General features: G+C 42.2%; 4 protein-coding genes and 1 long non-coding RNA gene across 6 annotated transcripts; 4 read left to right on the top strand and 1 right to left on the bottom strand.

Annotated features, from left to right (window-relative positions):
* Positions 1-5,403: 5,403 nt before the first annotated feature.
* Positions 5,404-24,330, top strand: defbl1 (defensin, beta-like 1). The gene is made up of 4 exons (XM_034098475.1): positions 5,404-5,444; positions 23,613-23,713; positions 23,849-23,969; positions 24,058-24,330. The coding sequence occupies exons 1-4, from the start codon at positions 5,419-5,421 to the stop codon at positions 24,080-24,082; spliced, it is 273 nt and encodes a 90-aa protein (XP_033954366.1). The 5' UTR covers positions 5,404-5,418; the 3' UTR covers positions 24,083-24,330.
* A 9,960-nt stretch (positions 24,331-34,290) lies between these two features.
* Positions 34,291-38,543, top strand: btg3 (B-cell translocation gene 3). Of its 2 annotated transcripts, none has more exons than XM_034099509.1 (5): positions 34,291-34,397; positions 35,272-35,478; positions 35,584-35,721; positions 36,130-36,316; positions 38,279-38,543. In XM_034099509.1, the coding sequence occupies exons 2-5, from the start codon at positions 35,306-35,308 to the stop codon at positions 38,486-38,488; spliced, it is 708 nt and encodes a 235-aa protein (XP_033955400.1). In that variant the 5' UTR covers positions 34,291-34,397; positions 35,272-35,305; the 3' UTR covers positions 38,489-38,543. The 2 variants fall into 2 exon arrangements, with proteins under 2 accessions (XP_033955400.1, XP_071061525.1); XM_071205424.1 differs by lacking the exon at positions 34,291-34,397 and adding an exon at positions 34,627-34,712.
* A 3,301-nt stretch (positions 38,544-41,844) lies between these two features.
* On the top strand, positions 41,845-81,356 carry cxadr (CXADR Ig-like cell adhesion molecule). Its single transcript, XM_034099220.2, has 7 exons — positions 41,845-42,029; positions 64,173-64,342; positions 71,047-71,251; positions 75,484-75,639; positions 75,772-75,894; positions 76,732-76,870; positions 78,397-81,356. Exons 1-7 carry the CDS (start codon positions 41,978-41,980, stop codon positions 78,674-78,676), a joined length of 1,125 nt encoding a protein of 374 aa, XP_033955111.1. The 5' UTR covers positions 41,845-41,977; the 3' UTR covers positions 78,677-81,356.
* Positions 81,357-98,204: 16,848 nt separating this feature from the next.
* On the top strand, positions 98,205-99,244 carry LOC139435155 (uncharacterized). The gene is made up of 3 exons (XR_011644416.1): positions 98,205-98,239; positions 98,484-98,648; positions 99,113-99,244. It is a non-coding gene; the product is annotated as an uncharacterized lncRNA (long non-coding RNA).
* Positions 99,245-107,339: 8,095 nt separating this feature from the next.
* Positions 107,340-395,470, bottom strand: auts2a (activator of transcription and developmental regulator AUTS2 a). The gene is made up of 19 exons (XM_034099585.2): positions 395,317-395,470; positions 392,760-393,495; positions 333,598-333,810; positions 270,347-270,448; positions 205,860-205,889; positions 139,862-139,910; positions 119,502-120,006; positions 118,060-118,361; positions 116,358-116,584; positions 115,353-115,397; positions 113,996-114,091; positions 113,823-113,891; positions 112,831-112,860; positions 112,171-112,242; positions 111,145-111,286; positions 110,650-110,730; positions 110,479-110,562; positions 110,049-110,289; positions 107,340-109,893 (listed from the first exon to the last, which is right to left on the bottom strand). Exons 2-19 carry the CDS (start codon positions 393,045-393,047, stop codon positions 108,612-108,614), a joined length of 3,858 nt encoding a protein of 1,285 aa, XP_033955476.1. The 5' UTR covers positions 393,048-393,495; positions 395,317-395,470; the 3' UTR covers positions 107,340-108,611.
* Positions 395,471-553,010: the final 157,540 nt, after the last annotated feature.

The raw sequence follows: 553,010 nt of genomic DNA on the forward strand, positions 1-553,010 counted from the left end.
ACGCCTAATAAAAGAATACTGCTCCAAGTGAGATTTTGATGTCACATTTTGGCAATAAAGGAATAGAGACCCTGCAAATAATATGCAGTAATATATGATTTATTATTTTTACAAGTAAACCTGATTGGATGTTTTGTATTATGTGGAAGAAGATTATAGTTTCAGCTTTGAGCAACCTATTACATTATTCATGTTGTTATTGGAGACAGACAAATAACAAATGTATGATTCAATGATGGGAACATCTCAAACAGGGACTAGGAAATGTTTGCTTTTTTAGTTATCGCAAATTATGCAAAATTGAACACTAGAATCTGCACACTTAAATGACATGCACAGACTGAGACTTTTGTCACTAAAAGTTCATATCTGAGGAGCTCATTGTAGCACTTTGACCTGTCACCTGACACAATATTTTTCTCGTAAAGCACAATTACAAACAGTGGGTAGTCAGAGGATTAAAGCAGAGAAGTGTGAAAGACATATGTGTAAAGTTTCAGTGGTAAAACGTGATTTATTTCAGAAAAGCAAAACCTTGCAGTGAATGCTGAAACATATTTCCTCACAGCATATATTTTTGTTATTTCAGTAAGCATGGACAACTGACCGAAACTACTGTGTGCACAAAGCCCTAGAAAGGAACCCCACATGACATGAATATAACTCAAATGTTTTTCACAATGCAGTGTGGCAAAGTACATGCCAATGTGCTAATGTGAATAAACAACATGGAGAGACAGGATTCTGTATGTCATGTGTTTCCAGAGGCATCAATCCTCACCCCCTGCATGACTCACTTTGAACACACCGAAACAGCCCTCGTGGCTGCATTATTTGTTACATGCCTCTTTTTTTCTGCTGCAAATCATAAACAGTTGAGCACTTCTCTCGGATACCGAAACCCTAAATTGCCATATTAAAAATGGACGGAAGTAACAAAAAGTACACTCTAAAAACAAATGTCTTGGCTCAACAAAGAAAATCAACGCAACAGTTTGCATCGATGTTTATTGAGTTAAGACAACTTCTAATGAAATTGTCTTAAAGCAACAAAGTTATTTGAGTTAGGGGAGAAGGCTTTTCCTCTACAATCAGAGGTGTTTTTAATTACCACTTACTTAATAATTAGGGTCTGAGACCTGAGGTCGGCGAAGACCCTATTGAAACCTGCGAAACACACCCAAAACAGGGAAAACGACCGGCAAAAGCACAGAAAAGGTTCGGAAATCATGACGGCTGATAGGCCGCGCGAGCCCAGTCACGCAACACCCACCTCACTGTAAACTAGCACATTATTGAGATCGGACCGATTATTTGTTATTATTATTATTTGAACACTTTGCACGCACTTTTGACCCCCGCAACATATGTGAAAACTCACCAAATTTTGCACGTGCGTCAGAAGTGGTGAAAATTGCGATGTGTAATTGGTTCCGGAGCTTTGCGTCAACAATGGTGTAGGCCACGCCCACTTCCGTTTTTAACGTTAACTCCCCCCACTTTAACTTTCACGTAAAGAAACGAAACTCGCTATGCATATCTAGGGTGCGGAGACGAACAAAAAAGCCTCTTGGAAGGGTATAAAATAACGTACAGGAAGTCGGCGATTTTGAATTTGGCGTTGGAAAAACGCGATTTATCACGCCAAAGTTTGCGTTCGCTCGATGCTAGGCGATCCCTCGCCATGGAACACGATGATGTCATAACTCAAACTGACATACTCAGAACGCCACCAAACTTCACATGATGGTTAACACTACGGCCCTGATCAGCTCTAGCTCAAATCTGATGTTAATTAATTTGGCGTTACCATGGCAACGGATCCTTCGCCCTAAACTACAGTGTCGCTATAACTCCAATGGACACGGTCCCATCGTCCCCCAATCTTCACTTTTATATCACCGGTCCATGCCTCAACAGCTCTACATGAAATCTGAGATGTCACCATATGCCGTTTCCATGGCAACACATCCTTCGCCAAAAAATACGATGTTGTTGTAATTCAATGGAAAATCGTCCAAACAGCACCAGACTTCAGACTATCATTAATGGGCCGGCCCTCAACAGCTCTATGTCAATTAGGGGATGTCATCATATGCCGTTTCCATGGCAACGCGTGTCCCTCGCCATAAAACACAATGTTGTCTTAAGTCAATGGAAAATCGTCTAAACGGCACCAGACTTCAGATTACAGTTAATGGTCTGGCCCTCAACACCTCCATATGACAATAGTGAGTTTTCCTCAAAAGCATTTGCCATGGCAACACATTCCTCGCAGTTAAGCACAATATTGCTATAAGTCCTGTGTAAATGGTCAAAAACGGTTCAAACTTTACATGTGTTCTAATCTTCAACCCTTCGAGACATATATGTGTCAGTTTTGAAATTTCGCCAGATTTCATTGCTATGGTAACAAAATGGTCGACGTGAAACACGGTTTTCTCATAACTCCAGTTAACATGCTCCAAACGGCCCAAAACTTCACAGGTTTGATAACGATGCAGCCCTCAACACATCTAGGCGTATTATGGGGTGTCATCAAATTCCGTTGCCATGGCGACAGATCACCCGCCATCAAACACAATAAGATAAGATAAGATAAGATAAGACTTTATTCATCCCGAAGGAAATTGTTGTGCCAGAGTAACAGTAACAGTAACAAAATACAGCAAACACAATAAACACAGCAGAAAAAGAGCAATCAAACGTCCACCGACAACATGAAACATAGAAACATAGATGGTCACACAATCAATGCAATCATTATTAGCAGTATTCAGTAGTTTTCAGTAGTTAGTAGTGCAAAAATTAAAACGTAGTGGCAGTTACGTAATTGCACATTATCATAGCATTATTAATAATAATACTAATACTAATAATAATAATAATAATATAATATAATATTGCACATAGTTATGTATAGCAGCGAGTGTAATTGCAATGATGGTAATTATATTGATATATTGCACATAGTGTTGGTGTGGAAGTTCTCAGTGCCCTTTACTTAGGGGTGAAGAGTTAAAAAGTTTGATGGCCACTGGGAGGAAAGACCTCCTGTGGCGCTGTGTGGTGGTTATCGGTGGTCTCAGTCTGTGGCTGAAAGTGCTCCGGTAGGAAACCAGCGTGGCATGCAGGGGGTGAGACCCATTGTCCAGAATGCCGAGGAGTTTCCTCAGCATTCTCCCCTCCGACACCACTGCCAACGACTCCTGGTCCACTCCCAGGACAGAGCCTGCTCTCCTGATGAGATTGTTGAGTCTGTTGGCATCAGCTGTCTTCACCCCGCTGCCCCAACACACCACAGCAAAGAAGATCACACTGGAGACCACCGAGTCATAAAACATCTGCAACATAGTGCTGCAGACGTTGAAGGACCTGAGTCTCCTGAGGAAATACAGGCGACTCTGGCCCTTCTTATATAGGGCGTCAGTGTTTTTACTCCAGTCCAGTTTATTGTCTATGTGGACACCCAGGAACTTGTAGCTGTCCACAATGTCCACATCCATGCCCACGATGGTAATTGGGCTTGGGGCGGTACTCCGCTTCCTGAAGTCAACCACTAGCTCCTTGGTTTTTGTGACGTTGAGCTGCAGATGGTTCTGACCGCACCACTCCACAAAACTGTCCACCACACTCCTGTACTCAGCTTCCTGGTCTCCGATGATACAGCCCACAATGGCAGAGTCATCTGAGAACTTCTGCAGATGGCAGGACTGTGAGCAGTGTCTGAAGTCTGATGTATAGACTGTGAACAGGAAGGGAGAGAGGACCGTGCCCTGAGGAGCGCCCGTGCTGCTCAATATAATGTCAGAGGTGTTGTTCTGCAGCTTCACGTACTGTGGCCGAGCTGTGAGATAGTTGGTTATCCAGCTCACCAGTGGAGCATCCACCTGCATGTCCAGTAGCTTCCTGCTGAGCAGGGCAGGTCTGATGGTATTGAAAGCACTGGAAAAGTCAAAGAACATGACTCTCACAGTGCTGCCTGCCTTCTCAAGGTGTGTGTGTATTCTGTGCAGCAGAAAGATGATGGCGTCCTCCACTCCAATACGAGGCTGATATGCAAACTGCAGGGGGTCTAGTGATGGTGCGACCACTGTACGGAGGTGTTTAAGGACCAGCCTCTCCAGCGACTTCATGGCATGTGATGTCAAAGCCACCGGTCTGTAGTCACTGTGTGTGCGTGGATGAATCTTCTTCGGCACAGGAACCAGGCATGTTGTCTTCCACAGGGCAGGGATGGCCATCATGTCCAGGCTCAGGTTGAAAATGTGCCGAAAAACTGCACACAGCTGAGTAGCACATCCTTTCAGCAGACTGGGGCTGAGGCCGTCAGGCCCCGCAGCCTTCCTTGAGTGTAGACGGCTGAACTCTCCCCTCACGTCCTCCGCAGTGATGGTGAGTGGGGGCACAGTGGGGCTGAGAGAGAGAGCCCTGGTCGGGGGGGGGGGGCAAGAGGGATGAGATGGATGAGATGGGAGGAAAGGCTCCTTGGGGATCACAGGGGGTGAGTCACAGGTGGAGGAGGAGGAGGAGGAGGAGGAGGAGGAGGAGGAGGAGGAGGAGGAGGAGGAGGAGGAGGAGGGAGGGGTGGTAACCTCATCATCAAACCTGTTGAAAAACAGGTTTAAGTCATTGGCCTCCTGTAGATCTCCTCCCATCACCTGGTCGGTCTTGTTTCCATACCCAGTGATGGTTCTCATCCCACGCCACACTTCCCTGGTGTTGTTTTGGGCCAGTTTACTCTCCAGCTTCCTCCTGTAGCACTCCTTGCCCGTTTGTATTTCCTTCTTCAGTTGTAACTGTGCCTTCTTCATCTCTTCCTTGTCACCACTCCTGAAAGCAGAGTTTTTCCTGTTAAGTGACGCCTTGATGTCCTTGGTCACCCAGGGTTTATTATTGGAAAAACACTTAATTGTTCTGGCGGGGATTATATTGTCCGTGCAAAAATGAATATAGTCGGTGATGCAGTCTGTGAGTCCGTCTATATCCTCCCCATGTGCATCACAGAGGACATCCCAGTCAGTCACCTCAAAACATCCCTGTAAAGTAACCACAGCGTCCGGTGACCACGTCCGTACAGTAGTGGCAGTCACAGGTTGCCGCTGGACTGCTGGTTTATAAAGGGGTTTTAAGTGCACCAGGTTATGGTCTGATCTGCCTAAGGGGGGAAGTGCTATTGAGCTGTATGCCTCCTTGACATTAGCATACAGTAAGTCTAATGTTTTATTTTCCCTCGTTTTGCAATCAACATACTGTTTAAAGGTGGGAAGAGATTTCTTAAGATTGACATGGTTGAAATCCCCAGATATTGCTATGAAGGCATTGGGATGCAGAGTCTGAAGTCTTGCAGTCGCGGAGTTGATGACGTCAGCAGCCCGCGCCGCATCCGCCGTGGGAGGAATGTAAACACCGATCATAATGACATGGGAATACTCTCTTGGCAGGTAATAGGGACGAATACTTACAGCCAGCAGTTCAATGTCCGGGCTGCACATACGGTCCTTCACTGTAATGTGTCCAGGATTGCACCATCTGTTGTTTACATAGATCGCGACTCCCCCTCCGGTCTTCTTGCCGCTCTCTCTGCAATTCCTGTCCGCTCGTACACACTGAAAGCCGGGTAGACTCACAATCGAATCCGGGATGTTGTCATGCAGCCATGTCTCTGTGTAAACCATAACTGAGGCCTCACGAAACACGCTCTGACTCGTTGTGAGTGATGTTAACTCGTCCATTTTGTTTGCGAGCGATCTTACGTTCCCCATAACGACCGATGGAAGATAGGGTCTGTATCTCCTCTTCCTTAGTAGTCGTCTTCTCCCCGCTTTGCAGCCCCGTTGTTTCCTCCTCAGCTCCTTGGGGATTTCGTGTCTCAGTCTAGACATACTGCTAGATTGTAGGTCCATCAGCTGCTCCCTCATGTAAACAACAGAGCCCCGGTGCAACTCAGCCAGAACAGTCCGGCATGATATCAGTGCAAAAGTGATTAAAATGAGACCAATAGTGCACAGAAACTGCATAGTTGCACTTCAGAGCGAGCTGCACTGTGCTTAGCAGCGGAAATAACTGAAAATACTAACCTAAAGTGCGACAAGTAAAGCAACTCTAGCAGGCAGCCATCCGTGGCAGCGCCATTCAGTTACTTTAAAGAGTGTTTGTATTACTGCTGTAACTCAAAGACATTGTCCTATCGGCCTGAAACTTCCCGCGTTTGCCAACGGCCGTGTCCTCGAGATACCTAGACACACGTCGACGTGCGGACAAAATGATTATTTTATAAAAAATACAACAGGGTCAGTAATGACTAAAATGCAATCTTTAACAAAATGCAATCTTTAACAGTAAAATATCATAAACTCTACATCAGGGGTCTCCAACACGTCGATCGCGAGCTACCGGTAGCTCGCGGGCAGCTTTTCAGTAGCTCGCCGCTCGATTATCGATTATAGCGTAGTAACGTTGCTTCTTGATTTTTCGGCCGCGGCCGGACAATAAAGTGTTTTTATTTTAGAATTGTTTCTGGCACACAAATATAAAATTGGTCCGTGACGCAGAGATCAAGGAACAGACGTGACAGCCGCACAGCGACACCACACATGGAGCAGTCTGCTTTCTCCAGCAGCACCAGTCAAACCAACGGCAGAATGACCCGCTCTGAATCAGGCCGAGTCGCTGCGGCTCAGAGACACACAGGGAGGGATTTGTGTTTTTGAAAAACACTCGTTATCGTCATGTCAGGTTTTTGGTGGATTCAATCAAGTCTTGGATTGCAGAGTATGAATGTCCTGCTATTTTCAGTTGCAAAATACGTGTGTAAAGTTTGTGAAGGCAGGAGGAAAGCTTCCGCAATCACCGTCTCCTCTCCGTTCCTCCAAACCCCGCCCCCTCCCCTAACGGCTGACAGTGACCCGATAGAAACTTTATTATTTACTTAATCACTGATTGAGATATGATGAAGCTAACTTAATCTCATACATTCATGGGATTTATGCAACAGTAAGACAGAGAATGCACCCACATGCCCTATTTTTGTTTTTATAATGCTATCCTTTTTTTAACAGAAGACCGTTGCAAGAAGCTGCTGCTCGACTGCAGAAGCATTAGTTTTTTGTTTTTGAGGATAGAAAAATGTCACACACAGATATAGGGAGGCTAGACCTATACAATTGATTTATTATGGTTTATAATGTAATGTCAAGACGAAGAAGAAGAAAAGATGCCTGAACTGTTCAGTGTCTGTGGAGATGGAGGTTATATATCTCCAAAATCATGTTCAGCTGAAGTCTCAGAAAACTCACAACATTTCTGGAGCCTTGTAGACCCAGACAACTATAAGAACATTCACCAAGCAGCACTGAAAATGTCTGCTTTATTTGGTTCTGTTCTACAGACCTTTGTGAAGCAGCTTTTTCTGACATGAATGAAATCTAAATACAGAACAAGACTGATGAACATGTAAATTACTCTATTAGAGTGAACCTAAGTGGGTACACTCCAGCAGACCCCTCTATGGTGGACTCCATGCAGTGCCATTCATCTCACTGACTGTAAAAAAGAGTGAATGCACTTATTTTACACACATGTGCCATAAGCATACTTGCAAGGTGGTGATTAAGGCGATGTACTTACTATGACGGCCATATTAATATCTGAGAAATTGTCGTTTTCTTGGACCTTGATGTGAAGTTAAGATTTTAGATAAGCTTTAGGTATTGCAATTTCACACGTGTACAAAAGTAGCTTAATTCAACTGATGAGTGCTATGTGAATAAATGTAAGCGATGTGATGCAAGTAGCTCTTGGCCACTTTCATTTTTTCAAAGTAGCTCTCAGGTGGAGAAAGGTTGGAGACCCCTGCTCTACATTGTTCATACTTATTATACACTTAGGTGTTAACTACCATACATATGAGTTAACACGAAAGCAACTTATATCATCAAATCTGAGAAGAGTATCATATTCAAGTCCTTAAAATTTGCCTTTTTGTTTTCCACTTCCAAATTTGAGCCACTGATTTGAATGACAGGATATGTAGAATAACTTCATTTCATCAACACAATGCAAATAAATACTGATGGCAAAATAAACAACATTAACAGTTGAGGGAACCCAGGCTACCTTAAAAGATTAACCACTTGATAAAAAGCATTACAAATAAATGTTTTTGTTCTATACAATTTAAGAGTTTTGACTGCAATGTCACTACATTAATAACATATAATAATAATAATACATGGGACTTTTATAGCGCTTTTCATGAAACTCAAAGACGCTTTTACAGAGAATTAAGAAGAGAGAAAAAAGACAAGAAAAAAAAAAATAGATGACAAAGAAATACAAAAAGAGATCAACAAAACAGAAAATAGGGGGGGAGGGGGGTGGTCAGTGGTTGAATGCAGTGTTAAACAGGTGGGTTTTGAGTGATGTTTTGAATGCTGTGAGGGAGGAAGAATCTCTGATGGATTGGGGTAGTGAGTTCCAGAGGGTGGGTGCAGCAACGGAGAAGGCTCTGTCGCCCCAGGACTTGAGGTTGGTCCGGGTGGGGAGGGACAGGAGGTTGGCAGCAGCAGAGCGGACGGAGCGAGTGGGAGTGTGTCTGTGGAGGAGGTCAGTCAGGTAGGATGGGGCCAGGTTATGTCATCAGGAGGATCTTGTACTCAATTCTCTGGGGGATGGGGAGCCAGTGGAGCTTGATGAGGATGGGTGTAATGTGTTCACGGATTCGGGTGTGGGTGAGTAGACGGGCGGCGGAGTTCTGGATATATTGAAGTTTTTTGAGGATTTTTGCAGGTGGGGGGGGGGGACCCGAGACCCGAGACCGGGCAATGTCCCCGGGTGAAATAGCCAAAGAAATTATAAAACCGGGGAAAATAGGCACTCGTGAGGCAGTCAGAGTCCCCTGTCAACTCCCGTTACATTCCTCCAAGGTGTCATTTGACCGAAAAACTTTTACGAGAACCAGGCTGTAACGATCAACTATCTAAACTAGTTGTGTTAATTAAACGCACAAGGGGTTCTTGAATGAAATAAGATTATAAAAGGTAAACAGAAATAATAAGCGGATAATCTGCTCCTTAAACAAAATAAACAGAGACAGATTTCATGCATGGATCCATTATATTGACAGTTTTCCAGCCACACAACACAAACAAAACAAAACAGTCCACTCTGGGATACACAAAAAGTGTCTTTACCAACCTGATCTCACCAGAATGCGTGACTCCACCACGACTCCTTAACACCACAATGCGTGGTGGAGTCACGAACTTTGTTAGCTTTGATAGCTGAGGATTCTGGGTAGTGTAGTGTCTTCTGCCGTCCAAAAACTCCGAAAATATATTTGTTTCTCCGAATCGAAGGGGGAAAATACAAAAGCATTGCACACAATTCAAACCAATCAATGTTGTGTAATTAAAAAGGACAATTTGGTGTTTTTTAGTCGATGAGTAGTGCAGATATCACTGTAAAATCAATCGACAGTAAGGAGAATAGGCTACTTACTTCCGGGTGTAAAATTCTCCGTTATCCAATGGGAATGGACGCTCGTAATACAAGACATGATCATTATCTTTTAAATAACGTTAACTAAAGGGAACAATCTATTTGACACAGCTGAAGCTCTGGCCTTCCTTAAAAACTAACTAATTTAATAAAAATAACAGTTGCATTACACACAATGCACGTTGTAGAAATGCGTGTGTGCACCACGACAAAGGAGCCTCATTCACTTTACATTGGGGTTGTTTGCGTGGTGCCGACACGCAAATGTAACAAAGTTCGTGACTCCACCACGCATTGTGGTGTTAAGGAGTCGTGGTGGAGTCACGCATTCTGGTGAGATCAGGTTGGTCTTTACTGCCTAATCCAGGCTATTGTTCATTGAGAAAAAACTGTTGCTCCTGCGCCCGTCGGCGGCAAAAACAGAAATGTTTGTAGGCCTTTTCCGGCTATATTCCACACAAAAAAGAAACACGAGGTCCTGCGTGGCACACAGGAGCGATCTCGCCCTGTGTCGGAGAGAATCTCTCTCTCTCTGTGCGCGTCCTCTCCAAGGAGACGTGCTTCCAGGTCGGTCGATGCAATATCCACATAGGCCTACGGTTACTTTCAGTTACTTCCCCTATTGCATTTTTACACATGCTGAGAAACCGTAACTATCCCGCTGAATACCCGCATTCACCACACACAGGCTTCCTCCTCCCGTGAGAACCACCCCTGGCATCCTGTTGACGTGCCCTCTAAAAAGCCTCTGGGCACGCCGCGACAGGTGAATATGCAAATGAGGCTTGCAGAACCACACCCTCAAACCAATATAAAAGTGGACATTTTAACGACTGTAGTTGTGAGGATAATACCCATGCATCATAGATTATCATTTCATTTGAAACTAAACTACATGCCTTAACCCTTTCCCCTGCCCCTACAGTTTATAACAAACACTGAGATCAATCTGCGACTGTCACAGATCTCTCCCCCCCCCCCCCCCCCCCCCACCGGAGGTATGAGGGGCTGCACCCCGAAGTAGGGCTTTAGGTTGACCACATTGATAGTGTCCATTTTCTTGTTCTGGCCGTTCCACTTTATCTGGTAATTGATAGGGCCTAATTTTCTCACCACTGTAGCTGGACCCGACCATTTAGGCGCAAGCTTTGCTGAGAAGTTCTCTGATGCTTTAGAGAGTGGGTGAGTGCGGACCCAGACCAGGTCTCCCAGCAGGAGTTGTACACCTCTCCTGTGGGTATTATAATACTTGGCTTGTCTGGCTTGGCATACTCCAACTCTCTTTTTTACTTGTTCCACCATCTTTTGTTGTCTTTCCAGTAGTGTATATGTAGGTTGATGAGGGGGAGGTGGAGGGCTGATCAACCTCTCCAGTGGGCCTTTCAGGGATCTTCCGAGTGCCAGGGCTGCAGGTGTTTGCCCCGTTGTCTCATGATAGGCAGCATTGACAGCAAAACGAAATTCCCTGATCCACTGATCCCAGTTCTTATGTTGTGTCCCCACATAAGAAGCAATCATCGTTTTGATGGTCCGGTTGGACCGTTCTGTGAGATTGGCTTGAGGATGATAGCTGGTGGTGAACTTTTGTGTGACTCCCCAGGATTTGCATAGGTTGGCCATTTCATGGCCAGTGAACTGCGCTCCCCGATCAGAAACCAACTCACGTGGGACACCGAAACGGGTGAAGATCTCATCTTTCAAGACGGCGACAATTTTGTGAGTTTTGCTGTCTTTTAGGGGAAACATCTCAACCCACTTTGTGAAATAATCCACAACCACGAGGAGAAAGCAATTGCCTTTTTTACTGCGGGGAAAAGGTCCCATAAGATCAATCCCCAGCTTTTCCCAGGGCTCCTCCACCGGGGTAGGCTGCATGAACCCTGCTGGTTTTTGATAATCCGCTTTGTAGGCCTGGCAGGTGTTGCAACACTTTACATGGGCCCACACATCCTTCCTAACAGACTGCCACCAAGCCACCTCAAGGATCTTAAGAAGAGTCTTAAGTCTGCCCAGATGTCCACTCAGGGGATGGTTGTGGAAGTACTCCAGAAAATATATTACTAGACTATTGGGAACCACTAGCTGATATTTGTCTCCCCCTACTCTCACAGGCGACCGCCGATACAGAATACCCTGTAACACAGTGTACCCTATCCTCTCTGGCTTACAAATGGCAGCAGACTGTTTTGCCATGTCACTGATTTCAGGGTCCCTTTCCTGGGCCTCTCGTATGTCTGATAGGGTGGTTGGTAAGTCAGAAGCACAGTGAGAGGTGTTTGAGGCAACATACGCAGTTGTGGATGGATGTGCAATCGCTCTGGACAGAGCATCAGGCACTATGTTGTGCAGGCCTTTTCTGTATTGGACCCTAAATTGAAATTGCTGGAGTTGTAAGATCCACCTAGTAAGCCGGGAAGAGGTCTTCGGACAGTTGAAGGCCCAAGTCAGAGCAGCATGGTCTGTGTATACCGTGAATTCTTTTCCCTCAAGAAAATGTCGCCACTTTTCAACAGCCCATACAACAGCTAGACATTCCTTTTCTGATGTGGAGTAGTTACACTCGGCTCCTCTCAATCCCCGTGAAGCATAAGCTATCACCTGCTCCCTTTCCTTAGTAGCTTGGACTAAGACTGCACCCAAACCGGCGTCACTAGCGTCTGTGTGCACCTCAAAAGGAATTGAGTGGTCAGGTTGTGTTAGGATGGGAGCGCTGACCATAGCCTGTTTCAAGTGTTCAAAGCTTTGCTGGCATCGCTCCATATCCACTCCACCGCTTTCCTCATCAGGCGATGCAAGGGAGCTGCCATATCTGCAAAGTGGGAAATGAATTTGTGGTACCATCCCACAAGTCCCAGAAATCGTTGCAGTGACTTGATATTTGTGGGAGTAGGATATTCTTTCACTGCCAGTGTTTTCTCTGGATCCACCTGAACCCCTTTCTCAGACACTATATGGCCAAGGAACTTTAACTCTTGCTGGAAGAAATGGCATTTCTTCAGATGTAGTGTTAAATTAGCCTCATGCAGTCTCTTCATCACAGCGTTTAAATCATTGAAGTGCTGTTCTTGTGAGGGTGAAAAGATGATGACATCATCAATATACACAAAGCAGAATTTCCCCCTCAGCTCTCCCAGGACCTTTTCCATCAATCGCTGGAAAGATGCACCGGCGTTCTTCAGCCCAAATGGCATGCACTTGAACTGGTAGAGGCCTATCGGTGTGATTACTGCTGTCTTGGCCTTACTGTAATCTGACATTGCCACTTGCCAGTAGCCTGATTTTAGGTCAAGGGTACTGAAGAAGGCGGCTCCATGCAATGACTCCAACAACTCATGAATAAGTGGCATAGGATAGGCATCTTGCCGAGTCTTAGCATTTAGAGGTCGAAAGTCAACACAAAATCTTGGGGACATGTCAGGTTTTGGCACCAAGACCACTGGGGACGCCCAGGCTGACTGTGACGGTTCAATAATGCCATCCCTAAGCATCTGCTCTACCTGGTCTATTATGATCTGACGCTTGTGGGGTGATACCCTGTATGCTTTGCAGCGCACTGGAACCTCGTCTGTAGTAAATATCTTGTGCTCTTCTACCTTAGTTTTCCCTAAACTGCCTGAACACACCTTTGGCCAAGCCTTCAAGATTTCTCTAACCTCTGGTGGATGAGCTGAAAAATCTGGGGCAGTCTCTTCTTGAATAGGAAATGACTTGCATAGCGGAAGTGCTATTATGAGACTAACACTGGGGTGAGCTGCCGGGATCTCAGCAGGTTGAGAAAGGAATGAATAGAACACATAATCCCTTGGCCCCTTTACTCCATATGTTCGGTCTCCCAGGTTGATAATGGTTGAGGTCTTGGTAAGGAAGTCCAAGCCTAGAATGATGGGGAATGCCAGGTTGTTGTCATCGATGATGTATGTTTCTAGCGACCACATCATGTCATGCCAGCCGTAGAGTAGCTGTACCTTTCCTAAGGCTCCATGGCATGTCTTCCCATCAGCCAAAGCAAAGCTTTGGTTCTCACTGGGCTTCAGTTGCTCTCCTTTACGGACTACATCCAGCCATTGGCTGTGTCGCATGAGGGAGTATGTACATGCAGTGTCAAAAACAGCTTTACACTGCATTCCTCTCACCTCTACGGGGACATGTAAGAGACTTACTGGATTTCTCTTCCCTCTCTGCACTATGGTCACTACATCAGCAGGTTTCTTAGCGCTCCATTTTTCCTGGGGTCTTTTGTTCAATTTCTCTTTTGCTTTTTGTTGATCCACTTTCCCCCAATATTCTTTTGCAGCTGTGCAATCTTTTTCCACTAATGTGCCAATTGACACCAGTTGGTCCACGGTTCTGACAGTGCCCCGACAGAGATGTTCACAAGTCTTTTTTTGCAAGTCCAAGTCAAGTCTCAAGTCTTTGGTCACGAGTCCAAGTCAAGTCTCAAGTCTTTGTGGGGTGAGACTTGATCAAGTCTCAAGTCTTTGGTCACGAGTCCAAGTCAAGTCTCAAGTCTCTAAAAAATAAAAGTCTCGTGTCTCTTCTGGTTGTAATAAGCCTTCTATTGTCTGCTGCTATCCAGTCTGTTAAGAATACTGCACAGCTATATCTAAGAAATTCAAAGCATTTACTATGTTATTATCACTCCTATATCTATTAGCATACAGTATCAGTACTGATTAGTTGTTTGTTATATGATCACTTTAAACAGGCTATTGCAATGCAATATGAGGAAAAACATCACACTTTAGCTAAATGCAAACAACTTATAAGCAAAACACTTCAGAATCAGAAATCAGTATCACAAATACAAAGCTAGTAGCAAGCTAAGTTAACATTACATAGCTGATGCTGAGCTAAACATGTTTGCTAACCGTCCATGCGTTAATGTGACTGACCTCTCCGGGTGAGTTTTCAAGTGCCTGATGAAATTCGACGTTGTTGTGCCAGCATCCTTGATTTTGATATTGCAGACTTTGCAGTGTGCGCTCCTTTTGTTGGTGCCGCCGGCGTTTTGTTCGAAGTTTTTGTAGTTACAAGCGGTACAGCCGCAGGTCATGGATGTATAATAAGCCGCAGATGTGCCGCCGGTCGCTATTGTGTTACTACGAGGTAGTAACAGAGGCGCGCACGTCTGCGTAATGAGCCCGGCTAAAATAACTGGATGGCCTACCTGCCTGTCAGCCTTCCATCTGGGCACAAACTTATCTCGTGCCCTCATTGGTCATGTGCGCGTTCGTGTGTGTTGGAGGAGGCGGGCTCTATAAGGAAGTAGCAGCCTCTAGCAGATTATCTCCGGTTGTGTATTTTCAAATTCTAGCGATCTCGAGCCGGTTTCTCTCAAATTTACCTACCCCACCTTTAATACGCCAAAAATAGAAAACACAATGATTGTTCACGAGTCCCAACACACGAGTCCAAGTCGAGTCTGAAGTCTTTTGGTCACGAGTCCAAGTCAAGTCTGAAGTCTCTGTGTGTGCGACTTAAGTGCGACTCGAGTCCGAGTCGCAGACTCGAGTCCCCATCTCTGTGCCCCGAAGACAACCAGCTATTCTGGGATTACAGTTGTTGAGTATTTTCCTCACCAACTCCGCCTCGGTGATATCGGGTTTCCATCGTAGACAAAGGGCTCGGTAATCATAGGCAAAATCCCTCAAACACTGTTCGGGTACCTGCACCATATCCCTCAACTTCTCCTCCACTTCCATGAGGTAATCAGGAGGTAGGAAAGCTGCATGAAAAGCTTCTTTGAATTCTGACCAGTTGTGTACTGTGCTTTTTGCTACACACCACCAACTATGCGCTGGCCCCTTAAGAACCCCAGATAAAGCCCCTATTAGCTCTGCATCTGTTAATGGCCTAACTTCAAAAAATGTTTCACAGCGATCCACAAAGTTCAAAACCTCTCCAACCTCCCTGGAACCACCGAACGCGGGGAACTCCATATGAATGACAGGCTTTGAATACACCACCGGCGTACTGCTTGGATGGCGGTATACTGCTCCTACAGGTGTGATGGGGTTTATGTTGTCAATGACTCCTGGTGGTTGTCCCAGCGGAAGTAGGTCAGTGAATGATGTCCTGCCGTGTGGCGCAGCATCAATAGTATCAGGTTCTCTTCTGGCAATCTCTGCTCGGCCGACAGAAACCCCAGCAGAGGGAACTGAATGAGTAGGAGTGGGATACCTAATATGAGGACCCGACACCTGAGTGTCAGTACCAAGAGAAGGAGCATGGGTGTGAGAGGCACTAATGAGAGGTGTTTGAGCTGGAGTGGTGTGACCATAAGACGTCTGAAAACTAGCACCAGCACTGACAAAGGGCCTATGGACAGCAGGGAGGCTAGCGCGCTTCAGCCTTTGGATTTCTGCCTTCCATTTTTCATCACGCCTTTGTAAACAGTCCACCAGTTTCTCTTCAAAGTTTTTCAAAGTTGACATAACATGATGCTCCAGTGCTTCAACATTCTTATTCACGAAGCCTCTGATGCTATCTTCTCGGTTTAGCGCACTATTAACTGAATCTCTAAAATCAGCCTCAAGGGAGTTAACTCTCTCTATAACTGTTCCCAAGTCTGTGGAGAAAGATGCAAGAGCAGGATATGCCTGGTAAGATGTATTATCCCAATCTCCTACACTTTCCTCCTGCTCTGCATCAGATATATAAAGAGAACCGATCAAAGAGGTAACATCAGTAATAGATCTTCTTGTTATCCATGCATCACCTCTATTTTCATGGTGTTGCCCACTGTTCTCCTGTGCTATACTACCTTCTTCAGACTCATTATCTTCTAATTGTGCTTCCATATTCTGTTGTACATTTTCTTCAGAAGCCATTGCCTGACTATGGTTATTTTACACAAGTACAGAACACGTTTTCTCTTCTCATCCAATCAATACAATTCAACACATAGGCTTAGTGTCTCAGTAAACAAAAATATGCCAATTGGCAGTTTCAAAATCTCCAAAAATGTTCTCTTTAAATAATATCAGATTTTTAAATCACATTTCATTCCCCATACTGGCCACCATCTGTAACGATCAACTATCTAAACTAGTTGTGTTAATTAAACGCACAAGGGGTTCTTGAATGAAATAAGATTATAAAAGGTAAACAGAAATAATAAGCGGATAATCTGCTCCTTAAACAAAATAAACAGAGACAGATTTCATGCATGGATCCATTATATTGACAGTTTTCCAGCCACACAACACAAACAAAACAAAACATTCCACTTTGGGATACACAAAAAGTGTCTTTACTGCCTAATCCAGGCTATTGTTCATTGAGAAAAAACTGTAGCTCCTGCGCCCGTCGGCGGCAAAAACAGAAATGTTTGTAGGCCTTTTCCGGCTATATTCCACACAAAAAAGAAACACGAGGTCCTGCGTGGCACACAGGAGCGATCTCGCCCTGTGTCGGAGAGAATCTCTCTCTCTCTGTGCGCGTCCTCTCCAAGGAGACGTGCTTCCAGGTCGGTCGATACAATATCCACATACGGTTACTTTCAGTTACTTCCCCTATTGCATTTTTACACATGCTGAGAAACCGTAACTATCCCGCTGAATACCCGCATTCACCACACACAGGCTTCCTCCTCCCGTGAGAACCACCCCTGGCATCCTGTTGACGTGCCCTCTAAAAAGCCTCTGGGCGCGCCGCGACAGGTGAATATGCAAATGAGGCTTGCAGAACCACACCCTCAAACCAATATAAAAGTGGACATTTTAACGACTGTAGTTGCGAGGATAATACCCATGCATCATAGATTATCATTTCATTTGAATCTAAACTACATGCCTTAACCCTTTCCCCTGCCCCTACAGTTTATAACAAACACTGAGATCAATCTGCGACTGTCACAAGGCTGGGGGGGTCAAAAGGGCTTGACCAAGGCTGACCCAAAGTGCACGGTGGGCGGACTCATCACTCTCAGTCTCCATTGTGATTTGAAAAATTCCATCAAACGAGTCCTTCAGTGGGCAGGAAAAAAAACGTGTTCGTCAGAATCGTCACTTCCTGTACTGACAGTGGAGGTGTCCTGAGAGTGCAGCCTGCACCGGAACTGTCCTGAGAGTGGAGGTCTGCAGGCAGGCTCCCATGCCATGTCCTGTGTCAGTTCGTCTTGTTCGTTTCCACGTATGGTCGTGCCAGGCCTCAGCATAGAGAGGATCGATTCCAGTCAAGTCAGGTTGTGATATTTTGCCATATTTGTAAACGTAACATTAACCACTGAGGGTAAGAGTTAATCTTAAATTCTCAGCCGACCCAAAAGTGCTCCAGACTGCACTGTCTGCCCAAGGCAGTCTGATCCACCAACATCAAGAGCAGCTAACAGCTATTGGGCACGGAGTAAGAGGCTTGTCGGACTGCCAGGAGGGTTTTCAGACCTCCGTAACCGCGCAGGTCAATCATCTGGCGACACAGCTTCACCAAATCCTCACCCGTCTAGAGACTCCAGCTGTGCCAACGGCGCCACCTCCCGTCGATCCTGTAGCTGGCCAGGCCGAGTTTCGCTCGGCATCTGTTCCATTACGATTGGCATCACCAGAGAGGTTTCCGGGGAGTCTGGAAACTGCAGAACGTTCCTGGTCCAGTGTAATGATCTACACTATAAGCTAGATCCTCCAGAAAAATGCGATTATGCGATCGCATAATTAACCGCATTATCAGCAAAATGGCGCAGATTTTTAAAAGTGCGCATATTTATTAAAAGGGCGCATAATCCCCGCATTATTCCACACAAAGAAAAGTTAACTCGTCTTGAAGTGAAGTAGTGATGATGATGATGATGATGACGCAACGTCATCAGCTCGCGCATCACAGAAGGTAAACAACACCGTAGAGTGAACGTGTGGAACTCACACGAGAGAGAAAACACCAAGATGAAAACATCTAATCCATCTAATTTACCGACGAACATTTCTGCTAAGGACCGGGCAAAGCAGTACCCCGATGTCTTGCACGAAAGTGGGGGGAAACTATTCTGCACCCCGTGCAACTGTGTTGGAGCATAAGAGAAAATCGACAGTGACGACCCACTTTGATTCATTCAAACATTCGAAAATGCTTTCTGCTGCTGCGGACAAGAAAGCCAAACATCTCACGTTCACCGAGGCATCAACCTCCAAAACCCTTTCGAGGGCTACAAGAAACGTGAGAAGCCTACAAGATTGAAGCTGGTCAGATAACGAACAAGTAAATTAAAACAGAATGAGGCGGAGAAGTGTGTGTGTGTGTTTAAAATAGCCCAATTGCTTTTACAATAAATACACATTGAATGTGTTTAATTGAATAGTAAAGGGGTTTAACGTTAGTGGCAGGTTGTGTGTGAGAGAGAATAAATAAGACAGCCCAATATTGATTTTTTTTTTTTAGCATATTTCGCAACTTTCCGCATATTTCGCAACTTCCCGCAATTTCACCGCATAAAATCACATAAAAGCCCTGCATGTTTAATCGCATAATCAAGGATTTTTGCGCAGGTTTTCTGGAGGGTCTAATAAACACAACCCAGCGGCGTTTGTTTCCGAGGAAGCCAAGATATTGGTCTCCCACCTCACGTGGCATGGGACACTGCTGAATGGGCTTGAGACTTTCCCATATGCAGGTCGTATTCCACTTTTTATGACACTATGAGCCGGGTGTTCGATCAGACCTCAATCTCCAGGGACGGCACCCGGACTCTTATGCAGATGAAACAGCACTCCCACCCAGTCATAGATTAGGCCATAGAATTCCGGACCGCAGCCTCAGATAGTGGCTGGAACACCCCCGCGTTGGTAGACGCGTTTATGAACGGACTGGATCAACTCCACAGTGGCAAAGCCCCGGGGGTGGATGAGATCCGCCCAGAAATGCTGAAGGTTCTGGGTGTTGAGAGACTGTCATGGTTGACACGTCTCATCAATGTTGCGTAGAAGTCGGAAACAGTACCGAAGGAGTGGCAGACCGGGGTGGTGGTTCCCCTTTTCAAAAAGGGGGATCAGAGGGTGTGTGCCAATTACAGAGGCATCACACGACTCAGCCTCCCCGGGAAAGTTTACTCTAAGGTACTCGAAAGGAGGGTCAGGCCGATTGTCGAACCTCAGATTGAGGAGGAACAATGCGGATTCCGTACTGGTCGTGGAACGACGGATCAGCTTTTTACTCTCGCAAGGATCCTGGAGGGGGCCTGGGAGTACGCTTATCCGGTCTACATGTGTTTTGTAGACTTGGAGAAGGCGTATGACTGAGTTCCCAGGGAGTTACTGTGGGAGGTGCTGCAGGAGTATGGGGTGAGGGGGTCTCTACTCAGGGCCATCCAATCTCTGTACTCCCAAAGCGAGAGCTGTGTCCGGGTCCTCGGCAGTAAGTCGGACCCATTTCCGGTGAGGGTTGGCCTCCGCCAGGGCTGCGCTTTGTCACCAATCTTGTTTGTAATATACATGGATCGGATTTCAAGGCGTAGTCGTGGGGGAGGGGGTCTGCAGTTCGGTGGACTAAGGATTGCACCACTGCTTTTTGCAGATGATGTGGTTCTAATGGCTTAATCGGTCTGCGACCTTCAGCACTCACTGGATCGGTTCACAAACGAGTGTGAAGCGGCTGGGATGAGGATCAGCACCTCCAAATCTGAGGCCATGGTTCTCAGCAGGAAACCGATGGACTGTCCACTCCAAGTAGGGAATGAGTCCTTACCCCAAGTGAAGGAATTCAAGTATCTTGGGGTCTTGTTCTCGAGTGAGGGAACAATTGAGCGTGAGATGGGCCGGAGAATCGGAGCAGGTCCGCGGTCCGGATCCGGACCCAGACGCCGACCTATATGGACCCGGACCAATAATCAATACATTAATAGGGGATTTCAATTTTGACGGGGCGATTATATTTTAACTGCTGCCGACAGGGGGCGAAAGAGAGGAGTGAGCGATACAGGGAGAAAAACACAGAAGAAGAGACGAGAGAGCGGCGGAGAGGAAAGTGTGAAGAGGATAATTAGCGATACAGGGAGAGGAGAGTAACAGGTAAGTAACAGGCGTGTTAGCGGCAGACAGGGAGAGACAAATATTACACATGGCACTCTCCAAGAAGAGGAAAGTGGACAGTGAGAACAGAGCTTTTAACCCTGAGTGGACGGACTCATTCATGTTCTTCCTGCCCACTGGGAGCACAGAACCAGTGTGTCTCATTTGTTCAGAGACCGTAGCGCTCATTAAAAGTGCCAAAAGGCCACTATGAGACAAAACACAAAGTGTTTGACCAAACATTCCCTCTCAAGTCAGAACTGAGGTCACAAAAAATAAATATCGTTCCAGGGCAGGCTAACCAATGAGCACCTGCATGCAAGGCCGGCCCTTGGCATAGGCAGTATAGGCGAATGCTAAGGGCGCATCAACCCATCGGGGGCGCCGAAAATTGAGGAGAAATTTTTTTTTAAATACATTTTTTATTTTTTTTTATTTCATAACAACACAATTTCCCAATTTTGGATCAACAAAGTACATCTTATTGTCTTATACTAGCAGAAGTACGCCTATATTGCGTACAGCGCCCATAAACTATGGCACCCCCACCAAATCAAGTTGAACTGCCCCAGCCCCAGTAAAAAACAGAGGTTTATGTGAAATAGTTCTTTTTTTTAAATAATGGTTTTAGTGTGCAATTATAGGTTTTAATTTTGTATTTGTGTTCATTTAAAATAAATCAAACTCCCAAAAAACGTATACAGCTTCTGTGTGCTTTTATTAACATTGGAATTTACTGTGTAAGCGGCCGCGGGGGGGGACAGCTTTAGAGAGCTCCCTCCTGAAAGACTCTGATAACCTCAGCTCAGTGAGGTAAATATCAGTATGTTATGTTCAAAATGTAATTTCTTTGTTGTACTTGTGTTTTCTATTTTTTGTTCTTAATGTTAGAATTGCCCTTAAGTTTTGAACTTGTTTTGATCTGATGAATAAGAAAACAAAGCGCCACAAATTCCTTTAAAAAGTGTTTGTTTGTAGCACCAATGATGCAAGGCATAAACGGATAAACAGACTCATTAGAGGTCATTTGTCCACTCTGGGTTTCCATCCTCTGGAAAGCAATTAGGACACCACTGTGAGACCTCTTAGGACAGCACCTTGAGAATAGAGACCAGGGATGAGAGGAAAACATGAATGATTTCCCTCTTGGATAACTCTGTAACACTGATGTCACCATGACCTATGGGTCGTGACTCCTGCAAAATGCAGCAATAACTAGTTTTTTCTGTGTAACTCATCAAGTTGTTTGTATCCATACGGCCATACAGCTGAAACTGGGTTTTGGCATGCATCTTGACAATGAAAGGGTGCAACTTAACTTGACATTGTGATAAGCTTTGGATCCTTCACTCACACATGGGATTAGTAATTAGCTTTATTTTGACAGAGATTCTGGTTTCTATTTTCTGATGAATACAATGGGTTGTGAGTGAGGGACAGGTTGTATGCAGGGCGCGGAAGAAACTTATATACTTTACCCAGAACAGGTTGGAACATGGGACCAGCATTTATTGTACATTGTAGAATAATTTCTGTGTGTTGTACAGCTTCATTCAGATCCATCTCCTCTACAAAACATGTGACTTTAAATATCAATGCTATTATTGTAAGGAGTGATACACTGAATTAGGTTGGGTCAGTGTTTTGCTACCCTAATGTAAACTCCAGCGCCTCAAACCTGACGCAGTGACGTTTACTCAAAACCAGACCTAATGACAACTTTTCCTGCAGAATTGACCCAAATACATTTTTATTTTAAAAGTAAAACGTAAGGTCCTCAAAATAGGCCCCATATAACACACAGTGAGGAGTGCTTTTGCGATTTGAACCACGTTTCCCATAATGTTAGGTCCTGATAGTGGGCTCCCCGTTGTGTCCATCCTGCTGGTAGCCGGATTCATGTACTGACCAGGGAAATAGAGGTCTTTGAGTTATGAGGTGTTGTAGTGTTGAACATCCAAGGCACAGGCCATGGGGGCTGGAAGAAGTCTCTGAGTGAGTGAGTGAGTCAGCCTCACATGATCTGTCCTCCTAAAAGTGGTAGTCAAGGCGAGAAAAAGTGTACAGTTACACACAGCAGCATAGAGTATATTGTAGTTGTATTGGTTGCTCTCTTAAAAAAAAAAGAACAACATGTGTAACCTTAACCACGGTACATTTGTTTATTCTCCAGCACAGTCCTCTTGTACGTGCAGTTCTCACAGATCTGTTGTTTTCAGTTCATTTGAGTTAACATGTATATCCAGAAAAATACAAATGATCTTTACAGAACAATACATCGCCGTTCTTGAAGACGGAATGCATAAAACCACATGACAGCTTTGTGCGTTTCACTCTTAACTTGTAAGGCCTGTCGCTTCACACCATTTCACCTTAGGTGTCCCTGCCAGCTGCCCAGACTCCTGGCAACAGAGCTTCCTGGATCACTTCGACTCTACAGTAATTTATTGGGCAAAGTGGTAGCAAACACTGTATTGAAAGAATGAAAACATTACATGGTAAATCCAACATTTTAACTCCAAGACACAGCGTAAAACTCACAAATGTGATGTAATAGTCTGTGAGCAATGATTCCAATCAGCTGGTCATTTGAAAATACAAGAATGTGTGCTTGCCAAAATAAATAATGTTTACAATAACTATTCAAATAAATTATTAAAGTCTGAAATGATTTGTTTTGGAAAGAATGTACTCGATGAATTATTTCTGGGAATGTTTTACCTGTGTAATGTTAAAACCTGGAATTTAAAAGCTGTTTACAAGTAGCTCTCTACAGAAATAGATGCATTAGTGACAATTTGAGAAAATGCCCTTCACTGATAATGTGAAAGCTGACCTCTGTGCTTATGTCCTACGTCTCAGAACGCAATAAGAGTTAAGGGTTTGCATGGGTTTTAGATCAGCGTGAAAACAAGCAGCTTCTTGGGCATGTTTGCGTCTTGCCTCATGACAGCACTGGGTCACGAGTTTGGCACAGTGCTTTAGGTTTCCTAAATGGGATTAGGAAGAGCATGTTCTCATAAGGATTCTTATAATTCTATAATATAAAACCCAGTGACCAATATGCTGCTTCGAATTATCTTCACTCCTCCCCTCTGACAAAAATACCAACAGACTCAGGCCTTATCCTCATTTCCGAGCAGCAGCACCAGACGCAACAATGTCTTGTCAGCGGTTTGTTGTTTTAGCACTCTTGGTCTTCTTCCTGCTCAATGGTAAGATTTTATCAAATATCCTTGCATGTTTTTGTAACTCTAATTTGCACATTTCTATGCTTATACAGGTATTGGGAAACAGATGTCGTCATTCTGAATGATTTGAAAGATTGATAAAATGTTTGCCTTCTACAGTTGTGGAGAATGAAGCCGCATCCTTCCCCTGGTCTTGTCCCAGTCTAAGTGGAGTATGCAAGAAAGTCTGCCTCCCAACAGAACTGTTCTTTGGACCTCTGGGCTGTGGAAAAGGCTTCTTGTGAGTGTAGATGCTCAGGTGCAATATGTGAATGTATTGTGTTTATGAATGTTCTGATTGTAATACATCGCTTCTTGTTTGTTCCCAGGTGCTGTGTGTCTCATTTTCTATGAGAGCTGAATGCCTTGAGATAAGAATGCATGTCCCTCTTTACAGTCCTAAACAATATCTTCAGACACACTGGAGACTTGCCAAGCACCAAGATGAGACGGACAGAAGACATAGTTATGGAGGACTACATTTGGCTTCTTACTGGGATGTAACAAGGCGGACTTGGGAATGTTTAAATTAACTGTATGTAGTTTCTTGATCTTCTTAATGCATCTGAAATGACTGAGGTGGAGTAAACAATTACATTCAATGTCCCGACTTGTTGTATTTTTTTTTGACAAACAAACATGCTTACAGAATAATAGAAAAAGGAAAAATGTGATTTGCATATTCAATAAGTTGTTTGGCCTTCAGGCTGCCATTTGTGTGGCAAATCGCGTCTAATCTCGTCAGAGTTGCAAGAGCACTGCACTTTAGGATGTACAATAGACAATAGGTGGATACTTAGAACTGAATGTTTGGCAGGCCGATGGCAGAGAGGACACTACAATCTATGCCCTGCAAAAAGACCATGAGGTGCTTCCTACTATAGGATTCACTCTCTATTTAGAATCCGAGAAAAAAAACTCACAAATTCGTCTGAGTTCTCTAGAAATATCCCCTTAAAATGGGTCCATTAATTCTCAATAGTTATATTTGTAATTCAGAGTAAAATCGCAGCAACACATCCAAAATAAGATGCATGAAATTCATTTGGATTCTTCTTGAATCTGCCCTAGAGCTAAATGCATTATAGGCTTGTTGCAGAGCATAAACTCCTTTCCACACATAACAACCTTGTTTGTTATAAATAGAAAACAAAAGATAACCAATAACATGTTGTCATTGCGGCTCATTTATAATTTATTTGCAGCATTTAAATAAAATGCACAAAAGGAGAGCCCTGCTTTTACTTCATGCTATCCATTTGAACATCATTATAACAACAAAACAAACAACAGCCAAACACGGCTGTTATACTAAACAGCTATTATATTAAAAGACCAATGCTCAACTCAAATGCTAGCCCAGTTATGTCAGCGTTGTGCATCACCCGCTACTCTAAATGCATTTGTGAAAACCGTGAATAAGAGATTTTAATCAAAGTAACACTAACTATGTGTCGAGTCATTTTGACAAAGATGGCTCAAGCTGAAGGCTAGAAAAAGGAAGACTTTTAAAATAATTTCGTTTTATAATTTGACATTTCTATTTGGGTTACATACTGTAAATCATTAACATACATGCATATTCATAAAACACAACAATAATTGTCCTAGACTCCTAGATATGACGTGCATGACCAACCCTGACGTCTGTTATCTCCTTTAAGGAGATAGGCTGCTTCAGCCATAATGTTGTTGTTCCCATTCTATGACCGGGCAACCATAGGTCCCAGATGGTTTATTGTTGTGGGTGCACTGGGACACTTCCTTCTCTGTATTTGTGGACTCCAAGGTGTGAAATCTTCGAGGCCATAAGTGTCAGACGCAAGTAACTCAGTGTTCCCAACTGTTTAGGCTATCTTCTCAAATATATGTTGATTACGAAACCAGTTAAATGGGCTAACGAGAGAGAGGCGCTCCAGAATTGACGTGGCAACTCTACCGTGAAGTCAGAACCTCTGGCTCTTGGACTTGTGATGTGAATTCTCCGGCCGAAGCTCCAAAAAAACCATCAATGTTTGACATCAAAGCTCCTGCTCTTCCCGTGTCTCTTTCCTGAGTCGGTGACTCCCACTGCATTGTTACACAGAAGTTTCCTCTACAAATAGTATATACAACAAACTGCCGCAATAAGACTCTAATCTTTTCTTTACGTGTTAAAGTTTGCTATATGTACGAGAATTAATTGCTTTTCATATTTTGTTGTTGCAGTGGGGCCCTGTGGGTCAGGGTCTGTGCAGCCAGCTTTGGGAGCCAGATTTTACTGCAAGTGTTATTGTGGATTGACTCTTATGATGTAATGTAACTCTCAAAGGCAAGCGGCTCCTTGCTTGGACGTTTGTGAGCAGGAACAAGGTTGTGATTTGTTGACAACATGTTGACAAAATTGGTAGATGTGAAGCTATGTAGGAAAGAAACAGTTATTTGCTTCACTGCTAAATGTTCAAACTGCTCTTGTTATAAAGCACACAGGGAATGTTTTCAAAACAGTCACTCAAATAACGTGTGTTAAAGCGTGCGTGAATAACAGACCTTATTTCCACTCAAGCATTTTGGTTGCTTAATGAATGAACAGATTCTGAATATTCATTTGTACTTTAACTCAAGTGAAGGATAAGAATACTTCTTCCAATACAGACTGCCAAACATACTTGTATTTTTGTAATCCTACACATGTGTATAATCAAGATACAAACCTAGTACCATTGTGATCAAACAAGTATTTCTCTAATATTCTTTCATTTCTTAATAAATATTAAATGCTATTTGACTTGACCCTGCATTTTCTTCACATTGGAGACTTTATACAGTCAGATAATTTTGAGTTTGATCATGTCCTCAAGATGTTTCTTGAACTTCATCAAACATCTCGGGACTTAATAAGCACATCTTTAAAGCTTGTTCTCTAAATAATCCAAATCAATTATTTAATGTCAGAAGGATTATTTTGAGCAGTTCTTCCTCAATGCTATATGCAAACAGCCGTACAACGCACAGTATTGTCAGTAGTTACAGCATGTTATAAATGGAAAACATGCAAATGCAGGTTTGTTCAAATAGAGACATAATTTTCCACTTCAACATGTGCACTCTGTATCTCCTACTAAATCAGTCAGATATGCACTGGAAAGCATATTTAGGAGGCTGTACAATATGTTAGTTGCTTTAATTTCCCATGTGTGGTGCATCAGCCTATACTAATAGTTCGCGGATTATCATAGTTTTCTGCAAGAATTTGAGCTACACTGAATGTACTCACATTTCTGTTAATAATGACGTAACATTACATTTATATTTGGGAAAAGTATTCTGTTTGTCCCTTTGAACTGGCAAAGACAAATATATACACTATAGGCCCTATACTAATATAGTGTATATAAAGCACTCAACATTTATTATAAAACGGACAGGTTAAATCAAGCAATCTGATTGGTTCTTAGCCGTGATATACTGAGCGTATACCACGGGTAGAATTGTAAGTTACTTTTCACAACAAGTCAGTATCCCTCCGCGTCTGAGAAAAACAGTATGCAGTTGGGGCTGAAAAGCAAACTGCCGAACCACGCCCCTTAGCTGTGATATAATGAGCATATACCACGGCCTGTCGTGAGCTATTGCTTAAATATACTACATCACAAATATGCTTTTCCAGGGCAGATCTGTCCTTCATATTACCAATGTGAGGAAATAAATAAAGATTATTAAAATAAGAAAGCAAAATAAGAGATGTATTGTATACACGACATAATATAAAATGATTGAAAAAGGTTTCAAACTATATTATGTAAACAATGAAAATGTTGAATATTATTTAAAAAAAGTTGTGCTGTAAAATGTCAAAAATCATATGTGATGAAATTCATACCAGCATATAATGTGTCGAAAAAAATGTTTAAGAGTGATTCTGTACTCTAATGAACTGAATGAAACACTTATTCTTACCAATATTGTGATCCATTTTTAAATGTATAAAGTTGTTTATTTGTTTGATTAAACACATCGGACATAATACTGTGACACACTATATTATAAAACAATTTTGACCTATTTGTTAAGTTCTCATATTGTATTTGTTGTGTTGCAGATTCATCATGTGTGTCTTGTGCTTCAGTTAGATTTATATAAAAGTTGGTCATATAAATGCAGGTTTAATGCAAATATTGTATAACATACCCACTAATGGCCCGATCCTCTCTTTTAATTGTGAATAAATTAAACTCAGCTGAAACAAGTTAGACTGCTTGCATATAGCGCCATCTTCTGGAAATTGTTAGAACAAAAAAAAACTGTTGAAACACTGTGTACAAGACCAGGAGGTCGATGAAGTTGTTCTCAGTAACTATTTAAAATAAATGAAGTCTCACACTTTAAGGAAAAAGTACAAATCCAGGTGAGTAAACATTCAGATAACATACAAGCTATTGAGTAAAACTACATTTAAACAACAAAAAAAGACAGAATGAATTTCATCTATGGAAATAATAAATAATTTGTTTGGAGGATTTTCGCAGTGTCGTTTAGAATAGATTTTACAAGTATTTGACTGGTTTTGAAAGCTCTTAATGGTTTGGCATCCTCATTTATAACGGATTCACTCTCGTTTTGTGTCCCTGGAATAGTCTTCAGTATATGTTTCTCCAAACTCAAGCCCAGGACAAACATGGTGAACCTGCAATAAAACAAATACAAGATCAGAATTTACAAATAGGTCAAAATTGTTTTATAAGATTGTCATTAAATAGTGTGTTGCTCTAATATGCCTGATAAATAAAATAACCACCCTTATATATTTAACAATGATTCTCAAAATTGTTAAGAATGAGCATTTTATTTAGTCAAATAGTATAGAATGCCACATAACTTTTTTTATTTTATTTGATAGCCTTTTATGAATTACATTATACCTTTTTTTGACATATAGTATGACACCTTCTAATAATATTCTATATTATGAGTTGGATGACAATAGTGATAAGATTTTTTTATATGGTTTAGGAAAGAGAACATAATTACAATATCAAATCAAGTTTTATTTATATAGTGCATTTATAAACGATTTTTGGTCGAGCCAAAGTGCTGTACATATAATAAAAATAGCCTACAGTAGAGACACTTTACAGCAAATACAACAGCACAGATTGTTCAGAATATCAGTATGAGAAAAACGACACCCTCTATCCTTAGACCCTCACATCGTACAAGGAAAAACTTCCGGAGAAAAACCCACAGTTTAGAGGGAAAACATGGGAGAAACCTCATTTATATAAATATAAAACATTTTTCTCTTAATTTGCTTATTTTAATGTTCAATAATGATTTAATTTTCTCACATTGGTGAGTTGAAAGTTGGAATCTGCCCTGGAATGGCAGATTTGGGATGCAGTATATTGGGTGCTTTATGTTCATATGTGCAGTGCATCCCCATATAAAATGGACAAACAAAATAGTAATCCAATATATAAAATTTGTTTTACGACATTATTCATACATAAAAATCTCTTCTCCACCAGTAGCTTTTCCAAAACTCCACCAATTGACGTGCAAATACACAGCTTGTGTCACCAGGGCTCTAGGAGGGAATGGGCACCTGGCGCTCTGCATGGAGCAACGCTCAGAGCCCTTCTTCAGGCAAAGAAGTGACATAATAGGCCAAAGATTCAAAGATTATTCGTCATTCTGAAAGACAAGGTTGCACAACAAAATGCAGATGTGTTCTATTTATTCTACAGTGTCAAAAAGAAAACTGAGATCCCATGACATGGCCATTTCTACTGATCATAATTCCATTGTTTAGGTTTACTAGAATAGATTTACATAGTGCAATTTTGCAAACTCACATTGGTTTTCTCATACAGCATCTAGTATGTGTATTCACTGAATGTCACTCTCTGTCCTCCCTCCCTGTGAGCCCAGTGTGCTCTGATTGGTCAGCTCGCCCACTGGCTCGCTGCTGCGAAGAGCTGACAGTGTGAGCTGGGTTGCGTTCCGATAATCCAAAAATCAGCTCCTAAATTCTAACGCTATCTCCTATTCCTTGACCTCTGAGTGAACGTCACGGGGTTAAGGGATAGTGGATAGGAGAATTCAAAAGGACTTAGGAGAAGAGACTGCGGTACTTTAGAGAATTCTAATGCACTTTCACTATCCGACGTGTTTATGATGCGCCAGCGGACGTCATAAATGTGCGTCTGCTGCTGTGGGGAAACTATGGAAACTACAGTTTTCTATAGCGGACTACAACATGGATGTTTAATAAGAAGGAGGGAATACTGTACACTCATCTAGAGACTCTGCACCGTGCTCTGATGCTGTTGCTTTATGCTTTATGAACGTGGACAACAGAGAAACATATTCTTCATGACCAAAGTTGGAATTGAAATAAAAACCCTCTCCCTCCGGTCCACATTAATACAAATGATCCCAATACGTATGATTGTATGAACTATGAAAATATCTTAAAATCAATACAAATGTATTTATTATAGACGTTAGTCCTTAACATCTATCACTATGTATATCACCATTCAAACATCTTTTAAAAGTTGAACAAACCCCACACAGCTCAGTAAACACTGTGAAATGTTGACTTTATTTGATCATTTCAGTAAAAACTAACGTTCATATTTCTCTTTTTGATTATAATACTGATGAACGTTCAGAACAAAGCACTTTGGAAACTTACCACATACGTTTTAAAATGCTTAATAAGCCTCGTAACTTTCATGATATCATTTCTCGGTCATAATCGGTTGTTTCCGTGAACGGCCGACTGTTGAGTGACGGCAAATGCTGCGGCTGCAATGCATTGTGGGGCAGCATTTTCTCCTCTCCTTTCGTCAAGGGAGGTCCAGTGGTTCCTAAGCTAAAGGAGGTTATAAAGGAAGTTTGAAACCTCCTTTCCTTTCATTTAAAGAATTGGAACGGCACTTAACATGGCTGCCACTGAGGGACTTCCGGGTCATTTCACTTGGTTAGGAAGGTAAGCTAAATGGACTATTGGAACGCAACCCCTGTGTGTGTCATGTCATACATTTTCATCATATAAAGTGTGACATGTAAAACCTTTTATGCAATTGACAGGAGAGATTCATGTGATTGGTTGTTGGCCGCGTTGCTCACGTAAACTCCCCAAGTTCAAGACACACCCACTGCCAAGCGTCAACGCACGTCGCCGTGTGTAGGTACATTTTCACAGTGTGTGTGTGTGTGTGTGTGTGTGTGTGTGTGTGTGTGTGTGTGTGTGTGTGTGTGTGTGTGTGTGTGTGTGGAGCTCCACGGATTGGTCCATTGATTTAGGTATGGACACGTCACCATACCCAGGAAGAAAACAATGGAAAAAGAAAAATCATAGACAGGTATTTTCTGTGCTAGAGTTTTACTTGCTACAGGGTGTACTTTGAGGGTTTGTGACTTTGCAGACCGTTTACATCAGGGGTGTCAAACTCAATTTAATCTCGGGCCACATCAGCATTATGGTTGCACTCAAAGGGCCAGTTTTATATTTAAAATAATGCATTATTGCCTCTGCATTGGATTATTATCAGATAGGGTAATAACTTCATAAATAACTACGTCTGAAAGCAGAAGTCTAGGGCAAATAATTGCAAGTCTCTTCAGTGAGAATGTCACAAAATGATTTAAAAAGAAAAGCCACATTCTGGAGAAAAAGTCAAAAGAATAAGTGACATTTTGAAGGAAAAAAGTCAAATTCTGAGAAAAGTCTACTTTGAGATGCATTGTGGGACATGTAGTTTATGGGCAACGTGCTTCTGTAAATCGGCATGTAACCATATAATAAACATATTATAATCTTTGCAAGCTCTTGTGGGGCCGTATACAATGAAGTCACAGGCCGGATTTGGCCCCCGGGCCTTGAGTTTGACACCCCTGGTTTCATAACACACAAGGGTAATAACCGGAAAAGCATTCCCTTTAAAGGAGACCTATCATGATTTGAATAATATATTGTAGGGCCATACCTATATAAGGTATATTTATACGTTTTTTTTCAAAATACCAAACAGATCATGCATTTTAGCCATGCCTCATTTCGCTCTATTTTCCTCTCCTCCACCCTGTCTTTGCATGCGCTGCACGAGCGCCATGTTACCATGCTGCTACCATGCTGTTACCATGCCACGGCAACCTCTCATTCCCCTGATACTGTAGGTGTAGAGTTGGCCATATAGGCGGAGCTCCTCGTCACTGATGTCAGACTATTTTCAAATCTGGATCAGTCTGTATCCGTTCCAGCCCCGTTTTTAGAGATTTCGTTATGGAGGAAAAGAGAGACGGTTGTGTTTTCTGACACTTGGTGCGTTCCCTGACACACCGGGGACACATATTCATGTATAAAAGACGTACAAAAGTGCATTTTGCATGATAGGTCCCCTTTAAAGTAAACACACACACAGTTCTCGTGTCCCAACTGCCAGTGTTATCAATAACTTCTTCTTAATAATTTGCCCGGTTAAATCAATTTTAAATCGGCTCAGTAGAATGAACGGAGACAGAAAATAAATCTAGATTCAGCTTTTAGTCCATTTTAGAACTTCAAGGACAAAATGATTATAATAAGGGCTATACAATAGTTCATACTGGGTAGTTTATTTAGTTAAAAAAAACAGACGTCTCTTTCCCTATGTTAGTCAATGGGGAAAAGTCTTTCTGGGCCCAGAGACGTCACGGACTGATACGGAAATTGTAGTAGCGCCGTTTGGACACAACGAATATCATCAGAGTCCGGCACACTTCCTGGGGGCTTGTTGTACCCCCGTTTTTAGAAATGTGTGTATGGAGGAAAAGAGAGAGGGTTTTATTTTCTGACGCTGCGTGCGTGAGTTCCCTGACACACCGGGGACACATATTCAGGCACGTGCACACATAGACACAGGGCCGTCTCTCCCTACAGGCCGATCATGCAGGCTGCATGGGGCCTCACATTGCGCAGGGGGCCTCGGTTTATGAGCTCGGCTTGTGCGCAGTTCTCCGCGCACCCTCCCCCCCTGAAATGTTATGTTTAAATGTGCAGATTAGCTTTAAATCTATAGGTAAATTCAGACATGGTATAAAACGAACACCATTTATATGTGTTTCTTGGAAGTTTTATTTCCATTAGAGTGAAAGAAAACATGGAAGCAAAGTAGACCAAAATAACAAGAGGCTACATGAAAAAACGATATTTTTGCCAGTAATGTCCCTAAACAGTATCTTCATAATTTTGATTGTTGGCTGCTCATTTAATAACTATTAATTGTGCTAGTTTGTTGTCTGCTCTTGTGTGTAGTGAATAGCTTAAAGAAGACTATTGTCTCTGTGTTAGCTGATTATTTTTGTAGAATTCTGTTGAGTATTAAACAATTGCGTGAGGGTGAGGGTATTAAAATAAATTGGTCAGTAAGTCAGAGATGTGCAACTATATTTCAGTTTTAGTTTTAAAACATTTTTTTATAAATAATTATGGGAAGTGCCCTTTTTCTCACTTGAGCTCCCGCCCCCCATAATGTCTGTGCACGTCCCTGCACATATTTATGTATAAAAGACATCAGAAAGTGCATTTTGCATGATAGGTCCCCTTCAATACATTTTATGAAGTTGTGTTTTATTCTGAAGTGGATTCAGCTAATCTAAAAATTACAACACCCTAAACATAATAAAATGAAACACCTGACAGCAGATTAACATTGTAATTGACCTGACTTGATTATTTTACTTTTACTGATCATTTTCTTTTAAAAGAAAGCTTATAATCACCTGAATTTGTATTATTTCCATTAAAGTGTGAAAGATTATTTACTGAGGCAGCCTTATTTATCTACCTGCTTGTTTTTAGGCAGTGTAGCAAAAGTTTGTTTCAACTATTTCCACAAGATGGTGCTAAACGCAAAGAAACTGACTTAATTAAGCTGAGCTCAATATATATTCACACTTAAAAATGTGACCTTATCCTGAGTTTTTAAATTACATACAAGATGTTTTAGTTTTTTTTTAAGAATTTCATGACATGCTACACCTTAATTACAAACGCTACATCTATTATGACTTTTTAAATATGTTTGTGACATACTATACAATTACTTTTTTCACACTATACTTTTGTGAGCAAAGAGATCACGATTGTTCCATGGTTTGTATTCTTGGGTATGTGTAATACATCTCGAATGTTGCCTCATTTCATTTTAAATAATCAATGCTAAGTCTGTCATAATAAGTTAAATGTAAAAGCATGAGAGAAAATGAAAGGGGCAACATCGGCTTTTTCTCATGGTGACAAACAATTAGACTGCACATCTCTGCACATCTCTGCACATCAGATCACGTTACAAACTTTACACCAAATTAATTGTGTCCGGTGTATGCCTATTTTTGTAAACATTCATGATGAAAGGACATCTCTGGATGCTACAGTTGCAACAAACAAAAAATACATGCCTGACGCTTTGAGTCATGACCGGTCATGAGTAATGACAGTAATGGTTTATCTCCATGAAGAGCATTTGCTCGACCAATGAATGCGCTACATCGTCTGTTTGTAACCAATGAGAGTGCTCGGTGAGCGGCTGCTGTGTTGTAAAGGGCGTGGTTAAGAACAGAGTCTCAAGGGTTCTTATGCTGACCGACTTTCCTTTCCATTGATCATTTGGCCACACGCTGGAGGAGAACTGAAAGAAAGGTGAGTAAGGATGAATGTAGCCTCTTGTCTCACTAACTTTTAATATATTTTGTATATAACGTAAATGGGACTATTTAACAGTTTATTATAGCAATGTTCAAACTTTTCCCGCGACATTCAAACAAAGTATTGCTGTGTAGTGTTAGTCATCAACATGACATGAGGCTGTTGGCGAAGTTACTAACGTTAGCTATGGAACTAATGCTAATACTCTTTTATTCTCTAGAGTGAATACTGCTTTGTAATCACCATGAAGTTGTTTTGAAAACGCCACCGTTGTGTTAACATGTTTGTACTGTTAGCCTAACCAGCTAGGTGAGTACAGCAAATGTTGTGCAGTGCGGTGATGCGTAGAAAACCGGTAGCTGGACCTTGAAAACAACAACAGATAAGACTAAATGCGGCGAAATTGCCTTTTTTATCTGTTTCAGTGTTTACTTCATCCCTTCATAATTTTAAACCACAATAATCTCTAAAACAGCAATCGTTCCCTTGGGCACATGGAGTCTTGCTAACTAATGTACGGGACTTTCTGAAAGTTCCCAAGGCAACATAACAACAGTATTTGTTTTTTTTTGGAATGCATTTTTTTAATCAATGTCTGGGATAACGTTAGTTTCGGGAGGCACATAACTAAATGGATGTAATTGCAGTTGACCCTGAGTTGTTGTTCCTTCAGACCTAATAATACTAGTGCTACTTTTCATCAGAAACATTTAAGGCTTTTCCCCCAAAAGTTCCAGCTGGGGTGAAGGTTAAATGTCCTTAAAACCAGAAGGACTACAGATCTAACCTCATTTACCTCATAAATTCTCATTATTGTACATGTGCCTTGTTTACTGCTGCCAATCTTAATAAAGTTATCTCCTTACAGGGGCTGTAGGAAGGTAATGAAACGCATGTGAAACATGAGGAGAGAAATTGCAGCTGTGGTATTCTTCCTGAAGAGGCTTGTAATAAAGGGGGGGAAGTTGGAAACACACAAGATCGATCTGTTTGTTGAGAGGCTGGCTGTTGCACTGCAGGAGAAGTTCAAGGGGCACTGGTACCCTGGAAACCCCAGCAAAGGACAGGCATACAGGTGTTGCTCACTGTCCTCTGCAGTTTTTACAAATAACTTTTGCTTTCCAAGACATCTTTCTATTTCACAAATAGTGTACTAAAATCTGCTGCGTGTGATCTGCAGGTGCATTAGAGTGAACCGGGTCCAGCGGCAGGATCCAGAGCTCCTTCAGGCCTGCCGAGAAAGCGGGGTTCAGTACAGTGATCTGGCACTGTCCCGGGAACTCACATTGTGGGTGGACCCTGGAGAGGTCTGTTGCAGGTAAGACTTTGAGTTGAATTGCCATAAAGATCTGAGACAGAATTGGAAGAAGTTTGAAGTAAAACAAAACAATTACTAATGGATTTAGCTTTAAAAAAATCATTTTAAAGGCAACCAGTATATATTTGTCAGGATAATTGTAAATATTTGACTGTCATCTGTAGCCACTGATGCCAATTAATGCAGAACATGAACAGAATCACACTCTTCTAATTTAAATGTTTTGTGTGTTTCACCCCTGTACTTTTTCTTGTTTTTGTGCGTGTTACAAATATGTCAAAATCCTTTTTTAAATTTCAACATGAAGTATTTTTCTTCCAACCAAACCTTTTAAAGAATTGTCTACTTTAAACAGATATTGTTTGTTAAACCTTCCTACACCTTTTTTATGACTTTTCCTATTATTAGGCACGGAGAGACAAACCCTTGGTTCTCATTGGCCACTTTCTCTGATGATGAGGATGACAAAGATGTTGCAAAGGTGACTCAGGCTTTGGAGAGGGTGACATCAGACTACCACTCTGGATCATCCTCTGATGAGGAGGCAACACGCACTTCCCCCCACACTGTGCACAACAGCCGCTCTGATTACAAGGTAAGGCATAATGCATTGTAAAAACCCCATGCATGTTTGGAGAAGAATGGGAGGCTGTGCCAGTTCTGTGTTCCTTTTAAACTTCATGTCAATAACCTGCTTAAAAAACTGAGGGTTAGGCTTGGTTTCTTTTTCAGAAACAAGTCCGTTTCTCGCTTGAGGCCAGGAAAAGGCTAGTCACTGTGACCTTTTTACCTGTGCTGGACTATGGTGATTTGTTGTACATGAATGCACCTGCCAATTGCCTGGTCAAGTTAGATGCTGCGTATCACATTGCACTAAGATTTGTTACAAACTGTAAAGCATTAACCCATCACTGTACCCTGTATGCAAGGGCTGGTTTGCTTTCACTAACTGTACGGAGGCTCAGTCACTGGTACATTTTTATATACAAAGCCATGTTAGGGAAACTTCCATCTTATATCTGCTCCCTGATCTCACGGAAAATTGTAAGTGGCTACTGCCTGAGATCGAATGCTGTGGTTTTATTAAATGTGCCAACTGCTAGGACTGTCTTAGGAAAGACAGCTTTTAGATGCGCAGCTCCTCTGTCTTGGAATAGTCTGCAAATTAAATGGAAACTGAACAATCTGGTGCCACTAAATGTTTTTAAAGCTCGGTTGGATGCTAGTCAATCGGAAGCTATTGGTACCTGTTTATGTGGATAATTATGTAAATGATGCTGGATGATGTCCTTTTGTTGTTCTATTTATGTTTTTATGTTTCATGTGGAACTACTTGAGCAGGTCTCCCTTGAAAAAGAGATCAATGGGATTTATCTGTATAAATAAAGGTATGAAATGAATAGTCCAAAAGAAATCGGGGTCAAGGTTTTTTCCTTAACATTTTCTTGAAACATCATAGGGTTAGTAAAAGATGTGAAGGAGAATTAATCAGGATTTAGGAAAAGACTACTGTGGTGCTAGGAGAATTCAACTGCACTTAAGCTAGGCTAGGATCATTCGCCTCCTGTATAATCAACATTAATCCCAATTAGTATGAAACTCTAATGTGTGTAACTTGTAAAGCAGACACATCTATTATTGTGCATATCACATTTCAAACACAAATTTAATAAGAACAATCTGTAAACTATTTCTGTAAACGCCTGACTGATTAAATGTTTAGGACGCAAGGGATTGTGGGATAGCATTATCTCATAAAGGATGGTCCTAAGCTGAAGGAGATGACAAGGGGGAGCATGATGTTTTTTCCCCCTAAAATCTAGAGAATTTGAACACCCCTTATGGCTTCACGTTCATTTCACTCAGTTAGGAACCTTCCTACGCAAAAAAGAGGATTCAACAGCAACCCAGGACTCTACAGGGCGCAGACTCCCATTGACTCTGTCACAACAGCCACACATCATTGATCCATGTCATTCATAACATGACTTTACATTGGCTTGAAACTATCAGGTTTTAGTTGACCACATTAACCATGTTTTGTTCTGTTTAAATTAATTAAAGGTGGGGTAGGTAAGTTTGAGAAACCGGCTCGAGATACACTTTGTTATATTCCATGGAATGCTCTTAACATCCCGATAGCAATGAATATCTAAGTGCTTTGACAAAAAATCCATAAAAAAATTTCATCTGTGGAAGCTGTAGTACTGTAAAAAGCACGACCAATCATTTCAGCCGGCCGGCTAAAATAACTGGATGGCCTACCTGCCTGTCAGCCTTCCATCTGTGCACAAACTTATCTCGTGCCCTCATTGGTCATGTTCGTGTGTGTTGGAGGAGGGGCTCTGTAAGGAAGTGGCAGATTTTCTCCGGTTGTGTATTTTCAAATTCTAGCGCACTCGAGCTGGTTTCTCCGAAATTACCTACCCCACCTTTAATTTTATAATTGATGTTTTGTAAATTGTTGTTCCCCTAATACGTGTGAGTCAAATGCTTCCTGGGGTCAAAGGATACGATTGTTAGTGGTGGTTTTGATGGAACATTTTTTGTATTCAAGGCAATAAATCCTACTGCTCCTTCGTGGCATCCTAAGAAGATGGTGCCAGGGAACGCTTACATCCTTCCACAGCCTCACTACGGCTTCAGGCCCCACAGCAGAGGGCTCCACACTCTAATGCCTAATATGTGGGTCCCCCCTAGCTACACGTATGGAAGAAGCACCAGGTACTGGGACTTCTTAAAAAATTCGGCACATGGTTACAATTAGGAATCATGGTGCTTTTGGTTCACACTAGACATTAAAGCGGAAGGAGACTTTAAAATGACTGAAAAATGCTTTTTTTTAACATGAATTGTTATATATATATATATATATATATATATATATATATATTGATAAAAAAATATTTGTGCACTTTAGACAGTTTGTTATACTTTAAATTAATCACCTGTATAAATTAGATATTGAATTTGAATACTACACAATTTGAAGTACTGTATTTTTACTATGGGAAACATTCATGTACTGTATAGCACCTACTTTGTCCTTTTTGTGATTATATTTTATGTATTAATAGTGCAGATTCGTCAGATGTATAGACTTAAATGTATGGAGTTTTATTAAACACAATAAAGCATTGTGTTGGTGTTAACAAAAGGATTATACTGTGTGATTAAATTCCTACATTGAAGGGTATTTCTTTTTTCCTCTATTTGTCTTTTGGTATGTAAAAATAATTCAATGGAATTAAAACCGAATCAGACTGGGGACCTAATGGTTAAATTATACGTTATGCTCAACTACGGTGGCCCTGAAGTGCAAGACACCACAGCAAGGAATACCCTTTCCGTCCAATGTGAAATGCTGCAGTGTTTTCTAAAATGCTGTGGCGTTTTCTGAAATGCTGTGGTGTCTTGCACTTCAGGGCCACCGTACTCAACAGATCACTTTTCATATACATTTAGTATTCATCTTTAGCTAAATGGGTTTGTACACACATTATCTTTCAAGCATAATCATAAAGTAGTTTGAGCAACACAAATGCAATTCTATTAACTTTATAGGGAGCCTTTGTTTCTTTACATGTCTAATAGCGACAGCATAGTTTTGGCAATGAACATCTTGAAGCTCAGGCACCTTTTTAATAATGCTAAATATGATATATTTAAGCAATAGCTTCGCGTCGGGCCGAACCACGCCCCTTAGCTGTGATATAATGAGCATATATCACGGCCTGAAGTGAGCTATTGCTTTTATAAAACGGTTACCAAGTGTGGCAATATGGGAAAAAAATACACACTCTAATTTAAATAGTTTTTATTAGTAAATAATGATGTTCAAAATAAAATAGTCCCTCCGTTGCCTTCTGCGCGAAACATAGTGCGAGGTGGTTGCTATGCAACAACACTAACAGCTAGCGAACATATTAGACAGAGAGCGTTGATCCATTATTTGGCTATTTATTTACATTCATTTGTATGTTGCCGTTTATTGTGCAGCCACTGAAAATCTGTCCAGCATCAGTAGCATGGCTTACGTGGTTACTTATTGAGGTGGTTCTAGGCTGTTGCTTGGCGTGGTGAGAATATTGCTCCACTTTCTCCGGTCCTCGAGAGAGAGCTTTCGCACCTGTGGCCACTAACGGTCATAATTTATTTCTTCTTGCTTTGTTTCAAGACCCGCATCAGAAAGCTTTTGAATGGTGCTACTTTTCCAGTTGGTCTACCTGCTCTTCACGTAGCTCTGCATGTCGTCGTTTAGCTGCTTTTTTTTTTTCTGGAGATAGGCACTGCTCAATCCACTCCTCCATAGTAAGACCCCCCCGGAGGTCGAAGTTAATCTTAAATGTTTCCATCTTATGCTTTGTAAGTTTGTTCCGTCACGGAAGAAATGTAAATATATTTATAAAACTGACAAGTCAAATCAAGCAATCTGATTGGCCGATAGTGTTTTTGCGGACCTCTTTGATTACAGATTTGAAAACATCGTTGCTTGCTTTAAAAGTAGCACAACTCATGTCAAACCTTGGAAAGTATCTAGATATCCCTGCCCTAATGCCAAAGGAACTGCACACTGTATGTTTTGCCGTTTGATGTCTATGTCTGGACCGCTGCGTAAAAAGGAGGGTTTCTGCCCCGTTACTTCTCCGCTGCTTTCTTGTTCCAGTATGGTATGGTCCAACGGTATACTGTTTTTCTCAGACGCGGAGGGATACTGACTTAATGTGAAAAGTAACTTACAATTCTACCCGTGGTATACGCTCAGTATATCACGGCTAAGAACCAATCAGATTGCTTGATTTGACTTGTCCGTTTTATAAATATATAACATAATAGTGAAATAAACTAAATTGTTTAAGTTAGTTCAGGTAAACAAAATACATGGATGATAACACATTGTCAAAAAATATACTGTATACTAGAATCTACTGTTTGGTGTAAGTAATTGTATCTTATTCCATGTAACTATTTAGATATTTACAGTTTCCCAGTCCTCTTTGCAATAAAAGTGCTTAATTATCCACATTTATTATTTGAACAAACCAGAAGTAATTAAGTTAACACGAGGTGTTGTCACTGTTTAGATATGTATCCACCACAAACCACTGGACCCACAGTCTTTGCAATGTAACATGTTATAGGTCTGCCATTATTATTTTTTAGGCAAATATATGGATTAAGAATTTGAATATAAAAGGTTAACTGTGAAACAGAATCTGAAAATGTATATGGACAATTTCACCATTTTGAAATATTCTTGAATAGTACAAACTTTAGACTTGGAAAAGGGAGAGGACTTTGACTCCATCAAAGTTGTACAAATTGTTATCTTCCACAATTGCCCCTGGATGGAAAGCACATGGGGAACATGTGGAGTGTCCTTGGACAACATTCTAACCCTAAATTGCATCTATAGGACATGTATTATCAGTGGTGTTAAGTAACTCATTACATTTACAGAAGTACTGTACTTGAGTATAATTTTGAGGTACTGCACTTGCATATTTCCATGTTATGCTGTTTTGTTCTTCTACTGCATTACAATTATGTAGAACCTTTAGTTATTCTGAAGATATATATTAATGATAAACAATAGAATCAACACTTCAAAAATACTTTAGATAAAACTGAATTAAATTCACATCCTACCCAGCAGTACATAAAGTAATTGAAATTAGTTCCACCTTTACCAGCTTGATAAACACATCAAAACATCAATAATGATAACCAAAACATAATATATATGATTCTGAAATGGGCCAATCTGCATAACGATTACTTTTAATTGTGGTACTTTTAAGTATATTTTAATGCCAATACTTTTGTACTTTTAGTTAAGGGAGATATCTAACAGAGTATTCCTACACTTTGGTATTTTCTACCTTTACTTAAGTACACAATCTCTTAGTACTTGTTCCACATGTGGTAAATAATACGTGACCTAAGATTTTCATCGTCATAACTACACTAGCTATGCACGTATGACAAATAAAAGCCTTGAAACCTAATACAGGACAACACGGCTGTTTTTGCATTCTGCTTCCGCTTCAGACCGGCAGATGGCGACACCGGATCTAGTTTGAAAACTCCGCTTATCACGTGACAGCTTGCGGCGCGCTCCACTGTGCACCTGCAGAGAGGAGGAGGAGCGGAGTTTGGATGCTCGGTCGAGCTGATCTGCCGCTTTTCACTCGAACTCAACACAAGTTCTTCGACCGAGTTTCACTGAGGAAGTCGTGGAATAGCTGGAACAGGAATGGAGCTTACGATAGGCCACTTTTGCTGTGTACTGCTGAGCCTCTTTGCAGGTAAGTTTTCTGCCCCCAACTGCCGGGGAGACACTTTGTGATTGTCATGGATTCTTTTTACTAAAACGGCGGCGAGCACAGTCTCTGGTCAGCCGTGTTACGTTACAACAACGCTGGCCTTATCACGGAACATGTCTGGTTCAAGAAGTAAAACATGCTGAAAACTTCATGTTGTGTTATATCACCTTATGTTATGGTTATAATTCAACTGGCTCAGTAGTAGTAGTAGTAGTAGTAGTAGTAGTAGTAGTAGTAGTAGTAGTAGTACCAAACCACATTTTAATACACTTGAATTTACTCCGAGTAACTCTGACAACAGGTCAGTTTAGTTAGCTTGCACACCAGAACAAGCGTCCGGACAAACCACATTCAGTAAAACTAGTTACCAACATTGTATCCAAACTTTATTACTAAGCTTTTACTGATAATGTACGTTTTCTTACTTTATTTCATGCATTTTATCTCAATAACCCCATGCGTTACAGACAGTGGTTTATTTAACATGTTTAACAGGTAATAAGTGGTTGTCTTGAGATTAATGGTCTTGTCTAAGGGAATGTTTAAATATATGGCAATATGTTTGATCCTCGGACAGAAATTAGATGGTAGCTATTAATTCCGTTTGATATCTGGTGGTGGTGGTTAAAACAATATCTTAATCCGCTCTCAAACCTGTGGCTGCAGGACTTGAAAGGGCTGCATTTTTGGCTGCCATCAGTGGTGAACCCCCCCCACCCCCCTTCCACAGTCCCAAATCCCACACCATCGCATGTAACATAACCACATGTTGCTCCTGTGGACATCTCTGCTTAAATTGGTGTCTTTACCTTTTTAATCCTTCCAATATGAAAGTTAGGTCACCCTTGACACCGTAGGTTGGTAGATAACAGTAGAGGTTGTGAAACCTTTGAACAGAATAGTTATTTGTAACCTTAACTAACTTATAGTTAATTATTCAAAGGATATAATATATTCTTTATTGGACTGGAAACCACATGGGCAGAGACAAGGGCTTTATTTTAACTCAAGTGTGGCTACCACTAACTTACCTTTTGGCATGTGTGTCATTCAAAGCAATACAGTTTAATACAAATTCAAGTTTTTATCCAAAAATGTCAAACTTTGTTGTTTGACCTGTTTTTGTCTCATCGGGGTGATACATGTAGAAACATTGCTAATGTGATAAACTATAAAATATCAATCTTAGTTTATTCATCTTAAAAGTATTAATTTACCTCTCTTCAGTTTTGTTATTTGTAGCAATTTGATTCGTATGGGTGTGGCCTCCCTGGAATTTACCCTGAAACTAGCTGATCACTCCTCCCACTCCAAACAATAATGTGAAACTTACAGACTCCTCTGTTGGCTTGTGCAATGCAGTGGTTATTGAAAAGTTTTGAGATTTCAATGGGAAGCCACAGAGCGATGGTCAGGGCAATGACATTCCATTCTGCTTATTAGTGAGAAACCGTATGTGAGGAAGATGTGCTTTGTTTAGTTTCATCCAGGACAACTCTCTTTGTAAAAGCAGGGGCATTGGTGTAATATAAGGTTGTATACAGCATGTTGTTAAGCCTTCTTTTGTCTCATGACTACCATTGTTTTGTACACTAGTTTGGACTCATTACCATCTTAATGGAATCATGGCCTCGTCATTTGGGCGCTGTTCTACTTCAGCGAACAAAAACAGTATCTGCCAGACTCGTAGCATTCTTTTAGCATGGCTTAGTAATACACAATAATAGCCAAACCCTCTTAAATGGCAAAATAACAAATGGGGTCGTTATGCTCCGCTTTCCTTGCTTTATTTGTCTGTGATCACATGGCATATATAATGTTGACACAATTAAGAAAAGGAATGTTGTGTAAAAGGAAGATCTTAAATGCTTTAACTTGTAGTCATTGATGAGTATTTAGCCAGTCATCATATTACAAGTCAAGCTTCTAAACAATTTGAGGCTATAAAGAAAAGAGTAAAGGACATTTGTACACAGTGTAGTTGTGAAAATGCTTCTTTGATGGTTCCCCCCTCTTCTTTGTGGAGATGTTTTTTGATATGACAATGTTATCAGAGATCAAGTTTCTGTTGGGTTGGCATGGACTCGTGACAATGCAACAGCTGCTGTTACAAACACTGACCAGTGCTACATGCAAGGGCTGACACATAGTTCTGCTAACAACATTTTAAGTTATTTGAAAGGTTTATAAATTAATTTCATCATTTTATTTTAATAAAGAAAATGTATTGCCACAGTTTATAGAAAAAGGCATGCTGCCTACTGCTTAAGCAAACCTGCCCCCAGCTGTTCTGCCTTTTTAAATCTGTCATCGTAGAGCTTATCCAAGAAACATTATGTGTTTGTCAATCATTAAACACCGTGGCTAGACCTGCCCGTCATATCTGTCCACTTCTTCCTTTTATCAACACACATTTTTTTTTATTTAGTCTGTATATTTCTCATTCCTGATCCTGAACAATAATTTCCCCTAATCAAAGTTCTTCCGGACCCTTCCTGTGTTCTCCTCCACTCCTTGTTGTTTTGGTCAAAAGTCAAGCAAACAGAAACCTAGTGAACATGTGATCAGGCGCAGAAAGCAGTAGGGCTGTGCATCTTCACTGGTCTCACGATTCGATTCGATTACGATTATCCTGTCTTCGATTCGGTTCGATATCCCGGTGCATCACGGTGCATCACGATTCATACCAATGCGTTGCATCCTCAATTTTCTATATTACTGCACATGGCTTATTTTTCATCAATGCATACATGCAGTAAATACATATGAACTCTCTTTTTATTATTTATAAAGTGCTTCAGAAATCAATAACATAAATGTCTTGACATTAATTTATAAACCAAAATAAATGAATTGTATAGGTCTAGCCTCCGTGTGTGAAGTTGTTCCATCCTCAAAAACAGAAAGCTAATGCTTCTGCAGTCTAGCTGCAGCTTCTAGCAACAGTCTTCTGTTAAGAAAGGACACTGAATGTCCTGAATGAGGCATCACACACATGACTTGAGTCTGAACACAGCAGACAACAGGAGTATTTACAACAGCATATACAAACAAAAATAGTGCATGTGGGTGCACACTTACATTCTCTGTCTTACTGTTACATAAATCCCATGAATGTTTGAGATTAAATTAGCTGCATTATATCTCAGTGATTAAGTGAATAATAAAGTTTCTATCGGGTCACTATCAGCCTGTCACTCATTATTTTTCAGGGAGGGGGCGGGGCTTGGAGGAACGGAGGGGAGACGGTGATCGCGGAAGCTTTTTTCCTCCTGCCTTCACAAACTTTACACACGTATATATCGTCTGAAAACTGGTAGAGGACATTCATACTTTGCAATCCAAGACTTAATTAAATCCACCAAAAATCTGACATGATTGTAACGCGATTATTTTTGAAAAACATAAATCCCTGTCACACACTCCGTGTTGCTGCGGCTCAGAGACACAGGGACCCTGTGTCTCTGACACGATTATTTTCAACACCCCTAGAAAGCAGTTACCTGATAAGCCTACGACCAAAGGCCCTGGCCAGGATCTGGTTGCTTGGAAACCTTTTGGAAACAGACACGCAGATCCTGTGTGTGTGTGTGTGTGTGTGTGTGTGTGTGTGTGTGTGTGTGTGTGTGTGTGTGTGTGTGTGTGTGTGGGTGTGTGTGTGTGTGTGTGTGTGTGTGTGTGTGTGTGTGTGTGTGTGTGTGTGTGTGTGTGTGTGGTGTGTGTGTGTGTGTGTGTGTGTGTGTGTGTGTGTGTGTGTGTGTGTGTGTGTGTGTGTGTGTGTGTGTGTGTGTGTGTGTGTGTGTGTGTGTGTGTGTGTGTGTGTGTGTGTGTGCGCTCCAGTTGCTGTACAACACTACCCTCCCCCTTGCTTTTATGAATGATAGTATCCTCATTTAGAGCAGGAAATATCTGCTGTTGAAGTATTGAATATCTTGATACAATAATGCCTTGATCAGTCAATCTTCTTTGCAGAACTCTTATAAGCTGTTTTTGGATTGCTTAGGTGTTGTGAAGGAATAGTAACAACCATAAAGATGTGTGGAGGCATGTTCACCACAGTCCGAGCCATTGTCATTGGCCCCACGCAGACAGTCATGACTTGAGGTCATATTCACTTGTCATGATGACCCAGCAGTCCACTACTTGCCTCCTGTTGGCTGAAACATGTTGCAGCCACAGCTTCACCTCCAAGCATTCACCCTCTCTGCCCGGAGCCACCTGTCCTTGGAAATTAAGCAGGAACATGTAGAATCAAATTACACTCCAGGGACACAGCTTTGTCCTCCACAATCTGATGATGATTGGGACAACCACGTATGAATATTCACAGCCCGAGACGCTAATATTTTAGCGTGCCCGACCGTGTTTCACAAACCCTGTGCCAACTCCTGTTCACTTATATCCCGTCTTTACCTCGCCACATTACCCTGCCTCTGCCTCTTCCCACCCCCACCTTCCATTTTATATCCGAATTACTGAATGAACAAATTGCTGCCGGCTAGAGATGACTGAAAATGATTAATAGCGTTGCTTGTTTCTGAGTCCTGTTAATGGATGTGCAGCCACTCTGTATTCAGAGCTCATTCCTTTTTCACAGGTAAGGGCTAAAACTGCATCTGGGCTGCTGCCAACACATTGTTGTGGGAAGATATATTGGCAAGATTATACGTGAATCCCTTGGTCATGAAGTCAATGTTACATTGACTGATATTTCTAGTTTGCATGTCTTCTAACTCTTACTCTCTCATCATTCTTAAGCCAAAGTATTGGCTTACTGACAGCCTCAGACTCCCCAGAGGCATGCAAATCATTTTCCAATAAGCATTGCTCTGGAGCAGTTTTGCCTTTGTGACACAAATTAGTGGCTGATCAGTTAATATAGGTCATGCATAGGTATTTTTCAACCTAAGGGAACAACATGTATTGGTCATGTTGCATGCTTGGTCAATTTGCTTGTTTAGTCTGATCCTCTGTCTAAAGTTATTTCATTTCAAATAATTAAAAGGAGCGAAAATTGGGCAGCTGAACCGGCAGAATATTGTAAATGAGAGCATATCAATATATTGTATTGCATGTTTGTACTGTATTAGCAAAAGTATTTTCATTTATACAACACAACTTGTTTTCATGGTTAGGAGTCTTGACCCTCCGTATGCAAGCGTCAATAAGTGCAAAGACGGTACTGATCTTTTCTGATGAATTGAGTATCTGCTGAACTGTATTAAGGTATTCCCTCAAGTAAAGTGGTGCACGAATCAGTCCCAAGACCTGGAAATTACTTGGCATTTTACTTCTTTAGATTAGCGTCATGCAAGGCTATGCTAACATGATGTAGTTTGTTAAAAGCCTTGCATTAGATATTTACTTCTGCCGATTGCATTAACGCGAAAATCTGAAATTTAGCTCAACAGAGCATTAGGTTTATGTTAGAATAGAATAACTTTCCATATTCCCTTTAATTTCTGTACTAGGACTCAGTTTCTCTTTATTTGCCTTCTACATGGAACATGTACTTGTGAGGATGCTGAATTTGTTTGCCTTTGACATGTAGCTTCAACCTCAGTTTAAGACCCTTAAGCGTTCTTGTTTTAGAACTAGTCAGAACCAGTAAAAGGTCAGACGGGGACTCCTGTGGTGAACGTCGGCTTGATTAATCGGCAGACGCTGGCTAGAAACGAGAATCCTGATTGTCTGCCTCTGTCAGTAATAACAGGACCCCATGGTTCAGAAATGACTCACAATTTCAAGAAGTAAATGAGATTGAACATCTCAAAGAAAGGGTTGGATAGAGATTGTGCCTTGCAAGAGACATTTCCCTTGCTATCCATGTATTCATGTAACCTATTGGTTATAACAAGGTCGCTGCAATGCTGATTTCCCCTCTCTCTTGAGTTCATCGGTCATCATTGCTGTGTCACGCTTTCAGTGCGATAAACGTTCCCAAAGTACATTCATCAAATAACAACTTGATGCCCAGCGTTGCAGTGCGCGGACGCCCTCTGCTTATAATGACGAATAATAGGCTCTTTGACAAATAAGCTGTTAACTGTGATGATAATAACAGTTTTCATATACCTCATATCTCAAATGAGCCTCGCCTGATTACATTTTATTCTAGATAAACGGCATAGAAGCAGAGAAAGTGCTGCACACTTGGCAGTGGAGGGTATTTGAAGGATTTTGTTATTAATTTTACCTTTTTAAAATGAAATGAGTCCTATGCTTAAGGCACAGCTTTTTTGTAAACAAGGCCTGGGATGTTTAACATTCATTTATGGAATGGTAATGGAGTCACTGTTTTCAAATGATGGATGTTTCTGGGTTTAACGTCTCTCGGACTTGCCTATTTTAATTCTGTTTAAATTGTATGCTACAAAACTGCCAGTATCCTGGTCTGTTAGGCATTACTCTACTTCAGTTGTTTTCCCTTTATGGCTATGTACTCGGTTTGTTTTTGCATAATATTCTCACGGCATCTGAGCTAGCCATCTCAGTGTGAGGATGCGCAGTGTGGCAGGCCGGTCCCTGGGGTGCTGCATCAGGTGCTGGTGAGCAGTCTGCTCCTGCTTACCTGCTAGGTACTTGTCAGCTCAGCTCTACACATGCTTGAACCTCTGTTAGATTATCCTTTGTTCAATGTTAAAGAATTGGGCTGGAAAAAAACACACCTGACCATTTGATCTGACAACAAACCTTTTGTTACCGCTTCTTACTTCCAATGGATGCATCATTTGGGAGATAAACATTTTATAATGTATTGTGCATATCACATTATCGGCTAATGTCGGCGCATTGTGTTACTTGTTGGAATCAGATTATATTTTTTCTTCCCGCAGTAAGCCCATTCTCTCGCCGCTAAGAACATTACGGCCCCTACACACAGCGGCGTGCGTTGCCGCTTGGCGGTGGGCGTGTCTCGAGCTTGGGGAGTCAACGCGAGCAACCCGACCAACAACCAACCACATGGATGTCCCGCCCCGGACATACAAAGCAAAGCATTCATGCTACATCCATGCTGGCTAAATATACTGTCTATGCTTGCTAGCTGTCCATTCAAATGAAGTACACTGGATATAAACTCTCCAAACAAGCGAAAACCTACCAGTTTCACACACTGTCTTTGCCACCTACCCCCATGCCTGGCTCCTCCGGTTTGTATCCCTGTATGTAAAGAGGGACTGGTCATAGAGTACCGGGTGATTCCCTACCGCTACGATGATTTTCTCCTCCTTTTGTTGACATATGGGAAATAACTGCGGTCTGGCTCTCCCAACATACACCCGGTTTGATTGGCTAGTGCTTGTACTGTCAGATTTACATACGAGGGATTTGATTGGCTGACGCCTCTATCGAGGCGGCAAAAGTAGAACATTGCTCTACTTTTGCAGCGAGCACCTCGAGAGAAGCTACACTTTGCTCCCACAATGCAGTTCGGCGAATCGTGACGTCACCCCATTCAAAGTGAATGGGCAGAAGCGTTGAAGCGGCAACGCACGCCGCCGTGTGTAGGGGCCGTTAGAGTTAATTGTGTGTCTAATCTTGATCAATATTGTGGCTGAGGAAATAAGGGACATAAGCCGAAGGTAGGGTGCATTTTGGGTGGAGGAGGGGTAAAGCAGCTGTTGAAGGAGCCAATTTTAGCACATCTCATTGAAAAGCATTACACATTGTCTAATGTGGATATGGGGAAAAGGGCAAGTAAGTGCTGTCTGTAGAAAGCCTCTATCTTGATTCAGTCCCAGTGGGTTTTACTCGCTTTTGGTGTTTGGTGATATTCATGTCAGTCTTTTTGTGTCTTGACCTGATGTTTAATCATTACATGTTACTTGTTACATGTTACTTGTAATCATGTCAAATGATTTAGTTATGCTCCTGTCAATGGAAATTAAGAGATTTTTATGAAAAAGGCCTGTGTCGCTTGGACACAGGCCTTTTTGTCAGGTCAAATTATATTAAAGCGGTTTCTAGTGGAAAATGAAGATGCCAGCCGAATCTTGTTAAGTGTGTTAAAGGAGTATACAAAGCGACACAGAATAAGACCTGGAAAATCCCATTTGTTGCCTCATAATCAAGCTGAAGCTACACTGAAGCCAAAGACAGCATTTCATATCCTTACATATGTATAGAGGTGAAATATCCAACGTAGGTTTTACATTTTAACCTGGAAATGCTTTGCAACTGCATATCTGTTTCATCTGTGCATTCTATAAATGGCATCAAGTGACCCTCACTATTTCTCTGATGTGAATACATTTCACTGTTGGATATTATAAGATGCAATGGATGTTTACAGGTGTAGAAAGATTTATTAGAAGGAAAGCTACTGCATTTGAGCAAGATGTAACTAATCTCCTTTGGAAATATGAATGCAAGGAAACACTTTGTTTCACGAAAGAGCATTACATGAGATTAGATTAGATGAAAGCTTCCCCATTGGTCATGTATTGAAGAGAATCGAAAAATATACACTTTACATTTTTAGGGAACCAGAAGCATAACAAATGCATTATAAGAACAAGAACAGGCGCATACAAAATGTTGTACTTGAGTATATAACCATTAATACATCTTTTCGTACCACACAGTAAAAGTCCGGCATTCAAATGTTTGATTCAAGTGTTTAAAAAAAAGCTTAATTCGCACAATGTAGACTAGGGTTGCACGATATATTGTGTCGTGATGATAATCGCGTATTCACATTGCGTGGATATGCGATTTTTTAAATAAAAAAAAAAGAAAATGTATTTTTTTTTTTTTTAATATATATATTTTAGGACTTGCGATATTAAGTAGGCAAATTAACTCAAACACGTCATGTTACAATTATTTTGCTGCTTGCTACAAAAGGAAAACTTGTGCGGCTCTCATGTCAGGGGTACTTGAGTGAGTGACATGCAGGCTCTGCATGCATAGCAAACCACCAATCACAATCAAATCTCCAAAGCAAACGGACCCCGTGATTAAAGGTAAAAACACTGAATAAAGTAGTTTCATGTGTTTCTCCAGGGCAGTTCGGCACTGCTAACCGAGCTAGCTCAGCTTGTTGCTCTGATAACTTAAGATCCAGACGTCCGTGACTAAAATCCTTCATCCGGTTAAATATAGTTAAAAAAATACCAATTGTATAGCATTAAAGTTCAAGACAGGATGGTTTGCGGGGAAATTCTTCAATTCCTGTATGTTTTCATATCGCAATATATATCGCAGGGGGGAATAAAATCGCAATGTCAGTTTTTTCCAATATCGTGCAGCCCTAATGTAGACTACATGAATCTACCTCACATCAAGATGGAGAGATCTAACATAATGCTGGATAGTTTAGTGAATAATAGTGTATTATATTGAACGACATTATAACAGGCAAAGCATTCAGTCCTCTCCAACAGACATTTTTTAAACGGGCACTGCACTTGTTCATTAAAATAATATTTCCCTGAAGTTATTACTCTTGGGTCGTTTTTGGATCTATGGGTATAATGGCCAGGACATCTGCTACAGTTGGGTATAGAAAAGGCTCAACGTCTGAACCACAGCAAGGTCAGCGAGCACCAACAGACATTTAATTACTGTAGTGCATCTCGCCGCCGTGCGAGGGAATCGGCAGCTGGCCCAGTCGTCCTCTAGAGAGAGGAGATTGAACTAAAAATAGCTCTGGGACTGGCCGCTTTATTTTGGTAATAATAATAATGCATTTTATTTATATAGCGCTTTTCACAACTCAAAGACGCTTTGGTAAGAACGTACATTACTGCACAACCTTAATTACAAGTGCTGCTGTTTTAATAAGCAGGCACACGGGGGCAACCGGGCTGCAGTGGTTGCTGGAAAGTTCCAAAGGAACCAGCTGTTAAGTGTCTTAATGGATCCATGTATAATTCATGGGCACACACAGAGCTTTAAGGCTAGCTGTCTGTCTTTCTGAGTGGCTGATAATTGGAAGGAGGAGAGTAAACCTGCTGTTACACTAGCTCCCACACCAACTCTTATCACTCTTAGACAAATACAGAGCTGATGTTTACCTTTCTGATGAGAGTTAAGGGACAATTGATCAGCAGCAGGTACAGCTGTAACACTAGTCTTCAGCTGGAGTTGAATGACCTGTAGACTTAAAAAGAGGCTGTGACGGTCTACAATGAAAGCCAAGATATTATCAACTAAACAATAACTTCCCTATTTACTATTATTAATCAGCCATTCATGTTAGTGTATAACTGTTGCATGGTAAGAGCTTAAAAGACCTTGTCAAAAAGACAAATGAATTTGGACACGAAAAGTTGTTGATTATCACTTTGCTGTACAATAGTGTGGGGGAAACTAGTGGCATGCCCCTGACCAGGATCTAAGTGAACAGATAGTGATGTAAACCTTGTGGGATGGCTTTATCAGGTTGGGAAATACATCTTGAACTGCTTTCAATTCTCTATCAAGATTCAACAGGGATTCTGTTATCGTATATTTTTGAGTACTGGCCACGCCACATAAGGTGAACAGTGGACATTGTGTTGTGTCTGTCACTTTCTCTGAGATGATGTACTTGTCAGCCTGGTCCAGACTGCCCTTTTAAGAGACTACTCTTGGGTCAGACCTTTTTAGATGTCATTCGAGCCAGCAGTCTAAGTAGTCTAGGTTTCAGGCAAAAGCACTTTACTACATCTACTAAACACTCCTGAGCCAGACAACCTTGCTGAAACTTTTTCAAGTGTCAGGTTCAGGGTATTTGTAAATGCCAATTTTCCCAAGATATTGTTAGGATGGCATAAATTGAGTTTAAGATATAGAAGACAAATTAGTTGGACAATATAAATCGTAGGCATTCTTCCTCTTAGCCATTAATGAATAGAAAACATTACTGATGTAAGGTTTCTACTCACAACAAAGCTCAAACTTGATTTACTTGTTCGTCCTGAAAGATGACATTTTCATTTCCTTGCTTTTTATTATACGAATAAGTTAGCATTTTTCACAGAGTCGTCTAGTTGAGCCAGTTGTAACCAGACGATGGCCCAGTGTGTAGTGTGTAGCAGAAATTGAATATAATATTCATGTTTTTTAATTGTAGAAAACTGAAATAGAACATATCAAAACATGAACGGACTGAAACGGGTCCATTGAGTTTTTATTGGGATTGGAGTGCATCATTGTCACATGGAATCAGATTGAGAGGTTTTCCAATGCAGCATGTCATTTAAAGCACAATTATATTTCATTGAAACTCTATGCTGTTCAATCTCTTTACATCAAATATCAAACCCTTCGTTGATGTTACCACGGTAACCATGGGTATCTCCAAATCAACCAGGACTGAAATCTGAAGCATTACAACGTTAATGACTTGATTGCTCTTTTATTTAACTGTCATTAAAGAATATTATATCATTTGATTATCATTTCAAGACATCCCTTTGTTTCAGAAAGCTCTTGTTCATTTGTTTCTTGTTGAATTCTTAATTCAAAATAGACGAGGGAAGATGTTGTATGTGCAATTGCTTTTATCTTGGGTTGTAAGGTTCCTCATTGCATCCCTAGTATCGGCTTTACATGGCTGCTTATTACAAAATAGCAGAGCTGCGGCTCTTTGATTCTAAAGCAATTTCATGCTCTGGAGTCCAATTTAATGTGAGAGTAACTTAAATGTCGATGTACACCGTGCTTAATGTTTTCTGAAGGAGTTTTTCTTTTAGATGCTTGGGTTGTTGAGATTGATCTAATTATCTTACGCAGACTATCAGAGTCAAAATAACTACATGTAGAATCCCCTTTTGAATCTGAGCTTTCCATCTTCAATGGGCTTAGTGAATGTATTTCTAATGTCCAGACTCCTCTCTAGAAGCCTGTCGAGCCTCATCCTGTGCGCAGTTAAACAGTTAAACCGTTAAACAGTTAAACAGTTAAATAGTTAAACAGTTAAACAACAGGACAGAGAGAAATACTTCTGTCTTGACTTCAAAAGTAGGATTTCCTATTTTTGTAGGATAGATTAGCTAACGCTAAAATGCCCCATCTTGTCATTTAAAGGTGGGGTAGGTAATTTTGGAGAAACCGGCTCGAGTGCGCTAGAATTTGAAAATACACAACCGGAAGAAATCTGCCACTTCCTTACAGAGCCCCTCCTCCAACACACACGAACGCGCACATGACCAATGAGGGCACGAGGTCAGTTTGTGCACAGATGGAAGGCTGACAGGCAGGTAGGCCATCCAGTTATTTCAGACGGGCCAGCTAAAATGATTGGTCATGCTTTTTACAGTACTACGGCTTCCACAGATTACATTTTTTAATGTATTTATTGTCAAAGCATTTCATATATTCATTGCCATCGGGATGTTAAGAGCATTCCATGGAATATAACAAAAAGTGTTTCTGAAATAAATGACATACCCCTCCTTTAATGTGATATGTAGAGTCGACTGGCTGTTTTTAGCTTTCTCATCTTTTTTTGGCTGCGAGTGCGAGCTAGAGGCATGAATAAAGCCACTAGTCTCGGTTAAGCTGTAACAACAAATGACAGTCTTCGCCTGCAGCTTCCTACAAGGCTTAACACTCAGGTGCATTTACTACACCTGCCTTCAAGAGCCTCAGAGAGAAGAAGAACTCCAGCCTTGAAGCACCAGGCCTGTTCCACAGCCTGTGCAGGGGAGGAAAGAAAAGGGATTATCCATCTTGTTATCTTTTAACAGCGGCCTTATCTTGATGTCCTGCTGTAGTGTCTCCCCCCACACAGAGGACAGGAAGAGACTGTCTGTGTTGTTACACTTTCACAAAGACCTCATTCTGCCTGGACGAGAGTGCTTTGGACAGGATGAGCGGGTTTAGGGAGATGGGATGTTATAAATGCATTTGAAAAGGCATTGATGTTTTAGCAGTTATTACTAAGTACTTTGTCAATACACCATTTTTGTCCTCGGGGAGCTTTCAGCGGCAATTGGATACCTTTGGACTCAAATAGTCCGTGTTGGTCGTTTTTAGCTTTTTACTGCACACTCTGGGCATGTAACACATAGGAATGTGTAATCTCAACAAATGTCCAGAAGACCACCGTCATATAATGTTCTTCTGGCAGGGAACCTTATTTTAGACCAAGCCTAGAGAAAACGTTGTAAACATAGCAGACTCATTGAATGCCTCTGCACTGCATGGAAAATAGGTTCCTGAGGTAATATCTTAATCTGCAGGAGTTGGCCTTTTTGCATTCTGCTCAAAACATGAGAAATCACCTTTTTAAAGACTCACTTCATAGCAATTTATACCCAGCAAACAAACTCAGTCAATAACTTTATGTCAGATGGAATAAGTTAGTTTTTCATTGTTTATTTTTTGTATCTCCATGGTAATGAAGATTTTGGCAAACAGTTTATTTAAATAGTGGGCAGACTTTTTGAGATGTGATAAGGGAGGAAGCTAGGAATTCATTGCGAGGTGTTTTTGTTTGAATTCTTGATACTTTGACTTGCCTCTGTCTGCAGTCTGGCCCCGCACCTTAATCCTTCTAGTGGTTTGGCAGTGAGCCATGAGTCTTCATAGGTATTTATTTTACATACATTTTGTGTTCATTTGACTGGATTACCCAACTAAACACTAATTTTCTCTACTATTTACGAATGAGAAAAACGTCCTCAGTTGACCGAACCAAGCTGCCCGAGTTGTTGGTGTCAGTGATTTGCTTCAGATGCTATGAGGAAGCCCTTTCTTATCGCTGTGAAAGGCAAATCTGCCTTAACCTGCTCTGTTCATTCTCATGTACTCTTTTCCCCTCGACATGGCGAAGTGAATAATTCAGCCCACTTCAGACTGAACAGATGAAATTGCTTAGCTCTGGAAATTCCAGACATGTGAAATTGTTTCCCCTCCTGGAGAGTTTGAGTTTTCACTAATGACCTTGAGCACCAGGCTTGTTAGGAGCTACAGAAAGAACTTCTAATCCCTCATTTTGCCCTGGATTTCAAGGGGAATGGTCGACTACTTTGATACTCATGCTCTACTGCTTTAAGCCGACTTATTATGTGTTCAACAATTGTGAGAAACTTTTATTTGTATGCTCCCACATTTAGCTTTGTTTCTGCATTGCAAATGAGCATCTGAGTGTGAATGTTTTCTAAAAGCTACATTTGATCATCTGTGTGGCCTCTGCAACACGTCCTATCCTCAGTGGAACCGCTCTGACAGTCCATCATCAGTCAAAATGAAGTAGCTGCACTCTGCTGCACTTGTGTTTCAGTGTGTGACCAGCGAGGCTGCCTCCTGATCACAGTTGGCATTGTGCCTTGGGGTGCGGACAAAGGCTGGGGCCGGGGTGCCGGCAGGGGCCCTCTCTGTATCAGGCACTTTATTTGTTTTGGGGGATGTGGGGCCTGGCATGGCCTACTCCCCTTCAGTGAGGAGGAGAAACTCCTGTGTCGGAGAGAGAGAGAGAGACGCCCCACGACTACACCCCACTGAGACATTTGGCTTTCATTTATTTTCACAGTAAACCGCTGGAAGTCTGGAACACATATACTTGCCTTTGATAAACAGTATTTCTTTTCAACAGCCTTACACACTTTTATTAAAGTGAATTTAAAACATCATAAATACACCTCACCTTCCTGAGGTCATCCCACAATTGTATTACCATTTACCCTCGTTGTGCCAGACCTCCACATGCATCTTGGGTAATCTTGTTAAAGCTTGATAAAATAAAATGACTAAATGCACCATTTTGACTTTTATTTGCCCGACCACCTACGAAGATGTCAGAAACACATGTCATCACCTCGGCAACATGTGATTGCAGTTCGTCTGACTCTCTGTGCACATATTGGAGATATTTGAGCAAATGGGCGCTGAGCACAGCAGGTCTCATGTGCACGTTAAGTCACATTGAAGTGTGATAGTTAACCGTATTTGGATTTTTTTTTTTTTAAACCAAATGTTTATGGCAGTTGTTGTAGGAATAAAAATTAGCCAACAAATACCTCTGTGCTGTCTCTTTGGCGCACGCCTTCTCCAATAATCAGAGGCTGATGATTGATTTAAAACCTCCTGAGCAACCAGCCCTCTTGACCTGTAATGAGGATGAAGTGGCAACAGAAACGGAGCATGTTGTGTTTGTGAGGCCTTTTTCAGTTTTGCACCATTTCCCAAGTCATGCATACGGCTTTCGCACATTCCCTGATGGCTTGCAGTGAATTGTTTTGGGTTTGTTCCCCCTGTGTAGTGAGGAGGACATGATTTTGTAATTAATTCTCTGGCATCTCTGACTGAAGAAGAAAACACTCCAGCTGTTTGTATCTCCTTGGTGTGACACCCACTTATACAGACAGACAAATAAACAATGCATTCCATTGTATCACTGAAACGCCTCGTATTCAGCACCTTGATGTCCCTTCGTCTCTTTTCTGGTTTCATTTCCTCCTCACATGACTATATTGGCACACTTGCAGCTGTTCCCCATGTGGGTGTTATCAGCGAGCTATCTGCAAGCTCCTTGGACTGGCGACTCGCCTATCAGCTTTTTGGAGTGCCAGCCCCCCCCCCCCCCAGCATTGTCCATATCTCACTGTCCCTGGGCTTCAACAAATCCTGAGGGACACAGGCCTTTTGTATGTGTGACTGTGTGTTTCCACAGGTCTCAGGGACACTGGGGGGTCTTATCTGACTCTTCAGGGTTCTTTATATAAATGGGCCTCCTCTCACAGAGATGGGGGAAGGGATGTATATTTGGCCAGTGCTGCTTGTAATGGTTTGTGCCTAGCTTTAGAGCAATTGATGGTGGCAGAGAGGTTAGATGAGCAGCTTCTGATTAAATGCACCGACCTGCATCTTGTCAAATCCCTACTGCTTTCTATAAATACAGAGTGCAATCTCAACGCCATATCTTGACAGTCCCTGTGATGATGAACACCTTTTTGATTAACCAGACCATTAGGAACAAGCTATTGTGTATTTGTATTTCCTCTCTCTGTTCTTCCTTTCTGTACTTCCTTTTTTCTATCAATTGAAACATCAGCTTTTACCAACCTGATCGGTCGGATTAGAAATCTAATTTGAATGCACACGAATATCACTTGTTTTTATTTTCTTATTAATATGAATGTACTATGAGCCTTATCCTGCACAATAATCAATAACTCACCTTCACGTTTATCTATTATGGGTTTTTATTTGGTTTATTTTTACATTTTAAATTGTTCAAAAAGTATATTTTCCTTGTAAAGAAAACATGTAATTCTTAACACCATATTCCACATTTGGAATGTACTATTAAGAAGAATGTTATATTCATAAACACATATAGATGTCCTAATTGTAGAAACATTTTTGATTGAATTGACAAAACAACCTTTTTGAATGATTGGTTGCTGTGGACATTCACAGCAGGGGTGCCACACTCCCCAGGCATAGGCTCAGAGAAAAGCTGTCGAATGCTCAGGCAGTCTAGTAAAGGGCCTGTCATTCCTCACCCCTTCAACATTTAATGTTCAATTATGTCAAAACAGCCTTAGGTCATCTGCACGGGGAATTGATGGCAGCTCTGTGTGGCAAGGGGAGCTTTCAGGCTGCATTGCAGCACAACCGGTGTGGTTCAAGTGTCCCAGCCCTCTGCAACACTAAATAAACCACGGATGCACTAGCTCTCGGGGCACCCACAGTGCTTCAAATTGAATAGTTCCAGCGGGGGCACTGGAGCGAGTGTTCAGATCCTTCTCTTTGGGCAGCAAAGTTATAAAGTTATCCTCTGCTGTTCCCGAAGTAATTGATGTTCTTTGGTGTGGTCACTGGGGACAGGCTTGACTGTGTTATGATGGGCAGAGTGTCTGTGCTGTTTTAATTCCCCCAGGTTGCAGTTTCACTAAAAACAATTACCAATATTCAACCCATCAGTAGTCCGTCCAGGAAAATGTGCAACACTTTTTAAAAGCTCTGTCACTGTTGTTTTTTATTCTAATTAGTGATATATTGCCTCGTTTATTTGAAAACAACACATTGTTTTCAAGATTGTTAGCTGTGGGTGGTGGGTTGTTTTTCAAGAAGCACTAAACTGAAAATATTTTCACTGCCATTGTTTATATGAGAAAAATATGTTAATTTCTTTTTTTATTAGCTGTTTTACTGCAATACTAAAGCACTTCTTTCACTGCCACTGAGGCTAACATGAGACCACATGCTCGTGTAGTGGAACTTCAGAGAGCCCACCTTGAAGAAGGTAAACGGAAGTAAATCCCAGCGCAACATCACTCACCTCTTTCACCGAGCCAAGCCTTTTCTTGTTGCAGTTGTTGTTATGTTGTGAGCCTGAAATAGCTGCTGCCTTTATCTCCCCACGGTAAGACTTTGCTTTTCAGACTTTACTCCAAAGGATGCTCTGTAAGGTCAAAGGGTTGAGGAGAAAGAGGCTTATGATCTGCTGCGGCCCCTGACAAAGCTCAGAGGGTCTTCAGCTGGCTAGCATAAGGGTCAGTGGAGGTTAGCTTGTTAGTGTTTCCTTGTTTCAGGGTTTAATTCTGTCTCCTGAAGCTACTGCTAGCACTTAATCATATCTGCCTAGACTTTTTACACACTTGCATAAATAGTATCCATTTACATGTCATGGAGAAACTAAGCTATTAGCTAATTGCACATATATTAGTATCAGTAACCTCTCTATCATCTATGTAATTTATGCCTTCCAGTTGATATTTCCTACTTCCAACCTCCAAATGTTCCAGGTACTAAACACTAATACAAAATAACGTTTATGTTGCAACTGCACACACAATTGGAGTCCATACAGGCCCAATTGTGTACTTCCAAAAAAACGAGAGAAAATAATGAGGTAAAGGATGCCATGGCATATTTTATTTTAAGGCAAATAAAAAATATATATATTCTGACCACCCTCAAAAAATACTGAAAGACATTATTTAATGAGAAAAGCAAAGAAAGGAAAGCCAGTGGCCACACATTAACAAGTTGTCATGATTTATTTTCATCTCATTTCAATTATCGAAGCTATGCTTGTTTGTAATGTTCCTGTTAATAAAGATGCCTCACTAAAACAGGTTTGAGCTGACTTCCACAAACGCTCATTAATACTGAGGTAACTTTAAATTCCCTTTTCACAACTGTCTCCTTTGTCTCCACCTACTTGCCCTCTCTCTCCCTCTCTGTCTACCTACCTTTCTCTCTCATTCGGTCTCTCAAGCGCCCCGGCAACCTTCTCAGAGGGATTGGTTGCCAGGAGACAGGATTCTCTCCCCATTGTATGCCGACAAAGGTAGAGGGGGTGGGCTGCGGGGTTACAATCAGCGGGACCGGAGAGAATCGTAGGCCTTGGGGGACTGGCAATCCACAATCATGGGTGTGTTGGAGAAGAGGAGGACAGGCAGGCACGGAGGGGTGGGGGGTTGAGTGAGTGAATGGCAGTGGGGGTATTGGGTGGAGCACGCTGACACCCTAAATTCCGCTTGTTCATTCCCAGTGTCCCAGTAACCATGCTGGGATGTGCTGTGTCAGACTGTGTGGGGGAGACTGGAGGGAAAGAGACCATGCCATGAATTGTTATTAAGAGAGACTTTTTAATTAGCCAGCGTGCCCTCCCCCACTGCTCGGCTTTCCCACTACGTTGACACACACACAGACACATACAGTGGCACACATTCTTACTACAGTAAACACTGAGCTCAAGGAAGTTGTGCATGTGTCTGCTGTCCATGCTTGACTGCATTTATCAACGGTCTATTTCTCATCGTTTTCTTTGTACTGTAATGATGGTCTCTTATCAGTCGATTATATTACCTTGAAGCAACAAGGCCAGTTCACTTTAGCTGTGGTGGCATTACTCCAAATATAGACTGACAGTCACCCTATACAAGCCAGTAATTATATGGAGCACAATCTCACCGTAGCAGAGACTTTGAGGTCAGTAAGATCATTTCTGTTCCGAGTCACAGTCACTGATTAACACTGAGCTGACTTTTACAGGTTACAGGGTTATTTTGTTGTTGGCCGTGAGAAGCTAGGGGCAGCGGGCTAGCGGGTCAGGTATGTTTTTAATTACGGCTATTATTTTTAATTGGTCATGAAAAGATTGGTGAATATTAAGGCCCTAGAACCAATTTCCGAATCATCTTTCTGCTTTGAGTTATGGGGTCCTATGAGAACATAGTCGTCTGCCAAACTTCCTTTTCTCGTATAACTAATGTGACACCTTTGTGTCGATGGCAGCCAAGTGGGCTTACCTGGTCGCATAATCTTCACCGTGACTCAATTCTCTTCTTCGTGTCCCGTTTACAGACCTCATTTTATTGGCATTTAATTAAAATGATTATTTTGACTAAGCTTGTCTCTCAGTTGTAGTGATTGTGCACAAAGTGTAAACATGTGCCCCTTTTTCTTTAGGATCCTTTTTGTATAGTTTGATGTTTTTGCTCATTTGTAACACACCTTCAATATTTCTCTTCAAAATTAAATAAGCTTAATAGGTAACAGTCATTGTTAAAGTAAAAAAAAAAAACCTGTACAGGATTTATATATTAAGAGTGTGACTTAAACAAGATAGGACCAAACAAGTGAATAGAGATGGGGCCAAAAGTAAAACATGTCTCTTAAATAACAAACTGTTCAAACTTTGGCAAAACATTTAAGTTTACAGCTGGAGGACTCATCACTCAGTAAAAATAGGTGTTTATTTTCATGGCTTGAACATCTGCCTTGCTATCATTTCAGATGAACTTTGGCTTTAAATAAAGCTACACTATCATCTCATTTGCATTCACCACAGTTCCTCTCCACAACTTTAAATGAGCAGCAGCTGGATTAAATAGGTTTATAGTTCCCTGTTTATGTGGAATTAACCTTTGGGTTCCACTCTTGGTGGGTTTGTATATTTGCCTTGGCACTGCTGTCACCTGAACCACGACACTGGCAAGTTTATAAGCCGTTTGCCAGTGGCAGCGATGATCTCCTGAAATGGCACTTTTTTCCCATTTGTGTAGCGCTGAATGGAAGAGGCCTCTGGCTGAACTGTAATTCAGCAAATGCCTTCTAAGGCCTCAGAGGTCTGTCATTGATTTAACAGCTACATCAAACACTATCCTTTATTGCTCGTCAGAGAAACCAGTCCCTCTGTTCCAGCTGAATACTTTCCATTTCTCACAGAATGCCATTTTCTCCCCTTTCTAAGCAACTTTGAGAAATGCCCCCGTCCTATGTTAGGGCTTGATGAATTGACACAGCTTTCCATCATGCAGATGCCAAGCTGTATATCTGCTTTGACAGTGATAGACACATATCTCGGTTCTCTCTATATTGCTCCCTGTTTTTCTCTTGCTTCTGCTGAAGGCGATGGATAACTCCCATCAATGGCATCTGTCAAAAGCGGTGGGCTGAAACAACCAGCTGCAACACCGACAGATAGGGAATACAACTATGCTAGTGCTGTGCAACCACATCTAGTGCTTACAGGCTTCAACAATGGTGGGTGTGACTGCGACTGTCACTCTCTAGTCTCTATATGTGCCGAAACCTTTGTGGTGTATTTTCATACAGTTGATGCCACAGCCCAGAGGTAAAAGAGGTTTGAGGCTGAATAAGCTGATGGACATTTGATGCGGCATGGACCTCAACCTGTTGCTCACACCCTCCTTACCCTAAGGGGCCACAATCTAGAACATTCAGCTAGCAACTTCCTCTTTGTTGTGGAGCCGCATACTTGTCACCTTAACCTCTCTTATACTGTTCGTACATTTGATTGAGAGCAGTTGGCTGGGTTGGAAGACAGATGTGAAGGCCAATTAAAAGCCTTAGTACAAATTATCTTCCGTACAACACATTTCACAACGCTCTTAGATCCTTTTGTGGTTGTGTAGATGCGGGGACTCCTGTTTGTTTGTTTGAGGTGAAATTAAACCTTCCCAGGAAGGAAAAAGAAAGGTTAACAAAATGTTTTACAGTTCCTCGGTTTGGATCCAGTTCCACCAATTATCTCCGATTCAGCGCCATCTGTGGGTTACTGTGAAAGCAGTGTAATGAGATGCAGATGAAGCTAAGAAAACGCTCCGTTTAAGGTGGCGTGAACATTTCTCCTATTATCAGAAGAAAATGTGTAGTTACACATGTTTGGTGTCATTTGGAGGACGTGATAAGTATTTGTGACACACATGTGTTTTTGGCATCAACATATTGTGTTGATTTCATATATTTATATATTTGTTTAAGCTGTGCTCCCCCACTCGCTGACTGGAAGGTGGCAGGCTGTCAGAAGGATTTAATGAGTCGAGGCAGCATGTGACATCTCCATTCTCTATGGACTGTGTTCCATGCTGCGGCTTAAAAATCTCTTATTGAATGGAGAATCTTAACCCAGTTCATGTCACCAGGAGATGATGTTTATTCGTTCTAAGAATAAATGCTTAAGTCTGCTCCAGTTTGGTGATGGGTTACAGCAGGGCTTCTCAAACTCCGGACCGAACTGCAAATCAATCCGGACCGAACCCTGTGTCCCATTTATATAAAAAAAAAAAAAAAATACTTTGCTGGCATTGATCCAGACCAGTGACCTTGTATAAAATTCACAAGTGGACCTTTTTAATAAAAAAGTTTGAGTACCCCTGGGTTACAGTTTAATTTTTGTATCATTATTATCACCCTTGCTACGGCTAAGCTCTTGTCATCTATTGATAGTTTCTTCTTTTTACCTTGTGATTTACATTATGCATATTTTAAGAGTTACTTCTCAGATGAGTTGTAGCCATATTTATTTATAGTGACACATTCCCAGCATCAAAACCTTTCACTGCTGACAGAATATGTCTCCGTAACGCAAGTCACCACTAACAATCAGATTGTGTCGAAGTCTATGAAAAAACTTCTCCTTTGATTTATTACATCAGTAAACATTTTCATAATTCATTTATGGTTTTAAGCGTTAATTTCAAGTCGTCTTAAATACAGCATGATGTTCATTTTTTTAAAATGATGTTTACAGCATTTGAAGTAAAATAGACGAAAGAACTGGGTATGCTTGAGGGTGATGATACCTTGTGGCTGACAATTCGCTACTCAATTTGATAACAGTGCGAGAAAGCTCTGTTTTACTGGTTTGCTATGCCAGTTGTTTTATTGTTGATGCATGTTGCAAGGCATTGATTTGTCTTTTTGTGTGTCCAGGTTTGGCGTCTGGTGTGGAGATAACATCCTCGGGGCCAACATCGATAGAGAAAGCCAGCGGTCAGAGTGTGAAGCTGGACTGCCAGTTCAATCTGGACGCTGTTGATTCTGGACCGCTGGATATTGAATGGAGCTTGATCTCCAATGACAACCAGAAGGAAGACAAAGTGGTATGTGTGGATGTTCTCCTAAAACATTGATAATAAAATGTTATTTCAAAGACAACACATGAAAGTTAAGGATCACTAGATCGTATATCAGGGTGTGGGCATAGGAGCATCCATTACTTTTCATTGGAATTATAATTTCTTTATCTTTCAAAACACAGATTAAATCTTGCAAACTGTTGCACTTTACATTTCCTTGTGATTGTTTGAGTGGTGCTGACTAGTGTTGTCACGATACCAACATTTTGGTTTCGATACCAAGTCAAGAATTGCGATTCCGATTCTTTTTCGATACTTTTCTTAAAAAAAGGGAAACACGGAATATCGGCTTTAAAATTAGGAATAACAGATGATTTTAGCAGTCAGAACAACTAAAGCAGCAGGTTAATAATAACAGAAACGCCAAAGAGTCACATCTAATATAAATATATATAAAAGCATTTATTTTAATTGTGTAGCAGTCAGTTTATCATTCTGGCAGCACTGTTGAGCATTTTGAAAATGTATTTTCATGCCTCTGTGCAAGGCTTAGTCTTTCTATCTGTATAGCCACTGGTGTAAAGTAACTAAGTTCATAAACTCAAGTACTACTTGGGTACAATTTTGAGATACTTGTACTTTATTTAAGTATTTCAATGTTTATTTTGCTACTTTGTACTTCTAATCCACTACAGTTCAGAAATAATGGTGTACTTCTACTGCACAACAGTTCAGAGGTACATGGTGTACTTCTACTCCACTACAGTTCAGAGGTACATGGTGTACTTTCCTCCACTACATGTATTTAATCCCTTTTTGTTACTTCACAGATGAATGATGTGAAATCTAATCAAGTGTTGAATCAGACTTTAGTTCCACCTGGAGTAAATCCACCAGCTACCCTGCAGTCTCCAAAGTACTTCAAACTAGCTGCACCTCCACCAGCTACCCTGCAGTCTACAAAGTACTTCAAACTAGCTGCACCTTCACCAGCTACCCTGCAGTCTACAAAGTACTTCAGACTAGCTGCACCTCCACCAGCTACCCTGCAGTCTACAAAGTACTTCAGACTAGCTGCACCTTCATCAGCTACCCTGCAGTCTACAAAGTCATTCAGACTAGCTGCACCTTCACCAGCTTTGAGAACACTTTCATGATCAATCATTATAAACATATCATATATATTATTCTGAAATGGACCAATCTGCACCATGACTACTTTTACTGTCGCTACTTTAATACTTTTACTTGAGGAACATTTTGAATGCAGTACTTTTACTGTAACAGAGTATTCCTACACTCTGGTGCTTCTAGTACAAGACCTGAGTACTTCTAATTTTACTGTCACTACTTTAACTATATTTTGATGATAATACTTTTGTACTTTTATTTGAGGAACATTTTGATTGCAGGATTGTTCCTACATTCTGGTACTTCTACTTTAACTCAAGTACAAGACCTGGGTACTTCTACTTTTACTCAAGTACAAGATATATACTTATACCACCTCCGTTTATAGCCTATGAAAAAAACGAATAGAAAACGAAGGCTAAAGCTAACGTTAGCAGATAGTGATGCTAGTTTGCTAGTTACGTTTGCTCAACGATAATATTGCGACAGAAACACTTTTCAGTGCACATCACGCTCTGCTGCTCCGACAGGGAGCTCTGCTCTGAACACCTGAACGGCCCGTTCACAGACTTCTGGCGTCTTTTTTGTCAACAAGCCGAGGCGCAGCGGCCATGCTTCTTGTTTTCTCACTGGCAGCTAGCGCGTGGCCGCGTGCACGAGAGAGAGGGGAGGGACTTAGAGCGTGCTTGAGAGGAGCGGGGCTGCAGTGCAGGGAGTGGAAGCAGAGCGCTGAACACACACGGCTCTTATTAAAACGGCGCTTTTTCACAGGAGTACTTTTCCCCGTCATTCTTAAAGTACCGATACTAAAGAAACGGTGGAACCGTACCGTTTTTAACGGCAGGGTATCGCGGTACCTTTCAAGTATCGGTACACCGTGCAACACTAGTGCTGACCAATCCAAAATGCTGCTAAAAGATCTGTGATAAGGTTTAAATAAAGAAAATCAGCAGCAGTGTCAAGTTCTGTTTCCTTTACTGGAGTACAATATTGACTTTACAGTATGAGCATTGGGTTTTCTTAGATCGCTAGTTTAAGTGAAGTAAAACCATTCAATATATAATGGCTTAGTTGATAAAGGGTGGGGAAAAGACGGTATTGGTATTGGACAAGCGGTGTCGAGCCAATATTTGTTTAGCTAGGTAGCGGATGGGATCTTTTCCAAGCTAAATTCCGTACGCAGCTTTAGAAAATATTTCCTCCTAAAAAAACAGAAACCAGATTATTTTTTTCCTTTAGACTTTAAAAGTCCCCAATTTGTCTGCAGTCTGTTTGGTTTCACACTAACCCTGGTGTGGTTTGGTATGTTGTGCAGGAGGTGAAATGCAATTTGAGCCACGTGCACTACTATTGAGCATTTGTTGTCTGCGGTGTTCTCACAGATGCATAGTAGGAGCAATGGAGCTCTTTTTATCCCAGGCAGTGTCTTTCCTTCCTTTCCAGCATGCCCCTCAGCGATGGAAGGGAGGACTACACATCTCTGTAGGACCTCCACATGCCCTCAGGGCTTCCACAGCCATAGAGACGGATCCTTGCTAACGTTCCAGCAGTGTGATCCTCTCCCCTGGCTCACTACTCCCCCACCCCCCACCTGTCACAAAGCCTTCTCATCCCTATCCTCCACTCTCATTTTTCCCTGTTTCCCGTGGCTTTAAGTTTTTTTGGGCTTGAATGTTAGAAATAGGTCACAGGCTCATCATTAGGTTTCCCTGTCTCTGTCATCCATCCACTATCATCACTGTCCAGTGTCCAGTGACAGACCTCTGTACCCCGGCGTCTGCTCTTGAGCTATTATCTGAGACTCCAATTGCTCCATCTATTTGTTCTTGACCTACTTAGTTTTTACTGTTAATCATTTACTAGAGCAATGGAGAAAAGGCAGCTGCAGTTAAACAGTATCAATATTTTTTTTTTCTCAATATGTAATTCGCTTTCAGGAAGAGATATTGATTTCAGTGCTTTATACATTTTATTATTTTTTCATTGTTCAAGATTGAAGATATTTAAGTAAACAGACAGTTACACCGTACAATGAAAATCTTACTTTGCTAGTCCAGTAAAATACAGGAATATAAAAAGAAAGAAATACTTGGAAACAAATAAGTTTGGCACATAGGTAGCAGCAGTTTAAAAGATATTTAAATAGTATATAAATAGTTGTATTGCACATAGTTCACAGTGTATAACATATTGCACTGCAGACAACGTAGGTAGTGCACATCGTGAGTGTGTCTGTGTAGCACTCACAGTTCAATGTGTGTGTGTGTGTGTTTGTGGGGGGGGGGTTCATCAGCCTGATGGCCTGTGGGTAGAAACTGTTTGTCAGTCTCGTGGTCCTGGATTTCAGACTCCTGTAGCGCCTGCCTGATGGCAGGAGAGTAAAGAGTCTGTGCTGGGGGTGTGTACTGTCCCTGATGATGTTGTGTGCTCTCCTGGTGACCCTGGTGGTGTAAATGTCCTGAAGTGAGGCTGGGTCCCCTTTCGCGCCCCATCCCCCTAACGTGAATGCAGCTGTAGAAATATATCAAATGTTACCTAACTGCATCTGGTTCCACAGTTTATTTTCTTTATTACGTGCCATTCTGCTGCATTCTTCTCTGCACTCCAATCAATATTGCCAAACCTTTGCAGGAATGTAAACAGTCCAGACATCTCTCTCTGAACGCATTAGTTCTCCTTGACCTGTCATATTTTCCTCGCTATATTCACACACGCTAAATATGCTGTCATGAACACTTTAAACTCTTTGTAATTAGCGGAACATTAGTTCCAAGGGTCTGCTTTAATATATGTGACAATGTTAAATAGGATTAGGAAGATCTGCAAGGACCTGTGCTACTAGGTCAGTCAAGGAGATGAGAATGAAGTGTAAACTTTATAGCCGGAGGCTCCCAGATGTTCAGAGACCATGGTGAACCTCTGCTCACATGGCTCGGGATTCAGGCTGCTCTTAAAGGAACACCAACTATCGGATCAAACATTAAGATGCGAAGCTACTTAACAGGATCAGGAGATGCTCATACCACTGGGAACTTGAGGCCTGGTTTTGCAAGCTGGTAGGTTGGGTGGGTGGTGTTGCATTGATGCAATGAGAAGCAATGCCACAGCATTCAATCTCCTTCATCTGACGTATCCCACATGTCATCAGGGTCCGGGTGGTGATGCGTAGTTAATGTGTTGCTTTGTTGGGCTTAAATGAGAGATGCCAGGCATGCCTACAGTAACAGTCATTTGCATTTGGCTCCCAGTGCTTGGCCACAGATGAACTGAAAGGAGGGTGTACCCTGAGTGCTCGCCACAATGAGGGAAACGATTATGAAAACTAAATCTGAATGGTTTGAATAGGAGAGGAATTTGCTCGGTGGAAAACATTGGAAACACATAGCTTTATCCTCCATCACACAAACCGTCTCCTTTGTGCTTAGGCAGGGCAGCAGAGCCTTCTGTTTTTACTGAACTTATTGCGACAGGAATTTGTGCATGTTTACAAAGTTGTTGTTTGTGTGTATATCAGTGATGATTGTGAATGCCGATCTCTAGCGCCCTAATGCTGAAGGACATGGGACAAATGTTCAGGTAGTAATTCTGTCATAACTCGTGAAGCCGTTTGGAGCAGAGCTGTTCATGTGAAAGCAGCACTTCGAGTCGTCCCAGTTAAAAGCCTCAGCGGGAACACAGAGACACGAGGCTGCGCTCCCGGAGCTTTGCAGGTTGTTTAGAGTACACATGTAACGCAGCTCTCAACTGATCTGCACCTCTTTCCTGCGCGAGCATCACATGACGATGACCTCACTGGTACATGTGTCTGATGAAACTACGCCTGTTACCTCTGCAGCATGATCCATCCGCTGAGAATGGCCAGGTGGTGATTGTATCATTGAATGTCCTACCTGTTATGAAAGGCATCGCACACACAGTGGTGCTCTTCTGTCCTCCCCAGCCCCCTGCCAGCTTGTCTAGTCATTTGCCCTTTTCATTTTCATTCCCCGGGCTCTTTATGGGATTTTTCTTTTTCATTGGATCATGATTCTCAAGGTTATTATGCAGTTCAGATTTGTTTAGCTAGAGGTGTGCATGTGTATAAGCACTACCATCTGCGTGCCTGTGAAGTGGTGGAGCTCAAGTGAGACTTCTTGTCTGGCTGAGCTTGGGGCAATTTAATTTCCTCTTCTCCGTGGTCTCATATTGCTGTTATTGCTGCCGATGTTCTGATCCCCCGTGGAGCTAGAAGGATACGTTTCCCTCCCCGGAGAGCCAGGTGGAATTTTAACTACATTACCTGTTTACATGGCTAATATGGACAAGATGAACATGGCGGCCATTGTGAGCACTCTTGCCTTCGAGCTACAGGAACTAGGCTTCAAGTTGGAAATGTTGCAGAGAGGCAACTTGCTGTAATCACACCAGAAAATCCATGAGTCTGTTTCCCTTTTTTGTTTTGCTCCTCTCGTGCTTCCTTTAAATGTTCTGCCTCCTCTGATGGGTTCATTATTCTTTCTCTCCTCTGCCATGTTTAGTTGTTCCTCTCCGCTCCTCTCCACTCAGGGGTATTGCTGCTGTGCGTATGCCTGGCATTGATCGTGGCACAGAAAAGCCTGTTGATGACTGTCTCCATGGAAATGTGGAAGAATATGCCAGTGTCTATGAAAGAGAATGAGATCTCTTTTCATTGTCGTTTGCTTTTCTTTTACCCTCCTTGTGTTTTAGTTTCCCCCTCCTCCATCACCCCAGCTAGGAACATTCTCTTTCGCTCCACCTGGCCTTTATTTGTAGGCATTTCCTTGCCGATCTTAATACCCAGACTGTGGGATTGGGGGTGGGGGGCTACAATACAATACAACTTTATTTATAAAGTACTTTAAACCTCCAGTCCAAAGTGCTGTACAGGCAAATAGATAACACAGCTCAGCTCACACACCATAAAACAAGTACAAGTAAAAACAAAAAACAATTTAAATGCAAAAAAAAAGCAACACTCTAAAAGATATGTTAAAACGCTAAGGAGAAGAGGTGGGTTTTAAGAAGCGATTTAAAAGCAGGCAGTGTGGAGGCCTGTCTGATTTCCAGGGGCAGAGCGTTCCACAGTTTGGGAGCCGCTACAGAGAAGCAACGGTCCCCTCTGAGCTTTGACCTGGTTGTAGGCACATTCAGGAGCAGTTGGTCCGCTGACCTGAGAGGGCGGTTCGGCGTGTAATGCTGTAGAACACAGCAAGGTATGGTGGGGTCATGCCATTTAGGGATTTAAAAGTAAACAAAAGAATTACAGAATTAGGGGCTACTTCTCTTTGTTGACACAGCAGGTGTTGACTTGGCTCCAAAGCGGTTGCTTTGTTTGTTCCACCTTCATTCTTGTTGGCACAGAAAGGGCAGAGCAGCACATATTGCTGAAGGGCACCGCGGAGATAAAGGGAAGGGGCTTTCTCTCTTAAATACATTTTGACTGGTTCAGTGAGCAAGTCCTTAACTTTCAGGAAGCTGCTCCAAGGCCTTTTGTTTTATATTTGACTAGAATGTGTTTTCATGCACAGGCACAGCAGTACATCACTCTTAAGTATGTTAAGATTGTCAGTCTTTTCCTGCACTCTCTTTCTTTCCAGGTGATCCTGTACGCCGGTGACCGGTCCTACGACGACTACTTTGCCCAAATGAAGGGTCGAGTCCACTTCAACTCTGCCGACCCTAAGAACGGCGATGCCTCCATCAACCTGACGGGGTTAAAGTCGGTGGACTCGGGAACCTACCAGTGTAAGGTGAAGAAGGCTCCGGGTATCCGCAGCCGGAGGATGCTGCTGATCGTCATGGGTGAGTGGAAGCAACCTCTCCGCACACTCTGGTGTTAGGCTGCCAGTCTTTGTGTCTCACAGGGTGAACTCTTCTCTCTACACAGAGGAAACGCACCAAATCACACGGCCTTTGCCCTCCTTGGCTGTTTTGATGTAATCCCTTCTAAAATGTGCACGACCTTCCTGTAGGCTGTAGAGCATCGCCCCCTTTGTGATACAGTTCTATATTTAGCCTAGATGCTCTGTAATTATGTGTAACATGATAATCCATATTCATCTTTTCACTATGTTACGGACAGGATTTATAATGTATTCCTCTATTTCTATTAAGTCTTAGTCTCCATTATTGCAGTTAGTGTTTTGCTTTTTTATTTAACAAAAGCTCCCATTTGAATTGAATTCAATTATTGTTGTTGGCTTGCAAATATAAGAATTTAATATAAGATTTATTCTATGATATTAACCCCGAAAACAATTACTGTTTTCAGGGATGTTTACATATTTATTGTTCATTTGGAAATGGTAACAGTACAGGAAAAGGTAATTAAACAAATAATCTTGAACATCACAAATCATTTTCAAAGTGTAAGTAATCCCGTCTTTTAAAAAATGGGAACAAACCTCAGAAATGGAATCTATGCAGTCGGCTGTCTTTTCATTGCACAGGGTGAGACGGGTGACACATCCCAGTTGTATAAGTCGGATGATTCACTCCTTAGGCAAACACACGCTCGCACACAGTGGCCTTGCTGGTCGGTCAACTGACTACATGATGTGGAAAGTGAATGGCCTCCCGAAACCAGGCTGCTATTTGCATATGGGAAAAACAACCCACATGCGCTGCACCAGTCTCTGTTGTGGGATAAGCTGCATATTGTGCTGTTATCGCAGCACTGTTATCAGAATAGTTTCTCCTTTCCAAAGATAGGCCGTGCTTCAGAAAATGGCTGCTGATATTGTTGACATGTTATCATGTGCACAAAAAAGGCACTGCACCAACTAGCTCAACCAGAAAGACGAGCTTCTTTTAAGTTGTGTTGTGGTTCCACTAAGCACTAAGATGAATGACCACAGATAATCTGACATTTAACTCTGACCGCAGCTGACACGGCAAGCACTGATAAGCCTTTGGGGAGGCTGTTTCAAATAAAAATGGATCCAACCAGAAGCAAGTTGGAAAAAATAATTGCTTAAGTCATCGCTGATTCAAACATATGCTCGGAAATGTGCTGTGACGGCTTCTCCTCCCTACAACAGTTCTGCATTCCTCGCCACTGAGAGAGGTTAGCAAGCTGCTCATTTTAAATCTCATCCAAAAAGAAACTAGACTGCAAGTATCATTGTTCAGTTGCAATGTAATATCATGCTCAAGCAGTTATATGCTATATTGTGATATCCATTGTTGATACATTTGTGGCATTTCACAATTTTTTTAAGTTTCTGTGGTAGTTTTTGTTTATTTCTTTGCTTGCAGTTCCTGCAGTCAAAATGTTTGTAGTTTCTTGAATTCGTTGTCTTAGTAGTTTGTGCTTTAAATAATGTGTCGATCATATCCAAGAGCATCAGCTAAGGGACTTAAATGCGTATCCCACTTGCATTATATTTTTAATGCTGATGCTAACAGCCATAGCGTGCATGTGTGTGCATGAGAGAGAGAGAGAGAGAGAGAGAGAGAGAGATAGCTCGAGGCTACACAAGCTGACAGCCTTCTAGCTATTGACCCAAGGGGCAGGGGTGGGTTTAGCAGAGAAACATTGACAAGGAGAGGGAAGGACATCTTGCCTGCCCTGCATTTTACCTTCAGGTCAATCTTGTCACAAGGTGGATGGTCCCGAGATACGCATGCACATGTGTGCACAAACATAAACACACCTCACTTTATACACTGCTTGTTGCTGTGGCTTGTCACAAATACGGCTGTATGCACACATGCTGCCACCTGCAGTGCACTTGGTGACCAGGTATTGCGCAGTGGGTAGCCCTTGTTGTGTATTCTCCTCTGGTTGCCCCGGGACATTGAAGCTAACGTGAGGAGAATACCCACCTGCAGTCCAGCACTGCACGTCAGCAACTCTCAACTCCTTCCAACTGATACTGACTAGACCTCACATTAGGTCTGGTAATATGGCTTATAAATATTTCTTTCTATTTTGTAGATGTAAAGCTATTAACGATATGCATCTTAATATTTTTTAAATTTTTCTTTAAAATAACCAAAGTATCTAAATGTTTAATGCGTATGATCATACCAGCATGATCTTTCTAGAAAAGGAATCTGAACACTCTGCAGGGGCGCACTGGCAATTTAATGCCAGAATGGTCTTTGGTAATGTTCTAATGATGAGATTGATTATTGAACTCTTCTGGGAAATAACGTTTCAGGCATTATTTAAAAAAACATTGTGAAACTTGAGTCCTTTTGATTGCTTGTTAACTCGAAGCCACTTTTATCATCATTTTTAGTATTTTCGTGCTGCCTAGTATATGCAAGCAAACCAATGTATATAATATAACCAATAATTACCCTTCAATTATCATATATGTGTATCATACATATAACCATTTTATTCTAAGTGGAGTTGGCAACTTCCATTACCGTTTCTGACCTGAATATGAAACCAAAAATTGGCTTGGCACTTCACTTCCCTCTCTTCAGGCGCTTGAAAGAGCAGCCAGAGAAGCAAAAAAAAAGCAAGTGCAATTCCACCGGTTTAAATGACGTGATATATTTATACTTGATGTTCATGTGCTAAAACCCACATACAACATGCCGCAATACAGCGATTATAATCAATATATTGCTCGACCCTAACCCCCCCATGCATTCAGCAGCCAATCATAGTGCTCTGCATGCTTGATGGTCAGACATTCCTCATCACATTCAGTATCTCGCTGTAAAGCTGTAAAAGCCAATCTCTTTCATTCATCCTGCCTGGCTTTAGTTCCCACCAGTCGCTTATACTTCACTTTACCATTCAACTAGCAGTTGTCAGTTGTGTGTCTCCTCTTGACTGCGATGAATGCCACAATCTAGCAATCCCTTTCTACTTATCTCCTCCACAAGATAGCCTTGTGCAACTCATAAATCTGAATTCATTGTTCGTATAACAGAGCCAGGTTAGCTGTATCGCGCTGCCCTTTATCTCTCTGTGCTCCTCCAGCCTTCATCACCTTCTTCTTTGACCTCATATTTTACAAAAATAAATCTGCTCATCGGACAGCAGTCCTAATAAGAGAAGCTGTGTGTTACAGCCCTCGCACGTGTTGAGTCGAGTTGACTTTCACCTTTTAAAAGATGCATTCAAAATGTCATAGCTCTCTTGACATTTACAGTGTGTGTGTGTGTAGGTGCAACACAGCGGCAGCAAAAGCAGGCCCGTGAGTTAGGAGCTGCATAGCCTTGGCCCCCATCACTCCGCCATCTGTCCGTCAATGCTCGCTTAATTCTTGCTCTCCCCAGCTCTCTGTTTTGCCCCCTCCGCCCTGACCCCCTGTGTGTTTATTAGATTAGCAGGAGCGCTGAGTGCTCAGTCTACTGTTAATCCTCAAGTTTATACCTGCTAAGCTTCCCACCCACATGACACCTGGTTTAGATGTGGGGAGCCCCACATCAGGGTTCTGTTGTTACACGACCCACCATTACCACACCAAGATGTCAGCCTTCTGTCAGCGAACACACAACACAGACTTGGAGAAACATTACCTCTCATAGTCCCTTTCTCTTTTCTCCCCCTCCCCCTTTCTCGGCTGGCTGACTGTGTGTCTGGGTTTCATTGGAGTCGGCCTGGTTTTAATTTGAAGCGCTGTTTGTTTTTGAATCCCCCCCATCTCATCTCCTGCCAGCCCTCTGACTGGCCAAGGAGTGTTTGCACACGTTTGGCTTCAAGACAGAAAGCTTTGCCTCCATCCTAAACCCTGAAGGCTACGTGCACGTGTGTTTGTGTGTCCAATGGCACACAGCTCCCTTGTTCCCTCATGATTATCCTGAGTGACAGCTCCTGTAATGACAGCAGCTGTATCAATTACTCTGATTACGGCTCTAATTATGATAATGATTGCTACTTCGAGCTAGGGAGGAAATGAACTTTCGGAATACACAATACACGTGCACAACTTGCCCACAACATGAAAGATTGAAAAAAACACGGTTGTACTCAGGAGGGCTGTTTATAATGCTGCCACCTGGTTGTTGTTATTATTTTTATCCTTCACCTCTCTCAATCATTTCCCCCATTCCTTTTCTCTCCACAGTGAAGCCATCCAAGCCCAGGTGCTACGCTGAAGGCCCCACACAGGAAGGCAAAGACATAGTGCTGAGGTGCAAATCCAACGAGGGCACCAACCCCCTGCAATACAGCTGGGACAAGACCAGCGGCGGCAAGCTGCTGCCCAGCTCCGCCGTGTTGGGTAAGTTCTACCAAACAAGTGGAAAATCAGTTTCCGCACACAGATCCTCTTTCTTTGTAACACTGTATATATATATATATATATATATATATATATATATATTCTTTGATGGGTTCTTTGCCCTCACCACAGATCCAGTGGGAGGCACCGTTAACGTGAGGAACGCATCTGCCGGCGCATCTGGCTCCTACCGCTGCATTGCCAGCAACAGGGTTGGCTCTGAGGAATGCACACTGTACCTCAACGTGACACCTCGTGAGTGCCCAGCTAACTTCACCTTGATGCACTTTCACATTTAAACCTGTTGCTCTGCTGTCTGATGGTCAGCTGGATAATGTGTTTGCTGCACTCAAAAAGCTGCACATAGGCAGCAGTACTTTGAGCTAAATGTATCATCAGCATGCTTTAGCAGGTATAATGTTTACCGATTTAACCGTCTTGCATGTTAGTATTTGCTGCCTGAAAGCGCAAACCACAGCTGAGCCGTACAGAAGTATTCTATCAAGACTCTTGATTTATCCAAAAGTCAAAAACCTAAAACATTTTATTATTAAACAGAAATGTTTACATTTAATATAATTCTTCGAAAAAAACTATAAATTCTCAGAATTAAAATGTGGGAGCCGTCAAATGTTTTATAAATCAATTGACTAATCAATGTAGCCCTAGATGCGATATTTAAGTCTGGTTGAAAGTGTTGGGCCTATCAACAGACTGCCATGTTATTACCATGAAGCCATCCCACTAATATGGCTCGGAATGTACACCTCTCTCTTCCTGTGACTGTGCCAGTGGTACATGTATCAGTGCTAGCAAGTGTACAGCCTAAGCTCAACTGTGTTCAATATTTACTCCCCCACAAACAGTCACTTCAGTAAAATCCTACTGCTGTTCCCTCATTAGGCTAAGCATATAGTTGCTCAATGCTAAAACCACCTGAACACATGGTCAAAGAAGCACTTTGTCTTAGGAGATAATCAGCAGCAGTATACTGTATTTTAGTTATTTTGTAGGAGGCAGACCCATATATCAAGTCATTGCTACCCTAGTGACATTAAGCAAACATAAACCCTTTCCTTCCTTGTCACCCAGCCCCCAACACTGCAGGCATCATCGCAGGGGCCATTATTGCTGTCCTCCTGTTCCTCATCATCATCGCCATCATCCTCTTCTGCTGCTGCCGTGCCCGTCACAGGAAGAAGTACGAGAAGGAGATCTGCAATGAGATAAGGTACATTCACTAAAACATCAATGACACCCCGCACAGATACCTGAAGCTCCATTTTGATGGAAGTACATTTTCTAACACTGTGTAGACTTTGTTATACAAGAAATGTGGGTTTGGTTGTTTAATACTGGATCAAATGCAAGCCCAAAAAAGGCCATTGGTAATATACGCAATATATCGTTTCAGCTTTTATAGCACACACTTGTTAATAGATCAAGTCTCTTTATGTTGCATTCAAATTGCACTAGGTTAATTAAAAAACCATTTAGGAGAACATTTTTATGATCCATAAATATATTGCATTGGAGAAAATCCACTATATTTTCAATTTGAATTTCCACTATAGTGCAGCCAAAGTTACTGGTGATCATTACTGTCAGCTCTTCATGTAGTATGACCCGCAGTCAACTTGAACGAACGCATGCACGCAGACACAAACACACACACACTCGCCCTTGCACTAATGCAACAACACGTCTCCAACAGCCATGAAAATGTTTTTTCTCCATCAGCGTTTTCCTTTTTTGAACCCCTCCTCAAATAAACAGCTGTGGTAATCAGTTTGAAAGCTTTGTTTGCTCTGTGGATCCTGTGTAATGTCTGTTGCTGGCTGCCCCCCGGCAACCCTCCAGAGCCACCTACCCTAACCCCCCCTCGCCATCCAACTGTCCATCCAGCCCACGGCTCAGCTCAACCCCCGGGCTTACTATCACTCTGCTACGGACTGAATCTGTCCACAATGTGACACTGGCGCTGTAGGACAAAGAGGATTAGACCTGTCCTGTCTCACACACACACACACACACGCACACATTCACTGAAACACCACCACACGAAGCTATGGACTAAACAAGCTCCAGCCCCTCAGGCTCAGTTTGATTGAGCATTTAACTGGATTATTGCTGCTTATTAGTTGTTAATGTGGTGGCAGAGGGAGACCAGGGCATCGCTGTGCTGGGATGTTCAACTCTGTCTCGACAGGCTATTACAATCACTGCACACCGCCCCAGCCAATCATAGGCCAACTCCAATTATTTGTCCCTCCTTTATCGAGTCAAATTATGTTTCGATCTTGAAATGACTCATGCAGACTTCTTTAGTATTCATTGTTTTCCCCTCCGTTGGGCAAATCGTTCCAAAAATCCCCCCCCCTTTATTCCTGTCCATCATCAAACTTCCTTTGGTTTATAGCACCTGAGAGAATCATTTCTCACATTAATGTTCTCTAAACTCTAAATGGCTCGGGCTCCATGAGGAATAACAGGAATGCAATGGAAATGTAGTTCTTTGCCCATGCTGTATTTACCATGCAGATCTAAGTACACATTTAGAAATATACTGTATAAGCAAACATAATCCATTCATTAAAAATACAACATTACCTTGCACGAAACTGCTTTTTGCACTGCTGGTTATTAAGTTGTTTGTTTCAGTACAAGTATTCTGTGCAATGACAATGAAAAGTAATGTCATTCAAAAAGAAAAGAAAAACATTGTTGTCTAAATGTACTGCTGTCTTTTCCTTTCAGAGAGGACGTGCCGCCTCCTAAGAGTCGTGCTTCAACGGCGCGCAGCTTCACCGTGGGCAGCCAGCGCTCCTCCCTGGGCTCCATGTCGCCCTCCAACCTGCACGAGTACGCCCTGAAGCCCCAGTACGACAAGATCCCATCAGATGAGTACGAGAGGCCTCCCAGCTCGGTCCCTCTGCCCCCACCCACTGCTACCAGGATGGCAGGCCCCAACCTCAGCCGCATGGGGGGCATCGCCGTCATGATCCCTGCCCAGAACAGGGACGGCTCTATCGTCTAGCATGTCCACTTCTCCAGGGGGGGCCATGCGAGGGGATGGGGACGGAGGAGGGAGTGGGACGGAGGAGGGAGTGGGACATAGCCAATGAAGACGGAGCAAGAGCTGGGGTGGACTGACTCAAGCTCAACATTGATTACAAACGGGAGTTTATCTTCTTATGAAGACCTGGCTCTGCTGTGGTGCTGAAGAGAGAAAATTGAGATTTACTGGAATCACAACAGAGCACATTAACTTTTTATCAAATAGAAATACGTAAACAAATGAAAGGAATTTTACTTCCTGGACTTTCTCACTGAAACATGAATTAGTGTGGATTTTAAGCAAAACAGTCAATATACATATTATATTGTACATAAGTGAATGCATGTTTGTTTTTTTTAAATATAGATGGCCCTTGCTGTAGAGATACTTAGTGTTGAAATCAGATTGAGGCCCCTAATTGTCCCTCTGTACAGCTGTATGCATGCACGTATGTATATAACTGCAGCTGTATGTATGTGTGTGTGAATATAAGTGTATGTTTCTGAATGGGAGTTTGAGAAATGTATTGTTCATTTATCGTCTTTTTAATAACTCCATAACAGTAAGATCATTTTGTCAGGCAATCTTTTAGTTTTTGACATTTTTAATTCCGTTGGTAAACAGGATTGTTGACCTTTCAGAGAAATTGAAGGATGAATTTTTAGAAGGAAAAATAAGTGTATTTAGGACAGCCATTTTCTGTTAAACAGTATGCTGTTTTGAATTGTCCAGGGTGGTGGGGAGGGGCACACAGGATTAGCTGATGGTGAGGGGTAGGTACCACCACATCTTGTGATTGGGTGGATTATTGCCTCTTGACGAAGCTTAAGAAACAATAAAAGAGCGCCATCCCTCCTCCGGAGATCTTAGAGGAGGTAGTGTAGAGGAGGGGAATAAGAGGGGCAGCTGGACAACAGGCTTCACTGAGCAATCTGCTTTGATTGTGTTTGACTGTCAATAGGCCCTAACCCCTGCCACCACCGCAACATGTATCCCTCCCCCCCCCCCACACACACACACACACACACACACACACACACACACACACACACACACACACACACACACACACACACACACACACACACGAGCATCAAGTCTTAATTCATTATCTGCATAATCAGCCCCCCCTCCCCCACATGTCCAGCATATGCAATTCTCATTTGCAGTTGCATTACAAGGAGCCGATATCAGGATTAACCTTCTCTCTGTGGTCAATGTGAAACCTTTCACGGCTTCTGTAGCATTAATTGGACTTTATAATGAAGGAAGTGAAGCCTGCCGACATGAAGAAAGTGCCCACAAAGAGGATCAAATGAGAAAAGCCTTAGAATGCTGGATATTACTGCTCTGCATTCACTTTACAGCCACTTTGGTTTGAGTTCATTGTGCAGTTCAGCGCTGGATAATCAAAACGCTCGTTCAGTCCGTCAGTCAGCGCAAGTTGCCATAACTCGCAGTTATTCTTATCTGAAACCATGCCCATTCTTCCATCGTTTGCTTACATATTTTGGAAGCCTAACTTCTCAACTTAAAACACCAGTATGGGTACTTGAATGGGGCAGTCTATGTTTTAAATGCCTTGTTTTATTCTTTATTGCAGCCTTACACACCTCCCTCAGTTCCGCTCTGCACAGCCCTAACAGCTGGATTCAGATAACTTCTATTGTGCCTTGTTGCCCCAGTTGAGTTGAGCCACAGCACGCCCGCCGATATGCGCTGTGCAGAAGCTTCCTCCGAGTGGTCGTCATAGCCCACAGTCACTAAAACAATATAATATTCAGCACACAATGAACCTATTGATTGTTTCTGTTTGGGTCAAGTTTAGGGTTTTCCACAATCCACCTACTGTTCACAAATCCCACATAGCGTAAAGCTTGGATTTTATATTCCTAACAGAACTTCATGTTTAGTTTTATAACTTTAAGTACATTTTACGTGCTTTTAAACGACAAACATTACATATATAAATATCCTGTTGGAGTTACCCTATCTAATCATAACACAGTTGAATGATATAAAAACAATGTTTGTATGTATATGTGATACTCTGCCGTGCCGTGCTTGGCAAATCTAACTATCTGAAACAAGAGAAGGGTCAGTGTGGGTCTTGACAGTACAGTATGAATGCTCCTTAGTATGAGTGAGTGACTTCTACATTTTTTTTGTGTATATTCTGGGATCTAAGGGGAGCTGACAGTTGTAGAAACATCTTGGCACTGGTACTTCCCGGTAGATTTGTTGTCACACCTATTTTCTAACACCAAGGAAAGTGAGACCCGGGCCTGCCCAGACAAAGAAACTACATCTGTCCGTTTCTCTTTTACACTAATGTGTGTGTGATAGCAAGTGAATTGTACATGAAGGAGTTTGTTGTCAGGATGGGCCCCTGTAAAATGTAGTTAGGCTTTCACCTGCTGACAAACTGTATCGAGTTGTTAGGGCGATGGTCCTGTTACTGTCCCCTATGTGCTCACATTAACTACTAACAATATAAACTGTAGCTTTGAAATCAGAGTACTAATATTGTATGAGGATCTCCTTTGAGGTTTGCACACCGTGTGGAAACCATTTTTTTTCTTTTCTGTGTGTATTTTTTGTGCTGTATTTTTGAATAATAAAAGTCCTTGAAATTAAGAAAGAATAGCCAGCCATGTTTGTTTGTTTACTGAAGCAGTTGCAGCTTTGTTGACTTGAGCGTGAATAAAACTCAATTTATCTCCTCTCCAGCGGCGCGTGTTCTCCTGGGACTCGGCTTCCTGCAGCTTTTTGACTGATTAATTTTAATCAGCCATTGAATTCCACCCCTCACACCAGGTGAGGTGACTTTCTAACAGCTTAATGATTGTAATTAATCAATTAAGCCAGCCTGCTGCCTCCAATACTCGCCATTCAGCTTCAGGGTAAACATGCAAAGGTTTGTGACATGGCTCGCCTACCAGCACTGTTAATATCCTATACACCGTTTCAACATAATTGCATTGCTAGGCAACTGCTCCATGACTACTTCCTGTCTGCTGATGTCAATCGCATACACTGCAACAGGAAATAAACTGGGACACATAGATTGTTTAACAGTGTGCAAGGCTCTATATATATATATATATATATATAGGCTTTATATAGTTTATATACAGGCTTCTTACTGACATATAGCCACTCCCCTGCCACACTGTATTGTCCCTTAGCATCATGGCCATTTGTGTCAACATTTGTCAGGCTTTTTTTTCAATTACAGCCAATTACCCCTCTTAGTTAATGTGGTGGGTAATTACTTTCATTGCAAGCCAGCACTAATCAAAGTTGTACAAAATTAGCCTTCTAATTAAGCTTGCAGGATGGTGGGAAATGCCTAGTTAATGAGTGAGGGGCAGATCATGTACATGTTGGTGTTCCATGTTCCTGTCGCCTTCCTCACACTCTTTATACACTTAAATACATGCTGGTTATCTTGACATGTGGATAGATCGATTATCAGCCAATAGCCCCACTGTGTGCAGGCTGCTGACAGGTAGTCAATAAAAAGACTAAAGCACTTAGTAGCAGTGCTAAGCGGACGTCCATTGCTATAATTGGATGTCAGTAATAGATGGGGCCCCAGAGCATTGATCTGTGGCCAGTCTGAGTCCCTGTGGATTCTAATGGCTCCCCAGCAGCTCTGCACATCAGGGGTTCACTTCTGCGCGGGTTCAGCTGCAGTGATACTACCTGCACAATCACAACCTCCCTACTAATGGATGTGGCGGGGTATTATGGCACGTTTATGGTCCTGCATTCAAAACATTCATTAAAAGGATATTAGCGATATGTGCTACTATTAGCGATATATGCAGATTAGATTAATTTACATTACATGTTAGACGCTTTTATCCAAAGCGACGTACATACTCAATACTCCCCACAGGAGCAATTTGGGGTGAAGTATCTTGCCCAGGGACACAACGAGACGCTGACTGCAGTGGGGTTTGAACCTGTGACCCCCTGAATCCAACTCCAAAGAGGCTTCTCAATTCTTAAATTTCCCCTCCTCGACTCCCCTCCTCGAGGCTTAGTCCCGCCCACAGGAGATGCGAGCGGAGGACCGAGGAGAGAAGAAGGGAAGCAGCAGACGTTTAAAGAAATGAGAACTCCTCTCCTCTGAGCGGTCATATTAAAGCGACGTCGGTTCATTATTAGTGGCACAAAACACTCAACAGCTGCATCAGCTGTTGAGTGTTTTGTCATATTTTATAATCTCTGTTAGATCATCTGAACATTGTTCCCCCACATATGTACTTTGAATTCATTGAGAGTGCGGTATAATGAGACAATAACAGGCTACAGATGCGGACACACACACACACAAATATATTTATATAAATATATGCAATTTCAAATATGAGAGCACTCTCATAATAACGTAACGCAATCAGAGACTGGATATATCCCCCCTCCCCCTCTCTCTGGTCGCTGAAATGGGGAATTGAAATTACGGGCCAAAAGTTGTATTTGCAAGTATTAAAAGTAAGCAGAGGACAACAAACCAACTGAGACCTGTCTGTCCGCCGCATCTGCGCACTGTACAACACACACCTCCAGTTCCTAAAGCATAATCAGGCTACAGCCGTTGTGTATTTTATTATGTGAAGCACTAAATGGTTTTAGAAAAATATCGACTCTTTGTTTGTAGATATCTACTAAACTAAAGCAAATAAAGAGAGTAGGCCTGTTCTACTGAGTGATATATATTTTACACACTGCTCTGCTTTCTGCAGGACCTCACAGCTGTTCTCACTGTAAACATCGCGTTGCGATGAGAGCAGTTTCTAAAATAATATCCAGGGGATGCATGCAGAGCTGTCTCTAGACGCTTCTCAATACTCAAATTTCCCCTCCTCGACTCCTCGGTCCTCCGGTAGTGACACGGAAATGAATTTCAGCGCGCCATTTTGAAGGACATCTAATTTCTCTAAATGCACACCGAGGACCGAGCATCGAGCGTCGAGGAGGCTCTCTGGAGGAGCTATAACCGAGGATACACTGATGGTTCCTCCACGGATGCATTTCCGGGAACGGTGGAGGCGTGACGCACGGCCGGACTTATCTCAGCCAATGACAGCTCTGCATGCAACCCCTGGATATTATTTTAGAAACTGCTTTCATCGCGTCGCGATGTTTACAGTGAGAAAAGCTGTGAGGTCCGTGCAGAAAGCAGAGCAGTGTGTATAATATATATCACTCAGTATAACAGGCCTACTCTCTTTATTTGCTTTAGTTTAGTCGATATCTACAAAGAGTCGATATTTTTCTAAGACCATTTAGTGCTTCACATAATAAAATACACAACGACTGTAGCCTGATTATGCTTTAGGAGCTGTAGGTGTGTGTGGTACAGTGTGTAGGTGTGTGTTGTACAGTGTGTAGGTGTGTGTGGTACAGTGTGTGCGCAGATGCAGCGGACAGACAGGTCTCAGTTGGTTTGGTGTCCTCTGCTTACTTTTAATACTTGCAAATACAACTTTTGGCCCGTAATTTCAATTCCCCATTTCAGCGACAAGAGAGGGGGGGGGGGGGGGTATATCCAGTCTCTGATTGTGTTACGTTATTATGAGAGTGCTCTCATACTTTAAATTGTATATATTTATATAAATATATTTGTGTGTGTGTGTCCGCATCTGTAGCCTGTTATTGTCTCATTATACCACACTCTCAATGAATTCAAAGTAAATATGTGGGGGAACAATGTTCAGCTGATGTAACAGAGATTATAAAATACAGCGCTATGACAAAACACTCAGCTGATGCAGCTGTTGCCACTAATAATGAACGGACGTCGCTTTAATATGACTGCTCAGAGGAGAGGAGTTCTCATTTCTTTAAACGTCTGCTGCTTCCCCTCCTCTCTCCTCGGTTCCCCTCCTCGGTCCTCCGCTCGCATCTCCTGTGGGCGGGACTAAGTCTCGAGGAGGGGAGGGAAAATTTAAGAATTGAGAAGCCTCTATTGGCTGAGATAAGTCCGGCCGTGCGTCACGCCTCCACCGTTCCCGGAAATGCATCCGCGGAGGAGCCGTGGAGGAACCATCAGTGTATCCTCGGTTATAGCTCCTCCAGAGAGCCTCGATCCTCGGTCCTCGGTGTGCATTTAGAGAAATGAGACGTCCTTCAAAATGGCGCGCTGAAATTCATTTCCGGGTCACTACCAATTTGAGTATTGAGAAGCCTCTCAAGGCTCTATCCACTGCGCAACACGCCTCCCTCTCTCATTGAATTAATGTACAATGAATCATCCCTCAGTGTCTTCCAGCCCAATATCCATTTGTGGTATTATTATTTTTTACCTCATGTCCTCATTCACGTAGCTGAAGGGAGAGAGTGTTGTGCTAAGCACCTGGGGATTTGTGCCTGCCTCCCACTTCCCCGGCTCCCTCCCTTCTGCCTGGGTAAGGTATTAATTGTTTGCACAGATCAAGGAGGTTGGTATGGCAAAAAAAAGCTCATTGGTTCTCCAGAAGGGTTTCCTTGGCAACCTTATCTGGTTGTACACAGTCTAAGCCGTCTGCTAGCGGGATGATTTATCTTGTTAAGCGTGATTCGCTCCCTGCTAACAAAAGAGACCTCTAAAAGCATGGGTCTCATGAAAGTCGCTCTCTTCCAGTATGACGTCTGCTGTCACAGACGTTAAGCTTTCTGCCATTTTTAGAAACCTCAGCCAGGTTGGGAGCGGGGGAATTCTGGGTAGGATAGAGGAAGATGCATATGTATGAAGGGCGGGCTCCATCATCTCCGTTGGCACAGCAGTACATTAACATTTTTGGCTCGGCACTCATAGCACTCTGAATGTGTAATATGACACAGATTATGATGTGATTGTAAGCTTTTGCAGCTATATTGGATAATTGACTGGGTAGCAAGAGCTATTTTAGGACCTGGTCCCTCTATTTTCTCTTACAGCAGTATTTAGATGGATGCAGTAATCTTGGAATAATTCGAAAAGCCATTCATTTGGGTGTAAAATTATCTTTATCTTTATTTTCAGCATTCTTGTAGTAGGATAGGATAGTTTGGATTGTTTGAAGAGGGGTTGAATGAGGTACTTATCCTTAGCCAGCCTATTACCTTCAGGAGATGGTGGTTGGCACACCCCCAGTTTAGAGAAACAAAAAGGAATATTGGCACAGAAGCTGAACAGTGTACTGCTGTGGATTGGGGCAGCATCTAAATGTATTTAGCCACCTAAAACATACTATACAAGCTATATTTTTGAATTATTTAACTATGATAACCATCTACTTTTATGTGCTCTCACCAAAGATACCATTGAGTCCATTGATAATAACCTTATTTAACCTTTCTGACTAGAATACGGTGTGTAATCTCTGTGATGGTGCCCACAGGTTTCTGAAGAGATGTTGTCAAGCTTAAAGTGGGCACCGAGCAGACAGCTAGTAGCAACCCTGAAATAGCACCCATGAGTCATTCAAAGTGGCCATGCCCTTAATTATGCACAACTTTATGCCTGAATATGAGGCATGAGTTAAAAACAAATTTGGTACTTCCGCTTTATTTATCAGCACTAGATGTTGCTACATTGCAGGTCTAGTGCTGCTTCGATTGGTTAGTTGCTTGTGTTATTCGGAGACTTGGGTGATTCCAAAACCCCGTTAAACACCAAAGTATACAATCTAACCACTCAAGGCAGCGGTAGACCTGCAGCTTTGGCGAGAGAATGGAACAAGGGCTGTCTGATTACTAGTTTAGGTTGTAATAATATTTTAAATATAGTGTTTACTTTTACAGATATTGATTTGTTTCAGATGGCTAAAATCCTTTTTACTGCAGCCCCTCAGTACATCAATACAGCCTATAGCTTCTGTGCTGCTAATCATTTTGCTCCAAGCTATAGGTTATACACTGACATACAACCCCACTTAGAGCAATCCGAAATATCCCTTTAATGATCATAATATTATTATAACACATGTGGGAGGCTGAGCAGGCAAATACATGTGTAGTTATTTTAATATCGCAACCAGTCTGTGTGACTGTTGTTAAATGAAAGCTGACAGTCTGATCTTTAAATGCACAGTCACTGTGCCATGTGAAATGAAAAGGAATCGGAGAAAGAGGCACAAAATCAATGTGTCACCATGCAAACACTCACGGCACTCAACCTTACATCGCCTTGAACAACCTGCATGTTGTGGCTGGAGACAGCGGAGGATATTCTGCAGAGAGGGAGTCGAGTCCAACCTGAGCCAATCTTCCCACTTTGTCTGCTACGCCTGCAGACAGCCCAGATTTCTCAGGAGGCCTACCCAGCTGCTGTGCACTAATTTGTCAGTCCTCCCCATGTCCCGGCCTGGGTGGAGTAGAGCTCTGGCACAGCATCCGACATCCCTCCCTCCCCACCTCTCCTGTCCTTCCTTTGGTCGATATGGAGTCATCTGTTAAGGGCCAACCTCTACGCCTGCTGCATCTCAGCATCGTTTTGGGTCACTATTTCGACCCTTCGCTGCTCACATGTCTATGACTAATATGTGACTTTTGATGGATGACCTTCCCCTCTGTGCTCTAGGGAAAAGTAGGTTGTGGCTGTGGATGCATGCTGAGATTAGACTCAGTCCAAGAATCTCATGTTGTATCAAGATCCCCCTCTCTCTGACGAGACTTTGTCTGGAGAGTTTCATGGATCAGTGAGATCAGCAAATGTGACACTTTATTCACATTGCGTGTAGCGTGAGTAAAAGAGAGAGCAGCACTTGGCTCCTTACCACAGGAGACACCCCGCTTGTGGGGAAATTAACATCTTCAGAGATGCTCCCCCACCTGCTGCCATATGCTGCTGGAGAAGAGAGGAGAATACAAGAAGGTTCAGAGGCAGGACATTCGGTTCAATATCTCTCACTGATATACTGTAGTCTACACTCTCACTTCCTTTGATCTTTTCTTATCTTCTTCTCATCATTTAAGATGAGAGATTAGAACCAGAGGAGCACCTTGGTTTAAGACAAAGATGGAGGTTACACAGTGCAACTCCACTCAGTCGTTTACAATGTGATTTGTACTTTTAATCTGCACCTCGGCTGGACTCTATTATAGGTGATCATCCTCCAATGCCATGTCATCAAGAAGGTGCAATGGAGGCCAGCAATACAATGTAGCCTTGGCAAGGGAATGGGGCTGAGTTTCCCTTGTTTCTCCCTCTGATGATTGGGGTCATCTCTATTATTACCACAGTGATGTCAGTGATATATCGAATGTGTGTCTTCCAGTGTCTCCGTGTATGTGTTCATACGTGCTAGTGCTGTCCGTGTGTACCCATGTCAGTAGCATTACCCTTAGTGGCCACAGTGAGGGCAAAGGTCAAGGTGGTGATTTAACAGGATTGGGCAATCCCTTTTCCTTCAGCAGAGCAACCACCCCCCCTATCTCAGGCTATTTTCAGCTCAGAAATTAGACAATGTTTCTCTTCATGCTGGACACGTACTTCAGGCCACCTTCACAGACTGAATCCTCCCCTCCATGCAGCACTCCAGATGTCACAGGTGCAGCATGAGATTGAAGCTTGGTACTGGGTTTGGAAGTACAAAAGAGAATGGGATAAAGCGTTGAAAGAGGGCTCACATTCATTTCTAGGAAATTTGCTCAGTGGTGCATAAAGCCAAACATTTTCACTGCCGAGTAGGCTATACATTTGCCCGGAAATGTCATTTTCTGGTTATTCATCATTGTGCAATTCCCATTAAAAATGGATTTTGTATTGCCAGGAATTAAAGCAAACACTATTCTCACTTAAACAAACTACATCTAATAGAGCAAATAGAATATTATTAATTTTGACATTTTTGTTTTGTTGTCAATAATATACATTAGATTCCTATTGCACTTCATACAAAGGATTTTAAAATGATGTTGCTTGTGGGATAAAACTAAATAGGAACACTTCACAATAAAGCGTAAGCCAAACTGCATTACAAAACATATATTAAAACAACTATGATGATGTATGAGTAAATTGTACATATTATAAGCTTCACCATGTATTCATGGCCGGTCTAGCTATACCACAGACTTGACATGTTGCTGTTAATTCGTCAAAACCCTGTAGTGATACTATAATGATCAATTTTGTTCTGTGAGCCTTTTTAAGAGATGAGGAAATTTATGTTGTCATCCTCAAAATGATATTGTTATGGTTTACAGGTGGGCTTCATTGGGCGAATGTCCTTGACTAAAAACCTTTCTGACCACATTAACAACACATAGCCTACTAATGTGTATTTCTTTATATTTGCAGACATGGGTTGTTTGTGTGTCCACTTGTTGGCTGCAGTTCAAGTCAGGACAACCTATGAAAAATGTAATTTTAACAAGACTGAATTTAAGGTTTAGGCAGCAGACAGGATTCATTGGGAAGGTTGAATCCAATACGTCACACAAGCAGAGTTGTATATGAAGCTTAATGAGGTCTACAGCTGCCAAGCAACACATTTATTTTTTATTTTACATGAAATTCCGTTTATTCTTTTATTACGTAATGAATTCTAGTGCAGGCCAGTTTTATGTACGTTTACCCAGCACGTGCTACAGGGTGATATGTTCAAACAGACTCCATGCTGCGGGGGCCCGTCGTTGACTGTTAGCCGCGACTCTCCATACAGATTCCGGGGTCACCGCTTAACTCCACGTAGGTAAGCCTTTACTTACTACTTGTGCTACAAATGTCTTGGGTTGCGTTCCGATAATCCAAAAATCAGCTCCTAAATTCTAACCCTATCTCCTATTCCTTGACCTCTGAGTGAAACGTCTGAGTGAAACGTCTGAGTGAAACGACTTCCAAACTTGGTATGGGATTAGTTTTGTTTCATAAAGATAAAGCAACACTTTCTCAGAATAAAGCAAAACTATGAGTTTAAAAGAAAAAAAAACTGAGTCAAGCAAAATAAAATAAATTTCAAAAATAAAACTATAAGTTGCAAACAAATCATTTGTGTAATCATGTAAACTATAAGTCTTTTTTCTTTGTTTTAACATAGGTTTTTGTTTGCAGTTCTTGTTTCTTCTTTCTCAATGATCAGACTTTTGCTCTCGCTGCAGCTTTCTCTTTTGCGCTCCCTGATTTTTTGTTTGAGAGTCTGAGACAAACCTCCCAGGTGGGCGGGACTTTCAGGGGTGCGTCCCCATTGGCTACTCAGTTTTTGAGTGACAGCCCAGTCCTCCAACGATTGTACAGTACAGGAAGCTGCGGTGCGGTAGCTGAGCGTGGATAGAACACCCCCAGAATAACCAGCATTTCAATTATTATAATACTACAAGTGAAAATATATGCAAGTATTGATAATTTGTGTTGTTTGTGCTGTACTATACTGTCTGTTTCTTTATTGTGGTAAGTGAGAAGTAAAGCTGTGCTATGAAAGTTAGCTTTTGCTACCTTTAGATCCATAACAATGCAACCTAAGTAGCCTAGTTAGCTACATAGCTAGCAGTGAGTTAGCGTTCAGACACCGGCGCACACACTCAAACGGACTCCCTGACTCTACCAACAGGCTTTCATGATTCTGTTTAGATATGCAAGTATAAACCATGATAGCTTATTTTATTAACACGCTAATTTGATATGAAAATCAATGGAGGCTGAGTTAACTTTGTAGGAAAACCATGACTGCCCCTGAGCTGTGTTTTATTTGTTAACTTCATATTTTTCATTTCCTAAAACATTTATTTTCCTCTCATATTAACAGTGTGGACCATTGAGACAGCGTGGTGTCCATAGGTGTTACGTGCCGCAGTTGGTGCTTGTGTGTGTGTGCTTTTGTGTGGGTGTCCCTCTCTCTCCCTCTGTTTGTCTCCAGGTGCAGCCTCTCCCCAGGTGCTCCCAATCCCCAATCAGCGCCTCCATAAAGGACCTGAAGAAGGCTGCAGTCGTTCTCTCCTTCTCCTCTGGCTGCATGTGTGCATCATGTCTCTGTCTCTGTGTGAGGCCTGTGTTCTTGTGAATTGTTAGATGTGCTCCAGTTTACCTTTTCGTGTATTGTTTATTTTAGTTTGCTTTGCAAGTTGGCTGGTGAGCCCTTTTTCTTTTGTCCATTAAAACATCACTTTGTGGCTTCAGCATTCAGTTTCCTCTCCTTTTTCTCTCGGCCTGTTATTTTGTGTGTTTTAGAAGATTTAGAAGGGAACGTAACAATAGGTCTTATCCCGTTTTCCCACTTCTTCTGAGGGGACAGCACGGAGGGGGGGCATGAAGAAAGACCTGCACCATCTTCATCCACGCTGGGCGTTGTTGTTATCACTGGCTCAGTGTCATTTCATTTGACCAAATGTCTATACATTTAATAGATGTTATTATTATCCACCTTTTTGTTTTATGTCCTTTTATTTAAAACATTCTTTGAGATTTCATCTTCTGGTTCAAATTTCAATAAATGTAATTTGTATAATCACTCTTTTGTCTTTATTCTACATGAAAATGTTAGAGATTCCATTCAAATCTGTTGATTATTCATATCTTCCTCAGGCTAGGAATAGTATGTTGAGTTTTTTATGCTAAATGTGTATCATTTTCTCACAGGATATAGAATGAAACAACACCGGTTTTATCCATTGTGTGTGAATGCTTCAGCTCTTCAGACCAACATAGTAAGATGTGAGCATGTTCCTAATTGTGTTGGTATGCAGCCTAGGTCTGTTTAATAAAGAAAATCTGCCACTTTTATATTGTAGAATTTGTTAAATTAAAGCAGTCTTTAATTGTTTGTCCTAAACATAGCAATATATGCTTTTGAAATGTAACATGTCTTTGAAAAATAATAGTATATACAGTTTATATTGTGCATCACCTTTAGCTTGAAAATACATAGATGTGTTTTTTTAATCTATAAAATAAATAGACAGACAGACACTTTATCAATCCCAAATTGGGAAATTATTTAACAGCAGCAGTGTGTTCAGGTATTAAAATATTTAAAGTTGGAATAAAGTATAAACTACACAACACAAGTATAATCCACAGCAATCCATAAGAGAAGTCCGATATTTTCATGAAAACTCCCCAGGAGACACCGACACTAACGTAGCCGAGTGGACTCCGGGTTTGCTGCACGAGTTGCACTGTATGATCTGTGGTGTAGTGGGCTGTCACTCAAAAGCTGAGTAGCCAATGGGGACACACCCCTGAAAGTCCCGCCCACCTGGGATGTTTCTCAGTTTTTTTCTTCTTTTAAACTCATAGTTTTGCTTTATTCTGAGAAAGCGTTGCTTTATCTTTATGATACAAAACTAATCCCATAGTTTAAGGGATAGTGGATAGAAGAATTCAAAAGGATTTAGGAGAAGAGACTGCGGTACTTTAGAGAATCCGAATGCACTTTCACTATCCAACGTGTTTATGATGCGCCAGAGGACGTCATAAATGTGCGTCTGCTGCTGTGGGGGAACTATGGAAACTACAGTTTTCTATACAACCGACTACATCAGGGTTGGGCAAATGGAGGCCGGCGGGCCGCATGCGGCCCCCACCTCCTATTTTTGCGGCCCTCAGATTAATTTATAAACAACGTAATTAATACATTATTTTGTTTACTTGTAGTACTGATACCGTCCACTAGACTCCTAGTTACCTCGCGAGCTGCGTACATGATTTCAAATACCGCAAAATTAATCTGTGACGCATTTGTGTGTATTGTGTTTGTTTCCCGGGAAACCCGGCTGTTGTTGTGCCTGCTGTGACGTTAAATTGTCTCTTGTAATTATTCCTTTACAAGCTTAAAAGTTGTATTTATCATCTGAATTTGGCGAAACAAGTTTAATATTATTAAAACCAAGACTTTGTTTATTTGAAATCAGATGAAAACAAACTGTCACGAACCCTGCCGTGTTATCTATGATTATTACGCTTTTCATTCATAATTTCAGCGGGAGGGTGGGGGAGTGGCGCTGAGGAACAGCAGAGTGCGGTTGTGTTGACATTCCCCTTATTGTGGAATAAGGGGAATGCAGAGACAGGCTGTGTTTTAGGTTCAAGTTAGACAACTAATGTCTGGGTTAGTGTTCATGACTTCATGTTTATGTCATCTTAATGGTTAATCTAAATACACACACATTTTCCGTGCTTTCCAATAGTTTAAAATAGCTTTATTCCACTGTTTAATAACCTGTTCAATACAAACATGCCACTTGTAAAAATGAAATAACATTTCTGTGAACTGATATTTGTTTAGTGAGCTTATTAGAGGATGTTCCTATTTTTTGGGGATGTTCCCTTTGATTGTAAAATGTCAATGAAGATGTCAGACTTAGTATATTTGTTAATAATTACATACAACACATGGAATTTTTGTGTGTGTGTGTTCCAAGTGAATCTGCGGCCCCCTGGTGGCCAGTACATCAATGATGTGGCCCCCACCACCATCAAAGTTGCCCATCCCTGGACTACATGGATGTTTAATAAGAACGAGGGACTACTGTAAACTCATCTAGAGACTCTGCACCGTGCTCTGATGCTGTTGTTTTATGCTTTATGAACGTGGACAACAGAGAAACATATTCTTCATGACCAAAGTTGTAATTGAAATAAAAAAGGAAAGTGAAATGTATGCTCGTCACCCTCTCCCTCCGGTCCACATTAATACAAATGATCCCAATACGTATGATTGTATGAAAATATCTTAAAATAAATACAAATGTATTTATTATAAACGTTAGTCCTTAACATCTATCACTGTGTATATCACCATTCAAACATCTTTTAAAAGTTTAACAAACCCCACACAGCTCAGTGAAATGTTGACTTTATTTGACAATTTCAGTAAAAACGAATGTTCATATTTCTCTTTTTGATTATAATACTGATGAACGTTCAAAACAAAGCACTTTGGCAAGTTACCACTTACGTTTTATAAATGCTTAATAAGCACCGTAACTTTCATGATAGCCTATAACTTCTCCGTCATAATCGTTTGTTTCCGTGAACGGCCGACTGTTGTGTGACGCCGACTGTTGTGTGACGCCAAATGCTGCGGCTGCAATGCATTGTGGGGCAGCATTTTCTCCTCTCCTTTCGGTGAGGGAGGTCCAGTGGTTCCTAAGCTAAAGGAGGTTATAAAGGAAGTTTGAAACCTCCTTTCCTTTCATTTAGAGAATTGGAACGGCACTTAACATGGCTGCCACTGACGTACTTCCGGATCATTTCACTCCGTTAGGAAGGTTCCTAAGCTATATGGACTATTGGAACGCAACCTTGGCTTTTTGTCCTTGCTTGTGTTTAGAAAGTATTGCTTTTGTCTAACAGACATGCTGAAATGTTTGCTTGCTAGCTTTCGCTGCTATGCTAGCTGCTGTAAGAAGGGCCTACATTGGATAGGGTTGAATTAAGTTATTGCAGCGGCTAAGCGCGTTTGTTCTTCCTTTGTTTACTTTACGGGTTCTTTGTGATGCTTTTATACTGTTGTTAGGTTAATACATGTTTTGACAATTGTTTTGTGGATTTCCATAGTTCTTCATCACCCAATGCACCTGTGACACTGAGAGGAAGTTGTGTCGTTTTTGCTCTCAAGAGGACTTTATTCGCGTCAGACATTTTGACTTTTTTTTGTACAGGTGTCTTTTAATTTGTTGAAACAAAAGGGCTCATGCTGCTTATGTATTTCCACTAGGGTGCAGGTTGACAAGTGTATTGGCTGCCTTTTTAACAGAAGCATATTTGCCATTAATCATTTCATTAGCTACACCATTTACTGCTGACTTGTCTTAGCCCACTGCTGAATATCATATTTATTTCCCATATTTGCAGAAGACCATACAACAATTATCTTAAAGGTCCCATGTCATGGCCATTTCTACTGATCATATTTCCATTGTTGAGGTCTACTAGAATAGATTTAAATTGTGCAATTTTCCAAAATCGCATTGGTTTCTCATACAGCATCTCTGTATAGTATGTGTATTCACCAGTTATTTACTCTCTGTCCTAAACGGCTCGTTGGAGCTCCAGCCCCCCCCCCCTCCCTGTGAGCCCAGTGTACTCTGATTGGTCGGGACGTTGAGAGCTCGTTGCTGCAAGGAGCGGACAGATTTCCGGGTCGGCGATACAGCGAGAACAAGCGAAACTCATCCTGAGCACACACAAACTCTCACAGCCGAAGTAAAAACAAGTGTGGCTTAATATTCCATCCATCCATCTTCTCCCGCTTATCCGTGGTCGGGTCGCGGAGGTAGCAGTTCCAGCAGAGAGCCCCAAACTTTCCTTTCCCTGGCCACATCAACCAGCTCTGACTGGGGGATCCCAAGGCGCTCCCAGGCCAGCGAAGAAATATAATCCCTCCACCTGGTCCTAGGTCTACCCCTAGGTCTCCTCCCAGCTGGACGTGCCTGGAACACCTCCCTAGGGAGGCGCCCAGGTGGCATCCTTACTACCTCAACTGGCTCCTTGATATTGAGTAAGAAAAAGGTCTATAAGGCTGTGAGAATGGGTCTGCGGAGAGCATTTCTCCGCGATCCCAACTCGTCTATTACCAGCGTTCAAGGAGCTCTATGTAAGTCAATGGGGACTCCCTGTTAGTTAGCCATGGGATCCTGGTGTGTGAGGTGCTCCGCGGATTGGTCCATTTGTTGTTGATTTGGGTGTTCACACGTCACAGTACCCAGGAAGCAAACAATGGAAAATGAGAAATCTCCAACGAGGTGTTTTGGGGCAGCATAGACTGTGTTAGAGTTTTACTCGCTACAGGGTGTACTTTGAGGATTGTTTTACTCTGCAGACCGTTACATGCATAAACACCTTCATAACACACAAGGGGACGGGTAATTACCGGAAAAGCATGATATGGGAACTTTTAAAACGAATTGTCCTTTGCAGTGCCTTGGCTGGTCATGATGAGATCATGTAGTCATCTTAGTGGTGTAGATACCTCCATGTCCCAGCAGGGTAATGGCCACCTGTTGGTTTGTTCCACTTGCATAAAGAAGTTACAGAATAGAAGTCTATTCCACACAATGGCTGGGATTGTGTTCTGAATCTAGTACATTTCTTTGGAGAAATTATTACCCTCATTTTGCGTTTGGTGGTTAATGCACCTGCAAAATGAGAAGGTCAGAGCCTAGACACCCAATATAAATTCTGTATACTCTGCATTCAAATAATAATGCGTTCCACGTGAGTTGGCTGACTGAAATGTTCTGGTACAGGACGAACAAGTGCAATAATTAAAGTTCATCCGTCTGTATTTCACGGCTAATAAGGCCCTGCTGCATGGACCGTGTGAAGGTCGTCCTAAACTGGTGAAGAATGACACTATGAGTAGCATTGTTTTCATGCCTAGAAAATATCTGGGTCAGCATGATAAACCTTGGATATCTTGTTTGAGAAGCGGGATTACATAACAAGTAGAGTAAATGCAACATGTCTGAAGGCCTCCCGGGTGCTGTTGAATTAACAGGCTTTTGCCTTAATCAGTTGTGAACAGTTCTACTCTGCTTTCTAATGTCACAATAGAGCTGTGTGTTTGCATTTAGAAGGTCAGGGCTGTGAGAACATTACTGTTTTCATTCCTGCCTGCAGAAAGGCTTCACTAGTGTTTGTTTTCCTGTATATATCCTGTTTTTCAAGTATGTTTGACACAGATCTTCTTTAGCGTACTTCCATCTTCTTTAGATTGTGTGTTGTGAAAACATGATTTGGGTGGATCACAAGAATCTATCAGAGGCAATAAAACAAACCTGTATTTTGCTAAGGGGCGTACAGCTGCTTTGGGATTGAACCTGGTGTCAGAATACGTTTATATAATAGTTTAAGCAAATATTATATCTGAAGCCTCATCTTCTCTTCAGAAAAGGGCTCTAACAGCACAGCAGTCTCATTCTGACCAGTGGCGGATTTAGGATTGTAGGAGATCCGGGGCTTAGCCCAGGAGTTGTTGGGGGGGGGGGGGGGGGGGGGGTGCAGGGGTAAAGTGCAATTTGTTGTACAAGTGGGGGGTGGACCGAACATCCTTTAGGGGGGGTCGTCACCTCCTCTAGGGGGGTCCGGGGGCATGCTCCCCCGGGAAGATTTTTTTTTTTTTTTTAAATATTGAAGTTAAAAGCATCAATCTGGTGCACTTTGAGAGCAACATTAACCCTACCTTAATAATACCTTAAAGGGGACATATCATGCTATATTTGAACAATATATTGTAGGGCCATACCTATATAAAGTATATAAATAGTTTTTTTTATCAAAATACCAAACAGATCCTGCATTTTAGCCATGCCTCATTTCGCTTTATTTGCTCTTTCCAGCCCTGTTTTTGCAGGGGGCTGATTCTGTGAGCTGCACCACGCCCCCCTGCAGGAGAAGGGAGTGTGCTTTGAGATCAGCTGCTGGGCTGCAGCGGGGAGAAGAGGGGGAGAAAAATATATCTCCGTCCTCCGTGTTTTATTCTTATATGATTATATAGAGTCATTATTCATTTGTTTTAAAGTTCAATAAATAACAAAGAAGACCTTTGACCAGCACTTTTCTAATTTTGTCCGGAAGATTTAAACTTTAATGGACATGTTGACCGGCGGAAAAAAATCTAACTGAAACTCTGCCGCACGGTCCCCTCGTTCCTTGGAAGAGGCAGAGAGGTGGGTGTTTGTCATCTGCTGGTGGACTACCGGAGAGAATTACAGCGAGGGAGGGATTGCATTGAATTTCAGCAGCGGGAGCTAACGCTTGCCTCGGGAGGGAGAAAAAGAGCCACAGCGGAGAATAAACAGAAGGGCAACCATGGCAACCATGCGCGGGAAGTCTTCTTCGCTGCTTTTGTGGCAGACTACAGTGCCACTTACAGGCCTGGCATATATACTACAGCGTCTCCAGCGCTTTCGAGCGGCAATGGCCGGCCGTGGCCCAACCCCACATTCCCCTGATAGGTGGAGAATTGACCACTAAGCGGAGCACCACTTCTGTGACGTAGAAAATAATTAAAGTCTGGATCAGTCTCTATCAGATCCGTTGCAGCCCCATTTTTAGAGATTTGTGTATGGAGGAAAAGAGAGAGGGTTGTGTTTTCTGACACTTGTGGCGCATTTCCACTGCAGCGGGTAGCCCCGTTTAAGCGTCCTTAACCGTCCTCAAGCGGCCAGGCCAGTTTTTGGTGGCATTTCCATATAGCCTAGTACCGGCTAGCGGGTACTTTTTCCCTCTTTTTCTGGCCCCATAAAATCGTGGTTCTATCAGACCAGGCCAGGGCTGTGACGTCAACACTCGACTGCTGATTGGTCAGAGAGAATCGTCACAAGATCGCGCGCGAGATCATCCCTCGCGTCACATATAGATCTAGAAGCAAGCTTGCAGCATTTTGTAAACGGAGGAGCTACAAAAATGGCAACGTCGAAGAAAAGCACACCGTGGTCGACCGAGGAGGTGACGACGTTCCTTAATCTCATTGGGGATGATAAAATCCAGCGGGAGCTCGACGGAACAACGCGAAATGTGAAAGTGTTCCAGGATTTCTCTGCACAGATGCCCGAACGCTGATTTTCGAGGACTTTCCTGCAATGTAGGGAAAACGGCAACGGCTTTACTGGAGTCCCTGCAAGGTACGCTCACTTCTAACAAAGAAGTCTATTTTATCCTTACATTAATGTTCGACAACCCATGCTTTTATGGAGCCCCGAAGAGCTACATAGCTAGCTAAGGCAGATAGCCTTAGCTAGAGCTATTGTTTGCTAACACCATATGTGCCATTGTTTATGTTCAGTTTTTCTTTTCTATAGTTGTTGTTGCTATTTAGTATTGTGCTGCAGTAGTTTGTGGAATTAACAAGTCATTTTGCTGTTCTAGATGATTACATTGGGACTCGTGAGGAGGAACATTCCCGAACAACGGTTGATGGCAGTGTTCCGTCCACATCGTCATCGAATCCAGAACGGACCCCAGCCGAAGAATCGACACCGACTCAACCACCAACACCGAGTGCCATCACGACACCGCAGCGTGTGGTTCTAGGTAAGAAATAGAAATGGCAAAACGACTGGAATTGTCTTTTTGTTTTTTTAAACCTTGGATCATCCATCAACAGTAATTAAAATAAGCTATACCACTGTGTAGAAATGCTCTGTTACAAGTAAAGTATTAGCTAGTAAGCAGCTAGTACAGTTATGTGTGACATCCTATCATATACCATCCATCCATCCATCTTCTCCCGCTTATCCGTGGTCGGGTCGCGGGGGTAGCAGTTCCAGCAGAGAGCCCCAAACTTTCTTATCATATACATATATTTATATTCATTATCAACAGGCTGGACATAATGTAATTCACTTTCACAATCATTGTAAACATCTAGGGCCAGAACTTTCTTTAGTTCACCTTACTGTTGTTCGGTTTATACATGTTATTCTTATATCCTTGTGTGACCTGTACCTGTCCTGTGTTTTTTCCTTATTGCTAATTATTATCTTATTGTCACCCAGGCAAGAGGAAACGAGGAGGAGAGGATCGGGCCCAGCAGGAACGGCACCATGACTGGGCAGCCGACGTGGCCCGTCTCCTCCGTGATACTTCAAAAAACCTTAATAGTTATTGTACATATTATATATTTTTTATCTAGTTAATTCTTAAATGCAACATTTGTACTTCCTTGTTTATTTATTTTCTTTAAAATGTTCATTTTATATTTACAATTCCATGTATATTTATGCTGGCTGCAATACAGTTTTACATTTTTTATTTGTATTGTTTAATGGCATGCCTTTTTGATACAACATTTTTTTTGTATTTTTATACTGCCATCAATAAAGTACTTCTTTGACTTATCTTATCTCTTGTTGATAATGAATGGCACCCAACAGAAAAAAATCAGATTCACATAATCTTGATTTAGAGAAGATATAAACATACATGAATTTATAAAGCAATAACAAACACCATCAGTTAGGAAAAAGCCCCTTACTTTTAAGAGATTTAAAGCAAGAAATTGAGTTTGCTAGCTTGAGGTCCTCCTCTAAAACATTATTACATGTTTATTTTGTAATGGTATTAAGAATACATGATAAATACATAATACATGTAGACATTTCTCAATTGTAATACCCTCGTTCTACTAGACTCAAACAACACATTCCTTATATATTTCAAAGATGAGAGAACAAAATAAACCTATAACCCATTCAAGCAAGCTTTTAACATGTCTAGAAGAAAGATTGAGGTTATATTTAATATATTATTTTATGTTGTGGATACTTTAGTTTCCATCCATGTTTACAATTGTCCACACTATTTTACACTTGCATTTATGAATATCGTTTTGCTGTGTTTTACACTTTAGTATTTATGTTTATAGTTAGCTTTGATATTCGCTTAATTTATTAGAAAGATTTTCTTTTCATGATCTGATATTTCCTCAAATGTTCTTATTATGGGGCAGTACTTACTGGTGCTTGAAATTCAAATATTTACTAAATATTCAATTCAGATAACATTTGTTTAAAACATTTGACAAACACATGTATATGAAAAAAAAAGATGTATTTATGTTCAATACAATGAATGCAATACAATGCATATGTAGGTATTCAGGTAGCGCATCAAGGACACCTTGATACACTGCTACCCCAGGCTCTGCTGCTGGTGCATTCCACCCATCATCATAGTCCTCTCCATGACTCTCACAGACGTTATGCAGAGCACAGCATGTCAGCACCATGGATTTCACAATAAACAAGAAAACGATCGCTTCCACATCCTCCATTGTTGTGTGTGTTTTGTGAGTTGTGTCGCATTGAAAATGACGCCACTGCAGTTTTACCCAGCGTCGCTCCGCCCAAAAAGCCGATCGTCCCGCCTACACTGCGTTGCTACCCCAGGTCATAAACTGTAATGGAAATGCGCCAAGGCCTCGGACGGCCAGCGAGACAGCCCGAGGCCTGAGCGAGGACGCTTAGGGACGCTTAAACGGGGCTACCCCGTTGCAGTGGAAATGCGCCATTAGTGAGTTCCCTGGAACACCGGGGACACATATTCATGTATAAAAGACGTACAAAAGGGCATTTTGCATGAGGTCCCCTTTAAAGCGGACAAAAGGCACTGGAGAACACTTATTCATTAACACCCTTTAATGAAGCAAACTAATGCCTTAACTCACTCAAATACAGTTGTTTACTTATTTCTGTGAAACGAATGTGCATAGAGTTTTAAAGGATGCGGATAGTCTCACCTTGATTCTGGCGCATTGCTTATCGTTTCATAGATCTATTCTCATCCACCATCTTTATTTGTGACGTAAAGAGTGTAAGAGTCACGTTTCTGACTGTTGCCTGTCAGTTCCGTTGCCTGTCAGTTCCGTTGCTATGGTTCCGTTGTTATGTGTACTGAAACGAGAGCCGGTATAATTCCACATGCGAAAACAAAATAAAATTGGAATACGTTATTTTAGTGTCTTAAAAGTAGACTGAGGTATGAAGGGTTAACGTTACATCTTAGAATAATTTTTAGTCATGTTCTTTATACATACTAACATATAAGGGTATTGACTTAGTGTGGTTTATCTTTTTGTCGCTGCTTTTAATTGAAACTGAGCTGTTGTGTTCATCAGTAAAGTGGAACTTCTGTGTGAACTATTCATATCTTAAACTGCACTGTAACTTTTTATTCATGTATTTTTTATTCATGTATTTTTTCTTTTGATGTTTCTTTTATTATCTTTTACTGTTTTTAAATGCCTTTGTCTGAATGTCTTTCATTTTTGTAAAGCACCTTGAATTGCCTTGTGTTGAAAAGTGCTATATAAATAAACTTGCCTTGCCTTGGTTACTCCATGTTTACTAGCTATAAGATTAACGTTACAGTACATCACTCTTTTTCACTTCTTACTCTGTCAGCCAGAGTGCAGATATCACCATTAGATTCACAAACCTGAAACATCATCCATTTCTTCACTGCTGGTGATGACATTGTTGTCAGCTGCTGATACTGCTGCTGCTGCAGCAGCTTGTGGTGCCGGCTTCGATGAAAATAACTTTCTAATATCCATAACTTTCTAGGCTATTAGCTTAAAACTCATCAGGCACTAGGAAGGATCACTTCTTCTTCAGGGCAGGGAAGGCTACGCAGTACGGAGGCTAATGTCCCGCAGCGGCTGCCTCTCTGGTGGACTCAGGTACTGCACATTACTCCCGAGACATTTAAAAAAAAAGTGAAACATCCGGGGCTTTTCAGAAAACATCCGGGGCTTGAGCCCATGTAGCCACCCCCTAGCGCCGCCACTGATTCTGACCACTGTGCGCAGGCAGAGTCAAAGATTATTGGACACGTACAGTATGTCTAAAGCATTATGCTAATTTCCCTGGATCTGCTGTGTGCACTAATACAGCATTTCATTTTTGAGGCCAGCTTTTGCTCTTTTGATCTCATCCTTTCCAGAATGTAACATCAACCATTAAACTAATGATGAATGGATGAACTCTTGTTTAAGGGCTGAGCATCAGCTTAATCCCAATAGAGGAGTCGACAGTGGTACTGGCCCGCTTGTGTTTACAGGCTTTTTCTCAGGAGAGTGGAAACACCAGGAGAATTTACCACCGAGAGTGGGATGCCTGCCCATTTATAAACAGGCGAGTATTTTTAGTAGCGTCTGAGTGTGTTTGTTTGGATGTGATAGCACTAGACTATGAGCATTCCCACATAATTGTTTTCTTTCAAGGGAAAAGGGTGGTTGATTAGCCAGAACCAGTGCAGTTGTACATTGGTTTAAGGAGATGGAGATAACGCATGGTATACTGTATGATTAGGAAGAAAGACAGAATATCTGCAGGTGCCAGGGAGTTCCATTGCTTTGATGGTATATGATACTCTGCGTTTTGCATGTCATTTCCCAGAGACAGGTTTTGTTTACAAAGGCATTGAGGTGTCAGGTGTTCTTGTTTGCTGATTTCCTGCGAGCTCAGAGAAAGGTGTGTGCTATCAGTTATGTGACGGATGACTCTCAGTTTTGGGATGAATTCCAGGCTTCAGGCGTCAGACAGCTGACATAGAGGACCGTGGCTTTATTTGCTTCTTAGCTGAGCTCAAACATAAGAACGAGACACCCAAGGGAGAGTCGTGGCTCTTCCAGTTTGACAGCGTGTGATGATGACGGTGTTCTCTGGAAGCTAGGTAAATACCAAACATATGATGATGCCATCACAGGAAGTGAACCTGCCAAACTGGTTCTCCTCTCTCAGGACAAATAGTGACAGTGCCACTGTGTACCTCCCTCTGAAACTCCCTTGGTGGCTCCTTTGTCTCACCTCACAGTGTGGGAGTGTGCTCTGATGCCACCTAGTGTTCAGAAAGCTACACGACCAAAGAGACATGCTTATGTTATGAGTGCACAGGTGACATGTAAATAAATAACGTTTCCTTTAAAGAAGTTTCAGATGTAAATCAATTATCCAATCCAGTATCCAATTAGTATCCTTTGTACAAATGTGAAGTACTTGTTCTTACCATAAAGTATTTCCATGTTATGCTACTTTATACTTCAAATATACTACAACTCAGAGGGAAATATTGTACTTTTTCTTGAAAATGCTTTCCAATATTATTTTACAGCTTTTATTTTAATTTTAATGAAATTACCCAGCTGTATAAAAATAAATATTAAAAAGAGCTTTACCTTTATCAGTTGCAAGATTAAAGCGACCAACACACACCATTTTAGCACAACCCATTTTATTTATCCAAGATTATAACACAAATATGCTTACTTTTTTATAGTAGAGCTGAAATTAATTAAATTATTAGTCTTAGTAAAAGATTAATTATGAAAGTCATTTTTTGAGGTAGATGCAAAAAAAATCACTGACTTTCCAAATTTAAATATTTGCAAATGGTTTTTAGTCTTCTATCATTTCATTTTGGACTTTTTGGAAACAAGATGTGATGGGCCTTTTTATTCAAACGTAAGCTACAAAAAACCTAAATTGCATCTTAAAACAACCCGAGAGGTGTTTTTAACCGTAAAAATAAACCACACCAATCCTAAACAAAGAAATCATGACGTTTCAAGATTCTGAAATATTCCAAAAACATTGGCAGCGAGGAGACCCACTACATGAAACGTCTGTAATCCATGGAGTAAAAGCATCCATCATTAAGTGATCTGGAAACAGCAGAGTGGCTTTGTTGTGTTTGTCTCATCAGGCCTCTCTGTTATTGTTGTTGTTGTCAGTTGTCAGTGTGCTGTTTGATAAAGAAGTTACATTCTCAGGATCCCATTTGCACTGAAAGCCCATCGGACCCCATCGGACCCCCTGCTGTCAGAGCTCATTAATCAGAAGCCTCTGTCTATCACACAGTGGATAGCTTCTCTCTGTGCACATTAACGCTTTCTCTCTCGCTTCAGGCTGTGACTTCATGGGATTCTGGATAACGATAAATGTGGCTGCAGTTTAGGGTAATTATAATCACTCTGGCTGAATGAGTAGCTTCGGGGATATTACATTGTTGTGAATGCTCAAACTTGATGCTGAATTTGTGTACCTTTTTACAGAAGTAAAGGGAATTGTAGGATCCTCCAGTATTTGAATCTGTTGGTATTTGTTTTCCTATCGGAGCTGTGTCTCTGCTGGCAGGATGTGCAGACGGGACATGTCCAGGGAGGAAGCTTAGAGATATTAAACCTGTGGCGGAGGCTGAAAGCCAGGGTCCGTCCAGTGGAGGAAGGATTTGTAGCAACATCCAAAAGCAGTTTACTCAGACCGTTTAGGATTTTCTTGGTTACTGTTTGGATTAGGCGGTTCCAGAAATTGCTGATAGGAGCAGATTGCAGCTGTGGCTGAAGGAGAACACAATAGCTGTGATGAAGAGTTTAAAGGGACCTCCTGACTGACGACTATCCTGCACTCTAAATCTCTGAACTGCTGCCCAGGCTGGAATGAGAAAGTTATTACAGTGACATGAAACAGAGCTGAAATGATCAACAAGTTACATTAAACAGCCATCGGTCAATGGTCTAACGTCTGAAGTGTGAAGATGTTCTTTATAACATGTTCTGGGATAATAAGATGAATATCTTTGTTTTCTGTTGTTGGACATAACAAGCTAATTGAAATGTATTTAGCATAACCGATTTGCTAATTGCATATGCATTTTCACCCTCAACTGATAATGTTTTGGCTAAATAGTTCAAACAAATATTTATCAGTTATTATTTTTGTGATTTTGATTTATACACATTTTCTCTCGATTAATGGTGAATTGTTTGATCTTTACATTTTTTTTGAAAATGCTTTCCTTATGTTTTCCAAAGTTTTTGTTTGTTTCTTTCCGTTAACCGTCAAGTGGGAAATAAGTATGTTTTGTGTTTCTCTTAGTATCCTAAAATACTGTTATGTGTGGCTGTGAAAATCATTATGAAGGGCAGACCATCTATTTGTATTTTTTTTTTAGAAAGGGGCAGGTCATATAAGATTGTATTCTTCTCCATGCTCCTTTTCGCTCAATGGCATACCTGCCAACCCTACCGATTTGGGCGGAAGTCTACCGCTTTTGACATGTTTCTACCGCCTACCGACTTAGCTGGCTTTCCCTACCGATTTTCAATATTCCCAAACTATAACAAATAAAAATGACACTACATAGACACTGGATTCGACTTTTGGCGGACACCGTTTGCAGCGTGTCTGTGATCGCATCATACAAACAGTCCTCTGTGTTTCTGAAAGAGAAACAACGTGCAGACCGGGGGTAACGCTGCCTGTCCTCTGCACCCCCGGGGCTGATGGGTAATCACTCCCAAATGAGTTTAAGGGAACAGAGACGAGGCATTTGAGTCCTGCAGGATTTCCCCGTTAGTATCAGTGTCTCGAAAACACATGTTGGCGACTGAAAGACATCCAGTGGTTGGTCTTTTCCTGAAGCATCCTTCACCTACAGTGTCTCAACTGAAAGAGGACCACAAACACACACAAAATATAATACCATTTTGAGATTTGGGGATATTTATCTCCCAGTCTTTCGCTTTTTCTGACATTTTCAACACCAAACATGTCATTAATGTCTGTTTAGTGAACTACAGCAATCTGAAAGCCTGTACATTATTTATATCACACTTTATCAGTAGACAAATGCAGGAAATTACTTTTTTAATGCAGTATTTTCTGACTTATGGCGCAACCTGGGCGCAACACAAAGATATATCGCTCAGTGCAAACCTTTGACTCTAATATGTCATCAACATGAAACAAGAATATGAACCTGGCTTTATCCAATGTTCACACAAGAGTGCTACATCCTGACACATCCTTCATCTACACTGTCTCAACTGAAAGAGGACCAGAAACACATTACAAATATAATAAAATGTGGAGACTTTGGGATATTTATGTCCCATTATTTAACTTTTCGGGCATTTTACAGACCAGACATGTCGTTGATGTCACTGTTTACCAAACTACCACTTTTTCTGAAAAATGCCTAAAATGATGCAATATATGTTAAATACATGGTTTATACATGTAATTACTGGGGTTCCATTTCTTCTGATTATCTAATTTGGACGTGCACATTTGCCGCACGCAAACCTACCTTTTTTGGATTTGGAAAGGTTGGCATGTATGCAATGGTGTGTTTGTAGAGACATGTTTTGTTGGCAATTATTGTACATTTGGTTTTGCGTACCATGAGCGGGACAAATAAAAATGAAATGAAAAAGAAAAATGTCTTGCTTTAAGCAACCAAAAGTTCCTAATATAAATGAATTCTATTTAGGCTAAAACCAGACAATAATTAAAGCTTGATTTGATTGTATTATGTGTACAATATCAGAAGAAAAAGACATTTGAGAATCTGGAACCATTGCTTGCCTTTTCATTAATGTGGTCTAAATGTAAATGACCATAACATGCAGACCAAGGTTAGATGGTCGTTTCATCATGACCTCTTCTCTGGCAGCAGTTACGAGTGTCTTTGTTGCAGTTTGGCGCCCTCTCCTGGTCTAAAGCAGGAGTTACCACATATTCCACTGACAGCACATTAAAAGCAGGTCTGAAAGGAAAGTGAGTGTTGATCCCTGGAGCAGGAGGCATTACTTGTTGGCAGGAGGAAATCCAGGCAATCCACATTTCCCACTAGTGACGAATGGAGGCAACACTTGATTGATGCATGACCCGGGTGATTGAGTGCCAAACATCCATCAGAGAAGGGTGCATGAATGCTGTTTTTATTCAGTGTAATGGGATTGTCAATAACTCCTGCTTCCTCTGAGGAATACACAAGTGCCGTGCCATGATTCACCAGTGAAGGCTGCTGATGTTTAAAGCACTGTTATTGAACCGAGCACAAGCCCTCACTTGTTCAATAGCTGATGTGGTGTGATGTATTATTCTTCTGCCTTTTCCTTTTACCATTACCAAGCAATTTCTTGTAGGTCAGCACCTACCGCTCAGCAGACATGCGGAATGAGACACTTTTAATGTTGTTGGTCTTCAGGCAAATAATACAACATGATTAGAAATGACTATCAAGTGACAGAATCCTCATACCTACGTTATAATTAGAACTTAAAATACTTCTGAGGTGAGAGATACCCAAGGTACTTTATCCTCCATGGGTGTCTAATGTGGAAAGTCATTAACTGTGTCAAAAAGAAATATTGCCTGTTTACTCAGCTCAGTAGGTGGAGGAATAAAAGCCCCACAGACAGAGTTAGTACACATTTTTTAATAACATGGCACAATTTACATAACACAAGTTTAAATGAGGAGCATGCTGAAGATTCAGTCGCTTAATTTTTTTCTCATTTTTGTACATGATCTAGAAAGACTTCACTTGCTTTCCCTGTACATGGGTAACAGCAAAACAAAATGTCATTGAACAATCTTTTTGCAATATGCATCGACTAACCACTATGGCTCCGGTGGACCTTTTTCTGTTAGATTAAAAAACACTGCACGACATGATATCACAGAGTTTGAAGCGCACAACTAAACCTTCAGTGGACTACTAAAATAGATCTCTGCTCGTTAGAAACAAACGGTCCATAGTTTAGACTTGATTTTTTGTCTTTTGATTTTGTAAGTACAACAACTCAGGAAAGCACTTTAATACACTGTTTGACCAACAGAACCTATTTCCAAAACATGTACTTTACACATGTGCTGTAGTGATGTTTAATGTGCTGCATTCTCCCCAGAACAACACCGGTTAGAACTGAGTGAGAAAAAGAGTTAACATTTGTGCTGCTGGCTTTTTACAATATAAATCGTATTACTTGAATTAGCTGTTTCTAGGATTGTCACCACAATTAATCATGTTTGAAAAAGTCATTCTCAAAACGTTTTGTTAAATCCAAATTGTTCCTTTGAATGGGTTAAAGCTTGATGTGTTTGCGTGGACCTGTGTGTCTGAGTTGTGGAGAGAATACAGCTTGTTGTCCTGTATTGTTACACAGTCAGTAGTAATGAGAAGGCGAGCTTTTAGAAAGGGAGCCCAGGCATTTGTTGCATAGTTGAATATGGGGTTTCTGGTACAATGCAACATTTGCATCAACCTAAAAAAAATGAAGGAAATAGCAAAAAGCACATTCTGAATCACTGCTGTAATACTCCTATTTACATGTGTTCAAAGTAAAGCTTTCAAAACACCCTTTTGCATATTTGTACCATGATTTTAATCCATAAAGAGTGAGCACAGCGACTGTACATATTATCTACACACTTTGCTGTCTGTCAGTGCTAAAGTACCTGTACATTCCAAAAGTCTTCAGTCTTACTCCGCGTCACAAGAGGGAGAATGCACACAAAAAGCTGGAGCAAACCAGGAAAACATCTTTGAAAAATCTTTTTTTGTTCCATGATTACTGTCTCTTTGTAGTTTTATACAAAAACATTTCGTAGTGTGGGCATGTCTCTGCCCACTTAAGTTATTCACAGCTATGTTACAGTCTTGCTTTGCCCAAAGCTAAGTGCTTAGTGGAGTTCAGTGAGATGAGGCTCACCGGGCCTCGATGTCTTTGTGAGCCGCTCTGTCTCTGATATCTGTGGCCAGGGGGGTAGTCCGTCTGGGTGAGCCGGGCCGGGCCCCCAGTGAGGGGATAAGAGGGGGCGGGGCACTCAGAGAGGCGGTGGGTGGCGTTTTGTTCATGATGCCGTTCTGATGGGCGGCGGCGGCAGCAGCTGCGGCGGCGGCCATCGCTGCAGCTGAGGGGCTGACCCTGGAGTAGTGCATGCCTGGGAGTCCGGGGGCCATGAGGCCCTGGGCCGGGTGGGGGAGGTGTCCGTCCAGGGCCGGATGGTGCATTGCATGGTGGAGGCGGCCATGCTCGTAGTCCTCTCTCAGCATGTTGAGGCGCTCGCGCTCCTCCATGTGGGCGCGCTCGTGCTCCCTCCTCTGCTCCAGGGCCAGAGCGTGCATGTGCTCACGGTTAAAGTCATGAGGCTCTCGGTCCCGGTACGAGCGCTCCGCCTCGTAAAGTCGAGGCGCTGTAAGCCGGTGCAGAGGGTCGTTCCTTAGCAACATATCCCTGGTCAAAGGGTCCCGCCTGTGAATGTCCAGGCCCCTGTAGGGGTCCCTCATTGGGTCCCAGTGGAAGGCAGGGTAAGGGAACCTGTCGGCCCCTGGGATGGGGCTGATACCCATGAAGGGCGCCACCATTCGAGTCCTCTCGAGACCACTGATGCTGTTCATGGAGTGAACGCTAGCCATGCTCATGGGCATAGGCATTGACGAGGGAGGGTGGAGGTTTGGTGTGGGCGGGGCCTGTGTTGGATGCTCATTGGCCCTCTCTGCCGCTGCATCCTGCTCCTCCTTCCGCTCCTCCTTCCGTTCCTCCTTCCGCTCCTCCTTCCGCTCCTCCTTCACCTTCAGCTCATTGCTCCTCTTCTGGTGCTCGTACGGCAGCTCCCCCTTCTTCTCCAGGACGTCCCGGCTCAGCCCGCCGTTGGGACGCTCTAGGCTGGTCTGCCGGACGTAGGGCGATGGCGTCCCCCTGTTGGACACTTTGTCCTCCGACACATGGCCGTCGTGGATGACAGGTGTGTCCTTGTCGCTGTGCTGGTTGTCTTTGAGCTTATGCTCATCTGTGCCATTGTCTTTCCAGGAGTCTGAGTGCTCCCTCTCCCTGTCTTTGGCCTTGGTCTCCTTGTCCCTCTGGATCTCCCCAGCAGGGGGGGGCAGGTGATTCCTGTGGTGCTCAGGGGGCCGGCTGTGGCCCAGAAGGCTGGGGTTGACTGGCCCCGGGGACGGATGGCTCGTATGGCGCTTTTCCAAAGAGTCCCTAGAAGCATAAACAAAGTCCAACCATCAGTACCAGTAAATTACCTGATCTTTCAATTTTATTTTAAAATAAGCCAAACTAAATGTAAACAAAAAAACTACAAATCTGATCCAACAAAATCTAAATATTTTCCCAAACTCCTTTTCATCACCCACCTGTCTTTGTCGTCTTTACTGCCCAGCGAGTCCCGTTTGTCAGAGTCTCGGTCCCTCTCAAGCGAGCTGGCCGAGGCGCTCCTCTCGGGGTCTCCAGGCTTCAGCCAGGGGGGGGGTGTGGGGAAGGAGGGCGGGGTGCGGTGCAGGCGGTTCCACGGCTCCTGATGGCCACCGTTGAAGTGTTGCTGTGCGTTGGGGCCCTCTTTAAGTCCGAACATGGCGTTGGCAGCGGTTAGGTTTTCAACACGTGGAAAAACAAGACCCAAGTTAAATGCGTATCTCGACAACTTGAATTTTCAAATGCCAGTTCTCAAATGATATTCTGCTTATATTTGAACGCAGCCTGAGCAACTATAACTCTCAAACTTTGATGAATAGATTGGGAACTGTACAAAAGCAACCATGGGAGCAGCCTCTCAGTAAAACTCACTTAGTGCTGGATTGCCCAGTCCCCCGAAGGCAGATGAACTGAGGGTCCCTAGTCCTCCAAAGTTTGTGGGCCGATTGAAATGTTCTGTAGGGAGATGCCACGTGTTTCCATGGTTACAATCAAATCCTTTTCAAAAATGTTCAGATCAAGTGAACTGAGAGATCGTCTTACCTAAGTGAGATGCTGGGGCCAGGAAGTTTCCAGGATGGTGGGCCGGATGCCCGAAAGGACCTGCTGACGGGTGTGTGGGACCTGAGGAGTGAGCGAAATAAACATCTGTCAAAGGTTAAGTATTGAACAGTTATTTAGCATAGCAATCCTAACCGAAATAAAGCTTTTTAACCTTTCTAAAACCTTTACCAAGAACATTCTTTAATAAGCTATATATATATATATATATATATAAATTGACCATGGGTTAGTTATGTTTGTTCATAGCTATGTTAATATTTGGCCTATGCCCAGTTATTTTTCAGTAGTTGGCTAATTTAATACCAATACTAATAGTTTGTCTGTCTTGGCTTGTTCACAGCTGACCTTGTTAACAATAATAAAAGCCTCCTCACTCTGAACAGCAGGAAGTGACAGGCTGCTGCCATGTGTCAGAGAGTAACTGTTGCTAACCATCCATCAATCTGTCTCCCCAGAGCTCTGACACACACTCACCTGCAGCGGAGAACAGTGTTGCAGGCCGTGCCAAATCGGAGGGGTGATGGATGGGGCCAAAGAGGCTGGGGCCCGGAGGCCGACTCAGGAACTCAGGCTTCAGGCCGAAGTCTAGCTTGTGAGGGTCGACCTGCGTCTGCTGCTGGAAGAGAGCAGAGGACAGAGAACACATGTAAAACCCCTTACACACTGCGGTGGATAACAGTCATTCTATATTGAGTTAAACTACTGTAAGTCAGCAAAGGAACGGTGGCCTCGTCCAGGTCTGTATGAGTAATACATGTAAAGTTGTTGCTTTTGTGCATTCACGCCACTGTTATTAAACAACTGCACAGCCGCCTGTTTACAGCAGGGACAGCTGATCACGCTGAGCAGGCTAGCATGGGGGTCAGAACAACTCCAGACCTCAGAAATCTGGAGGAGGACACAGAGGACGAGACGAAGGAGCAGAGCTGGTTCCGGGTTTATGGAGAAAAGGGCCCCTGTGCTGTGGAGGACGTTATGTTTGCATAAATATGTATTTATTTATATGGTGCAACAGTCACACAACTTCATTTTCTTCTGGGAATAATAAAGTATTTTGATTAAAAAAAAATACAGATTTCACTATAGTCAATGTGCTCTTTTCTCCCACAATGCATTGCAAAAAGGACATTTGATGGATTTATTGAACTTGTGAAAAGCTGCTTAAGTAATGGTGAGAATATAAGTCAGTCTTTACTGATGTTCTATAGAATTCAACTAACACATGTGTTGTTATTAAGTGTTACAATAAGACACAAAACTTTTCAAATAAAGAATAAATCTGTAACCAGAGAAGGGATTGAGGAGAAGGCTTCAGATACATCTCAGTAAATAAAACAATTATTGAACAAAAGCTGTCTCTTTGCTGAGTTGAACTGCATTCTGAAGTTGCGGTTGAATTGCCCTTGCACTCATGTTGATATATTTCCTGTATAAAAGAGGGGTGCTCGAGAGAAAAGCATGGAATTGGGAAACGGTAAACTTTGTCAGATGAGTCCTCACCTTTAATTTCTGTTGGTGGTGGTATATCTGCCAGGCGATGTGGACGTGCATGGCGCACCATTTCCCTGGTTTCTATGGGAACAAGACAAAAACATGCTAACATTACTCTCACACATCAGCACAGTGATAGTGGGACTGATACTAATCAACAGAATAAACAGTGGAGAAGTCTACATTGTCTTCACCTATTAAACATATAGGAAGCACTGGTATTTCAACATTGGCTCTTAATAATGCACTTGTCCATTAAAAGGCAGATACAAGACTACTATATCTCTTTTCTGATATTTTCCACATGCTATGCTGTGATGTTTCCTGAAATATACAATATACTTTACTATCTTTTTCTACTATAGTCTTTGTTTTTTCTGATAGTTTCGACATACTATACTATGACATATGTCGTTTTTTATTATCTTCGACATGTCGATGTGGTTTTTTTCTAAATTATTTTCAACATACTATCTGTCTTTTTTTTAAAAATATGTATTTTTTCTGATATTTTTCGACATACTATATACTATGTCGTTTTTTGGTGATGAACTAGTACAACACGCATGCATTTTCAGCTTTAATAAAGACAGCATCTACTCCTTTAGCAAAACCCCCTTCATGCATCATGGTTGTTATTGTGTGTATGTGCAGAGAGTGAGCACTCACCCTGAGAACGGGCCGGAATGGATCCGTTAGCTGCAGGAGGGAAATTAACAGGTTATTTTTGAGTTGTTTTGGTGTCAATCAAATCACTTCTAATTATTTTCTAAATTAACATCCATAACAACTTCACTTTGGGGAAAAGGGTCCAAAACTCATCCCAATGAATCTCTTCAAATCTTTTTATTGTCATTTTCATACGTGGTCCTTAATCCAGATGAACTTTTTGAAAGGTGATCCCAGTCAAACAGTCACATTGGAATGTATACAACCTTTAGGTCACTAGAGCAACATTTAGTTAGTTATCCACTGGCGGGAGTCACCTGGCAGAAATTCTGGATGAAATCTGAATAAAGGGAGCCACCATTTCTCCACAAAAATCTAATCATCATCTGCTGACAAATTTGCAGGCTGACACTGTCTTATGTCAAATGTATATTTGGCACTCAGGCTTGCAGTGTGACATAGCCACATTTCTTTTGTTGAAAAGCTCCACCTGATGACTCAGACTTAACAAACAAAGATCTTAAGGCTACCTCTACACAGGGGTGTCAAACTCAATTTCATCGCGGGCCACATTCACATAAAGGTTGCATTCAAAGGGCCGGTTGTATAAATATATATAAAATAATGTATTATATTACATTATTGCCTCTGAATTGTATTATTATCGGATAGGATAATAATTTAGTAATTAACTACGTCTGAAAGCAGAAGTCCAGGGCAAATAATTGCAAGTCTCTTCAGTGCACATGTCACAAAACGAGGTGCATTGTGGGACATGTAGTTTATGGGCAACCTGCTTCTGTAAAGTGGCATGTAACCGAATAATAAACTTATTATATTCTTTGCAAGCTCTTGCGGGGCCACATAAAATGAAGTCGCGGGCCGGATTTGGCCCCCGGGCCTTGAGTTTGAGACCCCTGTGAGTGTTGTCTATTAGCGTGTGTGTGTGTTGTTGTGTGTGTGTGTGTGTGTGTGTGTGTGTGAGGTCTTACCCTGGGGTCCTTCTGTAAGAATGTGTGTGGGACGCCTCCAGGTCTTGACACATCGAGTGGATTGGAGGTCTAGAGATGGATAAAACAATAATCTGTAAATAACTCCTGTTTTCAAGTTTTCTGTAGATGTGTGTAATGACGTGGGTGTGTGTTGGTGTCCCTGTGTGTCTTACCTTGGGCTGAAAGGCGCCTTGCAGCGAGCCGAAGGGCCCGTTCGGGGGGAGGACGGGCGGAAGGCCAGACATGGCCGGTGGATAGGCATGGAAGAGCTGAGGGAGGAAAGAGGAAGAGGAGGTGTGAGGATAGTTGGGTCTGAAATGCAGTTCCACAAGACAGTGGAGATGAAACACGCAGCGTTGACAGATGAACCTGATGAATCTTTTCCCCTTTTTCTTAGAGTGCTTAGTTACAAATGATTGCCTACATGTTTCACAAACGGCAAGTGAATAATATATTCCCTGCTCATTCCCATTGGATTTAAATAAGGAAAAACATTCCTTTGAAGTGAAAACTAGAATGTTGTAATACAAGCAAAAAACATGTAAACCCAACAAGTGCTTAAGTCTCCCCTAAAACTCTCCTCTGGAGAAACAGATATGTAATCAACCTCTCATTATAATTGTTCTTGCCAATCACATCGGCCCGAGTGGAAAAACACAGTCTTTCATGTTTTCAATGCGCATACTTGCATTGCTTTAATCATGAATATTGCAACCAAAGGGTGAGTTATTCAGAGCGCTTGAGGAGATGCTGTGAGGATTGCAATGCAGCTTGTGTTTCCTTAAGCATCATGTTCTTCTGATACATCTCTATGTTCTATGACAGGAATTGGCTTCAGGGTATTTGCTGCTACCATAATAACAGCGAGGAAATGCTAAGCTTCAGAAATAAAGAACTTAAAAACAAACTTGCAACATCTATTTGACCCAGAGTTGGTCTGAACACAAAAACATGATTTGTATTATATTATTATATATTTCCTTGTAGTATAGCTTTCAGTAAGCAATAATCCAGAGTAAGCCGCTGCTGTTAGCGCACACACACACACACACACACACACACACACACACACACACACACACACACACACACACACACACACACACACACACACACACACACACACACACACACACACACACACACACACACACACACACACACACACACACACACACACACACACACACACACACACACACACACACACACACACACACACACACAAAGGCAGAGTAATACAGTAAGCAAGAAAAGGGAACAATTGCCTCTGTGTTCTATGTTTGGTAGCCACCGTCTCTTTCTGTAATAATGTCTATGCACTCATATTTAACCATTGTATGCATAGTTGCATACACAACAACAACAACAACAACAACAACGTTGCTCCAAGATCTGAGAATCCAGCACTGGTGTTCTTTCATTCATCACATTGTGCCTGCAGTGTTTATTAAGAAGCAGATGAGTGTTGCGTTGGCATGGGTAACGGCATAACAAACAACAGGCAGAGTAAACAGTAGGGAAACTCACACTGTGTCTGTAGAAGGGGTCAACTTTTGTTGGGAATTTTTCAAACTGTAGGAGAAATGAAAGATATTAAAAAGACTTGGAGAAAACATGAGAACTAGACATTTAATGGGTCATTTCAGGCCAACCCAAAATGCATCACAAAAAGCACTTTAGGACATGCTTACGGATCGAAAGTATGATTCAAGATTAAAAGTTCAGCCATTTCCCAAACAGACTGTTTTCATCCTCCCCTTTCGTGATCATCTGAAGCCTTTTTTATCTAGTGTGGGTTCTGTTTCTCATCTGGTCTCCTTTTAGTGGTGCAGCGCGGGCTCAGGGCGAACATTTCCCCAGTCAAGACTAAACACTGCAGCCATAAAGAGCCTTTTTATGGCCTCATTAGCTGTCAGAGGCCTCGCTGCCTTTGAGGTATCATCAGAGCCAAGCCAACTCTCTACGGGCCAGGCAGTTACAAGTGTGTGTGTGTGTGTGTGTGTGAGAGTTTTAGGTCCAGCCGCCCATTGCCTGTGGTCTGACCCAACCAACAGCACGGCTCTTAACACAGGACCTCTGCCAGTAATGAAAACCCTCAAACGGGACCAAATGATGTCATTAAATTCAGAATGAATTAAGCATGTTATGTTCTGAAAGCTGGCTCTGAAGTTAACATGCTCTGGGCAAGTTATTGCCAATTTAGAAAATAACGTCTCCAGTTTGGAGTCCTAGAGTTTGCCAGAGAAAACACTAGAAAGGCATTCTGGGAGAATAAAGGCACGATTGTAGTGTGGATCGACACACATGGGCATCATTGAATTAGTCCCAGAATCCCACAGGCTACAGCGTGCCGCTCACACACATGTCCAACTGTGTACAATCTTCACTCACACTTTCAGTGCCATGCCCGCCCACTCTTAAACATGTAAAACTCATTATAAGAAGACATGTAAAAGGATTTTTGGCTTTGAATCCCCCCCCCCCCCATTGACCCTCTGCAACCCAGTGCATGTGTGTTTTACTTATCCTCACATTTCTGGCAGGGGTACGCACCATGGGTGGTGCCGGGGTGGGCATGATGGCGTGAGGGAAGGGTGTGAAGGTGTGCTGGTGCGTGTGTTGGTGGGTGTGTTGGTGTTGGTGCTGGTGCTGGTGGAACTCTGTGCGCAGGTAAGGGGGGGGGCCCAGCGAGGCGCCGCGGTCCGAGTTCTGAGAGGCCAGGAAACGGGTGTTGAGCTCCTGACGCAGAAGTTCTTGCTCTGGAAAAGAGAAATGGGAGGATGTCAGGAGCATTCTGCATGACAGATTCTGTACGAATGAATGGCCACAGACAAAGTTCGTCCCGGGGACTTCCATGTGGTACGCATTATGTAGTGGAAGATATTTTGATAAATTAAACTTCTTCTCGGCAGTAAGCTTAGTTAAAAAACAACATTCCTTCCCTTTGATATATATCTGTCTCTGATTAAGCCTCATTCTAATGTATAACTTTAGAAGAAGTGAGGCAACATCAATGAAAAGTATACACTAGGAATGCTACAGTTATAATACAAATAATAAAAGCTAAATTCACTACTTATACACACCATCTAAACCCCCTCTATAATCATTCTTCTTATATATATATATATATATATATATATATAAGAAGATATAAATATAAATGTATATTATTTAAACTATTTCTCACTTCCGTTGCATTACAATTCAGATATATTATATAGTATTCCACATTTAGCTGGGTCCTTCTGGAAGACCCCCAGAGGCTCTTGAAGGGCCCCGGACTCATGTGAGAGCTTCATATGTCATAAAAAGGGAGCCATGTCAAAGTTACAGAAAAGGAAACAAAGCAGAAAATGGCTGTGATTATCAGCATGTCATTTTAAATTCAAGCGAGGCTGGAGATGATTAGAAGTGTCTGACTGCTGGCTCTGTCAAACGCAGTGATTTGATACACTTCAGCCCCTGAGAGACAACATCTGTTGTTCTAATAACCTCTGCAGAGCCTGTGGAGAGAGAATGGATTTCAAGTAATCACTGGCTTTTCTTCTCGATTCAACAAAATGTGCCTTGAGAGATATCTCCTCCAGAGTAACCGTATCCTTCCTATTCCACGGTGACTCACTGCAATATTTTCTGCATTCATTTCATGCTTTTCATTGCGCTGGGAGTGGGGATGGAATGTTATCCTCATAAACATTTCATTAGTATCATTTGAACAAAATCCATCTCGCTCCATTCCGTATTGACCAAATTGATGAACATTATTCGAGGGGAACATTGCTAATGGTGAGCCCCCCCTCTTCTTCCAACACTGACCCTGACATTTAGCTTGACGCCACAGCGTGGACATGTGGTCTGCAATCGCTCGTGCAATGTGTCCTGACCTGGAGGGGGATATTACTGGTGTGTCGAGAGTCAATCAATCTCAGCGTGACAGAATGTGTGAACTTGAACTGTCGACACCACTATAAACAACATGTGGATTATCTTGGACTCAGTTGCTTGTTCCTTTAAATAATTACCAGGGTAACATTCTGCCTGTCTCTGCAACTCAAATACTTCCAAATCATATTCTGCTGAATGTATTCCCTGTGTACTTCTCATACGTCTGACCGTCCAGGAAAACTGATGCAACAACTGGTTAAAATAAGAGTCAGCTATTAGCTTTTTGTTGGCAGCTGTGTGTGTCATCCTCTGCCACGTCACATGGGGGCGCTGCGTGTGTGTTTACCTGAGTAGGCAGGCCCAGCAGCAGGATGTCCGGGGCCTGGCAGGGTGCTTGACGTAAGAGGTGGTGGTGGAGGCAAGGCTGCTGGAGGAGCGAACATATTGGGGTGATGTGGGTGAGGCGAGGACTGCAAGGCAGGGGGGAAGCTGCGGGGGGTGCTCTGGTTCGCCGCCAAGGGCAGCGGGAAGGGGGAGGCTGCTGCTGCTGCTGCAGGAGGAGGAGGAGGCGGGTGGTGGGGGAGGTGCACAAAGGGAGCTGGGGGCCCTTGGGGCTTGGTGCCTGGGGTGCTGCTCCTGCTGCTGCTGCTGTAACCACAGAGAACACAGAGAAAGATGGAGAAAGGAGCCATGTTACGCCAAGCATGATCAGTCAGAATTAACACTCCGATGTTCAATTCCCAGCACAGTGTTTTCACACCTCAACTGTCCGCCTTGTACTAACGCCTCCTTGCATCTCCCTTCAGAGAATCCAGGGGAAACATGATCCGAGAAGACACCACATTCACAACACCCTCGGATGCAAATAAAACACCGCTGGCAACAGAACGTGCATCTGTCTGTGAACAGCTCAGACACTTCCTCCAGAGCCAGGTAGTGAACATGTGCAGCGGAAATGGGATGAGAGGCAGGGAGGGTGTGTGTGCATGTGTAAGCAAACAGTCTTTTGTAGTGTGTGTGGGTTTTCCCCGGGGGCAGTCACAGAGCTTACTTCTCCACAGCTCCGTGCACTAAGCATAAAAGCTCATTTCCAGCGCCGGCTCTCCGCTGTGGGCCCCGACTGAGATTATGCACAGCGGGTGCCAGGCCCTGTTGGCACACAGTCTGGCAGCGCTGGCACAGCCAAGGCCTGAGAGCTGTTATTGGGACTGAGAGGATTCTGAAGGAGCTATCCTGGAGCCTTAAATAAATGGAGAGCCTCACAGGCTTCAGTGCTTCTCCACAGATATAGGACACAAGAGAGCAGCTCTCTTGTGTCTGTGGTCATACAAAGCGGAATTCAGCTGAGGTTACTTTAAAAACATTTCCAGGAAGCATATTGGAACTTTAAGGCTGTTTTTCTCTTGTTTTCATGCACAACAACACTACATCAATACACTTCAAGGTTGTGCTAAACCTTTGCACATACAGTCAGTATAATTGCTAGAGGCTTGGCGATGATGTGGATGACTAATAAATCACAGGCACTCCGGGTCCCGTCTGGCCCTTTTTATTCTGTTGTTAATAATCAGTGCTTCTGTTTGACTCTGGAACTTCAAGCTCTCCCTCAGAGCAATCTACATACTGATCGGGCATCCTGTGAACGTCCAGATCAAAAGACATTCTAGCATTTTCCTCTGTGTGTGAATGTGGAGGTTTGCACACTCTCTTCTGCTTCAAAGTGCAAAAGGATATGAGAGACCTGAATGTTTGAAAATAAACTTTGCGAGGTCGTGTTATCAGCCTTACCTGTGCCCGTTGAGGTTGAGGCCGTTGTAGGCAGAAAGGGGTCGAGGGTGGCTGCGTGACGGGGGCCGGTGGGGCCCGGCCTGACTGGGGTGCTGTTGGTGATGGTTGGGGAGGGCTGGCGATGGGGGGTGTGGGTGAAGGCTGGGGGTCGGGGGAGGCCGAGGATGTGACAGCAGTGAAGGCTGGTGCTGGGGCCGGGGAGGGGGGGGCGGCGAGGGCTCTTGTCCCTGTGCGAGAGGCAGGGCTGCGGGCGTCTGAGGCCTGGGGAGCGCCTCGGAGCGGGGGGGCAGGTGTGTGAAGGCCGGAGCCTTGGCAGAGCTCTGAGTGAGGGTCCGATGAGGGGACAGGGGCTGCTGGACGCAGCTGGACGCAGGGGGGTGGGGGTCCCTGCAGGGCTCCTGGCTCCTCTCCTGACTGCGCTCTAGGCCTGACACCTGGAGGGGGCCCGGCCCATGGGGCTCCTGGCTGCCATTGGTGGAGAGCACATGGATGCCAAAATCTGGAACTGTGAAGAGAGAAACAACTCTTAGTTTTCAATATGGTGCTCCATTTTGACTTAAATGTTTAAACAAGTGCTAACGCATACATTCACTGACATGTTATTGAATGCAAGGAACATGCACTGAGAAGGAATATCAAGCTGCTGACACCTGACAGAATCAGTGTACCTGCTCCCAGCTATAGTGCCCTGCTCTGTACACATGCATGATGGCCTCCTGCCCTCAGGTAAACACCCTGTCTTTGTCTAACCAGCTGCCATCTCCACTGCCATGCCTAGTGTGTGGCAGTGTTTTTAGCTGACATACAGAATGACACGCATGTATTCCTAGTCCCACTCTCGTAGTGACACCTCCTGTTGGTGCTGCAGCTGTGCCAGCCCAGACCTGAGCCCCTCCTGCCGTTAACACCGTCCCCGGGGACACACTACACAGCTGAAATGTATTTTGCATGTTCAGGCTAAGTCAGTCAGCATTGTATACAAAACTTCATTTAACAAATGTAATGCTTCAAATGTTATTTTATTTGCATATACCTACTGGTTTAAAAAGTTATTCCCCATTGGGGATTAATAAAGTATGTCTTCTTATTCTTTGTTTCTTCTTCTAATAGATCTATTGTATACAGAAATCTATCAGTATACACGATTGTATGGACTTTTGCATAGTTGCAGATATTTTGACATTACATTTTTTTCCTGATTAATCACTTTTAGTTCTTCGAAAGACAAGGAGACACTTTATCCAATAAATAAGCACAGCTATTCTTAATTATCATCTTTGCGAGCAGTGGTGTCTGTTCGTAACCACATGCAAACAGGCTTTAAAGTGAAGATTGTTATATGAAAGGGCACAGTAGGATGAAAACACCACATTTATTAATTCACTTGTAGCATGAAGGACGGGTGCATAGTTAGCCTGCTGTCTGACAAGGTGAGGATTGATTTTATGGGCTTTCGGTAATTGCCAAAAACCCAGTAATTACCTGCCATTAAAAGCCCTGTCGGGCCCCATTGTGTATACATTGTGAATTAATCCGGAGAATGAATAATAACCGCTGTACAATGTTGAAGTCACACAGAACAATAGCTAATAAGCCCCGTCCGGGGTATTTCTCTGCAGAGACCTCCTCCTACAGAACGAAGTGCTCAGACATCAGCAGTCAGCGTGGCTGCTCCAGAGGCAAAGAGTCATTGGGGATGACAGTGCATTCATAAACTGTAATTAACTCTCCTCAGGCCTCCCCAGGGTTTAGGGGCCCCTGAGGGGAGCCAGTTTAATCCTTTACCTACCAAAGAGGTGTGGATTGGGCCAGCAGCAGCCTGTCACTGCGGGCTGCCATCTCCCTGACACACTTCTCCCTCCGGACACCCCCCCCTGGGAGCAGCCCGTGTTAACAGGGCTCTGCGACAACCTCCGGCCATTAGCATTAAAATGCAAAGTAAGGTATTAGCAACGCCAGGTGCATGTGATATCGTAGTTAAGGGTCAGAAGAGGTGATTCATGGTACCAAATCAATATCTACAATAAGAGCTATTGACTCCTGCTCTTTGAGGGAGAGCTTATGTGGACATCTGCCAGCCTGTCAGGAGACAAAGGGCACACTTTGCCAGTTGTGTTTTTGTTATAGTGGTTTTAGGTTATCTTGGGGAAACTCAAATGAGATAAGTCCCCTTATAAAGTAGACAGGCGTCTGTTTTCAAAGATAACTAATCCTTACAGAGAAACTCAATCTCTTCTTTGTCAGTGTGTACACAAATCTGTTTTCAACAAACAAGAGCATCAATGAACAAGAAAGCACAGCAGCACTTAAATCCATCTCCCTCACCCATGTCAATCTTCTCCACTTACAAATGCTATTACCGGTCAAGAGAAACTGCTGCTGGCAAACTACTTCACGACAGCAGATGGGGAGAAAATAAACTCCCAATTCTCAAGTCTCCCGCTGCACCGCTCCCTCCCTTAGGTCCACGGCTTGTTTTGAGAATGTGCTAACACGCTGAAAAGAGGGTGTCTATTCTGGTCATAATGAAGACTCCAGGGCCGGGCGGAGCGGAGCCGCGGAAGAAGAGAAGAGGAGCATACGCCAGCTTCTCTCCCGCGAGGGTTCATTTGTCAGTCTTCTTCATCCCTGGAAACAAATAAGCGCAACTCCCGCTTGGGTTGCTCGAAACGCAGAACCCTGCTGTTTCTCAACGTTTCAGTAGTGGTGCTGTTTCTAACACGTGCGCGTTGCTCGGTGAAGCATTGCAGTGGAGAATGAGGCCTGTGGGTGTGCAAGTTAGTGGAGAAAGGCAAAAGCTAGAGGCCAGATTTAAGAGGGGAAGGGGGTACAGCAGGGATTTGTTTGGGTGTGTGAGTGTGTGTGCAGGAAAGCCATTCATTAAGGCTAGATGTCAAGAGGACCCAGCGAGGGGCTTAGGGGGATAACTCATTATCCCAGGGTACACACACACACACACACACACACACACACACACACACACACACACACACACACACACACACACACACACACACACACACACACACACACACACACACACACACACACACACACACACACACACACACACACACACACACACACACACACACACACACACACACACACACAAGCATCATTAGATTGGATATAACTCCGATCTGACTGAACTGAATACAACATAACAAATGTTACGCTGTATGATAAATGTGGATGAAAAATCTCCACTCCTCAAAAATGTTATTAAAAACTGCTATAAGACATAACAGTCATGTGTATGCCCTTTGTTTCATCTTTCCTTTGTTGTTACTGCCCTACAGTGGACCACAGCTCATTATCACCAAGCAGCTGTATTTACTGTTAGCATTTGTTGATATGCTGCTTGTATCAGATGGAGCCCGCTGCAGGGTCAATATGCCTGTGTATTGGTTGGTGAATGGTCCATCTGCAAGGTGTTTGGACTCCTACAGCCATGTGCAGGCTCAAATGATGCCCAGAGATAGAGACAGGATGCAGAACATTAGGACGTTTAATGTGGTGTTAGGTCATTGCTGCAGTACTTAAGGGGATTTATTAAGCATACTATATTTCAATGTCATCCTGATACAGCCTGGCCCCGTATAAATGATTAACAAACGAGAGCCAACTACATCATCTTTTCACCTGTCCTTTTGAAAAATACATTAGCGGCCAGCTTGCGCCAAAACCCCTCGCTAATATCTCTCTGGGTGAGTGTGGGTGGATATGACAGCCGACACCCGGGCCTGGAGACATCGTGACAGATTGATGGCTGCTGAGACCTCTGCGACATCCCAAGCCTGCGTCCCTTGCTGTCTCATGCTCTTCAAAATAGCGCCTCAACACATTCTAAACGCCTTACACTCATTTATGGGATTTCATCCTGCCCGGGGTCGCAGAGCTCAAATCACACAAAACCAACAACCTAACACATAGCAGGAGCCACGAGACTGACAGCTGAGCCTGGGCCAATATGTGTGCGTCAGACTTGTTCCCTGAGCAGAGGCCCAGCTGATGCTGCTGCTTCGGAGATGAGGTATGGTCACACTAGCAGATTACGTAGTGTTGTAAGCATGTACAGTAAGTGCCAGCTATACAATTCACTTTAAGTATAAAGAGAAACATGCTGATCATGTGAGGTGTTTCGTGAAAGCAACAACAACTATGTTGCAAATGTATTATCTTTTCAATTTAAACACGGCATCTATTGCACGTCTGTCCGTCCTGGGAGAGGGATCCCTCCTCTGTTGCTCTCCCTGAGGTTTCTCCCATTTTTCCCTTTAAACTGGGGGTTTTCTCCGGAAGTTTCTCCTTGTACGATGTGAGGGTCTAAGGACAGAGGGTGTCGCATTGTCATACTGATATTCTGTACACACTGTGAAGACCACTGAGACAAATGTAACATTTGTGATATTGGGCTATATAAATAAACATTGATTGATTGATTGAACTATGAAAATGTACAAATACCTCAAAACTGTGCTTGAGGTCTTGGACATTGTACTTTGTTACAGGAACCCATTTTAACCGTATTCATAATATACACAATGGATTTTAAAAGGGTTACAACAATACATGAACATTTACCTTTAAATGACTTGATGGTAGCCTTGTGATGATAATCACAGGTCTTTTAACACATGGTGCTGTGACCTTAGTGTTAATAAACTGAAGACATTACAGCACCAAACATAGTAACAGATATGCTCAGAACAATAGCCAGCTTTCCCGACGTCACAATGGCGGGGGCAGAGTTACTGACAGCTGTGCTACTGTTGAGTGTCGAGGAAACAGGTACTGACAGGGAGGGGGGGCAGTCTGCTCTGCATTACGGACCCAGGGGCACCAGATGATGCAATGGCAGGTCACCTACAGTATGGGTACTGACTGCAGGTCAGTCCTGTACCAGCGTCATGCTGCATCACTAGCTGTTACTACCATCCTCTGGTGGGAGGGGAACAGTCACCTTGGGGACTGGATCTGTTCTTGTAGCCAGCAACATCACTTAAGAGTCTACAGCCAGAGGTCTGTGAGGCGGTATTATGTACTTTGCAATGCCAACATGCTGAGGTCAAGGATCGCTAATGTCTTGTTTTGCATGTTGTTCTTGCGACTTTGGTGGGTTCATTCCACATGAATATACAGTCTGTATATCGTATTAAATGTATTGATGGTGGATTATAGAACAGAAGTTATATTTCTGACTGTCACTCCAAAAGCCGTACCGTGTCAGCATTAAGGGATATATAACATGTAGCCTGTAGGCACTGTATATCTACAGTCTGGAAAAAAAGTATTTCCAAGCAGAAGCCCTGACAACTCCAAAACCCAGAGCTGTCTATCACAGCTGGCAGAGACCTTCGATGTTGCACTTATTCACTGTTTCCCCGGCAACTCCTTTTCTCTATCTCCGTCTGGTGTTCTCCATCCAACTCCCTGTTGTGCGCCAGTAAGCAGAACCATGCCCAAACCTCACAGATCACATCACTCTTCCAGAGGCTACAGTATTACCACTCTCCGGCCAACACACTGCATTTTATGAAAACTGTACCCCGATCCCTTTGAGACATAAACGGAATACTTTGGCCCAGAGACATTCTTTATAAGACTGTTGGCCCGTTGAGACTAATTTTCCTGCCCTACACTTTGTCCTCTTACTGCGTCACAGATCATTATCCTGCTTCTCCTCAGAAAACAGAAACATAAACAAAGCGAGACAGACTGTTTGCTCAAGTTGAATCAATTAAAGTGCACACTATGCTGAACAAGGATTCCAGGCCCTCATTGAAAATGCCATCTTGCATTGGTAAGTCTCAGTAAACATGAATTACAATCAGGATCCCCCTCAGTGCTTTCAAGAGCTGTCTAAGTCAAATCTCCCCTTAAAAATATTCACAGTCCCCAGTTATGGAGAGCGTTTTTTTACAGACAATTTGCCTCAGGCCATAATCTGGAAACCATTTAGTCCCTTAGAAAAGAAAGGAAAACACAGACAACTCGCTTCTCTTCTATCTCCATATTTAGTTTGACAACAAAATTATAGTAGTAATTGAGCAGCAAGTGTCTGACCTCAGGAGTGGTTTAGACAGCATATGTTCCCCAAAGAGCTCTCAGTAAACCAGACTGTTTATTTGTTCTTAATGAAGCTTGCAGTCGCATTAATGGCAGACATCTTTAACAGATCTCCCTCCCACATAGAAGAGAACAATACACAGCTTGTTTCTGTCAGAGATCGCTCTTACTCCTGTCCTCTCTTGAACTTAAGCTGGACAGCCAGATCAAGGCAGTTGTTAAAAACAGCTTCTTCCACCTCAGGCAGCTAGCCAAAATAAAGCCTTTTTTAAATAGTGACCTCTTTGAAACGGTAATCCATGCCTTCGTCACCTCCCGCTTGGATTATTGTAATGCACTATAGCCTATATGGGGATAAATGCGTCCTCCCTTGCTCGCCTGCAGATGGTGCAAAATGCAGCAGCACGGCTACTAACTGGCACACACAAACACGAGCACATTTCCCCCATTTTATCTTCACTCTACTGGCTGCCCGTTCATTCGAGGATTCATTTTAAAACTCTTTTATTTACTTTTAAAGCCCTCAATGGCCTGGCCCCGCCCTACCTCTCTGAGCTGTTACATAGCTACACGCCAACACGCGGTCTCAGGTCAGCTGATCAGTTGCTCCTGAGGGTGCCAAAAACAAAGTCTAAGGGCAGAGGGGACCGTGCTTTCTCTGCTGCCGCCCCTAAACTGTGGAACGACCTGCCCTTGCTCATCAGACAGGCTCCCACACGGTCTGCTTTTAAATCCCGTCTTAAAACCCACCTCTTCTCCTTAGCATTCAGAAACAACTAGATTGTTGCTTTTATTTGCTTTCAGTGGTCTATTGTTTTTATTATGGCATTTTTACTTTTTATTATTACGTTTATTCTGGTTTGTTTTGTGTTTGTATCTTGTATTTTAAATGTATTTATTTTATGTTTTGTGAGCTTATCTCTCTGTACAGCACTTTGGTCTGAAGGTTTTAAAGTGCTATATAAATAAAGTTGGATGGGATGCTCACAGAAACCCATCGAGCTAATACAGAATACACTTCACTTCTCTCTCCATGTCTTTAGAGCTACTTGTCAGCATAAACAGGTACAACTCCACACCATTATGCTGTCCAATACAATTTCTACCTGGGTGAACCGTACATAGTTTACACACTCAGGAGAGTCTGTCTTTCTGCAATGTGTGCTTCTTCTCTGGGAGATCAGCTGAATACCCTGCAGTGCACATTATTGGATGACATCTGAGCTCAGCTCCCCTGTCTGCGGGACAGGAAGGTGTTCTGAGTTCCCTGATTGTCTTAGACTCTCTCTGGTCACGTCTGCTGCCCAAAGTGGAGACAGCCCATATGGCAAAAGTCTAAGCAGTCTATTTTGCCTGTCTTGCAAAAAGCTAAATGCAAATGTTTACAAATGTACTGTTGTGAAGTAGAAGAGCTAAGGTTTGCACTTTGGCCTGATCTCAGTTCACAGAGAAGTGGAAACCTTGTGTCGGTAACCTTAGGCGGGGAAGCTATCCTCTGGAGAATATCCATCTATTAGCTCCTTATCCCTCCCTCCTTCAGCCCTGAAGACTTTAACAGCATTAGCGGCTCTAAGAGCAGTAACACCACGCTCTGTGATACCCTCTCGTGTCTCCAGAGTGTCGAGCACCTCCCAGCAATGCGTTCACAGCTCACAGGCATGCGTGTTGGACATGCCCCAGATGGGAGTTCAGGGCTGACAATGATGGACGCTCCCCTGCTGGCCCTCCCAGACTCTCGATCATGTCAGCAGCTCTCTTAAGCTAGAGCCCAGAGGGGTGTTGGGTTACACCGCCTGGACATCCCGCCGTGTGGAGGGTCATGGACTGGAGCTGTTTTATTAGTGCTCGACTCCCAGGGGTGGCTGGGGAAGGGGAGTGGGAAGCTAAATAGAAATAAAGGGGGGTTAGGTGAGCAGGCCAACTATTCTGGCTGCGAGAGCGTGACATGTGTAGACTTCCAGTGAGAACACCACAGCGCGCTGATCTCCCCTCACAGTAACACAAACTTCTGCTTTCACATGTCGTGATTGAGCCAAAAGCAGGCCAGAGGAGGGGGAGGGTTGTTAAGTCGCCCCTTTTAACATCTATATGTCATGCTTGTCTCATCTGGTTTATGAATTTTGAATTACAAGTTTCAAGTCAAAGCAAGCGCGCATGTGATATACATAGTGTGTATGTGCAGTGATGTCATGGTGGGCGTGGTTCACCCGGACATAAAGCCCTGACTCCAACTGCCTGTGACTGGGATCATCTGTAAAATGGTAGCAATCTAGGGTAATTGGGCTTAGGAAAGCCACTACATGTTTTGAGCTCTTCTGACAGATGCAAGGCCATAGAAGAGCGGCTGCCAGACCACTAAGAACAAGCACTTACACATGTTTACAGTTCAACAGAGTGCAAGAGAGAAACAGAGGAGGGTAACACAGTGTCAGGAAAGAGCAGAGGCAAAACACGTGCCCTGTCCTGTATCTTACCTTCACCAGTATCCATCCGTGCTCCATTCACACTTTGTCTGGTAGAGCTCATGTGCACTGTCTCCTCTCTCGTCATAATAAAGCTTACAGAGAGCGGCAGCAACACCACGCTCTGATTACAGCTGCTCCTCTAATGGCTCTTAACTCGTTCGCCCTAACACCCCACCAGCAGGAGGAGAACCTGCTGCCTTAGACCGCTCCTGGGTCCCCCCCCCCCCCCCCCAAAATACCATCACTTCTACCATCTTTTACGTGCACATGAGGATGCATCGGTGGAATCAGTGGCAGCAGAGTGTCTAATTTCAAGCGCTCCTTTAGAGAACAAATCTTTATATATCCCTGTGCGGTCAGGCTGCAGAGAACGTAATAGGAGAAGAGCAAGTGGGTCACGGACTTGATGACGGGCATGCTGGCACAGGTGATCGCCAGAAGGGCCGGATGGATAGCCGGCCAAGGGGCCAGTCTCTCCTGCCAGGAGCCTGTGCAGGGCAGCCCTCAGGGGGACCCTCTCTGCCTGCGACTGACAGATCCTCTGCGGGTTTGGCTGTCATGCCCAGGCTCACTGAGGCTTTGAAATAACAGCAGGGTGTAATGAGGATCCATCCAGTCCACAGCAATTGGTCAGCACACACTGTCACACACTGTCACCGAGAGACAAGGCAGCTGTGGAGCGAGCCAGACCATTTGACCTCAACATGTCAGATGAACGCAAGCCAGCTGATAGGACTTCTCACAGGACCTGATATCTCTACTAGTGAGGAGTGAGGAATGGTAGGTGTTCACTCTTTGTGTGCATGAAACACCCTAGAGATACACACAAACGTCTCATGTCAGGCTGAGGACATGAGACACTTGCTGACATGTAAGGCCTCTCAGCAGCCTTCTAGGTCAACGTCACAGCAGTGTGTATATCATACCAACAACATACTGTGGATTTAGACATATGCCACCCAGTGACATGTGTAGCATATTTGTGCATTCTTACAAACATGCTGATTGTATTCTTGGTCCCCTCCTCTTCTCCCTGTACACAAACTCACTCGGATCTGTCATTAGCCCGCATGGTTTTTCATACCACTGCTACGCTGATGACACCCAATTAATTCTGTCCTTTCCCCGCTCAGAGACCCAGGTCGTCGCACGCATCTCTGCTTGTTTAGCTGACATCTCTCAGTGGATGTCTGATCATCATCTCAAGCTCAACCTTGACAAAACTGAACTGCTTTTCCTTCCGGGAAAAGATTGTCCCTCTCTTGACCTGACCATCAACATCGGCACCTCTGTTGTTTCCCCGACCCAGACTGCAAGGAATCTGGGTGTGATCCTAGATAACAACCTGTCCTTCACTGCAAACATCGCTGCTACAACCCGCTACTGCAGATACACGCTTTACAACATCAGGAAGATACGCCCCCAGCTGACCCAGAAAGCCACGCAGGTTCTGGTCCAGGCTCTCGTCATCTCCCGCCTAGACTACTGCAACTCCCTCCTGGCTGGTCTACCTGCATGTGCCATCCGACCTCTGCAGCTCATCCAGAATGCAGCGGCTCGTCTGGTCTTCAACCTTCCTACATTCTCCCACACCACGCCGCTCCTCCGCTCCCTCCACTGGCTTCCGGTAACTGCTAGAATCCACTTCAAGACACTGGTACTTGCTGCGAATGGATCTGGCCCTTCCTACATCCAGGACATGGTTAAACCGTACACCCCAGCGCGTGCACTCTGCTCTGCATCAGCCAAACGACTCGCTGCACCCTCGCTGCGAGGGGGACCCAAGTTCCCATCAGCAAAAACACGTGGGTTTGCTATCCTGGCTCCAAAATGGTGGAATGAGCTCCCCATTGACATCAGGACAGCAGAAAGCTTACACACCTTCCGGCGCAGACTGAAAACTCATCTCTTTCGACTCCACTTCGAGCGATAGAACTATTAACAAAGCACTTATATACTAATAAAGGGCTGGCTTATCTAAAGCCAGTTGAGTAGCACTTGAAATGTTTTTGCTCTATGAAGCCTGATGTACTTATATGATTCTGTTTTCTTCAAGTTTGTATTTTGTTGGTCGAACGCACTTATTGTAAGTCGCTTTGGATAAAAGCGTCAGCTAAATGCAATGTAATGTATTCCGTTCCTCACACTTACAATTGCAGAAATCAATGTTGTAATAGATTTTAATTGTTTACATCTGTGTTAGCTAGCTTGCAGTGCTAAAAATCTTAGTTTGTTAATGTTAACTTGTTACATGTAGGCAGAATATCATCAGCATAGCATGAAAACAGCAACAACGAGGGCCCACTCAAAAAACATTGCTCAATAGTTCTAGTAGTGATTAAACACCTAACAGAGTACATTTAAAAAGGTACTATGTGCTACTGTGACAGACTGACAAAAGCTTCTTGAGGTGAAAGGTAAACAAACGCTGGGCATTGTGAAATAACAAAGCTCTTTTATGAAAATACTGCTTTGTTATATTGAATTTGCCATCATCTTATGTATATATACACAGGGTACAGCTAAAAGACATTGCTGACCACAACATAAAAGCATACATCTTTATCCACCCCCATTTGAAAAAATAAATGCTTAGCATGCACCTTTGCCATTGCAAAGCTCAGTTGATTTGATATACATTTTTGCTCAAGGCTGGAGAATAGAACTGTTTATGTATTTCTTTCTTATTTCTGTGTTGAAAAGCACATCATTGATGAGCCAATCTCAGCCTAGCCTTCAAGAAACCTTGCTTTTCAAATTCAAGCAAAAATAAAGGCAATAGGTTGAATGCTTTTACTTTAGATTGGTTTGTGATACGTTTTCTAAGATGCGCTGTTCTGACCTGACATTGACTCGGGCTGCTGGGCAAAACACAGCTTTATAACTTGCAGTCACACATCCACCCACCTCAGGCAATGTGTGACACAATGGATACAATGCCCAGGCACTTTTTCATTACAATGTCTCAAGAATGTTAATTAAAATAACGTGTCAAATCACTAGCCCAGAGCAAAAACAAACTAGAAGGGCACTCATAAAAACAAGGAACTCTGCCAAGGCTGTTTCCATAAGTAATGTAATGGCTTCTCACATAGCCAATGCTTCACCTTGCCACCAAGTTCTTCCTTAACCCTGCCAACAGACAAACAAACCTACCAACTAACCACATTAAACCTACTTGGCGGAGCTAATTAGTCACAAAACAACAACCAGAATATCAGAAAACAGAGATCAGCACAACCCGAGAATTTCACAACACACTGGCTGGCACTGCAACATGTGTTTCTTGTCAGTTACTGTGGCAGCTGAGGGAAACAAAAGACAATCGCCTGTTGAGCCAACAGACTTCAAACACAGATATGCTTAAATCTCAATTACAGTCACATGCTCATAAAAACCCACACCCGCTCATAAACACCTTCGCTCACTCTTTTACTCTCTCACACACACAAAGAAACTCTACCAGTCAACGGGTTCAATGCCACTGTGGTTGAGATGCATGAAGTGCGGCTCTACTGTATGTGTCTGCCTGGATCTGTTCTGTGTCAGCCTGTCCTCCATGAAGCTCTGTCAGCTAAGCCTAATGGACTGTACCAAACCAATCCATGGGGGATTCCTGTTAACTGTTCAGAAGGCTCCTGACATGATTGACATCCTTGCCTCTATCTTTTTTCATTTTAGACTCTTAAATTGCATCGAGGGGTGTTGATGGTTTGCTCACCCATTGTGTGAAATGTAGAAAAAGCCCTTTCTCTCTTGCCCCTTCCTTACCCCCTACGTCTCTTTAGCCAGGAGGCAGAGTATGAGAGTAAATGGCTTGCAGCAATAGGGAGAGTGACAGTTCGAGCTGACACACTGACACCCCCATGATTTCACCGGGGAGAGAGGCATGGAAGGCTGGAAAGAGAAATCTCTCCCCAGAGAGTCATCAGTCTGGGCCTCTTTCACTCTCTTTCAAATGGGGCCAACTGGTGTTACACACCCCGCACACAGGCTGCATGTAAGGCTCCGATTCAATAGAGCCTGCAGTGTTAACACAGTATAGGAAAAACTCATTCCAGAAAGGAATCAATGCATGGATCAAATGTCTGAAAATCTGGTGAAGTATCAATTTGCATGTAGCATTCTCTTTTTTAAATGTTCATCGGCATTACAGAAGCAGCCTACGTGCATGTGTGCAAGCGTGTCAAGTGCCGTCTCATTAACCCGTTGCTCAGGTTTCACTGCAGTTGGATTAGCAGCACACCCGGGGCAGAAACAAAGCTGTTAATGGCCCTCCTTCCTCTCCTCTCATCCCTCTTTCCCTCTATCCTGGAAATGCTGTGTGGTCTGCTGATGTGGTGGTAAACTGACCCATCGCTCACAAGAGGGGAAGGAGGAAGATGTAACAAGGCTTAAGTTCTCACCCTTTTCTCACAGCCCTTTTTTTTCTTCAGGAAACCTCAGAGCATCCACATCAACATGCTTTCAAAATAACACCACAAATTAGCTGAGAGCTGTTGGCAAGCTTCAGACTGATGAGCCATGGCTGTGGGACTGCATAACTTGGCGCTGGAGGGTTAGTGTAGGAGAGGCTGGTTCAGGATTTGAGCTGTTTATTTGAACTGCACCGTCGTCCAAACATTCAGCGGCCTCTGCTCCCTCGTCAAGCCTCAGAGCTTAAGCTGGGATTGTGTTGTTGGTGGGGAGAGAACAACTTGATATCCCCCTTTGGGCAGCGGCCGCCCTAAGCTTGGGTTACTTTAGGGGAACAATGCTGCCTCTGTCCGCGGCCTCCTACTTGGAGAAGACATGGGCTCAGACAGGCTTGCTAGTGTCAGGCATGGCCAGGGGATTCATACATCACAACACCACACTGCACACTAACTGAGCGTAGGGTTTAGGGGAAAAAGCTTCCAAACACGGCTTCCCAGCTTTGCTTCTAAATGGCCCAGAAGAGCCCCGGTCTCAGCACGCTAAGAGCTAAACCAGACGTGCAGCCCGTAAAGGCGCAACGGAACGTTTGCAATTGGCTTGAAAGGCCTGAAAAAGCAATCCCTTCTGGGATTTTGACTTTTGTACAACAGTGTTTACAGTAAAACCTGACACATGGAATAAAGAAGGACTGCTGGAACCCCAAATTCAAACAGCCCCCTTCAGGAGCAGCTTAATCTGTAACAGATGGTGACAGTCCGGTGGACTTCGATAGGTTTGGGATGGCTGCTAAGAAAGGAACATTGTGTTTTTGTGTACACTTTGTGTATATCAAATGCAAATGCTTCAAAAGTCCTTTCCAAAATACTTAGAACTTTACACAAAGCTGCATATGACCCACCACAAATCAACCATGTCCTCTCCACACACTCTCTGAAGCAGTTACAGTCTATGTTGAGGTGACACCCAACACCAGGGGGCAATGTTGCACTAAAGCTCTGACTGCCCCATCACAACAAGCAGTAGTAGCCTGTGGAAATGGGCTGAGACAAATGAAAGCCAGGCAATGTGTGTGCAGAGCAGAAACACATGCAAGGGATCTAAAAAACCGCTGCTAACAAACCAGAGTCCTTCTCTATAGTCCTCTTTAAATCTGCCCTGCGGCTCATCAGGGCTTTGTTTCTGCCCTGCATATTTATGAGAATCAGAGAGGGGGAGACAGAAGAGAAAACGATAACCTCTTTCCTTGTGGGAGCAATTAATGCCTTGCTTTCATCAATCCTGCTCAGAGTCCTTGTGCTATGTCTCTAACTCAGCTTTTGGGTTTCTTAAAAGCTGTGCTTACCCTGGTCTGGTACTGCAGGAGTGGAGACAGAAACAGAAAGACTCCTTGTCCCAAACTCTTCCATTTTCCTAAACAGTATATGGTGGTGTTAAACAAAGTCTGACTCAAAGGATCTACACACAGGATTCCTAGTGCCAGTTGAGCATTACAGTATTGGCCATTTATTTGATGCAGGGGAAAAAGAGAGAGAGAACGTGGTTGCCCTGTAGTGTTAACAGATACACATTTGTACTATTGGTGGCTTTCTGGCATTGTCTCATTAGATACACTCTTCATCACTATTTAACCCGGAATGCTTGGTTACATACATTTAGCTAACCAGGGGTTATTTTATTTTCAAAATAGACCAAATCCTACCAAAGCCCTGTTGTGGAAATCATTTCCCAGTCAACAGTTTACATCTTATCTGCTGTGTTAATCACATCTCTTTTTCAGTGCATGTATCTGCAAAAGCTGCTCTGCTGCATTTCTGGGACACGGGCCCTCAAGTTATTTTCCAGAACCAAAATGTGTTTCCTGCAATGACATCATGAGGCAGCAGCGGGTACTTAAAACCACTGAAGAGGCGCTAGGGTTGAAATGGCTGGAGGGGGAAGACCTTGGGAAGTGAAAAGACAGAGATGTGGATCATTCTGGACCAGCAGCACTCAGGATGTTATGCACATACACATAGGCTCACACAGTAATGCACACACACCTCTAAGCCACCATGAGGCCTCATTAAGGCGGTCTGCTCTATCTGCCTCTTTGGCAATGTCACCTCTACCGCCGGGACCAACGACTGACACAGGCATAATTGGCCTGAACACACCAACAGTGCATTGGGAATGGCTGGGTGTTGATAATTGGTGTGTGTGTGTGTGTGTGTGTGTGTGTGTGGTGTTATGACCCTGTTAATGCTGCACAGTTGGCAGGAGAGTGGTTGTTGTCACATTGGATCAGTGGATGCTGGTGATGGTGATGGGGGAGGACCTCTGGGAGGAGGATACTGCTGCTTTCAACACCTCCATCCACTCCCAGTACTCTAGCATCTCCGTCCTCCAAACATGTAAAGGACGTGATGATAACATAAGGCCAAAAAAGCTAAATGCTTGCATTCAAAGCCTTGGTTTTTGTATTAAGTAGAAGTTGAAAAATCAAATGAAATACTTATTTAATTTTTCAGTGCTTTTTTAAACATTTATTTGGATATCAACAACCCATTCAAATGTGGTTCTCCTTCCTATGTTATATGCAGGCTCGCTACATTATAGGCCCTTTCCGGGGGGAGACCAAAATGAGTCCATTTTAAATCAGCAAAGGCAAAACAATCTTTGTCTCTGTCATTATAATTCTAAATATTATCCTGGTAACATAGCCGGATCTCTGAATAAACATGCTTACATGAATCCTTCTACTTTCCTTAGACCAACAGAACATTTGCCACAGAGCAGTACCTCAGAGACCTGAAAGAAACAGACCTGTACATTATACAGTTGCTCAGCATTCAACCCTGACTGGCTGCTAAACCTCCACATATCTCAGTGTGGCAGATGCATGGGGGCCAGCAGGAAAACGAAGGTCTTTCACTTTGATCTCTGGAGTGCAGCCCATTTAAATGTTTGTGTTTGAGATGTAGACCTTTAATTTGGTCCTGATGGGTTCCAGGCTCTTTGGGTTTAGTGTGGCATGTCGGATATAGGAGTGTTTACACAGTCTCCCTCAAGCTCTCCTGGTGCTGAAATAAGTGCATTAAGATGGATGGATTTACTTAGTCTCTAACCTCGGGACATGGGGAACAAACTCTGAATTACCTCTTTGTGTTGCCGGAGTGGATGGCAGGAGACTGGTCCACAGTGCTCCAACAGACCATCCACAACATTTCCTTAAAACTCATCCTCAATCAACAGCAAGACCCTTGGTCACACGTTGGTCAGTATTTACTAGACTGATTATCTGCCAGAAACTCTAGAACTAGACCATAGTGCATGTGTTGTGACTGTAAGGTGACCAATAGGCAAAAGAAGACAGTCAGGATACAGAGTGCTCTGATTGTGCTTAGTATGTACAGCTGGACGTGTTGCAATGTTTCTCTTCCTGCAGACAGATACAGTAAATGTGAGCTGTAGACAAGGGGGCTTCACCATTGTGTGCGACAGCGAGGCAGTAGAGCCAGTGCTATCCTTGATTTGTTAACCTTTGTTTGGCTGTGTCAGCAGATGAGGCACGGCTGGAGAGGCCCCCTTTCATGGCCATGAATTACAGCCTTTCTCTCTATAGTCACAGCCATGGAGAGGAAGAAAGGGGCAGCCCTCCCCTCTGTGCAGCACAGGATATTGAGCTTCCTTTACTCCTTAGAGATACATTAGATGCTCCTAGCAGGGGACGGGTAACCAACAAAGCAAAGAGCTCTGGGGAAAGTGAAGTATCCTCCAGATCCATGTCTTATTTCTCAAAACTTGCACGGTTATTAAATATCAAAAGAGCATTTTGATTTTAATAAAGCTTATGTAAGCTGAAACAACAATGCTTTATTCCAGCAGTTATGTCTGGAGGAAAGGGGGCCGCGACCTCTCTGTGACCTCCCTGCTCCTGCTGAGGAAGAAGACACTGATCTTGACTGCAGCACTACATCAGCACGTATGCAAGGCCAATGGTGGTCAGGTCATCTTTCCACTGTGCATCAGGTCAAGTTCCACAGGCGGCCCTGATTCCTCGCCACACAAACCCACACGGACGGCAGAGGTCAGCAGGAGGCCAGCGCAGGGAGCCTGGAGCAGTAAACCAACACTGCTGCAGTGAAAGGCCAACCTTCTCTTTCCAGTCCACTGAATGAGTTAGGGAGCTGCCTGGGTGATTTGTGGCGTGATTGTTGCTCTCTATATCACTTGAGATTACAGCAGGTGGCGGCCCACAGCCTGAAGTACACAACTCCATCACCAGTCCAGCTCTCAGGAAACAGAGAGAAAAACAAGCCCTCAGCTCCCTCCCACACAGCAGTAATACGCTCACAGGCAATTTCACTGCCAGCAGAGCTCTCTATGACAATCCAGGGAGCTCTTCAGCTCTGATATCTGCCACAAAAGTTCACCTCCGCTTTCCACTATTTTTTTTAAACAATGCCATCAGCACTGCAAATTACACCTTCCACATCGCACATTATTCTCTCCCCTGGTGACAGACGCACTCAAGCCTGACACACTTCACCAGCGGCGCTCTTCACGCTGGCGTCAGCCCCAGTTCTCGATGGAGCAGCGCTTCATTTTCACATTAACTCCATTACAGCATTGTGAAATCAGCGATGTTCTGAGGCGGGAGGGAGAATCACTACGCTGTGCACATCATTTACCCCCGCACGGCACCCAGTCACACATCTTAGGGACTAGCTTCTTCATCTATCCAACAAATACAAATCTCAAGTCAGTCTCTACCTTTATCTGAAAAACAACGAGGAAGTTATTTCTCATTAAGTTAAGGTGCGACTTTGATCATGTGTACAAGACAATCTAAAAGCTTTGGGATTTTAGCATTATTTCATTATCTAGTTATTTTCCGTCCAAAGCATCTTTTCTATTCTAAATAGAGACCCCACTCAACAGTTCACTGATGAGAACATTTTCAAACCTACTTTTTAAATGTCATGCAGCATTATCTTAATCTGGCTGCTGGGGCTGCGCTCACCAAACAATGAACAGTGAGCTTAGTCTTGACTTGGCGGAGTCTCTGGGATGACTTGTGGATTGACAATATCATAAAGGATGGGAATGTAAACGGGGGACAAGATATTACTGCCTGGGGACACAGCTTTAATCATTTGATAGATCTGTCTGCAGGCCTTTGGGCACTTCAACCCCCTCCCTGGACAGTCTTTATAAGGCTTAGATACCGATTTCCACCCACGGCGCCTTGGAAGCAGCTTCAGAAAAGTTGTTTATTTCACTGCTGGCAAATAGACTACACAACATTGTTTTAACTGGTGCTTACTCTCCTGCAGTGCCAATGAATCAGGTTAGCTGGCTGACACCTGCAGGCACATTGACAAGCACGGTAATTAGGGCTAACATTTAATGACTCTTAGTTAATGAAATCCAATCCTGGGTAAACTGAACCCAGAGTGAACAGGGAGAAAAACAGCGAGGCAAACAGAGAGTGATGGCGACTCTAAGCTCCACATTAGACAACTATGCACAGCTGACAGCGACGGCCCCATGGTGAGGCTTACACAAGAGGCGGAGAAAACAAATCAACGTCTGAAAACACACAACAGCCACATTCTCATCAGTTGGATTTTCTTTTTAAAATGCAGCGTAGGCCTCGGGCAGAAAGAAAAAAAAAGACACGTTGCTTTTGAGGTAGCATGAAAGATACACTGTAATTATTGAGTAGGTGAGAAGGCTGTGAGATTAAAAGATGAGGGACCTGCACTAAGTCTTCAAAGAGACCTGAGGTTGCCCTGGGCTGATTTCCAGTCTGGCTGCAGAGAATAAAAGCCAACAGTCAATCATTACCAAAGCTACACATCAGCTGCTGAATTATAATGGCCTTCTCAAAGCTCTGTTGGTTTAGGATATAATAATGTGTCTTACTTTTGTCCCTATCAGTCACAATGGGAAATAAGCTTTTGACTCATCAGGAACAATAATCATTATGTCACACAAATATCAAGCTATTTTCAGTGTCAATAAAGTTCTTTGCATTGTGAATAAAGCTATAGATTTTTATAATTTGCAAACAAATTACTCATATTTCCATGTAGCTTTGCTGCATCAAGGTTATAGTTTTTTTTGTCTTTTTGCACCTGCCTTTTGGCAAATATTGACACAGCGTCCCACAAACAAGCCTCTCGCCAAATGTGTTGGAGCTGTTGCTTGCTCTGGGGTTTGGTTGCATTAGAGTAATAGCAATCCCTCTAATAAATACCCGCACTACTATTTTTATCTCAACACTGTCTCCCATAAAAATACCAGTGGTTCTGGCTCTCCCTGCACCTGGATTATTTTACTGGCCTTTTGCAACGGCGGAAAGCATTAGCATATGGCAGGAGAGGAGGAGGGGACGGAGATGGTAAAAGAGAAGAAAGGAAAGGATATTTAAATGTGGATAGGGGCCAAGAGAGTGGACTATCATGCAGCAGAGAGAAAGCGTATTTTGTGTACTGTTTCCCCAGTCAGGTCCTTTCATAGAGGGGGAGAGAGGGGGGCCCTCTGTTGATTTAGGCTGCACAAAGGGGGTCTTAATCCTTTCAAGGGAACCAAATCAGTCCACAGAGAAGCACGTTCAAAAGGAAACCTCCCTGTCAAGCATGGCCATTGAGCCCCCCCAATGGACGCCACAAATCAAGCCCTGGAGGGAATCAAAGGCCAGAATGTGGGAAATGTGTTTGGAGGTCTGCGCCGCGCAAAGTGCAGGGCTACATCAGCAATGGTCCCCCTCCTGCCACAGCCCTGAAGGGGTCATAACCCTCATCGCAGAGCCTCCCTCCTGCACTGCATGGTTACTCCCTCCCATTACAGAGAAATGTCCATTCACGCAGGGCACCTCCATTATCCCCGAGCCGGAGAAAATGGGGTGGCTTTTAACAGCAAATTAGTGACTTGATAATGAGGTCACATGTGGTGTTGGCACACTGAAGCCGTAAACAGATGCCCCTCCTGCCCTTACTTCACTCCCTGCAGCATTAGTACATCCTCCTCTGGCTGCTGGACAAGCCCTACTGCACTTTTGCAAGACATTGTCACCAACACCACACAGGGCAACATGTTACATATATGTAACAACAACAGCAATACCTTTTTGGTTTGCACATTTTAATGATTCCATTCTGGCTGAGAGAGAATTTAATCTCACGTCTCGGTTTTTCTGTATTTCATACCTGTGCACCTAGGGTAAATTGGATCAGCTTTATGGATGTGATGCGTTATTGCTGTGGCATTATCTCAAACAACCATACATAAATATTACAATTGCCGCACTGGGAGAATGCATTCCAATTTCAAGATGGCAATGACAACAGGAAGATTGGTAATATACCTGCACCATCATATTGACAACATTACAGCAAGGTAATAAGAATGAAATGTCTGTACCTTTAACTGCAGCTGTGCTGAAGAATTTCTCTGAGTTGGCATCGGAGACCTTGAGAAGAGGAGAATGCAATTAGAGAAATATCACAGTACCATATCATTTTACAGCAACATGTCCAAACCGGCTCCTGGATATTGTTACTGGGTTCAGTGCAGAAATGACTGTTGACTGGGGGGTTATTATATGCTTAAGGCAAATTACAATTAAACTTCAGTTATTAAACTGTCATTTTGGATAAAGTAAACCTAAATCCTTAATTGGCTTCAGTAAAGTTTATTAGGGGCTTTTAATATAAGTCTTATAATTTGTACTTGATATGCTCTCAATTTCAACATGTCAAATTCAAGAGCCTAAAAACGAAGACATCTCCAGTGTCCACATCCCGTCTTGCCGAAAATTCTCTCCTGAATAATTTGGGGTAACCTGAGCATCATGATCAAAACCAATATTGGATATCGGACTGAAACAAAACAAGTGGCTCTTCATGGTAAGGCCACTTGATGGCACTGTTGCTCCGTGACTACACAGCCCAGCCCTCCTGCAGCAACAAGAGACATCTACAATGTGCGAGTTGGGATTTATACCTGAATAAAATACAAGTGAAATATGGGTGAAAATACTAAGTCGTATATATATTATATTTCACAACAATATATTGCAAAGTAACACAAATGTTGCAACAACAGGGAAAATAAACAAGACAACACCCGCTCAGCTGCACATGTGAAGAAGACTGACAGACAGCTTTCTCTGAATACAATTATTTTCCGGTAACTAGATTTGTGGATATCCTCATCTCAGATTTATATAATGCGAAATGTAAAACAAGAGAAAATGATGTTAAAGCATTACACTTTGGCGTTACGGTTGTATTTCCTTGTGATATAATGACCTTAATGTCAGGAATATTTAAAATCAGCGTGCTGTGACAGTTTCTATGCGACTCGTGTCTTTTGGAGAAGCAACGTATTTAAACAAACACAAATACAAAATAATTAAGTCAGAAAAGGCGAATAAATTAATGTTGTTTTTTTGGTTCGATACAAACCTTGCCAAGAATCAGGTGTTTTCCACTAATGCAACACTGACAGAATGTAAACAATAAAGGCTGCAGAATAAATGACAGCAAAAGAGGGGCCATGAAAACGCTTACTATTAAAACAATTCCACGTAGACATTTTGCACGTACACACAATTACTTCTAAGATTATAAGCGGTTCAGAGCCAGCGCGCATACCTTTGATGTGGCAAGGTTAGCAAGAAGGCAAATAAGTCAGGATATTACTTTCTCGGTCTGCTAAATGTGGCCTCGCTTCACATTTTGCTTTTCAAATAATATAATCCACACAGAGGGCGGCGAAGTCTACTCCGTTTAAATTGAGAACAGCCATGCGAAGATAGAAGAAGCCTTTCCAAGGAAAAAAAAATCCAAAGCCGTTCACAAAGCTACTGCGCCTTTTGGACAAAGGGAACCATGTGTCTCGCCACGGAGAGCTTCTGCAACAACACTGAGGCGACGAGAGAGAACAATCCTTTGATCCACCTTTCTCAGCTTCCCCGGGTCACAATTTGAATTTTTTCGCCTATATTCTCCTGTGGTAAATATCCAGGAGAGGTAGCCAACAGGATCCGGGTGGGCTGGTGTGTCGGTGCGCAGAGGGAAGAGGGGCTGCGTCCGACGGAGCAAACCAATCCAACAAAGCGAACGGCCAGTTTCCTCTGTGGGAGACGGAGCCAAATCACAGAAGCAGTGAGCGAAACTTCACCAGGTAAGAGCCCGCTGTCGCTGTGTGTTCAGCTGCACAGCCTGACTGCCCTGCTCTCTCTGACGGATCCCGGTCGTGGGCACTCGAGAGCCTCTCCCATCCGCTACCAAGCACCAGACAAACTCCCATTCATCCAGCGACTGACTGCCTGAGAGCTGCTGCCTTCACGGTCGGGTCCTCCCACTTCCTGATTTCCAGGCGGACTTGAATTCAACCTCAGTCGTGCTCCTTCAGCAGACAACCACACGCGTGTTTTTGGGCTTCTTGGAAGCTTGGAGCTAGATTTCACATTTCAGAGGCGCACAACAGCGCGTGCACCTTTTGCGTAAATGGCGCGCAAAAGGAGACACAGCAGCGCACCAGAGCTACATAAGGAGGCAGAGAGAGAGAGGGAATGAGAGAAAGCAGGAAGGGAGGGAGGGAAGGAGGGGAATGCGCAGGCAGAAAGATATTCTTTCTTTCACTCTGTACTGAGTGAGATGATGTCAGCCCCTAATGAATTCCCCAGTAGGGTGCTGCTACCGTGAGGGGAGGAAAAACAAAACGCTCCTTTATGAGCAGCACAGGCTGCTCTTCCTGTTGGACCACCTCCCATTCCACTGGCCAGTGGCCTGAAGGGAGGTCAGCTGCTAATATAAAAAGCACTTTGGGTCATTCAGCCTTCAATTTGAGCTTTTAGCTCTCCCCGGCCCACCCGGAGAGTCTGAACCCAACAAGCTTCCACCACTGACATAAATCATGACTACCACGTTTATAATTTTGTGATCATTTCAGCAAGATTTTATTTCCTTAGCTTGCCCACCCAGGGTCACAAAAAACAGCTCTGCCAGATCCTACAGAGCTCAGTGACTTTCTTTAAGCGTCCACCTCCTAGTAGTGTGTATTTAAAAGAGATCACACAGATTTTTAAAGTAGGAGACTTTCTTGTTAGGATTCACACTGCAGGCCTGAAAGTAACATTTACCCGAGAAGTAACAGCACTCATCCTTCATCGCCTCGATCTGTCATATAGGGCGAATCTCGATCTCATGCTGGACATTCCTAAGAAAACCTCTTGATGGTGCAACTCCTAGCATCCTCTAGCTTGTCTAATGAGCATTAACCCACCGGCTGGGAGGTCAATGGGTGTACAATAGTCACATATTGCAAAGTATTTCCCTGCCAGTGCAGCCCCAGCAACCACAGAGCAGAAAACAGACTTAGCTCATAGCTGAGATGCTAATCCGTCCCTCGGTAACAGAGAGACTGATGGTCCGCTTGCTGGCTTGGACCGGCCATTCAAACATGAAGTCATGGGAAATGGGATATTCTGTAAGTTGCCTTAGATTCAGAGTGGCAACTCAACAGCACTTTCCCCCAAACCGCAGTTAGATGCTCATTTTAAAGCATATTTTCTTCAAGTTACAATGGGCTTGGCATAGTTGTTTATGGACACACTGATGACACGAAGGACAGAAAGTGAAGTACCATCCGGGGGCAGGCAGGGGATTGGCCTCAGATGGATGGTTAAAGTCCAGCCACTTGGTTCAGTTACAGCGGACAAAGGCTGTGGTCACAAAGGGCCTGGGAGAAAGAACACCATGTGTTCATCAAGTTGGAGGCTCCTGCTATGCACCCTTGTGCGTTTCACAGATGTAAGCATTGTGCATTCAACATTAAACTAATGAAGTGATTAACCTCTGTCGTACTGTTGCTCATAGGCTGTGGGAAAACATCTTAGATAACAGTGCCACAATGTAGCTTTACAGTGCCTCAGATCATGAAATCAGAAATGCAGTATATCATTTCTAAAATTAGTTGCAAATGTACCAACTGTGGCTGGATGTAATTAGATCACAGGGATTCTTATGTTTGAAGCGGTAATTGTGATGAAACATCAAGAGCGTATGGTGGTTTGGCTTCAGAAGCATGACATGGCTGGCTTTAGGATATGTATTTATACGACACCACCGACCCCAGTCGCTTTCACAGGCCAATGCGCGAGCAGATATGAAGGAGTCGCTGTTCCCCATTTTAAATGGTCATTATCAGATTTGAGGAAACCACAAGTCTGTGATTAGCGCCACACTGCCAAACAACCGGCTTACAGATTGCTTACGGCACACTTTTTTTGAATTCAAATGAAACAACGTCAGAGATGAACACGGACAAAAATGAGTGCACAGTTTCATAGAAAAACAATGTCTGAGCAAGAGAATGAAGCACTGAGATCAAACACAATGTCTTGATGTGTGCTATGTATCTCAGTAATTGCTGTCTGAGCACGTAAGTTCTGTCTATAGACCATCAGCTTCACTCTGACGTTTTGTCATCTTTTATTCCATTTTTGGACGCCGATTCCCCACTTCAAAGAAACCAGAGGTTGTCTCTCCCCCACAACCATGGTTTAATTTTACAGGAACTCTCTCCTCCATTACAATCACAAGGGGCTGGTTCACTTTTATGAGGCTTCCTTCCATTATGCCAAATCTACCCTCGTTTAAAATATTACTGATAAGTGTAACATGAGTACCGGCAATGTAATATGTTAAAAGCTCTCATTACTTTTGCCTGTTGACTCAGAGCTCGGTCTTTGCTTGACAAGGGCTAAAGATATCTAATGATTTAAAGCAGGATTGAACAGAGAGGCTAGGAAATGGAAAGTGAATGACATTGAACAAAGTCATCATGAGTGGTGAACAGCAGTCATCTGTTTGAGAATAAAATACGGTAACTCCTGAGCTAGACAAAGGACTGCAATGAGGGGAACATGAATGTGTGGGGCATCATGGCGGTTCACCATGAGAGATTTCATTCAAACCACAAATATGAACCTCATACGGTCAGGAGAGGAACCAAAAGGGATCACCAAAGTCAATTTGTTTAATCCTCTGAGGACCACGACAGTAACAATACATATAATACAAGGATCAATAAAGGTGTAAGGATTCAACCTCTGGGGATGATGAATGTCTAAGATAAGTCTTATGGACATCTATCCAAAACGATTTATGTCTGGAACAAATTTAGGACCAACTTATGACAGACCGGCATTGCAACACTGCTAGAGTTGCTTAAAATAAGAAGTTTAAGATAAACTTTAAAAAAAAAGAAAACTGATTTTCCATATCGGAAAATATCAGAAATATGTGATTTTTAAATGTCTTTTAAAATGCATAATGTATAAGAGTTCCACATTATCATCCATCCCAATAATCAGACTGAAAAACAATAAAACATGGTAACCAAAAATATAAGATTTACACTCACATAATTTACTTTATTACCTTATTAGGTAATAGTTTCGCTATATATAATGGCAACTTAGAAATACATATTTTATCATGGGGTTTAATGTTGGGGTTCTAAGTCTAACCCATGGAAACACTGTAAACACAATGAGTGGACCACTGGCAGAGGAAGATCATGTTTCAACATGTTTCACTGCCTATTTACACACAATACTCAGACAATTGGAATCAACACTATAATGCCTGATAATAACATGCAGTGCACACAGTTCAAAGTAAAAACAACCTGCTTTACATGGATATTAAAAAAACGAATCTAAATCTTCTCAGAGGAGGGGGTGGGATTAGATCACACCCTGCTTGTTGCTTAAGATCTGAATTGTCCAAATGTTGCAGTGCAATCCAAGAACTGTGAAATATTTATAATTGCTAACACATAAACCCACACACTTTGAAATGCCAACATCTCCTCTTCCCCAGGCTTTCGAGGGCGGAGTGAGGATGTTTTTTGAAATTAATTTTTCTTATTTATTTGTTTTTTAACAGTCATTACATCCGACCTTATCTCTCAGAGCCTGCACTGGGTTGTCAATGACAACAGGCTCTAATCTCTACCCCTCCCTGACAAGCAGCACTGACAGGCCTTTTCTTCCCAATTCCTCAGACTCGTAGACAGACATAAATTAATCTGTCACTCATTGCTTGTATTAATGTGTGGATGACACACGGCTGTGCATGCAAACACACATACGGAGACAAAGACAAATGTACCCAGCATTAAACCGTTTCACAAACTGGGACACAGTGCAATGCCAAAAGTGGAAGAAGGCTTTGGAAAAAAACACTCCTCTCTCTTAAACTGCATCAATCAAACATCCTGACAGAGAATGAGAGATTTAAGACTCGAGAAATTCCATCAGTATCGTCACAGACATACTTTTCAAATTTAAGGTTGTAAATAACAATGCCAAAATATAATCTCAATTTTGCATATCCTTACCTACTTACTTGAACCAATGCTCGGCAGACAGGATGTGATTGTCATTCTGGGAACATTTTTGGAAGATTGAAGGACACATGGATGACGAGACCTCTAAAAGCCGATCCTTTTTGTTATAATAAGAGCCAAGATATATGAAACTCACATCTCATGTCAGCCGGGGAAGCAGCAGCAACGTATATCTTCCTGTTGTTAAAAGCCTGTAGAGATGTTATCTGCTTATCTGTATCTGCTTATCTCCCAGCGGTCTCTGAAAGCTGGCCGAGGCTCTGGATCTGGTAGGCAATAATCAGATCCAGTTGACATTGAGTGCAGAGAGAAGTGGCCTGTCAACGGGAACAAACCTACTCCACTGGCCATCAGTCTAATGCCGCTGCCGTGGGACTCACTTTAGAAAACAATGCAGACAAGACAATTGGTTTAACCTTCGCTGGCTCAAATGCTTTAGTTACATCCCTAATGCAACCACACACACACACACACACACACACACACACACACACACACACACACACACACACACACACACACACACACACACACACACACACACACACACACACACACACACACCACACACACACACACACACACACACACACACACACACACACACACACACACACACACACACACACACACACACACACACACACACACACACACACACACACACACACACACACACACACACACACACACACACACACCCCCTGCCCGGTGACAAGAGAAATGGGAGACCCTTTGGCCTAAATTACAGACATTGCCGTGGATAATTTCAGACCAGTCAATCACTCCCTCCCCTTCAAACAGAAAGGAGCATATGTGTTACCCGCCTCAAAAACACAAACAACATCATGCATATCAGGCATGACTTACCTTTAACAATTTCATTTCATGTGAGTTTAATTACAAATTCCCAAAAGTCAAATTATTTTAAAGCCCAAATCTGTGTCCTTATTTATACGCCTGTAACTCAAGGTTTACGTGGAGATTAAATAAGCAGAGGAAATGAAATGTCTCAGCTTTTGAACCGGGTAAATCTGAATTTCAATGTTCAGTCCTCAAAGAGATCATTTGTGATGTTCACTTCCATCTTTACATCACGTCAGTGTCCTTGTAAAAAGGACTTAGTGCTGCTTGTCACACAAATTCATTGATAGGATTATTCAGTATAACCTAATCAAGCCGTAGTGTCATTTGATCTCAATGACAAAAAAAAAGGAGAATTATAAGCTTCTTTTAATTTGACCCCAATTTCCTCTCTGAAGCTACAGTGCAGCCATATCCCAGACAGACAAAACATTCCTAACAGATAACCCGCTGCATGACGAACCCCCAGCTTTAATTTTTCTCCCTAATCGGCATGCCTTTATATTTGCGGAGACCCAGCAGACTTCCACAAGCAAAGAGCCGTGGTGCTGGAGCCCCCCTGTGAGGCCTCGACTTAACACTAAGCAAGAGCAACTGCGCTGGCAGGGATAATATTTTCCCTTTTTGTTTCTTTCTTCTCAGAGGAGCGATGGGAGCGAGGAGACAAGGGGAGGCAGGGAGATAAAGGAGGAGGAACTAGAGAGGAAGAGAGCGGGAGAAAGAAAAACACAACAGGAGGAGACGGGCAGAGACAGACAGGACTGAGGGGGGAAGGAGCCAAAGAGGGAGGAAGAGAAACAGCCTGCTGTGTTATTTAAAAAGGAATGACGAGAGGAAAGCATTGAGGACATCACCACTAAGGCGTTGCATTAAAACCTGTCTGACCCTCTGCAGACCCCCCGAGCGACCTGCCGGGCTGGAGGAGTACGGTTGGAGGGATAAGGCCACTGAAACACTCCGTAAAGACCATTCTGTCAGGCACCAACAGAGACAGCCCCACTCATCCACCGCACTCCACTCAAACAAGCCTCTCCACGGCTCTCTCTATGCTCAACAGCTCCGGAGTGGGGGCCTGATGATAGGCTCTCTAGGGGGACACGAGATTGGCCACGGACATCAAAAGCCAGCAGGGTGACAGACAGCAGGGAGGTCTTGCCTGCCCTCCCCCAGCCTTCCCCCTTTTCCCTTTCTGTCGATGTCCTTCTTTCTCCTTCCATCTCATACCATGCCCCCGCTGGCCATTGAGGGGTTTCTAATTGCATTTTGCAGGGCCTGAGCTAAATAAGCTCGTTGTTCTGTGTATAGTTGCCTCCCTGCTGGGGGGCTGAACGATGGGGGGGGGAGAGAAATGGAGAGTTTAGGCCCCTATGAGATAAAAAAAAAAGTGCAAGGTGAACACAAGATGCCTGGCGAGTGAGGAAGATGATATGCGACCTCTCCCAATGAAAATGGAATGCCGATTGTTTTTTAGTTGACAGGTGATCCTTACTGCGTGCCCATTAGAAGAGGATCTGCCAAAAACCTGCATATCTCTGTGGGAAAGGGGGCCTTACGGTGGTGTGTGTTCGGCAGGAATCATATGAAAGAGTGCTTTAACATGTCAGACTCCACTGAGACAGTGGTGGGAAACCCTCTCTGACGTCGTCTCCCCCTCTGTGAAACACTAGAACATGGGAGAACGCTTAAACAAGAGGAAGACTGAGAGTATTCATGTGTGTTGGAGACAGGAGCCATTTCATTTGCGAATCCCCTCCTTTCCCCTGGCGGCCGCTACAGCGGAACAGTGTGGTTATGGTTTGTGACCTACATGTGGAGATGGTTGGGGGCCAGAGGCTGGGGGTCTGTCTGTTGACAAGAAAGAGAGGCCTCTTCCGCTTTGAAGCCCTGTATATTTAAATATTTCATGACCCCCTCATCTCAAGCCCCTTTTATCAGGTTTGCGCTCCGGCTCGTGGCTGCTGTTCATTAATAGCACAGTGAGAGGAGTTAGTGTTGATCTAATGCCCCCATCAGCGAGGCAGATCTGAGGGAGCCTCTCACATAGCCGGGCCCTTTTGGCACGCCGCATATCTGGAAGACGATCTCGTTAAACGCTAGTAACAATTACACCAATTACAGATAAGCCTAAGTGTGTCAAAGCCACAACATGATGTTTACAATGATTAGCATGCGGCGGTATCAGCGGGGATGGCAATCAACGCTCGTGCCTGGTGCCTCACAAGATCACAGGGCTCTTATCTGTCACTATCGATAGAAGGCCACCGGCTGGAGACAGACCTTAGCGGAGCTGTCATGCATGGCACAGGATCATGTGATGTACCCAGCCACAGTAAAAATAAAATGTGTTTGACAGAAAACTTTAAAAGATGTCCCAGGGACAGATCAATGATATCAAATGCAAGTACATCACAGCTTGCCACACCCTTATTTCAGTTCATTATCGTCAAAGGCATCACAGAGAAACTTAGGCTTTCACTGAAGCACTTATGACTGTCTACTTTTGCAGTAAACAATCTTGGTTATCAAAGATGTGTCTCCGGCAGTGAAGTGGAGCGCAGCGGGGGCCAGTAGATTTCCACGAGGGCGTGTGCTGGCATGGTGCAGGCCAGCAGTCTGGAAATGTGTCTTCGGGGCCGGTGACCATGACATAAGGCCCCGCTTGTCTGGTTGTAATAGAGATGCCTTTGAGAGCGGCCTGCATCTGCCCGCAGGACACATTCCACGCTTTCCTCCACAAACTCTGCGCCGCCTTCAGGCTCTGGGTCCTAAATGTGCACATTGTGAGGTTGCCCCGCTGGCCGCCTGACAACTGCACATTCACCATGGGGTTATTTGAGTGGACCCAGGCTCCCAGGGCGCAGATAGAGTGGGTTCTCTCTCTGGAAGTGTGTGTGATTCTTTGTGAATGGGTGTGTTGTTTGTGTTTATGTAATTGTGTATAAGAGGCCACCTTAAGAGTTTGTTTTTGCTATTAAAGCAACACCAGCAGACGCACAAAGTAGTGCCAGTGTGTGTGACGAAACAGTGACGTGGACTTAGATCTGTGTGTTGGTGGCCTGGTGTCAGCACATGCCACAGGGGAGCGTCAGTGCTGCCAACGCTAAGCCCAATCATGTGTGCCTGCCTCAGCTGGACTTATCATGTTCTGTGTTTACCAACACCAAGCTTCAACAAGATGATCCGGGGCAGCTAACTGTCCGTCTCCCTCTCTCTCTCTTGTGCACGCACGCACACGCACACACACACACACACACACACACACACACACACACACACACACACACACACACACACACACACACACACACACACACACACACACACACACACACACACACACACACACACACACACACACACACACACACACACACACACACACACACACACACACACACACACACACACACACACACACACACACACACACACACACACACACACACGATGCTATAGGCTCCTTGCTAAGGTTTAAGAGACTCTAAGCTCAACAGTAAAGCAATAGATCTCAACTCCCACTGGAGTTACAATGTCCATGTGAAATAATGCAGCATGTTATTTATGTATGCAGACAAGCTTTGCAACAATTAAATACCTTATATCAAGCTACTAACTGCTTTTTATCACATCTTTACAATGTGTTTTCAAGGGATATTAGAGGAGCGTCTTTTAGTCATGCTTGAGAGAGTCCAGGCTCTGACTGAAGCCTCTGGTCTGTGAGGGAATCTAACAGGGCCGGAGAGGCAAGCACCTGTCACCCCTTTAGGCTGCAGGCACAATAACACCTGACACTGACCATGACTTCACACATGGAGGGGCACACATATACCGACTGGCATGTTTTCCTATTTCGAGCCATAAGCTGGTTATCTGCATGTATGTAGCACTGAAAATAAACACACCATCCATGTGTGATACGCGATTAATCACACCATTGCACACACAAATACAAACATCTTCTCAGCACGCGGGAGGTGTCCCCCCTAGACCCCCGAGGTGACAGATGTGTCACAACAACATATTGGTTTCGCTCCTCTTTTCTGTAGTCTTGCTTTGTTCCTTTACCCCTAAAAGAAGAAGAAAAATGGATCTGATTTGCTCCGCATATGGCTGATGCATTTTTCACGAGTTACTCTAAAAACACCATGTACCTCGACATTAAAAAGCAATGTAGCACTCTCAGGATTAAAAGCGCATGTTAAATTGAAGGCTACACTTGGCGTCGGCATGAAAAATGTAGTGGCTCTTTATATTAACCAGGTTGAGCGCGTTGAGCAGCGTTTAGATAGACGAAATGGAATCTTTCAGCATTACTAATTCATCCACAAAGCAGTGGTTGAGACGTTATGCACAATTCCACGTCACACTACTGAATCCAAACATCAGTCGCTCACAGCCGAAGCTCTTCTAGGTCTGGTGAAAAGTGTGAATACTAGGTTGATGTCTATCAGCAGGGATTGTTAAATGTAACACACTTCCTCAGTTCCCTTTCGTTTCAATTAAGCTCTGCTTTTTCTGTTCCCTTACACAAGCTGTGAACCGTCCTTCAACCCATATTCTACAAATTCACTTACAGTCCACACCTTTGAACTTGAAGAAGAATTGGGCTATGAACATCTGTGATTTCCTCCTGATTCAAACTAAAGCAGGGTGAAGATGTGGTTACAAATGAATAAGGGAGCTGTTGGCCTCTGGGAAACAAGCAGGCCAGTCAGAAATTGTCCCTGATGCCAAAACGTCCTCCAACATTTCCTCTTACTACACTGATGGTAGAGAACTGATAAAAGCAGCAGGATGAACACCAGTTTAGTGGACCGTTGCCCCACTTAAACATAATGATGGATGCTAATGATGCCCATAATTACCGTTTCTAAAATGGTGATAATTACAATTCTTTTATAGCTCCTTATCCGCAGCCAATCTTGATAATGATTGTCGGAGTGATAAACAGTGATTGCCAGTGTTTGACCTTTGAAACACCAACATAACAAATAAAGGACTCCAGGGTGAGATAAGCTGCTTACTTTAGATGACTTAGTAACAACTACTTAAAATGGGGAGAAAGGTTATTCAGTGATGCTTGAAAAGAACCACGTTACATAATACAACAGGAATGGTGTACTTGAAGCTACAATAACTGATTTCATGACCATTTAAGAGCAGAGGAAACAAGAAATCAGCCAGAGGTTTGGTAATGTGGACCTCCTTTTCAGTGACTTTGTGTTATATAGTTCCGTTAACATCCACACACTACAGTCTGCAATGTAAGGGATATTGTTACTAAGCAACTGTCGACCGGTACTGAAAAAATTGCTGACAAAAATGTATTCTGCCAATATCTCATTGGTGGTTATTAAGTTAGTTCTTGTTTATCGGTAGTTAAATAAAATAGCCCTAAAATAAGACTGTCTGGAGAGTTGATCTCATTATACTGAAAGCTATTATTCCAGAAGCCGGTCAATCTACAGCAAACATCACGAGTTTACATCCCTTGATGTCATTCTCTATATAGCCTGTCTATCAATTGTTTTCAAGCTCAATAAACACAGATAATGTATGGTCGGAATCTCTCCAATTTGTCCGGTACATTGACGTCTTCCAGGAAGATGATGGAATTCCTTTTTTAGCAAAATGATCAGTAACAAACAATTTCAATATGTGCAAACATTTGAGTCAGAATGATATATAATGCAATATATTTAATAATCACTTTAGAATCCGTACAGGAAGTGAATCCACCCCAGGCAAGTCTGAAATGCAGGTCCGCTCTCCCTCCATCCAGCCCCCTGTCTCATGGCACAGATTATGACCGTGTTACACTGAAGGCCTGATAATGCAATCAAGCCGCTTTGAAGCGCTGTGATTCTCCAGTGCCTGCTGTAATGAGGGGGAAATGAAACCGTTCCCTCAGTGTCTGACTAACCCTCTGATGAGACCTTCATCAGAGAGAGACAGACGGACAGACAGACAAAGAGAGAGCATTTTAAATGAACTCATCCATCTTCAGCCATTAGCTCAGGGGACATGTGGAAGCACCTATTGGTGTTTGTTCACAAGTACACCATTCTTTGTCACTACTGCAAATAAAGTTAGCCCATGACCAGCCAACCGAGTGTATTCTATATAAAAAAGGCCAAGTAAGGAACACATGTCAAACTAATTGCAGCAAGCATGTTAAAAGTTGTACTGTAGATTGCAGTTGGAGTTTGTAGAAAAGTGCAATATGCTAATGTGTTTTTATAAATTCAGAGATCCATGCATTCCCCATCCACACTTCCATCCTCACTTGAGCTCTCCACTTCTTTAATGCAACATACTCATTGGCAACAATGCCATGTCCTTCCAAGAGAACACTCATTTTATCACATGAATAGCCCTTAGTCAGTACTTGACCTTGTCTTTCATTTGAAACACTCTGGAAATAGAGATGTATGCATTATATGCAGAGCACAGTAGATTCTACGAATAAGACCATCTGGTATTTCAGAAATGACTATTCCTCCGTCGAGATGTACAATGCAGTCACCATTTTCCAATGTTCACATTTGAATGAAATGCAGTGTAAACTGGGTTATGGGGCATGTCGAGGCTTGTGTCCAAAAGCTATATATGGATAAGGTGTGTTTGGCTGATAGAAGCATGTTGGAGGGGAAAAGCAGAGTAGTAGAAGCATAAACTGATCCTCATGCATAGTTGATTTAAAGAAATTCAAGGAAACCGATTGCCTCAATTATTAAGGCTGAAACCTATTTAAAAGCCAAATTATTTGTACTTAAAGTCTGAAGAAAAGTAATTATTTCACCCAGTACTAACAAACGTGTACGTTCCCCAAAGAGTTCTAACCAGGCTGAAAACATGTTTACACATACTGTCATATGTGCTGTTTTAACATGGGGGTCTTACCTTTCGAGGCATCCCAGAGTGGTCATTTGAGAAACTGCAGGTTTTTGGCACTTCAATTTAGCGCCAACGGTTGCTGCTAATTGAAAACACTAATCCCTTTTCTAATGTTCTAAATACTGTTCCATAGAGTATATAATGTTGTGTTTAAGCTTTATTCAGAGAAAATAACAATAGGGGGAACGTTAACAACAGCAATTGTATGGGTACAATTGAAATCTTGTTAAATATAGTTTTCGCCGAGAAACTTGAATACATACAATTGTTTAAAGGACATGTGTTCACAGCAATAAAACATAGAATTGTTTTTTAAATATAGAAATGTTCTGGCTACTACATTTTTGGTATTGTGTCATCCCTGGCTGAAAGATGTAACTGCTGGCGTCACAATGGAACACAATGATGGAAGTGAAGCAGAGCTATTTTTTTACAAAGAAATGGTTGGTGATGATGTGATGAGATAAGAGTGAACAATCATTCTTTCATTTCATCCACGACAGAACCAGCCATCACAGACACATCCCGCCTGCTATGGGATTGTATTATATTCTAATGTTTTCCTGCTACTGTTTACATCCCTTGAATATATAATAGATTCACATTCTAAGCCTTATTTTTTTATAGAGACAGCTACCATTATCTCCTTTTTCATTGCTATGATGCTAAAATCGTATTTTGTGTTTGTCAGTCTCACCCCTCAGTCCGGATCAGTCCAGGGTAATAACGCCCTTCAGGAGCTGCCTGTGATATCACCCTTCTCAGCAGTGATAGCTATCATTGTTGCCAATATAACCACACAGTATGAAACCAACTCACATCGTGAATACGGATGTCCCCGGCACTTCCCTGATCTCATCTTTGTATCAGCTTTAATAAAAAGCAGGTAGATACCACAGCCCGGTGCAGTCACATGAGTAGCCAGTCTGCACTTGGCTATGACCCCCCCCATTCTTCTCTTTCTTCTTGAAACACACTGTCTGTCCGTCTCTTTCCATTCAGCAGATGATTCATGACTGCTGATCCATGGCAGTTCTTGTGTCATTTCTAACAACTGTTAACGTCATTTTGCTGACACCTGACAGGAATCGCCCCCCGGGGAGGAGGGATTTTGACGTTGAAAAGCAAGAAGGATGCTAGCTGTCTCCGAAATGAAAAGCCAGGAACAAAGCTGGCAGTGTGCCCACATCAAAGCGAACACAGAGCAAATGGCCGTCTACTCATTTTAGTTGCACAAGTGAATGGGATTCAGGAGCTCACACTCCTACAGTGGTGGTTGGGGGAAACAAAAGCATGTATTATTCTGACACCCGAAGAAACTGTAATGACGTAGATTTGAGTTGGAGTAGCCACTTTATGTAACCTTTTAAGCAATATCACCGCACAATATTTCACATTTTCTCTGGTCAGATTTTTATGACCCGCTCCCTTTCTCTTAGGGTTACAATTCTCCAATATCTCTCCTAAATGTCAAATATGTTTCCCCTTAAACTAATCAGAATCCCTTTATTATAGACGGAGAGATGACGAGAAAGAAATACTCAAGAACATTTCAGACGTGCTTGAATGTTGAATTGCCATTGTTTTTTAAGTGGGTCCACAAGTAAACCACAATCGAGACAGTAACGGAATATAAACCATAAAAAAGCTGTGGCTGTGATGAAATGTTTTGGTCATTTTCAAATTTTAAAACTAAGCAAAATGCATTAAAAAAAACTCTGATACTCCTATTCTACGACCGGCTGCTTTTGAAAACTTTCCTATTTTGGTGGTATCAAGATTGGATAGATATGACCGTTTAATAAGGGCTTCATACTATCGTACACACCATATAATTACATTTACAGCATCAGTGTGTTACTAATGATATTACATTTGTATTATCTTTGTCATTTTATGGATTCATACTGTTTATTTTACTTATTTATATCCGCTTCTTTAGCTTGTCATCTTGGTTTCATTGTCTTTGTTCGTCGTTTTCTGCCTCGTTTTGTTTTGTTTGGAGATATTTCCATATTCCCCATGGGATGACTCATCTGCACAAATTAACAAGTTGCATAGATTTCTTCATTGGTGTTTTATCCTATGTTTTACTTGCTGTGTTTTATGCTTTTTTCTACATTTTATAGTTTTACTTTGAATTGTGTATTGTGTACTGTATACTGTAAAGCACTTTGTACATTCGTGTTGTGAAGGGTGCTATATAAATAAAGTTTAACTTACTTCCTAGCTTCTGTGGGTTCATATTTTTTCATTACACGTTTTTTTTTAGCACTTTGATTCTATGTTTTATCACACTGCAATTAAACACAAATGAATTATACATGTGCTGCAGCCAAACTGTGTCTAGATTAGGTACTTGAGAGGCATTTAGTGAACAGGCCTATACACAAGTTGGCAATGGTTTTGAAATAATATATATTTTCTCCACACTGTCTCAAGAATTAACCATTATGTTAAATTGTTGTGTGTTAAAAATACATCCAAAGCCTAAGAACAGATGTCGCACATATAACCTCTATACTACAAGTAGAGGGGTTCATATGATTACAATTATCATAGCCATTATATACTATGCATACCTTACCTTAATTATAGTCCTTTAAAACAACCTACTGTAGCTGCGATTAAGCTTTTAATCTGTTTGTTTTGCTCACATCCTGTCTCGGGCCCTGAGGCTAGGCAAATTCAATACAACAGACGGGGCCAACCCTGAACAGTGTGCTCCCAAATCATCCTAATTTAGACTAAATATAATGGTAAGAGCTAGTAGGGTTTGATCAAGGCTGTCAGCTTGTGCAGCTACATCACAATAAGAGATTCGATCTCCAGAGTCCTGAAGAGCGGTGTACAGGGTTATTCAACAGGCTTTCCCCTTGCCACCGTTGAGCACCACTCCACTGCACTCCACTTCTGGGCCACAAGCATTAAGAAGCCGGAGCATATTTCAACCAGCGAATAAATGGCAAATAAATAAAAGCCCATGCAAGGACTGTGTTGAGCTGCAAAGAACAAGAAGCGCAGCTCAAGGTATCTTTACTGCAGACGGATGCAATTACATTTCCATTTAGAGGGATGTCAAATTGATCAGAGAGAAGAAGTCATCGCCAGCATTAAAATCAGCAACTAAACAGTCCTCATCTGATGCTACATCTCTTCATCTCCCTAGTTTCACACATCCTTTGCTTATACTCAGACAATGGCGCTTGACTGGGCATCTACGTACATTTCTGTGGAGAGAAAAGCCTGCTGGGTAATTAGAAACTTTCTTTTCAAGAAGGAACAAGCATCACGTTTTTATTCCATGTAAACAGAGCTAAGGGAAGTGTAGCTCTGCATTGGGCCGGGGGAGGTGCTGAGCTGGTAGTGTCATGTCGTTAGGGTTTGAAATAATGACGACAAAATCTCTTAGCAGAAATGATTTGATTAGTGCTTTCAGGTCTAAAAAGGAACCTGGATGCGTACCAAATGACTGTGGAGAGGGAAGGTGCGACAGAGCTCTTAATTGCTAGAACTGCACCTAGAGACTTGATGATTTGTGACATCTTATCCGGTGCTCTGCGCTAACACTAATAACTGTTAATTAACTGTAGCAAGGATGCCAGAGAGGAGGAAGCAAGGGAGGGTATGCACACACACTCACACACGGCCTTGTGTGTTCTCTAGATTAAAGGAAAAAGCATCTCCAGGGATGTATATTAGTTGGAGCAACAATGCTGTGGAGGTCAGGGTGCTTGCTGTTCTTTAATGCTAATGGCACATTGGAGCCACACTGCTATCAGACGAGAGAAATAATAGCGATGCCGTTATTGTTTTAGAATTGATCCGGCTGTGTAAATCCGTTAGCCCTAATTGGTCCATGAAGACGGAAAACAAAGTCAATGTTCCGTTCCAAGGCCAGCTCAAATTTCCAAAGCAGATGTTCACAGATGTCGTTGTTGTCATCGGAAGCGTTGGCGTCTGCAATCAAGCTCTTTAGTGCAATGACAGGGGAATGCATGTGTTCAGAGCTATCCTCATTAAAAGCAAAGTGCCTGGTGTGGCCTCTCTCCCCCTGTATGATTGTGCACATAGAGAGCTTTGGAGCCGTCCTACACCCAAACACCGCACCGACATGCACAACCCTGTCTAATGTCGTTTTGAAAGCCATATTCATGATGATTAATGATACATCTTCAGACTGAGTGCTTGATGGACTGTTCTTATGTTTATGTATTCACACAAATCCATTAGTCCACATGCCCATACATGGCTAATAATGTCTGCAACAGATGACATGTAGGTGGTCGGATTTCCTACAAAAGGGGCAAAACATATAAGGGCAAACAAAATTGATAAAAAGAAAAAAACTTGACCTCTACTTGTTAGAATTTTTATCTGTAAAACTAGCATTGCTTTGCCACCGTCAAGTGTTTACTGTGTACATTATAATGAGTATGCATCTTACATTAAAATATCCAAAAAGTGTATAGACTATTGAGTGTAAAAGTTCCTTAGAAATTATGTCGAAGGCTGATTCTCCTGTTTTCTAAACAGCTGTCATGTTTCATGAATCCAGCAAGGCCCTCGCCCGGAGAGCCGGAGCTGTCTTGACAAACAAACACGTCTCCTCTGTTATTACCGTGTTTCAAGCCCTCCGCTGGTGCTTACTGCTCCAGTGACAGCGACACAAAGAGACACGAAGAGCGTGGCCCTGGAGTAGATATACAAAGAACGCCATCGCATGTCACTCCTGCTTGGACTGATGCACTGGCTGGAAACTGAGGGAGTTGGAAGGATAGCTGGGAGGGAGGCGCACGCACGCACGCACGCACGCACGCACGCACGTGGCTACACATTCTGATCGGCACATTCATATTTTAAATTGAGACCTACACAGCCTATTAAGCGCCAAGTTACAGTGTGGCCTAGGGAGACGCAGAATGCCGTGAGACAGGAAATAGAGCAAATAGACTGACAAGCAGGCAAGTCGCTCTTTGTTATTTTACTGGGGCCGCAGTGTGCGCTTGTCACCGCACAACGCCTCAGTGAAGGACATGGGAGATCAGGCTGCTGTCTCCTAATCAGAAGAAGGCACACTGTAAGGTCTGTTTGGTTCTGTGGTACCTCACTTCTATCACACATCAAGGCAAGACCCTGGAGCGCTGGTGGAGCTACGCAGGTGGGCAGCAATTCCGCTTCCCACGTTTCAATTTGACAACACAAGTGCTCCAGGGCCTTCAACATGTGCGGATACTGTCAGTGTTTCACTAACAATCGCAGATAAGCTGTGTGATGAATGGAAACCTGCCTATATTCAGAGCTTGGGGTCCTTTAAAGATTACAAGCCAAGAAACAGAAAAATAACTTATCTGACAAACACCGCACATGGCAGTCGTGTTTACTGAAAAATCAAATTTCCTTGAAACAGCACCATGACAGGCCTTTCTATTGACGTGTGATCTATAGTGTTTGTACACAGTGTTGAACAACTCGCTGGCATGTGTCGCTTTTTGTTTTTGAGATCCGGCTGACGTTTTGACAGATGAGCTGTGATTTTATGCAGCCTATCTGCTAACCAAGGAGCTCAGAGAGATGCGGAGATTATTCCTAACAAAGCCAATAAAAGATGTTTCATGAATATACGCAACGTCTTGCCACCTCTCTGTATTTTGTACAAGGCACTCTAATTTGAAAGATACGTTTTCAATTTGGCTGAAAGGAATCTCTCACAAAACTGGTGTCGGAAAATAAAAGCTTTTATAGAGAATACAAAGATGCTAACACATGGTTGACACCCTACTGTTGTCTTGCCATTTGTAACTAATGCCAGTCATGAGAAACATATCGATGACTGTCAAGATTCCATTAAATGTGGCTTTAAAACACCTCAATGATTGCCAATGTAATGTTGTATTGATCTGCACAACATTGCCTCAAGCTGTATTTCAGGAAATATCCACATTCTTAAGACTCCTTTTTCGAGAGCAGTTAAAGTAACAAAAACACTGGCAGTCTTGCTCCGGTTTTTCTCCCAGGCAATGTCTTTCATAAGTGAAGGACAACTATGACAAAATCGAAGAGAAGCGGCCAGATGTGCTTTCATTGTTGAAGAACTGAAAAAAGTCCAAGGTAAGAAATCTCAAGAGGGTCTGTGTCTGAAGGGAGGGCTTCTCTAGGCAATCCTCCTCTCTCTTCCTCTCATCTTTAGACCCTCTCTTCCTTTCATAGCCTCTATGCTGTGTGACCTCCCGGTAAGGAGGATGACCTGGGTCTTACTCGTCTCATAGGCCCGACACCCACTGACAGACGACTAACCCTTGAAAGGTCAGGGCAGACGAGGTCGGGAACACCTGCTACTCAACAAACCTAACACTTCTCTAAGTGCTCGGAGGAACTGGGGGACCATGGATCAAGTTATTGTGGATGGGAAGGAACCGCCAGAGAGCAAAACAAAGTTGTTGTCAGTCAAAAGAAGTTGAAAGCAGCAGTTCGGAAGCAAAACAGTGATGGAAATTCCTTCCCTGGGCCAGCAGGAGTTAAGACCGGATGGGGTCACAGGGGTCAATTGAGCATGCCAAAGTCTGGCGTGCTTTCAGAAGTTTGAGATCCTATCTTGAATCAGCATTTAAAAGGGAAAGGTGAATAAGGGGCAGACATTTTTTAAAGCTTTTATCTAAACCTAGACATTTATATCAAGATTCAGCATCAAACACGTATCTTTCTAATAATATTTTAAACTCAGGGCTTGTTAACCTACTCTAACTTTGTAAGCTAGGCTATGATCCATCCACTGTATCTGGTCAGCCATCACTCACTGCTCCTTCATCCTGGTCTATTTATAGAAGGTTTTTTTTAAACACATGTGTCAAGGGATATAAGCACTGATACAGGCTTTGAACTGTTCAACATCCCAAGGTCGGGCACACACCAAGCAAACCAGTCACAGCTAAAACTACAACCAAAATGAGTGGATGATGTAGTACACGGTACTAATCTGTGTTCTTGTTAGTATAAAACTGAACTCAGGAAAAAACTTTGAGCTCAAAATGAAAAGCCACACATTCCATGCTAACATGCCAGCTTATATCTGGCTCAACGCAGGCACAAGTTTCTAATCTTCAAAAGCCGGTTTTATAAGTGCGTAATGAGTGGGACCACAATAGAAAAACAAACCATTTATTTTCCTCCCCCGGAGAGTAAGTGGAACCATATGGAACGGTGCGGAGCCAGATCCCAACATCTGGGCAGCATGGGAGAATCAAAGCCAAGTGGTGCTGCAGACCCCGGTGATCCAGAGCAACCTCACCCTGCCCTGACAGAACTTTACTTAATGGAAAAACAGGTTGGGACCATGTTCTCCTGAGTGTCTGACTTTCCCCTCGCCTTTTCTCAGGATAATTGCTTATCAAAAGGGGACTGTCGGCAGAGCTCCGGGCACGGACCACAGCAGTAATCATTGGCAGCTGGGAGCTGGACCTACATAAAAACAGCTGGAACAGGCAATGGTAGATTCCTGTGAAACACTTTCTTTAATATTTGCCACAGGTCACAGACAGTGTCATCCTGGGAAGGGATTTGTACTGATAAAGTATCACATACCTTTAAGTAGATACTATGGGTATAACCATGAGTGTGCACAAATATAATAAATGGTTTGTTTGCCTGCTGAACACTATTTAGACTTCTGTTATGTTCTGAATACAGAACAGGGGTGATGAAATCTATCGATTAACAACACTCGGGCAAAGCTTGGTTTAATAGCCTTTAGCTAGTCTGCATTACTCTCCAACCAACAACAAAGAAACGTCTTATCAGACCAAGCAGGCTGAGGTTAAGAAGCTGCACCACCTGAGGGCTACGTATTTTAGCTGGGGATTTAACGTCTTACACTAAGCCACTCTCCTTCTTGTTCTCATGCTCCATTCCTCCCTTTCTCCCTTGGATCATATTCAGCCACCAAACAAAAAATAAAAAATAAAGTTTCCAAGATCAACTAGTACCAAGAGAAGTAAAAAAACATCTAGTTTTTACAGTCAGCAAGAATACCCCAAAAGGCAAGATTAACATTTGCTCAAATTAAGATTAGTATATGTTTTAGAGATATTATAAAGATAGGATTATTAGATGTGTGTGCTAAATAAATACTAGAGATGTATTCATACAAATGGAGATTAAAAACCTTGCATGATTGTGTACGATTGAATCTGCATGTGGCACAACACCTGCCCTTATAGTGTTAAGGGGGCGGTATCTATACTAATAATATCAATCAGCCACATGCGTGTAATTTATGATCAAGTGGGATTCATCAATCTGCACACCGAGGATAGAGTGTTAAAGAATGTTTGGTGCATATGGAGTTGAACATTTTAAGAGAAAATACTAGATAAATAAAGAGAATTTTGCTTAATAAAGCCCTATGTCTTGCATTGTAACAGCTGCTGAGCTTATGATCTATGATTACTGGGTAGATGGCAAGTTGAACGCATACAAAGGACAGATTTTGTGCATGCCCTGGAGGTGCAATCATGTATTTTAATACTCAACAAAGATAAGGTTGAGCACTGAGTTTACTTGTCCTCTGGGAGGGATAAGGGGTGGGGCTGCCTCCCTCGTGTCCAAACACATTATGCCAGAAGGGTTGTGGCCATGCTAATTTATTCCTGAGTGGTCCTTAGGGAGTGTGTCTAGTCATAAAGACCCTGTCAGCCCCTCCCCTCAGCGGGCAACACAGTCTGCAGGCAGACCCTCCCTGGAGAGGTGGGCCCTGCAGGCCTATTCTGGAGAGTTATGATGCCACTCTCAGCTGTCTGGGCACCTTGAGGGTTTAAGCCCACTGCAGATAAGGTTGGAACAGCAGTGTGGCATGACTTGACATATGACATAATCCATGTTAAGGTGGGGTTAAGGCTGCAAAGAGAGGATGATGTTTCGTCCCATCCTTCCATTTCCTCTTTTAACAATGCTTTAACAATGACGATGCTATGGCCCCTTACTTCCTCCTACTTCCTTACATCTGCCCTAGGAGGGAGCTGCTGGCATGTCAACATGGAGCGATGGAGGAGGCAGGCTGCTTACTCCATTCAGCCACACTAGAAACATGTCAAATGAAGTGACTGCTAGCAACCTGAGAGACACACAAGAAACCACTTCATCCTCTTCATTAAAGCCCGTCTAGAGAGCAAGTTGGGAGGGGGACAATGGTTTTCCTTAAAAGTCTTAAGAACAGACACAAATAAATTGGGATTTAATGGGTAACAAACAAAGGTAAGAGATCCAATTACTCTCATGGACCATTTAAAAAAAATACTATGACAGTTATACTCTTTGTAAATATTTGTCAAAACGTGTGATTTAAGCTCCAAAGATCTGACGCATCAAAGGAAGCAGATTGTCTTGTGAAAGCTCCTACACTACTTGTAATTTCCCCTTAAATTATTTAACTTGTTTGCCTTTGGCAAGTAATTAATGACCTTTCATCCGGCGACTAATTGCTACTAATGTATCTCACAAGAGATCTACACATAAGAGCCGCACTGATCTCTCTGCCTGCAACCCCCCTGCACTATATTACTCACTCGATGGAAAGAAACACGAGGTGCTTTTATGGGTCAAAGTAGTCCCACGATGCAAAACAGGTACTGTTGGCTTGTCCTAGTTCAAAAGGATGTAGCAGTGATCTATGTGTTCCCCTTCTCTCATGATCATAAGAGCATGTCAGATGCAGTGCAGTGAGAACATTGGCAGCATGTGTGGGGAATGCAGCGGGATTACTCTGAGATCAGCCAGCATGGTGGGCTCTAGAGAGGGTATCACATCTTGGACCAGGAAACATTTGGTACAGAATTATGTTGATCGATGGACCTCTCTGATTGGAGCTTAGTACCCTTGTGTCTTGCCAGTGAGAAAACATATCTTCCTCCTCTCATTGTCTTCCCCAAATCCCCAAAGCCCCATTGCTCTAAGCCATGTGCACCCCCTGACCAGAAACTCAGCATGTGATCTGACGGAGACTGAATCGTACTGGAAGATTAAGGAGATGTAAGGGGGGTAGGCTTGGGTTTGGGTAGGTATATGGGGGATAGGCCTGCTGGGCACAATAGCAGTAAGGGCTCCCCAGGCCATTAGTGCAGGTCCCTAGGACACGGCGGTGTTGTTGGCCTCTGCAGAGGAGAGATCAGCTGGAGCTTCACATCTCACTGCCTCACAGCCAAGAACCCCCCATTAGAGTAGATACGGTTCCTATCGGCAAGTAGCGTAGCACACACGCTCGCACAGTGTGTGTGTGTGCCGCACAGAGTAATGTCTTTGCCAGGAGTCATGGGGCGGCTGCAGACACACTTCAGTATCGGGGGTTGTTGTGGTGGTTTTGTCAACAGTTTCACTTTCTTTGAGAGCATTCTTTGTGATTTATAGCCAGAAGCAAAGCAGAAATATAAAACAGAGTCATATTGATTTTTTTCTTTTACTGTCTCTGTGAGTCATAACTTTTGCCTAGTTCTACAAAAAATGTGAACAATTAATACAAACTGTAAAGTGACTTCGTTCTGAACCCTACTGTCGCTTGTTATTGCTCCCTTTTTTATAGGCAACCCCACTGGCTGCCTAAACTAAAAAAGCATTTGGGGAATCATAAAACATTCTATTATCATTTATTTTGACCACAGATGTTTTTTTTCTGTCTAAGCCAGGCTCGGGGGAAAACAACAATTATGAAAACATTGCATTGGGCTCTATTTTTAAAGAAGGTAGTTTTATAGACAGCACTTCTCCAGGAAATAAATGGCTCCATTTCTCCTCCTCCTCCTCCTCCTCCTCCTCCTCCTCCTCCTCCTCCTCCTCCTCCTCCTCCTCCTTTAGTCGGTTTCCCTCCCTCCTTCCTCCATCCCTCCCTCCCTTCCTCTCCAGCCCTCTCTGAATCCCTCCCATGGCTCTGCATGCTCCTTTAATGAGTAGCTGGAAATGACAGCTTTAATCACCGCCTGTGGCCATGGCGAAGGGCCCGTTAATGATAGAAAAGAACAGAGGGCCATTTGCATCAATCAGTCCTAAATCACTTTTTATGATAATGCAGTAGAGAGGGAGGAGAGGCTACCCAGATGACTCCTGCATGATGATGAGGCTCTTTGCTCCCCCCCTTGTACCCTTGGAGGTTTCTAAAAGGGATACACCATCAGCACTAGACTACAGAGCTCCCTGACATGGCCTCAGAAAACCCATACTTGTACAGCACCAAATCCACCAAAATTACAAATCATATACTCGGCAAATAATGTTTTGGCTAAGAAAAAACCTTGTTGTAGAGAAAAAACGAACAAACTGAGAGGGTTAGAACTGGATTGGATTGATGTTTTGCATTGTGTAACTCTTGATCCTCAATAACTGTGCAACAACTGACAGCTCTCTGTATGAAAGCTTTCCACAGCAGAAAAGCAGAACACTTGTACACACTAAACCATCACACAAAGATACACAAAGTACTGATGTACTTGAGTACTCCATATATACTAGCACAATGAGTAAAATAAGCATTGCTTTCTTTTTTGTTCAGTCAACAAGTCATCTACTGTTTAATTACAAGTGATGTGACATTCTGTGTTTCCATAATTAATTCAGAAGTGCTCTGATTAAAAGCAATCAATTCAATTGTTAACACAGCGGGGGTTGCTGAACAAAGATCATCTGTGGAAGTATAATGAATGCAATCAAATGACATAACATCTCATCTGCATATTGTTGTATTGAAGCCTGATTAAACCATATGCTTCATTTGTATATAGTCCTCCGCTTCAGGAATATAAGGCATTCAAATGTTATTTAATGATGATGATGCATGATGAGCTTTGTGTTAATAAATACTGGATTCATAAAGCCATCGGGGAAACGTTTCTGCACCTGATGTTAGCATCATACGAGCCAAAGTCTTTCAATCAGATCCAGTGAAAGATGAGTCATAACAATGATGAAAAAAAGAGTGGACTTACCTCAATAAGCCCTTTCAGAGAGTAATGTTAATCCTCTGTGCCGAAGAGAAGGCAAAATGAATATCAAGGTGATATTCTATGAGACATAAACAAAGTAAGAGACTACCTTTTGAAGTCAAATAATTCAAATGTCCATAAATGCGTGAATAATTGGCTGAAAGGCTTGCCAGTGCCTGGCAGTTTAAACGGCAGAACAAAACATACCAATTTGTCACAAAAGCAGACTCTGACAAGCGCAGAATCCTCACCAACACACAGACAGGCATGACAATGCCCCTTCAGGCTATTGCCTACTTCTGCTCACTCTCGCTTTCTCTCACCTACTCTCTCTCCGCCACAGATGGCTTCTTGTGAGTGCAGGGGAGGGCATGGCTGCTCCACAGTAATCCCCAGCCACACAGACGGAAAAGCTTGTTAGAGCACTTGCTGATCACCACAAAAAGTCAAACCAGAGCCAGGGAAAGGTCACCAGGAATTAGGCTATGCTCAAACTCCAAAGGCTTGCCTAATTCCCCTGATAAGCCCCTTTGAAACTCAACCTGTTCTGGCTGTGCCATGGGCTCAGCCTTGCCTAGAACTAAAACCCTCCACTAAATCTAGCTGGATCTCATTTACACAGAGGAGCACACACACATACACGCAGACTCACAGCTGCACACACCGCTGACGGAACAGGCAAGGCTTTTCCCGATGACTAGACTAGAACAATCGACTCAAGAATTAATGATCCCTTATGTGTGTGAAAGGAATTGAAGTTGCTTCCTCGCAGCACAGGGGCTTTAAGTCTGAGCTCCTTTGGACACCGGTAAGCTTTGAAGCTGGAATGGGTCTTGGTTTGGACTTCATGCTGCTGTTGTTGTCAATTATCCACTTTGAGAAGATTACCAGATAAAACATGTAAAACTAGCAGTGAGAGAAAACAGACCTGTGGGCATGAACAGCAGAGTTTTGTGGAACATCAGAATTGAAATGCTCCTTTGCATTTGCAGCTCTGCAACGCAACACATCGGACAAAATGTGCAAGATTTAAAAAACAAAAGCCCTCAGGCCAACAAATGCAAACTGTCAAACCATGTTGGAAGAAACATGGGTTTTCACACTCACAGATACCGTTTACATTATTTTAATTTCCACCCTTCGCAGAATAATCACAAACTACTACAGGGGCATCCTTTCGCTCCTCTTTCTCTGTAACAAATGTAGACATACCCAAGTGGTACAAAATAAATCCTCCAGAGGAAAAGAAAACGAATGTGTATTCTATTCAAGAGCGATACTGCCTTGAAAGTGAAAGGGGCTTGACAGTCCGGTGTCTGCAAACACTGAAACTGTTGCCCTCAACTTTCTATTCAGCAAAGTGCCCAGGCAGCTCAGAGTTTGAAGACACCCTTACTATAAACACAGCAGATCCTCCCAGATAGATCAAAGAGTCAGTGCAGTAATCATTTTGGTATGCTAGTCCACTGGTCTTTTATATTCTCAGAATGTGTTATTGCCATTTTCATCTTCTTAGCATTCCTCTATTTCACTCACCCTGCGATAAAGTGAACTGACAACAGAGTAGATGTTGTATTCCTTGTTGGTTCATGTCTGAATCTAACAAGACAAGTGTGTTCTTTCTGCAAACATCTTAATGATATACTACAAGCCCAACACTTTACTCAAATGTAGAGTTTACTCAGAGAACTATGGAACCCACAGCCAATAATCTGGCTGTTGTAATCATGTGAAGCGCAAGCTGTTTAGCCCTGGGCGCCTGTCTGTGGAATGATGAAAACACTTGTTATATTGTCACTGCAGTGAAGTATCTATCCCCCTGTTGTGTCAGACTTTATATTAATCACCACCATGGAAAAATCAGCTTTGCCACCAACTGACATAACAGTTGTGTCAAGTGTGCAGCATGTAGGCCATATGATCAAGAAACACACATGCTTTATTTACTTTATCGCCTGGTTCAAAGCTTAGATGCATAGTTGTTCCCCACGTTATTTATCAATAATAAAAATACTCGTACATACTACAGTCCACATCCTCCTTGAGATTTTCACTGACAAAACTAAAGTATGCCGTGTAATAACTTGTATACCCTTTGGCAGTTCTGCCCACCCAAACCTTTACGGTATGGTGTAGCATTGCATCGTTTAAGCCCATGGGAAATTTGAATTTTATCTAGAAGTCCAAATGATACCACATTTTGTCTGTCAAGCTAAACTCAAGCTAAACATTGTGAACAAGGTATCTAGAATATTCATGAAATATGTGCACAAAGAGACAACTCTAACACTTAAAGGCAAATAATATTGCCTTATATTGTTGCAATGTGGGTGGTATGTGCATATGTTCATCAGATGACACAAAATGGCCCATTTTGTGTCATCTGGTGGACTATGGCAGGCTGCTCAGCAGAGAGCGTGAAGGGAAAATGAACATCGTTCATTTGCACATACCACCCACATTTCAACAAAACAAAGCACATTTAAATCTGCTAAATAATCCTTTTACGATGAAGCGACATTAACATATAGTATGTTGACGTAAATTCATTTAAAGATGAGAGTTTGATGTCTCAAAACGTTATATTAACGTAGACATGTTTTGATACTATATGTTAAGCTAAATCCATTACTAAAAAGGCAAAAGATAGCAAAGAAGATTGCTGATGTAGTCTTCACACACAACATAGTGTACCAGAGTTAGCTCTCTCAACCAGTGTAACAAATGGGCCTCACCTGACCCCAATGCGCTGCAAAAAAAAATCTGGCCCTCATCCTTTATTTACTGCAAACGGTACACTGCATCCCTTTTGCCATAACACAAATGAATTGATAGGAACTCCAGTGCAAAGTGAGCATCAGCCTCTCATTAGCACAAGGGCTGTTTGCCGTATTGGCAAGACAGGTGATTGCATGTCAGAGGCAGAGAGGCAGAGAGATACACAGTAATAGTAGATGCAACAGACATATAATATCAATAGCAGAATGAGGTGGCAAGTGAATTGGAAAAGCACAAGGCCAAGAGATGCTTGTTTGCACTTGGGAGTGGGTGAAGGGGTGTAACTCTACTACATGTAAGCAATGTTATTCACTATTATAAGAAAAACAAAAACATTTGGTACATAGACAAGCATCCTTAAACCAAAATATGTATAAACAGTACTGGAAATACTTGAATGCCAGCTGACTTCCTGTCTTATAGCATTGGTAAGATTACAATAGGCAAACCTTACTACGTCTTAAATGGAGTGGGGCACCCTCGCTGAATTCCTCAGCCAAATGTGTCATGGCTAAGCGGTGCAGCTAGCCACCAGGGTAGACAAAGGCTTCAGGCGCCTGTGCCAAGCTGGAAAAAGAGAAGGTGCTCACTGCAACCTGCCCTTTCCGTCACCCGGCCAACCAGTTCAGCAGACACCTCTTTCCAGGCCAAGTGCAGGTGAGGCGCACTGTGGCGGCTGACTGCGGGATGTGAAGGCCATTATGGTAATAGGGGAGTAGTCTGCCAGGGACTTGTCAATAACAAAGACCAGAGGACTCCTGCACAAGGTTGTGTGAGGTTAGCCAACCAAACAAAACCATTTCACCTGGGAAATAGCTTATTAAATATGCTCTGTGTTGTGCTATGATGTGTGTAAATACGCTTTCACAAGAGGTGCCAAGAAACAGCCAAATGTGATTAGCGACAAACACATTTTCATTGTTAGTAGATGTATGTATGCATATGTAGCACAATGTGTCTATGTGTCTGTTAATGTACAGTGTGTGTGTGTGTGTGTGTGTGTGTGTGCAGGATGAAGGCTGCAGAAGCGGATGGCAGCAGGCCTAGGACAGGGCCTTTCTCCAATGCTCCTCATTAACAGCTCATAATAGCTGGCAAAGTCCTGCAGCCACCCTGGCTCACTCTCATTAGCAGCTGGCAGCGAGGTGGGGAGATGAGTGGACGTTGGCATCAACCCACCTGCACTCAAGTACAGCATGGAGGCGAAGCAGGGAGAGGGGAACGAGGAGAGAAATAGGTGGCACGAGAGGGAGAAATCATCATCTCAGTAGATTTAATTAAAACTGGGGTGAACAGATGGGGAAGATGGAGTGAAGTCCAACAGGAGACAGCTCATCTGTCTGGGTTTCCACATTTATTTTTACATCCCTGTTTCTCTCCATCCGCCTCTCTGACTCTCTCTTCTCTGCTATTTTTTAAGGATAAATTCTTGGCTCCTTCTCCAAACTCAAAGCTTCAACACTGGCGGTGTGACAGATGACAGAAACAAGGGGGTAAAGAAAACGAGACAGCCAGCTCAGATTGGCTCTTTAAGGAACGTGGGCCCTTAGTTTGCTGTGGATAATTATGGGCTTGGATGGACTAGTGCAGGCCAGCCCAGTGCTGAGCCCGGGATGTTGTGCCGAGAGTGGCTAAGCCCTTATTAAAAGGTAATCCAGACAATCCCTGTGTAAAATAAAAGAGCTATTTGTTTAAAATAGAGAATCCCCAACCGCAGATCCATGCAGACAGAGGCGAAGGTCACGCAGTGTAAGGTTTTAGATCAGAAAAAATATCAAGCCCGCCTGTGGCTCTTTTTTTCTTCTCTCTCCCAGAAGAAGTCGCTTTTCATTCAAATGTAATCATCACCGCACAGTAATATGACCTTCGTGGCTGCATGTTAAAAGGAGCAAAAACAAAGCATCCAGATCCTTCGGTCCCTGTGGCCATTCCAGAGTACACAAAGGGATCATAGAGACAAGCGAAAACCACTACATTAATTCAAAGCAACGTAGCATAACCGCCCTTTGCACCGAAATGTAAATGAACATGCAGGTTGTATGTGTTAAATGCTGCACCAATTTCTGGTATTTTTACACTGTTTGGCATACCGTATGTTTGATTGACATTTGCTGCCAAAGCATTATCATAAAATCCTAGCAACCACAGTAGGAACCACACAAAAACAATAATCACAGAAGGGAACAAAAATCCTCACATCTACCTCTTGCAACAATGCCCCTAGTTTTGCATTTTCTTCAGAATTTTTTCTGCCTTAGCTCAATTCCCCGCTACATTAACCTCATTATCCTTTGAACCTTTTCACTGTTAATGCCAAATGCAATTTGTATTCTGAGGCCAGGCAAAAAGCTCTAAACTGATTATCCCAATTTAAACCGTGGCAGTCTTAGATATTGTTGAGTCTGAAAGGGCCATCTCGCTGGTGAATGGGCTTCTCATATGCCTTCTGAGTTTCATGACACAATGTTGCGTCTGCTTTGCAAGGGATAAATTAAGCGTGTGAAAGTCTAAGCAAAGCCCTCATTTTCCAGTTAATCAAATCTTCCCCTAATCAAATTAGTGCACATAATTCCTCTGGATGCGTGGTACAAAAACAGCATTATCCCCCTCTCCGGAGCTGAAAGGCAGGGAATCAGCGTGGTGCCTCTCTCTCCTCTGCATGAGCGGCCCTCAATGGAAGAGGAGGGCCGGGGTGAGGTGGGGGGTGGAGGAGACCAGGGACGAAGGGGGAGGGCAAGGCTCTTCCCAGTGGCCTAACAGAGAAAGGCAAGGCCGGGTTTAAAGTTTGGCAGCGTTTAAGTTCCCAGCTCATTAAAAAGCCTGGCTCAGTGGCCACCTCCAGGGAGCACTGGAGCGTTGGCTAATGAGGTACTTGTTTAATTTTCTTTCAAAGGGCTGGACATCTGTGACACCCCCCAAACTCCCTCCCATTTCTCCCCTTAGCCTTCAACCCCCATGCCTCATCTTTTTTCTTCAAACCCCACACAAAGCCCATCTATCAATAGGCCGCCGGGCTCTCTCTGGTTTGATGAAGTGTCTCTCATTGAATAAGGCAGATAATACATTTGGAGGTGTGCAGAACAATCGCCATTAACTCTGATCTCTCCCTCAGAACAGTCAAAGCCCATCATGGAAATTCAATAGTGGTCAAGCTAAATGGATAAATGTTCACAGTCCACCGTAACGTTCTAATTGATTTCCCTTCATGAGATAATCCACTCTTCTCAATGGTATGCCTCACCACTCCCTTTCACCCCTGCCACCCCTCTATGGAGATACTGCAAATATCTCAAGCCAAAGAAAAAGGGGCGCGCTGGTCTATATTCATCTATTTAAAAAGTGGCCGTTTCATTTTGATGTAGTGGAGAGTCTCGAGTCCATTTTCTGTGACTCTGCCACACTGACCTTTGTGTGAGGCTGGGTCTCCGTATCCAAGCCCCATATCACCTCAAGAGACATTAAAGGCACCTCTCTCCCGCTATTGCTCTCTGTAATTGGAATTCAAAGCAGCTAGTGGCGCGTCTCTCTTCATTGGTCACTTCCACTTATTTCATAATGCGTCTCGATTCTTTCATTACGAGAGCTGTCGGACTCATATTTGCACCTTGATGCCCTCATAATGTCCCGGAACATGGGCAGAATACAAATGTGCTCTTTCTGCTGCCTACATTTCCTCCGCAGTCCTTCCATGCGATCTTCAGCTAACCACGCATTGCAAGAAAGGATATAGCTCATCACAGAGGAAGTGAGAAAGGTAGAGGGAAATGATTAAGCGGGCATGTCAGGAACATGGTGGTTGCCAGTTAAAAGGCCTCATGAAAACATTTGTCAATTTGCACAATGTAAGCAGGCTGTAACAATGTGTGTCGGGGTCAGCAGGTCAAGCCCATGGATCATGCCTCAGCTGGCGCGTGGTTATTGTTCCACGCAGCCTGTCAAAGCAGGAGCGGAGGGTGTGAGCATGAGTGTGTGTGACAGAGGGAAGATGTGGAGAGGAGGCGCAGAGGCCTTAGGGGTGATCATAACTAAAACACCGGGCTATTATTAGAATGCCACTAGAAAGCACCATCTGGGATGTTTAATGAGCCTTTATCATGGTGTTAAAACAGCCTCAAGTTCATTTACTGAAACAATATGCTTTTAAAATACCAGAGTAGATTGTAAACCAGCAACATATACGCTTTTCATGTATATCACTAAGTAAGAAACACTCCAGTGCAAATGTCTTTTAACTGACAGGAACTTTGGGGAGTTATATTGTGTCTGCCTTTTCCCTTTCTAAAAAGAAAACAGATGCAAATGAACAACCCAATAAATGCAAAGTCTTTGTACCAAACTGTGAGGCTGATAGGCTCACTTACGGTGGACTGACAAGCCAAGTTTTTTTTATACCGTCATTCGCCATATACCCTTGTAAAATGTCAGAAAGGTATGAAGGATCACAAATGATATACTAGCCAACTTGTTAGATACCATATGACATTTTTGCTTTTCTTGTATTTTTCTGTATTTGATTAAATCCGTGTTATTTCTGTTCTTAAAAAAAAAAAAAAAGCAACATCATTTAAACTGTCTTCATATCAGTTTACAACAAGAGAGGATTTAAAATACAAAGTATATAACCTATAACTACCAGCTTTCTCAGCACACTAGCAATACATGCTCCTCTTCTGTTTCCACATAAGTCTTGCCAGTGGTCAGGGTTAGTTATTTGCTGCAAACCAAATAAGCAACAGTAAATATATATTGGACTGGCTCACAGTGACCCCTGGCCCTGGGTTTCACCATGCAGCCTGATTCACCAAGTGGCCTCGCCAGCAGCAGTGGGCAGCGGCAGCAGACTGCATGCTGGGAGGCTGACCATGGAGGCGGAGGTCAGCACTGGGGTGATGGTTTGAGGGGAAGGGTGTGGGGTGAGTTATCCATCTCCTTACAGGCTACAGGCTTTCACTTAAATGTGTTTACTCATATGGGTCAAACTGTGGAGTATAACATAAATATAAATAGTAAAAGCTTCCTTTCACAGTGTGAAAGCTGTGAATCAGCTTGTTCTTAAAAATATATGCATGTGCAGAATGGACAGACATACATTTACAAACCTTATGGGGACCAGAGATGGATGAGTTATCAAACACGAAGACAGGGTTGGTTTAAGTAAATCCTCAGTTCAACCCACTGATGAGAGATTTGGAGTGACTGATGTCTGTGCACTTACAAGTTGCAATTGACAGTTCCAACGTTTGTAATTTTTGGCAAGAAAATGGAAAGATCCGCTATATTTCTCAGTATTTCTGAAGGAGCTGTCCGCAACTATATTGTGTTGAGGAAGCATAAAGCAGTCAGTCAAGTTGACAAAAGGTCAGTATCTCCCAGAATGCATTGTAAAGTCTACAGTATATAGCTGTCTAAGTGGGGAATGTTATACCACTACCATGCTTGATCACAGTTTTGCCTTCAGCTACACTGCTGCCCAGAGCCAACCTTTGTGGTAGAAGGAGATCGTTTGTGTTTTTTGAGAGCTTGAGGGGAGATACAATTGGCTCCTGGAAACCTGCCAACTCTTGGACTGACTCATCAGCAAGGATGGACCTTAAGACAGACAGAGCATTCTTCCTCTCATGCCTCAGATCTACCTAAGTGTGGGGTTAAGCCATGCCATATTGTTGCATCGTGTTTTGATGTCTCTGCTTTCCAAAACTCCTGTAGGCAATCGTGCACGACACAGCCTGAGGCACAGACACGTGTGTCCAGCTCTGGTCCATAAGCCCTTTGGAATCCATGTCTGTATTTGAGAAGACTTTATTGGACCTGACAGGACAGGAAAGCTTTTTCAGATACCTCAGAAAAAAATCGGATACCCCATACAGTCTATTACAAAGCTAGCCAATTGGCCGAGATATTCAAAAGATGCTTTATAGTAACATTGTGGTTGAGCAGTTGGCAACGTAAGAAGCGTAAACGACAAACTGAATTTCAGAAAAATATTTCATCAATTATGTCCTACCAAAGGCAATAATCAAACAACCTCAAACACGTCATTTCATATTTGTTTTCCTTGATACTGAGTGACAGGCAGAACAATCAAATTAAGTTCCTCTCAGCAAAAGTGTAATTATGCTCTAAGTAGGAACAAATCAACACACGTAGTGCAGTTGTATAGTAATATTGACACAATTCTTACCAAAGTGAGATTGAATAAGATGCATTAGACCCGGAGAGGAGAAGTTGTCTTTTCCACTGTCAGTTTTAATGATCTATTTAAGGAACAAGCCCCTTTAATAAATAAGAACGATGATTAGAAATGGTTCCACACCTTCTATAATATGAAAAGAACATGGCTTTGGTTTCTATCGTAATTTAACCTTTTTTTTTTTTTCTCGTTTCAGTTCTTCTGTTTCAGGTAGGTACTTGTGTTTGTGATGCTGATAATGAATTATTTAAAAAGAACAGTCTTATGACCAGTACAGACACATTGTGTACAGAACATTGTAGTTAAGTCAGAAGCTCTGACCCTCATAATGACTGAAATGCTTCAAAAGCAGTAGCCCTGTCTTTTTACAGTCCACAGTAACAAGCTCCAACCATAGGCAAACTCAATGTAATGCAGCAAGATGATCATGTGACCAGGGCTGCAACTTAGTCTATAAAGTAAACACATTGGAAAAGATTGAGACATTTGTTTCAAGTTAGATAGAATAATGTTTCATCCAAAACTTTAATTTCTTAGTTCCTTTTGTGTTTGGTTTAATATGCCATTTGTTAAATAGAAGAGTTTTGGAAATAATTCCTGTCATCAGCTAAATTAAACTGACCAGAGGCATTATGCTTAGCAAAAGACAACAATTAAAAACCTAGGGAAGCCACCATTCAAGCCTAGAGAGTGTGAGTGTTGGAAAATCAGATCAATTTTGGATCTGGTATCACTTCATTTTATCAAACTAAAGCATGATATTTACAAAGTGAGTAGCATAGACAAGTGGTTCTCAAAGTGGGGGGCGCGCCGCCCCTGGGGGGCGCAGAGGCATGCTAGGGGGGGCGCGAGAGACCAGGAGGAAAAATGGTTATAAAAAATAAATAATCATAATTTGAAAAATAATTGATTCGAAAATAATATCATGCAGTACAGTACTATTACGTCTGTGTTTCATTAAAGCTCGGCTCTGTGTGTGTGTGGAACGAGCCATTTTGTGTGTGTGTGAGAGAGAGAGAGAGAGAGAGAGAGAGAGAGAGAGAGAGAGAGAGAGAGAGAGGGAGAGAGAGAGAGAGAGAGAGCATGCACTGGTACCGGAGATCGTTGTTGTTAGCTTCTGGTGCTAGCGAGCTACGCTAACGGATATAAGGAGTGTTTTCAACAACAAAGTGGAGGAGAGTCCTCTCCTGTCAGACTGAGAGACTCAGTGAGCTAAAGAACTCTCAGTGTGATCTCAGTGGGTCTCAAACGTTTTGGTCACCATTAATGTAAACAATTATTTCCGAGGTACACATTTATATGATCATTATAGTTTAAAAAAAACAAGAGAATAAATGAAAAACAGCTATGAAATACTATATGACAGTAAAGCAAGAATAAAGTTTAAAAGGGGAGTGATTTGTAAAATATCTATAAAGAAATAGAAAATCTGTTTCCAGTTCCGTTTCATATGGGTGTTGAGAGAGGTATCTCTAGATCTCTTCATTTTGCTCTCAAAGTGCACCAGATTGATGCTTTTAACTTCAAGATTGAAAAAAATATCTTCCCGGGGGAGCTTGCCCCCGGACCCCCGTATGTGAGGTCCACACACCACCTATAAAAATAGCACTTTACCCCTGCTTACACCTATATGCCGTAAGCTGATTATCGAGCCTTCATTGTAACAGTCGCGGGTACACTGTGTATTTGCGTGGGGAGTGTTGCAGTAGAAAATTCCACTGTAGCGACCGGTACATTAATGGGAAACCCTACATGTTTGAGCACCCTCTATGAAACGTCAAGCTACCCCACAGCACCCCCAAAAGAAATCTCTGGCGCCGCCACTGAGCCTGACTATTTGTGTTGGGGGGGCCCGACTTTTTTTTTTCTCCAAAGGGGGGGCCTGATAGAAAAAGTTTGAGAACCACTGGCATAGACTAAGAGCCGGGTGGAATTACAGATAAAGTGGTTTGAATGGATAGTTATTTGTCCACACTAGAAGGTAGGAAGTAGACGTCAATCAGAGGGGTAAGACTTTTACAGACAAGCGCTCCTTTAAGGAATTCATGGTGATGAATTTAACTACTCTAAAATTGCTACAAAGAGTTTGTAACAAATGGAAAAAAGCTAGATAAAGACAAGGGCCAGGGCACATCATACCGATCACGGCATGAAGTGTTTGGGGTTGAGGAGAATTTCTGTTTTCGGAAATGGGCGGACACAATCCCCCCAAACAGCGACGTAAAAGTGTGGAAAGAGGGAGTTTCTAAAGATGTTCAACCATGTGATAAACCAAAAAAAGCGATTGGTTTCGTGTCACTTAATGCCCACGTTGTGAAATGGAAAGTTTAGGTCAATGAATCAGCAGCTCACCGAAACACCTGACGGGCTCAGAGGGGTTCTGCAGCTTGTCAGCAGGATAATTTGCCATCTGTACAGGGAGGCATTGTTTAGCTGTGGTGCTGCCGCTGTTTAACATAGCCACTAATTGCAATGACACTGCGATCCGACGGTCTCTTCAAGTACTGCTATACACTTAGTGTAAACTACATTAGCTGACAGTAAAATAGTTTGGAAGTGTCTGCTGTTATAACACAGATCACTGTGAGCATATGTTCAGATATGCAGCAGTATTTACAAATAAATGCAGCATGCTAATTGGTTAAGCTTCCAAATGCGTTATGTTTACACACACTACTGAGAGGCAATGATAATAGGAGCATATACAACTGTATTAAAGTACAAGCACTGGGATTGTAGCCACTTATTAAGCCACCAGATATTTAAGACTATTTGTACTTTACGAATAATTATTGAATACAAAGTAATTTTTTTTCAGTCCAAATATTTTAAACTAATGATGTAATTGCAGTTTCATATAAATCAAAGATGTCCACAGTGACATGCGAAGGTAGCGACGTGAATGCGGCTGCAATCGTTTGTAAATTCCCCTGGCAGATGTGCTTGTGTGCGTGTCTTTGATTAACTTCATTAATATACATGCCTCACTTTGATACACAGGCAGTAGCATATGGTAAAAAGCAGGAACAGGAAAGAAATGATTTGCTGTTTGCTCTGGAAAACAAACAAGCCAACAGGTCCTAGCAGATGGCGCTGTGTGCAGTGCTGGTGGGAGGCAATGTGCTGCATCGAGCTGCCGCCAACGAGAGCTCTCCTGTGGATGAAGAGAGTCTGACTATCGCCCTCGGCCTGCCGCATGGTAAACAAATAAAGCATCCTTCTGCTTTCCTGTGTGTTGAGCTTTTTATCCTGCGTTGATCTTACCTCCCGATTTCAAAGCACACAAAAAAGAGCTTGTTTTTGGCAAGTTAAAGTGCTCCAGGCTTGATGCTCCTCAGAAAGCAGCTTAAAGAAGAAATGTGTTTAATAATGGCTTTGTGTGCAGCTCTCATTTCCCTCTTTGCTCCCTCCGTCTTCTCTTAGCATGCCTGCAAGCGCACTTTCCACTTTGTTCCTATTTAAATAGGAAAGTTGGCGGCTCATTTACATTGGTAATAGATGTTGGTTATGCATCAGCAAGAAATCACAGTTTGAGCAGGGTTGTACATTTTTCTTCTTTATCACATGCATCACACAGGGAACCACCATTACTGCAATACCATGCCCTACTTGATAAAGTTAAACTAATAAACATTAAAGGGATCAAATGTATATTCCACAAAGGTAAAGTGAATTTGCCATCTGGTTACAACAAAGCAGCTATTTAAATGGAAAGGTAGAAAGTAAGAAAAGGAACCTACTCCAAGTGAATTCCTTCATATCTTGTTAAGGCACCACCACAAAAGTACTCTCATTAATGAAGGATACTTTATGATCAATGGCCGCTGCAGCATCAGGAATAGTGTTCTCTAACTTAATACAACCAAACACGTTTTCAGGTAAACAATCATTTGACAACCTCTGAGGCCGTCTCAGTGACTTAAAGGGGACCTATTATGTAAAATGCACTTTTTTATGTCTTTTATACATAAATATTGACATCCGGCCAACCTATCGTCTCCGGCACACGTGACACTCCCAACTGTGTATTCAGCAGGATGTCTGCTGAAGGCTTAGAGTAAAGTTGTTATATATATATATATATATATATATATATATATATATATATATATATAATACATATAATGGCACTGTTCTAGCGGTAAACACTTAAGAAAGAACATGTCAAGCTATGTGCTGTATCAGAAAAAGATTTGCTCACTTTTTGACCTGATCCATTTATATAAAAACCTGTCTGAAAATGAGCTGATCAGATTTTGGCCACTTTATGATGTCAATACGATTTTTTTTTGCTTGTGTAAGAGGGGCGTGGGGAGTGGCACCTTATTTTCTTTGTTGTATTGTTTGTGTTGTTTATGGGATGCTACAATGGGTGATCTGTTTCGTATTTCGAGCCAAACACTTCAGAGACATGTTTCGTATATAACTGAGAACTATAATATATTGATGAAAAACAGTATAATAGGGGACCTTTAAGTCTCTGTTCGTTTTGCTGGTGTTGACTGTATGGCTCGCTGCAACAATCAGTTAATATAAGTGAATCTACATAGACAACATATTATACAGTTATTAACTCTGCTATAGAACATAATGTTTTGTCTTTACAATACGGATTACAGCTCTGAAAACGCGATTTGCAAGTCATGTTGCATATATTTTGATTCAACTCCATTTCACCTTTGTTTTCCAAAGGTCGGGTTTATGAAAGGATCAGAGTGTAAGAAGGAAGAGAGAATAAAGTGCTTAGGTGGTCGGTTGTTCAAGAGTGACTATATCATTAGTCTCAGGTCTGCAGAGCCCGAGGCCCTGTCCTCTAATGCTCTCCCCTGTTTGCCGACCTGAATATACCTCGCCCCAAGCCAAGCTATAGAGCACAAGCTGCCAGTATGGATGTGCTGAATAATTCACAGGTCTGAGAAGATGGTCAATGGGCTGAAGGTAGTCTTAACATGAGTGGGTCATTACCTAAGGTTGAAGTTCCAACCATCTGGATCAAGAATTCAAAGTAATGAATGAGGCACCCTATTAGTGAAAAAACACACCAATCACGAGACAGAAATAACACAATGTTTATGGAAGCACTTAACTGAAAGGATGACGACTTTGAAGTGAATTATAATTTGATCAATGCTACAAATGTGGGTCACATGTTTTACAGGAACTGTCTCTATAAGCAGAGAAGATTGTAATTCACACATTTTTAACACATGTTCACTACATGATGTACTTTAGCACACTGGATTGACAACAAAATAATCACTATGGGCTTGAATTGCTGCCTTTTCAGCTTTAATTAAAGGGTGTTTACATACATACTGTTTAGGATTTAGAGCTCTATCATGGTTTGGGAACTATGTGTAATATGGCAATGATTACTTAACTTGATGCAAGCAACCAAATAGCTAACATGCAGCATTTTACATTTATTCATATTTAGTTGAAATTCAATAGACAGTGTATCACTGTTGGAACACTTGTAGACTACACTGTGCTACTCTTGCCAGCTTCACTTGTGCCCACTGTTTCTCTTTGTTAATGCTCCCTTTGTATTTTGGCATATTTCTGAGACAGTCATTTCTCATGTAAAATGTTTGTTTTGGACACTTTGGAGCTTTTATCAGTTCGAATGGAATAACATTGGTGAATGTCATTCAACATTGCGTAACAGATATTTGTGACAGTGTTTCTGACTGTAAGCGAAACGCGTTCTTGTCCTGCAGATGTCAACTTGACTTTGACATTGCACTCTTTATGAAAATAAAGAAGTGATAATATGTGAAAATATATGTATATAGTTGTGTGCTTGTGTGTCTATGTGTATATTGATCTATTGGTAAATGCAAAGCTAAGAGTACTTATTTGTTTTAAGAAAAACATGTGTATTAATATATCTGAGCTCCACTCTTGACCTGACCATCAACATCGGCACCTCTGCTGTCTCCCCGACCCAGACTGCAAGGAATCTGGGTGTGATCCTGGATAAAAACCTGTCCTTCACTGCAAATATCGCTGCTACAACCCGCTGCTGCAGATACACGCTTTTCAACATCAGGAAGATACGCCCCCAGCTGACCCAGAAAGCGACGCAGGTTCTGGTCCAGGCTCTCGTCACCTCACGCCTAGACTACTGCAACTCCCTCCTGGCTGGTCTACCTGCATGTGCCATCCGACCTCTGGGGCTCATCCAGAATGCAGCGACTCGCCTGGTCTTCAACCTTCCTAAATGTTCTCACACCACGCCGCTCCTCCGCTCCCTTCACTGGCTTCCGGTAACTGCTAGAATTCACTTCAAGACACTGGTACTTGCGTACCATGCTGCGAATGGATCTGGCCCTTCCTACATCCAGGACATGGTTAAACCGTACACCCCAGCACGTGCACTCCGCTCTGCATCAGCCAAACGGCTCGCTGCACCCTCGCTGCGAAGGGGACCCAAGTTCTCATCAGCAAAAACACGTGGGTTTGCTATCCTGGCTCCTAAATGGTGGAATGAGCTCCCCATTGACATCAGGACTGCAGAAAGCTTACACACCTTCCGGCGCAGACTGAAAACTCATCTCTTCCGACTCCACTTAGAGCGATAGAATGACTAACAAAGAACTGCTAACAGAGCACTTATATACTAATAAAGGACTGGCTTATCTAAAGCCAGTTGAGTAGCACTTGAACTGATTGGCTCCATGAAACCTGATGTACTTATATGATTCTGTTTTCCTCAAGGTTGTGTCTTCCTGGTCGAATGTACTTATTGTAAGTCACTTTGGATAAAAGCGTCAGCTAAATGCAATGTAATGTAATCTGAACATTAGGTTTATCATCAATAAATAGAGCAATTTGCCGTGATTTTTGAGATTTAGATTGAGGGTTGGGGTAGGACGATTTCAGAAATTGGTAGAAGAAATAATCTTTAGTTGAATTTACAGCTTGTTTTTATTACAGGTCTTCAACACAATATGCTTGTGTTGTATATTCAAATGAACTGTTATGTCTATCTGGGAATATACTTATAATATTCAAACTGCATAAGCAAAATCAATTTTTTATGCATTATGTATCTTTAAATATCTAAAAATGCTAAGCAGAAATTCACTCAAAATAAATGCCCTTATTATTATTTAAAGCATTTTTAGAGCGTAGCTGGTATCTAAGGCAGATAAAAGCGAGGCCCAACACAGATATCCATATCTTTTACCTCCCCACAACTTCAATTTTGGGCTCTAGCATGCATGAAATTAGGTTCTTTTCCAGCCAATTCTTCTGAGGACTGGTAAACTGAGGTTATTATTATTATTATTTCTTAGTTTGTTTAAATTACGCTGGCTATTACAGTGCATTTGTATATGTATATGCTTCTGCTTGAAGGCAGAAGTGAAGATTAATCGGTTGACTGTACCATTATCCTCTACAGAATTAACCACATGTAAACAAGGTCACTAATGCTGGGAGGTTGGTATCTACTCTCCCATCAGCAGATAGTCCATGTGTAAATAAAGAGTAATTATGAGCTGTGTAAGAGGGCAGTGTGTGATTTGTGTGACTGTCCCCTCCAGCTAATGATCAACAATTGGACAATCCGTTTGTTCATCATCCGAGTCGTGAGTTGTGTAACATCCACACAAGTGGGTAACCAATAATCAGATAGGTAACATATTTGTAGGCTTCTTTCATTGTCTGAACAACATTTCCAAATACAAACACATCAAAGAATGATCTTAAATGTGGTTCAAAATAAAATAAAAATGTGTAGGCTGTAAGTAGTATTGTTTTAAGTACAGCCGGATGGAATTCATAAGAAAAAGCTTTCAGAGGCTTTTATGTTTCCTTCGTTATCCAAGGCTGCGATTAAGATGCAGTTGCTCTTATCTAGAACCTTGATAGTGTTAATTTCATCATTTGCTGCCCATCATCACTTTTATTTTTATTTAACCTTTTTTATTTAACCTTTATTCAACCAGATAAAAAGCATTGAGATAAAATCTCATTTACAACGCTGACCTGGCCAAGAAGGCAGCAACGTTACACATTATTACACATAACACAGACATATAAAATACAGAGAACGCAACTAAGTAAACAAAAAGACGAAAAGCAGTCACTACATTGTGCATCACCTTGCCCTATATATCAATTAAGATACACTGTTTGCTGATGTTAATGATTAAAAAAGTTGCACGCACTGATTAAAGCATTTCCCCTTGATTAGTGAACAGTAAACAACGTAGCGCAGGCCATTGCTGATGAACGTGTCGTGCAATCAGCCGCTGACAGAGGAGTGAGAGAAATAGAGGAAAAGAAAGCAGAGCAGGAGCCACACAACTGAAGGTTTGGAGTCCATAAATAGGCAGCAGTTTTCCTTTCTAACCATTTTCCCAAAAGAGAAGAAGCCTGACTACTTAATTTGAGAAATCAAATTTAGTCAAGCGCCCCGTCGGCTCAAACCTACATCATTAAAGTTGCCAGCTAACAAACATCAAACACGAGGCAGCATTAATGAAGCAGATGTATTAATTTTCCATTTATGAGCAGCTAAGCAACTCACTGCTGCTCCCCGCACTCCCCCCTCTTCACTGCCTTTCTCCCTCTCTTTATCTGACAGCACTATTAATGATCTTTAATGCCCCACAGGCAGTAATAGGCCCCACTGGGAGAGCCGAAACACTGCGATTTGTATTGAGGATTTAGACATAACGGGGGGGAAAGGGAAAAGAATGAGATCTTGGGGACAGCTCCGAGGCGATTGATCAAGCGCAGGCCTCACAGGGGCGGCTGCCGCTCCGGAATAATAAATGACAGCCTCGCGATTAAATCAAACCTTCTGCTCAAAAGGGCCAGAGCGGCTGATTGTCACTAACAATCGAGCTGCTTTTATAAACACCTCTGGGAAAAGAAATCAAAGGCAGACAGGATGGGAAAAAAACTTCAATGGCAGTTTGGCTCTCAACACCTGACAGTTAACACGCATAGGGAGAGACAGACCAGAGAAGTCAAGGGAATGAAGACCTGTCACTGGCTAATCTCAAACCATATTTATATGCTACTACCTTAATGCACCAGATGGGACCTATGTTTCGACATCATGAATAATTAGAAATATGTTTATTATTAGCAGATACATGTTATCTAATTAGCTATTTGTTCAGGATCTGCAGCACAATATCTCCCTTGCAATATAAATCTGATGTTTAAATACAGTGACTTTACAATATGCTCCTGTGACATAAAAGGTCAGAAGCAATATAAATTACAGATGCCTGATGCGAGCAAGCCCTTTGTTGACATTGTGGCTAATGCTACTGTACATGGACACATCTAATTATCTGGAGCGGAGGATAACCCAGATACATAAGCCTGCACCAACATTAACCTATAATTAGATATGCTATGCTTTCCAGAGCTCAAGCTTCCTGCGGCTCACCCTTAAAGCTGTTTGTTTGTTTCTTCATTAAGCTCATTTACAGCTCTCTAGAGACTGAGCTGGATGCTATCTTGTTACAAGTGTTTGTTTGTGAGAGAGACAAAATGCTGATAAATTCAGCCTACATACTGTATACTGTATACTCAGCTGTGCCTCCTGTTTAGAAAGCAGTATGTAAACCACGGCTCCATCAGAGTTATGTTTATTTTGGAGGATTCTGTATATGTACCTTCAAGTCAGTACCAATGCAGGAAGTAATATGTACGTTTATGTAGTGTGGAGAAAGATCGGGTGGAGGGTGTGTTTGATTTTAATGCCAGAAACTGTTGTTGTTTTATTTAGCTAATGCTGTTAGCGCTCTTAAAAGTCAATTAGAATGCTTAACAGGCAGGGATTTGTGTGTTGTCAATGTATTGTTATGTACACAATGTTACACACTTTGTTTCTCAGAGAAGAGAAGAAATACTATTCTAAAAAGGAGCTGACACATGGTGTCTCTTCACTTGTACACTTGAGGGGTCAGAGTTCATATGGTGAGGGATTCCATGAGCGGTATGCGCCGGCCTGTGCCTTTACCTTGGACTTCTAATAGAACTGCTCGGGTCTTGATAGATTGAGTGGGGAAGTTCATGAGATCTTTCTAGAGGGTTATTAAGAATAACTTTTATCCAATGACCTTTTCCCCCTCTGTCTGTGTCTGTGTATTCTCTTGTTCCGATTAACCCAGTCACATCTTTTTTCTTGTTTTGTATCTATATCTACGCCGGGATCCGGAGTCGAGGCTGATCCTCTTGCTGTAGTCCTGTGTCTTGGATCCTCTATCCTGAGTTCTGGATTAAGTCGTGGACTTCGGGTCGTGGCTGAACCTGTCCCTGCGGTCCTGCCTTGGGTCTCGTCATGCTGCTTCCCTGATGGCTTCCACAGGATTGTAGCTGACATCCTCGTGGATTCATCTTCTTATTACAGACACATGCATTTCCTAACATTCGGTCTATATGCTGTAAAATGTATTATCTCTTGGATTTACACACGGCATCTATTGCACGTGTCTGTCCGTCCTGGGAGAGGGATCCCTCCTCTGTTGCTCTCCCCGAGGTTTCTCCCATGTTCCCCTTAAACTGTGGGTTTTCTCTGGAAGTTTTTCCTTGTACGATATGAGGGTCTAAAGCTAGAGGGTGTCGTTTTTCTCATACTGATATTCTGAACAATCTGTGCTGTTGTATTTGCTGTAAAGTGTCTCTACTGTAGGCTATTTTTATTATATATGTACAGCACTTTGGATCGACCAAAAATCGTTTATAAATGTGCTATATAAATAAAACTTGATTTGATTTGACACACTGCTGTATTAACTTCAGCCATATAAAGCTTACATCCATTAAATGTCAAATCTTTCAAGCTAATTATTTTATGTAATATTGTGAGTTATTCCGCAGATTGTACCTGTGCCAAAACCCTACCACACAGCAAAACACTTGTGATGCCCAAACACCAATATCCACATAGCACATACTAGGTGCTTCGGGTCTATCTTTTTCCCTCTCACTCTCTCTTCAGACAGCGGCATCATCATCATTTCCTGCCTGCTTCACTGTGGCAGGCGGCAGTGGGGTTAAGCTGCCACCGATGCAACGATAGCGAGAGGGGGACTGCTGCAGCTGGGGGTTGCAGATAGCACATTCTGTCAAATAGTGTCAGGCTGCCTGCATAATGAAGTGAAGACACTGGCGGTGGGAGAAGAAAAAATAGGAAAAGGGATGGTTTCATTTTGTATTGCTGAAACTGATACGGTTCGAACACCATCTGAAAAGCAGCAGGAGCCTCAGCTTACAGGCAGAAGGAGATGAAACGTGAAGTTATGGCCTGATTAATTATTATTGTAACACAGTATTTCTTTTTCTTTCTGCAATGTGTTCTGTCTCAGTCTACACCGGTCAACATATTTACTGTTACTGCCTATTCACAAAGATTCTGAACAAGTGCATGGCACGATACCTCAATCACATACCATGTTAAACCATGAGTCTTATATTTTGTAGTTTAGGACATGATTGCCTTAATCTATTATAGCATTGTAATTGCCCAAAAACAATAAGGAAACCGTTTTAATTTGGAGGTACATTAAAAAGTGAATGGACCCAAAAATTGTTTTAATAATGTGTGCATAGTAAAACTTAGTGGAAGCATGTTAAGTTGACATTAACACGTTAATGTTAACAACGGACAATTTGGATAATACTGCAACCTTTCCCCTATGTTTACGTTTCCAAACTATTTTCATAGTCATCGGACTACAGTTTATTTTAACAAAGTTTTTTTAGATTCAAGTACATAAATGGTAATGTACTGACATGTTTATATTACATTACATTATTACATTACATTGCATTTAGCTGACGCTTTTATCCAAAGCGACTTACAATAAGTGCGTTCGACCAACAAAATACAAACTTGAAGAAAACAGAATCACATAAGTACATCAGGCTTCATAGAGCAAAAACATTTCAAGTGCTACTCAACTGGCTTTAGATAAGCCAGCCCTTTATTAGTATATAAGTGCTTTGTTAATAGTTCTATCGCTCGAAGTGGAGTCGAAAGAGATGAGTGTTCAGTCTGCGCCGGAAGGTGTGTAAGCTTTCTGCTGTCCTGATGTCAATGGGGAGCTCATTCCACCATTTTGGAGCCAGGATAGCAAACCCACGTGTTTTTGCTGATGGGAACTTGGGTCCCCTTCGCAGCGAGGGTGCAGCGAGCCGTTTGGCTGATGCAGAGCAGAGTGCACGTGCTGGGGTGTACGGTTTAACCATGTCTGATGTATATAGCTGATGTATGGTCTTAAATAGATTTAAAACCAGCTAAGTTGAATAACATGAACACTTCTGTTCAAACAATAAAGTGTTCACAAAGTTTTGGATTGAGTTGACTTCACTTCAATTCAAGTGAAGCCGTTGGACCAAGGTGTGAGGCAGCGGCTCTCATTGAAGGCAGCCTTGAAGACACACTGGCTGATAGAACTGCATCACATTAATGTTGCTTTAGATTGTTCATCTCAAGAGCTGAGGCATTTGTCATCATTGGACTTCCCTTGATCAATGCCTTCTTTATCATGATAAGTTTCTCAACTGACTTCTACCCCCCGCCGCCACAAACACACACACATTCTAAAATGCCTGCACGCTTGCCTACACTTCTCCCCTGAACACCCAATGATTTCATTAGTTTCATATTAGGATTGATGGGGCTCTTCTGAGGGATATAAATCAATTTGAGAACACTTTTCTTAACCTCAGCCTCAACCTGCGATGGAGCCATCAGGCGGAGGGGTGGCTGAGGGGCAAGAGGCTGGAACAGCTACATCATTGGTTTGCTTTTGCTGGGGGGCAGGGTGCACAAGTTATTTTGCCTTCAGGGTTTATGATGGAAAGAGTTCCCCCTTCATGCACTATCTATCCACCCAAGAAAGCTCCCTGTCTACCCAGTCTCCTCCACCTTTTCCTTTCATCCCTAGTGCCTTCCATCCATCCTTCCATATCGCCATGATTTACAGCTATTACTCATGCGCTTCCTGGGAATTGATTTCCCGGGAACTGTGCCTTGTGCCCATCCTTTCTGTGGGGGCCATAACGATCAGGCTGTGGATCATTAGTCTGGACCACTGTTTTCCACTGCTCTGCTGGCTGGGCGCCATACATCTCCCCCCCTCCTCCAGAGTCACAGCCACAGTTAAATTGCCTGTCCCCTTCCCCTCTTCTTCTACCCCCACCTCCCCAGCCCCAGTCACACCTCATGATCCTCATCTGTCCTCCTTTGCACCACAGCATTTATCGTAAAAGCAAGCTGCGCTGGAGCCAAAGCCAGTGGTGAGTGTTTATAGGCTATTCACGACTGAGGAAATCCCCGTCTTGTTTCTCCTATCCTCAAATGCTGACCTGTTACTCAGCAGACAGACACATGACACATCCTTCATGTTATTTGTGAAGAAAGACAATGACAGGCAGGGAAGCCATTTCTCTACAGGTGGCTTCTCATGACAGACGCTGACTGGGTTAATATGAATAAGAAAGTGATGGAGTCAGTTCGTCACCAGGAGGGCATGAGAGAGCAGAGGAGCTCAGGGCTGAAAGGCTCTTATTACGCCCTCTGAGGAACAATATGTTCTGATTTGTTGCATTTGCTTCTTGACAATGTGCCAGAATTGAAGGCCTGATTGAGCTTCCAGGGGTAATTTGAAAGACCAAAGCCAGTATTTTTCCTTGAGTGCTCAGCAAGTTGCCGTTGTTTTCTCTTTTCTGTCACTCTGCAATCTTACATTTACCAGAACAATACACGGACACTTAAGTTTGACACCAGTGCTAATCGCGCCCATTCAGTCTCGGGACATCATCGACGGCCACATTCACATTAAAGACTACAATTTGTTCTTAAATGAGAGATCTGGCTCCATTCAACTTCATTGTCCTGGTATTAATACACTTTTTTGTGCCTTAAAGTTGAAGTCAGCATTACTTTAGTTTTAAGAAATGACTGCAGAAATCAACTCCAGCTGCTGTCTCGTGGTTCAACAGGATCAGCTTTCTCCAACTCACCCATGTCTCACAGCTGCTTGATTAATTGCATTTCCAACTGGGGAATGAACCCAAAACTGGTCAAACAAGCATCTTGCTGTATAATGAGGCCGAGGTAAAACAAACAGCAGCTCAGACAAACAGCCTTGGCTGCCTCTAGTGGCTCTACACTGTGCTCTGGCATTGGCAGCGGAAGCTTCTCGAACTGAAGCCTGGGCCTGGCAGCATGCACTGGCAGCGATGATTTACAACAGCATTTAAGTGAATTTAATAAGCAGAGTGAATGCTTCCCGTCGCTTTGGCATGGCCTGTGCCTGGGCTCTAATCATTCAAATATTTTGGCAAAAGGCAATGCCCCGCTCTTCTCCAAAAGAGAATAATGAGACACGGAGCCCTTAATCACGGCAGATCAGTTCAAATAAATGAAAAGAGAATCAAAAGCATTCTTTGCCGAGGCAGCCCCTCTCTCTGTCCAAATGAGCTAACAGAGGGCCAGATCTGTGAGATGGAGATTTACTCAGGAGAGAGAGCAGATTTTCCATGACTCGTGAAGCGGTGTCTCACTCTGGCAGACTAGAAAGTAGTTCTGGAAGAAACAAGGCACCATTTTTGTTCCATTGTCTTCAACATGGATGTTCAAAGTAATTATCAAGCATGCAAATATATACAGACATAGAAACACAAATATTCTGACCAACCCAAATGATGGCCTGTGATCTTCACAGCTTTTTAAATCACACAATTTTTCCACACTTGTTCTCCAATCACATCTCAAACGCTTTCTGGAAACCCACGCAAAAACGACGCGGTAGCTCTGACACCTCATCCCAACTCAATTATTCACCATGCTTTCACTTGCCAAGCCTTTCCTCTGCCAATCTGAAGGCCTTCCACGTACTGCGCTTGCTGAGACATCGCTCTAACAAACGATGCTGTCAGTTAACAAGATGGAAAAACATTCTGTTAATTTTTTCTCTCCCTTCTTCCCTCCCCTCCTCGGCAATGAGTCTTGATGTGCAGAGACGAGGGCTGGATCACAGCTTGCCTGGGGGAAGCCTGACACAAGACAGGCTGCCGCTGACATGATGAGCCTTGAGACTGCTGGCAAAATCTTGTGATGTCACTTCCCGCTCTCGACAGCTCTGACACCCTGGCATGGGGTGCTGGGAAGGCGAGGAATAGAGGGAGCTGCTGGAGTGCTAGTGGAGGTGGTGTCTGGGAAGGGGAGGAAGCGGGTGGAGGCTTGCTGAAAAGAAAGACTGGTGCGTCGACTTCGCAGCTCTTCTGTTTTCTTTAATGTTCCCACTTTTATCAGCAGTCGGAGCTGTCAGCAGTAATCACGCTTGTACTGAAGAGCTGCACAGACGATAAGCCCGGCCTGTCAGCGGCACATCCACCGCGGCAGACATATGCTGCTGCCGCTCGCCACGTCTCTCTTTATGCATGATGGCATTCTCCCTAGAGAGGAGAGAAAAAGCTCAGAAGGAGCTGGATTATCCTCACCAGGGAGATGGAGGGAAACTATCATATCTTCTTAAACAGGGGTGTACATGCATGTGGTGTATGTGTGTAATTTGTAACAGTGAAGTAATACTATGATACATAGTAGAAAGATCATTCAAAAATACTACAGGATAACCTTCCTAGTCCCTTATGGCAGTAATATTTGTATATGGTAAATTAGGTGATAAACAATGACCACAGCACGGCAGGACACAATGCTATACGCTAAATGTTCACATTTCAATTAGATTGTTTAAAAAAATTATAAAGATACCATTTGAAAAATAAAAATAAATTGGACCAGAGGCAAATAAAGCTGAAAAGTGTACAACGTCAAAATGAAACGGATTCTGTGATCCTATAGATGTGTTTCCTGTGACAGCCTCATGTAAGGAGACTGGTGTGTCGCTAATAACTGTCACATCAATCTACAGCGACAGTGACACATGTGGACTCATGTCAAAGCTGGTCGGTCGATTTTATAGCTACAAGGCAGCATCATAACAGACAGGAATAGTAATTACACACGCAGAAAAACATGGGGATGCTGCGGTCGAACCATATGCATGACAGGCGTGGTGCAACATAAATAATGGAAAGTGTGGCAGTCAAATGTTGCCAGGCATTTGGTTACCAATTATCCTTCTCTTGTGAGCTTTAAAGCGCTGTGCATTGTTTACCGTTAACAGACGTAATTGAATAATAATGTTGTTTCCCCACCTGTTCTCTGTGTATGGTAGATAGCTGTTTGGTTAGAATAAATTATCTGTGCTCTCCCTCTTCCTCTCTCGCTCTGACAATGGGGCTGAGAGGCCTGCCCTCACAATGGCCATTAAAATAATGTACCCTAACCTGAGCAGGGGTTAACCAGCTAATGTCCTCAGTGGACATGAATAATGCAGATCAGGTTCCTAAACAAGCACACAAATGAATCTATAAATCACCCAGGTCAGGGCAGTCTTATTAGCCCCCCCCCCCAACAACCTCCTTCCTGTGTCTCTGTTGGATTGGTTCCTGTCAGGCACCTGCTGAGGCAGCTTCCTTGAATAAACATGTGGCTAAATGTTCGGCCATGCAGAAATGAATGCATTATGTAGCAGCTCACCTGTCCGCTTTTCATACTGAGGTGGAAGGGAGAAATTGCTTGACATTTTTCTTTTATTAAACATTAGTTTGAAATATTGAACCAGAAAGATGGGTGAAATATCATCAACACCTTGACAACTAACAACAAAGCAATATATTGACCAAACATAATTTGTTGTCATATCTGACATATGTTGCTTATGGCTAAGGTCATCTGTTGTTAGGTTGTTTGTATTGCATTTTATTTTAAAACGTAGTTTAATAGTCTGTCTAAGGCCTCCCCCTTTACAGTGTTCCTTTAATTAATTCCATTAATCTGTAGGTGTTCTTTTTTTATAGTGTCCATTTAAATACATTGATTCAAAACAGGATCTCATCATTTGTGTGGACTTTTCTCAAAATGCTTTGCTAAAATAATTTCCCGGCATACTTTATAATAAGTCCAGTACCAATTTTAAAAGAGATACAAAAAATAATTATTAGCTTTTTAAGCATGTATTGTTATTGTTGTAAACACATGCTGAGCTAATATTTGACCACAATGGTTTTTCTAATCCTTCTGGAATTGGATTTAACCAGCAAATCATAATCAAAGTATGCAACAACACTATGGGAACAATGCAAATAGAAAACAAGGAAATCTCAGTTAAATAAACTAATAAGAAATAGGAAATGAACCTCAGCAGTTTACTTCCCAGATGTTGCAGAGAAAAAGAGAAAAAAAAAAAAAAAAGATAGATACGTTACGGGCTGAAGAATGCTCAACAGTCTCTCTGTGAACAGTGAGAGTGGATTAATATGGATTTCATGTACAGGCGCAGATGAATTGCCAGAAAAAACAACAACCAGTAATACAGCGGTGCAATTCAATATTTCAGTGGCCTCTACTTGCTGTTGTCAGGGCTAAATAAAATGTTGCGTTCATTTTGCTTCTAAAGATTTAAGAACGTGTCTTTCATCCAACATAAAGCAGTACATTTGAAAAACAAAAGTTGTATCACTTCTTAAAAATGTACCCCATAACAACTCTTCCTACAGGTCCTGTGGTTCTCAAAGATTGATGGTCAAACTATAAAGCCCATCCCACATCAAAATAATCACTGCTGGACACAAAGCAGAAAGTATTGTGTTGAATATGTGCAGTGATCAGGGAAGCACAGCAGTTTAGTTCACATCTCAACTAACCCTGTTTCATTTATCATATCGAGTATGCGCTCCTCCATACTCCATCAAACAAAGCCACTGCTAGCTCACAGAGTCATTTCCCTCTCTCCCAATTACAAATGAGTCCATTAGTGTGTCTGCAGTGAGCCCTGTGCTGTCCCCCAGTAATGGCTTGTGAGATTTCCATCATAATCATAATGGCTCCCAGAGCAGCCATGAGTGCAGATGGAAGGTCGCTCATAGGTAATGAGCTATCTCCCCGCCCAAAGGGCACATGTATTTTTGCTTTGTTATTTGGAACTGTATGCCTAGCATAGTTTGCTTGTCATGACACATTGTGTTTGAAGATGTGGTGGTGGATTAAAAAAAGGAAGGGTAGAGTAGCATCTAGCATTTATTATCATCATGAAATCAGGGTTAAGGCTGGGACTTGATGCAAAAAATGTAACATTACCGATGCAGTCGAGTAACAGCTCACAACAAATTCTATCTTCGCATTAGTTTGCACCCTCACAATCTTTCCGTCTCCCTCCCCTGGTTGTGTAGCAGTGCCAAGCTGAAATATCATTATGGCCAGCACTGTCAGTATGACTCACCTCTACTTGCCATTCGTAACATCACATTATTTCTATTTGGCCTGGGATCATGGCAGCCAGCACATCTGCATCTTCTGCCAATTATTCTCCCAATGCTGGTCTTGGTAATACTTGGAGTGTGTGTGCTGCCTGACTGGACTAGTGAGCTGGCTGTCTGCATAGTCATGGGGGCATGTGAGACTGGGTGGAATGGGTTGATAAGATGCTCGCTCTGCCCATGCTTAATTGACCAGAGAGCTATGTGTTGTTGTAGTTGCGGGTCATATGAATGAGTTGACCTGACATTTTTATGTAGGATTCTGGTTTCATAAAGGCTTGTGTTTGCCTAACGTTTCAGTGTCTGCTTGCACACATGTTGGCGACGAATCACGGTGGGCAACATTGTTTTCCAGAGTATTATAGGGGATCATCTGACCTAAGTGTGTGCTGCTTGCTGGAGCCGTGGTATGATTCTCAGCACATGCTAATATTAGCCAGCCTTGACACATGCCTGTATGATACTCACTTTGTTCTTGGTTTTTACTAACCAGCTAACAGCACAAAGGCCGTTTTTTTTAAACAAACAAGTCTAATAACCTTTCCTTTAGTTTGAAACATATTTGTTTCGGGGCGTTTTCATGCTTATGACCCTTCTTTTTCACCCTTGGATGTCTGTTTTTGTCAGGTTTCACCCTGCTGTGATAGAAACGTCTTCAACATGCCCACCAGCTCAACGTGAATTCTCTGGAGAAAGAGCAGTGCTATTCAAACATAGGCTCAATCGGACATTACAAAGACCTATCAGCTGGTGTGGTCCATTTGATGTCCGGTGTTAAAAGTTACTTTCTTGTATTAACCATGACTTACATATTCTGCGTAATAGCAAGGCACAGCTACAGCTATTTTAACAAGATCACAGATTTTTCAATAATAGTCCAGGATGATCCATCATCTTACAACATAATATGCTAAATAATGAATAGAGTAAAGAATGATCCGTGAGCAGACCTCTAGCATCGGCGCTGCCCCCACAGTCTGGAAATCCAAAGGCAGCTCGCACCCCACTGGGCTGAATCAAAAGGAATGGAGTATTTACTGCTTATGCAGCCTTTTTGTACATTAGTCATTAGGGCCTTCTAATGATAGAGAAATATACATAAGGGTCAGCCACAGTTCTATAGTTAAGTTCACCCGTTCCCGGGAGGTCTGCCGTCTCCCTCTGCTTTAATTTGAAATCATGCAGAGGCAAAATGGTAGCCGTTTGATTTATCCCTTATTACATTGCTTCTTAAGAATGTGTCAGGCGGCCTCATGAATTCATTCATCTCCATAAGCTTTCTCAGCGCCACTTAGGGCTTGTGTAATCTGGGTGAGACCCCTTATCACTTCATTTGCACAAGCAGGAGACTATCAATTCCTGTCCAGCATGTGGGCCGGGGGAATTAGAGCAGAGGTGTTTGGATGTGTTCAGACCAAGCTGCAGTGACAAGAAACTGTTTACTCATTGAACGCTATGCAGGTGTTCCATTTCACACCCTATATTTACAATATTAGAGAGCATTAGCTAAATATATTTGCTATTTTATTGCTTACACTCTATTCAGTGAAGATCTCGATAGACAGGCGATTTTCCACCATGAGTCATTGACGTAATGCCATTGTGAAAGGAGAGACACTTAAAAGCATTTAGCTGGTGCCTAGCTCCACACTGCAGCCTCATAAAGCCAGACAATGGCTGAGCTTAATAAGAAACAGAATGGATCCCATGAGTGTGGAGGACCCATCAAGCTGGGGAATTTCATTTAATTTCCCCGGGGCCGTCTATGTCTTGTACACATAATTAGAGCCCAACATGCAATGCTCCTTGTGTTTTGTCAATAATTCCCCAAGGAGCAATCAGGACAAGGGTTGGACATGCCTCTGTGACCTGGGCTACTTGCAACAAGCTCAGTCACCTAATTACACTGCCTCTAACAAGCAGTGTGGTGGTGCTGGTGGTTGTAAGGGAAGGATGTGGGGTGGGGGAAGGGGACCGGCCTGAGCCCAGGAGCCCACAGCCCCTTCGAAGAGCCCCTGATGTCATTAGGATTGTTTGTTGCTGCCGCCATGCTTATTTTGACAAGCCAGTTGTCCATTTTCCTCATTTAGGATTATTTTCTACAGTGACTCACCGCCTCTGGAGGCTTACGCGACAGACGATTAAAGATATACACAAGATTATTTTACATTTTTGTGGTGTATAATATTCTATTTTATGTCCACAACAACAAAGATGTCTAACCAAACAATCCTCAGAGGACTATTTACACAATCCAAAAGTTGATTAGGTCGTAAAGTCAGTGAGCCAGTTTTCACAATATCTTCATGTCGTTTTATTTGAGTTGTTGCACAATAAAATTCCCGGGGATTACCTCACAAACAACTAACAAATGTGACCCAACTAGGGACACTAATCTATCGACTATTAATGATAACTTGCGTAGGTACTGTAAAAGTACACACTGAAACCAAAACAGAAAATCACTCAATTGAATGAAATGCACGTTTACTAAGTACTAAACTAAGTCACAAATATTTTGACGGAGATATTTTTTACTACATTTTTAGTAAACGATCAAATTGTATTACATTATATGCCAAAGACTGAAAAACTGCCAGCAACACTGTTCATTTGGGATCGTTTACAGTGTTTGTGTCGAGGGCACTGGGATGCTTTTGCCATCTAACAAAGTGCAGATAGAGAAATCCTGCCGAGGCTGCAGGGATAGATATTTTCTGTGGGTGAGCTGAGGCAACTGTGGAGAGAGCCAGGAGCCAGTCAATTCTGAAGCAAGTTGCCTGCAGAAATCATTGGCTTGACAAAAGGGCAATGAGAGGGCAGAGGTTTGTGTGAGAGTCACTGGCCCAGTTGCTGGGGGGGCTTATGTGTGAGCCGGGCCTCGACTGACATCCGCCGAGCACAGCGAGAAAGTTTAACCTTGGCGTGTCGGAAAACTCACTCTCAGCAGGCAGAGAGGGCAGATCGAGAGACAGTGAGGGATGAAGAGAGAGTGTGCGAGAAAAGAAATAGGCGCTGCAATAGGCGCTCTGCATAACAACCATTTTTTTTCATAAGCGGCCTGTTTCCAGAGACACTGGTTTGAACTTAAGGTCTTACTACATGCATTATTAAACACCGGTAACTGGCAACACGGCCTCATAAATAGAGATGAGGACAGACACCCGAGGAGCCGGGGCGCTGCTCACTCTTGATCGGCCACAAATCCCCCGGCCTAACATGACCCAGAGGGTTCTACATACACAGTGCCTCTACCCAGCAGCCCTGTTTTGATTCTGTCTTCACACCTGACAAATGGCACCACATGGAGTAAGTTCATTATAGCATACGTCAATTGTATAAAAAATGCATGTAATTTAGTTTAACTCAATATCTTTGGCAGGATGGCTGTTATTTTTGGCTGAGCGCTGAGGCCAATTTGAGCTGTGCTGCTAAAACAACATTAGTAACATTATTTCAATTTGTGGAGCTAATGGTGTGCTTAACAGATGGCTAGGAATAATATGCCATTCATTCTATATTCTATTGATAAAACAGTCTTGCTGCTAATTGTTATATCATGTGTGCAGAACTTCTATAATGGAAAGAATCTGCCACATTATACTCTCACTTCGGACCAACATTTCTTTAACTGTGGTTTTGTTTCCACGTCAAAGCCTCTCTGTATGCGACCCATCTCATCAAGTCTCTGATATGTACACAATTAGCTTGAGACACTTTCATTTTCCAGGTCAGGAAAGATGGAAATGGATTTTTTTTTTCATGGGAGTGAGCATCTCAGTCAAACAGCATTTATGTTTTTTGTTGCTGATTGAATTATTTTCCAGTCTCTGTGTTCTCAGCTTGTGCTGGGAATTGAATCATTGCCATTGAAACATGATTCACTGCTGCGACTGTTTTCCCCCCATTCAATTTCAAGGACTTGGCAACCTTGTCCTATTCAAACACGTGCATTATTACCTTTTATTGTTGGCCACAAATGAATGGTGGGTTTGAGCACTCTAGAGGGTAACACATTAGGGCTTGTATACTATCACGTCTCAAGGTAAGAGTCAACCTTCTGCAATCCTGTGTCTCAACATCAAAACTGTTGTGCGGAAAGCTATTGTGAAGTCTCAGAAGATAATCTCAAGAGCAATAGCAATGCTTTTTGTAGATGCAATCTTTTTTAGATTGCATTCCACATCCTTTTGAATACATCTTTGAGGGTCTGCACTTGTATCAAAACAATATTCACAGCACTGCTGTGTGAATGTAATCAGCTTGGGTCCAAATATTTCAACCGCAACCTTAATAACTTGGCTTCTTTTGACCATTCAACAAATATTTGACAGATCAACACATTTATGGACACCCGAGTTTATTCCTGAGCCACCTGCTAAAGGTCTCATATTAACATTTAATAAATACAGGGCTTCAGCATGCCTTTGTAAACTGTCAACACCTCATCAGATGGCTTCTGCATGCAGATTGAATGCCAATTGTAAACAGTTTGGTAAAAAGTGAGTTTAGAGTGGGAAATTACAAGGTTCCAAATCAAAGAAAAACAATTGTTGGTGCTGATGGTTGTAGCCAAGTAATCGGAATTGGTTGTACCCATAGAGGTTGTACCATGACAATATTTAACTAGTTAGCTTAGGGCTAGTTAGCTACGGTTTGCCCATTTACTTTGGCAACAAAACGGAATGCTGACAAATAGTACAAACTCTGACCTGATCATTGTTCTTAATATGAGATGTGTTGATACTGGGATATAAAGAGGGTGAGGAAGGGAAACAGTCCACAGCTGGAGACACAGCAGGGCCTTTCTTTTATTTTTCCTTTCTAATTAACCATTATGTACAACAAAGCTTGAAACGCAAAATGGTTGGTACAAACACAACAGCAATGACTTGTTGATCACCGTCCACATCTGAGGTTAGGGGTGTTTCCATGGACAGTGTGAGGAATCACCCGCTGGGACAATGAGGGGTTGCAAGCTGGAGTGTGCTCCCGTTAATGTGTCACATTGGATGGTCAGAGCCCCAGAGGAAGCAAGCCTGCTCACTCTCAGTTCTCAAGTCTCAAGACCTCTAGAGTAACATGGCTATGCGGCTTAAACAAGGCTAGCTAGCGTTTTATATATCAACATGTAAGGGCACATTCCCAGCAATGGTTATTACATGTGTAAATTAAGACAAAACCAGGTTCAATCTGTTGCAGGGTCCATGCATTGACAGGATGACATCTTCCCCTTCTGTCAACATTTTATTTCAGAAGAAAAAGGGTATGTAGAAATATATGTCAATTAGGCCGTTTCCAATTAATAACCAGCATGTCATTCAAAGAGGGACAAGTTTCTTCTCTGACATTTTCTCCTGTGGCCTTACTCTCTGAAGTGTCATTACTGTGCTGCTGGGTGGGGGAGGGGGGCAGCATGAGTTGCACTACAAGGTGGGTTGTGAGAGGGGGGAGGCGAAGGAGAGTAGATGGGGGGAGGACAGGCTTGTGGGAGTATGTATGTTTGTGTATGTGTGGGACTGTCTAGGGAGTGTTGCTGCCTGATGACCTGGTCATCCATCAGACAGGGTTCATCCATCCACCCACCCCCAACTACACCCCCTCTCCTCCCCACGTCCCAACCTCCCCACCCAGGGCCCATCAGTGTGGCTCTCTGCCAGGCCTGGAATCTCCACATTAATTTCTCATCTGTGGCACCCTAATGAGCTTCGCCTGCTCGTCCACCTCTGAGACCCTCCCGATTATCAGGCAGGGGGGCGACCATTTGTCAATGGCAAGAGGTGGCATTTTCACTGCTGACCTTGCTGCCAAGGAGAGAGGAATCAGATAGGGGGGAGAAAGGGGGGAGAAAGGGGGGATAAAAAGTGGAGAGTGGGAAAGAATAGCAAAGCAAAGCAATCAACAGCTTTGGAGCGTCATGCTGTTTAACATCACGAGTACAGCCACGTGTAAGATGATCTTTATTCATGGCAGTAAAAGTGGGCTGGTTTTACACTTTCTGTTTTAAGTGTCCTACATCCATCTATCTCTGGTCTTTCCTTCTTTGGTGACACTGAATCAGGAAACAAACCCCTGATGCATGCTCCTGTTTTTACTTCTCCTATTCACAGCACCTTGTTGAATTACTTCCAGAAGGTGAACATGTTTGTGCCTTTGCTTTGAATGTATGTATGTATGTATGTATGTATGTATGTATGTATGTATGTATGTATGTATGTATGTATGTATGTATGTATGTGTATGTGTGTGTGTGTGAGGGGAGTGTGTGTGTGTGTGTGTGTGTGTGTGTGTGTGTGTGTGTGTGTGTGTGTGTGTGTGTGTGTGTGTGTGTGTGTGTGTGTGTGTGTGTGTGTGTGTGTGTGAGGGGAGTGCAGGCTCTGGGTTGGCTGCAATGGTCTGAGTGCACGCGCCTCAGAGGGAGCAGGGATTTGCCGGTTATTGGATGGAGGGTAGCGGTGTAGGTCTGTGACACCCGCTAACCTTGGCCAGGGCTCCTGGGACTTCGGGGGTATCCATCACTGTGGCAGCCTCGAGACCCAGACCCGGGGAAAAGCCACAGAAGTTGCCGGGGGAGGGAAAAAAGCTAGTAAAAATGTAATGCACTCCGCAGAGCGGTCATGTCATACTTGGTTATGGAAAATAATCCCAGATGCCTGCAGTGCTAAAATGGAGCTGTAATGTGCTCGCCTCCTAACCCGGCCTGACAGCCATGATGTACGACTACCATTACCGGAAAATATCACTTCAACTAACCCGTGATCCGGCTCCGCTAAGGGTCATATTATCCATGAGGAACAAATTACACTCCCCCAAAGTAAATACAAATTTCCTACACTGACTGGGTACAAAGAACGGAAGGGGGAGGGGGCGGGCGGGAACGTTACCTATGACAACGCTCTGCAGAGTGACAAGGATGATAAAGTACATGACAAATCACTGGCTGACAGGGTACTCTAGTGCAATCAGCCTCAGCCTCGGCCTGGCGAGCACCCACTCAAGCCTGTAAACACTACTCTCTTCCTTTGGAGGGGGCAAAACACATAATCTTTTAACGCTGACAAGTTGCTCTCCTTTTTATTACTCATCCTTCCCACTGCGGAGGAGAGATGGAGGGTTGGGAGGGGGGGTATAAAATGGTTTTATATACAGTGCTGCCGAGTGATTGAGAAACTCGACTCTGCAGCTGTAATTGCCTGAGGGCAAACACAGCGAAACAATAAAGGAAGAGAAACAGCAAATACATTACCAGTTCAGATCTTTATTTTATGTCAAGGACAAACAGGTTCTCTCGGCTGCTTTAAAGCACCCATTTAGATCCCTCGCCTCCAATAAGAGCAAAGCACAGTAAATTACAGCACATCGTTGCATGGACATTAATAAGACGCAAAGCATTTTCAAATGGCATTTACAGCTTGTGGCTGCTGATAGAGCGAGTAAATAACACTTAAGAAAGGTGTGGTCTCTATAAAAGAAAGCCCAGCGGCAAGGGGGAGAGGAATAAAAAAGCGACAAGAGTGATAAAGTCATGCAAATTACAGCCCGGAGTCTTCACAAAAAGCCTAACACCCCTGATGAACAGTTAACTGCAGAAAGCACTTGAGCACTAGCAGATATTCACACTAAATTGTTTGACTGGCAGTTTCAAGGTGCCACTTACTATCAAAAAATCACTTAAGCATTAAGCATGTCCAGACAGAGTGAGTGCAGAGCCTTGACAATATCACAATGGTGACTAAGACTAGGCACAGACATTTGCCACTAAGATTAAAATCAGAGAAGATAAATGTTTAGAGAATGTTTCACTGCATATATTTATGCAAAGAAAAACATAAACTTAAAGAGGTAGGGTTGATTTATGAAGTATTTAGAGCTCGTGATCATACACCATCTTGAGTATAAGGGGATGTTGCACAGCAAAAGCAAAAGCTCTCAGATGGTGGAAAACCTGTTGGTTCTAACTACTCCATGAAACAAGGCATTGGGACTTTGGTGGGTGCACATGAAAGACATTTGAGGCTATCGAGTGCTTTTTCAGTGTGTTTTCTGCCATTAAACTGGAGCATTGTAACTAGAAACAAGCTGCTCCCAATGAATAGTCCAGGCCAGCTAAGATGCAATACAAAAAGAACGTCCTGATCCTGGTTGGATCCACTGAAAGATGATGAGACAAAGAGCACACTTTGATGACTATCTGGGTTTCAGGAGTGGAAGATATGGGGCCAAGCAACACGGCAGCGACAGACAAACAATCCTCACCAGCAGCAGCTTTGAGAAGTATTTGGAGCATACTTCTGCCAAATCAAGAGACTACATGACTCTTAAAATGCCAGGAGATATATATATATATATATATACATATATATATATATATATACAATATGTCTTGTATTTATTGCTACAGGTGTTTAATCAATACGCTGTTATCCAAGATTTTGATTCCAAATTGAAGTCACATTTTACCGGTCAAGAACTAACTTTCTCGAATATTGAAACACCACATTATGGCAGCAAATAAATGCTTTATCTTGCAATGTTAAATAGCAAGAACCATCATTTGGTTTTCCACTCTGTGACTTGGAACCACTCCAACAATATACTGGGTTCTTCCTAAGCCCACGCTACACCCTAAAACCAAGTTTTATGACGAGTGGGAGAGTAGTTCTTTTGATAAATCATCTGACAAACCAAGCCGAAAACATGACCTCCGTGATAGAAGTAATGAAAGGAGCTCTAAGTAGTCCGCACAAATGCATGACTTTACTGTGGGTTGTTGTGTAGATTAGGGACCATACATGTTTAGATAAGCATGTGGACACACTATAAGCAACATGGATTTATTAAGCATATATTTAACATGCATGCAAGTTTTTCTGTTAAATTGATGACACTTAGTGTTTCCATTCTCACTATCTGAGCTCTGAGCTCTGATTGGATGCTTGATTCTGGCAAGGCAAGGTAGAGCCTTTACTTGCTAATGGGGGCCTAAGCAGAGATGCTAATGATAACGCGTATAGAGCTAATAATACCAGTGTTGTGTGACGAGTGACTGCAGTGAGCCTGCCTCCTACCTGTCGCCCACTACTGTATGTCATTAACATGTCATGTTGGAGAGGGCCCGTCCTACAGGTCACTTTATAATGAGCAAACGCTCTGACAGTTTCCACACACGAACACACGAGCAGGATTGTGTGCACACACTCTGAGATGCGAATAGCTGTCTCTTATCAGAGGCTGGCAGCTCCCGCCGACACGGCAGAGGCCTACACTAGGCAGAACATAATTTCTCCTGGGAACACTTTTTCCATTTCCTGCTTTTGAAGGGAAACTAAATAAGCCACGTTTGTCCTCATCTGAATACATTTGACCCATTAAAGCGACTCTGCTCTCCCCCGTCCTTCTGTAAAGTAGACCGTGTCGCCCACAGAATGCAAATGACAACAGTGGCAGTGAGCGTATGCGTGCCCGGCGCCTGGCAGGTGCAGATAGTGGCAGAGGTGACGTGGACTGCGGAGGGAGAAAAAGTGTTGAGCGGGAGCTCCAATTACTCCCTCACATTGAGGAAGAACACATGAGTCAGCCCCTGTCATAGGGGTCTCCTATTTACTAATTCACTCCTCTGTTACTTTAACACACAATTAATCAATGACAGGAAGGTGTAGTTGGCGCTGTTCATCAGGAGCGTAACGTGAGCCAGGCTGAATTAATACAGTCACTTGGGGGAATACAGCTAACCATGCTCTCTCTCCTTCTCTTCCTGGAACAAAAAGGAATTGCCACCGAGACAGGAGCAATTTAAATCGACAACACTGAGTAATGACTCAATTTGCTGCACAGTCTAAATACCACAAGCAAATGGCATTACTAAATCATTAGAGTGGATCTCGATCTCTCGTTGGAAGTCATTGGATTATATGGCTGCTCTTTGAATCTATGAGGTAGGCCTAAACTGTTATTACCTTGATATTGATAATGGAGAAGCCGTGAATATATAAAAAACATACAAGCACTTAGTGTCTATTATAATCTATAAAATATTGACCAAATGTGGCAACCATTATTCAAAACAAGGTATACCTTACGCCATGATGTTTTAGTGGACATAAAACATACTTGGGTGAATCAGGCTGAACTCCACATCTTAAAGAGACTGTTGAAAATAATGAATAATGGAGCATACAAAAATAGACACAAATTAAGACCCCACTTCCATAAACTAAAGGGTTAAGCAATAGCAAGTGTTTGTAAAAATGGGAGTGTGTTTTTACAGTGAAGAGTTAACAACACATACCGATATACAGTATGTGACACTATAACGGCCCGTCTACACTACAGGCATCAACAAATCTTGAAGCTGGGCGTGTCTGAGGCTTGGCGATTTCTTGCGCCCAAGGCGACCAACAACCAGTCAGGAATCTCCCGCCCGCCCCCGGCATACAAACAATAGCAATGTTAAAACGAAGTAAACTGGATATAAAATCCCCAAACAGGCAAAAACCTACCAGTTTCATCCACTGTCTCTGCCACCTCCCTCCATGCCTGGCTCCTCCGGTTTGTATCCCGGTAGATGAACAGAGACTGATCATACAGCACCGGGTGATTCACTACCGCTCCATTTTTTTTAATATGAGGAAATGACCTGCGTACTCTCTCCCAGCATACACACGGTTTGATTGGCTAGCGCTTGTACTGTCAGATTTGCATACACAGGATTTGATTGGCTGATGCCAAGCATCGAGCCTCAAAAGTTGAACATTGCTCAACTTTTGATGCTCGCGATGCTTGCAAAGCCACGTTCCGCTCCCCACAATGCAGTTCGGCGAAGATTCAAAATCAACTACGTCACCCCATTCAAGTGAATGGGCGAAGCGTTGAAAGCATTTTTTGATGCCTGTAGTGTAGACGGGCCGTAACCGTCCCCAGGGGCCACCATCAGCCTTACGGTACGTCCACACAGCAGCTTTTCAAAAATCTTGAAAATCTTGGAGCTGGGCGTGTCTGACAGCTTGGGGATTTTTTGCGAGCAAGGCGACCAACAACCAATCACATGAATCTCCCGCCCCCGACATACAAAGCAAAAAACCACGGGGATTTTATGCGAGCAATATATATATATATAAACTCCCCAAACAGGTGAAAACCTACCAGTTTCACCCACTGTCTCTGCCACCTCCCTCCATGCCTGGTTCCTCCGGTTTGTATCCCGTTAATAGTTCTGGTCGTAAAGAACCGGGTGATTTGCTACCGTAATTTCTCGTTTGGAATATGAGGAAATGAACTGCGGTCTGGTTCTCCCTGCTTACACGCAGTTTGATTGGCTAGCGCTTCTACTGTCAGATTTGCATAAACGTGTTTGATTGGCTGACGCTTCCAGCTCAGCTTCAAAAGTTGAACATTGCTCAACTTCTGAATCCTGGAAATCCTGGAAATCTTCGCTTCGCTCCCCCACAATGCAGTTCGGCGAAAAGCGAGGCAAATTGACGTCATCCCCATTCAAAGTCAATGGGCAGAGAAGCGTTGGAAGAGGTGGAAGATTTGTCTAAAGCTGCTGTGTGGACGTACCGTTATGCAGACACATTTCCTGCACAGATCATGCTCAAGAGTGCAAGAAACCTCTTGAGTTTTATGATCGTTCCCAAACGCCACCCTGAAGCAAAACCTTTGCTAGTCCAACATAGAAATTGATCCGATTGCTTCTATTGAAATCTTTAACACTTTTAACCTGTAGAACTCGGTTGTCTGTGACCTATTGTGTTTCCCTGCATCCGGTAAAATTAAAAGATACAAAAAGATTAAACAGAATGATTAACCTTAAAGCAAATATACGACGATATTACATCAAAGGAACAAGCTATATATCTTGATAGTAGGAGGTGTTATTATTAGCAATAAAGGGAACGTGTAATTCTAATTAGGAAGAGTGTGTCTTGAGGAACAGACAGGCAGAAAGGTCAAAAAATAAATAGAGGGATAGATGTGGATGAAGATATACTAACACAAACACTGTACTTAATACTTTGATATGGGGTATAGAGTTTAGGCAAAGATAAAGCGTGTACCCAAGCTGTCACAGCAGTCTCATTTAAATGTGATCTAAATCCTAAAAACAGTTCGATTTAGATTTTTCACATCATTAAGTCATTTATAATTAATGCACAGCTAATTAAGGCTTTCTCATACTTATTAACAGGATGTTTAATTCTAATTACATTACATTATCAGCCCTTAAAGGGCCCATGTCATGCTTTTCCGGTTATTACCCGTCCCCTTATGTGTTATGAAGGTTTTTATGCATGCAAACGGTCTGCAGAGTCACAAACCCTCAAAGTACACTTCTAACACAGAAAATACCTGTCTATGCTGCCCCAAAACGCCTCGTTGGAGATTTCTCATTTTCCATTGTTTGCTTCCTGGGTTCTGTGACGTGTGAACACCCAAATCAATCCCTTGGCTGGTAAACGCTGGTAATAGACGATTGGGATCGCGGAGAAATGTTCTCCGCAGACCCATTCTCACAGCGTTATAAACCTTTTTCTTACTCAATATCAAGCCACACTTATTGTTTTTACTTCGGCTGTGAGTGTTTGTGTGTGCTCAGGATGAGTTTCGCTTGTTCTCGCTGTATCGCAGACCCGGAAACCTGTCCGCTCCTCGCAGCAGCTCGCAGCAGCGAGCCTCGCAACGTCCTGACTAATCAGAGCACACACTATACAGAGATGCTGTATGAGCAACCAATGTGAGTTTGGAAAATTGCACAATTTAAATCTATTCTAGTAGACCTCAACAATGGAAGTATGATCAGTAGAAATGGCCATGACATGGGACCTTTAAGAAATTAGTATATGTGCATCTTATTGAAACCACATACTGTAAAGGACGTCTGAAATGATCGAGGCACATTCAAAAGCACATTAAAAATCCCAGTGAAGGGCAGACTTACCTTGTCGTCTTGGTCACTCTCTGTGTCACACTGCAAAAGAAAGAGAAAGGCAAAGCTGAAAATATGTCTACATTCTTGCTTTATTACAGACCCTGCTCGGACTGTATTAGTTTCAATCCCAGAGTGGCATATTTTAATTCACTTTTGCAAATGTATGCATATCTTATCAGCACTTTAATGCCAAACGTATCACATACTCATATACTGTACAGTGGCTGGATATCATCAGATCACTTCATTAGCTTACACAAACACGGGAATGGGAAAAAAAGCTAATTTCTCATGAGCAGCCGTGCCCTTGTTAACATTGAAACCTATGTGAAATTCGGAATCTCAAAACACAAACCGCTACTAGAATTATAATTCCATGATGTGTGTTCCTGCTTGAGGCTGGGAATAGAGAAATGACAAGTAGAGGAAGGAAACTTTGTAATGGAGGGAGGAAAAAAGTGGTTGGATTTCATTTTTCTTTCCATTTCAATTTCAAGGTCCACTTAATTCTTTATCAACTAATTAGTGTGATGCTGGGTGACTGGCGGCCCTCAACGTTGTGCATATGGCTGAGGTGCAGAGAAGCACTGGAGTCGGTAATGAAGAAGGCACTGGGGGGGAATATGGGCAGGGGTTGGCACAGTGTGTGTATGTGTGTAGGCGGGGGGTTCAGGGAGTGGATGGTGGGTGTCGATTAAAGTAGGGAGGGAGTGAGTAAAGGGGGTGAAATGATTGACAGCTCAGGGATTGAGCGACAGAAGGCCCTGCCATTTCTCTTTTTTTTTCTCCCATCTCTTGTTTTTTGCTGATCTGGGGCCCTGCAGAGCTCAAAGGTAGCTGGCTGGGATCGTGGCTGGTCTGTTTCTGTGGCTGGATGGTGAAAAAGGGGCCTTGCGAGCTCAGCAGGAGCATAGCATCCAATTTACAGACCTGTCCCACATGGCCCCAGGGGCCGCCCGCGGCACACTGCCATGATGGTCAGCTCCAGCAGCTCATAAATTATGCAGAGGCAATAAACGCACTGGGCAAACACTCCTCAGACGTTATCCTGCTCTCAATTTCTCCCTCACTCTCTTTCTCCACAACCCACGACCTTCCATCCCCCATTTTAATACAGTGTGCGGAGATCCAGTCACCCCATAGATTGTCAGGTAGAAGAGTAAATAACGACAATGAAAGATAGCAGATTCTGATTACATGTGAATGTTGGTGGAATACAGAAAGCTACACACCAAGTATATTTTTGCACATCTATTCTACCTTGTAAATAAATAGGCGTGTTGGCCATTTATCCTTTTTTTCGTCCTGCTGCAGAGGACTGACTAATGCAACAGCAGATAGGATCTGATGAGCATTAGCCGTCTCAACTGCTTCTATGTATTCAGGCCTCTCAAAACGTTACAACAGTAATGCGACCGAGCACTCATTAGCTGCTGCTCTGCCTGTGCACACTACACACCCGGGAACACAGGCATGCAAGGGGTTCCAATAATGGACATAATTTGAGTTTTTCCACTGTGTTGTGATCCATAAAAAAACCTCTACCAGCCTTTCTTTCTTGTGTTCCCTTTCTTTTCCACTCTCCCTCCTTTCGCTGTTCGCTGGCTGTGCAGCCAATTGCTTTGATTGCCAAGATAGAAGCCGGCTGGAATGACTTGCCCTTGCTTGTGAAGCAAATGGAACATGCTAATGGAACTCATCGTATTACCCGATGCAAAAGTGCCATAGCTCATTACTTTAAGATAAAAGGATATCATTGTAGACGGCAAGCAGAATTGACTTTCTGTGCTGCGACTTGATGATGATTTAATCAACTGCTCTCTTTCACTTCTCATCTCTGCGCCTGTCGCTTTCGCAGGTGCCACTAAACGAAGCACTCACACGGCTAGTGGGGGAGAGAAAAGAAAAGAAATTGCTGTCATTATTTTTTTTCCCTAGGAATAGAGGTATGCAAATTTCCAAGAGCGACAAAGGGTGAAAAAAAGGGACAACTTAATAAAATGGAAATACCTTTATAATGAGCAAAGTAAAAATTCCTGAGATCAGACCTGACAGACAAGGGCAGGCAATTTGATCGTCCTTACGCCGAGCTCCCTTGAACTCACCGCTTGAGTACAGAGACGAAAGTAACAAATAATAACATCTCTAAAAGATAAAAAAACACATCTCAGGCATATAAACAAGTCGAAGCTGTCACTCACTGATAAGTGATCATAGTGAACTAATGCGTTGCCTCATGCATAAAGCAACCAGAGGCGGGGGAGAAGAACCCCTGCATATCTGGTATTTTTGCGCTTGTATTTCCACTTACTGACTGTTCCATTAGAAACAGAGACGGAAAGCTAAAAAGTCTCGGCTTTGCATGGAAACGACTTGAATGATTGCAACACCTCATCATTAATAACTGAGGCATGGTAGTGTTTTTGGAGGTAAGCATGAGCTCAACAATTCTGTTATTGCTACTGACGGCTGAGTATATAAATCTGCAGAGCTATGGTTAACTGTAATGTCAAAAACACTTTTTACCAATCCTGCGAGGCCATGTCTAATGAAAATACATATGTCAAAGATTTCAAATGAAATAGATTATACAGAAGAGATGAAAAACACAACAACAATAGTGCTATTGATATCAGTGGTGTTAGCTCTCTGACAGGCGGTAGGAAATGGGTCTTATTTAAAGCAACATTCATCTACAATAAGGAAACCATTAGTCCTGGGAGGGGGCAGACAAAGAAAAGTGATACTCTACCCAGGCCCACTGCTATTTACACAGGGCCAGCATTATACTGTACAGCTAGACCCCAGTGTTAGGTTTAAGTAACGCAGGAATGTCAAACATTAGCGTCAGCTCTAAGAGCTGTTGATGTTGGCCTGTATCCGGAGCACTTCTGATTGCCCAAGCTCTCACGCGGGCCTCTCTTTTGGCTGAGTGCACTTACACATTTCCCTACGCTCTATCCAAGCATTGAGCCTTTTGTTTATATTGGTCTGAAAGTAGGAGTAAATCATTCTTGTCCTAAATCCTCTCCAGCTGAGAGTAATAGTGGCCCGATACAAGAGGAGCATAAGGAGCCATGGGCCGAATTCTAAATGATGCAGCTATGCTATTGTCCATAACAGCAGGGCTAACCAAAAGTATTTCGGATAGAGCGGCCCACAGAAAAGCGTCTGTACTAAAGAGGAAACACATCACAGAGGGATGCGTGCAATGCTGGTACACCATGTTCCCTTTTTTAACATAACCTTCTGGAAATCCACTGGTTCACAATTACTAACAGATGTTAAGTCAATTAAGAACAAAAATGACATGCTTAACGGATCATTCTGAAGGAAAACAGTGTGTTTAACTGGCTTACTATAGTTTGGCTTCCCCCGTCTTAAATGTCATCTCTAATCTAATAATTTCTAAAATGGAATCTATCTATAACTGTAACGGATGCGTATTGTCGCCCGGGCTCGCCCCCATGAGTGAGGTTAGCCTCAGGTTATCGTGGTTGCCATCCATGACCTTAGAATTAATTATGGTTGGTATGGGCTTCATTAAAGCGCCCCGTTGCACAGAGGGAGGTGTCTGTTTATCAGCCTGAGCCAGGTTGTTCTGCAGGATGGCTGAGGGGGTTAAAGCCAAGGGAAGAAGCCAAGCTGCCTGCATGCCCGGGAGCTGGAAAGACAGCATGAAGGATGGCCGTCATTGCCAGGGTCAGCTATGACAGTGCCGATTTGATGTGCTGTTGTCGAGGGCTCCTCATTCCCTCCTCCTAACAGCTTTGTCCTGATATAGCAGCGCGTCCTGATGGTTTTTTGCAGCAAACAGTCACATGGCAAAATGGTTTTCCCCCCTCCCGCGGCATCCTCCTCCATCTGCTGCTGGGGCCTCGGTGCCGCCGACCGCCTGCCTGTCACAGCGTGCGTGGAAATTAGCTGGGGAGGAGGTGCTCGCTTGTGCTAATTACATTTTAATCATTGGAAATGTGTTGGCAAATCAAGCCTTGATTGCCATCTTGGAGCTCAGTGCCCCTCTCTGCAGGTTGAGGGGGGTGGGGGTTTGTGGGGCTAGAATGTGACTGAGCCCAGACTCTCCAAGCTGGTCGCCTCACTCTCCACCACGGCTTGATATGGCGGCATGCCTGGCCTACCGCTGGGTAGAGGCTGTGCCGCATTATTCATGGTGAATAGAGGAAGAGCAGCATGGAGAAATGGGGATCTGTGCCATGCTTATTCTCAAATCCCCCACTCACACCTCCCGTATCCCTCTCCCTTTCTCACCCACACATTACACAGTCTGCCAGTCCCGCCACTGTGAATTGAGGAACAACAAATAGAGCCGGGCAGGAGGAAACTGATGAGCTCAGGGTTTGCTACACAGCACCTGCTTTGGCACACAGAGCTGGAGCAGCAGGCCCCGTATACAATAAACTCACATAAAACTTTCTTATAAAACAGAAACAAAAATAGACACGACTTGGCTACATTAAATCAAGACTTTTATCGGAAAAATAGGCAATGATATGGTTCAGTTTGTTGAATGGAAACACCAACATGCCCGTTGTTTTCAATTTAGCTTCATGTACTGTAGATCCTTCACCCATTGCGACTGGTGAAATTAATAATGATACTTTCGGAAAAAAATACCTTTTCCTTTGTTCACTGGCACTTTTTTTGAGTTCATTATGACTGTGAATCAAACACACACATGCCCAACTGTCACAATGCTCAAGTCACTTCAGACTGTAGTAAACATGAAATAAATTAGATATAATTCCAGCAGACACTTTTATAAAAAGATATCCATTAAAATCAGTTGAGTAAATACAGCTAAAGTCCATGCGGTGGAAGGAAATTCAACATGACATGCCTGACTGGGACAGATCATTAAAATAAGCAGGATTCTGAAGCGATGACATCGAACATCTCATTTCCACAGCGTCTGCTTGATGTCAAACTGTCATATGTGGTTGGAAAGAGAAGACCTCAAAAAAATCTCTAGGAAAAGAAAGCAGCACAGCTTGAGTGTTTGAGACAGTCCATACAGTCATATAAGGCAAAGGCCTCTTTCATTAGCCAAGAATGTATCGTCAGGGAGGATCAGACTTCTGTCTGGACTAATATAACCAGGTCTGATCCACATGTGCAGCGCTGGCCAAATGCAGCAGGCCAACATCTGAATGCAATTTCCCTTCAAATGTTACACTTTATCCTGTAGAAATTCAATTTGACCGCAAACTCTCGATTCTTCTCACTGGGGCCGTGTTTTGGGGGAGGATTGCAGAAAAGTAAATATTTTCATAAAATAATAAAATGTTATGGTCCATGACCTTTCATTCAAATACTCTACAGTAGGGGTTCCCAACCCCCGGAGGTGTTACTGCCGGGCCACGAAATAGCTGTGAGTTTATCGTAATATTTGCAGAATTATAAATATATATATATAGAAATGTTCGCACCTATACCAGTCATATTATTTCCTCCAGTAGCCTAGTTAATCTTCCACCAGAAAACCGTTGAAAATGGCTTTTATGAATTCCGAGGGATTCGGCGGCTCAGCCTGGTCTCAGCCTCTCGTGCGCACGAGAAAGTTACCGGTGCGCCAAGTAGGAAGAGGAGCACACAGGAGACAACCGTTTCATTGCAGACTGTTATGTTTATGTGGGGAAATGGCAGTGCATACATTATTTGAGATATATTTCAAACTCGGACTTCCTTTTAAGGACATGTCAGCCTGGGGTGTAGAGCTGTTTGTTTAAGCACCGGATTGGCAAAACAGGAGAGTAAACCAGTCTGCCTTGATCTATGAATTCATGTCCGGGACTCTAACGGTATCTGCTGCCCGCAGCTGTTTGACAGAAGGAAAGCCTCCCTCACTTCATGAAATGGCTGCAGCATCAGGAGGCAGCGGGACGTGTAACTCCGCCTCTGAGAAGTAAAGCACCAGCGGGTAAAGATGTGCCTTTTTACGCACCACCTTCGCTGTGTTTACCTTCATCAGAACAGCTTCAGAGTGACTGCAGGCTGCTACGTGTTAACCACACACACCTCTACACACATCGAACTGCCCGATTACTCCCCCTTTTATTAGTTTTATGAAGGAGATGTCCAGTCACCAAGGCGCATGATGTGTGTGTGTGTGTGTGTGTGTGTGTGTGTGTGTATGTATGTGCTCTGCTCAGCTCTGTGTGTTCGGTGTGTTTGTGTCTGTCCGACACCGGCATTTGTTTTCAAATGACCATGAACAGTAATTTACACACATCTGGCTAACTCCATCTATATGCGGGTGTTCCCAAAATAAATTAGTTTAATCTTAATCTCGATGTAGTGCTAAATGTTGTCGGAGTGCACCGGAATGAACGTTTATTTAATTTCAAACCTTTATTTATCCAGGTGTATCCCATTGATCTCTTTTTCAAGGGAGACCTGCTCAAGTAGGTTCCACATGAAACATAAAAAACATAAACAGAACAACAAAAAGGACATCATACAGCATCCTTACAGGGATTACAATTTACATAACTATCCACATGAACAACAGCTTCCGATTGAGTAGCATCCAACCGAGCTTTAAAAACATTTAGTGGCACCAGATTGCTCAGTTTCCATTTCAATTGCAGACTATTCCAAGACAGAGGAGCTGCGCATCTAAATGCTGTCTTCCCTAAGACAGTCCTAGCAGTTGGCACATTTAATACAACCACAGCATGCGATCTCAGGCAGTAGCCACTTACAATTCGCGGTGAGATCAGGGAGCAGATATAGGATGGAAGTTTCCCTAACATGGCTTTGTATATAAAAATGTACCAGTGACTGAGCCTCCGTACAGTTAGCGAAGGCAAACCAGCCCTTGCATACAGTGATGGGTTAATTCTTTACAGTTTGTCACAAATCTCAGTGCACTGTGATACTGTACGCAGCGTCTATCATAATATCTTCACACACACACACACACACACACACACACACACACACACACACACACACACACACACACACACACACACACACACACACACACACACACACACACACACACACACACACACACACACACACACACACCTTCTCCTCGTTTCCCCAGCACTCACTGGATTATCCGTAAATCAAAAAAAAACAAACATTAATTTATCTGTTTTGGTTTAAAAATTGAATAACGTCGGTTTTTTGGTTTTTCCGAAAAACCAAAAAGCAACACCGGTTCTTTTTTAAACGTTAATGTTTTGGATGCATATTGTTCTAGTATTTGTTCAGGCTGTTACATACAATTAGCCTCTGTTGCTACCTGCTGGTGGTGAGTAAATATTAAAATCAGTTAAAATTGACAACTGGTCCGCGATTTTATTTTTTATGGATCTGCCGGTCCTTGGCACAATAAAGGTTGGGAACCCCTGCTCTACAGTACAATTGTTAATGTTTTATTTCACTGGACAATGAAAGTTTGAGACCATTAACTAAACCTGAGTCTTCCTAACATTAGTTCCACATTGCTAAACCTCTAACGATTTACACAGTAAAAATAGCATAAACAATGTCACATTAGAGAGGTGGCTGTTCACTGTCTGCAAAGGGACTCCGTGTTGAGGTGTGAGCAGAGAAGTGACAAGGAGCGCTGTCTGAAAAGCAGATACACAGACAGAATTACATGCTTCCAGATGCCTGGGATAAAACGATATGTTCCGGAGACATTCAAGAGGTGTTTGTGTATGTTGCTTTCTTCAGAGTGGAGGAAGGTAGGACATTTAGCTCAAGCGAAGATGTGGCAGTGTACTACTGAACTGATGCTTGGCAAAAACAGATCTTGCCTCAGGGTAAAGCTCTCTGTTGATCAGTGCCATCCACCCACCCAACACATACACACCTGACAAGGACCAGGGTAGGGAGGAAGGAACAGAGAGGTGCAGTACTTTGCTTTCTTAAAAATCCATTGTTATACAAGCAAGTTCAGTATGTCTCCGTCTAGAATCATTGGTGTGGCTTTCCTGGCTACAGGCGCCTGGAGGTGGGAAGTGTTTACTGGTTATCTGATAGAAATGGAAAAGAACAACACACAGCTGCAGCACACCAGTGTGGGCACAAACGCCCACAAACACACACCTTGCATGACCCCACTCTTGCACTGTTTCCATAAGCCAATAGGGGACTGAGGCACAGAGCAGATGCTGGATTAATCAACGATTAATAGAAGGATTTTGAGATAATTACATACATCAAATTGCATTGTTTGTACGGTTATGGGAACTCCCCTGAGATGAATCCTCTCGGTGTGTATTTTAAGTACCCCACATGCTACACATTAAAAGTGATGTGATCTGGCATCTTCATTACAGCAATCAGGCCGCATGCATAAACAATCAGTTTGTGGCATGCTCCGAAAGAAGCAGAATTTCCTTTGCATCATTTAGTCAAAATGTATTTCTGTAGAAAGTGCTGTCAGGAGGAAGTTTTGTACAGCTGACTAGATGGAATTAAACAGGCACATTTCATTTTGGTCGCCTAAAAATGTACGTTCAGCGTACTTGTTCCATTCTCTTCTGTCACTTTTGGTTTGGAAAAAACAAAATGGTACTGCTGGTTTGTATACACTGTATATGTATATTTCTATATGATAATATAACGTGCAATAAAGCAACCATCTGCCATCTGCAGCCTCTAATAAAACGCGTTACATTCATAGCTTGCATGTATGCTGACAACAGGCAGAAACCCTTTGTAGTCAAGATATAAACCTCCTCTCACCCCCCATTTCCAGCCCCCCCTCCCTCTACAATGACTCATAGCTGAGGGGGGAGAAAAACATCAGGATTAGGTTCTGTGCCTCTAATCACTTAACTCCTCACACCTGATGGCACACTATTAACTTTGACTGTCTCCAGTGACCCTGCGGGTCGTTGCCCATCACATCAAGTTTTTATTAGGGAATTTTCCTCATCATTAGCCATGGCCTGGAAACGAGCCATTAATATTCATACTGGCAAACTAAAAAGAGGTCCCACTGATTTTCCATCATCCAGGCTATCTGCGCAGCTGCTGCCGTTAACAACCACCCCGGTGCTGCATATTCGCCACGTATCATTATGGGGCTCCATAAAGCCCTTTCTTTAGGTCTGCCATGATGGGAAGGAGAGCAAGGTGCAGGAGGAGGAGGAGAACGCTGTGAGGCTCGCAGCCAGCTGAAGCCGTCTGAGAGAAACTGCCCGGCTCTGCCAACAACCCGCCTGGAAGTCTGATGCATAAAGGCTGCCACTGTCAACCCTAACAACCCCTGCAGGCTCTGCCAGGGACACAGCTGATACTGAGTTCCCTCAGCTCTCCCACATTAGAGCACAGACTGTTCATCAGTCTGTAATGGCAGCTAGGAATACGTTGCCTTGGAAAGGTTTGAAATCACTTAGGTAAGAATTATCGGTTATTTTTAGAAGTTTTAAGGCGTTTGTTTTAGATATATCTTCAACGTAAAAGGCATTATATTAGAACACCGGAAGTCTGAGTAAATACTCCCCATGCATTCAAAATGGCTGCCCATGTTTCCGTAGACTGCATTACATTGGCAAACGGATCCCTTTTGGTTTGCATGCTTCTCTGTTAACAGAGAAGGGCATCTCACATCTCTGCTGCCAGCAGGGGCTCGGGCTCCACACGGTGTGACCACAGGCCTGATAAGGTGCCTTCAAGCAACGGTGTCCAAGGCATCTCCTGCTGATAAAACCTTCTCTTCCCCACTCACCCAGGTGGAGACTAGCTGGCCCCGATGCAAGGGAAGGCCTCCCCTGAGTCACGGGTGGGAGCTGCAATTAAATAGCAACACCCTGACAGGCCGAGATAAACTTCACCTTTTTGCTCTTTCACTGCATCACGTCTCATAGATGTGAGGTCACCCCCTTGGTGGTCCTCCATGAATTAAACATGAATATTTTATCTCTAAACAATTATGTGAGAAGCCACACCCTATGTCAGTCTATTTAGTTTACATAATATACTGTATTTCTAGTGATTGCTGGGTATTATTAGTTGGGAACTGTTTCGTTACCCGAGTTTGACAATGGTGTCTTGATTTCATAAACAGACTGCACAATCAACAACTTTCAGTTAGAATGAGAACATAAGGTGAGACACCAAAACAGATGCAGACGCTTCAGCACCGTCTTCCAAATAATTAGAGCTGCAATGACAAAAACACTTTGTTATTCTACTACTATGATTTGCTCGCTGTCGCAGTGTACATCCGAGTTGCCTCATTATACAGAAATGCTCAAATAAAAGCTGACACTACACACTCCTGTCAAGATTCTGTCTAGCACACATGCAAACAAGCGCGGATGAATAAACATTAGTTGTTGTTGAGGGCTGGTCTTTGAGCCGCCAGGCTGACAAAGATCTGCTTTGTACAAAATAAAAATATTTAATTTGAAAGACTGATGCAAGGCAAACTGAAATTAAAAGGAACCCATGCTAACTGCTAAAACAAATTACTCGCAGCGCGCTAAATTACATTTGCTCCTCCATCAGCAAGATCAAACGAACCTAGTTTGACTCTCCTGCGCTAATGATTTCCTGCACTCACCTCCTTTTTCATCCCAGGGGTGTTAATAAACACTCAGTCTGGTTTTTTGTTTGTTTGTTTGGTTTATTTATACATTTCCCAGCTCAACGTCTCATCCCACTCCCTCCCTCTCTCGTTCACTTTGCCCACGCCAGTGGCAGGCTGGGTGAATTAGAGGGATCTAATGTAATCCCAGGGACAGCGGGCTTCTGAAAAACGTGCTCAATTTAAGCAGGATGAGCCCAGTGGGAGCATCCCTGGCGGAGCGTGGGGTGACTGACGCAGCCCTTTGGTTAGGATTAATTAGCATGCTAAGTGGTAGAGCACGATAGCAGGCTAGAAGCCACAGACAAGCCATCTGACATCCACCACCTCCCACAGTACCAGCAGAACAGTCAGGGTTCAAATTAGTCCAGCCCACCTTTGTCCCCCAAAGCCTGATTTAACCCCTGACAAATACACATTCATACTTGTCAGAGATAAGTAGACTGAGGCTGTCTGAGGCAGAGCTCCCAGTTCAAAAATAAATTCCATATCTGCACATCTTTGGTGAGAACATTATAAATACAATGTCTCAAACATGACAATTCTTGTTGATGTTTTTGCAGGCTCCTCAGTTTTCTTAAAAACAAAAGCTTTCTCTCTCACTTGTCAGTAGTCAATAGCCTGTCAACATGCCAGGTAACTCCACAATATCACAGGACTCAACTCAACTGAAGGACAGCTCATGGATGGCAGTTGACCAGAGATAAGTGTGATAAAAGGAATGTAGTGATGACGGCTTGTTCTGCTCCTTGAAACCAATAGCAGTTTGCAAACATTCTGTCAAACTGTGATTGCCAATGTGGAACTTTGATTTTGGAAGTAGGCTCTCTTGCAATGCATCATGTGATTTTTGTTTGATTTATTGTGAATTGAAAGACAAGTCATGATTACAAATGTTTTCCTAGGAATCTGGGACAACCAGTACAATTTGAACGAAACAGGAGCTTTTGCATCAAATTCACATTTCTGACTTGGTCAAAGGTTCTTTTTTTTCTTTAGCTGCAGTGATTTATAATTTGTATACTACAAGGCCAATACTCACACAAATATCTACAAAGAGTAATTTGCCAATATTCTTATTTATGAACAATCCCTTTTTCTCTGAAGATTAGTTTTTGGGGTCATCTCGTCAAACAGCTATGCTTAGTGAATAACTGGTTTTAGCGCTTACCAAAATGAGAAAACCGGCTTATAGCCATCTTTACTTCTGCTAAAGCTTTTTTACACTTGGACGAATGGTCTATCATGGTCCAAAGGGCAATACATTCATCTGGTGTCGGAATAATAGGAACAATTGGTTCCTGAATGTGAAAAGGAATGTGAATGCAACTTCAAATTATTACAATTGAAAACAGATATCAATGTGTTGTCAAAATGCTCAAAGCAATAACAAACAGCACTTAGCTTATATATGTGTTCTACATTATGACTCGGGGGTCATTAATATGCAAAAGTCAGAAGAACGATTTTCACATCTGGAAGTGGGACTATCCGAGGAGCAGCGAACGCACCATTGGCGGCCTTTGGGGAGGTCTGCGCTCTCCATTTGCCATTTAAGTTGACTGTTAACAGCAACAAGAAAATAGACTAAATCCATGTTAAGTAGAAAGAGTTGGAGACCACAGCTTTTTTTGGGGTCAGCTGTCATGTGGTGCACTGGTGTTTTTCTAGGCCACTGGTTACTGCTACCCTCGTGTGTTGTTACAGTGTCTCTGAATAAGCGATCATGCTCCAATAAAAACTGACCTAGCCTCAGCCCCACTCAAGAGCATTCAAGCCAACTCAGCACTCCCACATAGTTTATGACAAACCCTCTCTGGGCTTTCTTACAGACCAAAGACACTGGGGAGGAGAGAGAGAGAGAAAATCACTGGAGTGTTTTGTCAGCCGTAATTACTCTCCAATTATATGGTCAAAATGTGGCATTACAGGGCACTTTGTTGTCCAGGCAGCCTGGCTTTGATCAAGTTGTGGCAGAATGTGTTTCGCATTAGAGGCCCCACTATGATGTATGTTTCCTGTCACGACAAGGATAACAGTGAGGTCAGCAGAGCAAGGACCCCCCCTCCCCTGGTGGGAGCAATAGCAGTCCTGCATCCATCCCTGAAGCACACTATCCTTCTCTGGCCAGGGAGTAAAAGGTTTGTGAGGAAGGGAGAAACAAGGTAGGAAAAGAGAATAAAGTTTTGGTAAGTGACAGAAATGTTGAAAAATAAATCTTCTGGTGGCAAAAATAACAGCAATAAGAAATGCAATAAGAATTTGCATTGTCATGGACTCTATTATAGTATTTATGTTTTTCTTTAAGTACAGAGGGCGTGGTATGCTACAATCTGCAAAAGCCCCCTGACATAAATGTGAACATTTTGATATTGGGCTAAAATACATTTGAACACAATTTGAACGATGGATATTAAGCAGAAATTGGAAAGTGCCTCCAGTGGTCAACATCTCCTCTGCATACATTCAAACTAAATATATGTTCAGAATAGTGCGATTGCAGGATATGTTAAACAGGATATTATCTCTGTGGGCAATGTCATGGTTGAAGTGAACCCTGCGGTTTTCTTCAGTGGTGTAAAGTTGATAGACCATTCATCACACAGCCAAGATAAGAGACTGTTGCCCTGGAGCCCTACACCTGACATCATATATTAACACTTAGTGTTCCAGGAAAATTACAATGACTTTGAAATCGGTCCTTGGGTTGGCAGTGCTCTGACACAACCCACTTATCAAAGAAGCCCATGTGGGTAAAGAGAAACATTTCACTCCAGCATCTCTGGGCTGAGCAGAGCTTGCCAGGCTCTTGCTGGTCGTCTGCTCAGGGCCAGGGAGAGCTCGTCCTGAGGGATATCAGTGGCATCCCAGGCCAGGCATGGCATGTGCTCTCTCCAGGATGCCCCCCCCCCCTCCAGGCCCTAATGCATGCTGGTCTATGCTGCGGACACTACCATCTGTGATGCCTCCCGTTGGTAAGTTGGCAAACGAGCCCTCTCCTGATTTGGGCGTTAGGCCCGGGGGTCGAAGAAGGAGGCGGAGGGTGGCTGTGGTGTGGCGAGGGATGCTCCCTGGTGTTTCAGAGAGCCACTCCATAACACTTTTCTCATGAGCGCTCCTCCGGAGGGCTGCTGGAACGTCTCGAAGCCATCTGGGGAGAAGTGGAGCGTGGCAGGGAGCAGCTGGACGCGTACAGCTGCTATTTAAGCTCTGGCAGCAAAGCTCCATATCAGTCAGTCAGCAGGAAATGCAGGGAGCACAGCAGAGCAGAACCTAGCAGAGGAGAGCTCATGACACCAAACTCCTGTGCCACACTACTGACATTAGTTCATTCTGTATTTTTAAATCACAGAGAAAAAAGAGCAGCCAAAAAATCTGCGGCTGATTCAAGAGAACAGTTTCTGTACAGTCAAATCATGGCATCTCAAATTCATTCAGAAGATTTGTTGCCAAAAACTGTTGTTGTGGTAGATTATGTACATTTCTCTCTAATGAAAGTAAAAAAAAAACATCAACTGCATATTGGGAACGTTAAACGAGAATAACATTTGATATAATCTTGTGTTAAGAGGAGAATGCAAGTACAGAGCCAGGAACATGTCATGTTATCTTAAATTAAAGATGTGAAATGTGGTTTGTGGAGCAGTGTACATGAGATGTTATCTCTAGGCCAAGACAAGTCTGAACGGGTCTAGTCAGATAAAGAGAGGCAGGTCACATTACGCTGTGGGAATCTGCCTCGGTTTACAGCAGCTCTTCACTTCATGTAAACACTACTTAGTAGTTTAATGAAAGCAAATAGAGACGGGAGGAGCTTGATGACAAACCGACTTCCTCAGAACTAATGCACACTAATAATTCCCTCACATCCAGAGTAAGGGTATACTGTTATACAGCTGTAAGCACCCTAACCATGTGTCTGGGTTGAGATTAGAGTCCTGGGTAGGCATTTAGGGAGAAAATAAATGTTGAGTTAGCAACATAAAAAATGCACCTCCATTATCTTACTTTAGGGCACCAGTGATATTTTTTCATAGAACTACCAACAATTAAGTACTGGAATAGAGAGATATAAGGTCATCTCAAACATTGGCTTTAATAATAAAGACACTAACCAAGTTATTTGTAGAACATACCGACCATGACTTTTTAATGTCAACTGCAAGTCTATGAAATGCATTGTGAGAAATAAAAACAGTTTTTTTCACCGAGAAAAATGCGTACTCATATGTTGCTTTTGTTAACAAAATCCAAAGCTTAGACTATTTGAAAAACATTTTGTAATACCAACACTTGTAGCTATGCTCTTCTCCACTTTGAAATGGGCCTGACAGCACCTGGAGAGCCTTACAAACAAAACACATTATCGTACACATAAGAGCTCTCAGTCGCAGAGACATAGGCAGTTAAACGTACACCAACAATACAAAAGAAAATAGAATTGGATCCTCAGCGATTGGCCACAGGAGACTGCAAGGGAGGTTTTCTTACAAAGCTGTACAAGTCTTGATTCTTGTATGGATCCCTGGAGCCCAACCCCCCCATGTTGAGCTTTGGGGGGGGAAACTGCTTGTCAGGAGAACATTAATTATAGTGTTAAAGGTAAAATAAGTATTGACTTCCTCTCTTCTGCAACCTCCCAAACCTCTAGCAGACAGCAAAGCCCACAGCCCCTGAGGTAAAGTCTTCTACTAGCACAGGCCCAGGAGCTAACTGGAAAAAAAGCCCCACTAAGACCAATTAAGGCCTTCACTAGAAGACTGAAAGGAAGACAAATGGAGGCAGAAGGCCCGATTACAAGAAACCTTTGTACAGATGTAAAGCAATTAGAGCGGTCTCAGGGGCCAGACAGTGCGGTACCTGTGAGTCATGGATCCTACAGCCAGTCGAAAGTTGGAACAATCCTTCTTTTCTGTTTAGGGCCCCAGTCAGCCTGTGTATTAGTGTCATATATCAGCCGATAGCCCCAGTATTGGTTTCTCTAGTGCACGGAAGAGGCAGTAGTCTGCCAAAGAGGACCACTCCACCCTCCATTATCCGTCTGTTGGGAGAACAGGGGCTCTATTATCCATTCAGGCGGGGCCTTTTCGATAAAACAAGGCCAGATAGGAAGTGTGGAGTCTCTCAGGTGTCTCCTTCCACCAGGGAAGTTTGCCAGAGAGGTCATTCTGATAAAAGCTGGGGTAATTATACTGCACAGCTCCACCGATTACCAGTCAGAGCACATTTAACCAGGAGAGCACCGTGACCTCTCCATCACAATGGAGTGAGAGCAAATCTACAATGTAGTAGCTTCAGTTTTATACAATCTATATGCAACAATCTATATTATAATGTTGAAGTTTAAAATTATTAGTTTGCCTTATGACATCATTTTGCTTAACACCCAGGCTTTCTAGATTACCCACAGTCCCCTCTGCAGTGTGTCTGCTGCTGTCACTAATGGACAAAACAAAGAGCAGATAGGGTCAGAATCTGCAGAGAGCTACACATTATTGCTAATGGAAATTTATGTTCAGTGGTCCGTTCTACAATTAGCTAAAGCAAAAACCCTCCTTGTGACCTGAGATTATCAAATAATTTTGACAAATGGAGGCCGGGTCTATAATGACCTTTTTCCCTTCCTCCAAGACGAGGCAAGCTGCAGCCCTCATTATTTATGGGTGGCTTTAAAAAGCAGGTAGGAGAATGAATGTGCGGCTGTCAGTGTGTGTAATGGGGCTAATAATGGTGTCCTGTGCACCGCATAATGAACCCCACCCCCATAGAAAAGCTATCTCCCCTTCTTTGCCAGTTTGACGAGCAGCCCATTATTCAGCATTCTCCTGCTTTAAAATCCTCAGTGTGCTTGTGGCGGTGTGGCCCGTAGAAACATGAGTCAGAGCTAGTAAAAGCATCTTTGGGAAATGACTATTGCAGCTGTTTGTCTGCACCCTCATTTGTAGATACTTAACACTTACCATCAAAGTAACAAAGATGGAGTTCCTGTCTGCTAAATGTTAATTTTAAAGAGGATTTGGATTCAGAAGGGACTACTTTGTCTTATTTAACTACAAATTCATTTGAACCACATAAAAACAGCACTGGGAAAACCTAGCTGTCATTAAGTGGAAATTCTATAAATGCAACTATGGACGGCAATATAAAATATATACGTGTCATTGCTTGGATCTGCCAGTGCAGTAAATCAGCACAGCAGTGCCTAGCTTGATTTGGGAGCTGAAGAAAATCATTTGACTTCACAGTTCAAGCTTGATGAAGTCCCTAGATGCTGCTGGTTAAAGACTTAAGCAGATGGCCAAATACTTGGCAAAAGAAAAGAGCTGCTCTGAATATTTTTTGGCAAATCTACAGGCATATGGCAAAAGTTCATGCCAAACACTCAATTTCATAAAAAAAGATCCAGCCTGCAGGAAAGCAAACGCATATTATGAAAGAGACAGAGGAAATGAGGGAATGATAGAAAGATGTTAACATGCCAGAAATGTGATACTGTTTGCTCTATTCACATGTAATTTACCATGAGCCCATGCAGATCTTTTCAGTCTTAAACAATGACTACCGTAATAGGATGGAGTGGACGGGTTAAGCAGGGTTCTGCTTTAGATCAGGGAAGAATCTACAGCACCGAGGGGCTGAGTGAAGGAGAAAGCGCCCTCAGCACTACGGGAAAATCAGACTTCACTATCCTGGATTGGCCAGTGCTCACATCCTTTTGACTGCGGACAAAAGATTAGGAGCAAGGACATTTTGTGGTGAGTGGATACATATTTAAGATCCGAGGAGATCACTTGTGGGATTTGGTATCAATAAAGACACAGATAGCAGAAGACTATAATCCATCAGGCAGAAAATCAAATCAAAACTCATATCCTGTGTAAAACAGTTAGGCATCAACTGTATGAGCCTCGACTCAGTGGTCTTAGAGTTTGTATAAATAAGAAAGTCACGTGAAGTTTAAAAAAAAGAAAAAATCGAGGAAAATTGTAGACTTGAAGATAGAGGCTTGGTAACAAATGGAAGACAAAGGATGATTGGCAGCAGATGCTACATTAGTGGGAGGAATATCTCTCAAGTGCTTGACAGAAAGAGAGGGAGTGTCAATCACTCTGCTCCAGAGGATGCTTCCAACAATAATTAATCACTTGTTTTTGTTGTACTTGTGGTCCTGTTTTATTATGTTACACAACACAGCCTTAAACTTCAGAGCGCTGTCAACGCAATATCAACCTTCATTCTCTTCTTCATGTAAGGTCTTGAACATGTGTTGGTTTGAAGAAAGACATTATTCAAACCTTGTACAAAAACACACTGTCTAAAGGGTTATTGGTTGAAATGATTTAACATAACCTGAACCCAAGATATTGGCCTTGCTTGCTTTAATTATACAAAACTGTATTGTAAGAGACATAAACCATTACCTTTTAAAAATAAAAGCTGACAAATGCTGCCATTTTTAATAACAGCACCTGAAGGAAAAAAACATCTGTGAACCTTACATGAAAGTGAGGCCAAGGACGTTGTATCCCAAGCGTTAGATTGCTTTCACATCTGATGATTAGCCTCATCCATGCTAATTACAGTGAATGGAAACTAATTAAGAAGAACTATGTGTCAGCTAATGAGGATTCCGGGCTGTGTCCATCTTATAACCACATTTGCAATGCACTGCCCGCCGGCTACTACTCCTCTCCTTGAAAACATATTTTCTAGCTCAGAGAGCCACAGACAACCTTTTATATCCAAAGCAAGCAGATGAAACCATCACTTGTGTGTCAGTCACAAATGAGCAGTAATAGGATGAGCAATTAAAATTCAGTTAGAAGAACAGGGCATACATCTATTAGGACGACTACCAGGAAAAGAGTTCAAATGGAAATCAAGAAAGCATTGAATCTAAGCGCTGTGTTTGGGTACAGATAGTTCTCTTCAGCAAAATCTCCCTTCAGTTCTCTCTCTTTCCTCTGTGGTATGTCCTAATGATGTGCATACTGCTGCCGTGAAGTTAATAAGCAGCTCTAGCAGGACAGGAGAAACTCTTCAAAATGCTGACCAATTACCTCAGCGCCAGTTCTTTCTGCCAGATCTGCCTTCACCTGAAAATACCTGGAGTTGAGAGGGACATTAAACTGCTGAGCCAGTCCATCTGGTTCCATCTGGCCTGACTGGTACTTTTCTCAGCCAGGAAGGCAAACAGGAATATAATTAGGCCAAGAGGATATGGCTATCGCTAGCTGCTCAGCAACAGTCAAGATGGCAACCGATGGAGCCATTCAGAAAATACACACCACTGATGGGACTGACGAGGCTTAACTGAGACGTTTCTGAGGACTGTCGGCCCACTACAATCTCTGAGGATGAACATCAGCTTGTCCGAGTGACAGCCTGTGGCCTCAGTGGTAATGACTGAATACACCACAAGTGTCAAGGAAGTCTCTAAAATACGATGTTGGGCGTTAAAAAACTAGCTTATTAGTGATGCTAATATAAAGCTATAGCTTGACAAATTCCCTCTTCTAGATTAATCCCTATCTAATACCATTAATCTGAAAGCAAGCATGCTGTTCCTCTTCAGCGTGAGCCAGTCTTGACATTTATTTCAGCAACAGTTGCTCAGCCAGCTGCAGGTTTAACCACAAGGTATTTACCGCCTCATCTCAGTTCTCACTGTTTGGTTGGCAACAACACCTCTGCAAATCCACTTTGCATTTTGACTAAATGAGAAGGGATTGTTGATGTCAATCACGAGGCAGGCAGCAGTGAGCTTTGAATGCAGTACACTAGACCGGAGAAGCTTGTTTAAGCACACATACTGTACATAGGAGCTCTCAGGAACACACATACCTCAGCTCTGACTTGTCTCACAGCAGAGCTCAGGCTTATAATTAGCCACACGAGCTGCAATCAGAGCCCAATGACAATACTGCTCCGATGGCTTGTTTTCCTAACCTCCGCGAGACCTCAGGCAGAGGTCCACTTACCCCGTCAGATCCAGCCCACCGCTGAAATCAAAACACTGAAATCACTCTTTTCCACTGCAGCGCCACTGATTAAATGTGCAGAGAGTAGAGTGCAATTTGCTAAATTACAAGTATTTTGCACATGTAAATATAGTTTAATTACAGCAATTAAAGAAGATTATGGGAGATTGGCAGATGGGGAATGTAATGTTGTTTTAATTAGAGTTTGAATGCACTGTAACACAAACAGAATGGGCTGTTAGGCCCTGACAAATTGTATCCTGATGCAGCGTTCTCAAAGCTTATAATCACCTGCGGCTAAAACGTGTGCGTTAGGGAAGAAAAAGAGACTAGGAAAAATAAAGACCTGGAACATGATGGCAGGGATAAGGAAAAAGGGAGAGGCATCTTAGAAAGGGATGCAGAGACAATGAAAAACAGATGTCTTGTTCCCTGACCATACTGTTTTAGGAGTAGCATGCTGAATTAGGATGACAAGTCAAAACATTTTGACAAGAGTTAATGCGGCATTAAAGGCAATTCAATTGGATTCAGACCTAGAGATCATTCACAGAACATTAGAAGCAGCTCATGTGTACGAAGAAAATCAGAAATTAAGACTAACAAAAGGTCTTGGAGCAACATCAAAGCTTCAAAAAAGAAAAACACGGAACTAAGCTGACAGTGAGTTTAAAAAAACTCCCGACCACAAATACGAGAATCAAAAGACTTTTCTGAAATTACCATAGATTACAAAGAAAGGCCAATGTAATGCTGTTAAAAGTAAACACCTTCACATCAAACATTTACAATAACAACCATGTGAATTTACAGAGAGAAAACACATGTTTAACTTAATCACCACACACGTCAGGGACTGTGGTGAATGTTTGTGTATCTCCCTCTGAGGGATTTTGGGGTCATGTACCCTGGATCGAGAAAAATCCCCTCTTAGGATCTATATAGCTGTGTAGCAACATTTAATACATTCCAGTCAATAGCCTATTAGAAATTCTAATTGAAAGTTCAATGCTCTTACTTTAGGGCTTGCACTAAAGATTGCCTTTGGAAAGCCATTTGAAGGCTTAATCTCTTTATCATGCAGTATTTGGAAACCTAACTTTGTTCTTGTTAGGCGGATCAATTGCATTAATTTACAAAACCGGGGGAAATGTCAACCTTCATCCTTTAAATTCAGACTGGGTTAAGAAGGCGCATTAAAGAAGGGCACCACTGCTCTCCCCCTATATCAATAGAAATAGGTGTTATAGGAGACTTGACCGACACATTTTAATTACCACATGAAAAAATGCAGCCTCTTAGCCATAACGCAAGCTATCCCTGCCAGTTAACCCTTGCAGGGTGAACTTAACATTTCCACACACATACCATATATTATGAAGCATACAGATTGTACAGTGTTCTCATAAAGTATCTTCATATGGATGTTACAAAAAGCTGTCAATAGATTATGCTTAAACTACATATCATTCAATTGTGGCAAAATGGTGTTACATTTCCGACTTTTAAAAGGTTTTAAGAATAAGGCTGAATATATGAGGTGTGTATAAAAATGTTAGGTATAGTGCATTGGTAGGTGATAATCAGCCTCTCATCCCTAAACCTTCATGTCCCGAACAAAAACATTGCGATGAGGGGCTTTTCAGCTTGCACAAGGTAAATTCCGGTTTGCCTCACTTCCTGGAAGTCATATGCTCACTTTGTTTCCAAAAAATCATTTGAAACCGTTCAGAGACGTGCTGCTGCACCGACAAACATGATCCATCATTTGAGGCACCTGTTATAATGATCCCGGATATGATGTTACAGCATACCTAATTGTTACATTTCTAAATGAGGACAATTTCACTTTTTCCATTTCATTTTACTGGAAGGTTCCTCTGATAACAGTAAAAACATAAGGCTGGAAATGTAAGGTGAACTCTCAAATAACAAGTTAAAGCAGCAGTTATTGTGGAATTATAAAAGTAATGTTCAGAAATAATACCCTTATCAATATTTGATAACAATTATAATTACATTAGTGTTATGCATGAATGATGACGTATATTTCGACATCTTTCAATGATGTTTACCTAGAGGCCCACTGGATTACACTTAACTAAAAATGTTGTTTAATAGAAGAAAGATTTTTGTTATTAACCTGTTTTTTTGCAGTGACTTCCATTAACCTCATTGTGGGTATGCCCGTTGTTTGGATCTCTAAATATATTTTGTAATTAGATTTTTAGACTACCTTATTTTGGTGCAAAAACATGATATGTAATTGAAAACATCCCAAGCTCTACTGCTGCTGTAATAGCTGGCATCAGCTCCTTTCAGCATCGCTCCGCATCGTTCCACAAAGTTCATTGTTTTGCATGTTTGCATTGACTTTGTGTTTCCAGTAAAGGCCCCTCCTCATGAAAACTAATGACAGGTCTCTGCATTAAGAACTGGCAGATATATGCTGCCCTCCGCTAGACAACAATCACATTCAATACACTATTTCACTTTGTTTTCCGGGGTATAATTGGATTTATTGTGGCATGGGAAATACAAATAAATAATGATATTTTGCTTTTATTTAGACATTTTAAATCATCCAAGGAGTTCTGGGCTTTATTTAAACCTTGAACTCCTGACATTGTTTCACAGTATACAGCTTTACCTTGACTCCGTATTCATGTCATTTCAGACATAATAGCTTTTAACAGTTGACTGCACCTCTATTGTGCGGCCCGTGTTCTGCATGTGCATCAGGGACAGTTCTATGGTTAGCCAGTAATAATGAATCAAAAGCCAGAGAGGTACAAGGCTCTGTGGACATGAGCTACATTGCATGTGTGTGAGGTCGCTGTATCCATGTCAAGATGCCTGACTGCACAGCAACCCTCTCCAATAACTGTCATTGACTGTCTCGTCTCATCTCTCCCAATTTTAAGGCCTGGCACAGAATTACAGAATCACGTCACCCGGGGGAATATCACTGGCATTGTGTCACTCGGAAATTAGAAATTTCAAATACCTGAAACTTGGTAAAAAAAAGCTATATATTTCCGCAGGTTTTTGACATTGATGTTGACAGTATATCCCCTGCTGGTAAAGAGGCTTTACACCATGGTAATGTTAGACCCCTTTTCTGACTTCAGAGGGAACATATTGTTACATTTCTGGCCCTGAAAGGTGCTTCTTATCCAATAACATGACCACCCACCAGCGTGGTCGCAGGCATGGCAGATTTGGGTTGCTTAGAGTGGGACAGGTGTCGTAAATAAAAACAAAAATCAAATATAAGGCTCAATATCTAAGCGCATCCTGCCAGATGAATGGAGCCTTTCTGGATGTAAAGATAGCAACATGTTGATTAGTAAGCGTGATTTAATTCCTTTTTCTTCTCAGCATATGTAAAGGATTTAAATTACACGTAACTAGTTAATGAGTACTTCTTTGTTATATATGGCAGTGAGACAAGTGTCAGCTTTGTCAGGGATCAGACCGTATTTTCCTGTCATCTATAAAAAACAAGAGAAGCCAAGAGTCACATTTGGCTCACTTGTGGAGTCAGTCCAGTCCATCAGGGCTGCTGAATAATGTATCGCCTCATGTGGAAATGGGCACATTTACAGGCACTAGCCTGGAACCTAATCCAACCTTCTTTTTCTCACATTTTCCACAGAATTAAAGTCATCTGGCTGGGCCTCTTCAGAGTGCCCTGGTCACTGGTGAGGAGCTCCCGCCAGGGTGCCCTCTCTGCAGCTTTCAACTCTCCTCTTTTGGGTAGGATCATGTGAGAATGACGGGACAGATCACAGGGCAGGACAAAAGAGCCATTCAGGTGTCGGTGGGTTAAAGAAACTTTAACATCCAAAGTCTTTAAATTGTCACATAAGTCAGCGGCTTTTAGACAAATTGAACAAAATGGAACCTTTCAGGAGCCACAGCGAAGTAGCATGTCAGCTCCGGGCACAAAGGGGGCCCCTGCTAGAGGGAGTCTGAATGGCTGCATTATCCTCTTCATGGCTGCCCAGTCCAAAGGCCCATTTCACATCTACCGCCACCTGCTATTAGCTTTCTTACAGTTCTCATGGGAGGCTGCTGATGGATTCCTTTGCTTTAACAAAAAACTAAACAGGCGTGGTAATGCTGATTGAAGACAAAAAGCCATCACCCGCCCCAACCTCTGCTACGCTTTCTCCTGATCGACAACCGTTACTACAATTTGCCTTGTGAGCTCGGAGCATTCAGTCACTGGGGAAGAAATCACATTTTCTTTTCAAATCTGCCTTTTGCTAACACCACAATGTTGAATTCTAGGCAGTCACCACACACAAAGGATGAGGGCTTGTGAGTATGACTTGTAAGCAAGTAGGAGTATATACAGAGTGAGCATTTGCAAAGCAGCAAAATAGTCCTTCAAAAGCAAGTTTATAATATAGCTACTGTAAGGTATCATATTCTGTACAGACCAACAGCACAACAAAATAAAAGACATAATTAAACGGTTTCTCTGTGAATGTTGCAGCTCTTCACAAGCAGATAAATAAACAGCTTCTTAACCAATCTAGTTAACATGGAAAGCAGCTGCTGGCACTTCAGGCCAAGCAAGAGTGGCACGTCACCTCAAAGCAAAAACAAAAATGGCAGAAATACTCCAAAACATCATAATTATTTCATTTTTACATCACTAGCTGTGTTTGGGTGAAAAATGTCTTTATCTAGTTGTTGACAGTCTTTCAAGCAGATCTCTTATTCTGCACAAAAACAAAAGTGATGCAGTGACTACTACAATAACTATGGATAATAAAATACTTTTTATTATGAGGGTAGTGGAAACATAGAATGTATTGACATTTTTGGAGCATAGTGTACTGATACAGAAGTTTGAAAATAAAAGAAGACTGAAACTTCTGCGGTATTTTGAATTCAATCCATAATAATACAAAATAAATTACGTGTTTCTGTACAGTCACAAACAGTTCACTGTAGCTGTTGAAAGTGTTTTGGTATTGTGCTTTAAATGTAAGATTGATGTATTTATGAACATACTGTATAATCCTTAGAATACATTTTATATTCTAGATAAGAGGAGTTCAATGCATATTAACGTAGAACAATCCTTAGACTGCAGCAGTTTACTGTACATAAGCCACACCCCTTGGCCAATCCTAGTGGAATATACTCCATGTCCATTATTTAACTGCATATCATTTCTCCACAATATAATATTTTAAGCCTTTAAGCCTCAACTGGTTTTCTAGCTTGTGGCTGATTACCCATGAGTTCTATAATGTCTCAAATAATTATTTTCTTAACTCAAGGTGATTTCTTGGTCTAAACAAGGGCCCCTTCATGGCTTTTTAATGTGATTATGCTGCTGTATGTTGGATGCTGGACCTTTCTTCCTCCTCCAGTCCTCCCATCAGACCACAGCTAATTGAATCCCCGGCTAAATTAAAAAAAATTAGTCATGTGTGTAATGGGAATGATTTATCATGTCCACTTAACCAAAACGGATTTTGAAAACATTAAGCATCTCCAGTTGACTAGAGCTTGTTTTGAGGCACTTATTTTCTGCTCTACCCAGAAAACATAAACATATTGAAAATGATGATGGTGGTTGGAGGCCATAATGAAAACTGCATGCATGAAAACAAGTTAAAACTACAGAGTTACTGAAGAGAGGAATGTACAGCCAATTGAGAGAAATAAACAGACACAGACACGTAAGTAAGCCAATTACTTGGAAAAGCCTTGGAAATGAGGAGAAAAGAGCCCTCATCAGAATAATGTTAGGCTTTTAACAAAATGTTATTTGACGAATAAATATGCATCGCCAGAAGTTATCCTATATTATATTTGTGATATGATGTTACCACAGTGTCTTCCCCTTTTGTTATTTGGCATGACACAGAAATAAAAACTGGCTGTTGCAGCTCTAACTGCTGGATATGAGTCAACATTGAGGATCTGTACCGTATCGAAGCCACAGCCTACACTTTGCCATGGCGAAGAACTTACGGCGGTCATGGTCAATATTCAGTACTCAGAATTCTTGAGAAATTCCACATTGATGGTTAGCGGGAATTCGGTAGCATGTCAAAAATAAATCCCCAGCATGGCCGTCTCCTGGCTGGTCTCCCCAGGAGGCAGGCTGCTGATGCGAATCAGCCTCACCGTGACAGCACAACTCAGAGAGGAACAGGGGATGAAAGGGGGGTCCTTATCTAGCAGGAATCACTCTCTGGCCGCCAGGGCCATGGGACCTACTTTCAACTTCAAACCACGGAGATCAAGGTCCAGCCATGGGCCATTGGGCCATGCACACAGAGCCTGGTCTTCAGGTGTGGGGGTGATGGGGGAGGGAGCTTTCACCTTGTCACGTTTCCTAATATTTTCTTAAAAGCTCATATCTAAGCCTACATTTTGCTTCCTCAGGTTGACAGCAGAGCTAAAGTCGGAGGTCTGTTGGTATATTGAATCTATTTAAAGGGATAGTAATAAACAAAGAATTAAGGGAATGATACCCTTTACTGACCTATTGTGTTGGAAGTGGTACTACTTCGACCCATTTCTAAATGGTATGCTTTATCCTTTCAACTATGTGTGAGGGCTGCAGTACACAAGGGGCTGTATCCATGGAAATGGCAGCAAGAATTATTCAATGACCCTCAAGTATCAGAGGGCTGAAGGAGTTAACCTTACATCCCGCTCAATTCCCCTGAATAAAAGATACAAAAATAATCCAGGGTGGGTGATAAATCTCCTCTCTGGCTCCTGTCTGTGGCGATGAATTAGGCTGACATCCAGGCTGCAAGGGGAGGCCAAGCTGATGTGAACCATGGCCTGTGCCACTTTGTGGAGGCAAGTACCGAATAAAGCATGATACAGAAACAAGTGTCTCAATATATACTGAAATGTACAGAAAGCTAACAATCTGAAGAATTTAGGAATTGATATATCACAATATTGTTGCACCACCAGACCAATTTGACGTCTCTCTCCATTCTCAAAAAACATCACAAAAGGTGCAGTATAACATTAAATGTGTACATTGCAAGTAATCTGTGTGTATCATGTTCACTGTGTCTGTCTACATATGTGTAGGCACATGCTGGGTAGATGTTCCAGCTGTGCTGCATTAGAGCAACAATCACACAAACAGACAGCTGCACTCTCAAGGGAGTCTGCAATCAGACTGTGCAGAACTGCCTCTGTCCTTCAACAGGCAATTAACACGGAGTCCATTATAGCTCCCAGGGGTGCTACTGGCCAGGGAGGCCGGGAAAGGCAACGTCTGAAAGGTCAACGCCTGAAGAGGAAACAGGAGGGGCAGATTATGAAGGAGGCTCAATGATGTGAGCGGAGAAGACAGGGAGGAGGGTGTGAGCTGCCTCGGAGCAAATGGAGTGTGAAGCAGGAGCTATTTGTCACCTGCAAGCTATTCACTGGGGGAGGCTGCAGTATTTTCCACAGGGCAGAAGTATGCGTCAGCAGCGAGGGATATAAATTAAGAAAGCCACTGAGGCTGCTGGTCTAATCGTAGCCTTTCCAGGCATCGAGAGCCAGCAGATCCACTCCAACTTCTACAATTGGATCAAGGATGTTTTCCCCCAGGGTCAGATCCGCCACAACTCATAAATGTTTCAAGGCCCCTTCCTCCCGTAAACTGAGGAGAATTTTCTTTACACTATGCAATGCAATACATGATTTCCTCTACGGGGAGTTTACATTCAGCATGTGTTCAATACCCTGCTCATTTATATTGTCTCACCACTGCTCAAGGAGATCTGCTGGTTTTAATAATGCAACATACATCCATAGAATGTATTCTTATGATCAACAGAATGTCAAGCCTTCCCCAAGGAAAGATATGACTTAGGATAATTAGAATAGTCAGGGCTTCGTCTATGACAGGACACAAAGCTCTGTGGTTTCCTCTCTAGACACTTTTAGTGCAGAGTGAGAGACAGAAAGAAATGCAGAGCAGAGCATAAAGATTTGGATGGGCTACAACGAGGAGCTTAACTACTTCACCATCAGGGCACCAGGGAAAATCCATTCTTGGCAGCGGAGATTGCCACTGCTAAGCCTGCATTTTAAAATGTGAATCTGCACTTAGTCTTTGGAAACTCCCCCAAGCGGATCATTAAGCAGGTCATTAAATCAAAACTTGTGAGGCTTGGAAAAGAAAGAGATGAAGTGAGTAGATTAGAAAAATGAATGAGGTAAAATTTGATGGGAGATAGTGGTGCAATTATTCAAATATGTCCCTGTGTGCACTAGGAAATGTGTATCCATGATGGATATGGAGGAGTTGACAACTTTATCCTATGAATCACATGCTGATGTTGCTGATAGCGTAGAGTTTGAGTTAAGCATGTTACATATTCCTGTGAGTTGATTGAGTAGTAAACAAAGTCGTTTTTATTAAAGCTGAGTACAATAATGCGTCTCCAATACAATTAGGGATTTGACATTCAGTACATCACAATGCTGCACTGGAGAGACATTTCCTTTGTTAAAAAACAGCCTCTATTTATGTTCTCTGCAGCGCTAATTGAACTGGAACATTATCATATAAATATAATCTGTAAACAATTAAGAAGGCACAATAATGCTACACATTATGTTTAATCGCTTCTACTGTACACATATCACACGCATCTTTGATTTTCAGGCATGAATAGTGATGCTACATGCAGTTTGAAACAGCCCTGGGTAGAGCCTATAGGGCTGAGGGAAGTGAGACGGAGAAAGAATCAAAGATGATGTCCAGGGAGAAGAGGTTTAAGGTTTATGGATTAAAAGAGGGTCGAGGGTTTAGTTTCTGAAAGTTGTTTGCTGACAAAAGTTGATGTCTTCATGGAGCAGAAAATCCTAACAAGGCAAGAGCTCTTTGTATAGCTTTTAAGCTTCCAGCAAGAACCCAAAACACATATCCTATTCCCTGTCTAGAGTCTTCATAAGACATTTTAAAATAATACTTAATGTTGACTTAATACTCAGCAGAATCAATAGTGTTGGGTAAACTATGTTTCGGTAAGCTAATGTTAGCTTGACATATCTTGAAAGGCAATATACTACTAGAGTTTCAAAGCTTTGTCTGTCACCTACTTCTAAACTATACAGTACCATACTTTACATTTGATCTAACATGAAATGTCCTTAGGCTTTGTTAAGGATGTTCACACCGTCTGCATCTCTGTATTAAACAATATTTCACTTGAATATGACTACCCTGCTTACGTTGGTGTTGTCATCAAAAATTATAAAAGTAACAATAGAAAGTTTAACCTTGTTTAACTAATAATGAATGGTAGGTTGCTTTGTTAAAGTGAACACCATATTTCTATTCACATTAATGAAAGTTATCCGTCAACCACCATAAGTCATTGGCAAATGGAAAACAAGTCCCTTTAAATGGGAAACATTACTAGATACAGAAAAGAGAGCCTAGTTTCCTAAAAACGATGTAGCAATAACATTCAACCCAGTCGTTTTTTGGAGTGCATGCAAAGGGCCATGAGTGAGATTTAAACCCAGGCAATGCAATAAGGACTCTGGGTACCACTTTACAATAAGACTACCCTTATAAAGGATTCATAAAGGGTTTATTATTAGGTTATGAATTAGGTTGTAAACACTTTATTAATCATTAAGAACCATTTATAAACCAGTTCTAACATAGTTTTCATACATCAACACAGGCTCACTATTTGGCAAGATGACTAAGCCTTATATTGGCACTAGCTTACTTCGTCTTCTTCATCAGCCAGCATCCTTGGTATCTGTTGTTCACCGAGTTGATTCCCCCCATCCATCTTGATGTTTCTTTATTTACGAGTTACTAACATTTATAACTGCCAAAAGGGAGCCTTATTGTAAAGTGTAAAACACATTCCCATTTATTAATGAGTTACTACCATTTCTAAGGCTTAGCAGTACAGATAAATGTGGACTCACTATTTGGCAAGCAACCGGTCACAGTTGCCCTGTTTATCTCATGTCTTATAAAAGATTATTAATGATTTATAAAGTGTTCACAACCTAATTAATAAATGAATTACAAACTATTCGTAACCCCTTTATAAGGGTAGTCTTATTGTAAAGTGGTACCGGACTCTGTGATGTAATTTTGTTGCAGACAGGGTTAGAAAGGGACATACATTGATTAATTACCACCCCTTCATCCCATGAGAACTGCGTATTATACTTAACCTGTAGTGTAACCCTATAAGATACAAATAGCAGAGTGACTTAATGATATACTCTACACTTTACCACATTTCACTATACTGTATATTGTAAAACAGGACCAAGTTGTGGGCTACACAGCCTCATGCATCTCTTGTCAGAAGTATTGGTGGCGTCCAGATTGCCATTGTTTAAAAAAAAACTAACCATCAAAACGCTTAACTGTAAATGTCATAACAAAAGTCTGCTATCTGAAAAAAAGCATTAAAAGGATTAATTCTTCCTTCTACAATGCCATTCATTGTACTAGTGACTGTTTACTGCGAGGCTGCGTTTACAGCTGCCTCATGATGCTGGGTTATAACATTTTACCAATCAAATAAACACAATGGCACTGGATTTTCATTGCAAAGCAGCACAAGGCGGCCAGTTTTGCAAGCTTGTACTGTACAGTGATGAGATGGGAAATCCATTGTATTATGTTTGGGCAACTGCAGGTATTTGCCCCAGTCCTGAAACCTTCATCAGTGTTTAGGAATACCAAGTCCAGAGGTTATTTAAGTGATTATTAATTGAAGCCACTAATGTTGAGGGAAGCTCCCAGGACTCAAGGCTTTTAGCAAGTCTTTGTCAACACCACCTGAGTAACACTTTAAACTGGGTAAAGAGAATTAGGCTCAAACACCTTTTATAAGTCTTTGAGATATGTGTCCATCTTACTTCCATGTCTCTGCTATATTTCATACAAACAACATGCTACAAGCCATTTGAAAGATCATTGACCTTTACATCTTTCCTTTGAGTTGTTTTCAGAAGGGTCCAAGTTTAGATGCTTCCTATGATACAACTACCCAGGATAGAAGCTTTCTAGATTGTTCAACTTTGAACAACATCAGTAGCCCTGGGCCCTACAACATAATGCCCTGTTACCCCCCACCTGCTCCTTATTGTCCCTAACTTTCCTCCACACATCTGATCCAGCACCAACACACGTATACACACAGTTACAGTAGGTAGAGGTAGAAGATTGCTATGCCTCCAAGTCTTCTATCCAGCGTCAAAGCATTTCTTCCCTCACCAGTAATGGCGAACACACATACAAACAACCTAATGGAGCTTGTCTGACATGGAGTGGAGCCTTTGTTTCCTGATGAGACTATTTCCTGCACCACTCTGCAGCTTCCTCTTGGTGTTTGTCTCCTGATCTGTCATTGGCTAAAAGAGACGGAAGGATATGGTTCAAAAGCTTTTAGGTAAATGTTACTTATCTCTGTTCTTAATGTTCACTCTGGTGCAACGTGAACAATCACAAGGTTGCTATCCTCTCTATATGGCTGGGACTGTTGTGCAGTTCACAATGCAAGTTTACTTGTACATTTAATACAACACCCCCGCACTGAGCTCACTTGTTACTGACCCCCATTTGACCTGTGAAAGGGGAATGTTTGCTGTATGCAGTCCAGCTGAATGAATCCATGTATTGCCTTGTTAGGGCCTTGAAATCACTGACATAATTGCCTGAAAAGCTTTGATCCAATGGATTTTTAGTAATTAAACAAATGTTGCCAGCTGGAACTTTATAACTCTACAGCCCACTCAAGGGTTTTGAGCTAGGGAGGAAGAGCAGAGGCAGGCGGGGGGCTGCAATTATCAGAGTGAAGCATACAGGCCAATTTTTACAGACAAGTACAACATCTTTAATCTTTTTTAAAGCTAATTGCAACATATTTTGTCCGTTGTTTTGTTGAAGTCAGGCATCTTTAGGCCTTTAACCTTATGCTTAGCTTCTTAACAATACAAGCAGAGAGGTGCATTGATCATGTGTGGGCAAAAAGATAATGAGAACATGGGATCAATGTAGCAAATCTATGTAATGAATGAATGAATGGACAAACAAATCAGTGTGTAGGTGTGTCAATTAGTACAAACCAGCCATGAACATTTTGAAACAAGGAGAGGGAGTGGAAGGACATAGCGCTGAGGGTGTGAATATGACTAATTAATAGGTAATAAAGAGAAAGAGCTGATCAATGAACTAATTAAAATGTATTAATGATGAGCAAAGTAAGGCACATAGACCAGTTAGAATATATACATATTATTATTAGAACATCATTAGCCAACATGGGCAGAGTCAGGTAAACAGCATGGGCCCAGAACTAATTACGTTTACTCTACAGTATCATACTTTTTGACGTATTGGAACTTATGGATATTATAATGAATCACATTAAAATACACAGGTGCTGATCAGTTTCACTAGAAATCAAATATTTTGTTTAGCCATCAATCAAACATAAATAATTGATTGACTACACGATGATACATTTCTATAAATATAAATCTGTATGTGAATGCAGAATCTGTAAACAACAGGACCAGATTTTGGTGGCGGAAGTGTTATGTTTTCTGTCTGTATTCCAAGTAGTACTTACCAATCATGTTTGAGTGGGCTTTTGTTAATACCAGGATAACAGTCCAAGAGGAGACTAAACAGGAGGCATTTGTTAATATGCAATCACTGAGGTTAATCACACACCAACTTAGCTTTTTGTAAGCTTGGCTACTCCAGTCTTGAGTTGCTTATCAGACTGCAAACAGTGAGCAGTGCAGAGAAAGTAGTCTTGGTTATCTGCTGGCTACACCAGACACCAGAAATATTAGCTGTTGCTCCTACAGGCTAAATTGTTTTTAGACCTGAAGGTTCTTAGGTGATAAATGGAAGTAGTAATCCCCCACAGCATTTAATGTACTTGTTTTATTTTTTGGTTGCTGTCATTTTTACATACATGAGTGGATCGTCTTAGCCCCAAACTTGAGTAAGCCAAATCTGAAAACATCCACATATTAAAAACTCTTGGCATCACATGACCCCCCAATCTGTCTGATCTTTCAGGGACTACACTAATTCACATTTTCCTCAGTGAAAAGGGATTTGACTGCAGACCAGAACAGATGTCTCTGATGAATGCCATGGTGTTTGCAGTGGGACAAGCTTGGGCTGAAGCACTGCGCTGCACAGGACTTCCAGCAGCTAATCCACCTTGTTGGCCAGGAGAGCTACATTCTTGTCCAAAACCAACGACATGAGCCCTAAATGCTGGCTGAGCTCAATCCAGGCTGGCTCAAAACGGCTGCCACCGTCTGCTGGAGGGCAACGCATTGCAAATACAGTTTGTATAACAGTATCCACAGCAGAAACCGGAATTAGAGAGTTTTGCTGTGCGTGCAAGTTTAAGATTTTGAAATGCAGATTGAAATGTATTATCAAAATCACATTTGCTTTAATATCAGTAGTGCAGAGATGAACTGCCTGATTCTACTGTTCCAGGAATAGGAACCGATACTTAACAGCAGATACAAAGATAACTCTGTTTGTCGAAGCAGAGAGTTATTCCCTGTGGTTTCTTTGACAATGATATGGACTGGCTTGCACAGGGGAACCTTTTTCTCGTTTTATGAATTATGGAGAGACAGACACCCCTGCTGGGTGGTGCATCCTTAGCAGTGAAATATGTCCTCTGTCTTTGTCATGGCTGGGTGGGGATTGTGATATAATGACACAGAATTCATTTAATCTCAACATGCCCTGGCTTTCTCATACATACATCAGCCATGTCCTAGTGTAGGAATTTGAGTTGTGGAGAAAAAGACAAGCGGTGAGAGGTGGTGGAAAACTACAAGCTGCTATCAGGCACCTGCCCTATATATCTCCCAGCTTCCTTTTTCACGTCCCTTATCCAGACCATCATTCTCTCACCTCATATCCTGTTTGCCTTTCTTCCACCGTAGCATGCTTCAACACATCCATCCTGTTTCATTCCATCTTTCTAACTCGCCCTCCCTCCCACCAAACCCTTTCTCCCTCCCTGTCTCTCTTTCTCCCGGGAGGTGAGCACAATCTCATTAGCCACTGCTGGATGAGGCGTCCTCTCCTCTCCGGTTCAAGGTGATGGAAGATTAGGCCGTTTGGCCTCAGCTCATTCTGTATTCACACTGCGTTACTTGCTGCCCGTGAACACCAAATTACATTGAACCTGGGGAGTCTAACTCCATTAATTTTAAATGGAAGATTAATTTAACAATATGCAGCAGATATTTGTTACAAACCCATCATGTAAAAGTGACGTTTGGCTATAAATTTGCAGGAGGCGCAGTCTGGCTGCCGGGGCTGCGGCACGAATAAATCACAGCCATTTATAGCTAATCTGTATTTTCAGATGTGTGCATGGACGGTAACACACATTTCCAAAGTATGCAATGTGTGTACACATAAAAACATTATATGTAGTAGATAAAAAAGGTTACGTCCTTTACAAAAAGCTGTAGCAAATCTGTCAATGCTAGATGGATATACCAGCAATGCAATATATATGGAAGCGCTGCCGTCTTATGTAACAACTAGTATGGCAATCAAATATCATTAGGAACCGTACATATTTACAGAGGTAATTATGAATATTTGGATTGCAATTATATTTTCTTTAAATGCTTACTCATGACACAGTAGTGTCTTGTACTCTTTCCCTATACAAATAATAGGCTCTGTCACCCTAAGCCATGCATATCTGCTGTACATTCAGAGCTGCCAAGCACACAGACTCAGAGAAGTGGCAGAGACAGAAGGCAGATGTCCATTTTTATCTAAAAGGCCAATATTCTTTGCTGGCAGCTGACTGAAGCTCCCCTGGAACGCCACATAAAGCTTACCCAAATGGCCTCGCTGCGGCCTCAACATGTCAGCCAGAGATATGCACATCAGTGCTCTGTGACAGTAACTCCTGATCGTATTACACACCTCAGCAGTGCTCATGTCCCATTACCACCACCCAGCCCTGCCTGACTGTGATTACCCCTCCTGCACATACACATCCACTGATAGCTATAATATGTAAGTGAAACAGTCATCTTCAAGGGGAGAGGTACGGTGGTGGTGGTGGCGATAGTTGGGGTGGGGGGGGTGTTGTATTAGAATGGGAGCTAGGTGGCTGTGGGGGTAAAATGATTTAATGCTAATCCTTTTAGATGGGGTGAGACTTTGAATTTGAGCTCTAAATCACCGCTACGTCCCACCCCCCACCTCTTGCCAGAGAGCGTGCCTTGCCTCCGACTCATCTTTTGGCTCTTTAATGTGAAATTTCTTCGGGGAGCATGCAGCCTAATTAGAGGAATTGATAACCTCACCGCTTATTAACGAGGCCAATACATTTCAAAGTCATTAAAGATAACCATGGCAATAAGTCTGGCTATAAGCATCACTAGGTTTCACAGCCGGCTTGCCGACGTTGTAAAAAGTGGAGAAGAAGAGGAGGTTGAGGGTGAGGGGTAGGGGGGTGGGTGTCATTCTCGCTCAGTCAACTGTAAATGGGTTATTGGAATCTTTAAAACAGCCAGTGAGGAGAAAATTACATGATCAAATCTCCCTTTCCCTCAGAGTTAATGAAGAATTAGGGTTCCCATTTGCCGCATTAGATGGATCACGGTAGGTTTAGTTATCGTGAAAAGTGTGTTTGACAACGGTGTCAATTTAGCCACAGCAGAGCTCACAGGCCCGTGGCAGAACATCATTCACAACTGTCACAACCACTTATCTTTCTCATTGTCACAAAACCAACAAAACTCAGGTCAGGATTTTTTCCCCCTCACTTGCCTTTCTTCATTACGATTTTCCACACTATGCTGGAGCTAGATTTCTGTGGAGACAGCCTATTCCTTAAGAGCACATCTGGACAGAATTTTCACCACTTTTAGCTACATGGATATTAAATCCATGCATGATTAAACAATTCGACTTGCTGCCCACATGAGGAATATGGGTATATGATCTCTGATTAGCGATAGTGATACTGTTCTCTATCATTCATATTGATGAGTATGTTTCTAAAGGAGAGCCCCCTTTCACCCATTTACACAGCCATGCATATCATCACATTGGGGAAATGCATTATTACAATACAAGATAAGATGCAAGATAAGATCAAATGGAATACAGACAATCATATTCAGGTGCTCAGCTCAATGCTTTCCTGGGGAGTTTAAGCAGTCAAGCCCTATAACAATCACATTACTCATCACAGATGGATCACAATCACAGAGGAGTGTAACCAAACACATATTTATGCAGCTGAGAGTGACATGCCAGCTGTTATGTGCTGCATGCTGGCCAGGGGAAGTGATGAGCGCCTGTACCAACACCAGAACAGCTAATGACCCAGGCATCAAACACCACCTTCTTGGTGAGGTGGAAAACCTTCACTGTTCCAAAGAGGCATTTCATCACATTTCATCTTACCATGCCAATAAAGCACACACACACATATGCCTAGTAGCTCATCATGACACAATCAAGTCAGCAGTTACTTATGTGAAAACTGTCACTGCAACATCAATATAAAACAGAAATATTTTCAAATGAATTACAACAACAATATGATCAGTCCAATTGAGTTTCAAATGGAAGCTGAAACTCTTTTTACCCAGCCACATGCAAATGCTCAAATTGTGCAGTAACATCCACAGAGAAATGACTAAGGGCCTGATTTGTTAACTAACGAGCTAAAGCACATTGATAACCCAACTAAATAGTACTTTAACTAAATCCAAAGAGCCGATCGAGAGGTTTTTCCTGTGGTCCTTCAATATTCTCCTGGCTGCTGCCACGTCACCATTTAGCTGCAGTGCTTCTAATTTGATGTCATACTAACAGGCTGTAAGAGCAACACTGAGTGTGTTGCAATTAATCAGAGCAATCAAATGAAAGCCCTGTCTGGATTGGACATTCACAATGGATAATTAGCCTTATTAGGAGGAGACACCACACGGCGTTACTAAATTATCTTCACAGAAAGCACTACCAATTGTCTTCCTTCGTTAATTTACAGCATAAAGAACAAGGTCCACACATTGAAACTGTTTTGTAGCCAACAATGAAATGTCCAGGTGCACTAGCTGCAGTCATTTCATACATTATGGCAACTATTTGGTTTTGGGGCTGTAGTTCTTGCCTATCTTGAAAGGGAAAAGATGAGTAGAGTACGAAGAGGCAACATTAAAGAAGATGGTAGTCAAGAAGAATTATTCATCAAAGGATCTGTGTAATATTTAGGTAACCACTTTTTCTTGAAGAAATTCACATGGACAGGGCTCCGAGAGATGCAGCAGAGTACAAGACCACATTCAAATCTAAATTATTGATCTTTTCTTGAAGTGATACCTGACTGTCAAGAGCGAACTAATGCTATAAACCTATATGATCATATTTGTCCTCCATCTAAACATCTAATCCATATGACTGCGTAAAAGCAATCTGTTGGCGGAAGAGACAATGCTATTAAGTGCTTTGAAACGCTATAAAGAATCAATACTAGTTACTATTCTGCTAAGTGCTTAAGAGTTGTCTCAAAAATAAGTACTTTTAAGTATAAGATAAGCAAGGATGCACACTACCCTAAAGACTAAATTCAATAAGCCATGCTGCAAGTTTTTGTATAAACACAATTAATTATTGCCTATACTGTAAGCCTTCTTTCATCAGATTACTCGGACGATGCACAGTAACTCACTGTCTACACAGTATAAGGTACTACCAGCTAAATGCCTAGTTTCGCAATTGCAATTGCGTATAGTATACAGAGTACACTGTATAAATTGTATTCTTGTGCGAGTACGAGTATGCTGTCTCTACTAAGTAGAATAATAGTTGCTCATCATGTCCTATAGCCTACATTGCAGGATTTCATCTAGATATTTCTAGGCTAGCTTCATCAATGTGAACCAACTTTGTTAGTTTATTGAACTACAGTAGGTAGGTATCAAATACCACCATGCTGTAGCATATTGCATCTGATATAGCTAAATGTTCTCTGTGCAGTGGGCTGGTGGGGACACACAATGTGAAGCGGTATAAGAAACTACGATTCACTGTCTGCACTTCATTTTTATATTGATTCGATAAAGTGGTAAGTGTTAGTGTGTGATTTTTCCATGGTGTATAATTGCACCCACACATTAAAAGGGCACATAGTTTGATATATTTCAAATAGATTTAACAAAGCAGACAGCTTTAAATTGACTGTAGGAATAATTAATAATGACATCAATAGACGTTAACCTTTGGGTCAGTGCCTTTTAAAATCATCAATAACACATGTATAAATATTTCAATATTAATGTGATTTATGATTATACAAACTAAGTCAATGACATATATTCATTCACTTTTGAATGCTATGGTCCTTATAGCACATTTAACAGGACCTTTTTGCATGAAAAGTGGTTCCCTTCCGAAGTCTTTCTCCATTGAGTGCCAATCGGCTGCAATTCAAAATGGCACAGCTTTTCTTTCAGATTGAGGAATAATATGGCTTCCGCCAAAGGTTTGGCCCTAACTGGGTCTCTGGAGGCTCCCATGATCTCCCCTCCCTCCTTCCATAACTCAACAACACCTTCTGGGACTGGCTTTCCACTTTTTTTAACCTCCGAGCTCATTATCAGAAGCCTCCAGGGTGCACTGCGAACCAGAGACAGGAATTAGGATTCACTCGGAACACTCACAACCAGAAATGGATGATACCAGGCGAAGAGATCAGTAGCGCAAGGAGCCCAAGGGATTACAGCAACTTGGAGAGTAAGGCGCTTTATATATTTAGCATTGCACCTGCTATGTTTTAGCCTGCTGAGGTGCAATATGGAGGAAGCAGCTCTCCTTTTGGCAGTCGTTTGAAATGATAAAGAACTGCTGTGCCTCTATGGATTGATGCTCTCGCCATCCTAAAGTCAGTGGTGGAGCATCACCTCCAGTAAGCTGTGCACCTGTGCAATACTTGAAGTTTTACAAGAAAAAGTAGGGATTCGTTATCATTAAGCTAGGGTTATAGAAAGGCTGTGGGACATTATGGAAATTAGTGCTACCCGTCACTGACACCGTAACTGCTGCTGTTGTAAAATCTCAACATACTGTTAACAGGTGTTTTTAATGGTCTATGTTTACTTTCAGAATCAAGCATGAATAAGAGAGGACTTCTTTTTCTGAGGCTCAGAAACATTGGTTTTATGCCGGGTTTAGGCTATTCAATATTGTTGTTGACTTGGCAAAGAGACATGGTATACAACATGTTGGTCATCAACCAGCTTGCCATCTTTCATGACACACGTGATGTCATTGTGAAGGAGGAGCTATCACCTGATTTCCAATAATGTGGAACAGTAGGAGTGTGTTTGATGCTGGCTGTTTTACGAAAAGAAAATGACTGACCTTTCCTCTGTGTCACAGTTCAACCTGCTGCACTAAATACATACTACTATAGTATATATTTTACATCCTTCCTCTTTTGCTTTGCCGTGTTTATAGTTGAACATGTCATGTGCTCTATTGGTTAAAAGTCAATGTTGTTGTTTGGCTTACACATTGTAGTCTGAAACAGGCAGTAAAGGTCTGGAGGTAAAACACAAAGCTTGTACCTTGTCACAAAGTTCAGAGAAGCCTCTCTTGGTTTCCGTCTTCTCATTACAGTATGACCAAGGCATGATATCTGTTTCTTTACAAAAACTGTGACGATGGTGGGAGCCACAGGTGAATATTATACCGCAAACAATGGTACATTTTCAGTCATCTCCAGGCACTTTATTGTTCATGCATTAACATCATTTTTCTTAACATGTTCTGGTGTCTGGATAGTTATGAGCCAATGTAAAACAAGTGTATAGGTTCTAAGAGGAACATCTTTGCAGGTTAAAGCAATACCACGTTTTATGAATGCCAGTTAGCCGCCAAACTATGACAATCACTATAAGATAGTGGCAACATTCTACTCCATGGTTCCCAGTGGATACATTCATTGGTGATCCCTTAACCTTTTTATAGCACCATAATCAGGTACATCTTTTAATTTGTTCAATATCTTTGACCAAAGACCTACAAAATAGATTACATTCCCATAGCTGTACTTTGTGTGAAGCACTACTTAGCAAGTGCATGCTAACAAGGAGGCGTGTGAGGCAGTGGACTAGTGCGTTGGTGTTGGGATCAGGGGGTCACAGGTTCAAACCCCACTGCAGTCAGCATCTCGTAGTGTCCCTGGGCAAGACACTTCACCCCAAATGGCTGCTGTGGGGATTGCCCACAGTACTGAATGTATGTAAGTCGCTTTGGATAAAAGCGTCAAACAAATGACATGTAACATGTAATGTAACAGGCCGAGCTGAACATGGTAAACATGAATTGCTTCATATCAACACATTACCAGTGTCCTTGTTAGCATCTTATACTGCATATGCACCAGGTCATATGTTAATATCAGAGTGTATGCTAATGGATCATCCCAATCACAGCATGTTATATTAAAACACTAAAGGGAAGTAATATAAAGGGCTGCAGCTCTGCAAAGCATATTGTTGTCTAGCCTGAATGGACTCTCTCTAGAGCGAAGTTAGTAGCAGCTAAATAAATAATTAAAAAGACAAATAAAGCGAGAGACCAAGGAGTATGAGGGCGAGAGCCTCGGAGGGGAGATCTGCTCAGATTCCCATCTTTGAATGTTGCAAATTAAATTCCCTCGTCAAGACTCTAATCATTCACAGCAGATGGGGGCTTACGCTCTGTTTTAGATCTGCGGGAATTCTAATGGTTATTGTTTCTGTTTAAATAGGGAGATTATTGCATTTTAATAAGTCCTCCTTGGGACTTGCTGGAACAATGGAGTGCTGTGAATTACTGTAGATATATGTAACTGCATGCAGGGGGAGAAATCAAGTTACTAAGTGTGACAAGTTGCTCTTGCTCTCTCTCCACCCGCTCCCACCCACCCTTACGGAGACGGCTGCCAGTGTATTTAGCACCAAATTAAGAATGTGCCACGGGAATAATACTTTTATCCGACAGAGGGGAAGGGGAAAGGAGCTTGGCTATGGATTTTCATTAAAATGACACATCTGTTCAGCAATTTCGGCAAAGTAATTCTGCTGAAAGTTTTATCAGCTAATTTTAATTATTCACTCCACTGAGTTGAATACAGGATTCATCATGTTGAATTAATACATTCAACGAGATTATTTTTCTTTCCCTTTCACTCCTAAATAGACGAAGAGAGGAGGGTGGAGTGAGGGGGGCCACATCAACAAATTGAATTGTCATGCACTGCGGATTAAATTGTGATTTGTTCATTACAAAAACTATATGAGCGTCTATATTTTAAAGAATTAAGAGGCTCAGGAGTTCAGCGGGAGGGATTAAATATTACAATTGCTTGTAAGTTTGGTGTGTCAATCCTTTACTATGCTGACATTTTAATATATATATACACTGTATATACATATATACTGTGTGTGTGTGTGTGTGTGTGTGTGTGTGTGTGTGTGTGTGTGTGTGTGTGTATGTATGTATGTATGTATGTATGTACAGTATGTATGTATGTATGAACACAAAAAAAAAACATTTTAGTCACAATGGTGACAGCCAGGCACAATACCTAATGTGCATTTCAATTTCACTTCCATGAACATAAACAAAAACAAATGCCATCAGAGAATACTGCCAATGGGAGCTTTTACTCATACATGCCTCCAGAGCCAGCTGTGCTGATAACAGCAGAGGAGCACAGGAAAATCAAAAAGCCCTCACTCGACCTCCTATTCAATCGAAAGTTACACATTCAAAAGACCCCAGCCATTCAAAGTCAACCCTTTCAACAACCTCTGGCTCCACAGTCAAGTTTCTGTGGGGCACTACTAAACTGCTGCTACTGTTTTTTTTTTTGTGAAGACACACAAAGATCCATAGCCTAGAAAGGGATTCCACCCCCCTCTTTCCTTTTACAGGCTTATCTCCTCAGGTAACTTTTCTTTGCAACTCGTCCCTGGAGACTATCACCTTGCCCCGGAGCCCTGATGCACATCAGCACACAGAACAAATGAGACGCCAGAGCTGGGAGACGGGCAGATTGCAAAGTGATACCTCTCAAGTATGGCTTTGTGGCTATGTTTCTCTCCCCCCTGCTTTCTGAGTTGTGTGAAGTGTCACTGAGGAGCCCTCTGAGGACTGAGGGCAGGGAGATTTTTCTGGACAAAGGGAGGAAACTGAGAACAACACAGATGTATTAAATAATAGCCTATGGGGAGCAAAGACTTGAGGTAGCGTTGTTGCTTGCTTTACCAAACAGCCCCTGTTAGCTAATCAATTAGCTTACTTACTCTTTACCATAAGGCCAGCCCAAGGGAGGCTCAGTAGCCATGCACTGTTTCTCATAGGCACAAAGTACTGGAAAGATGCTTCTGCACTATTCAAGTCATTTCTAATTATTGACTTGCTTCTAAATATTTCAAACACTTTCAACGGGATAGATTTGGCTGAAGGAGATCCGGTGTAACATCCTTGAGCTGTTTTCCAGGAAGCCACATGTTAAGCCTTTTAAAAAGTGTGTTTAGAGAGTTGCATCACCTAAATGAAGGTGGTTGTTGGATCCAGTGATGCAGAATATCACACTGACTGAATGATTGGGAGGCTGCCTTTGACGGATCTCCACCATATTCTCTTCTTCCTTCCAAATGACACACAGCAGAATGTTTTTGCCTCTCTGGAGGCCTGTACCGGTTATCAAATTTAATAAATAAAGCAAGTGAAATCTGTCTACTCTTCATCTTCCCTGTTCTCCAAGGATTTGCTCGAGCTGGCAAATTACCATTTTCAGGCAGAATATTCCCAAGACACTGTGGTGCTTTTCTTCTCTTCTTGATGGAATCAGATGAGCACAGCCAGGGGACTCATTGCTATCCACTTGCAAGTATCCAGTGAAAAAGTAAAAAGGCAAAAAAATGCGACAGCCGGCTCTGACAGCTCCCCATATGAGAATCAACGTCAAGAGGAGGAGGGGGGGCTGAATATGCACACTTTTACTTTGCTGTTAAATTGCACTTGGAGTCAAGTATAGCTTCGCGCACACACTGCTCAATGCACACAGACAATTTATATTTAGGTAAAAGGTTGCACATTTGAATAAACTGAAACCTTTCCAATATATGAATGCTTCTTTCAATTCAACAATGTCAAGCAGCTATTTCACCGATTTCAGACCAAATCCAGAGAGAGGAACACTGAGTTTCTGTGAGTCTCTGTTGCAAAGAAGATGGGCAAGACTGAATTCTCCATCTCATAATAAATGGATGGTAAATACTGTTCATCGCATTCACACAACACAGCGGTGACACAGAGTAGCTAAAATAAATGCGTAACTTGTGATTTGATCAAAAATGGGACATCCATTATCCAGGTAGAGCATTCTTGGGAGGGCAAAGGAAGTGCACTATTTTCAAAAAAAGCACGTGAGATTTTAAAGCATGATAAATGAATGAACTCCTAGCAATGTTACACAAACAGAGGAGAAAGGAAAACCATTTCATTTGGATAATGTATTTCTCTTTATGATGCTAAAAGTACAAGGGGAAGAAAAATCACCAAAGGGACATTGAATTTACGACAGAACAAAGCTGCATGTGTATACAGTTAGAACAAAAGTAAGAATGTCCAGCTCTTTAAAATAAAGAGGCATCAAAATCATCCCAGAAGATGCTGGGATATCCTGAGTTTAAGTCTACACTGTGTGCACAATTATTAGGCAAGTGAATATTTTGACCATATCATCATTTGAAATATTTGCATATTTTCTAACTCCAAGCTGTATAAACTTGAATGCGTATTGGTCTTAAGCATATTTTTTTAATGAGGGAGGGTGTGGCCTAAGGAGACCAACATCCTACATAATTTGACAGCTCCTTTGTCTCATGCAAAATGGGCCAAAAAAGTGATTTCACTGACTCTGGAAAGTCCAAAATTGTAAAATGTCTTTCGGAGAGATGCAGTACTCTTGCAATTGCGAAGATATTGGGGCAGGATAACAGAACCATCAAACTTTTTTTTGCAAATAGTCAATAGGGTCGCAAGAAATGTGCTGAGGCAAAAAGCTCATATAAGTAGATTCACACCTCAGTAGTGTAATATGAGTGATCACATCGTGCTGTGAATATGACGACTCTATCTTTGAGCTCAGTAGCTTAATGGGTTCTGGGAACGCCTAACAGCAGGTTCTATAGACTTCACTTGGTGCACTATAAATTGGGATAGGAGGATACTCACTTGCAATCCATTCCAGGAGGATAATTGGGCTCAGACCCAATCCAATACAGTCCCCTAAACTGCATGTAATCCACTCACCCAAACTGTCACACCAACAATGAACCCTCCCCCTCTACCCCTAGGGCCTGCGAGGCTATCTCAGGAACACTTCAATAGCTTGTACCTGGCCTGCTGCTAGGCCCATTATCCACTAATCCACACCCGAGCGGAACGTTTAAGTAGTTGTAAAAGGATTTGGGAGAGCAGCAAAGCTTTCACTGGAGCCATGCAATTAAGGCAAGGGAAATTATCGCACAATTTAGATCCTACTCCCTGCTCTTAACAACGAGGCAGGATGAGAGGACTAACAGGTGAACGTTTTAATGTGGAAATATGTGAAACCAAACAAATTCATCACAAACCGAAAACATACAAGGTTAGGGTTTAAATCCACTCAGGTGATGTGGTTCCAGAATAGATACGGCTAGAAGTCCACAGGGTGTATACACACTGTTGTGACAAGCCCTATTAGTGAGTCAGTTAATCAAGAGGAGAAAATCCAATCCCTGTTGCACGGAAAACTCATTCCCAAAATACATCAGAGGATTCCTCTCTACAAGATTATGTGGTCAAATAAGGATGTGAGGGAATGAGACGGACAGGTTTAATCACACGGCTGTAGATGCTGTATGTTGGTAATACTTGAAGACTTTATTGAATTTAAAATATTCATCAAAACATACTAAATGACATTTTCATTAGATGTCTCAGTAATCATTTATCGATCATTTGACAATAAAAGTCATTCAAATTTAAAATCAAAGGATGTTGATGCTGGGAGGCAGTTTCCTAACCAAGCGTAATGTGTTACATACATAGTAGTCACTAATTAATAATAATAATTTGACATCAGGCGTGTGACCTATGTAAATGTGCAATTTAGCAAGAGATGCTCTAATAACAACTAAGATGTTGGTATAATTGGGAATCAGAATGTTAACCATCCAACTGAGTTATGTCGTAATAATGGTGTTTTTCCTCGGATAACCCCATGAATGTTACTTCAGGCCTGGAGCTGTGTTATTTAGGTGGGAAGAATATTCCAAAAATATAAAAGTCCATGACAGTTTCACAGTTGATGTGACAGATCTTTGATGCAAGTATCTCAGAGATGCACTCCACCCACACAGAACCTAATGATTCCAAGCTCATGAAGAAAACGGCTGTCTGTGAATCAGCTGTTTGGAGTTAAACTGATTAAAAGTAGTTTGGCAGTTGGCACTATATGAGACTATTTTCAGAAGATGTACTTTATAGACGAGATCTGTTTTTCATTATGTAATCAAGTTTGGGCTTTTGAAGGGGATGTGAGTCATACAAACAGCATTTCTTGTTTTAATAATAACAGCATATGAGACATATTTGAATGTAACATAATGTCTGGCAGCTTGAATGTTTATGCATTCTGTCTTAGCGCTAAAGGTATGTTTTAAAGTTTTAAAGTACATACAGTGTATTCATAGTTGAGGGGCCAAGAAGGAAACCTCACATGTGGAGCACAAACTCTTGCTCACAGATTCCAAAATTCAATTAGACGTCAGAAAAGCAAAAAGTAAACAGCTAGATTTTATTGTTGGTGCCTTGCCACTGACAAAAGACTGCAAATTAAAATGAACAGTTTTTCTAAATATAAGAAGTAAGCATAGACAGGTATGGTTGTTAAAGTAATTATGTCCCAAAGGAAGCCATTCTACAAATATGTCAATCAACAAAACTGAAATCACATTATTTAGCTGGCCAAGAATATATCATGTTAAATCATATACATTTTTTTTTTCTCTCTCTCTCTCTCTCCCTCTCTCTCTCCCTCCCTCTCTCTCTCTCCCTCTCTCTCTCCCTCCCTCTCTCTCTCTCCCTCTCTCTCCCCTCTCTCTCTCTCTCTCCCTCTCTCTCCCTCTCTCTCCCTCTCTCTCTCTCTCTCTCTCTCTCCCCCAGAAGCTATAGTATCCATCCTTGGCGGTTCACTTGACATTTACTTGCCCCGCTTCTCCTGTAGCATTCTCCTTCCTAACTGCCAGTGCTGCGACTCTCCAGGGCTCGCCGACCGGGTGAACAGATAACAAACCTGTCAAGGCGGCTTTAGGGGGGGAATAAATCCAGAGCAGGGACTGGGTTGGATGATGTGTTCCAGAGGGTTACTCCTGGGGAGGGGAGCTGACATGAGACGCCCTGTGAGGCCTAGACCCCAGAGAAGCTGCTAGCTGTAACGCAGCGGTGCTTCTTGAAAAAGGGCCACAGCCACTGCAACCCGATTAGATCTCAGTGCAGACATTCTAAATGGCTGGCCCCCTTTTTACCCTCCATTTCACCTATTCTTTACAAGAGACCCCCCCCCCCTCCCCCCTCCACCATCAAAGGAGCTGTCAGGGGCCTTTTCTTCAGGCTGGCAGACGGGTCAGGGGTGGAAGGTTGAGGTGGGGTATGCCCTTTGAGGTAGGGCTGAGAGTGCCTACCAGGGATGTATGGGGGCTGAGGGCTGTCTTTAAGGTGCTGATAACATTCATGGTGATGGGTTCCCAAGAGGTGCACAAATGTCAACACTCTCCTGCTACGGGCACATCATTCTACGACTAGAAAGGACAAAGAGCCAGAGCAAGAGAGATGCAGCGCACTCCTTTTGTCAAGCAGTATCTCAGTGAATCACACTTTAACACATTGAGCTTCTCAATGCTTCAAGCCATTTGTTTTCTTTAAAATGTTAAGCCGAAATACACAGGTATCTACTCTGAACAGATTGAGTGTGTCCTTGCCTCAATGACTACAACCTTATCTGACCATCCAATCGAATTATACTCATCAATCCCTCACAGAGCCAATTAAACTAAATAGATAGATCCTGATAGATCTCTTACCAATCTCTAGAAGAAAAGCTTTTGTAATCACCTGATAACATACATTTCTTTATCCTAACAGCAATACATGATTGGCTAACATAAGAGCACATATTTGTAAACAAAGTGAACATTACATATCAATGTCCAGTCAGACTCTATCCAATGACACCACAGGCACTAAACTAATGGCATGAGAAGGGTATGATAGACTGCTACTATGATGTATATGTGATAATTGGCTAAATGTCCTTTATTTAGGACATAATGCATCAAGCGTCTTGGGTAAACCAAGTAAGGCATGCCCGTTAGGAGTTGGAGAGATGGAGATGACCCATGGTGGTGCTAGAAACTGCACATAAATTACGTGAGGCACTGATGCCTTTCTGCTCTATCTACATCTGATGTCAGCTACTGTAGCTATATGGACATCACTGTTGGAGAAAGGGTATTTCAGAAGAAAATATGGTCTTCTATAGCGGGGCATTGCTTTCATTGATGTAGTTGTATATTCCAAACTGGCTGGCACTGATCTGCAGTAAATAGCCTTGCGAGGCTTAGCAAGCAGCCTGTGTTCGACTAAGCCATGTTTATTATCAAGCACAATCCTCAGTATCATCAATGCTTAGAGAAAAGCATGGATGAATAAATGCATATTGTTTAGCTTAGGGTTAGCCAGAGCTGGAGCCACAAATGAAAAAATGAATTTAAAGCAGATGGTAAAATCCAATAAGAAAAACCGAAGGAGGGGGGGCAGACAGAGCGACAGAGCTAAAGAATAGGACCGAGAGTACGAGAGGAGGAATAAAAATGAATAGAAAAACCCATGCACACTGGCTGCCTTTTCACTTCTGTTTTTCAAAAAGCTGTAAAGCTAACAGGGAGAGGGAGAGAAAATACAAAGGCCTGTGTTCTCATTTTCTGTCTGAGAGCCCCAGCAGGACCACTGAAACTTGCTTGATTTCCCCAGTCCAATTATATCTCTGTGCTCAATCCTTCCAGAATAGCAACATCACACCGAGGGACGCTGTCTGCCTAAGCGCAGCGTGCCTAATGGAGTCCCAGAAGTTGACTCCATTTCATTGCTCCTAACTAATGGGCTGTGATATTTTCCCAAACTGACTGCAGCTCTGCCCCCTGGAAGCTAATCTAGTCAGTGCTGTACTGGACCCAGCACAGCAACATGCCAGCCCACCCCCTCCCTTCCTAACAACCCCCCCCCAATACCCACCACTGCTGCTGTGTATGTGCAACCCGCCAACGCCCTCCCAGCGCTCATTAGTGCTTTCTAGCCGGGTGCTTATTGTCAGAGGGCCCCTGTGATGCCAGCTCTCCCTATGCGGCCAGCCTGCTGTGGTGAATTTAAGAGGAATTTAATCTAACTGGGCTGAGGAGAGGAGGCGCGACCAGGGACAGGTGGGAGGGGGCGACTTGCAATGTACAATTGCAGGGCCACAGCTGAGGACAGACTCTCTTTCAGGGCTTCCTATTGCTCTCCAATGGATACTCGTGCCCAGCAACACAAGCATGAGAAGAAATAGCCGAACATAAATTCACCAGAATGGGTCCCTCTCCGGCCATAGTGTGGGCACAGAACGGTCCTCCAGATGGCTAAGGGACACACCAGTGGTGCAATACAATCACCGACATGGCAGAAATATCAGGAATAAATATGAAGAGCTTTATATGAAAGTAAGGCTCGTGACAGCAAATACTTTTTCTATCAACACCTTCATTTTAACGCATTTAAAAGTCTATTTGCGAATATTTAGCATGGTTTTAGTTAATGGCAGCTGTCGTTTATCAATGATGTAATATTATTTCTTCTTCATTCTTCAGTATTTAATCAACAGTAGTTTTCAAGGAACATGAAATGGAAGGATTAAACATAATTCAACATCATAAGAAAATATTTAATTTAACTGAGGTCCTGTTAACACCAGAGTCTCATTCAGCCAACATTTTAGGAAGTGCCAGTGGAGAGAAAAAACGGTCTGCTTTTATGGGACACAGAGGTTAATTATTTTTATAATTACACTTCCAAACGTCAAACATTTGTTTTTCCCTCTAATTGACAAGAGAATTAACAGTGGACTATATTAAGCCACTGCAACATGCTTGATAGTGCCTTTTAAATGCAATACATATAAAAGGCAAGGCAATTACACCGTTTTTTCCCCTCTACTACCTTTTAGCCAGTGTAATCTGCTGGGTAGATTCACCAAGGATAAGAGGTAAAACTGTAATTATGCACATTATTCATCCTGCTAAGTGCAGTGCTTGAACAGAAAAAGCTAAGATGCCTAAATGCACTATACCAGGTTGTCCTCATGCAAAGTGCAGGTCAGGCTGCAGCAGGCACCAAGAGCTAATGGCAGAGAGTGGTGCTCTGAACACATGCTCTGGCCCTTTCAGGGACACAGGGGAGTTAAGTGCCGTGCTCCCTACTGCTGATTATTCGCACCTTGGCCAGCCTGCCAGGTCTCACTGCCCTCCATGCATTGATCTCATTTGGCCAGCAGATAAGGAAGTAATTGGATGAGGGCTTGGAATCAGATGGCCTTGGCCAATTCCTCTATTCCTGGGCCGTCCGGGGCCGGGGCCAAAGGGGCAAGGTTAATCCTACCCAATCCCCTGTACTATGAGGCCCTGCGATGCCCTCTGACCTCTCACTGCTACCAAAACACAGCTGATGCGACTCCCTTTAAACGGGTCAGATCCATTCATCTAATTAGTTTACAGAAGATTTTACACCCTTGCACCACAATCATATATATTGTCCAATATACAGAGGTTCCTTTGAAGACATACAGAGTAGGGGACATCATTAGACCAGGCACACAAATACAAATAAAGACTTTAATGCCATTAACATTATTTTGGACAATAAGCTAAATCATACTTGGAAATTTTACAAATTAGCCATATCACATGACTTGAAAATTATTTTACAAATGTTATCATGAGAAGCAATCATGGCAGGAAATGTGTAAAATAAGATGGAGAAAAAACCTCTTCAGCAAAATGTCACTTTATTAGAGCAAAAATCCTGCTCCTGAGGGCAAGGTTCTGCAATATGTCATGGCAGGGGTCGACTGATATGCACATGCAATTCATAGTGGAGCGAATTTGTGATTATGCATAACACTTAAAAAAAAAGAGAGAAAAAAGCCCAAGTATAATTTCACCCCTGCTTCACAGTGAGACCACTGCTGTTCCATTTAAGATGGCCAGCAGATTAATCTTCAGCGCTCTTTTCTATTTGCACATTATGTAGTCAGAGATGGGATTTGCCTGAATGAAACAAGTCTCTCCAAAGGCTCAGCGCGCCTCGTCAGGAATGAATGCAGCAGGGGGACGCACGCCTCTTGGGAAACACTAATCTTCATATTGCGTACATTTATTCAATTCCAGTGTCAATAACAGCCATAATCAGAATGGGCCATGTGACACATGCTTTATGTGTTGGCTGATAGTGGATGACAGGAAGTAGACGTAATCACCTGGGAGTACATCACTGCTGACAGCTCTGGATCAAAGCCTTGCTCCCGCAGATTAATCATGAATTGTAATGCACCATAAAAATAACTTCAATGGAGAGCCAATGTACTGTGTATACTAGGAACACATTAATTGATCAGAAATCTCCCAGTTCAAACCGGAGAGACGTGATGTAAGAATTACATATTTATTGTTTACACGTTATATGAATGAAATGATTTCCATGATAATACAAAAGGAGAATGGAATGGTGTTTGGCGATTAGGCCCCGGTTTGCAGGATAATCATTCAGGAGGGAAAGCACCGCTCCGATGAAATCCCCCGGGGTCTAGACACTGGTGGTGGTGCTGAGTAGGTGAGACCGGTCTGAAGAAGGAAGGTTTAGCTTTGTTCTGGAGGAGACTGGAGGCGAGAGGGGTGGAGGCGGGTTGCGGTCATCTGCAAATGACAACTGACAGGGAGGAAGAGCAGGCATTTAAGGAATTTAGCATGTGCCGCTATTGGCTGCTGAGGGGTGACGCCCTCATATTTAATGAGGGGGGAAGGGAGCCATAGAGTGACGTGTAAGTGACTCGTGTTAGGTCTTCCTTATTGAACTTGCGCTAAGCTTCATTTCAAACCGGAGAGACGTGATGTAAGAATTACATATTTATTGTTTACACGTCATATGAATGAAATGATTGCCATGATAATACAACAGGAGAATGTAATGGTGTTTGGCGATTAGGCCCCGGTTTGCAGGATAATCATTCAGGAGGGAAAGCACCGCTCCGATGAAATCCCCAAAACCAGTGAAGTATGAAATACTGAGATGAACTGAGTTGCTTACCTTGTGGGGTGACTGGTGATCTGGGAAGGAAAGATAATAGATTAACACGTATATGAGCGACATAGTGCCGGAATCACTGCCGGAGCTTACGGGTCATGCTGAGACTCTGACTGCCGAAATCAGTGCCGGTCTTACCTGAAAACGACCTGCGGGTCGCATGCCTGGCCAGCAGGGCTTGACTACGCCGAGGAGCGAGCGGTTTTGTTTTGTAACAGTGGCCCAACGTCCACGACACCGAAGTGTACGGTAGCCCGAAGCTACGACACCAAAGTGTACGGTGGCCTTCCGCCACGCCTGACTTCGCAGGCTATATATATATATATATTTTTTTTCCTTTACTCTTTTCTCTTTCTTTCTTTCCTTTGTTTTGTAACTGACACCGGAGTGTACGGTGGCCCAAGTCCACACCTGACTGCAGGAAATACATTTTACACTGATACGTTTGAGCGAGGCCTGGGAATGAAATACCTGTGTGCCGGAGATGAAGCCCGTTACATGTAGTTGCAGCGTGAGACGAGACATTATTCCCTGTGGGCGGGTCCCGCGGAATTAGGACAGGAATGCAGTTTTGAATATCAGGAACCTTAGTGAGACATGTATACTGTGAATGTGTTTATGAGCCACCACCAGTTATATGTATAAATACCATAGTTAGGGTCCGAGAGATCTTTGGGAAGCCAGTACGGTGCTGATGTCTGGGCGAATGTAGGTTGCGAAGGCGGAGGAGGTCCACCGTCCTAGTTGTTGAAGGGATGAGGTGGAGAGACCTTGATTAGCAGCCGAGGTGGCTGCACCTATCCTAAAGGAATGTCCTGAGTATGATGTGGGTGATAGGCCGGATTTAGTGAGGACTTGCTTGAGGTAGAAGGTGAACAGGCGAAGCGTTAGGGGGGCATTTCCTTTGATGAGAAAAAGTGGTGAGGATGGATTGGTGGAGGGTCTGCAGCGCAGGAATTTAATCATGGAATTAAAAGGGCAGAACGGGGAATCGATGCCATCTGCGATGACTGAGCAGGCTCCTCCGCATTTGGAGTGTTTGAGGCTAAGACTAAAGTGGTTGGTGTTAAAGACTAGGTCGGAGAGGCAGACGTCTTGACTGGGGTCGAACGTGAGGGAAGCTGTGGTGAATTCACCGGGTTGGAGGAGCGCGTAGAAGGCTAGTAGGAATACAGCATCGAGCAGTGCGTCGATGTAGGGGGAGAATAATCCTTTCCTGAGTGTGGACAGCATGAGGTGCAGAACGGGGAGCGTGATGGGGAGCCTCGGGTCTGCAGCGGGGGTAAATGTCTTATACAGCCCTTTAAGGATGAGTTTAACCGTAGGGTTTGAGAATAGGCTGGGAAAGCTAGGATCGGAGCAGCGAACGTTAAATTGAATTCCTGCTAAGAGGCTTCGGATGTACTGGGGTTTGAGGTGTCGATCAGTGGTGCAGTAGCCCATAAAGGCGCACACGGTGGAGATGAGGACAGGTTTGAGGGGAACATTTACTGAGCGGCAGAAGAAAGCGAACGTTCTCCATGCGAAATCATAGGATCTGAGGGTGGATGCGGCTAAGCCCTTTCTCATGTAGAATCTGGCAGACTCGAGGTGCCGAGCTAGGGGACTCTTGATTAGTGCAGAGAGAGGAGATGAAGTGGAGGGATTCCGACTGGTTGCGAGCTGGCTTCTGGGCAGAGGCTCCGGAATGTCTGGAAATGAAAGCGAGAGAGGGAGTCAGCGACGACATTGAGGTGACCGGGGATGTGGCGAGCTGTGATGATGAAGTTGTGGATTATGGAGGAACGCGTAATGCTTCTCATGAATGGCATGATGTCGCTGCACTGGGAGCGCGCCTTATTGATTATTTCAACCACTGATTGGTTGTCGCACAGCACCGAGATGCGTTTACGGAACCACAGGTGACCACATACGTGGCATGCAACAGCGATCGGGAATATCTCGTGCAGAGCGGAGGATGAGGCATGATTAGGGAATGACGGGGGCCAGGACCCTGCGAACCACTCGCCCTGAAAGAAACCCCCAAAACCCACGGATGGGGCGGCATCCGTGAAGAACCTGATTGAGTCAGAGGAACACGCGAGGTCATCATAGAAAAAAGTAACTCCGTTCCAGTGGGCGAGCAGGAGAGACCAGAAACGTAAGTCTGAGCGGCAGCCTTCGTCTAGGAGAACGCGGTCATGAAGATTGTCGACCGCCGATGCTGTGTCCAGGAGGCGGGAGATGAACGAGCGCCCCTGGGGGATGACGCGCATGGCGAAGTTGAGGTGTCCTAGAAGGGAGAGCAACTGTTGTTTTGTGATGATGTGTTGCTCGCAGTATGATTTGGTGATGTCCCGGATGCGCTGCAGTTTGTCTGAGGGGAGAGATGCCTTCATCTCTATAGAGTCGAGGGTGATGCCTAAGAACTCTAAGCTTGTGTTGGGACCTAACGTTTTCTCCTTGGAGAGGGGGACGCCTAACTCCTGAAAGCAGTGTTTTAGTTTGCCTAGTGAGGTCCCTGAGCTGTCCTGTGGCGGATCTATGAGGAGGAAGTCGTCCAGTAGGTGAAGGACGGAGGGGATTCTAACTATGTTCAGCAGGATCCAGCAAAGCGCTTCCGAGAAGGAGTTACAAATGCAGGGGCTGCTTCTGCACCCGAAGGTTAGGCGAACGGCGAAATAGAATTTGGACTCCCACTTAATGCCGAACAGATTCCACTGGGACGGGTGAATAGGAATGATTTTGAAGGCGTCAGTAATGTCCGGTTTGGAGAGCCACGCTCCGTGCCCTGTGAACTTAATCAATTTGATTGCATTGTCCACTGAGGCATAGTGAAGGGAAAACTGCTCTGAAGGGATGATACTATTGACGCTGCAAAATGGGCCGGAACGAGGAGCGGACAGATCGAAAATCAGCCTTTTCTTTTCGGAGTACTTGCGTGTGGCTATTCCGATGGGATTTGAATGGAACACTGGGAAGGGGGAGGAGCTAAAGGGACCGATTATATATCCTTTTTGGAGTTCTTTGTCGATGAGCTCCCAGCGGCTTAGCCGCATCCATGTTAGGTTCTTTAGCGGCTGACTGAAGATTTCTTGCTACGAAAGTAATTGTGGGAGATGAGAGGACCCCTACCCTGAAGTCTTGGGAGAGCCCTGATAGGAGATAGTCCACGAACACGGAATCTGGGTGGGTGGATAGCGCAGCTGCTAGCTGAGGGATGTTAATGGGAGTGGAGGGGTGATGTTTCAGAATGTTTTTCCACCACAAGGTTTCTGGCGCAGAGCTACTAGGTTTTGGTTGCGCCTGGGGCATACGGACTTCGGGTGTGCCTCCCTGCAGAAACTGACGGTTTGGTCTATCGATTCCGGAATACTGCATGTGAGAGGCTCTGGGCGCGGAGAAAGGCACTGATGGGCAGAGGGCAGCGATGTGGCCCTGCGCTCCGCAGCTGTTGCAGGAAATAGCGGATTGCCCGCCGGTAGCCATCACGAGCAGCTCGATGTCCATCACTGACCAGTCGAGGCGGATATTGCTATGCGCTAGGTGAAGCGCTGCTTTACTAGAAAAGCTTTTGTGATACTGGTAGAAGATGGATTTCCCGTATCTAAGGTTGATATCTCCGATAATGGCCATGTATGCATCTAATTCTACTCTTCTCTCAGGGTAGACGGAGCAGATTACGTCACGGAAGATGCCGAAAGCTACCATAAATTGCCCTACGCTGATGTCTCTGATGAGCCTGGGGTCTGCGGTCTTAAAGACGGCGGTGATATTTCCTCCTGTGGCGATGGCTTTATCGCACTCCGGGGAGGGCAGAATAAGGCTAAGCAGGTTAACATCCTTCCCTTCGAGAATTTTTGACCTAAGCCGTGTGGAGATGTTAGCAGCTTGGGAAATAAAAGGCCTACCTGCAGGGGGGGCTGGGAGGGCCGAAGCCAGAGAATAAGGATGAGCTGCCGCTGGGATGCGTGGAACACCCTGACCTGAAAACCCCAGCGGGACTGGGGCAGCGAGCGCTGCTCTGAGTGCGACAGACGTTGACGCTCCTGTGCCGGAGTCTTCAATGGCCTGAAGGTGAGCATCGATGGCTCTTATGGAGCTATCCAGGGATTGCAGGGCACTGGCCACGCTACTCTCCCCGCTCCCGGCCTGGTGAGCCTGGGAAGGGGTGGACTTGGGAGGCGGACGGGGTCCTGGAGGGCTCGAATTCCTGGTCCTTTTTCCTCCGCGGCCTCGGCCGCGTCCTCGCCTTGGTCTCTCTGGGGAGCTGCTTGGGGCTGCTTCCCCGTGCTGGGGAGCTGTGCTGGAGACCTGATCCGAGAGCTCTCGGAGCTGCGAGAGAGTGAGGCATGGAGCTGTGGGGATGCCCTGCTGCTGGAGTCGGGCGATGAGGAAGTCTACCTCCGATGATAGGCCGCTGTGGGGAGTCGAACCGGGATCAAAGATATCCATACCAGGTTCGTCTGAATTGTCCGAGTTGGACATCTTGCGCTAGTTTTTCTGTTTGTTTGTTTTTCTCACGAGGAGGAGTAGTATTACTGCTACTGTTTGCGGTCATCTGCAAATGACAACTGACAGGGAGGAAGAGCAGGCATTTAAGGAATTTAGCATGTGCCGCTATTGCCTGCTGAGGGGTGACGCCCTCATATTTAATGAGGGGGGAAGGGAGCCATAGAGTGACGTGTACTGTAAGTGACTCGTGTTAGGTCTTCCTTTTTTAACTTGCGCTAAGCTTCATAAGTCAGCAGATGCAGTTTATGGTCGTGGAAATAATCCCCATGATATCTCTTTAAAACCCGATAACACTGAGATGATACGGCATGACCCTTTGATCCAGCTTCCTGTTAGAAATGCACAAAAGTACAATACCCTGAATATAAAAAGGCAAGAATATATGAAATTATATAGTCAAGATAAAACAAGGCGCACCAAGCATGTGACAAGTTAAGATTGTTTGTTGACACCATAAACAAAGGAAGAATGTATGTGACACATTGTTACCATGGGCAAAGTGGGCTTCTAAACACAACAAAAAACAAGGACGAACACAATGGAACAATGCTTGCAAAAAAGAACTCTAGCAAAAGTAATACCTTGTGCCAATCTCCTTAAAAAAAGCCCCATACTTGATTTATTGTTATTGCAGTGAAACAAATAACAATACTGTATGGTGCACCTCTACTGCATGGGGAGATGACAATCTCAGAAGCCAGGATTGAATTTTCCATTTCAATTCAACGCCAAATATAAAAGGCGTGAAATCCAAAGATTACTGTAGCATCAGCTGGTTGTTCTTAACAAAGGGATTTAGAAAAAATGACCACATATAGGACTATCTCCCCTGGAAATGACAGACTAACAGACACAAGTGGAGGCGAGACGAGGCCAGCACTTGTGTGTCATAAAGACAACAGTGGAATGGTCATCCTGTGGATTACTGAGGCCTGACATCTAGATTGCAGATGGATAAGTGCACGTTAAAACAATATCCCACAGACCAAAAAAATCATTTCTCATAGCTGTCTCTATTTACTGAAAGGCTGCTTGTCTCCCACTGGGGCAGAAACAAATGAAAATGTTATTTCTCTACTCATGAACTCCTACCTAGTCTGGGTTTTCACTGCTGGCAATTTCATTTCTCTTCCAAAATGTTACTTAAGCCCATGACTTTAGGGAAATAATGTCTTTTGCAACTGTAATTCCAGCCGCGCTCTCTCTCTGTCTTTCTTGGTATATATATGTGTCTTCTCTGTCCATCTATCTACACAATGTATTTATTTATTGTTGGAGCTGTTGCGTTGTGGTTTAAGGGAAATTGCACTGGCTTCTGAAATAGAAGTGATGTGACACCCAATGCCTCACAGTAATGCTGTCAGACGCAGATGCCTTGAATAAGACACAACACGCCCTTCTCCAGCACAGGAGAAAATAATAGCTTGCACAGTGTGTTGAGTGTGGTCTGAAAAACTTGATTCAAGACACATGCACACATATTATTTGCTAGTTGTTTTCATATTGTGTGCATGGCGTCACTCTGCTGTTCTCTGTACAACTCACCTGCTAATCATCACTTTAACAGTATTTTTCTCTTGTTCCCAATTTTCATTTTGGATAAAGCAAAACACAAAGGTGAAAGCAATTATTGCAGAGTGTGCATGTGCACAAAATGCCTGGCATATGTACGCCAGGCATTTTCACCACCAAAAAACGTGGCATAATCTGCAATATTAATATACACATGGCATAGAAACAGGAAGCTTAGCATTGTGCAGCCCAGAATGATGGTTATTACACAGAAAATGTGATTCCAGGTGACACCATTAAATATATAATTAGTACTGTATTGTTAGGAACATAAGGGAGGATGAACTTCAGCCTTTTAATATGGCGATTATCAATCTAGTCCCCCAAAATTGTCATGTGTTGTTTTTGCACATGTTTTTCATTCAAATATTGCACACAGTTTCTAAACCCTGCAGCTAAACACTGTGGTTTAAACATAGGCACACCAGGGATTCACATATATAAAACACATGCATGAACACAAACATATGCTCCTTGGAGAGGTTTGCATCAGCCCTTGGGTATTCTGATATGTGGCCTTAATGCTATGGGTTAACGAGTTAGAAAAGCCTCTCCAAGTCAGACATGGATTCAAGCAACAACACAAAAAGAGATCTGGGCGCAGATAGAGATATTTCCCTCATTTCTTTGTTTATCGTGGCTGCGATGAGCCACGAGAGAGGGTAAAGATGATTTGTCGGCTCAGGAGAGGTAAGCGATATGTAGCAGTGAATGGCCAGTAATCATGTTTATGGGGGGAGATGGCTCTGGCCTCCCGGTGTGTCTGATTGTGTTTTCTCTGGCTCCCAGCTTGGGCCCGAGTACACCCCTACCAGGCCATTGTGATTGAAGTATGCACTCTATCTCAGCTTCTCTTTGGGGGGTAAAAAGGTACGTGTAATACCGTTTGTGTGCCTTTGCGTATGTGTGTTTATGTTCGTGTTGGACTGGGTGTATTCATAAAGAGAAATGTCTGTTGATGAAGACCTCCCATCACAAAAGAAAGCACCACTTCCCCTTTCTCCTTCATGCAGCCAGTTCCTACATTGCTCTCATTGCTATGGCAACCGGTGCTCTCTCCTTGGGCTGTGCATGCATCCAATCAGAGTGAGACCTTTGTAGAGATTCCTCCAGGCTCCACTTATTCAACTTACCCCACCGGAACAGCCTCCACGCTGAAAAAGCTGGAACAAAGAGCAGAGAGACACCCTCACCAGAGCTTGGTATGACATAAAAAATTGGGGCTACAGGGAATGCGGAAGTAATGCGTAGCCAAGAGCTGCGGGACACACAGTAAAAGCAAAAACAGGGTGGCAGTGCATTGCCATGGCCAATTTCAGTGGGAATTATGTGGAATAGGATTTGTTATTGGAAGCCTCAGAGCCTGAATACTTGGCAAGTACTGCATGGCTCTGGCACTGGTTTAAGCTTGATAAGTCAAAATGGATTCCGGCTGAGCCTATTTATGTCATTCCTGAAAACATATGGATAGGATTCAGGCGCTCAATACTTTCAACCTTCAACAATGACATTCAACACCACTTCTCCAGTCCATTAATCTTCCATGAGAATAGATTTATCATCCGCAGCACTGAGGGATTGCATCGAGTCAGCATCAGCCAGAACAGTATTTACCACACCAACCTCACTCTGTATCAATTTCAACGATTAAAGGGCCTTATTTTACTGGGTGTACAGTAACATAACAGGAAAGGTCGCAATGGTCCTCGGATACCTCATCTTTTATTTTGTGTTTCATGCCTCTCGGTGTGTTAAATAATTATCAGAGATAAACTAGTGCCATGTCTTCTTAACCTGGGGCCTCCTTAGAGGTCACTGCACACAATCACACTGTGCTTCTCTCATTCTAATTAGATTTCGGGAGAGTAGATGCAGCAGAGTCTGAGTTAAACACTTGTGAATGTGGGCAGGGAGGCATGCTTGCCCCGAGCACTTGTAGAGACAAGCCATCCAGCGGGACCTCTCACGGACGGACATTCGGCTGTTTGGGTACTGGCAGGGCGATGGAGGCACAGGGTAATTTTGCCCGACTGCCGTGTCACAAAGTGTCACAATCTGTCGCTGTCAACCCTACTTCAGGCAATGTGAGAAAAAATGGGAAAGAGAAATAAGAGAGAGGGAGACGAGACAAAAGGGAAGAGCCAGAGGTGATAATAAGCATGTCTGGTCACTTACATTTAAAAGTCAAAAGCATATGCAATTCAAGTGATCTTGTGTCTGGATCATCTGGCAAATGGCTGTGTGGTGATTAACAGAACATAGCATAATAAACTAGAAGAATAAGCTGTAAAGATCTACTCGTGGACAGGATCACTTTAGCACACAGGACTAGAGAGATAGTTAGGTAGCCAGTGAGGAAAAAAAGGTTCCATGTGTTCTTTATGGATGAATAATAACATAGATGGCATGAATCAAAGAGCGAGTCATCCTGTCAAAACGTTGTGATAAGCTTGAGATTTTAGCGGTAAAACAGACTTACTTCCTTTAGTTGTCTATACTGTATCAGTCAATTTGATCTCTAAGGACTTCTTGAGCTGGCCTCTATATTGTTCCATGCATATGATGAAAACAGTGTTAGTTTATAAGTGTAGTTTTGTGGGTATAACCAATTTAGCACCAGGTGCCATTTTGTCCCTGATATTACTATCTGCACAACAAGTTAGAATCCCAAAGATATGTCTGCATTTCTATTATTTTTGGTCTTTCAATCTGCCCTGACTTATTTACATCACTGCTGAAAAACCCATTAAACAGTCAAAGTCAAGTAGTGCCTGTACTGCATGTGCTGCTCATTTCACACCGCTGCTATGCACACACTGGAGCCTCAGCAAAGAGTACGATCCCACGATAATGAGCTAATTATAGGTACAACATTCCTGCTTCCGTATCTAAATGTTTCTCTCTGATAGGAAACATTTCAAATTATTGAGAGGCAGAGAGAGAAAGAGAAGGATAATTGATGCAAGCAATTACAAGACCCGTGTCGGAGCAAATTGGCCAGCATATCTGGACATGTAGGGGGACTGCGACCTCATTTACATCAGAGTGTCAGGAAATAATTGGAGAATGTACTGAGAAGGTGGGATTACGTAAGCAGTTCACTTGGACAGTGAGATTCCTTCCAGACAAGAAGCTTATGGAAAGACTGTACGCTCGAGTCAAGGACAACACATTATGTGCAGTCTCGGTATGCTCCAGCAAACTTAATCATAACAGTAATTTTAACAACAACAAATATACTTTATGACATTAATCTGCTTCCAAAAGCTGTAATTTGAGTATTGGAAATGGTTTCACCACATGCACACAGGATTCTGAATAGGCTGTCCTGTTTTCAGTGGAAAGCCAGTAATAACTGAGTTCAGTTTTAGTTTTAGAGAGAATTTAGCTGTGTTTGGACTGAAACCGCTTCAAAAGCATGGGAAGACGATGTGCTTGACTTTTAACAATATCACTTCCAGATGTTTCATTACAAAACTACTTTCCAAGACCTCACCGCAAGAAAACCTTCTCGTGCGAGTGGAGCCAGGACACACGTATGGATTTCAGGAAACCACAATTTCACATTTTCATTTCAGTTGGAAAAACCAGCATGAAAAACATTTCTGGAATAACACCAATCAAGTGTTATGTATTTATGTATGTATACATATAATATGTATACAAATTATGTCCAAAAGCATAGACAGCATTGCATTGGTTTCAATTTGACAGTTAGAATTTACTAAGTAGCAGCTACAGCACAATATAACAGTTTTGGCTGTCGATAAAAATGGCACTGAAATATAGCGGTGCATTCATTATAGTCTGCCTCTTGTGCCTCTTATCAGGCTGGCTAACACTGACTGGCGGGCTCTGACCCAGTACTCCGGAGCTTCTCTCTAATGGACCCACCTCTCATCAAGAGCCTTGGGTGAAAAAAAAAGGAGTAACATGCTGTTTACTTGCAATCCCGGGCCAGTAATTGCCAATTTATTTGATAGGCAGCTGGGTAATGATGGCATTTCACCCCTTGCCGCAGAGACTAAACGGGAGTGATTCATCCCTAGCTCCCTGCCCTCCCTGATCCAACAGAGTCCCTCTGCTCAGGACTGCTGCCTGCATGAATGTCTGCCACCCAGACTGAAGGGGTGGGGTGTGGTGGGGGATGTGGGGGGGCGGCTGCCATGTCAGCTTCAAACGAAACCCAAAAGGGAACCCAGCGCTTCAGAGAAAATGCGGCTAAGCCTGCCAATTTAGCTGGGGTTTGGGGTTGAGGCAAACACAGGCGAGCTGATGTGCCATTTGTAGGCCTTAATGAGCTGGCAGGACGGAGTGAGGAGGGAAGGCGAGCGGGAGAGAGGAGGCTGCCAGGCCTGACTTCCTCTGGCCTCCATCTCCCTGCCAGCCAGTGCCAGGTCAGCAAACTCGGTTCATCTGCTTCATCGGAGCGTGGTCACTCCATGAGGGGAAGGGAGTGCTAGAGCAAATACTATTAGCGAACTGTTGGGTCTAATGAACAGTTCGGGTCAAAGCTCGCCCCAGTCTCACACCGCTCCCTGGTACTAACGAATGACTTGGATGCTTTATCTTTGTGTTTGCACTGTATGGGAGCGCCTCTGGGCAGCTGAACCACAGGAGCAGTACAGTTGCTTTGTGCCGTGTTGCAATCACAATACGTTTAACATTTCAGTGGAACAAGCACATTGACCTACAAAGAAGATAACATAACATTTCAAAATCAACCAATGTTTTCTTTCATTATAATATAAAGGAATTTCAGTACTAAACAAAACTTTTTTATTTTCATCAATTTTCCTGTCGTCCTGCGCTACAAAGAGTCACGACTTGCACCTCTTGCAACGTGTGAAGTGGGTTTTTACAGCAGAGCTGGAAGGGACTTGTTTAGAAATGTGGAGACCAGAGATGAAGCCACACACAGTCGTTCCTCATGCTGCCCAGCTTTCAGCAGCTCTACTGAATACATGCTCCATCTCCTGCGGGCTTTCTTGACCAGACGCAGCAGGGGGAACCAAAGCGGCCATTCCCTTCTATCCTCCAGATGTACGGAGAGGCTCAAAGCCAGCTCAGGTGGACGTGATTATAAAGGGGCGACAGATGTTTCCTGAGAACAAGTTTCTGCTTGAGGAAACCTGACATTCTTAAAACAAATACCAGATTTATTTGGGAATTTAGGAAATGTTCCAATCAAATAAATCACAGTAACCCATGGGACTGTGGCTGTTAATTATATTCAATGTAGTGAATCATTTCACAGACAATGTTCACATTGAAATAAGATGAAGTGAAGCAACAGTGTTCCTGTGAGTAATAGTGGCAGACCATAACATGATGTAACCGTTTAGTGTGTAAGAGTGTATCAAAGCGATGTAATGTGAATGGCAGGAAATGTTTCGCCAGTGAGGATTAGTGAGATTGTGACTGTTGCAAATTAAAGCAAAAGATGATGTAATTTTAAACACTGAATAAAGATTTAAACTGAAGCAGAGCCCTCTAAAACATATTATAATATATGCAAACTGATGAATACTTGCATGGCCCTTTAGGATAACACCACTTGAAATAAAAAAATGTTGTGCCAACTGTCTTAAGGTAAAGAAAAATGTTTGGAACTATAACATGACTTAAAAATTAAAACATTTAGGAACAATTTGACAATTATCAAACTGTATTTCAGTATTGCATAAGACCTATGTTGTTGTAATAGCATTTAGTTATTAGAGATCAGGATGCAACAGATGACACATTGAATGCTTTTATCAATGTGTATGGCAGTCACGTTAAAGCATCCATCCATACAGTAGGTTAAACGGCAAACCTCCATTGTTGAAGCAACATTTGTCATGGTATACTGCTGCAAAGTTGCCACAGTGCAGTCCGACAGAAATCACGAGTATCATTTCAATTTCTGCTGTCAACATCAAATTACTTATTTCATGTCATGCCCAGTCAAGCATCGTAAAGCTTCACGCAGAATCCGTTTTGCTTCAGTTGTTCGACCATGTCTTTCTCAAAGACTTGCGCGCCTCGTAACTGACAGCTTTAATTACGGCCAGATATCTGATTGCTTCACTGTAGATTCTCCACACAAATCAAAGAGAAGGGGCCAGGAGTCCCTCGAGCCTGCACGCTTTACATCCTGAATATGTCACAGGGCCAGGGGACACGTAGCCGCCGCGCTCTTTCTTCTGTCAGCTAATGCTCGCCTCCAGCTCCTCCACAAGAAACGAGGACCTGGGTAAGTAGTGTATTTTTTGTTTCAGTCATATACTGTGTAGAGCCTCTGGGAGGGGGGGAGAGGGAGAATACGTGTGTGTGTGTGTGTGTGTGTGTGTGTGTGTGTGTGTGTGTGTGTGTGTGTGTGTGTGTGTGTGTGTGTGTGTGTGTGTGTGTGTGTGTGTGTGTGTGTGTGTGTGTGTGTGTGTGTGTGTGTGTGTGTGTGTGTGTGTGTGTGTGTGTGTGTGTAGGATGCAAATAGTGTGCTCTTTACCTGAATTACTTCAACAGTGCATTGAAGACATCTAAGATGTATCTGCTGAGGCTGAATTGTATTGTTTCAGCACCAAAATGAATCCTGACAAATAGACGATATCACATCCATACAGTAACTTACCTTTTGTGTGTGACATTCCGCAGGTGCAAGGCCACATACACATAATGATTCTTGGATAATGAAACTGTAGTAGGATGTATAACAGTTGCGCTGAAAGATCATGCACTGATTGACAATCCCAAGCTAATACTTTAAAGTATTACCAGTAACTGTTACATGTAATGATGAAGAGGTGGTTTGACGTGAAGTTGAATGTGTACAAGTTTCTTACATGACACTGTTGCTTGTTAAGGCCAATGTTGTGCAACAAGGGATTTAACTAATGAATACTCCAAGCAGATTACTTGCTAATAAATTGGGAGATAGATATTTACAATAATGCCATCTCTCTTTATTTCCTATGTAAAAATACAACATGTTTACTTTTAACACATTGATTTTAACGCATGAGAAATCTAACATTTGTTTGGACACTAGAACTTTAACCATTACCTTTACCTTTCAGGCCAACTTGTTCTGCCCTAGAGATATTTTTTGTATGTTCAAATTCTTTGGGAGTTTGACCACTGCATGTAAATGTAAAATCAACTTTGGAGAGGTTATTTGGTAAACGTTTGGCCCAGAATTGTTGTATTATTATGAAGTATGTTTCTTATGTGTGGTATATATTTGAAATGTAAATCCTAACTATGTACACAAAATTACCAACTGGCAATGACCTCAGATATTTGATTTTGGCATTATTTCTAAGAAGATGACTCACTACAAACACAGGACCTCAGCTGCCACTGAAGCAGTACTTTTAAGTGTTAATGTACTCACATCTGTCAGCCTGTCTCTGGAGCTGCTCCTGATGGAAGGCTTGGACCTTCCGCTTACACTCTCGCTGTCGCTGCCCTTACAGTTGTTCTGCCCCGGTTTCAGCTGCCAAACATAACACACAATGACAGCAAGGGTTAACAACATGAAGCAAAAGTGGTTACACTGCAGTTTGGAGCTTAACATGTATAACGCTGGCGCAGGGATGGCGTCACACAGGAATCGGCTCATGAATATGTGTGAACTGGCAGGAGCCGCCGTGCTGTCTCTGTAAATCTGTCATGTTTCTGAGCCTATTCAGCAGCCATCACTCCGCTTGCCAATGATAGACGCCATCTGATCTCGCAGTAGGAGACTCCTCTCAGCCCACGAAATAGAGAACAGGGACAAAGACCCCTCCAGAACCTTAAAATGGAGCCTCTATCCTTTCCAAGCAGACACCACATGCCGAGGCAGCAGGAGATCAGCAAGTGTCATCCTCTAGACGCTCTGTTGGAAATGCTGCAAAATTACAAGAATAAAAAAGAGGATGTGCCAATCCGCACAGCATCTGAGGCCCTTCAAAATCTGTAGAACAATAAAAGACTCTTGGGAGTGCGGAGCTGAGTGGAAGGAGGAGGTGGGGTCTGTACTTCGTGGCTAAGTCTGCGATTTATGTCGTCTGAAGCTCCCAGGCTGCTCCTTCCAGACCAGACAAACACTGCAGGTTTCATTTCAAAGCTCATAAAAAGATGGCTTTATGGGACAGTGTAGTGAACGGCTGCTCTGCCAACTAATAGGAAAAGAAGATCCTGGCGCTGCACACACAAAGGACTTGGACTATAATATGATGGCATTCTCCTTTCCCCTCTACAGCTCTGGAGAGAAGTGACAGCGCTACAGTATGTTTTTTTTTTTTTTTACCTCTCATTCAGTATTCTCTTTTCAGGTATTGGCCATCATTTAGTGTGATGAAAGGGTACAAGTTGTGGGAATACCAAAAGAACCCTCGAGTTGAGCGGGTAATTAAAATTAAAATGCTCCCTTTTCTGTAGCCATTAGCGGTGTGAAAGGAATCCTATTCCTTGGGAGAATTGCATGATGGGTGGAAGGCGGGTGGATTCGCCAGAGTGTGAATGTGATAAGAGATCTGAGCACAGGGAATGCCTGGTGGGCCTGGTGGGCCTGTTTGTCTCTGCGTGTGCACATGTCTGAATATCTGTGTGTGCATCAGTGTGTGTCTGTGTCACTGCTGAGACTAAAGCACACAAGGATCAAATGTGGCGCGTGCACACACACATGCACACCAATGCCCTGCGCTGTGATAGCACTAATTATCTCCAACACATTTTATTCCCACAAAAACCAGGGACACATTTCCTCTCTTTTCCTTGTAAATGCCAGTTTGTCTGAGGGGAGTTTACATATTTTTCGAGAGAAAAGGGGAATACAATCTCATCCACCCTGGCCCGTGAACTGAAATGAAGAAAGAGCGAGGGAAGCTGTTTACTCCCCGGTCTGTGGCTCCTTCATCAAAACATGTTGACCTATAATATTTATTAATCAGGCTGTGTCCCTGCTGACAACACCGGGCAGCGCACACCAGCATTCTCATGCATTTATGAATGTGCTCACACACAAAAACACAGACCTTACTGAAAGCGGCTGCTGACTCCGGCATCACATGTATATATAAATATATATATATATATATACACATATTATATATATTATATATATACACATTATATATATACATATTATATACATATATATATACACGATCCAAACCCATATAGAGTAAGCTTATGAAGAATATAATAAGCCAAGTGTGGTAGAGATATGGAGATTTTATTAATCAACGTGGTATCAAACTGACTCTGTAGTAGTGAAACCCTATAATCACATCGTCTGTATCCTGGCTTATCAGTGGGAAAGTACTCCATGAAATCAGAAATCTTGCACAAATTTAAATCTGTGTAATGTCTGAAGAACATGTCTAATAAAGACATTCCAATAAAGAGCGGCTCATCTTTCAGGGCTATTACATAGCTCGGGACCTGATTACACAGCTATTTGAAAATGTATCCCTCAGCTTGTTCCTTTTAATTTCCCCTTGAGCTCCCTTAAATTACTTTGGAGAATTGGGTTTTTTTTCTTTTCTTCATCCACTCTCACTTTCGGAGTTTCACATGATGGATTCATTTCATTTTTTATGGTGTGATTAATGGATGTCTTCAACAAATGGAGGGAATGCCGGTGGTCAGTGCCATCAAAAAGTGAAGTTAATATTTAACGACCTGCTGTCTGATAATAAATGTAAATGAGAAGCCCATGTGTGGGTGTAGAGAGGGGGGCAGTCTTTGTGACCTTTGCTTTAATACCGCTGGTCGGATCATTCCAACTTCTTAATGCATTCAAGTCATTGTACTGTGTTTGTTTTTACAGCCTTTAAAACTTAGATTCAGTTTCAGACGCGTAATGAAACCCAATGCACTAGAGATCAAAGGCAGGGAGATGAGCCGTGTGTGTGTGTGTGTGTGTGTGTGTGTGTGTGTGTGTAGATGCCCCAGATTGGCGTGTGCTACTGCAATAGCATAGAGACATTAATTAAGATGCAGGTCGAGGCATACGGATGCATTTATTTAATGACCTAACTGTATCTGAGCAGCCTGGGTAAGAACTGGCCCTGCAGGAGGATAACAGACAGATGGTTTTAATATTCCAGAGGCTAATTTCACAACAATTAAAGACACAGCGAGACATTAGCATCTAATGAAACATTTAAACTACTAGTAAGTGCATCTGCCATTAATTTCCACAGTGAGGTCTTGTTTTCCTGCAATCTGTTCTGTGTTAAGGCATAACGTTTTTTCCCCCTGTCTCTCTTACCAGTCTGAATTCACTGAAGTAGAGCATCAACAACTGTTTTCAATCAGCAGTCAGCGTGAGGCTTTGCAAGAGAGCAGCCGAAACCTCAGCATGAAACAGTTCAGCCTGCAAGTATGAGACATCATTTAACGTTTCTTATAAATCATTCTTTGAAAAAAATATAAATGCTTGATCTTAAGTTACTAGAAACTATTCAATTACTGAACTGCCATACTTTATTTGAATAGTGCAGTGGTGACATCTGAACATCCCGAACAATTACAATGCATCCGTTATGTCTGAGTTTCCAGTGATACTCAAAACCCAGTTAAACAGAGTCATTACTCGTCAGCATTTCACTTTGAATGCAGAAGTACACTAAGCACCTAGATATATCTACTAGTTTATGTACAAAAATGTCTATTTAAGTTTGACTTTTTGTGATAACACAAGAGAAAACATTTGCCAAGTTCTTGATAATGAAGTATACTTCTTATACTACTTATATTGTAGAGTACAAGTTGGAAGTTGGAACGCAATATCATCTCAATTTTACCTCATACTGTATGAAATGTACGTTAACATGCTAATCCCAACAAAACCTAACACTATAAATCCATATTATCTAAAAGAAAACAGGCACCAAATAATAAACCTCAATATATTTAAATACAAATAAGCTGTCAGACTTCCTTTCCAGTAATGTGTCAGTAGGTTTTATTTCTTGAAAGGCCTTGACCAAAGCTAGGTTCCTCCTGTAAAACTGTATATTCACTATTACATTCTCCACACTCCTGATTTTTAATTAGTCCTCACATAAATGAGGGAGGACCTCTCTTTTCAACATGTATTTAAAGGTCTGGCTGAAAGAAATAGATAATAAACAGCAACCTCACAGCAGCATTATTGAAACTGCCAAATGAAATGCCAAAGGTGCTATTGAATGTCATAAACGCTGTCTACCAAAGCTCAAGATGCCCCTCTTGATAATACAAGAAATGTCATTAAAGAAAAAAATCAATATGGAATATTTTCATTTCAGTTTCTGTGGTGAATGGCAGCAGAGAGGTAATTGTGTTATGCAGGCACTAAAACACAACTCAGAATACACACTACAGTACGTCCACAGATCAGAGAGCAGATACATTATGAAATATCTCATTTCAATGGTTTTCCCCTGAAAAGTGTGCTGCAACAGCTATTACAACATTGTCTTGAACATGTGGAGTCAATTATTTTCTCACTTACTGAAAAGTGCTCACCGTTGCCATAGTGGAATTTTACAAGTGTATTGACCTATTCTCAAGGGCTGCACTACTGACGCGATGCAATCAAGCACAAAAGTAGGCCTGCTAACATTTCTAACCACAACGGCCTTTTTAAACAGAGCCATACACAACCTGCCTGGCCCAGCACTCTCCCCCCCACCCACCATCCCTCAGAAATGAAAAAAAAAAAGGGAAACAGAGAGAGAAGCAGGCTCAGTTTTCTGTACTGGCCTCAGTGGGATAGCCATCAGCTCCTGGTTTCCCTTAGTTACGCACAACAGCAGCTGCGGAGCTCAGCGGTAATAAAACCTGGAACAATTTAACGGCTTTTATTATTCTTCTGCGGCTTTCAGAACAGCTAACCTGTCCTCTCAGGATCTGGCAGAGAGAATCCCACTAGGGCAGCAATGAAAGAGGATCCCATTTACCTAAAAGCGCTTATACATTTTTAATTTACTTTAACAAGTAAATTAACAAGTTCCTCATTTGGGAAGTTTTATGGCTGCTTGCCACTGAGGGAGGACAATGAAAGTTTTATAGATAATCCACTACCTAGGCTGTGTTGCTGATAATAAATTGTCTATTTCCTGCGGCACTGTCAAATCCCCTTGGTTTCCACTGACTACACTTTGAATATCTCCTTTATGCTGCCTTCAGAGGTCTATATACCAAGGCTATTAAAGTGCTTGTGAGCTTCACGACTCAGCAGTTAAAATGAACAACTTGAAGAATTCCTGCAGACTTTATACAGGCGCTCTCGAATAGCCTTAGGAGACACGATTGCCAAACATTAGACCACATTAAACATCGCTAATTACGTCCATACCAGCCTCTACATCACATCAGCCTCACAGCAAGCCTGTAGAGTAAAACCCTGTGGGCTGGCCGACAGCAGCAGTTGGAAACTGCTGGGCCTGTTTAACTCGTAGTCGGCTTTATCTGAAGAGACGGTTATGTAAAAAGAGGGGCCGAGGGTTGTGTCAGGGACTGTGTGGGGGCGACAACAAACCCTACGTCATCTCTCTGACAGTGGCTGTGTTGGCGAGCCCACCAGTGTGGCCTGGCTCTGACCCTGTGCTCAGATATGAGGCCCAGCTGCTCTAACTGCCGCAGACAGGAGCCCCGCATGGCCCTCTCATCACCCATAACCCCCTTTGCCACCCTCGCTCACAGCCTGTCACTGAGCATCAGCGCTTGGCTTCCATTGCCCCAGATTTGTTTACTGTTAGCTCTGTGTGGAAAAAAAGCCCACAGTGTGAAAATAACCCTTAATACCTCTTTTTATCCCTGTAGTTGTAGCATGGATGTCGTGTGTACTTTCATCACTGTGACTAAATGACATATTACAAATACTTGTCATATTTATCCCAAAGCCTACTGTTTGCCTGTGGATAAGATGTCACTTGCAGTCAGCCAGTAAAGCAGTTTTTAATTAGTACCTAAGAATGTAACCATGGAGAAGCTCCATTTCCTTTCAATCCTCTAACATCATTGAGCGGCAGTGATCTCTGGCGACCTTGTCAGACATCATTTTTCTAGCAGGGGAGAGATCAGTGAGGCCGAATGCACTCACTCCGACCAATCTCAGCCACAGAGGAGGCTTTCCTTGCCTCTGTACTGGAATGTGAAGCCAGAGCAAAGATATAGAACCACTGAGGAATAGTCAGGGCAGCCGCAGGGTGAGAGCATCCTGAGAGGAGGAGGAGGAGGAGTGGGAAATGGAGGCTTGAGGGGAGGGGGACGAGAGGAGGGGGGTAAACGTGGCTGAAAGCACTGTCTTGATCTCATCAGTCATCCTAAGGACTCCATTTCCTCTACCGCAGGCTGGAGGCTATAGAGTTTGTGGCTGCATTTATATATTGCCATAAATCTCTGATCTATGACGACATTACAGACAAATCAATATGCTTTTAACATCCATCCTCTGCCCTGTGTCGCAATCACCCTTCTTCCTTCTCACAAATGGTCATATAATGCTGTAGTGTGGTGGATTGAGTTATGGGGACAATTCCCAGATTTAATAATGAACTGGGCAGGTGGAGAAATATCATGTGGTGGTCGGGGGGAGCGAATATAAGAGCAGCGGGAGACCTCTACTCTCTCAGATCATATCTGAACATCTTGTTATAGTAGCCCCGCGTGGCAGTAAAATAACCTTCCTGCCCACTTTACGCACCTCCAATTTCCAGCACTCTAACATTCCCCATGTACAGCAGACAGGCAGGCCAAGAGGATACTATTACTATACTGTCCCAGAATGCATTGGGGGACAGGGGGAGGAGGGTGCTGGGACTTTGCGGAGGTCAAAAAGATCCCTCTAGCTGCCCGGTTGAGCGCTCATCACCACATAACTGCTCATCAGAGAAATTTGCATTCAATTAATTACATGATTCCCCGGCTCTTCAATCTGTGCTACTGAGTCGTTACTTCAATATTGGCTTTCAGGGACCCATCCAACTAAAGCCACAGTCAGTGTGCCAAATCACAGCTCCCCGAGCTGGGCAGCCTCAATAAAGAGAGGCATGGAAAAAAAGACAGCTGAGAAAGAGCCCTCTCCTATCGGCTTGCAGGGGCTATCATTTCTCTTTTTTATTGCCATTTATTTTCCTCCAGGAATTCACTGCCAGTATATTGGCAGGCCTTCCAGTAGATGGAGGCAATGAAATTTAGCACATACACTTAACACTGGGTCAAGCTTTGTGTGTGGCTCATGTGTGGTGGTAATATGATAGACAAACACTTCTTGTTTAGGGAAAGTGGGCTTTTTTATGTAACAGGAATATCATACCGAGTGCTCGGTATGACACGCAAGGCTGCAGAATATGTAGCCCTGGCTATTTAAGAAAGACGACCTAAATAAGTCAAAGCTATGCTGAACCCTGAGGCATTAAAGAACTACTGGATTAAAAGTGATAAACAAAGCTAGAAAGCGTATAAACCAGTGTTTCTCAAACATTTCATACCAAGGACCACTTAACCAATAAAAATACACTCGCAGACCACCTAACTCCACAAATATCCCAAAACACATCGTTTTTCTAGAACAGATTAAAAATCACCTGAAAATGGTACAAACAAGTGGCAACATAGACGAAGGTGTTGCGCTGGGCTATATCATGCAATCGAAAGTGAAACTTAAGCTCGCTCCATTGTGGAGATATTTCCGCGAGAGTGCGGAAAACTTAAATGTATTTAAAATGTGAAATGTTACCAATATACTCATGGACCACTAGGGGGCGCTCACACTTTGAGACACACTGGTATAAATACACTGGTATAAACTAATTAATTAAGAGACATACCGCTCAAAACCTTAAGAGAGAAGGCCACTAGATAAACATGTAATTTACCCCCACTATGAAACAAAACACACAAGAACTACAGCAATACAGTTTACACATATTAGTGCAAATTGTATCAAATTAGACAATGCAACAGTAAAGTATTCATAGTAGTTAGTTTTCCCTGAAACGTCATATCTACAAGCCGTCTTTGATCAGCTGATGAATATCTGTAGTGAGTAATCATCCAATTAGAGTTTTAATAACCCAGTGGGCGTTAAAGTGAAGGTCAAAGGTTCAGGCTGATCTCTGGTCAGCAGGTGGATATTGCAATCTAGTTAACTGCCTATCGTGCACTTTGCTATGGCTTCCGTGCTGGTGTAAACCAACAAGTATGATTGCATCTCACCTTACCTGCTATTCAGAGGATTAGAGGGGGCTATAAAATCTGATGGCAGGATATACATTTCCTATTTGGCTGACCCAGTGTGTCCACCTCGTGCCCGCGCTGTTATCGCTAATCCCCGCTGTAAACGTCCTCATTTAGCCACCTTCCTGAAATTCACATCTGCCATTATCAAGTCATAAAAACAAGACAGGGCAGTATGCTCCCACCATTTTAATAACAGCCTGAGTTTGCCTGCTTCGTGACAACTATGCTGGAAAACATCTGCTCTGGCTGCTGTAACAGGCTGGTAATGGGACACAGCGAAGAGCCAAGGGCAACACAAATACAGCCAAACAGCATGATTGTAATTGAAATAATCAGGACTTCAGAGACAGGAAGTAACTCACATGTAAACGTACTCTGCTTTTTTGATGCAAGATGGTACATAAAGCCATTATGATTACTGGATATTGCCAATTAACATAATACCACATTGAAAGTGTACTTGACTCCCTTTCATCTGACTGGCCATAAAGATGCAGCTGCCCATAATGGGCCGGTAGGCAACAGACTGGCTGAGGATCTCTCAGAGAACACGCTCTGCATTGTTTCAGTGCTGACTCCCTTCATGTGCCGTTGAAAGCATTGCCATTATGAGTCAGCCACATCCAAATACAACTGGCAATAGATTCATTTTCTATAGTATATGTCTTATTCTAAGATTGTAAGAATATTTTTAATATTCTAACACCCACCCCAGTATACGCTTACAACTAAGCCTTATGCAATCTGTGAGGTTTAAGTGACTTTTACAGCTAGTGTTAGCCGCTTTCATTGAAGAAGATTGGGCAACAGTGCACGGGACAAAGTGCATTTCGTTTCCATAGTTACTTTGTTTTTTCAAATGTGCGTTTCAGCTACCGGGGATAGTAACAAAGAACTAACATTGATACTTTAATAACTTTACTCAGTTAAAATAACGCCATACTCTTTCTCTATGCAAAATAATTTAGTAATCATTTTCCCGTACCCATCGGCACAATAGCATAGAAAAAGTGAGACTTCAATACAAAACATCTAAATGGAGATATTCATTATTCTACAGCCATGAGATCATGACTTTGGGTTTCCAATTGAATCTGCAAGAATTCTACCATCAAAGTTTAGATGTATTCTGTATGTATACTCACCCTAAAAAGTAGATTACACAAAGTGGAGTTGTTATGTGGAAAATTGCAACAAAAAAAAGAAAATATTAGAAGTTGATTTAGAAATGTTATAATAAAGAGTCTTTATTTACATATAGAAGCATGCACTTTCAGTATTAGTTTAGTAAACTACTACTACAAGATGGAACATTCTCTTATTTCTCTAAACTTTTAATAACTTCAACCATGCAACATAAACACGTATGTTATCCAATGGCAGAGCTTTACTGTGGAAATAATGGAAGACAAATCTGTTCCAGCGTTATGAGTTAAGCCTCCACAGCACTGAGAATAGCTGCCAGGCCAGACCTGACAGCACCCAGCAATGACTCTGCATGCTGCTTGTAGAAATAGCTTCCCAACATGTGTGTGAGGCATGTTACAACACACGGGGGACCGGTTACATTTCAGCCTAGTTTCACATCACTTGGCTTACAGAGAGACTATTTAGGGGGTTGAGAGCTCTTATTTATGTTAAGAATTAAAGTGAGATCCAAATCTTGTCAGTTTCCCCTCCTCTGACGAGCAGTGTTTTCAGCAGCTATCAGCGATCTTGGCAGGACAAAAGAAGGACTCCATGACCCTCTTTGCAAGCCATGCCCTTACTCTGTTTGTGTTTTGGTCTGGGCTTCCTCTAGCGACTAATGGACTTCCTTAAACTCATAAATCACACTTGTACACCCCCTTTGATTTTTCCTTCCTTTTTTCACCCTCTTTTCTTCCAAAATGTTTTGTTAAGGGCACCACATATTTGTTCGTGTGAAGCTATTTTCTGTCACAAGAAGCAGCCAGACAATGGCCCTCTTCCGCCTGTTCTTGGAAAGGCACTTTTACAGGCGCTGAGAGCCACACATGTCCACCACAGGAAGGCAATTATGAGAGTAAAATGACTTCCTTACTGTTATCAATCCACTCTCTGAACCCAGGGAATGGTAAAAAGCCACCATGAAATAGGGCACAGTTAGAGTTTTCTCCTGGGTAACAGCCAAGGCTACTAACCTTGCTATTAAAGCCTCCGACAAGCTTTGTCAATGCAATCTGCTGAATGCCTTGAGTGACACGCGATCGATATTCTCCACTCTCCCGGGTCATCAACAGTGACAGAGGCCTAAGTAATAATACAGCTCTAGCTGCCTCTCTAACTTAAAAGCTTCCACTGCCACAATATTTCTTCTTCTTTTTTGTCTCAGGGCTGGAAGCTACATTTTCGGCGCTGATCGAAAGAGGAAGATATGGAAGGTGGAAGGGAACATGGGTGGTGGGGTGTTGAGCAATTGCTATGTGTCTGGAATGATGCTGGCAAGGGTAGTGAGTGTGGCCGGCTGCGGGAGGGGGGGGGGCTCTGATAAATCGAAAATGACTGGCTGCCAAGTTGTAATCTGCTAGCGTCAAGCCCCCTGTAGCAACAAGCCAAATGAAAAAGCACGCTGACAGGCCGGAGAGATGGAGGGCCTGCGGCAGATTGCGGGGAGGAGATGGCACAAGGGAAACTGAGAGAAGGAGGAGGGAGTGCATAAAGGGGGAGGTAAAACAGGTAGAGCAGCGAGGAATTGTGAGGGAGACGTTAACGTTTATTCCAGTGCACCGAGGTGTCAGGACGCAGTGAGAGAAAAGTAGCGGTTGGTTACAGGCAGGAAAATAAAGCTTGTGTACACACACAAACTATCACCAGCTGAAAACACAACAGTCCTATTACAATAACTAATGACACACACACACACACACACACACACACACACACACACACACACACACACACACACACACACACACACACACACACACACACACACACACACACACACACACACACACACACACACACACACACACACACACACACACACACACACACACACACACACACACACACACACACACACACACACACACACACACACACACACACACACACACACACACACACACACACACACACACACACACACACACACACACACACACACACACGGCCTGTATGACGAAGCCGGTTCAACTTAACCTAGATATGTTTGAGTTACCCGGTTTACCTAATCCAAAACAAACGCGCTCTCGCTAAGCGGCCCTACGACGCGGGTTATCAACTCGTTAACTCAAGCCAGTTTTGCCCTATGGAGTTAGGTGTGCGTTCACATAAAAGGGCCGGGGTTAGCAACATTTGACCAATCGCAAACATGGAGAAGCGCACTGACAGCGCAGCGTCATACTTCCTGAATGAAAAGTGAACTATAATATTAGACAAATATGAAGACGTTAAACTTTAAACATCCATGACTTAAACACTTTATCCAGGATCAAAGATAAAAACCTGCAAGGTGAATACAGCTGGTAAAAGTAAAAGTGTTTGAATGCGTACATTAACAGGTTTATGATATCACTGCCCCGTCTGACACGAGTGGATCTGGCTCAGCTGACTCAGATAAGGAAATATATGATACATTATGATGTGATGCTAGCCGTTCAGCATAAGTTACCATGGAGATCTAGCCCGCTAAGAAGTGAACCAGCGTAGGACCGGAAACCCACAGTTTTCCCTGAAGTTAGCTCGCTAAGTGAAAATCCGGCTTCGTAGTACAGGCCTCAGGTGAATCAAGCTTCAACATAAAAATCCAAAGCAAGAGCTCCACCTACTGCAAGTCTTCCTCTGTGCCTCTTCCTATGTTGTTCAGACAGCCAGTGGAGCACTGGGAAAACACCCGCAGAGGATGGCTGTCCATGTACAGCGTGAGGCTCATTTCTACACATTCCATTCCATTCCAAACCTCTACTAACCTTTCTCATTCTACATTAGTGTCAGACTGTGGAAAAGCCAATCCAGATAAGGCTGATAAGGCTAATAAGGCTGCTGCAGCCCGGCCTTGTCTGGGCGCCCGATACAATGTCAGCTGCAATGAGAGCTACAAGCTAAGCTCGCTCTCCCCTCCCAAGCATTAAGCTTGTAAACCCGATGCCTGTTAAGCAGGGTCTTGCAGGAGCCGGGCTGGAGAGAAGGATTCAGTCTGCCTCACTGTCCGTCTGCCTAACAGGACTGCAGGACCTGAATACACAACAGTACTGCCTTTCAAAAATGCAATGTCAATTCAACAGCAGCGGTGAGCCCGAGACAAGAGGACCAGCATTGCAATTGGGAACTCAATAAAGCACATGTTGAAAACAATGCAAGATGATGCTGGCAGATCCCACCCACCAGGTCCACAGAGAACCCAAAGCAAACAATCTGTCTGCACAGCCATCCATAACCCCACACATAGTTTACACATCTACATCAGAAGAGCTGCATATATTTAGAAATCACTAGTGGCACAGCATGGGGCCTGATGAATTCACAAACAGCAGGAAATAGAGCCACTGTATTTCCAACTGAATTATATGCAGCTCTTTGTCTGTTTATCCATTGCTGCCTTCTTCCCTCTGCCTCACCACAGCAGCAGACATGCCCAGCGAGGCAACAGGGGCATTGAATCTATAAAGGCAGCATCCCTCCTCCCCCTGTTTCATTTGCAGACCCGTGGCTCACAGTCGGACTGTCGCAGAGAAAAGCCATCTCCCTCACAGCATGGCTGATGTTTCAGGGCAACGCCGATCTGCTGCATGCGCCCCGACTTCCCGCACTCCCACTGGGCTATTCAGGAAATCACGGCTGATACGGAGCTGTTTGTCTCTCTTTAGTACTCACCACTGTTCGTCGAGGCAAAAAAGAAAAGAAATGGGAGTATAGCGTGTTTCCCCCCCTGAGGAAACACTAAAAAATAATTCTGTAACCCTCAGTGTGGCAATTTTGTTAAAAAGCCGACATAAAATGAATAAAACCCAATTTAAAAGGCAGGCGCTGCAGGAGTGGAAGTCTGCCTGTGGCTTTCTGAATTTGCTGGGGAAAATTGGGTTCTCAGCCTGAGGTTCATCACTAGAAACTTCAGGCATTTTCTGGAACAAAACTGGTGTAATCATTTCAAATAGGCCAGTATGAGATGAAGACATTATATTAGCAGAGCAAGAATCCACTGAGGTCTAATCAAAGAAATACTGAATGAAGTAATGTGGAAGCTATACTTTGCATTTCTGCAAACTACCCGCAGCACACAATCAATTATACTGCCAGCAAAAAAAAGGCCATGGAGGCAGCTTTCATATAATTATGACTAATGAGCAATAAAAAAGGGGGAGACCTTGTCCATCATGTCTGCTGATAAGATTAAGCATGATGTCAAAGCAATGTTACTTGCTGTTTGGAAAGGGATGTCAGGGTTTTAGTGATAAGGGTGGAATTTAGTTCGGCTCAACAAATGCTTTTCAGACTGACCTGTGACCTGCTCTGCTTTCCTGCTGGCGAACCTGCCTCTGATAACACTGTTGTAACCTTGTAACTAATCTACATATTCTCAGATAGGCTTCTGACAAAGACAAAACATGTACCACGACCCAAAAAAAACCCTTGTGAAATCTGAGTTACAGGATCAGAGAGTTCCCCAACCAATCACCTAACAACATAACACATTGTCAAAGCTGTGACATATTGTATCATATTATATGATTCCGTTGCACCTGCAGACATCTTGTTCCTAACGCAGCTTATACTGAGAGACTACAATGTAAACAACAGCAGTAACTTAGCAAAGTGAAAACCCTCTCAGACAGCATTACTTTCCAAAAAGTATAAAGGTACTTGTATTATAAATAATAGAGAGGCTCAGTGAATGCTAATGAGAACTATACAAGGCTTATTTTCAATCTGAAAGAGAAGTGAAGCAGAGACAACATGCATAGCAGGGAACAATGATAAAAGTAGCAGCAAGCGTTGGGGGTTCTGCTTTCCTTCCCTGCAGTCTCACAGGAGAGCACGATGTGAGCTGAAGAACAAGGCTAAAACAAGCATCCACTGATTTCAAAGCAGACTTTGAACAATGCTTTTTATCAAAACTTTTTTCCTGATAACTCCTCATTTACAATTGTCTGTGTACACTACACTTCATGAAAGAGCGCCAGGCTTTTGTAGGCCAGAGAGACTCAAGTGCGGGCTCCGAAGAGCTAATGTCAAAATCCCCCCGAGCCGTCTTTTAAACACAGGTCTAAATAATTCAGCACAGCCTGAACAAAGCTTGAATCTGAGAGAGAGCGCTGGGTTCTCTGGTGTGCGCTGTACTTTCTTTCCCCGTCCCTCAAGAAGGAACAATGACGCGGGCACTTCTCTCTCTGTTCGTGACTGGGAATTGTTCTGCTTTATATTGAGCTTTCAAAGTTGATGTTCCGCAGGAAACCAAAGCTTCTGCTGAGGCTTCAGTCAGACCCTAGTGTTTTCCTTCCCTGACAGAGCACTGCAGCACACCAGCCTGTCACCCTCCTGATGACCTGTGGGTGGTGCTACATGACAACACATCAAGTAGGAGGAGAGAAGAAACACACATTTCTCAAATCAACACACACCCTTCGCTACCCTACAAAATTCAATCATGGAGATGCAAACTAAACAGAGCATACTTGAAACAAACATCCTTATCCAATCTTTTCTCGCCTTCAGCACCACTTTGATTTGACTGCTCCGTCCCCTGGGGAATGTAAGTTTAACCTTGCTGTAGAATGGAGCTATTTAACTGAATTCTCCAGCAGTCCGCGGCAAACTGGCTATGCTTGCTGTCACCGTGTGTGTTCCAACAGCAGACATCTTTGCAACAGTAGATTTATAATTTTGCAACTTTCCAAACCAGGCAGATGTACACTGCAAAGGTGTTTGTTTGGTTTATCTAAAAAATGAGTATGTGCTGCATTAGAAACGTCTCTTTAAGTCAATGAGAAAAATAAAATGTTTGGTCACATGACTCACTGTTCACTTAGATTTGTGTTTCTTGTACTGCTGGCACGGGAGGAACTGCAAAAAGGACTTCATTGGACTGCAGTTCAATCTCAAATTTGACCAAAATAAGGTTACACTGGAAACAACCTCAATTGATAAACAAAATTGACATGAAGTTTGAGTAATGTATGTGCAACATCAAAACTATACTCAGCAGGACAGGTATTATTATCTTGATGGATAATATCATAGGGTGAAAACAAAACTCATTAAAATAAGGGATGTATTTAATTCGTTTTTTAAGATGTATTTCTTTATTGAAAAGCCCTTTTTGGCTGAATCAGTAAATTCACTTCTGCCACATGGTGCAGCCAGTTTAGCATCTGGCAAAGAAAGTGCATCAAGGAGATGATCATGCACACTCCAAATGAGATGGTTAATACTTAACATACTGTACGCAGAATAGAGAAAAACACCTAGTTAAGCTCAGAATATCACATCCCAAGATGGAAGAAACTGTCTATTTCTGTGCCTCTTTTTCTACCTTGCTGAAGACGCCACCGACATTCACCTCGCCCAATCTCTCTTTCTTATAAAAGACTTGCAGACTTGGCAGAGGAACTGTACTCAGCTTGTAGCCCCGGGCGGGACTGGGAGTCAGTTCAAAGATGTAACTCTGATTAAAAATACACAATGGATCTTTTTAACTTTCAAGGCTAATAATTGATGAACACAAAGGCCCTCTTGAATTTTCCATGTGAAAGAGGAGCTGACATTGGAAAGGTTCACTGACTCTGAGCCTGTAGCTCTCCCTCCCTCTCTCCCTCCCTCCCGCTCCCTCTCCACATCTTTCTGCTCTCCATCCCGTTGTAGCTGCGGGCTAATTGCAGCGATTTTATATGATTGTTATTAAAAACAGGCGAGCGGCGGCGCTTTGCGAGCTGAATCCCCTCGAGGAGAGGCCCCGTCACACCGTGAGCGCCCGTGCATCCTAATGACTGCAATCAGGGCCTGCAAGAGAGCGAGGCCGTCTTTGTTTCCTGCGATGTTGTGAAGGAGGCGAAGAGATGCAAACACACTCCAACACTCTTCAGGATGAATACACCTGAAGAGAGCAACAACAGCCGTGGCGGTTCTCTTGTTGTCGCTGCTGTACACCCTGAGCAGCTCTTTAAGGAGCCACTTGGACAATCAAATGACACAACTGCAGCACGTTTTATTTACATTTGAGCTCTATGCTGTGTGTCAAGAGGCTTCATTAAGCATGGAAGAGGACGTTTGAGATTTCTGTACTTCCTACACTGGTAGCAACACAATGCAAAATGTCAAAAAGGTGAAACGAACAAAACTAAAAGCCCTGATTGTGGAAGCACATGGGTAACGCAGAGTGCACAATATTTGCATTTTGTATGCAGGATTTTCAAACACTGTAAAAGGAAGTGAACCGATTCATCTTAGAACTTACACTTTAAGTTTATTTAATTAACTTCATAACTTTATCTCTGCAAATCTTACCAATCCTGGGTTTTATAGATGGAGTAAAACAAACATTATAAAAAAAACCTTCCTTCGCAACAATTTTAATCTAAAATGATTGAGTTGCCTCACTGACTCTGTCACTCCACAACTAACGAAAACCTTCAAATAAATGACGTGATATTTTATTGAGTTACTTGTATTTTAGTCCCAGTGTGATAAAAGTGCATTAATGATAAATAAAATCGTTTTGATTTCTGCAGCCAAGATCTTTTCTGTAAATGGTTTCTTTGTTCTGCCAGCTAATGCACACACACAGTACAGACAGCTAACAGCGTGAGTGTGCAGTAAGTACCAAGGATTTAACAGAGTGATTAATTCAATTGTAACTTAATCAATTGTAATTATCCAGCAGGGTTGGTTTGGATGTAGCCGGCAGTTCAACGACCAACAACCACTCAGTTATCTGAAACAATTACAACATATAAATCACAACACACAGCCATCAGCACAAAGATAATGAGACACACAGTGCTCACCTACTACGACAAGTTAAATGAGGGTGGTAGGGCCAGTCGCTGATCGATATCAGGGCTTTCTGCTGAGTTTGGACTTATGATAATCGAGGCAGGAGTGGTGGAAGAGGAAATACTAAGAGTGCGACTCTGGTGCAGAGAGTTGACTTAATGAGCTGCAGTTTGTGGACATACAAGAACGACAGGAGTCAGTGATCAATCAATCTCGAGAGATGTGCTTTGAATCGATCGATTCAGCACCCTGCTGACAAAAGAACATGAACATGGCTGTGTTGTTGCAAGACAGACAGAGTGGCTTCACTAGCACTTTCCACCATAGTACTTCCCCCATCCTCACTGATGTATTAAAACATGTTCTTTCTGCACACAGCCGAGGCTTTCCTAAGACTCTGCATGTTCTTAGTTCTACTGTAACTCGTCAATTACAGAAAGCTTGGCCTGCGGCCCCACACTTCAAACTACAGCACTCAAAGCACCCCTCTTACAGAAGTGTTACATGTGTTTCCGATAATTACAGGCATACTGGTTTTAAAAACAAACTTACAACGTAGGTTTACTTTGTTTTAGGTTTAGGAAAGAGTGCTTTGGGTTAGAGATCTATTTGCTATGTTAAGTAAGTGCATATATTACCTATGTACATGGCATTAGTTACGTTGGTAAGTTGCATAACCAAAGCAAGGTAAATAAGGTCAATGTTGAATTGGTTTCAGATGGGACACAGACAGCAGTCTCTTGGCAACAGTTTGTTTGTTTGACCCAACCATCCATCCTGACCTCCTCCCTTCTTGGACGTGGTTGTTCTTTTTCCTACGTCAATTGCTCTGAATGCTAATAATGAGGCAGATGGGTTCACATTGAAGCTTGTTGAAAGCTTGGTGCGTCTCACACGGACTCTAAAGTCTAAAGGGAGCCTCGGTGTGTCGGTAGACATCTACACCCACTGACCGAGCACCTGTTATTGAGGAGTTGGGAGTGAGAATGGGTTAGTACCGAGAGCAAATAGAAACTGCAGAGAACACTGGCGAGAATTTTACTAAAGAGGGAACTACATGTTTGCATGCTCCCTAAGCAAACATATCTGTTACAGCTTGTTGCTGTCACTGAGACCAGTCAGCCTCTGTCAGGCAGTCACACCCCGCCTGTGTTAAGGTTGTTTGTTGTCCGATGCTCCATAGCTTTTGTGTAGCAGCACAGGGGCCTGGAGGCGACTGTATTTACAGCCTGGCTTAATGCAAATCAGCTCCCACGCAGACATAGACACAGACAGGAACACACACACAAAAAAACAGGACCTGTGGGCAGAGGATCCTCCGCAACACTGTAGCCCCCTCCCTCGCCATGCATAATGCATGAGAACATGTAAATACGTTATTCTGCACATGCATTAATGATCACGGAGAAACTCACAGTATAAGCACAAGGGCAATTAATAAAAGATTGCACGCAGATAAAGGCCCATACCTCCCCCGTCTCCCAAACCTCCACCCACCCTCCCCCACCACTTGATCCGCCGAGACACATTTCATGCCAATTCTTAACCTTGTTTTATTTTTGTGATGCTTGGGGGTGCAGCTGGAGTAGAGCTGAATAATAAATGGAGGCTATCAGAGCGCCCGACTACTGTAGTCTGCTCCTCAGAAGATACAGCGAGGATTCACACAAACAAGCGCATGCACACACACACCATCTGTGGTCCTTATTGAAAGCTCTGGGGAGGAAATGAGGGGTTAACTGGTCTCTGGGAAGCTGTGGAATGAGGACTTCATAGCCTGGAGATGGTGCATAAAACATCAACTCCAAACAGACACAAACACGTTGGACTTGCGAGGCACAAACAGAAACTTTGTACTGAATGTTGTTAGCTCAGTCGAGTTTAAGCAACTAAAAACAGATTTTATTATTTATTATTAGTTTTAAAACGTGTGTGATACACTTCTTAAGTAGCATTTCCGACAATTGGCTAGGTTAAAAATCAGCCCTACCTAGTCGATGTTGTTAAAAAAAATAACATCCATACAGTAGAAGTTTATTCTGATTTTAAACCAGGGCATCTTCAGATGAATTGTATGTCTCAGATGTTATGTAATATCTAATATCCCTAAATGCACCAGGGATCTACTGAGGATATTGACATCAATTCAACCACTGGGTTTATGTTCTTAAGATGTTATGTCTTTTTTTTCATTTCATATGCAGTCAACATGTCGATGTATCCATGGGCCATATACTTACTGTAACCCAAGTTGTTCCATGGCCAACAGTGTGAATGTAAGCTTCATCGTGCAAGTGGAACATTGCTCTGTATGAATGAGGTGTGAATGGGTGAATGATGACTTGTATATGTAAAGTTTTAGATATCACCTGCTGTCCCTCACTAGTGACTCAAAACCTCCACCCTCATGGCATGGACGAATTCACCTCAAGCCACAGTGAGTATAAAGTACTGGCATTTGCACTTACAATAAGTAAGTTTTCAATAGCCTCAGCTTATATGTCACATTCTATTTCTGTATACTGAAGAGGAGCAGGAAGAGGCAGAGAGATAGAGAGGCAGATGGTTGGGGAAGTTGAAAGCTCTGCCTTGTCTATTCTTTGTTCCACAGAGTATGAGCTGGCCAGGCTGACGGCTTGTCAATCCAACCGACCGAAGGGACAAGATCTGGAGATGACAGCTTTTCATCTCCCTCTCTTTCTGTGATACCTCTTCCTCTCTTTCTCTGTCATTCCATCACTTGTGGTATGCAACCACAAGCTGACCTTTCACCGCCACCATGCTTCCCCTGTCTGTCAAGTACAAAACAGAAGAAAAAAGAAAAACATCCCCCTGCAGCTTCAAGTGACAGTAATCACAGTTTATTAGCTCACTTTGCCCTTGTCATGTCCAAGAGCAACAGCCACATATTAGAGTGAGTAGACAATTAGGGCCATTACAGTATTACACTGGCCAATGTCACACTTAACACATTCACTGTGGATAGAGAGTCGACAAACTCTCTTGCTTTCCCTCCATTACCGACATTTTAACAGCTCTAAGCTGGCAGAAAATGGGCTTAATGATTGCAGCTAGTGTGCACCACCGCCCTATTTAGGAAGAGACAGCATTTTCTGTTCAAATTAACGGTGCGAGAGGGGAAAAGGCACAAAGGGGAATAGACTGTGCTAAGAGAGAGAAGAAGACCTGATGTGAGGCGGCTTACGCGGCAACACAAATTAACAGAAGGCCTGTGCTCATTTCCTAAAAATGTGCTTAACACAACTCACACGGCTTCATTTATCTAAGCAAATTAGCGGAGAGATGTGTATCTACTTAAGCTGCTTCAGGTCAATTACTAAAGCTAAATAATTCACCGAATGTAATATGGAGGTCCCACAAAAATCCTATTCTAAAAAAAGTAAAAGTAAATGCTATTTTAATTAGTTTAATTAAAGCATATCATGTATTAATTATTACACGATAATTCCAGTCGCTAGTTTAATTGTGTGCGTGCCTACATGTGAGAGATTCTCTGTTCTTCTTGAGCGGAACAGAAATGCAAATGAGGAAATTAAGCAACGAGGGAGAAGACTGAAGAATCTTTCTAGTTTCAAGTCGTGGAAAAATATAGCACAGTAAGTCCAACAGTAAGGTTACCTTCCCTCTGCTGCTGGGAGGGGGTGAGAGGGACAGGAAGGCAAGAAGATTAGAGAGGGAGAGGAGGAGAGCCAGCATCTGGAGACTGAGAGACATCACAGCACTCTGATGGTCAACCTGTTCTCCTGCAGGAGGGGTAAAAGGGATGGAAATCTGTTTCCTGTCATATTCCATCTTGTCCGTCTTTGTTCAGACATCTTGCATCTCCTCCACCAGCTGTTTGCTGCCTGTGCTGACAGATGGCTGCTCCTCTTTGATATGCACTCTCCTCCAGCCCCGCCCCTCACTGGGTAAAACTTTGAGGGAAAAAGCCAACTTGGTGTAGGGACTACAGTGGATTTTACTGAATGCAGGGAAAGCTGGTTGGTCACACAGAGAAACTGTGGGCCATTTGTAAAACAGAATGATGTATAATAAACAGACTTTTCCCCAAAGATCTGATGGAAAATAATGATCTAGACATTATGCATTTGCCTGTGGGAGCGGGTCCACGTGTGTATGCAGATCAGTTCCGCAAAGCTGGCCAACGTCAAAAAGATTTGAAGCCAAGCCTCAATCACAGACGGAAGCTGCAGAAAAAAGCATAGGATTGTTTCTTTGGACCATGCCAGCATGGGCTGCTATTGCCAGACAGTTACACAAGTTTACGTTCAGACAAAAAGCAATTGTTGGGCTTTGCTCTGCATCAGTCTGAGCATGTGATCCATCCTTCCACAAATCTGTGACATTCCCATAGCTCACATTGCCTCTCTGTGTAGAGCGTCTCTGCCCTGCATGTGAGCGCGTGCGCGGGACAACAGAGGGCTCTTTGAGCCGGGGTACCAGGGTCTGCCCATGCGGCTCAGGCAGCTCAACTATGGGAACCATCTCTGTGCCCGGTCAACCAGCAGGCTGAAACCAGAGCTGCTCAGGAGCGGGCAGCAGACGGCAGGCAGGATCCAGCATTCCACTGGGAATTTAACTGGGGCTAATGAGCTCTGGGAGGGCTCGGAGGAGGAGAAATGGAGGCACACATTCACTGCAGCTCTACACACACACCTTTATGCACTGCCATCCCATCTCTGCCAGCATTGCAGAAGTTCTGCTGGAAAGCTGAACAGAATTATAAATTCTGCTTAACATAAGACCTTTAAAGTTCCTGTTAAATCTTTTTATAGCTCATTTGTTAAATCTGTGCAGATATCAATGTGAACTTTTGAATGATGAACTTTTAAAACCCACCGACTGTAATCGAGGTCACTTATTTAAAGGTCCCATGACATGGCCATGTCTACTGATCATAATTCCATTGTTGAGGTCTATGTAACAGATTTATATTGTGCAATTTTCCAAACTCACATTGGTTTCTCATACAGCATAGTGTGTATGCACTCTCCGTCCTAAACGGCTTGTTGGAGCTCCTGCCCCCCCCTCCCTTTGAGCCCACTGTGTTCTGATTGGTCAGCTCGCCCACTCTGTTCTGATGAGTCCACCACCGTTACAGCGGAACATCAGTGATTATGTGTTACAATGGCGTTTGTTAGCAACCAGAACATGACACCAGTAAGGACAAACGGATGAGAATGCTGCGTGGGGTCTGGGTGCCGTGTTGGCGGGACGTTGCGCGGCTCGCTGCTCCGAGGAGCGGACAGTGTGAGCTGGGTTCATTTCCTGCTTGCTGCGTGGGATCTGCGAAACAGCGAGACATCGCGAATGGACGCGGGAAGGGGGGGTGCTGAGGGGCTGCAGCACCCCCATCTGCACTTGCACTAGCACCCGCAACCCGAAACCTTCTGGGGCAGCATTGACAGGTATTTTCTGTGTTAGAGTTTTACTCGCTACAGGGTGTACTTTGAGGGTTTGTGACTTTGCAGACCGTTTACACCGTTTACCGTTTAAAGCTACACAACACACAAGGGGACGGGTAATAACCGGAAAAGCAGGACATGGGACCTTGAATGTTGTTGATATACTACTTTTTGACACACATGATGTAGGTATAAAATTGAGGTATGCACCACTTACAGCCTACATGTTCAGTACACATTATATCTATATATATATATATATATATATATATATATATATATGTGTGTGTAATGTTATGGTTATGCACACATACCCTGTTTTGCTTCCTTGAGGTTGTGTATCAGAGAAGGAGATAAAAGGCGACAGGCAAAAAGCATACAGCCTGTGTGGGTGAAAGTTGTCTTTCCAGTTGGCTAAGCATCCAGTCATTCGCTCCATCCATCTGTCAGGCCCGTCCCTAGTGGCTGTACTGAGGGCTCGCTCTCTCTCCCACTCTCTCTCTGGCCTGCGATTGTTCAGTGATCCAGACACTGGTCAGCTCTCTGCGTTCTGTCTTACACTGAGGAGGCTGAGAGCAGACACACACAGAGCCAGCCACTGCCTTGTTTAGCCCACGCACTGTGTTTACATCCAGCACATTAACACAAACATGGCAGGGGGATATGAGATCCTGCCTGGGGCCTGAACCCAGCAGCAACTGCCACTTACATCACAACACACACACAGTACACACACACTCGCTTGCATGCACACACAAATAAACCACTCCTGCGACTTAAGAACTAACTGGCACTATCAGGGCCTTTCAGACACAGTGAAGGATACAGCAGAACTTGTCCTCTTAATTATTATACAGGTGTATATAAAGGGTACATTAAAAACTAAATAGAAATTAAAGTAAATGAGGTTCAATAAAAAGTCGGAAGATCTCTCTTAGTGATCTACGAAGGAAAGGTTGGCAACATGATAGTCCTGCCTCCTTCTCTGTTTAACCGCTAAATTGATCAGTTATACTGTACTCTCGTCCATTCAAAGCTTAGCATAAGCAGGCACACTAGACGCCCCGCAAAACCACTTAGCTCTTCATGAACAAACAGATCTAACAGAGTGAAAATCTGACTAGTCAAGCTACTCCCTCTAAGCTTCTGTTGTCTCCTCTGTGGCGGAGGCTTTTGTCTGACAGATGTTTACAGGGGATGGACGATGTTTCCTCACTGCCTGCTGCCTGGAAAAACATCTGGAGTTTGCAGGGATTTACCAGTAATCCCTTCGGCAAGCTGTGGAGCGCTCTCCTAGAATTCCAAAGTGAGCAAGCCTTTCTGGGGAAGAATAAGAATAAATAAACTGATAGGACCCGCTTTGCGACAAGCATTGCCAGGGTTCAGTTCCGTAAGCCTCTTACCGCTGAAGCTTTTAAGCATAAATAAATTAAACTGGCTTGGCAAAAACGGCTTCCGATAAACTCTCATTAAAGTATTCCAAGCGTGGATGGATGGGCAGAGAAATACAACTCAAAATCAAAAAGAACGACGAAAAGTAAACTGCTTCTGCCATTGCAACAGTTAAACAAGAGAAAATCCCCTGAAGCAGAGAACACAATTAGACGCAAACCCAGGAGAGGATTATGCTCTTTCGGAATTTTCCTCCACAAAACAGTCCACAGGAATGTATAGGAATAGTTTTTTACCCTCTTCTTGAGTTTACATTTGAAATAGGCGATACCACCCAAGAGAAGTTTCCACACCATGTGTCTCTCATAGAACATACTGGGGCATCACCAGAGACTACAATAAGCCTCCTTTAATGATAACCCACACCCCACACTCACTCATTATAGTCATTACAGTCACTAGTATTCAACAAACCAGGCCTGGCACACAGGCTCTGTAAATACAGAGTCAATCAACAGTCCAGAGCCCCTCTCTCTCTATGTGGGTACATGGACAGAGGGGCAACATATTACACAGCACTGTTTGCTCATTCTTTTCCAATAGGCCTGACCTGTGAGTAAAAAAAAAGGCACCCTAATTGAGAAGCTTTGGAAAAACATGAGAGAGGAATCCCTATGATGGATTAGCAGAGTATTCGTTGAACCATACTGAATATGTGACCCGCTCTATCGAAATCAGTCGGAAGTCGCAACGGCTCATTTCAAAATAAACGTGGATTGACAACCATTTTTTTGGGGTTCGGGTGTTTTGTTCGATTTTAAACAAACAAAGTCTTGGCTTTCAGAAAATATTTATTTCCAAAATCACACGATAAATACATTTTTGAAGCTTGTAAAGGGACGAAGACAGGCACCTCTCACTCGCAATCGGCTCTTCCCCCTCCCTCCGGCTGAAATTATGAATGTAAGAGTATACTAGTAATCATAGATAACACGGCAGGGTCCGTTACAGTTTGTTTTCATCTGATTTCAATTAAACAAAGTCTTGGCTTTCAGAATATTAAACTTGTTTCGGCAAATTCAGATGATAAATACAACGTTGAAGCTTGTGACGTCATAATTACAAGCGGAGAACGGAGTAACTTTACGTCACTGCAGGCATAACAACAGCCGGTGTTTCTCGTGAGTGTTTTCCCCGGGAAACAAACACAATACACATAAACGAAAAATTACACAAACACACACTCGCGAGCTTCCCCTCCAAACGAAAATATCTTCCCTCCGTAGTATTTTGATCATTTGCTCCACTAAAAATCAATCAGATCGATGGATTCCAGAGAAGAGGAAACTTTGAAGGCCTTTTTCTCAAAATGATGACAGTCATTATATAATGTGACATATTTCGCTTAATATTTGGAGTACAACAACAATCCTGATATCATTAGAAAGCTAGGAATCTCCTCTTTCCAACAGTGTATACAACTCAAAATGTGTCTTCGGGTCAATGCGACTGATTTCAATGGAGCAGCAGGTCACATATGGCATATGAAACTGCCAATGTTATGAAAGACACAATTTGTTTTAACTGGAGCCTTGAGTGTGTGAGTTCCCAGAAAACATGGTCTGAAGTGGCAAATACTTATTGAGCTTTTATGGTACGGTACGTACTGTAAAACCCCCAACATTTGATAAATTCATAAATGTGCTGTATGTCTGTTAAAAATATATATTTTCATCAGTATACTGCTCACATACACAAGATAACAAACAACAGAAGTCAGACACAGGAACTGTCATCCACTGCCAAGTAAGGCGACAAATCTTTCCCAAAGCATACTCAAGCTTTCTGTGTTGGTATATGATTCTCATAGGGTGTGGGTAAAAGGCTTATATGTAACAACTTGTCAGTGCTTAGTGACAGTAAGTCATTTCAGATTGACATATTCTACTTTTGACCTTTCTACATTTATTTGACTGCTAAAGTTCCGACTCTCCACATCATACATACAATTTCTAATAATTTGCTATGCTTGGTGCAGACCAGATACTTTTTTTTGTTTTATGGTTTTGTAAGGCGGTGGAATAACTATATCATGGTAAGGAAATGAACAAGGCCTGGTTTCTTACAAAGAAAGTCTAAAATGACATGAGATGCAAGGGTTTATTAACATTTAACAAAAACCACAATTTTTTCTCAAACCTTCACCAATGCTTTTTGTTTCCTAAACTTTTCCACAGACAGTAGTCTGGACGTGAATCTGGAGTCTAAGTCCTCGGCTACTGTATGCCTACTGCGACAACCAATTAATTCAATGCCTTCAAACATAAGCGTTATATAATTGAGAGGATAAAGGGTTGTAAAATAAAAACAATCTGCTAAGCTAATAAAATAAACTGCTGTGCTAAAGGTTAAACCAATGGCTTGCAACCTTTCTGGCCTTTGACCTCTTACAGAAAGCTCTTTGGAGATGGGCCCCCTCGTCATGTTTCTTATGTATGAGTTGTTAGAAGCTACACTCAAGTAATGGACCTTCTAAACTTTTCACAGAAATTAATCTAAATCGTTTTTCCAAAATCTAACCTTTTGTTCCACTCCATTATTCTTCAACAGATTTATTTGGTGACCCATTAGAGGGGCAAAACCCTTTCAAGTTAAAACTAGCTTCACCTCAGCTGACAGTAACACAATTCTTACACATCAATTCAGTATTAAAAATATAATACTGTCATGTAAAATGACAAATCATGGTTTCTTTGCAGGAACAAAACATGTTATAATGCAACAAGACTTGTTTACAATGTAACCACAGTTGCCAGATATGTCCGTACTTTATCTAAGTAGAGTTTGGAATAAAGGCTCTGAATGGTATACTTGTTGACATTGTTGTATATGTATGTCGAGTTAGAGTTTGAGGTCCCCTACTTGTGTTTCTTCTCAGTAGATTGTGAATGTTCATAAAGCTATCAGTCAAATACACTTAACTGTAAATGCATCTCTCCGAGAGCAGCCATCTGGCCATGGGAGAGGACAGAGTTAACACACCAATCACTGGGCACTCGGTCTGTGTTAAATTTAATTAGTCCAGTGTGAGTCAGGTTGCTGTTTGCCCTCTGTGGGTCTGCGGCCCCAGAGTTGGCCCACTGGCACTGGCTAAGAAAGACAAAGAGCTGCGAGCAGACACATGGAGCAGGACTTCAGTGTTGTGTAACCCACCTCCAGACTCCCTTCAGTCCCCACCTCCCTCTCCTCTCACTTTAGGACATGAGCCCACACACAGGGGTGGCAATTACCCTTTCCCCAGACATGCGTGACCCTGAGTTCTTGACCCAGAAGCCACCGTGATTCGTGCCCTTCTCGCCCTTTCCCTTCAGAGAGCGAGGGAGGAAGGGGGAGGGCAAAGGAAAAACAGCCACTCAGTCAAAAATGGCAGCACTTGTTTAAGGTCACTTCCTATTGGCATGCTGCTGTAAGGGTGCCTGTCAATCATGTGTAATCGCATAGAGCTGGCTGCTCCCGAGGAGAGACAGCTGGGAGCAAAAAAAAAGCCGACGGCTGCCTATGCCCTTCTTCTCCTCTAACACACGCTCAGCTCCCATCCAAAACCCCCATAAGCACTGACACACACATCCTGTTCTTGTGTATATTTTCTTCCAAGACAAAAAAAATATATAGATAGCCAGCCCACGAGGATCGGTGAAGCCAGACGTACAACACCAGCTGAGCAAGCTGTTGAATGTTTCATATCTTTGTAGTAATGATACTGTCTGCTGCTCCTGCAATCGATTCAGTGAAAATGGGAGATATTTCTGATTCAATGAGGCTTGTAACAAACCAGCTCAACCGTTAGATCTGTATTACTTTGCGCCTTTACTTAACAAGATTAGAAGAAAAATCAACCAGCCATATTGTCTCGGTTCTTTCCGTTTCAATTCCCTCTATTATCCTCGTACTTCTTTTGGGAGGAGAATATGTGAAGTGAAAATGTTCTCACTTAACTTTGACCAAATGTAATGTGATGATAACGAGAGGAAATTAAAAGAGCATAGCACTTCTTCTTCTTTAACACCAGACACTGCGAGTGAACACTCATGCCGTTGTCATGGTTGCTTTACTGTAACTTGTCGTCTCCACTGTTGCATCCTTGGCAAGTTTTAAAGAAACATTTGTTTTCGATCCGACACCTTTTGTTGGTTTCTGTTGGCTGGCTCCTCTGTTGATCTAAAATAAGAAAATAATGATACATTTGAATGTTGAATCTTTTTCCATTCTAGGACAAATCTGCCACTTTCCTTTTTGAAAATCATTTATGGTTAATAGTCTGTTTACTCATGTCCATAGTTAAGAAGTTTGCTCTTTTTCGACACAATGTGCTGAAACACAATTTGACAAGCTTTAAAAAACAACCATTATAATAGATATGGTCCTGAAAGATAAAAAGATCTGCCATCTTCTCTGTTATCCACCTCAAGACTGCCAAAGTACAAAATGGCAGACCAGATGGAAACAGCACTTTGGGCAGTGGGCACCGACAGATGCTCCATGAGGCCACTTGGCACTCTCTCACTTATCCACTATGATAAGCTTGATGATGGCAAAGCCTGTCCACAAACATACTTTACATTTTATATGTTTATAGCACCACATGTACAAACTAAATTGTGAGAAGTTAGCCACAAACCCTAGTAACCAGAGCTCTGCTTCAACATGTGTTCTGTAATGAGATAGCTTTATTGATCCGACAGTTCAGACACCTGATGCTAAGTGAAGAACTTGAGCAGCACAAGGGGTCAACATTAAAACTGTTGTCATGACACAGAGAGAGATCAGGCATGAACAGCACCTGATTGGCTAACGCCTGGCTAACTGACTGTTTAACTGACTGAAGGTAATTGTAACACTAGCCGTTTTCATTAGCATAGCCGCGAACATTTGGTGACAGTGCTAGCTGCTGACCCAAAGCTTGGCTTTCACAGTGTAACCCCATCCACACAAAGAGCAGTCACACTGAGGACTTGTGTCCCCGTCAGATTCTATCCCATCACACAAGCCATGGCATCTAATATCCAGAAGCTGACATCTATAAATGCATTAGAACTTTGTAAGTGCCATGCATCAAAAGGTCATGCCCTCACTGTGCATCAAAGTTTGTGCAACATGTTTCTGTACAAACTTTCTCTTCTCTGCTGGATCTTCATTTACACTACAGTGATCTATACGTGAAGGGAATACTTAACATGTAACATGCCATTAAGGTAGAAAGCAAAACAAGTTGTATTAAATGTTACCAAACATTTGGTATTATGGATTCTACAGGTAGGGAAAGCTAGATTTGTTTAGGGACAAGGAACTGGGTTGTTTTTGAGAATATAAAATCTCACTCACACTTTTCTCGACTAGGAAACTGAATGCAAAATTAAGCATTTCTTTAAAAAAGTATAAACGTCTATTTGCAGCAAGTATAGGGCTTAAACTACATTGTTATGTTAAGCGTTCACTTGAGCAAGCAGAGTCGTAATAAGCATAATCTATAAGCACAAAAAAGTCAAAATCAATCAATATTATTTGTTAAGATATTTGCAAAAGCACACCCATTAGAGAAATCAGGACCAAGAAAACAATGAAAACAGTCTACATTAGTACTAACCTTCTCATTGTATTTGAACTTGACATAAAACCAACTGGACTTGATCATCCTCCCCCCCTGTGTTCCTGACGGATTCAGTTTGCCGAGTGAAAGTCTACGTCTCCTCCAAAGAAAGATGTTGGATGTGCGGTGACACTGAGATACTTCGGCTACTTTATCCTGCTGGTCTTTGCGATCTTTCTTTCTCGCTCCGTCTCTGACTTCAAGCCTCTGAGCCGGCTATGGTTTTCACTCCCTCGTCTTCGTGGTGCACGGAGTGTGTGGCGTGGTGGGCTCGGAAGGCTGACAGAAGCGCTCCTCAGATGGGCTTCAGCTCTGTTCAGCAGCGGTGGCAGATGCCAGCAAAGGAGAATGTTCCTCTTCGGAGACCAATGCACCGGACTCCCTTACACTGGTCCCTCTCTCCCTCCTCTAACTTTCTATCTAACCATCTCTCCTACATGCTCCATTTCTCTCTCTCTCTCTTGCTCCTTTTTAAATGTTCCCTTTTTCTAGCCCTTTGCTCACTCAATGTCTCCCCCCAGTGCTTCCCATTGCTCTCTTTTATGCACCGTTAAGCTCTTTCAGTCTGACCTCGTTTAACCCCCTTCTGTATCCATTTCAATCTTGCCTTTCTCTGCCCTCTGTAAAGTAACACTGTCTGCTTTATTATTTCTACAGACAGCAGCCCCTGATGTTAGTCTGACCCCGAAGGCGCAACGTTCCCACGAGCAAAATAAACTCTGACGGCTGAACAAATGTGCCTCGAAAATGCTCTGTCAAATGCAGTTATGTAGAGATCAAACTGGGTATGGCTCAACTCTGCATGATAGCTTCAAATATTTACGAGTATTGCAAAAAGCATTACCATTAGTGTGCTATCTGGTATGCCCTCCCCTTAACATGGCAAACAATGAACAACCTGCCGCATTGATCTCTTTAAAGATCTGACCTGATCTGAAAATACTGGAGCAGCAACAGGAAACCAGCAGTACCACACAAATGGCCAACAAAAAATAAAATAAAAGTGATAATTAATTGAAGTAAAGTGTACATTTGTACAATATTTGACTTCCTGGTGCATCTAAAAGCTACACTTGTACTCATGTCACCACTGAGCCAGCAGTAAGGATGCAACAGCCAGTTGCATTCTGCCAGGGCTTAAGGACTAAAAAGGCGACGGCCAGAGCAGAGATTGGGCCACCCAGCCAATGTTTACAGGTGGCCACTCCCCTCTGCGCACAGGGCCCACATCCCATACACACAACACTGCTGTGTATATAATCATGTCACCTTTGACTATTGCTTGAGATGTCTGCCAGATAGAATGGGCTCCTGTATCCCACTTAATTTAGCCAACTTTGGCAGCTCCCGAGTTACACTGAGGTAACCCCTCTATCACAGGACAGCAGTGGGTTATAAACAAACCAATCATCCTCAGTAGTGCCAATAGCTGTGTTAGCATTCATGGAAACATAGCTCTCCTTGGCAAAAACTTTGCACCCAACACTTTGTGCTAGCGCAGGGAAAAAAAAGTCCGTCAGACTCATTTATCATTTAGGACAGGGATAACTTCTCATTTGGTTTTTGTTTGGCTGCTTTTGTTACACAAGTCACGCTCAGGACAGTTGGGCTATCTGTACAAAATGAAGCCTGGGGCAAAATGTTTGGGTGGCAAGACATCTATTATGTGCAGCCGTGCATAAGAAACAGGAAACGTAAATAATTGGTTTATCAAGGTTGAAAGGATGTCATGATGTTCAGCTAATTAATTAGTCTGTTTAACTGGAAAATATTTAAAGGAATAAATGTTTCACAGGTATTATTGTCTTGCACATACTAATGCATTGTTTCCTTCAGAGTGAGATTCTACTTTTTATTTGCAAGCGGATGTACAGCATGTTAACCTCAACAAACCAGCTACTTTAATGTCAACTTAAAGCTTCCTTAAGGCTGAAACTACCATATTTCTGACAGGAAGATGATTACAAATAAATAAGCTACGAAAAAATAAATAAACGCCAAACGCAGCAGTGTACAAATTGTTATCTCAGGAGACTAACATAGAGATAATTTGTTTGATGTTTTGTGAGTGTCACTACATAGCTGCTGCTGCCAGAAAGAAACAATATGTCTACACTATTGACAACCTGCGGCTGAGGTGCAGATCTTTCAAACAACGGGGATGAAAAGAGTGGACAGTAGAATAATGTAGATGAAGAGCTTTCCAAATCAAACTGAAATAATTTGTATCCATTCAACAAATTAAAATGAACAAAAACAACCATGACATCTTAACATGCCAACATGTGGCCCTGACAACGTACGTGTAATGTATAACAGACCTGGTATAGGAGCCAGTGATTATGGGTGAACTACTGATTCAAAAGCTTTTTTCAGAATAGTCACAGTTATAAATAAGAAACTGAGAGACTATAGCTTAATTTACTGCAGCAGCCAAAGAGATGATCAATATGAACTGACTCTTATTTTCTTCTCTATCCAAGAGTTATCAACCCTTCACCTCTTAGCATCCTTTCACTTTTCAGAGGGCATCAAAAAGTGTTTCAGAGGATCAGAGGTTGTTCTCATCAAAAGAAAAACAAACAGCAGGTTTGCTAGACTTGGAGTTGTGCGTTTTGGTGTGTAGGCAGTTGTACACCGTTTTCCCCGCTCCTGTTTTCTCATTCTCACCCTTCTCTCTCGGCTTCTCACTTTCCACTCTGCTTATGTCACCCACGGGGAGTCTGCTGTGCTGTAATGCTAAGTGACAGCCTGCCTGCCTGCTCACTTCCCACACACATGCCTACGCTTGGCCATGTCCCTCATGGCCATCGCTGTGCACGGATAGCAGAGCTGCAATGGCTTGTAGGCCTGCATCCAAACGGCTGAAAAAAGAAGCTCAGGGTATCATTCCAACGCCTGGTGAGTATTTAGACAACACAGAGACTTGAGCGAGGCTGGAAAGTCATTGCTCTGGTGCTAATGCGTTAAGACCTTTAATGGAGATTATAGGGCTAGTACCTTGAGATTATTTTGCATCTCTACTCTAGTTAAACAATTAACCATAGCGTGCAAAGGGATCATATCAAAAACAATTAACTTGAGGGGACACAGAGTGGAATAACAAGAGGTTAAGGAGCATTGTTTCCGCATGGCTTCATCAACCAATGAGAGGGGCCCAGGAGGAAGAAACGGGTTTTCATGCTCCAGTTTTTGGATAACTATTGAAAACAATTATATGTTTCAAAGGTGCACGTGGTTTGATTATATTTTTTCATTTGATTTCTACCTTGTTGAATCCCTCCCAACAGAGCAGCAGCTTCAGAAGACTTCAGAAGCCCTGGAGCTTCCTGCCTGCACAGACACTTTCCCGCTGGAGGCACTGCTTCTCCTGGGGGTAAGACACAACTCTGTGTGTTTTGTATGGACATGCCCTTGTCTGCGAACTTGACATTGGTGGCTGTAAATGCTCATCCAAGTGTGTCCTTGTGCATGACACATGTAGCATAGTAGGAGACCAGGGACAGTTGTAACACGGGTCAGTTGTAACACCTTCAATATCTCCAATCACAAACAAGCTCGAGTGATGAAACTCACTCTGCACATGTGCAGTTAGATGGTAAAATCGCTGAGAAAAAAAGGAACAATGTTTGCATTTCTAGCGTAAGATATCAGCAAAAGTGTGTTTCTGAGGTAAAATATTAACTAAAATGATATGATGTATTTTTTGGATACTGTCTTGAGTTCAAATGTCTTGTAGGAATCCAAACTAGTATTATTAGAATCACTGTTTTGTAAGCTACAAATATAACTAAATATGGGTCAAGCTAGCAATCAGGCAGGTTCACAGGGGGTGGAAGCAAGACTGGTGGTCCTGGGACGGTTGTAACGGGACGGTTGTAACATGGCACATTTACAATGATGGCTCATTTGCTTGAATGATCAATTGTTCTTTCAAGCATACAGTTGTATTGTTGGTTGGTGTGCATTGTCCCTGTAAAAATAAACAGAATATAATACTGTACAGTAGGCCTAGTGTGTGTGTGTGTGTGTGTGTGTGTGTGTGTGTGTGTGTGTGTGTGTGTGTGTGTGTGTGTGTGTGTGTGTGTGTGTGTGTGTGTGTTTACAGTATGCCAAATGTCAGAAAGTAGTAGGCTACTAGACACCAAAGAAGGTGTTCTCAACAGAGCAGGAGATGCTTTTGAGAGACTACCTGATGGAGGCAGCTGATTTATATTATGGTCTCAGCTCAAAGGAGGTAGGTCCACATAGTTAAGGTAGAAGCACCTCTCAGAGAACAGTTTAATCCTTCACAGAGGATGATGATGCTGTGTGTGTTATCTGTTATCCTGTTCATTGCTCATTGTTTGTTGGGGGATGTGTGAAACCCCATTCAAATCTTGTTGCCTTAGAATTTGACAGCTTTCCCTATTTGTTGTCATGTAGTGTGAAAAAGGTAACCGTTATTAACATGTTACAACCGTGCCTGGCATGTGTTACAACTGTCCCTGTACACAAGGACAGTTGTAACAGTTGAGTTTAAAAAAAAAATACATTTTCCAACATGTACTTATTTCATAAAAACATCTGAAATACATTGTTTCAGTAGCTGACATATTGATAATGTATAATATAGCAAAATGGCTATCCTATTGTACATGGTTTTTTACTTATTGGGGAAAAACCCAAAAAGTGTTGCAACTGTCCCCTGGTCTCCCCTACATTTCTGTGTTTGTTTGTCAGGGTTCTAGCAAGCAGCAGATTCAACTTCCCCTTTCTCTCTTTCCAGCTACAGCAGCCCAGATGTTCAACCCCCTCAGGGCTGAGACGCCTCAGCTGCTCCAAATTTCCATTAAACCTGCTGGCACGAGAAACACAGCGAGTAAGAAGGAGAAAACAGCAAGCCCTCCTGTGCAAAACTTTCTCTCTACCTCCTTAAATGCACTTAGAGGTTGCTTTAATCTTCAAGCTCTCGGGGCTAACACAGCTCTGTAATGTTAAATACAGCACAAGCGTCTTACAAAATCAAATGGGGGGAAGAGAGACAAAGGGAAAGGCTTGGGGATAGAAAGAGAGCAATATGTATTGGTTTGTCAGAGCACAATTAGCTGTACCTAGAGTAAGAAAGGTTAGTGGGGGAGGGAAGGGGATACAAGAGCTGATTGTGTCTCCCTCCTCTCTCTGTAATACTGTTGCACGCAGAGGCAGTGGCCCGGCATGACACAGTGCATGTTTCCTCTCTTCCTGTCCGCGGGCTGTATTAGCCAGCAACACAAAGGCCATTTCCTGCTCTCCACACACACAGTAAAGAGATGAAGCTGAGTCTTTCTGATTGCCAGATAATACAGGCCCCAGTCCCATATAGGCCACCGCCAGGAAATCACATTAGCTCGCCACACACACACACACACACACACACACACACACACACACACACACCCACACACCCCCCCCCCCCCCACCTACTGGGGATTATGGCACCAGGTTGCCTTGGCACAAATTACTTTTGCTGTAACGCAGTAAGGCGACTTGTATTAAAGGTCCACAAGTTGCAGTAATAACCTGAATTTCCTCTTTTGGGAGGGCTGCACGCTTACTGACAGAAGATGAAATGTACAGTATATTTTTTATCTTGTGTGGCTTGAACTTTTTTTAATCTTTATTGGGTTGGACAGGCAGACATCTACATTTTAACTGCTCACTGCTAACAGGGATTTTACAAACAGAGTTGCCATCCATGAAGCCATGCTAATGGCATGGCTAATACGACCTGCTATTCTGCAACAAGGCATCGCAGACATCCTCATAGAGAGGTGCCATACAGAGGTAACAACTGAATTGAAGAGTTACATATGCTTGTTTGACATTTAAGTGTTAAGTAAAAACTCCCTACAGCCAAACAAAAGAACATCAAGGTCACATGAGGACACTGTATATGCACTGTCATGCTGTAAAGCATGTCCCTGAATGGTTTACATTGCAGGGAGCTTGTTTCAATTTAGTATAAACGTAATACCTAAAAGCTAAGTGCCATGAGGTGCGTAACCATGACCTTATAAAACTGAGGGGGGAAAGCGACAGGTGGATGCTAGCCCATTGCAAATACAGATTTACACACAGAGACCCAGAGACACACACACAGACTATGGAGTCACAAGCCATAACTTCATTTGGAACTCATTTCCAAGCACAGGGCATGGGTTCTGGTTAAGGAGGCAAATAAAAAATAGGCTCCGAAGAGAAAAACAAAAGAGAAATAGGAGCGTAAATGTTCCAATGACTTTCAGATGCATGAGCTGATGCCAGCTCCATGATGTTTTAGTTCACCTCCACCCTGCCTAGACGCCTTCGCACGAAACCACCCGCTCCTCTCTTCGACGAGGGAAGCAGCCCACAGACTTAACAGTCCCAGCATCGGCTGGTGGATGGATCAGATGAAAGCAGGAAATAGAGATAAACACAGATTAATTGCTACCAGACAGGAGAGACTTTGGACGGGGTAAGTAGGGGAGTTTGGGAGTTGTAAGGCAAAGGTTCAAAAACAGGATAACTCAAAATCTTTTACATGTGCACCCAGGACAACAACACTTCCAAATCATTACCAGAAAAAAGATGGGCGAGTAAAAACAAATATGAGAATCAGGAACCCTGGTTGAAGGCAGAGGAAGAGCACATAACATAGTTAATCCTCAACTGCTAAATAAGTATCATGAATCATGAGAAGGGAGGACAAAAGTTCTTCAACATCACAACTCAACTGAGCACATCCTACAAAAATGGGCATCATCTGTTGGTTCTGTGCATAGACTGAACGCTGCAAATACACTTTAAAAAGGTAAACATTCTAAGATAAAAAAACAAGGAAACCACTTAATGGAGCAAATGGGGAATTGTCAAGAAGACCCACCCTAAAGCATGCCTTGCTTTATCATATATTATACTCTAGAAGGGACCATTATTTACAAAATGAACATCAAGACTTGAAATGACATGAGTGGATACATACACATATGGACAGACTCTTTTTCCAGATGAATTCTTAAAGGCTAACAGTGTTGAGACAAGCTGCGTGGAGAAAGGCCATGGATAGAGAGGACTTGTGAACTGCTACAGATCCACCATTAAAATGCCCTCATGTTATACTCTTTTACATGACGGTGGGTAAAAATCTAATGTTTTATTTTCAAATAGCAAAACTAAATTAGTTATAGTAGCTGTAAAATGCCAGAAAAAAAGATTTGAAACTAAAACAAGTGTATGTTATAAAAACAAGTATATCTAGAGTTTAATCTCCCATATTAATACAATATCACGCTGACCTCCAAAAACTACATTATTACATAATACACTTTGGATAATGAACCACCCCTGATTTCTGTGTGTGTTTGTAAGAGATTATTTATGTGAAAATGTGTCTTTAGAAGCTATACAGAAATATCGAGGGGATTAAACACAAGCTGTTGAACAAATCTACTGGAGCAAGGAAGAGAAAATAAAAATGCAATATCATAATTAAAAGCTTGAGTGAGTGGGATAAGTAATGAACAAGCAAACAATCCCAGAGAGAGATTTCTCTGTACTCAGTGTGACCTTCTGCACTGGCAACGCCAACTGGGCCTTGGAATCTATCATGGGTGAACAATTATCTCGCATCAGGGTCTTTTATGTAGCAATTACTCCATTAATTGATAAAGACAATGATACAGTGAGTGCACTGACCGTACATTTGTTTACTTACCAGCTCTCAATAGTCAGACCTTCTTAATGACCTTATTTTCAAAAGAAACATTTATATATCAGAATGTATTGTAATAACTATCAAACAGTTATTTCATGTGGCAGCTTCACACTATACATCATTCAATCCTACAAACACTGCATTTGCTTTATGCAGGAAGTATACTGGATTTATTTACAGTAATACACACACGTTTCTTGGAGCTGCACAATACATTTGCACAGGCACATGTAAAGAATGAAAAACTGATCATAAACAACAACAACCATAGAAGCGGCTTTGCTTAACTGTATATTACTTGGAGATCTGTCATGCTCACCATGAAAATGCTAACATGCTAATGACTTGCAGGAATACTGTGTTTTATGTTCATCAATCAATCAATCAATCAATGTTTATTTATATAGCCCAATATCACAAATGTTACATTTGTCTCCCTCTGTCCTTAGACCCTCACATCGTACAAGGAAAGACTTCTGGAGAAAACCCACAGTTCATCGGCTTAGTTTGGAGAGTTTGTATGCCAGAATTATCCTATTGGCTCTAAACACAAAGTGCAGCTGAGGCTGGACTAGGGATGGGTATCGTTAAGGTTTTAACGTACTACTACTTTTATCGATACCGCTTATCGGTCCGGTCTTTTAACGGTACTCTTATCGGTTCTTTTGGAGAAAAAAACAAGGTAAACTACAGTACCTAAACAAATTGTGAACAAAACTAACATTTATTTAAATTAAATACATAATATTTCACATCAAAAGAAACAACAATGTGTTAACAAATTGTATTAAATAATCTGACGGAATTGTAAACAGAATAGCTGAAACTTTAACAAAATAAATAACTCGGTTACCTCTAATCATTAACCAATGTTTGTATTGAGTTAACTCCGTGTGTTGCTGCTAGCATACATAACACCTGACGTGGAAAAGTTACTCGTGGATGGGGCTACAGAGCTACTAGAAAGACAGTCGAAAACGGTGCCTCGGGACCCATCCCTAGGCTGGACTAATTTAGAACAAAGCTTGAAGAGTTATTTAAAAAATAAAATCCAGTTTTGGATTATTTACTCTGTACGTCCTGGCAACACAACCCATTCCGAACCTCTCTGTCTTAATTTTCCATATCAGAGGATAAGTCAGTACGGGAGCAGAGGATAATGACCTCCGAGCTATAACACTCATAATGTCAGAGTATGGAGAGGAGGCCTATTACCACAATCCACACTGGGGCTCTTATGTCCAAGCGGCACCATTAAAAACGTTGAAACATGCCTGAAAAATAGACTGCATTCTATCAGCCATGCTCCTTAGCAAAATCCATTACTGTGGATGTGTGGAGGTTGGGCCACATCTCTTTGAGAGGGGTGGAGAGCACAAATTATTGATCGCAACCTGTGAACTACATGTGTAGCATTGGCAGGGGAAATGCATCAGGGCAGGGGGGTGGGGGTGGGGGTGGGGGTGCACAGGGATGTGGACTCTGACTCACATCCGACTCTTACTTGCGGCTCTCTTCCAGAAAACAACAAAACATCACAACACACACAAATGCATACATCACACCCTCCCCGCTGCTCGTCTTGTTTCTCTCCACCATTTCTTCTGACAGTCTTGTGAGCGAGTATGTAGTATAGCTGGAGGCGAGTCGGAGAAGCAGCAGATGCAGCACAAAGGCATCAAAGCAGCCATCTTCACCACATCTCTTAGGGGGTCAACTCTGAGAGATAGCAGTGAGCTAAAGACACTTGTATCAAGGTTAACGGCTGCTTTGGAGGAGCGGCTATCAAAGTTATGTAAAGCACACTTAATAGGAATAAAGGTAGATCCATTAGAAGTGCTATATTGATCCGTGCAAAGGTGGATCTCTATTTCAAAAATAATGATGGTTGCTATTAACCCTTCGCAATGCGAGAATTTGGCAGGTTATATATTGCATCACATTATGTATCATGGTTTTAACACAACAGTGTACCGGTAAATGCCTCCGAGTGAAACGTACCACTAGTAGGAAGAAGAATTTCCATGGAATATTTTTGGTAAAGTAAATGTACAACAATGAAACGCATCAAGATGAAAACTGTACATTTGTAAATTCAAATTATCTTATAAAAAACATAAAGACATTGTACATAAGTGTTTGTGCAGCTACATTTTCTTTTTAGATTAGTTAGATTGTTTGATTTTCTAAATAAATATATATAAAATTCCTATTTTACATTTGACAGTATTTGACTTTAGGTGGAAGTCATAAATATAATCATTGCCAAAACAATGATTGTTCTTTTATAATATAATTTAAAAAACTAATAGATTCAAGACTATGAATACCCATTCAAGACCGAAATATGTAATAGCTTACAATGTTATATTGTACAAATACGCCTTTTTTTGAATATGTTTTAATGTTTTTAAGTTATGTACTATTCTTTCCTCTAACTGGAAGTCTTATGTTTGTGGTTTTTTTGTGTTTAAATGCTGCAAACAGTTGCCTTTAGGGACAACTCATGTGATTGGTTGATTAGTTAACTGCTCTCAGCCCAGATGGACTACATAGGTAAAGGAGTAATATATGTGTATAAGTCCTCTCCACAACTGTATGCCTAAACATTATATACTAACCAACCAGACAAGCTAGCACGCTTAAATGGCTGAATCAATACAATATCAGTAAATTCTGCAGGGATAATGTTTTGCAAAGTTACTGAAAGCACAAAAACCGCACTTCCATTCAGAAATTATATGGTGTTCTACATACCATCTTGTGTGATATACAGCATTTTAAAGCATATAATACAGGTAAGTCAAACCTTTACCTCACATTAAAAACATTGCCACTGATTTTAATGACTTATTTTTGCCTACCTACTGATACCACTGGGTGTCAACAGGAAGATTTCTGCAACCAACGACAATCAAAAGAATTTAGTTTTCCTCTGCAACATGTTTTTGCTCATTATACCCAGTTAGCTCTGAAGTGCGACATTCAGACACATGAGATATCTGCTTTACAGAGAAGAGCCCCAGCGACACACGCTCAGTCCGCATGGTGCTTCAGCCGTCTCCACTAACAAGCCCTTGTCCCTGCATGTTGATCCCTGCAGAGTGGCATATTTTTGCTGGAGAAATGACTGTTGTGTGTGTGTGAGGGTGTATGAGGGATCCCTGCATAGTTCCAATGTGCCACTGAATAATAACAAGCTCTACTTATTTTAGCTTCATTATGGCCAACCAGCTCTCCTGCATCACAGAACATTACAGAAATTGGCTCTGAGATAGACAGTAATAAGAGAGTAAGAGAGACAGGATATGCGAGTGTGTGTGCATATATGTCTGTGTGTGACTTTCAGCATGTGTGTGCCACTGTGTCTTCGTTTAATGAAGCACACGGAAATCTCACGGGGCTAAAACCCAGAGGTGTGTACTTTAAACAAGGCTACTTTGTTCTCGGCATGGCCTTTAAACAGTCACCTTTTGTGGGTAATATTGGTACCTTTCTCAAAATGACTGTACATGCCAATTTTCTCTTTCTAACCCTTTCTGTAGTCTTGCCTTTGCCCTGTGGAGCCAACCCTGCCAAGGTACACTGCAGCCAATTAGGCAGGAAGAGAGGATCCAATGCAAGACAAAGAAATACCACATTCCAGGTCGGCAAAATATTAATTAAAGATTCCTCCATAAAAAGGTTCCAAAGCATTCTCCTAAGATAGCAGCAGAGGGTGCCAGCACACCACAAAAGCAACCCAGCATGCAACACAACTTCGGTCCAGTTTACTCAAATAAGAGACAGAGGCTGGACCTATTGGTGTGATTTTTATTTTCTGTTTCAATTTCCCATGTATACTGGCAGCCAGGATAGCGCTACACCTTGGAGGGGACGTGGTCTAGACATGATGCGTTTGTTCTAGGAAATCATATCATGGTGATTCACATGGTGAGTTCATATTATACGCTTCAGATCACTGACGAAGCATTTTACATCAGCTGAAACTGTAAATAAGGTGGCTTTACCATGAAAAGAAAGTTAAAATAAGTCAGTAAATCAGCTTACTGAAGATTGGCATGCAGCACATTTTTTTGCAGGAGTATTACGCTGTACATTTCAGAAGATAACAACACAGATGTATAGATGCCTTTATCAGGGTATTGTCTAGCAGAGATTTGGAACGCTTTTACTGTAGATATGCAGTATACGTGTTTTCAGGAAGAATAAACAAATATCCTTCTTGCCCCTGGCAGGCGAGGCCTAGAGTCTTGGTAAATCACAGATGGCTATTTCTCTATCCTTGCCCCGAGGGGACTGGAAAATCAGGCTGAGACTGCCACCTCCTCAGCCCGCAGTGGCAAAGAGCTGGCACTGTCAAGAGGACGGGGAGGGGGAGGAGGGGGGTGGAGTCTTGCCTCTCCTGCGGGCTTCTCAGAGAACCCCTCTCCATCTGCTCATCTGGGCAAAGTCTGACAGTGACCAGTCTAGGTATTTCCTTTGACACTCTACTGTGTGTGCATGTGAGTATGAACCAGGGAAACAGCCAGTAAAGAACACTTCACCACGGACTTGTTCTCTCCTTCAGTGAATATAAGTATGCACAGTATTGTGTTTGGCAATGAGAGTGTATTTTATTTCCTTTTCTGAAGCACATCAAGGTTTTTTTTCTTGACAGTACATTATCACTTTTATCCGTATCTCTACTCCTCCCTATCCAGTGGTCTGTAAGGTTACAGGATCAATACCTCGTTTTAACCTTAAATCCCTGTCCGTGTGCAGGTTAAGAGAGAGAGTTTTCAACTGATCTGATGAAAGAGCAGCACCGGCGGCAGCAGCTGAGCTCAAGGTCAGGGGACAGTAAGTGTTATCCCCGTGCCACTTGAGATCTGTCTGAATTAAAGTGGAAGTGCAACAGAGAGTTCACTGAGACATCAAGAACGTGTGATGAGCTATACAAAATTGAATAATCGGGACTTGCTGCAGGGTGTTTGCATTTTGAGTGCATGTAATGAAATGGAAAGAATGTGTCCTGATGTTATCTGACAGATGTTAGGCTCGTATCTCTGATTTAAGGCTCTGCATCCAAACAGCTTGTGTTGACCATGAAACTGTCAGGAAACAGTCAGTAGACACAGAAAACAACAGGCTCTGTTATGTATGTCCATCTTTTCTTTACTATGCTGCTGTTGCCATGGTACAGGGCAATGTGTCAATGTCAAGATTAGACTACATTTCTTTTTGGATCACATCAATCCTCAAACTCGTGTTTATGCTTTAATGCACTATTGATGTAAAGATATAAAGGTAAAGATATTCAATTAAAAAACGTGGCGTTTTACACATACAGTAAGCAATTCTCTTGACATTTTCAGAAGAAGCACATTTTGTAGAAATCGATTTATCAATTTACTTTAGAAGAATACATATGTTGTTCCAACCATACTGTGTGAAACAAATCTATGTTTACATGATAGTGATCTTTTTGATTATTTTTTCTCATTTTAACAAAACAAGACAAGACATTACCTGACAGAGGTCGTTTTCATTCAAATGACAGATGGTTACATGATAAAGCATAGTATAGTAAGGAATTAAATAAAGCAAATGCAGTACAAATTGAAATAATTAAGTAAATAACATAAATAAATACAAACTGGGAAATACAAATAAATAAATAAGGTAAAATCAAATAAATACTAATGAAAGCATTTTACACAGGGACTGACATCCTTGGCACAGCAGGATCAGTTACACGGGGACATTTTCCATAGTATTCATCTAAAGTTCAGTTCAGTTTCAACAACCCTCTTCAACCAGCGATACATCCAAATATCTTTTAACACAGTTCCATCTTTGGGTAAAAGAGTACATTTTTATCTGCAGGCTCGCTGGCATTTTTTCCATCGTGTAGACTTGTTTAAGTCTGTGCATCCACTGAATGATTGTCAGAGGTTTTGCATTTTTCCAGTTCACAGTTATAATATTTTTTGGCAATTAATAACAGTATCCGTAATATGTCCTTCTGGTCTGAATCGTAAGTGTCTGTAGGTATAGCTCCGGGCAAGAACAACATAGGCTCCAGAGGAACAGTCATTTCCAGGATGTTCTTAATCTCCTCTTTAATAGATTTCCAAAATCCTTCAATTACTGGGCCCAAAAGATGTGTGTATGATCCCCTATTTTTACGCATTTCCTTCAAGAAATAGCCAGTCAACTCTATCAAACGTGAAGCGATGTCCGTTTGTGATGACGCCGCACAGCTGATCGTCTGACAGCAGCCAGATCAGTCCATGCGCTGCATCGTCCAATCAGTGAGCGATACACAATAAGGGGGCGGGGCGAGTGTGAGGATTTTACCGGAGGATGGTCTGGTAGTTCCTCGATTATCGCTCCTCCGTTATCACTACTCGATCCGCTGTCCTCCGGCAAAAATAAAGCCACTCTCTCTATCTTAATATCCGTTAGTGATGGTATTTTAAGCACCTTGTGTAACAGTTCTTTAATACATTCTGCCTTGTTTCCTCCCTCACTCCCCTCTGGTACCTGAAAGATTCTCACATTATTTATTCTCAGTCTATTCTGTAAGTCGTCGCAGGCGGCTAAGAGGGCAATATCACGGTGGAGCAGGTATCGGAGCGCCCTGTGATGCCGCACCGCTACGTCGTCGGCCATTCCGACTCTGTCCTCCAACTTTCCAATCCTCCCTTTATGTTCGCCCATTTGAACTTTTATATCTAGCACAGTCTGTTCCAGTCGATCCAGAGACATTTTGGTTTGATTATGCCCCTCTTGATTTTGAGTTTTTCTTAATCAAAAAGTTAAATGAGAGCCGGGAGGGAGACAAAGATTCTGCAGGATTTAAACCTGCAAGCGTCAGTCACATTGCGGAGATGATTACTGGCAGGATGAACGTTTTTAAGTCTATAATTGGTTAAAAAAAGTTTTAGAAATGTAACCAGCGAGATTTGTCTTCAGTTCAGAGATTGACTTGTGAGTGTACATAGCCTTGAAGAGACTAAAGATATGTTTGTCCTAAACAAGTTATCTTAAAATCAAAAGTACCTAAAAAGATGTCTCAATAGCAAATATGTATTCATCTTGTCAATACAATTCCTTTCCCTTTAAAATAATTGTCCATTTAGGCAGATATCTGTCAATGATGCATAAAACACCATCATCATTTAACGTTTAATTCACTATTTCCCTCAGTTTTGCAGTTTGTCACCTGTGAATGTCACCACTGCAATGTCACCGATTAACATAAATTCAACATTCTGGTGGAACAGATGTCAAACTTCCATTACAGAGATAAGAGGGCAGTTGGGCAGAGTGGAGAAAGGCTTGAGATGCAGATACTTTTCATTTAAGTGTGTATTTGCATGAGGGTTATGCTACCGGGGGTGTACAAACTTCGAGGCTTTGTTTTATCCATCTAAAAACAACCATTCAATGGTCCGTCCTGGGATGTAGATCCCACCTTGATTACTCCTCCTGAGGTTTCTTCCATTAGTTTACCTTTTAAAGGTCTTTGTTTGAGGAGTTATTTGAGGCAAGGATGTTGCATGGTACAGTATACAAGTGGTAAAGTCCCCTGAGGCAGGTTGGTGATACTGGGCTGTAAACATGTTGACTTGTTATCCAGGAAATTGTTACTACTCTCTTCACATAAGGTCACACAGAGATTAGCTAAAGGTTTATTTATTTGATGGTTTATTGTCAACAGATCGTCAGCAGTTAGACTGTAAGTCTAGTGTTTTGCCTATACCATCTCTGTATGCAAGATGCATCCCAGCACAGCCCTCTGTTTTCCCATGCACACTTTATGTAAACACACCCCCTCCGTGTTTGCTACTCCCAGCTACTGCTCCAGAGTTGATAATTAAATTTAAAGTAGAAGCAGTAAAGTTGAATGAGTGAACCAGGCAGCTCTCTTCAGAAGATGTTTGCTTTCTCTCCACCTCTATTTATCCATTTATAAAAAATGCGTGTCAACGGATGTGTGTCTGAGAGAGTTAACTCTACTTAGGCTGTGACCGAACAGAAAGCTGAACCTGAAATGTATCAACATCCTGACTGAAAGGATTCCATCCTGATTTAGACATAAATATGAATCGATACATATTTGTACCTCCTTCAAAGCAGTCGAGGCTCAGCAGATGTTCAGTTTATGTAACAATGAACATGATAAACCCTTTCACTTATTAAACATAGGCATATGATTGTAGTCTAGCAGCATGTAGTTAGGCACATTATCTCCATCTGGTTTTGAATTGGTGACCTGTTTTCAGATGATAGGGTAACTAAGCATGACATTATAGACAATTAGCCGGGAGATGGCATGCTGTAATTATACAATAGGCATGAGAGTGCCCTTATCAGAAGCAGCATGTCAGAGATCCTGTGAACATTATCCTCCATTATTACACTCAATTTCATGCAGCGAAGTTGAGTTACATCACCAGTGGACTGAGAGTAATCCAACACCAGAGACAATTCACTGGGAATAATGAAACTCCTATAGGACAAATTACTAAGAGGATATGGTCTACTCTGTTATCAAAAGCAGGGAAATGAGGCGGAAGGGATTGGAGGGAAATGGATTTCCTTTTTACCCGTGTCAGGGAATGTGGATCCGATGAAATCCAGAGATCCAAAGAGATAAGAACTTTTCAGCAATGACTCAACACATGTAAATATGAGCTTCCTCCCCCTGCAGCCATTAAGCCTTGCTCTCGTTCTCAGCATGATGAAGGACTACTCATGCTGACTTCAAGTACTCATCATCAGCCCCTACTTCCAAGTGTGGGAGTCTTAAATAGGACTTGTCGTGCATTTAAGTGGTTATGATTGGAAAAAAGAAAGGAAAATGGACAAAACTGTGTTACTTCAGTGCCAATTTATAGAGCAGCGGGAGGATGGAAAGGAGGATGGAGTAAAACTATTCTACTGAAAATCACTAATTTCAGAAAAGGTTTAGATGAATAACGCTGCTGATCATTGTTATACATGTATTAAAAAGCAATCATTAAATCAATGTGGAGATTAAAGAACATTGTTAGCACTAAATAAAAGCCTCATCTGATTATTAAATGGACACGTAGAAAACAGAAAACATTATGTACGACTGTAATGTGTGTCTTCTCTGGTGCCCGTAAGGCCATTCTGTAAGTTAATGCTTAATGGTACACAAGACAATGTACAGTAGGGTTCATGTTTGTTTTGAAGTGACACAGCAGCAATATTTTTTTCATTTCATTTCAAACCTTTATTTATCCAGATTGGTCCCATTGAGATCATAGATCTCTTTTTCAAGGGAGACCTGTGATATTAATGATACACGTAAACTGAACAGCTTTTCCTCTCCTTGCCTATTTCCCACAAGAAGGTTTTTCAAAACTTTATCCCAGGCCATAACTCCAAGTCTAATTTCCAAATCAATCTATGCACATAATCACCAAAATGACACATGTCCTTTTTTAAAGGGTGTTGGGTTATCCATATTAAATTCAAATAATGCACATGAAGATGTAGGGAACTTAGCATACAATAAAGAGGTATAATCTTTTATAATAAAAAAAGTATATAAGCCATAGTTTTATAACTGTATAGTCATACACGAGCTACATTCAGCCAAGTAAAACTGGGGCGGAATAAAGTAGACTGTATTTTGAAAAGGCTGCGCAAGAGGAAGGGAAAGTAATAGCTCACTAAGTTGCTTTTATGTTTGCTTTATACTGTATCGGGCCCCAAACTCCTCATTAAAATTCCACTAGTAATATCTGGATATGTTCCAAGTAGGATGATACAATTTTTTAAAGCCTCTGTTGGCTTTAATCACTTCTTGTGTTGGCCATTTAAGATTAAAGTGCTTTCAGAACTGTGGTAACACATTCCACTGCAACACACTCTCACTCCCTAAGCGTCCAATAGCGACGTTTGGTCAGTGTCCGTGGCGTCCAATTGTGACGCTCCTAGGCTCCTTCAGCGTCATAAAGGGACGCAAATAGCTTTCAACTGATTGCAATGTATTCCCATCTGCGTCGGGATTTGACGCTCATGGAAGCACGGCATTCGTTTATGTCGGCTGCCCTTAAAGGCAATGTGAGCGTCCATTCCCATTGGATAACGGAGAATTGTACACCCGGAAGTAAGTATTCCTCTTACTGTCGATTGATTTTACAGTGATATCTGCACTACTCATCGACTAAAAAACACCAGATTATCCTTGTTAATTACACAACATTGATTGGTTTAAATTGTGTGCAATGCTTTTCTATTTTTCCCCTTCGATTCGGAGAAACAAATATTTTTTCTGAGTAAAGGATGGCAGAAGACACTACACTACCCAGAATCCCCAGCTATCGTTTGGACAAAAAAAAATCTCGGACCGGTTGTCAATTTTAACTGATTTTAATATTGACTCACCAGCAGGTAGCAACATAGAATAATTGTATGTAATAGCCTGAACAAATACTAGAACAATATGCATCCAAAACATATTTATAAAGTTTAAAAAGAAAAAGAAAAAAAGAAACGGTGTTTTTCAGAAAAACGGAAAACCAAAAAAACGACGTTATTCAGTTTTTAAACCAAGTCGGGAAAACAGTTAAATCAACGTTTTGGTTTTGTTTGAATGATTTACGGATAATCCAGTGAATGCTGGGGAAATGAGGAGAAGTAATGACATCAAGCTGAAAGCACTAATGGCAGGTTGTGTGTGTGTGTGTGTGTGTGTGTGTGTGTGTGTGTGGTGTGTGTGTGTGTGTGTGTGTGTGTGTGTGTGTGTGTGTGTGTGTGTGTGTGTGTGTGTGTGTGTGTGTGTGTGGTGTGTGTGTGTGTGTGTGTGTGTGTGTGTGTGTGTGTGTGTGTGTGTGTGTGTGTGTGTGTGTGTGTGTGTGTGTGTGTGTGTGTGTGTGTGTGTGTGTGTGTGTGTGTGTGTGTGTGTGTGTGTGTGTGTGTGGTTAACACCTAGTAGCCTGCAGGTAAACACAGTGAAGGCGGTGCGTAAAAAGGCACTGGTGCTGCACTTCTCAGAGGCGGAGTACACGTCCCGCTGCCTCCTGATGCTGCAGCCATTTCAGGAAGTGAAGGAGATTTTCCTTCTATTAAACAGCTGTGGGCAGCAGATACCGTGAGAGTCCCGGACATGAATTCATCGATCAAGGAGGACTGGTTTACAGACTCTGCTGTTTTGCCAATCCGGTGCTTAAACAAATAGCTCTACACCCCAGGCTGACATGTCCTTAAAATGAAGTCCGAGTTTGAAATATATCTCAAATAATGTATGCACTGCCATTTCCCCACATAAACATAACAGTCTGCAATGAAACGGTTGTCTCCTGTACGCTCCTCTTCCTACTTGGCGCACCGGTAACTTTCTCGTGCGCACGAGAGGCTGAGACCTTAGGCTGAGCCTCTGAATCCCTCGGAACATCAAAAGCAATTTTTTTTCATTTTCATGAAAGTCTAACTAGGCTACTGGATGAAATAATATGATTGGTATACTGTAGATGTGAGAAATTGAAAAAAACATGATAAAGTATTTTTATATATTTAGAATTCTGCAAATATTACGATAAACTCACAGCTATTTCGGGGGTTGGAAACTCCTGGTCTAAAGCACTCTGAAGTGTATTCTTACAACTAATGTTTATTTCACTCTGCACTTGCACTTAACTAAACATAACTGAGGATATTTTGTAGAAATGGTGGAGCACTGCATTCAAATTAAGAACATATGTTTGCTGGATTGAGATGCTGCCGGGGGAGGCCCCCCCTCTCGGCAAATCCTTCCAACAAGTAGACAAAATCTGTCCGGAGACTGCATTTAGGAAAAAAATAAGGAAAGATCATGAGAGGCCCCCTGTTATTACATTTTATGAAAAAGTAAGGTGTGTCGCATCTTCGTCAACACGGAGGAGGAGGAGGAGGAGGAGGAGGAGAAAATGGATGTCTGAAGAGCACTCTCCAACCACCCATCCACATACATTCACAGGTGATTAACTATACACCACTTTTCAATGTATCTAGGCTCAGCTGAAAATCCACTATATGCTTAATGGGTAAAGAGCAACGGTGTCTGTAATGTGCAGGCCGCATCAAAGAGCAGCAGGAGAAGTGGTTCTGGCAATTATACACCTTATTAAAGCCCATTTAAGTGCAGCAACACAGTGTGTGTGAGCGAGGTGGCGTGTATGTTAAGTGTGTGGCTACATCCCGGGTGGTCCTTAATATTGTGAATTTACACATGGCCAAAATGTTCATATTATGTAATTATATAATATTAAACAATAGGGCCAAAACGCTACACTGTTAGACTAGCAGCGCTGCAAGATGTAATTCTCAAATAATAGCATGAAAGACAAGTTGTTGAATTGAAGTGTCAGCGCAAAGGTCACTTGTTGGAAAATTAAGTAGTTTATCTAAAGGTTAGTGAGAAAATTGATCAATGCTTTCAAATCACAATTTGTTTTCTAATTCAGTTTATGACATTTTATTTTTCATGGCTGCTGCCCAGTCAAATTGCCGTCTGGTACATCTTTATGTCCTGGTAAAAGTTCAATAATTATTACCAAGCATTGTGCAAAATTCAGGATGCAGCTAAATATCATACAGCTTACATAAAGTTTGACATTTTTCTTGACTGATGCTTTGAATCATACAACATTGTGTAGAGCATACATTTGTTGGTCATCGTTTGATTACCATGTGAAATATTATGTCAAAATGACAGGGCAGTTTGCCTTGAGTGAGTCAAATAATCCATTCCTGTATCCCAGTATTTACTTTAGAGTGTACTATTGGACATTTTAGCCTCTTTGTGACAAAAGACCACAGGGTTACCAACATCATCACAATTAATCTTCTGCATGACATTAATAGTTTTTCAGGCCCTGTCATAGGACAGTTGATATGTGTTCATGAGTGGACCTGTGTCTTAAAAAGTGTTAGAGGATTGGATAAGATGAAAGTATGAATGCTGCACTAGTTGTCTGCCTGGGACAGCCGTGATAAAAGTGTCTTCAAAAACCTTGGGCACACAGCCTAACTGACTGACAGTTTAGATGGGCCAGAGCTTAGGGTGGGGCAACACTTTGGTTTAAAAGTGCAGCCACTTAATTTTTCAAACATTGACGGCGAGGGGTTGTCAAGAGTGTGAGCCAGTGTCAGGTCGGACAGTGACTAGTGAGAGCAGATGCTGTCTGTCTTTCATCTCATTGCTCAGTTCCCTAAAGCAGCTACAGAGTCTTCACTATGAGAGATATACACAAACATTAAAGCACACAGTTCATGGTGAAGTAATGCAAAGGTTTAGGCAGCAGTAAAGCTAAATCAGGCATGTTGCCGTAGTAACAAGTTGCGTGGCTCCATTATTTTCTACAAACCTTTACTGTGTAACCATTGTACCATATAGTGCTGTAAAGACACATTTAAACACTAATTAAATGCAGCCTCGTCAAGCCCCTAGATGCGTTTAAGTGTTTACGGATCGCGGCCTTGTGTGTCACACAGACACAAAGACCACAGAACAAGCCGTCATGATTGGATTTGATTAGATCCAGTGCTGTAAACCGCCACTGTGACAGCAACAATTATCATCACCACAACCAAGGCCCCCATCAGATTGGATTTAGCATCTTATCTGACAATCAGGACATTGCTTTCCTTGAATCCCTTATTGGCTTAGTGGATAAGCTTATTAAAAAGAAGCTGTAAGAGCTGAACATTATATTACAGCCTTACTGCAGATTGAAAAGCATGTCAACTTGCCCTCATCCTGACAAAATCTGGGCTTCAGTCCACTCACACACCATGTATACATCACTTCAGGGGACATTACATTGACTTACATGCATTTCCTGGAGACTTATCCCAACCTTAACCATAACCAACACATGCCTAACCCTAACCCTTACCAAGTCTTCACCCTAAAATTAATGATTCCCCTCATGGGGACCTCCAATTTGTCCCCATAAGGGCGGCGAGTCCCCACACGTGACTGTGTAAACAGATTTAGGTCCCCACAAGTATAGTAATGCTAGGCCACACACACTTTCAGCTTGATATCATTACATGTGGCAGCCAACAGGTTAAAACAAGAGATCAGTGCAGGTAAGTGCCCGATGTTGAATGATAACACAGCATCTGGAGGGCCCAAGCAAGGGCTGATTCACTGGATGATTCAGGGAACCAGAGACCAGGTCCCTCCGGTTGACTGGCTGACCTGCTTAGAGCTTCTGGAGGAAGCCTTTTTAAACCCCGAGGCAACTCAGCGCTCAGACACTCTCCACAGCAATTACTCCTCACCACACGGACAGAATGAAGCCCACAGCTTTTTTTTCACATGCTTTAGGTGTGACTGACAAATGGGGACAGCTGTGAAGTTGTGGCAGGCTTTTACCTTTACTGTCTTTTTAATACAATAACTTATGTCGTGTCAGTCCTAAGAAGCAGATATCCAGCATTAACATGGGCTTTGTATCTTCGAAGAAAACTAGAAAAACTACAAGTGCCTGTGATCCCCATTACACTACGCTGCCTTAATTATTATGAGCCATTAAAAACCACAACCAGCTGACAGCACCTGATGCCAGGATCACACTTAATCCACAGTTCATTTAATGTGCTGGAGAGGTTTACACAAGGATATCATGGTGCAAAGTACTTAATCTATCACGTCTTTTTATTTGCATGTTCTTTGTGAAATAAAGGCAAAAAATTACAATAAAACTTGGAACACTGGTTACCTGGAAGCAATCCTGTAGATTAGTGTTGTAGTCTTGATTATCTCCTTGAATATATCACTTTGTGCTCAAGGTTGATAACATACAGTATATTAGTCAGAAAACAATTGAAGCGGGTAAAGACAACGTACTGTACTTTTTAATTTACAGGACGTTTTGTCAGAAATAGCCTGTACACTTTCTTTTTTGAGGAGGTGCATGTCAGCTATGCATGGAGCAGCATCCTGATACTACAAAATTGCACCCGATGGCACAACTATTGGTTTCACTTAAGCTCGACCAAAAAACGCTTTTAAATGTGCTCTATAAATAAAACTTGATTTGATTTGATTTAAGAAATCTGTTTGCTTATTGGATGTCCTTTTTCAAACATGTTTCCAGTTACTTAAGTTATTTTGGTGTTTACTGAAATAGTGTTGTAATTATATACGAGCGGGAGAGAAATCTCACCAAATTCACATACATTTGCAAACTTCAATTGCTTCCATATCGACTCCACAGTCCAGACCAATTAAATCATTGCACCCAGATGTCTAAATAACAGACAGAGAGATAAACAGACAGCCGGACAGGTATTCGGATAGAGATGTGGAGAATCAGAGGGAGGTCTAACCTGAGCTCTCCTTATTCCCCCCCCCCCTCGCCTTACTCTACTCTACTCTACTCCCCACTCACCCAGTGCCAGAGAGCAGATGGGCCTCACAGCACGCCACTCTGTTCTGCAGAGCTCCAGCACAAAGCAGCACACACCACAGGCCATCATCTTACATCAGTGAGCTGAGGAGAGCCTCACAAGAACAGAACAACACCCCCCGACAGACAGAGGGACAAACAGACAGACGGGTAAACAGACGCAACATGTATCCTGCCAGTCTGAGATATGACAGAAGTTATTATCTGACCTGTAGATGCTGCACTACCATTGGCCCAGGGAGTGTAATATGTTAATGGTGCTTGTTAATGGTGGAATGTAACGTTACCTAACAATTTGTCAAAGCCTGTTCTGAGATATCAATTGGGACACGTGAATAAACAAACAAGCTAAACCCAAAACGTGTTCCCTTCTATGTTTCTTAACTGGTAAAGTGGGCGCATGTCTTTACATTTCAGCTGTGCTCCTGAAAATAGCGTACAACCTCAGTTTGATGCATACATTACGTGAAACAGGTTGTGATACACTCTGCTGTAATCCTACACTTAACATTCATAGTTTGTGTTTGAAATATACTTCATATCTGAATATTGTCCTTGAGAAATGTTACTGTAGACACGCATAATTAAGTTAAAAGCAACAAGGTAGAGCTCTCATATACGTGGAGCTTTCTCTATCTTGGCTCTTTTTCACTGTGAGGCGATATGTCAGAGGTGCTTATAAACATTTCTCTATTTCCCCCCCTTGAGCTTACAATATCTCATAGTTCAGTACATTGGGTCAGTGCCAGAGATCGAAAACATTTGCTGCAATCTGCGAGCTCGGCTGGAAGAGGAACTAAAAAAAGGAGTGAAAAAAAACACCTCTCGCTTTATTCAACACTAAATTCTCTTTCTCTCTTCCTCCCTCATTCCTTTAAAGTCATCCCTAACAAAAAGTGCTGATAACAGGCGCTCTCTCTCACCAGACTGAAGCATTTTCTAAATGGAGAATTAAACTTTGAGATAGACCTCTGACATTTAAAACGTAACCTTGTGTGAGGACAATGCCTTAACATTTATAGTGAAGGCAAAGAAAAGATAATAGTTGCGCTAGATAACTGCAGCTTGTTTCTCTGCAGAGAGGACGAAAAGGGGTGGCGTAGGGCACAGATGATGATCTTTTCAATTATGCATATGTCATAAAGTGTGACAGATTCGGGTGTTATTGAGCATCAAGGTTGATAAGGGAACAAAAACAATACAAATCAAAGTAAGAAAGGTGACTATGTAACAGTCTGGGTATTAATAGGCAAACGCATTATCACAATCATCAGTACTACACTCATTAAATCATTAACAATAATTATCAAAATGGAAAAGTCTCTTTGTAATTGCGAGAGCTCTTATTAGTGGCTGAGCTGAAAGGACTTGCATTTAACCCATCGCTGTTGTTGCCATCATGTCACACCTGTAATGTGTGTGGAGGGCTATGGCTGTGCATGCTGCGTTCAGTGTGAGTAGATCAGGGAGTTGAAACAGAGTGGGTGAGAATGTAGTGCGTGCGTGTGTGTGTGTGTGCGTGCGTGAGCTTGCATGTGTGTAAATGCATCTGTGATGAGATCAGTGTTGGGCTCCCTAAACACCACTCAGGACCCAAACATAGCCAACCATAGTCCCATATGCAACACAAACATAACCAGACACATGAAATCAAGATGCAGATGCACAGTCTCACATACAGGACATTGATTGGTTTATGTACTGTGCAGGGGCGGATCTAGACAAATATTCATGGGGTGGCAAGAGGGTGGCAGTAGAATTTCAGGGGTGGCATCCCCTGGCAGAAGTATATGCTGATTTAATAGCAGTCATATCAACAATGTTAACTTGGAAAGCCACAATATTGATATTTTAACTCAATAACATTTGGTGACATTATTGTGGCACATCAGTAAAGCCTTACATATACATATACAGTATAAGGTGGCAGACATAATTGAATGAATTTTAACTGAACAATAACTGAATGAGTTGGTTTCACTCTTAGACCAGCAGGGGTACCAAATCTGTGCAGACTGCTGCAATAAGTACATTAATGAACTGTCTCATCGATGTTTGTCTGTATGAATATGATACTATTAACAATCATATTATTCCTATCAGCTGTCAATCATTGTTATGATTCACATATTCAGTGTTATTATTAAATAAACTATATTTTTTGGAGGAGTTAATGATGAATGTTCCTCAAAATGCTTGCTCACCCTCCTTCAAATTTGAAAGACAAGTAATTATCATAAATCAAAAGATTCAAAAGAACAGTTCAGCGCCCCACAACTTCATTGCAAACAGTTACAACCTGGACTTTACATTAGAAAGAACAAACATTAAAGAAGTGACTAACTGCATCAGTTAGGGTTAAAAAACGTGTATTCAGCTAAAACAAATACATCGCTGCAGTTATTATCCAGTGGAAAGCCCTTACCTACTGGCCTAGTTAAATCAAAGTGGTTACTTTCTGTTGGCTGGGCAGTGTAGTTTTACACACCGTCTTATTTGACTTTCTCAGGACTTGAAACAGTTTTTTGGGGGCAGACCCCCACAAAGAAGAAAAATATTATACACACGTAAGGTCATCATCAACAGTTTATTATTCTCATCGACTCATCCGTGAGCAGAGCATCAAGTTGGCCTGCCTATAACAGCTGAATGTGGCGATTACCATCTTGATCAGCAAAACGCCTCACAAACTTATTAAGATTTAAAGCTATGGTGCGTTTTGATTCAATGCTGAGTACAGCCAAACTTGACAGGCTCTTCTCTGTCATTGTAGACAGAGCTCCAGAGTATTTGTGTTGGGTAATCTATGGTAGAGCTAACCCATACAGTGGTGGGGCTTAAGTCAGTATTTGCAATGTAATTACATACACGCTCCCCTTGACAGTGAAACGCCACACGAGGTTTCGATTATTTCCCTGTCTCAATCCAAATTGAACTTTATGAAATAAAAAGGCACATTTGTCTTGTAGTAAATAAAAAGGGCGACCTGGAGCCAATCCTGCAATGTTCCCACAAGTGAAAGAGTTGACATGCTGAAAACCCAACCCCTGCAGGGGGGTCTGGGGGGATTTTTTGAAATACTAACATAAAATACACATTCTGTTACTCTCTTGAGAAGAAAAATAGATACATCTATTGCTACTCATTTAAAAAAATGAATGCCATTTTAGTTTTGTGTTACTGTGTTCTGAAAGCTGAACCTGCTGCCCCTCACTGAAGAGGGAAGAGGCTGTGTGAATTACTTTACATTGTGGATAGCCCCCATTGTTCCGTGTGTCAAAATGAAAGACAGCCCACACACCTATCAATCATCAAACCGTGGGGTCTTATTTCATTACGTGTTGATTTCTATCAACACGTAATGTTGTATCGATGTATATAGAGATGTACTACAGCAGTCTTTCTCAAAGAGAGGTCCCAAGTGGTCCGCGAGTATATTAGTAAAATGCCACATTTGAAATTCATATATATTATAAGTTTAAAGTGTTTCTCAAACTGTTACAAAATTACTAGTATAGAGTGTATCATAGATGTAGCGTATGTACGTAGGTACGTTTGTTTTACGTCTTATGTCATAAATGATCTACGCGGTCAATTTGAGCGGTCAACTAAAAAAAATAAACAAAAGAACGGTCAACTGACAAGATGGATCGATGGCTAAAGACAGGGTCAGTTAAAAGAAAATTAAATGAAAAATCTGATGCGACAGTCAAGGTGCATCGTCCTGATGCAGGTGATTCAGCAGCAACAAGTGCTTTTGTGTGCGTTACTGAGTTCCAGGAGAGTGGTTCACTGTCTAACAACCACCCGGCTGAAAGCTGTGAAACTCTGCTTGAATGCAGAAAGTCCAGCGCTAAAGTGAAGAGAAAATATCACAGCGACTACATCAAATTTGGCTTTTTTTGGACTGGAGATGAAGAGGATCCCAATACACAATGTGTTTTGTGCTACGAGTCGTTGGCGAACGAGGCTATGAAACCTGCCAAGCTCAAGCGACATTTTGAAAGTAAACACAAGGATTACATTGGGAAACCTTTGGGAGTTTTTGAGAGAAAGCTTGATGAATTTAAGAAACACATGACGAAGGCGCCCTCACCGTTTTTTGTACCGGGGGAAAATGCGAAGGCTACAGAGGCATCATACAGGGTATCCCTTCTAATTGCAAAAGCAGGAAAACCTCATTCGATAGGTGAGAATTTAGTCAAACCAGCTGCCAAAGTTATGACTAACATATTGTTTGGGGAGACCGCAAGTGACGAAATTAACAGGGTCCCACTCTCTAATGACACTGTCCAGCTGCGAATAACAGCCATGGCTGCAGATGTGAAAAATCAGCTGATCACACGTTTACGCCAAAGCCAGTTTTTCACACTGCAGCTGGACGAGTCAACTGATATTCACAGAGAACAGCTGGCTGTGAAGAAAATGCCACCATGCCTCAAATCAGTACTCGACCAGTCTGTGAAAATTGTGAATACAATAAAAACCAAAGCACTGAACACACGTCTTTTTAAAGCTCTGTGTGAAGAAATGGGAAGTGAACACACAAAACTGCTTTTTCATACTGAAGTTCGCTGGCTGTCGCGTGGGAAAGTTCTCACCCGTCAATTTGAACTGCGCGATGAGGTGATGTTATTCTTGCATCATACTGATGAACTGTATGACAGACTGCATGACTTCCAGTGGCTCTCACATTTGGAATACCTGGCCGATGTCTTTAGCGTTCTCAATGCTCTGAACTTAGCGCTGCAGGGGAAAGCTGTTACTGTTTTCAATGTGCAGGACAAAATTAAAGCTGCACGCCTCAAGATGGAATTGTGGTGTGTCCGTCTGGATCGCCAGGAGTTTGACTGTTTTCCGACGCTGGCGGATTTTCTCCTCGCTGCAGATGAAGAGCTGGACGGCGGCACAGTTGCAGCCTTCAAGGAACATCTGCAAGGCCTTCACTTTCAGCTGGGAAGATATTTCCCAGAACTAGATGCAGGCTTTGAGTGGATCAGGAATCCATTTGGGGACAAAACACACATTGAACATGTCAGTTCCAAGCTCCCACCGAGACAGGTTGACAGCCTTGTGGACATCGCATCTGATGGGACACTGAGGACAACTTTCAGAGAGAAAAGCTTGACAGACTTTTGGGTCCACGTCCAGCCTGAGCACCCAGAGCTGGCTGACGCTGCTCTGAAACAGTTGATGCCGTTTCCAACCACCTACAACTGTGAAGCTGGTTTTTCTGCACTTGTTGGTCTGAAAACAAAGCAGCGTAACAGGATCAATGTGGACTGTGATATGAGACTAAAACTCTCCAGTTTGGATCCCGACATTGTTTCACTGATGTCTCAGCACAAGCAGCACCATTAACCACCATTAACTCCATAATAAATGTAGTCTACGTTTCATATGATGTGTCAAATCTATCAGCATTTACCGTTTAAATCGCATATGAACAAAATGCTTGTAGAATCTGTAGTTGTTTTGTATTGTCAATTTAATGTGTGAACGAGCGAAGTTCACACAAAGTTGTCATTATTAGGCTGTCATTTTTAATATACTGTTGGAGTGGTAAACAGGCTTATTATTTTATTTAGGATATTTGGGGAGTTAGGTTAAGTGGTCCGCGGTCTGAAAAAGTTTGAGAAACACTGTATTACAGCAAAAGTATTCTCCGTCGGGACTTCCTGCAACAACACCACGCCGTTATCTTGATTCTGATTGGCCAGAAGACATTATCAAAGATGTTCTATTGAGAAGACGATCACTACGTGACAAAAGTTTTCAAAACCGTTTCTAGTCTTCGGTATTTTCAGACAAGTGGCTGCTGAAATCAATCTTACTAACTGCTGTCTGTGCAATTTACTCCGCGAGTTGGCGGACTTTATTTTGCTTACTTTAACATCATTTTTCATGGTGGGGCTAAGCCATTTCTTGGTATGGCTGTAGCCTACCCCAGCCATACCCTGACCGCAAATACCTCATTCCTTCCGTCTACTTGGATCCGAAAATGCTTCTCGTTCTGAGCTGTCCCCCCGTTCAAATGAAATCGCCTCCAATCATATTTCCACGCTCGCGCCAGGGGGGGAGGGGTTACAAGGCTCGCGTCTTGTGCTGCATTCACTTGCACTCGGACATTAGAGATTTTCTCTCATAAATGTCCGATGAGCCACAACTTTTCTTTCAAAACAAAGCTGCCAAATGGGGTGTCAGCTGGGGTGGCAAGGCCTTTTTCTGAGGTGGCAGCTGCCACCCCGTGCCACCCCGTAGAACCGCCACTGGTACTGTGATCACAGCACTATAAAACAACCTTGAGAGTGGCAGGCAGCACCATCTGTCCATTAGCCAGTACAGGAGCAGACAGGACCGTCACAACAGGCCTGCTGCTAAGCTACAGGATACAGCTAATAGGCGCTTTCACACCAAGTACTTTGCCGTACTTAGTTAATCAGAACTTAGTTAATCAGAACTCTTTAAGAGCAGATCGCGTTCACACCGGAATAAGGCTGCGGCCACACGAGGACGAATTCGGTCGTTTGCGTTACTGTTTAGTGTCATATAGACCATTCGGCCACACGAGGACAACCGAATACGGCACTAAACGACTGAGGAAACGATAACGGGTCCCAAGGTGGATAGAAAGGCATACGCAACTCTCTGGGGGGTCAAACGGCTCCGTGTGTACGCCCTATCCGAACATTTTCAGATCACTGATAGTGATTGCGCAATAGCCCCGCCTCTTCTGCTCACCTCCGCTTACCCCGCGCCATTGCTGAAGTGTTTCGCCACCAACAACAACAACAACAATGGAGGATCGCAGAGTTGCTATCGTGCTCCGGACGCTATTGACCATGCTACAGTTGTTTGTGCAACATCTACAGCAATAATGATGAGGCAATAGCCCCGCCTCTCCCCACCTCTGCTGCTCACCCCCGCGTCAAAGTAAACTGCACCCTGAATTCAGATTATTTATCTTTCTCTCGATATGGACCTAAACGCGAGTGAAGTCTAATTCAGATTAGACTTCACTCGCGTTTAGGACGGAGACACGCAGCTCTGCTCACCTGCAGCTCCTCCCGCTGCAGCAAAAACACACTTCAAGTCAGATCATCACCCTTAGCTATTTTAATTACCTCTCAAACTCCCTAAACTAGTTATAAATATGTTTATTTTTTACTGTCGGCCGGGTCACTCATTACTGGATCAGCTGCTGCATGAGACAGACACTGACGCTGTCCGAAGAGAGGGAGGAAAAAGAGAGGCTCCGTGTATTTTATTATTATATTATATAGAGTCGTTATTCATTTGTTTTAAACGCTCAATAAATAACAAAGAAGACCTTTGACCGGCACTTTTATAATTTTGTCCGGAAGATTTCAACTTTAATACACGTTGACTGGCGAAAAACGCTGCCCGATTCCCTCGGCCCCCACCACGGAGAATAAACAGAAGGGCAACCATGACAACCATGCTTCTTCGCTGCTTTTGTGGAGGAAGTTACAGCGCCACGTACAGGCTCCTGCATATGTACTGCAGCTTCTCCAGCGGTTGGAGCTAAACGGAGCGGTCTCGTGTGGACAGACACTATCCGGATAACTATTGCGTGTGGACGGAAGCCGTTTGCGATTGCGTTTGCGTTAATCCTATGCGTTTAGCCGTTTTCGTCCTCGTGTGGCCGCAGCCTAAGTCCCTGAGGGAGGATTAGTTAAATGAAGCCGCTGACGTCACTTCTTCTTCTTATGCTTTGGGTTTACAAGCAGGAAGTCCCCGGAGTTGGGGACTGGCTTCAGTAGAAGCTGCTGGGACTCCCAGCAGCTTCTACTGAAGCCTTCCGAATAAATCGCCAGAACGCCGACACCTCCTCATCTCCACCGCTCCCATGTTTTCTTTTGTGTTGCCATAAGTTAGTCTCTGCGTTTGTGCGCTGGGCTAATGCTAATAATGCTAATGCGATGAAAAATGGTGGCTTCACAAACGTTTTTGGGAGTTTTACGGGGCGTGGTTTGCAATCCGCCCAGCCAATCAGAAATGGGAACCTTTTTCTCCCATGAAAGTACCTGCTCTCTAGCAGGGACTCAAAAGGGGGTGAAAAGGTTCTCATGAACTAAGTTCTAGTTCTGGATTTTTTTGGTGAGAACGCAACATTTTCGGAACTATACTGGGAAAAGTACTCCGGTGTGAAAGCGCCTATAGTAATACTGCAGTCACATCACTACTGTACTCTCGGTCATGTTATGTGACTTGTTAAAAATAGAAGCCTTTGAACACAGTTGGGAGAACAACACAACTAACTAATGATGACCGGATGAGTGGAGGAAAGGGTTGACTATAGGTGCTTTCACAAAATATTTACAAAATAAGATTTTTGATTGTCATAAGTAATATGGATACATTGCAGGTAAAGCCAAGGTCATTTCAGAAAATGACAACAGAGTAATGCAGAGTTGAAAACCAGAAAAAACACCTGAGCCATATTAGGATATCCAAAACTGAAGACAAAAGAGTCTCATATCATGATATAATATCGATAAATTGCCCAGAGCTACTCAGAAATGTAGCGCAGTATTATTAGTCGCATAAAATGGAAAAGAAAATGACACCTAAGTAGAGTACTTGAATACTGTAGATGCACTTACTTTAATTTCACCACTGAATACCTGTAATCAGGCTTGGAATTTTGTCATTTTAGGGGCAAGGCCATTTGGCCTTTGGTGTCACACATTTTTTCAGGGCGCAAAGGCCACATGCCAGGGCACAAAGCATTGAGGGAAACATTTGGATTTGGAGCTTACAAATAAATAACTTCACTTTTTGATAAGAAAAACACACGAATGACATGGAAAACAAATCACTTTTTTAATATCAATAATGTCAAACATTATATCATATAGGCCTATGCCTCCTTAGTATTACCGTATATAAAATAAAATACTTTACTTTGAATAATTAGTGTTTGGTATGTTTTCCATATACTACTTCTCCCATTCATAAATCCAAAATCAAATAAAAAAATCTAAAATTATATTAATATGTAACAAATATATTCCATTTCAGAGCAGAAGAAACAGCCTTCAAGGGTCAAATTCTGCACATACATCATTCAGCAGTGCACAGTGAAGCGTGTGCGTGTTCGCGTGTGTGCGTGTGTGTGTGTGCGTGTGTGTGTGTGTGTGTGTGTGTGTGTGTGTGTGTGTGTGTGTGTGTGTGTGTGTGTGTGTGTGTGTGTGTGTGTGTGTGTGTGTGTGTGTGTGTGTGTGTGTGTGTGTGTGTGTGTGTGTGTGTGTGTGTGTGTGTGTGTGTGTGTGTGTGTGTGTGTGTGTGTGTGTACGAGAGTCTCTTTAATCCACTCCTCACAGCTCTGTTCAGAAACTGGACAAAAGCTAAACATGTACAAACCACAGACTGTCATAGCGAATACAATCGCTGCTTTAATTGGACAGAGCAGCTACAGGTTAGTTTAGCCTGATTGATCCATTCAGAAAACACGCATTTTAAAATATTTTTCGCTTGCCGTCTTGTCTGCACACTTAAATCACTGTAAAATAGGTTAATTTTGTCGTAGTTGGTTTCCACCACAGTATTTACATGGAAATAAGCCCCGCCCCCTCTCCAGCGCATCCTGTTTGAATGACGGGAGTAAACACAGCTGACAGCCGCTGTGAAACTCCAGCGGTTAGAGCGATGAGAATATTCGCATCACGTCCGTTGTGAACGCAGCATAATGCAGTTCAGAAAACACTGTTCTGTCGCTTTTAAAGCAACTTCGAGATTTTAACAGTGTGAGGGGCCCAAAGGCCATGGTGGCCGTAGGACGTACAATTATTTGTGGGGCATAACGGCCAGACTGAGGGGCTACGACGGCCATAGCCGTGATGGCCGCCGTGAAAATCCTACCCTGCCTGTAATGTTACATGGGTCTGAGCTAGACTAATGTAAATATTGAAGGTGTGTCATATAAAAAAAATCTGAAAATGTGTCAAAGGAACACAAATCACAGCTTTCAAATCTGTGAACAACGGTGGAACAGAAACCATTACACTCCTGCTTATACACTGTTGAGTCAACAGTGTACTGTTTATAGGGTGAATGCCGTGCCTTGTAACCTGTGTCTTCCCTCATGGCTGTTTGTCCTGCAACGACCCACTCAGACATGTCCTTGAATTTGCAGCTCAAGAAGATCCAGCCTCTCACAGAGAAACTGCAGAGAATAACCTCCCTCTCTCTGTGTATGTGTATGTGTATGTGTATGTGTATGTGTATGTGTATGTGTGTGTGTGTGTGTGTACTTCTGAGACAGATAGTCCTTGCTGGTAGAGATACGCCACTGCATCAACCAGTTAAACATTGCTCTGTACCACAACTCATGGGTATGTTGTACATGCATGTCATTAAAGCTGTCATACTGAAATAAATAAATATGATTCAGATCGTCTCAATATTCTGCTTTCTCTCTATGGGTTGTAACATAAACAGCCTCTACATGGAGTCTGTGTGTCAGAACAATTAATTGCTAATATTAATGTCTCACTGAAATCACAGGATGTATCCATATGTACAGCTTTGGAAAAAACTAAGAGACCACTGCAACATAATCAGTTTATCTGGTTTTACTATTTATAGGTATGTGTTAAAAGCATTTTAATTGTATAGTCTATAAACTACTGACATAATTTCTCAGAATTCAACAGACACTGGAATGGAATATTTAGATTTAAGAAACATTTGGAGTGGTCTCTTAATTTTCTCCAGGGCGTATAATTTACAGCTCATAATGGAATTGTAGTTCTCTGCTACATTTACCATAAATGATATATTGCAGATATGATCTGATAACTGTATCAATACTGTGTGACAGAAAGATCTTAAACTCACCCTTTTGTGTTTCTTGTTCAGGTTTTTCTTCTTCTTCTTGCCTTGTGTGTGTACCAGGCGGGGGTTGTTCTCCTGGTCTGAAGACCGTTGATGATGGACAGTCTTCTTGCAGGGCTCCAGGCTCAGGCCGTTGAGGACCCTCCCAGCCTTCTTCTTGCGTAGGGGCACTGCCGGGCTCTCTCTGCACTCCTTGGGCCTCAATGTCAAGTTCTTCTTTAGAGAAAACAACAGAAGAGAAAGCTGGATTAGTCCAAAACCAAAATGTTGGTAAGGTGTTTTAGAGCGCGTATTGTATGACTGACCTTAGAGGATTCTGCAATACGTTTCATTTATTGTCATTGTACAGAATTTCGTAGCACAATTAAATGCATTAACTGCAAAAGGCAAAAACACAAAAATGTTATTGCCGAGTGTTGATAATGAATCTAGGAGTCTGAAAGCTAGATGAATGAAGCTGCTGAGTATATTCTCTCCGTAGTTCAGTTAATCAACATGTTAATCATTTTCTTTTCTATACCTGGACAAAATCCACTTAATACAACACTCCAGAGCTTACAAAAATTACAGTAAATCCTCTGGTAAGCCCATTTTGACAGATAACAAATCTCCACTTTAGAAAAGGAGTGAAGTGAAGTTAACATATTTTTCCACAAAGAACAGCATAACAAAAAGGGTTGCTTTGTTAAAAGTGAACAGTTAAGAAGCCAACAAGGATATTGAGGATAAAGGGAGCACCAGATAATAAGACTCTAAACAACATTCAAGCTCGGCCTGAAGTAGAAAGGGCAAAGATGAAGATGATTGGTAACTTTGATTGAACTTGTGTTCACCTAAAGCCACATTTCTGAGAAGGAAGCAGATCAGCAGAAGCACAGCAAGAGACATCAAAACAATTGAGTTCAGTTTGTCCGTCAACACATAAAAACAACATCAGAAGACTTTTCTTTTCAAAAAGTAAACTGTATTCTGAAAGCAAACCGATAAGCTACAACTCCAATATTGCAGGGTCCACACATGGGGTTATACAGTTTGACAGGGCTGATCAATAGAACCACTCATCTGCTACGGAGAGACTGTGTTATGTATCACAGCAGTTCACAGTGAATCTTATGGAACAAATCAGCTTTGTTATTTGAATTGGTGACCTGCTTTGCTCCATTGTACACCAAAGAGCCACCGCTGGTAAGATCCCCAGGGAGACAGACTGTTGGGGGGGAAGGTGCAAAGCTGCCACAGCGGAGCTAATGACATGCCGATGCTACATTTTCACAGGAAAGCTAAAAAGACAAGGTTGAGTACCCAGTGGCATTAGCACCAATCAAACATGGACCCTTTAAAGGTCAAGGAAATGATACGGTATATATAGTGATTTAGAATAGGACTTATTCTCTGGGTGGGTGTGTACAGCTATTGTTTTAATTATAGTAACGAGACCCAAGTTGCAGTTTTTCCAATACTATTGCTATATCTCGTTGTATAACCTAAATAATTGTAGTTTATACCTGTCTCATACTTGTTGAGCTTGTTTACATTTTATTTACTTGTCTTTTAATGACCATTTAAAATGTATTTATATGTATTCAATGTTTACCTGATGCCTTTAATGTTTAAAGCACTTCGAAATGTGCTATTAAAAAAAAACGTGCCTTGCGTTACTCAAGCTATAAAAGCAGTACATGTAATAGTCAATTTCAAGATCAAGGCTTTACATAAAAGTAAATACAAGTAAAGTGTTATCAAATATAATGTATGGTTATAAATTAAACCACCCCACAGAATATAAAGTAGTACAATTAGCTTTACTTCAACCAGGCATAACGTGTTACACTGCATACACGCTAATGCATTTATTCAGTTATTAGTCACATTTTATTAGTGCTGATTTTTTTCTATTTTTCCCAATTCACTTATTTTACTTTTGGTACTTTTAAGTATTTGCTGCTAAAACGTTCACTTGCAGTGCAGTAAGGCTGCAGTCACATATTTAGCAGTGGTTAATAGCTTATTTGTTGAACACTAGCTGGCCTCTCAAACCTTGCCCCAGTCCAGGATTTATCCGCAGCCCTCAGAAACCACAGTGTGACTCATATTTGGTGTGCAGTGCATATAAGGAATGAAATTGGGGCAGCCTTTCTAACAAATACTGGCGAGAAAAAGAAATCCACCACATCTCAAGCAGCAGCAGTTTCTGGCTGAAGGACCACCTCGAAGCAGCCTTAGCGTGCCTGTAGAGAATTACATCACCAGTGTTACGGATATGTACTGCTGTCAGTTTGATGGGTGTGCTACTGCCACTGACTCACTAAACCATCTCTAAAGGCCTCAAGTCACTCGCAGAAAACAAGTGCATGCATCAACTAATCTTATTTGCCTTTCCCGCCCACACTCATCCAAGGCAAATAATGCAACATGACATTCATTGTCAGTGTACAGAATAGCCTGAGTGACACAGTTATGAAGGGGCTGAGATAGGTTCCATTGTGCCAGCTTTCTGCATGCTTCTGAGCCTCCAAATCAACTGATTGCCTGGAATAAATTATTCATGTTTTGTTTTGCCTACCCTACGAACAATAGCAAGACAAATTCCTTATTTCAGCGCCTTGGGAAGACACTGAAAAGAAAGTAATTAGCCGATATGGCTCACTCTCAACAAGCTTTCATTTGTGTGGTTGTCTGGCAGTGTACAGTGTAATTACACTCTGGCATTTAGTGGAAATGCATGTTTGCAGGTACCCTTACAACCTGTTATAATCAGAAAAGCCGCTTTTTTTAGTCAACTTTATTTAATTGTGTTGGTACATTTTGGATTTTTAAACGTTTCGTGTGATAACAAGTTAAAAACAAATCCTGATATTTTACATCAAAAATGATTATACTGTATACAGTAACTACTGAAAGTCACCCTCTCTGCTCATTAAAGTGTTCTTCTTAGTGTTCGTACACATGTTGAGACTCACTTTGCGGAATGATGCATTTTGCATTCAGATTATTTGATTTTCCATTACATTCGTATAATTTGTCATATAGGACAACACTCACCATACACCGCACGACATACAGTTCACACCCAACACACATCCATTTTGCATCTAAAAGTCTAGACAGGACAAAGGTGCAGATATTTTCTATTGGACTGCTGAAGTGTCTAGGAGACATGTTGTGTATATTTATAGATTCAAGATTTTAAAATTAGGGATATATATATTATAATTATATATAATAATTGTATGATAACATATGTACTTTTTTGTCGAAAAACCATCATAACCTATTATTCCAAGATAAGTATTAAAACATGTCTTGAATTTACTTTATAACCTTCACTGTTGTTGTGTCATTATAACAGAACCCAAATATGCCTTCAAACTGGATGTGGAATCTTTAGAAAATTGCACATTATTAAACTCCAGACGCCTGCACTGTATTAATATTGCACGCTGCATGCAATTTTCTCCTGAACATTCCTCATCACCGTTTCTTATAAAGTATGTTTGTGAAGGGCCAGTCAATACACGCCGCTTCCTCTGGTGCGCTCAATAAAAGTGAAATGGTTTGTCAATGAGGATACATTCACAGTTGTGGAGAGGTTGAATGTAACAATGGATAGCTCTGACTTTACTATGCTTGAAAATATGAATTGGAAGATTTAGTTTGGTCAACTGGACAGGAGCAGGTATTAATAAATCCTGCAGCATGTGATGTCTTCTCCAAACAAAAACAAAAATGGTACAGTGCCCTATATTTATCTGATGCATTCTCTCCTGCTCGTCTCAGCTGTCTCCCTTTTTCTCTCACTCTTTTGTCATGTGTTTGTACCTTTGTTGTCCATCTTATGTGGGGAGAAGCACCCTGAACTCAACATCTACAACAGAAGATAACACAAACCAGACAATGTATCTTTGATGGAATTTGAGCCACCAAACAAACACGTTTGGGAGAGGCTGATCAATCAGTCTTCCCAACTTGTGCCACTGAGACAGTTGAATGAGTGTACAGAGCGGATTCCCAGCAGAGAGTCAAAGAGAGAGATGACTGGTGGCAGAACAACAGATGTTGATGAGACAAACAGGCACAAGCTCCATGTACATCAGCAACACACACGTCTCAAATCTCTACACAACAGAAGACTAAGTAAACAATAATAAGAGATCTAATGAATGCTAATAAGGACTGATGAGTACAATCTCTCCAGGAGAACAGCCCTTATCAACTTGAGCTGTCTGGTTACTTGAGCAGTGAAATGTCTCTGCATTCTTTAGGGAGTCCTTGAACTGGTATTAACAGTTGTAGTAGGTGTGAAATAGCATTAAGCAAGAGTAAGGCGCAACAAATTGATGGGTGATTCACGACAGCTGTTTGTGAAGATGCAACCAATTACAGGGGGTGATACAGCTGACCTCCTTCATGTGCAATCTAATGGTTCATAGCCAGGTTCATTTTGGCGCTTCTTGTGGGGGCATAACTCGGATGTAAGCTATCTTCTAAATTAATGTTCAAACAACTGAATGTATGTGATTATTATTTAGGTGCCCAACGGATCACATTACTCACACTATTATGGATCAGCAACTGGAAAGCATTAATGCAGCTCGCCCAATTGCATGTTTTTACTGAATATCGGCCAATTGTGAGGGGAATTACAACATTATTTAACACTGTGATGACTGTTGATGTGTTCTTCCTCTCTGTTTAAAATATTATTGTATACTAAATATCTTTGGAATTTGGTCATAAAAAAGGTGCGATATGGAGATGTCATCAAGTTTGGAGATAAGTATTTTTTCTAAAAGTTTCTACGTGAAATTATAAAAGACTTTAAGCTGCAGATTAATAGGAACATTTATTTGCTGTTCTTGTTCTTTGTGTCATAGTTTTGCTTATATTGATACCATACTGTTAGTGCATGTCCTAACATACACTGCTCAGTATGAATGGGTGAACGACATGTAGTATGTAAAGTGCTTTGAGGGGTCTTAAAGACTGGATAAAGCGCTATATAAGTACAGTCCATTTACCATTTACATACTTTCTACATAATTGAAAATAACAATATAAATGCACACGGCCAAAATACAGAAGTTAGTTTTACAGTGATGACCCAGTAATGCATGGAAACTGGCACTTGCTTTACAGCACAAGGATTCATTCAATGATTGTGTTAAGATGGAAAAAAACATAACAGCTAATGTTAGACACAGAAAAGCAATGTTTGACCATTTGTTTTTTTAAATAACATTGTTATGTTTGTCAGATCCCACTTATGTTTTAAAACCACAATCATGAAAGGGATAAATAATAGGTAACCTCCAAGTCTTTCTGTGGGGTCAGAGTCAAAATGCCTGGACTGAATGAGGCAGAATGGTAATTTAGCACAACTTTTGGGAGTGTTTTCAAATGGTAGTGCAATACTGAAACATTTGTCCCAGAGTAGTTTTGCCAACAAAACACACTTTTACTCTGAAAATAAAGTGAGAGCAATCCACATATGTTCAACTTCACAGTCAGCCATTTCTGGCTTCAGCAAGAACACTGACCATGGAGAAAACACCACTGACCGAGCCTTCTGTCTATGCACCTTAATAACTGCATCTCCTGAAACAAAGAGGAATACAAATACCAAGAGGTTCAAGTACAACAACTGCCAGAATAATGAGCCAAAGTTTTGTGAGAGAAATAATTGAAGGGATCGAGCAAGGTGCAAATGGATGTAGCTCAAAGAAAGGAGCCGCGAGTTGCATGTGCGGACAGCAGCTCCCGAATAATGTAAAGGGAATGAAAAGGTAGGACAGAATTTCAAACTAAAGTAACTATTGCATTCATGTAGGTCATGGAACAGTATTTAATGTTGACTTCTGAGTTGATTTCAATGTGATGAATAAAAGCAGTGCACTACATGAAGAATCAAAAGATACCCCCACAATTCAAAATCAGAAACTAATTAAACTCAAGACTGCGTTTTCTACCAAGGTGACCTCGCATTTAAGAAAATCCTTGAGCCAGAGTTTATTTTTTCCAGACTCATAAAAACATTTGGGATTGAAAGTTGAAATGTGAGTTAAGGGAGGTTTATTAATTATTTGTATCAAGGCTGGTTTCCCACATCTCGAGGCCACACAATACAATGTATGCAGTTCAAATACCTTACAACAGTTTGAATTCAGGCTTGTTTTTAATATCTTGTATTTTCTTATGTATAGTAAGAAAATGTTCAGGTGCAGATAAGCCAATAGCTGCTTCTCAATGTCTCTATTTCAAGGATGCTACGTCATCGAATCCCGCCGAAGGACTGTTCCAATGTACAGGATCCTTGGAATTCTACCGAGGACTGAATCCTTTGTTGCAGAAAATGTCAAGGCTGCTTATGTGTATCCTCGGCGGTCTTAAATGACCCACAATTCCTTGCACATGGACCAATTTCCCAAATCTTTGGCGGAAAATGGCTGAATCTGTGCAGTACACATTTAAATGTAAGTATGTTCAGTGGCGTCGTAAATGTGTTGGTAAATATGTTACATTTGTTATCACCATAAATGTGTTCCGTGAAAGTAAAGCAAGCTCATAATTAGCCTTGTACATGACGCACACCTGCAAACTTGCTAGCCTGTTCCATTCTTCGTTCTCCGAATGCGAGGAAGGATTCTTGCCTAGCTGAAGGACCTGACTCGGAAGGACATGTCCTACCAAGGAAGCGTCCTCGACTTTGAGAAACGGCTCCAGTCTGTTTGATACACAGAAGTAGCGGGAGAGTTGTCTGAGGCTAGCAGAGCTTTTCAGGTCGGCAGTAAATAATTCCCCTGACAGACATAACCATCTACAAGTTGTTTGTTCACCATCTTTTCTCATCATAGCACTCTAACAGCAATAGCTGGGCCTGACAAGAAAGGGTCCACTTCAAGAAATGCACTCACATACACACAGACAAAGACACCCAGCCAATTTCCTGGCACTAATCTCATCATAGCGGAGTTATTTTTTTCTCCATTTGAGTCAGGAGGGTGCGTGAAAGAAGACAAGGGGATATCCTGTGTATGCCAATCTGATTTCATGGTTGTGTCTGGCTGTTAAACAAATACAGCTTTCTTTCTCTTTCTGTGAGGGCAGACAAGAGCGAGGGCAGCAGAGGTAAATGGGAATCTTAGCAACATGGTCTTATTTGTATCATCCATTTAAATCAGGCTTCCGGAAAGAAACACAACAACTGATGTTCTGCGAAAGTGGTGAGAGCCTTACTTATTTATAAAGTCTAAAGCAAATGTGTAATTTTTGACATTGGGCTACATAAATTCAATTTGACAATTCCATTGACATACTGTATCGCAGGCGGCAATGAAATGTCTCCATTGTTTCCACCATAAACATGCTTGGAAAACGTGTCCAGAGTGCCAACAGGCCTGTAGTGGGTGGGAGGTTGGCATTATTCCAAAAATATTGCTGCTAAAAAGGTCCCGACAATATCTCCATTCTGGAAACAACAGATCTCACTAAGCATCGAAGTCAACACATCTTTATTCATGTACATTTGTATTTATGGCGCTGCATGTGTTTGTGTTCATGCGTTTGTTTCCACGGTGCTTCTTGACAGGAGGGAAATCAGACCTTCTGCAGAGGCGCCAACAGAGACCAGGACTTAATGAAAAACAAACATTCAGCATGAGCCACAAGAACCCACAACATTTACTCCGATTAAATAAACATGAGGAGCAGATACAGCCTGGCCTTTTTCATGTTAATCACTGAGTAAGCAGAGCAGGCAGAGCGGCGCTTTATGGGTGTCGAAAGACGCAAACCAGCACGGTTTGTGTTGCTGTGTCACTGAAACAGAGCACTGCATTTTCTTGTAAAAGCCAATAAAGACCATTTTAGATGCAGACATCGGTTGTAAGGTTCAGCCTTATGTGTAGCAACAGCGAGAGAACATGCGACAACAATGAATAAATAAAGCAGAGAGCGAAATCAGATGAAGTGCAGGCTGCCCTGTTCAAATGAGAACAAACAACAAGGACATAATGATGTGCTGAGATCGGTCCCAGCTCGAGCCGCACTGCAGGATGGATTTCAGCCTTTGAAGCTGCCCTTGTTGGCTTTAATAATTACACCCAATTGCTGACAGGTGTTAAGGCAAATGAACCATTTGCTTGAACAGGCACACATATTGCTTATGGTGACTGCACTGGGCTAGAGCTTTTATTGGCGTCTGACATTCACTATTACTAAAGAAGATTCGCTTTCTGTGAGAAGGGCCAATTTGTTTAGCTGTCTACAACTGACAACTCACTCATTGCTTAAAATCTCCTCATGGCAAGGCATGATGGGAGTTCATTGTAATCTGCACGAGACCTTTCATTCATACGTCAAAAGGTACTCTATTTAAATACAAAAATATGTTTTATTATTTGAACATTTCATTTTAACCTCTAAAGTAATTACATGCTTATACAAGCCTTACAAAAACAGCTTGTGTAATTTTATGTGAGCAGATTATTATACTTAAAGGTGGGGTATGTCATTTTTTTCAGAAACACTTTGTTATATTCCATGAAATGCTCTTAACATCCCGATAGCAATGAATATCTTAAGTGCTTTGAAAAAAATCCATTACAAAATGTAATCTGTGGAAGCCGTAGCGCTGTAAAAAGCACGACCAATCATTTTAGCCGGCCCGGCTAAAATAACTGGATAGCCTACCTGCCTGTCAGCCTTCCATCTGTGCTCAAACTTATCTCGTGCCCTCATTGGTCATGTGCGCATTCGTGTGTGTTGGAGGAGGGGCTCTGTAAGGAAGTGGCAGATTGTTTCCGGTTGTGTATTTTCAAATTCTAGCGCACTCGAGCCGGTTTCTCCAAAATTACCTACCCCACCTTTAATATACTATAGGCTATATTATGTATTACGGGTCTTGGTTTTGGCAAATATTTGGCTTCACAATAAAGTATACATATATATATATAAATAAAAAACAATATACAGATTGCTAATTGATACATTATCAGCATTTAGGTTTATATAGTATACATGCACAATTACAGAGCAACATTTACTTTGCGTAGTGTTGGTGACATCCAGATGAAGTCTAATACTGCTCCAAAAGTCATTTTTGTTTGCTGCAACTGTGCACAGCTAAGAATTCAGAGTAAAACTAAATATTCTGGATAAGTACATTGCAGGGATATGTTGATTTAAATATTATCATCAACAACTTGATAGATTGTTATTGTCCCTGAGCACACAAAAAACAAACATCAATTTGAGTGAAATAACTTCAAATAAAAACAAAGCTCAGCCAGCCAACTCGAGTGATTTACTTTTCTCATTAATGTACTCAACCGCACACACACCAGCCTGCAACATCAGCCTGCAGCATCAGCCTGCAACATCATTAAAGCAAATCCCTGGGCAGCAAGTGCCATGTCTGATGCATCACCAACGACAACATATGTAAGAGTAGAATAATTCCCATATCACAGGTTTTCTGTCTACAGTGTTGCATCCAACTAAAACCAAACATGTTCAAGCGACACCTTGTGCCAAGCTTCAACCACATTTAGGAAGCAGCCAGCAGCACTGGCACCCACACACACAACCAACACACAGACACACTGCTTGTGATGCTGCTTGTTTTCAACTTACTATAAATGTATAAGCTTGCCACATGGTGAGAGAAAATGTGCTTGGGAGAAGCGAAACCATGGAGACTGATTCCCTTGAAAGATTCAGTGAAAGCTTTTTAAGGAAGATGGCAAGGGACTTGAGATCTGTTAGTGACATGAGGAAGAGCTGCTAGCAGGAAACATGTGGCATTCATGACCAATGGAGGGCAGCATATAATGGAGGCTGGGGTGATGGTTCACTGAGAGCAGTATTCAGAATGTGTTATTTACCATTTAATTACTCTACCTTCAATGTGTTTCCTGAATGGAGTCAAAATGTCTGGTCAGAGACAATCATCTGTTAAATCTCGAGTAGATACATTAAGATGAATGTGTTTGTTTATGATATGTGTCCATTTAACTATTCCATTGTAATGTCTGAACCCCTGGAGATTCCAGCTCAGTGCACAAAATCAGTTTTGAAAAAATATGTTGTTTCTGTATGTGATGTGGTTGCAGGTTAGAAACCAGTGGAGGAGCAAAGCTTTACCTATCCTCCTCCTGGATTCAGAGCGGATGGAAGCTTTGCTGAAGCATATTAGTGTTTGGTATAGCCAGAAGGAAGCTTTAATGAGACTTTGGTTGATCATGAGAGCCTCCATCTATTGCCTCAAAGGTAAACATCAGAGCAGAACCAACAGACTGCTCATCTTATTACATTACATTACATGTTAGACGCTTTTATCCAAAACGACTTACATACTCAATACAATACAATACAATCCCCACAGGAGCAATTTGGGGTGAAGTGTCTTGCCCAGGGACACAACGACATACTGACTGCAGTGGGGTTTGAACCTGTGCTCCCTGATCCGAACAGGGCCGGCCCTTGGCATAGGCAGTATAGGCGAATGCTAAAGGTGCATCAACCCATCGGGTGCGCCGAATATTGGGGAGAAAACAAACAAAAAAAAGTTAGAAATTAAAAATATGTTTATTTTGAAATTTCATAACACAATTTCCCGATTTTGGATCAACAAAGTACACCTTATTATCTTATACTAACAGAACTGCGCCTATATTGCGTACAGCGCCCATAAACTATGGCGCACCCCCCCCCCCCCACCCAAATCAAGTTGAACCGCCCCAGCCCCAGTAAAAACCAGAGGTTTATGTGAAATAGTTCTTTTTTTGAAATAATGGTTTTAGTGTGCAATTATAGGTTTTAATTTTGTATTTGTGTAAAAACGTATCCAGCTTCTGTGTGCTTTTATTAACATTGGAATGTACTGTGTAAGCGGCCGCGGGGGGGAGAGCTTTAGCGAGCTCTCTCCTGAAAGATTGAGCGGCTCTGATAACCTCAGCTCAGTGAGGTAAAGGCACACCTTTATATGATCATTATAGTATATTGTATAGTATAAAACAATAAGAGAATACATGAAAAACAGTTATGAAATAATACTATATGACAGTAAAAAAATAATAAAGTTCAAAAGGGGAGTTACTTGTAAAATATCCATAAAGAAAAATCTTGCCGAGGGCAGCAAATTGGTCCCTGGATCCGAACACTATACGGACAACCCACTACGCCACACGCCTCCCTGGGTAGATAGTTCTTATCTGTTAAGGAATGCACTAGAAACAGCATTATTGTAAATTAAGCAAAAGAAACAGCATGAGGGCCTATTGCAGCACTTAAATAACGTGTGCGTGCATTAAAATGAAATTTATGCATGCATTAAGGATGTCACAAAAAACTAAACTAAACTAAACTGAGTATCGGACATAAAATGTACTTTTTACCCTGTAAAAGTGTTTAATGAATAACATAATGCCTATAATCATATAGAACAAGAATCAGTGCAATACTGACGTATCCTCTCCGAACTTTCCTAAGCCCATTTGCTTCCACTGCTGTCTTGGAAAAAGCGTTGTTTTCTTTGATTTCAGTGTGCGGTGCAGCCAGAACACTAACCACAGGAGGAAACCTTTATATATACAGTCCATGGAGGAAACGCATCCCTCTCCCTGGGATTTGGTGAGAAAATAAAGGAAAATGCTTGGGTTTCTTCAAGCTCTGGCTTTGTAGGAACAGCTCTCATTCCCTGTCATTTCTCTTTTTTCTCCACCTCTATGATTCACAGCAGAACACTGACTCTGTAAAGAAGTGAATGATGGATGCCGAAGCCTTCCTGTTCTGCATGTGCTATTCTTCTGCTCACTGCCGAAACAAGACTGTTGTCAGGCTGTAGCAGTGATTTTCAGAGGGAGACACTTATAGCAGTTGGTTTAATTTGTGTTGTTTTTTCTTTCTACAGTACACTGGTGTACAGTGTATGGCATCTGAGCAAAAGTGGTTCTCTCCATGGGCTCTCCAGCCAAGAAATGATTGTTAGATTAGCCCAGCAGGCTTACACGATTGTCTGCAGGCTGGAATACAGTCAATCTTCATGCTTTGACCACCAAGCAGGAGGCGATTAACTCTCTTTATACTATTAAACATTTGGTTACATGGGAACATTTTCTTTTAACGGTACAAAGGTGGTTTTGAAAATGTACCATGTGGGCGCCTTGGGAGGGTCAACATGTAGAAAAGTGATGATTGTTTAACCCGTGGCTTCACATTCCCTGCTACCATTCCTCCTCAGACCAATGACGTGATGTTACTTTTGGGACACTGTGGCTTCAGACAACACAGTGCAGGTTGCTTAGCAACTGGGTACGGAACGAAGATCATTAAATTGCTCTGATGCTCACTTAGTCCTTTATTATGTATCTGAAAACTTGTTGCTCCATCCTGCAGTGAATAAGAAGCTTCCCTTGAATGAACTTGTATTTCTCAAAAGCGCAGTGCACGACCCAGAGGGAAGTAAAGACACCTCAGGTCATTCCAAAATAATAATCTTTCAGCTAATTTGATAAATGGAAATGTCAATAAATGAATGACAGACAGATGAAGAAGCAATGGGAAATGTTCAACCTTTCATATCCCAGCAGTTCAGACAGTGAATTTGCTTACTGTGGTTTGCTGTGAAAACCTTTTTTCGGACTTTACCAAAAAAAGCTAATTTCCCCCCAGGATTAGATAGCATGGTTAAGTACTGATATCAGTATCAGATATAGTAATATCTGATACTATAATAAGCTGACCTCCACTCAGTTTACATTAAGTTAAATCAATGAAGCACACTGTGTCTGTGAATGCAGAGCTCTATGTCTGCCTGTATTGAGACTGTGAGCAGCGGCTGCAGGGTTTTCTTGCAACTGTATCTGCTGCACCTTCCTCGTTGTTCGGAGTTTGATCCTTTATGTTTTTTTCACTTATTGTAAGTCGCTTTGGAAAAAAGCGTCAACTAAATGATATGTAATGTAATGTAATGCTAACTGCGGTCCAAAACTCTATATTTTTGGAGTTCAAATGTTCCAGAGCACAATCCTCAGAGGAAGTCAGATTTATAAATACAGAGAAACACAATCCAATAAAAAGGAATATAGCCAAACCTCATTAGCAAAATAATCAGTGCCAAAGATGTAGCACTATAAAGAAAAATGACTTCTTAGCACCAAAGAGGGATCAATAATTGAAGACTAAAGACTTGAGAGTGAAGGCTTAATTGGATGTATCAATTGTCAATCAAAGCATGTTTGATCATTTGCAGAAAAAGTTTTATTTATAGTTATTTTGCAGCAAAAGTCCTATTTAAAATTCAACATCTTTAGACAGTTACAATAAAGGAAAATCCCTGAATCCTTTTATCTGCAACAAAGGGCTGCTTGCCCTCCTCAATTCTCCCTTTTTTTTGGTTTTGTTATAGTAATTTATATGGTGTAATTGTGCCAGCTACTATTTGTTTTAAACCTTGGTCGAGAGTGATTGCTATTGAAGGTAATTTGTTATTAAAAATAAAAATGCTGGGTTAGTGCAGGATGTTAAGTGTGATGGTTTTCTCTGACCAATCAGAGGTCTGTAGTGGTTTACCGTATCCTTTTAGTACCGGCTCAGCTAGCTTGGAACCTTGGCTGAAATGGTACTTAGGAAAGTATTAGATACCAAGCACTATCCCAAATGGAACACCAAAAAGAGCAAGCCAAGTAGATGCAGTGGAAATGCACCACGATAGACTACAAGGGAGTGAGCTTAGTATTCATCTGCAGTCTGGATTGGCTCAGTAACTAAATCCTGCAATAGGTCTGCTAAGAACTACAAGCCTGAAACCTGCTTCATTCTTGTCGAGGAAGTCCTTGAGGGGGAAGAGAAATGAATATCTACTGATAAAGTCGGTCTGAAAGAGTTCATTCATTGTCGAGAGGAAAACGAATTGTAATCTGTCATAGGCAGACATTTTCTCTACATGTCACTGGTTCAACTGTGTTTCAGCAGAAGAAATTAGGAGGTGACGGCATCAGTCACCTTGAATAAAGCCTGGAATTTCTCTGTATAATCAGAGTACTATAAAAAGACAGACGGTGCATGTTAGTGTTAGTGTGTTCTTTAAGCTGGTCTTTGCGATTCTGTTGTTCCCACTTTCAGTCTGCCAGTTTCAGCATCCAGTTGTGAAAATGTCTTATACATTTATAGGCACTTTAGCAGTAGGTAAAGAAAGCAATGGTTTTTAGGTATACATTTCTGTCTGTAAAAGCACAGCCAATTAAAAATTGGTTATAACAAGGAGTTATTGGGTGAGTAAATTGGACATTTACTCACTAAGTGGATACTCATCAAATGATTTTCACATATGCAAGACTTAATGAGGATATTTAAACTTAATCCCGCAGCAGGGTGGATTTCTTTATTTACATGGCAGAATTGAGCAGAAATCTGAAATGTGTAATAGTCATCGAAATCAGAACTGAAGGTTCTCCTTACAAAGCACTGGCCCACAACATGAAGAAAACTACCATCCATCATTTGATTGTATTAATAGTTGAATTGATTACCATCAGGTTTTATAAATAGAATCGCCCTGCACATCAGTTGCTCATCAAGCCTAACAAGAGTGTTTGCATATGCAATGCATGAACGCTATTCCCTCAAATTACAATAATGATCCACCCTAACTGCTTGGTATTCACCACCCACACTATCTTGTCCTTCCACTTCCTCCAAATGAAACCTAATACATGTTACTTTCCAAGGTGACAGAAATTATTCTAAAGAGGACACCTGATGCAGTTGGAGGTTGCATGTAGGACTTTTCTCATTAAACTGCGTAAAAAAGTATTTTTGTATATATTAGCCTGCACTCAATTACTATAATTAACACCAGAAGAAGCTGTAGTGTTGCAAGGGTTAATCTAATCTTTCTCTTGCGAGTCCAAATTCCAGGTAAAAGCAAAGCTTAATTGATGGAGAACACATTTAAAGAACTCTAAGTCATGGAACCTGGCCGATTTTAGTTAGCAAATGTTGATTGGTACATAACCAATCCATCACTGCAGAAGTAGATACTGTGTTTACTACACATGAGATCTCGTACAAGCTGGAGGGTGTGAGGCTTTTTCTATTAAAAGTGGTTTAAGAGCTGTGTTCCACCCAAACTGCATGTGCCATTTATTTATTTTCAAATTTAAATAAAAACTGCAGGTAATACTGGAGATAGAGGTCCTGGCTAGAGGTCCTGAATATGTTATGTTGACATGACTTTGCACAACATGAACTGAAAGACATCTTTATTACTTGAGGTCATATAGAAACAAACACAGTAGTGTAACATCAAAGATCACAGCCCACCCACTCTCACTTAACAACAGAAGGTATGCCAACAGAAATAAATCATTGAAGCACTGCTAAGGTTAGCAGATGTGAACATTAGGTAACGTTGTGTATAATTATGTTATCTCAGCCAGCCATTGTAGTCCTGTCCCTCGAGACTGCACTCAGGCGGAGCCTTTTTCCCTTCATCAACACAACCCACAGAATGCAATTACGAGAACACAAGATGTCTCTAAGTGAATATTGACGATAAATAGATATGGAATAGATGTCTTTTTTAGGAGATTAGAAAACAATGCCACAATTAGCTGTTTCATCTATTTAACACTGCCAAGCATTTATTCAAACAAATTAAAAACACTGAATACTAGTGAGGAACGGCTTAAAAATCTCAACAGTGTTAAGTCTAAGAATGAATGTTTCCAGACAATTGGTACCAAAAAAAAGTAGCTTTTTAATTATCCCAGCTAATGAAATATTACAGAGGAGGAAATATCTTCATACAACTCTGTTTCTTTATTACACCACGCACACTTTCCCCTTTCCCTGCCATTAATCAGGCAAATCAATTACTTTGACAGGATTTGCAGAGTCAGGAATGTGTGTTATATTCATATCTACACAGACTGCAGACAGTCTGGGAGAACATCCAGAAATATGGTGAGAGAGTCAGTGTGAGAGATGAAAAGACAAAGAAAAGAACAGACACGGCCCAGTTCTGTTGGCCTTACAAGATTGTCATCTCTTTTTCTTTCAAGCTATTTGATGTACAGTAAAGCTTATTATAGCATATCAAATCACCACTATGAAAACAAGTGTCTTCAGCTGCATTTTAAACAATGAATTGAATTAAAAAAGGACACTTCAAATTCTTAACTGGAGACTTGAAACATCCACTTAGTCAATGGCTGGAACAAACAACAGAGATAAAAAAAAAAAAAAGACTAAATTGTGCTTATCTTCAAGGGCTTCATATTGGCTTGATCTTTATCTAGAATAGACCACAGAGAGTTATTGTGGGGTAGGGGGTGGGGGGGCAGTACGCTACTCAGTAACCACACAAAGTGCAGGGTGCACTAACCATAGCCCTCCCTCTGGTTCGAGCATGCATGGCTGGCTGCGTGATTTAGCTCAAAGCACTTCTGTTGGTGGGAGTGCGCCCCCAGGATAAAGCAAGCTGAGCAGCATCAAGGAAATGACAGCTTTTACAGCTTGCAAGAATCCGCTGGAAAAATTCTCTCGCATTGGCTGCTGAAGGGTTAAGCTGAGCTCAGCTATGGTGAGTGGAGGGGAGAGCGCTGAAATCTTTTCCATATTACGGCACACATGAGGAACACATTTAAGTGAGTTCATATCTCTCTCTCTCTCTCTCTCACTCTCATTCTCACTCTCACTCTCACTCTCACTCTCACTCTCTCACTCTCTCACTCTCTCACTCTCACTCTCACTCTCACTCTCACTCTCTCACTCACCAGTGAGAGGCTTGAAGAGCTACAGCACGTCAGCCTGGGATAAACTGGCCTGAGCTACAGTTAGGTGTTATCAAATGATCAGAGCATTCACATGCAGCTGATGATGTCAGTGCTTTGACCATACATCAGCCAGCATTGGTGTCATCTTGTCTTGGGGAAATCTGTCAGCTGTCAGACAGCCATCGCACAAAAAAAGTGTGTGTGCTGAGTAAGTCTGACAGTGTGAAGGGAAATGATATAACAAGAACGACACAGGAAAAGGGTAGAGGAAAGAAAAGGGATAAGTGGCTGCTAAAAGACAGGCATCTGCGGCTTTGTAACTAAGAGGAGAAACCGCAGAGGCAAGTGATTATCGCTGCACTACTGCAATTACACAAAAGGTTCTCAATGTGGAAGCTAGCAAGGGCAGCATGCTTACGCTTCAGAGAGCAGCACCGAAAAACGTTTGAATAAGCAGGAAAAACAGAACAGACAATTTGTCTAAGAAGCGTTCAGCGCCTCAGACACTAACCATTTAAAAAGGCAAATAAAGTAATGAGATGAGACCAGATAAAAGCACAAGGTGTTGTCCTTTTTACACCGATTTAAGAGATCACTGTGAAGTTTAGTCATTTTGAAATGTTATTTTGGAAACACTTTCATTTCAAATATGTAGTGCTAAATTAAAGCACTATGGCATGCAAACATACTAATCTCCCAAAAGAAGACGGTGTGGTAAACAAACAGTACCTGCTAAACTTCAGCATATTATATTGTCATGACACTTAGAGTATTTCTCAACACCATCGCTTCAATGACAGAATACTAAACTCATTTCTAACCAAGCAGAGAGAATTTGAAATACCCGATAACTGTTTTGTATGCAGCCAGTTTTCTGCCGTGGTATTGTAGACAGCTGACTGGAACCTTTTAAGCAGCACACACAGACAGTATGAGGCGTACGTGTGAAGATCAAAGCCAGTGAGAGGACTCTGAAGGCAGCGAACACTGGAAAGCAGACACATCTGATGTAGGTTCTTGGAACACAAAACACTTGAAAGTATAGTCGCTCAAAGTGTTTTGTGGAGAAAGATGGAAGACGAAACATTGTTCCTGCATGTCCGCCATAACAGGGGACACACACACACACACACACACACACACACACACACACACACACACACACACACACACACACACACACACACACACACACACACACACACACACACACCACACACACACACACACACACACACACACACACACACACACACACACACACACACACACACACACACACACACACACACACACACACACACACACACACACACACACACACACACACACACACACACACACACACACACACACACACACACACACACACACACACACACACACAGAGAGAACAGACCCAATCCAACGTTTCAAATCTCATTCGGAGGGTGTTCAAGGACACATGAGCAGACCAGTCTGAGCGAAGATGTGTCCTTGACTGCTCTGAAGAAATGCCAAGTCATCAGTGTGTCAGCAACTACATTTATTTATCTCGTACCAATACCCAAACATGGATTCTTTCTCACCAGTCTTGACTTCAATAATAATACAATGTGGGATTGTATAGCGAGATTATGCAGTCTCTCCTCAAACTTGTTCACCTTTATATTTGATTCTCAAGTGCAAAGTCCAGTGGAGAATGCAGACCATGGTGACAAATCTTCAACCTGCATGATTTTAAAAAGCAGGTTAACTGCTGGATGCGGACACAATCCAGATATTGCAAGTGCACTAGTTCTTTCAGTGTAGATGTCATTGGAACGGATATAATATGTCCATCCTATTACTTAATTATTAAAAAGGAACAATATTTTTGTTTGGGTGGGATCATCAATTCAACTAATTTATACAGCAGCTTTAGGTAGGGTATCAAGAAATGATTGTAACAGGTTAGATTCCGTATAAATCATTTCGAAGTTTACAGTTAAAAGTATATTTTATACAGTCTACAGTATGCCCGTGCAACATCATCCGTCTTGTCTACAGCGTTTCTTTCCAGAAATAATTGTGAAATTGTAAAAGAAAAAAAAATGTGTTCTTTATATGTAAAACATAAAACATGATAATCCCATATAATATCAAAATAATGTCTGTTTCCATGAACATTTTAAAAGATTATCGCATTTAGACACCTGTCGACAATGTGCTAGAGTGTGTTGATCACTTGCCGTTCAACATCATGATCAACACTTCAAAAGGTTCACTCTGCAAGTAAATATTCTGTTTTCTCATTCGTTTTCTATGTTCTCTCTTTGCATTATTGATTGTGTCTGCTGTTCACATTTGTTCTACTCTAAATATATGTTTACATAAAAAGACAGAAGCTACAGTTTATCATTAAGACAACCAACCAGTTAGCAAAAACGGAAAGCTCTTCAGTTTTTTGAAAGGCTCATGTTCTCTCTGAAAAGCTTTTAATAAAAAGGATTGATGCATTTGAATAATACTCCATTTCCCAAAGTGCACTGCCTGCACAAAGAGAAAATGGCCTTATAAGCTGGCAGAGAGTGGGAATTTAACAAGTATATGGATTGGGGAGCAGGAACACTAAGCTTGGCTGACGGACAGATTGAAAACAGAGGGAGAAATCAATCAGTGAATGTGCAGGCTCAACAGCGCATCAATGATTTTACTAAGGACGGACAAGAGTGAAAAATGAAGTAAGGATGGAAAAGAGAGCTAAGAGAGAGAAAGGAAGAGATGTAGCTAGCAGGCATTTCCATGTGTAATAATTGACCCTCTGCCCTGTGATCGACCGATCGATGTCTTAAGGCTGGATTAACTGGAGAATTCCCCATCAGCTGAACCCATTCAAACACTATGGCAGACACTGAAAGCCCTCACAAAGGGAAGTGTGTGGGACAGCGTCACAGACCATGTCTCTGCTTTCGGCTCCATCTAGCTCATTACCTGTGTTTGTCTTGGGTGAAATTTACATCTAGTCAGGCCTGTAAAATCTCTTGAACCTGAACCACCGGAGCCAACAGAAATTACACAAAGAGGACATTTTAATGGAAAGGATTCACACCGGCAGCCGCTCACAAAGGGGATGGAGCAGCATAACAAATGGACACTTTCAGAAGCCTGGCAGTTCTTATAAGTCTCCCATGCAGTCAGCAGGTTGTGGCCTTAGCAGAGTGATGATATTGGGTATCATTTCATTCGGGCTATGAAGTATGCGTGCAAACACACACATCGAAACAGACTGCAACATACTGTAGCATTAAATGTAAAAATGTTAATGGCCATTAGGGTTTAAAATATGTATACATACAGTATAAACTCACAAGGAGCAAAACCGAAGTCAGGTCGGCCTGATTTGTGATGCGATATCAAACAACTTCTATCTTTAGCTTGTCAGGCTGTAAAATCCACTTGGTCTGCAGCAACCATGTTAAAATCTCTGATCACTCAAACTGTGCAATCCATCTTTTTTATTTGTTTTAACTGCGTCTGTTCTGAGGGTTTAGCTCTGCCCACTTAATTCTTCAGATGTAATTATAATGAAAACAAGCATCATGTTTTTTTAATCAGTTTTTTTATATTTTCTGAGGTTTTTCTTCTTAAAGAAAACCACCGCAGAGTTCCATATTTGAAGTGTGCTTATCCTGTCCCCTTGGACTTTGTCTCTGACAGTTTACCACTGCTTTATTGAGCCTTAATGAAAAGGGCATCCCTAATCTGTGATGCCACATTAATGAACCACTCCACAGTGATTTGAGTAGAAAAGAGAAAAACAGTTACAACTCCCAAACATGGAGGCATGGAGAGACAACTCCTAGTTTGCAAATGAAGGTGCCAATTTTAATATATCAACCATTTAAATTCAAGATAATAATAATCCCTCAATATTAAAAGGGACATGTGGGGGTATATGAAAAATGAAATATATAAAAAAATTACTTCAAAGATCCAAGAATGATATCATTAAAAAAGCAATATTATTGCTGCTTTATTATTGGGCTTCAGTGGATGTGGGTACGTCAAATTAAATGTTTGTAATCGTTTGGTTTCTTGTGTCTACTATTACATAATGTGCTGTCCACGATCATAAAATGTACAAACGTAAATTCTGTAATTACAAGATATTGCCCTTTTAATTCAGCTAATCAGTTATGCAGCAATCCGTTCTCATTATCTGGGCTCAGTCCCTGATGTCAGTCGTGTCCCATCTGCCCGCAGCAGAGAACTGTCTGCCAATGTAAACACAGACCCTCGCCACCATAGAACAATGTTTGCCAGCCAGCGGGGCTGAGCGAGCAAGCTACATTTGACAAAACATACAAACACAAGAAACAATGTATCAGGAGGAATGATGTCAGTTGATCGCGAGTGTGGTGCGGGTAGATCGCGCACCGTAAAACAAATAAAAAGTAACAAAAGAAAGAAAAGTAAAAAAAAAAAAAGTTTATAGATGTAAGCCTATCATCCACCACCCCGTTAGCAGGTGCCACTTGATTGACGTATCTTTGAGACATTCCTAGTCGCTCCCGACAATAATAGACTGACTTCAAGTGATGTTGCATCTTTTTGAACTCACTGCACTTATGTTAGATACCAACTAGAACAAAATGAACATATCTTACCATGATTTAATTGTAATACACGTTTCAAAAATGATGCCGGAATAACTACATACTGATACTGGTTAGTAAAAAACATGAATTAATGCTTTGACAAGTCTGCAGACAAGACGGCAGGCGAAAAACCTTTTAAAATGTGTGTTTTCTGAATGGAGATCGGATCGATCAGGCTAAACTAATGTTGTATGTATATGGTCCGTCCAAAATCACAACAACATGATTCAGACAAAGATACAACAGCGACTGTATTCGCCATGAAGCAGACAGTCTGTGGTTTACTTTGTACTTGTTTAACTTTTGTCCAGTTTCTGAACAGATATGAGGAGCTGTGAGCTCTGAGTGCTAACAGCTAACGGCTGCTGTTTTGGTTTTCTGATTCAACGCCAGTGACGGCAGGCTGAGATCCTCACCGCTGATTGGCTGCCGCGAACGCGTCATTCGCATCAACCGCGTCTTTGCATTGACTTAGCCCGGAATTCCACCGGGTCCGTCTGCACCGCGGTTTTGTTCCGACCTCCTACAGCGTCAAACCCCACCGGAGGAGAACCCTGGCATTTCTCCTCCTACTTGAAAGACTACAGAGGGATAGGGTCTGCAAAATTAGTTTATTTTGGGGATTGACTGGATGCTCTGAACGTTCCACTTCCTGCTCGGCGCTATGCAACGCCTTGCGTCTCGCGACAAAAATATGCGGCTGGTCTATTTTTGTCGCGAGACGCAAGGCATTGCATAGCGCCGAGCAGGAAGTGGAACGTTCAGAGCATCCAGTCAATTTTTAGCGGAGCCCAGCGCCAAGATGCTTCTGGGACGCTTCTGGTGGAATAGCACCCCTTGACTAGAGTGGCCGCGAACGATGTGAACGATGTGAACGCCGTAACGCAGCGCAGACGGACCCGGTGGAATCCCGGGGCTACATGTAATCGCACCGCCCCCAAAATCGCATCGCGTCCGGTGTGAACGCACCAATGGTCTATGCACGGATAAAGAATGTTGTTAGAATTTTGAAGAATTGTGTTAAAAATAACTAGTTTTAATGTTAATGTTAAATGTTGCACTTGCATGAAGCTTCAGTGGATAAGCCTCACAGTTAAAATGGCACTTTGTTATTTTTTTCTTTGTTGTTGTTGCTGTCAACAAAATAATGTACTCATTCACTCAAACAAATGGAAAATAAGCTACATACATTTATATTTAGGATTGTAATGAAGGAATTAATGAAAGTTAAAATGATAGGTATGATGTAAATATATATATTTATCCTTTTTGACATGTTAGTTATGTTGTGTTGTGTTGTGTTCTTGGTTTAATCAAATTGGAAGTTGCACCAAATGATTTGATGTACTTCAGATGCAATTAGCCTACATAAAAAGGCCTCAAATTGGAAGTACTGTCTGGGCTGTCTTTTTCACTCAATTCTGCAATAGGTAGATCTCGCCTTTCACCAAGGCCGAGGTCGGAGATCTTGGGCTTAAAAAGGTTGGTGACCACTGATGTAGACTATAACAAGAGGAGGCACACAATAGCTGTCAGTAAAACAGGTGTCATTTCCATTCTACATTATCCTCATACATTTACGTTCGGGTTGTATTCTTTTATCCATACTTTTTTTTAGTATTATCAGAGGCTTCAAATATGTAAAAAAAAAAATGCATTGAGCAGTGATGGATGACTGCAGATTCACAGCAACTTTTTTGTAATTGTTCAACATAAATAACGGCTGATATGAGCTGCTTTTTGAGCAAAAGAGAAATGCAAGAGTTTACGGAATGTAACCTAATGCAATTAATCATATGCACGCTTATCAAACAATTGAAACACAGAACTAAAGCACAATACAATATAAACCAACCAAAAACAGTAAAAGACAAAAGAAAAACAAAAGAGCAAATAAAATGAGTAAACTAAAAATATAGAGGTTTTGCAACCCCTCACCCACTGTTATTAACACCCGTAGTTTCTATGACTTGTCTCTTTCAACTCTATCATTGTTATTTGAGCAGATCTCAAACGCTGTTCCCTCCCCACCGTAAAGCTGTCAGCTGAGCAACTGGCAGCTTGATTGATTCTCACTCAAACTGAAAAGTCTTTACCTGGCGCTCCCTCCCACATCGTGCTACAGAGATGCAACTCCACATATTCATATGAGGACCTGAGAGGCTTTTATGTGTTTACACAACGTATAGATGGGCACTGAGTGCTATTTAAGGATGCAAATAAATGCGCATTAGCTTAAATGAGCTCAATGATGTGTTGAAATGTAATCTCAGGTCAGTGAGAGCTTACAAAGGCCCATGGTGCACCATTACACCACAGGACTCCACTAAAACACAGCTATCAGGCATATATCTTGTAGTACCTGATATGAAACAGCAATGTATACTGATGAGCCATAAACCGCAGCACGGTATCATTAACTGAATGTATTGTATAGCATGAATTGTTAAAGCATCTAGAGGCCCAGCAGTATAGAGTGCATTATTTATGCTTTCTGCTCTTTGTGGCTCCATGTATCCAAGATGAATGAAGAGGAAGATGAAACGTTCTGTGGCGACTGCCAGGGGTGAAGGGCTCAGGAATGAAAAATCTACCCAGGCTGGCCCCGTTTCCCTTCTCTCACTCACACACACAAGCTCCCCTCAATCTCTTACCATCTCCTAGCCTATTTGAAGGTGACATGTACAGTAGGAGGAGATGGATGTGTGGTTTGCAGCCATTAAAATGTCCCCATGAGGCGAAAGAGCTGTTTGTGTCTTGAGAAGAGTTACAGAGCCCGGGGTGAGTCAGAAACGGGAGTCACGACGCTGAGCTGTTTTTCATCATAACAGGACGACCCTTTGTCACCACTGAGAGGAAACACAGCTGCCGTAAGAAATACATTCGGCGCATGAAGGAAAACAGAAAGGAACAGCGGCTTCATGGCAGGTAAAGCAGGCCAGCCTCATCCAAAACACATTGAAACTGCCATTAAAGCAGAGCGGCTGAGTCAGCCTGGGAAGTGATTTTGGTTTTCTGACACTTGCTGTGAACTTCAAGAACAAGCTACATTTCTCACAATAGGTATTATTAGTCTATTAAAATGAACTACAGGGATTAGAGATCCTGATTATACCAGTCTTCTCTTTGTAGCAAACCTTCGGTTATGCTGAAATCATCAAATAAAAATTCCTTGTGGCCCCGGTGGTGAGTGTGAGATATTTTTATTAGACAGTTATTAAAGCGGCATCACTGTGTACGTGGCAAATTACTGTTGCAGAAATAAGCTTCAAGGGATATTGTGTCCATGGTAAACAACTCTTGGATATTTTAAACATGAAAAGGAGCCCAAACTAACAGCTTTCATGTAAGGTCTCATGAGTTTATCATATGTTTTTCTATGTGAAACCTTAATGTGAAAAATTTGAAACTGTCAGACCAATGTGGCAAAAATAAAAAAGTACATTATTTCCTTTTCAGATTTTGTGAAGCAGAAGCATAAAGGGGCATAACATGGATTTGCTCAAGTACATTAAGACTGGAAGATGTACAATTGACAGTTGAGTAAATGTAATGGTACATGTTGTATACAAACACTGAATAAGATCAAACTTCACTTAATCCATGGTGTATTTCAACAACACCCTGATGAAGAAGTAACTTTAGACAGTGACTTAAAGGTGGAGTAAGGCAAGAAAAGGCAAGTTTATTTATATAGCACTTTTCTTTACGCGACAATTCAAAGTGCTTTACAAAACAAATTAAAATACTTTTTAGGAATAAATACAGTAAAAACACATATAATGGCATTTTACAACAGGCATTACAAAGCAAAGATAATAAAATAATAAAAATAAACACCACAGGTGTACAATACAAGGTTTAAAAGGCATACTGTAGTTTGAATATGATCATCTCAATTAAAAGCAGCGACAAAGAGATATGTTTTTAGTAGGGATGCACGATATTGGTTTTTTGAAACCGATAACTTCCTGCTTCTCAAGACCGATACCAAAAAAATGTACGCCACTAATTATTTTAACGCGATTAACGCATGTGTATTTTTTTTCCTTGGCCGCCCCGTAGTTTCAGAGAGCATCGAGTTTAAAATACCATCTACAAGCTGATGCTGACAGCCCCGCTCCTGCCGCCCGCTTGTGGCAGACCACACTTCCACGCTCACCGGCAGGCCATCTGGAGGACCGGGAGGGTGTGTGTATGTGTGGCCCGAGCGAGCGAGAGAGAGACCTTACGTGCATTGTTGTTGTTAGCATTTGGTGCTAGCTAGCTGCGCTAACGGATATAAGGAGCCGTTTAAATGAAAACAGAGGAGCGACATTTCGCCACAACTGCGCCGAGCACTTGACTTTATGCAGGAAGCCAGACAGTGGGACATTGTACGAAAAGTCAGCACACTCGGCACGATCAACATGATTGCAGCGTCCAGGCAGCTCCGGTTCGAGCATATGCCTTGAGTTGCACATAGCTCCAACGCACGCACACACACACACACACACACACGCTCCAACACACACGCTCCAACACACACGCTCCAACACACACACACACACTTTGTATTGTATTATTGTCTTCGTACACTTTTAACACACCATCGTAGTGATGTTTCAGGTGACTGATCAGGTTCGAAGTATTAGGGAGCGCTGGATTTGTGAAGAACTCCCCTCTTCCTAAACCACTAATACCACAGTACTGGCAAAACGGGAGGAGCCGAGTGAAAAACAAGCGCCCCTCATCCCAATCCACCCACAACGCAGTATTTTTTCTTTTTTTTTACCCAAAACATATATTGTATATTATCGGGGCTATTAATACTGGTATCGGGTTTATTGGGATGACGTCATAATTCCTAATATCGGACCGATAATTATCGGGCCGATAATTATCGTGCAACCCTAGTTTTTAGTCTGGATTTCAAAATAGTAAGTTTTTCTGCGGACGTGCATGATTTGGGTAGTTTGTTCCAGAGTGTCGGGCATAACAGCTAAATGCTGCCTCTCCATGTTTTGTTGTTACTCTCGGAACCGATAGCAGACCCGTCCCAGAAGACCTGAGGCACCTTGATGGCTCGTAATTATGCAGGAGTTCAACAATATACTTTGGTCCTAAACCATGTAATGATTTAAAAACTAGCAATAGTACTTTAAAATCAATTATTTGGCCGACTGGAAGCCAATGTAGAGATTTCAGAACCGGACTGATGTGATCCACTTTTTTAGTGTTAGTGAGGACACGTGCAGCAGCGTTCTGAATCAGCTGCAGTTTTCTGATGGATTTTTTTGTCAGCCCTGTGAATACACTATTGCAGTAGTCGAGTCTACTGAAAATAAAAGCATGGACAAGCTTTTCTAAGTCCTGTTGTGACATTAGTTTTTTAATCCTCGATATATTTTTCAGGTGATAATAAGCAGACCTAATGACTGTTGAATGTGGCTGTTGAAATTCAGGTCCGAGTCCATCCCTACACCCAGATTTCTGGCTTTATTAGTGGTTTTGTAGTCTGCCAACTGAAGCTCTGCGATTACTTTTAATCGGTCCTTCTTTGCTCCAAAAACAATGATCTCTGTTTTTTGTTTGTTCAATTGGAGAAAGTTCTGAGTCATCCAGTCAGTGATGTGCTCAATGCACTTGCTCAGCATTCTAATCGGAGAATAGTCTCCCGGTGTGATTTTAAAATAAATCTGGGTGTCGTCTGCATAGATGTGATAGCTTAGATCGCTCTTTTTAATAATTTCAGCCAGAGGTAGCATATACATATTAAAAAGCAAAGGTCCTAAGATGGAGCCTTGAGGAACCCCGCATGACATATTTGTCGAAGTTGATGTGTAGTTTTTTCTGTCCTTTACTAAACCAATTTAGAGCTGTTGCTGAAACTCCCACCCAGTTTTCTAGATGGTCTAGCAATATGTTGTGGTCAACAGTATCAAAGGCAGCACTGAGATCTAATAATACTAAAACTGATATTCTGCCACTGTCTGTGTTTAAATGAATGTCATTTAAGACCTTTACAAGTGCAGTTTCAGTGCTGTGGTTAGGTCTAAAGCCCGACTGAAACACATCAAAACCGTCATTTAAAAACATGAAATGACTCAACTGTTGAAAAACAACTTTTTCAATCAATCTGCTTAAAAAAGGAAGGTTTGATATTGGCCTGTAATTATTCATTACGGTTGTGTCCAAGTTATGCTTTTTTTAGGAGCGGTTTAATTACTGCAGTTTTCAGGGCCTGTGGAAATACACCTGATTGAAGAGAGTTGTTTACTATGTGTAGTATATCTGAGGCCATGCAGGGAAAAACAGTTTTGAAAAATCCTGTCGGAATAATATCGAGGCTACAGGAGGAGGATTTCAGATGTTGAATAATGTCTTCCAGGTCTTTAGCATTTATCAGACAGAATTGTGACATGATGTCTGGATTGGCTTTAGGTGGACATAGGGACAACACATTTGCTGTACCTGATGCAGAGGCACTGACTGCCTGTCTAATTTGCATGATTGTGTCAGTGAAGAAGGAGGCAAATTCATTGCAGGCCCTGGTGGATACAAATTCTGGAGCTACTGACACTGGGGGGTTTGTTAGTCTGTCGACGGTAGCAAACAAAGCACGTGAGTTGTTTTTATTTTTGGTAATGATGTCAGAAAAGAAAGACTGTCGTGCCTTTTTTATTTCCTGATTATAGACGCAGAGTCTGTCTATATTTCGAAATAAACTTGGAGATTTGTTTTTCTCCACCTGCTTTCAGCTTTTCTGCACTCAGTTTTTGCTGTTCTCACAGTCATGGCTTTTCTCCATGGGGATTTTTTCTTGCTAGATACTTCCTTTGTTTTAATGGGAGCAATGGCATCCATGACATTTGTTATTTTAGAATTAAAATGATTAACTAGCTCATTTACTGAGAAGTTAGCATGGGCAATTGAGGGAGTAAAAATCTGAGCAAACATTTCCTCTGTATTTTCAGTTAAGTGACGTCTAGTGGTCACCTTTTTCTTGTATGGACGGTAATAGAGCTCTCAAAGAAAACACAGGAATGATCGGAGAGCGCTACATCAGTCACCACAAGCTTAGAGATGTTCAGACCCTGTGATACAATTAAGACCAGGGTGTGCCCCTTATTGTGTGTCGGACCCTTGACATGCTGAGTCAGTCCAAAATTGTCAAGAACACAAAACAGTTCTTTAGCCCCTCTGTCCTGGGGATTGTCAACATGGATATTAAAATCACCAACAATGACTAGGCGGTCAAAGTCAATACACACTATAGACAACAACTCTGTAAAATCATCAAGAAAGCTTGCACAGTATTTGGGTGGTCTATAGATGTTTAGGAAAAGAGCCCGAGAGGAGCATTTCAGCTGAAGGGCAACATATTCAAAAGAAGCAAAGTTCCCATACATCGTCTGCTTGCATTGAAATAAGTCATTAAACAAAATAGCTACTCCACCCCCTTTCTTATGCAGTCGTGCCTGACTCATACAACTAAAGTTGGGATGAGTTGATTCTATAAGAACAGCTGCACTGTTGTTTTGGTCTAACCAAGTTTCAGTTAAAAATGTAAAATCCAGATTATGCTGGGTGATAAAATCATTGATTAAAAATTATTTACCTGCTAAAGACCTGACATTTAATAGAGCCAGTTTAAATGTGTTTGATATACTATCACTCTGACCGCCCGTGATAGACCGTGGAGCACGCAGAACTTCTGTTAAATTCGACAAACTCAAACAGATCCTTTTGGACTTTCTTTTTCCAACCTGAGTCACCAACCTTCTGTGTATGTTGGTTAAAACAGAAATGGTCGCTGTACTGGCATAGAAGCCTCTGGTCGTTGGGTGGCGCCAGAGAGCGAGATGGCAGGCGTCAGCGGCATCGACGAAGAAGAAAAGTTTCTAGCAGTGGAAACGGTGGCCTGAGATGACACCGCTGGAAAGGGGGGCGAGTGGAAATAGTCAGGGAGACGTCTGAACAGCGTGCTGCATGTTAGCCGCTAGCATGCGGCTACCCAACCTGCTGGGGTGGATTCCATCAGTGTTGAAGAGGGCGGGTCGGTCCCAGAATAGATTAAAATTGTCAATAAAACCTCAATCGTGAGCTCTGCAGGCGAATTGGAGCCAGGTGTGGAGGCTGAGGATCCTACTGAAACGCCCTGCTCCGCGGGCCAGTGTTGGGATCGGACCTGAGATAAAAACCGACTTTTCACAGCTCCGTAGAAGATTAAAAAGTTTCTCAAAATCATTTTTTGTCAGCTCTGACTGCTGGCGGGCTGTGTCGTTCGACCCAACGTGGACAATTAGTCTATTGACAGATGACGGGAGTGAGTGCAGCAGCCCTGGGAGTTTATCCACGATTACCGGGACTGTGGCTCCAGGGAGGCAGCGTGTGGCTGCATTGAAGAATCTGATGTTTCTGGTTATGGAATCCCCGATTATTAATGTGGTTGGGGCGAAAAGGGGATGAGGAGGTGCCGGTGATTGAGGGTGTGGTGACCGAGCAGGAGAGTGTTGTGGTGAGACAGTAACAGCTGGGCTGGGAGAGGATTTCCTTGCCTGCTCAGGGCCCGGAAAACTTCCCGAGTGTCTCAGCACGGCCTCTTTAAGGAGTTTACGACATGAGGAGGTCGCCAGACGGGATGAGGAGGTCGCCAGACGGGATGAGGGACGCCGAGTTGACTTCACAGTGGCCTGGGAAGCAGCACAAATACTGTCGGCTGCCGGCGCAGGAGTTGCAGTGTCGGCAGGGTGCAGATCTGGACTGGTCAGTGCCACGGAAGCATCAGCTGGATGGACCGGATCATCTGGACGTGTCAGTGCCGCCAGAGCATCAGCTGGATGGACCGGATCGTCTGACGGGGTCGTGAAGCGGTTCTGAAGGCGTAGGCGAGGCGGTGAAGTCTCCCCATTCAATAAGCTCTTGCGCACCACCTCAGACCACGACTGCTGATGGCCAGGTGTCGAGGAGTCAGAAGGCCATGGACAGGTGGAAGGATCCCACAGAACTGTGTCATGGATAGTTGTACTGAACGAGACAAGCTGTTTAGACTGCACCGATACCACCTCCATGAGACTGGACATAAGTCTTTTTCTTTCAGCTCGTCAGAAAGCCGTCGGATGTCCTTCTTAAGGTCTGTTATCTGTGTATTAGCTCTCTGAAGTAGCACATAATCCTGTGTGTTTTGATGGCATTTTGTTGTGTAAAAGGTTAGGGCAATTACTGTCCTACAGATGTAGCACCCCAGAAAGGACTCATATGGGTGTGTCCCAGTCAAAAGCCCAGCGGCGCTTTATTCACAAAATACACAAGGACAACTGGGTGTTGTAGAAACATCAATATTTTAGATCAAATAAAGTATATAGTTTGCTTTATGCAGTATATTTATTGTAATATTGTTGGAGTGTTTTTACACAGTACAGTAGATTGAAGTAAATCAACTTATACATTAAGATAAGATAAGATGGACCTTTATTAATCCCGTGGGGAAATTCAGTAGTTCAAACAGCAACAGGGTGAGAGTGAAAAACAGGACAGCACAGATTCACACAGATTAATAAAATCAAAAATAAGATGAGCGATAAAAATAATAATGAGAAACTATGAAATAAGAAATTAATAAAACTAAAATGTAATTATCATATCATATATTATAATGTATTGTATTATTAAGTAATATCATACATTAACCCCATTATAGCAGATGCCACATTGAATGGATGAACACATGTATGCATCAATAATTACAATGGAGTATTTCTAAATACAAGTTGTAAAAATACTTATATGTATTTAATATTAACAATTTGGAGTCGACCATCATGCCGGCGTGATCAGATCACATGACCTGTTCAAGCCGGTGCCGCATAAAAACAACAGTCCGGACAACATTGCCGTGTGTTTCTGTCGAAAGTACTGGCTTGAAACTATACCCCAGTCTTTGTTTCATGCAAAAATACCCAGTAAACACGGAGATACGATGATATAAAGTTAATACATTTCAAAAGTATGAAAAATGGAAGCACATATTTGAATATCTTCGCCGTATTTGATCATTTTACGAAACGGAAAATACTGGAAACTGTAGATCCTGCTCAACAGGATGTATATGTGTATTTCTCTCGAAAGTACTGGCTTGAAACTATATGCCAGTCTTTGTTTCATGCAAAAATACCCAATAAACACGGACATACGATGATATAAAGTGAATACAGATATATTTCAGAAGTATGAATAATGGAAGCACATATTTTAATATCTTCACCGTATTTTATCATTTTACGAAACGGAAAATACTGGAAACTATAGATTCTGCTCAACAGGATGTATTTACCAGGGAGGGGGTGAGATAATCAGGTAAACGGAGTGATACGAAACGAGACGAAACGAGACGAAAATAGACGAAGAGGGACGGTGGGAACCGAAGAGAGACGGCGGGAAATGGAGAGAGACGAAGATATACGAAGACAGGCGGTGGGAGACGAAGAGAGACGAAGAGAGACGGCGGGAGACTGCGATTGAAGTAAAGTGACAGACAAACATTAAGAATTTAGATATAGTTAGATAGATTTAGAGTTTTGAAGATTCAACTATGATGAAGAGAACTCTGAACGTGAGTCAAGCTTTAAGCTTGTTTTTTGACCTGGAGGAGGAGGAATCTGTGATGTTGCCCTCTGTGTCGTAGTTGACAGAAACCGCTTTGAAGCATGGCACAGATAAAGACAGAAAAAACTGATTTTTGTACATAATGTGTATATATATATATATATATATATATTTGTATTATATTTATAATAACACTTTTGCCTTATCAGAATGAAATCCCATGCTACCTCAATCAAACTTTCACATTATCATAGTGACATCCCATGTATATATTTCCAGCTTTTAAATGGTTTCGTTGTGTATGTTTGTGTTACCTATATGAAAAATAATATCATTTTCAAAATCTGTTTTTACGTTTTTTTTGTGATTTTGGGTCCACAATGTTCATATAGTAGAAGATCACTGCTCTAAACAAAGTCAAAAATCCTACATCCATACGAAATAAATATAATTAATTATGATGAATACGTTAAGTCTTGTTCATTGTTTTTCACTTTTCATATTATCATATTTCAATGCACACATTCATATATTGTCACTCACACATTCATGCATTTTGTTCTCATATTCATATAATGTAATGCTCATATTTATACATTTTGCTCTCATGCGAAATCTACTAAAACAAAGTATGTCATGGTGGTCAGCTGTTAAACACAAAAGTGTATCTTAAGGGCTGTAAATATAATAAGCCATGTGTGTCTTGGCCGTTTTCTTTGTTCCAAGCAAACGAGTGCTTTTTGTTTTGAAATCACTTCCGCGAGTTTCGCGGGCACCCCCCCCCCCTCGCTCCACTGACCATTAGACCATTTAGTAAGGTAAAAAGCAAAAGGGCAAAAACGCCTCTCAGACGCTCTTCCGTTTACTTTTTTAATAAAGAAAAACAAATGGTCCGTAGATACACGGACTCATATAGCCTATATGTATACTGTAAGGAGAATGTATGCAAAGAAAAACCTACAGAGTGGGGGGGGGGGGCTGTGGAATGTGACCCTTCCTCCACACATTCCGATGGCCAATTCGTTTTAAACAAAGAGTTCGCAACACAGGACAGCATAGGCAACATGGGGGGTGGGGGCTGGTGAACGGTCTGGTCAATGTTTGTAAACACAATCCCCAGGATGTGTCCTAATCAAACCAAAAGAGAAAATGCAGATATCATTCTCTCTCTCGACTTGCTGGTATCTCGAGCTGAGCGCTCATTGGTGTTCATACTGCTCACAGGCTGGGCTGCTGTGTATATCTAGTGTATTCATACTGTACCCCTCCTCAATGTTTATTCATTATTCAAACATTTACACCTTCCTTTTTTCCCGTCAAGAGGTTGAAAAAGATTGAGTCCTATGTTTCCAATTGGTTCCCAAATCTGAACATTGACCAGTGGCATAAGATCAGGAGCCGGGTAAATGAGAGGGAGCCCCCAAAAAACAGATCCCGAAATAGCTCGTCCTGGTTTCCGCAGCAGATAGCCCGACAGTATGGTGTCTGTTATGTCAGTTATTTTAAATAAAACGTTGAAAACTGAACTTGAAAATTGTTTCCTCTTTTTATTTTATTTATCATTTTCGGGACGGGGAGACGTGGAGAGACGTGTGTGATTAAAAATTAATTTGCAGAAATGTAAACTAATCTAACTAAGTTCTATTCATATTCTTGACGGGAAGAGCCGTGTAAATGGGTGGCCATATATGCATTTGAAAAGCAATATAAATCACACAGTTATTATACAATAGGCTATAAAAGCACCAATTCCAATTCAAACTTTGGACGGGAAAAAAGGAAGGTGTACATGGTTGGGCTATACTGTAGGCCTACTGTATACATACAAAGGCCATTCAAGCTAGAGTTATTCTGGAAATGTTCACATCAGGCCAGAGTCCTGCATCGGGTGACCTGCAAAAAAGGTGATTCGCGGGTGGTATTTTTTGAAACGCTTTTTTCCGGGTTCGGTTCTGGGTAAAACAAAGATGATGCGGGTCGGGTCGCGGGTATTGCATAATAAATATATTAAAATAATAATAATTTAGTTTAATGTTTAAATCCTCAGACTTCTCCCCCGCGGGACCGCGCATAATCATAACCTCTGCAGCGCATCAATCTGCTGCTGTGCGCGCCACATTCGAAATGGCTGAGGTGATGCTCTCTATGGAGAATACAGCATTTTCAATAACACTTCCTCAAGAGCGAAATCCAACGTCTGGGAGGCTTTTGGTGTCATCCTAGATGGAGGAAATAACCAACATCCCACGCTTTTTGAGACAAATATGCAACTGCATGTGTTAATAATTGCACGTTTTCACTACTCATATATAAGCTAGGCTATGCGGGTTCGGGTCGGGTTGCGGATCTTGTGCCGACGGGTCAGGTCGCAGAACTAATTGGCAATATGTGCGGGTAGCGGGGCGGGTTCGGTATTGCACGTCGCGGGGCGGGAGCAGGTCTTGAAAATCAGACCCGTGCAGGACTCTGCATCAGGCACCTTCAAGTTAAACAATACTACAGTAAACAATTAACACAGTAGGCCTAAATTATGCGGATTAAACCACATTTATTTCGTTAAAAATAAACGAAATATGATTTTGTTTGAATGATTAAATGTCATCAGGCACCTTCAAGTTAAACAATCAGGTGCACACTTTAATGTGCCGCCGCCTCCGGACTCGGCTTGACTCGGTTTAAAGAATGCACAAATGTGTTTAATCGTTTATGTCAGATATGTACTAAGTAGCCTAAATACATTTGTTCCTGCTCAAGATTAGATTAAACTTTATTGTTATTGCACATATTGCAGGTACTGAGACAACGAAATGCAGTTTAGCTTCTAACCAGGTGCAACAAGCAGCGAAAAGTAATGTGCACACTACTACATTAACACAGTAAATTATGTGGATTAAACCACATTTATTTCGTTAAAAAGAAACGAAATATGATTTTGTTTGAATGATTAAATGTAGGATGAATTGCCCTAATGTGGGACATTTTTGCATTTCAGACTTCGGGAATATATTGCAATATGAAGCCGATACAATAAATCAAAATCCAGTAGGCCTACCATTCCGAAATCCCCAGTAATATTAGACACTAATAATACAGTAAACTATTAACACTGTACATATTATTGTTTGCCCGTGGGATTAGGATGATCGGTAGTGAGAGCCGCTGCATTTTCCTCCGGTCGGATGTGATATAAAAACAAAGCGATTATTTTTGTTGTTGTAAACTCACGTGGATTAAATGTAGTGCATTCATTTCAACTCGCGAACATATGATACATTAAATGAATGTGAGGATGATGATTAAAAATCGTTTGTTTGAGTCTGGATGCATTTCCTGATCTAAAAACATAGCGATGATTTTATACTTACGCCAACGTGAATTAAACATTATTTTGTTAAATTAAAAACATGGTGATGTTTAGTAAATGATTACATGTCTCTTATTTAGCATAGAATATGATCCTATCCGTGACATATGGATCTTAACAAATATCCGCTATATCGGATACCTGTAGATCAGCTGTTTATTTCACATGAGTTCCAGTGTGGCAGCTTTTCACAGCTCCCCCTGGTGGATCCATGATCCATTGCAGCTGGTTTAATTATAATTAAATGTATTTATCAAGGGGGCGTTTCAAGTCCTGCGGGGGGTTTGCCTTTTCAGCAGGGGCCCACCCCGTGCCGATCACGGACCGCACGGGTAGGCGTCTGAAACGAAGCGCTACATCTGTATGCACCAATGCCAAACTGCATCAAGATATATAAGCAGGGGTGGCTAAATGTTTGTAGGCAGGAGAGCTAGATGCTAACAGGTAGTGGGAGCCTGTAAAAAATGTGACTGTCTTCGTCAGCAGTCAGCAGCAGTAGGTAGGTAGGGTCGGTAATTTTGGAGAAACCAGCTCGAGTGCACTAGAATTTGAAAATACACAACCGGAAAAACCACTTCCTTACAGAGCCCCTCCTCCAACACACACGAACGCGCACATGACCAATGAGGGCACGAGATAAGTTTGCGCACAGATGGAAGGCTGACAAGCAGGTAGGCCATCCAGTTATTTTAGCCAGCCGGCTAAAATTATTGGTTGTGCTTTTTACAGTACTACGGCTTCCACAGATGACATTTTTGTATGGATTTTTTGTCAAAGCACTTACGATATTCATTGCTATCGGGATGTTAACAGCATTCCATGGAATATAACAAAAAGTGTATCTCGAGCCGGTTTCTCAAACTTACCTACCCCACCTTTAATGTATTATAAGTACCACATTTCCACAAACCAATGAGGTTGAAATGATGAAGTAATTTAAATGTTAGCCTCTACCTGTCAATGTTGGGGTTGAGGCCCATTCCTCAACAAGTAGCTGTGTGTTTTGCTCCAGGTTAATATGAACACAAACAAATGGCTCAGCAAATCCAAATGTTCGCTCCGCTGGACGACAGCATACTCAATAAAAGTAGTTGTTTATCTGTATTGGACCATCAGATTAGAAGAGCAAGTGAACAAAGCAGGTTTCTGTTTGTAAGCCTTTGCCAACATTCCTCAGCAGTCGAAGGGAAAAGTTCTGTCGCTGGCGTCTACGGTGTTGTTGTTTATAACACTTCTGGCCAACTTTTAAAGAATGTACAGTAGTTCAGTTCTCCTTCCAACAACAATAAACCCAACATGTTTGCTGCCATTGTGTGAATGCACTCGACTGCTTCTCAATTTAAAATAAACGATCGGGAGAGATTAAAGATGGCCCCATGAAGTGCTGCTCCATGCAGGCATTATAAAACTAAGATGACACACATATACAAGCATCTTCATTTCGGTGCAGTATGCCAAGAAAGCACAGTGGTAATGTAATGAGGCAAGCCATAACAATAAATAGTTACTGAGGGATTATGAGCTCTTAATGATCGCAGTGCCGCCAATTAATGCCGTTTAGTCTTAGTGGCTTGTTTGCATTGCCAGCACACTGCCTGATGGGAGCAGTCAGGGAGAGGAAGGCGGTCAGAGGCAAGAGAGAGGAAAGTAGGAAAAGAGAAAAAGACAGACTGCTTAGTACTGGTGGCAAGGCAGCACTGTCCTTGAGAGCATGTCAGCTGCTGTCTGGCAGCAACACAGCCCCTCTGGGGGGGGACCAGTAACCACAGACAGAGGAGCTTTTGAATGGGCCATTCACCAAAATGACTGTTGGCCTATGTCTATTGCAATGAAATTACATTTACATAGCTATTTTATTGTAAAAGCAAAAATGTTGACATTAATATTTGACCTATGTATAGATGACTGTTTTATATGCATGTTGCTTTGACAATTGCATACCATAACAGAACATTACTAGTTAGCAGTGTCATACTAAAGTAGAAGGTTTTTGTAGTTGCTCGAAAGCATCATCAAACTCAGCATTGTGTCGATATGGAAGTTACAAAATATGATTGGAAAATCCCCTCAAATGTTTAGACTTAGTAAATAAATTCCACATTCTTTATTACACAACATTTTTATTTTATAAGCAATAAAACACATATTCTAAATTCAGTGCAATGAGTGGTTTTGCTGCCGTTGCTAGCTGTTTGATCACTTTAGCCAAATTCAACATTTTAATAATTTCAGATAATATCACAACATCTAAAAGGTAAGACAGACTTCTGGCTTCCTGCTGTTTGTCCTATTCCACTCACCACTTGCGGCTATTGACTTTTTACAAGAAGTACTTAACAAAAAAAGAGCATGCATTCAAATTGATTGTGGAAAGTACATTACAGTTTGTTTGGTGTAGCCATTTTTTTAATACATATTTCAAAGTCATTCATTATGTTTAAGGGAGCCATTGGGCATTATGTGAGAGCAAACACCTTTTACTGTAGATGGCATAGAAAAGAAAAGTGTTTACACAGCTCCTGCAAAAGTATGTCCTGACATAACATTAGAGATCAATTGCATTTAATCAATTAGCCTGTACTCATAATTAGAGTAGCCTGTGCATATTGGCTCTGCAAAACCACTGGCTGTGTTTAACCAGTGGGTGAACTTTTTAATTTGTTACATGTGGCAGTGACGCCGCTGCATTCTTGCAGTTTAAGGAATCCAAATCACAGTCCATACGGTAAAAGCTCCGTCTCCAACTGTGTAATTCACACCACCAGGGAGATGGCGTGTATCCCACTGGAGGGCAAAAGTCCACATTGAGTGCTTGAGGAAAACACTGCAAGGGAGGTCTTGCTCTCAAAGTGATATCGTCACAGCATCAAGGGCAAGGGGAAATGACGGTTATTTTGTCACCTCCAACAGTCTAGCACTTTCACAAAAAGCTTCTGGCAACAGTAGTTTAGGTGTAAGTTGAAGTGTAAAAATATAGAGAAATCTAAATAAAGAGAAATCTTTCAATCTACTTAATAGTACAATAAACTATTATATTATTACTCAAGAGAAATGTAAACATGCCAATGAAGAGCAGTAGGCTGCCAAATTATTTTGCATCCGATAAATCATGGAGAACCACTAACTCCCACTTAATGGGATGACTGAGTTTTGATATGGGCATCTTTTATTATCAAAAAAACAAGTGAATATTTCTGTTCAGTAAAACAATAAGAGAATACTATAACATTGTGGATGTGTGTTCCAGAAGGACTTGTGGTGCTATGGCTCAGTGGGGCCTCCTTAAAACTTAAGTGTCCCAAATTGCCTTGAGAAAACACTCAACTATTCTAAACTGGTAAAAAAAAAAAAAGTAAATACAGGGTAGTGGTGCCATGATGATCACATAGGAATGAGGTTAAGCCACTTTCATCAAACACCCATATACTCATAGAAGACATTAGTACATACTGCATATGACAATCACATCCATCTTTGACTAGATTTTTTCTGACCCATTTTTCCATAAAAGGAATTAAAGAGGGAAATGTGATGGGCTATTTTTGCTATATTCCCTATGGAGTTCTGGGTAAAAAAAAGCTGTGCAGCTAAACTGACTACACACTGGTATTCAGCATGTCATAAACCATATGTTACTGTATTACATTACAACCATATGTGGCCAAATTCCTGTTGCATCACAAAACAATGTATAGCTTATTGGACATGTTTATCAGCAACAACTTGAAGGGCAGTGGTTTCCCTCTACCGAGTACCGACCCTCCCAGTGATGACAGCAGCAATAAGGTGAGAATTGTCTCATGGGGGAGGAGGTGGGAAAGAAGCAACCCTGCTCTAACAGATGCTGTGAAATATCTGTAACTCATATCAGAAAGCTTGGGCACTTGTCAGGTCAGAGGCAGTACCACTTGCAGAGCTGCTTGGGTCGCGGGAACGTTCGAAGCAGAAATGCACACGCACACACAATTTACACCTCTCAGAAATAACAACCCCTCAGTTGTAACAGATACTGCAATTACCTGAACAATTCGGAAGACAGTGCAGCAGAGAGTGCTTGCCTGCAGAGAATGCTTGTGTATGTGTTGGTGTGAGTGTGTTTGTGTGAATGTGAATGTGTATGTGTGTGCAGAAAAGGCCCACTTCATCTAAATTACAGGACATGAACATAACACAAGTCCAAAGGAACATGTGCGAGTTCAACCAGGAAACGTAAAGCCGTAATCTGTTAGCCGAGTTGCATGTGATGAATACATATTTAATATACAACGTTTCTTTTTTTATTGTTTGATTTGTATTGGTAATTCAGTTTTATATATATATATATATATATCCTCGTGGATTCATCTTCCTATTATACACACATGCATTTCCAAACATCTGGACTACCTATGTTGCAAATGTATTATCTTTTCAATTTACACACGGCATCTATTGCACGTCTGTCCGTCCTGGGAGAGGGATCCCTCCTCTGTTGCTCGCCCTGAGGTTTCTCCCATTTTTCCCTTTAAACTGGGTTTTCTTTGGAAGTTTTTCCTTGTACGATGTGAGGGTCTAAGGACAGAGGGTGTCGTATTGTCATACTGATATTCTGTACACACTGTGAAGACCACTGAGACAAATGTAACATTTGTGTTATTGGGCTATATAAATAAACATTGATTGATTGATTGATTATAGTATAAGATATATTGTTTTTATTCCTATTGGAACTTGTCAAATTTGGAAAAATACAGAAGTGTTTGAAATGTTGCTTGTTTTTATAATGAATAGTTTAGTAAACTTGCCAGTAGGCATAGTGCCATCTCAGACTCCAGCAAGAGGATAGTGTTCTTTCCTTGCCACTTTCACTACACTCTGTTTGAAACAAATGAAAAGAAAAGGATACTTATGCACCTATGTATTTTCCCCACTGTACTGAACTTGTGCCAAACTATGATTTATTGAGTACAATTACGGCCCCACATGGAGGGAAAAGAAGGATGTGATATCAAAGGTAATGGCTGTTTGATGCATAATGCAGCAGGTGGTGAGCTTCAGGGTTTCTAAATTAGGGGTTGGGGAAAATACGTTTTTCTCTACTTTGATTTGTCTGCAGATGAGACACTTTTCTCTCAGCCCGGTTATTTTTGTGTTTGTCAGTTGTATTTGTCTGGGAACGCGCTGTCCATTTTCCCCAACTGCACCAGAGCGTGCTGAGATGAGCCCACAGCTCCACTGATTGTCAAGAGTGTCTGTTAGTGTGTCTGCCTTCTCTCTCTGTATGTTTGCCTGTCAGTCAGCCTTCGCCTTAGTTCCTCCTCTTGTCCGTCTGTCCATCTTTGCTGACTGGGCCTGCTCTGCCACACACAGAGCCTCTAGTCTAGGAAAACTCTCCTCTGAGTGTCCTGAGGAGCCTCCTTGCACAAAGCAAATAATGTCATGTGCAACCACAGAAAATTCCCCCTTCCTGCTGCCCTCTATTCCCGCCTTCCTCTCCCTCCTCTGAATCCCATCAAACTGCCCAGTACAAACTCCCCTCACCACAAGACACTCAAAACACACATGACAACTAGACAACTATAACGGCCTTTCAGCCCTCACGTGAGCCAGACAGTCATTTATTATTGAATAAGAAATGCTGCCTGCAAGCAAACCTACACTTTATATTACCCTTATGACTCACCATACTCTTTTCTCTCCATACATTGACCCCCACCAAGCAACAGAGTTCAATCACTTTGCTCTATCCAATCACAATTAGGAAGGATTGTGTAATTCAGAGCTCAGGGGGCACGTTTCCCCTGATTTACCACAAGCCATTCAATTAAGAGCAGATTAGTACCTGAGGGCTGACAAAGAGGTGATTTAATTAACCTCAGCCTATTAGTGTGAGAACATTGCATTTGTTTCTGACTAACTAACCAAGCCACAATAAACTTACATTTGGGGTGTTTTACATGGTCGACGATGCAAGTACTGTGAGCGCGGAGATAAATATAATCAACTGAAGTTTTATCACATTTCTTCTAATATATGTACGTGGAAATGACATAAAACACATAATACTGTTTCCTAATGTATATATTACAAAGTCAGAATACTACTGAAACATTCACAGTAGGAAGTATTCTGGATACAGCATTTTGACATAGGAGTTAAAAATATGTACAGTAAGTACATTAAGGAATGGGAATATGTATGTCTTACTGCAGTTGCAGAAATAGACATATTCCAGCAACAAAACAAGTGGGAAACCTGTTTACTCCTTGTTGTTGCACAAACTGTGAAAGATTGACTAGACCCATACTCTCTAAACCTTTTTTAAACCCCGAAAATACGGGGTCATATACCTTACATCACTCACAGGCCACGGTCATCTCGATCCTCTAAGCATGAACGGAACCATTTACCCTCTGGTTAAAGCCACAGCGAACAACCCACACTCATCCTCCAGTTGATTAACTTGCAAGATGAGATGGATCTGTTGGACTAGCCTGAGCTCTGGTTCCTGGGCTCAACTTATCAGCCGCTAATGATGAGGCAAAACTGGAAACAAGTCGATACCGTAAGCATTGGAGCGCACAAATTAGTTTGCCTTTCCATTCATTTGGAGGGCAAAATGGAGAGGGGGAGGCTGTTGTTAAACACAGTCTCCGAGCAGACTGATTAACATACTCTTGCAGCCGGTGTGAAAAACACATCAACAAAACAAGCAGGCTTCACAGTGAGTTACGTAGAGAACCCTCACAATGTAAGCACTGGATTAAAGTGTAAGCAACGTACGCTGACTGTTCAGGAGGAGAGCAGATTAATAACATGGTTTATTTTCTGGTCAAAGAAACAGTGAAACAATTAAAAAAGTGAAATTAAACAGCTTGACATTGGCATTTTATGACTGACTGTTTATTATACAAACATGTGCAGCAAGTCATAAAATGCGAACTAAAACAAATACAAATACTTAAATAAATAAATTCCACCACTGTTGGAGAGGGATCCGAATTTCTAATGAACTATTGATTGAAACCACACGTAGGTGATTGCAGGAGGGCACATCAAGACCACTTCATCCATCAGGCCTGTCAGAGCTCCCCAGCAGGAGCAGAAGGCAACAACACATCATTAAAGACGGAGGGTACTTATTCACACATAACTCACACTATTTGGAGCTGCTAAACCCACAGCCGTGCCTCAAGTCTGGCTGTGATTCAGGAGCATTTCCTGCAGCAGGCATCAATATCAATTACTGTAGCTATAAGATGTATTTAGGGAAGGGGGAAAAATGTGCCAGACATTCATTTAGTTTACAACCTTGTTCTCAAAACAATTTACACTAACAGTTGCAAATGGCTGCCTTCAGTTAGTATGGGAGTCTGGCAGTAGAAAGCATATTTTCCAGCCCTAAATGACAGTTAACATTAGAAATAAAATGCCAGACATAAAACAAAAAGGGTGCAGCTACGTATATGGGGAAGGCAAAACTTTTTCTTTTTTTTACAATGCATTACTCATCTCAAATTCTGGAATACCGTTTTCTGCATTGTTGTGACACTTTATTGCCAACACCATTGTTTACATTCCTGCTCATGTGTGCCTCTCTTACTAACCAGCGGGCCTGATCAGGCACCAAAACAGTGACTTCCAACCTCAGTTTGGGGATAAGATCCAGGCTGTTTTCAATAGAGTCAATGGTGGCTTCATATTTTGTACAGCTCTGCATTACAGCAAATAATACACTATACATAGGATGGGTCTCCACTCTCCATGCATAAACTCAATAAACTCATCTCAGGCAGATTTTCTCACTTTTCCCAGAGACCATGAGGCTAATTTAATACAGAGGCTCCACCGTCCTCTAGTACATCATTACACTGTCGGAGTCTCAAGAGATTTTGTGTATGAAGGCATTAACCCTGTATGACCTAGAATTAGCCTTCCTGAGAAGCAGCAAAAGAGGCGTAATAATGATCCAAGCCCTTCGAGCAGATTGTTTTACGAAATAACATCTCCAGGAAACCAGATCTAAGCTCCTTTAAAGCTGAATTTAACAGATGTAATAACCCTGAAATCTATTTCTGAGCAAAGTATTTCAGTTCACTGCTTAGTGCTTTACATTGATTCAACTACATAAAAAAAACCTTACACTGCATGCTGTATTTTACAACTATCTTCCATATTATGAGAGGAGTACAACATATTTATGATGTTGACAGCATACAGAATATGAGCTGGAAGGGAGACGGCAAGCCAACTATAGTTCCAACTCTGGCATGATTATATTTTACTGATCCGCCTGCCAAAAGCCAATTTCCCTTGCAAAGCAGCTCTTTCTTGACACCTAGAGATGAAAGACCAGGCAATGACAAGAAGCACACTCAACAACTCAGGCTGCCAGGCTCTAGCTGGATTTGACATTGACACAGCATCAACTACAAATATGTACATACATATAGAGCTGAACAATTTGCAGAAACATCTACAAGCAGCCAGAGCGACAGACGCATACACGCAGGAATTTCTTTTAAAGGGTTTTAAGTTTTGAGTGTTAATGTATTCAAGAAGAATTCCAGACACATTCATATCCATTTTTGCAACGTAAGCTCTATTCCTCCAAAGTGTATGAGTAGGCTCTCTCATTGAAAGTTGTCTCAACAGGATCCATCCTCTGTGAGAATAGCAGCTACTGTAAGATCAACTTATATTATGTCCCATAAAAGTGAAATATAAAGGCAGCTCCAGCTATTTCAACAAATGTAATCACACTGGTGGCGCGCTGAAATGTTGAAGTGTTTATCTTTTCTTTGGGAGCAGTGTAATTTAGAGCCTGAGAGAAAAATAAATAAATGTATGCGTTTGTGATACCAAGCACTAACATAGTTTTAAAAAACATTGTGCATTACCACCTCCCTCTGGACGAAGGTAGGACCAGTCAATATACATGCATACAAGCAGAATACATGTAAAAGTCAAGCCAAAAATATCTAAGCAGCTTGGAGTTAGTCATTCAGCCTTGACATTGTCTCTTAAATGCTCAAGTACTGAATCAACACAATCTGCAATTACATTTTGGGTTTTGTTAATCTTCATACAATAACATTGTGCTCAGCTTTAGATAAACTGTGTGCCCTTTTTATCATAACTGTCTCTCGCTTCAAATAAAAATGTTTTGGGATTTCACATTTGCTGAATGCCTTGACATCTAATGAAAATTGACTGACAGAACAACTCAGTGTTGAACTAATTGCTCAGTGGGGCTTTCAATATGGCTAAACACTTGCAGCCAATTACAACCCCCTCAACACAGACTCACACACATTTGTGCACCACCCTCAGTCTCAGTCACTCCTGCTCCAAATCAGCATGCACATGTACAAACCTCGGCTGACAGTGGAGAGGATTACGTTTCAGACAAAGAGGAGGGTGAGGTTGACTGCGTGCTTGCTAGTTCATGTAGGGTGATAGTAATCAAGCTTGCCAAGAAAACTTCAGATTGAATACTTAACTGCCTTCTTGCCCTGTAGTTGTGTTTCTTTTAATAATGTAAACCTAAAGAGGACCGTTGATATAAAAAAATAGTTTTTGTTAAATGTGTGCATTAGCAGACAAAATGGAGTGAGCCAGATCGTAGAACCTGTCAGTACCCTTGATCGGTACTGGGATGAAATGGAAAGTAAAAGCCATTGTTTGAAGTCAAAATATTTTAAATATCTTGCTGTGCTGTCACTAGTACATTTAAACTGAGGTTAATATAAACCACATTGAATGGTTATAGGTTCACTTTAAATAAACTGTTTATTTAGAATGCCATTATCTTTGTGAGTTTCAACAGTGTGCGTGTGCCATTAACACATTTGGATAAATGTCCTGGGGAGTGATAGTCCCTCTCCCTGGACCACTCGGGCTATTTAACCAAACCGTTGGCTGGCATTCAGCAGCATGCCACTGTAAACTGTTAAACACTTCTAATGAACAGAATAGAAAATGGAACTGTTACAACAATTGGAAGCAAATACAATAATTAAGGTCATTATCTTGCTGGATGGTACTATCTACCAGTCTTATGGCAACAAAACAAATGGCACAATTGTTCACAGTCTAATACATGCAAAAAATACCAATTATAATTACAATAATACAAACACAATTAATCTGGATTACATTTTCACGGGCATATTTTGTATCATTTCTGCCCTTTGATGCTTCTCATCAGATTGAAAACTGAACTATCTCCACAATATGTGATGAAAAATAAGTAACGGATTTTTAATTGGATAAAATGACATCCTTTACCGGGTCACTTGGGTAATTTAAGTGTAGAGTTTTCAGGTTATTTAATTGGACATAAAAGCAGAAGATGGATGGATGGATGTTTGGGCATAGATTATTACTTTACCTTCATTCCTCTCTCTACCTGGTGTTTGGAAATTACATCATGTTCAATGTGCCGGTACTGTACCACACAGTTTGGCCATGCTTCCAAACTGGACCATAATATTCGGGAGCAGTACAGATCTCTCCTGCTGGGAGGCCACAGTGGTAATGCATGTATAAACATGGTCCTGAACACAGAACCGCAGTGTGCGGCAGTTTAATGGGGCCAGTAGGAAGGGTGCACTGCAGTTGTAACCTGCCAAACAAAGGCATTTCTGATAGAGCCATTGTTTTTGATTGAACTTGCTTGTATTCATAAAGAATGTCTGGTGGCTACCTGGGAAAAGTTTGAGAACAAACCCAAGATTGTGTATAATCAAGGAATCAAATGTTATTTTCAAAGGTCATCTTAAAAAACTAATACTTGTCAAATAGCATATGTTGGTTTGTCTAACCTTTGAGAGTATAAGAGGAGTGAGCAGAGCAATATCATTATGTATTATGCTCTGTCTGCACAGGGGCAATCAATGGTTCATTTCACAGGAGAATCTCTGGGGGAGAGGCAGCTCAGAGGAGGAGGAAGAGGGATGGCTGAGTGGCAGCGAGAGAAACAGGCGCAGAGACAGACTGTACAAGCCTCCAGTGCCGAGTGAAGCCCGAGCCCTTTGGGAGAGTAGGGATGACGACGGCCCCGCAGACACTGAGGAGCTGTTGACAAGCAGGATGCCCCCCAACAACCACCACAGCAACCATCCTGTTCCCAGTACTTTAGTTACAAGACCATTTTAGAAGCACTGAACAGGGCCCCCACAGAGAGAAGCACTCCATTGTGACACTGTATTGTAATGTACAGGCCGCGGGAGACGTGATGAGCAACGGTGCATTAATGCCGACACTGTTCTATGTGCTCTACTGTGATTTTTTTTTTACAGGCTGCAGAGCCAGCAGTAAATCACTTTCACAGCACATGGAGCTGTGCCAGCTGCCTTATCTAATGTCAAGTGCCTTGAGGGCAGGGGAAAAAACACTTTCCACTCTGTGTGGAACATGAAGTTACAGGGACACAGATTAAGCACATTCCTATTTTGTCAAATATTTAACAGAAAGCAAATCTGACAGAAATATTTCGAGGTGAGCTTAGGGTGTTAATATTCCTAGATAGTTCTGACATACAGATGTGAATTATGTACAAACATGAGTTAAAGTTTAACATAGCAGCTAACCAGGTTTACACTTGACCAGAGATTGAAAAATGAGTACAGAAGAACTACGGCAGGCAGGTTTGACTGTCTGGTAAATCCGATCAGGCTCAAGGTCACAGACAGGCTTGGATTAATAGCTTAAAACCTCACTGGCGTAGGAACAACTGAGTGGATTGATCAATTTAACTGATGCTTTGTCTCACGTTGAAGGGGGTGTGTGTGTGTGTGTGTGTGTGTGTGTGTGTGTGTGTGTGTGTGTGTGTGTGTGTGTGTGTGTGTGTGTGTGTGTGTGTGTGTGTGTGTGTGTGTGTGTGTGTGTGTGTGTTTTCTCAGTGGTAGAGGAATGTTAAATCAACCCTCTCTGTCTGGTCACCCAATGCCTGAAAAACCTTTTTTTACTGAAGATATGCATTTCAATTAAACAAGGCAAATGTTAGGCGACTCACCAAATCCTGTATTCATTATACATGTCCCTTTCCCTTTACAGTAGCCTTAGGCAACTTCACTACAAGTGACTTTAAAATGCTCTTTTGCATGTCCCTATGTTTTTGGGTTATGATATCATAAGATTTTCTGATCTCCATTAATGATGCCCATTATTATTGTATTGCCATTTTCTAATCAGAATAATCCATACTAAATGTCCAAAGAAGACACTAGAAGTGCATATTGACAGTACTGTATGAATTGTACAGCAAGAGTAAAATACTGTTTAATCATCAACTTCTATTTTAAATATGTTGATATAAACAAACAAAATGCAGAGTTTATGGTTAAGGTACTCCCGTGCAACGTTGTTCAGCTTTTTAGTTTTTGGATCATTGTAAATTAAGGACAAAAGGAATAACAATGCAACAATGATTTTTTTTCCATAATGATTTGTTCTCACAATGCTGGCAGTCCTCACATGTCTGAATGCAGGATCGATATTATGGAGAAGACGATGTACAGAGAGGATCAGGGAGTTCAGCTAGGAGTGATCCTGCAGAGCAGATACATGATAACTCTGCTTTTAAATGTATAGAGGGTGGAAACCTTGTAATAAAACAGTGTGGGCACTAGACATTTAGGCTCTTGGAAATCACTCACTGTCATTCCCACTACTGACTCACCACCATGACACGCTAGATGTGACGAAGGAGGCTTACTCAGTATAGCACACTCAGTATGTGTAATTGGCAGCCTTGGGTTATTGCAGCATGCACTACGGGGAAACTGCACAAACAGGAGAAAACATAACAGACTATTGTGTAAAATATAATGCCTTATCATGGGGTCTGCTTGCTGAGTGATAAGGCCTGTGTGGATAGCCCACCGGCTGTTTCCACTCACTGCTTGTACAGTACAGCTGGTAAAACTAAATCCAGCCTAAAACCCTGCCTTGCCACAGTGTCTGTGTGTAAATGTGTGTTTACATGATTCACGCACACCCTGGGATGTGTTAAATCAACAAAACCATGCGGGCATTTACATAAGAGCACCTTTCGTCCGAGCTTAAGCCTTCCATTTAAAAAACTCAGCACAGGATTAATGACAAGCGCTCCACCAGGGGAATGAAGACGTATAATGTAGATGCAAGTGCACACAGGTTTGGTTTAGCGATAACCCACCACCCCTGCAGGGTCCAACAGACAGTCCATCAACCACCCTGCAACAATGAGCGTCCGGAGACATGTGTCCAAAGCAGTACATTAAAAGAAGAAAGGTTCACCTAAAATTAAACTCAAATTAAATATTATGGTTTCATTAAATGTTCTCAGTCTGGGAAATATCATTAATTTGACTGGCTGCTTTTCCATGTTTACTAATTAGCCCAAACTTAGTTGAGCATAAACCTTTCCATTTTTGCCAGCAGCAGATTGTTCATTATAATCATGTCAATTTCCAAAACTTGCAAAAATGTTATTCATCCAGGATTCCACTGCTCTTCTCCTTTAGCACTGTCTTTAACTCTCAATCAGGTTCTTAGTCTTAAGAAATAACATGTTTTTACATAAATGAATGCTGATTTTTCTACTCTCTGACATGAAAAGCTGTTTAGACATTGTGTGTGATTATTTCTCATGTGATCAACATTAGTTAATCATCTCATCATTCAAAGTAATAATTCCCTGACAAGGAGAAAAAATGATGAACATGTTTGATTATTATTTTTAACAGCTTTTTGCATAACTTAACAATTTTTTTGTTTAAAAATAGGCCAATTACCAAGTATGTGGTGGTTGTAATGAATTCTTAAGCAAAGTCCTCCTTGGGCAAACACTTATCCACAGTGGCTTTTTCTTTAATAGATGTGTTATTTGTGGATGAGATGTTGTGGGATCTGGCTTTCTTTTCTATTTTCCCTCAAGCAAAAGGGCACATGAGCTGAATAGCACTTACTGAAAACAATACAAGGCTGTGTTTTCATTTGGGATAAAGGTCCGGATCCTTTTGGCTTTCTGTCCCCGCTGCACACACTTACACAACATAGTCAGATGTTTTTCTCTCTCAGAAACCATGAAGTATATTTTCCGCAGTCTCTTTTTCTCTCACACACATAACACACAAAGGCATGTACACTGGGCTCTCTCCAAGTATAGACTTCGATCAAATCAGATTTATAATAGTTTAACTTGAATAGCTGCTTTTTCAAACTACTGGCATGGCCGGTAATTGCAGCACGTTAATTAGGTATTTAAGCATTCATCAAAAATCAACATTGTTTTTTCCTAAGTGAAATAAGACCTTTGTCTTGTTTGTTTTAATATTAAAAGCATATGTTACATGATTGTAAATAATTCATAGGATCAATATTATGCTAAAAGCATCAGGTAGCCAGTTTAAGAAATCCAGACGATTATCAGAATCAGGTTTATTACCAGGTAGGTTTACACGTACGAGGAATTTGACTTGGTGTCGTGGTGCATAAAAACAAGAATATACTGTATGCGGTCATATTTCATTGACATAAGATGGCAGTGTTATTTTGAAAGTCTCTTAAGTGGAATTTGCAGTTTAACAGTTAGCTAAAACTGATGGATTAACAGTGCACATTTTGTTTTGCTTAAAGCTTTGGGTAAGTTGTTGGAAGAAAAAGGTTAAAGTTATAAATAAATAGTCCAAATAGTTAGCCAAAAGTAATAGATACACCGATTACAATATATAAGTATTTGATAATAGATTGGTAGTAGATGTGAAAGCTCAAACTTAAAGGCTTTATTTAAAGGCTTTATTAAACACGTTCTAGTGACTGTACGCCTTGACTCCGACTGGCTAAAATATCAAAAGGCCACTTCGAAAAGCCATATTTGATCTGCTGCAAAAGTGATCCAACATCAAGCGGATGGCCCAAAACCCTTTTTACATTGGATGCCGAACAGAGTACATAACATGGCCAACTTAAAAGCTGTATCCAAAGAGGGACAAAAGTGACTCGCAGTTACAGTCCACAGAAAACCTCCTACTGAGCATCTAGAGCAGTTATTTTCACAGGCAAAGGCAGGGGGGTGACATCATACTGAGACACAGACATGGAGCCTTTCATTAGTATTTAAACGTCATCTGACCTGAAAGAGATGGAACTGCATCCTGTGCTACATAGCCCAGCCTGGGGATAACTAAGGTGCTGTGAGAAAACCAAATTGTAAGGTATTAGAGGCCATGATATACGCCAATTTCCTAAATATTGCAAAAAGCTTGTGAGTGGAATAAAGTCTGGCATTCAGTCTAGGGTAAACAATTCTTTAAATAAAAAAAGAACTGAAGCAGTGCAGGTTTTTTTAGCAAAGCTTATCTGAGTGCAGGCTTGGAAACAGATGGAAATGAAACATGGAAAGGCTGGCTCTGGTTGAAAGAAGGATCAGAGAAGAGACGGGGGATCAGAGGTTCAAAGCTGCAGGTAGAGATCTCCACCAGCCCGTGGTGCAGTCACACACACGCTTTCATATTCTTGAACACACCACCATTAGTATGCACTGTGCAGTTAAGCATGAAAAGGGTCTCTCTTGTCAAGTAAGAAAGAAAAAGCGGTCCAAATGCATCATCATGGGAGCCATTAAACACTAAAGAGAGTGGCCACGGCTCTACTTCAGAGATGGCATTTTACAATCGACCTTAACCAACATTTATCTCTTCCCCCCTCACATCTGTCACTAGAACCTGCCAAAATAAAAACAAAGATGAAATGGAAAATAAAAAATGGCCTGGGCTCAGCGAGCTGGTGCCTCACAGATCAGCATAAATACATGTTTCTTAATTGAGGCAAGTTCATTATACCAGGATGAGGATGTGATTTGCCTCTGTGCTAATACTTGGATAAGAATACACAATGATTTCATTTCAGAGCTGTATGCTACATTAACAAGTGTCAGGGAGCCTTGGGTCTTAAAGAGCTGGATCCATTAATCCAATGTTCTTCAGCCACTCCGGGTGTGCCATTAGCAAAAGATTAGCCGTTAATGTAGACAAATTGACGGTAGTCTTATTTTCATTGGTATTGTCATTCATGAATCTCTGCAACAACAGCCTTCAGTCTTTGCAAACAAGTCTGTCCATTGCATGACAAAAATACATTACCACTTGAAGGTGTTTTCGAGCTGTCAATGCAGTAACAAAAAGCTTTACGCAGTACACAAACTGAACAGTATCTATGATTTAAGATGGACCGGGAAACCTCATTTCGAGTAGAAATATGCCCATTTGGAGGCTTTATTGGGAAATATTGACATTATTTATTTAATTATTCAGCATAGTGGAAATATATGGACAGCCCTTAGTTAAAACAAATAACATTTTAGAAGTAAAACTATTCCCTGTGGCTAAAACATTATTATAAAAGATGTTAATAGTTTGAAGACCTTGCTCTTGCATCCTATAGTCCCATTTGTTCTGCTGTGTGTCATCTTCAAACATTAATGCTGCTTGCGGCACATTTCCCCTGACGCAGAGCTATTTGTTTTGCCTGAGCATATACGAGTGCATCGGTGTCAGTTTCTTCCTTAATGAGTGAGTTGAAGGTGACAGTTTGGGGCACGTGAGTCAGGTGCTTATGAGCCTCTCCACCAGCAAGACATCAATCCAAACCTGAGCACGTTGCATTTTATATGCAAGTTTAAAACAATTTATGAAAGAAGGTTACATTTAAAAAGAAAATGTAACAGCCCTCTGAGCTTAATATAACAAAATCAGACTATTCTATTCTTACTTGAATACTCCCTATATCTTTTTTGAATGTGACGTTTCTCCTTTAGATCGAAAAAGCAGTTTTTACAGCCGTTTGATGCGACTACATGTGTCTGTAAGCAGCTCCTACTTTGGCAGATGCAGATCTTAAAAGCATCCTGGGTGGATTTACACCTGGATTGCATGCATTGTAGCTCTGTGCAGTTACATTCCAATCACAATGGAACCATGTTAGTGACAGATGGAAAGGCAGCACCACTTGAGGCAGGGAAATGAGAAATCTGCTGGAAAAGATAACGTCTGAGTTGTAAAGCATGTAACATGGTTCAATATTGCAGACAAAGTAAGTCTTACAAATTATTCTGCATCCTTGGCAAAAAAATTCTTCCAACAGCATCAGCGAAGGGACACCACAATAGACTACCTGCTTGAGCAGTCGATTGGGAAACAACGATACCAAATGTACAGTGGTAGGCGACCAATGGGGCTTTGAACAGGGCAGCCCTGGTCCTGTTGATGACTGCACACTCCCAACAGCTTGATAACTGAATGATGTGACCCTTCCAGAAATCCCACACAACAGAGATGATCTAATTTGCTTTTTAAATTCAGAGATGACATCTTATTTCATTAATGTGTCATTCACTGGGTTGTCACAGTATATTAATGCATATCATTTATCACACTCTGACACCTCCAAAATGCAGCCACTACTGCCAAGTGACTGGAATAAATATTGTGTGGAAGGTGGGAAATTAATTAAAAGGCTGGAAAAGTGGTATTATTCACTAGACAGGAATACCTGTCAAGGCAGCGTGGCACAAGGAGAGCCGTCAAGAAAAATGAAAGCTTTCTCCAAAGGCAACCTTGTTCATCAACATGAATTGTCTCAGGAACAAAGCTGTAAGAAAACCTGGCTTGATAGTTATCCGTCTTAATTGTCTTTTGGAAACAAGCTGTCAATACATTTGATTTCACATTAGCCTATTTTGTACAATGAAGTCCCAATCAATGTGTTCTTCTCTGCCTGCACTTACAAGTCCTCCGTCAGACAGACTTCTGAGGGCTGTGCCAAAGAGAAGCAATTGTTTTTGAAATTCTGGCAAGCAGACAGCATCTTCCTACAAACAGTAGAAAAATGCCAAACCGTTAAACTGCAATTCATCATCTTTATTTGGCCATATGGGAGAGGAATGCCCCTTGCTGACAATTATTACTGCAGTTGATCCTTCCAGCTAAGTACGGAGTCCTGTCCTTAACTCCACTTTAAATGTCAATAAGCATTAATTAGCTAACCGTTTGTTATTTGAAGGTCTGACAACTCGTCAATGAACCCATTATCATTTTGTTCTTCATACCACCCACACGCACTGATGACTCAACTAAAACATGAACTATGATGCTCCGCTGTGCCCTGGCTTATGCGTCACTTATCCAAGGCCACTGTGGGTGTGACAGACGGGGTTAAGCTGGTGCACAATATTAACTAAAGAATGCTGAAACAGTCATAAATAGGAAATGGCACATCATTGGAACCAACAAGGACCTGCTGGTGCATCAGTGGTACTGAAATGAAATGTAAAGCACGGGCAGAGGATTGCCACAGCTCTTATGAAACTGGTTTTCCACCAGCAGACATGTTTTATGCATATCCCCGTGATGGACCTTTTGTCAGTGTGATGTGAAGCCTTCAGTGAAAAGCATTAAAGCTCTCAATCGATTGCCTTTCCCCTTGCTCTCTGGTGGTCAGCAGCTAGTGGTCTGCTACTGTATGGTGCAGTTAAGCATGACATGTCAAATTGTGTGCTTGTGTGCAACCTGATGTGTGCTTGTGTGCAACCTTCAATATAATTTACAAGAGCCAAAAATCGCTTCAACACATATCTCCCTGTGAGTTTGTAGGGGAACTGACACAAATCATGTTAGTGACTTTACATGTTTTGCTTGAGTAAAGCTAATGAAACAAAATGCCAGCAAAATAACAAACTCTTGGTGACCGTTTCAGAATACAGCTGCTCATGGTCCAAAACCCACGACAAGCTATGACCTCAGCTGTACTTCGGCAAAACCTAGACAACCAAAACCAGAGAAAGGATTTAACCTCTGGCGTGGAATATATAATATAGCTTTTTGTTGCAAGACATCTTGATGATATCTTCATCTGGACTATCTATTGAAGCTATTTTATTGTGTGTCTTTTTATGGAAAAGAAGGAGTAAAACAGAAACTGCAAATGTGCTCATTTAAAGAGTACTGCTTTTGAGCTGTTCATCGTAATATTACAGGCAGTCAGTCATGTAATAGACTGCAGTTAACCTGGTGAGAAAGAAGACGAGGATCTATAATACAAAAGAAATACAAACATAACAAATAAATAAATAAAAAAGGAGTCGCAATGTTAAACGGCAAAGAAAAGGTTGGGAAAACAAAGAGTCTGATTGGACAGCAGCCTGATCAGGCCTGGATAAGCAGTTGATGCAGTAGTGCCACATTAGGGACACTTTTCAAGTAAAACGGGCACACGTTTTACAGGGTGAGAGGAGTGCTGTAATAAGTCCCCACTACGGCCTCTCTCAGTAGAAATCTGTCTCCATACCAACTCCTTTAAAAGACAGCTGATTCTTTGTACTTTGATCTGTGCACAATGAATGCTTATTGTTTTTTCATTTCTTACGCAATTTAAGTAAACAACTTTAGGTTTGGGGAAATGAGCAAAGAGCTACATTTCTGAAACGCAGAATGGAAAACAACCGTGAGTGATTGTAGCATCTTTTGTGGTGCCCAAGCTCCACTGTTACACTTAATAGCTCATAATAAATGCATATCTGTTTTATATTGATATGTTTACCCATCTATTATGTATAGGTTATGTTTGAGAAAACTACACAGTGTGAAACATAGTTATTCTCCAATCAATATAAGCTCAACATGCCTCAAGCTACCCATTGACTTCTTGCACTTGATTTTTACATCTGACAAAAAAGAAACAGCCATATGATCACATGTTATAAGAATGTTATCTGTTTATTTACTGCTAAACAGTTCAACTGTAGCATGGCTTTGTGCTCACATTTGTAATGAAATGATATGCAAGTATGAATAGGCTTATTGAGTTATAATGTGTTTAACATTTTAAGGAACACAGAGTGAGAACGTGTTTTCTCAGTTGGGATCGATAACAGCTATTATGGTTGATTTTACAAAGAGCGTTGTAAAGAATTCAAAATCATTTACTTGCAATGAGTATTTTAGAAGCACATTCTGTATCCTGCATAAGTAAAAAGCAAATCATTGTAATATTAAGACTTGGCTGAAGGTGAAAACTGTCTAATACTTATCATAAAAAGGCCAGAGAAGATTCACCAAAAGCAGTTACATGCTTTCTGATTCGTCAAGTGTATTCCAAAAACGCCTTCCTATTCATCTGTTGTTAACAATAGTCCCACATGGGTGAGTTACTCCAAACAACAACACCAACAAACGGCCCGATAAACACAACAAGTTGTAGGAAAACCAATTAAAACAGAAGCAATTTCAGTTTGTAAAGTGCCTGATCATGGAGGCTTCAGTCCTGAGACTGCAAAACAGAAAGGGAAAGCTACTGTAAGATACCAGCATGCACATGAAAGCAGGCCTGGGGGCAGTGTAGCTCCAGCACTGTGGTGACAGATGGAGAGCACCAGCATATACCTCCAGGGGTCTGACCTCATCAGAATTTAACTTTACTCAGACAGAAAGAGTCACACTGGTCCTATGTCATGCTTGTGCATATCTCCATATATACACAATACACAGTCTTTAATCACAGTTTGGTAAAAACACAAAAGCAAAATATAGCAATTAAAAAGAAGGTTGTAAAAGGAAAGATCCCACCCACATTATTACAGAGTGTTGGCGAATAAGGAAACAGAAGATTTATTTATTGAATATATCAATTTCAAACCGCAGAAAAATGATTTAAGACAATTATGATCATTAGTTGAAATACAGAGGACATTTTTTTTCAAACAATCCTGAATAATCTGGTTGGGGGGGATACGTCTGAATCTCAAAGATTTCATTTTGGAGAATGTAATCCTACTAAAACCTAATAACTTGTATTTATTTAAGTTTGTATCAGCAACTTTCCGATTAACCCTCAGTCATAATGTTAACACAGTGAGTCACATCAGAGAGCTGCCAAGTCAAATGTCTTCTATTTGGCCTGTGACCAGCTATAATGAATAAGTGGGGGTCAAGTAGTACTTCAAAGGCAGTAACTAGGGTGGGATTTTCTTTTTATTCCATGCCTACATAAAAGACTGATCTTTGCATCACTAACCTTTCAATCAGAAGCCTGACTGTTTCGCCTTAATGATCCCACAGCAGTGTTTGATATAATTACCCAACATTTCCACCTGTTTCTGTCAGACCAGAAGTGAGGCCAGTATGGAAACAGGGGACATGGAGAAGTTATGACAAACGATCCATCTTTTAGGTTAAATCGGAATTATAAGCATTCTCTCATTCCAGCATCTACTGTGTACGGGTGTGCTGCTTTGTTTGTGTAATAGTAGTGTAAACTAATATTAGCTTGGTGGGAGGAGGCTCATGGTTAAAGGCCATAGTCGATAGTTTACTTTCAGTGATTTTGCGTATAAATATGAATCTCCAGCTCTCCAACATTTTGGACACAGGGCGTCAAACTGCTATATTTAAAGTTCTCCAACTAATGTTATGATACAAAACAATATTGCCATCTCCCTTTAGTTCCCTAAATTACAGTGTATCAACACCTTATGTCACAATCTCAAAGAAACCCTCCTGTGTGTAGATATGTGCACACTCTCACAAACATGAGTATATATTTATTTCTTGCTCGTACTTGAACTGAACATTTGTATTACTCAATGAATCACTCATTGAAAAGACTGTTTTGTAAGAAGTGCCTTTCATATTACTGAGGTTTGATATTAATGTCATTCGATACTGCAATTTGTTTTGATTTATAAGTCATGTGGTTAACTTCAGTAAAAGGCTACAACTGTTTTGTGTAGGGCAATAGAATGTTCAAATATTTTCTACAACAAACATTAAACTGTAAATCAGTTACAATCAGCCGTATAAGGCAACAACATCATATACACTTCTTTTAAATGTTCATACATTTATAGAACATCATATGCCGAATGTCAAAAACCGTGAATACCGACTAAAATAGCCTTATTCCATTCAATGATATACTGACAGATTTGGGGGAACCTTTATATTATATAATATTAGATTCATATAAGTATAGATGACACATGATTAATACTGTATATTGCCCTAAAGAATGATCAGTTTGATTAACTGTTGACATTAATATTGTGTCCTCTAAAGAGACACTCAATGTAAATATCAGTGCCTTAGTAGACTGACTCAGAAGATATGAATGGAAAGAACATAAAAAAAGTCAAACAAAACAAGAAGAAATAGAAAGACATGCAGGCTAAAGTCTGTAAGAGTTATTCTAAATAAATGACACTTGAGCTGTGAAAATAGTTGATCTGACTATCAAAAGGGGTACAGCAAGGACAAGTGAGTGCTGCTGTACATATCCTTGAGATGGGTCACACCAGTTCCAAAACTTACAGTTGGATTGGTAACAATACCCAACCATGGCATACATGATTTAAGAAGCAACATTTGAAGTGGTGAACACACTAATGCTGCGGCCAAGTGGGGCTATGAGTGGTGTAATGAGTAGTAAAAGGTATGCCGAAGGTAAAACAATAATTAAAATATATGTTTGGTGTTTTGTGTTGGACAGTGCTTTACATCACCATTATCCAAAAACCAAATTAAGGAAAAATTGTTTAAAAACTTGCAAAATCTATGTTGCCAGCGCTGCAGCTGTTCTGGATGCTCATGGTGTCCTAACACCTTACTAATGTCTAAGTTCGGCTCATTTATGGTACAAAGTACTTTTTATCTATTTTGTTTTACACTGTGTATTTTTAAGTCAGTAGAGGCAGGATTCTGAGAGGTTTGCTGTTTGAACCTGATTTGACATCATCTTCAACAGCATGGTGTAAGCCAAAGCATAGGTTTTGCATGATGCAATGAACGGCATAGTTACTTAGGTTATTGGTTGTATGGCTTAGTCAGTGTATAGCAAAGTGTACGGTAAATTGTATGGCGTAGTTTATGGAGTAATGTATAGCATAGTGAATGTTGTGTACATCGAAGTGAACAGGGAGTACAGAACACATTCTACTTCAGTGTGATATCGTATGTCTTCACGCTTGCTGTCTTAACTGGAGAAAACAAATTGCTTTCGAGCAACAGAATGTGGATGAGTTATGCATATGCAAATTAATTGGATGTAATGTAAATGTGCATCTCCAGTAGCTTGGACATTTAAAAATGTATGGTTCGCAGGATGTGTCAAACAAGTGATGATTCTTTCAGACAAATGAGTTGTCTGCTGTGTTTTAACTTCACTCAAGTATTGGCTCAGCTCACTAAGAACCTGAAAAAACTAAAAAGGAACCAGGTACCAGATACTAGAACTAAGTCGTAAAATGCTGGAAAAATGTCCCTCAAGACACTTTTCTTTGTAATTTTCTTTTACACTTGTCACCAATCTGTCAGTTATCATTATAGACAAAAATAGCAGTGGTGCTACATACAGTACTGTAAAATGCTAGGATATATTGTTGGAATATGTGCTCAGTTTGCAATCCAAACCAAATGAATAGTCAGTACACGGTAAATGACTCCTACTCTGAATAAACTATTGTAAAATAGCTCAAATTGCTTTTTTACACTACAAACATACCTGAACAACCCTAATCTGGTGTAAGGCTTTGCTGGAAAACTCTTGTTGAAAACAAATCAAGAGCAGTACACTAAACAACGGCCTTTCAGTGACACAGATGTAATCTCTGGCTGCAGCACTACATTTAAAGCTACATCTGTTCAACTCCAGCTCACACAACAGCCATATGCAGACTGGAGCCAAAACACTTGGCCGGGCGAGTCAGAGAGGCACACAAGAACCAACACATATTTACACAGTGTTACAGATTTTCAACACGATTGTCAGGCAAAAAACTCAACACACACAGAGTGTTTTACTCACCTCCAGAGCCTCCAAGGTGACGAATCCTGTGATGGAGAAGCCATTGATGATGTCCTCTTCGGCAGAAGTAGAGTCCTTTCGCTTCCTGCGTGGGGGTCGAGGGCGGGATGAGGAGGGCTTCCTGTTGCCCTCCCTCTCTGAGTCAGAGGAAAAGCGAAAGACCGAACCCTTAACATGGTTGTTCTTTATCCCATTTGATCTCCTGTCTCGATCCCTCACCGACCTTGACTTCCTCTTCTTGCGGGGGCCACTAGATCGAGGGCCATCCATGCCTTTCATGGGAAGCATCCAGATAAACCCACTTCTTACAGAGAAACAAACTCTTCAAGTGCCAAACACTGGCACAGCTTGACCTCCACTTGTGTGGAAACCCCAGAAGAGAAACTCCACAATATCCAAGAAATGTTACTGATGTATTATATCCAAGGTAACCATGTAATATCCAACAGATGAAACCTTTAACAGGTAACACAAAACTGCATCGAGTCACTGAACCAAACTAGGTTCTGAGCAAAAATCCCCAAAGGCAGTCCATCAAATCCTAAGACAGAGGTGTAAAATGATCTATTAAACACGTTATCACCAAGCTGTCAATTCCGCCAGAGGAAGAGCTTTTCAAGTTAAAGCAAATATCTGCTCAGTGAACATGTCCCGCCACGGTGAGTTGAGCAGGTGATGCCACATCCTTCTTCTTCAGGAACCTACTCCCTTACCCAAGGTCAGTAAACTCTACCTCCTGCAAGACAAAGACAGAGAGGGAGAGAGCAAGCATTTGCCACATGTTCACTTTTGACTGTTCATTTAGTCAACGAGAGGTTTTTTAAGGGAGCTGCATACTATACAGAAGGCTGTTGCCATTCTACAGGATGCGAAATCAATGTACAATTGGGCTGGCTTCAGGCTCGCTTAGCATATTGTGTTTTCTTACGCTGCCAGGTAATCAAGCCCTGCAATAAATCATGTGATATAATTTTTTACTTTGCCACTTGGTGTTTTAAACCTCACAACATGAACTTGTTGTTGTCTTTGGCACCGTCAAAGTTATATTCAATCAACATACAGAGAGAATGTTTGTCACAACAAATGCAAATTGAGAACTGTCAATGTATTCTATCCTCCCACTTTTGTTAATTACATAATTTAGAAATTAACATTCATTTTGAACACATTCAATAGTATTGTTAAAGCATATAAACGTAGGACTTAAGCTCTTTACATATAGTAGAACATATCATCTCAAGTTTAAGAGAAGTGATTGTAATGCTTTTCTTGAATAAAACTTGTTCTAACATGTATCAATCTTTAAAAAGTCTGTCGGAATAAACAAAATGTCACGTTGGGCACAATATTTCACTCACATATTCCACCAATAAAACAGAACAATATTTCTGTTTTGAATAAATGAAAGCAGATCTTATAGAACAGGGTGATGTCCTCTAGCCTTTACACACTAAAAATAAATCAAGACCCTTTGATAATGCCATATTGCACTTCACTATATATCTTAAGGTGCATGCCTTTATTGTCTGACACTGAAGGCATCTGGCTGATTAACAATATTAGATGCAACATTCAACAGCTTGCAGTCCTATTCTGGATCGTTCTCAAGGCATAGCCTAAAGCCTAGGCCTAAAGCCACTGAAAGTCAATCTGGCATTGTAGTCTAAATCACATATGGCTTCTCTATGTGTCCAGAATATCAATTCTCATCCATTACATCATAGAAATGGTATTCCATGTGGAAGAAAACTGGAAAAAACAGAATGCAGGCTTTTTACATATCCTTACCCTGAATAACCATGCCTCCAAAATGCTGGTTGACATATCAAACAGAGGATTCACACCTTTCTGCATCAACACACACACCAAAAGCAATTTACCACAGTCAACCACCATATTCAACTTTACATTGTCTCCTTGGACACAGGTTGTCAAGCAATGTAGCTCATCTGGCTTCTGCAGCATACAATACATTAACAGTAACACATGTTGTAAACATGCACAATTATAAACATGTACAACAAATTAAAAAGGCACATCCAACAAGCCAGCGTGCAACCATTTAATTATGGAGCAACAATTTGAAAAGAGATTTCTTCCATTCAGATGTTCTTCCTTCTAACAATCCAGAAAAGGTCATTCCATCTCTATGAAGACGGTCCTAAACCTTTTTCCCCGAGTACCAATGCCTTTAACCTGATGCCCCGTGCCAGCACTCATCTAATGACACACATACACACACTGCACAAATAGCTCCCAAAATATCGCTCATGGGGGGAATAAACTGTATTCCAGCACTCGCCCTGGCTTTTTCTAGCTCAGTAAAAGACTCTTTCCCTTGTCTTCGCTCACAGTCCCTTTTTGTCTGCCTATGCTGCCTGTCAGTAGAGATCTCAGGCTCTGTAATCCAGTCCAGCCTACAGCGGCAGCAGCGGACTGGCACTGCCTCCCGCTCCGGCTCTCAAGCTTCATTTTCCACTGTAAAACACACAACAAAAGCAAGCCTCTCTCTTTTTTTTTGCTCCAGACACGTCATGCAAAACGAAGAAATGCAAACCCTTGCGAGTGGGGAGGGACCGTCCGGACAAGTTGCAGGCCTTCGGTCACTATTAAAAGACAACGCACAAGAAGGTTTGAAGCTGACTAAATAAATCCCGCAAAGGAAAACCATAGGGTATCTCCTCCTCTCCCCAGATCCGAGCTTCAGGATCCCGGAGAAGGGGGACCGGGGCGCAGTGATATGGCGATGCCGCAGTGCCGCTTTACAGGCTGCACGCTTCCTCCTCGGCGCAAATAGTGCCGTCTCTGGACATTTGGTAGACTCAGAATTAAAATAAAGAGACAGAATAACCAGGAAAATTGCGGAACACAAGCCAGACATGCTAGTTTACACCTTTTCTTTAACCTTCGGAGTACATTTTAGACGCATTTCTGTCTTTAGTTTGGCATACACTTTATGGCAGTGAATGCAAGAAGGTGTAACAGTATAAAGTTTGTGTTTGTTATGTTAACGCAAGCTGTGAATAAAAAAGAAACACTAACATAATGACTGGCCATTGTAAAGTGAGCCTCAACTGTGTCGGATAATATATTAATAAAGAATATGCATTTAATAGCATAATTACTGACGCTAACGGGAAACAGAAAATTAGGCTATGCTAATTTGACCTACTAAACTGTTTACAAACAAGCTAGCTGCACCAATATGTTGACACATTTTTGTTGTTGTATTGAAGTGGGCAACAAGTAGCTAAGTCTTTCATTCACACAGCCTGCCTGCTATTATCCAAGTCATATATTTAAATATATTAAACTATTAAAATATACATGTAAGTCTGTACTGTAGGCTATTTGCGCTAGCTCATGTAGCTATCTGATTAGCTGGTGCATGAAAGCATTTGCTTCAAGGAAACTAGGGGACGGCCAATTAACACATCTCCCCACTCTCAGTTACAGAGAAGTGTTAAATCTATAAATAATCATACAATAGTGTCACTGCATGAAAAAAAAAAAAAAAAAAAGGGGACATACCTTAGAAGGCTGGTCCTCTGCGTATCCAGTTACACATACCGTTGCAATCAGGCAATTATACACCTGTGTGGGGTTAACAATCACGTGAGTGCAGTGCCCAATGTATTGCATGTTACCAAATAGCTGTGGTATTCTTGCTACTACTACTACTACATACAGTGATTAATTTCAAAATCCTCAACATTTTAGCCCACAAAGATGTTTCCCAGTAAAGCCTAACTGATTCAGGTCTGCTGAATGATTAATTGTATTGACATGGAGTTGCCCTTGAGAGAGAAACATGATTATGTAAGAGGGCAGTTACAAAAAATCTATATAATTCTTTGCCAGGACTAAATGTATTTTACTGTTGGTTCAAAGGCCAGTATTAGATTAGACAAACCATAAGAAGTAAATACCTTAGTGTCAGCTGGCTTTTTATTATAATCTTAATTCTATGATGTTATGCATAACAACATCATATAATTGTGATTTCACCTTGGGCTGTTGGACATTATAATGTGCATTTCTCAGTATTTACTGATATTTACTGGACTAAACGTCTCATTGAAATTAGATTAATCGATGTTTAAAAAAAAACATTGGTAGCAGTCATAAATATTTGGTTTTGCAGTATGAGCTTTGGCATTCGTGCTGCCTCGTAGCAGATGTCACACCAGCTTTCCATCAACACATATTGATTTGCATGTCCATTAATACCTTGGGGATAAGACAACTTTGACATTGACAACAATGTGAACACAACAGTGTGAATTTGTGTGTGGTGGGTAATGAACAGCTGAACAGGAGTCAGCGATTGTTTCAGAGTGCAAATGTACTGGTCTTCTGTGAACAGAGGACCATGCGTGGGCTGTGTATTTTTAGCTCAGTTTAATGATGCAGAGGCTAAGTGGTGCGGCGCAGAGCTTGCTAAAGTGCCTCAATTCCCAGAACAAGGACCCCACCGGCCTGTAAGAATAATGCCAGGGGATACACATACACTTGACTCTGTCTCATCTTCCAGGAGGAGTGTCCTTGTGACAAAGTAGCATGGCAGGGGAGAGACGACAGCAAGGCAGCTAATTCAGCTCTCTCAGCCACTACTCATTAGATGGGGAAGAAGAATGTCCTCCCCTCCCCTCTGCCTCACCATGATCAGCTTTAATTACACCTTCACCCTAACTTTCTCTGCATCCACAACTTCATTCACTGTAAACCAAACTCCACATTTGGGAATTTCAAAAACTGAATATATGATTATGTATTATGGAAACAACAGAAATGTATGATTTCCAACATATTTTCTTGCAACATCGGTCTAGTGCTTTACACTTGAAATAACTAGAATGGTACTTAAGAGTGAAGACCTGGGACAAGACCAATGCTGCATTTAACATGTGTTCACAGACATTGAAGACGTTCTTTCACAAATGGTGTCTTTTGAGTCATGCCAGTAGTTAATCTGTAATCTTGCTCAAAAACAGCTTTCATAAAAAGTTACAAACTATCCAAATCAAAAACAGGCCCTCTTGGTGGATGGTAATATTGACAGTAAAGCCATTATGTCATTAACGTTATGAGGATTAAGCCCCTGGGAGAAGTCAATCACATGCCAACCATTCTACACCTAGTGTTACCTTTGAAAGAAACATAATGCATGTCTCCTGTTACAGTACTTATATATCTTTATTTGCCAACTCTGATCACAACGCTTCACTCCCTCTCTTCCTCTTCAGCGTTTAACTCAGACAGCAGATGGTGGTAATTAGAGAATCAAATCCACAAATAGAAAAACATCCCCATATTATCTCCCACCTGCATGTTACCATCTTTTACCTTATTTGTATTTATCTTCATCATTATTATCTACTTGTCAGGAAGGAGACTCAAGTGGGATGTAATGACACTATGAGTGTAATGCAAGTTGAATTGCTGGATACTTAAAGCTACAAAGAGATTCTTGATACAAGAATGAGCTCATTTTCCTCCCCCTACAGGTCTGCCTATACAAGCACTATAATAGCCCTTATTATTTGCACTGTGCAGGCAGAACTATCGTCCTTACTAAATTATATCTCTATGTATCTGTGAAGAGTAAGCTACTTTGTTCTCTCCTATTATATCCTCTTTGCAATGACACGTGATTTGTTGATGGTATTAATCAAAGATAAAGTGGCTTTAACAAATGTGTGTGGGAGGTTTAACATTTATCAACAAGTGGTTAATGCCATTAAAGTGCATGAAACACATGGAATTTTCACTGCTAAATTGTGGCACATGACCCACTGTTCAAGAGCAAACCTTAATTATGAATAGTGTCAACGTGTCCCCACTGTCAGAAGAAGACAGAAAGAAGCGACATAAACAGCTCTACTGAATTGTGTGAGAATACATTTCACTAAAAGATAAAACAACCCAAAGAGCAGAACTGTGAGTTGTAGTAAGTGATTGATCATACAAGATCAATATGACGGGGGCTTATATCTGTAATAATAACAGTACGTTTTGAGAACCTCACTGGTCTTAATATATGATGCCTGTCAAAATCGTCTTAGCTCATGGTTCTTCTGCTGGCTCACTCCATCAATCACTGCTTACTATTTAAGTATTGGATAAAATCCACATTTACCATCAGAGAAATAAGGATCTGACATTCATTAAAGAAGAGGACTGATTATGTATGATGATTAAATCAAGTTTTAAATTGTTATGTGATCACACACCAGTTGCTAAGTGGATGCCAAAATGATTCTGTCTTTATAAAGTATGAATTAAATGTTAGATTAGACCGTATGCCTTATAATAATATAATAATAATAATAATAATAATAATAATAATAATAATAATAATAATAATATTGGGAGGGATGAAACCCTCTTTAATGGTCACACATGCAGAGCACACACAATGACATTTGTACCAGGAGTTTGGTACTAGGAGCAGTGGGCAGCTGTTGTACAGCGCCTGGGGAGCAATGGGAGTGAGGGGGGAAGGGGGGTGTCCGGTGCCATGCTCAAGGGCACCACGGCAGGGCAGGAGGTGAACTGGGACCTCTCCAAGTAGCAGTCCACACTCCATTTTTAGGTCTGGTCGGGGACTTGAACCGGCGACCCTACGGCTCACAGTCCAATCATCTAAAGGTAAAGAGCTTAAAGGTATTGAGGTATATGTATTGACTTGAGTTTTTTCATGTTATGCTATGTTTAACTTCTACTCCAATACATTTAATCAGGACATTTTCAATTTGTACTGAACTTAACGATTGATTGATTCAATCACCTAACTTATTTTCACAACTTTAACCATATCAATCTTGTTGTATAATATAAAATCAAATATCACAGGGTTACTTGACACGTTGCTGTAAGTTCATTTAATTGATAACAATACCATGTACTGTTACCCTAGCACAAGGATGTACTTCCAATAAAGTATACAAACATTTTTGCAGGTACTTTTTCTCAAGTAAAGGACATAGTATTTCTTCCACCTCTAGAAAAGAAAATGTGTACATTTTATTTTTCATCATGCTTTCTCACCGTCATACTTACCGTCATGGCTTACTGTGGCTTTTGAATAAAAGTGAGGCTGTTTAAAATCAAATAATCTGATGTTAAAAATACATATTGAAGAACAAACAAATATGTACAAGGTTGTTCTCACAGGTCTTCAACGTGTAGCACTAGAGTATTCATTATTTCTATTCAACAGCTGACTTTTCAGTGTTAAATACACGCTACAGTTTTGTGTCAGTGTTACTGATGGTCTCTTTATGAACTCCCCCTCATTTGAAATGCCAAGGTTGATCTTTCACTGCATGCTCCAGCTCGAAGAGGAGGTCATTTACTCCTGTATTCTTTATTTCAGTGGATGATTCAAGGCACTTAAGCTGTTATTCTCTTTTATCTCCTGCCTCAGAGAAGTACTGTCATTTTCCGTAGATGTTATCTGTACGGAAAGGATAAAAAAAGTAGATGGAAATAGAAAATAGCACAAAGCCAACATGCCGCTATCTTTACCCATCTTTTACAATGTGGAACCAAAATAAAACGCTGCTGATAGCCTCCTTGAATGACAAGAAGAAACACTCAAAATGATAGCTGACCTACTAACACAACACCATATCTTAAATAAACGAACTATGTTGTCAGATATCTTTAGCACTGCAAACAAAACTCAGTAATGTCTTCATTTAAACCGCACATCTCCGCTCAACTACAGAAACATTCTGCTTTAACTAATTCATGAGATGACAAGTTCAACATCAAGTTCAGCCACTTGAGATAAAAGAGAATGATTTCAGCCTGCTTTACTCGTGTTAAGTGCAACAGAGGCCCTGATGGAAGCGTGTGGTTTTAAATCCAACATAATGAAGTCATGCAGGGTATTCTGAAGGTCTGTGGGGTTGAGGGATATGTTGCAGTATTTCTGCTTTTACAATGTCAAATTCATGAATTATGGAGGTTACAAAGGAAATCTCATTATTCCCTGTACACGGTTTACTTGTTCTACCTTGTGTTCTTATATCTAAGGTTTGCACTGAAAATATGAACAACACCCTCATATGCCATTAAAATCACCATTGGCAACAAGGCAATAGTTTCCTTGTCTCCTTTTTTCCATAGCTATTTGTTTTTTTGTCGCGTTGTCACTGACATTAGCCTCGTTATATAGTCTATCAATGCAACTACTGAACCTGTCCACCCTCTTCCACTGATCCCTCTTTGCAGATTTCATGTCAGATTTATAATATCTTCTGTCCTTTTGTCCACCTTGGTTTTCAAGGTTCAAGGTTCAAGGTTTTTTATTTGTCATACGAACATAGCTACAGTGTAATTATGACGATGACAATCTTAGGTCACAGGCTGAAAATAAGACTAATTGTGATGTTTGTTTTTAACATTAAAACAAGAGCAGGGACTGTGTATTTCATCTAGCAGGAGAGAGAGGGTGGTGGGTTAAGGCTCGGAGAGGGGTTGGCGTGTTTGTGTGTATGGGGAGGGGGTCTTATCTGTAACAGGAGGGTGGGATATTTTCCAATTACTCTGCCCCTTCTCGCAGGGCAGGGGAGGCAAAGTCGCGCTCGTTTATTAGTATTAGGGGCTTGTTCCCCCCTCCCAGGCCGCCTCCCCCTCTCTCCCCTGCAGCAACCGTGCAATGCACACAAGATCACCTTAATAGAATTTGTAAGCCTCCAAATGAAGTGGATGGTAAAAGACAAAATGACATGAGAACTGTTTTTTTTTCTTTTGAGGCGGGGGTTTCTGTGGGAAGCAATATATGAGCGCAGGGTGGTAAAGTGACAGAAAAAAGGGAGGTGAATACACTATGACTCCCTTTAATTCTCATCTCTCTCCTACTGCAACGAGTTGCCGCCTTGCATTATTGGAGATGAGTTGTTTTACAGTCATTAATTTACTGGCCCATCTACAGGAGTAGTCCATTACTGAGGGCGCTGGCGTCATCAAAATGGATCCTCAGGGATGACTGTGCTTTTACAACATCTTGTGTTTCATTAGGTGGTCATAAACACACAATGTAACATAAATATGGAAAATTTAATAAAAACATTGGACCATGCAACAACTGTGGACTCACGAATATCACGGTCTTGCAGGGATAATGCTCGTGTTTTATATTTCCATAAGAGACATTGTTCCAAAGGATTTGAACAGATTATGAGGATCAGAAGGATGATCCCTTTGAAGTACTACTCTTTTTAGGATTTTACTTGGTGCCAGAATGGTACATTATTAAGTTTAAAGGACTTCAAATGTAAAATAAAAGAAACTATGTAAATACAAAAAACATGAAAAGATAGATATCAGACCGGTAGTGGTTACAATGGTCTGAGTAGCATCCATAGCCACATAACTACATATCTTTCATTCTGAACAAAGTAATGATATAGCTGAAATAAAAAAAGGAATCTATATAAAATGTCACCGTAACAATTTCTTTCAAGAAGACATGGTTCCATGTTGTGACAGCAAAACCCCAGCATATATGAAAACATTGGAAATCATGTTCCTGTTTTGCTGCTCTGTCCTTTGTGACAATCTGGCAATATTCAAATGGAGAACAAACAACATGCACATCTTAAAAGTCTTTAGCCTCCATCTCCTCTACATTGCAGCAGCTGAAAATATCTCTTTATCCATAGAGCTTGTTTTCTGCATGATGCAGTTTAAATGAGCCACTCTCAAGGCACACTTTCTTTTTTTGTATTGAGATAAATGACAACTCTGTGATGTATTTACAAATACAGCTCCATCCTGATGCTGCCAGATACCAGCGGCTGCAGCGAAAGAGAGACACTGGATTTTGTGATGGTCAGCAGAACAAATTATTTTGAACATACATTTTAAAATGTCCTTTGGCTAATATGAAGAGATTTACTTATTTTCAACATAAAATACCTTTGGATTGTGTGGGGTTGAGGCAGCTATCATTTTTAAGACATACTGTATATCTTCTTATGATAATAATATGTATTAATCATCATCGGACAAAGCAGAGGGGAGGAAGACAAAATAAATAATTGATTGTCTGTTTTAGACTGATACACTGACAAGTGGATTTCTTAAAACTTGCCAAAGACCAGTGGTGGACTACAAAGTACATTCTCTCTGTAGTACTGTATTTAAGTACAATTTTGACAACAATTGACTTTTTACTACATTTATTTGAAAGCTTAAGTAAATAGTTACTTTTTAGATTCAAATACCAGATATATTTTAGATTACAATATCTTGCCGCATTTCTTTGCTACTTTAAGTATATTTTGATGCCAATCATTTGTCGAGCTAAGATTTTGAATGCAGGGCTGTTACTTTGAACTTTTAGAGTATTTTTCAATTTGTTAAAAGCTCTAGAGAAAAAGCTGTTCACATCAAAGCATGCCGTGTGGGGGTAGTCCTGATTAGTTAATGTTCAAGTCCAAACTAAAAAACATCAGTGGAGTCTTTCCTAATAATGAATTGGATTTAAATCTGATGAGCGATTGTGTTATCCTGACTTAACCTTTAAGCATTTTAAAGGTTTTAGAAAAGCTGTAAAGACAAATCAATCATCCAACACCTGATAGAAAAACACTTTCATTTTAATCCCCCAAGGCAGAAAAGGAGCTGTTTATTCTGAAGGTGAGGCACCTCAGAGTTACGGGAGTCAGGTTGCTTTTACCTTGCTGTCTGTGTGAATGAACTGGTACACGGCTCAAAGGTTTAGATTTTGCTGGCTAGGTGGATATTGAAACACCAAAAGTGGAATGAAAAATTACCCTCATGAGCGTGTCTACATCCGCTTAAATGCACCACAAACGGTTAAAGCGGCTGACGATGCAGCTGCAGTATTGGCCCATGTTTTTTAATTCTGTACAGCAAGTACACTCAAGATAATATCCTCACCCTGGAAAAACAAGGCATGAGGCAGTGACACCCACCTAAGCACAACTAGAATCAAATAAAATGTCAAAGCCAGCTAAAAAATGAGTATTATTTCATGCAAATGTTTCTTTTAATTATATATTATTAACATTTGAATGTGTAACAAAACATCTCTAGGACATGAATGTTTTATGAGTGTAATATGGGTCTAATAACAGTGTAATTAGGGTGAAATGTGGGGGTTATATTGGTGTTGCATGAGTGTAATATGGGTCTAATAACAGTGTAATGACAGTGTAACATGGGAGTAACATGGGTGTAATACGGGTGAACTAATGGTGTTACATAGGTGTAATAAGTTATAACAGTGTAATATGGGTATAATGTAGCAAGGGGTATAATGAGGGTGTAATCATAATGTAACATGGGTGTAATAACGAAGTAATGTGATTGTAATACGGGTGTAATAACTGTGTAAAGGGGTGTTGTAATGTGTAAATGTGGGTGTAATAAGGGTTTCAGGTATAAAATAGCAAACAATTCATTTTCCAAAATATTGGATGCCCATATAAGGGTTAAGAGTAGACATATTTAAATGATGAATTCCATTGTCATTAGATCACTAATCACTAATTATTAACTCATGTTACCAAAGGTGAAGTGCAGCATCTTTTTGCGTTAAACCTATTGAAAGCAGAAATGTAATTCATTGATCTCTGGTCTGTCCTCTCTCTGACATTGTCGGCCAGCACTTCAATTTCAGGCCAAATAAACCAAGCCAAGGAGGACTGTGCTAAAAAACACTGTACCAGGAAAACATGATAATCACCTTCTGTAAGTTGTCAATTATTACAAGATACACGTATAAAAAATGAATTGTGCTCTTGGAAACATGTTCCCTTAACAACTCACTAATTAAGAAAGCAAAAAAACATATAACCATTAGAAACAAATCATGCAAATCATACTCTTTTCTTTAACTACAGTGTGCTTTCATGGTTCCACACACCCCTGCACTGAAAAACGTGTTTACATTTATGATTCTAATTAATTTGATTAACATTGAGCAGAAGGTCTAGCTTCTTGAGTAATCACAGGGCAAATGTGAATATAATATTTAAAGGAAAACTAAGGTCTATTAAGCAGATGTGAATACTTACACTATATCTTGGGGGTTGCCATGACAATCTCCCTCAGATCTTATGTAAAGTATACATGTCTTAATGCTCTTTATCTCTGAGCTCGCCGGTTGTGATCACACACAGCTTGTAATTATATGCAGGCCTCTCACAAGCCCAGAGCTAATGGGATGCTTCTAGGCTTTGATAGCCCGTATGGCATAATTAATACATTCAGGGAATTGATTGTCGGCCTACTATCTTGACACTTACATTAAAACACTATTTGAAATGGAGGGCTGGAAACATCAGCATGCTCTGAATGGCAGGCTACAAAACAAACTGATAGAGCGCTTGTAACAGATGGAGAGTGAAGTGGGCCAAGCTGGCGAATAGAGGAGAAATACTGCAGGTTGTCTTTCGCCTGCCAGATTCTGGGTGCATTTCAAGGCTTAAGCCATTCACATCTCAGCCCTGAAGGGGATGAATAACCCTGTGTGACATTATCAATAGGCCATCCATCATTAACTATAGCTGAGGAATGATGTTGAGGATTATAAGCCCCCATTAAATCTTCCAAATCCTGCTCTCCTACCTTTGTGACTGAATCTCATCGAGGGGAATTGTATAATACCCTGTAGCCCGAGAGGCTGTTCAGTGTCCATTTGATATCATCTAACATCATGTAAATGTCATTTAAACTATGTGAAATCTCAGTGGGTATGTCCACCCATATGCACAGTACAAAAGGGAGAGCAAATAATTTGATCGAACAACGGATCTCAGGAGGAGTGTGTAAGACAGAGCTATAGTGCTGGATGCTTTACATATTAATGAGAACCATGCTTAAATAATGTGAGCGTACCATTATTCACACACATTATAATTCTCCCAACCACATTTATCGGAGCCAACGGAAATCTATATCCTGCTGTTCTTTTAATTGCTCTAGTTGAAGAGATGCCTCTAACTCACTTGTAAGGTCAGCAGCACAGCTGTTGGAGAGACTCTAAGAAGTGATCACATTTCAGAGCCAAGCAGTCACAAAAGTGAATATTTCTTTAGTAATTAAAACAACATATTGCATATTAAACAACATATGTTTTACACAAAAAGATAGAAATAAGAGCAACAGCAATCCGACATGCAGTCACTTCATCCTGATGTGTTGTTGCTAGCAAAATGTTAGTTTATTCTCCGCTGGGCTCACAATACATGTTTGTAAAACACAACAAGCCCTCCAAATTAAATGACACAAAGATATTTTAATAATGGTACATGGTTTGTGGTACAAATCTATAATGATGATGCAATGAAGGGACCATGGCCATATTTTGCTATGCATGAGACGAGCTGCAATATCAGTCTGATATGGATGGATGTACCATCAATTAAAGCTTATCAGCAAAACTACTCATACTGAGCAAATGTCAAACACTTAGTTGACAGGATTGTCTGTCCCAATTTCAGCCAGCAGTAGATTTGCCATCATATGTATTGAATTTAACGAAGTTAAGATTTCTTTTTTTCCCCCACATTCCTGAAAACTACTTTTTGCTGTACTCGACATATCAACAGTCTTGTTGATAGTTTATAATTTAGATATTTCAAGGTCTACTGTATACACAGCATACTGGAAGGGTATTTCTTCCTCATGTAAATATCTTGAGCCATACATCAAGGCACAACAACTGAGAGTGTGAGGAAGCCTTTCCTTCAAAGGTATTCTTATGATATAAGAAAATAAACAAGTGAGTGAAAAACGAGAGCGTAGAGGAAATTAGCAATAGAGGACATGGGCTGGAAGGAGAAGAATTATCAAAAAGGGAAAAGATCAGTGTTGGATAAGGATCAGAAGTAGATTAGAGTGTGATTACAAAGACATCAGGCATTACTATTAACAGAGCACCGACAAGGCAGGGCAATTGCCTGAATAATCAGAGGATCTACAGTTTTAATGTATGAGCTTAAGAAGTTAGTAATCAGAAGAGATAAAAGAAGGGTGGTAGCTGGTAGAAGTGAGAACTTCCTTCACATTGAGTGCTTACTGAAGCCTGAAATCATTTCACATTGTACAAAAAACATATTCAGGCTCCCTGGATGCATGCACATGTACAATGTCTTCCTGACTTTATGTCCATGCTGACAAATAAGCAGAGGTGAGATTGTACATTCCGTCTCCTGTTCACAGCCCGCCCTCTCTGAGATGACAGGATGTCAGTCATATTTTATTCAGTTTCGTCTGTGTCCTTGAGCAGAGCAGGAGCCTGTGCAGACAGAAACACAAGCGAGACGGCTTCATTTTGTTAAAGAAAAAGAGAGAAAAAAGGACGAGATGAAATGTAAGTGTACTTTTGGCCAGTGCTTATTTGTTCAGTCCTTGAGCAATGATGCACTGGAAATGTTTAAACAAGGCATTTTCATAGACCTGCAAGTGATGAATTGCGCTGTCAGTCTCAATGAAATGAGAATGGAAACCTTTCTCTGAGAAAACAATAACTACTACTATGACACACAAGTATTAAGTCACCCTGTGCTGAAATGTTTGGATGATTATAATAAACTAGGAGGATCTTAGAAATCATCAAGAAATGACAGGGCTTTACCCAAAATGTAGTCTGTGCGAGCATGGGTTTGGCGTCTGCACCTTTTTGTCATGCTGTGTGTGTGTATTCAAGGAGAATTGCGGGCTATCATAACCAATCGGCTGTCAAATTATCCCTTCATTGCAATTACACGGTCATGCATTTCACCGCTTGTCTGTTAAGCAACAACCCACTGTCTGCTGTCAAACCTTTACCCAACCCCCTCTTGTGCTTGACATCGCAACAGCTATAGTCCAATGAGCCAGGTGTGTGCGCAAACTGTGTGTGCGGGCTTAGTATGCAGCCCTGCTAATGTGATGAGCTATGTCAGAGAAAGATAGCAGCAGAGAAACAAAATGTGGGAGGAGTGACAGAAGAGGAAACAAAGCAGCAGGAAGGAGGCCAGGTTTCTCAGCATAACAAAACCCGTGCATATTGTTGGTAGATGTTGCATCACATTGGAACAGAAGAAGAAGAAAAGCATCTTTAGAGCTGTCAAAGCAAGAGCTTTGTTAGCGAGTTGAAGGCTTGTAAAAAATCTATTCCGCAAAGCACAATGGGGAATCCAACATAACACACAAGGAGATTCTTTAAATGCACTTCACAGAAAACCATTTCTTTGACAACTCAGTGTTTCAGAGCATGTCACTTGGGGAGTCAAACTGTTTCAGAAAGACCTCTGAATACACAAGGACCACCACTGTGTACACCCCCTGCAAGCTAACCATGTGTCAAGTAGTACCCTGTCCTTTCTGTTGTTGTTGCTGAGCTCGTGTTTTGATTCCAGTCAACAAACAGCTGGGAGCTGAGTGAGGTGAGGTGGCTGTTGCCCTTGTCTGTTATGTGAAGTGGCCTCCTCTTTGATGGAGTGAGGCTGACAAAAAAGGTTGCTTGTCATCAAGGGGAAAAAATGAAAAAGACATTGACCCTGGAAACTGCAAGTGCTGTGAGAATGAAAGATAAACTAGAGATAAACGTCAATGATCAAACAAGTCTCTAGTTTCCTGCAGAGAAGCGCACCACAGGAAAGTGTCAGTCTCTAACAGCACTTACAAATAGAGTGGTTAAAGGAAACAGATGAAGTGAAGTGCAACTCTATTATCAATCAATCAATCAATCAATCAATCAATCAATCAATCAATCAATCAATCAATCAATCAATCAATGTTTATTTATATAGCCCAATATCACAAATGTTACATTTGTCTCAGTGGACTTCACAGTTTGTACAGAATATCAGTATGACAATACGACACCCTCTGTCCTAAGACCCTCACATCGTACAAGGAAAAACCTCCGGAGAAAACCCAGTTTAAAGGGAAAAATGGGAGAAACCTCAGAGAGAGCAACAGAGGAGGGATCCCTCTCCCACAGACGTGCAATAAATGCCGTGTGTAAATTGAAAAGATAATACATTTGCAACATAGGTAGTCCAAATGTTTGGAAATGCATGTGTGTATAATAGGAAGATGAATCCACGAGGATATCCATCCAGGACCTATGATCCAGGACCACAGCCACGACTCAAGATCCAGGGCTCGCGATCCAGGACACAGGACCGTAGGATCATCCATGACTCCGGATCCCAGCTTATATAGACACCAAAAAGAAAGACATTTGGGGAAGCTGGGTTAATCGGAACATGAGAGTACACAGGTATAGACAGAGAGAAGGAAGAAGTAAGATGTCCCCCGACAAACTAAGCCTATATCAGCAAAACTAGGGGCTGAATCTAATCAGCCCTAACTATAAGCTTTATCAAAAAGGAAGGTCTTAAGCGAATAGGGTGTCTGTCCCCCGAACACAAACTGGAAGCTGATTCCACAAATGTGGAGCTTGATAAGAAAAGGCTCTGGCTCCCATTGTACTTTTAGAGACTCTAGGAACAACCAACAACCCTGCATTCTTGGAACACAATGCCCTAGTAGGACAGTAGGGTATAATGAGTTCTTTAAGGTAAGATGGCGCCTGCCCATTAAGGGCTTTGTAGACAAGAAGAATAATTTTAAATTCTATCCTGTGTTCTTTAGGGAGCCAGTGTAAGGCAGCCAGAACAGGAGTAATGTGGTCCCTTTTCCTAACTCTGGTTAGTACACGAGCTGCAGCATTTTGAATCAGCTGAAGTGACTTGACTGACTTCTTGGTACACCCTGATAATAAGGAGTTACAAAAATCCAGCCTTGAAGTAACAAATGCATGGACTGCATCGTTTTGAGGCAAGATATGCCTGATTTTTGCAATGTTACGTATATGGAAGTAGGCGGTCATTGAAATTGATTTTATGTGGGCGTTAAAGGATAAATTCTGATCAAATATAACACCAAGAGTCCTTACAGTCTCACTGGAGGCCAAATTAATGCCATCCATAGTTAGTATATCTTTAGATAATTTGTTTCGTAGATTCTTCGGGCCAAGTACAATAACTTCAGTTTTGGTCGTGTTTAACATCAAAAAGTTTAAGGTCATCCACGTTTTTAAGTCCTTGAGGCAGTCTTGCATTTTATTTAGATGATTAATTTCATCAGGCTTGATTGATAAATATAGTTGAGTATCATCCGCATAACAATGAACATTTATAGAATGATTCCTTATAATATTGCCTAACGGAAGCATATATAATGTGAACAAAATAGGTCCGAGCACTGAGCCCTGTGGCACTCCATGGCTAACTTTGGTTTGCGTGGAAGATTCATCGTTGACACGTACAAACTGAGAGCGTTCAGATAGATAGGACCTAAACCAGCTTAAAGCAGTTCCCTGTATGCCAACTAAGTGCTCTAGTCTTTGCAATAAGATGTCATGGTCGATAGTGTCAAATGCAGCACTGAGATCGAGCAAAACAAGAATAGAGACAAGTCCCTTGTCAGAGGCTATTAGAATGTCATTTGTGACTTTAACCAGAGCTGTCTCTGTGCTATGATGTGTTCTAAAGCCAGACCGAACATCTTCAAATAAATCATTGTTTTTTAAGTAATCACACAACTGTTTTGCGACTGCTTTCTCAAGAATTTTTGAGAGGAACGGAAGATCAGAAATAGGTCTATAGTTGGCTAAAACCTCTGGATCGAGGTTTTGCTTTTTAAGAAGCGGTTTTATCACTGCTATTTTGAATGATTGTGGAACATAGCCTGATAATAAAGACATATTCATAATATTTAATAAAGTGCTAATTAATGGAAAAACGTCCTTCAACAGCTTAGTTGGAATTGGGTCTAACATACATGTTGATGGTTTAGAAGAGAGAATCATTGAATTTAATTGTTCAAGGTTTATGGCTGAAAAGCATTCTAGTTTACTATCTAGTGTAATATTAGAACTTACGTTTCCGGGAGCTGTTGATAACACTATACTGGTCAAAGGCAAGAGGTCATTCATTTTGTTTCTAAGAGTAACAATTTTATCGTTAAAAAAGCACGTAAAATCATTACTACTGAGTGCTATGGGAATATAAGGCTCAATAGAGCTGTGGCTCTCTGTCAGCCTGGCTACAGTGCTGAAAATAAATCTTGCATTATTCTTATTCTCATCTATTAATGAAGAGTAGTAAGCTGCTCTCGCTTTACGCAGTGCTTTCTTATATTCATTGAGAGTAATATGCCAAATTAAACGAGATTCTTCAAGTTTAGTGGAACGCCATATCCTTTCAAGTTGTCTCGACTTTTGCTTTATTTTGCGGGTTTCGGCATTATGCCATGATGGAGCTAATCTATGTTGTTTTATTTTCTTCTTTTTCAAAGGAGCAACAGAATCTAATTTTATTCGCAGCGCATCTGTAGCACTATCAACAACATGATCAATTTGGGGTGGTGTACATTTTGTATAAGTTTCCTCCCTTACATGCAGACATGCTATCAAGTTAAGTATTGGTGGAATCTCTTCCTTACATGTGGCTATAGTACCAACAGATAGATTTCTGCTGCAGGAGCTTTTGACTAATGATTTGTAGTCTATTAACAGTACTTCAAAAGTTACTAAGAAATGCTCGGATAAAGCAGGATTACGCGGTTCGACTAATAGTTGCTCAATTTCAATACCATAAGTCAGAACAAGGTCGAGAGTGTGATTATAGCAGTGGGTTGGTTTATTTACACTCTGACAGAAACATTATTGTTCTGTTGGGAAGTGAATGTTTTTATAAAGTTTCATGGCAATCCATCCGATAGTTGCAGAGACATTTTACTCAAAACCAAAAATGTCAGATTCGTGAAAGTGCTGGAGGAAAAGTCAAGGGATCATCATAGTTATTATGATTCATCCTCTGGGAAAACGTTTTCATGGCAATCCATCCAGAAGTAGTGAGATATTCAGTCTGAACCAAAGTGGTGGACTGACAAATAGACCAAGCCATCCCTAGACCCACAATGTTAGCTGGTAACCATAGTGATGAGTGAGGATGCACTTTAATTTATACCTAGTAACCCATTTAAGGTATAGACGCCAACATTTCAGCAAAAAACATTAATAGAAAACATATTCTACAGAAATAACCGATTCAATTTAAAAGACAATCCAAGCATGCAGTTGAATTATCATCAAAAACCCATTTAAATGTTACATTGTTTTTTATCCCTGGAAGAATTAACTTATTTTACTGTAAACAATGATACCAGACATCCCATTATCTTGACTCAAGTCATGTTGAACTGAACCATAACAGAGGACATGTTCCTGCTGTGATCACCATCCAGCCTTGTTTTAACACATCTAAGCTATTATTTGTTTTCGGTTTGAATACAAAAATATCTTAGGACAATCTCATGTCGCCAAATAAAGAATGCTTCAGAATTCCTTTGATGGCGTGTCTAACAGGAATAACACATTGGAACGTAATCGTCCTAACCTCAAATTCAATCAATAAACATCTCATGTAAGCATGTCGATCTGGTATTTCCAGACTGATGCGTCTGTAAGTGCCTGTGCATCTGTATGGATCAGTGGAGCTACAGCGCATGAATGGCTTTGCATATATTAACTTTGATGAGGTAGTCTTTCTGTGAAGCTGTGCCTGTATCCACATATCTCGCTATTTTTTCTTCCCTGTCACTCTTTGCCTCCACTTGTGGAAACAAATTGCAAAAAATAAAGTCCTTTGGGAGGATTTCCAAAATACAATGTAACCTGCGTCATGATACAATCTATCTGGAGATGTTTTTGTTGAGAGCAATATGCTGCAGATACAATTGTATCTGTTTCAAACCAATAGTTCTTTCAGAGTGTTGCAGAGTGTTTTGCTTTTGGCTGTCTGTCCAACCTGGTATCCTCTCCTAGAAGTGTGCAGTGAACAGCTTATATTACAAAGGAAGCAACACTTTCTGTCTGATGTAGCACATATGATGCAATGTGCCTGAAACAAGCAACTTCAGAGTGCAACAATGTGCTTGAATATAACCTTAAGATTTGCAATTTAAGTGTATTTTACATTCTCTGCAGTATTACATACCGGTAGTTGTTCTTTGAGGTATTGCTTTTATTTGTGCATAAAGCTATCAAATCGTATTGGCAATAAATATGTTTCTCAGGGCACTGTAGTGATGGTTTATTGGTCTGTCTACATTTCAGTTTATAAGGGATACAAAAAGATGTAAGTAACTGCTACAATGAAAATGTAGCTCTATCATGACCTGAAAGTTTTACTGTGACCGAGAATACAGACATGCAAGCCCTGCAGTGGCAGTGAAAATGGTTAACATAAGGACATGACAGCTATATCCCTCGTCAAATGTTGAAGTGTTTAGAAAAATATCAAATACTCAAGATTCTTGCACTCACAACGTTATTACTACTCTGCGAACAATACCCTGTTCAATGTTAAACTGAGTGAGTCATATTCTTGACAGCTGCTTTATGAGCCAGTGTGATAAATGTGAAATTGCCTTCATCAAATTGAAAGCTCCAAACCATTGATGTCACAAATGTCTAACACTTATAGCGTTTTATTGGGGTAATTCACAGAACATACTGTAATAGGTGAGGTGTCGGAAATCATAAGGGAGTAGTTTTACATTTTGGGAAATACTTTATTTAATTTTTTGTTGACAGTTATACTACAACATTAATACCAAAACTGTAAACTATTTATGAAGCCAACCACAGCAGCCAGTAAGTTAAGCTTAGCATATTAAAGACTGTAGCCAGTTTACCTCAGCTTAGCAAAAATACTTGAAACTGACGCTAGCCAAGCTCTGTTCAAAGGGAACCAAATCAGCCCCCCTGGTTTCAGCACCACTTAAGCGCATTAATGATATGTTACCTTTAAATAGAGCAAGGCATGCATTTTCCTTACATGTCTGCCTTTGTGCTATGCTAAGCTAACTAGCATATAGTGGCTTCACATAAACAGTTCTGCACAGCTTTAAGAGAAGTGTCAGACTTTCTATTTAAATCTCTCTAAGAAAGTGCATGGGTGTATCTCCAAAATGTCAAACTACAACATTAGGTATGAATTGCCATTTAGCATCTTTGTGAGCCTGTCACTTTAAATATTACTCCTTTGCTTTTCAGCTTTTTAGATTTGAGATGAATACTTGTAATGACATGTGTCTTTTTTGATTGCCAAGCAGTCATGTACAGTAATTGAGTACTAGTTCTCTGAGGCTTCTTGAATAGATGTGAAGACTAATATCCAATTAATTAGTATATTATATTTCTGTAAATAATTTGTGTAGTGAAGTGTGTATTCAATAGGCCAAATGCCTTGCCTGAACAGCAGCAGTCTAGAAAGCAAAGTGTTCCACAGAGGCTATCCAATTCACACAGAGGTAATGAACCTAAAGACTGATCCAATTCCGCTAATGGCTTTGACGGACCCTGGGCATAATGTGTTGTTGCTTGTTTAATGGCATATTCTAAACCTTGCATCGGGTTTTGATTTTCGGATCAGGTCCTGAGTGAATCATTATGGATGATAGGGACAAAGGAGAGGAGGCCGTAAAAGCTAAAAGACCTGAGGCAGACGGCTATCAGTCTTCCATTGCGAGCTCATGCATACTAAACATCTGCACAGCTCTAGGTGAGGCATCTGAAGCATATGGCTCTGACAGCATCACACTCTTAGTATTAAGCTGCTGTATTACTGCCGGGCAAGCTGATCGCAATCAAAATGCTACTGACTTTGAGAAGAGGACACTGGCGGGGACGATGGTGGGGTTGATAATGACACGGAAAAGTACATAACAGCGACAGTAAAGAGGAAGATGAATACCAGGAAGTACACTTAGAGGGATATTATCGAGTCTTTGTATGGATACTTAGCTTGAACTTTTGGATGTTCAGTGGAAACCTCCTCCTCTCTGAAACTGTGTATTCGCTTTTTCTGGAGGATGTTTGCGCAATCTTTATCAGGTCCATTAGAAAAGCTTCTGTTTAGTCATGTTTTTTTACTTATCCGCAAAATGATTTAATTTGTTTTACCATGTTGCAAAAACACAGCTCCCTGAGATCAGAATGAGGACGGGGTATATTATTGATTCGTTGTTGCTTATGGGAACAATTCATGAATTATTAATAAGGTCTCCAGCCTTGAGGGTTATTTGCATTTTGGTTGTCGTTTAATGAGACGCTTGGGCTTTTGTTGTGGTAGATGGATGTTGTGTCAATCTTTTTTTTTTTGGCATCTATGCAATTTTGTTTCATTTTATTAACTTCATAGCTCCTGTATTGACACCGAACATTTTGGTTGTGCATTACTGAGCTGCAATATACCTGAAGAAAAAGTGAGTAAAATGCAAGTGAGAAATAACCCAGAGCAGGGTAGATGAAAATAAATCACCACCCGAGGCTAAGATCATAACTATGCCCTGTTTAAACGTGCCAAGATGAATAGCTTAGACTTTTGCTCACACAGCTTAGACCTTAGGGAACTATTTGCAGAAGAATCTCTCCCCGCTTTCCCAGGTTATCTCCTAGAGCATCAACACAGTGCCTCACTCCTAATGTATTCACATTTCAGGCACCACTATCTCCGGGGGGAGATGATGGGGCCTGTGTACACACCTGCCTGCCTCCCCGGAAACACATTAAAGAGCTCACAGTTTAAATCTTCTTCCAGGAGATCAGTGAGAGCTCCCTGTCGACGCCTGTGAAGCCTCACACAGATTCTGGTGCCGCAAGGCTTCCCCCATAATACAGCACTGAGCCCGACCAACAGCTGAGAGAAAATGAGTGACTGAGGCAGAGAGAAAGGGAAACATGCTGTTGTCATCACTCGTTGAAAGAGGGCATAAAGCTCCCATTTGCTTGCGTCTTAAAGTCATGTGCTTGCAGTAGTCAAAGAGTGAAAGCAGTAATACCACAGTCAAATAATTCCCAGCAAGTAGTCCTATTTTCAAAGTTTCCCCCTGAAACTAGAAGTATAAGAAATGGAAGTACTCAAGTAAAGTACAACTACCTCAAAAGTATACTTTAGAACAGCACTTGGGTAAATGTGCTTTCCACCTTTGTGTATTGAGCCATAACGCATGCTCAATGCTTTCTGCTATTATTCACCCATTGTATTAAGTTTGATTCCAAAGTGTATATGTTTCACAGTTGCATTAAGGGATAACTACACTTGATAGGTAAGGCTGTAAGGCAGCACTTTCCTCTAAAGCCTATTACCAACAAAACCAGTAATCATAATGTAGTGGTGTTTATGTATAATCCTGATTTATCCTTAAACAGCCATTTAACTTCTACGCTAATCCGCCTGAAATAACATCTATTGTTGCATCTTCGCAGAGCCAAAACAAGCTGTGACACTTGGTTTTAACAGTGTATAATGATCATTAGTGTTTGAAAGCAAAACACTGTTTATGAACCATAAATGCCATAGTTAAAATCCAGCCTAATAGCTAGGCGGATGACTTGCTATAAACGCTTTAAAGCACTCTGGATTAAATTACAATTTCTATGAAGCTGCATACACTTGCATATTATATTTCAGCGCCTGTATTGTACAGTTAAGTTGTATAAGGTGCAAATGAGCCTCTGCCAAACCAGTTTCTCTCTAACAGATAACACAGAGCACTAATGCACGAACAAGAACACATGTCAAGGGATTTTAAAAAGCCTCAAGAGTGCTTTTCAAATAAGTCTTATCAATGTCATCTCATTTTCTTCCTAATAAGTGTTAAGTCTTTGCCTAAGGAGTTTTCATTCTAATTCAGAAGTGGAGGATCGGAGTCGATCAGTTCATCAAGTCGAGTGCTTTTCTTTCTAACTTATCATTTCAAATGATACCATAATAGTTACTTCCCAGTAGATATTTGGTTAATTTGGCATCTACAGTGCCAACTCACAAGTGTATTGTTTATTGGTGTTGGTAAACTATCCTTCCTTCTAAATACAGTAATTAGGGACCCTGTTGAAACTGCATTACTCCCAACCTTTAAATTAACCTAGAAAATGCAAACAACTGACAAGTGAAACAAAGATTGCTTTAAAAACCCAATGAATTGGAGTCATTTGTCAGTTTTTATTCAAAGAGAAATGTGAGGTTTGGACATTCTAATGCTGAAAACAATATTACATTGTTTCAATTAGCAGCTTTTTATTGTTTATAACAGCATTGAATGTGGCATTTATGCCAGACATTCTTAAATATAATATAATATAAGTTATGCATCAACAGCAGGAAATATATATAATATTGGTTAAAAGGAAGTCTTTCGTATAGCATATTGATTGTAGTTGTTAAAGAAAATGTTACTTTGACAGCAGTGGCACTGTGGGGACTTGGCTTGGGAACTGGAGGGTTGTTGGTTCAAATTCAGGATACAGAACAAATATAGAGTGACTCATATACAAAGAGGTGCAAGTTTGCCTCCTGGGAACTGCTGGGGAAGCCTTAAGCAAGGCACAGCAAAGAGAACATAACATATGCCCAGTCGGAGTCGATCAGTTTTGCCATCCTAGCATTTTTTATGCTAGGATGGTGAGTCTTAATGTCACCTTTGTTATGTGTACGGGTCTCTAACAATGCATTTAGTTGTTTAAGATAATAGAATACTGTTGCATACTGCAGTTAAAATAGAAATGCCTCCATTGACTTCACCTTCTACCAGAGTCCATTCATCAGGAGAACTTACGATTTTAAATAAAACTACCCAGCCTTTGTGGATCTGAGTTGTTTTCATTCAGTTTGGTGAGCGTTTACTGTCAATTATTAACTCTGGCCATTATAAGAGTAGCGGCACAGAGGTAAGAGATAAAAGGCTGTTCCTCTTTCTTCCCTCACTCTGTCCTCCTACCACCTTTCCCTCCTTCTCACTTACTCCTTTCCTCTTTCCATCTTCTAAGGGCTTCTCATAGAAACATGGCTGGGAGAAAGGAAAGCACAATAGGTGTGCTATCAAGTGACAGGTGCCCTTGTTGTGCCTTTAGCTCATGCTGTGAACAAGCCCCTGGCTGTCACCCTCATAAAACATGAAAGGACTTGACATGTGTCCAGAAATCTTCAACAGACTTACAGGCGCACAGTCACAGCCCTCAGCAGACAAGAACACATGCAGGTACAACCTCCTGCAGACACATTACACCGCTCAAACAAGCCTTCTCTTCAGGTTACAAGGCCTGAAGAAAGTGACAGTCGGAGCTCACATTAGTAGATTGGCATATTAAATGCATTGCTGGGATTTTGTTTTACTGCTTAATGTGAAAGGAGAAGGAAGCGAGATTTTTCCTTTTCAGCCTCTCTGTCTGCGAGGAGAATCGATGAGCTGCTATAGATTTAATTGCACAAGAGACAGCTTTGTTTCTTCACAGCATGAATGGTATTTCAATGGAAATCAATGGGGAATTTGGTGTCACAATTCTGCAATCAAATGGTGATTGTGCTCGTCTGATAACTGTTTGCCAGCTCAATGGCAGGCTGGTTCAATTATTACATTTACTGCTATTGATGTCATATTAGCTTGCATCGCTCCGTGGCTTGCCAAGCAGCTATTATGCAAACCATTCACTACATCAGCAGCTGTGTGTCTGATATCTATTGAGCTACATTGAATCTAACAAAGTTGACAGAAGGCTAAATCAAATTGTGTTTTGCTCATGGGTCCTTGAAGACGTGTGAGATATGCTGGCAGACGAGGTTAGTAAACTGGATTAATTCTGAATTGTCCTTCTGTCACTACACTGTCAGTTCCCCTTTTAAATTATTCACTCATGCTTTTTGCCCTCCATCTGCCACATATTGCTGTGTAAACTCTCCCTGACCTTTTGCAATCCCCTGCGCATTCATTCATGAAATGCATTATTTATCCTACCACTGCCACATCAAAGTTATAGTTTACATTAGGCTGTAAAATCATGCAGCATGCCATCGAACTGGAGCTAAAGGTTTATGTGCTGTCCAACAACTCATGCAATAATAGCATATGGGGAAGAGAACAAATGTTGTGTGAACATCATTCAGATACAACAACAGTACATGTACATGGTCCCAGAACTGGAGGGATTCCACCTACCGTCTCATACATAGCAGCGTGCCAACATCAACATCCACTAAATTAAAAATATTCATATACATGTCTGTGAACAGCTGTTTCTTTCATATGTTAAACGCTTTGAGTGCTGTATTATGTATGGAAATACCAACAGGTGTCATGTCTTCTAACTTCACACTGAGGGAAGTTTTGCACACATACGGCATGGACATTTTCTCCGGCTTCAGTTTGACAGACCCCATCCTGGTGTATCATAGTGGTGGCAATCAGATCAAGTCCACAGGAACTTCACACTGCAATCACAGATTTCCACATACATTAAAGGTCACCTATTATGCAAAATCCACTTTTTCATGTCTTTTATACATAAACATGAGTCCCCTCTGTGTTAAGAGATTCTGAAACTTTCAGGAAAAAAGATTCGCTCCCTTTTTGTCCTGATCCATTTATATACAAACCTGCTGAAAATGGGTTGATCAGATTTTGGCCACTTTATGATGTCATAACGTTTTTTTGGCTTGTGTAACCATTAGCCAATAACCAACAAAGGTAACCCCCCCCCCCCCACCTTATCACCTGAATCTCCTCCAAGAGCACCATTGTTCATTTCATTTCATTTTTATTTGTCCCGCTCATGGTACGCATACTCAAATGTACAATAATTGCCAACAAAACATGTCTCTACAAACACACCATTGAGCGAAAATGAGCAGGGAGAAGAATAAAATCTTATATGACCTGCCCCTTTCTAAAAAAAACTAAATAAATACAAATAGATGGTCTGCCCTTCATAATCTTTTTTTTTTTTTCACAGCCACACATAACAGTACACCCTCATCTGAGTCCAACTGGAGAAGAAGGTGGAAAGCGGCACCTAATAATAATAATAATAATAATAACAATGGGACCTGCAAATATAGAACAGACATCACATCAAAGACATCAAAAACATTTAACAATGCAGGACCAGAGAACATAGGCTTATTCACATTCTGCTTCATATAGTCCTATCTTTCTTAATTTATACAATTTCTTTAGCTGAAAAATACATATACAATTCTTTAGATCCTTTTGTTGAGAATTCCACAATTCTGTGTTATTTTTAACCAAATATCTCTCAGAGGGGCGTGGGGAGTGGCTCCTTATTTTCATCTAAAGTAACAGACAGAGAATCAGCACTTTTGAAACAGGGCTGAAACAGAGGGTATTATGGGATATGCATAATCTAATCTAATTTGGAGCCAAACACTTCAGAGGCATGTTTTGTATATATCTGAGACCTATAATATATTGATGAAAAACAGTGTAATAGGGGACCTTTAAGAGAGTTGCTTTCCTTATTTGTCTGATTTGTATTCATGATACAGGTCATAGCTGCTGTATACCATGGACGTTGTTAAGAGGGTTTAACATGATATTATACTACATTATCTAATAGTCACACTTAGAATGTGGCAAAGCATCATACACATTTCCTTTTTGAAATCTACAAATGCATGCCCAGATTTTTAGAGACGGCGCAATTGCATACAAAGTAAATAGCTATGAATTACGATGTGTCAAAGCAATTTTATTTAAACATTTTTATGGAGCATAACACAAAGTGAGATGCACATTTGTGAATCAATTTGAAATTAACCAATCCATTTCGTGAATTGTTTTTACTAGATTCAAAATGGTTTTGCTTTCTAATTGAACACATACTTTCACAGTACATGTTCAAATATAGGCAAAATAAAAAAATAACCTCCAATATGCACACAGTGATGAGATTACAGAAAGAAGGTTGTTGTTGTTGTATAATTCATCACCATATGTAAGCACTTTGAATGCAGCATAGCTCAAGGGAACCTGGGAAATCAATGAGCCACAGGGGAGAATGGGGCCCCCCTGTATGTGTTCAGCTCATTCAGATTTAAGGGTTGTTGCACATGAACAATATCCCACATCACCACCCAACTCTGCAGGGATCAGCAGTTTTATTCGTAACCATTTGTTTGTTTCACGGTGAGAGCACAGCTATTGGCCTGTTGTCATATTTAATACTGTGAACAGAACAATGAAGAGTGTTGCATTGTGTCTGTACAGAAGATTACAATGTGCATGTTCAAAATAATGACCTCAGATGAGAGGAGTGACATGATAGTTAATTAAGGGCTTCAAAGACATTGTCTTACCACATATATAGCTTGTAAAAATACAGTAAAGGTAATGATATTTATTTCATAGCATGTATGTAACTGTTTCCATGTTGTTTCTGTCTGACAGTACTTGATGATTCAGAAAAGCAGCTCCCGGGGGGGCTCAGTGCTGCAGTCAGCAGGAACAAGGCAGCGCTTAATGCACAGCGCCTAAAGCAACAGTACTCCATAACAGTAGTTACAATAGTCATTACAACATGCAAACCATTACATATTGTACGAATGAAAGCAGTGTCTTTTAATCTCTTCATAAAGCTTTTTTTAGACCAAAGCTGGAAGGAAGACACACAATTAGGTTGATCATTAATATATGATGAGTCTCCTAATGATGAACATACTCTATGCCTATTAAACAGACAAGATTTAATTAGATTTCATAAATTCTTCACAACCCACAGATGCTGTATATTTATATATTAGCCCAATCTTTCAGTAGTGTATATTCAGCGACTGGCACATTGATATGAAGGAAGTTAAAGTGAATCGAACCAATCATTTTGAAGCAAATAGACGCACATTACATTATATGTTATTTACTGGAGGCTTGTAACCAAAGCTGGGGCCAATTGGGGTTAAATATCTTGCAAAAGGACACTTTGATATCCTGATTACAGGGGGCAGGGATCAGACCACTGACCTTACACTGAGTAGGCCCCCATTAACTCCCCTGCACCAACAGTCACCCATGCAGATCATATTGGGTGTGGAAACGGCGCTAAGATGTTGCTGTATTAAATGTATCTCTTATCATTTGAACACAAAAGCCTCCCAAGCCTGGGATGCTGACTTTTCTTCCTAATTTCTTTCTTCTGTTCCTTTTAATAATGAGAGGAACCTGTCCATCTGGTGAATCATGCTGATACCCAATACAGAAGACCCCAGAAATGGTCCAATCCAGCACTGCTCATGTTGACTGTTTGGTTTGACAATTATTCTATTATATGTGACTTTTACCATCAGATACAATCAATTAAATAGCCATAAAATGTTAAGATAGCATAATAAATAGCAAAAAAACATAATGCCAACAAGAGAGTTATGATTTATTCCATAACTCCACTTAAAATTAACTGTCACTCAGCAACTCAGCATTGGCTTCCACACCCTCCTGTCTGAGCCGCCTGATTTGCACATCCATACTGCACAGAACAAACAGCCTCACTCTCATCCCATTTCCTGCATAGCGGCTATAATGAATCTTTTATGATTTCATAATAGATCCAATTATTCCACCCCTGTTAAAATCACAGTGCACCACCTGGAACCACTTTGGCTTCCCTCTCTTCTAATTTCCCTGCCTCATTTGCTTGCATATTCTCACCCATATATGTAAATGGAAATAACCAATCTCAAAAAGGCAATAGAGTAGGAAAGAATATTTAAGGCTCCTTCTTCAGAAGACTGGGCTGATCCTGCCAAACGCCTATAACACGAGGGAGTGCTATAATAACAGCTGCTTATACAGCCCAGGCAGCATTGCTACATTTGATTAGATAGTAACCAACTGTGCTTGGGCCTTTTCTGTATTGAGAGAATGGCAGAGCAATACACTCTGGAAACGGGAGCATTTGCAAAGCTTGGGAGATTGAAGGAATGGAGAGGCCTAGCTGCTGTAACTGGCTCATATTTCCTTATCAATCAATCAATCAATCAATCAATCAATCAATCAATCAATCAATCAATCAATAGGATACGGCTATAGTTGGCCTAGGGCCTTTTAGTCGCTCATAAATAGTAGATCACTGTTCTGTAAATACTATGGATTCTGGCAACAGTCGAAGCGGGATTTGAGACAGTTAACAATCTTGGATGTGACAACGCTTTCTGGCAGATCATTCCACAAGTCAACCACTGAAAAAGTTGTAGCGGATAGCCAGTCTTGAGTACTGTTTCTTCAACTTGAGGCAGTGTCCACGAGTCCCGTTGTAGTGGGCATGATGTTTTGTAGATGTTGTGGAGATATTAAAAACTTCGATCATATCTCCCCTCGCCCTTCTACACTGAACAAAAATATAAACGCAACACTTTTGTTATTGCTCCCCTTTTTCATGAGATGAACTCAATGATCTAAAACATTTTCTATATACAAAAAAATAAGCATTTCTCTCAAATATTGTTCACAAATCTGAAAAAATCTGTGATAGTGAGCACCTCTCCTTTGCCGAGATAATCCATCCCACCTCACAGGTGTGGCATATCAAGATGCTAATTAGACAGCATGATTATTGCACAGGTGTGCCTTAGGCTGGCCATAATAAAAGGCCACTCTGAAACGTGAATTTTTGGTTTATTGGGGGGGTCTGGGGGGGTCAGAAAACCAGTCAGTATCTGGTGTGAGGGGTAGGATTAGGGTTAGGGTTAGGGTAATGTTATGAATCGAGTGGCCCATGGTGGTGGTGGGGTTATGGTATGGGCAGGCGCATGTTATGGACGACGTACACAGATTTTTTCAGATTTGTGAACAATATTTGAGATAAATGGTTATTTTGTGTATATAGAAAATGTTTTAGATCATGGAGTTCATCTCATGAAAAATGGGAGCAAAAACAAAAGTGTTGCGTTTATATTTTTGTTCAGTGTATAATACATACTCGGGATCTTAAGACTTCGCAGTCGTTCTTGATATGGTAGGTCATTTAGTTCTGGAACCAGCTTCGTTGCCCTTCTCTGTATTTTCTCGATGATCTCAGCATCCTTTTTGTACATGGGGGACCAGGCGACATTCCCACTCGAGGAGTGGCCGTACAAGAGAGGTGTATAAACTACATACTACATCAGAGTCCAAATAAGTGTATGATCTGCAGATCATTGCTAGGATACCGTTCGCTTAGCTGCCCGATGGATATGGTCACTAAATGTCAGGGTATTATCAACATTCACACCAAGGTCCTTTTCATTCTGAGTCTCAGATAGGTTTATATTGTTTGATTTATCACCCATATTATACTCATATTTTGGGTTCAGAAAACCTAAGAGCATTACTTTGCACTTTGCTGCATTGAATTTGAGCTGCCAACACTCGGACCATCTTTGCATTTCTCTGAGATCTGGCTGGAGTTTTTCTGAATTCTCCTTACACTTAATTACATTGAACACTTTAGTATCATCTGCAAAAATCTGGACCATGGAGCTCACATTATCGGGTAGGTCGTTGATATAGACGACAAACAGTACAGGACCCAGGACACTACCTTGTGGAATTTCACTGAGAACTGGGCACCATCCAGATGGTTTCCCGTTAACAAAGACTTTCTGTCGCCTGTTTTTGAGAAAGTCTGAGATCCAGGTGAGTATGTCTCCACGGATACCATACCCATAGAGCTTCTTCAGTAATCTTTTGTGAGATACAGTATCAAATGCTTTCTGGAAATCCAAATGAATGGCATCGAGACTTCCTCTTTCGTCAAGGGTACGAGACCATATGTAAAGGCAGGCCAGGAGCTGGGTTGAACAGGATCTGCCCTGGACGAAGCCGTGTTGGCGGTCTGATAAATGGCTTAAAGATCCCATGTCATGGCCATTTCTACTGATCATAATTCCATTGGTGAGGTATACTAAAATAGATTTATATTGTGCAATTTTCCAAACTCACATTGGTTTCTCATACAGCATCTCTGTAAAGTATGTGTATTCACCGGTATTCACTCTCTGTCCTAAACGGCTTGTTGGAGCCCAGTGTGCTCTGATTGGTCGCGGCATGAGAGGCTCGTTGCTGCTCGCAGCTGCTGCGGGCTGCTGCGAGGAGCAGACAGGCTTCCGTGTTGGCGATACAGCTAGAACAAGCAAAACTCATCCTGAAAACACACAAACACTCACAGCCGAAGTAAAAACAATAAGTGTGGCTTGATATTGAGTAAGAAAAAGGTGTATAACTCTGTGAGCATGGGTCTGCGGAGAGCATTTCTCCGCTATCCCAACGTAGAAGCCCGAAAAACGTTTACCCATTTAAACAGTCGTGGTAGATACCTTGTTTGTTTTAAACATCATAAAGACACAAAAAAAATGAATACTTACAGGTTGTGTACCCGAATCTCCCGCTGGTCCAAACAAAGTAGGAACAGCATCGTTCTTCAGTGCCCTACGCTGTACATATCCGGCATGACTCGCTGAAAGGTTTGTGAAGCTTTGTTTCGTGAAAGGCTGGCAGAGGGTGTGGCCTCTGGGTATCCCCACGTCAGAGTGCCCAAGTAAACAATGGAAAATGAGAAATCTCCAACAAGGCGTTTTGGGGAGGTATTTTCTGTGTTAGAGTTTTACTCCCTACAGGGTGTACTTTGAGGGTTTTTGACTCTGCAGACCGTTTACATGCATAAAAACCTTCATAACACACAAGGGGACAGGTAATAACCGGAAAAGCATAACATGGGACCTTTAACGTAACATTATCTATTGAATCAATACATAAGGCTCAGTCACTGGTACATTTTTATATACAAAGCCATGTTAGGGAAACTTCCATCTTATATCTGCTCCCTGATCTCACGGAGAATTGTAAGTGGCTCCTGCCTGAGATCGAATGCTGTGGTTTTATTAAATGTGCCAACTGCTAGGACTGTCTTAGGGAAGACAGCTTTTAGATGCGCAGCTCCTCTGTCTTGGAATAGTCTGCAAATTAAATGGAAACTGAACGATCTGGTGCCACTAAATGTTTTTAAAGCTCGGTTGGATGCTACTCAATCGGAAGCTATTGGTACCTGTTTATGTGGATAATTTTGTAAATGATGCTGTATGATGTCCTTTTGTTGTTCTATTTATGTTTCATGTGGAACTACTTGAACAGGTCTCCCTTGGAAAAGAGATCAATGATCTCAATGGGATTTTATCTGTATAAATAAAGGTTTGAAATGAAATGAAATAAACTTTATGTAAAAGTTGGCATTAAATCTATTAATCCGATCTGAAAGTTACTTAATTATTTCACACTAAGTCAACGTAATGGAAAAACATAGCATTGAATGTCAGTATTTACATTAAACATACATGATCAAATTGAATGGAAAATGTACATGTAATTAAATTACTTAAAGTCAACGCTTTTGGCTTAATTAGTTTTTTGACTGTACAGTAGCAGGAGGAGGCATGACAATAGAGAATGTGGTCTTCCATTCTTTCTGCTGCACAACAGCTCTGTTATGTGTTCGATTGTATTTATTCTGACAAATACAAATGGCTTTTTATGTTGTATTTCTTTGCGCTGTTTCTGTTTGACTGATTCCCACCAACTGCAAAACATCATGCAGTTGTTACATGGCTGCTGTTTTCTGGTCTTATAACTCAGGTTATTAGGCATCAAGGGAATGCACAAGTGAATCGTTAAGTCTAGCTATATATTTTTTAAAACACCAAAAGGCAGTGGACATTGCCAGTCTTGGTGGAGTTGAGGCGGGGGAGACGATGCAACGGAGAAGATGGTTAGCCAAGATTGTTTTTAAAGCAAATATTTGAAATATAAACTCAATATTTGATTTCCTAATAATATGTATTGGGTGACAAAGAGATCAAAAGGCGCTTTCACACCGGAGTACTTTTCCTCCCGAACTAGGCTGATTGCGGGGGGGGGGGGGGGGGGGGAGAGATTTGTTTTCACACCAAAAAGGATCTGGAACTAGTTCCTAGTTTGCGCAAACCTTTTCACCCCCAGATAGTCCCTGCTAGAGAGGTAGTACTTTCCTGAGGAGGAAATGGTTTGTGGCAGCGCCATATAGATAGAATATAGATATACATATAGATAGTCTCTCTATATGGCGCTGGTTCGTGGGTGTGTCGGCCACACTAACAATTTCTGGTTGGCTGGGAGAATTGCAAACCACGCCCCGTAAAACTCAGAAAAGTGTTGTGAACCCAAAGCAGAAGAAGAAGAAGTGACGTCAGCGGATTCATTTGCCTAATCCTACCTCAGGGATTTATTCCGGTGAGAACGTGATCTACTAAAACAGTTCGAGGGACTAAAGAGTTCGGGGGGAACAAGTACCGGGGACAAGTACCGGGGACAAGTACCGGCTAAGTACTTGGTGTGAAAGCGGCTAAAGAGAGTTTTTGAAGGTTCACACTGATTCCAGGACAGTTTAAATCATTTTTTGGGACAGTGTTAAAAAAAGGGCCTTGGGAGGGGCTGGCTGGCTGGCATGCTTTGCACAACTGAAATCACTGGATATAAGTGTAAGGATTTGCAGTACTCTATTCCTTCTGCTTCCCTTTTTGTTTGTTGTCTGTCTGTCTGTGTTTGTCTCCCGGGCTGGGCGTGGCTGACCTACTTCTGGTTCCTGCCAATTCATCTCCGCAGCTGCTTCTCATTCATCCTGATCATCTACTCATCCACACCTGCTTATTAACCCGGTCTCCTCATCCAGTCTTCACCAGTTCGTCGTCAAGATTACACTGAACCCATCATCACCTCCTCCGCTAGCCACGTCCAGCCACTTCCTCGTCGGATTCATCCGCTCTCCACGCTACCTGCTCCAGCCTACTCGCTCCCCTCGCTCTGAAACCCCTGCTCGCCACACTCCTGTCTGGTAGGACAAACACTAACTCTTACTCCAACCTACTCGCTCTCGGGAGCGTACAGACTCAGGCTCAAGCCACCTCTCATCTGCCTGGCGATATCCCCAGCTCACTCCGGAGCCTCGGCTGAGGATCTCCATTCCCTAGTTTTTGTATCCCCTTTCCTGGACTATATTACACAGTTAATATCCCCTGTCATGATTAGAAAATAAACCTTTTGCTACAAACTCCTGTTTTTCTGTCCGTGTTTGTATTGTGGGTTCAGTCCTGAAAAGCGATCACGGAGCTTAACAGAACGAACTGGTCATAAAATGAACCCCACAAACACCGGACCGGACTCCTCCACTCTCCAGCACGCCCTGTCTCATCAAGGCAATCTGTCGGGTCAACATGAACAGTTAATCCGTGCATTGGTGGAAAGTAACCAATCCATGGCTCTGCACATCTCTAACCTGGCTGCTCAGATCTCCAACCTGACGACAGCAGCTATAACTCCTGCCACCTCTAATCCCCCTCCAGTAACTACTCCATGCCGGGATTTCCCCATCACCGACCCTGAGCCGTTTCATGGTGAAGTGGAGAAATGCAGGGGATTTATCTTTCAGTGCAGCAAGGTGTTTCGCCAGTGCCCCCAGTCTTTTTCTTCTGATGTTACCAAGATAAACTATGTGTTGAGTTTGCTTCGTGGTAAAACCTTAACTTGGGCTGAGGCACTAAATTCATCAGTGGATTATGACAGCCTTTCTTTTGGAGTTTTTTCTGAACAACTGTCTTTAGTTTTTGATCACACTGACTATTCTGGCTCGGCTGACAATCGTCTGCTAAGGATACAGCAGGGGAATCGGACCGTGGCAGATTACTCCATTGAGTTTCGTACACTGGCGGCAGAAGCCCGATGGGACGAGGCGGCTCTAAGGGCAGTGTTCGTTAAAGGATTAAAGGAGCAACTGAAGGACGAGCTGGCCGCTCGAGATGTGCCAGCAGACCTTCAATCCCTGATTGATTTGGTTTCTCGTCTCGACAGCCGGCTAAGGGAACGTTGTGCGGAGCGAGGACAGCGTCCACCAAGTGCCTTTTTCAGTAAGCCGAGCTATCCTCCCAGAAGTGCTCCCTTTGATTCCACACCATCTGCGTTTTCCTCGCCATCTCACATGCCCACCTTGGATAAGGAGGAAGCGATGCAGGTGGGAGGTGCAGGATTATCACCTGAGGAACGCCTTCGCCGCATGAGGGCAGGAGGGTGCCTGTATTGTGGCAAACTGGGGCATCTCCTGGCCGGTTGCCCTGTCCGCCCAAACGCAGGTGCTCGTCGGTGAATTTGGGGGTCCTGACGAGTACACTTCCTACCTCAATTATTGCCCCTACTTTGCGCCGTTTCCTCATACCTGCCAGACTCTGTTCCAACTCTCAGACCTTGCCCCTTTCCGCCCTCATAGACTCTGGTGCTGAGGACAGTTTTGTGGACCTGGAGCTTGCCAACCAGCTGGGAATTAAATTGGAAACCTTATCGGACCCCATGACTGCTTATGCCTTAAATGGCCAACGCATCTCTAGGGTGACCCAGCAGACCATACCTGTAACTCTGTTTATTTCGGGGAATCACAGAGAACAGATCCAACTCAAGGTCATTTCCGCTCCATCTACCCCGTTGGTTCTTGGTTACCCTTGGCTTCGCGCTCACAACCCTCATATTGATTGGGCTGGAGGAAGGATAATTGCTTGGAATCAGAAGTGTCACCTTAACTGTTTGCAATCAGCTGTACCTCCATTTCCTGCTAAGCCAGTGTCTGCTCCTTGTGACTCTTCTGATGTGGATTTATCTGGCGTACCTGAGGTTTACCACAAGCTGGGGGAAGTTTTCTGCAAGGATAAGGCTCTTTCTCTCCCTCCTCGCCGTCCATATGACTGCCCCGTCAATTTGCTTCCTGGAGCGCAGTTACCAACAAGCAAGCTCTATAATCTGTCCCGGCCTAAGAGAGAGGCCATGGAGAAATATATCGGTGATTCTCTGGCTTCTGGAATAATCCGTCCTTCTTCCTCCCCTCTGGGTGCGGGGTTTTTCTTCGTGGAAAAGAAGGATAAATCACTACGTCCCTGTATTGACTTCCGTGGATTGAATAACATCACTGTGAAAAACAAGTACCCACTTCCCCTGATTAACTCTGCTTTTGAGCCTCTCCAAGGTGCCACCATCTTCTCAAAGCTGGATCTCAGAAACGCTTACCACTTGGTTCGGATCCGCCAAGGTGATGAATGGAAGACCGCCTTTAACACTCCCCTTGGCCACTTTGAGTACCTTGTGATGCCCTTCGGACTCTCTAATGCCCCAGCAGTTTTTCAGTCCCTGGTGAATGATGTTTTGCGGGATTTCCTCAACCGGTTTGTTTTTGTTTACATCGACGATATCTTGATCTTTTCCAAGAACCTGGAGGAACACCAGAATCACGTCAGCCAGGTTCTACAGAGACTGCTAGAGAACAAGCTGTACGTCAAGGCTGAGAAGTGTGAGTTTAACCAGGAACGTGTCAGCTTCCTTGGATTTATCATCAGACAAGGCAGGCTGGAGGCGGATCCTGGAAAGATTATTGCTGTCTCCGAGTGGCCAGTCCCCACGACGCGGAAGGAATTGCAGAGGTTCCTGGGTTTCGCCAATTTTTATCGCCGGTTCATTAAAGACTTCAGCAGGATCGCAGCTCCACTCTCCAGTCTCACTTCAATCAAGGTCAGGTTCTCCTGGACCTCGGAGGCTAACGAGGCCTTTCTCAGACTCAAGTCTCTGTTCACTTCTGCCCCCATCCTCATCCAGCCGGACTCCAGCAAACAATTTGTTGTTGAGGTTGACGCATCAGACATCGGAGTCGGCGCTGTCCTGTCTCAGACAGCAGGGCCAAACAACAGGCTTCACCCGTGTGCGTTTTTCTCTCGCCGTCTCTCCCCTGCGGAGAGAAACTATGATGTGGGCAACAAGGAACTGCTGGCAGTGAAGATGGCTTTGGAGGAGTGGAGACACTGGCTTGAGGGCAGTGAGCAGCCATTTCTGGTTTGGACAGACCATAAAAATTTGGAATACATCCAGTCAGCCAAGCGGCTGAACTCCCGACAAGCTAGGTGGGCTCTCTTCTTCGGCCGCTTCAACTTCTCCCTCACCTATCGCCCTGGTTCCAAGAATACCAAGCCCCATGCTCTGTCCAGATCGTTCTCGTCTGTGAGTCCAGTAACCTCTGTTGACTCAATACTCCCCCTGAGTTGTGTTGTGGGAGCCATCACCTGGGAGATTAGTAATTCCATTCAAGAGGCCCTTTTGGAACAACCCGACCCAGGAAGCGGGCCGCCTAACCGTCAGTTTGTTCCCGACTCTGTTCGTTCCCGTGCGGCGTCTCCTGGATGTTAGACGCCGGGGTAGGGGTCTACAATACTTGGTGGACTGGGAGGGTTACAACTTGGAGGAACGTTGTTGGGTTCCTCGTTCTCGAATCATGGACCCAGTCATGGTCAGGGAATTCCACAGGGCCCATCCTGACAGGCCTGGTGGTCGCCAGGAGGCTCCCGTTGAGGGGGGGGGGTACTGTAAGGATTTGCAGTACTCTATTCCTTCTGCTTCCCTTTTTGTTTGTTGTCTGTCTGTCTGTGTTTGTCTCCCGGGCTGGGCGTGGCTGACCTACTTCTGGTTCCTGCCAATTCATCTCCGCAGCTGCTTCTCATTCATCCTGATCATCTACTCATCCACACCTGCTTATTAACCCGGTCTCCTCATCCAGTCTTCACCAGTTCGTCGTCAAGATTACACTGAACCCATCATCACCTCCTCCGCTAGCCACGTCCAGCCACTTCCTCGTCGGATTCATCCGCTCTCCACGCTACCTGCTCCAGCCTACTCGCTCCCCTCGCTCTGAAACCCCTGCTCGCCACACTCCTGTCTGGTAGGACAAACACTAACTCTTACTCCAACCTACTCGCTCTCGGGAGCGTACAGACTCAGGCTCAAGCCACCTCTCATCTGCCTGGCGATATCCCCAGCTCACTCCGGAGCCTCGGCTGAGGATCTCCATTCCCTAGTTTTTGTATCCCCTTTCCTGGACTATATTACACAGTTAATATCCCCTGTCATGATTAGAAAATAAACCTTTTGCTACAAACTCCTGTTTTTCTGTCCGTGTTTGTATTGTGGGTTCAGTCCTGAAAAGCGATCACGGAGCTTAACAATAAGAAATGCTACATTCTAGCACCTACAGCAAACCAAAGTCACTTAAAGGGGACATATCATGCTATATTTGAATAATATATTGTAGGGCCATACCTGTTTTTTTTTCAAAATACCAAACAGATCCTGCATTTTAGCCATGCCTCATTTCGCTCTATTTGCTCTTTCCAGTGCTGTTTTTGCTAGGGCTGATTCTGTGAGCTGCAGCTGACCACGCCCCCCTGCAGGAGAGGGGAGCGCTTTGAGATCAGCTGCTGGGCTGTCAGAAGAGGGGGAGAAAAAGAGATCTCTGTCCTCCGTGTTTTATTCTTATAGAAGTAAGAAGAGAAGTAATGGGGCAGAAACCCTCCTTTTTACGCAGCAGTTCTTGCTGTTGCTACGTTAGTTCAAACGGTAACAACGGACTATTTTTCTTAGCGGATGCATGTCAATTTAAATCAATACATACAACTATTTTTTAAATCAATAAAATCATTTTCTAAATCCATAAAAGCATTTCAATTAATATTGGGAGTCATATCGTTACTTTGTTGAGAATGTGGCCATGTAATAAGCGGGATAATGTGCAGCGACGCGGTCATTATGGGGAAAAGAACACCGACAGGCTGATCAGAAGCCCGACGCGAAGCGGAGGGATCTAGATCGGCATGAAGGTACATATGATTATATAGAGTCATTATTCATTTGTTTTAAAGCAGGAGGCGCAAACGCTTGCCTCGGGGAGGGAGAAAAAGAGCCACAGCGGAAAATAAACAGAAGGGCAACCATGGCAACCATGCAAGGGAAGTCTTCTTCGCTGCTTTTGTGGCAGACTACAGCGCCACTTACAGGCCTGGCATATGTACTACAGCGTCTCCAGCGCTTTCGAGCGGCAATGGCCGGCCGTGGCCCAACCTCTCATTCCCCTGATAGGTGGAGAATTGACCACTAAGCGGAGCACCCCTTTTGTGACGTAGAAAATAATTCAAATCTGGATCAGTCTGTATCAGATCCGTTACAACCCCTTTTTTAGAGATTTGGGTATAGAGGAAAAGAGAGAGGGTTGTATTTTCTGACACTTGGTGAGTTCCCTGACACACCGGGGACACATATTCATGTATAAAATATGTACAAGAGTGCATTTTGCATGATAGGTTCCCTTTAAGTTGCCATATGTAAGCTGAAAATGGTGTGTGCATGCTATTAATACTCTTGTGGAGGAAGAATGTAGCGTTCACCTTGTAAATCTTTTCAACAAAATGTAATCTGTGCTACTGTAGGTTGATGCTCATTTCACATTATTTTGAAAGACATTTCACTTTGCACTGAAGCAATCACACACCCGAATTCATCAGCGTACCATTTGCTTCTCATGCTTAAAGTATTTTTCAGACTGCAGACTGTATTATGGTATTGTATTTGACACAGTGAGATGAGTAGTAAGCATACATTAAGTGGCAATCCAGTTATTGATAGTTGTTGCTGTATTAGAAAAACAGCATTAGCAGTATTGCATTTCTTTAACATGTTGTTCATTATATGCAGGGCTGTTGTGGTCCACATAATAGAACATTCTCAGCCAAGATATTAGTCATTAATCAAAATGTTGGCTTTACCCTCAGGTGTCACAGGAAAACCACAATATTTAGCAGTTTCTTTGAAATACTGAAAAGCTCAAGCTCAAGCAATTTTTAACCAACATTCGCAGGAGGTTTCTTTTTGGCGAGCCACTTTATAATTGGGAAAATGAACTTGTAGTAGTGCTTGCTTGCCCCTTTGGCAATTTACCTTTGCATAGTAAATGTAGATACGCTAGCTCCCTTGTTCAATTTGCTTTACATGAGATAGCTTCCCTTCTCTCCCCAAGGAGTCCCAGCAAGGCTGTTCTCAGGTACTCAGTCATGCGCTGCGAGGGTTTGCTGTTTGTTTTCTTAAGGTCTCAGTCATCAGTCACACAGCTAAAGTAGATCATTGTTTTTCTATAAACTAGGATAAGTAAAGCATGGACAGCTAGCTGAAGTGACCCTTATTAAGATGGATTGAAAGAGGATAACCTCCAAGGTTAAACAAGCTTCTGTTGAACTGCCCCTTTTTACAAACATATTGCCTGTAAATATCCAGTTAGAGATTACATCAAATGTCTCAAGGGGATATTTTCTTTCCTTCTCTACTCTCCCTCTCGTGCAGTATATAAATCAAACATACAGTATATTATTATATTGGATCTACTTGCTTTGATTAATTATAAGGAAGGTCTACACAGTAAATAGGCCTAAAAGGCTGCACAGTGCACACAGGCTTTCTGTAGTTACGCCATCAGGTGTTAGTTTTGTGTACCTGAGGTCTGATTGGCCCGTGTGACTAATTCAGTCTCGGCCTGAGAGCAGAGGGGGGGTGGGGGTGTCACTGGGAGTCGTTTGTCACTGTGTCTGCTGGGCAGATTACCTGTCAGATTAGAACCCGCCCCTGTCAGCCGCTCAGACAGGTGGCCAGCCCAGATACATCAGGATGGCACTCAGCTCAAACACAACAAACACGCACACTAGCTCAAAACACACAGACATTTGGAAGCGCCTTCATAACCACCAACATGTGTGTGTGCTGCCTGCAGGATAAAAAGTGACTTGTCATTACATACAGGCAAACCATATATACACTCAACATGATCCCATTATTTATTCATATGCTTGTTGTTATAGTAATTGCATTCAGCTGCTTAATATAACAGCAGATTATGATAGATCTAATAAAGCAACAACATGTGGTGTAGCCCTGAGATCACAACAGAAGGGTTTAATAGTCTGCTAGTTTTCCTTTGTGGCATTCGCTAACTAATTCAGTTCTCATTCATAACACTCCGCAAGACACGCGGGAACGGGTCCCCACGCTTTACCAAGCTGGGGCTCCCGGTTAGACCTCACCATGGTCTCACCCGCGGAGGATGTCCTCGAGCTGGACTACGAGGAGGACGAAGAGGACGCCTTGGCGTTCCTCCTGTCCGAGTCGGATGAACAGGAAGAGGACACCTTCATGTCATCGGCTCAGGCTGCAAAGCCTGGAACGAGGGCTGCTCTCCCGGACGATAGCACACCAGCTTCGCCCTGTCTGAGTATGGACCTGCAGGCTGTGTGTAAACGCGCTGCGGCCAGACTCGACATCCCGTGGCCTGAAATGGCCAAGGAGACCTCCAGGTCCCGCTACGAAGGGAAACATTTTCCCCAAGCAGCGCGGACATAGAGGCAACTCCTTCCGGTCTTCCCGGAGATGGATGAGGTGTCGGTCTCGTGGAGAGACCGGCCCTTCAGCAACAAGGTCCCAATCCAGGGTGCCTCCTCCCTAGACTGTGACGGATTGGAGAAGCTCGGCCTGCTCCGCATACCGCCCATGGAACCGCTGGTAGCGGCCCACCTCCTACCGAGGGTGAGCCCGTCACCAAGCAGGAACCCCACGCTGCCAGCAAAGTCGGACCGATTTCAGTCAACAATGACTGAAAGGTCCTACAAAGCTGCAGCGTTGTCCGCCAGGGCCCTGAATGTGTCCTCGCTGCTAACCGCTTACCAAGCGGAGCTCTGCGAGGACCTGTCGGGTAACCCGGGGGCAGCCACTCTGGACGAGATGGCAGCAGTCACGGACATTTGTCTCTGTGTCCAACGCTGCGCCATCCAGAGTGTCCCTCCTTGCTATGGTGAAGCGAGAAGAGGTGCTTATTTTGAATGACGCATGCGTTGTGGCGCAAGCTACTTATAGGGGGTGAATTCCCTGACGCTGACGTCAAGATTACCAGCCAATCAGGATTGGCGTAATGAGATTGATGCTTCTGTTTGCTCCGCAGTGAGGCGCATCCCATAGTGAGACATCTCACTTCATGTTACCTCGAGGCCTGGGGTTACGTAAGTAACCTATAGTTTTTATTAGTTTGTCAGTTAATATGCTAGCAATAAATGTATATTTTTCTCAATTTATCTGCCTCTTCCAGTCTTTTAACCTTTTCACTATCAAGGCTATTTAACCAACACCTTTCCTGTATACTTTTTACATTAATAAAATATGCTGTTCCAGAATTCAAAAGGTAAAATAGAGGTAAATATCTTAGCAGACCAGTTCAAAACAATGCCAACAATGTAAGTTAATGGAATAATTCAAATGTATCTTGTTTCTGTCAGTGAGTATATAAAGAGCTATTCCACATAGAAAAAGCATCACCCCTTTCTCTAGCATGTTATTCACTCTGCTGGCATGGCTCTAGCAATTGCAATATATCAATCTTTGAATCCACCACTTTGATTTGGATGGATTGCCATTACATTTTTAACAGACATTAATGGATCTCGAGACACTTTATCATACTGGCTTTTTATTTATAGCGACCATTGGGTCTTATTTTGTCAAATACTTATGTTTATGACAAAGTAGCTGTAAATCTGATCAGCAGAGGTGGGATAAGTCACACGTTCAATGAATCTCAAGTCTTAACCTTTTAGTCTCAAGCAAGTTACTTGGGTTAGGGTTTGATTTGAGCTGACACCCTACTGTCCTGCAATTCTACAATGACAACTCAACCAAATGGTTACTTTTAGACTAGCACTATACTGTAATTCTTACTGAGTAACTAGGCACTTTTAGGATTTAGATGACCTTTAGAAAGGCTCAGCTGCCTAATGTGAAGTCCTCTTAATATTTAATATGCTAGCATGCAAAATCCTGCAGCCTGTGTTACAGTTTCTGCAGGCCTTTCAGGGTAAAGACCATTTTCCTCTCTGTCTCTGATATCAAATGAGTACTCAATGTTGCCTATCTGAGCCAATTAAAACCTTTTGTCATTAATGTAGTGTACTGTCCTGCACCAGGTGTTCTTACAAACGTTAATCAAATGTATATTCACTTTGTGTGGACTTCTGTAGTCATTATTTCCCTGGCTTTGCTCTCTTGACAGCTGTGAGACACAGCTCTCCCCTCAGTGCCAGAGGCAGCCTGTGTTTCACCTCCTCCTGTTAACCCAGCACCTGGGAGCCCTCTGTGGACGATTAATGAAGTCCTTCATGCTCCGACTCAACCAGAGGATAGAAGGCTGGGCTAATAGAGCTTAAACTGAAAACTGCGTCCACAGGAGAGGAGACACACACACAGGTCTGTGACATCTCAGACAGACACCAGACCGTCAGCAGCATACTGCAGCCACTGGTGCAGGACCAGACACAGAGATGTGGTTCATATTAACATGCTGGAGATGAGAGAGAAAGAAGTGCAGTATTGCAGGCAATCAGTTGTGAATTGTGTCATATGAATATATAGTATATTTGCACTAATGTCCCCAATGTGAGGGCTTGTGAGATTACTTTTTATGTTATTGTAGTTTGTTTCAGTATTACCTCTGCACTGTTGAAAATGTACTTTTAATTCAGCCTCACTGCCCTTGGGAGTAGAGGCAGGTGCATGTACGGCAAGAAGATATGAAGAGTTTAGTGTAGTGTAAACAAAAGAAATATCAAAACAAGGTTTTGTATGGTAATTTAGATTTCCTTTTTTTGTATTACACATTTTACATAAACGTTATGTATTCTGTTCTGCTCCTGTCTGGGAATGGATAGAAAAGTCTATAGGTATGTGGCATCATTATCTTTGATTTGGAAAAAAAGCAATACAACTGTTTGCAGGAGTCACTTTACACAATTTCAACCATTCATATACACATATATACACCGTTATCATTAAAATGTGTCTGAGTATAACTGTGTTTTTTATACTGACTCTCAAATACATCAAAAACATGGGATGGGCATTGGTCGAATCCCATGTCAGGCCGACACATAATTGAATAAAGAAAAAGAATGTGCTGTGAAAATGTACGGAATTTTGAGTCTATTCTGACAGCAGTGTTCTCAACAATCAAAATGGGTAGCTTTGCATTTTTTCTTTACAGGTATTTCTGATGTCAATCACAATAATGGGAGCAATATAACTGCAACCTGGCATTACACTGTTTGGGAAGTTGGTCTTTTTTTATTTTACATTTTTTAAAGTACTGAGCCAAACCTTCCATAGTATTTTTGAAATATGTAATTCTTGTTCCTTACCAAAGATCTGGTTGAGGTATATGGGACAAGTCTGAGATCCTGTTGAGAAAAGAAACAATCTGTTAGAGCTTCATAGTCTGTGCTTTTGGAAGCCAACACGGCACTGTTCCATAATCACTCACATAAACACAGGATGAGTTTTACAACCCACAACAAAGACAGCAACAGTGGGATTTAATTATATTATGCAACACATATTCCCTGTGTGATGTATCTTAATGCAACAGAGACTTCCACAGCCTAATTTCCACTGTCACTCTGCCAAAGGATGACTAAATATCTTTCTTTGCTTTTCTTCTACCTTTACCACTCTCATTTCCTTTAGGACTGCATATGTCTCAAACATAGTTTCTTTCTCTCTCCCTGTTCTCTTTTATTGAATTTCCGTCCATGCTTACATTATATATTTTCGAGCAGTTCGTTCAAGGCAGCTTGAATAATTTTCCTGGTAGGATCGAGGCACTGAGAACTAGAAACTAGAGGCATAGAGTGGAGTGGATACCTGCTTACAAGCATCTAATTGCCATCGAACTAACAGTCACTAATTAATTGGTCTTTTCCAGCCTCCGGGGGCAGTGTGATGTGATGGGTGGTCTGATGCGTTGTTGTGGCTACCTGCACCTCTGTCATCAATATTACATCACATCTAGGCAGCACATAATCTCCCCTGATGACTGCTTCATTAGCTCCTATTACAGTGTCACCGAACCTGTCTGCATGCCAAGAGCCATGGCAGGGAAGGAAGTGTTTTTCCTAGCATCTAGCAATATTTGTGCATCCGGCATTATAAGTGTTATCTTCTTGTTTCTGCACCGGGGTTGTCTGAGAGTGATTTGTCTGGCACTGTCAGGGCAATCATTTATCAGCATTTGAAGTCGTTTTTTAAAGAAGGAGGCGTGCAAATGCCAGGGAAATGAGAGAGAGCCTCGTGGCAGCTCCACAGAATGAATACGTTAATGGGTTCATCTGAATACAGATGGATTTCAGTGTCGAATTTAAGTGCTTAAGAGAACTTCAAGCCATTTAGGATTGATGAAAAATGTTCCTTGGCTTTACTAATTTCCAATCTCCCTCTCAGTTATGCTGTCTCTCACACGCAAATTAAGCTGTAGCTTTTCCAACATGACATAATGTAGTGTTGCTCTTGTTTTTCAGCTTGTACAAAATGAACTATGTGAATTTTTTTTATTACCAGTCTTGTGATATAGACTCTCCCCAGCCGAGGAGCTACACACACACACACACACACACACACACACACACACACACACACACACACACACACACACACACACACACACACACACACACACACACACACACACACACACACACACACACACACACACACACACACACACACACACACACACACACACACACACACACACACACACACACACACACACACACACACACACACACACAGTAAGGTATAAGGCCTGTGAAAGCCACTTATCTCAGTAAGTCATTTTGGGGTTGTGGGGGCGTGAGACGGTCCACTGACTGTGGCAGTGGAGGAGTTCATTGCAGGCTCTGCCATTCATACTCCACTGCGCTGTCTGGCAATCTGAGCAGCATCTCTGTGACATCTGTGTGACGTGCTAAGTACATGATGTCGGGTACAGCTCAAAACATCGGTCTCCTCGATAAGGATTGGCAGCCTGTGTGTGGCTCTACCTTTACCTACTGTAAGTTTCAATGTTTTTTCTGAAGATGCCTATCAAATGATGTGCATGAGAAATTGTCAATACGTGTGCAAGCGCATAGCTGTGTTGAAGCGTCTAAATGGATACATGTCTATGTGAATGTACTTTGAGGGTTCAGACTACATTCCTAACAAGTCAAGGTGTCGTATTGAAGAAATTAATTGAGTCTGACACACTTTAACTCCATCATGGAATAAAGATAGGGGCTCTTTTAATTAGCTGTTTCTGAAGAGCTGTTGTAGTGAGTGTCTTAAGCAGCGGGATCCATTAATATTGGCATGGTGATTAAAGGATTTCAACAATTCATTCTCTTCCATTAAATCCACATCACAGTGGTTTAATCTTCAGTAAGAATCCATCAGATTTTCACAACATAAAATATGCATGTTGTCCTCTTTAACACAATCTAATTTACACAATGATGATTAAAAAATGTAGCCACTAACAACTTCTATATTTGCTCTTCTAAACCACCCCTCATACACAGCCAGAGACATGTTGTACTGTTGTTACAGCAGCTACAGCAGTGGGTTTGACAAGAACCAAACAACCACTGTTAGCCGAGTGGCACACCATGTTCTGCTTTTCCTCCCAATAGAAAAGCACAATACAGTGTGTATAGAGTTTTGATGTTTGTTACCATTGTTAGGAGATTTAGTGGACAACTCGTCCGCTTTCTTAAATCTCCTCGCGTCCCTACAAGCCGTTATCTTACAGGAAGGAAACCCAAAGCATACAAGTAACCGTTTAACAATAATCCATTTTAATGGTAATATACAATGCAATACAATCAAGTACAGTACAAATTACATACAGTTCTGTGGGATCCCACATTTACCTCATACTCACGTGAGCCAGCCAGCCAGCCAGCCAGCCAGCCAGCCAGCCAGCCAGAGGAGAAAGAGGGCGAGCACACAACGGGGTTCCTGTCTAAATACCTCGCTGACCGGAGGAGTTATCTGCGCCTCCCTTCCAGACCAGTGATTGGCTGCCCAAATTATCATCAACACCCCACATCTTAAATTCCCCCACAGGGATGACTGTATGTTAACTCCTGACCTTCCCCCTCTTCCTTTGTCCTCAAAAAACCACATGTTAGCAGGCCCAAAACCAGCCCAGTTTTCTACACAAATCATTTTCAAGCTTCTTCACAGTTTGCATGAATACATACAAATATTTCCTTACAATTCCCTCTTTTGCACTCTTAAAAAAGAGAGTGCAATTTACACAAGGCACTTGCAAAAAACTGCATCCTTGTCTGCTGAGTCTCCATACTTTTCATTCTCAGTGTCCACAGTGAAGGGCACTCCGTCCAGGCTCTCGTTGCAGATGACGCAGCGGAAGCAACCGGGGCGGTAAGACTTCCCCAGGGCCTGCATGTCCATGATTAGATGTCCACCTGCGTTGCACTTGTCTGCAGACTGCTGGAACCCAGAGTACAGAAAGTCCTCTTCACAGAAAACCCTTCCTGCGTCATAGTAGAACGCCTTCCCTCTCAGCCTTCGACGACAGGCGCTGCAGGTGAAGCAGCTGTCATGGTAGAGGCTGCCCATAGCTTGGCAGGCCTGGCTGGCTCCATACACCGTCTTGTTGCACTTAACACACACTCCTGTTTCAGCGGAGAGTGGAGTCCCCTGTGCCATCCTGGCTTGCCGTGTCTTTGTCCCCTCTGATCCGCTGACGGCGGCTTCCGAGTCGATGCTGAATAGATGTCCTCCCGATCTTCCTTCTCCGGTCCGATGATGATGCCTCTCGGACGACTGCTGGATGGATGATGGATGTCCTCAAGGTCCTTCTCCTCCAATCCGCTGATGACCGCATCCGAGTCGACCTCCATGACGAGAGCCAGATCTGTCCTGATGTCGTCTAGGGTCCTCGCAGGTGTTTTCCCCCGCCGCACACTGGCTCCGCACAGTGGTACCAGTTGTCCCCTTTCCTTGTAGGCGGACGGCATGGGATGTCCTCTGGGTCACTCGGTCGGGGCCGGAGAGCCTGGGGTTGACAGTCAGCCTCCTGCGTCTCGGGTCCCTCTTTCGGCGTCAGCAACCTGTGTGGAGAAATCTGATACAAATCCCTCAAGCCTACGCTCCGGGCTCTGAGGCCCTCGGCTGTTTGACCCACCAGTGCGTGGCAACTTGGAGCCTGTTGGTGGGGTGTCTTAAAACAACAGACGTGTGTGCACAGGTTTTCTAAATTAATTGTGCAGCTTCAGAATCTTAATACTTGGACTGTGCCCACTAAATAAGAACCCCAACATCTTTAGGTAAACTAAATAACATATTTCAATAGCTCTGAATTTCTGACAAGCATCTGTATTTATTTAAATGAAATCCCTGAGATCCCATTAAAAATCTAAATATGATTTGAACTGCTAATGTTTCTGGTAAAGAAACACACTAATCTTATGGATTCAAAAACAACCAAAATCACAATACTAACAAAGTGAATGGCTTCCTGGTGATACTGCTTCTACCCGTCAGTTCTTAGATATTATCCTACTAAAAAATGAATACAAAATTCCAACAAACTGTCATCAAATGTCTTTCTATTACAAATGTAGATGAAATGTATATCCCCATAATGACCTAAACAATAAAGTCTATGGCTCTTACTTCTTTACCAGGCTAGTTACATGATGTTGTCTGTTGAAACATTACTCACCGGTCAGCTTCTTCAGTATTCCATTCTGGACTTACATCTCTCTGGCAGCCCCTTGGCCACGGATTCTCTATCTGTGTTACCTGCTATAACTCAATCAATATTAGAGACATGTCAACATTCATCAAACAGTCTCCTATCCCCAAATATGGAGCAGGTCAATTCTAAAACTGTCAATCAATGGTCAGATTGAACAATGGAGTTGGGCAGCAGGTTCCTTTCAGTCCCTAAATGAAAAATGTACATTGTAAAGTTTACACTCCCCCTTTTTTACACATTCTCTCATGTGTAAACAAAAACCTGTATGGGAAGAAAACCTTCAGGTCATAATGGATTATAAGACAATACCAAACATTTTTCCCAGTAAACACTTGAGAGTGTTTCTCTCCATCATTCAGTCCTAAAAGAAACAGAATTCCAAATTTCATAGTTTGAGTTTCACATTCTTCAAACCGCCACCTCCTGTGGGAGTGAAACATCATGAAGCAGATTAGATACGGTTTCCCCTTTTGTGCAATGTTAGGAAACCTCTCATTTCACACATTATTATCACACAAAAATAATGTGTTAGTCCAAAACATGCTTGATTAGTCATCGTTTTAAATCATGCAGTTGCACTGATCAGGTGCAGACATACACTCACTCACACTCACACTGTCAGGTTGTAAAGTCAGGTTTGGTCAGGTTCACCGCAGAGTCAGTCATTGACAGTGCCTTCCCAAGTTACCCTGTCGGTCAGTTGGTCTCAGTCTTTTTGGCCATGTGTCGTGCTCTGCAGAGACTATGATGTTCCAGCACAGGCCAGCATCCTCCGTCTATACAAATCTGTATATATGGAGCGCCATCATTTATTAATTCACAATTACAACTATAATGTTCAAGATATCTCCAACCCCTCCTTGCTGTTTCCCACATTCCCTGAAAAGTGTCTAGCCAAAAAAATGTCACTTCCTTATTGTACTATTACTATTACTGCAATTCATTTACACCTAATTAGTATTAAAATGACTAATAGATCTATTTCAGAAACATGTGTACATCACTATCTTGTGTCAAAACATTACTAGGATCTGTAAAGATCTGCTATTTATTCCATAACTCATTCTATCAATTATCTTCAATTCTGGTGCACTTAAAGAACAATGTTACCCTCTTTAACAGTGCGTGGAACTCTGGGTGTCTGAACATGAAACCAGTACCTCAAATTGAAATACTATATTTTGTTAGACCAGCTTTCCCTTCAACATGACCTATATAAATAAATATGTATCTGATCTTATAGAGCTGTTACTAAAACTCTCCCTTGAAACTGATCAATACTGTAACAAATTAAAAACACTACCAAATTCATACACGAATAAAAAGTCCAGTGCATACTTCCTTCATGCCCCCCCCCCCTTTTTTTTTATCAGTGTGTATTAGACTGATTTTCCACTTCCCTTTAATAGTTCCCCTCTTTTCCGCTATTTTATTTACCACTTGAACTAATTTATGGTCCATACATCTTCTTATCTTCACTTATTTATCAAGTCAATTCAAGTTCTTTACAATACATTAGTAGATACCTTGTGGAGTCTTCACAATAACTAATCCCCTCTAGGATATGAAATCCATTCATCTTCAAAGCAGATACTATGGTCCCTTATTTATGTTTTGTTCACGATAACATGGTATAAACACCACATGTCATCAATTCTGGTCCACCTAAAAACCAATGTTAAACTCTTTAGCAGTGTGTGGAACCCTGGATGTCCGAACATGCAACCATTTACTCCCTCCTTTATCAAGGATTTAAAAACAGAAGGTCATTTCATATGTCCTATGGTAATAACTATGCTACAATGGTGAAATCAATTATTTAGATTGGAATACGATATCTGGCTTGGCACCAGCTCTCCCTTTAACATTATCCATACAGATAAGATTTGTCTTATAGAGTGGTTCCTAAAAACTATCCCACTACTTTATTCACACGTGAAATAAAAATGTCAAAGAATATTTTGTTAACCTGATGAAAAGATTGAAGAATATGGTTGTACTCTGAAACCCTCAGTGTGTTTCTCATTTTACTTCTAATAGTTTTACTGCTATTTTTAATTTAATAAATATTCTGTTTTTACTATTTATGCTTTAAATGTGCGTTTTGTGAATAAGTGTGTTTATGTGTAAACTCACTCATTCCCGTTTTCCTTTTCTCTCCTCCTCTGGTTTTCTCAAGCCGTGACCCCGGCCTCCTCACTTCTAATCGACCATGCCAACTCCTCTGATTCTGTGTTCTCTTCAAGTCATCAGCTGTAACTTCATCCGCTGTCAGCCATTGGCCCAGTTACATCGGCAGGCCGCCCTCATGCCAATGTTCTTGCACTGCTTTACATGTCATCTCCTCCTGTACAGTCTCCCTGCTGTTTTTATGGGAGGGGCGGATTCTGCTCATGTCCCACCTTTGCGCTTGTGCTCAGCTTGGAACTTCATGGTCCCCTCTGAGGGACTGATGAGCGTAGATCTCTGCCCGTCAGCATGCTGTTTGGTTCTGGATTGCCACAGGTGGAGATAGTTCTGGCTGCAGTCTTGTTGTTGTTGTTTCAGCTCTGGTTCTCTGTCTGTTCGATGGAGAAGGAGGAGTCCTCCCGTTGGGTTAGGGTCTTTTGTCGTCTGCTTGGAGGGTCGGGATCGTAGCCTTTTCTAACTCAGAGGGGGAGTCCAGGTCTCGGGACGCATTACCTATAAAAAATCTAGCACACTGAGGTTAAATCATCCAACCCTTTCCACTCTGACTCTTTGTAATCATACTATCTGTCTTAATTGTTAAATGCCATCTAAACAACCTAATTGATGTCTACAAATGATATTACAAAAACTCACTCTAAAAATAGTTTCATCCATTGCTACATATTTACCCAACATAACTCTTTCAGGAAACCATTTTCTCCTATACATTGAAAAACGTACATGTTTCCAGCATCACATATTCCACACACTACGAAAGAACATCTACATATCTTCTCCAATATTTAAGCTAGTTTCTATAGCAAGATTATCATGTGTGACATAATAATCAGATGTCTTGTTTGCTAACCAAGAATATTAAACTTTAAAATCTCTTTTGACCAGTTGAAGTCCTGCTTACTTCATCCTTAAACTCTTCTTTAATTTGAAACCAAAAAAGGTCTTCCTTCTCCACCATGATCCTATCTCTATATCAAAGTCCAGACAAACTGATTATTATCTTCAGAAACCATGAGGAATGACTCATAAAACACTATTCTCCCTTACTTCAGTTCTAAATCAAATGAGCCAGACAGGAAACCCCCTTTAACCACTTGAAATTGTGTTGCAAGCAGGTTAGATCTGTAATGAATTAAAATCAATATTTTAAGGACGCAATATAAGTTAAATATATTGTTAAGCTAATTACTGTTTTATTGTGAAGGCCTCTCTGGCGAACAGCGGCCTTTGGCTTTTATTTTGAAAGGCCGTTCCGGAACAGCGAGTCCGAATCCTAGAAACACGGCAAGTGACAATCGTTCTAATGCATTAACTATTGTCGTGAAAGAGACAAGGAGGGGGAAGGCGTGTGGAAGCAAGCAATGAACTGAAAATGCCACCAATCCTGTTTTAACGTGATGGCGCACATTGCAAACCTAAGTGGGCATAAGCACCCCTGTCCTAACTGACAAGCGTTCAAAAAACCTTTCCGCTTATCCCTTAGGCCACTACTTTTTGTTTTATTCATAACCTAAAAATACAATTGTGATGAATAGCTTGCTTTTGTATCATTACATTTACCAACATAAAACAGGTCTGTACTAATCAACAATGACAACCTACAGACAGCTCATTTATTTAAATATACGCAATATATTGACTTCGCTTTTATTTATCTGACTTAATTAACGTGCTTCCCCCCCTTTCAGCCACTAGATGGCAGCAGCAGAGCACAAATGAGCTTCAATCTTCTGAGCGAATGTCTGATTATCACAGACAATCGGTCACACAGGTTTATTCAGGTAAAAATCACACAGATTTATTCCCCGTACAGTTTGTCCGGCTTGATAACGTGCTACATATGTCGTCACGCAGGACTCTCTGCCTACCTTGCGATCAACGTTATGTTTACGTCAGCCTTTCAAATTAATTTTTACAGACAAGGGAAACGGGAGCCGGTCTCGTCACAATGTAGGTGACGTTAGCGCTCTCTCCCAAGGATTTAACAGATAAAAGTCCGCTGACACTTTCGCTTATTTGGTCTTGGACTCTTATTTACCCCCAGTTTTAAACGGCGGATCGATCTGAAATATCGATCATCCAGGTTCCGTCGTGTGGGACTCACACCTCACAGCCCACGAACTGCACCGCTCCCACGCCACTTCAGGACTAAACTACCTGAAGATCCACGCTAAACTGCTTTAATTTCTCGTCACGCAGGACTCTCTATACCTTGCGATCAACGTTCACGTGTTATATATAACTTTCCTAACATGGTAAAAAATATGCATTGTATACTCCATTCAAACTTCAAAAACACTCTGAAACGCCTACAGACAATCCTACAGGGCCCTGCTATTGTCCGAGGCGTCTAAAAGTGCTTGTTCCCGACCTAGTCTGGTCGCCTGAATCCTTCCACAGCTCATGTTTATTCGGCATGTCGAGATCACCATTTGTTAGGAGATTTAGTGGACAACTCGTCCGCTTTCTTAAATCTCCTCGCGTCCCTACAAGCCGTTATCTTACAGGAAGGAAACCCAAAGCATACAAGTAACCGTTTAACAATAATCCATTTTAATGGTAATGCAATACAATCAAGTACAGTACAAATTACATACAGTTCTGTGGGATCCCACATTTACCTGATACTCACGTGAGCCAGCCAGCCAGCCCAGCCAGCCAGCCAGCCAGCCAGCCAGCCAGCCAGCCAGCCAGCCAGCCAGCCAGCCAGAGGAGAAAGAGGGCGAGCACACAACGGGTTCCTGTCTAAATACCTCGCTGACCGGAGGAGTTATCTGCGCCTCCCTTCCAGACCAGTGATTGGCTGCCCAAATTATCATCAACACCCCACATCTTAAATTCCCCCACAGGGATGACTGTATGTTAACTCCTGACCTTCCCCCTCTTCCTTTGTCCTCAAAAAACCACATGTTAGCAGGCCCAAAACCAGCCCAGTTTTCTACACAAATCATTTTCAAGCTTCTTCACAGTTTGCATGAATACATACAAATATTCCTTACACCATATACAACATTTGCTAATTAACACATTTTAAATAAACTGCAGCTGATGGGAATGTCATTAGTTTGGGCAGGTATTCAAACATCAACCTAAGTGTTTGTTAAATTAAAATCCTGAACATTTAGACATTTCACAAAATATGTACACTGAACAAAAATATAAATGCAACACTTTTGTTTTTGCTTCCATTTTCATGAGATGAACTCAAAGATCTAAAACATTTTCTATATACACAAAATAACCATTTATCTCAAATATTGTTCACAAATCTGAAAAAATCTGTGATAGTGAGCACTTCTCCTTTGCCGAGATAATCCATCCCACCTCACAGGTGTGGCATATCAATATGCTGATTAGACAGCATGATTATTGCACAGGTGTGCCTTAGGCTGGCCACAATAAAAGGCCACTCTGAAACATGTATTTTTGCTTTATTGGGGGGGTCCGAAAACCAGTCAGTATCTGGTGTGACCACCATTTGCCTCACACAGTGCAACACATCTCCTTCGCATAGAGTTGATCAGGTTGTTGATTGTGGCCTGTGGAATGTTGGTCCACTCCTCAATGGCTGTGCGAAGTTGCTGGATATTGGCAGGAACTGGAACACGCTGTCGTATACGCCGATCCAGAGCATCTCAAACATGCTCAATGGGTGACATATCCGGTGAGTATGCTGGCCATGCAAGAACTGGGATGTTTTCAGCCTCCAGGAATTGTGTACAGATCCTTGCAACATGGGGCCGTGCATTATCATGCTGCAACATGAGGTGATGGTCGTGGATGAATGGCACAACAATGGGCCTCAGGATCTCGTCACACGGTATCTCTGCATTCACAATGCCATCAATAAAATGCACCTGTGTTCGTCGTCCATAACATACGCCTGCCCATACCATAACCCCACCACCCCATGGGCCACTCGATTCACAACATTGACATCAGAAAACCGCTCACCCACACGACGCCACACACGCTGTCTGCCATCTGCCCTGAACAGTGAACACCGGGATTCATCCCGTGAAGAGAACACCTCTCCACGATGCCATTGAATGTGAGCATTTGCCCACTCAAGTCGGTTACGACGACGAACCGGAGTCAGGTCGAGACCCCGATGAGGACAACGAGCATGCAGATGAGCTTCCCTGAGACGGTTTCTGATAGTTTGTGCAGAAATTATTTGGTTATGCAAACCGATTGTTGCAGCAGCTGTCCGAGTGGCTGATCTCAGACGATCTTGGAGGTGAACATGCTGGATGTGGAGGTCCTGGGCTGGTGTGGTTACACGTGGTCTGCGGTTGTGAGGCCGGTTGGATACTGCCAAATTCTCTGAAACGCCTTTGGAGACGGCTTATGGTAGAGAAATGAACATTCAATTCACGGGCAACAGCTCTGGTGGACATTCCTGCTGCCAGCATGCCAATTGCACGCTCCCTCAAAACTTGCGACATCTGTGGCATTGTGCTGTGTGATAAAACTAAACATTTTAGAGTGGCCTTTTATTGTGGACAGCCTAAGGCACACCTGTGCAATAATCATGCTGTCTAATCAGCATCTTGATATGCCACACCTGTGAGGTGGGATGGATTATCTCGGCAAAGGAGAAGTGCTCACTATCACACAGATTTTTTCAGATTTGTGAACAATATTTGAGATAAATGGTTATTTTGTGTATTTAGAAAATGTTTTAGATCTTTGAGTTCATCTCATGAAAAATGGGAGCAAAAACAAAAGTGTTGCATTTATATTTTTGTTCAGTGTATGATGTGATGTTAACCCCCAATGTGTGATCATCTTGCAAGTTGTTTGAGGTGAGGCATTGACCTTGAATGGTAACAGTTAGGATATAATTGTTACTCTCAATTTGTAAACTCTGGACGATGGTTAAGTTTAGGCATTGCCCCAAGTGAGTCCCACAAGATTTTTCTCAAAGTTTTCCCAATTGAGGGTTACCATCTACCCAACTACTTTCCACTTTTGGGAGGAACTGGTATTGTTCATGGTGGCTTATTGGCCTGTCTGAGTATGGACCTGCAGGCTGTGTGTAAACGCGCTGCGGCCAGACTCGACATCCCGTGGCCTGAAATGGCCAAGGAGACCTCCAGGTCCCGCTACGAAGGGAAACATTTTCCCCAAGCAGCGCGGACATAGAGGCAACTCCTTCCGGTCTTCCCGGATGGATGAGGTGTCGGTCTCGTGGAGAGACCGGCCCTTCAGCAACAAGGTCCCAATCCAGGGTGCCTCCTCCCTAGACTGTGACGGATTGGAGAAGCTCGGCCTGCTCCGCATACCGCCCATGGAACCGCTGGTAGCGGCCCACCTCCTACCGAGGGTGAGCCCGTCACCAAGCAGGAACCCCACGCTGCCAGCAAAGTCGGACCGATTTCAGTCAACAATGACTGAAAGGTCCTACAAAGCTGCAGCGTTGTCCGCCAGGGCCCTGAATGTGTCCTCGCTGCTAACCGCTTACCAAGCGGAGCTCTGCGAGGACCTGTCGGGTAACCCGGGGGCAGCCACTCTGGACGAGATGGCAGCAGTCACGGACATTTGTCTCTGTGTCCAACGCTGCGCCATCCAGAGTGTCCCTCCTTGCTATGGTGAAGCGAGAAGAGGTGCTTATTTTGAATGACGCATGCGTTGTGGCGCAAGCTACTTATAGGGGGTGAATTCCCTGACGCTGACGTCAAGATTACCAGCCAATCAGGATTGGCGTAATGAGATTGATGCTTCTGTTTGCTCCGCAGTGAGGCGCATCCCATAGTGAGACATCTCACTTCATGTTACCTCGAGGCCTGGGGTTACGTAAGTAACCTATAGTTTTTATTTAGTTGTCAGTTAATATGCTAGCAATAAATGTATATTTTTCTCAATTTATCTGCCTCTTCCAGTCTTTTAACCTTTTCACTATCAAGGCTATTTAACCAACACCTTTCCTGTATACTTTTTACATTAATAAAATATGCTGTTCCAGAATTCAAAAGGTAAAATAGAGGTAAATATCTTAGCAGACCAGTTCAAAACAATGCCAACAATGTAAGTTAATGGAATAATTCAAATGTATCTTGTTTCTGTCAGTGAGTATATAAAGAGCTATTCCACATAGAAAAAGCATCACCCCTTTCTCTAGCATGTTATTCACTCTGCTGGCATGGCTCTAGCAATTGCAATATATCAATCTTTGAATCCACCACTTTGATTTGGATGGATTGCCATTACATTTTTAACAGACATTAATGGATCTCGAGACACTTTATCATACTGGCTTTTTATTTATAGCGACCATTGGGTCTTATTTTGTCAAATACTTATGTTTATGACAAAGTAGCTGTAAATCTGATCAGCAGAGGTGGGATAAGTCACACGTTCAATGAATCTCAAGTCTTAACCTTTTAGTCTCAAGCAAGTTACTTGGGTTAGGGTTTGATTTGAGCTGACACCCTACTGTCCTGCAATTCTACAATGACAACTCAACCAAATGGTTACTTTTAGACTAGCACTATACTGTAATTCTTACTGAGTAACTAGGCACTTTTAGGATTTAGATGACCTTTAGAAAGGCTCAGCTGCCTAATGTGAAGTCCTCTTAATATTTAATATGCTAGCATGCAAAATCCTGCAGCCTGTGTTACAGTTTCTGCAGGCCTTTCAGGGTAAAGACCATTTTCCTCTCTGTCTCTGATATCAAATGAGTACTCAATGTTGCCTATCTGAGCCAATTAAAACCTTTTGTCATTAATGTAGTGTACTGTCCTGCACCAGGTGTTCTTACAAACGTTAATCAAATGTATATTCACTTTGTGTGGACTTCTGTAGTCATTATTTCCCTGGCTTTGCTCTCTTGACAGCTGTGAGACACAGCTCTCCCCTCAGTGCCAGAGGCAGCCTGTGTTTCACCTCCTCCTGTTAACCCAGCACCTGGGAGCCCTCTGTGGACGATTAATGAAGTCCTTCATGCTCCGACTCAACCAGAGGATAGAAGGCTGGGCTAATAGAGCTTAAACTGAAAACTGCGTCCACAGAGAGGAGACACACACACAGGTCTGTGACATCTCAGACAGACACCAGACCGTCAGCAGCATACTGCAGCCACTGGTGCAGGACCAGACACAGAGATGTGGTTCATATTAACATGCTGGAGATGAGAGAGAAAGAAGTGCAGTATTGCAGGCAATCAGTTGTGAATTGTGTCATATGATAATATATATATTTGCACTAATGTCCCCAATGTGAGGGCTTGTGAGATTACTTTTTATGTTATTGTAGTTTGTTTCAGTATTACCTCTGCACTGTTGAAAATGTACTTTTAATTCAGCCTCACTGCCCTTGGGAGTAGAGGCAGGTGCATGTACGGCAAGAAGATATGAAGAGTTTAACAAAAGAAATATCAAAACAAGGTTTTGTATGGTAATTTAGATTTCCTTTTTTTGTATTACACATTTTACATAAACGTTATGTATTCTGTTCTGCTCCTGTCTGGGAATGGATAGAAAAGTCTATAGGTATGTGGCATCATTATCTTTGATTTGGAAAAAAAGCAATACAACTGTTTGCAGGAGTCACTTTACACAATTTCAACCATTCATATACACATATATACACCGTTATCATTAAAATGTGTCTGAGTATAACTGTGTTTTTTATACTGACTCTCAAATACATCAAAAACATGGGATGGGCATTGGTCGAATCCCATGTCAGGCCGACACATAATTGAATAAAGAATGTGCTGTGAAAATGTACGGAATTTTGAGTCTATTCTGACAGCAGTGTTCTCAACAATCAAAATGGGTAGCTTTGCATTTTTTCTTTACAGGTATTTCTGATGTCAATCACAATAATGGGAGCAATATAACTGCAACCTGGCATTACACTGTTTGGGAAGTTGGTCTTTTTTTTTTTACATTTTTTAAAGTACTGAGCCAAACCTTCCATAGTATTTTTGAAATATGTAATTCTTGTTCCTTACCAAAGATCTGGTTGAGGTATATGGGACAAGTCTGAGATCCTGTTGAGAAAAGAAACAATCTGTTAGAGCTTCATAGTCTGTGCTTTTGGAAGCCAACACGGCACTGTTCCATAATCACTCACATAAACACAGGATGAGTTTTACAACCCACAACAAAGACAGCAACAGTGGGATTTAATTATATTATGCAACACATATTCCCTGTGTGATGTATCTTAATGCAACAGAGACTTCCACAGCCTAATTTCCACTGTCACTCTGCCAAAGGATGACTAAATATCTTTCTTTGCTTTTCTTCTACCTTTACCACTCTCATTTCCTTTAGGACTGCATATGTCTCAAACATAGTTTCTTTCTCTCTCCCTGTTCTCTTTTATTGAATTTCCGTCCATGCTTACATTATATATTTTCGAGCAGTTCGTTCAAGGCAGCTTGAATAATTTTCCTGGTAGGATCGAGGCACTGAGAACTAGAAACTAGAGGCATAGAGTGGAGTGGATACCTGCTTACAAGCATCTAATTGCCATCGAACTAACAGTCACTAATTAATTGGTCTTTTCCAGCCTCCGGGGGCAGTGTGATGTGATGGGTGGTCTGATGCGTTGTGTGCTACCTGCACCTATGTCATCAATATTACAATCACATCTAGGCAGCACATAATCTCCCTGATGACTGCTTCATTAGCTCCTATTACAGTGTCACCGAACCTGTCTTCATGCCAAGAGCCATGGCAGGGAAGGAAGTGTTTTTTCCTAGCATCTAGCAATATTTGTGGCATCCGGCATTATAAGTGTTATCTTCTTGTTTCTGCACCGGGGTTGTCTGAGAGTGATTTGTCTGGCACTGTCAGGGCAATCATTTATCAGCATTTGAAGTCGTTTTTTTAAAGAAGGAGGCGTGCAAATGCCAGGGAAATGAGAGAGAGCCTCGTGGCAGCTCCACAGAATGAATACGTTAATGGGTTCATCTGAATACAGATGGATTTCAGTGTCGAATTTAAGTGCTTAAGAGAACTTCAAGCCATTAGGATTGATGAAAAATGTTCCTTGGCTTTACTAATTTTCCAATCTCCCTCTCAGTTATGCTGTCTCTCACACGCAAATTAAGCTGTAGCTTTTCCACATGACATAATGTAGTGTTGCTCTTGTTTTTCAGCTTGTACAAAATGAACTATGTGAATTTTTTTATTACCAGTCTTGTGATATAGACTCTCCCCAGCCGAGGAGCTACACACACACACACACACACACACACACACACACACACACACACACACACACACACACACACACACACACACACACACACACACACACACACACACACACACACACACACACACACACACACACACACACACACACACACACACACACACACACACACACACACACACACACACACACACACACACACAGTAAGGTATAAGGCCTGTGAAAGCCACTTATCTCAGTAAGTCATTTTGGGGTTGTGGGGGCGTGAGACGGTCCACTGACTGTGGCAGTGGAGGAGTTCATTGCAGGCTCTGCCATTCATACTCCACTGCGCTGTCTGGCAATCTGAGCAGCATCTCTGTGACATCTGTGTGACGCGCTAAGTACATGATGTCGGGTACAGCTCAAAACATCGGTCTCCTCGATAAGGATTGGCAGCCTGTGTGTGGCTCTACCTTTACCTACTGTAAGTTTCAATGTTTTTTCTGAAGATGCCTATCAATGATGTGCATGAGAAATTGTCAATACGTGTGCAAGCGCATAGCTGTGTTGAAGCGTCTAAATGGATACATGTCTATGTGAATGTACTTTGAGGGTTCAGACTACATTCCTAACAAGTCAAGGTGTCGTATTGAAGAAATGAATTGAGTCTGACACACTTTAACTCCATCATGGAATAAAGATAGGGGCTCTTTAATTAGCTGTTTCTGAAGAGCTGTTGTAGTGAGTGTCTTAAGCAGCGGGATCCATTAATATTGGCATGGTGATTAAAGGATTTCAACAATTCATTCTCTTCCATTAAATCCACATCACAGTGGTTTAATCTTCAGTAAGAATCCATCAGATTTTCACAACATAAAATATGCATGTTGTCCTCTTTAACACAATCTAATTTACACAATGATGATTAAAAAATGTAGCCACTAACAACTTCTATATTTGCTCTTCTAAACCACCCCTCATACACAGCAGAGACATGTTGTACTGTTGTTACAGCAGCTACAGCAGTGGGTTTGACAAGAACCAAACAACCACTGTTAGCCGAGTGGCACACCATGTTCTGCTTTTCCTCCCAATAGAAAAGCACAATACAGTGTGTATAGAGTTTTGATGTTTGTTACCATTGTTAGGAGATTTAGTGGACAACTCGTCCGCTTTCTTAAATCTCCTCGCGTCCCTACAAGCCGTTATCTTACAGGAAGGAAACCCAAAGCATACAAGTAACCGTTTAACAATAATCCATTTTAATGGTAATATACAATGCAATACAATCAAGTACAGTACAAATTACATACAGTTCTGTGGGAATCCCACATTTACCTCATACTCACGTGAGCCAGCCAGCCAGCCAGCCAGCCAGCCAGCCAGCCAGCCAGAGGAGAAAGAGGGCGAGCACACAACGGGGTTCCTGTCTAATACCTCGCTGACCGGAGGAGTTATCTGCGCCTCCCTTCCAGACCAGTGATTGGCTGCCCAAATTATCATCAACACCCCACATCTTAAATTCCCCCACAGGGATGACTGTATGTTAACTCCTGACCTTCCCCCTCTTCCTTTGTCCTCAAAAAACCACATGTTAGCAGGCCCAAAACCAGCCCAGTTTTTCTACACAAATCATTTTCAAGCTTCTTCACAGTTTGCATGAATACATACAAATATTTCCTTACAATTCCCTCTTTTGCACTCTTAAAAAAGAGAGTGCAATTTACACAAGGCACTTGCAAAAAACTGCATCCTTGTCTGCTGAGTCTCCATACTTTTCATTCTCAGTGTCCACAGTGAAGGGCACTCCGTCCAGGCTCTCGTTGCAGATGACGCAGCGGAAGCAACCGGGGCGGTAAGACTTCCCCAGGGCCTGCATGTCCATGATTAGATGTCCACCTGCGTTGCACTTGTCTGCAGACTGCTGGAACCCAGAGTACAGAAAGTCCTCTTCACAGAAAACCCTTCCTGCGTCATAGTAGAACGCCTTCCCTCTCAGCCTTCGACGACAGGCGCTGCAGGTGAAGCAGCTGTCATGGTAGAGGCTGCCCATAGCTTGGCAGGCCTGGCTGGCTCCATACACCGTCTTGTTGCACTTAACACACACTCCTGTTTCAGCGGAGAGTGGAGTCCCCTGTGCCATCCTGGCTTGCCGTGTCTTTGTCCCCTCTGATCCGCTGACGGCGGCTTCCGAGTCGATGCTGAATAGATGTCCTCCCGATCTTCCTTCTCCGGTCCGATGATGATGCCTCCCGGGACGACTGCTGGATGGATGATGGATGTCCTCAAGGTCCTTCTCCTCCAATCCGCTGATGACCGCATCCGAGTCGACCTCCATGACGAGAGCCAGATCTGTCCTGATGTCGTCTAGGGTCCTCGCAGGTGTTTTCCCCCGCCGCACACTGGCTCCGCACAGTGGTACCAGTTGTCCCCCTTTCCTTGTAGGCGGACGGCATGGGATGTCCTCTGGGTCACTCGGTCGGGGCCGGAGAGCCTGGGGTTGACAGTCAGCCTCCTGCGTCTCGGGTCCCTCTTTCGGCGTCAGCAACCTGTGTGGAGAAATCTGATACAAATCCCTCAAGCCTACGCTCCGGGCTCTGAGGCCCTCGGCTGTTTGACCCAGCAGTGCGTGGCAACTTGGAGCCTGTTGGTGGGGTGTCTTAAAACAACAGACGTGTGTGCACAGGTTTTCTAAATTAATTGTGCAGCTTCAGAATCTTAATACTTGGACTGTGCCCACTAAATAAGAACCCCAACATCTTTAGGTAAACTAAATAACATATTTCAATAGCTCTGAATTTCTGACAAGCATCTGTATTTATTTAAATGAAATCCCTGAGATCCCATTAAAAATCTAAATATGATTTGAACTGCTAATGTTTCTGGTAAAGAAACACACTAATCTTATGGATTCAAAAACAACCAAAATCACAATACTAACAAAGTGAATGGCTTCCTGGTGATACTGCTTCTACCCGTCAGTTCTTAGATATTATCCTACTAAAAAATGAATACAAAATTCCAACAAACTGTCATCAAATGTCTTTCTATTACAAATGTAGATGAAATGTATATCCCCATAATGACCTAAACAATAAAGTCTATGGCTCTTACTTCTTTACCAGGCTAGTTACATGATGTTGTCTGTTGAAACATTACTCACCGGTCAGCTTCTTCAGTATTCCATTCTGGACTTACATCTCTCTGGCAGCCCCTTGGCCACGGATTCTCTATCTGTGTTACCTGCTATAACTCAATCAATATTAGAGACATGTCAACATTCATCAAACAGTCTCTTATCCCCAAATATGGAGCAGGTCAATTCTAAAACTGTCAATCAATGGTCAGATTGAACAATGGAGTTGGGCAGCAGGTTCCTTTCAGTCCCTAAATGAAAAATGTACATTGTAAAGTTTACACTCCCCCTTTTTTACACATTCTCTCATGTGTAAACAAAAACCTGTATGGGAAGAAAACCTTCAGGTCATAATGGATTATAAGACAATACCAAACATTTTTCCCAGTAAACACTTGAGAGTGTTTCTCTCCATCATTCAGTCCTAAAAGAAACAGAATTCCAAATTTCATAGTTTGAGTTTCACATTCTTCAAACCGCCACCTCCTGTGGGAGTGAAACATCATGAAGCAGATTAGATACGGTTTCCCCTTTTGTGCAATGTTAGGAAACCTCTCATTTCACACATTATTATCACACAAAAATAATGTGTTAGTCCAAAACATGCTTGATTAGTCATCGTTTTAAATCATGCAGTTGCACTGATCAGGTGCAGACATACACTCACTCACACTCACACTGTCAGGTTGTAAAGTCAGGTTTGGTCAGGTTCACCGCAGAGTCAGTCATTGACAGTGCCTTCCCAAGTTACCCTGTCGGTCAGTTGGTCTCAGTCTTTTTGGCCATGTGTGGCCTCTGCAGAGACTATGATGTTCCAGCACAGGCCAGCATCCTCCGTCTATACAAATCTGTATATATGGAGCGCCATCATTTATTAATTCACAATTACAACTATAATGTTCAAGATATCTCCAACCCCTCCTTGCTGTTTCCCACATTCCCTGAAAAGTGTCTAGCCAAAAAAATGTCACTTCCTTATTGTACTATTACTATTACTGCAATTCATTTACACCTAATTAGTATTAAAATGACTAATAGATCTATTTCAGAAACATGTGTACATCACTATCTTGTGTCAAAACATTACTAGGATCTGTAAAGATCTGCTATTTATTCCATAACTCATTCTATCAATTTATCTTCAATTCTGGTGCACTTAAAGAACAATGTTACCCTCTTTAACAGTGCGTGGAACTCTGGGTGTCTGAACATGAAACCAGTACCTCAAATTGAAATACTATATTTTGTTTAGAACCAGCTTTCCCTTCAACATGACCTATATAAATAAATATGTATCTGATCTTATAGAGCTGTTACTAAAACTCTCCCTTTGAACTGATCAATACTGTAACAAATTAAAACACTACCAAATTCATACACGAATAAAAAGTCCAGTGCATACTTCCTTCATGCCCCCCCCCCCTTTTTTTTATCAGTGTGTATTAGACTGATTTTCCACTTCCCTTTAATAGTTCCCCTCTTTTCCGCTATTTTTATTTACCACTTGACTAATTTATGGTCCATACATCTTCTTATCTTCACTTATTTATCAAGTCAATTCAAGTTCTTTACAATACATTAGTAGATACCTTGTGGAGTCTTCACAATAACTAATCCCCTCTAGGATATGAAATCCATTCATCTTCAAGCAGATACTATGTCCTTATTTATGTTTTGTTCACGATAACAATGGTATAACAACCACATGTCATCAATTCTGGTCCACCTAAAAACCAATGTTAAACTCTTTAGCAGTGTGTGGAACCCTGGATGTCCGAACATGCAACCATTACTCCCTCCTTTATCAAGGATTTAAAAACAGAAGTCATTTCATATGTCCTATGGTAATAACTATGCTACAATGGTGAAATCAATTATTTAGATTGGAATACGATATCTGGCTTGGCACCAGCTCTCCCTTTAACATTATCCATACAGATAAAGATTTGTCTTATAGAGTGGTTCCTAAAACTATCCCACTACTTTATTCACACGTGAATAAAAATGTCAAAGAATATTTTGTTAACCTGATGAAAAGATTGAAGAATATGGTTGTACTCTGAACCCTCAGTGTGTTCTCATTTTACTCTAATAGTTTACTGCTATTTTTAATTTAATAAATATTTCTGTTTTTACGTATTTATGCTTTAAATGTGCGTTTTGTGAATAAGTGTGTTTATGTGTAAACTCACTCATTCCCGTTTTCCTTTTCTCCTCCTCTGGTTTTCTCAAGCCGTGACCCCGGCCTCCTCACTTCTAATCGACCATGCCAACTCCTCTGATTCTGTGTTCTCTTCAGTCCATCAGCTGTAACTTCATCCGCTGTCAGCCATTGGCCCAGTTACATCGGCATGCGCCCTCATGCCAATGTTCTTGCACTGCTTTACATTTCATCTCCTCCTTTACAGTCTCCCTGCTGTTTTTATGGAGGGCGGATTCTGCTCATGTCCCACACTTTGCGCTTGTGCTCAGCTTGGAACTTCATGGTCCCCTCTGAGGGACTGATGAGCGTAGATCTCTGCCCGTCAGCATGCTGTTTGGTTCTGGATGCCACAGGTGGAGATAGTTCTGGCTGCAGTCTTGTTGTTGTTGTTTCAGCTCTGGTTCTCTGTCTGTTCGATGGAGAAGGAGGAGTCTCCCGTTGGGTTAGGTCTTTTGTCTGCTTGGAGGGTCGGGATCGTAGCCTTTTCTAACTCAGAGGGGGAGTCCAGGTCTCGGGACGCATTACCTATAAAAAATCTAGCACACTGAGGTTAAATCAATCCAACCCTTTCCACTCTGACTCTTTGTAATCATACTATCTGTCTTAATTGTTAAATGCCATCTAAACAACCTAATTGATGTCTACAAATGATATTACAAAAACTCACTCTAAAAATAGTTTCATCCATTGCTACATATTTACCCAACATAACTCTTTCAGGAAACCATTTTCTCCTATACATTGAAAAACGTACATGTTTCCAGCATCACATATTCCACACACTACGAAAGAACATCTACATATCTTCTCCAATATTTAAGCTAGTTTCTATAGCAAGATTATCATGTGTGACATAATAATCAGATGTCTTGTTTGCTAACCAAGAATATTAAACTTTAAAATCTCTTTTGACCAGTTGAAGTCCTGCTTACTTCATCCTTAAACTCTTCTTTAATTTGAAACCAAAAAAGGTCTTCCTTCTCCACCATGATCCTATCTCTATATCAAAGTCCAGACAAACTGATTATTTATCTTCAGAAACCATGAGGAATGACTCATAAAACACTATTCTCCCTTACTTCAGTTCTAAATCAAATGAGCCAGACAGGAAACCCCCTTTAACCACTTGAAATTGTGTTGCAAGCAGGTTAGATCTGTAATGAATTAAAATCAATATTTTAAGGACGCAATATAAGTTAAATATATTGTTAAGCTAATTACTGTTTTATTGTGAAGGCCTCTCTGGCGAACAGCGGCCTTTGGCTTTTATTTTGAAAGGCCGTTCCGGAACAGCGAGTCCGAATCCTAGAAACACGGCAAGTGACAATCGTTCTAATGCATTAACTATTGTCGTGAAAGAGACAAGGAGGGGGAAGGCGTGTGGAAGCAAGCAATGAACTGAAAATGCCACCAATCCTGTTTTAACGTGATGGCGCACATTGCAAACCTAAGTGGGCATAAGCACCCCTGTCCTAACTGACAAGCGTTCAAAAAACCTTTCCGCTTATCCCTTAGGCCACTACTTTTTGTTTTATTCATAACCTAAAAATACAATTGTGATGAATAGCTTGCTTTTGTATCATTACATTTACCAACATAAAACAAGGTCTGTACTAATCAACAATGACAACCTACAGACAGCTCATTTATTTAAATATACGCAATATATTGACTTCGCTTTTATTTATCTGACTTAATTAACGTGCTTCCCCCCCTTTCAGCCACTAGATGGCAGCAGCAGAGCACAAATGAGCTTCAATCTTCTGAGCGAATGTCTGATTATCACAGACAATCGGTCACACAGGTTTATTCAGGTAAAAATCACACAGATTTATTCCCCGTACAGTTTGTCCGGCTTGATAACGTGCTACATATGTCGTCACGCAGGACTCTCTGCCTACCTTGCGATCAACGTTATGTTTACGTCAGCCTTTCAAATTAATTTTTACAGACAAGGGAAACGGGAGCCGGTCTCGTCACAATGTAGGTGACGTTAGCGCTCTCTCCCAAGGATTTAACAGATAAAAGTCCGCTGACACTTTCGCTTATTTGGTCTTGGACTCTTATTTACCCCCAGTTTTAAACGGCGGATCGATCTGAAATATCGATCATCCAGGTTCCGTCGTGTGGGACTCACACCTCACAGCCCACGAACTGCACCGCTCCCACGCCACTTCAGGACTAAACTACCTGAAGATCCACGCTAAACTGCTTTAATTTCTCGTCACGCAGGACTCTCTATACCTTGCGATCAACGTTCACGTGTTATATATAACTTTCCTAACATGGTAAAAAATATGCATTGTATACTCCATTCAAACTTCAAAAACACTCTGAAACGCCTACAGACAATCCTACAGGGCCCTGCTATTGTCCGAGGCGTCTAAAAGTGCTTGTTCCCGACCTAGTCTGGTCGCCTGAATCCTTCCACAGCTCATGTTTATTCGGCATGTCGAGATCACCATTTGTTAGGAGATTTAGTGGACAACTCGTCCGCTTTCTTAAATCTCCTCGCGTCCCTACAAGCCGTTATCTTACAGGAAGGAAACCCAAAGCATACAAGTAACCGTTTAACAATAATCCATTTTAATGGTAATGCAATACAATCAAGTACAGTACAAATTACATACAGTTCTGTGGGATCCCACATTTACCTGATACTCACGTGAGCCAGCCAGCCAGCCAGCCAGCCAGCCAGCCAGCCAGCCAGCCAGCCAGCCAGCCAGCCAGCCAGCCAGCCAGCCAGCCAGCCAGAGGAGAAAGAGGGCGAGCACACAACGGGGTTCCTGTCTAAATACCTCGCTGACCGGAGGAGTTATCTGCGCCTCCCTTCCAGACCAGTGATTGGCTGCCCAAATTATCATCAACACCCCACATCTTAAATTCCCCCACAGGGATGACTGTATGTTAACTCCTGACCTTCCCCCTCTTCCTTTGTCCTCAAAAAACCACATGTTAGCAGGCCCAAAACCAGCCCAGTTTTCTACACAAATCATTTTCAAGCTTCTTCACAGTTTGCATGAATACATACAAATATTTCCTTACACCATATACAACATTTGCTAATTAACACATTTTAAATAAACTGCAGCTGATGGGAATGTCATTAGTTTGGGCAGGTATTCAAACATCAACCTAAGTGTTTGTTAAATTAAAATCCTGAACATTTAGACATTTCACAAAATATGTACACTGAACAAAAATATAAATGCAACACTTTTGTTTTTGCTTCCATTTTTCATGAGATGAACTCAAAGATCTAAAACATTTTCTATATACACAAAATAACCATTTATCTCAAATATTGTTCACAAATCTGAAAAAATCTGTGATAGTGAGCACTTCTCCTTTGCCGAGATAATCCATCCCACCTCACAGGTGTGGCATATCAATATGCTGATTAGACAGCATGATTATTGCACAGGTGTGCCTTAGGCTGGCCACAATAAAAGGCCACTCTGAAACATGTATTTTTGCTTTATTGGGGGGGTCCGAAAACCAGTCAGTATCTGGTGTGACCACCATTTGCCTCACACAGTGCAACACATCTCCTTCGCATAGAGTTGATCAGGTTGTTGATTGTGGCCTGTGGAATGTTGGTCCACTCCTCAATGGCTGTGCGAAGTTGCTGGATATTGGCAGGAACTGGAACACGCTGTCGTATACGCCGATCCAGAGCATCTCAAACATGCTCAATGGGTGACATATCCGGTGAGTATGCTGGCCATGCAAGAACTGGGATGTTTTCAGCCTCCAGGAATTGTGTACAGATCCTTGCAACATGGGGCCGTGCATTATCATGCTGCAACATGAGGTGATGGTCGTGGATGAATGGCACAACAATGGGCCTCAGGATCTCGTCACGGTATCTCTGCATTCACAATGCCATCAATAAAATGCACCTGTGTTCGTCGTCCATAACATACGCCTGCCCATACCATAACCCCACCACCACCATGGGCCACTCGATTCACAACATTGACATCAGAAAACCGCTCACCCACACGACGCCACACACGCTGTCTGCCATCTGCCCTGAACAGTGAACACCGGGATTCATCCGTGAAGAGAACACCTCTCCAACGATGCCATTGAATGTGAGCATTTGCCCACTCAAGTCGGTTACGACGACGAACCGGAGTCAGGTCGAGACCCCGATGAGGACGACGAGCATGCAGATGAGCTTCCCTGAGACGGTTTCTGATAGTTTGTGCAGAAATTATTTGGTTATGCAAACCGATTGTTGCAGCAGCTGTCCGAGTGGCTGATCTCAGACGATCTTGGAGGTGAACATGCTGGATGTGGAGGTCCTGGGCTGGTGTGGTTACACGTGGTCTGCGGTTGTGAGGCCGGTTGGATACTGCCAAATTCTCTGAAACGCCTTTGGAGACGGCTTATGGTAGAGAAATGAACATTCAATTCACGGGCAACAGCTCTGGTGGACATTCCTGCTGCCAGCATGCCAATTGCACGCTCCCTCAAAACTTGCGACATCTGTGGCATTGTGCTGTGTGATAAAACTAAACATTTTAGAGTGGCCTTTTATTGTGGACAGCCTAAGGCACACCTGTGCAATAATCATGCTGTCTAATCAGCATCTTGATATGCCACACCTGTGAGGTGGGATGGATTATCTCGGCAAAGGAGAAGTGCTCACTATCACAGATTTTTTCAGATTTGTGAACAATATTTGAGATAAATGGTTATTTTGTGTATTTAGAAAATGTTTTAGATCTTTGAGTTCATCTCATGAAAAATGGGAGCAAAAACAAAAGTGTTGCATTTATATTTTTGTTCAGTGTATGATGTGATGTTAACCCCCAATGTGTGATCATCTTGCAAGTTGTTTGAGGTGAGGCATTGACCTTGAATGGTAACAGTTAGGATATAATTGTTACTCTCAATTTGTAAACTCTGGACGATGGTTAAGTTTAGGCATTGCCCCAAGTGAGTCCCACAAGATTTTTCTCAAAGTTTTCCCAATTGAGGGTTACCATCTACCCAACTACTTTCCACTTTTGGGAGGAACTGGTATTGTTCATGGTGGCTTATTGGAATAGCGGGAGACTTTGTGGAACCGGGCAGATGTTAATACTTTAATCAGCTTGTCCTACTATTATATTATCTGCTGATAAATACACCAAAGCATCCCATCATTTCAGAAATGTAGTTAAACTACAAATGTCAACCTTATGGTGGACTAAGAGGATAAGTCAGTAGGATTCATCATCTGGGAACACTGTCGCAGTAAACTCACCTTGGAACATTTTGACAACTGATGACTGAATAAAACAGACCAAAGCTTTCTCTAAACCACTTTGGTCCAAACATCAACACAAAGTAACTTATCATCATTTAGTGTACTTAATGCCTTATGCTGTGAAAATAGGGATGGATGATGTGTTGGCTCACCATCATAATAAAATGAATATGAAGCAGGAGGAAACAGTGTGGATGAATATAGGGCAGAAGAAGGGTGAGCTGATGAGGATGTAGACCTTCGAGAAGACAAGGTCAGGGGTAAAGACGAACAGATATTAATGATAGTGAACTAATCTTGTGAGGAAATGTCATCACACCAGGAGGTTAATTTAGGATCAGCAAGAGAGGGTAAGAATTCAGAGGGGCGTTGAGTTGTCAACATTAAGAAATAATGTCAAAACATCTATAAAACAAAACAAAATTACCCTGGCATCCGTATTTATAACCTGTCTGTATGCTGACAGTCAGAGTAATTGCCACTGCGTATCAGTCAGCTCTTTTACCTTACCACATCCTAACTGTCCAAAATGATTTATTACCCTGCACATTCAACACATTTGGGGTTCTCTTCCTTCCCCAATATATTAATTTGTATTTCTTGTAAATATATTGATTTCTCTCCATCTCACACACACAGGACGCTTCCTTCACTTCATCTCCCAGCCATTTTAAAAACGAACGTATTAAAATGCTGCGTTGTACCATTCACAGACACCCACTTGGCGGATTAGTGGCAAAGCGAGGAAGCCATGTTTAAACAGTGGCTAATCCGTTAATTGAATGCAGATTTATTCCAGCCCCGCGGTTGGACTGGATTTAACACACTCTACTGGGAGCATGTGGGGTGGGGGGGGATGTTGCCTGCCAGTGTGGGTCAGACACTGCAGCGGCATATTGAAAATTGACTCTCAACCCTTTTTAGGAAACCACTGTCATTTAAGTGTCACATTAATTCCTGCCCTGCTGTCCCGGTGAGCGATGCTGGGCTAACCTCACAGGGTTGTGCTGTCAGAGCGCACACATTCTCCTGACTGAACGGAAAATGACCTTCTGTATCACTTTAGCTGTGTAAATGAATGTCAGATTCAGGCAATCAAATGATCCCTCAATCAATTATATCAGGTTTCCATCACTGTTACAGCCGGAGATCATACTGTTCATCTGTAAAGCCTGAGGCGGAATCAAATCAAATCAAGTTTTATTTATATAGCACATTTATAAACTATTTTTGGTCGAGCCAAAGTGCTGTAGGGCCTACATATAATAAAAATAGCCTACAGTAGAGACACTTTACAGCAAATACAACAGCACAGATTGTTCAGAATATCAGTATGAGAAAAACGACACCCTCTGTCCTTAGACCCTCACATCGTACAAGGAAAAACTTCCGGAGAAAAACCCACAGTTTAAGGGTAAAAAATGGGAGAAAATGCTAAGCTAGCCAAAATATTTCCTCTTAGAAGCGATGCCTGTAACAGATGCAAGCAATCTCCTGCCAATCACACACATATGTTTTGGTCATGCCCCAGCCTGAATGCCTTCTGGTCTAGTATTTTCAAAACCCTTGAGCAGGCCCTTAACACACCCATACCCCATAACCCTCTAACTGCCTTGTTCGGCGTCCCACCAACACAGAACATGCCCACCACGACCCAGCGGGTCATCGCCTTCACAACCCTGCTGGCCAGGCGTTCCATTCTTCTTAAGTGGAAGCACGTCTCCCCACCCACACATGACAGGTGGATACAGGAACTATTACAGTGTATTAATCTTGAAAAGATACGATTTTCACTACAAGGATCCCTGACACTCTTTCATAAGACCTGGACTCCCTTACTACTGCTAATCAATGACCTTACAATCAACCCTGATGCTGATGAGGTGTGAGTGAACCCGGTGGGGGGGGGAGAGACCTTCACTTCCCCTTTTCCTTATCTCCCTAATACATTGACCATTACTTTTTTTGCCTTCTCTGTTTCCTCATGTAACTTGCAGTACCGTTATTTCCCTGTTATTTATTTTTACTGACTACTAACATGAAGAAGCATCTGTATTTGTATGTAATTTTCAGGTATTGGTCTTTGTATTTCATGTAATTTCTACCCCTCTTTTCTTTCCTTTTTTTTTTTCTTTTTTCTTTTTTTTAATCTTTTGTAACTTTTTGATTTATGTCTTGTTTATAATGTGATCATAGCCCATAGGGGTGAGGGTGGGGGGTGGGAGGGAGGGGCGAGGTAACTATTTAATTTTCCTACAGACCGTCTTCTATACATGCGTACCTACTGTATTGCCATTGTGATGTCTGTCAAAAAGCCAATAAAAAGATTTATAAAAAAAAAAAAAAAAAATGGGAGAAACCTCAGGGAGAGCAACAGAGGAGGGATCCCTCTCCCAGGACGGACAGACGTGCAATAGATGCCGTGTGTAAATCGAAGAGATAATACATTTTACAGCATATAGACCGAATGTTAAGAAATGCATGTGTCTGTAATAAGAAGAATGAGGAGCATGCAGTATGTTCTTACAGTACAAGGCTTCATTATCATTGGTCGATGGCTCAGTTATGTTTATGATGATGGCAGACACGCCTGGGGATATACCACCTCAGTGGTGAGCGTGTTTTATGTGCTGGATCTGTATAACAGAGCTAGAGTCATACTGTATACTCCCAGTATGTGTAGAACCACTCTGCAGTTTGAGCGTGTAAAATATAGCGTGTCAGGGCGTGATTCCATTTATGAATGGCATCTAGAGAAAAACAAAATGTGAAGTGAGTCGTTTGTCATGAGTTGCTTGTTCTTGGAGTGTGTATTAGATCTGAGCAGTTGCAGGGAACGTCACAAGAACGGACAGGAAACAAGTAAATTGTGGTCATTTTCTACATGAATGAGAGAAAGAACGTTTTTTTTTTACCAAAGAAAATACTGCTAGAAAAACTGAAACTGAACGCATGAACTTGACATAAAACGCCATACATGCAGAGCAAACATCTCCCATACAGTAGCTGTAGATGTATGTTGAAACTGAAATGAAATGGAACTTAAATCCTTAGCTCATTTTCCAATCCCCGCTGACAACATAGTCGAATAGTTTCCAAATAGGTTTCTCCATGTATTCCCTATAGAACTATTTTGCAGCTTTTTTTCTTAATCCCACTCTAGGCCTACATTTGAACAAAATCTGCAGGCACACCTAGGCGCCATTTACATTGTAACGCAAACGAACCAAATTCGATATCAAAAAAGTCTTCCGTTCACACGGATACTGCTCAATAAACGTGTCCCTTCACACAGGAGACGCTGTAGTACATACACCAAAAGCAGCGAAGAAGACCCCCGAGCATGGTTGCCATGGTTGCCTGGTTGCCCTTCTGTTTATTCTCCGCGGTGGATTTAGCAACATGTTCATGTAGTTCTCCATATCCAATTGTTGCTGATGGTTGTGGTAGAGGAGCTGTAGATTTTGCACTAACATCTGTAGCATGGTCAGCAGTAGCTACTGACAGTAGCTACTGCTGACCATGCTACAGCAGTGAGCAGCAGAGGTGGGGAGAGGCGGGGCTATGGCTTCATCGTTATCAGGAAATGATCGTATAGGACATACACACGGAGCCGTTTGGCCCCTCAGAGTGTTCCGGTTGCAGATCTATCCACCTTGGGACCCGTTATCATTTGAGGGGTCCGCTTCCGTGGTTACGTTATGGCCTCGTGTGAACGAACGGGCTATACGAAAGAGAAAAGTAGCAGATACAACACGTTTCGTTCACGTGTAAACAGTGCCCTAGTCTCAACAAAAACTGGAGAAAATATAGTGTTAGGGTTCGCGTTTACCAAGTGCTTATGTAAACTATAACAAAAATGATGAGCTTAAACACATTCCTTTTGGCATTTTCCTAGAAACAACTGATTGATTGATTGATTATTATCCAACTATCAAAATAGTTGATGATTGTCAATTAACTAATCGATTCATTGTTTAAAATCAACTGTAAACTACACATAAAGCACTATAACTTTTGCAAATAAATGTGATGTGTGGAGCATAGTGATTGATTTCCAAAGAAATGGGGCTGATGTAAGTGAGCCAAGTGGACATTTTGAATTTGCATACAACTCCTCCAACACATTTGACAGCAGGCCTTGTGACCCTGCACCCATTAGAGGTAATTCTTCTGATGACAAGTCTCTTTTATAGAGATTTGGCCTCTAACCAGGATTTAACGGAAATCTGCTTTTTTTTATTGATCCAGCAAATAGAAGAGCTCATAAAAGCTTTTGTTACATCATTATAAGTAATTACCACGTTACACTTATGGTCAGATGACTTGGCATTTATACAAGCACATAAATGTTTCACTGTAGTATTACATTTGGCAGCCCTACATTCTTTGCACTGTCACAAAGGTATATATACCGCTTCCACTGTGACTGTAACATAGAGTTTAATAAGGGGTTTAGAAATCCATTCAAATATTCAGACAACATACCGACATATTTTGCTTTGGATACAAAAAAAGGAAAAACCCTTCTGAATCAACTTCCACACAAAGGCAGAAAGCATCTGCTTGTTTTAGTGCCTCATGCCTCATGCTGTGTTTTAAACTCTTGTGTATTATATAGTGTCAGACCTTGGGAATTAGAAATTATGTGTGCATCCACAGTCAGTGTTTGTAATGTTATTTACCTTTGCAGGGTTGGTAGTTTCAGTGTCGGAGGTCCAATATAACTAACTTCCAGATTCTCTGAAGTATCGGCGTATTAATCATGCATTTTAATTTGCTAGCGTCCCCCTGTTGCTCTTTTCTGCTTATGAGGCCATTAACCTTTGTTTGTGTATACTTTGCAACACATTGCATTAATATGCTGCTGTGATCCTGGACCAAGTTAGTGCAGCACAATGATTAAAACCGTCCTCATCAGCACGTAATCCACGAGGGGATGCCAAAGCCATTAAAAGCTTTAATACTCTATCATTTTCTCCAGACAATCAAACTCAATAATGGAGTGGTGGTAAATGCCTCGGGCTATGCTCTTGTTAATCAGGTGCTGAGGGCACGTATGTGTATGTGTGTGTGTGTGTGTGTGTGTGTGTGTGTGTGTGTGTGTGTGTGTGTGTGTGTGTGTGTGTGTGTGTGTGTGTGTGTGTGTGTGTGTGTGTGTGTGTGTGTGTGTGTGTGTGTGTGTGTGTGGTGTGTGTGTGTGTGTGTGTGTGTGTGTGTGTGTGTGTGTGTGTCTGTCTGTGTGTTATATCTAGTGTCTGTTAGGTATGAAAGTATATAGCTCCTGATCCAATCTTAGATATCTTTCTGCATGTGTTAAATGAAATGGAAACCCACCTGTTTTAAGACAGACATGTACTTCAAAGGTTTAGATCATTTGAAACTAACTTGAGACAGCATTTATGACTTGGCTTTGGATGAAAGGGTCAAGCAAATTAAATGTAATGTAATGTATTAAAACAATTTAGGTATGTCATGGGATAGTTGAAAACCTTGACTTTCTTGAGGACCTACACGAAAAATCTGGAAATCACCAAAGTTCAATTGATAACGTATCCAGAAAATTGTCATGAAAATGAATCAAATAGTTGGCGAGACAAGTGACTTAAAACCAAAAATGTCAGGGTGGGATGGCACAAGCGGAATAGTCAGGGGATCACAAAAGACAGTAAGATCCATGGACCATGAATGTCAAGGACAAAATATCCTCTTCATATGTCCAATAGCTTTGAGTTATTTCAGCCGTTTCCTGCCTGCGGTTGTTCATGCCCAGCTTGCTTCCATTGCCTCCTGACATGATTAGAGCCAGTACTGCTTTTCTCTTGTGAACCAACTTTAAACCTAAAAAACATATCCTAAGATCCTAGGATCATTTACCTATAGCTATATCTAGTCATTTTAAAGCATCAGAATCGGGAGAGAAAAGACAACAGAGAATGTATTTACTGAAATAATTGGTTTAAAGTGAGGTGTGCTTTGCTCTTTAAAGAGCTTTTTCCATTCTGATCCATGACTGAGACTAGTTTGTTGGGCTGTTATCACTACACATGCACCCTAGATGGTCTATGGATAACAGGCTGCTGTATTTCCAAGGACTTTACCTGTTGTATCAATATTACTCAAACTTTTTTCTTCTGTTACAGTCCAACAAAAGCACAATCCTACGGGCCATTATAAAGTATCCACAAATCTACTATGCGTTACCTTCACAAAATCTACACTAACAGTTACACTTTTTGCATTCTCTGTAGATGTTGAGCATTCGATTTGATTGAGTCTGAAGATAAAATATGTTTCAATGTCATGCTGAACATTACATTGCATTTAGCTGACGCTTTTATCCAAAGCAACTTACAATAAGTGCATTCGACCAACAAGATACAAACTTGAAGAAAACAGAATCACATAAGTACATAAGGTTTCATAGAGCTAAAACATTTCAAGTGCTACTCAACTGGCTTTAGATAAGCCAGTCCTTTATTAGTATATAAGTGCTTTGTTAGCAATTCTTTGTTAGTAATTCCACGCTCAAAGTGGAGTGAACAGGCACTGATGACAGCTGAAATGTGAAATAAAGTGGCACACCTGAATGTGGTGTATAGGAATCATTTAGCAATGTATGTATTTTCTGTGTACTGTTACTATTGATTACTCAGTAAATTGGCATATTTAATTATCTTATTTGGCTCCATTATCGCTGCCGTAGGATGCCGACGGCGGCTTTAGGATCTTTAAGCCAAAGGATTTATGGTAAACTCTGTTGGTGTAAAACCATCCTACTGATGTCACCACGGCTGAGATGCTCCATGGTTTTCTAATCCAAGCAAAGCCTCCCATGGACGTCAGCTAGCTCTATATGATAGGATTTCACCCAGCAGCACAGCCCCAACACAGGCCTTTGGAGAAGTGCAGTGACAGTAGAAGTCAGGAGGATGGTGCTGTGAAGTGGAAAATGTCACTGATGTTTTAAACAAGAATGAATCTATCAAAGTCAAAATGGGGCAACACAGAATTAACAGAGCTGGCTATTTCCCCTTTCTAGTCTGTCCAGTGTGTCTTTGAATGTAACAGACAGCCACTATCTCTCCATCAGGGGTCTGCACAGATAATACCTCCTTTAGCTCCATCCTCTCTCAGATCAGGAAGATTTTGGCAGTGATCCATGGGCACATGAGAAAAGACAGAAGTGAAACCTTTAAGAACCGAGGATCCTCTCTCATCCTCTGGGTAAGGACAAATCAATTGTAGCCTTATATGAAGGGTGAGTGAAGGGTTGATATTACTTTGTTTCATTTGAAGTAGAGCTCAGCTATAACTTTTAAAGGAATAACAGGCTTATATATATAGTTGAGCTATAATGAACCCTCCCCTAACTTTACTGAAATACCTGGTCAAGCTGGAAGATTTGTGGTCTCCACCCTGACACCACTGCTGTTAAAGGTGAAACTTAGTGGGACTGACACTTCATCTGATAAAAAGCTAATCTAATTATCTGCAACAAATGTAACAGGATGGCTTGCCAGGGTCTGTGGAGGAAAAGAGAACTTGATAGAGAACTGTGGATGAAACGCATAAGGAAATTTAGCCCCATGTTCCATCTAGATTGTGTGTGTAGAGATGGATACGCTTTGTGTTTTGGGATGCTTTGTCAATGCATAAGTGGAGGATTATGGGCCATAATAAGTCATGGTGGCATTTTCCAAGTAGTGATTTATCCCTTAGTAGACTCTGAAAAGATGTGGAAATGGGCCTTAGGTAGAGTGCAAGCTTTTATATAACACGTTTTGGCCTGGATGGAAGGGGAACACATTTATCTACCTGTGTAGTTTATTAAAGAAAAAAGTAGGAGGATAAATGGAAGAATAAAGGCATGACAAACTCTGCTCTGTAAGCATGCTGTTTAACACGTGTACTGTAGGAGATGATTGCAATTATGATATAAAAATGTATTTCTTGTCATATAACAACTAAAAAAAACAACAATAGCGTGCTGTCACATTTTTCTGGGTGTTTGAAAAGAGTCATCTCTCCTTCAGATATGAAGACAAAGGCCTGTGATAGCAAGTCTGCCATCTGTTAGAAAGTGGAAAAGTAGCTATTGTGACGAGCTGCTTTTTACTCTACAAGCTCCATCACTCTTCTCCACATCACATCTCTGTCCTAAGAGAAATGATTTAAAAGAACAGAGGATAGAAGAAAATAATCAGGGTCATCAAGCAACGATGGCAGGAGAGATGAGACATCCAATGGGAGTTGACTAGAGGAGATTCCCAGGGTGAGTCTCTGCTGTGAATACTGATGTTTTTAAACTGAAAATCATCTTGCATGGTTACCAAAAATAGAGGTCTGAATAGAGAACACCAATAGCCTTTTCCAAAAGAGCTCAAGTGTCAAAAACAATGATAATATTTTCATGCACTGAATCTTAACTTGTTATTTAATTAACATTGCTTGTGTCAATGCATGTAAATGTACACAATCAGAATTAGCAGGTTGTCTTTTTTATCTTTGACAATGGAAAACTCAGACTTTTGCAGCATTCTCAAATGTAAAGATTTACTCCATGTAAACAGTCACTTCATGCTCCTTTGGTCCATAGGATTGCAATCTCACACCCATAATTAAATGCTGTAACCCTGCCAGTGTGTAGTCCATGGAAATAATATAATATTATTATCTGGGTGACTCTTATCCAATTATTTTAATGGGAAAATCTGTTGAGGTCTGATATTTAAATATCTTGTCGTAATGTCCGGTAAAAAGAATTCCCTTTGTGCACAATTTAAATTGTATTAAAATTAGATTTTCACAATTGAATATCACTTCGTCCCCACAGTAGGAATGGCAATTGGAATACATATTCATTATTATAGCCTAGACAGTGGAATGCAGCCAAAGCATCCTGCAAAGTCCTCATCAGGGATTTCAGGAAAATCTATCTTGAGTGGGCCAAACTGGGTCACAAAACCTCTTGCTTTTTATTTTTCTGCACCCATCTTTACAGATTAAACAGCGACACAGTTACATGAGCAGGGTGGCTTGGCTGCGGCCCGCTTTGGGTGTGATTCTGCCTGAAGTAAATATACATTAAATGAGTTGAAACATTACATCATGGATAGCAAGTTTCACAGGTAAACTCAATGTCAAAGGCCCATGTAAACAGCTTAACATATGTAACCTTAACTTGAGTCTGGCCAATAAATAGGTCAGCACAAGTAAATGTGACCGCTGATGCATTTATCACTTCAGTAAACATGGGCCAGTCTCTGGTGTGAAATTCAGACGTGCGGTTCACAGGACTTTACACACAGACACACACTGCTGGTGACAGCTGACTGGTCCTCCCCTGCTTGCAGCAGAGTGCCGTGTGTTGAGCAGAAAGCTTCTGGAGGATGAATAAGCCATGGGCTCCCTGCAGGCTGCTGCTTATTAAATGGTAAGTGTTATGGCTCGGCCTGCTGGGCTACAAATATAGGCATTACCCCAGAATGCTGCTTGTTGTCTAGAAACTCATCACATTGTCACTTCCTCTTAACCGCAACCCAAGTCTGTAATCAGTAGGTTTGTACTCAGCCGGTTGAAGGCAGCAGGGATGGGAGGGGGGGGCACAGCGCTGCCAACACACTGAGGCAGGAACAATGGGTAGTTATGTCTCCATCTATTCACAGTCAACCCTGTCCCCTGAGAAATAACGTTCCCATACAATGAAAGGTTTTATTTGGGAACGTTTTGTATCCCGGGGTAAGGTCGCAGCTTTAAACTTGTGGTTGATTTAAGTTGAAACTAAACGTAGTAAAACCTCATTGTCTGGGGTTAAAGAAAGTACTTTACTTAAGGTAAATAATGTTGGAGATGTAAATTGCAATCATATGTAAGTTAACTTGAAAGTCAACGTTGATTTTCAGGGACAAATAGAGTTGAAAGTTAAAGTCAAAGTTTATTGTTGTCAGACAACCTCTTATAGGCAAAGGCATTACAAAAACTAAGAATCACTAAGTCAGAAAGCAAGCATAACAAAGCTCCAAAAGATCTTTGATGAAAAGATATAAGCCCCCATCCTCTGTTATTCATCAGGTTACACAATCAATACATCATACCGGCACGCATGCATTCTCCACACTGCATGTCAGGGTGTGTGGCATCCAGTCAGACCCGAGTTGGTAATCTCTTTAATCACTACGCTCAAAAATATGTTTCTCTCAAATCAGCTGTCCAATATCCTAATCCAGAGAGGATAGAAAAGCGAGGGCTAATCGTATTAGTGTAATCACGCTGACCACATGAAGGCTAGCTGCTTAGCTTTGAGTGGATTTCTGGACGCAGGTGCTCTGCAATGGGGCTTTACACCCCCATGCCTTGAAGGGTGAACCTGAACATAGATCTGTTTCCATTACACAGTCACCTTCAAATCTCAGATAGCATGATGGAACACAATTAGTGAAAAAGATATGCGAAGAATAACATTTTGACAAGTATTTACTGTATGGTAATGTTATTCATTTCTGAGATGTTGAGTTTATGTCCCATTAGGTGAGGTTGCATGCTGTTAAATGCACAAAATGCCCCAAGCTAATGATTAGGGCTGCTCCAGATGTGTGTGGGTGTGGTGCAGTGGATGAAACACTGCATCATCCACATCTCTCTGCTGCTGGTAGGCAAAGTGGAGTGGGTTTGTGAGCAGACAAACCGCCCTCTGTATCTGGGGGTAGAATGAGAACTCAATGCTCTTTATCACCAGCGATGTTAAGGCTACAGGGCGATAATCATTATTGCAGATAGTGTTACATTTTTGGGGTACTGGAGAGATGATGGAAGATTTCCATATGGCTGGTATGGAGTGTCAGAGAGTCAGCAGATGAAGAGATTAGAGAACACCTTCATTTAATCTGCTGATGTTGTAGGATTGTAAGCTTTGTTACGATGTATTCTTCTGAGCACCCTTTCAGTGTCCCCTGGTATAACAACCATTGGTGTTTGTGTCAATCAAGTGACAGGTCGCTGGGGTAGGAGGCGACTATAGGGGATGATTCCATCTGGTATGCATTATCTGTGCATATCAAAATAATGAACACATTATTACCTCTACCAAAGTTATGTTGTTGGTTTTTTCTGTCTGTCTGTCTGCAAGATTACGGAAAAACAACTTCATGAAACTTTAAGATTTTGAAGGGTATCTCGATTATTGGTCGGATACAATAATTATTTGTAATGTTTGTTTTCATTGCAAGATAATGCATTTGTGCTGCGCTCATTCTGATTCGGAATTACGGGAATGATGACTTTAATACTTGGATAATGCACGTGAATGCCCCCTCGGAAAAACCCGGAAACAGTTAGAAATCTGTTGTTCAAATGCTATAACCAAAACAAATAAAACACATCTTTGTAGCATCCATGTTGTTTCTACTAAACCAATTCAATCATCTTCCTAACTAAGTAAAGGGACAATTCAAGAAGCATGAAAAGTCCCCATTGGCTTTTGCGAAGGTCTGTGCTTTCTGAGTGATGTTAGTTTTATGTTCATTTGCAAAAATACAATCAATCATGCCTTAATGAACATGGATACATTTCCACAAACATTGACATTGCCGAAAAGCAGTAGTAAGCACTTCTCTTTTCATTAAAAAAAAGACTTACTGATGCATATATTTCAAATTACTAAAATGATTACAGGACAGATTTGACTGCTGAAAGAATACAGGCTTGGTGGTGGTAATAAGAATAAAACCGGTTGTGTGAGCTGTAAAGTGACTGTTAAATTGTGTGTTTTGCAGCCGCTATTCAAATGTTGAGTGGTTATGAATGTGTCAGCAAGCAGCATACTTTACACATTTACAATTTCCTCCCCGCACGGGGTGACAGACTGGAGTTGACTGCTGTAAAATTGAGTTATGCCACAAGTCATTGTGAGTAACATCTCTATGTAAGCACCCACACAGCATAAAAATGCATTTGTGAATAGCGGGCTGCCTGACAGACAGCAGGGTGAGAGTGGTGGGGGAGGAAACAGCCCTGTCTGACAAATACAAGGCTGGTACAAACACAGCAAGTGTGTTCACATGTTGTGTACATGCAGTTATTCTGTCAAGCACAACCAAACAATTGGTGTGTCATTCAGCTGTACACCATCTGCAGAGCCCAGGTTTTATAACAAAAAAAACAGAAGTGGTAGCTGATTTCTGTGCAGATCTTTTTATTTGAACAAGCACAAAATAACTAAACACCTCATGTTCAATTATGTTTAGTCTAACTGCATCAGGACTGTTCATTTACACTTTGCATGCTTTCAATATCGACAAACAAGATAATGGAAGAACAGAAAAACCTTGAGTACTTAATGATGAGAGATTTATCCCCTTCACATCTGATTTCCGCAGGAAATCATTAAAAAGTGTTTACCGGAGAAAGGGTGTTTTATTTTCATCTCACTCTCTTTAATTAGTGTCAGCCTCAAGGTTCTTACATTTTCAGACACAATATTAGCACAGATACTGTACAGTAAGTACAAAGAATGCAGGGGTTTGCTTAATAACAAAGCTGTGCCTGCCTTTCATCGAGGATGAAACATCTGCAGAGAGAGCAGAGGAATTAGCAGAGGTAGGCTACTTGTCAACTACTCCTCATCTCCTTTTAACTATCGCTGTTCTTCACTTATTTACATACCCTTCCGCCCGCTTTTTGTCCATGTGTTTATCTCACACAAAGTAAATCCCTGGCACTTTCAAACTAAATACCATTCTGACTGCAGCTAATTAAATTAGAAGTGGTTTACTTTGAATGCCGTGAATCTCAGTTACATAGCCTACCATCCATAGAAGGTGCAGAAAGTGTTGCCTCATGTCTCACACCAGCTGTGCCCGCTTTCTCTTCTCTGCTTGCTCACCAGTTTGCATGCATAAGGGCGGGGTGCAACAGGGGCGGGGGCAGGGCCCAAACTTCATCATGCAGGATGGAAAGCTATTGGAGATGACAGCAGCGGGGCAGGATGGGGTAGGGATGGAGGAGGGCAGAGTTGTTTCATGCAGACTAATTACTGAGAACACTGTGTGTTAGGGGAACTGCAAGAGATCTGCTTAGTTAACCGTAACCGGTCATGTGACAAGAACATGTAACAAAGTCTAACTAGTTTTACCACCTCTGTCTTATTACTGTATGCTAACCATGATCCTAATACAGCTTACATGCAGACTCATTGCAGAGGTGACTTACCAGAGCTACAGCATCTGCTTGCATCATTTTAGCTCTTCATCATCTGGTTAAAGCAAAACAAACGTACAACAAGGAGATTATGTTGTTATTAATATTGGATTTAAGGATTTAAACATGACTGTAATTTGAGTTAATTAATTGTATTAGCTTACTGTTTAAATGAGTGCTGGAATAATGAATCAATTGGCTGATTAACTATAATTTCCACACTTGATTATTTTCTCTCAAACGTTTTACTCTGAGTTATTTAAGTGTTTAGTTATTTGACATTTCAGATGTATGCATGTCCGTTGTTTTGTTGTGCCTTTCTCACTGCATTGATGTGGAATTCTTTGGAAGCTTTGCTTATTTAGTCATGAATATAAAAAAAGGATTAGCTGGCTTCAGTTTCTTAAATATGAGGATTTAGTACTTTTCTCTGTTTGTTATGATTCATAAGTTGGGTTATTGACTGTTACAGCTACAGCTCTGTGAGGCTGTACTGTTGCACAATGGTTCTGTGAGCAAACCTACAACAAAATGCACAACATTATAATGTTAATATGCTGATTTTTTTTATCAGATACTGTTTACCATCTTCATCATCTTAGCTTAACGTGAAAGCATCTAATAGCAATGAACGCAGGATGCAGCTGAGGCTCATGGGAATTTATTTTTGCAGGAATTTAGTCATATATTATCTATATATTGGGAGAACAACCTTGGTTATTACAATGTAAACATGTGGGGTACATTGATGGATCTACTGAATGTCATGGCAATCCAGTCACAAGTAAATTTCACTCTGAACTGAAGTATCAACCTGTTGGAGACACTAGAGGAAATGTCAATGGGCTACCAAAGTCCTCATTGTCTCAGAAGTACGCACATCAGGCAGAGGTATATAGAACATTTACTCAAGTACTGTACTTAAGTTCAATTTTGAGATACTTAGTACTTCTACCCCACTACAATTCAGAGGTAAATCATGTAATTTTACTCGACTACATATATTTTGTCACTTTAGATATTTTACAGATTTTGATTAATAATGTGAAATATAATCACCACTTGAATAAGACTTTAGTTACACCTGGAGTAACATTTTGAATGCAGGACTTTTACTTCTCTCAACTCTGAGAGTCAGTAGAAAATATTATACTGTATCAATCCATGCAATAGTTCTTGATGTGATACAGCATGGTTAAAAATAACTGTTGTCTCTGTGGGCTCTGGGAAACTGATGGGTATTTTTCACTATTTACTCAAACACAGATACAGGTTTCTTTATCAAAACACAATACATTATAATGAAAATATGGTTATAAGAAATGTACCCTTCACCACTGAGCTATCTGGAATCTCTTTTATCCAAAGAAAGATAGACAAGGATGGAAAGAGACAGAAAGAAGGAGGGAATCATATTTGCATATATTTGAAGCACCTTTATTAAAGCAGCCGTTCTGGAGGGTGAAACTTCTTTCACGCAGATAAACACTGCTGGGCTTTAACAAACACGCCTAAAAACTGTTTAAATTCAGAGGCTGTAGCAGAGGTTGCTCTCTGCTGACCAAAATTACTTTTCAGTGAACAAAGCAATGGACATTTCAGATAAATGTAATTACAAAAATCCCCACTGTCGGTTAGAATGTTCTCACTTTGAGTGAAATGAAAGGATTCAATCTGCAAAATGTAAACAAAACCATTTATCTGCAACAACTGGCATGTAACTAAACTTTTTCTCTAATGGAAAATAAGCAGGGTTAAATAAGGTAATACCAGCAGTGGTTTGCAGAACAGTCCTGCAGTGCAGCAGCACATGTGTTATTCTGCTTGATGATTTAATTCCTCACCAAAGTCATTTTCTCACAATGACATTGTATGAGTCAGTGATTTAATCAGCGAGAGCCTTGCAGCAGCAATGACAAAGAGATGACACGATCAAAAGAAATAATCTTGTAGGTGCATCAATCTAAACATTAATCAGAGAAGAACAGGCTCGGGCTTCCTGTAGGCTTCCACAGGGAGGGGGGGTCCTCTGTGATGGATGACTGGCTCGGTGCAGGAGATTCATCACTTGCTATCCGATGGCCTATGCATGCTCACATTTCATTAGCATCATAAATGATGAGCCAGGTGGCCAGACAGAGACCTCACCCCTGTGACAGCAGAAAGTCCACTGAGGGGCTGTCACTGTGTTCATGTCCCTGCCCTGCACACCAACATCACTGCATACTGTTTGTTAGGCAGCTGATCATGCAGCGGACGGACAACAAAGACTGAGGGTGACGTGAGGTGACAGCGAGGAAGGAAACTACTACGCTGTTTTAACTGGGGCAGAGCACAGACGACACCCACAAGTATTTGTAGGTGTCATAACTGGGAGCTATAGGAATCTAAACAGAGGGTTTTCTGGATAATTCCTAAATAATGTATAATAATCAGAGGTGAAACTGTACAAATTTGACTGAATATGGTATTTGTAGTGTGATAAACAGAGGTGGTAAGTAGTGGAGTACAAATACTTTGTTACTGTACTTTAAGTACATTTTTCTGGTATCAGTGCTTTACTCCACTAAGACTTTTTACTTTTACTTCTTACATTATTAACAAAAATATCTGTACTTTTAATTCTTACATTTTCAAAACAGGTTTGGTACTTTTTACTTAAGTACATTTCGAAGCCCATACATCTTTACTTTTACTTGAGCAAAGATATTTAGTCAGTACTTCTACTTTTACCAGAGTATTTTTAAACACGAGTATCTTTACTTCTACTCGAGGAAAGGATGTGTGTACTTTTGCCATCTCTGGTGATGAATTACTGTTACAATACTGCTGGCGCAAGCTCTTCAACAGTTTTGCATTGTTTTAACAGTAATGGCCAACTTCCCTTTCCATATGAAGTGATGTTATTTTTAATATTGCAGAGCTTAGTGGAATACTCCATTCTGATTGGTCAATTTAGACATTCAGTGGTCTGCTCTTTTTGACTGCTAAGGATAACAGACCGCTGCTTGATTTCGTGTTGGAGTCCTGATCACCTTTTCAGGGTTCCTTTGGCCATAATGACCGACTCAATGCATATTATCATCCCTTACATATTAAGAGCAAGCAAATAATGAAATGGGTTTCAACTCTGTTTGGTGTTGTTATTTCATAAAATTATGCATTTTTGGAGAGTCTCTAAAGCAGGGGTCTTCAACTAAAATTCAACGAGGTCCAGTTAGAGAAAAATGTCCCCATGCAAAGGTCCGGAACATCAAAATGTCTAACTTGCTTCATGAATTAGTGTGATATATATTGAAGTGACCTGTAGCTTTATCAACGTCTGCATAATCAACAACTGACTGCCAATCAAATAAAGAAAGTACAATTCAAAAACAACAATATTTATTGTCAATTAACATTAAATACTGTGGATATGTGTAATGTTCCTCTCGGGCTGCATTTACAAATAAAATAGAGAAAATAAATAAAATAGCTTTTGAAAATATGTGCATCTTAAAAGTGCTTAATTTTAGATAAATAAAGTGTAGCAGCAGCGTGAGTGTCCCTTTTTCTTTGTTAACCGTTTCACATCATGACTTAACAGTTTCAGACGATTATAGAACAATATCAGTCTTTACACATCATAACAATTGAACAGTTTCAAAGTTTCTCTTTCTTTCCCTCTTATATTGCAGTCCCCCACTCACTTTTTTTAAATTCAGTGTGAGAATTGAGCTTGTCCTGCCAGGAGTTTGTAAATCTGGGCTGACATGGAGTCAAGTTGTACTTTTTACAGTATTACGGCTTCTACAGATGAAATTTTTTTTATGGATTTTTTGTCAAAGCACTTAAGCTATTCATTGCTATCGGGATGTTAAGAGCATTCCATGGAATATAACAAAAAGTGTATCTCGAGCCGGTTTCTGAAACTTACCTACCCCACCTTTAAGTTAAAAATCAAGGGTTTTTATTATTATTTACAGCAGGGGTGGGGAACCTTTTTCCTTTCAATTTGTACAACATCCTCCGAGGGTCGTACACATTATTGAACTCAACCTTTGCTTAAAATATTGAAGTTAAAAGCATCAATCTGGTACACTTTGAGAGCAACATTAAGAGACCTATGGATACATCTCTCAACATCCATATGAAACAGAACTGTAAGCATATTTTTCTTTTTGGATATTTTACAAATCACTCCCCTTTTAAACTCTATTCTTGTTATTTTTAACAACTTTTTTGTTACTGTCTCATTAATTTAGTCTCATTAATAACTATAATGACCATATCAAGGTGTGCCTTAACCTCACTGAGCTGAGGATATTTGAGCCTCTCAGGAGATAGCTCTCTTCCACCTGGTTGTAGAAAAGCTCTTTAAATTCGTTAGCATAGCTAGCTAACCAGATGCTAATAACAACAGATCGCCACTGTGTTTACAACTAAAGACACAGCCACGCAAACACTGCGGTATGTGTACGGCTCCTTATGGATTATTATCCTTATATGCAATATTTTAAGGGCTGGAGCGGCGTTCCGGTGCTCAGCACTCCTTTCAGACGAGACATATACCACGTGAAGACACGGAAGACAGGTTACGCTCGTGTTGTGTTCAAGGAACCTGTCCTTGGCCAGGAAAAACAGGTACTCGCTTGTTTAATTATTTTTGCGGTCTATATTTCTTCTTCTTTTGTGAAGTGAGAAGTTGTCCGTCAGTCGAAAACTCTTCGGTTCTCCACGAATTACACAAGTCACCCAAATCAGCGTTAAAAAAGCGGGAGGCGCCGAAAAATCCCCTATTAATGTATTGATTATAGCTTGGGTCCGTATAGGTCGGCGTCTGGGTCCGGATCCGGACCGCGGTCCGCCTGTTGCCGACCCCTGCTCTAAAGGGTGTTGATGATGCAGTGCTTTGTGAGGGACAACCAGTGGGGGATTTAAAAAAGGTTGGGGATGTAAAAGAGGTTTACGTAAGGAGAATATGAGATAACACTTTATTGATCCATGCTTGGAAATTGCAATGCTGCACCAGGAGAAGTGCAGAAAAAGAAGAACATCAAATAAATCAAAGACTGGAATATTCTGTAGATAGTGATGGCAAGAAGCAGAGAGTGGGATGCAGGCAGCAGCACCACAAATAAAGTTGCTTCAATAAATAAAACGGAGGACTTTTACGGGATGTTCAATGTCCGTTCGGCAGAGTTTGCAAATAAATATGCAAATGTCCCTCAAGAACTTCATTTCCTTGCCTTTATGAGAATAATCAATGTGTGGGTATAAGAACAATTAAATGTGTATTTCTTGTAAAGGCAAAGCAATAGCTCTATCAGTCACCTGATCTAAAAACAACAGCGTGCATCTCTGCTGGCAATAAATGACACTTTATGAACAATGAAAGTATAAAGAGGTGGAAGTGGAACAGATGGAAATAAATGGTATATTATCATCATGAGGAACACGATCAATATATAATGAGGTTTAATGGGCCAGAAAAGTGTCTAATAGAAATGATGGCTGCACCAGCCTCACTATGCAAACATAATGAAGCCAGATAAATCGCTTTCCTTGAGAACACTTTGCCCTGAGCACAAATGACTCGGGAGGACTGGTTTTATGACCCCTGTTTATGTAAATATGTAGCCTGCAGTCTGTTTGCCTTATTATGCAACTGCGGCTCAGTATACCATTTGTCTTGCGGATGGAAATGGTTGTGTTTATATACAGTATGTCTCACTTGCAGTGTGTCATATTTTGTAGACTATGTTAATAATAGACTCAAATGTGTGCATGGGAAGGTTCAGAGAGAGGACAGCAGCATTTGCATCAATCTTTATGTTACTATGGGGGGAGAGAGGTGGAGTGGAGTGAATTATCAAATGCTAACACACAAATCAAAGCAGCGGTGCAAGGAAAACAAAGATGGGGTTTTCTGTTTGTGGTGTTCATCTTATTTGTTCATTAATAAGCATAAAAGGGATACATAGATTATCCTGGAATTTGCAGTACATCAACACAAATTGAACGAATAATTACACTAAGGAACAAGAACATTATTTAAATAGGGTTTTGTTCTGCTGCTGTGTGTTGATATCAAAGCTATACACATGCTGTTTGAACCGCCTGCTGTCTGCTAGATATTTCTTTGGAAAAATCCTCTGCTGCAAATGTTTCGTGTTTCCTGTAGACGAATGATTGAGAACGAAATCTCTGCCAACCCCATTGCCCAAAATAACACACACACACACACACACACACACACACACACACACACACACACACACACACACACACACACACACACACACACACACACACACACACACACACACACACACACACACACACACACACACACACACACACACACACACACACACACACACACACACACACACACACACACACACACACTCCCCCAGCACAATGAATGTTATGGTGGTGTTCCAGCTCTCGCTTCCATTAATCAATCTTCCCTCTTGGTAGCTGCCCAGCAGGGCATTTTAAAGGGAACATTCACCATAAAACAATACTAATGTTGTTTAATTGTTGAGATTTTGGACTATAATGTTAATATCCCCAAAAAAGAAAAATGCTTCTCTTTGTCTGTTTGTCGAGACCTGGATTAATGGTGCCGACTAAAGACACTGCACGCAGGTGGTCCATTTGAAATAAAGAAGTCAATAGCACAGTGGGATTTGTGGAAGTTTTTATTGCAACCAAATGAATTATATTTGAGTGCAAGGCTTATACTGTGAGGCTATATCCCAGTAAAATATTCACAACGCTGTCAAAGAGACTTGAGAGACTTTCATAAATTACGGTCTGGAGCAGCTGCAGGATTTACCTGCTGTCTGCTGCTCGGCTTAAGCAGAGGCCGGATATAACTGAAACTATACTCTATCAATTCTGTGTATTTACAGTAAAGTGTATTTACGAAAACATGGTCGATTTGTAAGCCGATACACAATGTATCCTCCACCAGGGGGCATGACCAGCGGCTGCATATCAGCGAAGAATCAAAGAAAAACAAATGTTCTTTCCAAGAATGGGAGCTGAAGACAGAGGATGTTTGTTTGAATACAACACTTCTACTGTACAATCTCTAACTGTTTCCACCCACAGACTGCTGACCCCTTCACCCTGTTTGTATTTCTAAAAAACAGTGCTGTCGTTTTCCTGGTGGTAGTCTGGCTGAGATCCTCCACTCAACTCTATCGCTCTCACTTAGAGGTTTTGTGCAAAATGTTATACAATGTGGAAACAATTTGATCAAGACTTCTGCACTCATGAATATTAAAGTGCTCTGAAAATGGGAAAGATACAGTCGCGAAAAAGAACATCACATGTCGTTTGGTCGTCACATGTCGTCACATGTCGTTTGGTCGTCTCCCTAAATCCGAGGCCAGAGATCACCCACACCACATAAACACATGATATATTGATTTTTTGCTCCGCTCTCTCAGCGAGGTCATTACACCGATCAGCTCGGGACCAAAGACTGGGCCAAACAGCGAAACTTGTAAAGGCCTAGAGTGTAGCTGACGCTCAAAGGTCCCTTATTATTGTTTTGTCCTTTTTTGAAGAGTGTTTAATGTATGCTTGAACATTGGTTTATTTTGTAAAAATTATAAGAATTGTCTTTCCGGAAGTCATGTGACCTCTTGCCCCGGATGTTTATATTGTGTTTGGAGAGAGTAAAAGGGCGGTAAAAGTGTCAACGATGTGATAACGATAATTCTACTGCTGGTCTACTAGGCAAACACGTTTTCACGGTGTTTCATGAATGAGCAAAGAAGAGAATAAACGTCATTGTGGACATCAGTTCGATGCGTAATGTTATTTCGAGACCAGAGTAGTTACAGTGAAAACGTAACCTAATCCATCCGAATCGAGGTATTCGATCCTGCTGCCAGCTACAGGCTAGAGTGTGCTACGCTATTCCCCATCCTGCTGCAAGCAACAGGCTAAAGAGGTGAGACGCTGTTCTCAATCCTGCCGCAAGCTACAGGATAAAGTGTGCAAAGCTATTCGATCCTGCTGCAAGCTACAGGCTAAAGACGTGAGACGCTGTCGCTGTTCCCCATCTTGCTGCAAGCAACAGGCGTCGCGTATCGTGTGCGAAGCTGCGCTTCATCGGACGGTGTGCTGCGCATCCCGTGCGGACGACGAGCTTCATCAGACTGTGTGCTGCGGACGACGAGCTTCATCAGACTGTGTGCTGCGCATCCCGTGCGGACGACGAGCTTCATCAGACGGTGTGCTGCGCATCCCGTGCGGACGACGAGCTTCATCAGACGGTGTGCTGCGCATCCCGTGCGGACGACGAGCTTCATCAGACTGTGTGCTGCGTATCCCGCGCGGACGAGTGTGGCTCTTCAGGTTGAACTGTACTTTGAAATGTAAACCTCAAATAATTGATGGATAGTCCCACAAATAAGGTAAAGGTAATAAAGACCTATTAGTATAAAGTAAAGAAAATATATTTAAAGTTCCTGTAACTGTTATTGTTAAGGGTTATTACTGTTAAGAATTGTATTGGCTAAGTGTTAAAGGTATTCCAAGAGTTGCCGTTGATGCCTGTAACTTAGTCTGTCAGTCTGATTTAATGTCGCTACATGAAAAAGAGCAAAGCTCAGACTTTGAAGCAGAAGAGAAAGATGAGAGAAGAAGTGCTGCATCTAAAAAATCAGAGACAAGAGTAAGGAAATCCTCTCGAGAGAGACGGCTAACAACAAAAATGCAAGAACTTAAAGAGCAAGAGTTAACTCAAAAGGAAAATAAGTTCAAAACGGTGTATGAAAAATGGAAAAATGCGGTAAGAGACATTCGGACAAAAATGAAAAGAATATGCTCCGAGAGTGACATGTGTAACATGATGGATGAAGTTGAGGGGCTTGAATCCGAATTAAAGGACTTATATGACAACATGCGACTTAATACAGCACCTAATCAGGACATTCGCAGGAAAATGGATGCATGCTCAGCTGTAACTGCAGATCTACTACAGCTAATGAGAGTAAGGTTAACTGAAGATGCAGGCGACTTTGACGCTGAAGCAGAAAAATCAAGGTTACGCATGCTGCTTAATAATGAGTATGCTCGGTCCATATATGGATCTACAGCATCTAGAGCCACTGCACCTAGCTACCGTTCAGATCATCTCTCAGAGTCACCTAGTATTTCAGCCAAGAGAGCAGAGACAGTTGCACAGTTAGCTGCAAAGAGAGCTGAAATGGATATGGAAGCTGCTATTGAAGCTCAACGTCAACAATTGAAGAAACTTGAAAATCAAAGAGATCTTGATGTCATTCAGGCAAAGTTAAATGTGTATACCGAAGAAGAGAGAAAGGAAAGGAGTGAGAGGCGTAGTCCTGTACACAGCCAATTGAATGAAGCTAGCCCATCTTCTCCTCACTCTGGAAGTCAAGAAATTACTAAAAATGAGGCACATTTAGTACAGGCGTTGCAAGAAGCAATGGCTCTCACCCGACTTCCAGTCCCAGAACCCACTGTATTCTTTGGTGATCCATTGAAGTTCACTGAGTGGAGCTCAAGCTTTAAAGCTCTAATAGAAAGGCGATGCTCTAACCCTGCAGATAGGCTGTTCTACCTGCAAAAGTACGTAGCAGGGGGGGCGAAATCTGCCCTTGAAGGTAGCTTCTACAGAAAAGATGAGGAGGCCTATGAACAAGCATGGGATAGGCTGAATGCCAGATACGGTCATTCCTTTGTTGTGCAGCGAGCCTTCAGAGAGAAACTCAACGGATGGCCAAAGATTGGGGGAAAGGAATATCTCAAGTTGAGAGAATTTAGTGACTTCCTCCAAACATGCAGCAACGCTATGCCTCACGTTAAGGGCCTACAAGTTCTTAACGACTGTGAAGAGAATCAGAAGATGCTAACCAAACTTCCTGATTGGTTCACATCAAGGTGGAACCGTTATGTCACAGAACAGCTGGATTTAGGCAATGATTATCCAAGTTTTGCAGAGTTTGCCAGGTTCATATCAAAGGAGGCCCGTATAGCATGCAACCCAGTGTCATCACTATATGCTCTGAAACCCTCAGCAGAAATGCCTGTAAGAGAAGCCAAAGGGCCAAAAGCAAACACATTTGCCACCGACATGGGGGATTCAGAAACACCTTGCATTGTAGCTAAAACCAACGTTGAAGAAACCAAGTCAGAAGATGCAGAGAAAGTGAAGAAAGGGAGCATGCTAACACAAAACACTGAGTGTTTTTGCTGTGGAGAAAATCATTCCATATTCAAATGCCAAAAGCTACTGGAATTGACTGTGGAGGAAAAGAGAAAATGTATACAAGAAAATAGGCTGTGTTTTGCATGCCTGAGAAAGGGACATGTCTCCAGAGACTGCAAGAACAGAGCCATGTGTGGCATATGCAAAAGGGGTCATCCAACTCCTTTGCATGAAGAGCGTTCCTCAGCGGACAAACCCTACACACACAGCAGGTTTGAAGGAAATACATCCTCACTATCATGTTGTGTGAATGGAGGTGAAGGTGGGAGCACATCAATGATCGTGCCAGTGTGGATTTCATCATCTAACACTCCTAATTCTGAAACTCTGGTGTATGCTCTATTGGACACCCAAAGCAGTCACACCTTCGTAGAACAGGAGGTTTGTGAGAAGCTGCAAACAGAGATGGAGCCGGTAAAACTAAAATTATCGACTATGATGGGAAAAGACTCAATTGTAAAGAGTCAGAGAGTTTGTGGACTCAAAGTCAGAGGGTTCACCTCAAATACATCCATTGATCTGCCTCCAGCTTATACAAGGGATTTCATTCCACTGGAACGTGCGCACATTCCAACCTGCAAGACAGCCATGAAATGGAAACACCTTGCAGATATAGCCCAAGAGATGCCTCCACTTATAGATTGCGGTGTTGGATTACTGATTGGCTATGACTGCTCCAGAGCACTGGCCCCAAGGAAAATCATCACTGGTGGCGATTACGAGCCCTATGCCATTAAGACTGACCTTGGATGGAGCATCGTAGGAAGTGCATCGCAGCGTGTGAATTCTCAAGATGTGACTGGACTTTGTCATCGGGTATCAGTCAGAGAGGTGCCACCTGTAACGCCATCAGCGGTTATCAAGGTGCTGGAGTCCGATTTCGCGGACACCAAGCCAGGGGACAAAAGTATATCACAAGATGATATTCGCTTTCTGCAGATCCTAAAGGAAGGAATCCAGCAAAACAAGCAGGGTCATCTAGAAATGCCTCTTCCATTTAAAGCACGACCTCTACTCCCAGACAACAAAAGGCTGGCTTTGATCCGGCTAAAGCACCTTAAAAGGAAACTGGAAAGAGATCCCAAACTCAAGGCCGACTATCTGAAGTTTATGGATGGCGTCTTCAAAGATGGCGACGCAGAGAAAGCAGAAACACAACCAGAACCAGGCAAGGTCTGGTATATCCCACACCATGGGGTTTACCATACTCGGAAACCAGATAAAATAAGAGTTGTTTTCGATTGTTCTGCAAAGTACGAAGGCACCTCCCTAAACGATCACCTGCTAACAGGACCGGATCTCACAAATGGCCTAACTGCAGTGCTCTGCCGGTTTCGTAAGCATGCCATCGCCGTCATGTGCGATGTGGAAAAAATGTTCCACAGGTTCCATGTCCACAAAGAAGACAGGGACTACTTTCGGTTTCTCTGGTGGGAAAATGGGGATACAGACTCAGAACCCACAGCATACCGAATGAAGGTCCATCTTTTCGGAGCATCATCTTCCCCTGGCTGCGCCAATTATGGTCTGAAGCATCTTGCCAGTCAGAATCAAATACAGTACCCCTCTGCAGCTAGCTTCATCAGAAAGAACTTCTATGTAGACGACGGCATCATAAGCTTGGAGTCTGTCGATGAGGCAGTTAAGTTGGTGAAGGAAGCCCAAGTTGTGTGTGCCAAAGGGAATCTACACCTTCACAAATTCCTTTCCAACAACCGGGAAGTTCTAGACTCCATCTGTGCTTCAGAACGTGCTGCAGAGGTAGAAAATGTGGACCTCAACCACGATGAACTTCCAGCACAGAGAGTGCTAGGAATACGATGGAACGTTGAAAGTGACAGCTTCTCCTTCAAAGTGTCACTCGATGAGAAACCAGCAACTCGCCGTGGGATACTCTCAGTTGTGGCCTCTCTGTATGACCCATTGGGGTTTCTAGCTCCATTCATCCTAGAGGGAAAGAGGGTTCTGCAAGAGATGTGTCGGAAAGGAACCGGATGGGATGAACCACTGCCAAGCGAATTGAAGCTAAGGTGGGAAAGTTGGATGAATGATCTGGAAAATCTTGAGAAGATTCAGATCCCAAGATGCTTCACACCTAAACACTTTGGTGAGATACTGAGTGTCGAGCTTCATCACTTTTCTGATGCGAGCAGTCAGGGGTACGGACAGTGCTCATATGTCAGGTTGGTGGGTAAAGAGAACATACACTGTGCCTTTGTCATGGGCAAAGCGAGAGTCGCACCAACAAAAATAGTTACTATCCCAAGACTGGAGCTTACGGCTGCAGTGACCTCTGCTGCGGTGAGTAGCATGCTAAAGGAGGAGCTGGATCTAAAAGTGGACAAAGAATACTTTTGGACAGATTCGCAAGTTGTCCTGGGTTATATAAACAACGAAGCTCGAAGATTTCATGTCTTTGTCGCAAACCTGACCAAACCGTGTACCAACCCAGGACAGTGGTTCTATGTTGAAACAGGAGAAAACCCAGCTGACCACGCTTCGAGAGGCCTCAAGGTGGCAGACCTCATCAGCTCAAATTGGATCACAGGTCCCAAGTTTCTATGGGAAAGAGAGATTGTTGCACATCAGGGTACTACAGAGTTGCTGGTGGGAGACCCTGAGGTAAAGGTTACTCAAGTTCTCAAAACAGATGTTGCAGTGCAATGTGACTTTCAAGAGCAACTGGCAAGGTTCTCAAGATGGACCACAGCAGTCAATGTCATTGCTCGCATTCAACGATTGGCTAAGAGGACCAAGGCCACTGAGCCTTTAAATGTGGAGGAAAGAAAGCAAGCTGCACTGACGCTCATCAAGCTTGCACAACAAGATGCCTTTCAAGAAGAGTTGAACACGCTCAGCCAGAAATCAGGAAGGCTTCCTCGCAACCATCAACTCTATCAGCTTGATCCATTCATCCAAAATGGCGTAATGAGAGTGGGAGGGCGAATGAGGAAAGCGTCGGGACCACTGGAGTTGAGACACCCAATAATACTCCCTAAGGATGGTGCAGTCACACGCCTCCTCCTTACACACCACCACAACATGACACAACACCAAGGCAGAGGTTATACTCTGAATGAACTGAGAGCCAACGGCTACTGGATTGTTGGTGGAAGTAAAGTAGTAGCCCAGTTCATCAGGCGATGTGTCTTGTGTAGGAGAGCTAGAGCACCACCAGAAGAGCAGCGGATGGCGGACCTACCTAGCGACCGTACAGATCCCTCACCACCGTTCACATACTGCGGTATGGACTGTTTTGGCCCCTTTCATACTCAGCAGGGCCGCAAAGAATACAAACGGTATGGTCTTCTCTTCACGTGCCTATGTTCCAGAGCAGTCCACATAGAGATGTTGGACGACATGACAACTGACGCGTTCATTAATGCCTTACGGTGCTTCATAGCTATCCGCGGCGCTGTGCGACACATCAGATCGGATCAGGGTTCTAACTTCGTGGGAGCAAAAAATGAAATTGCAAAAGCCCTGAAGGAAGTCAACAAAGACAGAGTAGCTGCATACCTGGCAGATAGGCAGTGTGACTTCCTCATGAATGTGCCAGGCTCAAGTCATGCTGGAGGAGTATGGGAGCGGCAGATCAGGACAGTCAGAAGTGTACTGACCACAGTCCTTGCTCACAGTGTGGGAAGATTGGATGACGCCTCTTTAAGAACCTTCTTTTACGAAGCCATGTCCATTGTAAATGGCCGCCCACTCACTGTCGACAACATCAGCGATCCTACAAGTCTGGAGCCGCTAACTCCAAATCATCTGATCACCATGAAGTCATCTGTTCCACTTTCTCCACCAGGCAAGTTTGTTAAGGAGGATTTGTATACCAGAAAACGCTGGAGAAGAGTTCAATATCCGTCCGAACAATTTTGGAACAGATGGAGAAAGGAATATCTGGCCAACATTACTCTCAGGCAGCGATGGCATGTTCCAAGACGGAACATGAAAGTTGGTGATATCGTGATAGTCAAAGAAGAGGACATACCCCGCAATGAATGGAAACTTGTCAGGGTTCTTAAAGCACATGAGGATGATGATGGGCTGGTGTGGAAGGTTTCAATACAGATTGGGGCGCAGCAGTTGGGGAAAAAGGGTGAACGCCTCAACAAGCCATCCGTTGTTGAAAGACCGATTCAGAAGTTAGTTGTTCTAGTGGAGAGCAGTTAGGAAGCTAACTTTCTAGAATAGCTAGAAACGTATATATTTCCTCGTTAGGCTAAGGGAATATTAAAGTTGATGTAGCCTCAGTTATGTAAATGATATTAATTGTTCAAATATGTAAATTATATTGTGAACTTGCACTGTTCTATATGCGAGTTAAGGGAAAGACAAACAAGATAAAAGAGTTGAAAATTACCATTTGATGTAGATCATATAGTATATGTATTAACATCTGCATATGTGTTTGAAGGTAATTTTGGTGGGAGTGTAGCTGACGCTCAAAGGTCCCTTATTATTGTTTTGTCCTTTTTTGAAGAGTGTTTAATGTATGCTTGAACATTGGTTTATTTTGTAAAAATGATAAGAATTGTCTTTCCGGAAGTCATGTGACCTCTTGCCCCGGATGTTTATATTGTGTTTGGAGAGAGTAAAAGGGCGGTAAAAGTGTCAACGATGTGATAACGATAATTCTACTGCTGGTCTACTAGGCAAACACGTTTTCACGGTGTTTCATGAATGAGCAAAGAAGAGAATAAACGTCATTGTGGACATCAGTTCGATGCGTAATGTTATTTCGAGACCAGAGTAGTTACATAGAGGTGTTGCCACCATGGCCCTGACGTGCACTACGAAGTCCTTATTGTGACAGAGTGCACTGGGGTTAATCTATGGTCTCTACTAAAACACTTATTTATTTCATAGATTAATATATATGGAGGTCAAACAATGATGCTTTGCTGCTGGAAGACACAGCAGAATAACCTTTGATTTAAAACTACTTTTCAAAGTTATTTTAAAGGGGAACCCTGCGGATATAACAGAGGGGTCAGTTCAATCATATCAACCTGTTTGGTAATGTTTAACACTGGAGGAAGCTCGAAGAGAAAAAGAAAAACAACAACATAAGATTATTCTCAAAAGAAATGTGTAAAAAAGTAGGGACATGGTGTTTGGAAGATGCGGGCTCATATCGGCAGGGAAAGTCTAATCAAAATTATGTTTTTTGGAGCTTGACCCATAATAAGAGCCGTTTTGTCAGTGAGTCAAATAAGTCTTCTATTGTACTCAATGCCCTTCCCCTATTGAATACACCAATCTGAGGAATCCAATCAGGACATGGTGTTGGGGAAAAGGCCAATCAGAGCTCAAAGGAAGGTTTACTTCTCCCAGAGCCAGAAAAAAAGCTAAAGGAAAAACTGCAAGAGAAGGTTATTGTAAATCAACTTACAAATAATAACTCCTACTCAGTTCAACTGAAACAATATATGGTTAATTCAGCAATTATGCTTCCAATACATTGGGTGACTCACACAGCAACAAACCTGGGCAGCAGAGGCTGACATACCCTGATGTGTATTCACAATGAGTCATGGTTCCAAAACACTGGATCTTATATTTCCCATTATGCATTTTAATAAAATATTGCAGTAGACACCCTTGACCCCTAAATGTCCCCTTCTTTCATATCCCACTAATCCACTTGGCGACGCATTCAGTCTTCTAATACAATCATCAGTTTAGTGCCTCTTCAAGCTGATAATAAAAATCCTCAACTCAAATAAAGATTCCATTGTCAAAATACTGTTTCAAAGCTCAAAGATGAACTTCTAAGCTCAATTAAGCTAACTGCACCCAGCACTAATATTTGTATTGAAAGGACAGAAGGCAGTCACCACTGACTGGGTAGAAAAAGATTGACCCTCATCCTCATGCAAAGTGGGTAACACAATCTGTGGGTGGATAAAGGAAATTTAAATAAAATGGTCACTTAGGTCTAATTAGCAGTTTTACAATGAAATAGTTAAGATGTCACAGCTGCTGTGGAAGGGATGTATCCTTAGTACTTAGTAACATTTATTAAAAATATGTCTTAAGAATTGCCAACTGGCTGGAAGTGCGATACTATATCAATTGAGTACATCTTTAAGAGTACTGTATGTGAAAAAACTACACCTACACTAGGTGCAAAGGAGGCTGTAATAAAATGTAAGTTGACACTGTATTTTGCTCCAATAATAAGCAGCATAATTTATTAGCAACCTACTGTAGTGGTGTTACTAAATATGTCGATGTGTGAGCATGGAAAAGCATTTTATTCTTGTTTTTTCTTGTCTAATACATAGATCCAAACCAATTAACAACATCTAATTAAAGACACTTGTTTAAATACGATACAGATGCTTCAAATTATACACTGGCACACTTTGTTTGTTGCTGTACTGCAAACAGCCGGACACCTTTTTCTGAGGTAACTGGTAATCATCAATACATTAATTAAAACCGACAGTTTGCATTACTTTTCATATTGAGCCAATTAGTATGTGTTGCTACAATCTCTGAGGAATGTGTTTTCTAACTAACATTAGATGCTGGCTTACATTTGGAAATAATTATTTTATGTTTTTTACATTAACAAATGATCTAGCCTCTTGTGACTCCCACACGACATACTACTCTACTTTACAAATAACTCAATTTCTGTCTTCTTTACTGCCTTTTCTCACACATTAAAACAAAGCTCATCTTACAAACTTACAAGAGAAATTCTCATTCCCTTCTGCCAAGTTCTGCCAATATGTTCAAGAGGCAAACATGATGAGAATGCTTCACTGCTTGTTCACGGCACTTAAGGCCAATCAAGGGCACTCCTCATGACAGTCAGTGCTGGTCGATCCCTTAAATGCTTATTTCCACACTAGCTCGAACCAAGAGTGAATTCAGCATCACTAACTCATCGTTCAAGGTAAAGATTTCCGACAAAAAAAGTGAGTTTAGCCGAGATATAGGAACAACTGTGTGAGAAAGACATTAACAGAAACTAGGCAGAAACAGATGAACAGTATACACATTTAAAAAACGATAGGTTACTTACGTAACCCCAGTCCTAAGAGTAACATGAAGTAAGATGTCTCACTATGGGATGCGCCTCATCGCGGAGCAAACAGAAGCATCAATCTCATTACGCCAATCCTGATTGGCTGGTGATCTTGACGTTAGCGTCAGGGAATTCACTCCCTATAAGTAGCTTGCGCCACGACGCATGCATCATTCAAAATAAGCACCTCTTCTCGCTTCACCATAGCAAGGAGGGCCGTCTGGTGAGACATCTCACTTCATGTTACTCTGAGACTGGGGTTACGTAAGTAACCTATAGTTCTCATTCATAACACTCCGTTCGATGTCTCACTATGGGAAATTGTAGCTCCCGTATTGCCAGACGAGCTTATCTCGAAAATCACCAAACCAACCAGAACTTTAACAGGTAGAGCTCTGACTCAACCAGGTGCCCAGCACTGCTTGAGTCACACTAGGAGTAGAACGTCCAGACTGTTAAGGGGTGGACAAAAGTGAGCGACGAGGACCAGCTCGCCACTTGCACCAATGTCTTGGATGGGAGACATCCTGGACAGAGCCCAGGATGCAGCCAGACCCTGAGTCAAAAGAGCTCGCGGACCCGAGGGTGCCTGCGAACTCTGACTCGTATGGGCCCCAAAGCAATTGCTTCCACAAACAGTGGGAGAGCCGTTGCTTAGTAACAGGATTGCTCTTATAAGGGTTAGCCCAGGACACAAGGGGTTGGTCATTATGATGAAGCACCCTTGATCTGTCCCTGTACGTGCGTAAAGCACGGGCTGGACACGGCAAATCCGGCCGCTGTTCCCCGGAGGAATACAGTGGCGGGGAGGATGCCTCAATGTCAAATATGGTACCTGAACCAACCGCCTTAAAATAAAGGCAGGGCTGGGCTTCAACCACACTCTGTTTGCCCTGGGGCGAACCGAGTGCCTGAAGACTGTACAGATAGCGCATGAGTGCCACTGGCTCGCTTGGAAGCTGCCAGGGTCAGCCTCATGTCACACTGTATTCAGATTGTACCACTCACGGGCCAGGCCCATAGAGCCAAGCGCTCTGGGTGTGGGTGAAAGATCACCCCCCCCCGCTTGGGACAGTATGTCCCTGCGTAGTGGGAGCTGCCATGGCTGCCCGCACAGCAGCTGATATATCTCCGCTAGCCAGTACATAGCTGGCCAGTGCGGAGCTATCAGAATAAGTGTGTGACGTTGCTCTCTCACTCTGGCCAGAGTTGGAGGTATCAGAGCCAGGGGTGGGAACGCGTACAGAAGGCCCGGGGGCCAATCGTGCGCGAGTGCATCCACGCCTAACGGTGCATTTAGATCACGCATCGAAAAGAACAGCTGACACTGAGCGTTGTCTTTCGATGCGAACAGATCCACCGCGGCTCTGCCGTAACGCACCCACAGCTGGCTCACAATCCTTGGATGTAGAGTCCAGTCTGCATAAAGTGGTGCACCTCTGGACAGTAGATCTGCCCCGAGGTTCATCACTCCCGGTACGTGCGTCGCTCTCAGAGAGAGGAGACGTCTACCGCTCCATAGGATAAATTTGCGCGCCAGTGTGTGTAACTGGAGAGAACGCAAACCCCCTTGGCGGTTAATATACGATATTGTGGTCGTATTGTCTGTCCTCACGAGGACGTGATGTCCCCTGAGGAAAGGCAGAAAGTGTTTTAGGGTGAGAAACACCGCTAAAAGCTCCAGGTAATTTATGTGCGCCCGCTGGAGGTCTCTGCTCCAGAGACCCCTCACCGGGCGACCTTCATAAATACCTCCCCACCCTGTCAGACATGCGTCCGTGGTGACCACTTTCCGTGAAAGGACAGCACCCATAGGCACACCTCGTACTAGAAAAGTCGGGTGCAGCCAGTGGCGCAGTGCCATTACGCATTTCACAGTAACCATCACTCTTTTTTTTGTTTTAGGGCGGCCACCCAGCGCTGAAACTCCCTCATGTGTAAGCGTCCCAGTCGTACGACCAGGATGGCTGACGCCATGAGCCCCAGCAATCGCAGGCATGATCTGAAGAGAACATGTTTGCGCAGCTGGAAAAGAGCGAGACAAGCTCTGAAAGCTTTCACTCTTTCCGCTGACAGGCGAGCTGAAAAGGGCACAGAGTTCAGGCGTAAACCCAGGAAGAGTATAGTCTGCGCGGGGCACAACATGCTCTTCTCTGTGTTTATTATGAAACCCAGGTTGAGCAGGTGCTTTACGAGGACATTTGTCTGCATAACAGCCTCCTGCTCCGACTGTGCGAGAAGCAGCCAGTCGTCCAGGTAGGTCGCCAGGCGAATATCCTGTTGTCTTAACGGGGCTATCGCGGCTTCCGTACACCGTACAAACACTCTTGGACTCAGAGACAGACCGAAGGGAAGTACTCTGTACTCGTAACAGATCCCCTGAAATGCGAATCTCAGATATTTCCTGTGTGGGTAATATACTGGGATGTGAAAATACGCATCTTTCAGGTCGACTGATGTAAACCAGTCGTTTTGTCGCACGAGCCGCAGCAGAGATGTGTGAGTGAGCATTCTGAACTTATATCTTTTAAGATATTTGTTCAGAGCCCTCAAATCAAGTATTGGCCGAATTCCGTTCCCTCCCCGTTTGGGAACGAGGAAGTACTTGGAATAGAAGCCGCCCTGACTCTGCTCGGCGGGTACAATAGATATAGCCCTCTTTTCTAGGAGTGAGAGAATCTCTCTCTCCAGAATGAGGGCTGACTCTCCTCGGGCCTGCGAATGTAGAATGCCCGAGAAGCGAGGGGGGGGTGACAGCGAATTGGAGTCTGTAGCCCTGTGTTACTGTCTTGAAAACCCAAGCAGATGATGTGAGCATCTTCCACTGCATGCTCCTTAGAGCCAGTGGAGATGTCACATCTCTTCCCCTCTGAGTCTCTATTTGTTGTGTTATGGGGCCCTCTAGTGTATGAACACAGTGGTGCCCCTTTTCAACAATCCCCACCGACACTGCGCATGCGCATGACGGTGGTGCCTTCACAACCCCAGCCGGCACTGCGCATGCGCGTGGCGGTGGTGCCTTCACAGACCCGCCTGTAATCTGCCTTTTGAGAGATGCCGTAGCTGCTCTCAGAAGGGGAACAGTTGACGGGCTGTTTATTGGTTTTATTGTTTTCTTTTCATTTTTTTGAGCTGCGCCCTCGGCCTGAAGCCTGGATGCGTCAGCGGCAAATGTTTTATGACGGAAATATCAACCAATGTGTGACATGTGTTTATGCGGACTTGAGGATGGTGTTGAGGCATCTCTCTCGCTTCTTCTTCCTCGACTGCTGGCCGAAATTCTGGGTTGGCTGAGCCTGAGCTGCAGCCGGAACCGGAGATTTTCTAGGCCAGCTCGCCCTTGTCTCCAGCCTGGGCTGGGGACTCGGGGCGGGCTGCGACCTCTGCGTCTTCGGTGCTTTAAACCGAGCAGAGTTCGAGGCAGCTTGGGCGAAGGACTGCTGCTGCGAAGGACTGCTGCTGCGAAGGCAGCGGCTGGACCCTTCGAGGGAGGCAGAGGTGGAGTGCCTCGTCCTCCTTCTTTTTCGACTCACACCTCCTTTGCATGGAGGCGAGAGCGGAGCCGAAAATTCCCTCCGGAACAATGGGCATATCCAGCACATCCTCCTTTTCCCGGTCTGGGAGGTTGGTGAGGTTGAGCCATCTCGCTCTTTCCTGCACCACCATGATCCCCATTGCCTTGCCCGTGGCCTGGACGGCGCAGCGTTGGACACAGAGACAAATGTCCGTGACCGCTGCCATCTCGTCCAGAGTGGCTGCCCCCGGGTTACCCGACAGGTCCTCGCAGAGCTCCGCTTGGTAAGCGGTTAGCAGCGAGGACACATTCAGGGCCCTGGCGGACAGCGCTGCAGCTTTATAGGACCTTTCAGTCATTGTCGACTGAAATCGGTCCGACTTTGCTGGCAGCGTGAGGTTCCTGCTTGGTGACGGGCCCACCCTCGGTAGGAGGTGGGCCGCTACCAGCGGTTCCATGGGCGGTATGCGGAGCAGGCCGAGCTTCTCCATTCCGTCACAGTCTAGGGAGGAGGCACCCTGGATTGGGACCTTGTTGCTGAAGGGCCGGTCTCTCCACGAGACCGACACCTCATCCAACATCTCCGGGAAGACCGGAAGGAGTTGCCTCTTTGTCCGCGCTGCTTGGGGAAAATGTTTCCCTTCGTAGTGGGACCTGGAGGTCTCCTTGGCCATTTCAGGCCATGGGATGTCAAGTCTGGCCGCAGCGCGTTTACACAGGGCCTGCAGGTCCATGCTCAGACAGGGCGAAGCTGGTGTGCTATCGCCCGGGAGAGCAGCCCTCGCTCCAGGCTTTGCAGCCTGAGCCGATGACATGAAGGTGCCCTCTTCCTGTTCATCCGACTCGGACAGGAGGAACGCCAAGGCGTCCTCTTCGTCCTCCTCGTAGTCCAGCTCAAGGACATCCTCCGCGGGTGAGACCATGGTGAGGTCTAACCGGGAGCCCCAGCTTGGTAAAGCGTGGGGACCCGTTCCCGCGTGTCTTGCCGTCACCGGGTCCCGGCCTGCCAGGGCGCGGGATTCCGGTTCTGTAGCCATCGCAGATAATGAGCCCCCGTGTCTTGACTGCCGGCCGGCGGGTCAGTGGAAATGGGGGGGGTCCTGCTCCGACAGGCTAGCTTGTCGTGCTAACCGTCAGCGGAGGCTCTTTACGGTGAAGCGGACACAATGTCCGCACGAGCCGGGGTTGTCGATCTTGTTCGCCTCGTGGCGTGGAGAGGGCCCGCTCTCGACAGGTAAGATGGGAGAAAAAAAGATGTTACCACCCTGTCCTTAATCCGGAGAAAAGGACGGTGTGGGTCTTTTATTCCCGGAGAATACTGACTGGTGTGACAGTATGCTCCTTTAATCCTTTCTTCCTCCGTGGAGAAGAGAAAAGAAAAAACGTCCTCGCTACCGTGGTGTTGATAGAGAGGGAGCTAGCTAGCAACAGGTGTGTTGCTAGCTCAAAAAATCAGAACTACCTTACTTTCCCGGGAAGAGAAGGGCGAGGTCGATTTTAATACTAACTGGCGTTAGTACTACCGTCTTCCTGCGAAGCAGAAGGAGTAGCCGGCGAGCGCCCGTCGACCGAAATCGATATTTGGGTTCAGTCTGTGGACCGTTAAGCTTGTCCGGCTACTATAGAGATGTGCTCTGAAGCGAGAAGAGGTGTTTGAATGACGCATGCGTCGTGGCGCAAGCTACTTATAGGGGGTGAATTCCCTGACGCTGACGTCAAGATCACCAGCCAATCAGGATTGGCGTAATGAGATTGATGCTTCTGTTTGCTCCGCGATGAGGCGCATCCCATAGTGAGACATCGAACGGAGTGTTATTAATGACAACTACTACTACTCTTGATTTGCTAATATAATGTGTTTAGAAGATTTTATCATATCATACTTCACCTAGACATTTCCACTTTGTTTCTACAAACTATAGTTAAAGATATATTATGAAACATCACAACTTTATCTTGAAAAACATCCATTGATGTGATTATGAACTGTAGGTTAGTACACACAATATTTCCTTCCTCCGTTTCTCTGGCTGTAGAGAGATTTCAAGTCCTGACATATCATCATGACCCATTCATCAAGCTGTCACTTATAACGTGCGAAACATTGGCAGAGGTTTTTCTGTATCTTGAGGGGCAGGGTTAGTTCATAAGGGGCTCCATGGCTCAGCGTGATCATATATCTGTGGCTGTGGCAGCATGTAGGTTGTCTTTAATCACAGCTGCTATTTTGTCATGACATTTATTGTACAGCTTCAGCCGAGCTTTTTGAGAGAAATATGTTCTCAGTGGCAGATCGCATCTCTTATGGAGCACTCTCACTATTTGTACAAAACCACTCTCTTATAAGTAAGCATGCTGTTCTTCTTAAGGAAATGTTTTCTTAAATCTAAATCAGCTGGTATTGCATTTCTCTTTTTTTGTAAGTGAAAAAAAGTGGATGAAGAAATACCTATTTCATCTGATGTCATCTGATGACATAAGATGTTCCCTCAAAACAGATTTGTAATGACTCCACAGCTTAACTCTAGATTGGTCATACTTTGATGCAAAAATGTGTTAATCTTCTAGATTAATTTGGAAATATAAATAATTGCATTGGGATTTAGATCAGATTTAGACTAACAATAGATAACAGATAACGAAAAAGAATGGCTGGTTACCCTAAACCTATTAGAATGACTTCACTGTGTACAGCTGGCATTGCAACACATGCTGCAGAGAGAAATCCTCGCTGACAGACATATCCATATCAGCTAAAGCAGAAGATATTCTTTTCTGGCAGTGAAGCAATTGAAAAAAAAAGCAAACGTCAAGAATCATTCTGTTGCTGCTTACAACAAAATGTGCCAGGCCATGACGCAATCGTCCGTCTGTGCCCGGATTTATCAAGTTTTTGCCATTTATTTCAGCATGGAGCCTCATCCATCCCTCTCTTCTATCGATGTCAGCACAGCAGCCGGGGCACAGCCAGCAGGGTTAATGATGAGCAGGGGGACAGATGGTTCCTGTTGTCAACTGGAGTGATGGCTCCCAGCCTGCTCTCTGTCATTGAACCAGGCTGACTGACACACACACAAACAGGATGGCAGACCTTTACATCGTTGGAGGCGTGAGGTGACCTTTTGCTAATTGACATCAGCTTGATGTCACCGCTTGGATTGAGGACTACAGTTTTGAAACCTCAAGTTTAACATTATGACCATCGCCATCTTGTTTTTTTGGAACCAGAGGTGTGAAGTACAACCAAATTCTGAACAATCCAAGATGAACACATTTAACTGAACACACTTTATTGGGTTAATGTTGTAAGACATAAAAACATGGACTGAATGCCAAAACTGTCGTAGCAACCCGTCAATCACAAGCTAGCCAAGTCTTAAAAAATGTGCTGCTTTATTGCTGAAAATGGGCCCTGCATTTACTAATTGAGCATCCTAATGTTTTGTCGAAGACTTGAAACTAAACCATAAACTAATTAGGAAAATGTTTAATAAGGTAATAAATTAAGTACATTTTTTCATAGACTTTTATACAATCATACTTTTTTCTGCAAGCAGTCGCCTACCCCTGAGATAAAGCAGATTTAAGACACTTTTAAGTGGAGGTTAATCCTTGTAACAATTTGTGTTGGTGTTGACTGTTGATTGTAATGGACTGCTGATGATTATGGAGCTGTATTCATGTATATCATTTTATCTCAGTGTTGGACATGGTGTCCTCTTGTACTTTGATAAATTAATACAGATATCAGAACAGAGTGTGTGCTTGTGTGAGAGAATACCAAGCCTCCATAATTTAATGCTAAGAAGCTTTAAACAGAGAAACTTGGCTCAATTAAAATGGACTTAATCATTGTATTACTCTACAAAGACAAGGGATGAATGGTCCCTTATCTGTTAGGAACCAAATGAACCAACCTGATCTCACCAGAATGCGTGACTCCACCACGACTTCTTAACACCACAATGCGTGGTGGAGTCACGAACTTTGTTACATTTACGTGTCGGCACCACGCAAACAACCCCAATGTAAAGTGAATGTGGCTCCTTTGTCGTGGTGCACACACGCATTTCTACAACGTCCCGCAGTGAGCTTTTATTCTATAAAACGGTTTTTTAAATCTACTTTATAGCTTGTAGTAACTCACGGGAGGCTTCTTTTATTTTATTTGTATTCATAATAATTTTAATTTTTCGTCAGAATGTAAAAATTACATTAGTTACGAATTTGTGTTCTCAAAAAACAGTACATTGTGTGTAATACAACTGTGATTTTTATTAAATTAGTTAGTTTTTAAGGAAGGCCAGAGCTTCAGCTGTGTCAAATAGATTGTTCCCTTTAGTTAACGTTATTTAAAAGATAATGATCATGTCCCCTGTATTGTATTACGAGCGTCCATTCCCATTGGATAACACAGAATTTTACACCCGGAAGTAAGTATTCTCCTTACTGTCGATTGATTTTACAGTGATATCTGCACTACTCATCGACTAAAAAACACCAGATTATCCTTGTTAATTACACAACATTGATTGGTTTGAATTGTGTACAATGCTTTTGTATTTTCCCCCTTCAATTCGGAGAAACAAAGATTGTTTCGGAGTTTTTGGATGGCAGAAGACACTACACTACCCAGAATCCTCAGCTATCGTTTGGGACTACACCATGTGCTTAGCTTGACAAACCCCGTGATCAGTCCTCAAGCTCTTTGATTGGTTGACCTCCAACCGCATTCCATATTAAAAAAGGTTTCAGAAAATCATACTTTATTCAGCAGTGCTTGCTTTACTCTTTGAAAGTCATCACATGAATGCATTGTAATAAATGGTTTGGCTGCATTAAACACATCTGTCTTAGTTCTTTATTTATCTACAGAGATCGGGCTCAGAATAGACCGGAAACTATTCTTTTACCGTTCTGTTTTAATTTCACAATAAAGTTAGTAGTCATATTTTGTTTTGATATTATTGTTTTTTTATTAACTACTAGACCACTGGGTCATGTTAAGACCATCTTTTCTGTGTTGCTGTGGGGTTTTTCCATCGCTTTTGTGTTACAAATATCAAAACAATAACAAAATAATATTCGTCGTAAACTAAACCAGAAACAGCAGTATATTTTATTTTGTTAACACTGTAAACTTGACTGCTTTTTAACCCAAACCACCTACTGGTTAAAGCACGTTATTGCACGTTTAGAGTAATTGCAATACAGGAAGATTGTGTTGCTTTTTAACGACTGTTTAAAATGCCTTTTTCTTAATGTCTTTCATTTTTGTAAAGCACTTTTGAATGTGTTATATTTTATGAAAACATTTAAATATTAAGAGTACATACAAAATAGTGGGAAAGTAGAAGGTCAATGATATAAATATAGAATAGAAAATATCAAGAAGATACTCAAATGATATCTAGAATAAAACAGTGTAGTGCCTGATAGGAGGATGTGCTAACTAATAAGGCTTTATTTAAACATTAAAGAATACTTTAGGTTAAGGTCTTCTTTTAAATATAGGAAAAAAGCTTTGGGGGTATCTAAATATTAAGCCTGACAAAGTCTAAATTGCATGGTTTGTTTTGGAACTTGACAATCAACTTTCCTGCAATGTTAACTATGTTGAAGCACTTATTTTAACTGATATTATACACATTAATTATAATCTTATGTATGTAGATAGTATAAGAAATGTGCAGAATACGACAGTGTAATGGTGGAAGTATACACACATATTGATAGATGTCTTGTAATGCACTGTTGGGGAACCTGTGACCCAAGTTTTTCATTCATTGCATAACTACACTATTGTGTATATGATATGTCAACAAACCTTAGAAAATCTTGAAATCTTGAAAGGGATGTGCAAAATAGCAATTATATACAGTCTTTAATTAACTATTAGAGAATAACGAGTAATGAAGCTTAGCGCAAGTTCAATAAGGAAGACCTAACACGAGTCACTTACACGTCACTCGATGGCTCCCTTCCCCCCTCATTAAATATGAGGGCGTCACCCCTCAGCAGCCAATAGCTGCACATGCTAAATTCCTTAAATGCCTGCTCTTCCTCCCTGTCAGTTGTCATTTGCAAATGACCGCAAACAGCAGCAATACGACTACCCCTCCTCGTGAGAAAAACAAAAAACAAACTAGTGCAAGATGTCCAACTCGGACAATTCAGACGAACCTGGCATGAATATCTTTGATCCCGGTTCGATTCCCCACAGTGGGCTATCATCGGAGGTAGACTTCCTCATCGCCCGACTCCAGCAGCAGGGCATCCCCACAGCTCCAGGCCTCACTCTCTCGCAGCTCCGAGAGCTCTCGGACCAGGTCTCCAGCGCAGCACCCCAGCCCGGGGAAGCAGCCCCAAGCAGCTCCCCAGAGAGACCAAGGCGAGGACGCGGCCGAGGCCGCGGAGGAAAAAGGACCAGGAAATCGAGCCCTCCAGGACCCCGTCCGCCTCCCAAGTCCACCCCTTCCCAGGCTCACCAGGCCGGGAGCGGGGAGAATAGCGTGGCCAGCGCGTTGCAATCCCTGAATAGCTCCATAAGAGCCATCGATGCTCGCCTTCAGGCCATTGAAGACTCCGGCACAGGAGCGTCAACGTCTGTCGCACTCAGAGCAGCGCTCGCGGGCCCCAGTCCCGCCGGGGTTTCCAGGTCAGGGCGTTCCTTGCATCCCCGCTGCAGCTCATCCTTATTCTCTGGCTTCGGCCCTCCCAGCCCCCCCTACAGGTAGGCCTTTTATTTCCCAAGCCGCTAACATCTCCACACGGCTTAGGTCAAAAATTCTTGAAGGGAAGGATGTTAACCTGCTTAGCCTTATTCTGCCCTCCCCGGAGTGCGATAAAGCCATCGCTACAGGAGGAAATATAACCGCCGTCTTTAAGACCGCAGACCCCAGGCTCATCAGAGACGTCAGCGTAGGGCAATTCATGGTAGCTTTCGGCATCTTTCGTGACGTAATCTGCTCCGTCTACCCTGAGAGAAGAGTAGAATTAGATGCATACATGGCCATTATCGGAGATATCAACCTTAGATACGGGAAATCCATCTTCTACCAGTATCACAAAAGCTTTTCTAGTAAAGCAGCGCTTCACCTAGCGCATAGCAATATCCGCCTCGACTGGTCAGTGATGGACATCGAGCTGCTCGTGATGGCTACCGGCGGGCAATCCGCTATTTCCTGCAACAGCTGCGGAGCGCAGGGTCACATCGCTGCCCTTTGCCCATCAGTGCCTTTCTCCACGCCCAGAGCCTCTCACATGCAGTATTCTGGAATCGATAGACCAAACCGTCAGGTGCCCACGAGACACGAAGATAAACTCTGTGCTAGATTCAACGAAAATGTTTGTACTCACCCCTATTGTTCATTTCTCCATATCTGTAGTTTCTGCAGGGAGGCACACCCGAAGTCCGTATGCCCCAGGCGCAACCAAAACCTAGTAGCTCTGCGCCAGAAACCTCGTGGTGGAAAAACATTCTGAAACATCACCCCTCCACTCCCATTAACATCCCTCAGCTAGCAGCTACGCTATCCACCCACCCAGATTCCGTGTTCGTGGACTATCTCCTGTCAGGGCTCTCCCAAGGCTTCAGGGTAGGGGTCCTCTCATCTCCCACAGTTACTTTCGTAGCAAAAAATCTTCAGTCAGCCGTTAAAGAACCGAACATAGTCTCCCAGCTCATCGACAAAGAACTCCAAAAAGGATATATAATCGGCCCTTTTAGCTCCTCCCCCTTCCCAGTGTTCCGTTCAAATCCCATCGGAATAGCCACACGCAAGTACTCCGGGAAGAAAAGGCTGATTTTCGATCTGTCCGCTCCCCGCTCCGGCCCATTTTGCAGCGTCAATAGTATCATCCCTTCAGAGCAGTTTTCCCTTCACTATGCCTCAGTGGACAATGCAATCAAATTGATTAAATGCACAGGGCACGGAGCGTGGCTCTCCAAAGCGAACATTACCGACGCCTTCAAAATCATTCCCATTCACCCGTCCCAGTGGAACCTGTTCGGCATTAAGTGGGAGTCCAAATTATATTTCGCTGTTCGCCTAACCTTCGGGTGCAGAAGCAGCCCCTGCATTTTTAACTCCTTCTCGGAAGCGCTCTGCTGGATTCTGCTGAACATAGTTAGAATCCCCTCCGTCCTTCACCTACTGGACGACTTCCTCCTCATAGATCCGCCACAGGACAGCTCAGGGACCTCACTAGGCAAACTAAAACACTGCTTTCAGGAGCTAGGCGTCCCCCTCTCCAAGGAGAAAACGTTAGGTCCCAACACAAGCTTAGAGTTCTTAGGCATCACCCTCGACTCTATAGAGATGAAGGCATCTCTCCCCTCAGACAAACTGCAGCGCATCCGGGACATCACCAAATCATATTGCGAGCAACACATCATCACAAAACAACAGTTGCTCTCCCTTCTAGGACACCTCAACTTCGCCATGCGCGTCATCCCCCAGGGGCGCTCGTTCATCTCCCGCCTCCTGGACACAGCATCAGTGGTCGACAATCTTCATGACCGCGTTCTCCTAGACGAAGGCTGCCGCTCAGACTTACGTTTCTGGTCTCTCCTGCTCGCCCACTGGAATGGAGTTACTTTCTTCTATGATGACCTCGCGTGTTCCTCCGACTCAATCAGGTTCTTCACGGATGCCGCCCCCTCCGTGGGTTTTGGGGGCTTCTTTCAGGGCGAGTGGTTCGCAGGGTCCTGGCCCCCGTCATTCCCTAATCATGCCTCATCCTCCGCTCTGCACGAGATATTCCCGATCGCTGTTGCATGCCACGTATGGGGTCACCTGTGGTTCCGTAAACGCATCTCGGTGCTGTGCGACAACCAATCAGTGGTCGAAATAATCAACAAGGCACGCTCCCAGTGCAGCGACATCATGCCATTCATGAGAAGCATTACGCGTTCCTCCATAATCCACAACTTCATCATCACAGCTCGCCACATCCCCGGTCACCTCAATGTCGTCGCTGACTCCCTCTCTCGCTTTCATTTCCAGACATTCCGGAGCCTCTGCCCGGAAGCCAGCTCGCAACCAGTCGGAATCCCTCCACTTCATCTCCTCTCTCTGCACTAATCAAGAGTCCCCTAGCTCGGCACCTCGAGTCTGCCAGATTCTACATGAGAAAGGGCTTAGCCGCATCCACCCTCAGATCCTATGATTTCGCATGGAGAACGTTCGCTTTCTTCTGCCGCTCAGTACATGTTCCCCTCAAACCTGTCCTCATCTCCACCGTGTGCGCCTTTATGGGCTATTGCACCACTGATCGACACCTCAAACCCCAGTACATCCGAAGCCTCTTAGCAGGAATTCAATTTAACGTTCGCTGCTCCGATCCGAGCTTTCCCAGCATATTCTCAAACCCTACGGTTAAACTCATCCTTAAAGGGCTGTATAAGACATTTCCCCCCGCTGCAGACCCGAGGCTCCCCATCACGCTCCCCGTTCTGCACCTCATGCTGTCCACACTCAGGAAAGGATTATTCTCCCCCTACATCGACGCGCTGCTCGACGCCGTATTTCTACTAGCCTTCTACGCGCTCCTCCGACCCGGGGAATTCACCACAGCTTCCCTCACGTTCGACCCCAGTCAAGACGTCTGCCTCTCCGACCTAGTCTTTAACACCAACTACTTTAGTCTTAGCCTCAAACACTCCAAATGCGGAGGAGCCTGCTCAGTCATCGCAGCTCGCATCGATTCCCCGTTCTGCCCTTTTACTTCCATGATTAAATTCCTGCGCTGCAGACCCTCCACCAATCCGTCCTCTCCACTTTTCCTCATCAAAGGAAATGCCCCCTTAACGCTTCGCCTGTTCACCTTCTACCTCAAGCAAGTCCTCACTAAATCCGGCCTATCACCCACATCATACTCAGGCCATTCCTTTAGGATAGGCGCAGCCACCTCGGCTGCCAATCAAGGTCTCTCCACCTCATCCCTTCAACAACTAGGACGGTGGACCTCCTCCGCCTTCGCAACCTACATTCGCCCAGACATCAGCACCGTACTGGCTTCCCAAAGATCTCTCGGACCCTAACTATGGTATTTATACATATAACTGGTGGTGGCTCATAAACACATTCACAAGTATACATGTCTCACTAAGGTTCCTGATATTCAAAACTGCATCCCTGTCCTAATTCCGCGGGCCCCGCCCACAGGGAATAAGTCTCGTCCCACGCTGCAACTACATGTAACGGGCTTCATCTCCGGCACACAGGTATTTCATTCCCAGGCCTCGCTCAAACGTATCAGTGTAAAATGTATCCTGTGAAGTCAGGCATGGACTCAGGCCACCGCACACTCCGGTGTCAGTTACGAAAGAAAGAGAAAAGAGCAAGAAAAATATGTATATAGCCTGCGAAGTCAGGCGTGGCGGAAGGCCACCGTACACTTCGGTGTCAGTTACGAAAGAAAGAGCAAAGAAAAGATGTATATAGCCTGCGAAGTTCAGGCGTGGCGGAAGGCCACCGTACACTTCGGTGTCGTGGCGGAAGGCCACCGTTACAAAACGAAACCGCTCGCTCCTCGGCGTAGTCAAGCCCTGCTGGCCAGGCATGCGACCCGCAGGTCGTTTTCAGGTAAGACCGGCACTGATTTCGGCAGTCAGAGTCTCAGCATGACCCGTAAGCTCCGGCAGTGATTCCGGCACTATGTCGCTCATATACGTGTTAATCTATTATCTTTCCTTCCCAGATCACCAGTCACCCCACAAGGTAAGCAACTCAGTTCATCTCAGTATTTCATACTTCAATGGTTTTGGGGATTTCATCGGAGCGGTGCTTTCCCTCCTAAATGATTATCCTGCAAACCGGGGCCTAATCGCCAAAACACCATTACATTCTCCTGTTGTATTATCATGGCAATCATTTCATTCATATGACGTGTAAACAATAAATATGTAAAATCTTACATCACGTCTCTCCGGTTTGAAATGAAGCTTAGCGCAAGTTCAATAAGGAAGACCTAACACGAGTCACTTACACGTCACTCGATGGCTCCCTTCCCCCCTCATTAAATATGAGGGCGTCACCCCTCAGCAGCCAATAGCTGCACATGCTAAATTCCTTAAATGCCTGCTCTTCCTCCCTGTCAGTTGTCATTTGCAGATGACCGCAACCCGCCTCCACCCCTCTCGCCTCCAGTCTCCTCCAGGACAAAGCTAAACCTTCCTTCTTCAGACCGGTCTCACCTACTCAGCACCACCACCAGTGTCTAGCCCCCGGGGATTTCATCGGAGCGGTGCTTTCCCTCCTAAATGATTATCCTGCAAACCGGGGCCTAATCGCCAAAACACCATTACATTCTCCTGTTGTATTATCATGGCAATCATTTCATTCATATGACGTGTAAACAATAAATATGTAAAATCTTACATCACGTCTCTCCGGTTTGAAATGAATATGCTTTAAACGGATCTGCAGATAAATATTTAGTCTTCTCAAGCACCAACTATCAAATATCTCGCCTGATTGTTGGTACTTGACAATCACCTTCACTGAATTTCACTCAGGTGTAACTAAAGTCTGATTTAAGGGTTGTTTATATTTTACATCATTAATCCAAATCTGTAAAGTAACTAAAATAAATGTAGTGGAGTAAAAATACCAGGTTAACCTTAAAGAAAGCCCTCAGGATTATAAAAGACCCCCATCACCCCAGCCACAAACTGTTCTGTCTGCTGCCGTCTGGCAGGCGGTACCACAGCATCCGGACTAAAACCACCAGACACAGAGACAGCTTCATCCCACAGGCTATCGATTATTAAACACCTGAACTTAGAAACAACATCCATAACATTCATCTGGCTGCTACTTAGAAATTATTTATCTAATATATCATATTCCAATCACTTGTAGACTCGTATTGCACTATTTCACTATTTTTTCTAGGACACGTTCGATTCCTGTTTTGAATAGTGTGCCGTCGATGGGTTTCATTCCATTTCAAAGTCCTTTTTGACGCTCTGTGTAAACTTCGCACACTGCCACTCCAACATCCAATCACAGAGGTTGAGGACTGATCATGGGTTTGTCAAGCTAAGCACATGGTGTAGTCCCAAATGAAAGCTGAGGATTCTGGGTAGTGTAGTGTCTTCGGCCATCCTAAAACTCCGAAAAAACATTTGTTTCTCCGAATCGAAAGGGGAAAATACAAAAGCATTGCACACAATTCAAACCAATAAATGTTGTGTAATTAACAAGGATAATCTGGTGTTTTTTAGTCGATGAGTAGTGCAGATATCACTGTAAAATCAATCGACAGTAAGGAGAATACTTACTTCCGGGTGTACAATTCTCCGTTATCCAATGGGAATGGACGCTCGTAATACAATACAGGGGACATAACGTTAACTAAAGGGAACAATCTATTTGACACAGCTGAAGCTCTGGCCTTCCTTAAAAACTAACTAATTTAATAAAAATCACAGTTGCATTACACACAATGTACTGTTTTTTGAGAACACAAATTCGTAACTAATGTAATTTTTACATTCTGACGAAAAATAAAAATTATTATGAATACAAATAAAAGAAGCCTCCCGTGAGTTACTACAAGCTATAAAGTAGATTTAAAAAAACGTTTTATAGAATAAAAGCTCACTGCGGGACGTTGTAGAAATGCGTGTGTGCACCACGACAAAGGAGCCTCATTCACTTTACATTGTGGTTGTTTGCGTGGTGCCGACACGTAAATGTAACAAAGTTCGTGACTCCACCACGCATTGTGGTGTTAAGAAGTCGTGGTGGTGTCACGCATTCTGGTGAGATCAGGTTGAAATGAACACTACCAAAGAAGGGGGAAAAGGCATAAAGCAATCTGAACAAGAAAGAGTGCGTTTCTGTAGCTACACTTTGAAGATCTGCAGGGAAACTTTCTCTTCAAACTAATTTGTTATTAGTGAAGCAAGAGTTCTTTTTTCTACATGATTATAGATAAAGTTATCATTATTTCAGACCATCCTTAGCAGGGAGATGACAAGAAAGCAGCCAGTCAAGTTCACCATCAGAGTCCCATAAGGGGCTCTAGTATTTATCAGTGCTGAACATTATGGTGCAAACTTGAATTGATCCATAATAAAGGAGAACCTTTATACATCGAGGCGAACGTTTGGACACTCAAGTTAAATGCTGTACGTTAGCACATTCATATCTTATAGCATATGACTACAAAGTACTATGAGACAAGAGTCAGGCACACATTTGTAAGATAATGGCAGTAAGACTTTATGGAAAATGTAGTAAATGATGGAATTGAATAGAGTGTTTTATGTGTATTTTCGAAATTATTCAGAGGCTATGATATCTTAATGGCTGTAGAGATAGCAGTGTTTGATGGATTGCTATGAGATTTTATTACAGCCTTCATGGTCTTTACATATTAGAAAGGAATTGCCATAAACACAAAACTGATATTCAAGCATCCTTGAGGACACATATCACCTTCAGTCCTCTGAAAGACAACTATTGTCTTCTCCAGATGTCAATAATAGCGTTCATCAAATATCATTATAAGCATGTTAGCTATCTAATGTGAGCATGCTCAGAGACAGCCTTACAGACGTGCTAGCATGACCGCCTGCTGTCAAATTACAAAATAGCATTTCTTAGTTTTAGACCAGTTAACTAGTGCTGGAAGTGACTTATTTGATGTGTAATAACATCACACTGGAATCTAATTCCAGGAAAGTAATTGGGTCATCTTATTCCATCAGTCCCAAAATGTACCACTGAGAAACCTGATCAACAGGCATGCTGAGCCACAGTTTGTGAAATGGAAAATAATCTGTGCCAGCTGCTTGAAGATATAAAATTGCAATTGGATGAATCTTCTTTCTGTTACATGGACTGCCAACCTTCTTTGCAAGTTAGTGGGTTATTTCTTAGCAGTCACTTTCAGTTATATAGACCCTGTTGTTTAGTGGGTGGATACAATTGGAAAACCCTTGCATTCCTTGCATGTCGACTGCAGAGCTAATCCCTATTCATCAGAGTCAGTGAGACTGACAGGCATCTGTCATTACAGCTGCAATTCAATCCCCCTATCATTGGAGCTGAGAGATGACGCCATAGGAGACAGACTGGCTCAGTACAGAGCAGACAGTGACTAAGGCTGCAGTGTAATAACATTAGACCTGCAAGGAGAGAAAGGAAGTGAGTCTATAGTAATGAACAATTTCCTCGCCGGTTTAACGGCCCTTTGCCGTGTAACATGTCGTTCCCAGGCTTTGCCCGGATGTGTGAAGTTGAACTGACTCTGGGGAAGAGTGGGAGGATGAGAGATTTAAGGACCATGCAGCCGAGCTCCATGAAGCCTCCGATTTTCCCAGGGAGTGCACCTGCATCGCTCACTTATTTGACGTCTCACCAGTTGCCCCGGGTAGACCAGTAGTTTTTCCTACACCAGAGTTGAAAAACAGCCTCACACACAAACTCAAGCTCACACACCACCACACACAGGTAGTGTATAAACAAGCACGGGGTATAGCCTGCGGGTAGATTGTGCGAATGAATGATCTGAATGGGTATTTTTGATGTGTTGCTTGCGTTTGTGCAATGAATACAAAACCCTTTTTGTACAGCATGCAATTGAGTTCAGAGCACTCCTTTATGATTCAGTGTATTCTGTGTTGCTACACATCATCATAACCAGAGAGATTGTTAGAGATAGAGAGTTACAGAGAGAAAGGATGAAAGCCATTCCTCCAGAGGGCTTTCTCTCCTTTTTTGCTTCACTGATCATCAAAGCTCTTTGCCCCCTTGGTGCCTACTTTGCTGCCAGTTGGTGTGCAAACATGGCAGCACACCAACTCCGCTGGAGCCAGGCAGGGCCACCCACAATCAGCAGGCATTAAAAATAGCAAGACACAGGAGATGTGTATCTGAAGACTTGTTTTCATTCACAGCTCTGGTGATCTGTCTTTTTTTGTGGTTGAATAACACCACAGACTCCAGAGGGGGAATAGAGAGCTTGTGCTCTGAGAGAAACCCAACCTTGTATTTGGGCCTCTCCACTGCATTGCATCAATATTTGTGGGCATTAAAACCAAATCAATGTCTCCTAGACGGGAACTAATCCCTATGGCCTTCTGCTTTGTCTGGGCACCACCACCTTTGATTATTCAACATCAATCTGGCAGGGGGAGAAAGAAAGGACCACAATCAGATTAGTGACAGGTACACTCTCCGAGATAACAGCATTAACTCCTTGAAGACGAAGCCAACTGCTGGCCCACGACATCCATCATCATCCATCTTCCACCTCTCCCCTTGCTGTGATCATAAAAACTGATTTTGTGAAATGTTTGCTGAACCTTACACTTTTCCCAAAAATGTCTACATAGACACCCACGCAGTAGGTGTGGAGCAATTTTTTCAGCCTAGTAGTATCCACGATGGTTCAAATTTAGCAAAAACGGTTTTCCTAAGCCTCCAGCTTTAATAATCCTTAAGTCCTTTCAGTGGTGGGGAACCCTAAACAGGATTGACCTGTAGATTGGAGCCATCCTTCTCCCAATTCCTCCCATTAGATCTGCACCTCAAGGCCTTTACTCATCAAAGCAGTGGTGGATTTCATCTGGCATTGGGCTGACACCTCATAGATTAGGCCCTCTATCTCATCCCTCTTTCCTGCGTTCACGCACCATCCCTCGCTCTCATTTATCTTCCAAGCTCCAATTACTCTTCCCTGGCTAAGTGTCAACACACACACACACACACACGCACGCACGCACACACACACACACACCATCAGATAGCAGCTTCAGCACAACAGAGAAAATGACACTGTATAAATTATTCTATTTCAATTTAACGATACATTAACTTAAACAAGAGTTTTATGAGGGACTATTAAAATACGATATGCCTTGACTGGTATTTGGAAACTAGAGAGGAGGATCTTTAGTTTATGAAATGAAAGCTCATATAATTCAAATGGCTTTTCCATACCCTCCAAAACTATTTTAAAAAGAAGAAACAAGAGATTTCCCTTAAGAGCTGTTCTGCCAGATTCAAGTCTAATAAAAAAATAGTACCACTTTATCAATAAGAAGGTATGAGGGGGGTGCACAGCTGAAATGGATTAGTGTGGACTGTGGACAGGCCATCAGGGCTAGAGACAAGTCTACAAGAAGTGTTTAGGAGCCCTGAGAAATGCTTTCTGTCGTTATGTCGGAGGAAGGGGGGAGTCAGTGCCTATGTGATGGGCTTTGACAGAAAATCAGTGGTCACTGAGCCACTAAAGCAAGACCCCCATAATGGAATTCAATACAAAAAAAAAGCTGCTCCATAAAATCAGAATTGGTCCAATTTGGTTCCCCCATCTCAGGTTTTGATGCGCCTGTCTGAAGGTGTCTTCCACACGGAGCTATGTACTCTACACAAACAGGCGAATGAACCATTCAGGAACAATATTGAAATGCACTGCTGCGGCTGTTTAGGGAATAAATTAGCAAGAGCAAACAGGCTGAAGCTGAGGCTTTATTTTTTAGCAAGCAGTGTTTCATACCAAAACATTGATACATCCCATTGATAACAAATACAACCCTTGAGCAATTTCTACTACTACTACAGTATTGTATCGCTGCAAGTGATTCAGTGTTCTGCCATCTGTAGGAAGCATCAGTTGGCCTGGGTCAATGCCACACTGAATACACACTTGAACAGAGTCAATGGGATTATAAGAGAGAAATTGAAGTAAAGACTGCCTTTTAAAAAACATTACCACCTACTTAATTTCTAACCCTGCATTGCTGCATCTGCAGTGCACTGACACGTTTTGCAGTACAGTAACACTAAGAACATAAGTTAGTCACTCCTTGGTGTCCTACAACAAATAGAAGCTAATTAAGTGTTAGCCCCTCTGAGACCGTAGTGGCAATTGATCTTTAGCACTTAGATGATGGAGACTCAATATGTGGAAACGCTCAGTTTTCTCTACGGAAAGCAGGAAAGTCCCATAGAGATCCCAAGTGGACCCAAGGGGCCTCGCCAGCTGCCTCACCAATGTGCATGTTACAGTACAGAGAGCCTTTCACCTGTTGACACACTGGATGTCAGCCGTCATAAAATCACATGAAGGCCGTCTGAAACGTATTCCATCATAACTGCTGTCATCATAAATGTCTGTGAGAGTGTTTGTATTGCATGTTCGGTTGTTGCGAAAAGCATGCCCTGTGGGAAAAACAGAACATCAGAACTCTTTAAAGAGCATACTATTCAAAAGATTAATGAAGCAATGCACTGCGCTTCCTAAAGGGCTGTGTGGAATTCTTTGTTAAAGAGGAGTGAGACTGCACTGATTATTATTTTCCACCCAGGGCTTAATATTAAAGGAATGTTTTTTGTTGCAGCTCAGCCAAAAATGAGCAGACTTTAATGAGACCTTTAGTCCAGGGGTGCAATTTTGTCAGATGCTGCTTGTAATCTAAGATAGCTGTTCTCAGTATTGTATCATTACAGAAATATGTGTTTAAAAAATCAGGATGTACCACTCTAATCCAATTGTCTTTGTTATTCCTCATAATCATAATACATTTATTTGAGAATGGTTGTGAAAGTTGTTTTCCAATTATCTTTTTAATTGTCCTAACCACGGCAATAAAGAAGCCAGCCCAAAAGCCCTGCAGTCTGCTTATAGCAACGCACTGTTTTTCGCAAAGATTGAAGCAACACAATTTAGTCTTCAGACTATCTGTACACAGAGTGAGTTTCTTGGCATACAGATTTAGTTTGTGCTTCATGACTGTTCTTTGAAATTAAAAACATTTATCATCGCACAGTTTTTGTGCAAGCCATTTGTTCTGGCTAATTTTGCTTATAATACACTTGAAGCACAAATATGAGTAACCAATGCTTCCACTGTTTTTAAATCTCTGCTTATTGTAAGAGGTGTTCATCATTATTGTATGCATGAGGATTAGCGATGGATAAACACATTCACAAATTCCTGCAATAGATATTATATAAAAAAAGACATCTTGACGGGAGACTCCATAATAAGCCTCCGTATTTCTTTCTGTCTTGTATTTGCAGGACTTGGTTCCTGGCAGAGCCCCATAATCCAAGCTAATGAGCTATGACTCTGACTCCATTGATGCACAGTGAAAGGCCTTGCTCCAGGATTCCTGATATGGAACAAACATGTCCGCCTGACTGCTGATCCGTGGCTGCCTCACAGGGCCGAATGTCACTGGGTCGTTAGATTCTTAGGATTTTTCTTTGGGGTGTAGCAGAGTTTTTAAAGCACAAGATGGAGATGGAGAGGAGCAGAGAAAAGAGGGAGAGAAAGGTAAAACCATGGATTTTCTCTGCAGTTCATGTTATCTCTTTTTATATCTCATTTTACAATATATAAACAAATAACATTTATGAAGTCAGATACAAATAGTGAAAAGGGAAAAGTGTATTAAAGGGATCTACCAAAACGTTTCTAACTACTGTCAAAACGTATGTGTGTACTGTTGAACATACATGTAGAAAAAATGGTTGCACTAATAAGAGAGTTTTTGGTAGCATCTCAAAACCCCAATAACCTGGATCATCCACACTCATATGAACCGGATCCAGCTGAAGAATGACTCTGCAGTTGAAAATCCGTATGAAGGCATTCCAAATGTTCAGCAGACAACAATGCACTAACAATGAAAGAAACCCCTGAGAAAATAAAAGGCCTTGCTATGAAAAGCAAAGGTTGTTATGAATAGGAGGCCAAATGCTATCTCATTGTATTTTTGTTCTTATTACCCAGAGGAACACGACAAAGGATGACCCACTGGTGCATGGAGAATGCAAAGCCTGCGTCTGATAAAGAGAGTATTCTGAGTGAAGGCATGTTCCCGTGGCCCTTTCAGCATTTTAATAAGGGGACTCAATGAGAATGCAGCCGGGAATGAGAGGAGGTGAGGTGAGGCGTTGAAGGGACCAGGGTGACTTATCAAAACAGAGATGCATAAATACTTATACAGTCAAAACGTTCTCGTCTGTCACCATCTTTCCACGTGGGAATTGTCAGTGTGGCAAATCAGGATAAATGGCTGTTTGTTTAAGCTAAAGGGTATGACACAGAATAAGTTAAAAAAAATCGTCAAACAGTGATCTTTCTAAACACTACCATGAGGAACATATAATGGATGCTCAGTTTGAAAGACAAGTACAAGTGGAGCAATGCTTAATAAGAAATGAATATCTTATTAAGAGCCAGTCTGAGACATTTAATGCAAATAAGATGGCTATTGGAATGGTGTGTTAATATATAAAAACACTTTTGCAAATACACACACATCAAAGGATTTGCAGCTCACTGTCAACTTACCTCCAATGACCTTTTTACATTATAAAATAATGTGTCATCTACGAACCTCAATTTAGCAATGACAGCACCCCTCTGGCATCTGTTGTCACAATTCATGTCCAGGCTCTATTTTTCCAACATTTGCTGCAAATATCTCAAATTATTTCCGAACGAGCCACTGCTACCACTGTTTATTCAGTACATGCTCCCACAGAGAGGCAGCGAGTCTGAGGAACCAATTAGATGTTGGGAAGTGAATACTTAACAGCGGCATACAAGTCACATACAAATCTTCTCCTTGAGTGAAACATCACTTAAAGATGATTGAGCTGGGGAGTACAGGATATGAAGAACTCGGTAAATGCTGCGAAGACCTTAAGCACCGCGCCCATTAAGCCTTAACAGCATCTGTGAGCATATGTCCTCAAACTTTCCCAGTTGATCTCAATAATGTATACAGAGCTGCGGAGGCTTTTACATAAACCCATGTAGGACCAGGTAAAATAGCTGGTGGGCTGTCAGAGGCTCTTCCTTGCCTCCTTACTTATGAATATTAATCACCACATGATCACCATAGCTGTGCTTTCCTTAATAGGGATGGCCATTCTTGTTGGAGGACTGTCGGATCAGAATAGACCATGCTACGGACTTCCTGTGACCTTGGCAAATTAACATGCAGGGAGCAGGCGGCACATGGAAATCTTCCTTGTGTTTTCAGCCAATGCAAGACTGAACATCCCAGCTGGGAGTAGAGAGGGAGCAAGAGCATTTGACTCAGAGGATATCCCTAAGGAGAGTGAGGGCAAATTCTAACTGATGAATATGCAATATGCAGTTTATGGTAAGATCTTTGGGGGTGAACACATGGGAGAATCTGCAAGTTTTTATAAAGTATGCATTCTTTAGAGGAAATTGTTAGGAAACAAGAGTCATTAAACTTGACTATAAAAGGCAAGAAGCCAGAGTCTTGGGAGGATTGTAGGTCTCTCAGTTTAACATAAATGAGAGAAAACTCTTGCACACAGTTGCTCAGGCAAACTGCTTTCCAACGTATTCCACCTTAGTGCACTGTGAATTCATATTCAAAGAGCATATACAAACACAATACATTTTTGTAATTGTTTTACTTAAAATAATGTGAATCACATATGTGATAAATTGAGAGTTGTAATCCTGTGACAAATAACTCTCAAAATACTTACATATTTTGTATTAAAGAGTATTATTGAGAGATAACTAACTATTCAGTGCTGTACTGTGCACTTTATTACTAGGAAACCACACTAGTAACAAATACTTGTTTCAGGATATGTATTACTACAGTATGTTAAAGACCATCTGCCAGGACCATGTGGAATAACCACCTCTCTGCTGAGCTTCCAGTCTCAGTGCCAACCTGTCCTTTTATCGTGGAGTCTTCTGTGAAGTCTCTCTAGACCTTTCAACACATTCTGCTATAAATAAAACGTTAAAGTGGACACCAGTACAACAACTGCCATGACATTCTGTTCTCAACCTTTTTATTTTGTATACATCTTTTTATAATGGCAGTAGGGAGTTACTGATTGTATTCATGTCTTAAAGAAAAACTGTTAATTGCTATTCAATCATGAGTTACTTTATGCAGCGACAGGTTTCTCCCTTCTCTCCTTTGCTGTGGATTGTGCCTTATGTTGATGTCACATATAGGTGATACGTGTATTATAAATAGCATCTGCTGGTTAAGTTAATATAAATGCCTGACAAAAAAATGTAACACACAAGTTACTGATAACATTATTCTTCAAATAAGAAATAAGATATAAGCCATATCCAATTGAAAAATGCTGAATTCTTCACACTATCATTACACTTAATGGTAGCAGCTCGCAATTCCTGCTTCTGTGCAGATGTATGTTAATTATACTTTCTATTGTGACCTTTTACAATCTAAAATAATGAATGTGTCCTATGTGTTACTGTAAAACCATTATGTATTGCAAATGTGGGTCAATTGCAAATGTCTTCTTAAAAAGACTTTAGTGAGCCATAATTATGAATCAGTGCTCATTGTTTCAAAACAACAGGCCACAGTCCACACTCTTTTTCATTATAATTGCATACAACCAGAATTTTGAAAGGTCTTCAGACCAATTGTTCTATGTGTATTGTATATAATAAATAGCATACTCAACTTAGTTTATCCAGTGTTCATTGACATTTAGAAACAGGAAATGTCATTATTATGGGTATTTCTCTTAAAAAAAGAGGATAATACAAAGGAATTACATATAGCCTTTTCAGTTGTATAGGTTGTGATATAATTACTCAACATATTTATAATCGATCAATCAAATGTCATATAACCCAGTATCACAAATGACATGTGTGTCTGATGGGGCTTTACAGTGTGTACAGCATACCACAGAGTACAACACCCTCTGTCTTTAAACACCTGCAGCGTACAAGGACAAACTCCCAAAGAATACCCACGATTAATGGGAAGAAACCTTGGAGAGTGCACACACTGATGCACTTCTGAATGAGGTATTCTAGGCAGTGACTGTAATTAAAAAAAATCTACAAACAAAAAAGGAAAACAGCTGTGATGGGATCATAAATACTTTCAGGCTCATTTTAGCCTTCTAATTTCCGTTGGAATCACATTTCAATTATATCGCTCCATTTCATTTCCTACTCTCCCCCCCCTCCCCCAGCAGGATGTAGTATACTTTCTATGGAGTGTTTCTTTACCTGTGGCAATCTGTTTCATGGTGCTGAGATTACAAGCAGGCGTAATTAAAACTGTTGTTATATTTATAGAATTAGCGGGGTATTAATTGGAGCAGAACAAGCGAACAAATGTGAGGCGGGTAGACAGACGTGGGCGAGTAAACATGTTTTTATCAGACTGCACTTTTATCTGGGGACTGTGCCAACTGCATTCACAAGCAATGTTAATCCATCACACTTCAAAGTCCCTCATGGGACATCTGCACAAACAACGCAAAATGAAAATACTAACAATGTCCCAGGGACAGCCTCCTTCACGTGTGCTTTTCAGAGTTTAATACTTCACGATGATCAAAAAGGCTGGCTCAACCCAAAAGCTACTCCTAAAGTGGCCAAGTAATACATTCAATTCTTGCCAAAACTGGAGGGTATATTTAGTTTTCCAAAATCCATTCCTGCTGATAATTTGCCTTTATAAAGCCAGAGATTGGATCTCACAATGACATGAAATATTTGTTGACCGTCCCATAATTTAGGATTTTTTGGCAAAAGAAAACCCGCTCACCCCTCCCTTCCCAAGCATGTCAGAGGTCCTATGGGGGCCCTGAGGTAAAGCAACAATGTAAAAGGTCTTCTATAGTGCCAGTGGGCTACTGTATGGCAGATTCCTTCAGAAGGATGCCCTCGATATGAAAAGCTCATTCAGATTACGTAAACGCAACAATTATTTGTTATTACATGTAGACACTAATGAAAACATAGTTATGAATGTTATATTCCAGTTCTGAAAATAAACACTTAAATACTAGACATTGGTGGTTTAAGAAAAAGTACTTTTACAGTATGTCCATGACGTATACTAAAATGCTGTTAATGTGAAATTGACATTGAGGAAACTATGCACTGTATGTCATCTTTACTGCAGTGGGAGCATTATGAAAATGATATACTGTAAGTCTAAAGTTGTGAGCTCCATTAACCAACATACCAGATCAGCAGCAATCACCTAACACTCATGTGAGACCAATGAAGTCAGATTGGATTGTGCTTTTCTAAAGAGCAGTCTAGGGTAAAAACAGCTCTGCTCCCAGAAATCAGTAGCTGCATTGATTCTTGGCTGGGGTCACTTCTGTCCTGCTATCAGCCAAAGCATGCAAGACGATCTAAGGCGAACAATGGACCAACACTGGGCCTGATTCCTACTGACAACAGCCACTATTGAATTCCTTATCGATATCTGTATCAAGCAAAATCATTGCTGTGCCTCGGTCAAGCACCCATTCTTTATTAATACTTACTTTGTATCGGCGCTATCGATGTGGAGGATGGACGCACTTATTACATGTGTTATCTGGTCTCCGTCCTCTGAATGAGAGTGAGGAGGAGGAAGAGCAGAGTTTATGGGTTTCAGCAAGGTCAGAGTGGGAGAGAGGAGAGAAAAAGTGCTGGGACAGCACAATGGGCTTTTATTTTGTTGGGTCAGGGAGTACAGGCGATTAAGCTGTCAGCCAAGGGGGAGACACTATTGATTTGGGCATGGAGGGGTGGGGGCGCTACAACCCCTGTTGTTTTAATGTATTAGCCAGCAGCAATTTGATTTGATAGTGAGGAGGTGTAACAATGTGAGGGCTACACAGCACAGTGATCCTTAAAGTCTATACAAAGAACATGTTCTTACGGTCCTCAGAGTTCTTTGCTCCTCCTTCCAGCTTCCCTTTGGACTCTGACAGCCTTTGGGCACAGTCAACATTTCACTGGCATGTTATATGACCCGTTTCCTTGCAGGTAATTTGAAATGACAATCGCTGAATATAATATATCATTTTGACTGCCACAATGGAGCAATCTGTGCACGATTTCAATCCATATTGACGAACAGGGGCAATTGAGCAGAAGTGAGCCAAGCAACAGCAGTCTGTAAAAGTGTAATTGGGTGGGCCGCTCCAAAAGCGAGAAGGGGATTTACAGGGTCACGGACTCAAATAACCCTGCACACAGACGGTTGGAGGAAATGACTGTGGATTTTACACAGCGGTTTTATACATGAGTGAGCAAGCTGCTCCTGTGCAATCACGGGAACTGAAGCTTTCTGATTTAGAGCCATGCAGGCATTGGATTTTACTCTTTAAATGCTGGGGGGCCTGCTAACAGTATAAATAATGAAGACATTGAGTTTTGAAAGCAGAAAACATAAACATAGAATATGGCGTTTCAACAAAGTGTATTGAACATACTATGTTAACTTTCTTGTCAAGGCTTACGGTGGTAAATGAATATAAAAAAAAATGCTGATAGTATCTATTATACGCTTGGTTAAATTGCGTATTGGCAGCTACACAAAGTTGAATATGATGTTTCAACTTCAAATCACAACATTAGATGTAATGTATTGTTAATGGACACTTCAATTATAGCTCCATTAACTTGTTAGCTTCTGTTCATTGTCAAGTTGACCATAACATGTGAGAAAACTGCCCTATGCACTACAGACTTGGATATAGAAATGTGCCTTTGCTCTGTGTCGGTTTTTCAAGTACAACATTTGGTCCTTGACCTTGATTTGGTCACTTGGCTATGGTACATCTTCTCAGGGATGACATATGGGCTGTGGTAGCCTGCAGACAGTTAGTATTATGTCACTATGTATTAAGGCAGTAAATCTTCTCTTACCCCTTGCCCTTTTATCTTAGAAATAGGCAATTAATCATTTTACGAGCAGGATCACACATGAATATGCCGTTTAATGTCGGTTTATTGCCCTTTTATTATGCCATCAGAATTATGCTTTTCCTCACTACTTGAAGAGACAAATTAAAAAGGGCAGAGTTCAATCAAATTTTAAGTAGGAGGTCTTCAGCTGGGTTAACCATCTGGACTGAGCTCCAAGTCCTTGCTATAATAATTTGTACCTACTTGAATCACCACAAAGGAGACATACATTGTGTACTTGTATTAAAAATAACTGAATCAATTGAAATTGTTCTCATTTGATTGAACAAAGAGAAGTGGAGGTGACAAATGTGCCCCGACTTGGCACTCAGTTGTTAATTTAGTGGGCTCAATATTTTTACAGTTGTTGGAAAGTAGCCACCGAGAGGCCACAGCTTCAATTACACGCAGCCTTTGCTCCTTAAATGTCAGACTACTTTGCATTACCCAAAGTGCAATGGCATTCAGCAGATATTAGCCCCATTTCAGCCACATCTGTCACAGTGTTTTATGTGGCTCCTCGAGCAAAAAGTAAATGATCGTTGAGTGCTTTCCATCTATCTTCAATCCGTCTTCCCAACATTTTCCACTTCACATATCAGATCTAGGTGCCTATAAAAAATGTCTTCCACAAAGACAAATGAAATAACGATTGGTTATAGAATGTCTTTCAGAGGCTTTTGTAATAGCTTCACAGTAAAGATTCATGATCTCTTTTTTATTGATGTCGGTTCATTGGCCGTATTGCCACCCCAGGGCCTCTGGACTTTTCATATTAGAGAGACTCCACAGGCTTGATCATTTAGCCGCCTTGTCGATCATTAGGAGGGCAGTAGCTGAGCTTTCCCTTTCTAATTAAACCTTGATTAGAAAATTGCTCTACAGCAGAAACGACACCGAAGAAAGTGTAAGGCGGGGAACAGAAGGTGCCCTCAATGTGCAGGTGGTGTTCCCATAATAAGCATTAGCCATAACACACAGCGGCACATACTCTACTCTCAGCATGATAATTCAGGGAACATGTTCAAAAATTCATCTTACTAATTAAGGCAACACATAATAAAGCCAAGATAAAATATCCAACAATGGCTCTTCGAAACTGCATACACATACAGTGGAGTTTATTACTTCCTGTTGTGAATGCCTCTTGTTTACTACAAGAGGCATTCACAACAGGAAGTAGTAAACTCCACTGTATGAAACCTCTGTAGAAATGGCACAATTCACACAAAAAAAAACGTATAGACTTAGAAAGAGTATGTATTAGGATAGTAACTTAGTTTTGAATAATTGGTTGATGTAAAGTTGAGGGAACATTTTATATTCACAGAACATATGATCTCACTAAATTGAAAATATATTTCACAAAAAATGTCAACAGTAAGGTAATTAAAAAGGTGGAACATTGTACAACATATTGTACAACATATTTTGCTTAGCAGGGAAACGTCAAGAGGGGATGGGGGTGTGCGGGGGTGAATACAACAGAATGCTGAACGGGACATTTATAGGTGATCAACATTTAACATTAACTTTCATTGACTAAAAAACTCTGTGAAAGGGTTAAATCCTTTGAACACGCACATTTTTCTTACTCTGTTCGGGTTGAAGATCGGCCAGAACTTTGATGGAAATGTTTCAGGTCACAAATCTACATATTCTAATAAAGGTGCATCGTAGCTAATATGAGGCTCAGCATTAAAGACATTATTCCATAATCACCCCCATACAGTTCTGAAAAAAGTCTAATTAGCCAGCTTAACTGAAAATCCTGTGTCAGTGTCGAGGGCCTTGTAATACAAAAACATTTAAATTTCTGGACACTTCTGCATTTGCTTCACTTTTCAGACTCCAGAGTGCAGTTAGGTAAGCTAACATTGGAGCCCTGTAGTTAAACTTCATCAACACATTTCAAATTAAAAGTATGCCAATAAAACCAAGCCGTAAAAAACATAATGCAAAAAAAATATGCCATACAAAAACCTTCAGCAAAGTTTCAGATATAAGGATACAATAACACATGTCTTTTAAAAACAATAAACTGTTCTCACACTGTTGCTTGTTTTGAAACTTTGAGTTGCTCAGACCCAATATAACCTTTGGCTGGTCTCAATGTTTGAGTATTCTGAAACAGTCCATCCATCACTCTAACCCCAGATGAGATGTTGAGCAAAGAAACCCTCTGAGCACAGAATAGTTCCTCTGACTCCATCCTCTGCTCTTGAGCAAGGAAGCTTGTCTTACTGCCATTCCTGCAACACACAGCATTCAGTTTCAATGATCTCTAAAAACCCATCCCTCGAAAAGTGAAGCCTGGTGGAGACAAGTTGAGTGGGAGGCTTTCCTCCTCTTTAACAGCAACCTTCCACCCTGCTGCAGTGTCCTTGAGGAGGCCTTCGGAAAACTAAATGTAAAAATAATCACGTTGTGCAAATGCACCTCTCCTCTGCCGTTATTTACAGTTCACTAAGAGTTCCCATAAGAGTAGCATAGCCTACATCACTGCCAGCAGGCAACACTCAACTCTCCAACACTCTCTTCATCATACACAGACTGATCTGAAGCCTGACTTCCTCTCTAATCAAACATCTGTTCATACTCCCAGTTGTCCTGCCTTGAGCTCTACAGTTTTTACACCACTATATTTGCTCCACATCAAACCTAAAAAAACATATCTTTCTACTATTAATATGAAACAGCCAAACATTTTTATTTGTTAATTTGTTGTCGTGAAATAAAAAATCCTCGGACCAGGACCATATTTGACTGAAACCACTATCTTTCCCTATCCCTTACCAAAATGGTTCTATTACTTAAACCTATAGCCACACAACTAATCAAAAAATGCAGTACGTTTCCGCTAAAAGTAATTTGGCTAAACACATTTGTACTTATAATATACATATACAATACGTGGTTTTTTCCCCATTCAAATGTTAACAAGCAGAATACACATGCATTGTGTCTGACAATTCATGCCGTGGTGAACCACCTCACTAACATTAAATGCAAACATTAGCATTTGGCTTCATGAGGACGAGGGTTAACCGACAGCCAGTGGACCGGGGGGCCGAGTCATTACCATAGTTTTGCATTCTCTAATGTCATTTTCTACAAGGTTAGGCTTCATGTAATCATTGCCCCAGGAAAGCAGTAGGCTATGAGAGATGGAGAGAGCGCACAGAGTGGAGGAGCAGTGGGCCACTTGTTCGACTTAATGAGACTGATCTGAGCAGATGGAGGACAGACTCCCTGGTTGCTCTGACACCAAGTCTCCCCGCCGGCTTTAGTTGGCCACTCATCCGTTTAGACTCTCTCCAGCTTGGGCCTACACAATGAAAGAATGTCTGTTCATTACTGATGTGCTTTACTAGAAGCTTTGGTTATGCCTTACATTATCTTGTCTTTGACTTGGCCACTCGACCTTCTAAAAAAGTTCAGGGTTCTGAGTTTTTCCTCATGAAGTATAGAAAAACATTCAGCATCAATTCTTCTTCTTTGATAATATAGACTTCCTTCCATCTATAACTATTTCTGATGCGCATTAATTTACTTAAAGGGGACCTATCATGCAAAATGCACTCTTGTACATCTTTTATACATGAATATGTGTCCCCGGTGTGTCAGGGAACTCACCAAGTGTCAGAAAATACAACCCTCTCTCTTTTCCTCTATACCCAAATCTCTAAAAAAAGGGGCTGTAACGGATCTGATACAGACTGATCCAGATTTGAATTATTTTCTAAGTCACAAAAGGGGTGCTCCGCTTATTGGTCAATTCTCCACCTATCAGGGGAATGAGAGGTTTTGCCACGTCCGGCCATTGCTGCTCGAAAGCGCTGGAGACGCTGTAGTTAGTACATATGCCAGGCCTGTAAGTGGCGCTGTAGTCTGCCACAAAAGCAGCGAAGAAGACTTCCCTTGCATGGTTGCCATGGTTGCCCTTCTGTTTATTCTCCGCTGTGGCTATTTTTTCCCCTCCCCGAGGCAAGCGTTTGCGCCTCCTGCTTTAAAACAAATGAATAATCAATCAATCAATGTTTATTTATATAGCCCAATATCACAAATGTTACATTTGTCTCAGTGGTCTTCACAGTGTGTACAGAATATCAGTATCATAATACGACACCCTCTGTCCTTAGACCCTCACATCGTACAAGGAAAAACTTCCAAAGAAAACCCAGTTTAAAGGGAAAAATGGGAGAAACCTCAGGGAGAGCAACAGAGGAGGGATCCCTCTCCCAGGACGGACAGACGTGCAATAGATGCCGTGTGTAAATTGAAAAGATAATACATTTGCAACATAGAGAATAATGACTCTCTATAATCATATGTATATATATCATTATGGGGAAAAGAACACCGACAGGCTGATCAGGAGCCCGACGCGAAGCCTGTCGGGCTCCTGATATTGTTGTTCAAACAGTAACAACAATAGTCCGTTGTTACTGTTTGAACTAACGTGGCAACGGCAGGAACTGCTTTGATAGCATTTTTGAGGAGCTTTTTGATTACAGATTTGAAAACATCGTTGCTTGCTTTAAAAGTAGCACAATTCATTATGTCAAACCTTGGAAAGTATCTAGATATCCCTGCCCTAATGCCAAAGTAACTGGCAACTGAATATGTGTCTCCGTTTGATGTCTATGTCTGGACCGCTGCGTAAAAAGGAGGGTTTCTGCCCCATTACTTCTCTTCTTACTTCTATAAGAATAAAACATGGAGGACGGAGATCTCTTTTTCTCCCCCTCTTCTGACAGCCCAGCAGCTGATCTCAAAGCACGCTCCCCTCTCCTGCAGGGGGGCGTGGTCAGCTGCAGCTCACAGAATTAGCCCTTGCAAAAACAGCGCTGGAAAGAGCAAATAGAGCGAAATGAGGCATGGCTAAAATGCAGGATCTGTTTGGTATTTTGAAAAAAAAACTATATTTATATACTTTATATAGGTATGGCCCTAGAATATATTATTCAAATATAGCATGATATGTCCCCTTTAAATCCAATTTTTATTTTGAGGCAGCAGATTTAGCAATTTTAAGTCTGTAATTATCATTTCATCCATGGATGAATTAATTGAAAAAAAGCAAAGCCCATTCTGCAGCATTTCCACACCCACAACTCTGGAACGCAGGAAAAGGTCTACTTTTTCTAAAACTCCAGAAAAGTCCACAGAGTAGTGTAGCGCACACATTCTTGTTTGCGTGTTGTGTTCTGAATAGCGTTTTTTACAAAAGAACCCTTACCCACTTTCCCTCAACCCAGCCCCATCCCAACCCATGCCACCGACCCCTCTCCCGGAGCACTGAGGCAACAGTACATCAATGACATACCAAATGATAAATATAATAATTTACATGCACATATATACACATACATACATACATACACACACACACACACACACACACACACACACACACACACACACACACACACACACACATACATACATACATACATACATACATACATACATACATACATACATACATACATACACATATATCAAGGGATGTCACACGGGCTGCATGTGTGGTGGACAGGGGAGTAATAATATCAGAATTATAGGCAGATAAAGGGGGAATCCCTACAGCGACACCATATCAGGGGGAAGACGGTCTACATAACTGATCGGTGGCCTCCAATGAGTGTAAAACTTATCTGAAGAACCCCGGAGAGTAAACTTAATTGTTCCCAACTTTAGGAGAGACATAGTATCACCCAGCCACATTTTAAAAGAGGGAGGTAAAGGAGATTTCCACAAAAGAAGGATTTTCCTACGAGCAATCAAGGAGGTAAAGGCAATGACATTGGTTTGAGTGTTTGTCATGTTGATTTCATCTGGGGGCCTACCGAAAATAGCTACATGAGGGGATGGAGAGATTTTTAGACCTACAATTTCAGAAATACATTCGAAGAAAGATTGCCAGAAGCTAGGTTATTTAGGGCACAACCAGAACATGCGAGTCAGATCGCAGGGTGCCTGGGAACATCTATCACACCTGTCATCCAATCTATCCTGGAGAGCTTAGCCTTGCTATAATGGAGAACTTTAAATTGTATTAGACTAAGTCTAGCACGACTGGTGGATGAGTTGACGGCTCTCAGGGCTTCCTTCCAAAAGTCATCAGAGAAGGTGATCTGTAGTTCCTTTTCCCAATTAGTTCTGATCTTATTAAAGGTACTCTTTAAACAAATAATACCTGACTTAGAACAAGAGGCCATCAATGCAAGGTCCTCTGTGGGGTTACTGGACTATCTCTTTATCGTCATGTGTATTTTTAGCCCCTTTAAGTCTATACATTATCTGAACCACAGGAAAGGACCTCAAGCTTTTTGCCCCCACTTTCTGCTAGTTTGCTGCTCTTTGCTCAACACTAAAGTTATTATGTACGTGTTGCAATGTTCTCACTGCGAGTCGTTTTTTACCACTGCTGTGGCAGACACGAGGGCTTATTTCCTGAAACTAAGATATCCCTCATTGACAGCTTTTACCAAAAAATAAATGAATCACTAGACAGACCTTGATGATACATTATCCAGTATGCGGTTTTTGATGTAACTCTAACAGGAGTTATTGCATAAGGTGGAAAAACATAAAAAAACATTAGGGTTGCTATAAAAGCTCAAAATGCTGGAACTAACACAAGTAAAAAGGCTTGTAGAGGATGTATTCATTTCTGCTGTGAAACACACCAACAAAACTCCAAGACATGCTCAGCAAATCCCCCAGGTGTTCAGTACAAACTAGTGAAAGTAACTCACTGTTGGGACTGGGAAATTTCTCCTCCAGTGAAGCGTGTCCCAACTACTTTTGATCACGCTAATATCACTAAACTCTGATAAGTGTGGAGAACACAGTGTTTAGCTAGGAACTATTTCCGTTTCATACAATACACCATGAGCTCCAAACTCCCACAGTCTCAAATGTTAACATCGTCTGTTTATACTCTGAACTACTGAGATTTCCTACCACCATGGGCCCCTGGGAGGATAGGATTCTCCCTCAGCCAGCTGGAGAGACACACAGAGGAAGAAGAGAACAAAAAAGTCACAAGAGAAGAGAGTGCACAAAGAAACTGAAATATCTTCCCTCGAGGGAGAGACTCTCTGGTGCCTTTCCCCCGTTCTTATCTGATGAGCCTTTGGAGGATAAGAGTGAGGCTCTCTCTCCATGATGCCAGGCAGAGGGAATGATTCTCTCAGCTCCGCGGTCACAGTATACCCACTATAACAAGCAGACGGGTAGACACCGGTGCTGACAGGCATTACTGTCAAAATGAGGCAAGAACAAGGTGGGATGGCTCTCTTCAGTGAAGCTTATGGCAGGACTAAAAGTCTGCAAGGAATCACGCTACCAAAATCTTGGGGGATGCAGCTGCACACTGCCCATAATTGAGTTGAAAGCATTACTCAATATTTCATTTGTGCTCTGGGAAATAGGATTCTTAAGAGCTCAGCATAAGCTTAGTAGAAATGGGATATTCTCTATCACAGCTTATGTATATTTGCTTTATGCCTACCATTCATCTGGACCTATTTTTGCAAATGCAGTTTCTTTTAAACCAAGAAAACTTTGATGTGTGTAATGTGTAAACAAACTCCATTTAAGTCAATTTCAAAAGGCCAATTTATGAATCAAGTCTTATTTTAAACGCAAGCACTCCAGAGTCAGCCAATAACCATCAACTTTGTACTTAGGTCAGCACATTACCAGGGGCAACAGTGGCACTCATTAACCAGCACAGTTAAAGGGAGCTCCAGCACCCAGCAGTGAGCTCAGGGCCAGCTGTATGTGAGCTCCAGTTCAATTGGACGACAGCCTCCCTGCATACCAAGCTCACACTAAAACCAAGAGAGAGTAAGCTCCATTCCAAGCTTATCACAATTATTCCTCCAGATCCCAAGATGAGAGGAGGTCCGGTCTACAATGACTCTGAAAACTCTACTTCTCATTCTTCATTCCCTTGCTCAATGGGACAGGAGGATCCAGCACAGTAAGCTAACTGGCTTCAGTGTGAGACCTCCTGTCACAGGGGAGCTGAAGGCTGCTAAGCCCAGCTGGAGCTCTCAGATATTTGGCTCTTGATAGATGGAACACGACAAACTGTCCTTGGTTCGAAAAGGAAAACTTAATGAGGCCTTCTTACTTTGCTTAAGGTGGTAGTTACTGAGTTATGCCAACCAGGATGAAGTCATAAATCTGAGAGAGCCAGGCCCGCCGTGATGGCCACCTCTTGGATGTTCCTGCCCAGGCTGGCATAAAAGTTCATCCGGGAGGGGGCTCCACTGGTTAGGAGATGATGTTAGTGGGTCTTAATGGCCTGGGTGCCTGGGCCCAGTAATCCAGTTAGGTTAAAGTATTTCTCATTCCTTAGCTATGGGCGGTGCTTGGCCATCATGACGCACTTCTCCAGGTTAGACCTGGAGGAACTGTAGGTCTGTGCAGTGTTATTGCATGCTTTCAACAGTAGAAATACTTTTCTGTTCACCCATGGCTTAAGAACAATCCGCATGATTGTGGGGACCATAAAATAAAAATTTAACTGCAAGCTTGGCATTATTAGCACCATATAATTGGTCCAAATGAGGCATCAGTGAGGCTTCAAGTGCTACCCAATCCTTTTTGGAAAGACTCCTTTTAAAAATCTTAATTTTAAACTGCTGATTCTCAGACGGAGCAATCTACATCGAGGACAAATAGATCAGTGGCATGATGACTTTTAGAAAGGTGTTTCTATTAAACATAATTTACTTTACAGGTAATGATTTGCAAAGGCTATATACATCATATTTGTTTCACTCTTGAAAAAATGTCAAGGTTTGTAGGAACCAAGTCTATATTCTTGCCCTAATGAGCTAACAAACAGAACACAGTGTATTAATGATATCCCTCTAATTCGGTGATTAATATATCTCCTCTTCATACTGTATCTACATTATTTTGGATTTACGTTTGCCTCAATTAGGATGACTAATTATGCAATAAAAATATAAGGATAAAAGCACTCCTGTTAGCTATTAATGGTATTTAATATCATTTCAATAAAAACAGATTAGTTCTGTTTATCCAAATAAAACGGCTGAAAATAATGTAATGGATTGAAGTCAAATGATCAACAGAATCTCGAGCAGAACTACAATCCTTTGCCATTGTAGATGTATGTTTCAATAACTATGTATTTCTCCTTTACTTCTGTCACACACTATACTATTATATTAGAAGGGCATACATGCCTGCACAGTATTGTAAACCTTGACAGCTTATTCAAAAACCAATCTCATAAACATTGTCCTTGAGCTGGTGAAAAATATATCTCCCCATCTGATGGTTAACCTCAACCCTTTATCTTATCTCAAGGACATAGAGGTCATACAACAGTCTATATATTCCTGTATAGTAGGTGGATGGCAAATCTTAGTGACCTAAATACCTTTTCCTGCTGTCATCGTTATTTCAGTCAGCCAACAATCTAGATCAAATGTTCTATATGAAGACAGAAGAACAGGTTTCATACTCAGTGTCGGGCCTTGTTATCCCCATAAACATACTTCACAGCAGCAAACTACGACAAGTCAGACCAGATAAATGTAGTTTTTTCTCTAGGGTTTGGATGTATATGAACTAGCAACGTTTATATGTATATGACAACTGCCATTCTGAGTTCTATATCGTATAAGGCTTCGCCCTCTAAGGCTATCGCTATTGGGTAATCCCCACTGCACGTGTGCAGCACTGACAGACTTATTCCACGCCCACCTATGACGTGGGCCCCACCTCCAGGCTCACTTCCGTATAAATAGGAAGTAGGCCCTACAATCCACTCCTACTTTTCTTCAGCACCCCGTTGCAGAAGCATTGACAGGCAAAACCAGTTCTTTTAAGAGCAACTTACTGAAAAACAAACATTCCTCCTAAAAAGCTTTGTTTTTCTGGTAAGATGGAGACTGGGCAGGAAAGTCAATGTTGCGTTAGGGATTGCCTCGTATGCGGGTCGGGCTACATTATGAGCTTTGACAGGCACTCACAGTGTGAGTCCTGCCTGGGAATAGAGCATGCGAATGCTGCTCTCACTCCCGGGGTATCATGCTCGCATTGTGCCCGGCTGCCGCTGGCCCTCAGACAGCAGAGAGCGGACGCTCTCGCTGCTGCAGCTGCCGAGGACGATTGGCCCGTCCAGGAGGAGTACTCCGGGGACAAAGCCCTTGATTTCCTGGATCCGAATGGCGGGCACGAGTCGGACGACTACGTCCCCTCCATTCAGGGATCACCGGGTGAGGAGTCCCCCATTATCTCTCCCCTCCGGACGGAGGAAACAGGTAGGGGACCCGGTGTAGGTCCAGTGTATGATCCCGTGATCCCTATCTCCGCCACCACGGCGTTGCCGTCGATTGGCGGGATTCTCCGGAGATTATATCCAAGGCGGCCGCCTGGAGAAATCTCCCCGTTCCCCTAGCTCAGGAGAGCTCGCCTCCGGATGACATGTCCGGGGTGTTCTCCCGGGTACACAGGGTAAGGAGTGACCCGGTCTGGCCACGCTTCCCGGCCATAAGGAAGTACCAGGAGGGGGCGGCGGAGGACCCTGGAGCAATGAAGGCTCCGATAGGGACACACGTGCCCCTCACGAGAGTGGTGGGATTCACGGATGTAGGTTTCCCGACCGTGCCTCCTCTAGAGCCGAACCTCACAGCTTTCTTTGGGGCTAGGCAGGCCAGCGCAGTTACCGGACGGCAACCCATGATGGCTGCCACCAAAGATCGGTTTGTCGCCCGACAGACGGACAGAATGCACCAGTATGCGTTTCAGGCGTCAGCGGCGGAAGAAAAGGCCGTTTCACATGCTGACAATCAAACAGGTAATGGAGTGTGTGCACCAGGGAGATTGGTGCATTTCCATAGACCTAAAGGATGCTTACTTCCACATAACCATCATCCCAAAACACAGAGAATTCCTGCGATTTTCATTCCAGGGAATAGCGTACCAGTTAAATCGACTGCCGTTCGGATATTCCCTGGCTCCACTCACTTTTTCAAAGTGTGTAGAGATGGCGCTGGAGCCGCTACGCAGAGGAGGGATGAGAGTGTTATTTTATCTGGACGACCTGCTGTTGCTGGCTCGCTCCAGAGAAGAAGCTGCTTTACAGACGGTACAACTCGTATCTCACCTGTCAAGCCTGGGTTTCATAATCAATTGGGAGATCATCCACTTTAGCAGACATCCGACGTCAGGTAGCCGCAGCCTTGCCTACCCCTGCCACTGGTCCACTTCACCGTCTCCAACCCGGCGACTTCGTGCTGATCAAGGATTTCCGGAGAAAGAGCTGGAAATCCAATCGTTGGCAAGGTCCCTACCAGGTGCTTCTCGTCACCCAGACAGCGGTCAAGGTCACCGAGAGAGCTACGTGGGTCCATGCCAGCCACTGCAAGGTCGTAGTCACAGGAAAGGAGAAACGGTAGAAGCAGACGACAACAAGTGACGTGTCCTAGTCACCAACGGAAGACGAAAACAAGTGACGTGTCCTAGTCACCAACGGAAGACGACAACAAGTGACGTGTCCTAGTCACCACCAGTACCACACTTGCACTACATACACCAAAACACACTACACACAAGGTGTCACGAGCGAGTGCCAGCTGAGCGGTTCCATATGCTCTCTGGTTCCTCGTTTGTGTTATCGGTGTGCGGAGTCTGACTGTCCGTGTCACGAAATCTACCGAGAGAATACACACACACACACACCATGGAACATTTCCCCCTCGTGATGAGGGCTCGCCTGGAGAGACGACAACGCAACCGTTACATGACAATCCTTTGCGCCACAGTGAGATAGACCAGCTAGAATCAGAAGAGTCTGATTCCGACACTACAATATAATCATGTGTACCCTCCTCTCTTATGCTTACATTATATTGGAGTCTGTCCTCCACAAAAACAGCCAGTTTTCTATGATATATTTGTGATGTGTTTACTTAAACCAGCGATGGAGTGTATTCATTGATGTGTTATATCAGTCTATGCTGTCATTTTTTTTATTGATCAAGTATGATCAAAAGGGGAGAATGTAGTGGACATTTTTATTATATCCTTATATGCTTAAACCAAATGCTTCTCATTTCCTGAGATGTGCTGTTTTCTTCTATCTACTCTACTGTGCTTTATTCCCAAGTGCTTCAAGGCTACTATTCAGGGATCTAGAGCCGCGTCCACCAGGGCGTCTTACACAGCCAAATGGACAGCGTTCCAGCGTTGGTGTGTAGAAAAAGGCGTGGACCCCGTTGCGTGTCCCCTGCCTCACGTGCTATCATTGCTGGACAGGAATTTGGCCTATAGCACAATAAAAACATATGCGGCTGCCATTTCTTCATGCCATGGAGGTTTTGGGATCAGCACGGTGTTTAGTCACCCTCTGACAACACGATTCCTACGAGGAGTACAGAGACTCAGACCGGTATCACGCGCTTTAGCGCCTCAATGCGATTTGGCTGTAGTGCTGCGCGCACTAAGTAAAGCTCCTTTTGAACCTTTGGATCAGGTTCCCCTGAAGTTCTTGTCAGCCAAAGTAGCTCTGCTCCTGGCTCTGACATCAGCTAAAAGGGTGAGTGATTTGTCTGCTCTCTCGGTGGCTCCATCATGTTTCCAGATCCAAGGAGATGGCAGCTCAGCGGTGTTGCGCCCGAACTCGGCTTTTATGCCAAAGGTGATCACAAGCTCGTTTAGATCAAGAGTGATAACCTTGGAGGGTTTCTTTCCTCCTCCTCACACATCAGAGGAGGAAGCCACATCTCATCTCCTTTGTCCCGTGCGCGCGCTGGCATGCTATGTTGCGCGCACGGCTGCTTTACGCAAATCCCAGCGTCTGTTTGTGCATTTCAGAGAGCGCTCAATAGGGCAGCCTCTATCTGCACAGCGCCTGTCACACTGGCTGTGTGAGGCTGTGTCACAGGCGTATGTTTCCTCTGGGTTGGATCCCCCGGAAAACATTAAAGTGCACAGCACTAGGAGAATATCAACTTCTGCGGCGTTGCACGGAGGAATGACAGTGGAAGACAGTTGCACTGCTGCATCTTGGTCTTCACCCTGTTCTTTTATTCGTTTTTGTTTGAGGGATGTCTCCCATTCCTCTCTGACACATTCAGTACTGAATAGCCTGCCAGAATGAGTAATGTCGGGGGTTTTCAATTGCATGCCCTCTCTCCTGCCTGTCGGCACTTAGAGAGCGGCCTTTTGTTCCCCTCTCTTGATCGTTTTTAACAAGTGAGACTCGATCTCTTCTTTTATAAACGACAGGTAGCCTGAGTAAGCCTACCTGCGTCCCTGATGGGGAAATATTCATTTTTTTTAAATGCTATATTCCCCGGGAATGGGATGCTCCATTTACGCACAGCGAAATGGACATGGGTTATTAACTGAGTAGGTGTGTTTTGTGCTTCTGGTAACGGACGGAACCAGTGGGGCGTGGACTACATCCTGCTTCGCTCTTAACCCAATAGCGATAGCCTTAGAGGGCGAAGCCTTATACGATATAGAACTGGGGTTACGTAATGTAACCCAGCTTCTATGAGTATAAGCGCAGCCCTCTAAGGTTCGGGCCCCACTGGCTCCGCGAATAGCTGAAGAAAAGCTGGAGTGGATTGTAGGGCCTACTTCCTATTTATACGGAAGTGAGCCTGAAGGTGGGGCCCACGTCATAGGTGGGCGTGGAATAAGTCTGTCAGTGCTGCACACGTGCAGTGGGGATTACCCAATAGCGATAGCCTTAGAGGGCTGCGCCTATACTCATAGAAGCTGGGTTACATTACGTAACCCCAGTTTTCTATAAAGCCATTATAAGAGGAGAATAATTATGTAAATAGGCTGTGAATGCAGGGCTACAGTTAACAGAGTTTAGTATTTCCTGGCATAGGCATGAATAAAGGCTGCTCCTAAGCCTCCAACAGAACAGACAGGAAACCCCGTTGGTTAAAGATGTGTTCATGCTCAACAGCAGGAGCAACCTGCAAACAACATGAAACACAGTTGACTGATGATATGTGTATGTCTCTTAATTAATGTCTACCATGTTTGTATATGTACATGTATGTGGAACTGCAGGACGGAGTCCAGAACAAATGTCCTTACGGGGACAATAAAGTATATCGTATCGTATCAGTTGTTCCTCTATAAAGTCTTCTGAATCAACATAATTACAATTGTAACAGTTGTTTCACTGTAAATGGTAAATGGACTGTACTTATATAGCGCTTTAGCCAGTCTTTAAGACCCCTCAAAGCGCTTTACATACTACATGTCGTTCACCCATTCATATTGAGCAGTGAGGACGGTTAGGACATGCACTAACATGCATACACATTCACACACCGTTGGCCATGCCATCGGTAGCAACTCAGGGTTAAGTATCTTGCTCAAGGATACATCGACATGTTGACTGCATGGGCTGGGATCGAACCCACAACCTTCTGGTTGAAAGACGACCGCACACCCTCACAGCCACAGTCGCCCACACTGTGAAGAATTATGATATTTTATTTCTGGGTATTTCGACCTATTTTATTTCTGGGTATTTAGACCTATTCTCAGGGTGAAGTTGGGAAGAGCTTTGCTTGCATTAACAAAAATGCACCCCAGTCAAAAATAAATGTTTGTATGAAAAATGGAGTATGAACCCACGGGTGTCATTCAAAGAATCATTGTAACATGATACAACAGGAAAAGCACCGGTGTGATTATTAAATGTAACGACCAATTTACGGTCAAGGTGATTACATCACCCACAGACAACACAGCTGTAGCCCATGAAACTGATTTTAACCTTCACATGTGTTTCTTTAGAAAGCAAATTAGGTAATTTTTCTAGTGAATCTCACCGTATTTAGTCAATAGGAATCTCCTTGTTAAATGGAAAAACAGTGATCTATAGTTATACATATATTGCCTGTATTTGGTGGGAAACTACAGTGATTCTTATTCTCCGTAGACTCAACTGGGCTGAAACTGTACCTGCCAAACTCCACTTGTGTTAAAAGGACTTAGAGCCGCCTGAAGGCATTCTATTGAGTAAGCCTGCAGCAATGCCAAGGCAAAGAAACATCACTTCAGTGAAGAGCAGCAGATCAAGACTCAAAGAAGCCTGGCCAGGAGGCAGCACCCAAAATAGATGCGGTCCCTCTTTTAAAACGAATGTTTTTGTGGACAAGGACTTCATGAACTTCTTCTAAGATGTGATATGGCCAAAAAGACAGGCCTGATTCTTCGATATGTTCAAGATCCTCCAAAACTAAACCTACCTATATAGACAAAGTGTGCAAAAAAAAGCCAGACCTTGCAAATAATGCCATGTTCCTCTTTCAGCCTATGATATAGAATTTCCCACAATCAAGACGGAGGAGAGGTACTGCTTTAAAAGAGCAGTGGCATTACCTTCCTGATTACTAAAGAATACACTTCAGATGATTGGGCTCTATTCAGAGTTTTGCTAAGTGCTAACTCAGGGCTCACTCTGCCTCAGATGGAGACTTGAGAAACACTAAATGCTAGTAATATGAACAAAATGCCTTCTGACACCTGCACACAGTTCTGTAAATCCCACTGGCATCTCGGCTGGGAGTTGTATTAAGTTGTGAGTCAGGTTCTGGCAAGCACTTTTGTTTTTAAAGATTTGCTTTTTCAAGTGCAAAATGAATGATCCAAGAAAACCTACAAAATAATTGCATTGCAAGGGCACAGTCCTTGATCTTTTCTCATCTGTAGAGTTAATAAAGTGTCTGCTACAATAGTGAATTTATTATGCGCAGGCTTAATGCAGTTTTGAAAACTCTTGGCTCACAAGATTAATTAGAATTAAAGAGGCTGAATCCAAGGAAGCCACATCTTCAGTTTCTTGTTAATGTGGTTTTGGCTGTGTATCGTGTAACATCTCCTATGAAAGGTGTGAACTGAAAGCCGGCTGCTGGGAGAGGCACGGCCGGAGACCAGACAGCTGATCTGAATTAGGTAATGAGTCACTAAACCTCATGCCCTACCATGCGCATTGGAAAACGAAATTAGAAAAAATCACCTGGTATAGTTGAGTTGAGGCAGAACCGTACAAGGCAGTAGAAGCACTGCAATATTCTGAGCAATTTTTTCTTCTATATGATATCAGGGGCATAAATTAATCATTTGGCAGATGATAGCATAATTGCAACAAAGCATCTTCTGCCTGGTATGGTGTATATTTAAGAATAATTAACTCTTACAAAAATAAAAAATATCATACAATGGAAGTGTAATGTGTTCATTGCTTTGAATCTAGAAATAAACATTGTCCTAATAGCTCACACACTCTGTGGTCTTAGGGGCTCCAAACCAGGACAATTGAGTGGATGCAACACTGTCAATGGAAAGGCTTCAAAAATAAATATGAGTACAGTTATTTATTTTTCTACTTTATTTGAAGTTTTTTCTTAGCCTGCAACTGGCTTGCTTGTGTCAATGATTTAACATCTCAATTGCTTCAGATCTATTTAAAGGGAGCTTTCTAAATTTGGCAAAGTTGGTGTTATGGCTGCCGGATCTGACACACCCTCTGTAACTTTGGCCAGGATAGTCATAATCTCACCAAAATCACACTGGTGTTAGTTATTCCCCTCTACTTTAAGCAAACAAGAGCATTTCACTCTGGATTCATGGTTTATAAAATGGAAAGGGGGCTTCCTAATCTGGCAGAGTTTGTATGGCTGCTGGATTTGGCAACCCCTGCGTAACTTTGGACCAGGATGGTATTTATCCCACTAAAATTGCACTGGTTCTTCCAATTCCCCTCTAGTTTAAGCAAACAAAAGCAATTTACTTGAAGCCCATCAGGACAGGTGAAATAATAATAAGCTTACAGAGCCTTGTATCTGAAGTCAGTAGTAGTACATACGGAGTCACATGACTCATACATCAGTGTGTTGGTTACAGCATGCAGTGATGCCTTATGGTGGCGGAGACTGTTGCCGGGGGGCCCAGATGAGGTATAGGTAGCAGAGTAATTGTTTTCCTAATGGCATAAGACAGGAGAGGAATGCTCGACATGCTGCCGTGGAACAAGTGTAGAAGTACTACGGCCTCTGAGCTTAGGTGTCATTCAGTAAAAATGAGGGCTGATTTTCTGGTTGGGTACTAGTGTAACCAAGACCTAACTGCATATACACCTGTGCTCCCTCAGCCGGCAAAGACATATTATTTCCTGGCAATGCGATTACAGAGGATTATGTGCACATTTGCTGCAACTTAAAACTGTTCTACTATATGATGGAACATGACATGCTCTCTCACTGGATCTTCAGTGGATGAACGCTCAGTCTCTTCACCATAGTTCTTCGATCTATGCTTCCTCCTGAAGGCTCAATGGTCACATGCTACCAAGAGCTTCTCCCCGATTAGAAACGTAAAGGTTCAGTGATCTTTTACAGCCTGAAGGTGACTACGATGTGCGGCTTTTTTTCATTTCAACATGGGAGTAAAATCCTTAGTTGACGTTAAAGTCACATGTTTCATGAACTTTATCACATTTTCATTTCACTTTTTTACTTAAAGACCAACTTTCCGACCTCAGTCTAAATACATGATTGTTATGACCTGCCTCAAAAGGCCACAACAAAGTGGGAGACACACCATATCAATGGTTAATGAAATATGTTTATTTAAGCAAACAATTCAAATTGACCAAATTAATGAAGTGCAAAAATGAGTAAAGCAGGAGGTGTGGACGTCAGTGGTATCAGTATGCAGGGCAGCGGCGCCGGATTCATTTCAGAAGTGGGTTGGCCCAAAAAGTGCGTGTGTATGTGACATACTTGCCAACCCTCCCGATTTCCGCGGGATCGAGACTCCCGTTTTCCTCCCGGGGTCTTATTTATCCCGCATTTCTCCCGATTTCTGACTAAATCTGATTTGTTTCATTCTAACATAACCCTAGTGTTATGTTCACATTTCGCACCCTTTGGTATTGTTTGGGTCAAATTGACCCGGGACATATTTCAGGGTTTAAAAAAAATACAGAACTAAATTCAACATGCACAATTCCTTATATATATTGTCTTTAACTCATTCCCCAACAATATAAATGAAATATATGATTAGTTTTTGAAAATACTCTTTGCTAGATCAAATTTAACAATGGAAGTGTCCATTGTTTTTTGTGATAAAAATGTAATTTATGTTAAAAGAAAAATACACTGTAATAAAAACTAAGTTTACATTTTGCTCATGCTTTTCTAGGACTAATGTAAATGAAAACATTTTTCATTAATGTTTATTTTTAATCTGCCATATAATAATCAAAGCCCTGAAGGAAATAAAGCAATTTATCAGCAACTGGAACACAAGAACCACACATCTAAAAGTATTTGGCTGTGAAATATAGAGAGAATGAAACATCCATATAAATTACATAGAACAGATATAAACACAAAGCAAATAAAAACAATTAACAGTCACTATTCATAAAATACAGTATAAAAATATATTGATGTGATTGAAGTGACGCTGCAGAACATCATGTGAGTCAATGGGCAAGTCCGTTTAGGAAACACATGATGTACAGAACTTCTTCGTGTGTATAGCATGTAGTCTGTGTCTTGGAGTCCTTTGAGGGTCCACAGACCTCACAGCTGGCTGTGGGGGTCTTCCAGAAGCTGACTGTGGGGGTCTTCTTGCAGCTGGCTGTGGGGGTCTTCCAGCAGCTGGCTATGAGTCAAGTTCATCTTCCAATTTGCTGTCAAATTCTGAGTTTACCTCCACATCTTCAGAAAGGTCGGGAACAAGTAGGGAAGATATTTTCGTTTGGATTACTGGTCTGGGGGGAGCTCGCGAGTGTGTGTGTTTGTGTATTTTTGCGTTTGTGTGTGTTGTGTTTGTTTCCCGGGGAAAACCCTCATGAGAAACACCGGCTGTTGTTATGCCTGCTGTGACGTCAAGTTACTCCGTTCTCCGCTTGTAATTATGCCATCACAAGCTTCAAAGTTGTATTTATCATCTGAATTTGCCGAAACAAGTTTAATATTCTGAAAGTCAAAACTTTGTTTAATTGAAATCAGATGAAAACAAACTGTAACGGACCCTACCGTGTTATCTATGATTGCTATGCCTGTGGTGACACATTATTGGACATAATTCACCTTCAGGCTTGTGTTGCAACACGGACCCGTTAGAGTGGGACACCGGAAGTTAGATTCATTCAGGCTAGCATGACATGCAATAGCAACAAGTTTATTCCAGTCTTGTGTTTGAATGTATAATAAATAGGGCTGTCAGTCGATTAAAATATTTAATCGCCATTAATCGCATGATTGTCCATAGTTAATCGCGATTAATCGCAAATTAATCGCACATTTATCCGTTCTAAATGTACCTTAGAGGAATATTTTTCAAGTTTTTAATACTCTTATCAACATATGAGTGGACAAATATGCTTTATGCAAATGTTTATTATCATTTGAACAATGACAAATATTCTCATGAATATTAAACACAACAACCTCTGAACAATACAAAGTGTGTGTGTGTGTGTGTGTGTGTGTGTGTGTGTGTGTGTGTGTGTGTGTGTGTGTGTGTGTGTGTGTGTGTGTGTGTGTGTGTGTGTGTGTGTGTGTGTGTGTGTGTGTGTGTGTGTGTGTGTGTGTGTGTGTGTGTGTGTGTGTGTGTGTGTGTGTGTGTGTTCGTTGGAGCTATGCGCAACTCATGGCATATGCTCGAACGGAAGCTGCCTGGACGCTGCAATCATGTTACGCGCACTATCAGTGCTGAGTGTGCTGACTTTTCGTACAATGTCCCACTGTCTGGCTTCCTGCATAAAGTCAAGTGCTCGGCGCAGTTGTCGGCGAAATGTCGCTCCTCTGTTTTCATTTAAACAGCTCCTTATATCCGTTAGCGCAGCTAGCTAGCACCAGATGCTAACAACAACAATACACGTAAGGTCTCGCTCGAGCCACACATACACACACCCTCCCGGTCCTCCCGATGGCGAGACGGTGCCTGCCGGTGAGCGTGGAAGTGTGGTCTGCCGCAAGCAGGCAGCAGGAGAAGGGCTGTCAGCATTAGCTTGTAGATGGTATTTTAAACTCGATGTGCTCTGAAACTACGGGGCGGCCGAGGAAAAAAATACACATGCGTTAATCGCGTTAAAATAATTAGCGGCGTTATTAACGCTTTAACTTGACAGGCCTAATAATAAAGTGTGGAGCTCCATACTGAACATACCACCTCCGACTCCCATTCATCAGCTCTACATGCCTTACATTCATAATTTCAGCTGAGGGAGGGGGAGCGGCGCTGTGGAAGAGCAGAGTGGCGAGTGAGAGCTGTCATCTTCCCTTGACAAGCTTCAAAAATGCCTGTAGCTAATGAGATTGAATATAACAATCAAAAATAACAAAATATACACAGCTAGATCAGATGCGACTTTAGAGTAGAGGGGAATTATAGAAACGGGATTTGTACAGTGTTCCGCGGCATCCGCGAAAATGTGGGGCAGGGCTGTAAAGTGGGGCCAATGGCCCCCTGGCCCCCCCGCTTCCGGCGCCCTTGATGCAGGTTGAGGGTTGCATGGACGAGTAAGTGTGAGGGTGTTGAGGTGCACAAAGTAAAGCAACTAAAGTAACAAACAGCATACTCAACAGAACCGGGTGCCTGTAGGAAAAAGCAGAGAGACAGAGAGGAGCAGAGAGGCTTTAAAATAGCTGCAGGGCACCAGACCCAGGTGCCCTGAGTTACTGCAATCAAGGCTGGACACATCACAGCCACACCCTCTCCAGATGAACCCACAGGGGCATTACATACGTTTTTAAGTATCTCTACTCAGGGATATTTTTATTTGTAAATTAAATTAAACTAATTAAACACACCTATTGATCCACTGTACCATAATGTTGGGGAACAGTTTAGAAATTGAACTGAAAATGCTCTACTCCCTTTTTTCTTGTTCTGTATTTTTGCTGCATTTCCACCAAGCACCTTGCCAGACACCTGCACCTCACAGAGTAATGTCAGTGACCACACTATCAGCATCCATCCGTACCACAATGAGTCAGTCCAGATAACCAGATGACCATCACACTGAGGCCCCATACCCCTATGACCTGACTGCCATTAACCCAGACACAGGCCCAGTGAGATAGAGAAAGAGAGATCACAATCATTACCCTCTATCAGCGCTATCTTCATCTCCTATCACTCATGTCTGGCCAGGCCACAAAATGTATCCCTCTCTCTCTCTCCTCTCCATGACTCTGTTAAATCAGGCCAGGTGGTCGGGTGAAGGCCATTACGCTGGGCTAACTCCTCAAACTGCCCTCCCTCCCCCTTCCTCGGTATCAGCAGTAAATTGGTGTCAGCTAAATCCACATGTCTTCCAGTGTAACAGCTATCCTGTGTGTGTGTGTGTGTGTGCGTGTGTGTGTGTGTGTGTGTGTGTGTGTGTGTGTGTGTGTGTGTGTGTGCGTGCGTGCGTGCGTGCGTGCGTGCGTGGGTGTGTGCGCGTGTGTGTGTGTGTGTGTGTGTGTGTGTGTGTGTGTGTGTGTGTGTGTGTGTGTGTGTGTGTGTGTCAATCTCTGTATCAACTGTTTCTGATATTGTCTCTTTTTCTAGGCACAACAACTTGTTCCATCAGAATTATTTATGAAAGCAGTTATAACATAACATATTCTCTACATGGTTTAAATGTTTAGACTTACCAGAACTATTGTATTAAGCTCATCCAACCCACACAACTAAGCACAGGCCATTATGAGTCTACATACTGTGAACCAGTGGTGAACCGTGTCTATCACAACTGGACCTTCTGTAGACACACACACACACCCCACACCCCACGCCGCCCCCCCCCCCCCGCGGCATTATAATGGAGAGACAGCAAGCGCATTTCGTGGCATCTGCAGGCAGTGGCAAGTACTTCCGGCATATGCCACATGAGGCCGCTACTCTGTGGTATCTGTGGCAAGTACTTCCGGCATATGCCACAGATACCACCACTTGCCGCTGCTCAACGGGAGTTGCCACAAGATGCCAGAGTAAGAGAAGGTTTACTGTAGCTGCCACTCGCCTTCCGTGGCAAATGCTGCTATTTAAACCCGTATTTATCGTGTAAAATGTCGCTGTTTAGGCATGACTTTATCGAACTGATCTGTATCCTATTATTCATTACCGGCAGAACTGTGTGCAAAGCGCAGCAGCATGTCTGTGAGGCCCCGCCCAGCCCCCGCACGCGGATGAGAGAGCAACACACTCTCACTCCCGAACGGTACGTCCACACAGCAGCTTCAGAAGAAACGTCCACCGCTTCCAACGCTTCTCTGGCCATTGACTTTGAATGGGGATGACGTCACTTTGCCTCGCTTGTCGCCGAACTGCATTGTGGGGGAGTGAAGCGAAGATTTCCAGGATGTCCAGGATCTCCAGGATTCAAAAGTTGAGCAATGTTCAACTTTTGAAGCTGAGCTGGAAGCGCCAGCCAATCAAACACGTTTATGCAAATCTGACAGTAGAAGCGCTAGCCAATCAAACCGAGTTTAAGCAGGTAGAACCAGACCGCAGTTCATTTCCTCATATTCCAAACGAGAAATTACGGTAGCAAATCACTTGGTTCTTTACGACCAGAACTATTAACGGGATACAAACCGGAGGAACCAGGCATGGAGGGAGGTGGCAGAGACAGTGGGGGAAACTAGTAGGTTTTCGCCTGTTTGGGGAGTTATTATTCTGTTCGAGAATCGGCTTAACCCTCCGAGCACACTCTCCAATCACAGAGCTTGAGGACTATCACGGGGTTTATCAAACAGAGCACATGGTGTAGTCCAAACGATAGCTGGGGATTCTGGGTAGTGTAGTGTCTTCTGCCATCCTTTACTCAGAAAAAATATGTGTTTCTCCGAATCGAAGGGGAAAAATACAAAAGCATTGCACACAATTTAAACCAATCAATGTTGTGTAATTAACAAGGATAATCTGGTGTTTTTTAGTCGATGAGTAGTGCAGATATCACTGTAAAATCAATCGACAGTAAGAGGAATACTTACATCCGGGTGTACAATTCTCCGTTATCCAATGGGAATGGACGCTCACATTGCCTTTAAGGGCAGCCGACACAAACGAATGCCGTGCTTCCATGAGCGTCAAATCCCGACGCAGATGGGAATACATTGCAATCAGTTGAAAGCTATTTGCGTCCCTTTATGACGCTGAAGGAGCCTAGGAGCGTCACAATTGGACGCCACGGACACTGACCAAACGTCGTTCCTGGACGCTTAGGGAGTGAGAGTGTGTTGGAGAGAGAGATCTCTTTTTAAATATATTGAAAGTTAGAAACGGAGATGGTTCGATAAAACGTGCAAGATAACGTTTATGTAGTTTATTGTCGAAATGATGACATTTCATAACGGGATAAAATCAAAGTGAATGGCCTGCTGCTGCTGAAGGCATGGGACAAATATAACTGTCCTTTGCCTAATTTATAAAGTAAACCTTAGCATCTCACTAGCAGTGGCAACTGCAATCAGTTACAGCTGCCCTAAGTCTGTAGCCAAGTCTAATAACACCAGTGTACACGTTGCTGTGTCAATACAGATATGTATTTGTTAATTAATTGGTCTTTACTAGTCATACACCTGGTTTATCGTAGCAAGCAGTGGAAACTCCCCTCAAGAAGCGACAATTGCCAAGGGCGTTGCAATCCTCACTCGCCAATATCATAAATAGCACGTTTGTTTATTTTAGCAAACCATGCTACAAGTAAAATTGAATAGAAATTATAATGTATAATCTTTTTGAAAAATACAGATCGCACATTAGTCCTGTGTAAAGATCAGTTCGATAAAGTCATGCCTAAACAGCGACATTTTACACGATAAATACGGGTTTAAATAGCTGCATTTGCCACGGAAGGCGAGTGGCAGCTACAGTAAACCTTCTCTTACTCTGGCATCTTGTGGCAACTCCCGTTGAGCAGCGGCAGATGCCTGGGCAAGTTGTGGCATCGGTGGCATATGCCGGAAGTACTTGCCACAGATGCCACGGAGTAGTGGCCTCTGTGGCAGATGCCACGGAGTAGTGGCCTCTGTGGCAGATGCCGGAAGTACTTGCCACTGCCTGCAGATGCCACGAAATGAGCCAGGCCCTACTGTTATAATGTCCGTCTTTTCACTGAATTGTCGTCTTGAAAAGGGTACTCACAACAATTCCGCAACAACTTCATCTTCACCTGTTGCACTTGTCATTTCAACGTTGAAAAACCAATAAAACGGCATGAATTGCTTCGTCGCATTTATCTAGATCCTCTGTCTCGAGCCAGTTAACTAGCAGGCCTTCTAGAGCAGGGGTTCTCAAACTTCTTGTTTCTGTGGACCACTATTTATCATCAAGGATTTTCGTGGACCACCTCATATGCAAACCGTAAAAATAAGTACATATAAACGTAGTGTTAAAACTCAGATATTTTTTTATAGTTAATTATAAACAATCAAAAGTCAATTGAAGCCTATCTGATACTTTTGTTGCACGTGTGACCGGTGTCTGTCTGCGTTGTGTATGTTTCTCGTAGGACGTAGGACAACTTCTTTTTTTCTTTTGGTCCTTGACTTCAAATCTGCATACACTCATAACACAACAGCTGCATCAGTGAACATGAACTGCAGCTTCAGCTCTTTCAACATCCAATTGTATCCGTGTACAATAAGGAAATAATAAATAAAATAACAGATTTTGTGCAATTATAGGCTAATTAAACTCAAAACAACCATGTTACACACACAGCAAGTCCAGTGGAAACAAATAATCTTATCAATCACACTGAATATAAAATAAATTAACATAAACATGTGTAATAAGGAAATAATAAATAAAATAACTGATTTTGTGCAATTATAGGCTAATTAAACTCAAAACAACGCACACGCACAGCAAGTCCAAGCTAACCTTATCACTCAGCTAATGAGATGGATGATGTTGCTTCACAGACGTCGACATCTGGATGTCAGGTTCCAGCGATGACAGCTTCAATCTGAGATCTGGTTCAATGTTAAGTCTGTTCCGATATTTTGTCTTCAATGAGACCAGTGATGAAAATCCCGACTCAACAAGTAAGTGGTAGGAAAGGGCATAAGAAACATCAAGGCCTTGTCGGACAGCTCTGGGTATTCTGAAGCAGCTTTTAGCCAAAAGGCAGGCAGGCATCTCTGAGAAAAATCCACTTTTAAAGCACTGTCACAGGACAGTTCAATAAGGCTGTCTTACTCTCTGGACGTAAGGTTTGCGAGGATGTCATCGTCCAGGGTCGCAAATGGATTTCTGATCCAGTTCGCAGTTGTGTCAGGGATAGGGAAGTACATCCGTAGCTGTGTTTTCAAACTGTGCAAGTGCTCCCTGACATCATTTTTCACATTATTTGGAAGCTGCAATTCCGCGGTGTCCAAAAAATCCGATAGGTTTGCAAACGAGTCATAGTTTGACTGCTCCAGGCGCCTGGCCCACATCTCCATCATCTTGATTGTAGCTTCAACTTTGTCTTGCACGTGAAAAAGTGTCACTGACTTCCCCTGAAGACTCCGATTGAGTCTATTCAAATGCTCACAAATATCTGCCAGGTATGCCAACTTGGCAAGCCACGGGGCATCACTGAAGCGATCTGAAAGTTCAAATTTTGAGTCAAGTAAAAATATTCTCACTTCATCGCGCAACTCGTAGAGCACCTTTCCTCTCGATAGCCACCGGACCTCGGTGTGCAGAAGTAATTGCCGCTGATCACTGCCCATCTCATCGCATAAAACGGCAAACAACCGGGCATTCAGTGGACGGGCCTTGATAAAATTGACCGTTCGTACTGCTTCTTCCAGAATAGTTTTGAGATCAGGAGGCATTTTTTTGGCTGCGAGAGCCTCCCTGTGGATGCTGCAGTGGATTGATTTAGTTTGTGGAGCCACTGCTTGTACACGTTTAACAAGCCCACTGTGTCAGCCTAACATGGCTGCTGCCCCGTCTGTGCTAATGCCCACGCATTTTGACCAATCAATCCCATGTTCCGTTATGAAACTGTTCAACATGTCAAAAAGTGCCTCTGCAGTTGTGCGTGTTGGCAAACATTTACAAAAGAGAAAGTCTGCCTCTATTTCTCTGTTGTGTTCATACCTTACGTATGAGAGCAGTTTGGCAAGGTTAGCTATGTCAGTTGATTCATCCAACTGTAGTGCAAAAAATCGACTGGCTTTTATCCGCGCTATTAGCTGGTCATTCACATTGCTGGCCATTTCCTCAATTCTGCGCTGTACGGTGCTGTCTGACAATGGAATCAAGTCCATTTGCTTGCATGCCTTTTCACCCAGCATAACACCCACCGCCACCTTAATTAGCTGGTTTTAGGCTATCGTTAGCCAGTGTCTCGTAGCACAGAACGCATAATGGCAAAGGCTCATCTTCGGTGCCTGTGTATGTAAATCCCAGTTCCAAGTATTTCACATTGTATTTTCGCTTAATCTTCACTTTCTTTGTTTTTTTTCGCGGAATCTGGCTTGTAGATGCCTCCGACTCACTCATGATCTTCATTAACGTTAACATCTTTTCTCTTCAGACCACCTGATGCTAGCCACTGTGAGAGAAACTTCCTGCTCAGCAATGTTGATGGAAGAAATGGAGGCTGGAGTCCGCTTTATATCAAACACTGAGTTTAATGAGAGCCAACGGCCGTGAGTGAGCTCAAAGCGTTTACACAACATGCTATGAGAAAACCCTCCAACTCACTGAAGCATTACACAGAAAACACAGACGATCTACCGGAGAATCCGGGAGGGGCCTCTATTTCGCGCGTCTTCTGATCGATAATCACAAAAACACATGGATTCAGAGACAAAGACAGTCTGTTAAAGTCCTCTGGCAGTTAGTCACAGTCCCCCAACAGGAAAGCGGAACCTTTAACCCTTTAACCTTTAAACCTTTAAACCCCTGCTCTAAGTTATGGCAGACCTATGTGAAACACAAAATGCTTTTTGGTACAAACACTTAAACAAAATATTTCCCTCACAGATCCACGCTTTTATCAATTCATTGATAACCAATTAACATTAGTCTAAGAATATTTTCAGTCACTACTTGAATCAAATAAAACGTCCTCAGAATTGGGTGGATTCCTCATTACATTAATTACATCAAAAACAGAATAAGATTGGAACAGCCAATCACAATGGTTGATACAGACAACCATAATAGAAAAATCATCTTTCTTCAGTGTTTGATTTCTTTTGTCAAAAAGCACAATAATAACACATATGCAATACAAAAATATAATAGTAAAATATATGTTTAAAAAAACAAGATCTTTTATCATTTATCCCTCAGTTAATCTCATTCATCAAACACAAATTCAAATTCAGCTTACATCTTTAAAGATTTACTTCAAGGCAATTTCATAATTAAAACACAATTAGAATGTAGGATTATAAGAAATCCAATTGAGGTATAAAATCAGAATCATTAGGGATTCAGTTAAAAATTCACAGTTAAGGTATAAATTCACAGTGATGAATCGATCAATCTGTAATCTGTAAAGGTACAGTGTCCTCAATCTTTAGCATTACTTTTCGTTTACTTCAATACACTTATTCAAGAGTAAGGCACTTTACTACATACATTTTATTCAAATACATTTGTTTAACATCTGAAAAGGAAAAGTTAGGCATTTTATTTCAACAACCTGAGGAAAGAAAAGTCAAAATATCTATTCGTTTGAAACCGTCAGGCAGGTAATTGTATTTACTGTATCAACAATGAGAGACTAGGCCCTCGTACTGTTAAGATTGCTCAGAGTCTGTGGGGAAAAGTTGTACCAATCCTCAGCCTCCTCGCTAATTCTGGATGCTATGTCCAGCTCACTAAACCAGCTTTCGTGAAAGGAATTGGGCTAAACATAGGAGAATGCATAGATTCTGGCATATTTTGGCACCGCAAACAGTTGCTAATATTGTGTTCATGTGCGTAGTCTAACATTAAACTTGCTGCAGAATTAGTTTTAGTTCGTTTAAATGGAGTGATTTAAGGCCTTTTTGAAAAATCTACATCACCTGCTGAGTATTTAAGTGGAGTGGATAGAACATTTGTTTTTCTATCTAAATGTAGCATGCAGTAGCACCTGGATTGGGAACCTGGTAATCTGGTTTCCTCGTTGTACATTTTACCTGGTAATGATTAAGGATAGTAACATTGTCTGTTATAATATTAGAAATATCTTATTGTTCAATACATTATCAATCTGAAAATATCAATTAATTTATTTTGTTTAGTGTGAAAGTGTAATCTGATCTGACAAAATATATTTGTTTAGTGTGAAAGTGTAATCTGATCTGACAAAATATATTTGTCACCACTATGTAACACATATCTGTTCATCGGAAATATAAAAACAATCATTAATTGTACATCTGTAATCATCTGGTCATTCAATTCAAATGTTATCTTTGTACAAGAGCTCGAAGAACATGTCCTCCTGACTCGTTCTCCTCCTCTCTTTATGACACAGAATGTCTGGTGTGTGAAGGCATCCCGATACTGTAGATTAGCACTGAGGTGCTGATTGGCTCAAAACTCTTCTTCCCCAGAGCACCATATTTCAAACCCCCCAATTGCTCTGCTTTTTGTGGCTCATTCAGTGAGCACTTTATGATCTCCCAGTGAACCAGAGGCTCATCTGCCTGCATTCCATCTGCTATCTGCTTGAGAGCAGAGCCTATTCCAAGTGGCACATCCAGATGCCACCCCCGTGATGGGAGAGGTTAGGAAGAAATCTGCCCTTCCAAGAACCATGGAGCCATCGCTCGTCCTGCAGAGTTGTCGGTTTGCCCCCCCCCCCCCGAGCAGAAAGATGAAGAAGCATCCCATCCCATCAGAAAGTTGAAGATTAGAATCCTCTCATCTCGAAAGACCTCGTGCCTCCTTGCCCGTGGCTGGGGGTGCTCTCTGCAGCCAGAGGGTGTGACCCTCTCTCTCTGACCCTTGACCTTCAGAGCTGTCCTAGTGATTGGGTTAACACTTGATAGGGATGTTTTCCTGAGTGCAGACAACTCAAAGTAATGGATTAGCACATTATCATTCAATTACAAAAATACGATAGGCCCCTCAGAATTATTTGGGAGCCTTCCTGACACATGCACATGCATACATGTAAGGTTTGTGTTAGTCATTTAACATGCAAGAATCATATACTCATCAGTCCAAAGCAGAGAAATGTTATTTTAAGTTAAATGTGAGCTAGTCCCTGTGGATATAACCCGTTCTCAATTATTCTAAATATTATATTAATTCACCATTTACCGTTTGATAAAAGATTAGTTTATCAGAAGTACATTTCCTCTTCCATAAACATAGGTTTGAGAAATGAATGTTTCAATATGAGATCAATTACTCAAATATAATTGACTCTCCCCTCCCTTTTCTTACATATGTCACATAATGTAATAACAACGTAGGAGTCTATTTAAACATGGTATCGTCTATAAGCTATTCATCGAGAAAACTCAGTATCAGCACGTAACTTGCAAATAACTCTTCTCTCTTTCCTATCCCTCTCTTATCCTCATCTCTCTATTCTCTCCTCCACATCTCTCTCTATTCTCTCTCTCTATTCTCTCTTTCTATTCTCTCCTCCACAGCTCTCTCTATTGTCTCTTACTTCAGTTAGATATGAAATAAAACATACGAGTCCATGTAAGCATGGTAGAGGTCATAATCCATCACTCGAGAAAACTCAGTATCAGCTGTGCGCAACTAACAAAAACAATTGTGAGAACCATATATTATGCAGGAAATGCACACCTTTGTTGAAAAAAAAAACAAAAAAACAAAACAAAGCATCTCTGATTTGGGAGGAACAGCTTCAACCCCCTTAACATCTGAGTCACCACTGAAGGCATAGCATGAATGATAGTGGGCGTCTGAGGGTGTCTTTACTGAGAAATGTCAAACAAATTCAAAACCTTACATTTGAAAACAGGTTTGCATTCCTCCACTTAAGGTGACGTTATCATTGGAAACAATAAGAACAAACTATTTTGATATATAAATCTATAAATTGAATCTTTAGAGCAGAACAGAATGGTTGTATTTTTTAGCCTAAGCTCCGTGCAGCCTCATGGTCTATATAATGTGAATATATGTAGTAGACAGTAACAGGCCCCTGACAACAGGCCTATACTAAAAATGGTAGGGGCTTT

Source organism: Pseudochaenichthys georgianus, chromosome 14 (genome assembly GCF_902827115.2).
Source record: "Pseudochaenichthys georgianus chromosome 14, fPseGeo1.2, whole genome shotgun sequence".
NCBI lineage: Eukaryota > Metazoa > Chordata > Actinopteri > Perciformes > Channichthyidae > Pseudochaenichthys > Pseudochaenichthys georgianus.

What these genes read in the sequence shown, in the direction of transcription:
- defbl1 (XM_034098475.1), top strand. Translation starts at nt 5,419, where the DNA reads ATGACATGGGAATACTCTCTTGGCAG. An exon ending in TGGGAATACTCTCTTGGCAG is followed by an intron (nt 5,445 to 23,612) that starts GTAATAGGGACG and finishes AAATACCAACAG; the next exon opens with ACTCAGGCCTTATCCTCATT. An exon ending in GGTCTTCTTCCTGCTCAATG is followed by an intron (nt 23,714 to 23,848) that starts GTAAGATTTTAT and finishes TGCCTTCTACAG; the next exon opens with TTGTGGAGAATGAAGCCGCA.
- btg3 (XM_034099509.1), top strand. Translation starts at nt 35,306, where the DNA reads ATGAGGAGAGAAATTGCAGCTGTGGTATTCTTCCTGAAGAGGCTTGTA. An exon ending in CCTGGAGAGGTCTGTTGCAG is followed by an intron (nt 35,722 to 36,129) that starts GTAAGACTTTGA and finishes TCCTATTATTAG; the next exon opens with GCACGGAGAGACAAACCCTT. An exon ending in ACAGCCGCTCTGATTACAAG is followed by an intron (nt 36,317 to 38,278) that starts GTAAGGCATAAT and finishes TTTGTATTCAAG; the next exon opens with GCAATAAATCCTACTGCTCC.
- cxadr (XM_034099220.2), top strand. Translation starts at nt 41,978, where the DNA reads ATGGAGCTTACGATAGGCCACTTTTGCTGTGTACTGCTGAGCCTCTTT. An exon ending in ACTGCTGAGCCTCTTTGCAG is followed by an intron (nt 42,030 to 64,172) that starts GTAAGTTTTCTG and finishes TTGTGTGTCCAG; the next exon opens with GTTTGGCGTCTGGTGTGGAG. An exon ending in GCCCAGCTCCGCCGTGTTGG is followed by an intron (nt 75,640 to 75,771) that starts GTAAGTTCTACC and finishes CCCTCACCACAG; the next exon opens with ATCCAGTGGGAGGCACCGTT.
- auts2a (XM_034099585.2), bottom strand. Translation starts at nt 393,047, where the DNA reads ATGCTTCCCATGAAAGGCATGGATGGCCCTCGATCTAGTGGCCCCCGC. An exon ending in CATTCCGGCCCGTTCTCAGG is followed by an intron (nt 112,243 to 112,830) that starts GTGAGTGCTCAC and finishes TTGTTCCCATAG; the next exon opens with AAACCAGGGAAATGGTGCGC. An exon ending in ACCACCAACAGAAATTAAAG is followed by an intron (nt 111,287 to 112,170) that starts GTGAGGACTCAT and finishes GCTCTCTTCCAG; the next exon opens with CAGCAGACGCAGGTCGACCC.